The following is a 514,722-nucleotide window of genomic DNA, read 5'->3' on the forward strand; positions in this document are numbered from 1 at the left end:
ATTTGCAGATATAATATATACGGGGCAATATGGATTAAATTTGTGATGCGTCTAATGCACAAGAGCAATAGCCATAACAAAAACAACTCTGCCAGAGGTTTATGTTGCTAGAAAATCACAACACATTGACTTTCAAGAGATAGCGGTGACAAACATATACAAGTGACAGATATACCATTCTGCCAGTTCACCACTGCAGGGCGAAATCTGTGGGAATCAACGACTGGTATCATTTGGTTTTAAAACTGCTCGAAGTGATCATTTCGCGAGTCTTATGAGATTGAGAGAGAGAAAGCCCAAGCCCAGAATATCTAGTTTTACGCCCATTGAGAGACAGCCATTGTTTTACTTCGTTTTTTACTGAGTACTCCCTCACGGCTAACAGTTTATTCACTGACTTCCGCTCTTAGACTTCTTGTCAGAAAGTTCTAGAATTGATTTTCATTTCTGATCAAGGTTCAAGGTTGTTTCTCATACGAAACTGAATGGGACATTATCAACAACCATACCAAACCAGCCCAAGGAGCCTTGACTACCCCCCCCCCCCGTGCTGGCGAACCTGGCAGTACGGCAGTGTAGTTGCAAGTGCCCATATGAGTTTTCATATTTTTTTTCCACAAATAAAACTTTGACTTTTCATTAAGCAAGCTGATAAATCGATCATAAAATAGACTCAACTTTGCACACATGAACCATTAACAGGACTACATTGGGCCTAATTACTCATGATTTAGTTAGAGGGACAGTGTCCACTTCCTTTCAAACTGCGCCCTCCCATCACACAATTTGATGATACGTAGTAAAGCTACATTCCCTTAACTGTCCTCATAAACTTTGTTTTTTTCCACCATTCGTTCTTCTCGAATTCACTTCAGATGTAACTTATTTCTTGCAAATAAGTTACATCTGAAGTTTATCTACTGAGCCTGTTCAACTTCACTCAAGTATGAATCTCTCTTGATCAACAGATCGAGATTTTCCTCGCTGCGCTTGTTGGTTAATGAGTTTTGCCAACTATTAGTCCAATCAAGTGTCTATTTACAGAATTTACAAAGATTTTATTAACTCTTTAAATTATAATTTTTGCTGCAACCGGTACTAATGTGGCGCTCAGTTCGGATCTTCTAGATAGACGGAGCAACTTCCGTCAAACACGTGTATAGTGTGATTTTTTATCGAAAAGATAATACTGTATGCTGTTAATTACCAGATGAAGGATGATTACAAATATAAAAATATAATTTTACCCTGATACGCAGTTTAATCATTTTAAGAATCCTTCATAATTTCAAAATTTTAGTGATTTCCTTATTCTTTGCAATGTTCCAGAAATCTGTTGTTGCCGTCCGAAAAGTAAGCCATGAAACTTTAAAATTTTAACATGACCACAAATCCACTGATAACAATATGGCGCTCAGTTCTGACACGTGAATGTTGTGATTTTTGTTTAAAAGATAACAGCTTTTATCATCAGTTAAATGATGATTGCAGCATAAAAGTATAATTTTATCTTGGTAAGCAGTAGAACTATTTTAAGAACTTCGAAATTTGGTTAGTCTTTACAGTCTGGGGTTAGTCTTCATAACCTGGTACCCCTTTTGCGAGTAGCAGTTTTAATGATTTCTCTATTCTTTGCATTGTTCTAGAATTTTGCTGCTACCATCCAAAAAGTAATAAAACATGGGTAATTCTCCAGAACACGGTGCCCCCTTGAAAATCACGTTGAGAAGAAGAGGGGGAAAGAAGTGACGTACAGTTCGTAACGCCGCCCACTCACTGCGTTCCCCCTCTTCTTCTCGACGACTGCACATGGCAAATGTCACGCGACATAACAGTATGGCGAAGCTGAAAAACAACGAAATTAACAGCAATACGGCAATTTTTTTTTTTTGTCGGAGCAGCAACTAAAATAATTATACATAAAAATAATACTTAAAATAAAACTAAATAATAAAAAAAAATATATATTTTTTTTTTCAAAACGAAACAAACTAATGAGACGCAGTAAACGACCAATTTTCACTAAATAATTCCCGAGCGTAAAAAGGTAACCTAAAAACAACCATTTTTCGCTAAACACAAATATAAGTAGATGAAAAACATGACTCCCATTATAATTTTTTTTTTCGTCCAACGCTTGAATCCCCACCCGCTTAAAAACCTAACCATCTTTCTAAACACAAATTAAAGTCCATTAAAAACATGACGTCTGTTATAATTGTTTCTCGTCCAACGACCAATTTTAGCTTGAATCCCTGCCGAAGTCAAAAACATAACCTTTTTTCGCTAAACAGAAATGAAAGTCAATTAACACATGCAACGAATAATAAAATTGCTTTTTGCATAACCACAAAACAGCAACATAGAATTTTTTTTTTTGCACAATACTAGGTTAATATGCAACATTCTTGCTCCCTTGGGACTGAACATAGGCAAAAAAAAGACAAAAAAACAAAAAGAACCTAAGAAATAAAAAAAATAAGAAAATGTGAGGCAACACACAGCAGCAAAAAACAAAAGAAACAGTTTACCTGCAGGATGGAACAGGATAACGACACAGAAACTCAGGACCACGTGGCATGTAACATTAACTTCAGCAAACGAACAGCAAAGCACCGAACAGAACAGAAACCAGCATTCAAATGAAAGTACAGTATATGCAACGAATTTCGCATTCAGCACTCTAGTGACGTTATGTCACATGACGTCCACCTAAACGTAGAGGGGGATGCAGTCAGCGGGTGGAGGAGTCACAACCTGTCAATCACTTCTTTCCCCTGTTCTGACAGCCAATTACAAAGGTGCACTGTATATTGGAGTATAGCGAAAACATGTTATTATGTATAAGATATACCATCTATCGAAGTGTTTTAAATAATCTGTTTGCAGTCAGAGACAACCATATAGGATCATAGGAGTTTGATAAGTGCAATAGGAGTGCACGAACATTACCTTATTTTGTGGTAACACATGGACTCAACTGTGCGAGCACTCGGTTATGGCCGTACTGACTTTTGGAAGGGAAGAAAACCTAACAAGTCAGCAGCGAGAATGCTGCAACTATAACTGTAAAGGGGTTCTAACTATAAGTTTGGACCAACTAACTTAGTTACATTAGCACAAAGCATCCCCCACCCCACACAACCTTTGATGGTTTTCTCAGAATTCTCTGGTCAGTGCCATTAAGGCAGATTAGAAAAAAGGGTCGTCCCTTCAATGGTCTACTCTTATTTTATTATTATTATTATTATTAGCCATAAGGTGCAAGGAAGCCTGAGGCTTATGCTGCACCAGCTGAAAAAAAAAAAAAAATTCTGAATTACACTGAGAGAGAGAGAGAGAGAAAAAAAGAGTCAGAAGTAGAAGGGAATCACCAAGAAAGAGAAGAATGATGATATCCAGCTCAGGACCCTGGGTGTGCCAAGCCCATGCTCACCAGATGTGAGCCCTCTTACTGCGTGTTATCACTTTGCCCTTTACTTCTAATGTAATGGCCTCTCCACTACATTTATTTTCAATGCCCATCAGTGTATTAGAATAATATTATAAAGTAAACTTGTGATAGGGTAGCAGAGAGAATAAAAACTAAGAAGACAGAGGTCATGAGAATGGGAAGAGAAACGTATTAGTTAGATATTGTAACAGGAGAAAAAGAATACAGTAGATGAGCAACTGTAATTTGAGAAGCCTAATGGTGGAAGAAGCAGGGCAGAGAAATAAAATAGCATTGAGTAAGGTACTTTTTGAGAAGCAATGAAGAGTATTATTACTGTAGGAGATTTAGGAATTGGTTCATGGAAAAGATGGTACAATGTCTGGTCTTTTTTTTGATACTTTATGTAGTGGAGATATGGACATTTAGAATTGAAGACATATAATGAAGGATTGATGATGTGATGGAGGTGAAAAGTTCTGGGAAGATGCTCAGAGAGAAAGAGAGAGATTGAGGAAAACTAGGATAAGTGAATTGAGATGAAGAGACGTGCTGAGGATAGGAAGAAGATATGGAGAAGGTTGATGAATGGTTTCTTGGAACTGCCCTTGGCAGAACACTGATGATGACTCATATCTTGAGCACTGATTATTTTTTTCATCATTCTTGAATTATTCACCCATAAAAATGGCTGATAAAGCCATTTCTAAGGATACTAAGGTGTGCAATCAAGAGCTAACACTCTACTAATAAGTGTCTTAACACCAACAGGGATAATTCAGTAATCACTGAGTGTATATTTCTCTACCTAATATACAAATTAGAGTTTGCATAATTATGTATATTGTATCATCTAATAACATTAAATATACACCTAACACAACCTTTACATGAATTATCCCTGTTGGTGTTAAGACACATTTTTTTTTTTTTTTTTTATTTCTAAAATTTTGATAATTTTCACTAAAGTGAATCAGTTCATTCTACAGTTCTACATAGCCAATGTTAATATTTTGCAATACAGAAATTAATGCCTCATTATTATCACTGTTTATTAATTCATTTATTCTATGTAGTTTTAAGTACTTACATTGTAAGTACTTATAACTCCACTTGCCCATAAAAAAGTAATACAAATACAACACAATAATATTGGCTACAGAACTGCGAGCAACACGTCTGAGCAGATACCCATTAAAACGATGTCGAAAGTAGTGCTATTTCCATTGTCACACAAAACTTTCTGGCAGAGCATGAAAATTTGAAGTCATAAACAACAACAAAATAATAAATATGCAATTTATGTGTATGAATGAAATATTCAGAATAATGTTTAATTAATGTATATTTATATTTATTTGATTCAAAATAGCTCTAAGTTAGGTGAGATAGTCAACACCTTCGCTGAACACCTGGCAAAAGTTTTCCAACCATATCCCTCCGAATCTACAGCAGAAAAGGAAGAAGAAATCCATTGTTACCTTGAAGCTTCTTATTAACTGTCTCCACCTGTAAAAGCCTTCTCGCGAGCTGAAGTAAGGAGTATCATACAAAGAGAACTGCATTCTAAAAAAGCTCCCGGGGTACGATTTAATTACTGGTAAAATACTCAGAGCTACCTCCAAAAGGACTAATATTTCTAATGCACATATACAATGCTATAATACGTGAGGGTTACTTCCCAGCAGCTTGGAAAGTTGCCCAAATAATAATGATCCTAAAGCCTGGGAAACCCTCCAATGAAGTAATATCATATCGGCCCATCAGTCCACTACCAATATTATCAAAAATATTAGAAAAACTAATATTAAAATGGCTGAAACCGATCCTAGAAGAAGAAAACTTAATTCCACCACATCAATTCGGATTCAGACAGCAACATGGCACTATTGAACAAGTGCATAGAGTTGTCAATTTTATCGACAATTGTCTGAAAAAAAAAAATATTGCTCGGCTGTGGTCTTAGACATCAGTAGTGCATTTGACAAGTTTTGGCATGCAGGATTACTATACAAACTGAAGCAGGTACTACCTCACCAATTATATATAATTATAAAATCATACCTCATGGAAAGATATTATCAAGTGAAACTGAAAGAACAAACCAAGTTATACCCAATATTCTCTGGAGTGCCACAGGGGAGTGTCTTGGGACCAGTATTGTATACCCTGTACACCGCTGACCTCCCAGTTAGCGATAACACCCTAGTAGCAACATTTGCTGATGACACAGCAGAACCTGTAACTGATGAAAACCTAATAATTTCAACACAAAGGTTGCAAGAACAGCTTAACCAGACACAAGCTTGGCAAAAAAAATGGCAGATGAAAACCAACGAGACAAAATCTACTAGTGTTACATTCACAATGAGACAGGAAACATGTCCATCAGTGAAATTAAATGGCCATGCCATACCACAAGCAGAAGATGCTAAGTACCTTGGCATCCATCTAGACAGAAGCTTAAATTGGAGAAAGCACATTTGGACAAAGAGGAAACAGCTTGAGCTAAAGGCTAGCAAGCTGTATTGGCTAATTGGAAGAGATTCCAAGTTATCATTGGCAAACAAGCTACTTATATACAAAGTCATACTGAAACCCGTGTGGACCTATGGCATCCAGCTTTGGGGCACTGCCAGCACCTCAAACATAGAAATACTACAAACGCTTCCAATCAAAGATGCTGAGAATTATTACCAACTTGCCCTGGTATGTCACCAATAAAATGATACATAGAGACCTGAACGTGCCAATGATAAAAGAAGAAATACCAACAACGACTAGAAGTGCATCCAAATTACCTGGCAATGAACCTGTTGGATAACAGTGAAGTTCCCAGAAGATTAAAATGCCAACATCCTGGACATAGTGTAGTGCAGTGCTCAATGTTTGTTTTAATTAAACCAATCTGTTCTGTGTGAATGCAGTCGCCAGTGATTAAGTAAACTCAATAGAATTGTCGTTACTGGATGTCTCCTTCATTCAAGACATCCTACTGACATTTGCCATACATTAAATTTACTTAATGTTCGTTTTCTTGAACAGATTATAAATGAGCATTATAGTAAAAAAAAAAAAAAAGTGAGGTGAGATATTTCTTGGTATTGGCTGCATGATGTTGACTTAGTTCCATTTCCAGTTCTGCATACAATAAACTCTACAACATCCAGTCCATTGACTTCCCAAAGTACCACTTTTTTTTTTTTGTTGTTGTTTAATCCAGTGATGGATTTAGAACTTCCTGAGACCTGTGCAGGAATACTTTCTCATATGATATAAAATATCCAATTATACATACCTACTTGTACAAAACATAGAAGTTTTTTATCCCACCTTCTAAGGAATTAATTAGCGGTGAAATAAACTACAAACATTTAGTTTGTAGTTTATTAGCTTTCAGTAGAGTGTCAATTCAGTAATAATTTCATCATAATTCAGTAATCACTGAGTGTTGGGCCACCATTCACACAGAAAAGAGCTGCTATTTACCTATGCATCGAATCCACTAGATGTCTGAAGATGTCAATAGGGATATGTAGCCATGGTGCCTGAAAGGCTTTCCACTGTCAGAATAGATGGTGGTTGCATGTCCATGCACCTCAGTTCCTGTTCCAAAACATCCTGCAGGTGTTCAGTTGGATTTAGGTCAGGCAAATTTGGAGGCCAATCAAGATGGATGATATCTCCACTGTGTTCCTCAAACCACTCATGCACAATGTGGGTCTGATAACAAGGCATTATCATCTTGGACAATCCCGTTTCTGTCTGGCAGAAATGGCAGGGTTCCCATGATCTCCTAAGAGTTGCCGGTAGACCTCACCAGTGAAACGTTGGTTCATATGCACCAGGGATCCCAGTTCTTCCCCACGTGCCCCACATTAAGCAACCACTGCCACCTGCCTAGCTAGTGGCAACCTTGTATGATGGGTTCATGGGCTCGTGTTGCTTGTGCCACACACAAAGGCATCCATTGACGTGTTGCATCAGGTATTTGGACTCATTCGGCTAGCACGCTCATTTCTCGTCCATCCAGCATGTTGTTGACACCACAGCATTCACCATTGACGATGATCAGTGGTGAGGAGAGGGTGTCTCTTGGGTTGTCTGCTGTAGAATCCCATACATCTGACTGTGCAGTGCATCATCCTTTGTGATATTGTTCTTACATTTCCTATATTGTATTGCAATGTTAGCTGTCGCACAGTGACCTGCCATTGAGCCCACAATGCACTTCACACTTTGTTCACTGCAAATGTCCACCTTGCATAATCCTTTACAGTTCTGTCAGTGGGAAGTGTTTTGAACAATTTGACACCATTCTTTGTACACCTTAACAATAATGGGCTGTGAGCAATCAATAAGATGTGCCATTTCTGATATGGAAGCACCCGACGCACAAGCTCCCATAATCATGCCCTTTCGAAACTCTGTGATATCTTTACTACATCCCATAACTGTTATTTTATCAGTTTGACATGCATGACCAAATGCAAATTACTGCTGATGTAGCTTACGAATCTGTTTTTTTTTATACTGCGAACAGTGTGGCATAGTCCGTTATGGTTGGGGTGGTCATAATTCAGTGAACACCGAGTGCATATTGACACTTTCATCCACACAAGTAGCATGTAAACATCTATTTTCAATATTAAAAGTAATAAAATGGAATTTACAGGCTCTAATAATAATGAATATTAGCATTAGCATTAGTAGAGGCATATGATGCAAGAAAGCAAGCTTATTCAGCATCAGCCAAAAAAAAAAACACCACTCCCATTTCACCCCTCCGTTCGCTCGAAATACCTGTCCAGTTGAGCCTTAAATTTGTTTAGGCTATCAACCTCAACAACAAGTGATGGAAGTCGGTTCCACCAACCAACCACCCTCTGGCCAAAGGCAAATTTCCGCACATCTATCCGACATCCGTCCTTCCTCAATTTGAATTTATGCCCTCTGAGCTGATTATTCTGAGCAAGATGAAGAATCCCATTGGCATTGAGCATGCTCAAACCATTCAAAGCCTTATACACCTCTATCAGATTACCTCGCCGGTGCCTAGTCTCCAGACTCTGTAATTTGCAAAACTTAAACCTTTCTTCGTAAGAGCAACCCTTTGTTCCATTCACTAATCTTGTTGCCCTTCTCTGTACCCGTTCCAGCAGCTCTACATCCTTCTTGAAATGAGGCCTCCAGACCTGTATACAGTACTGGAAGATGTGGCCTAACCATTGCCTTATACAAGGGAATAATCACCTCTTTATCCCTGCTAGAAAAATTCCTGTATATCATTGACAAGACACCATGAGCTACTCTTGCAGCTCGTCTGCACTGCTCAGAGAACTTCATATCTGCCTGCACAATTACCCCCAGGTCCTTTTCATTCTCCACCACTGTCAGTGTAGTACCGCAGAGTTGATACGTTGCTCTGGGGTTACTGTTTCCCATATGTAGTACTTTACATTTGTCAATGTTAAACTTCATTTGCCACCTCTCAGCCCATCTGTTCAACCTTTCCAGATCCTGTTGCAGCAGCATAGCGTCAGTGGTGTCCTTAACAACCCTGCCAACCTTTGTATCATCTGCAAACTTGGACATTAAACTTGATATCCCATCATCAATATCATTCATAAACACCGAAAACAACAACGGACCCAACACTGAACCCTGAGGAACTCCACTAATAACATTAGTCCACGTTGAGCAGTGTCCATTGATTACCACTCTCTGTCTTCTGCCACTCAACCATCCCCTTATCCATAGCAGCAATTTGCCTCCAATGCCACACTGCTCCAATTTGTGCAGCAGTCTTCCATGTGCAACAGTATCAAAAGCCTTTCTAAGATCCAAATATATAATATCAAAGTTATTCCCTGCATCTAGTTCTTTTGTGACTACATCATAGTATCCAATCAAATTGGTCAGGCAAGACCTGCCCTTAACAAAACCATGCTGCGTCTGAGCTATAACTGAATTCTTGTCTAGATGATCCTGCAGTGCTTCTTTAACCAGTGCCTCCATTAATTTACCTGGAATAGAAGTTAAACTAACAGGTCTATAATTACTTGTGTCAGCCTTTGATCCTCCTTTGTGAATTGGGGTTACATTTGCACATCTCCAGTCTATGGGTACCTCCCCTGAGTCCAAAGAAGCTCTCATAATTATGGCTAGGGGTTTGCTTACTTCCTTTGCTGCCTCCTTTAATATAACTGGATAGATCCCATCCACCCCAGGTGCCTTTTTTATGTTTATCCTCAACAATCTCTCCTCCACTTTCCTCTCAGTTATTATAAAATCATCCAGCTCACTGCCAATGTTTACTTTACCTACATCATTCTCCTTCCTGAATAACTCCTCATGCGTGAATGTAGATGCAAAATACTCGTTTAGATTGTTAGCCACCTGAGCAGGATCCTCAACTGTTGAACCATCAATATCCAGTGGACCAATCTGATTCATCCCTTTCCTTCTTGAGTTTAAATAGGTAAAGAACTCTTTTCTGTTTTTCTTTGCATCCTTTGCCAAGGATTTTTCGTAGTCTGCCTTTGCCTGCCTAATCTCCTTTGTGACTTGGTTACAGACCAACTTCTATCTATCATAGGCTTCCATGTCACCCATTAATTTGTATGTATCCCATGCATTTTTCTTCTCTGCCACATGTCTCATTAGTTCATCTGACAACCATTTAGGCCTAAACCTTGAACAATATTTCTTAGTTGGTATGTAAAGCCTGGTAGCCTCCAAGATTAGTTCCTTGAATGCTTCCCATTTTGAGTTTGCTGTTGGTAACATCATCAGTTGGTCCCACTGTATAGAATTTAAATACTGTCTCAGACCATCATAGTCGCCTTTACGAAAACAAAAACCCTTCCCTTTACCTCTGATGGTAGTTACCTCCTTGAGTAAATCCCACTTCAACACACTGTGATCACTGCCACCTAGTGGTTCATTTATCTGCAGATTCTTAATGCATGAAGAATCACTACTGATAATCACATCAAGAGTATTGCTCCCTCTTGTTGCCTCACGAACATGCTGATGTAGAAAACAATCATCCAATAAATCCACAAAAGCCTTGCTAGTGTGCGAGTGACCAACCCACAAAATCCAGTCAATATCTGGGAAATTAAAATCCACCATTATAAGACTCTCTGATTTACTGGCCCACTCTATTTCCCTGTACAATATCTTATTATACTCATCAGAGTCATTAGGCCTATAGCACACTCCTACTCTCAATTTTGATTTCCCTGTGCTTAGGTCACACCAAACTGACTCGACACTGCCCTGTCCATCGATGTCGACTGGCTTCACTTCCTTAGACTTTGTGTTTCTTAACTAATAGCATAACCCCTCCTCCCCTGTCTATCCTTTCTATACACATTGTATTCCCCAAATTCCAGTTCCGCATTCCTTATATCTGTGTGACACCACGTCTCTGATATCCCAACAATATCTGCCTTTGATGTTTTGAGCAATACCTCAAATTCATCAAATTTATTTACCAAACTCCTAGCATTGGTGTACACGCAGGTATACATTCACCTGTTTCTATTCTTGGCTACCCTAACACAACCCATGTGTTTACTTGTACCGCAATGACTCCCAGCAGTCTCTGAAATATCCTGCATCTTGTTTTTCAGGCTTCTGCTCATTTCAATAGAAGCAGTGCAAGAATCACTTCCACCTCTGCCAGTGGCTACTGTTAATCTATTAGTCCTTGTATCCCCCCAACTAGCAGTTTTCCGACCCACCTAACTCTGCCTCGACAGCATCAGCAAAAATTCTTGCACCCTTTCTATTTAAGTGTATCCCATCCCTGTAGAAGCAATCTCTCCTGTTTAACAAGTACAGTCCAGGCTGAAAAAAATTCTACCCCTTGAGCCTTGCACAATCCCTCCAGGGCCGAATTGATCGACAAGGCTCTCATCACATACTCCCTCCTATCGTGTCTGGGCAGAATTGCAGACACTTTCAAATTCAACCCTAATTCACGGCTTTTTTTATATAAGAGCATGATGTACTACAAGCAATAGAAATTAATAAAATTATTGACATTCTTGGTTCTCAAAGCACATAATGATACGATAATTCTTTTTAATCAGAAAAATACCTATTTTGTTTTTGTACCTGGTTTATTTAATAAAAAAAAATTTTTTTTCTGCTTTTATATCAGTTCTATTTGTTGATTTGACTTATAATAAAGGATATAAATAATTGTTTTATTTAATATTTTAACCATATGAACCTACTTTATATTGTGTGTTTTAAGTATTTATGGGGCCCTAAAGTTCTAATCTCTCAGTGGGCCTTTTAATTTCAGTCTGATCCTGGTTTTTCATCCCACAAAACAATAAGGCTAACTATAGAGTACATGCAGTTTGCAGATAGTATTGATGCCTCATGGCCTTAGTGACCATAATGAAAAAAAGCAACTAACAGCAAACAACACTTTCTTTTGTTAGTTGGATTTTCTTTTTAAGTCTGGTTTGGTATATTCCAAAATACATCTCCAAAACAAATTTTTTTATATTTATGGAAAATATGATTCTAAGTAAAGCCTATATAGAATGCATAATAGTTATCTAATTTCTTATTCTTCATTTTTGTTTAATGAATTCATTTATTTAGAATATTTGGACTATGAAAATCCTCTTTTATATTGTACAGGGTGTCTCAAAAATATTGGTAAAAAAGTTTAGGGGAGGTAGGTAATATCTAAAGGAATGTGAATCGCATAGGAACCCATAACCGGAAACGTCAAGGGAAAGTAGTAGCAGAGGCACAAGAAGCAGAAACAACACAAGACAGTAATTAGTGGCAAACATTTATTTGACATAATATTAACAATGGAGTACAAGATCAATGCATTTCATGATGTTACAACAGATGCTCGAAGGTTCCACCATGAGACGCGATATATGTGTGACACCGAAGCATCATGGATTGCCAGACACGGTCGAACACACCTGGAGTTTCTTTGACAGTAGCAGCAGCAGCAGCAGCGCAGATGAGTCTCGTCACGAGATCCATTTCCGTCTCCACAGGCGATTCATACACGATAGATTTGAGGCCCCCCCCACAGAAAGAAATCAAAGCTCGATAAATCAGGTGAGTGTGGGGGCCAGGCAAACGGGTCCACAACGACCAGTCCATCGACGCCCAAAACGCCTGTTCAAATAGTCACACACCTTCCATAATGGGCAGGCGCCCCGTCATGTTGAAACAAAATGTTGTATCTCACATTTGCTGGAACATCGTCAAGTAACCTTGGTAGAACTTGTTCAAGAAAGATCCGATATTTATCGGAGTTCATGCGGGATGGTAACAGCTATGGGCCAACTAAGCAGTCACCGACCATACCTGCCCACACATATATTGCGAAGCGATGTTGTGCCGCATGGGGGCGCACACCGTGTGGGTTGTCGTGAGCCCACACGTGAGCATTTTGCTGATTGAATAAGCCTTCCCGAGTGAAATTACCTGGTCTTGGCGCATTATAGCCTTAGTTGCTAATGTGTCAATAAAATCCAAACCAAATCAAAACCGAGTGAAATAAGTCTCAACTGTGAACAAAACAGGCTGGAAAATTCAAGTCTTGAACACTTTCTTGAAGAAACCACTGTGCAAAAGCCACACATGCAGGATGATCTTGGGGGAGCAGTAACCGAACCCTTTGGAGATGAAAGGGGTGTAAGGAATCATCGTGCCAGACACGCTGTACACTGCAACGAGACACTCCTAAGGCAGAGGCAACGGCATGTGTACTGTTAGTAGGATTATTCTGGACGGCATTCAACACACTTTCTTCCAGCGGGAGTTCGTGTCGAACGTGGTCAGCCCGCACTACTCCTGTTACCTCTAAATGACCCATAATCGCACAAATTTTGATGCACACGCACAAACAAACAGTGGTCTGGTACATGTCTGTCTGGGAAGCATTCTCCATAAATTCATTGAGCAGCTCGTCTATTGCCCTCTGCTAATCCATACACTAGGTGCATGTCTGCCAGCTCACAGTTCGTATATCGATGCATGCTCTTCATGCAGCGACTACTGCTTGAATGAGTAAACCAGAAATTTTCCCTCTCGCGAACTGATGAACAGCGCCGTGTACCGACTTACGGTGACGTTTCCAGTTATGGGTTCTTATGCAATTCACATTCTTTTAGATGTTACCTACCTCCTCTAAACGTTAGTATCAATATTTTTGAGACACCTTGTATATTTGAAGGACAGATGAGTAGTCTGACAACTTAATCATGTGCTGAAAAATGTGGAATTAATACAATAATTTTATTCCAAAATTTGTAAATATTACCATAACAGACAGTGCAAACTATTATAAATATGAAATTTGTATTTTAAGAAAAATGTTTGCATTTCTAATTAAATGGGCACACATACATGGCTATATACTTTATTATTATTATTTTTTTTTATAGTTGAGGCTTGCTCAAAATCATGTACATCCCAGGTTTACTCTTATAACTAAGAACTTCTCAGTTGCTCCACTTCAAGAAGCTACTAATCCTAGAATCCAGGTTGGGCCCTCACTTTCCCATAAAAAGATATATGAATTTCGAACTTACAGTGTAAAACCAGACTGTTTTAAGGCATTTATAAAGATAGTTGAAGAAAAATTGCACCTGCGAACTGAATTTTCCAAACTGTTTGGATTTTGGTCAACAGAATATGGAAGCATGAATGAGGTAATTCACGTGTGGGAATATGGTAAGTTCTTAAATTTTATGCACATAATAATATTTGAGTATGCTCTTGGTTATTCTTAGGATATATAAATGTGTGATGCAGATAGCCAAGGAGATTTTGTGTTGTAAACAGCTGATATATCTAAGATTTGATTATATGAAAGAGATTTAACCATAATTTGAGTTGATGAGCAATCATACCAGTAGCATAACATAGATGAGAAAGAATATGACTCTACATGAATTAATGCAAAATATAAAATTTCGCATTAATTCATATAGAACATATAAAAGACTAATTATTCTCTACATTTTTAGAAACAGCTGTAAAATCAGACAGGAACTACACTTTGAAAAAAGGAAGAGTCCTAGCATTAAGTCTTTCAAGTATTTCAGGAAGAGCTTAACCCTAGAATACTAACCATTCATCCAGCAGACAGACTGAGCTAAGATTCCAAATATTCTCTAATCAGTTCTTGCACAAACATTGTGGAAAGTTGCACAAAGCATTGATTCTTGTTCAATGTTACCATTTTCAGGATTAAAAGCCACAAAAAAAGATTTGTGCTAGTAAGAAATACTGAATGATTATGATTTTATTGCCATCATTTAAAGCAGGGCTGTCCAACCTTAGGTAATCCGAGGGCCACATTAAAAAAAAAAAGATCAATCCGAGGCCCACATCCAGATTAATAAATACAGTAGAGAAATTAAAATATTTGGACAGTCCTACTATTAGATTTATCAAGCACTTCTAAAATTTCGTAATAAAGGAAATTCATGTTGCTTATAAAGTTTTTATTGAAACAGTAGACAAGATACAATTGTTTATAATTATTATATCATTTTAATGAGAGCTCTGCGGTTGTTTGTTTTCATTTACTAACGTAGCTATATCAGTATCGATTCTTGTAGTTGCCAATCACAGTAAATGTGAAAGTGATTTATCATCAATGAACATCTGTATTTGGATTTTATGAATTTCATCGTTGAAAAAGTGCTTTTGCAAAGATATATGCTCCCAAGCATCGAGCACATCTTGAGTCCAAAGTCCCTCAATTTCATATAGTGCTCTCGTGGTAATAATTTTAAAAAATCTTCTCCTTTTCGATTCTGCCAGTATAAAAAGGGTTGGATTGCAAATCACACAATTCCAGTTGTAGGTCAGATCTTATGTTTTCAATGCTGACAGTTAAATGGTTGAATAAAAAATGAAATATCTTCTTCACTTTCTTTAATATCGCCAAATCGATTCTCAAAATCCTCTGATTGTTTAAATGCACTTTATATGAGTTGAAAATGTTCTCTCAAAATTCTTCATTTCTTCAAATTGTTTTTTGCAATTAGGAAAAAAAGTAAAAATATTATTGGCCAATGTTGATTTCAAAAGCTTCAATTTACTTTTAAAACCATTCAAATGATCATATAAGTTGCAATATTCTGTTGTTTGCCCTGCAGCTTTAAGTTCATCTCACTCAAATGGTTGGTCATATCTGTTAAAAATGCAAGATCAGATGAAAAGGTGGGATCATGCATTTGATTTTCAAGTTCTGTTGTGTCAGACTTCACTTCGTTTTTAAGAAATATGGGTATTTCTTTCCAAACATCAAAAAAGCGCTCCAGACATTTTCCGGCACTTAACCAGCGAATATCAGAATGGAGGAGCAAATCGCATATGCAGCATCCATTTCACTCAAGAAATCAAGAAAGTTACAATGGGTCAAAGAGCTATAACCTCCTCATATAATATTGGTTACTTTTACAGCTACTTTCATGGCATTGACTTGACGTAGAAATTTTCCAGAGTGCTTCTTGATGAATGATAGGGCAGTTAATATTATTTTGTTTCAATAGTCCACAAAACCTGATTCCAGTTCCCATCATAGCTTTGGCCCCATCAGTGACAATGAGGAAACATTTATCGAATCCTCCATAGTTTATAACAGAGTTTTGAACTGCTTCGAAAATATCAGTACCTTTAGGTCCCATGCAAAGATATAAGACTGAGCAGTTCTTCATTAATAGTAAAGTCCTCCTGAATAGTCCAAACAAAAATTAAAAGTTGACTTATGTCTGCTTGATCAGTGCTTTCATCTAGACACAATGAAAAGGACCCACAATTTGCCATTGAATCATACAGCTTTTTTGAAACATATTGATCCATGTGTTCTACACATCTTGCGACGGTCTGATGAGGTAATGCCACTGTTTCGAACTTCTCAGCCAATTTCAACTCATTAAATTATTTTGCCATTTCAATTGCATATTTCTTCACAATCACGTTGTCACTAAAAGTCTTTTTTGCTTTTGCTAACTGTAATGCTACTTTGTACGAAGCGGCAAGGCTAGAACTTTGTGCAGTGCTAAGTTTAGCAAAAAATCTCGCTTGATGCATCAATTTCTTTTATATTCTGCAATAATGGTGCTTCTTGATTTCTCAATATACATCTCAAATCTTTTATTGTGTAATGTAGTGTCATTTCACATTATACTCTTTAGGCACTGACAAAACTTGCATACAAACAAGACATTGAATTTTATTCTTGTTGTTTGTAATCAAATAGTCTGATTCCCATCGGCTTTGATACACTCGCGTTTCTTCTTCAATTTTTCTTTTCTTGTGAGACATCGTTGTTCGAAGGTAAGTAGTAAATTATTAAGTAGAAATGAAGTATATTGAACATAACATGGAAATCAATCACAATGCGTATCTAGTAATTTGGTGACACAACCTTGGTAAACGGACGAACGACACTAACGACGGGTGACCCACCCCAGAGCATGTGCGTTGACACAAGACATCTAGCATGGACGCAATGAAATATACTTGAAGTCGTGCGTAGAAGGTTTGCACTCACAAGTAGTATTTTGCAACAAAAGTTTTTTTTTTTTGCGCGTGAAAATCAAAAGGCCTAACCCACAGGAGGGCCACACAAAATCATTCCGTGGGCTTTAGGGTTAATGGGCACTGAATATGGAACACGGGGGGGACCCTGAAATCACCATAAATTCTTATACAGCCCTGATATAGAGTATACTGTATGCAGCGAGTATTACACATTTACAGGTTAGGAATGTGATATCGCATTACTAAATTTTTTGTAATTCATATTTTGTTTTCCAATCTTCACTGATTTTTCTAATTTTGATATTTCATAAAAATTTTTATTTAATTTCAGATTTTTAAATTTATTTTTATGATTTTAATGACTGTAATTAGCCAAGCTAAAGATAAGAATTAATGTACTATTGAATATGGTTAATATTTTAGGATTAATGGGCACTGAATATAGAACACTGGGTGGGGGGGAAGAAACCCTGAAATCACAGTTCGTAAAAGCAACATGTTTTATAAACTTCATGATTGAAAATGCTTCTAGAAAATAGATTACATTATGGTAATTAATTTTTTCAGTCATCTTACAAACAGAACAACCAGTGTTATAAAGCTTTATAACATTATTCTTGCTGAGGAATACTTTGAAGCAATACATTGAAAATCAGTAAATTTCAATAGCATTAGCATTAGTAGAGGCATTTGATGCAAGAAGGCAAGCTTATGCAGCATCAGCCAAAAAAAAAAAAAATAAATAAATAAAGTAAAATAAATAAATAACAAATAACCACTTCCACTTCACCCCTCTGTTCGTTCGAAATACCTGTCCAGCTGAGCCTTAAACTTATTTAGGCTATCAACTTCCACGACAAGGGATGGAAGTCTGTTCCACCTACCAACCACCCGCTGGCTAAAGGCAAATTTCCGCACATCTATCCTACATCTATCTTTCCTCAATTTGAATTTATGCCCTCTCGGGTGATTATTCTGAGCAAGAGGAAGAATCCCATCAGCATTGAGCATGCTCAAACCATTCAAGGCTTTGTACACCTCTATCAGATCACCTCGCTGGTGCCTAGTCTCCAGACACTGTAATTTGCAAAACTTAAGCCTTTCTTCGTAAGCGCACCCCTTTGTTCCATTCACTAATCTTGTTGCCCTTCTCTGTACTCGTTCCAGCAGCTCTACATCCTTCTTGAAATGAGACCTCCATGCCTGTATACAGTACTCTAGGTGTGGCCTGACCATTGCCTTATACAAGGGAATAATCACCTCCTTATCCCTGCTAGAAAAATTCCTATATATCATTGACAATACACCATGAGCTACTCTTGCAGCCCATCTGCACTGCTCAGAGAACTTCATATCTGCCTACACAAACACCCCAGGTCCCTTTCATTCTCTACCACTGTCATTGTACCACAGAGCCACAGAGTTGATACATTGCTCTGGGGTTCCTGTTTCCCATATGTAGTACTCTACATTTGTCAATGTTAAACTTCATTTGCCACCTCTCAGCCCATCTGCTCAACCTTTCCAGATCCTGTTGCAGCAGCATAGTGTCACTAGTGTCCTTGACAACTCTGCCAACCTTTGTATCGTCTGCAAACTTGGACATTAAGCTTGATATACCATCATCAATATCATTTATAAATACAGAAAACAATAAAGGACCCAATACTGAACCCTGAGGGACTCCACTAATAACATTAGTCCACGATGAGCAGTGTCCATTGATTACCACTCTCTGTCTTCTCCCCCTCAACTACCCCTTTATCCATAGCAGCAATTTGCCTCCAATGCCACACTGCTCCAATTTGTGCAGCAGTCTTCCATGTGCAACAGTATCAAAAGCCTTTCTAAGATCCAAGTATATAATATCAAAGTTATTCCCTGCATCCAGTTCTTTTGTGACTGCATCATAGTATCCAATCAAGTTGGTCAGGCAAGACTTCCCCTTAACAAAACCATGCTGTGTCTGAGCTATAACTGAAGTCTTGTCTAGATGATCCTGCAGTGCTTCTTTAACCAGTGCCTCCATTAATTTTCCGGGAACAGAAGTTAAACTCACAGGTCTATAATTACTTGTGTTAGCCTTTGATCCTCCCTTGCGAATTGGGGTCACATTTGCACATCTCCAGTCCATGGGTACCTCCCCTGAGTCCAAGGAAGCTCTCATAATTATGGCTAAGGGTTTGCTTACTTCCTTTGCTGCCTCCTTTAATATAACTGGGTAGATCCCATCCACCCCAGGTGCCTTTCTTGTATTTATCTTCAACAATTTCTCCTCCACTTTACTCTCAGTTATTACAAGATTCTCTAGCTTACTGCTAGAGTTGAATACACCTCTGGCATTCCCCTCGCTGAATAACTCCTCATGTGTGAATGTCGATGCAAAATATTCATTTAGTTTGTTAGCTACCTGAGCAGGGTCATCAAGAGTTGACCCATCGATATCATTGGACCAATCTGATTCATCCCCTTCCTTCTAGAGTTTACATAAGTAAAGAACTCTTTGCTGTTTTTCTTCGCATCCCTTGCCAAGGATCTCTCGTAATCTGCCTTCGCCTGCCTAACCTCCTTTGTAACTTGGTTACAGATCAACTTGTATCTATCATAGGCTTCTGTGTCACGTGTTAATTTGTATGTATCCCATGCATTTTTCTTCTCTGCCATATGCCTCATTAGTTCATCTGACATCCATTTAGGCCTGAACCTTGAACAATATTTCTTAGTTGGTATGTAAAGCCTAGTAGCTTCCAAGATACGTTCTTTGAATGCTTCCCATTTTGAATTTGCTGTTGGTAACATCATCAGTTGATCCCACTGTATAGAATTTAAATACTGTCTACTATGCTGCTGCAACAGGATCTGGTAAGGTTGAGCAGATGGGCTGAGAGGTGGCAAATGAAGTTTAACGTTGACAAATGTAAAGTACTACACATGGGAAACAGCAACCCCAGAGCAACGTATCAACTCTGTGGTACTACACTGACAGTGGTAGAGAATGAAAGGGACTTGGAGGTGGTTGTGCAGGCAGATATGAAGTTCTCTGAGCAGTGCAGACGGGCTGCAAGAGTAGATCATGGAGTATTGTCAATGATTTACAGGAATTTTTCCAGCAGGGATAAGGAGGTGATTATTCCATTGTATAAGGCAATGGTCAGGCCACACCTAGAGTACTGTATACAGGTCTGGAGGCCTCATTTCAGGAGGGATGTGGAGCTGCTGGAGTGAGTACAGAGAAGGGCAACAAGATTAGTGAATGGAACAAAGGGGTGCTCTTACGAAGAAAGGCTTAAGTTTTGCAAATTGCAGTGTCTGGAGACTAGGCACCAGCGAGGTGATCTGATAGAAGTGTACAAAGCCTTGAATGGTTTAAGCATGCTCAATGCTGATGGGATTCTTCCTCTAGCTCAGAAAAATCACCTGAGAGGGCATAAATATAAATTGAGGAAAGACAGATGTAGGATAGACGTGCGGAAATTTGCCTTTAGCCAGCGTGTGGTTGGTTGGTGGAACAGACTTCCATCCCTTGTGGTGGAGGTTGATAGCCTAAATAAGTTTAAGGCTCAGCTGGACAGGTATTTTGAACGAACAGAGGGGTGAAGTGGAAGTGGGTTTTTTTTTTTTTTTTTTGGCTGATGCTGCATAAGCTTGCTTTCTTGCATCAAATACCTCTACTAATGCTAATGCTAATACTGGCCCACTCTATTTCTCTGTACAGTTTCTTATTATACTCCTCAGAGTCATTAGGCCTATAGAACACTCCTACTCTCAATTTTGATCTCCCAATGCTTATGTCACACCAAACTGACTCGACACTGCACTGTCCAGCGATGTCGACTGGCTTCACTTCATGTTTGTGAATTATATCTTTATGTTTGTGAACTATTTCAGTTCATTACATTAGCATTAGTAGAGGCATATGCAAGAAAGCATAGGCAGCACAGCCAACCCCCTCTTCCCATTTCACCCCTCCATTCGTTCCAAATGCTTGTCAAGCTCAGCCTTAAATTTATTTAGCCTATCAACTTCCGCAACAAAAGGTGGAAGTCTGTTCCACCAATCAACTACCTGCTGGCTAAAGGCAAACTTCTGCACATCTATTCTACAACTGTCTTTCCTCAATTTGAAACTGTGCCCCCTCAGGTTCTTAATCTGAGCAAGAGGAAGAATCCCATCAGCATTCAGCTTGCTCAAGCCATTCAGGGTCTTGTACACCTCCTATAAACCTATTTTGATATTTCAGTAAAAATTTTTATTTAATTTCAATTTTTTAAATTTATTTTTATGATTTTAATGATTGTAATTAGCCAGGCTAAATGTAAGAATTAATGTACTACTGAATATGGTTAGTATTTTAGGGTTAATGGGTACTGAATATGGAACACTGGGGGGGGGGAACCTGAAATCACCATAAATTCTTATACAAAGCAACTTCTGTTAAAAATAACATTTGATATAGAGGTTTGAAGATTGTTATTGACAATGTTCAAAGTATTTTCACATAAAAGTATTTAATCTAAAGAATTATATATGTAAAAGAAACTTTAAATTATTATTTCTTATACAGAATTATTCAAAAATAATTTCACAACTTTGTAAACATATAACTTTTTTTTTTCGAACTTAATAAAACATACTAAGCACCAAATGAAAGCAATAACTTTCAAGTTTATATTGATAACTAATAGTTATGAGTTCCTGATAACTGGAACACATGTAATATAAAAACATAATGGCAACTTTTTAGTGAGGCAAAACATGCATAGCAGCACTTTTTCTCTTTGAACAGTTAAAGTTTACAATGTAATTTCAACAAAGTTTTCACACACAATTTGAATTTTTAAAATCTAGTATTCCACTTATAACTGATTCAGGAATGTTTTTTTATACAGTTTGTTCTTTGCTGCATTCCAAAAAAAAAAAAAAAATTGCAAGATAATTTGCAAGTGAAACTGTAGAAAACATGAAGACAGCTACTTGTAAACGTTCGCTACTGCAGTCTACTCCGAAGAAAACTTTGAGAAAATAGTTGATTTGAAAACTAAAAATGATACAAGTATGAAAATGCAACCATTTTCACTTATGACGGGACGTTCATGAGGAGAACAAGCGCCCCATGCTTTTGTGACTATGCTGTATATTTGGAGCAACACCTGCTCGCGGGGAGAAGGCGGAAATATTTCTGGTCCCCACACGTGCAGTGAAAGTCACCCCGTGGAGCGTCAGCCCTCCGCCGGTCGCCTGTTATCTAACAGCCGGAGGTCATTTGTCCGAGCGGAGTGGACAGACGTCCGGGCGCATTTGTTGACAAAACAGCAAAGGAACGTGATTCTCGTGTGGAGATGCGAGGCTACATCTTCCAAATGACACTTTTGGGATAAACAGAATAAGACGTCCACTGGAGGTTTGTGTTTTTTGAAAGTCTGGTGTGAGGAAGTGAACGAACTTGTGGCCATCAGGTCTTTGTCCAGTCTGAAGGCACAAACCCTACCAAAATAAAGTCTCCTCCGCACCACCTCCATAAATCCAATATTTTATGTGAGCAGAGCTCCAAAATCGACAGTCCTAAAATTGTTGTTGAACTGTTGAAATTAACCAGAACAAATACGCAGGGGAAAGCAAAAGGTGAGGGGGAGATATATATACGAACCTAGGGAAAAGCACGGGGAGTTCAGGTCGTGACAAGTTCGGAGTTAACAGTTTGGAGTTCTGAGTTTTGGTTTTGTTGAAGCGAAGTCTGAAAGTAGGAGAGAAAGTGTGAACGAGAGAAAAAGAGAGAAGGTGTCTGAGCTCCTGAGAAAATACAGAATCCTGTTCGAGAGAAAGCAGATCCTACCACGGAAATAGGAGTAGCAGAAATGACCGGAATTGACGATCTTCCCAGAGTATCAACTCCTGAAGATATGCAGATTGAGTCTGGTAAGTCAACTTTCCATGTCCCATTAAACAACTGAACTAGATAGTGTAAAAGGCGATCCTATTTACCCTTACATAGACTTCTCTCCTCATAATAACTTATCTTGTTAAGTATAGAGAATAAGCGACATTTTGAACTTAAGGAACACACATCACATTATAAGTTTAACATTATGATCTCTTTATAATTGTTATGCTACAAACGTCATTAGTGTCTTACATGAACCACTGAGATGTTTTTGCCTCGACGGGATGTACTTGGAGTTTCCTACAACAGACAGCAAGCACGAAACTACACGAAGAACAACACTACCACTACCATTCAGCTAGTAAATTTACATTAAGAAGCTAACTATATATTAACCGTAACGAGGAGTAAGCCAAATGTTACATGCCCTATTCTAAAAACTATACTTGTTTACTGAGTGTACATCTTATTTGTCTTGTGTAATAAACCATGTTTTGTTTAACAACCTTTGCCTCATGATTACTCTCTGATGACACATGATTCCTTGAATGGATTACTGATAAAGAACTTTGTTAAGGCGGCGCTTTTGATTCTAGTCAAATAGAAAGGAATCAAAGGTGAAAATCACAACGCAATCTTGATGTTGCAGATTTGCTCAACGTCCATCTGAGTAAGTTTTTAGAACACGGGAATTGTCCTAACTAACTGCTAGACGATTACATGAAAGCCAGGTTTCTCCGGATGTAAATATTAGTGTAACTCTTGCAAAGAACATTTATTCCTAACTGACACATCACGCCATAACTGAGAATTGTTGGAACCCTAGCAAGTTTATACTATAACGGAGTAAAAGACCTGCGCAACACTGTTGCCAATTGTGACCAGGATTGAAGTGTGTCCTTGCGGGATGAAAAACCAGTTTTGTACGAATGCCCGTAAATGATTCTGATGGTTGTAGACTGAGGAAAGTACTTCTAATAGAAAGGATTGGGACAGCACTGATTGTTGTGTGTACAGAGATTAGTCATAGGCATTTTTGTTTACAGCAGTACAAATAACACAGACGTCTCCAGGAACACTCATATTGAACAACAGTCAGCAACTTGTAATGTTTAAACTAGAAAATTTATCAAAAATTAAGAATAAGACGAGTTGCTACATGTTGTAACACCTTTTGCTTTAGAATTGCTGATTATTAACGATATATTTCTGTTTCAGCTCAACGGAAAGGTAGATTTTACACCATTTTGGGGGACATTAATTTTACACAGACACTAATAAAGCCAAAATGGAGGGACAAAGCCCCCAAACCTCGGGTATAGAAAATTCTGTTCCACTTTTTGGAACCCAGGAGACACAACCCTCTCCCGAAATGGGCAGACCTTATTTGGCAAATATTGCTGGTTATTTGGGTTTAGTGCCAGTTTTCTCTGGCAAAGTAGACGAAGGTCCGTCTGTTCAATATTTTTTTGAAATGCTAGAAAGTGTGGGACAGTTAGCACTTTGGGGAAATTCTGAGTTAATAGCTGTCTGGAAATCCAAGGTTCGCTCTTTTGCTGCGGAATTCCTCGCAAATTCTGTAGAATTACGTAAGGAAAAAGATTATAGTGTGTTTAAAAATGCATTTTTGGCTCAGTTCAAAAAAACAGAACCTAGTGTGACATGTCTACATAACTTCTCGCATGCTGTACAATTGCCTAATGAGACCTTATCAAAGTTTGCTACGAGGGTTAAAAATTTGGCCCGTTTGGCGTTTAAAACGCAAAATGAGTCGCCAGAGGCATTATCAATATTAGATCAGGCAATGCTGGCTCAATTTCTCAGGGGCGTTTCAAATAAGATCAGGAGGCTGGTTCTTTCACAAAATCCTCTCACCTACACGCAGGCAATTACAGTGGCGAAACGAGAGGAAACCAACGAACTTATTACAGAAACAAAACACAGGCCAATTAATGCCATGTATAGTCAGAATAACAATGATGGAGAAATATGGGACCAACAAGAAAACTATCTTAAAGAAATCATTAAGCCATTGCAGGACCAGATAAAAGACCTACAGCAATCGCTACATACACTAGCTGTAAATAATATTACACATAATAATTTAAAAACACAAGGCGCAGATAATAACAGGTGTCATCCAAGCCAAAATTTTAATACTGAAACTTATGCATCCCCCCTTTCTGCGATCGCGTAGCGTTCCCCATAAGGCACTCTCAGTCGGGAAGGGCATTGCTAGGAGATGCCACGAATGAGGTCAACGACCGTGAGTACCGACGCTATGGAGAAACGAGTTTTGACCGGAAGCGTGGGTTGCCGAATCGCATAGACGTTAGGGAGCAGGGACAGAATCGTTTTGCTGGCTGCGGCCGTTCAAGCAATCGCCGGCCGGCACCGAATTTTTCTCCTTCTCGGCATTATGGGCGCACGGTGCGCGAATACACTGCAGTACCAAAAAATGGGGCAGCCTATGTTAATGGAAAGGACAGTAATTTTAATGGAAATAGAGATACATTAACAGGTAGAACTCATTATAACAATCGAAATAGGGATAATATGTGAACTCCTTTACAAGGGAAAGAAAGGGAACACCTAGTAATAAATGTACCTTCGATCAAGGTCAGCACAGATCTATTTTGGGAAGATCAGCAAATCATGTAGACCATAGGCAAAATGGGGAGAGGTATTTATGACAAAAAGGGAATACTGTACGAAATGGAAGGAAGTTCCAACGCAATAAAACCGCTTCCCCTCACCAGAATTTCCATAGGGTCGATAAATCTTATGCCTGTCAGAGAAATGTGCAACATGGGGTTTATATATTAAATAATGATGCCAAACTGCCGCTAATTATGGGTATGTTCAAGGCATCCCAGCCAAGTTTTTGGTGGACACAGGAGCCAGTGTATCACTTTTAAGCACAGATTTATTTAATAAAATTAAGCATGATAGATCATTGAATCCCAGATGCCCAGATTTGACGGTAACTGGTGTCTCAGGTTCTGTAGTCCCAATACATACAGAAATTGCAGTAAATTTTAAGTTAGATCAGGCGACTTTTCGGGAAAAGATTTTGGTGGCTTCAGGAAATTTTAGAGGGCAATACAATGTGATTTTAGGATTAAATATTTTAAGGCGATTTTCGTTTACATTAGACTTGGGTAAGGGAATTATACACTCTGCCCCATTGAACATTTGCTTAAGGGAAGAGGGTAGCGAGGAGAAAGGCGTAAGAGACCAGTATTTGAATTTAAAACCGTCGGTGGCTAAATTAACTTCCAAACATTTGATCCCCGCCTCATCAGGAAAAGTAGTAACGGCTGTTTGTAACCATCTTGCTGCTTTTGCCGAACAGTTAGTTTTGACAGAACCTAACTCTAACTTAAGTCGTGATGACCTGGCAGTCAAATGCTCAATAGACAGATTAGGTCCAGATGGCAGAGTGTCTGTTCTTGTTGCCAATCTGACAAACGAAACCCTCCACCTTCCCAAAGGGATGAATATCGCTAGTCTTGAGGGTGTTAGGGATAATACAGTTGTTTTTACAGGTGAGGAAGCTAATGAGAAAACTACAGCGCCTGTAACTTTGCAAGATTTTGAGTTAGATCATCTAACAGGCTGTCAAAAACAAAAGCTCTCGGACCTGTTGTATGAGTATAGAGATATCTTCGCTAAGTCTCCAGCTCAGCTAGGAAATTCGAAGGTGCTAAAGCATAGGATTAGATTGACTGATAATATACCGGTGAAGCAGACAGCCTATAGAATTCCATATTTGTTAAAAGATGAAGTTCGAAGGCAGGTAAATGAACTATTGGAATCCAACGTCATACAACCAAGCCATTCCCCATATGCAGCGCCAATAGTTCTAGTCAAAAAGCCTGATTCGAGTTATAAGATGTGTGTGGACTTTCGAAAATTAAATGCTAAAATTCTTTCTGATAATTATTCTCTCCCTAACGTCAGTGAAGTACTTCAACATCTCGCACAAGCGCGTTATTTTACTTCACTTGATTTGCGAAGTGGATTCCACCAAATTGAGGTGCACCCAGCTGATCGTCACAAAACTGCCTTCACTACTGGAGAATCCTTATGAGTTCTCTCGATTGCCGCATGGATTAAAGAATGGATTTTCGTCGCTCTTGAAAGCCTTATCATTAGTGCTTCATGGACTCGGGGAGGAATCGATTTTCGCTTACCTTGAACATATAATTATTGCATCGCCCAACCTTGATTTACATCTCTTGAGGTTGCGAAAGGTTTTCCAGCGTTTGAGAGAATACGATCTTAAGCTAAAACCTAAGAAATGTGAGTTCCTAAAAGAACAATTAAAATACCTTGGGCATTTAATCAATTCTGAAGGTATTCGCCCTGATCCAGACCACGTGATTGCCGTTCAAGAGACCCGTCTCCCAGTGAACAAAAAACAAGTACGATCTTTCCTAGGAATGGCAGGATTCTATAGAAAATTTATTCCCAATTATTCGGAGATTGCGAGACCTCTAACAGACTTAACAAAGAAAGAAACACCATTCGTCTGGAACAGCTCAACACAGCAGGCTTTTGACCAGTTGAAAACTGTTCTGACTACGCCACCTTTACTGATTTATCCTGACTTTTCTAAACCATTTTTTGTATCTTCTGACGCATCTAATTATGCAATCTCGGCCGTGCTAGAGCAACAGGTGGATGAGAATACCAGACAGCCAGTTGCCTATGCTTCTAGACTGTTAAAAAAGTCAGAGTTGAACTATAGTACTACAGAGAAGGAAGCCTTGGCCATAATCTTTGGGGTCACGCAATTTAAACCGTTTCTAGTGTCAAATCATTTTAAATTAATAACTGATCACCAACCATTGAGCTTTTTGCTTAATCTAAGGAATCCATCGGCCCGGTTAGCCCGCTGGAGTATGTTGTTGCAATGATACGACTACAAAATAATCTACCGGCCTGGTCGAGTTCATTCAAATGCAGATTTCCTTTCTAGACCTGTGTTAGAGGAAGATGAGTCACAGAAAAAATATAGGAAACCGAGAAATACGAAGATAGTTGCTCCAATATCAACGGAGGCAAGTCAGGAATCAATGTTTTTGTCTCAAAATCAAACCAGAGCTTTGATCAAAACTCTACAGAGGGAAGATCCGAACTTGCAGAAATTAATTGAAGCGCTAGAGGGAACACCCCAGGCATCAATAAGGGTGCCAGATTCCTTCTATATGAGTGAAGATGGATTATTATATCACTATACTCTGTTTGGCTCTGGAAACACCCGGGAAGACCCAAATGAACAGTTGGTCATTCCAGATAGTCTAAAGGGGGAAATCTTAAAATCATGCCATGACGATTTACTTTCTGGAGGGCATTTAGGGTTACAGAAAACACTCGAAAAGGTCAAACGGGACTTTTTCTGGTCGGGCATGTTTAGCGAAATTAAGAATTATGTGGAATCATGTCAGTCTTGTATGGAACGTAGGGGTTATAATCCTAAAGCTAAAGCGGCTCTGATGAGAGTCCCAGTCGAAAATGCCCCTTGGGTGAGGGTGTCGTTAGACATTTTGGGACCTCTCCCGATGTCATTGAAGGGAAATAAGTATTTATTGTTAGCAGTGGATAATTTCACGCGCTATGCTGAAGTGGTTCCGCTCCAGACCCAAAAGGCAGATGAAGTTGCTACTGCTTTTATAAATAATGTAATTACTAGGCATGGAATTCCTAAGTATATTCTTACAGATCAAGGTACTAATTTCATGTCTTCATTGTTACGACAAGTGTGTGAGAAGTTGAACATTCATCAAATTCATACCTCTCGATATCATGCACAGTGCAACGCAAAAGTCGAACGTCTAAATCGCACCTTAGCAAATATTTTGTCACATATCATAAATGAGGCTCAATCGGACTGGGACGAAGTGACACCACTGGCGATAGCTGTGTACCATGCAGCAACCCATAGTGCTACTCAGGAATTGCCCAACTTCTTAATCTATGGTAGAGACTTGGTGCTACCATCTGACCTATGGCATGGAAAAACCAGACAGAGCTATGCCTCGTTAGAAAACTACTCAGAACAAATGTGTGCACGTCTCCAAAGGACTTATGAGATTGTGTCTCAACATTTGGAGGAGGCTGTACAGAAACAAGAAGAACGCAGAGCTGCTGTGGCAGTAGATAAAAATATCCGTGTTGGAAGTTTAGTTTACCTGTTCACACCTAAGATAAAGGCAGGCGCTACGAAGAAACTGGCTCGTTTAAGCTCAGGTCCATACCGGGTAATTAATCAAACTTCTTTGGTTAACTATGAGATACAAAATCTGTATAACCCAAGGGACAGGCAGATAGTACATGTGGATAGGTTGACAAAGTTAGTCGATCAAAAAGTTTTTCCCGAACTTAAAATAGAAGAGGCTGAAGAAAATGAACATAGTGAATCACTAGATCAGACATGTACAGAGACGGCACCTAAGGAAACATGGATCTTCGATGATCCGGAGGTGGAATTGTGTGGTTGGACTCCCCCTGCCGATACCAGACCAATAATTTCACAACCGAATAAGACAGTAAGATTACCGGTGTCAATCCCGTTGTCTTCTCTCCCATCAAGGAATCAGAAGAACCAAACGAGAACAGAGCCATCCATGAATCCAGAGGGAACTGCCCAGGCACCTACTCAGCCTCACACTTACAACTTGCGTAGCCGGGACCGAGCTACTCACATTCCACGAGAATTAAGTGCACCACCCCAAACGCCAACGGAGGAACAGGTACCAGAGACTGCTTCTGCAGTAAGATCAGAGATAGTGAGTGATGTACAATATAAGGAAAATAAAACGGAAGAGCCCATGACCACAGATCATAGTGACCAGTTGCAAGAAGATGCACATAGGGTTTGAACCCTTGGATAGACTTGAAAGAGCGAAAATATGGTTCCTAGGAGCTCCGGCTTGCAGCAAGGTTGAATCGAAGGGTTGAAGGCGAAAGTTTTGACTGGGCAGGCATGATAAGGGATGCGTGGAAAGACTGAAAAAAAAAAAAAAAAAAATCACAAGTGGGAGGAGTTACTTTTGTTTTGTTATTGTACCTTAAGAGCAAGGTGGGTTGTACAAATAAAGGACTTGTTTTCGAGTTTCCCCTGTTCTAAGGTAGAGACAGTTTTCTTTTATTAATAAAGAAAAAAAAAGAGGTACACAGGTGTGACCGCTCTTCTTTTATCTTTATAGATCGACGTTGGTATACAAAAGTGAATAAAATGTCCAGACTGAGATGTTGGATGAGATTCTTGATCCTTGCGATGCTGATGTTGATTGTTGAAGCTGATGTCGAACTATGTCGAGTCAAATACGGAAGGGTATGCATGTGAATTGGTCAAGCCCACATCATCGCTACGTAGACTAATTCCTCGGAGTAGCTGCTCTATTACGAAATGTAGGGATAAGTGTATAGAGCAGTGGGTTTCCCGAATTCTTCTTAGGAACAGTACTTTTGTCCCACCAACTCATTTTTTCCTGAAACAGTCATTAAAGGAAAATGGTACTTCAGCAATTTATCAGTGCAGAAGGGATGGAGAAGAGTGTGAGTGCCATAAGGAACATTGCAAAGGGAGCCTCGAATACTGTTACGAAACTGAATGTGATCAGGAAGCTTCATGTGCATGTCAGAGACATGCGGCCGAAACGTATTGGTTAGCAGAATACGGAACGCAGACAGTAAGAAACCCGCCAATTGTTTCATACAAGGTATGTCTGACCCCTCCTATGGAAGGCTTAAATCAAGTCAGACACTTGAAACACGTGTTGTCGGATGAACAAGCCCAATTTCAAGAGCAGGGACTACAGGTCATGTTCACGGATCCAGTTTTCACTACATTAGAAAAGGGTACCTTAATAATAAGAAAGTATGGAATCGAAAGAGCCTATGTGATAGATAGTAAACCGTTACAAGTCGAAGTACCACAGGAACTCTTACTAAACCCCGGACCATTAAAGTTTCTTTTCGTATCTCAACAAGGAAAAGTGGTACAAGGCACAATACACCTGGCAGGTAGAGATTGAATGTAAGAGGTTGATTTGTGTTTTCTGTTGGGAATTGATAAACAATCGGCATTGTTTTCCACCCTATGTGTCCTATGTAATATACCTAGTCTTGGGTACCCTGGCAGTAATCATTGTGTGGTACTCAAAGTTTATTGTCATATCGGTGGTACAGTCAATCAAGAGTTTTTACATGATCGCTAGTGTCATATGGAAGCTATTTCGTATCGCTTGGCGCTTCACTAGCGTGGCAGGAGTTTCGGCTGGAGAAGCGGTGAGAACAACCACAGGTAGAGTACAGGAGTATTTGGAGGAACACATTCCTATGGAGCTGAGACCGCTTTTATGTGTCACGCCCATTCAGATCATTTTATACCTCTGCGCACTCACCCTCACAGTGGACACAGCTTGTGATACCCCTGGCTACCATTTTCAGGCGCTAACAAAAGAATCTCTGAGCTGGCCAGGAATTACAAATTGTATCGCAGGTGATAGTGGCTCAAGTTGCCATATTATCGACAGTCAGCCCTGTTTACATTATCGAGTTTGGTTGGTCCCAGACTTCACACGCGTGTACGAGGTTCGAAAAATTGAAGGAGTTTCATGCAAATATATAGTTGAAGTGCAAACCCGTGCCAATGAAACTGTTGAATCGTTATCCCTAAAAAATTTTGCCGTCACGAAATGGGATTGAACTGCAGGTTCTGGGAACTTGCGACCAGCCTACTGATATTCTCGAACATCATCTGATTTTGAGAGTAGGGGATAACAGCGAAGCCTACCTGCACCAGGCAGCTTTGATCTCTCGACCAAAATACGGCGAAATCGGAGATACTCAGGCAAATTATAGTGTCTCGAAACAGTTTATTTTCGATGACCGGATGATCCAATGTCAATCCTATGAAGAGAAGGTTCGATGCCAGAAAAGTGGATCGTATTTGGAACAAATGGTGGCTAATAAGATTAATAAACTCCCAAAGACTCAAATGTTACACCAGTTAGAAATAGAGCTGTCTGGTAGGCTTATTTCAAGAATGTTACAGTCAGCACCTCTGACATTAGATCTATCATTTCGTGAGTTTGATTTCTATCTAGAAACCCATACAGTTTGTCCGAAATTTGTCGACGACATTACTAAGCCTATTGGATGCTTTGCTTGTGATACCCTGGCTACTCTCACCTTTCGTGCATTCTCAACATGCCTTTCTGGAACAGTCTCAGTGAACTTCCAAGGTATATTAATCGCTACAAGGTCAGTTGAACTGACCCAAGAAGCATCTACTTACACTATCCAATTTAAAACCGATGTCAAATGTCATAGTGAGAACTTATGCCTAGTTGCTCGAACTATCACCGCATGTAAAGATATAGAATTTTGTTTGGAAGACCCGACATTACAGGTTAACCATCCAAATTTTTCTCAAGTCGCTCACATATCCAGCTATGCATCAGGACTGTCATCGTGGACAGTATGGTTCCACCAAATGATAGATGGAGGATTGATCTCTTGGATCAAAATACCTATTGTTCTTATCATAGCGGCTTTGTTAGGAACATTTATAATTTCTTCATGCATGGCATGTTTTCGTAAATAAATCAGGTGTTGCGTGTATGAAAAGGAATGTGTGGGTTCCAAAGGTATCACTTATTTGACTGAGAATGTAAAATGTGCTGTGTGAAAGTATAATGTGTATGATACTAAAGGTTACACCCTCTCTGGGTAGAAATTGGTGAAAAGAAGAAGTGTGAAAGGATTAATGTACTGTTTGAAAGAGCAAAATGAAAGGTGAACGTGTGTACAAACGATAGTATCTTCCTTGTGTACATTCTATATTCTTTTTCCTCTCCTTGGATAGTTACATCGGAGTTGCCCGACAATACCCCCCTGAAATTCGTCAAGGAATGGGTAACCATCCTTTGGGCGGCAACATTTTGGTTTTGGAAAGCCATTGGTAACTTCTGTTCAATAATTCAGAGAGCCCCGATTATGTGCCAACCCGCCAACCCCCATCCAGAACAACCCAGGATGCAGCTGACTTCCCCGCCTTTAATGATGTCTGTTCCCGAGGAAATGCAGGAAGAAGAGGAGGAGCAGAGGGTATTCATGAATGGGAAACACGAACCGGAAGCCACTCAAGATATCTACATAGGAGACTTTCGTGTAAATGGGGAAATGGAACAAGCTTCTCAGTGTCATGTAGAGTCGGAGGAGTGCTCCTTCTCCCCCACAATAATAAAGTTTTCCCCCACCATGGTCTATTCTACCAGACGCCCCTTCAACACCTTCTGTATCCCATTCGATTCCTGGGTCTTCTTTGACATCCGTTTTGTGAGGAACCAGAGAGGATTGCTCGTACCGGAAGAGGTGGCGTTGGTAACCTGCGACAACCAAAATGTGGCCTGTATATATAATCCAGGGTCATTCACCTCGTCTCGTTTTAGTGCGTGGATAAATCCAATCATCGGCCCCTACCGGGTCATCTTTACAGATGGAAAGGTAAAGGCGGAAAGATTGCAGGATGTGCTGCCATTCAATATGGTGATTAATGTACAGGACTTCTCCTGTCCCGACCCAAGTATGCTCCCCCTATCAGTTGACCACAGCTTCAAATGCCCCTGGGGCCATCCTCAAGAGACGTGTGCAGTCCACGCGGCCAACATACGCGCCTTTTGGCTGGAATGTGAAGGTCTTGTAAAGCTGTGACACGCCACCAATCTGGATGAATGGTGGGAGTGATCTTGTCATCAAAATGTGTCAAAGCACAGCCATCCATTAATTCTTATTTTATAATGTAACCTTAAGTATTCGTATTAGCATAGAATGTTCGCCTTATATAATAAGAACTTACTCTCTAACTAATGTAAAAAAAAAGAAAAAGAGAGAGAGATCCTCTTTGTGTATTAAATATATATATATATATATATATATATAACCCAAAATTAACCAGCACCACTGCATACTATAACGTGGTGACTGTCAGCTTTCCAACAGTATTATAACATCTGTCGTAAGTGATTTTATATGTATTAAGATTGTTGTGTACTAAATGTAAGCAGTAGCTTACTACCTGTCGGTACTAAGTACACTGTTCGTAACAGTTTTTACCCATTTATTATGTAGGTACAATTGTGTAACCTGTTGCTAATGTATACTAGTCAGTGTTTAAAAATTATTGTTTTCTTTTGGTTTTCTCCTCATACCATAGTTGCCCACCGGGATTGTCTTTTGACTTATGGGTTTTCTTGATAAAACCCTGGGCATTTATTTTTGGAATAGGGCTAACCGATATTGGGGTACCAAAATATACTGTTATGCAATTAATGGAGAGATATATGTTTATGACTTCATATTTACAATATGTTAATCCTGACTAAAAGCGTTGTGGATGTGATTTGGAATATGCAATATGTTTGTCATTCATATAATTAATGATATGATCAAGAACAGATACTAATTCTTGTTTTTTTTGTTGTTTGTTCCATATGTATTACGACATCGATTGGCTATGTGAAATGACATCCCGGAACCATCATACTCAATACGTCCCAGAAGATAGGAACCCATGGCGAACTCATGGACCAGTGATAAACAGTTTTCCTCACACTCCAGAACACAAATTCCCAGAGGAACTTTGCAGAAGAAAAGGAAATAACAGTCTTTGTTCCCAGTATACTCTATAATGGACTTGTGTGAACTTGAAAAAAAAAAGAGACAATGACATTATGACTTACTGTGTTTAAAAGGAAAATTACTTTTTTTTAAATTTATACCAAACGCGCTGTTTTTGTTTTTCTCTCCAAAGCTTTGTTTCTGGAGGCCAAATGTCTTAAACAAAGGTAAGGTTATTACTTGGGAGATCATACCCAGCAAATGGTTTAGTGTCTTTATACAAATCCTATCAATGTTCATTATATCATAAGTTAATCAAGCTGTTTTACCCCACATTGGGTCTAATTTAGGTTAAGGTATTGTTTTGTAAGAGGAGAGAGGTGTATAAATTTTTTTTTTTCTCTTCCTTCACTGGATTTTTCGCACGTGAAATTTTCTTCACTAGCGAAAAATCTCGTGGTGGCGGTAAGGTGTATGAAAATGCAACCATTTTCACTTATGACGGGACGTTCATGAGGAGAACAAGCGCCCCATACTTTTGTGACTATGCTGTATATTTGGAGCAACACCTGCTCGCGGGGAGAAGGCGGAAATATTTCTGGTCCCCGCACATGCAGTGAAAGTCACCCCGTGGAGCGTCAGCCCTCTGCCGGTCGCCTGTTATCTAACAGCCGGAGGTCATTTGTCCGAGCGGAGTGGACAGACGTCCGGGCGCATTTGTTGACAAAACAGCAAAGGAACGTGATTCTCGTGTGGAGATGCGAGGCTACATCTTCCAAATGACACTTTTGGGATAAACAGAATAAGACGTCCACTGGAGGTTTGTGTTTTTTGAAAGTCTGGTGTGAGGAAGTGAACGAATTTGTGGCCATCAGGTCTTTGTCCAGTCTGAAGGCACAAACCCTACCAAAATAAAGTCTCCTCCGCACCACCTCCATAAATCCAATATTTTATGTGAGCAGAGCTCCAAATTCGACAGTCCTAAAATTGTTGTTGAACTGTTGAAATTAACCAGAACAAATACGCAGGGGAAAGCAAAAGGTGAGGGGGAGATATATATACGAACCTAGGGAAAAGCACAGGGAGTTCAGGTCGTGACGAGTTCGGAGTTAACAGTTTGGAGTTCTGAGTTTTGGTTTTGTTGAAGCGAAGTCTGAAAGTAGGAGAGAAAGTGTGAACGAGAGAAAAAGAGAGAAGGTGTCTGAGCTCCTGAGAAAATACAGAATCCTGTTCGAGAGAAAGCAGATCCAACCACGGAAATAGGAGTAGCAGAAATGACCGGAATTGACGATCTTCCCAGAGTATCAACTCCTGAAGATATGCAGATTGAGTCTGGTAAGTCAACTTTCCATGTCCCATTAAACAACTGAACTAGATAGTGTAAAAGGCGATCCTATTTACCCTTACATAGACTTCTCTCCTCATAATAACTTATCTTGTTAAGTATAGAGAATAAGCGACATTTTGAACTTAAGGAACACACATCACATTATAAGTTTAACATTATGATCTCTTTATAATTGTTATGCTACAAACGTCATTAGTGTCTTACATGAACCACTGAGATGTTTTTGCCTCGACGGGATGTACTTGGAGTTTCCTACAACAGACAGCAAGCACGAAACTACACGAAGAACAACACTACCACTACCATTCAGCTAGTAAATTTACATTAAGAAGCTAACTATATATTAACGTAACGAGGAGTAAGCCAAATGTTACATGCCCTATTCTAAAAACTATACTTGTTTACTGAGTGTACATCTTATTTGTCTTGTGTAATAAACCATGTTTTGTTTAACAACCTTTGCCTCATGATTACTCTCTGATGACACATGATTCCTTGAATGGATTACTGATAAAGAACTTTGTTAAGGCGGCGCTTTTGATTCTAGTCAAATAGAAAGGAATCAAAGGTGAAAATCACAACGCAATCTTGATGTTGCAGATTTGCTCAACGTCCATCTGAGTAAGTTTTTAGAACACGGGAATTGTCCTAACTAACTGCTAGACGATTACATGAAAGCCAGGTTTCTCCGGATGTAAATATTAGTGTAACTCTTGCAAAGAACATTTATTCCTAACTGACACATCACGCCATAACTGAGAATTGTTGGAACCCTAGCAAGTTTATACTATAACGGAGTAAAAGACCTGCGCAACACAAGTCATCATGGATGATGAAAGAAGTAATGCAAAATTCCTGCATTGACATTTTTGTATAGATGGATGTTTCTTCTACCATAGATCATTAAAGATAATTTAGCTCATCAGTCCATATACCAATAAAATCTTGTGCCACTCATTTCTTTTTTAACACCCATTAACTTTTGGATACAAACTTCCCAGATCAGTGGCTAGGACAAAGTGGTTAATTTCTATGGTCAGGGTGATCAGTTGCAGTACATTTGAATTTTTTCCCCTCTGAGACTTCAATAATAAATCTTTTTAAGGATCAGCTTTATTACTAGCAAATTAATGCAGATTGAAGAACAGATTCAGAGTTGCTGCTGATCTGATGTAAGAGTGAGCATGAAAAGCCATTGACTTTCATTGGTATATATGCCAATATTATAACTACCACTTAACTTATCCCCAATTCACAAAGGGGGATCGAAGGGTGACATGAGTAATTACAGACCAGTTAGTTTAACTTCTGTTCTGGGTAAAATAATGGAGTCACTGGTTAAAGATGCATTGCAGGATCATCTAGACAAGACTGCAGCAATAATTCAGACACAGCATGGGTTTGTTAAGGGAAAGTCTTGTCTGACAAATTTGATAGGATATTATGATGTGGTTACAAAGGAACTGGATGCAAAAAATAATTTTGATATCATATATTTGGATTTCAGGAAAGCTTTTGACACTGTTGCGCATGGAAGACTATTGTACAAATTGGAGCAGAATGGTATTAAGGGTAAGTTGCTACAATGGATAAAAGGATGGTTAAGTGGGAGAAGACAGAGGGTGGTAATCAATGGGTGCTGCTCTTCTTGGACTAATGTTATTAGTGGAGTCCCACAGGGTTCGGTGTTAGGTCCACTGTTGTTTTGTATATTTATCAATGATATTGATGAAGGTATATCAGGCTTAATGTCAAAATTTGCAGATGATACAAAGGTTGACAGAGTTGTTAATGACAGTAATGGCAGTGTGCTACTGCAACAGGATCTAGATAATTTGGGCAGATGGGCTAAGAAGTGGCAACTGAAGTTTATCCTTGACAAATGCAAAGTACTGCATATGGGTAGAAGTAACCCCAGAGAAACGTACCAACTGTGTGGTACTACACTTAAGGTGGTAGAAAATGAAAAAGACTTGGGAGTAATTGTGCAGTCAGATATGAAGTTTTCTGAGCAATGCATACAGGCTGCCAGGGCAGGTCATGGGGTTTTGTCAATGATATATAGGAATTTTGCTAGCAGGGAAAAGGAGATGATTATCCCTCTGTATAAGGCAATGGTTAGGCCACACCTTGAGTACTGCGTACAGGTCTGGTCTGGAGGCCTAATTTTAGGAAGGATGTAGATTTATTTGAGTGTGTACAGAGAAGGGCAACAAGATTGGTGAGGGGAATGAAGGGATCCTCATACCGAGAGAGGCTTAAGTTCTGCAAATTGCAGTGGCTGGAGACTAGGCACCTGCGCGGTGATCTGATTGAGGTGTATAAGGCCTTGAATGGGTTGAGCACGCTGAATTCTGATGGGATCCTTCCACTTGTTCAGATTACGAACCTAGGGGGTATAAATTCAAATTAAGAACAGACAGATGCAGAAATTTGCCTTTAGCCAGCAGGTGGTTAATTGCTGGAACAAACTTCCATCTGTCGTTGTGGAAGTGATAGGTTGAATAAATTTAAGGAGGAACTGGATAGGCATTTGGAGGGAATGGTGTGTTTTTTTTTTTTTTTTTTTTTGGCTGATGCTGCATAAGCTCATACACTTGCTTCCTTGCATCACATGCCACTACTACTACTACTTCAAAGCCATGTGTTTCATTGAGGGCTTGGTATTTTGTATTAAGTTCAAACTGCATGAAACTATAGGCTCATGAAGTTGCAAAGATACTTTCAGATTGCCTTGTATCAAGTATTAACTCTTGGCCAGTAAAATTGAAAGCTATCAGTTATATAATTTTTTTTTTTTTAATGAAAACCTCAAACACAAGAGCTATTAGAATCTGTAGTACTTAGTACCGTGCATGAGCTGAAGGTTGAGAAGATGAAAGAAGATACTTGTTGACATTAGACTTGAACTTCTGTAGATTGTAATGATTAGCAAATACGTATGAAGGAAGGTTGTTCCAGAAAACCAAAGTTGAATGAATAAATGAGGACGAAGAAAAGTTGGTTCTATGAGTTTGAAGTTGGACAGTAAAAGGATGTTGATAGGTTACGGCACATGTTCAGACTGCTTTGGGAATTATAGAAGCCAATTCAGAAGAACAGTGCCCATGAAAGTATCTATAGAAAAGGCATGCAGCAGAAACAACATATATGAGACAGAGATTGGAGAGACTCTGTTGGAGATGAGTCATTAATTAACCTAACTGCCCTGTTTTGAACAGAATCTAGAAGCCTGAGAGAAGGAGGGAGATACCACCCGAGATGTGGGAACAGCACTCCATGGTAGGGCAGATTTGTGATTTGTACAGAGTGAACAGCTGTTTGGAAGAAAAGTAATGCTGAGAGCCAAGAGAAACCCAGTTTTTTTTAGATGCAGAGGAAGCAATATTTTATATAATAAGTAATGTGCTTATGCCAAAAGAGATTGAGTCAGGGTAATCCTCAATAGGGATTATTGATCTTGCCAAGAAATCAGTGTCACTGAGGATAAGCATAGGAGCAGAAGAATCCTTTTTGTGAATATAAGATAGGATTGAATTTTAGATGATGGAAATCAACTAAGTTAACTTTGCTGCACTGGGGAATTACCTGGAAATCAGCAGATTTAAGGAATTAGTAGTAGATATTCAAGAAGTTGAAGCTGTTTGTGCAGGGTAAGGTTTCTCAAACTGGAAGGTGGAATGCAATATACTATAATTAGCAAAATTATGGGTAGAATTTCTGGTCAATGAAAGAAGGTCATTTAATATACAAGAGGAAAAGAGTGGGAGAAAGAACTGAACCTTGGGGCACACCATCAATAGTGGAGAAGTAGAAGACAAAGCCATCTACCATCACCCGCAGTGAATGGCCAGAGAGAAAACTGGATACTCAGTTACAAAAACAGTTGGCAAACCACAAGATATAAGCTTATTTAGAAGACCTTTATGCCAAACACAATGAGAAGCTTTTGAAATGTCAAGAGCAACTGCTTGAGTTTCACCAAACTTTTCCATTGAATTTTTACACAGATGGGTAACATAAGTCAGTATATCTCCAATGGATCAACACAGATGGAATTCATACTGGCAACTGTTGATCAGATGGAAGGTTTCTAGATATTTTAAGGGTTGGTGGTTAATTGATTTCTCTATTTCTTTAGAAAGAGTAGAATTAAGTGCAATGGAACGATAATTCACTGGAGATTAGTGCAGGTGGGAGAATTATAGATGTAACAGATGAATTTGACAGAATGTGGTAAAGAGATTTTAAGCTAGAGATGATCAAAGACAGAAGATTCCAAATTACTAAGTCTCTGACAAGGAATATCAGAATGGAAATATGCACAAGTACCAGCTTTAAAGCAAAAGGAATCATGCAGTGAATAATTCAGACAGCTGATATGACCAGTGGTTGAATCAACCGATAACTGAGATTCTGTCAGAAAAAGTACATGGGGTTTGGCAGACTAAATGGAAATGTACATCATTGAGATTGGAACTGAGACTGCATATATTTGTGAAATTAATGAGGAAGTGTTTGGGAGGTTTAAATCTTTTTGCAGATAAGTTGCTATTATTTTGACAATTCATGGCATATTCAGAAGTAAGAAAAGGTGGCAAGGACATGTATGAAGTAATGAAATTTTCGGATATGATGTATACGTGTACATGGTAAGAATGTACTTAATTCCTTGTATTGACAATGCCTCCAGCATTGTCAAAGCTGAGGTTATGGCCATCATAACCTCAAAATACAACAATCACACTGCATGATGGAAGGTTTGGGGGAGGGGCTTACCGGAGCTTTTGCTCTGGAGACTAAACACAGGCTCCACTTCAAGCCTCCAGTAAGCAGAGTGATGGTATTGCACTGGTTGATGAGTCATCTACCATCTAGTATTGTCTGGTAACACAGAGGGACAGCATTCCTCCGTGTGGTTTAGGTGTCACACCTTGATCCCGGCTTGCCTTGGTTTGTACTTGGGTGTTTGCCTCTAATATGCTAGGTGGGGTATTTTAGGACTTGCGCATGGGGGGTTATACTGAAGGTTACTGACAGTACCATCACCATGAAGGCGCAAGGACAGAATTTTGCTGTCACAGACCGACTGGACTTTGCCGAAATTAGGTCCACCTGAATTGAGTGTCACCCATATATCAGTTCCATCAGCATTTTAAATTCACAGATAGCAAACCCACTTAGCATACTTAAGAGAATATCTGTGACAGCTTCAATGACCAAATGCAAGGTTATTTGTATAAAGCAGGAGGGAAGGTATATAGAGATGTGGTATTGTACAGTTCACTGTGGGAAAAGATTTGACTTTGAACATGGCATTGTAGTGATAGCCATAGTCATCAGTAGGACTATGACTTTGAAACAGTAATCTGATCAAGTCAGATTACTGTTTCAAACTCAGAAACTGCTATTGTGCTGGGGTTTTGACTACTACTATTTCTCAGGTGCATCAAGATTGGCCCAGTAATCAGTTAACATCATGTTAACTGATTACTAAACAGCTCATTGAAGCAGGAGGCCAACAGACTGAAATGACGCGCAGGGTAACTGAAAGGTCACGGTCAGTTGAATAACAACCCAGTACAGTGTTGATAGTCAAAGATGCATTTCAGTAAATGCCCAATCATCATATATTGTCACAAATGGGGTATTCCAGCCAGCAATCAAACTGGGCTCCACTCCTCTCAGCTGGTGGGAGACCAGAATATGGTGAAAACAGCATGAATCTATTGGCCCATCCTGCCAGGGGTCAACAATTCCTGCTGGTGGTGAAGGTGTAATGGTGTATGCAGTATTTTTGTGGTGCATGTTGTGCCCCTTGACACCAGTATAGCAACATTTGGATGCCACAGGTTATCTCAAAATTGTTTCTGACCAGGCACATCCCTTCATGGCTGCAGTGGTATTCATCTTCAAATGTGTTCTTCCAAGAAGGTAATGCACCATGCCATGTCACAGAGCTAGGATTGTATAGCACTGGTTCCAGGAACATGAGTGAATTTGTCCTATTGCTGTGGCCTTCGCACTAACTAGATCTCATTTCAGTTGAGCACTGTTTGAGTTGGAATGAACTCTTTGGGGTAGAGATCCACAACTATAAAATTTCAACAACTGTGGGAAGCAGTTAGTAGTGGTACTATTAGTAATGTCAAATGATGCAAGTTGAGTTAGCATGGACCAACATTCCTGTAGTACACTTTCAACACCTCATTGGGCCCACACCATGATAAATCCAGGCTGTTCTGGGGGCTAAAGATCTTTATTAAGTATGCCTACATGCTTGCTATTAGGTAGATTACCTAATAAAGTGCCACTTTCCAGTGAATACAGATGAGAAACCTATTCAGTCAGACAACTGAATTCATCAAGTAATTTAATTGTGTGCTAATAATGTCCATGGAAACTGGGAAAAAAAAAGTGGTGCATATGCTGAGCATGCACAGTAGATGGTTTTATGTGAAACATCCTTCTCATTTCTATGAGGTATTTTGATTTAATATTGATTATAAAATAAAAGAGCTTTTGTATTGTAAATATTTTATTGATGATTCACAAATTTCCATAATTTCAGCTGGAAGACAAGGTACAATGGATTTATGATAACTAAAGTAAGAGATGTATACTTGTGATTGTAATTTATCTAAATTTCTCTGGAAAACAATGTCAGTTGAGGTATTTAATCTCGTAGTTAAAATTGAGGGATTAGTGTTTAGAGTTAGATTGAATGTTTCTTGCAGGAAAGTAATTAACAGTGTTCAGTTTCTTTGAATCTGAAATTAATGAAATTGGTGCTCATGAACATGGCTATTTTATATAAATCTTTCTTTAACCATGCTACACCTTGAATTGAGTACGGCAGCAAAATGAAATGACTGAAATTAATTATATCCTGTATGCCACTGTTAGAAGAAATATAGACAACTGTTGTAAGTATGACATGGCTGTTGGGTAGCAAGCACTCCACTATACATATATCGCCAATGGGCCAAACACGGACTGTTAAATCAGTCGTTTGTCGATAGATGACATCTAAGTTATGGCTTAACAATGTGTACCTCATTCATCTTGTTGTGATATATAGCGATTACAGCTGTCAGTTTGGTTTCACGTTTGAATTGAACCACACAGTCAAAGTTCAGGATGCTGACACTCTCATTATTGTCTAAATCACAGATAGCAGCAAGCCTTGGCCTTACTGTGTAGGTGAGGTGTGGTGTGGTGCACCAGTAGGCTTTGCCAGTTGAATGAGAGAACTAGGAGTTCCTATCATGGATGAATTCGAGCAAACTGTCCTGTCTTGTTTTTAGTTGATTATATGCGAGCCTGGCAAACCCATTTTGTAGATCGATGGTGGATTTAGCATTTCTCAGGCCGTGGTAGAATCTCTTGTCAACTGTCGATGAGACTCTCCTCGATCGGAACTGCTTTGCTTATATCTTCTTCAGCCAAATTAATTTCCATCATCAAAGAATGACTGATCTATCATGATTTCATACAATTGATAGACAGGCATGTCGATAAATACTGAAGCCACATTTTAACCACTCACTTTCTTACTAACCCAATGAAATAGCTGTATTTCCTACATTTTATATGCACATTTATACAATGATTGGCATCAATATCCCTTGGCAAGCGATATACCATCATGTTGACTGAAACAGGCACATTATCACTTGGCCCAGAATGCCGTATTGTCTGTATGCTTGTCTTGGGCACCTTATCTGCATGAATGGTAAGCAGTGAGAAATGAGCCTCTCTGTCACTAAATCCAACTTCAGCAAATGTGATGGAATTTCAGGGTAGACAAAGCCATTTGACTTAGATAGCACTGGAATGGTGTTGTTTAAGTGATCCTCTACAGCTGTTGCACACAAGGATCCCGTCAATGTCAACATCGTGAAATGCAGTGTGTATTGGTGGTGTATCTTTAGCATCTAGCTTCTTTGTGTCTTTTTCGAATCATAGATGATCGCAAATGTAGCATACAGAACAGAAATCATTTTTCACAAATCTCCTTTCAATCTCTTGATGCATGTTCTTATGTAAATAGCAGTTGGCATAAGGAAAAGGAGTTTGATCATTTAAACTCATCTTTTCTGCAGTTGGAGAAATGTTCCATTGTGCATAATTAATACCCACTTCGGATACATCATTGTTAGATAGAGCAGTTGCATTGCTGGTTGAAAGTACTGCTAAATCCAATGCTTGATTTTCTGTTTGTCTTTTAAGCAATCTTGATAGTTCTTTTTGTTCTCACGCATTCATTTATACTTTTGCCTTTATTTTTTTAGGTGTTGTTGCTTTCATTCTTGCTTGATACTCTTGAAAATGCTCTGCACTTGACTTCGGCATCGTTGAACACCTTTCCAAAATTATTGATGTGAAAACATTTATATCGGCGCCTAACAATGGAATGTAATGAAAATGCCAGACGAAAAAAGAAATTGTTGACAAATATTGGCATTGTTGCAGGCATATGACAAATGCTTATATTGTTGTAATCATACTGTTCAACAAATGGCTACAATCAAATGGGTAATTAGGCTGTTGGCTTGGATTTCGCTAATCTCTTCCAAGCCAGGGTTGTTTTCACATAAATAAAATATTCTTCATGCATACAAGGGTACACACACAGTTTTTTTTTTTTTTTTTTTGTTTTATTGTGTTTTTCTAATGCAGCTCTACGAAATTCAGACGAATGGCATTTGAATTTTGTAAATAGGTTCACTAGAACTCAAGATATTGTAGTGGTCATGAAAAATGCATTATGTGCTCGGCACAGACTAGTGGTGGGAGCATGGGGAAGTGCCTCTGGTAGAAGCTGTGGATGATGTCATTTCTGCGACACATTTTTTGTGACCAATAAGATTTACTCAGTTGTAGGTGCCCCCCCCCCCCAAAGCTTTTAAAATACCTTGTTAATAAAAAGATGGAGAAACCCTTTATTTTTCTTGTCTTTCAGATAATTATAATCACCGAAGAGAAGTAAGAAGGGCTTTGGCAGAAGACCCTAGCTGGCAAGGTGATTTCTATTCTATAGCTTCTCAAATGTGGAATAAACAGCACAATGAGATGACTGTATTATTACCTTGGAGTCAATTGACAATTCCACTAAAAACAGGTTTTTTATTTTATTTTATTTTATTTATAATAATATATGCACTATATATTATAAATATATATATGTATGTGAGCGAAAGAAAGGATATCATATAATATGATTGAGATGACTCCTATAAAATTTGGTTAATGGCAATCTAATCAAAATATATTTATGTTTAAATCCACTTTTTTATATTATTTCTCTTCATAAATATTTATAGTTGTAACAGTGCTGTATGTAATGAGCTAGTAAGAAAAATCTTTATTGCCCTTCCATCCATTTAACAATCTGATGGCACCAATTGTAAATTTCAGTATGACACTTCTTTTTTGGCTTTTCCAGCTTTTCCAGCCTATATTGCCAAAAAATAAGTTGAAACAAAAATATAACAACAGCATGCTATATCCAACTGACTAAATTGATAAATAGTCTTTATTGATTTTATAAAAAGATAATGTATAATACTTAATTTCTGCAGAGATCTTCGTGTCTGCATAATTATGTGCCCAATTATACTTACGGTTTTCACCACTAGAATGTGGATAATAGATCATAAAATAAATAGTGCCTTCAAATAATGTTGCATTCATTTATATTTTCTTCTGTGTGCATGCCACGAGTAGCATCCATGTGATCAGTTTACCCTCACTGCTCTAGCTTACATTGGCAAGTATATGAGTTTATAATATGAATTGGTATGTGTGATATTTTTTTAAATTCATAACCTGGACTTTAATGCATATTTCTTATTTATTTACTTTTTATATATTTTTATTTCTGTTTTTTTTTTTTTTTGGTCAGTAATACTCATAGTATTGCTTTGCTGCTTATGCATTTATGATAGTATTATTTAAAAAAAAAAAATTGTAACTAAGTGTTTGTGCATGCTCACAAATTACTGCCACTACAGTGAATATTTTCCCTCTTTCTTCCCCCTCCTCTTGAGGTACTCATTGAAAACAAGCCCTGTCCCTCATAAGACATGTTGGCATGTGATCAGCAAAGCATCTATACAATAATCAACATATGCCCATTTTCGGGTATCAACTGAGTTTTGTGATCACAGCACTAATCGCCCACACTGCAATTGTATAATTTTTCTATTAATTAATTTGCATTGCATCCTTTATATTAATCACAAATTTTAAGACATTATAACTGTTCTTGTTGAAAGTTAAAACTGCTATCTTCACACAGCCAATTATTATTGTATATTATAATTTATACAATAAAGTATAAGTATCATTCATTCACATGCTCATGACACCAATGATTTTGTATGCTAGTATTAGCATTAATATCAGCCATATAGTGAAAGGCAATCTACAAGCTTTTGCTGCACTAGCCAAAAAAACTAATAAATAAAATGAATAGATTAAAATATCTATTTATTTATTTATGGTTCATATATATATATATATATATACACACACACACACACATACATATTATATAGAAAATATGAACTATAAAAAATAAAATATATAAAATTAAAAAAAAAAAGAAGAAAATAAAGTACCTTCTCACGTAGTCCAGTCTTATTATGTTGTTTTTCCATGGAGTAAGTAATTTCTGATATATGCATTTCTATTGTGCACCTGGCACAATTTCCAGGTAATATTAATTACATAACTCAAGGGAACTTATATATCAAAAGGAGACAATCCTGAATAGTAAAGAAAGAACTATGCATTGGAGGTAGAATAAAATATTCAAAAAGGAAGGATATACAGTAAATCCCCGCTATTCACGGGGGGTTACGTTCCCGAGAAATGCCGCGAATACCGAAAACGCAAATACTGAGTTATGGCTCCCATGGTAATAAAGGTGTTCCATTCCAAAGTATGAAATATATAAGAAAAACTAGTCTAAAATTTTGTCTATGTATGTATTATATGTACCTTCATAATATGACTATGTACATAGACAGTACATAGTGAAATGCAAGCATATAGCATCGAAATGAAAATAAGAAACAATTTAATATTAAATGTAATATTTATTAGAAATTTCAAACAAATCTTTCAAACCAGTGCCTTTGCTAGCTAAAAAACTTATCCCGCCAGTGCTATCACCAATTTCGCTATAAAGGAGTTTTGCCTTTTCACGAATGATGAGTGAACTTAACGGAATTTTATCTTGAGTTCGGTCTTCTATCCACAGATTTAAAGCTTTTTCCATTTTTCTAATTTAACATCACGAGTTACAGAGCAAATTTTTTGAAGCAATTAGCACATTTTCACGGACACTACGGCAGATTTTTTCTTCCGATTTTTTGATTGATCGTACCATTGACTCATTGATTTTATAATGCTTTGCCACTGAGGAGACACTTTCACCATTAGAAATTTTGTCTAATAACTCAATTTTATTCGCTAATGTCATCACCTTCTTTGATCTTTTCACATTTCCGTTGTTATTCTTAGCCATATTTTTGTACGGGTTAGAAAGAACTTGTCCACAATAAAGTCTGTTTTACACTGTGAAACGGTAGATTTATCACTTTTGTAAAATATTTTTTTATAAAATATCAATTTGATTAGATAGTATGAATCAGAGCTGTAATACTCAATATGTTCTACGTTGATAATAATATTAGTAAATTAATAAGAGGAGTTTACCTCAATATAGTACGTGGAACACTTCCGTATGATACCCTCCAGAAATTAAAACGGAAAAAACGAAAAAATCGACAACTTACCGGTACATTAAAGTAAAATATAAATAATTAAAGTAAAATATAAATAATTAAATAATCAATTTAACACAATTCAAAATCAATTCAAAACAATTAAAATTCAAATTAACGCAATTAAAAGAATCTAACGAAAATATTCAAAACGATTTTCCTTCCTGAAGCTGACAATGCTTTTCGACCGACTGTCGTGATCACAGGAATGAAAATTACCGAATCAGGCTAAACCTGCAACTTAAATAGTGATTATGTGTCTTCGCGCATGCGCGTAAAGGTCCACGCATCGGAGATCAAATATGGCCGTCGAACATTAACAGAATTCTCGTGTAATTTAATTTCAACGGTTTCTGCAATTAATAGTCGCGTATAATTACGTTGAACGTTAAGTATTTTGGCCTCGTTAAATAAAAAAGTATGTTTTTCGTTAATGGCATGAAAGGCTAATTCTGACGCTGCTGAACGAGAAGCACGAACTGAGGCTTCTTGTTGATTTACACGGATATTAAGAGAAAACCGCGTCGAACCCTGATAAGACGAGTCGCAATCACCGCAAGAAATGTTGTATACTAGATCATTAATTTGTGTTGCGAACGCCGAAAGAACCGAGCGATTGTTCAGCGAATTTTCGTTAGATTCTTTTAATTGCGTTAATTTGAATTTTAATTGTTTTGAATTGATTTTGAATTGTGTTAAATTGATTATTTAATTATTTATATTTTACTTTAATTATTTATATTTTACTTTAATGTACCGGTAAGTTGTCAATTTTTTCGTTTTTTCCGTTTTAATTTCTGGAGGGTCTCATACGGAAGTGTTCCACGTACTATATTGAGGTAAACTCCTCTTATTAATTTACTAATAAAAATATCAATTTATAAATTGATAAATTTATTCAATTTATAAGCATATAAATTAAAAGCAAACGACGAAACCTTCCATGACAAGCGCATAACACATACTGAACAAGGATTAGCGAGAAACATCCATCCACACTCGCGATTTTGTCACCCCTCTCCCCCACCCACTGAGCACTGTTTTGACTGGGAAAGATAATTTTAGCCACACCCATGTTTTTTTATGGCGGAAAATGTTCACGGCACTTTAAAATTCACATTTCTTTAAGGTTTCATTTTATATTAATCAGCAACCGCGAATAGCGGGGGTTTACTGTATTTTAATTTTTACTTTTTTTTTTAATATGGTGATATGCTGACCGAAACTAGGCTAAAATTTCCAAAAATTATATAGGCAATCCTTGTACAACATGGTACTTCTACAACATGGTTTTGCTCTAACACGATTGATAAATTACGGCAATCCTCGCACAAAATATTCAAAAAGGTGCTTATATACAGTACTTATATAACGCAGTTTCACTCTAACATGGTTAGAGAATTGTGACAAACCTTGTATAACAAGGTATTTTTGAGTTTTTGTTCAGGGAAAACCCTGCTATTATGTTGGATAAAATTTTTCAATATTTCCATTCTCTTTTGTGTATCCCTGCTTTTGACTTGCTAGTCGTTATGAAAAAAAAAAAAAGAAAAATTTGGGAAATCCCCATATTTTATTTTGTTGGGAAATCCCGTGTTAGGTTCTGTGCTATTTAACTTGTGGAAAAAATCTAAGTTGAAAATTTTATTACTATTGGACAACACACCAAGCCATGTAAACATTGAAGTAATATTCCAACCACCTAATACAACTTCTTTAATATAATTTACCTTTAAAACTCATTACATCAGAAAATCGTTACGATGGACTTTGGAAAAAAATTGATACCGAATCTATTGAAGTGATGGAGGCATGGAAACATTTTTGAATTGTGGACTGTATCAGAATCATAGCTTTATTGCTCAAAATAAAACCAACTGTCAACATTAACTGAGTGTTGGAAAAATGTATGGCTGGAGTCAGTTCATTCAGGAAATAAGGTCGAACCTGCAGAAAATAGAATCGGTGCTATAGTAGAACTTGCTAAGTCGGTAGGAGGGGAAAGTTTTGATGATATAACTACTAAAGACGTTCAAGAATTACTGGTAGAAAAAGAGGCTGGCAAAGCGGATTTGGTGGAAATGGCATTGGAGGCAAACCCAATCTATTCAGAAGATAGTAGCACAGATGAAAATTCTGAAGTTAAAAATTTTACACTAAAAAGTATACGACAAGCCATAAACTTAGCCAATCAATTAGAATCTTATTTTTTTTTTTAATGCAGATCTTTTGACTGGAAGGAACACAAAGTTCAAAAGGGAGTTTCAAAAATGCTTAGCTCCATACCATGCAATTTACAAAGATCTATCAAGCAAACAATCCCAGAATACTGAAATTTTAAAGAGAGCAGAAGATCCACAAAATCTAGATACTGCAGAAAAAGTTCAGAAGGTGAAGATATTCTGCAACAGAGAAAACGTTCTTGTTTGGTTCTGCTTAGCAGCGATAAAGAAGAAGAAAATTAAATGAACGTACATTATTTGACATATATGTATCACAGTTTGTAAGGTGTTTGTTCAGTTATTACTATTTTTAATAAAAATTAAGCTCTGATAGTTGTAAAAAAATTGTATTTTTTGTTAGCTTTTGGAATGTAACCCCCTCTTTTGTACTTGTTTTTAGTCTCTTATAACATGGTTTCGCACTACACAAGATTTTATAGGAACCTAACTACTGTGTTATATGAGGGTTACCTCTACTTCATTGCCAATTTAGAGGTGTAGATAGGGTGACCAGATATCCCTATTATTGAGATTGTCCCAATTTTGAGCATAGTGTTCCACTGTCACCAAAAGAGTTTTGAGGACATTGTTTTGTCCTGATTTTCATGTAAGGCTATCTCTCTCTGAGCAAAAAATATACTGTTAAAATGAATAATATAATTTTGTTAATTATATTTGGCAGACTAAGATGCATTTAGGGCTAAAGCCTCAAGCTGGGAGCAAATTTAGACTATGTATATATTAAGTGCAATAGCATCATTAATACACAGCCATTTCTGAATAGGCGCCTCAGTAGCCAGGTGGGAAGGAGCAGCAGTGCGTAGCACACGCTTCTTGATTAGACCGGGGTTCGAGCCCGTCACCACCAAATACGGAGGATGTGGAAAGGTCAGGGAATGACCACCGCATATTCCAGGAGCAATATGGCCTTAGTTGCTAATGCTCCTAAAAACCAAATAACAAACAAACAAACCATTTCTGAATAAACAGAATATTTATAAGGCGGCATCGTTTTAAGTTGTATCTCATATTGTGAATACCTTCACAACAAGTTGCCATGATATTGCACTACTTCGAATAAGTAACGCTTCACCTAAGGAGAAGACTAATGTTACTTATTTTCAGTTAGGTACCACCACCCAGACGGCACCGTTTTAGGGCTATTTGGCCCTTCTTCAGTGGGTGGGTAGGTACCCAAGTGATGCAATGATGGCAAAACAGTTATGAAGTATAACTCCACAATATGAGAGATGCCTGATGGTGTATGATGTTACACCTCAGATAAGTACCACCACCCAGATGGTGTCGTCTGGGTGGTGGTACCTATCTGAGAATAAGTAACATTAGTCTTCTCCTTAGATGAAGCATTACTTATTCGAAGTAGTGTAATATCGTGGCAACTCGTTGTGAAGGTATTCACAATATGAGATATAACTTAAAACGGTGCCGCCTTATGAATATTCTGTTTATTCAGAAATGGCTGTGTATTAATGATGCTATTGCACTTAATATATACATAGTTTACATTTGGCAGTTAACATTATCGTAATATATAGCAACATTCAAACATTTTATGTCTAACATTGTCAAAGTTTGAGAACATAATAAAGCATCAATATGAACTGAAGAGATTACTGGGTTTTCCTCTTTCTGTTGTGTTATTTTTCTTTTCTCTACTTGAAGTGAAGGTCAATGTTTTGCCTTTAGGTTTGTATGTGTTGGGAGTTTTTTCCTTTTTCCAGCTGCAGTTGCACTACCTTGTGTGAGATTTCAGTTATGCTTTCTATTGTGAAAATCAGTTCTCAATTTCATTCTCTTTTATTCTGTTTTTCAATTTTAAATCTTTTAATTCTCTCTCTTTAGTCTTTTGTTTGTTCAGACTTCAATTTACAGCATGCCATACTAGTAGGTAGCTGCACATCGCTGGCATTATCCTGTTGCAGTTTTCACCAAATTTTCCATGTGGTATAAAAATGTTAGATTGAATTGCTAATACTTATTTCTTCAGGGCAGTGCATAATGAAAAGGACCTGGGGATAATTGTGCAGTCAAATATGAAATTTTCTGAGCAGTGCAGAGAGGCTGCAAGAGTAGTACATGGTGTCTTGTCAATGATATACAGGAATTTTGCCAACCAGGATAAGTAGATGATTGTCCCCTTGTATAAGGTAATGGTCAGGCCACGCCTTGAGTAGTGTATATAGGTCTGGAGGTCTCATTTTAGGAAAGATGTAGAACTGCTGGAACGAGTACAGAGAAGGGCAATGAGATTGGTAAGTGGAACAAACGGTTGCTGTTACCAAGAAAGGCTTAGGTTCTGCAAATTGCAGCTTCTGTAGGCTAGGCACCTGTGAGGTGATCTAATTGAGGTGTATAAAGCCTTGAATGGTTTGAGCAAGCTCAGTGCTGATGGGATTCTTCCTCTCATTCAGATTACTCATCTCAGGGGACATAAATTCAAATTGAGGAAAGACAATTGTAGAATAGAGATGTGGAAATTTGCCTTTAGCCCACGAGTGGCTGATAGTTGGAACAAACTTCCATCTGTTGTAGTGAAGGTCAACAACTGAAATAAGTTCAAGGCAGAACTGGACAAACATTTGGAGTGATCTAGATTGGGATTTTTATGTTCCTATGGTTTACTAATTGATAATTTTTTTTTTTTTTTTTTGACTGATGCTATATAAGCTTGCTTTCTTGCATCATATGCCTCTACTAATGCTAATTTCATCTTCTAAAGAATCTGTTCCATGCTGTGATAGTACTGGAATTGGCACAGTTGTAGTGAGGTATTGGTTTCATTGCTGAGTACAGGTTCATATAAATAATCTTGCACATATTTTTCACTGAAAATCCAGTTGCATACTCATCACAAAACTAATAGTCACCATCCTGGTCTTTTGCCTCTTTCCATATTGGTATATGGAAATATAAGGGTATGATGCACATATTCCATAAGGGTATGGTGCACAGCATAGACTTCACTTTTGCCCAAACAGTCATGTAATCCATTAGAACAAGCAGTACAGAAAAAGTGGTGTCTGTGCCTTATTTTGGTCACCTAGAGGACAGCCAAAGTATAACTGGTAAATTTTCCAAATATCCATCATGATTGTGTATCATTGTGATTTAGGTTGGAAAGAGCCATACACATAACAGAATTTATTGGAATGATTTTTAAACTTTGAAGGCATGATGATAAATGCGTTTCAGTAATTCACCAGAACTTAACTTACCTGAAACAATTTATAATGAAATAACAAGGATATAAATATATTCAAACAATTACATAAATATGAATGTATAAACAATAATAAATAAATAATTATATTCGTGTGGATTGGTTGAATAAGTATATGTTTGGTATAATTAGTCTCATGTTCATGTAATTGGTCTCATCGTAAAAATTGTGCCAGAGGATAACCAAAAACAGATTGGAATCAGCAATCAAAGCTCTATTTGATCCACATAAATTTTTTTTATTTCTAATAAAAAAAACACTTGCTGCCTAAGCAAGCAGAAGAAGCCTTTTACAATTTTTGTTAAAATAGACATCATATATTTTTTTTCTCCTAGTTCATTAAAATGCCGTTGCATAAATTCTTTTATGCATTGGCATATTAAGGAACAGTATTCAAAGGAATGGAAATTTAACAAAAAAGATTGCCATGATGATGATGTTGAATGCATAACATTTATGACATTTAAGTAGTGAACAGAGCTGTCATGCTGATATAAGAGCTTATCTAAAATAAAGAAAACAAATAAAATTGCAGAGGTGAAACTACATATTCTTTCTGTCTCCCACAGCAAGATCCTCAAATGGGTCCACCCTATGCTTTTTAATAGCTATACTAAGCCATCTGTCACATTTTTGGATACTGCCTTGGTGGTAAAGGTTCATATAAATAAACTGGTGATATTGTAGTTTCACCACTGCAGTATTTTCACTGCAGGCAGGACTGTACAAGCATTTTCAATGACTCACTGCAAACATAAAATGCCATTACATGAAAGGACACAGTAAAACTAATTTTCATCTGCTTACAGCTGGTGTCTATATGTTCTGTCTTCCATGTTAACATTGGCTGTGGTTACAAGATATTGACTTCAAAACCAATCCAAACAGGATTTCAATGAAGTTAAAATAAAGTGCTGCTGAATAATGAAGTTAAAATAAAGTGCTGCTGAGCAATGAAGTTAAAATAGTGCTGCTGAACTCAACCCATTTTCTTAGAATTTCCAAAAAGAAGAATGGGCGCAATTCTTTAAAAAAAATAGGATCACATAATGCAGTGCTCTAAAGGTGGTTAGTTTGTAGTTAACAAAGCATAATTGCTTTGTTAACTACAAAGCAATTATGGTTATGAAGCATCAGTGTTTGTAATTGCATGTTTTTGTTGGTCAGTTTGCTGGAAAAACAACCCAAGTTTGTGGGAGAAAAAAAAAAAAAGCCATGCAACTCACACTCAGCTAACCCTATCACATTACGAAAAAAAATTGATAAAAATTCCTCCTTTACTTAAAAGACTTGAAGCTATGCCAATATCTATTCTATTTATTTATTATTATTATTTTTTTTCAATTTCTTAACATCACGCCAAATAATATTTTCTTTTAACATACTGTGGACAGAACAGCAAAATTTCTTCTGAGCATAAATCAACTTGTTTGGAATTTTTAACTTCATTATAAAACAAACTCTTCTCAACAAAATAGATCTAATGAAGAATATAACTAATACTCAATAATACTATTAATAATTATTAATAGGATTATAGTATTTTGCCTTTTGGATTCCTGTAGTTAATGTCTTATATGAAACATGAAAACATGATCTAGATTGGGATTTTTATGTTCCTATGGTTTACTAATTGATAATTTTACTTGAACCAAAAATAAAATACAGATATTTTTGTGTACTGTTTTATGAAATAATAATATTAGGGTATCCTAGGGAAGCCCAGGGCAGTAAGAATTTCATCACCATGGCTTTTATAGATGGGTCTTGTAATTGTCCAGATTTTTCTTCTTCAGCAGTATGTTTTCTAATTTTTTTATCATCTTTAGAATTCATTTTCTCATTTTTTTTTTGTCCCTGAAAAATCTGGGCACACAAGGTATAGATGATATCTCATTATAATTTAAACTGTAACATCAAAATGTCTTGCACTTTATATCCTTTTCTCTGCACTGTTTCTGAATTAACGTTTAATTGCTGATAATGTTAATCTTATTAAATTCATTCTGGTTTAGGAGTTTATGAACTGCAGAAGTTTCATATGACTAGTGAGACACATATTTGGAATGGCCGCTTGAAAGCTGCTATGGAAATGACGTCAACAAAATTGAAGGAATTTAATTCTGTCCTTATTGGCGTGTTTTCTATGGTATTTGGTGCTCAAAACACAGGTAAGTTTTGTTATGCATTGCAGCTTATTTAACAGAATTTGTTTTTTCAAATTGTTTATGATACAGTTGGTGTGCTTTGGAAATGTTTTTAAATGAATCTCCATTTTTTTTTTTTTTTTTTAAATTCCCACAAGAATTACTGTTGATTTTTAGTGTTATTGTCATTATTATATTTTATAATACCTTATAAAAATTAAGTCTGTTTTTATTGTTAACTTTATTCAAGCCAAATTAGTCCAATAAATATGATAATACAAATGCATTGCTGCTATTACCCATTTGGAAGTCTTGGTTCACTTTTCATCATTGATTTTAGGAATTTTGAATGGCCTTTTTTCTTGAGCTGAGTTAACTTGTCTCAGTCAAAGGTGTATAGTTTTTATCTGACAAGCCAGTCTGTAAATGTACATGTTACAGGAATATAATTTTTAAAATTGTAGTGGCTTTGAGAGCCTTCTACAATTAACCAATGTTCAATTCTCCACAAGGTGTGTTGAGTCATACACAAGTTTTAAAAGCTCTGTATTGCTGGCATTTATGAAAATTTTTTATCAATTTTTTTTACAAATAAACATGGTATAATAGCATTGCTGTCTGTCATGTGCAGTCATTTAGTACTTGTGTAGTGGAAAGCTAATTACAATGTCTTTCGGTAAGATGCTAAAGAAACTATTTAAAATTTCAGAAGACAAATTGCACAAGATTTTCCATGCACTGAAAAAGGTAACGCTTTTGCCATGTATACTGTACATAGATGTGATTTTTCAATTTTAAACAGTGGGAAATTTAGTGTAATCAGACATTTGCAAACAAACAATCATAAAGACAATGAATCAATCAATCAGATAATCATAAGTGTACAGTGTATAGAAAGAAATGTAAAATTATAAATAGCATTTCATAGTGATGATACAAATGTTTATTTGCATCTTTTGTTCATAGAACTTAATATTTCTCTGAGTTGTGCTGATCATGCATGTATTTTGTTCAGAAATATGTTTCCTAGTAGCAAAATAACAAAAAAATACAGTTGGGGGAGAAAAAACAGAACAGGCATAGTGAAATTGCACCAACGGGAAACAAAGTGGTAGTGATGGCTCTGAAAAATGGGCCAGTTTGATCTACAGATGGCAGTAGCCAAAGTGATTTCAAGCTATATTGCATTATGATCTTTTGTAATAAATAACTAAATGGGAAAAAAAAAAAAAAAAAAAATTGTCAAATCGAAAGCAGTTTGCTCTCAGTACCAGCATTGGAAGGTGACTTGATGGGGTCAAAAACAGTCTGGCATTTAAGAATTGATCATGTCCCTGTTACAGTAGACCTAAAAACTGGAGTATCAAAGTTATTAAAAGAGGCGATTGAGTACCTGGTGGTAATAGGCTATCTTTGTCATCCTTTTAATTTGTTTGCTGAAAAAGGAGTTGCATGCTGTCCTGTGAAAGTGGATGAATACTTAGTAATCATTTGCTACAATTTAGGAAGAAATGGTAAAAAAAAAGAAAGATAGATATAAACAATTTCAACTGGTACTGTTGAAATGCCACCCAAGTAAAAATATTTTGAAATATGTGTGTGTTTGTTCATGTTGGTTGTCTTTGGTTAGTGTAATTAGATTGATAGAACAGTTGCAACTTTTGACAAGTTTGTTTAACAAAGAGATTAGAAGTGGTCAGAAAAGCCATATGAGAACTTTTCAGAGTTATCAAATTGAAAAGTACAAGTGATTACTAATGAATGCCACTGACATATTCAGTACATGATCCAAAAGAAGCTTTGAAAGAAAAATTAATGAACTCCCCCAAGAAAAAGAATTTCTGAGTTAGACTTCCATTTAAAAAAAAGAAATCCTAAAAAGGCTGAGAAAACTGATAACTAAGCCTGTTATACACACTCATGCAATCTTCAATCCTGTATGCCTAGCATCCATGTACTGAGGTCATTATGCCTAGATATGTTGAAGAGTGTTATATGCAAATTTAGTTAGCAGTGGCAAATGATGCAAGAAAGCCAGCTTATACTGCATCAGCCAAAAATGATTGAGATTGGAACTGAGACCACATATATTTGTGAAATGAATGTGGAAATGTTTGGGAGGTTTAGATTTTTCCAGTTTAGTCAGATAAGTTTGACCACTGTTTGATAGGCATACATACAGCAAAAATATAACCAGCTCTTTGACATAACATGATCTTGACAGTACCCCCATACATACATACTATTCAGACTCTCTCCAGTCACTATCTGGCAGCAAGATTATACACTAACTAATCCAGATGCCTCCTAGAAAGTTACCAATCAGTTTGGTCTAGTGGACTCTAGCAACCTCAAAAGACATCAATTGTACTGCATGATGGAAGAGATGGGGGGGGGGAGGTTGCAGGAATGCTCTGGAGACTAAACATGGATTCCACCACTTCAAGCCTACAATAAGCAAAGTGGTGCTATTGCACTGTTGTTATCTACCACCCAGTATTGCCTGGTATTACAGAGGAGTGGCATTCTTCTGTGTAGTGTGAACATTAAACTTGACTCTTGCTTACATTGGTTTACACCTGGGCAGACATATTCAGTATACTAGTGCCATATTTTTGATTTGCACTAGGAATTATACCCATGGTCACTAACAGTCCCACCATTGTGAAGGTTCAAGCAGAGGATTTGGTTGTCACAGAATGACTGGACTTTGCTGGAATTCAGTTTGCCTGAATATCGGTTCCATTAGTGTTTTATACTCTCAGGTAGCAAGCCCAAGTTCTCTCATACATGAGAGAATGTCTGTGACAGCATCAAGGACCAAAGTTTGCACATTATGCCAAAAAAGTTTCAACATTTTTAGTCAAAACTGTATACATGTCAAAATTAAAAAAAAAAAAAAAGAATTACATGAAACTGTTTTACAATAGATTATATCTTTCCTGCCACTTTTTAGCCAGAATATAAAATTATTCCTTACTAAGAGCTATACTGATTGTAATTTCATACTTGATCCTTCATTTTCCATATCATCAAAATAGTTGATAAATAATTTACTATTTTGATGATAGGAAAATCATCAAATTATTTTAATTTTTCTTCCTTTTTGAAAATTCAAGATAAATAGATAACTTGGATTTTCAATCGAGAAATTAAGGAAAATACTTTTCTTTGAAGGTCGGTTGAGTCTCAGCTGTGTGGGTATAAGTTGGCTAAAAATTGCCAGTGTTTGTGCACTAGCACATTAATAACTCATTTGGTAAGATGACAAACATGGACCAGATCTCCATGGTAGTCACACTTCATAATTGGGGATGAACCTTTAGATAAGAATGGAATTATGACAGCTGTTTTTGAAATTTAATTAGCTGGGCACAAAAAAAAATTATTATTTATATGAGTTAAAAATGAAAACTTTAGGATTAGCAAACCGTATGTCTATGGGTGCCATGGTGCTCACCTAAGATGAGTTATGATATAATAAAAATCAAAAATCATAGTTTACCAAAAGAAAACACATACTACAGTATTGGGTTTAGGTATAAGGCAAATAATTCTTGATAGGTGGCTTTGCTCTCTGGGGTGGGAGGCTCATCACCTCTAGAACCAACTGTGCTGTAACTCTCCATCATTACACAAACATAAAAAAAAGTTATTTTCTAGTGTAATTACTGTAAATTTTTCCCAAGTAAATGATAAAATTATTTCATTTGCTAACTGTTTAAATTGAAAATAATAAACAAATATATAATTGTTTAGTATTATGTTATGTCTATCATTATAATTTTAAATTAATGTGAGTGAACTTGTTAAAACACAAAAAAAAACCTTTCAACTGTAAAATGATCATGGTGGCAAAAAAATAATGTTCATTTTTCTATTATGAATTAAAATAGCTAGACTTGGCATTTAAAGTTTCTGGGACTCAAGGCAGTTCATTGAAAGCAGAGTACCCAACCCAAGGGGTACTCTGCTTTCAATGGGCTGCAGTTTATGTCAACCCTACTTTAGTATTAGTGTGGCAAACACTACAAAAAGAAACCACGCTTACACAGCATCTGCAAAGATAAAAAAAAAATACCCCTTCCCACATCACTTGTCTAACCTCTAAGAATTTGTCTGTCTAGTTCTTTCTTAAATTTATTTACACTTCCCACTTTTACAGCATCAGATTAAAGTTTGTTTCAACAGTCAACCATCCTCTGCCTGAAAGCAAATTTCTTCACATCTGTCTTGCAACCATCCTTCCTCAATTTAAATTTGTGTTCTGTCATGTGTGTTGTCTGAGCAAGAGTAGGGACACTATCAGCATTTCACTTCCTCAAACCATTCCTTTCAAAGCCTTAAATTCCTCATTCACATCTCCTTGCAATTGCATGGTTTTCAGATACCTACAGTTTGCAGAACTGAGGGGTACTCTTGGTAAGAGTACCCTCCCTTTTTTTTCTTCTCACTAATCTCATTTCTTTATTAAAATGAGGCTTCTAGATCTATATGCAGTACTCAAGATGTGGCCTAACCATTGTCTTTATATAATGGTATAATCTCCTCCTTATCCCTGCTGGAAAACCCCCTGTATATCATTGGCAAAACCCATGAGCTGCTCTGTTAGCTTGTCTGCACTGTTCAGAGAACTTCATTTCTGACTACACAGTTATCCCTAGGTCTCTTTCATTCTCTGTTATCCTCAGTTTGTGCTATGCAATTGATATGTTATTCTGGGATTACTGCTAACCATATGCAGTACCTTGCATTTGTCAATTTTTAACTTTATTTGCCATTTCTCAGCCCATCTGCCTAATTTTTCTAGATCTTGTTGCAGTAGCATACTCTGATTACTATCATTAACCACCCTGCCAACTTTATATCATCTGATGAAGGAATATCAGGCTTAGACTTTAAGCCTGACATGGGCTCAGCACTGAAACCTGGGGGGACTCTACTAATAACATTACTCCAAGAAGAGCAGTGGACATTGATAACTACCCTCTACTTTCTCCTGTGCAACCATCCATTTATCCATAGCGTAACTTACTTCTAGTGTCTGTAAGTTTATGTGGAACAATACAAAAGCTTTTATGAAATCTAAGTATATGATGTAAGAATTATTTTTTGCATCCAGTTTACCACCACTATCCCTCACACCAACTATCATTTGCATTGTGTATTATGTATTTGCCTGGGCAGTTCCAGAGGTCACCCTCAACTCCATGTGTGGGTTGTGTGACTGACCTCTTAGTTATTGAGAGGCAGCAATCACCCTGAAAGCACCTCCCATCATTTGACTGTTCAGCTGGGCCTCTGCTGTTAGTAAACTCTGTCAGAGCACTCCCCCCTACAGCTTGCCTGAGTGAGACTGGGGTTTGCCCAGTGTGTATGTGGGGAGGGAACTATAGGGTAACAGGTAAGATTAAGTTGAGGCTAAAAAAATTTTTTTTTTTGAAGAGAACAGGGGGATAGTGTACACAGTGATGGAGGAAATAGTGGAAGAGTAACAGAGGAGATGAATAAGAAGGCATCTCCAGGGTGGAAGTTTGGGTTAGGGTAGGAGGAACTCACTGGGAGCACTAATTTAAGGGGAAGAGAAGTTCAAAAGATGGAGTGGATGGAGAGAGAGGCAGAAAAGAAGCATGTGCCAGTTCACATATAATCTGTTTATGGTGAGAATAATTATTTTCTTTAAAAAATTGCAGTGTGGGGAGGGAGAGGTAGTATGAATATGAGGGCACAGGTAAGATTACTGTGGTATAAGGAAGTTGCTTCTCTAGGCAAAAGATATAATGGGTGGTAATTGGGAGCCCAAGATATGTATGGACTATGTGTGGAGGGGTGGGGGTGTGAATAGATATGTGGACTATGGTTTAAAAAATATTGTTTTAAATGTACCTTTGGGGATATGAGTACAAGGACACTGCTTCCAATAGTTGAAGGAAAAAAAATTCATTGGAAATGTGCAAGGAAGAGAGGATAATGGTAAAGAGGGTGCAGTTAACGGTATGGCTTGCAGGAAAGAATCTTCTTGGACATAAGGTAGATGGGTAATAGTAGGGGGACCTGGGACTGGTTGGGCTATTGGGGGAAGGGGCACACTTGAGAGCACCTGTTTGGTAAGCCTAGATGGAAAGAAGGAGACTTATACTTTAATCATATGGGGAGGGAAAAATTATTTAATTGGGATTATGCAAGGTAGGGGAGGACAATAAGAGTAAAGAAGGTGTGGATGGTTGCAGTGGTGTAGGGAGGCAACTCTTTGAATGAAAAATATAGTTGGCTTAAGGGGGGAACCTGGGACATCAGTAGGCTATTGGGGGAGCATTTGAGAACCTCTATGGTAAGTCTAGTGAGAAGAAGAAAAGTTACAATCTATTTGGTTTATGATGCAAACTAGTCTTGCATCATAAAACTAGGAGAGGGGGAAATAAGAGTAAGGAAGGTACAGAGATAAGAGTATGGGACATGGTTGGGCAAATGTGGGAGGGTGAGTACTTGAGAGTACTTGTATGGTAAGCCTAGATGGTAGGAGGCAAAATGTGTGTGTATGTGGTTGATATTGTTCTGTTCATTTAATTTCAATGTTTATGGGGATAGTGCTTTGTGGGACGGAATAGCTTGAGTACAAGAGCACAGATAGGGTTGAAAACCAAAGTGGGAAGGAAACTTGTTAGCTTACTTGTGGAAGCCTTATACCACCTACAAAAAAAAAAAAAAAAAAAATGTAAGTGTGCAAGGATGGGGGGATCATAAGAACAAAGAAGCTGCAGATAAGAGTATGGTGGGGGTGATGTGGGGAGGCAACTTTTTGGACAAAGTATAGTGGGATTACGAAGAGGGACAAGTACACGAGTGGGCTATTTGTTGGGGGGGGGGAAATACTTGAGGACACCCTTGTTATAAGCATAAATGGGAAGAAGGAAATGTAGTCTATTTAATATATGGTGGGTATTAATCTTCTATTTTAATTAATTTTATGGAAAAAAATTTTTTAGTTGGATTTCGCAAGGTAGGTGGGGACAGCAGTAAGAGTAAAGAAAGTGCAGATAAGAGTATGGTGGGTTGGTTTAGGTCGGCAACTTCCTGAATGAAGGATAATTTAAGAGAAGAGGGGCCTAGGATAAGTAGGTTATTTGTGGGGCACTTGAGAGCACTTATATGATGTCTAGACGGGGAGAAGGAAACTTAGAATCGGTTTAATGTATGCTTAGTGCCAATCTCTATTTTAATTAATCATGTGGGGAAGACTATTTTGTTTACATTTTTTTTTTTTTTTTTGCCAAAATTTCATTTTAAAATAAATGAAAACGCTGCATTTGCAGGAATAGCCAAGAGCCACAGAAGAATAATGAAGTACTAATCCCAAAAATTATTTACAGAAGTTGTAAATAATAACTTTTTAAAACCGGTAAATATAAAAATCTAACATGGTTGATATAATAACCTATAAACAATCTTGCAAGCTTTAAAAAACCTGCTATAATTTCACTATAGTTCAGTTTGTTAGGAATGTCATTTTCAGTAAACAAATTCACCAAACTGTTTACTTGTTCTAGAAGCACCATGTGTTTATAAGTTTTGTTTTGAACTTTCTTTCCCAGCTGCTACAGTGAGAGGAAAAGTCAAAAGAACTGTAAAAGTGATGTAAATATTAGTAAACAGTTTATTGACCATGCATGGTAACAGTTCCTTTTCTTTACAAAACATATTAAAACTCTTAAGTGTGGAGTAACCTACACCGATGAGCCAAAACATTGACTACCTACCTAATATGATGTTGGTCCTCCATGTGCAGCCAAAAGAGCTTGTACCTGGTGAGACATGGATGCTACAAGATTGCTAAATGTGTCTTGTGGTATCTGGTACCAGCAGATCCTTTACCTCCTATAAGATCCATGGTTGAGATGCCTCAGATCGGAGTTGCTGTTCCAACACAAACCACAGATGCTTGATGGGATTGATGTCTGGAGAATTTTGGAGGCCAGGGCATTACCTGGAAGTCTTTCTCATGTTCCGAAAATTATGTAATGATAGAATGCAGAAAAATTAGCAAAGGAACACTTCATACAGTGGTTTTTAGCTTAGATGTGTAATTAGACAGTTCCAAATAATACAATATACACTAATGTAAATATTGTAAGTATTACTGTTCATAAATTTTCCTATGACATCAAACTTTTGTAAGTGCAAAAAAAAAAAAAAAAACCAATTGATGTCATTTTTAAATTTTACCCATGGCAGTGAACTTTCATGTATAATAAATGTTTTTCCATTATTTTATAATTTATGATTGTTTTGTCATCTGAATGGATTTTGTTATATTAGAACTGTCTCACAGTTGTAAAGACCTAAATATTTTGAAAAATTTTGTCAGACTTCATTATTTTTTGTTCATGTTGTATTTAGAGTTGAATGAGAATTTTTTTTTTCCCCCTCATCATTTGTCTGTGTTAGATTTATTGTTTCTTTATTAATTTGTTTGTGTGTATGCATGCATGCGTGCGTCTTACCATTTAAATTTATTTTTTGTTAATAATAATAATAGTATGTTTATATTATTGTATGTATAATAATATGTATGTATATATTATGTGTGTGTATATACACACACACTAAACTTCTGTCTTTAGTATATGCGCTGTGGCAACATGAAGATTTCGATAAATGTGCTAGTGGCAAGTTAAGTTTGGCTAATGAAATAAATAAATCAGTATGTAAGTATTATTTTTTAATATACTATGAACTTAGCATTTAAATTGATTTTATTGTTAATTATGTTTGTCTTCTTATAGTTAAATAAATAAAAAGATTTACCGAGTTAAACAGTAAAGAAATTTCAGATTAAAAAAGAAAAAAAGCATAATTTGAAGATGCAAATTTTTTGATGATTTAAATATGTTAGGAAATTACCAGGTTTAGCATTTTGCTAATTCAACAAGTATTTTAGGGATGAAAACTAGTTGTGGTCTTTTCTAGATGGGATGGAAATAAACATCAGCAGTTATTAATCATTGGCAAATAACAAGTAAAGAAAAAGAGACTTATATTACAGAAATATGATAATATCATTCAAGTAACATACCTTGTTGTTGATTTAACAATGAATAGAGATGTGCTGCAAGTTGATCTATTACCAGCTGGATGTGATGAGTCTAATGACATTTTAAAAGGAATACAAGCAAAGCTAATTCTTTTACAAGCAATTGTTTATATTTTGGACATAAATTTTAACTAAAGTGAAGTACGATCATTTAAACTGACCACACTAAAATATGGTCAGTTTGCAGATACTGATAAAAAGATTGTGCCATATTTGTCATGGTATCGTATTGAAGAAGTTTCCTGTACAAGTTTTTGGGCAAATTAACTGCTTCATATATTAATCAAATATGTAGTAAATCTTAGAAAAAAGTCTAGTAAATAAATAACTGATTATATATGTATTTAAAGAAGTTTAAAGAATATATTAAACAACTCATAGCTAAAGCAATACAATAAATTGTATATTTTTTGCAGAGTATAAATGCTGGCTGACCAAGCAAACAAAAATTAAGAAGTTTTCAGTTTCTTTCGTTAAATTATTTAGCCCAAAAAATTTATTTCTTATTTTTACAACTGATCTTAACTCAAGAGGGTTTGTTTGTTTGTTATTTGGTTTTTGGGAGCATTAGCAACTAAGGCCATATTGCTCCGGGGATATGCGGTGGTCATTCCCTGACCTCTCCACATCCTCCGTATTTGGTGTTCCCCCGGCTCGAACCCTGGTCTAATCAAAAAGCATGTGCTACGCACTGCTGCTCCTGCCCATCTTGCTTACAGAGGCGCCACTCAAGAGGGTGTGTGTGTGAGAGAGACAGTAATTGGTTATGCAAATTTTTATTTGAAACAGAAGCAGTATGCTATCCACGATATTGGATTTTCTTTTGAGTTGCAAAAGTAGGGGTAGGGAAGTCATAATCCCACTCTGAGGTAATACAGTGGGATTATGACTAATTGCAGAACCATGTTTGAATACTGTTTTCAGGTATGGAGACCACACATAAAAAAAGACATCAAGCTTCTTGAAAGGGCCTAAAGACTGTCATTGTCCATGGTGAGAATGGCAAAGAGCATCCATATGAGTAAAGGCTTCAAATATGCAGGCTGCAGAGCTTGGTAAGAGGAGACCTGATTGATTGAGTTGTATAAGGCTCTGAGAGGAGAAGAGAAAGTAAAATGAATACAGATGAAATCAGGCTTAATGTCCAAGTTTGCAGCTTAATGTTGAAGTTTCCAAAAAACAGGCTTAATGTCTAAGTTTGCAGACAATACAAAGGTTTGCAGGGCTGTTAATGACACTAATGACAGTACAGTGCTGCAACATGATCTAGAAAAGTTGAGCAGATGGGCTGAGAGGTGGCAAATGGAGTTTAACATTGACAAATGTAAAGTACTACATATGGGAAGCAGTAATCCCAGTGTAAAGTATCAACCATGTGGTACCACACTGACAGTGGTAGAGAATGAAAAGGACCTGGGGGTAATTGTGCAGGCAGATATGAAGTCTTCTGAGCAGAGCAGACGGTCTGCAAGAGTAGCTCATGGTGTCTTGTTAATGATATACAGGAATTTTTCTAGCAGGGATAAGGAGGTGATTATCCCCTTGTATAAGGCAATGGCCAGGCCACACCTTGAGTACTGTATACAGGTCTGGAGATCTCATTTTAAGAAGGATGTAGATCTGTTGGAATAAGTACAGAGAAGGGCAACAAGATTAGTGAATGGAACAAAAGGTTGCTCTTACAAAGAAAGCTTAAGTTTTGCAAATTACAGTGTCTGGAGACTAGGCACCTGCGAGGTGATCTGATTGAGGTGTATAAAGTCTCTCAAAGTCTTGAATGGTTTGAGCATGTTCAATGCGGATGGGATTCTTCCTCTTGCTCAGAATAATCGCCTGAGAGGGCATAAATTCAAATTGAGGAAAGACGGTTGTAGGATTGATGTGTGGAAGTTTGCCTTTAGCCAGCAGGTGGTTGTTTGGTGGAACTAACTTCCATTTGTCATTGTAGAAGTTGATAGCTTAAATAGATTCAAGATAGAGCTTGACAAACATTTGGAGCGAGTGGATGGGTGAAATAAGGGGTTTTTTTTTGGCTGATGTTGATAACAGTGATAATAAGATCATCTACATAAGCCTGGGAGGTGACCTCTCCCAAGTCCATGCCAAGGAATTCATCCAAGATTCCACAAGAATGAGTCCAGAACCGAGCCCTGTGGACATCCTCTTTACACCTGTCTGGTGATTTTCATATATGGAGCATTGAGTGATTGACCTGTTGGAAAGGTAGCTTTTGATTGAGTTATATAGGTTTATTGGAAGCTTTGATTGACACAGTCTTCCCAGAACGCTTGGTCAAGTGAGTCGAACGCCTCAGCAAAGTCGACAGCGATAACCAGAAAGTATTTCTTTTGGGTAATTCCTACTGTTTCAAGAAGATTCTGGAGTGTGTCCACCATGGAGTGTCCCGTTTTGAATCCAAATTGTCTATGGGAAGCCATGTTTGCATTGTTGTAGCATTTGAGAAGTCTGTAGTAACCTTTAGAGTAACCTTTCTAGAGTTTACTAAGTACCAACAGGAGAGTGATGGGATGGTAGGAGTTCAGATGGTTTTGTTGTGTTCTTCAGGATTTTACGTTGGCCGACTTCCAATTTGTTGGGTAGTGACAATCATATAGGCAGGTATTGAATAGATGAATTGGGGGCACACTCCACTGTTTTCTTTATAATGTCAGGCTCCAGCAGGTCTGGTCCTGAGCATTTACTGTCTTTGATTAGGGCTGTGGCAATTTGTAGTTCTCCTAAGTCAAAGGTGAGGCCCTGCTCTTCAGTGTGGTAAGTCCCATTCTCTGCACAGAGGGATTTTTGTTCCTGAGTGATTGGGTTTGTTGTTGGTTGTACGATGGCATCCAAAATGTTTGTTATGGATTGCTGCTAGGTGGTTGCTTCTGTATCTTGTAATGACTCGGTTGCAGTGGTGACTCTCCCCTGGGTAGTTTATTTGTGGTGATCTCTTACACCACTCTCCAGGGTTGGTGTTACCAGTGGTGATGACCAGGTGTTGCCAGGATTCTTGTTTTTGTTTGTGGATCAGGGCTGTGTACTGATTTTGTACTTTCCTGTAGTTCTGTCTGAGCGCCTCCACCTCCCATGCCAGCCAGGTCCTCCAGGCACGCTGGAAAGTCTTTCTTCTTATAATGACTTCTCGGCGCAGCCTATGTATCAGCTCTGGGCTCCACCAGGGCACTGTGCCCAGGGCAGGGTTTCCCCCTTTGATTGCCAGGTTGCAGGCAATCAGATCAATGACTTTGGAGGGCATCTGCATTGTCAGAAAGTAGGTGTGGTTGAGTCTCATTGGTTAGGGTTGTCTTGAAGGCGTCCTAGTTCACCTTTTCAATTGCTTATCTATTTAATGACTTGTATGGCTGGGGATCTAGCTTTTGTTTAGCTGGAAGGAAATAACCCCGTAATCCAATGTAGTCCATGCCTCGTTGGCCTTCCAGTTGGAAATATTGCCAACAATGTTCCTCGAGGCCATAGTGATATCAATAGTGGCCTCCCATAGGGTGTTTGCGAAGGTGGTAGATTTGTTCGGTTGGTTGATGATCAGCTCTGATGATGAGCCGATGTCAATTGTCAATCACTGGTTTGGCACAGTTTGACACCTGATAGGCGGAGCACTGCAAATGGACAACACCTGCAAATGGACTTCCTGGCAAACTCGACTATGACAGTCATCACTGGCAATGGGGAATGGACAGAATCTCATAGGCTTCCAGAGAGAGAGAGATACAGTTGTCTGTGCACATTTAGCAGGTGCTACAGCAGCACTTGCTGAGTTCAAAGACTAATATCATTATTCTTTAACAAATGGAAAAATAATCAGAAAACATCTGTGGATAGACAACTGAAAATGTAAGGTAATAGAGCTAGGTATTCGTCCGGAGCATATTATCAAATGTAAATATTGCCCAAAATGGAACAATTAACTTCTGCATTTAATGCAGGAGCATCACAAGACACCAGTACCAGCCCATGCAAAGAATCCTAAAAACTGCACTGCAATAGTAGAAGTCCTTTACAGAGGCTACTGATTTCAGGCACTAACCAAAAAATGCAGCTGGTTGGTGCCAGGAACACAGGGATGGATGCAGAAAGACTGGAAGCAAATCATGAGATTTATGCTTTTCACCACCAGTGAAAGAAAACACGTATGGAGGAAACCACGAGGCAGTCTGTACAATTAATGGTGGATCATGTTTTCATGATATACCATTGGTCCTCTGATTCCATGGTGAATGCCAGATTATATGTGAACACTATTCAGAATCAGGTACATCCAGCAATGTTTCATGTTTACCCCTGTAGACAGAGGTACTTTCAAGTACCTCTGTGCAATGGAACATGCCCGCACTATAAAAGATGGCCTCGACACATATTCATCCTCCTTTGAAGATGGTATTAACGAAAAGCCCCCATCAGGCTTCGGGACATCATCTCCCTTTATGCCTACAATAACTCCTCATGCAAGAATTTAGGACATAAGCTGGCTTTTTCCTTTGTCCTCCTTCCATATAATTGCAATTTCAACACCTTCTGAATTACACCTCACCCAGATGCAGCTGTTCCTGAACAAACCCCAGGTAAGAGCATTCTTCTGCCTTAAAATAAAATATATAATACAGGCAGTTCTCGCTTTACGAGTTCCCAGGTTTACAAGTTTTTTTTCCCCCCCAAGTATCAAGTATCGACAAAATCAAAAATATGAACATTACAGTAAACCTCTGCGAATAGCGGGGGTTATGTCCCTGAGAAATGCCGTGAATACTGAATTATGGCTCCCATAGTAATAAAGGGGTTCCGTTCCAAAGTATGAAATATATAAGAAAAACTAGTCTAAAATTTTGTCTATGTATGTATTATATGTACCTTAATACTAAATGTAATATTTATTAGAAATTTCAAACCAGCGCCTTTGCTAGCTAAAAAACTTATCCCGCCAGTGCTGTCACCAGTTTCGCTAAAGTGTTGATAAGGAAGTTTTGCCTTTTCACGAATGATGAGTGAACTTAACGGAATTTTATTTGGAGTTCGGTCTTCTAGCCACAGATTTAAAGCTTTTTCCATTTTTTCTAATTTAACTTCACGAGTTACAGAGCAAATATTTGAAACAATTAGCACGTTTTCACGAACAATACAGCAGATTTTTTCTCTTCCGATTTCTTGATTGATCGTACCGTTGACTCATTGATTTTATGTTTTGCCACTGAGGAGACATTTTCACCATTAGAAATTTTATCTAATAACTCAATTTTATTCGCTAATGTCATCACTTAGATAACATTTCCCTTGTTATTTATAGGGCATTCGTTAGTTCTTTCTAACCTGTATTTTTGTACAGGTTAGAAAGAACTTGTCCACAATAAAGTCACTTTCTTCCATTAACACACTCGAAAAAGTCTGTTTTACACTGTAAAACGGTAGATTTATCACTTTTGTAAGCATATCAATTTATAAATTGATAAATTTATTCAATTTATAAGCATATAAATTAAAAGCAAACGACGAAACCTTCCATGACAAGTGCATAACGCAAACTGAACAAGGATTAGCGAGAAACATCCACGCTTGCGATTTTGTCACCCCTCTCCCCCACCCACTGAGCACTGTTTTCACCGGGAAAGATAATTTTAGCCACGCCTATTTTTTTTATGGCGGAAAATGTTCACGGCACTTTAAAATTCACATTTTTTTAGGTTTCATTTTATATTAAATCAGCGACTGCGAATACAAATACCGAGAATAGCGGGGGTTTACTGTAATTTCAAAAAATGAATGTTAAACATTCATAAATACTGTACCACATTCTAAACCACATGCATAGCTATACAATACAGTGCACCCCGCGTTACGATATTAATCAGTTCCAGAGACACCATCGTATCGTTAAAATAACGTAATGTGAACCCAATAACACATTGTTTTTTGGTAATTTGTTTCAAGATCTCGGAAGTTGAAATTTTCGCTGTATAACTAAGCTATTTATCTCTCTAAAATGTCAATTTTAAGGTCATGAGCATGACCTTAAGGCCATATAAAAGGTCGTGAGCATGGTTTGTAAATGGTATTAGTTACCAATTCAAAAAGAATCGATTTTGAGCTCCTTTGTGATATTTTTCTAAAGCACATTTCTGGAGGTCACTGCTATAAATCAATAAAAAAAATTTGCACTTTCTGGTTTATTGGGGTTTTCTGTTACTTACTGCAAGCAATTATAAATGGGTAGTAAACGCAATCTTGCATTTGCGAAAATACCAATACCTGGAATTGTGTGGGTTTTTACGTTATTATGGTGAAATGTGTTTCCCCTTTACTTCAGTCAATCTTCAATCGTATAAAAAACATAAATAAATTTTCAGAATCTTCTCTTCATTCCGTTTTTTTTTTTAAGTTTTGTAAACTTGTTACTCCATGCAAATCGTGTTAGTTGCAATTTGTGTGTGCCACAAAAAAATGTTTATGCATGCAATCATGAAATTTATAATTAAAAGAGAAGATTATCTTGGAAACAAATGCCTCTTGAAACATTTCTGAAGAAGACGACTCCTTTTGCAACAAACCAATGTGTGCCGAGCCAATAATGAGTGATCAATGAGTGTGCATTTAGTCGATGATGATGAGGAATAAACATTCTTTAACATTTGTAAGTCATAAATAATTTCTCTATTATTATAATTTGCTTGATTTTACAGGCTACATTTTCATTTCTTTCGAAAAATCAATCATTGTTTAAACATAAACTAATTAGCTAACTAATTTCATTGTTGAGAACGTAACCCCTGTTTTTAACCTTATGTCTATGGGAAATAAATTCCCACTTTACGAGTGCGCGCTAGGAACGAATTAACTCGTAAAGTTGAGAACTACCTGTATTCCTAAAATTTAATATTCTTTTAAATTTTCCAAAAAGTGCCTATACTACCCTTTTCAAAAAAATCCACAAAGTTTATTTTAAATCCATAATGAGATCGCAGATCCTCTACAAAGAAAAAAAATTACAATAAATTTTTGGCATTTGTCCAATTTTACAAAAATTAGTGGATCTCAACTATTCAAGTTGTCTGTCCAAAGGTACTTTCAGGATGACAGTGCAGTCATCCACTGTGCCAAATGTGCAAAAGAATGATTTGAGGAACACAAGGAAGACTTTAAGCATCTGCCGTATTCTCTGATTTCACTGAACATCTGTGTGATGAAATGAAGTGGCATGTTCATCAGCACAATCATCTGCCTTCCCATGACACTCCAGGAATTGAAGACAGTTTTATTATGTGAATGCTCACTTTTCAACACACTGACCCCATGCCATGTCATTTTGAGGCAGTGATTCGTGGCAGTCCAACATGCTACCTTAGCTTATGGTCCTAATAAAGTGGCCAGATAGTGTATATGCCTTGATTTTCTTGTTAACAGGAGAGATTATTTTTACAGGGATGGGATACACTTAAATAGAAAGGGTGCAAGAATATTTGCTGATGCTATCAAGGCAGTATTAGGAGGGTCAGAAAACTGCTAGCTTTGGGGGATTCATAGACTTATAGATACAGTAGCTGCAGGCAGAGGTGAAAGTGATTCTCGCACTGCTTTTATTGGAACAAGCAACAGCCTGGAAAGTGAGGTGCTGGATATTTCAAGGACTGCTGAGAGTCATCATGGAACAAGTAAATAAATGGGCTGTATTAGGATAACAAAGAGTAAGGATAGTTGCATGTATACTTGCACATACACCAACAATGCTAGGAGTATAGTAAACAAATTTGATGAATTTGAGGTGGTGGTGGTCAAGACATCAAAAGCAGATATTGGGATATCAGAGACGTGTCACACAGAGATAAGGAATGCAGAATTGGAATTTGGGGAGTACAGTGTGTACAGAAAGGATAGAAGGGAAGGAAGGGTGATGCTGTTAGTTAAGAAACACAAAATCTAAAGAAGTGCATCCAGTTGACATGGGTGGACAGGGCAATGATGACTCAGTCTGGTGTGACAGATGCACTGGGAAAGCAAAATTGAGAGTAAGAGTGTGTTATAGGCCTAATGACTCTGATGAGTACAACGAACAACTGTACAGAGAAATAGAGTGGACCAGTAAATCAGATTATTTTATAATGGGAGATTTCAATTTCCTAGATATTGACTGGAACTTATGGGTTGGTCATTCACACACTAACAAGGCTTTTGTGGATTTATTGGATGATTATTTTCTACAGCAGAATGTTCGAGAGGCAATCAGAGGGAGTAATAGTCTATAGGATTATCAATAGTGATTCTTCATGCATTAAGAATCTGCAGATAAAGGAACCACTAGGAAGCACTGATCACGGTGTGCTGATCTGCGATTTACTCAAAGATGTAACTACCATCAAGGGTAAAGGGAAAGGTTTTTGGTTTAGTAAAGGTGACTACTGTGGTCTGAGACTGTTTTTAAATTCTATACAGTGGGACCAACTTATGATATTACCAACAGCAAATTCTAAATGGGAAGCATTCAAAAAATTAATCTTGGAAGCTACTAGGCTTTTCATACCAACTAAGAAATATTGTTCAAGGTTTAGGCCTAAATGGGTGTTTGATGAACTAATGAGACTCATAGCAGAGAATAAAAATGCATGGGATGCATATAAATTATCAGGTAACACTTGCTGTTTAGCCTGTGGTAGATATAAGCTGGTCTGTAATCTAGTCACAAAGGAGGTTACAAGAAATCTTTGCCAAAACGTGCAAAGAAAAACAGCAAATTATATAAATTCTAGAAGGAAAGGGATGAATCGGATTGGTCCACTTGATATCGATGGTTTGAATGTTGATGATCCTGCTCTTGTAGCTGACAAATGGAGTGAGTATTTTGCCTCTACATTCACACATGGGGAGTTATTCGGGAAGGGGAATGCCAGAAGTTTATCAAACTCTGGCAGGGTGCTAAATGATTCCTTTGACTCAGGTGAGATCCCCATGACCTGGAGATGTGCAAATGTATCTCCAATTCGCAAAGGGGGATCAAAGGGTGACAAAAGTAATTACAGTCCTGTTAGTTTAACTTCTGTTCCAGGGAAAATGGAGTCTCTGGTTAAAGAAGCATTGCAGGAACATCTAGACAAGACTGCAGTTATGCTTCAGACACAGCATGGGTTTTTATTAAAGGGAAGTTTTGTCTGACCAATTTGATTGGATACTATGATGTGGTCATAAAGGAACTGGATGAAAAAAATAATTTTGATATCATATACTTGGATTTTAGGAAAGCTTTTGATACTGTTGTACATGGAAGACTACTGTACAAGTTGGAGTTGTATGGCATTAAGAACAAATTGCTGCTATGAATAAAGGGATGGTTGAATAGAAGAAGACAGAGAGTGGTAATCAGTGGGCACTGCTCTTCTTGGACTAATATTATTAGTGGAGTACCTAAGGGTTTGGCTCTGGGCCCATTGTTTTTTTTATATTTATCAGTGATATTGATGAAGGTATCATGTTTAATGTCCAATTTAGGAGATGATATGAAGGTTGGTAGGGTTATTAATGACAGTAAGGAAGGTACGCTACTGCAACAGCATATATTGAGCAAATGGGCTGAGAGTTCACAACGGAATATTGCAAATGCAAAGTAATGCATATGGGTAGCAGTAACCCCATAGTAATGTATCAACTGTGTGGTACTAAACTTACAGTAGTGGAGAATGAAAAAGACCTAGGGGTAATTGTGCAGTCAGATATGAAGTTTTCTGAGCAGTACAGACAGTCTGCAAGATTAGCTCATTTTGTGTTATCAGGATATAAGATAAGGAGGTGATTATCCCCTTGTATAAGTCAGTAGTCAGTCCACACCTTGAGTACTGTATACAGGTCTAGAGGCCTCATTTTAGGAAGGATGGGGTTGCTCTTACAAAGAAAGGCTTAAGTTCTGCAAATTGCAGGATCCGGATCCTAGAAACCTGCGTGGTGATCTGATTGAGGTGTGTAAGGCTTTGGATGGTTTGAGCAAGCTCGGTGCTGATGGGATTCTTTCTCTTACCCAGATTAATTACCCAAGGGGACATAAATTCAAACTGAGGAAAGACAGTTGTAGAATAGATGTGCAGAAATTTGCCTTTATCCAGCATGTGGTTGATTGCTGGAACAAACTTCCATCTCTAGTTGTACAAGTTGACAGCTGAAATAAATTCAAGGCAGAACTAGACAAACATTTGAAGTGAATGGATGGGTGAAATAGGAAGGGTTTTTTTTTTTTTTTTGTATTAATCCAATTTCTCAATAATAATAATTAACTAGAAGAGAGGGTAGCACACTCAATACTGGCAAAGATGAAATTCACCTTGGAATTGTAATGCATACAATTTTAATGGCTGTACTCCACTAATAATATTGATACTATGGCTGTAATGACAGTATATGAGTATATTTTGCAGATATATATGAGACAGTATATTTTGCCAATAGAGATAGAGGTAATTATCCTTCTGTATAAATCAATAGTCAAATCTTGAATACTGTTCATTTCAGGAAGGATATTGATTTGCTTGAAAGAGTAAAAAGGATGATAACGACTAGTTGTGGCTGCAAAAAAAAAACTCATAGGAAGAGACTCCAACTCTGTCAGCTGCAAAGTTTAGAAACTAAGCATCTGCGTGGGAGATATGATTGAAGTGTTCATAGTCTTAAAAGGCTTGAGCAAACTTTGGGGCAATTTCCTCATTCTGGGATAACACAAGCAAGGGACGTTGGTTCAAATTAACCCTCTGGTGGGCACATTAGTATATAGGTTTAACTAACCACTTTTTTTGGGATAAATGGCAAAAAATAGTTGAAACTGGGAAACTTTAAAAATTTATTCTTAATTTTGATACTGTACTGTTAATAAGATCAAAAAGTTTAAAAACAAGCCTTGTTATCCAGAACAAATTATTTACCTGACTACCTAAGGTTAACTTTTGGCCAAGAAGAAACAAAAACCAAACCAAAATGAAAGCTATGGGAAATTAACACAATGTAGATTTTTACTCCAGAATAGAGCCTTTAAGAATTTTGTACAGTTATACTTCTCCAAGGTAAAAAATAATTAATGATACAGATGGAGGAGGACTTTTATTATATTTGAGAAATACTGAAATTCTCAAATTTGAGATTTGTTATGAAAGAGATGAATGAATTATCATCTATTCTTGTAGAGGTAGAGTACTTTTATATATATTTAAAGAGGGATTAGATAAATATTTCGAAAAAAGTATATAAAATATAAAAATTTGGATACTTGTACATTTCATTTCATTTTCTTTAATTTTTATTTTATTATTATTTTTGTTTTTTAATTATTGTTTTTTTTTATCGCACATGCTACACAAGCTTTGCTTCCTTGCATTATTTTGTTATTTCAGTATTAATACTGATATGTACGGGAATAAAAGTTATATATAAAATACATATTGTGAGATGTACATTTTATTCCTAGAAAATGTTGCCTAAAATTTCCCTTCATCTTATGGTCAAGACATCCAGTTGGCTTTCTGAAAGAGCTAGCTCTTTTAGTGTGTGACCAATTTCAATTTTATATAATTTCTTTTCAAGTGCCTTTTCAGCAATCACAAATATAGTGGAGATAACAAAAGGAATGGTTCCTCTGTTAAACAGAGTTAGCTGTAATTCCAATTAACAAACCCTTTAAAGTCATTTAAATTTGCAGGTGTACAAATAGGTGAAAAATTTGAGGGTTAGTGAAATGCAAGAAAGTTGCCATCTTTCAAGAAATGTGGAGTCAGCAATGCCCGTGATTGGTACTAAAGATGATGCACTCTTTGAAGAAAGTTCAGACCATAACATTAAAAATGTGATAGTAGTGAAAATGAGATTTTAGTGTTCTGTGATGAGTAAAAGCTTTGTTATACATATTTAGTGAGTACTGTACTGTGTTTCAAATATATGCAATAAAGTAATTTTTCACAAAATTTACCTTCTAAAATCAACTTATGGGCCACTGCAACTTATCATCTGAAATGTGATATATAGGATATATTTAATATAGTTTATATTATATAATTTTATAGTTTATATTTTTATGTATTTCATATATTTAGTATATAATTAAATATAAAGCATAGTAAAAAAAAAAACAATATACTCTGTATTTATTGTTGCCATCTGTAGATTTTACATATTCTTCAACTGTCTGATTTTAATTTTAGGCAAAAAAAAAAAGAACTTTTATGGCAAATGTCATTTAGTTTATTTCAGTTTACACTAGAATGCTAGTGATGTTTATCACTAGTATTCCAATGTAAACTGGAATGGACCCCTTTCATGTCTGCAGCTTCAAATCTGACACCCATTGTAACAGCAAATAAGATTATGTATCAAAATGATTAATTGACAGTTGCTTTCAGTCCGAGAACCATAGCTATTCCAAAGTTTCTTTTGGGTGCATGTAACTGAAGTTGTCAGGCAAGGTTAGATTCAGTGAATAAACAAGAAGCTGGCCTGTGGCATTGGAAGTATCATCATTGAAGTATCTTGAAAATGTAATCATGAATTGTGCTATATCATCCTATAGTTCAGAGGATGAAGCTGCTCCATAGCCGCAAGCTTATGGGAACCCAAAAGGGAAAGAGATAAAACTTGATGGGTTAATAAAGAAACATCACACTAGAGCCCAAGCTCTTGATGATACACCACTGACCACAAATAAGCAAAAGAAAAGGCCACGAATTACAGGGTTCTCCTGTATTAATTTATAGAAAGTTTAATGTTTTGAAAATTGATAGTAAAACAAATTTTTAATAAATTCTTTGCCCATTTTTTTCATTTTTATGATTTTGGTATCCAGTACATGCATTTTATCATGAAGTGCTGGATGGAAGTAATAAAGGACTAATTCCAGTGAAAGTTTCGCCTCTTCAGTAATATGTAAGTATGCAGTTTTTTACTTACATATTTTACTGAATACTTAGTTTCAAAATATGCCCTTAAAAATGTTAAATTTGCCTTTTTTCCAAGAAAAGATTCAAAAGTACAATTTAGTGTATAACTTCTAAAAAATAAGGCATAATACACAATGCTGTTCCACAAATTGAGCGTTGATGACAGTTTCTTTTCTTTTTATTTGTTGAATGCACTATAAATATTAATTACTTTTATCTGGTTTTTATTATTATTATGGCTGGTATAAAGGATGGGAAATGACTTTCTTGAAATTGCAACAGGTTTTCTGACATTCAGCCCATTTTGAATATACTTTTGTAACATGATTCTTTTAACACAACAAATAATCATTGAATTCGAAAGTCAGAGAAGTGACAGAGGTCTTCCATTGTTTTAAAACATATATTTGAATTGAATATGACAGAATCTAATATGCAAAAAATATCTTCATGAATCATTTACACATGCATGAATAACAGTATCAGCTTTACTTAACTTTCCAAAATCACTGTTATGTATTATGCCTAGCTTTCCAGACCTAAACAGCTATGTTGTTTTTCTAACAAATTTTCATTTCACACCTTGAGTCTTTATATTCTTATATATTATACACATATTACAAGTTTAGATCAAAAAGTTTCAACACTTAATTTTTATTTAAACAAATATAATTTTTAAAAATAATGATCTTGGCTAATAATAATTTTTTCCCATCAGTTATAATTGCAGAAAAGTTCCTTCTAAGTTGGGTTATTTATTTATTAATTATTATTATTTATTTATTTTTTTTTGAAAACTCCTTGATTGAATTTGTCTTAGCTGTCATAACTTTTGCTTTTGTAGAAAATTGTAGTCGTTTAGTATATTTTTTAGTTTCAGGGGAGGGGAAATAAAAATCTCATGATAAAAATATGATAAAGTCAGGATAATAAGAAAGGTGTTGCAAGACAGCGTTGAAGAGGCATTTAGAAATTGGCACACAATATGTAGGAGCATTGTCATGGAATAAGTTCCAAGTCTTTCTTGCCCACAAATCAGTCTCTTTCTTCTGATTGCACCCTTAAGCACTTAATGATATCTAATTACATAGTCTTATTGATGATATGATTTCCTGATATAAATTTGTAATGAATTATGCTTTTATAGTAAAAAAATAGTTCTAACATAACTTTTGCTTTAGTCGTATTGAGCTGAATATTTTTTCTTCCTGGGAGATTTCCATTTAAAAGATTAACATTTTGTCTTCAGGTCATAAAGAAAATATACCACATCTCACCTTCTGTCATTGTTGGTTTTAGAAATCCTGGATCACAGTTGCATATTTCAACCAGTTCTTTTATAAAATTCGGCTGTTTTTTCCAATCTAATTTTCTCCAGACTTGGGCACAGAGAAGTTGCATAATCTTTTCATGTTTAAAATATCAGATAAGATGTCTTGGAATTATATGATATTCCACCTTTTGAGAGGCTTTCTTCAGTTCTTATTTGATGATCAGCCCAAATCATACTTTTAATGCCATTGACAAGTTTGTGATTTGTTGATGAGCAAGGTTCCCACACCTTACATCATATTCAATAACATTATTGAATGTTATGCCATTCACATATCTTGCCTACTGATAAAGCTTTATAACTGTATGTTCAGCAATCATTTCTACTGTCTCTGGGACTAATTTCTTAAACAAAAAGCAAAATTTTATAGACCTTTGTCCAGCAAGCGACATTCCAAAGAACAACATCCATTGTGTAACTAAATAGTGTCTTAGTCATTTGTTGAAGTTACTTGTTATGTTATGATTTGTTTTTATTTTAGAATGCATTTGAATTAGCATGGCTGGGCACACCAGGTTTTTTTGGTGTAACCATCCAAAAAAAGGTTATTTTGAGTTGACAGTATAAATACCATGGGTTTATGCCCCACCCAAATAAGAAGTATCGTTCAGTAGAGTTAAACTTGGGTAAGATTTGGTTTTGCTGAATTCCACATTTCTCATTTGCAGAAGAATAAGAGAAATTTACCTCACTATGATATGTAGAACACTTCCGTTATGATACTCTCCAGAATTAAAACAAATAAAAGATTAACACAAAATGATTACAGTAAAAAAAAATCAATTGAACACAATTCAAAAATTAACTAAAATTCAAAAAACAATTTTTAAAAAATTAATTAAAAATCAAGTTTTCCTACTCAAAGGTTTTTCAAAATTTACATTTAACTTTAATTGATTTTTTAATTAATTATTTTTGAATTATGTTCAACCGATTTTTTTACTGTAATCATTTTGCGTTAATCTTTTATTCATTTTAATTTCTGGAGAGTATCATACGGAAGTGATGTACATATCATGTTGAGGTAAATTTCTCTTATTCTTTTACAAATACTGATTTCAACATAGAACGTATTGAGCACTATAGCTCTGCTATATACTATCATTTCTCATTAGCAATATGCTAATGAGCGAATTCGAACTGCTGGTTAAAACAAGTAACGCGGACATAATAGGGCTTACAGAGACGTGGTGCCACCCGGAAATTGGGAATGATGAGTTTAAGTATGGCTTGTATAATGTATTTAGGAAGGATAGGGTGGATAGAAGGGGTGGTGGGGTAATGCTTCTTATCAGAAGCAGCCTGAGTACAACGATAGCTTTCCCGGATTCAGACATTTCACATGCTAGTATAGAGTCTGTATAGTATAGAGTCTGTATGGTGTGAGATAGTTGGAAACAAAGGTATAATGCGAGTAGGAGTAATCTACAGACCAGGTGATTGTGAAGATTATGACAAAAGCCTCTATATGCAAATGTAATGGGCAAGTAAGCGTCAATGCCTTATTATGGGTGATTTGAATTTGCCTCTAATTGATTGGAGTAAATGGGAAGGAAACTCGACATGGGGAACAAAATTTTTAAATCAACTAGATGACTGTTATTTGTATCAATATGTCAGGGAAAGTACTAGAGAAAAGAATATCCTAGACCTCATCATCATACATGAATCAGATGACATAACAGGGCTGACAGTAGAGGAACCAGTAGCAGGAAGTGATCACGGAGTTCTACGGTGGATGATGACGAGAGAGGTAGCAGAAGTAAAAGGCAAAGGAATGGGTTTTAATTTCAGAAAAGGAAATTAGGATGCATTAAGGTACTACATGGCCTCTATTAACTGGGTAGATATTGTGCAGAAAATGAATACATTTGAACTGTGGTATGTTTTTAAAACATTAATCACAGATGCCTTGAATGCGTATATACCATTAAAAAAAATACTGCACAAGGAGGGTTCCAAGTTGGATGAATAGTGAAGTTGCCACATTACTTGAGCAGAAAAAGGTGGCATGGAAAGGTTACAGAGCAATATAAAGTATTGAAGCCTATAAAAGCTAAAAGGTGATGTGTAATAAAGCCACAGAAAAGGTTCGACAGGCAAAGGCAGTTTATGAGAAATCACTAGCAAACAGAGCAAAGAGGGGGGATAAAGAATTCTTCACATATATAAATGCCAAGAAGAGCAGGACAAACCAGATCGGACCTTTACGTAAGGGAAAGGGGATAGTATTAAATACACCAGCTGCCGTTGCAGATGAACTCAACAGTTATTTTGCATCGATATTTACAAATGAAAAGCCTTTTGTGGCAATGGGAAATTGTGGGAGCGAAGTTAAAAAATATGTAATTAATGATATTGAAAATTCGCAAGATTATTTAATGAAAAAACTTTTGAGCCTACAGACCAGTAAGGCTCCTGGAGTTAATGGGATATACCCTATAATCTTAAGGGAGGCGGCAAGCGAGTGCATTGAACCATTGAGGCTAATTATGCGAGCATCACTAGATTCTGGGGAGATTCCCTTGGATTGGAAAAGTGCAAATGTATCTCCCATACATAAGGATGGCTCTGAAAGTGAAGCTGGAAATTATCAACTTGTCAGTCTGACTTCAGTAGTAAGGAAAATCATGGAGGCAATGATAAAGGGTGGAATTCAGGATCATTTGGATCGAATTGAAATTCTCAAGGATACTCAGCATGGTTTTGTAAAGGGAAAATCATGTTTAACAAATCTGGTTCGCTATTTCGAAAGGGTCACTCACAAGCTGGATTTAGGGAATAATTTTGACATTGTTTATTTAGATTTCAGCAAAGCTTTTGACTCAGTCCCACATGAGCGGTTGCTTTATAAGCTGGAACAGGTTGGAATCACTGGGAAAATCCTCAGGTGGATAGAAGGATGGCTTCAGGGCAGGAGGCAGAGGGTTGTGATAAATGGCTATTCCTCAGATTGGGTTGATGTAAGAAGTGGGGTTCCCCAAGGATCAGTATTAGGACCACTGTTGTTTTTGATTTTCATAAACGACATTGATGAAGGGATAGAGGGCGTGATGTCTAAATTTGCAGATGATGTTAAAATTGGAAGAGTAGTTAATGGTCATTGTCAAGCTGAGCTTCTTCAGAGAGACCTAGATAGACTTCAGGAATGGTCAGAAAAATGGCAGCTATGCTTTAATCCAACAAAGTGTAAGGTATTACATTTGGGAAACAGTAATCCCAAAATAACTTCTTCACTTGGTGGAGTTCAACTAAACCCAGTACTGGAGGAAAGGGACTTGGGTGTTACGATACGGTCAGACATGAAATTCTCTGAGCATCCTGGATAGGGATGAACGTTTTAAGGTCGTACAGCCCCCGTGCCACTTCCGGTGCTAACATATGGGAAATGGAGTATGTGCAGGTACCATAGTACATACTAGGTCTGCTGGGAAGGCTTAATGCTTTATAATGAATTGTTGATGCAGCACTACTTATGTTGAGGAAGGCAGCAGATGCTGCTGCTGACAGCTTCAGTTTTATAGTAGTATGGGTGTAACGATTTTAACCTATACTTTACAGTCGATTTTACTTATTTATATTATTTTATTTGTAATTTTATTTCATTTATTTTTATAAAGTTATAAAAATAAAGAGTTGGCAGCATCAATTATGGATAAGTCCAGTATAGTCAATTTCCAACTGAACAGTTCATATGTGCTAAGAGAGTGAAACTCGTCCAGTTGCTCCCCGGCTATTTTTCTAAATGATGAAAATGTCATTAACATAATGGGTCTACAGTTTAGGCTTATAGGGGAATTCTGTAAGGACCTTGAAAAAGACATCTGCTGGAAGCAGTCCCTAAGCAATAAGGAGTTATCCATGCTAAGATTCTTATTTTAGAAGTAGAACTGATTTGGAAACTGGAAATATATTTGCTCACATGAGAGGGCTATGTTGGGATGGCCAATGTAGGTAGGAATGAGTTGAGAAGTATTACCAGATTGCCAACTGGTTTTACTGTTTGTAAGAGAGATACAGGTGAAAATCTGTATGATTTCCTTTGATATATCCATTCAAAATATTTGTGAAAGTTGAAACTTTTTTGATGCCAAAATTACTGATCATATGTTTTATAGTGATATTAAACAGTTGATATTTGCCACCTTATTCAGTGTAAGTGTTCAAATGTCAGAAGAACTGGAGGAATTTCTAAAGGTCTCTTCAGCTGGGACTGTAGTTAGCTGATCTCAGATAGAGATATCTTGGATGCTAATGCACTATATAAATAATAGAACCACTTCTCCCCCCCCCTCCATCCATTCTTTTCTCAATGCACCATATAATATTATGAGGCACTTCAGCTTCTGGAATGGCATTTAGCTCTAGCAGTCATTATGTACTGCAGTGAATAGTTTAAATTACAGAGCTGAGTTTAAAATTTTGGGAATCACATTCCAAATATAGTAAACTATCATTCATATCATAATTTTATCAAAGGGAGGGGGATTTCTGTTTATATGTAGAGGCAAACATTACATAGCATACACTTGTTACTTGTGTGCAAAGGCCAAATATATATATTTTTTTCAGAGGCATTTAGTGTCTGTTTCTGTTCACGCACACAGAATGTACTACCAATTTTCAAGATCATTTAACGTACAGGTAATAGACGATATATAATAAAAAATAAAAAAAACACAGTACAAAGTTATTTCTTTTTATATCAATTTTTTTCTTGTTGAGAATTTTCAAATGACATAGTTATTAATACTTGTACTTTTATTAGTTATCCTAACACATTAAATAAATTTATGCCTTAACAACATTTCTAAATATTAAGACCACTTCCTCAAAACAGAATCAGGGCAAACTAAAAAAAAAGTATGAGATACTTTTACATATAAGATTTGTATATTACATTATTATTTATTTATCGTAGATTTATACAGAATGGATAAACAGTTTAGCTTCAGTAATTAAAAAGAGGTTTTATAAATATAAATGAAAATATACATTAAGTATAAGGGATGCTATCCAAAATTTTTCAGATTCTCTTTGCCATGGCAACACGAATGACTGTATGGAGTTCTGCCGCTAGATGATGATGATAGTTGATACTTTTGTGAGCAGTTTGGCACCCAAATATCCACTCATTTAGCTTGCTCCAGTATTATTTTATATGCAAAACTGAAAAACCAATTATTATGCTAAATCTTTTGCTGAATTTTATTAAATTATTTTATTTTATTTTCAAGTTGCCTCTGCACTAATATAAACAGCCCATCCCTTCCTGAATTTCCCCACCATTCTAACATGTTTTATCTCCCTTGTCAGAGCAATTCACTAAGCTTTCCTCTTCCGTTTCTAAAGATTTTCAGTATACGTGCAGTTAACCTCAGGAATGGGAAATATTGCTTAGTTTATAAAGTTGTTATTGAGGAGTATGATATTAGTAATGTTGCCCCCTTAAGTTTTTATTTGCATAACATCAAAAGGTAGAAGACTTTCTTCTCTTGGAAGTAGCAAATAGTCCTTGCTCATTTCTAAAATTTAAAGAATATATGCCATCAGCTAGATAGCTTTGTAAGTTGGGTTACTATTCTTCATACATCTTAATGTTACGCAAATTATTAAGTAAACACTTAATAATTCTGTGATCTTCCACATGAGCTATTATTTGGGTCAGTCCTCTAATAATTTTTATAAATAGTATTTTTGTCACATAAAATGAAATGCTATTCAACTTAAAAGTAAAACTGTAGATTTTTACTTTTTATGTAGAATTTAACATTTGTAAAATAATAAGAGGAGTTTACCTCAATATACATTACAGTTCTGATTCATACTATGTAGAATTTAACAGTATTTCTTATGTGTTTGTAAATGTTGTTTTTTTTTTTTTTTTTTATCTAGTATTCACATTCTGGTGCTATAGGTAATTAAGTTACATTACTCTCTAACATTAAAAAGCACTGTGTTACCATTTACAAAATAGTGTACAATACTATTAGATTATTCTTTTAAAATTTTACATTGACCTTGTTTGGTTTTTTCAAAATATTTTATAAATAAATGTTGAAATTCATATGTTTTAATATTAGCTGTTACTTTGTTTTGTAGAGAATTTTTAAGTTTTTGAAATATTTAAAAATGTTCCTTGCTAATGAAATAAATCATGGAAACTTTTTTTTTTGTAATTTTTTTTTTTTTTTTTTTTTTTTTTTTTGTTTAATAAAGTTGAGTAAAATAAACTTATACTTAAACTAAAGATGGACGTAGATCATGTTTTTAGCTTCATATTGTCATTGAACAGAAAAGAAGTCTTCCATAAGTGATACACTAATTATGCAAATTTATGGCACACAGCCTGATATCAGAATAGTTCAATTATTATATTGTACTGTTAGCAGTTATAATGCAGTAAGATATATATACATATATTTTTCTAAATCTGGATTCTTTTCCTCATCCAAAAATTTCTATTTACTGTTACTGATAAATGAACAAGACTGTTAAATATTTATATATGTATAATGTGTATATTTATAGTACAATGTCTTTATATATAAAAATTTGCTGTTAATAATCTATTGTAAATAAATGTTGAAATTCACATGTTATACTATCATTGTTAATGTTAGCTGTTACTTTGTTTTGTATATTGATCAATAAAAGTGTTTGCCAAGCAAAAGTTGTATTACCATTTTATTCAATTTTTTAAAGTAAAACAAGATTATTATATTTTTTAAATAAGTGATACATCCAAACTTTAAACTGTAATTTTTGAATAACTGAAAAACATATTTCCTTGGCACAATCTTAAGTTTCTTAAAATAGTACCCTCCATGTTTTTCGTTTCCAGATTCGTTTTTTTGCTTATAAATTTCCTACGTTGTAATATGACTCTTTTGGTAATTTTACACAACTTATGTTATGCTATGTCTGTGTATTACATAAGTTTTTAAGTAGGTGACATTAAAATGCATATAGTTACCACAACCTCAAAGCAAATAAATATAAAGATAAAAAAAGAAAAAATTCCTAAAAACCTGAGTGGAAATTAACTCTTAGTCATTTCCTTTGCTTCAGTGTTGTATATTTATTGAGCTAGTAGAGAAAGAGCCTAATATCTGCAGTGTTGCAGATGTTAAGCTCAATAAATAACTTCTGTAACAGTATCCTCTGAGAATTATTTTATTCTGTCCCTTTCTTCTAACAAAGTAGTGTAACCTGAATATATATATATATATATATATATTTTTTTTTTTTTTCCAGGCAATGATTTGGATCAAATAATCAGAACAGCATTTAATATGGATTCACCACCATAATATATCCTCTCTCTCTCTCTCTCTCTCTCTCTCTCTCTCTCTGTGCATGCACATCATGTTCACGAATATATAATGCATATATTAGTTGCAGGATAATGAAATATAAATTATAAAACTTATTTTCATCAGCATCTTGTAGTGCAGATCTTCACCTGACCTATTGTTCTATAAAGAATGGAACAAATCTCTTGCAATGCACATTCTTTTCTTTTTTTCTTAGCTGGTTGAGTATTAGGTAGTGGAAAATGCTTTAGTGGATAAGAAACTAATTTAGAATAGCAGCAAGAGTGATTAATATTTCTGCAACATGGTCGCCAAGAGACCATATCATCATTACCATTTTCTAGTTGAGAAAGGTTTCTAGAACAACAAGACCTTAAAATAATGCTTTTCTTCTTTGCTCTTCGCCCATTCTGTAACTTGAGGTTTTTATGTTGTATTAATTGGGAATGATGAATTTGCTGATTTCTTATTACTGGATGTTGGCTGAAATGTCTAGGATGAATCATCCTGCTAGAAAAATATAATGAACTCTGTGAATCATGAAATGGTTGCATGTTAAGAGAAAAAGGACTGTTTCTGTTATAATGAGAAATGGAAGCTGCAGTTGTATGTGGTCCAGGTTCTTGTTTATTATTTTCATAGTGCAGATAATGATGCTTAGGTAACTTTTTTTTATGATAGGATCTGTTCCCACCAAGAAGAGCAATTTCACCTCGTCTGATTGCGGAGTGAGAATAAGCAGCATTTGTTTGAAATCTTTGCAGTACTGGTTTAACTGTGTGATGCGTTATAGACGAGTGTTGAATTTTATCACCAAAGAAATGGTCACTTTGGTTTTGTTTCACTAATTCAGCAGCTGGTATTGGTTCAATGTAAAAATCAATAAATGATTCTTCTGGTAATAAATCTGAAGTAGTCTCTTTTGTTTTCTCTGAATAATTCTGAACTTTATGAATTTGAGTTGAAGGATGAACAGATGGTAATGGAGTTTCTGCTGACAATGCTTTTTTACTATGTGAAAGAATTCCTAAAATAGGTCTTGAATTTTGCTGTCCAAAAGGAAGAGAAAGTATTCCCATTATTGAACTCTGGTTTGGAATAGAAGCAGGTAAATCTGGTTGAACATAATTGACAGTAGATGCTACTTCTTTGGCTGAGAGTGGGGTTAAAAAAGGCAATGACAAAGGGGATGTTAAATTGATATCATCAAATTTACTTCCATGAAGTATTGGAAAATCAATAGTACTAGGAGCAGAATGCTGTATTTTCATATTTTTAAAATGGTCATTCTTTTTCCTCTGTTGCTGTGATGGCTGTATTGAAGGTGACATTATTAATGATTGTGGATTTCTTGGATTTTTATCTTGAAAGGTTTCCAGTGGAGTTTCTAATTTTATATGTGAAATTCTATCCAGAAGTGCTCTAGAGGATGGCTGGGTAGTGGTAACATCAATTAAAAACTCAATATGATGTGAGTTAATCAGAGAATTTGGTCTGCCTGCACCATGAATGGAATTAAGTTCAATATTATTGGTTCCATTTATAGAGGAATTTAGTTTACCATCTGCATAATTGGATCTTTTGTGTTTTAGTGAAGTATTTTCATAAGAATGATATATGTCATTATGTTTTGGTAATTTGGTTGATAATTTTTTGTGATTTGAAGTAGGTGAAATAGCAGAATTCTTCCTCTTCAGATGATCACTTATAAAACTTGATAGAGGTGAATGGTTGGAGTTTGTTTGATTCACAAGAAAGTGGCTCTGCCCATTTATCTTATCCGTTAGATTTTGGCTTTGCTTACTGCTGTTGGATGTGGTTTTTTCTGGATTAGCATCAACCTTAAATTTTAATAAATGTGGAGATGGATGGTAAGGAAGTGAAGAGGATATAATGCTTCCCTGAAAAATACAAAGTGTGATAACAATAACTTAATATGTTGTGTATCACTGCTATAAGTTTCAGAATTAAGGAAAAAGGTATTCTATATAAAACAGAAAATATATAATATTACAATAAATAGTCTGTTATAAAAATTTTGCTTTGCCCGCTGTTAGAAATATTCTTTAACTGATTCACTATCTTTAATGCAAAGTAGACAGAACAGCTGCAGCTCATCATTTTATCATAAGAGTTAATTACTTTGTAAAAAGCATTATGACAAAATATTTAGGAAATTAATCATAATATTAATTAATAGCCACTACTTAATTCCTTGATTATTATTGACAGAAATATCACCAGAAAAATGTTTAGTACCAGTATTAGCCATATAGTGTATGGAAGCCCAAGGCTTTTGATGCACCAGCCAAAAAAATAAAATAATAATACACAAACAAAAAATAAAATAATAATGATAATTTATAGAGAAACAAACTAGTTTTATAGAGACTAAAGCAAAAATCAACCAATGGTGCTAGGCAGTCTAAAGGAAGTTTAATTTACTGATAAAATAAGTTATTTTTATAATATATTAAAAAATTGTTTTTTATTTATTAATTTTACAAATATTAAAAAAGATGCATCTTTTCCCAGACACTGAGAAACACGGGATACCCAAAATGGTGGTTATCAGAATTATACTCTTTTTCTCTCTCTCTCGAACATACCACAACATATATGTGGAAATTTGATGATGCATAAAAGATGAGAACTGGGAAATCAGGTATCAGTAAGGTTTGCAATATAGTTGTTATGAATACAGAGCCATACCACTGGAAAAAATCTGGATGATCATAATATTATATAAATTGATAGGAAAGAATCCTCTAATAAGGAGAAAGTACGGAAACTGTGGAAATGACTTGAAAAGTGACAGATAGTGCTGGTGAATATTTATTCTGGAAGTTGCATACCACAGATTGTATTCTGTGGTAAACTGATGCTGCACAAGCCTGGTATCATCATCATCATTATGGGTATTAGATTTGTTGGTGGATTAACACCCCTGTTCGAGGGAGGATAGAATGGACCATTACATACAACATAGATTATATTGTATAAAAATCATATTAGACTGATTTTTATACAAGTTTTGAGAGGAATAGCATGGTCTCAGTAAATTTTGCTTTTGCTATATTGAATAGTTGGCAAGATATGATGTGGTGTCATCTTTCACTTGCATTCCTGTATGCTACCACAAGATCACAGCCAGTCCAGTAGATATATGATCTTAAACTTTGAAACACACCACACCACACCTGCATGTCTGTGAAACTACCTTTGGATTTTGACAGATAATGAATAGATAAATCACACATTTTAATGTTATATATTTTAAAGCACAAAGAAAAAACTATAACTCATACTAGCAATGGCATCACTTAGCCATTGTTAGTATGGTTCCTGACATATGTCACTTTTTTAAATTTGTAAATGAAATCAAATCCAGCGTACTTCTGCTTGCCAATATTCTCTAACTGGTTGTACAGAATTTTCTGTTTTCATTTTGATATACGAATTATAAGACATTAATTTTGTGTGGCATTTAACAGACACCAGGTGAGCAAAAGTGTCTTTCATCTAGGCAATTCCCATTCCCACATGTCTGTGAGATGCCAGCAAAAGGTATCCAATCTTGCTATAGAAGTTTGATTTCACCAGGTAAATGCAAATGGCTGACAAAAATACAGACATTCATGTTGCATCTTTCAGACACCACACAACCATCTGGGTTTCAATCTTTGGGGGGGGGGGGGGGTTCAATATTTTTATAACTAAGACAAAAAGAGGTATCACACAGATGTCACCTAAGTGCTGTTAAATTGAGGGGCATGAGTGATGGAAGTTAATAGTACTGGCTTTTTTATAAACCTAGGAAAGACCACTCAAATACTTGAAACTATAGACTAATCTCTTTACCTGTCTTGGTAAAGCCCTTCACAAAATGATTTAAAAATGCCTGACTTGGCCTGTCGAAACAGAAACTAGTGAACAATACCCATGCCCCTCAATTAACATACCAACTCTGGTACCACACTCAAAGTAGTGGAAAATAAAAAAGACCTGGAGTTAATTGTGCAGTCAGATATGACATTTTCTGAGCAGCATAGACCGCCTGCCAGAACAGCTCATAGGGTTTTGTCAATGATATATAGACATTTTGCTAGCAGGGATAAGGAGGGGGTGTTTATCCTGTTGTATAAGGCAATGGTCGTGCCAAATCTTGAATATTGCATACAGGTCTGTAGGCCTCATTTTAGGAAGGTCATTAATCTGTTGGAACAGGTGTAGAGTAGAGCAATGAGATTAGTGAGAGGAACAGAAGGTTACTCTCACCAGGAAAGGCTTCATTTCTGCAAATTGCAGTGTCTGGAGACTAGACACTTTTGAGGAGATCTGATTGAGGCATTTAAGGCTTTGAATGAATTGAGTAAGCTCAATGCTGATGGAATCCTTCCTCTTGCTCAGTAGTTCTATGGATTAGCATTACTGGGATCCAAAGTACATACCTTCCTTGAACACCTTCACTGATGGTACAGAACAAAGCCAAGAACATAAGGAGACAAAATTATTGACAGACAACATGAAACATTCCAATGAAATACCTAGTAGGGAAGCTGGACTGAATGCTTCTGCTGAGAGCTCTGCCTGTGTCTCCCTGTTCAGATTACAGGTTCTAGACTGCCATTGCTAGAATCCAGCAAGTCCACGAGTCACTGCACATGGGAAATGTGCTGGATTCTAGCAATGGCAATCTAGTGATTGAGGGACCCAGCCTTAACACACCACTTTGGTCAAGATGTGTTGCCTGTTCAGGATCAAGTGGTTGGCAAGTCCACTTGCTAGGGTCAACTCTACTCCGATAGGTCTCCTTCCCTTTAGTCCTGGGACAGGGTCAAGACCTGTTGGATGTATGGGTATAGTATCTAGGTAACTTTACTCCAATTAGTAATTTTAATCTTTCAACTCCCTCTGGACTCTACTAGGTCCTACATTAACAAAAATCCAAAAAAAATAAAACCAATAATAAGAAACATCAAACAGAAGCTGCACCACCTCCTGTGCCTTATTTTTTATTTATTTATTATTCAATTTATTACATATGCTTCACACCTGAACAGCCTTCAGCTAGGAGGGTGCCTATATACATTTGTACATTATAAGTTAGAGAGCAAACATAAAAATCGTACATAAATTACGCATATTATTATTTCTATTTTATAGAAACATTAGTTTCTATATTCCAACAAAATAACATCTAAAGTGAGCAGGCGCCTCCGTAGCCAGGTGGGAAGGAGCAGCAGTGCGTAGCACACACTTCTTGATTAGACCGGGGTTTGAGCCCGTCACCACCAAATACGGAGGTGCGGAAAGGTCAGGGAATGACCACCGCATATCCCGGAGCAACATGGCCTTAGTTGCTAATGCTCCTAAAAACCAAATAACAACAACAACTAAAGTGAGCAAATAATTTTTCATTATCCATTCAACAGAAGAAAAGGAAATTGGTAAAATGCCACCCTTCTTTATAAAGAAGGGGCTTAAAGGGTTGGCCAATTCTCCAAAATTGGTAAAATGGCTTAGATCAAGGGACATCTTAGTAAAAACTTTCTCAGTACAACATTCTGAACTGCTCCTCCAAGCAATGTACCTTGGGGGTATTCTCAGTTTCACTGCACAAAACACTTAACACATCGAATTACTGAGTGGGATCTTGAAACATCATGCACTGAATTAAGAGACTAAGAAGTTATGGCTAGTAAGAGAATAGTCATGTGTAAGAAGGGAAAACTGGTACCAACTAGACTTCATTCTTACATTTAACAAACTGCCTACTTCCATGGCGCCTCTGTAGCCAGGTGGGCAGGAGCAGCAGTGCGTAGTACACGCTTCTTGATTAGACCAGGGTTCGAGCCCATGACCACCAAATACGGAGGATGCGGAAAGGTCAGGGAATGGCCACCGCATATCCCCGGAACAATATGGTCTTAGTTGCTAATGCTCCTAAAAACCAAATAACAACAACAGCCTACTTCCATCAAGGCAGAATATCTTAACTGCCCTGTAAGGTTCTACATTCCAAACCCGTTGCAATGTTACAGGTGCCAAAAATATGGTCACTCTTGGATGGCACGGATCATCTGCTTGTATCCACTGCAGAACAAAAGAACATGACACCAAAGAATGTTCTGCCCCTAAACCAGCATGCTTGAATTGTGATGGTGAACATCCTGCATATTCAAGAGCATGCAAAGGGGGAAAGAGGAAAAACAAATCCAGAAAATCAAGACAGAGCAAAATATTCCATATGCAGAGGCATAAAAACAGGTAATATCAGTAAATGCAGTCTTACACTAAGTCATTCTGAAAAAGTGTTCTACATCAACACAAACTAATATTTCAGTCTCACCACATGCCCACTACTTACTCATGCAAGCATATCAAGAGAAAGCAGTCACTACTCCCATCTGAGAACCAACAAAGGAAGTAGAATCCAGAAAAAAAACCTCCTCCTACTAAGATTCAGCCTGTAATTTGTGAGATACAGGATGCAATGAAGGCGAATGAAGAGGAAAGTACGGTGTGATGATCCTATTTTGAATCTTTATCCTGAGGAAAAAATGGATACTGGATGCCCGCTATTTCCTAAAAGCAGAAACAAAACCAAAGAGTACAAATCAAAACCTGCAGTGCCTTAGAAGCCAGCCAACAGTTCTACTAATCCCAAGTAAAACTGCAGCCATTATCAATCCACTGCAGGATGGAAGCCTCCTCCTCAAAAAGCGATTAGAGGACAAATTCTCAATCTGACTCAAGCTTTAAAAGATGGAAAATCTCCAGTGCAGTTGGTACAGATGCCCACTCTCTTTTTTTTTTTTTTTTTTTTGTTAGTTGTTGGCGCATCAGCTTCTGTAGCCATAATGCACCTTCCAAGGTTTTTGCACTACTCTGATCCAAGCCCGAGGCGGGATTCGAACCCGCAGCCTTTGGGTTACCAGGCAGGCATTTTACCCACCTGGTTAGCCCAGATGGCTGCCTGCTGTCATCATGGAGCGAAGTAAAGGATGAGAAAAGGTTGGAGCATTCAGTGACAGTTTTATTCAAACATTCCGAAATAAAGCACCTTTCGTTTCATGGTGTTGCAAATGATTTTGATTTTAAGAAATAAGGTTGTTTTGATATATATTTGAATATTACGTACAGTCCTCGTATGGCACGATAGTTGTTTGTTTGTTATTTGGTTTTTAGGAGCATTAGCAACTAAGGCCATATTATTCCGGGATATGTGGTGGTCATTCCCTGACCTTTCCGCATCCTCTGTATTTGGTGGTGACGGGCTCGAACCCCGGTCTAATCAAGAAGCGTGTGCTACGCACTGCGACTCCTTCCCACCTGGCTACGGAGGTGCCTCACGATAGTTGTGTTCCTAGAAACCCTCGTGCAATATAAACAACAGGCCCTATGGGAAAAATAGGGTTAGGTGCCAACCACCCAAGATTGAACACCCATTTGTAACCAAAACATTACCAAACACAATAAATAATGGTAATAAAATACTTACGTATTTTATTACGACTATTACATAATAAAATATTGCTAATGCTTTTGCTTCTATCATAAGCAAACTTGTTTTTTGTTTGCGTTTTCTATCCAAACAGATGACAGCCGTTCCATCTCTTCCAATTCCTTGTGTCTTAATCTAATGGCTTTTAATTACACATCGAGTTGTTCCTGCTATGAAAGTTTTTTTTTTATTTTCTCTGCATTCTTTGTAATTCTCGGCGTTACCTCATTTAGGCCTGTAGCACATGCAATATCACATGGTCTTTCATTTCGCTCAAAGCATTTCACAATTTCATATTTTTTCTCTATCGACAGAGGTGGACTGGCCATAAGCCTTACCGGGGAAACCCCGGTGGGCAGAAAGCCAGTGTGATTTTGGCCATAAACCATAGTATGAGGCCACTATAAATTTTCCCGGGTAAGAAATTTTGACCCAGTCTGCCTCTGTTTATCGATATTACTTTTCTTTTTCTCTCTGAATCTGAGTGTCTTCACCAGGACGCTTCCTTTTCACACCTTTTAAGTATTTTACTCATTTTTAGGGAATAAATCACAATTACAAAACGGGGAGGCACGCTTGATACACATAGCAACCCCAGGGGCTCGCATCTGGTGAGTTTGGGCTTGGCAAACTCAGGGTCCTGAGCTAGATATCATCATCCTCCTTCTCTTTTTTGATGATTCCTCTCTCTCTCTCTCTCTCTCGGGGTAACTAGGGAAAATTTTTTGGCTGGTGCAGCATAAGCTTCAGGCTTCCTTGCATCATATAGCTAATAATAATAATAATAAAACAAAGCTGTGCGCGTGTAGCAACTGAATAAACAACACCGTAAAGGCAGAGATACACTATTAACACCTCACATTTTACTAAAGCACAGTTCTAGGGGTTACTACCATAAAACAATAAAAACAATTTCCAGTTGCGTTTCTGCTAGTGGAATCTGTTATAAACTGGTAGTAAACTCGATCTAATTGCATTTGCATTATACTGATAGCTGGAATTGTGTTGGTTTTTATGTTATTATGGTGAAATCTGTTTCCCTTTCACTGATATAAAAAACATAAATATAGTTTCAGAATCTTCTCTTCATTCCTATCGTGTTGCATTCGGTTGGGGTGATTCCGGTCTGACTGCCATTTCTTGTAAACACAATGGCGAATCGTGCATAAGCGAATTTGGTTCGTGTTATATAAGATATCATTCTCTTATTTATAAATCATGTATGATCGAATTCGTGTAGTGTAAACACGTGTTATACGAGGACTGACTGTAATATATTTCTCATGCTTACGCACACGCACAGTAAAAGTCAAGAAGCTATTATTTCATTAATATGCTTTCTTATAATTTAAAAACTTCATTCTTCTCTTAAAATGATTAGTTGAGCATTTAATCCTTATGTGCTTTGAAAATTATTGTTGATATATTCCTTTTAGTTACAAATTAAATTTATTTTGCATGAATTTGTTTACATTACCATGCTAACATGTTCGTATAGTATTGCATCTGGAAATGCAAAACACTATTTTGACTCCAGCTGAGAATTTGAAAAATAGAATTAAGTTTTGAAAACTTTTGTAGTCTGAACTAACCTGGATGCTGTGTATATATTACTTATTGCATTGGAATTTTTACCATTATACCGTTTGTATGCTTCTAAATAGACTGATGCTTAAGTATAGCTTCATTATTATCGAAATATCCTTTTTCTAATTCTCTAAAAAAAGGTTATTTTTCTAAACAAAAATTATTTTTTTTTGTAAATATATTTTATATGCCATAATTATTTATCCTAATATGAGTTTATCAATAATGTTTTTAGTATAGAATAATATGGTTATATGGTGAATGTTAAGCCTAATCATAAGTGTGCCAGTTTGATGTCAAATGCATATACAGTAAACCCGGGCTATTCGCAGTATCTGTATTCACGATCGCTGATTTAATATAAAATGAAACCAAAAAATGTGAAATTTAAAGCGCCGTGAATATTTTACCCCATAAAAAAACATGGGCGTGGCTAAAATTATCTTTCCCGGTCAAAACAGCGCTCAGTGGGTGGGGGAAGAGGGGTGACAAAATCGCGAGCGTGGATGTTTCTCGCTAATCCTTGTTCACTATGTGTTATGCGCTTGTCATGGAAGGTTTCGTCATTTGTTTTTAATTTATATGCTTATAAATTAAATAAATTTATCAATTTATAAATTGATATGCTTAAAAAATGATAAATCTACCGTTTTGCAGTGTAAAAAAGACTTTTTCGAGTGTGTTAACGGAAGAAAGTGACTTTATTGTGGACAAGTTCTTTCTAACCCCTACAAAAATATGGCTACGAATAACAAGAGAAATGTGAAAATATCAAAGAAGGGGATGACATTAGCGAATAAAATTGAGTTATTAGATAAAATTTCTAATGGTGAAAGTGTCTCCTCGCTCATTATTCGTGAAAAGGCAAAACTCCTTTATCAACACTTTAGCGAAACTGGTGATAGCACTGGCGGGATAAGTTTTTTTTGCTAGCAAAGGCACTGGTTTGAAAGATTTGTTTGAAATTTCTAATAACTATTACATTTAATATTAAATTGTTTCTTATTTTCATTTCGATGTCATATGCTTGCATTTCACTATGTACTGTCTATGTACATAGTCATATTATGAAGGTACATATAATACATACATAGACAAAATTTTAGACTAGTTTTTCTTATATATTTCATACTTTGGAACGGAACCCCTTTATTACTATGGGAGCCATAACTCAGTATTCGCGTTTTCGGTATTCGCGGCATTTCTCAGAAACGTAACCCCCGCGAATAGCGGGGGTGTACTGTATTCATTAGTCATCAAAGTATTTTTGTTTGTTTATTTTTTGTTATATATATGGATTTAAAAATTTAATATTCTTTTCAGAGGTTGCACCTGTTAATATTTTGATGATATTTTGATTTGTTTGTCTTCTCCCACTCAACCACCCTTTTATCAACAAATTGGGAGAAATTAAGAGGAGAAATTGTTGAAGTTAAATATAAGAAAGCACCTGGGGTGGATGGGATCTATCCAGTTATATTAAAGAAGGTGGCAAAGGAAGTAAGCTAACCCTTATGAGGATGTCTTTGGACTCAGGGAAGGCCCACATGTACTGGAGATATGCAAATGTGTCCCCAATTCACAAAGGAGGATCAAAGGATGAGACAAGTAATTACAGACTGTTAGTTTAACATCTGTTCCAGGGAAAACAGTAGAGTCACTGGTTGAAGTATTTCAGAATCATCTAGACAAGACTGCAATAATAATCCAGATACAGCATGGATTTGTTAAGGGGAAGTCTTGTCTGACCAATTTGATTGGATACTATAATGTGGTTACAAGGGAACTGGATGCAAAAAATAATTTTGATATCATATACTTGGGTTCCAGGAAATCTTTTGATACTGTTGCACATGGAAGACTACTGTACAAATTGGAGCAGTATGGCATTAAGGGCAAGTTGCTACAATGGATAAAAGGGTGATTGAGTGGGAGAAGACAGAGAGTGGAAATTAATGGATATTTGTGGACTAATGTTATTAGTGGAGTTCTTCTGAGTTTGGTGTTGGGCTCATTGATGTAACAACTGTGTGGTACTACACTCAGGGTGGTAGAGAATGAAAAATACCTGGGGGTAATTGTGCAGTCAGATATGAAGTTTTTTGAGCAGTGCAGACAGGCTGCCAGAGCAAGTCATGGAGTCTTGTCAATGATGTACAGGAATTTTGCTAGTAGGGAGAAGGCAGTGATTATTCCTTTGTATAAGGTAATGGCAGGGCTGGATTTCCAATTAGGCACTGTGCCTAGGGCCTACAAAGGAAGGGGAAAAAAAGTAAAAAAAAGGGGGGGGGGAAGAAAAGGTTTTCAGACTTGTTGTTTGTTATTTTGGTTTTTAGGAGCATTAGCAACTAAGACTATATTGCTCCGGGATATGCGGTGGTCATTCCCGGACCTTTCCGCATCCTGCGTATTTGGTGGTGACGGGCTCGAACCCCGGTCTAATCAAGAAGCATGTGCTACACACTGCTGCTCCTTCCCACCTGGCTACGGAGGCGCCTTTTCAGACTTAAAAATAATGCAGCTATAAAACTTCAACATTATACTTTAAATTAAAAAGAAACAAAATCTACAATATCGTCAATATCTAGATTACTTGTAACATTTCTTAAGATTACAAATTTCTTGCTTTGGCTTCTCGTTGTAGCAAAATCTTTAATAACATCCTCGAAGTCCATATGACAAGTAATATCGTTCTCAATACGTAGAAGTGTCAACGATGATAAGCGATCTTGGTTCATACTTGAACATACACAGTTTTTGATCTGCTTAAGTTTTGAAAATAAGCACTCTCCTTCAGCATTCGATCCAATATAGGATAGATAAATTCTTAAAGCTATGTGTACATTTGGGAAACTAGTAATCAGTTTATCTTTTATTTGTGCCTTTATTAATTCTGCCACAGATGTTTTGTCTTTGTATATTTCCGAAAACAATAGGAATTCATTAACAAAGTCTACTTCTAAATTAGACGAGTAGGTGTTGATTAATGCTGTGGCTTTGAATTGAATATCTTCTTTTGACAGATTTATCTATAAGAAAAGTGAAGGTATCATGAAATGTACTGTATGCAGCATGTCATTTTGTCATTTCTGTGACTAGTATGTCTACAATATGATAAAATACTTGAATTCGAAATGTATCTTTTGCACTTAGTTCTGCTAGTACTAATTCCTCTGGTGTTTCATCAAATGGTTTCTTCCTTTTCTGCTTTTGGTCTTCATATTGTCTGCAATCAGAATTTGGAACAAATTCTTTTGCCATTTTTTCAAAATCATCAAATTTGTCTTCGTCTCGAACATCAATCAAATAATCTAGAAGAGCATCATAGAATTACGCATACTCAATTGCAGGTTCTTGAATTGCTTTATTCACCTTTGTTTTTTAGAAGATCTTCCCAAATGACAGTCATTAATGCTATTTCTAACTTGTTCAGTTTATTTATCAAAGCTTTTGCTTCATGAACCACTGTTGGTTTTTGTTCTTCGCATTCTGAGATATCAACAAGTACTGCACAAATTTCACTGTAATTTTTTTCAATGATCTCACAGCATCATAAAGAGATGACTATCTTGGTCTGATAGATTTTTGACCAAGACTGTACTCTCCATTGTACTCAATTTAGACCATCTTTGTGGTGAGGCTGCAAAGTATGTGTAGAGTAACTGAAAAAATTAATGGCAAAAAATTTAAAAAATGCTGAAAAAATTAACAGCAGTCAAACAGCTTTTTGCAGATGTGGATCTGTGTGACATATCAGGAGTTGAATCTATGCTAATTCCTTAATATTTGGCTTCTTTAATTTCAGATGTGATGTGTGCCAACACTTTTAACCCTGATAAATTCTTCATATGTGCTTGAAGTCAGGTACAAAACATTTCCACTTCATGGATTTCCATATTTTCTTATATGCTCGTTTAGAAAAGGATCAAACTCAGATAGAAGATCAATACACCGGAGAAAGTTGCCATTGTTAGGATTATTGTGTTGCTCATTATGAAAAGCTATACCTCTTTCTTCCAAAAATTTTACTACTGCAACTACTTTTCTTAAAACTTCAGTCCAGTATTTAGCTGCTTTTTCCTTCTCGATTTGCAGTTTTGTGCCAATCCGGGTAGACTTTTGGAACTGCGACATAGATATAGAAATGAAATGCTCTTTTGATTTTTCTTGCATGTGCATTTTTCCAGTTGTTGAATCCAGTTTGAAATTGATTACATATCTCATTAAGCCTGTCTTTAAATAACATACACACATAACAATACACTTTTCCATTAGATTCTGAGAATATTAGCCTCGCAATTTCCCATTTTCCTATAAAACAATTCTTTTCTTTTCTTGTATATCTTACTTTTTTGCCAAATTTTCTAGACAATTTCAAGGAGCAATATGGCCTTAGTTGCTAATACTCCTAAAAACCAAATAACAACAACAACAATTTCAAATTGCACTCTAAATTCTGAGACGGCACATTTTGGGCAACCTGATGAATGAGATCAACATTTATTTTCTGTTTAGCTGGATCAGTACCAAAATCTGATACTGAAACAGTAACAGATGTTTTTTGAGTAGTTATGCCATTATTATTATTATTGTTGCTCTTATAGATCGTATGTATAGCTTAGCTTAATTTTCAGCACTCACCTCATAGTAATCCGCTTAGCTGGTGGAGAGTTTTACCACATACATAGTGGTTATAGGATTCTAATAACTTACAGGGATTATGGGTTTAAAACTAAGTTATGGGCTATAAAAATTTTTTTTAAGAAAGGAAAGTGCACCTTCCATTCTCATCATCATCATCATCATCATCATCAGCCATTTTCAATCCACTGCAGGATGAAGGCCTCTCCAGCAACTTTCCAGTTCCTTCTGTTTTGAGCACTGGACATCCATTTACTACCCACAAACTCATGAATTTCATCTATCCATCTCCGCCTTTGTCTTCCAGGTTTTCTTCTAGCTCCTCTTGGATACCATTCTGTTATTTTCTTAGTCCATCTGTCATCATGTCTTCGAGCTATGTGTCCTGCCCAAGACCATTTTAGTTCTTTAGTTTTGATAAGAATGTCCTTTACTTGAGTTTGTTGCCTAATCCATGTGTTTCTCTTCTTATCTAACAGTCTTATTCCCAATATGATTCGTTCCATTCTTCGCTGTGTAGTTTTCAGCTTCTCTTCCATTCTTTTGGTGAGTGCCCAAGTTTCACTTCCATAAGTCATGATGGGGAGTATACATTGGTCCATTATTTTACGTTTCAGACAAACTGGGATATTGCTCTTCAGTATGTGATTATATTTCCTGAATGCTATCCATCCAAAATTTATTCTTCTCTTGACTTCCAGCCATTATCATTATTACAGCTAATAACTTGTCCCAGATAAGTATATGACTCCACCTTTTCAATTACTGCTCCTTCAATCATTATTTCCCTTTCTGTGGCATACCTGTTCATCATTACTTTTGTTTTAGCCATATTCATCTTTAGTCCAAAATCCTTACTAGCTGTGCATAACTGATTAAGATTTTCCTCTAATTCTTTGGGATCATGGCTTATGACCACAATGTCATCTGCAAATCGTAAATGGTTTAGGTACTCTCCATTCACATTGACTCCTTTCTGCGACCAGTCTAATCTTCTGAAAGCTTCCTCAAGGGCAGCAGTAAACAGCTTCGGAGATATTGTGTCTCCTTGTCGAACTCCTTTCTCAATTTTAAATTTCCTACTGTCTTTGTCTAGTCTAATAAAGGAGGTAGCACTCTCGTATATTTTCTTCAAAATCATAATATATGGGGTATCAATGCCTTGTCTTTCCAGTGCCCGAAACATTGCCTTATGCTGTATGGAGTCAAATGCCTTTTCATAATCCACAAATGCCAGGCATAATGGTATTTTATATTCATTTGCTTTCTCCATTAGCTGTGATATTACATGAAGGTGATCCATAGTTGAGAATCCTGTCCTAAAGCCAGCTTGCTCTTTCGGTTGATTCTCATCCAGTATTCTTTCTAATCTGTTAGTAATGACCCTTGTGAACAACTTGTAGATGTGGGATAGCAAGCTAATTGGTCTATAATTTCCAATTTCTGATTTATCTCCTTTCTTATGCAGCAAAACTATGATTGCATTATTCCACTGCTTAGGCGTCACACCTTTTCTAATGCACTTTGTGAAGAGCCTTGCCAGTTTTTGTGTTATGTCTCTTCCTCCCAATTTTAACAACTCTACAGTAACTTCATCTTCCCCCGGGGCTTTCTGATTCTTCATTTTCTTCAATGCATGCTCTACCTCATCAGGAAGAATATTGGGTATGTCGTATGTGTTGCTACTTTGCAATCCATCTTCCCCACTGCTGGCATCATTCCCCTGCTCCTTGTATAATTCTCTATAGTAGTCTTCTGCTATTTGAATTATGCCTTCTCTGCTGTTTATAAGTACACCATCGCTATTCTTCAGTTTCAGTATCATTTGTCTTTCTGTATTACTGCTCATGGCTGCTGATTTAAATCCTTTGTTTTCCCTTAATGCTTGTTCTACTTTTCTTGTGTTAAATCTTCTTATGTCCTCTCTGAGTCTCTTTCTAATGGCTTTGCATAACTCAGTATACTCGATTTTCTCCCTGTCAGTGTTTTTCTTGCTTTTCATTTGTCGTCTTCGGTTCATCATGACAAGTGTTTCTTGACTAATTTTTTCTTCTTTGGATTTCTTTTTCCCTATAGGTTTCTTGGGCTTTATCACTTTCAAAAAGTTGTAATATTCCTCGTCGATATCTTGGTCCTCAGCAGTCTGCAGAAGCTCAAACTTGTTCTTAAGTTCCAGTACATACTGCTTTTTCTCCTCCTCTGTTATTTCAAAGACCTTTGTATTATTTACTCGAGTCAGTTTTTTCCTTTCCTTTCCTACATCTATATCAAGTGTACATCTTACCATTCTGTGATCACTTCCAACATTTACCTTATTCAGGACGGTAACATCATTCACAATATATCTTCTGTTAGTGAGGATGAAGTCGATTTCATTAGTAGTTAATCCATTTGGACTCTTCCATGTCCACTTTCTGTTCACCCGTTTCTTGAAAAAAGTGTTCATTACTGACAGTCCTTGAGATTCTGCAAATTCCACAAGTCTTTCACCTCTTTCATTTCTTTCACCAATTCCAAAATTTCTTATAGTTCCCCTTTCTGTGCTGTTTTGTCTTTTTCCAACCTTAGCATTGAAGTCTCCCATAATAATAGTGTAGTGGGTTTTCTGCTCATCTAGAAGAGTCTCAATTTCAGTGTACATTTCTTCAACCTCTTCATCATCATGGCTCGATGTTGGTGCATAAATCATTATAATCTTTAGCTTGTATCTCTTAGAAATCTTGAGTATTAGTCTTGACACTCTTGGTGATGTACTTTTGAATTCCAAAATGTTGTTTTTAAAATCTTTATGGACCAGAAACCCAATTCCACCTTCACTCCTTTCACTGTTTCCATTGGTGTACAGCAGATTTCCACTTGATAAACTTATAAGTGATTCATTTCTTCTTCTTGTTTCAGCCAAACCGATGATATTCCAATTCACATTTTCTAATTCCTTTTCCAGCTCTAATATCCTGTCTTCACCGATGAGTGTTCTTACGTTATAACAGGCCAAGTTCAGTTTCCGTGCATGGCAGCCTGGTCGTACCCAGAGATTCTTAGCACCCTCTGCTTCCACCCTAATCCTCTCGCTGCCGTAAGAGGGAGAGTGAAAGCTGCTGGGGACTGAGGGCCATTTGTTTCGTCGTGCTTTCATATTGCTGGAGGGGTTGGTCTTTTCCTCTTCATGCTGACCAGGCATCTTGAAGAGAACCACTCTACACGTTCGTTGCCACCTAAGTGACGTAACAGGGCTTACCATCGAGAAGGTGTGCATGAGTGGATTTTAGGGAGGCAGGCCAACCGGACTTCTCCTAAATCTTCTGTAATAGAGAGATATTGGATCCATCAGTGTTTTAGGCTGAGTGTCTGATAACACACAGGATACCTGTTCCCCTCTAAGCCCCTTCCATTCTATGGTTGCCTAATTAAATTAAATTAAATGAAGAAAAACATTTTAGACGTTTTAGAACTCACATCACTGTTACTTGACGCCAAACAATTTAAATTCCAAAATAACATCTACGAACAAATTTTCGGCCTTCCCATGGGCCTCGGTATCTCTGCCCCTTTATCCGAGATCTACCTCGCATCTATCGAAGAAAAAATTCTCCAACCCTTTCCCCCAGGAATTAAACTATACATGAGGTATGCAGATGACGTCCTCTTAATAGGCAACAGAACCACCATCGATACTTTACTGAACACCTTTAACACAACACATGAAAGACTCAAATTTACCTTCAAAGTAGAAACCGATAATAAAATTAATTTTCTAAACCTCACTGTATACAAAATAAGCACATCTTTAGGCACCAAAATATACAGAAAAAAAAACACACCTACAGGTAAATTCTTACATTACCACTCACACCACCCTCTATACATCAAAAAAGCAGTTCTATACAACCAGATATACAACGCTGTAAAATATAGCCACACACAAACAGACCTATCTGTAGAATTGCAATACCTCACCAAAAAATTCATCGACAGAAAATACCCATCACAACTAATAAAAGAAACCATCACCAAAGTTCATAATAACACTAATAACCCAAACAAAATTATTAACCACGTAAACAAGAATAAGATACATAAACCCCTTATCACGCTCCCATATCATCAACAATACGCTAGAAGACTTCAACAGATTTTTAAAAATACAGATATCAAATTAATATTCACATCTTATAACAAATTAAGTTCCAAATTCAATTCATACAAGACAACACATGAGTACGAGACACAAGATTACAACATCATTATATATTTGATCAGATGCCAATCAGATTGCCAAGCATGTGACACAGGCAGTACAACAGCAAAATTCGGGACATCAAAAATTTCCAACACACGTGCATACTACGACTTTAATAGCTTCAAAATTAATTCAGCAAGTACAGAACTAACACAACACGTCCAATCTCAAAATCACAACCCACTCATCGATTCAGCCATCACAGTAGTTAAATTAAATTCTAGCTACAAAATCCTTGAAAACGAAGCCCTCGTCATCGAATGGTTTAAGCGCCATACATCACTCAACGTGTTAAACAAAAAGATTCCCGCCAATTTCTCCCCCATTTGGAATTTAGCACGTATTAAGTTTCCACATGCACTGAAATGCATTTCGGGAACCCAACCCGTATATAACACAAGCGCGCTCTCTTCCTCCCCACTATAGCTAACTGAAGACGAATTTCGAAAGTCGCTTGTGCGCGACTATTAGCTTCTATTTTTCTTCATTTAATTTAATTTAATTAGGCAACCATGGAATGGAAGGTGCACTTTCCTTTCTTAAAAAAAAAAAATTTTATAGCCCATAACTTAGTTTTAAACCCATAATCCCTGTAAGTTATTAGAATCCTATAACCACTATGTATGTGGTAAAACTCTCCACCAGCTAAGCGGATTACTATGAGTGCTGAAAATTAAGCTAAGCTATAGATACGATCTAGTTATTACATTACAGCACATAAGGACTCCTTAAAAAATCAAGTGTTGCTCTTATATTATTTCTTCCTGATTGGGGGATTCCACTCCGTGACGGGTATTGCTACCAAGTACACTGGGTGGTTGTATGTCTAGTGTTACTGTTGGTCGAGGAACTCTCTAACTATCCTACAGGTGTTCAGGATTGCGACTTTCTGGAGTTCCTTGTAGGTGTTCTCTGGGAGACCTATTGCTGCTAGGCTGCTATGTAGGGTCTTTGGCACCATACTGGTGGTTGACGCAATGATCGGGATAGTCGTTACTTCTTGTATATGCCACATCTCCTTGACCTTGTGTCTCAGGTTCGTGTACTTCCTAATTTTTTCCTTAGGCTTCCTGGACATTGCTAGTGTTGGGCACTGCTATGTCGATCAGGTAAGTAGCCTTTTCCATCTTGTCCACACGGGTTATGTCCTGTCTGTTGTGCAGGATGGTCTTATCTGTTATTATGGCGCAGTCCCACTACAGCTTGTGGGTTGGGGTCTCTTGTACCTGGGGTTTGTACTTGTGGTATGGTACACTTTCTTTAGTCAACTGGTATTTCCTCACTAGCTTCTGATGTATTATCCTGGCTGCATAGTCGTCTCTACGAGCGTACTCAGTCTGGGTGATCACCTTGCACCCTGCAGTGATGTGTTGGATCATTTCTGAGGCCAGGCAGTATCGTCGACATGTGTCATCTGACAATCCAGGCTCCTTTGCGATGTATTTTCTGTAGTTTCTTGTGTTGATTACCTGGTCTTGGATGGCCAGCATGAATCCTTAAGTTTCGGGGAAGAGCATCCCGCTTGTGAGCCATGCACTGGAAGCAGTGTTATCGATGTGATCTTGATGGAGGTCATTGTAGTGTCTGCCATGGAGTGTCTTCTTTGCCCATCTTTCTAGCTTAGTTTCTTGTGCCATTTGGGTGGGAGGGGGGCCCCCTTGCTTAGGTTGAGTGGGATATACCACTTATCTATCTTCCTTATGGCCTGGTGCTGTTTTGTTCTCGAAGTAATCCTTGAGGTTAACTATCGCTGTTTTCTGTTGCTCTATCATACCCCTTCCTCCCTCTTTCCGAGCTATTGTTAGTCTCTCCACTTATCATTATTATTATTATTATTAGCTATATAGTGCAAGGAAGCCTAAGGCTGCATCAGCCAAAAAAAAGTTCCTGAGTTACCCTTTGAGAGAGAGAGAGAGAGAGAGAGAGAGAGAGAGAGAGAGAGAGAGAGAGAGAGAGAGAGACAAAAGTAGAAGGGAATCACCAAGAAAGAAAAGAAGTGATATCCAGCTCAGGACCCTGGGTGTGCCAAGCCCATACTTACCAGATGTGAGCCCCTGGGGTTAATTCATAAGCTCTGATTCATCCTTATTTGCAACCACATCAGTTGTTGATGTTGACACTATGGAATCTACCTGGTCTGATTCTAATTCTGTATCAAATTGACCTTTATTTGTTCCTTTGTTGGTAGGTTTAGAGGTCAGCCTATGAATACCATCATGAAATCTTCAGATTGGGAAGAGTAGGCTTATTGCAGGAGTGGTTTGGAACGTTTATATATTTCAGCACTGAAATTTTCATTAGAGAGAACCACTTATTAGAGAGGTCAAAACATGACCTCTCTAACAAGTGTTTTTTTTTTTTATCCCCATCTAATTACAACTATTTTTCTCAGTTCACGTCCTTCACGCAACCTTCTGTTAATTATGTAGCATAACACAAGGGGTACTAATGCTAAATGCTAATTAATGTTGAGGGAAATGGACCATAATCCCAAGTAATAGTGGCCAAATCCTTGCAATGAAATTGTCACAGATTCCAACAAAATGTGGAAGATGTCAAAACTCTCCTGCGTAAATATAAACCTGTTTATACAGGAGATAAATAGGTCTTCTGTCTGCAGGAAACATACTTAAAGGAAGGATGACCCCATTTTGTGGAACTTTATTGCTATCCATAAGAACAAGATCAGGGATAGCCTGGCCTATGAAGAAGTCACAATCCTTGTGAGCAACCATACCCTTTTCACATGTGTTCAGTTGAACACCACCTTAGAAGCAATAGCAGTTCATTTAGCAATGGAGCCTTTTCTATTATATAGAACAATTTGTTCTATATATTTGCCTCCCGAGACAAACATCTTCCAGGCCAATCACGATGATCTTATTTTGCAATTACCCTCCCCACTCCTACTTTTAGGAGACTTTAATGGATATAACACTATGTAGTGTAGTGCAGAAATTAATGAACAAATGGGCTGTTTTAATGCATGGGTGCAGACATCAGGGGCCTTGGCCTACTGGAGGCCTCACTTGTTGATCTTAAATAATTTTTAAAAGACCCTCTGTCCCATATGTTATGTTGCGGTCAAAAGCACCACAAACATAGAACATAATGATATATGAATAATGTTTTTGTCCATGTGCCTACTTGTATGTTCTCTGCCATAGATCTCTCCATCTGATTCCTTTCCATGCTCCCTCTGTTGACATGGGATATGGAACATAATCCCTATGGAAGCAATCATTTCCCTGTGATATCCCCATATTGGGTGAACAACCCTGCCATCCATCTGCAATCCCACAGTAGAAGTTTGATCAGGCAGATTGGGACACATTCACAAAACTAACCTTTGATCCTATTAAAATTCCATGCTTTCCAAAGCCATGTGGAACCAAGAATGCAAAGCAGCAAGAAAGGCACAATTTTTTAAAGATTGGTGGTGGGGTAGTATTTTCAATGCTACCCCACCACTGAACATCTTATAGCCTCAAGCATGCCCATGCCAGAGTTCAACTAATATGTCATCAGAACCAAAATGCATGCTGAGTAAAGTTTACATCCTCCATTACCCAGATGATGAGTGCCAAAGTTGTGTGGGATAAAATTTGGAAACTGAAGGGTAAATATATGTCAATGCCCTCGTCAATATTAGAGATCACCGTTCTTCTCTTTCTTGGTGATTCCCTTTTATCTCTCTCTCTCTTTCTCTCTCTCTCTCTCTCTCTCTCTCTCTCTCTCTCTCTCTCTCTCTCTCTCTCTCTCTCTCAGGGTAACTGGGAAATTTATTTTAGCTGGCGCAGCATAAGCCTCAGGCTTCCTTGCACTATATGGCTAGTAATAATAAGAGCATAATGGGTGCACAACAGCAGACCAAACTGCTACTACCTTAGGAGGAAGTATTTGCCGTCATATCTGCTAAAACATAATAGTCTACAGATTTTCTTGTTTTAAAGAAGCAAGTTAAGAAACAGAAACTCAACTTTTCTTTAAGCAGTGTTGACTCATTACTTAACAGTCACTAAACAGGAACTGGAAAGCACGTTTGCTGCTGCTGCTGCATGCTCTGTGCTGCAGTACCAGATGACATACAATATCAGATAATAAAGTGACTTCCTTCCCGTTCTCTAGAGCTGTTACTTTTCTATAACTGAATCTATTTGGAAGATCATTTTCTGGATTCTTGGCACAGGGAAATTGTCCTTGTATTTCCAAAGCCAGGAAAGGACTCTAAAATTGCTACCGATTACCACTCTATTGCTCTGACTAGCTGCTTATGTAAGATCATTGAAAAATGTAGTCAGTGCTCACCTTGTACATTATCTTGAAGCAAATGACTACTTAACCAAATCCAGTGTGGCTTCAAAGTTTTGTTTTATGTAACATTTAAAAAAAATGAAATAAAAGAAAAAAATTAAGTAATGTTTTCTATAAAAGTTACTCAGTGTCATTTTTACATAGTTGAAAATATATTTCTATTGTACCAATTTTTTTTAAGAAAATCTACAACCATCAAAATTAAAAAATTGTATGGGTCTATGCAGCTGCACACAAAAAAAAAAAAAAAAAAAAATTTGTACTATAATGCAACAAAATCATACTACACTGGCAAAGGATTAAATAACAAGTGTCATACGAGGGCCATTCAATAAAGAATGATCATAATTTATTTTTTCACAACATACCTTTATCAATCATCCATATTTTGATGGTCCTTTTCAAAGTATTTCCTATTTGGTTAAATTCACTTACTCCAATGTTTCTGCAATTTTCAAAAACATGGTGGAACCCATTTTTTGACATGTGTTTAGAATCATCTCCAGTGTCTTTACAACTTCTGATGACTGGAAACATTTTCCTCACAGCTCTTCTTTAACTTTGGAAATAAAAAAAATCACAGGATGCAAAGTCATGACTGTAGGATGGATTAGGAACACATTTGGCATTAATACCACCCACCTGCATGCAGTTGTGGTCATTTCTGACAAACATGATCTGCAAAGTGTGCAGTGCAGTTCTGTAGTGAGGTCCCCTAACAGTCATATGACATGGCACAACATGCTGGTAAAACCATTCCTTGAATGTCAAAAAAAAGAGATGACCATAACTTTTCCTGCAGAAGTCACAAATTTTGCTTTTATTGGTGTTGGCAATGACATAGGCTTCCAAACTGAGATATGTTGCTTACTCTGAATCAAAATGATGAAGCCATGTCTCATCTGCTGTTATCATCTTATGCAGGACCTCACCATCTTCAGTAATCATCTATTACTCAAGTGTAAGTAGTCTTGGAACCTGTGCACAAACACATGTCATATGCAAATTGTCATGCAGAATACCATGCATGCTTCTACTGATACTCTTAACATTGTTATGTGATGATCTTCTCTCACAATTACAGAAGTGTATGATTTCAGCAGGTGACAGCAATGGTTGGAGTTCCAGGACCATCAATTTTGTAATTGAATCACATCCATCTTTAAACATTCTAAACCACCTACGAGCTGTGCTACATGGAAGCATAGATTCATAAACCTCTTTTAACATTTCATTATGCTTCAGGTGATGTTTTCTTGAGACAGAAAGAAAATTTGAGAATACTGTTCCTCACATGTCACATCCAATGTAACTGAATGGGCATAAACTTGATTGACTGCAGGTCAGTCAAGTTTATGTTTAGGTCACACAGTGCACAAAAGTCAACTGCACAGCTGCTATGTGATGCAGCTTGATTTGGTCTTATATTCTGTAGTTCAGCTAGAAATAGCAAGCAATACAGTTGTTCATGTATTGCTTGCTATTATATGAAAATTATGATCATTCTTTATTGAACAGTAAATTATAACGTTTATAAAATTTATAATAATTATTTAATAGATTCGAACAAAAATCTTACGCTTAATGTAGGTGGTTGTCCATTTTGTCCATAATTATCAATCCTGTATGTCTCATGACCAAAAATTTCATAATTAGTAGTTTGCCATCCATGATGTCTGTAGGTTCTATGGATGTATTGGCTTGTCTGGCGCTTTCTTCTCACTAAACAAGAATTAAGTTGTCAAGATAGGTGGCTTTAAAATTGACTGCATATAATTTGCCATCTTATACATTGCAATTTACATTGGACTTATACATTGGACAACAGTCAACAAAGTGCTTTTTATAACTTGCTTTGAAAACAAATTACATTATCAGAAATTAAAATTTTTTTGTGCTATGATTAATTAAATTCATCATTTATTGGCAGCAGGGAATATGGCCAAAAGCAACATTTTTATGGCAATTCCATCACCCTAACAGGTGTTTTAATGTGTACAGTTTGTCTTATTAAACGCATATTGAATATCCGTCACCAAGTGAATAAAGAGGGATTGGACACACACTGGTCTCTATTATTATTGCTGCTGCTGCTGCTGCTGCTACCACCTATATTGGGACATTGGTTTGTTTTAAATAAGTAGCAATACTTTCATTTTCTTGCAAACTTGCATTTTTTTAGCAAAACTTTTGACAGCATCCCAGTGTCTTACTTATAACCACATGAATCCTACTTAAGTGAAAATAATGAATTAACATTTGCAGTTGAAAATGAATAAATTCTTTAATTGCAAAATCCTGCATCTGGTATTGGCTGTTTAACAGTGAATTTGCTTTTAGTATAGTAGGTTAGCAGTTTTTATATTATTATGTATATATTTAATAAATAAATAAATTTTCTGTTTATACTCTGGGATGACCACACAGTTAGAGGAGTTCACAAGATAGAGAGAATAAAAGAAACAGCACTGTAGATTAGAACAAAATATATTATTATTAATTTTTTTCCAGTCTATCAGCATTATTCATAAAAACTGTTATATTCTTTGCAGACCCTTAATAATCTTGATCTCCTCCAACTTAAAATCTCTTTCTTAATTCTGGCAAATACAAATTTATTTGTTTCCTCTTCTCTAACAATTATTCGGGACTTTCATTTTCTTTGAAACTCAACTTTCACAAAACTGAAGTCATTTTCCTTGGTGATTTTAGTATACACAAACAGCTGACTTAAATTTTCTAGTTGTACAGACCCAGTTGGCAGAGTTGCAGAGACTTCTGCTATTACTAATGACATCAGCTTATCCATTTACTCACTAGAATATCCTACAGTCCTAAACACATTTGACATCTTGATTTTTTTTCCCACTCTTTAAAAGTACATGACTAATGTTAGATGTCTGTCCTTTAGGCACCTCAAACCACAAACTCTGTGAGGAATCTTTTCTAATGGAGCTCCTGTCTTGTGACCATTCTCAGCCTAATGCTGTATAACATTATAAGAGTGCAAAATAGGGTGATCTGCATAATTTTTATTCCTCTTTTCTTTGGTTTGACTGTTTTAAATCTTCTGATCCAAATATGTGCTTGAATCATGTCAGTGAAATTACTCTTGTTGGGATGAAATCCTTTATTCCTCATTCCACTCAATTCTTTTCCTTTAAACTGTGGTTTTTCAATATGTCTGTTCACAAGATAAGTATATATCTGGGAGAGTTGAGGTGAAGAGCAGGTTGGTCAGCTTCCACTGGCCTGGAATTGGAGTCTGTCCCTTCTCATGGGGAAAGGTAGATCAGCCCAGTGAGGCTGTTTGCCTGGGGCCCCTAGCTCTGAATGCCCCCAAATATAATATATTGTAACAGGCTCATATTCAAATCTCCATCTTCTTTTTCTGCCCACACTAACACTATTAGTAAATCTAAACTTGATCTTAAAAAAGCTCAGGATAAGAAACTTTCAGTGTCCAAAGGGCAGCCAGGCTTTCTGGTCTCTTGCCAAACTGTTGGCTGCAATTTGTGCCCATCTGTTCTTCACTGGTTTACATCCTCATGGTTCTGCATCCTCATCCTCATCTAAAGGTAAAGCTGACTTGGCATTCCTTTTCCTTCTTATACTTGCATCAATGATTGTGGTAAATCTCCTCCTACCATGCCAAACACATTTCATTCAATACCTCCCTTGGTCTTCTAGGAGAAAGACATTAGAAGAATCCTGACAAACCTTGAATAACAAGTTTCCAAGTTCTGATGGCATTTTTCCACATTCTTGAAACCTTGTACTCTAGAGTTAACTTCTGTTTTGTGTGGAATTTTTAAACTTTTTTAACTCCACTCGTATATTTCCTTTTGCATGAAACTTTGTTTCATATCCAGACAAATTCAAAAAAGGTGACAAATCCCTCCCTTTCAATTATTGTCCCATTATGCTTATCTCAACGGGCGCCTCCGTAGCCAGGTGGGAAGGAGCAGCAGTGCGTAGCACATGCTTCTTGATTAGACCGGGGTTCGAGCCCGTCACCACCAAATACGGAGTATGCGGAAAGGTCAAGGAATGACCACCGCATATCCCGGAGCAATATGGCCTTAGTTGCTAATGCTCCTAAAAACCAAATAACGAACGAACGAGCTTATCTCAACTCTTTCCATAGTAATGAAGAAATCCATCAACTGCCAACTCTTACACTATCTTGAAACCTTCCATCTGATTAATGATCAAATTGCTTTATCGGCATAAAAAAAAAAAAGATTTTCTGCTTCATTCTCGACATTATTTTCTTTCTAAATGCCTACTAAGTTTGTACAAATCACAAATCTGCCCTAGCATGGAGTACTGTTCTCATATCTGATGGTGTGTCTGCAAAGCAAAATCTGTCTCTTAAACTGTAGACACAAAGAGGGTAATTAGATTAATTTTTCTGATCCAACTCGATCGATTTCCTTTTCTTGATAGATTTACTAGTACCGCTGTCACTTATTCTTAGTTGGCACCATAATTACGTTCAAAATGAAATTTTCTGTAAAGAACTTCACAGGGTTAAGACGAAAACTCACTGTTATCACCCCATGCAAGCTCACATTTTACTAAAACACATTTCTGGAGGTCACTGCCATAAAACAATAAAAACAATTTGCACTTTCTGGGTTACTGGACTTTTCTGTTAGTGTATCTAAATATAAACGGGTAGTAAACTCGATCTTATTGCATTTGCGATAATACCAATAGCTGGAATTCTGTGGGATTTTACGTTATTATGGTGAAATGTTTGTCCCCTTCACTAAAATCTTCAGTCATATAAAAAAACCTTTAAGAATCTTCTCTTCATTCCTAATTTTAAGGTTGTTACTCCATATCCCGCTTGTGCTATTGGTGCGTGCCCTGATTGTCTTTATTGATTGCTTATTATTATTATTCTGTTTTAAATTTTACAATCCTGAAACAGAAAAAAATTGAGTGAACAAAATTAATGTAAGTTCAAAATTACGTAAGTTGGGGACTTACTACAGTACACCCAAAAATGTTCAGCAACCTAGGTAAAAAATATGGCGATACATAAAAAAACTATTTATCACGAGTAATTACAGACCAGTTAGTTTAACTTCTGTTCCGAGTAAAACAATGGAGTCACCGGTTAAAGATGCATTGCAGGATCATCTAGACAAGACTACAGCAATAATTCAGACAAAGCATGGTTTTGTTAAAGGAAAGTCTTGTTTGACAAATTTGATAGATTATTATGATGTGGTTACAAAGGAACTGGATGCAAAAAATAATTTTGATATCATATACTTGGATTTCAGGAAAGCTTTTGACACTGTTGCGCATAGAAGACGACTGTACAAATTGGAGCAGAATGGTATTAAGGGTAAATTGCTACAATGGATAAAAGGATGGTTGAGTGGGTGAAGACAGAGGGTAGTAATCAATGGGTGCTGCTCTTCGAGGAGTAATGTTATTAGTGGAGTCCCACAGGGTTTGGTATTGGGTCCATTGTTGTTTTGTATATTTATCAATGATATTGATGAAGGTATATCAGGCTTAGTGTCGAAGATTGCAGATGATACAACGGTTGCCAGGGTTGTTAATGACAGTAATGGCAGTGTGCTACTGCAACAGAATCTAGATAATTTGGGCAGATGGGCTGAGAAGTGGCAACTGAAGTTTAACCTTGACAAATGCAAAGTACTGCATATGGGTAGAAGTAACCCCAGAGAAACGTACCAACTGTGTGGTACTACACTTAAGGTGATAGAAAAGGAAAAAGACCTGGGAGTAATTGTGGAGTCAGATTTTAAGTTTTCTGAGCAATGCAGACAGGCTACCAGGGCAGGTCATGGGGTTTATCAATGATATGCTTTCATCAATATCATTGATAAATATACTAAACAACAGTGGACCCAACACCGAACCCTGGGGAACACCACTAATAACATTAGTCCATGTGCAGCAGTATCCATTGATTACCACCCTCTGTCTTCTCCCACTCAACCATATTTTTATCCATTATAGCAACTGGCCCTTAATGCCCTACAGTAGTCTTCCATGTGCAACAGTATCAAAAGCTTTTGTGAAACCCAAGTATATGATATTAAAATTATTTTTTGCATCCAGTTCCTTTGTGACCACGTCATAGTATCCAATCAAATTGGTCAGACAAGACTTCCCCTTGACAAAGCCATGCTGTGTCTGAATTATTACTGCTGTCTTGTCTAGATGATCCTGCAATGCATCTTTAACCAGTAACTCCATTATTTTCCCTGGAACAGAAGTCAAACTAACAGGTCTGTAATTACTTGTGTCATCCTTTGATCCCCCTTTGTGAATTGGAGATACATTTGCACATCTCCAGCCCATGAGGACTTACCCTGAGTCCAAGGATGCTCTCATAATTATGGCTAAGGGTTTGCTTACTTCCTTTGCCACCTTCTTTAATATAACTGGATACATCCCATCCACCCCAGGTGCCTTTCTTATGTTTAACTTCAACAATTTCTCTTCCACTTTGTTCTCAGTTATTACAAAATCATTTAACTGTCTGTTAGAGTTTAATAAAGCTCTAGCCCTCTCCTCCTTGAATAACTACTCATGTGTGAATATAGATGCAAAATACTCATTTAGTTTGGCAGCTATCTGAGAATAATCATCTACAGTGAAACCATTGATATCAAGTGGACCAATCTGATTCATTCCCTTCCTTTTAGAGTTTATATAAGTAAAGAAGTCTTTACTGTTTTTCTTTACATTCTTTGCCAAAGATTTTTCATAATCTGCCTTCGCTTGCCTAACCTCCTTTGTGACTTTATTACAGACTAGCTTGTATCTACCACAGGTTTCTGTGTCGCCTAACAATTTATGCATCCCATGCATCTTTCTTCTATGCTACGAGTCTCATTAGTTCATCTGACATTTATTTGGGACTAAACCTAGAGGCTAGTAGCTTTCAAAATTACTTCCTTGAATGCTTCTCATTTTGAATTTGCTGTTGATAATATCATCACTTGCTCCCACTGTATAGAACTTAAAAAATCTCTGAGGCCACTGCAGTAACCTTATGAAAACAAAAACACTTCCCTTTACTCCTGACAGTAGTTACATCTTTAACAACCCCAGGGGTTCACATCTGGTGAGCATGAGCTTGGCACACCCAGGGTTCTGAGCTGGATATCATCAGTCTTCTCTTTCTTGGTGATTCCTCTCTCTCTCTCTCTCTCTCTCTCTCTCTCTCAGGAATAACTTCAGTATTTTTTTTTAGGTGGTGCAGCATAAGCCTCAGGCTAATATGGCTAATAATAATAAGTAAATCCCACATCAGTACACTGTGATCACTGCCTCCTAGTGGTTCCTTTATCTGTAAATTCTTAATGCATGAATAATCACTGCTGATAATCAGATCAGGAGTGTTATTCCCTCTTGTTGCCTCTCTAACGTGCTGCTGTAGAAAACAATCATCCAATATATCCACAAAAGCCTTGCTAGTGTGCGAGTGACCAACCCACAAGTTCCAGTCTATATCTGGGAAGTTAAAATCCCCCATTATAAGACACTCTGATTTATTGGCCCACTTCATTTCTCTGTATAATTGTTCATTGTAATCATTAAGCCTATAACAAACTCCTACCCTCATTTTTGCTTTTCCAGTGCTTATGTCACACCAAACTGACTCAACATTGCACTGTCCATCTATGTCAACTGGATGCACTTCCTTAGATTTATGTATTTCTGAACTAACAGCATAACCCTTCCTCCCTTCCTATCCTGTCTCTCCTTTTTGTACACATTGTACTTCCCAAATTCCAATTCTGCATCCCTTATATCTAAGTGCCACCACGTCTCTGATATACCTACAATATCCGCCTTGAATGTCTTCTTAACCAGCATTCCAAATTCATCAAATTTATTAACTATACTCCTAATGCTGGTATACATGCAAGTATACATACACCTGTTCTTAGTCACTTTAACACAGCCCATGTATTTACTTGTTTTAAGACTCGCAGCAGTTCCTGAAACTCCCAGCAACTTTCTTTCCGGGTTGTGGCTCATTCCAATAGAAGCAGTGCAAGAATCATTTCCACCTCTGCCTGCAGCTACTATTAGTCTATTGATCCCACCCCAAGCTAGCAGTTTTCCAACCCCCACACCTAACATCGCCTTGATAGCATCAGCAAATATTCTTTCACCCTTTCTATTTAAGTGTATCCCATCCCGTTTGATGTGCTCTTTATCAGAAATCATCTTAACTGGCAAATTGCTGGCTGCTTAGCAAAGGAAGGCAGCACTTAACAATCAGATAGCAGATAATAATAGCAACTAAACCATGCCCACTCCTCCTTCAATGATTAAAAATTAAGCAATACAGAAATTACCATTCCTCCTTCTCTCTCTCTCTCTCTCTCTTGCTATCTTCTCCCAGCTAATGCCTCTCATCTACATATTTCTTTTCACCTCCTCTTGTCATTTTCTTCTGAGCCTTCCTCATTATCTTTTACCCTCTCTTTCAATTTAGCATCCTCCATTATATGCCCAAGCCATTATTAGTCATCTCAGTCTGTTCCCCTCAATCTTTTCTTGTAATTGTTCTTTTTCCACTTTCTCTCTAATATCTGCTTTTCTTATTCTATCCCTCTTTCCACAAACTCCCCTCAGAAATTTCATTTCTATTGCTTGCATTCTGCTGGTATCCTTCTTCCACATTACCCATGCCACTAATCGATAGATTTAAATAATATAATATTGATAATTCAATTTCTCACAATAATAAAAAAAAGATTGCTAAGTTTAACTATTCTTTTAAACATTATAACTTGTCATGCAGCTGATAAACAGTATGACTAGTTATAAGGATTACAAAAATCTTGGTGTATGGAATTAAATTTACTGTTTATGCTCATCAGTAAGTCGCTGCTTACTTATGGAAGAAATGAATCATAAATGTATTGAAGCATACATTTTTTTCAGCTATACCCACATTGGTGAGTTTTTATCTCTTTTTGCTTGTTGCCAGCTCACATAAGCACTGTGTGAACAGCCACACAGTTGTCAAGAGTAGTTCATTACAAGTTACAAAGTTCACTGAATAAGCAATATCACTAAAATGCAGGTCACCTTTTTTGCATGTATTCTTTAAGAGAAATTCAATCACTGAACTTGTTTCTTTGTAAAATGAAGGTTTATTATTATTATTTTATTTTATATAAAGTGGCAGATTTTACAGTTTCCAGTATATCAATTTCAATAAGATCGAGATCACAAAATTTTGTATATACAAATATATATAATAAATTATATTATGTACATTTAACATATATATTTGTTATATATATATATATATCTAAAGTGGAATAAAAAAAATGAGGGAGATAAAAAAAAAAGAGTGATCAATTTTTTCTGCCTTCTTGTTATTCTATTCAACATATATGTACACACACTAAAACGTCGGTGTACATAAATCATAGTATAAAATTATGTAAATAAACCATGTTAAAAGTTCCCAGTAGATTTTTATAAGAGAATATTTACAGTAAATAGTCTTGTGACTATTTCATTGTAACTATTTTTGTGACTATTCACTTAAATATAAACATAATATAAAGCATTTAATGTTGGAATTAGATGTGTATATTAAAAATAAATAAGAGAAGATAAAAGATGTTCATGTATAATTTTATTTATATTTAGTTTTAATTTTTTTTTACTCATATGCAAGTTTTTTAAATCATATATATATATATATATATAGTGGCCCAAAAGTATATGAAAAAAAGTCTGGGAAATATTCTGGGGATAAAAATAGTTGGAATGTGTCCAGTTCTAGCTAAATACAAAACTATGGCTGTTTGTATTTTAACAAAATACAAATTATTATTATTAAATTATTTTTATTGTTAATAAAAATAAATAGTGTAAATAAATATTTTTCTAGGTATATGTCAACTCACACATGTCAAAACAAAAAATTTTTTTGTTTTGAATGTGTATGAGGTGATGTTATTGTAGAGAAGGCAAACCAGTCACTAATGAAGTAGAAGTATCCCAAAACATCAAAGCAGTGTATATGATTATCCCTAGCAAGAAATAAAGACAAAATTTGACTCTACACAGGGGAAAGTGCTCCAATTTCTCAAATTCAATGCTACAAGCCTTTTAACCTGTTAGTGGTATCTCCATAAAGATGTATTTAATTGATAAGAGGGAAATATAAATAGTCGAACTTGGTTATAACAAGTAACAAGGGATGGACAAAATTTTCTCGTTATAACCGTTACTCGCTATATCAGTGATAGCGGAGATGGGGAAACCCCTGGAGCCCCTTAAACAATGAACACTTTATATCAGTGATGAGTTAAATCTACCTCCAATTTTTTAAAATTCTCAATAGCTTGATAAAAAGATAGATTCAAAAACAAAAGAAATATTAGAGATAAAAAAATAATATAAGTATATATGGTAATAATATACCTACATATTATTTGTATTAATATGCTTGTATAAACTACAATACAACTTAATATTAAACACAATTTATTTGTCTATAATTTTAAAAACCTTTGCTTAATACTAAACACAATTTATTTCTCTGTAATTAAAAACAATACTATTTAATAATAAACATGATTTCAATTAGTCTTTATTTATGAATCTTAAAATTGATATTTGTTTTAAGGATTTCACTTTGATATTTCTTAAGTTTCCCCTTAAAACACTCAATGTTTTAAAAATCTCATTACTTGCCTCAGTTCATTCAAAAAAATTGACTAATGTGTCTATTGCACCTTGAGCTTGTGAGATTGTCGGCACTGATTTTGATTCACTTTCAATTGTCATACCATCATCACAATCATCCTTTTTTATCCATTGTCGTTATCGTCTTTGTTGAGCACAGCATCTACAGTGTCACTCTCTGTAGGAAGACCACTAGTTAATAAGTTTTCATCAACTTATACAAATTCATCGATATTATCTGTATTAAAACCTACAGTGCTGTTTGTTTCCATCTTCATCTACAATTGAAATTTCATTTGAATTTAATTTCAATTTCCTGAAGTAATTCTATATGGTTGTCAAAGTAACATTGTTCCACGCATCATTCAATAAATTTATAGCATCCAATATCAATACGGACTCGGTAAGTTTCTGTTCTCTTTGACTGATCAGATGTAGAACTAGAAATGTTTTATAAAATCCTTTCAAACTCTTGATTACACCTATGTCCATTGGTTGTAAAATTGATGTTGCATTGGAAGGCAGAAACACTAGCTTAATGTTGAACAAATTTTAAATCTGGGGATGTGCAGGACAGTTATCAACTAACAATAAAATTGTTTTCTTCTTTTTGAATAGATTCTTATTCCAATCATTTACGCATTCCTGAAAAATATCCAAAGTCATCCAAGCTTTGTTAATAACAAACAGTTTTTTTTTATCAGTTCTTGTCATATTTGCGCATATGAGCACCATCAAGCGAGCCATTGTTTTTTCCACCAACACATTTTTGCCCTTTGAATTTAAATGTATTGTCAGGTGTCGAATTATAAAAAAGTCCTGTTTCGTCAGTGTTGTTGTAGTAGTAATAGAGGCAAGTGACGCAAGTGATCATATGAGCTTATGTAGCATCAAAAAAAAAAAAAAAAAACAATTTCACATAACCATTCCCTCTAAACGTTTGTCCAGTTCCTCCTTGAATTTATTTAAGCTATCAACTTTCACAACAGATGGAACTTTGTTCCAGCAATTAACCACCTGCTGGCTTAAAGGTAAATTTCCGCACATCTATTCTACAGCTGTCTTTCCTCAATTTGAATTTATGCCCCAGCAAGTTCATAATCTGAGCAAGCGGAAGAATCCCATCAGAATTCAGCATGCTCAACCCATTCAAAGCCTTATACATCTCAATCTGATCACCTTGCAGGTGCCTAGTCTCTAGCCACTGCAATTTGCAGGACTTAAGTCTTTCTTGAAAAGAGAACCATTTTGTTCCTCTCACCAATCTTGTTACCTTTCTCTGTACACACTCAAGCAACTCTACATCCTTCCTCAAATGAGGCATCCAGACCTGTACACAGTACTCAAGTCCTGACCATTGTCTTATACAAAGGGACAACTACCTCCTTTTCCCTGCTAGCAAAATTCCTGTATAGCATTGACAATATGGAACAGGACCAGGGTATGTCTGCCAGGGGCAAAGGTTGATGACGTTGTAGAGCAGATATCATCTTTTAAGGGCACAAAAGGTGATATAGTTGTACACGTTGGCACTAATGATATTAAGAGTAGGAGACCGGCGGAATTACTTAACAAGTACAGGTCACTGATGAAAAAAAGTCGTGAATCAGGGTTGAATTTGAAAGTGTCTGCAATTCTGCCCAGACACGATAGGAGGGAGTATATGATGAGAGCCCTGTCGATAAATTCGGCCCTGGAAAGATTGTGCAGGGCTCAAGGGGTAGAATTTTTTTCAGACTAGTCTGTACTTGTTAACAGGAGAGACTGCTTCTACAGGGATGGGATACACTTAAATAGAAATGGTGCAAGAATGTTTGCTGATGCTATCGAGGCAGTGTTAGGTGGGTCGGAAAACTGCTAGATTGGGGGGGATACAAGGACTAATAGATTAACAGTAGCCACTGGCAGAGGAGAAAGTGATTCTTGCACTGCTTCTATTGGAATGAGCAGCAGCCTGGAAAATAAGATGCAGGATATTTCAGAGACTGCTGGGAATCATGGGGGTACAAGTGAACACATGGGTTGTGTTAGGGTGGCTAAGAGGAAGAGCAGGTGCATGTATACTTGCGTGTACACTAATGCTAGGAGTTTAGTAAATGAATTTGATGAATTTGAGGTATTGCTCAAAACATCAAAGGCAGATATTGTTGGGATTTCAGAGACGTGGTGTCACACAGATATAAGGAATGCAGAACTGGAATTTGGGGAGTACAATGTCTACAGAAAGGATAGACAGGATAGGAAGGGAGGAGGGGTTATGCTATTAGTTAAGAAACACATAAAATCCAAGGAAGTGAAGCCAGTCGACATCGCTGGACAGTGCAGTGTCGAGTCAGTTTGGTGTGACATAAGCATTGGGAGATCAAAATTGAGAGTAGGAGTGTGCTATAGGCCTAATGACTCTGATGAGTATAATAAGAAAGGTACAGAGAAATAGAGTGGGCCAGTAAATCAGAGAGTCTTATAATGGGGGATTTTAATTTCCCAGATATTGACTGGAATTTGGGGGCTGGTCACTCACACACTAGCAAGGCGTTTGTGGATTTATTGTATGATTGTTTTCTACATCAGCATGTTCAGGAGGCAACTAGAGGGAGTAATACTCTTCATTTGATTATCAGTAGTGATTCTTCATGCATTAAGAATCTGCAGATAAATGAACGACTAGGTGGCAGTGATCACAGTGTTCTGAAGTGGGAGTTACTCAAAGAAGTAACTACCATTAGGGGTAAAAGAAAGGGGTATTGCTTTCGTAAAGGCGACTACGATGGACTGAGACAGTATTTAAATTCTATACAGTGGGATCAACTGATGATGTTACCAACAGCAAATTCAAAATGGGAAGCATTCAAAGAACTTATCTTGGAAGCTACCAGGCTTTACATACCAACTAAGAAATACTGTTCAAGGTTCAGGCCTAAATGGATGTCAGATGAACTAATGAGGCATATGGCAGAGAAGAAAAATGCATGGGATACATACAAATTAACGGGTGACACAGAAGCCTATGATAGATACAAGTTGATATGCAACCAAGTTACAAAGGAGGTTAGGCAGGTGAAGGCAGATTACGAGGAATCCTTGGCAAGGGATGCAAAGAAAAACAGCAAAGAGTTCTTTACTTATGTAAACTCTAGAAGGAAGGGGATGAATCAGATTGGTCCACTTGATATTGATGGGTCAACTGTTGATGATCCTGCTCAGGTAGCTAACAAACTAAATGAATATTTTGCATCGACATTCACACATGAGGAGTTATTCAGCAAGGGGAATGCCAGAGGTGTATTCAACTCTAGCAGTAATCTACAGAATCTTGAAATAACTGGGAGTAAAGTGGAGGAGAAATTGTTGAAGATAAACACAAGAAAGGCAACTGAGGGTGGATGGGATCTATCCAGTTATATTAAAGGAGGCAGCAAAGGAAGTAAGCACACCCTTAGCCATAATTATGAGAGTTTCCTTGGACTCAGGGGAGGTACCCATGGACTGGAGATGTGCAAATGTGACCCCAATTCACAAGGGAGGATCAAAGGCTAACACAAGTAATTATAGACCTGTGAGTTTAACTTCTGTTCCCGGAAAATTAATGGAGGCACTGGTTAAAGAAGCACTGCAGGATCATCTAGACAAGACTTCAGTTATAGCTCGGACACAGCATGGTTCTGTTAACGGGAAGTCTTGCCTGACCAATTTGATTGGATACTCTTTTGTGTCTGCATCATAGTATTTTGATATTATATACTTGGATCTTAGAAAGGCTTTTGATACTGTTGCACATGGAAGACTGCTGCACAAATTGGAGCAGTGTGGCATTGGAGGCAAATTGCTGCTATGGATAAAGGGGTGGTTGAGGGGGAGAAGACAGAGAGTGGTAATCAATGGACACTGCTCATCGTGGACTAATGTTATTAGTGGAGTCCCTCAGGGTTCAGTATTGTGTCCTTTATTGTTTTCTGTATTTATAAATGATACTGATGATGGTATATCAAGCTTAATGTCCAAGTTTGCAGACGATACAAAGGTAGGCAGGGTTGTCAAGGACACTACTGACACTATGCTGCTGCAACAGGATCTGGAAAGGTTCAGCAGATGGGCTGAGAGGTGGCAAATGAAGTTTAACATTGACAAATGTAAAGTACTACATATGGGAAACAGCAACCCCAGAGCAACGTATCAAGTCTGTGGTACTACACTGACAGTGGTAGAGAATGAAAGGGAACTGGGGTGGTTGTGCAGGCAGATATGAAGTTCTCTGAGCAGTGCAGACGGGCTGCAAGAGTAGCTCATGGTGTATTGTCAATGATATATAGGAATTTTTCTAGCAGGGATAAGGAGGTGATTATTCCCTTGTATAAGGCAATGGTCAGGCCACACCTAGAGTACTGTATACAGGTCTGGAGGCCTCATTTCAAGAAGGATGTAGAGATGCTGGAACGAGTACAGAGAAGGGCAACAAGATTGGTGAATGGAACAAAGGGGTGCTCTTACGAAGAAAGGCTTAAGTTTTGCAAATTACAGTGTCTGGAGACTAGGCACCAGCGAGGTGATCTGATAGATGTGTACAAAGCCTTGAATGGTTTGAGCATGCTCAGTGCTGATGGGATTCTTCCTCTTGCTCAGAATAATCACCTGAGAGGGCATAAATTCAAATTGAGGAACGATAGATGTAGGATAGATGTGCAGAAATTTGCCTTTAGCCAGTGGGTGGTTGGTAGGTGGAACACTTCCATCCCTTGTCGTGGAAGTTGATAGCCTAAATAAGTTTAAGGCTCAGCTGGACAGGTATTTCGAATGAACAGAGGGGTGAAGTGGAAGTGGTTATTTGTTATTTAGTTATGTTACTTTAATTTTTTTTTTTTTTTTTTTTTTGGCTGATGCTGCATAAGCTTGCTTTCTTGCATCAAATGCCTCTGCTAATGCTAATGCTAATATCCCAGGACTTGCTCTGGCAGCCTGTCTGCATTGCTGAGAAAAGTTCATATCTGACTGCACAATTACTCCCAGGTCTTTTTCATTTTCTACCACCCTAAGCATAGTACCACACGGTACATACCTCTGGGGTTACTTCTACCCATATGCAGTACTTTGCATTTGTCAATGTTAAACTTCAGTTGCCACTTCTCAGCCCATCTGCCCAAATTTTCTAAATCCCATTGCAGTAGTACAACTGTTGTAGATGTCTTCGTCATTGAAATCTTTCCTGATTTCTGCCCAAACATGGTCAATCCAATTCATTTGCCACTATTCATGCATTAAGAATCTGCAGATAAATGAACCACTAGGTGGCAGTGATCACAGTGTGCTGAAGTGGGATTTACTCAAAGAGGTAACTACCATTAGGGGTAAAGGGAAGGGTTATTGCTTCCGTAAAGGCGACTACGATGGACTGAGACAGTATTTAAATCTATACAGTGGGACCAACTGATGATGTTACCAACAGCAAATTCAAAATGGGAAGCATTCAAAGAACATATCTTGGAAGCTACTAGGCTTTACATACCAACTAAGAAATATTGTTCAAGGTTTAGGCCAAAATGGATGTCAGATGAACTAATGAGGCATATGGCAGAGAAGAAAAATGCATGGGATACTTACAAATTAACACATGACACAGAAGCCTATGATAGATACAAGTTGATATGCAACCAAGTTACAAAGGAGGTTAGGAAGGCGAAGGCAGATTACGAGAAATCCTTGGCAAGGGATGCAAAGAAAAACAGCAAAGAGTTCTTTACTTATGTAAACTCTAGAAGGAAGGGGATGAATCAGATTGGTCCACTTGATATTGATGGGTCAACTGTTGATGATCCTGCTCAGGTAGCTAACAAACTAAATGAATATTTTGCATCGACATTCACACGAGGAGTTATTCAGCAAGGGGAATGCCAGAGGTGTATTCAACTCTAGCAGTAAGCTACAGAATCTTGAAATAACTGGGAGTAAAGTGGAGGAGAAACTGTTGAAGATAAACACAAGAAAGGCACCCGGGGTGGATGGGATCTATCCAGTTATATTAAAGGAGGCAGCAAAGGAAGTAAGCAAACCCTTAGCCATAATTATGAGAGCTTCCTTGGACTCAGGGGAGGTACCCATAGACTGGAAATGTGCAAATGTGACCCCAATTCACAAAGGAGGATCAAAGGCTGACACAAGTAACTATAGACCTGTGAGCTTAACTTCTGTTCCAGGAAAATTAATGGAGGCACTGGTTAAAGAAGCACTGCAGGATCATTTAGACAAGACTTCAGTTATAGCTCAGACACAGCATGGTTTTGTTAAGGGGAAGTCTTGCCTGACCAACTTGATTGGATACTATGATGCAGTCACAAAAGAACTGGATGCAGGGAATAACTTTGATATTATATACTTGGATCTTAGAAAGGCTTTTGATACTGTTGCACATGGAAGACTGCTACACAAATTGGAGCAGTGTGACATTGGAGGCAAATTGCTGCTATGGATAAAGGGGTGGTTGAGTGGGAGAAGACAGAGAGTGGTAATCAATGGACACTGCTCATCGTGGACTAATGTTATTAGTGGAGTCCCTCAGGGCTCAGTGTTGGGTCCATTATTGTTTTCTGTATTTATAAATGATATTGATGATGGTATATCAAGCTTAATGTCCAAGTTTGCAGATGATACAAAGGTTGGCAGGGTTGTCAAGGACACTACTGACACTACACTGCTGCAACAGGATCTGGAAAGGTTGAGCAGATGGGCTGAGAGGTGGCAAATGAAGTTTAACATTGACAAATGTAAAGTACTACACATGGGAAACAGCAACCCCAGGGCAACGTATCAACTCTGTGGTACTACACTGACAGTGGTAGAGAATGAAAGGGACTTGGGGGTGATTGTGCAGGCAGATATGAAGTTCTCTGAGCAGTGCAGACGGGCTGCAAGAGTAGCTCATGGAGTATTGTCAATGATATACAGGAGTTTTTCCAGCAGGGATAAGGAGGTGATTATTCCATTGTATAAGGCAATGGTCAGGCCACACCTAGAGTACTGTATACAGGTCTGGAGGCCTCATTTCAAGAAGGATGTAGAGCTGCTGGAACGAGTACAGAGAAGGGCAACAAGATTAGTGAATGGAACAAAGGGGTGCTCTTACGAGGAAAGGCTTAAGTTTTGCAAATTACAGTGTCTGGAGACTAGGCACCAGCGAGGTGATCTGATAGAGGTGTATAAAGCCTTGAATGGTTTAAGCATGCTCAATGCTGATGGGATTCTTCCTCTAGCTCAGAAAAATCACTTGAGAGGGCATAAATTCAAATTGAGGAAAGACAGATGTAGGATAGACGTGCGGAAATTTGCCTTTAGCCAGCGGGTGGTTGGTTGGTGGAACAGACTGCCATCCCTTGTGGTGGAGGTTGATAGCCTAAATAAGTTTAAAGCTCAGCTGGACAGGTATTTTGAACGAACAGAGGGGTGAAGTGGAAGTGGGTTTTTTTTTTTTTTTTTTTTTTGGCTGATGCTGCATAAGCTTGCTTTCTTGCATCAAATGCCTCTACTAATGCTAATGCTATTGGATCTGCAGATCAAGATTCTACACTAATTTTTGCATAAATTTTATGTCGGTTTTTAAATCGATCCAGCCAACCGTTGTTGTTACACATAAAATCGTCGCGTCCAAATTGTTTAGCAAATTTTTCCACTTGACTCTTCAAGATCAGACCGTCTATTGAAAATCCAACACTTCTTTGTGTGGTGAACCATTGAAGCAGTGCGTCACCAACATCTGTAACCTCACACTTTCTAATTTTTAAAAATTTTTTTTTCAGTTGTTTTTTCCAATGCCAATATGTAAACATGTTTATTCTTCCACAATGTCAATACACTTGAAGAGGACAAAGAAAACTTTTTACACACTTCAACATTTTTTGCACCACGTTCTAACTCAAATAATTTCAGGGCACCTCTGTAGCCAGGTGGGAAGGAGCAGCAGTGCGTAGCACACGCTTCTTGATTAGACCGGGGTTCGAGCCTGTCACCACCAAATACAGAGGATGCGGAAAGGTCAGGGAATGACCACCGCATATCCCGGAGCAATATGACCTTAGTTGCTAATGCTCCTAAAAACCAAATAACAAACAAACAAACAAATAATTTCAACTTTTTTGCGAATCGACAGACACTTTCTTTTGTTAGTAGACATGTTTCCGAAGGAAGGGTTTGTTTCTAACTGATTTTACTTTAAAATGATAAAGTGATCTGCATACAAAGTTCTTAGAAGTCCCGAAATAAATTTATTGTTCAGTGAATACAAGACAATCTGTAAATAGGGTAATGCGACAAGCGGAATGCCAATGCACTATTGTATAGCCCCATCCCTGGAAATACACAAGGTCATAAACCGGCCACTAATACGGTGCAATTGGTAATAAAGCTAAGTCTCCCTTTTCATTATCATCAATTCCAAGAATTGGGTATTTTTGACTACCCCGAGCAATTAAGTATTTGCTCAGAATTTGCCTAAATTTGTTCAGTATATTCGTGTAATACACTCATTATAACAGTGAGCGCTTGTATGGGAATATGCATAAATTAAAATCATTATGGCTTTTTGCTCGTTGCACCCATGATCTCGATATTTCCATGCTCGTTATAACCAAGTTCGACTGTATTTACTTCCTTTTTTTAATATAAATTTGTTTGATATACAAATTTTATATCTGGAAAAGTGTGCTGACTTTGGATTTATTCAAAGTGTTCACATGCTCACAATGTGCTGACATGGGATGTACTCAAAGATGTAACAAACATCTGGGATAAAAGAAAGGGTTTTTGCTTTCGTAAAGGTAACTACAGAGGTCTCAGACAGTTTTTAAGTTCTGTACAGTGGGATCAACTGATGATGTTTCCAACAGCAAATTCTAAATGGAAAGCATTCAAGGAAATAATCTTGGAAGCTACTATGCTTTTTGTCCCAACTAAGAAATATTGTTCAAGGCCTAAATGGATGAACTAATGAGACTTGTTGCAGAGAAGAAAAATGCATGGGATGCATATAAATTATCAGGCGACACAGACGCCCATGGTAGATATAAGCTAGTCTGTAATCAAGTCACAAAAGATGTTAAGCAAGTGAAGGAATATTACCAGAAACCTTTGGCAAAAGAAGCAAAGAAAAACAGCAAAGACTTCTTTACTTATGTAAACTCTAGAAGGAAAGGGATGAATCACATTGGTCTGCTTGATATCAATGGTTCAATTTTTGATGATCCTGCTGAGGTAGTTGACAAATTGAATGAGTATTTTGCATCTACATTCCCACATGAGGAATATCTGTAGGAAAATGGAGGCCAGAAGCTTATCAACCTCTAGCAGGGAGCTAAATGATTTTGTAATAACTAAGAGCAAAGTGAAGAAGAAATTGTTGAGGGTGAACATAAGAAAGTCACCTGGGATGGATGGGATCTATCCAGTTATATTAAAGGAGGCAGCAAAGGAAGTAAGCAAACCCTTAGCCATAATTATGAAAGCTTCCTTTGATGCAGGGACACAATTACAAATCTCCAGTACAGGTGCCCATGTACTGGAGACGTGTAATTGTGTCCCCAATTCACAAAGGGAGATCAAAGGGTGACATGAGTAATTACAGACCTGTTAATTTAACTCCTGTTCCGGAAAAAATAATGGAGTCACCAGTTAAAGAAATGATGCAGTATCACCTAGACAATAAGAGTTCACACACAGCATGGGTTTGTTAAGGGGAAGTGTTTTCCATCATAGTGTCCAACCAATTTGATTTTTTTTTTTTTTTTATGAAAACCCCAAACATGAAAGGTATCAAAAACCTATAGTACTTAGTACCGTGCATGGGTTGAAGAAGAATTATGGGGGGGGGGATGCCGGAAACTTTGCTCTAGAGACTAAACATGGGTTTCACCACTTCAAGCCTCCAATAAGCAAAGTGGGTATTTCACCGATTGATGAAAGTCATCTACCACCTGATTGGACACTATGATGTGGTCACAAAAAAACAGGTTGCAAAAAATAATTTTCATATCATATACTTGAATTTTAGGAAAGATTTTGATACTGTTGAACATGGAAGACCACTATATAAATTAGAGGAGTATGGTATTAATGGCAAATTGCTGCTATTGATAAAGGGATGGGAGAAGACAGGGTTCAGTGGGAGAAGACAGAGAGTGGTAATCAATGGACACTGCTGTTTTAGGAGTTATTAGTTATTATTGCTGTTATTAGTGTAGTCCCTCAGGGACCAGTGTTGGGCCCATTATTGTTTTCTATATTTATCAATGATATTGATGAAAGCATATCAGGCATGTTCAAGTTTACAGATGATACAAAGTTTGGTAGGGTCGTTAATGACAGTAATGATGGTATGCTACCATAACAGGATATAGAAAAGTTAGGCAAATGGGCTGAGAAATGGCAATTGAAGTTTAACATTGACAAATGAAAATTACTTCATATGGGTAGCAGTAACCCAAGAGTAGCATAACAACTGTGTGGTAGTACACTCAGAATGGTAGAGAATGAAAAAACCTGGGGTGTGCAGTCAGATATGAAGTTTTCTGAGCCATGCAGACAGTCTGCCAGGATAGGTCATGAGGTTTTGTCAATGATATACAGGAATTTTTCTACCAGGGATAAGGAGGCGATTATTCCCTTGTACAAGGCAGTGGTCAGGCCACATCTTGAATACTGCATACAGGTCTTTAGGCCTCATTTTAGGAAACATGTAGAACTGCTAGATCGAGTACAGACAGTGCCGGACCAAGGTATTTTCGCACCCCGTGCAGAAAGATTTTTCGGCAGCCCCCTTTACTACGGATATATATATATTTTTTCATGATTTGTAAAATTTGGTGCCCCTTAAAGAATGGCACCCCAGGTAAGGGCCCTGCTAGCTCGTGTCTTAATCCGGCACTGAGTACAGAGAAGGGCAACGGGAACCAAGGGGTACTCCTACCAAGAAAGGCTTCAGTTCTGCAAATTGCAGCATCTGGAGACTAGGCACCTGCAAGGTAATCTGATTGAGGTGCTCAAAGCATTGAATGGATTGAGCAAGCTCAACCCTGATGAGATTCTTCCTCTTGCTCAGACTACACACAAGAGGGGGCATAAATAGGATGGATGCAGAATAGATGTGGGGAAGTTTGCCTTTTGCCAGTGGGTGGTTGATTGCTGGAACAAACTTCCATCTGTTGTTGTTGTTGGGGAAGTTGATAGCTTAAATAAATTCAAGGAAAAACTAGATAAACAGTTGGAGGGAATGGATGGATGAGATGAGATGGGAAATGATTTTTTTTTTTTTTTTCTGTTTTTGGCTGATATCATATAAGCTTGCTTTCTTGCATCATTTGCCACTACTAATGCTAACTGCAAGGTTGTTGGATGAAAAACCAAAAATCCAGATTTTTAATCTAGCAAGGAGGTGCTACATGCTATTATAGACACTATATATATGCCTCATAGCTTTGGTTGCTTTGGTGCTTAATATATACCAACCCAACCTTATCATCTCATGCAGAAGTGGACCTCCTACCCTGAGTTTTTTTACAAAGAAGCTTCGAATATATGCAGTTACAGACAAGGAAGTCAAGTGAAAACTACTGTATTAGGTTGTATATTGATCCTCTTTGCACTATGATCATATCCCATCATCAGAAAGAGCTCAATTAGGGATAAAAAAAATGGAACTTACCTGGAATCTTGACATAAGGTGTAATGAAAGATGTCTTCATTCCTCTACAGAATACTGCTGCTCGTTGACCTGCTGTGTCTTTAATAGAAGTAAGTGTAATTGTTGAATTGTATGCTACCAGTGATTCAATTACAGGATTGGTAATTATAGAGTCCTACAATGGAATAATTTAGTGAATTATAGACTTCTAACTTTGTTTTGTAACTTAATCAGTATTGTTATGAACAGTGGAGAAAACAGTCACTAAGATAATCAATTCAGTTTTTATGTAATTCAAATTAAGTAATTTTAAACTAAAAATTTGACTTAGGATTAATAATATTATCAGATTTTTAAAACATTTACTTCTTTGTTTGCTTAAATGGGAAATTTCTTTTATCTTTTAAAAATTTAAAACTAAAAATTATACTTTAGGATAACTTTCTATGCCAAAGCACAAAACCAATTACAGGATGGATGAGATACAGGGGATCCTCGTTATCCGAGGATAATCATCTTTTATGGGTACAAAAGGTGCTATTGTGGTACATGTCGGCACTAATGACCTTAAGAGTAAGAGATTTACAGATTTATTTAACGAATATAGGTTAATCCTGAAAAAGAGTCATCACGAGTTAGGGTTAAATTTGAAAGTGACTGCAATTTTGCCCAGACACAATAGGAGGGAGAATATGATGAGAGCCTTGTCAATCAATTTGGCCCTGGAGAGATTGTGCAAGGCTCATAGGGTAGAATTTTTTTCAGTGTGGTCTGTGCTTGCTAACAAGAGAGAGAGAGAGAGAGAGAGACTGCTTCTATGGGAATGAGATACACTTAAATAAAAAGGGTGCAAGAATATTTGCTGATGCTACTGAGGCAGTGTTAGGTGGGTCGGAAAACTGCTAGTTTGGGGAGATTCACAGACTAAAAGATTAACGTTAGCCACAGACAGAAGTGAAAGCGATTCTTGCACTGTTTCTATTGTCATGAGCAGCAGCTTAGACAGCAAGTTGCTGGGGGATTTCAAGAGCTGCTGGGAGATATCATCTAACAAGTAAATACATGGGCTGTGTTAGGATAACTAAGAGTAAGAACAAGTTCATGTATACTTGCATGTACACTAATGCTAGAAGTATAAATAAAATTGATGAATTTGAAGTGCTGATCAAGACATCAAAGTCAGATACTGTTCAGATATCAGAGACATGGTGTCACACAGATATAAGCAGTGCAGGACTGAAATTTGGGGAGTACAATGTGTACAGAAAGGACAGACAGGGTAGGAAGGGAGGAGGGGTTATGCTGTTAGTTAAGAAACACATAAAATCTAAGGAAGTGCATCCAGTTGACACGGGTGGACAATGCAATGTTGAGTCTGTTTGGTGCAACATAAACACTGGGAAAGGGAAAATGAGAGTAGGACTATGTTATAGGCTTAAATGCTGATGACTACAATGAACAGTTGTGCAGAGAAATAGAATGGGCCAGTAAATCAATGTCTTCGGGGATTTTAACTTTCTAGATATTGACTGGAACTTGTGGGTTGGTCACTCGCGCGCTAGCAAGACTTTTGTGGATTTATTGCAGGATTGTTTTCTACAACATGTTCAAGGGGAAACCAGAGGGAGTAATGCCCTTGATCTGATTATCAGCAGTGATGAGGCATGCATTAGGAATTTGCAGATAAAGGAACCACTAGGTGACAGTGATCAAGGTGTACTTATGTGGGACTTAATTAAAGATGTAACTATGATCAAGGGTAAAGGGAAGGGTTTTTATTTTTGTAAAGGTGACTACAGACAGTTTTTAAATTCTATAGAGTGGGATCAACTGATGATGTTACCAACGGTGAATTCTAAATGGGAAGCCTTCAGGGACTTATTCTTGCAGGCTACTAGACTTTTCATACAAACTAAAAAAATACTGTTCAAGGTTCGGGCCTAAATGGATATTGGATGAATTAACGAGGCTCGTGGCAGAGAAGAAAAATGCATGGAATGCATATAAATTATCAGGCTACACAGAAGCCTAAGGCGCCTCCGTAGCCAGGTGGGCAGGAGCAGCAGTGTGTAGCACATGCTTCTTGATTAGACTGAGGTTCGAGCCCATAACCACCAAATACAGAGGATGCGGAAAGGTCAGGGAATGACCACCGCATATCCCCAGAGCAACATGGCCTTAGTTGCTAATCTCCTAATCTCCTAAACAACAACAGAAGCCTACGACAGATATAAGCTAGTCTGTAATCAAGTCACAAAGGACGTTAGGCAGGCGAAGGCAGATTACAAGAAATCTTTGGCAAAAGACACAAAGAAAAACAGCAAAGAGTTCTTTACTTATGTAAACTCTAGAAGGAAGGGGATGAATCAGATTGGTCCACTTGACATAGATGGTTCGACAATTGATAATCCTGCTCAAGTAGCTGATAAACTGAATGAGTATTTTGCATCTATTTACGTTCACATGTGAGGAGTTATTCAAGGAGGGGAATGCTAGAAGTTTATCAAATTCTAACAGGGAACTAAGTGATTTTGTGATAACTGAGAGTAAAGGAGGAGAAATTGTTGAAGTTAAACATAAAAAAGACACCTGGGGCAGATGGAATCTATCCAGTTATAATGAAGGAGGCAGCAAGGAAAGTAAGCAAACCCTTAGCCATAATTATGAGAACAACCTTAGAGTCAGGGGAGGGCCCCATGGACTGGAGATGTGAAATGTATCCCCAATTCACAAAGGGAGTTCAAAGGGCGACACAAGTAATTATAGACCCGTTAGTTTAACTTCTGTTCCAGAAAAAATAATGGAGTCACTGGTTAAAGAGGTAAAACAGGATCACCTAGACAAGATAATGGCAATAGTTCAGACACAGCATGGGTTTGTTAAGGGGAAGTCTTGTCTAACCAATTTGATTGGATACTACACTGTGGTCACAAAGTAACTGGATGCTAAAAATAATTTTGATATCATATACTTGGATTTCAGTAAAGCTTTTGATACCGTTGCACATGGAAGACTGCTGTACAAATTGGAGCGGTATGGCATTAAGGGCAAGTTACTGCAGTGGATAAAAGGATAGTTGAGTGGGAGACGGCAGAGAGTGGTAATAAATTTACACTGCTCTACATGGCTTAATGTCCGAGTGTGCAGATGATACAAAGGTTGGCAGGGTTGTTAATGATACTAAAGACAGTATGCTACTGCAACAGTATCTAGAAAAGTTAGGCAGATGGGCTGAGAAGTGGCAACTGAAGTTTATGACAAATGCAAATTACTGCATATGGGTAGCAGTAACCCAAGAGAAATGTACCAACTCTGTAGTACTACACTCAGAGAGGTGGAGAATGAAAAAGACCTGGAGGTAATTGTGCAGCCAGATATGAAGTTCTCTGAACTCCATGACCTGCTTTGGCAGATGGGCTGCCAAAGCAGGTCATGGAATTTTGTCAATGATATATAGGAATTTTGCTAGCAGAGACAAGGAGGTGATTAACCCTTTTCTATAAGGCAATGGGCAAGCTACACCTCGAGTACTGTATACAGTCTGGAGGCCTCATTTTAGGAAGGATATAGAGTTGCTAGAACAAGTACAGAGAAGGGCAACAATACTGGTGAGAGGTACAAAGGGGGTGCATCTGGAGACTAGGCACCTGCGAGGTGATCTGATTGAGGTGTATAAGGCCTTGAATGGTTTGAGCTGGCTCAGTGCTGACGGGATACTTCCACTTGCTCAGACTAAGAACCTGAGGGGGGCATAGATTCAAATTGAGGAAAGGCAGTTGTAGAATAGATGTGCGGAAATTTGCCTTTAGCCATTGGGTAGTTATTTGCTGGAACAGACTTCCATCCATTGTGGAAGTTGATAGCTTAAATAAATTTAAGGCTGAACGAGACAAACATTTGGAGTGACTGCATGGGTGAAATGGGAAGGGTTTTTTTTTTATTTTTTTGGTAGATGCTGTATGAGCTTGCTTTCTTGCATCATATGCCTCAATTAATGCTAATGATAATAACTGGTTCCAGAAAATTCAACTTAAAATGAATCCACTTAAAACAGGGGACCAATTATTGTAACGTTTATTATTTAAATAAAAACTAAATGCAACTAGGCATAATATTTTAAGAGTTTAAGATGCTATATCTATGTAATATCGGATACACCACAGGCATCTAAAGAAAAATTATAATATTAGTGTCAAAAGCATCATTTCATCTGTATCTCATATTGTGCTCATCCTTCACAATGAGTTGCTCATGTATGGCATTACCTCAAATAAGTAACGCTTCACTAATAGAGGAGACTATTTTATGTATTCTTGGTGGGCGCCATCACCCAGACGACACCATTTCAAAGCTAGTTGACTTTTCATGGGTGGGTGGGTGGGCAAGTACCCTGGTATTGAAAGTGAAGCGTTACTTATTTGAGGTAGTGCAATACATACGCAACTCATGGATGAGTAGATATGGTGTATCTACACCAATATTATATAGTAATGTTTATTACATACTTGTACCTAGTGAAAAATGGATGAAGGAACTGAAAAATGAGAAAATTATTTTATTAGGCATTTTTTATTATAATATGTTACACAATGTAAGGTTAATAAAGTTTATTGAAGCTAACACTATTTTTCAGTTGTACGAATAAAGAATGAAGGTTAATAAAGTTTATTGAAGCTAACACTATTTTTCAGTTGTACGAATAAAGAATGAAGGTTAATAAAGTTTATTGAAGCTAACACTATTTTTCAGTTGCACGAATAAAGAATGAATTCACAGTTGTTCGTGGGGTTTTTTTTGTCGTATTTTTTCAGATAAAATTGTGTCATAGCATTTAGTTATGTTTGTTATTTTTGGTTTTTAGGAGCATAAGGCCATATTGCTCCGGGAAATGCGGCGGTCATTCTCTGACCTTTCCACATCCTCCGTATTTGGTGGGGACAGGCTCGAATCAAGACGCATGTGCTACGCACTGCTGCTCCTTCCCACATGGCTACGGAGGTGCCAGCATTTAGTTATGTCTTTAACTTCGCGCTTAACATTGGTTGCACGATCAAAAAGAAGATTTTTCTCACAAAAAATATTCAAATGCTTGGTCAATTATCTCAAGGGAAAGAAAGCTTCTTTAATTTTCAAATCCTCGTAACTGCAAGGACTCGGATACTGGGGACCCCCCCGTAGCTGTTTCTGTAGTGATTATTAAGATTACATCATAATGGATATTTGTGATGTAATTGTGATAAAAGTGTTGCATCCATCAAGATGAAATGTGCTGGAAAGCTGTAGTCTGTCAACCCATAAATGGTATAAAGTCCTCTGTGACAGCATAATAGTTTTGACACTTCTTGCTCATTTGGAGAGAAATCTGGGTTTGAATTCTCTCAGAAAGCTTGAAGCCGACCGGGCTAGCCGAGTGGGTAAAGTACCTGCCCGGCAACCCAAAGGTCGCGGGTTCGATTCCCGCCTCGGGCTTGGATCAAAGTACTGCAAAAACCTTGGGAGGTGCAATATGGCCACAGAAGCCGATGCGCCAACAACTACCAAATCAAAAAAAAAAAAAAAAAAAAAAAAAAAAAATCAGAAAGCTTGAGGAATTCTTAAAAGCATCTTCAGCTGGAGCTAATTTCTGATGGGAGGGGGACATCCGTGAGTTATTCCAGATTTTTCAGACAATACATATTGCAAATCTGATCATGAACACACACTTCTATAGGCATAAGAGACTGGTGCAATATGCCATAAGATGCTGCTACTCTATAAAACCAACAATAATAGGTGTAAACATGGCTGACTCAGAAGACAGGTAACAGAGGCTTAAAGTGTTTCTGTCATAGCCTGCTAAATTGGTAAAACAATCATGCATTTAGCAGGCTATGATAGAAATATGAGCATATGGGAATTTTCACAGTGGCTCATGCCTGACTGATGAAGTAGTAGTCACTATAGTTTCCCTGCACTGAACTTTCTCCTTCCTTCTCTCTCTTTTCTTTTTTTTTTTTTTGTTTTTTAGTGGATGCCTGTGTTAGCCCAATAGGTTCGTGTGGACAAGGAGGGCAGATTTCATTACATGATTTCAGTCAGCAGTAATGCCATACTCTCACAGGATTCTGTGCTTCCCTGGACGAATTCAGGTTCTTTCTTGTTAACTTTGTTTTTTTGTGGGGAGGAGTTATAATTTATTTACTTCTTTTAGCAATGTGGCTCTAGCCTGAAATAATATAATTATGCAGGCAGCAGTATTAACAGAGCCTAAACTAGAATAGGAAGCCCCTTTTTGTCCACAATATCTCTTCCAGAATTTGAGACCTTATATCTCTCATAATTGTTGGAGTATCAAATATCTCCAACATATGCTCAAATATTTGATGTTAGATTCACATAACTGCACAGTTTGAGTTTTAGCCACCCAGTGCAAAATGACTATTTATGATGGCAAATGAACTGACGCAATAAATGACAACAAAGTGACTGTAAGAAAACTTGATTTCCAGTATCTCACAAAATTCCTTTGATAGCCCCCATTAACGAAACAGCTGATGAAAGCATTTCTCATGGAATGTTTATTACCTCTTTGATTAAAGCTACTTTCAGTTCTGGTGGTGCTCTGGGAACCCCTGTATAGATTCTGGACTTAGGTGTTTCCATAACCAGAAATCTGCTGGTTATGTCTGGCAAATATAGAAACCACATCAGGAGCTTTAATTAATTTATTTATTGTTACTGTTTTAACTTTGAAATATCAAAAAATGGATGAGCACAATATGCATTGTTGCAATATTTTATTATTTATTTATTCATTGTTAATTTATAATGTTTATATGAGGGGAGGGGGTTAGGGAGCACAAAATGTTTATTTTGCCCTGTTCACAGAAACATCCAATTACCATGTAGGCCATGTCAATGGAAAATTACAGAAAAGTATCCTGCCGGAAAAATGTTCCTTAATGATCCATAACTTCTCAACCAATGTATGGTGGAGCACATTCTTATATATTTTAATAATGTGGCATTAGTTGGTTTAGTTTTAAAACCAACTAATGCCACATTCGGGCACATCGGGGGTTTTCATTCAGCAAACTGGCAAAATAATTGATACTTGCAATTTCATACACAATGTACAATATACTGATATCTCATGACCTTGGCTGCTTTATAACTTACACATTGTTACAGTTGTTAAACAGAATGCACTGTGTTCCTACAGAGTATACAGACAAGGACTCTAAACCTCTTAGGTTTTTGAGGATGTCACAGACATTCTCTCAGATATGCCAAACAAGCTGTCCTGGCTACCTGGGAGTCTAAAACGCTGATGGAACTGATATTCGGGTGACATTCATCTAATTATCGCAATTGAAAGTAAAAAAAAAAAAAAAAGGTTAGGTTGGTTTATAAGACTATTAAAAAAAAACTCTGATTAGTGTGGGTTTTTTTTTTTTTTTTGTTCACTTAACTCCCTCCTGAATAGTTCTATAACTAACCTAACCTTATTTTTTTTCTACACTTTCACTTGCAATAATCACTAGCCTAGCAAAATGGTTATATTAGTTTATGCGACATTGGGACAGATTCAAGCAAAAAAAAAACCACTACTCATGGGTTTGTTTTTTTTTTCTTTGGCTTGAATCCCTCCCGAATAGTCGTGTAACTAACCTAACATCTTTCTTTTTTTTTACTACACTTTTATTTGTGATAATTAGCAGCCTAACAAATGTATTCCAATTCAAATAAGTGATATCTTTATTATATGGTATATACTTCAAGGTAAATTACAGGCAGACTGAGCCGCAAGACAGGGCAAAATTCAGTTGGGACGGTGGCCTAGGGACTGGATTTTATATAAAATTCCATTCATATGTAAACTTAATGGGCTGCTTGTGGATATTTGATTGGCCAGTTTTATGCTCCCAATCCGTCTCTGAGGTTAACTGTAGTATACAGTATACAGTTCCATCGGTACAGGTGATACCTTACCAGCCACAGCTCAGCACGAATAATGTAACTATATATCATATATTAAAATTTAACCAAATTTTGTTTTTAATGATTTTATGTCATGAAGTGTCTGTTTTATAATATTCATATACTTAAAATAATAAGGAAGTTTTTAAGAACTGAACTAGCTATGTATTATTTAAGGAATATTTTGAACTGGACATTTTGTATATAACTGCATGTTAAAAATGTTACCAATTTGCTGGCATATCTGATTCTCTAATATTTTGGTACAGTAGAATCTAAAACAAGCATTATTAAATTGTTATTGAATTTGTTAAATTGAATTTGTTATTGAATTTGTTAATATTAAATTGTTAAATTGAATTGTTTACAAACTTGTTATATTATTACAAATAAATACATATACATACCTTAACATTTTCCAAGGATCTCTGTTCTGCTTCTAGTGACTCATTTTTCATGCGACTAATGAAACATAATTTTCTCTTCAAGTCTTTGTAAATGATAACTCGCTAAAAGACAAGGAAAAGAAAATTAAAAAAAAAAAAAGAGAAGATATTTCTTAATATTAAAACTTTTACTGCATATCTTTTCCCCTAGTGTGCTAAGTGAAGAATTTTACATCACGTTTTTATTTATTGACCAAACAGAAAACTCCACCACAGTAAATTATTATCGTATTTTTATTTTATTTTATTTTATTTATATACCTTGCATCATTAATGGTATTTATAAACAGGTAAAAATCTGTTTATTGAATTGCTATTACTAATTCACATTAAGATTTTTAATTGAGAAAGAAAGCAGGTACATAGCACAGAAAGACCCAATTGATAATTACCCATTAGCCGAAGTCTAAAATTCAATGGATTATGTTATTTTAAAAGCATATTTTGTAATCAGTTTTAAAAACAAATTTAAGACCCTGGGTATGATAATGGATATTCAGAGATCAAAGGTTATACACTGTATTGCCATAAATAACTTGTGATCTTAATATTTCAGAAAAGCTGTTATTTAAACTCTTATTTGTAACATATTGGCCCACCCGTAGCCTTGTTAACGCCCTGTTTCCTCATCAATAGATAACGAACAAATTTTTGATACCAGGAAGGCATTATTTTGGCCCACTGCTCCTGCAACACAGAAGTCATTTTATCTGCTGAGTGTGACATTCCAGTTAATCCCAAAAGCATTCAATGGGGTCGAGGAAATGGGGGGGGGTCAGTGAAGCGTTTTGAGTGCTTAGATCTTAAAACCAAGTCACTACAAGCTGTACAGTATTACACGGCACATTGTAATGCTAAAATAGAAAATGACGCTCCTCATATAACTTCCCTAGTGTAGAAAGAACCGAATTATCCTGAACTTCAACGTACTGCATGCACTGCCATCGGCTGGCTTCTTGCTCAGTCGCACGTGTTTCTTGCGCCTCCGTAGCCAGGTGGGAAGGAGCAGCAGTGCGTAGCACACGCTTCTTGATTAGACCGGGGTTCGAGCCCGTCACCACCCAATACGGAGGATGCGGAAAGGTCAGGGAATGACCACCGCATATCCCAGAGCAATATGGCCTTAGTTGCTAATGCTCCTAAAAACCAAATAACAACAACGTGTTTCTTGCTCTTGATTTTTTGCCTTAAAATATGGTTTTAAAGATGAGTTTTAGGACTCTCCACTGAGATATTTTTCATTACTTATCTGGTGCTATTGTTTATGGATCAGGTCAACATGCCACCAAAATTAAAAGCGTGGTCACTCAGTATTTGCTGACAATGTTAGGTCCTGTATAGTGAGTGACTTTTGCTTATCTGAACATTCTTGCAACTTTTTCTGACTTTATTCCAACATTTCTGAGGAATTTTTAACTGCTTTGTCCCTCTCTCCCCAACAGTAGCGGATTAAGATCAGTTGAGGCCCCGGGCACAGAAGAAAATATTGGGGCCCTTAAAAAAAAAGAGAGAGACAGAGAAAATAAAAATACGTGTTAACCATTTTTTTAAATAAATAAAAAATATTATGTACTATTAATGTTTTATTTCCAATAAAATTTAAATATAATATATGTATAATATAATTAATAATAGCATAATAATAATCACAGAGTTTTGAACTAATAGTTGGACATATTAGTTCAACTAATTTGTTGGGGTTTTGTGTGGGCCCTTCAGAAGTCGGGGCCCAGAGTGCACGCCCGGTGCGCCCACCGTTAAATCCGCCTCTGCTCCCCAAGGATTCCCCCTAAAAGAGAACTGGTGAGTATTAGAAGAATTTAACTAGATCATAACGGTTTCTGCTTACTTGTTGCATCCTGGCTCCACAGCAGCTGACTTTCCACTTGATTTCTGTTTGTTTCTCCACTGCCTTTTGGTAGATTGACACATATGATACACCAGTGGAATCGTCTTTGAGGCGGTCCTTCCTGGATCAGGAAGTTTAGCTTTTAGCTTTGGGGGAACCCCCCCCAGCGAGAACTTTTATTCCCCCACCCCGTTACTGGGCCATCGGGTCAGATACTAATAGCAAGCAAGGTTTTCTGATCATTGTCATCCTGAGAATATCAGATTCTGACAATATGTTTTTGATAGGGGTACCATAAATGGCACAGGTACCGAGAGCAGATCCTCGAACCCTACGTGCGACATTTTAGGGGTGTGGTTGGCCCTGATTTTCTTTTCATGCACGACACCACTGCACATAGAGATCAAGTGGTGAAGGAACATCTTGAAACTGAAGATATCCAATGACTACAATGGCTAGCACGATCAGCAGACTTAAATTTGATCGAACATGTGTGGTAAGCTCTTGGAATTGCATTGCACACCACTGACAGCCAGCTCCTCAGTCACTTGGTGACCTAGGGTCTGCACTGATGGAATAATGGGATTTGTTGACACAGAATCTTACGACATCTTTATATCAAGCATGGTTCACCGCTGTCTGGCATTTAGCCATTGGAGGGGATCATACTCTGTACTGATGTCGTGAACATATTTTTGCACATCTTGTATCGACTTCTGTAATGTGACGTTTTTGGTAATTCTTAAACAATCCCTATAAATGTCCCTTATACTGTCCGAGTTTTTCGCTGTCTTCTCATTTCATCATTATTCTATAGTATACCACCATACTACAGTGGCTGACAAAAAAACTGCATCACCTTAAAAAAGTAACATTTGTAGTGAAATGTACAAGATATTGTTTCGTTACAGTCATTTTGTTTCTTGAAAAGGAAGTGCTGCATCAGATAATGCTTCTATTGCATCAGACAGTAATGGCAAGGTATTTCATCAGCCATTTCTATAAATATGGCATTGGAAGGGTATACACGCTCATTAGTATCATATTTTGCCGAGGTGCATGCATGGCTCCATATATTCAGTTGACACCAAGAAAAAAAAGTGTAGCTGTTGCTCTGTCTCATTAAGGGCTTTCTATGTGGGCTATTGCTGATAAAATAGACTGCCACCAGTCAACAATATCCCGGATGCTGAAATTAAAATGTGAAACTGGTTATGTGAAGAGAAGACCTGGATCAGGCTGTAAAATGGTGGCTACACCTTCCCAAGATCCATATTTGAAATGGCTATACCCAGTGGTGAGCTATGTGGGCTCGCGAGAGCCCACTGTTATTTTTTTTTAAAATTGAGAGCCCATTGTTGAGACGATCTTTTTTCTTTTCTTTTTTTAATTTGCGAGCCCATTGTTGAGATTTTTACAAATGAAATCCTGAATGCAATTATTGAGTATCCAGAACCAAAACTACGGTGGGGCAAGCAGGACCCAATTCCCAGCATTTTAATGGCGCAGTCAATTGGTTATGTATTTTAAAATTGCTTCATTCTTGATTTAATTACAGTCGGACCTCTGTTTAACGAACTTCTTTATAGCGAATTTTTTTGATTCCCCTTGGTAATTACATAAAATAGTTTCCATTGAACAAAGAAAATTTCCATGTAACGAACAGATTAGGAGAGACAACTGTGTATGCATTGTTCTCATCTCTGTCCTTTAAGCAATTTAGGTAATTAGAAAGTGCGAATTAAGGATGAAAGGGATTACCGTTTCATAATGTTAGTGGTGTCCGTAAAACCTATGCAGTCACAAACTGAGAAGTCACGCTAGTCAATATACTTTCCATAGCCAGTCAGAGGATTAAGAAGATTCTCGACATGGATTATATCCACTGGTCATCCTGTGTTAATGGTTCCCCTTTACTCTGACAAACGGACATATGTTTTTCTGAGAAGTGAGTGATCCACGCCTTCCAGTAAATTTCTTTGTCTGTGTTTACACTGTTACAGTAGCTGAATATCCACGTGATTCCGACATTTTACACTCTATTCAAAGAACTAGTGACAGTAGCAACGTAGAGTGGGGGATTGAGGCAACTAAGATATATAAACTTTTTACGAAGATGAAATGTTGACAGATTTTGAAACTTTGTTGAGCCTTTCACTGTGTAGAAAATGTTCTAAAATATAATGGCATACAGGCAATAATTAAAAAAAAAATTGTATCACCAATCTCCAAAAAACTAGCGAGAATTAAGGATGATTGCTAAAGAACTTGATGTGAAAACTGTAAAGATCGGTCGTGTGTTCGGGCCACGATGGGCAGCTTTTAGCTTGTGGACAGCAATTGTGGGTTGGAGGAATTATCCCGCTTTGTGCAAACATTTTGAAACAGAAGTTAAATATTCCGGATTATTAAATCGACTTTTAAATTTGGAATTTCTTAACCATTTAGCACTAATGGTCAACATCTTCCAAGAGCTCTCTTACCTTTCAGAAGCTTTACAGAATCACTATGTTAAAAGCAGATAAATTAATTCTTCGAACTATCAATGCTATTGCTAATTTGAAAAATTCTGAAGGAAATTATGAAGCTACAATTGAGAGCATGTTGAAGTGGAAAGAATTTGAAGGAATCAAAATTGAAAGTAAAAAAATTACATCGTGACAAGTTATTAAATGCATTGTTTTATCCTTAAAGATAATTTATTAATGGAACAGGGTGATTTTAAATTAAATAAAGAAAATAACGATACCATTGAAAGAAATTTTAAATATATGCTACCCGAAATCGTGAATTTGAAAGAACTTTTGTCTCGGTGGCAAGACAGTGAAAACCGAATAAGAAATTTAAGTTTTCTGATAAAATATGAAATAAAAATGAATGATTTTAGAGATTTTGTCGAAGACTGTTTATCTTTAAAATCGAGTGAAATTACCTTTTCAATTAAGAAAGCCAGAATATCTTTGAAACCATTGCCATTAGCAGTACTGAATCTCAACGAGCTTTCAGCGTAATGAATACAGTTGAGTGAATGAATAAATAATGTTGACAATTAAACATGTTGAAATGGAAAACCATTGCTTCAATTTGATCTGGATCGTTATGTCAAATCATTCCTCTGTAATCATCACTCAGCTATTGAGCAAAGCAAAAGATCGACAACAAATATTAATAAAGAAGTAAATTGGCAATTTTTAGAATAAATTTTTCTTGAATATTTGTGAAATGGTTTTTTTTTCATATAATATGTGATTTTTTTTGTACTTTTTCCAGAAAGTTTGTTTTTTAAGTAATATTTGTTTTTATATTGGGGAAATGCTTTGTGACATAGTTTTTAACATAATAACATAGTTTTTATGTTATTTGTGATATGGGAAATATTTCATGTTATTTTTTATTCGCAATATTAAAATTTTATCATGAAAAAAATATATCCATTATATTTCCCTAGTTGTTAAAAAAAAGTTGTGCGTATGCCGAGCACATGCAGTAGATGGTTTATGCAAAACGACCTCCGCGTTTCTTTTAGGCATTTTGATTTGTATATATCGATTACGAAATAAAAGAGCTTTTTTATTGTAAATATTTTATTGATCATTCACAGATTTTCATAATTTCTGGAAGACAAGATACAATGGATTTATGATAACTAAAGTAAGAGATGTATACTTGCGAGTGCAACGTATCTAAATATCTCTGTAAAATAGCACCGATTGATGTACCGATCTTGTAGTTGAAGCGACATACGCAGCTGTTAGGGGCACCTAACAATGGAATGTAACGAAAATGCTAGACGAAAAAAAGAAATTGTTGACAAATAATTGTATTCTTGAAATCATACTTACTGCAGTAGTAACTTCTGGAAGCATGATTGTGACGTCACACTATTCAAAAATTCTAAAAAGTTAGAACCCCAGACGCCGTCGTATCCAGTTATCATCGTAAGGCGGGGCATGATGACCAGCTTTTTAAGTTTTTTTTTTAGATAGACCTAGGAACATTTTGCACATTCACTTATACGCATCTGTCCCCCCCCCATAAATTCGCCCGACTCGAGATATCATACAGGTCACGAAAAATGTATCACGCACTACAATCACAGTACTAGCAGTGCGAGCGTGGGAAGCGCCTCTAATGAAAGCCGCGGAAGACGTCAAATCCGTGACCGATCAAGTTAACTCGGTAGAAAGTCGGAAAAACTGCGAGCCCATTGTTAAAATATTCACAGCTCACCACTGGCTATACCTCTGTAATTGCCATGCTAGTGCTCCCGATCTAAAACTGGACTTTGAGATGGCCTCTGGTGTTGAAACAAGTGCACGAACTCTCCAAGGACGGCTTTCGAAATGTGGTCTACATGCCTATCGGTCCAAGAAGAAGAAGCCTTTGTTGACCCAACAAATGAGGAAGAAGCGACTTGCTTGGGCTTAAACGCATGTTTCGTGGACAAAAGAGCAATGGGACACTGTCATCTTTTCTGACGAATCGAAATTCAACCTGCATGGCTCGAATGGGAAGCGAAATGTCAGAAGACGAAAATCGGAGGCATACCATCCTGACTGCATAACACCGACTGTAAAGTTCCCCGCCAGTCAGATGGTCTGGGGATGCATAATAAGCAAAGGGGTGGGGTGAATTAAGTTTATTAAAGGAATGGTGAATGCAGAAACCTGCACTGCTATCTTGAAGGAGTGCCTGAAAAGCATTATTATGTATCACCACACAGACATCCAAAACTGCATTTTTCAACAGGACTCAGCACCTTCCACACAGCAAAATTGGTACGTTTTATGCTATTGAGATTTAATGATGAATTTGTCTTCTTGTCTCACAAGACTTAAAACACTTACACCAATGTTTCCCCTCGTTTTTCTCCCATAAGGTCATACCTCAAAAATGCTGGCATTACAGTATTGGACTGGCCTGGCAACAGTGCAGATTTGAACCCTATCGAAAATTGTTGGTACATAATGTCGTCTAAAATTGTTCAGAGGAAGCCACAAGTAAGATTCAGCTGCAGGAGAGCATTGTAAGGGTGTGGTACCACGAAATTGGCCAACCATACACCCAGAAGTTGATTAACTCTATGCCAGATTGTTACAAGGCTGTAATTGAAGTTGAGGAGGAATAACAAAATATTGAGGACTTATTTTGCTGATTTACAGTACATAATACTATTACGTTAACTTGTCATTTCAGTTTGCACGTGTAAATGCAATAAAATGTATGTTTGGTTATGATGATTGCCATTTGCATGATTTCTCATATTTCCATTAATTACGCATTTTACCCTTTGGGAAGATATTTATGGCAATTAGGTACATCAGGTGGAGTCTTTTTATTGGATTTCATTCACAGATATATATCCCATCTAACAAATGCATTTCGAACATTTCTGCAACCCAAAATACAGCGCAAAACATATTATTTGCAAAACTCACAAGTGATGCAGTTTTTTTGTCCGCCATTGTAAATTTTTACCCGCTTCATTGCAAGGTGCACGAGTTGCACCTCGTTTTCTGTATTCTGTTAATTTTGTCAATTGGGAAAGAAAGCAGTATAGGTTGGGAAAAGGGGTGCATTGGCTTCCACAAACCTTTCATTTATTGATCACAGATGTGTTGTTAAAGCACAAATCCGTTTTAAAATGTGTCTTTTTTGTTCAGCCATTTATTTCAAACAGTAATGTAGACATGTATAGTATCTTCTGTACAGCGGCTCCAGGAACATAAGTTCATCTCTGTCATATTACACTGTGATTATACAAAATTCTGTAGAACAGCCAGAAATATGTAATGTTATGTTTGCATATATTATGTGTTGTTTGGTTGTTTCTGGCCTGTTTTCCACCAGGCAGGCGATCTCCTGGAAAGCATGCCCAGTGCCCGCCTACACCAGGAGGAGGAGGGCCACAACTAGATATGTCCTTAGCCAAGTGGAGATAGACCATTACAATCAAATAGTAATAAAGAGCTTGGTTAACTTTTAGAATATGAACCGCAATCCCACGGATCTTTGCGACTAAAAATGATGGGCAGGTCTAGCTCTTCTCGCCAGTTCGCTGTAATTAGAAAATCTTGTCCTGTGAGAAATCTTCTGTTTTTTTTCTTGAATGGGTGAAAGACTATGTATTAAAGCTTACAGAAGTGTGGCTTTTTTAAATAGATTCCATTTTCGTTTGGTCAAAAAATTTAAGTTGAGGGTAAATGGGCCTGTTGTTCTGGAATCCATAGTGACATGAAATAATGATAAAGTATATATCCAGTAAAAATATCTTTAATTATACTTTGGAGCTTTCGAGGCCGAATGTGCCTCTTTAGAGGCACAAATAGAATGGAAACTTGAGAGATAAAATTATTTTAATGGACACAAAGTTGTGCATGCAGTGAGCTGTGCAAGGGCACGAGGTAAGCCATTCAACCAATAAACTGGTGTTCATTGTTGCTACAAGGACGTGCGTAGTTTTGCCTCCAGCGCTTATCTAGCCTTAAAACAATTACCTCTAAGATGGGGGTGTAGTCTCATGCCTTTTCAGCGGTTAATGGCTCTCGAATTACACAATATATTAAGTTTTTTTTTTTTTTTTTTTGATTTGGTAGTTGTTGGCGCATCGGCTTCTGTGGCCATATTGCACCTCCAAAGGTTTTTGCAGTACAGTGATCCAAGCCCGAAGCGGGAATCGAACCCGCGACCTTTGGGTTGCCGGGCAGGTACTTTACCCACTCGGCTAGCCCGGTCGGCCAATATATTAAGTGACTCTAAACAAAGGCTGTGGCGAAAGTGTCGGGACTGGTCAATTACTTCGTAGTTCCGCTTGGGATTGAGGTCGTGGTGGGTCGATCAGTTGTGTTCTGCGTTTGCGGATTGGTCGGTCTCACCACTCAGTCTCATAAAGTTAAAGTTACTACACCACCAATTCGGGACGGATTCAAGCAAAAAACTATGGCCGTAGACAATAATGCACCCTAAAGATTATGAACACCGTTCTTCGCATGAATCCGTCCTGAATTACTGGCTTTAACTAACTAACCGAACCTTTTGTGACTAATTGAATATGAAAGCCATAAGGGAGGGAAAAGTATTGAATTTGTTAGTCTACTAAAAACATGTCCGGTTTACCGGTTTGTACATGATATTTCTGCCGGCTGTCGTTTGAGAAACGGCATTCTCTGTAAGGCAAAATCGTCGTGATTAGTGTAAGCAACCGGTAGGCAGAAATAGACCTGCCTATCACTTGTAGTCAAAGATTCATGGGAGTGTTCCTCATATTCTAAAAATTAACCGAGACCTTAAAGTAAAAATACGAATTCCCACTTACCTCTCTAAAGTCGTATAAAGTAACAGATTTTCCGATTACCCGAGGAGCCATATTCACTACATACTCGGTCTGGAAAATGAAAAAGCATTTGTCATATTACACTAAAACTACAAAAATAACAGATCATCAGTTTGGCAGCGGTTATATTTTGTTTTAATAATATACAGTATTTTGTTTTAAAAAAAAAGTAACATTTGTAGTGAAACGTACAAGATACTGTTTCATTACAGTCATTTTGTTTGTCGCAAAGCAAAGGTATTGATTGCGTCAGATAATGCTTCTATTGCATCTCTTTCTGAAAAGGAAAAAAAACAGAAAAAAAAATTTTTTTTTTACTCATCGATTTTGCAATGGTGTGCGCGTACACCATCCCAGGACCACAGCCACCCAAACAACAACAATATACAATATTTATTTCCTAATAATAAAGTTCCACTTAACCAGCAAACTTAATAATAATTTTACAAAATGCACACTTCTTAAGAAATTTTATTCTTATCAGCAAGATGGGGCTAAGTAGAATGGTGGGGGAGCAAAGAGTATAACATAGAACAAATAAATTAATTAAAATTTCATGAATAATATTCATTGATTGAAGTGGTTAGTAATGCACTGCCTACGGAGGCGCCTATCCCCATTCAACAGTATCAAGAATATGTCATTTCCGGAATAATATCTCATCGTGGACAGCGCTGTGGGCGGAGAAAGGTGGTGAATGAACGTGGCCGTCGAGGTCTGTCTCGCATTGTTTCAGCCAACCAGAGAGCAATGGTGGCATAAATCACCGCCGACTTCAACGAGGGAGGTGCCAGAAACGTCTCCACCAAGACTATCAGACGACATTAGCCACAATAGGTTATGGGAGCCGCCGACCAGAGTCCCATTGCCAACACCATGACACAGGACTCTACACCTCAACTGGGCGAAAGAACATCGGCACTGGACCTTGGATGATTGGAAATGGGTCTCCTGGTCCGAGGAGTCCCGTTTCCAGTTATTTCGAGCGGACGGAAGGGTGCGTATCTGGCGGAAACCGCACAAAGCTATACCCCCATCATGTCAACAAGTAACTGTTCAGGAAGGTGGACGGTCGGTAATGGTCTCAGTCGTGTTAAACTGGTACACATGGAAACTCTGATATGTCTAGACGCATCTCTGAACGGTCCAGGTTACGTGTCAATCCTTGCAGACCATCTGCATCCCTTCATTTTCACCGTGCACCCACAGGGCAATGGACTCTTCCAGCAGGACAATGCATCTCCTCACAGAGCTGTGGTGACTAAAACATGGTTCGAAGAGCATTCCGCAAATTTTACCACCATGGAATAGCCTCTCCGTTCACATGAACTCTGTGGAGTATCTTTGGGATTCCCTGGAGAGGTCGGTTTCAGCTTTGGATCCTCCACCCAGGAATGCAACAGAATTATGGACAGCGGTGCAGCAAGCACGGATATAAATACCCGTGGAAAGCTTTCGTGAACTAGGCGATAGGCCACCTTTCGCCTGGATAAGGGCATTGGATACTACCTATTACTAGGTAGGTATCCCATGATTTCTGACCGCTCAGTGTATTATATTCATTCTTCTCCTTCTTCCACAACATACTGTGTTACAAAAATCACAATTTCCGAAATTAACCTGATTAACCGCTGATTAATTTGGACTACAATTTTTTTTTTAAAATGTGTAATAGGATTACGTCTATTAATTAAACAATATAAAAATACTTAAAAAATCATAATAAAAACTGATTACAGATGGCGCCAGCAAACTGATACTCAACGTTCATAGTACAGTAACTGGGAATGAGTCGAGAAAGTGCTCACGAACGTTAAATGTTTTAATTACGTTTTGAATAACGAAATTTGTTTTTGAACAACACAACCGGGTGGGGGAGGGGTGTGAAAGTGCATTTTTACTCTAAAAGAAATTCATATATTTACTATTATTAATTCAAATTATGACAAACGTCCTACTATTAGTTTTATTATGTCCACTTTTAAGGTTACTACCAAAAAGTTAAAAAAAAAGATTTCTTCTATATTTTATTTTTGAGTTTCTTAAAGTGGGTAATAATAAAACTAAGTAACATGTTTGTAATAATTTTATTTTTTGTATATTCTCGTGGAGTAATTCATTTTTTTTTTTTTTTTTTTTTTTTTTGGCCGGTGCAGCATAAACCTCAAGATTCCTTTCACAATATGACTAATAATAATAATAATAATAATAATAATAATAATAATAATAATAAGTGTAAATGAATGCAGCAAATATGCTGCATTCTTTCTTACTTACAGATAGGCTGGACCACGTCCAACCTTTGAGGTCCTATCGAGGGGTGTATTATCACGAGCTTGGGCTGTGATGTTTTTTTTTTTTTTTGTGACTCTCAATTTTCTTTTTTCCTTTTGACTACTCCTGAACCCAGGGCATATGCGCCACTGATTGATAAGCCACTGTCCAGAGCCGTAAAAAAAAAAAAAAAAAAAAAAAAAAAAGGCGCCGAAAATGATATTTAAGAAATGCTTTTCTTGAGACTTTTTTTTCTGTGCAAATGCACTTAAGTATTAAGGAAAAATCTACTTTGAGGCTCCTTATCAACGGAGCCACCGTGTGGTGGTGTGGAGGTTATACACCACGCAAAGGCGTCTAATCATGGGGTCGCCATTGGGAGTTTAATATTTCACAAATTTTAAAAATTAAAAATGAGAATGAGTATTCTCGTTTTTGTTGGTACTTACTATGCTGCGCGAGTAGCACAGTGGTACTACTCGCGCAGCATAGTACCACTGTGCTACTCGCGCAGCATAGTAAGTACCATGCTGCGCGAGTAGCACAGTGGTATCGTCACCGTCCTACCCACACCAGGTGGAAAAGGCCCGGGTTTGAATCCCATCGATGACGCAAGGAACTTTAATGGGCCTTTTTCATTCCGTGGCTTAGTTAGTCGGTCTCAGGTGTAGACAGCAAGGTTTTTTCCCCAGAAACTGGGGTTTTTTTCGTCCAGAAAAACAGGCAAATCGACCACAGAACATGCACAATTTACAGACAAAATACATATATGGGTATATTTTAGAAATAACGGGTGGCCTTAATATAATAGGTTAAGTTTTTTTTTTTTTTTATACTTTACTATAGTCTTATTCTTATAAAGGCTTAGTCAAGGGTCTTCCTATCCGATACAGAGTTGTCCAATCTGATCCGATTACTGTTGGCTCCGGTGGGAGTGCTCTATGCTAGAAAGAGAGCACTCCCGCCTCTCTTTCCAGCATAGCAAAAGCAGCTGTTTTCATATTGGATACAACCATAATTCTTGCCAGAATTCCTAGCCTGTGTTCCTCTCATGCTGTCTGCGTTTGTTTGGAGGAACAGTTTATGTTATATCATTATATTGTCAATGCTCCCAATATAGAGACTCTATTCAACCATTTGTGGATTATTTAGATGTCACTCTAAATTCCTTGTCAGGCAAGAATGTCATTGTTATGGACGCAAACGCGGAATCCACCCTCTGGTTTGACAACATTGAAGTATAGGTTATTAAACATGTCTGAAAGACGGTTCCTGGTATCTTCCTGACTTTGTTCAACTCATGTCTTGCAAAAAAGCATATTTCCTGCTGCCTGGAAAATTGCTAACTTAAAAATCCTGGCAAGCCTGCTTCTGGTCCTGCTTCTGCGTCATCTTATTGTCCCATTGCCTTCCTCGCTGTTCTGGGCAAGGGTTTGGAGAAGGTTATTGCTTCCAGGCTTCTAACTGCATATAATTCTAAGGGATTGTCATCACCTGCTCGGTTTAGTTTTGCCCGTGAAAGGGTACTGAAGATGCTATTGCCCCCTTATTGACCTTTCAATAAGAATCTACTAAGAAATACATGCTTGGCCACTTTGTGAACTTCAAAGGGGCCTTTGACACCTTATGGTGGCAAAGTGCCCTGGAAAGGTTCTAGGAGGCCGGAGTTTTCTCTTCCCTTATATAACCTGCTAGGAAGTTACTTCTCCTCTAGATCACTGATCGTCAAGAGCGACTCTGTTCAAGTTGTCAGGAGTGTGAACTCGAAGCTGTCCATTTTGGGATCATTGTGTTGGAACCTAGTTTTTGATACCTGGCTGTCTAAAAGGTTTTCGCATACATACATGATAGCGTACGCCGACGACCTCACAATCCTCATTAATGGCAACTCACACAAATCACTTGAAAAAACTGCTGATTACGTACTTAAGAAATTATCTGAATGGTCAGACTAGCATATGTTCCAAGTTTCAACTACTAAGACCTCACAGATGCTGCTAAAAGGCAGGCTGGATAAAGAGCATCCTCCTGTGATTAGATATTATTATTATTATTATTATTATAGGGCACTCATGCAGGGTCAATCATGTTCAACATCTATATAAATGACATATTCGAAGAAATAAAGAACTCCTTTTTAAAAATTTATGCAGCTGATATAATCTTATATACAACTGGAAAGAACCTGACAAAAATGGCAAACGATTTACGGCAGGATGTAATAAATTTACAAAATTGGTTGCATGACAATAAATTAGCACTCAGCTTTGAAAACACAAAATTTTTAGTAATTAGACCTCCTCATCAAACCATGGACATTCATCCCTCTATTAAATTTCATGAACATAAATGCCTACATGTTCAGAATTTCCATAATTGTGAATGTCTAACAGTGGAAGAAGTTTCAAATCACTGTTACCTTGGGTTATGGATTGACTGTAGTCTAAGTTCGGCAATGCATATAACAAACTTGTACAAAAAAATTAGATTTTACATTTACTTTTTTTATTACATTAAAAATAAGTTAAATCTAAGAACAAAAGTTACCTTATATTATGTATGTGGACTCCCAACTCAATTATTTAGTAAATGTATGGGCACGAGCAAATATAACTGAAATACGGGTAATAAACAACTTACTTAACAGGATTCTGAAACTTTTAATGGGGACAAACTCTTGGAATGATCTGAATAAGAGAAGGGAATTTTTGTTGAAATATAAAATATTTTATCCAATTCAAAAACTGAAATTAAATTTATTCCTGAAGAATCTTAACACTATTTATGAAGAGTCGAATCTTCAAAGGAATGCATCACATAACTTTAGGAATCCAGAAGCAATTGTTTTGCCTCACCCTAGGGTACTAAATAGATTTGGAGATAGGCACACAATGATCATAATAAATAACTTGTTGGCTAGTGTTGATTTCAGGCTCAGGAGAAGTTATTCTATCTCTATATTAAAATTCCTAATAATAAGATTTTTGATACTCAATGATACAGTAGATTAGACCTGATATGCAGATCAATTACTTTCTCTTTTTGCAGTGTGGATTTGTACTATGTGTAATGACTTCAATGTCTTTTCTGTTAGTTAAAAAATTTGTATGCAAAAACTGTTGTAAATGATGAATTAAAACTTGTTGTCAGGAAATTCACTTTTCTTAACGAGTTCTTTTATCGTAAACAAATTCTCTTGATAAAATTGTATTGTATTGTATTATTATTATTATTATTATTATTGCTGCTCTTATATTATTTCTCCCTGATTGGGGTTCCACCTCGTGACGGGTATTGCTATCAAGTACACAGGGTGGTTGTTGTTATGTCTGATGATAGTGTTGGTCGAGGAACTCTCTGACAATCTTACAGGTGTTCAGAATTGCGACTTTCTGGAGTTCCTTGTAGGTGTTCGCTGGGAGACCTATTGCTGCTAGGCTGTTATGTAGGGTTTTTGGCACTATACCTGTGGTTGTCACGATGATCGGGATGGTCGTTAATTGTTGCATATGCCACATCTCTTTGATCTCCTGTCTTAGGTTCGTGTACTTCCTGATTTTTTTCCCCATGGGTTTCCTGAGGTTGCCAATGTTGGGTACCGCTATGTCAATCAGATAGGTAGCCTTTTCCTTATTGTCCACAAGAGTTATGTCCGATTTGTTGTGCGGAATTATCCTATCCGTTATTATGGCACGGTCCCAGTAGAGCCCGTGGGTTGGGATCTCTAGTACTGCCTGGGGTTCGTACGTGTAGTACGGTACACTTTCTTTGATCAATTGGTATTTCCTCACTAGCTTCTGATGTATTATCCTGGCTACCTGGTCGTGTCTATGAGTGTACAGTGCTCAATCTGGGTGATCATCTTGCATCCCGCAGTGATGTGTGGGATCGTTTCTGAGGCCAGGTGGCATCGTCGACACGTGTCATCAGACACTCCGGATTCCTTGGCGATGTATTTTCTATAGTTCCTAGTGTTGATTACCTGGTCTTGGATGGCGATCATGAATACTTCAGTCTCGGGGAAGAGGGTCCTGCTCGTGAGCCATGCATTGGAAGAAATTTTATCTATGTGACCCTGATGGAGATCACTGTAATGTCTGCCATGGAGTGCCTTCTCTGCCCATCTTTCTAGCTTCGTTCGTACCTCCTGGTTGGGTGGGGGGAACTCCTCGCTTAGGTTGATTGGGGTATACCGCTTGTCTACCTTCCTTACGGCCTGGTGGAGTGCTGCTGTGTGTTTCTGGAAGTAATCCTTCAGGGTAACTATCGCTGTCTTCTGTTGCTTAATGAGGTCTATCAGGCCCCTTCCTCCTTCTTCCCGGACAATTGTCATTCTCTCCACAGCAACTCTCGGGTGGTGTTGACGGCTCCTGGTCATCATTGTCCCTATCTTTCTCATGATATCCTCCAGCTCGGTGTTAGTCCAATCTATGACCCCGAAGGAGTATGTTAGAACTGGGACTGCATAGGTGTTTATGGCTCTGAGTCTCTGATGGTACTTTTCGGTCAGGCAGGCCTTAATTTCCTTGTGCTGTAACTGCTGAGCCTACATCATCCCCAAGTATTTGTAGGCCCCCTCTCCCTCTGCCATGGCTTTTATCTCTTTACCACTCTGCAGCTGGTAGTTTCGGTTAACTAATTTTCCCTGACACAATCCGTGGGTCTTTCATTTGTCTGGACCATCCTAATATCCTTGCTGAATTCCTCGGTAATCTGGAGTAGTTGCTGAAGGTGCTTCTCGGTTCCCGCGTACAGCTTGATGTCATCCATATACATCAGGTGGGTGAGGGTGTACAGGTTCTTCCTTCCTTCTTTGAGGTTATATCCGTACTACTGTTACTGTTGACCGTGGTAGATAGCGGGTTAAGTACTAGACAGAACAACAATAGGCTCAGGGCATCTCCCTGAAAGATTCCTCTCCTGATGGAGATTGGCCTGGTTGTGATGTTTTCGACCTTAATGGTGGTACTCCATTTCGCCATCGTTTCTCCTAGAAAGTTTGTCACTATCGGATTGACTTTGTAGATTTTCAGCGCCTCTATTAGCCAGCTATGAGGCACGGAGTCGAAAGCCTTGCGGTAGTCGATGTACGCTGTGTACATGTTACGGCGCTTCTTGTATGCTTGCTCCATAACCGCAGCATCTATGATTAATTGCTCCTTGCATCATTTGCTTAGCCACTTGCATCCTTTCTGCTGTTCGGCCATTATGCTCTGGCTCTCCAAGTGGTCTGTTATCTTGCAGGTTATGCAGCTGGTCAGGATCTTGTACATTGTCGGGAGGCAGGTGATTGGCCTATATTTCTCCGGGTTTCTTGTATCTTCGTCGTTAGGCTTCAGATATGCGATTCCTTGAGTGAGAAACTTCAGGATTGTCTCTGGGTGCCTCATCATTTTGGTGAAATGCTCTGCCAGGTGCTTGTGTGTGTGTGTGTGTGTGTGTGTGTGTGTGTGTGTGTGTGTGTGTGTGTGTGTGTGTGTGTGTGTGTGTGTGTGTGTGTGTGTGTGTGTGTGTGTGTGTGTGTGTGTGTGTGTGTGTGTGTGTGTACAAGTGAGCTTCTTGTACCAGTAGTTGTGGACGTTATCTATTCCTGGATTTCGCGAGTTGTGATCGTCTGTTTTACTTCTTCACGAATCTCCCATCCTCTCATTTCTTGTACGTCCTTGGTTTTCTTGCGTTTTAGTTCAATCCAGGTGGCTCGGTGGTTATGTTTTACTTCCCTGCTCTAAATGTTTCCCCAGAAATCCTCAATCGTCTTCTTCTCTGGTAGTCCGTTCCATTGTTTCCCGTCTTCTCCGAGATTCCTGTAGAAACCTCTTTGATCCTCATCGAAGATTCGGTTGTTTGTTTTACTCTTGAAGCTCTCTTTGTATCGGCGTAGTCTCTTGCTGAGTGCAAGGAGATTCTGCTTCAATGTGTCCAAGTACTGTACTCTCCTATTCTCTGATTTTTTTTCTCATGTTTGCTGTGGACGCAGGTTCTCTTGAGGATGTTCTTCACTTTTCCAATTAATTTCTTACTCCTATAAAGGGAATTCAATATAAAGGGAATTCAATCAAATACTTCTCTACCACTAAGTACCTAGAAATCATGCTTGACGACTCCTTGAGCTTTATCCCACATTCAAAATATGCTAAAGAAAAATGGAAGTTTTTCTCTCTAAACTTAGACAAGTTACAAGAAATGAGTGGGGCCGTAAGGGCCATACATTGCGCCTATATTATAATTGCATTTTTCTTTCTATACTCACTTTGATGCTAGAGCTTGGGGTTTCAGAGACACAAAATTTGCTATCATTAAACAACTCCTCCAGGCTCAGCGAGCAGCTCTACTAATGATGACGTGGGCTTGCAGGACTACGTCCACTGTGGCACTTCAAGTTTTAACAGGTAAATTTCCCATACATTATGAGGTACAGTATAAATTATCATCTTAAAAATGTTCATACAATTTATCTACTGTTTATTCCTACTGTGTCGGAATTCAAGAAAAGGGATCTACTTTGGTTCTCTCCTGGACTATATAGATGCTTTTTGCTAACAGGACATGGAAGTTTTAACTCCAAAGTCTTCAAATTAGGTTTATCTCCGATCCCGTTTTGCATCTGCGGATTTTCAATTTTTTTTTTTTTTTTTCAAATTATTTTATTAGTCACCCAGAATTGCTTCCATATACCCATATATGTATTGTGTTTGTAAATTGCGTGTGTTGTCTGGTCGATTTGCCTTTTTTGCTAGACGAAAAAATTGCAGTTTTTGGGTAAAAACCTTGCTATCTACGTCTGAGACCGACTAACCCAGCCACGGAGTAAAAAAAGCCCATTAAAGTCCCTCGCGTCATCGACGGGATTCAAAACCGGGCCATTTCCGCCAGGTATGGGAAGGACGGTGACGATACCACTGTGCTACATGTGCAGAACGGCCACATGGTGCAACAGGAAACGTGATTCATCGGACCAGACGACCCTCTTCCAATCACTCAAGGTCCAGTTGCGATGCTCGTGGGCCCATTGTAGGCGCTGTCGCCGATGAACCGTGGTTAGCATGGGCACTCGGAGCGGCCTGCGGCTATGCAGCCCCATTTTCAGAAGGGTTTGATGTACTGTGTGTTGTGACACATTACTCCCATCACCAGCATTCAAATTACCAGTGAGTTACGCCACAGTCGCCCTTCTGTTGCCACGTACCATCCGGGCGAGCCTTCGCTCACCTCGAGCATCGATGAGCCGTGGTCGTCTAACACCTCATCGGCGGTTCGCGGGTTATTCCTGCTGGGGCCACTTTGTCGAATCGTATCATCAGACCAATATATGAGCTAAAATGTAACTAGAGTAAAAGGGGAAAATTAGCACGTGAACATAAGACAGCAGTGTTCAAGACTGAAAAATTATAAAAGCGTTTAACTAAATGTATATAAGTACTTTTCGTTTAACTTTATGTATGTGTATCTACTTTTTTAAAATTTACTTTTAATTCATCAGTCATGTGCTTTGTTTATTTTGATACAGGAAAAAGTAAATACATATAGTGTTTTCATTTAATTTAAAAAAAAAACACTATACACATTTACTCTTAAGTTTTAAATTTAAATGTACTGTATATACAGTACACATATATTTTTTAATTTTTTATATAAAAAAATTCAGATACAAAATATGTGAATATTTTTGAAAGCAAAGCAAGCTATGGCTTCTTTGAACCAAAAAGTATAAAATAAAATATCAGACTTCTTAAAAAAAAAAAAAAATATATATATATATATATATATATATATATATATATATATATATATATATTTATATATATAAAATTCAAATTAAATCCAAATGAATCAAATATTAGACGGCGAAAATAAATGCAAAATTAAACGAAAAAAAAATAAATAAAGATAGCAGAGCAGACATTAGTGGCAGCAATCATGCAAAAACCACATGCTCGCACAGTACGATATCGCGGATGATATTGTACTGTGCGAACCATCTCAAGGAAAGGTAGAGAAGAAACTGGAGGAATGGAGGAAAGCGTTGGAAGAGAGAGGAATGAGGATACGTAGAACAAAGACAGAATATATGGTATTAAATGGAGAAGATGAGAGCTCTATAAAACTGCAGGAGGAAAAGCTACCATCAGTTTCGAAATTTAAGTATCTAGGATCGAACGTTGAAAGGGAAGGAGGACTGAGTGCAGAAATACAGCATAGAGTGCAATGTGGATGGTTGAACTGGAGAAAGATGAGTGGGATGCTGTGTGATAAGAAAGTAAATTGTAAAATGAAGGGAAGAGTGTATAAAACTGTGGTTAGACCCGCATTGATGTACGGTGCTGAGACATGGGCGATTAAAAGGGTCCAGGAGAAAAAGATGGAAGTGGCGGAGATGAGGATGCCAAGATGGATATGCGGTGTGATGAGGAAGGACAGGATAAGAAACGACTACATCAGAGGTACGGTTAAGGTGGGGCCTCTGAGTAAAAAAATGCAGAAATCTAGGTTGAGGTGGCTTGGACATGTGGAACGAAGAAGTGAGGAGTATGTGGGGAAGAGGTGCGAAAAGTTGAAGGTGATAGGGAAGAGGAAGAGGGGGAGACCTAAGCTGAGATGGAAGGACAAGGTGACAGAGGATTTAAAAAAGAGAGGATAGAGGAGAGAGGAAGCCCAGGATAGGGAGGAATGGAGGAAAAGAATTAAGGACGGAAATGCTGACCCCATATAAACGTGGGAAGAAGGCGAAGATAAAGAAGAAGAAGAAGAAGGTGAATTTGATCACTTGGGAAGCGCTTGGTACAACCTCAAATTTTGACCATTTTTATTAGTATTACCATACAATAAAAATTGTAATTCATAATGATGTGAATCAAATAAAATTGGTGAAATCAGTATTTGCAAATAGCAGTAACTTTATTATTATAACTACTTATACATTAAACAAAGAGATGCCATATATAAACGAACAATTTTAATTTAGAGTTCGGGATCCCACTTAAATTGGGGGACCTGCCTTTCATCTTTTGCGTATAGTGATAAATCTGTTCTGTAAAGTGGGATCAACTGATGATGTTACCAACGTTGAATTCTAAATGGGAAGCCTTCAGGGACTTAATCTTGGAGGCTACTAGGCGTTTCATAGCAACTAAGAAATACTGTTCAAGGTTCAGGCCTAAATGAATGTCAGATGAATTAATGAGGCTCGTGACAGAGAAGAAAAATGTATGGGATGCATATAAATTATCAGGTGCCACAAAAGCCTATGGCAGATATAAGCTTGCCTGTAATCAAGTCACGAAGGAGGTTAGACAGGAAGGCAGATTACGAGAAATCTTTAGCAAATAATGCAAAGAAAAACAGCAAAGAGTTCTTTACTTATATAAACTCTTGAAGGGAAGGGATAAATCAGATTAGACAACTTAACATAGATGGGTTGACTATTGATGATAATGCTCAGGTAGTTGATAAACTGAACGAGTACTTTGCATCTACATTCACGCATGAGGAGTTATTCAATTAGGAGAATTCCAGACGTTTATCAAACTCTAACAGGGAGCTAAGTGATTTTGTAATAACTGAAAGCAAAGTGGGGGAGAAATTGTTGAAGTTAAACATAAGGAAGGCTCCTATGGTGGACAGGATCTATCAAGTTATATTAAAGGAGGCAGCAAATGAAATAAGCAAACCCTTAACCATAATTATGAGAGTTTCCTTAAACTCAGGGGAGATCCCCATGGACTAGAGGTGTGCAAATGTATCACCAATTCAAAAAGGGGGTTCAAAAGGTGACACAAGTAACTATAGACCTGTTAGTTTAACTTGTGTCAGGGGATAATAATGGAGTCATTGGTTAAAGAAGCATTGCAAGATCATCTAGACAAGGCTACAGTAATAGTTAAACACAGCATGGGTTTGTTAAAGGGAGGTCTTGTCTGATCAATTTGATTGGATAATATGATGTGGTCACAAAGGAACTGAATGTCAAAAATAATTTTGATATCATATACATACTTGGATTTCAGGAAAGCTTTTGATACTGTTGTACCTGGAAGACTGCTGTACAAATTGGAGAGGTATGGCATTAAGGGCAAGTTGCTACAATGCATAAAGGGATAGTTGAGTGCGAGACGACAGAGAGTGGTAATCAATGGGTGGACAACGCTCTTCATGGACAAATGTTATTAGTGGAGTTTTCCAGGGTTCGGTGCTGGGTCCATTGTTGTTTTGTGTATTCATCAATGATATCGATGACGGCATATCAGGATTAATGTCCAAGTTTGCCGTTGATACAAAGGTTGGCAGGATTGTTAACGACAGTAAAGACAGTATGCTACTCCAACTAGATCAAGTTAGCTATGCTACTTCAACTGGATCAACTGGAACAACTTAAGCTGAGAAGTGGCAATTGAAGTTTAACATTGTCAAATGCAAAGTACTGCACATGGGTAGCAATAACCGAAGAGAAACGTACCAACTGTGTGGTACTACACTCAGGGAAGTGGAAAGTGAAAAAGAACTGGGGGTAATTGTGCAGTCAAATACGAAGTTTGCTGAGCAGTGCAGAAGGGCTGCCAGAGCAGGTCATGGACTCTTGTCAATGATATATAGGAATTTTGCTAGCAGGGACAGGGAGGTCAATATCCCGTTATACAAGGCAATAGTCAACCCACACCTAGAGTACTGTGCACAGATCTGGAGGCCTCATTTTAGGAAGGATGTAGAGTTGCTAGAACGAGTACAAAGAAGGGCAACAAGATAGGTGAGGGGAACAAAGGGGTGCTTTTACCAAGAAAGGCTTATGTTCTGAAAATTGCAGCGCCTGGAGAGTAGGCACCTGCGAGGTGATCTGATTGATGTGTATAAGGCCTTGAATGGGTTGAACAAGCTGAATGCTGATGGGATCCTTCCTATTGCTCAGATTAAGAACCTGAGCGGGCATAGATTCAAATTGAGGAAAGGCAGTGGTAGAATAGATGTGCGGGAATTTGCCTTTAGCCACGGGTGGTTGATTGGCGGAACAGACTTCGATCTTTTGTTCCGGAAGTTGATAGCCTAAATAAATTTAAGGTTGAGCTGGACAGGCATTTGAAACGAATGGAGGGGTGAAATGGGAGTTTTTTTTTTTATTTTTTTTTCTTTTGGCTGATGCTGCACAAGCTTGCTTGCTTGCATCATATGCCTCTACTAATGCTAATCTGCCTGTAAATGGTGAGGTTATATATACAGGGTGTCTCAAAAATACACGGCATAACTTGAGGAATGAGTTCCTCATATGTAGATAATAAAAATATTTTACATCAACATAGTTCCGGATATGTCTGGTTTCTGAGTTTTGAAGTTCTGTCTATGACACTTAACTGTTCACATCACCTTATAGTAATTGTTCAAAATGTCTACCTTCTGCCTGAATACAGGCCTCACATCGACGTCTCATGGACTCGCGAAGACGATGCCAAATTCCTGGCATGTTTCGTATTGTCTCACAACCTGCCACAATTCGATTGCGTTGAGTTTCCACATCAGCTACCGGAGTCGAATACACCAATGACTTTAAATGGCCCCACAAGAAGAAATCTGGTGGGTTTAAATCAGTTGAGCGTGGAGGCCAGGCAATTGGTCCACTTCTACCTATCCACCGACCAGAAAACCTTCGATTCAGGTAATTGCGGGCTAGGTGGCTGAAATGTGCGGCAGCGCCATCGTGCATGAAGTGGGTTTGTTGACGAATGATCAGTGGCGTGTCGTCCAAGAAATCAGGCATGTTGTTTTCCAGAAAGTTTCTGCACGCCTGCCCTGTGAGTTTGTTTGGAAGTACATAGGGCCAAAATAACTTATCATCAAAAACACCCGCCCAGATGTTGGTGATGTGATGGAGGAATTGCATGTGGGTTTTCCTCAGCCCATACATGCTGATTGTGAAAGTTTTGGATTCTGTCTCGTGTGAACTGTGCTTCATCTGTGAATATCACTAAGGCAGGAAAGTGAGGAGTTGTACCACACTGCTGCAAGAACCACTGGCAGAACATTACTCGCGCAGGGTAATCTGCTGGTGACAAGGCCTGTACCCGTTGCAGATGGTAAGGATACAGTTAGTGTTCTCGCAACACTCTCCAAATAGTGGAACGTTGAACAGCCAGTTGCATTGCTATTTTGCGTGTGCTGATTCCAGGAGTGGCATGCACAACATCCAAAATCTCCTCCTCTACTTCAAGGGTCGTAGATCTTGGTCGCCCTCTGTCGGCAGCACAAGGTGTAAAGGTCCCATGTTCACAAAGGCGGCGGTGGATACCTTAAAACGTTTTCCTGTCTGGACATCTTCGTTCTGGGAACCTTTCGTGGTACAAACGACGAACCTCCAGAGCATTGCCGTCTGTCAAACCGTACATAAAGTGCATATTCGCTTGCTCTTGATCTGAGTACATGGTCGGAATGGAAAACCACCAGATTCTGTCAGTACCTTGTGATGAAGGAAATCACCTGCGGGAGATAAGACATTCCGGTTAATAACTCGGGAACCAAGCATTTCCAGAACTATGTTGATATAAAATACTTTTATTGCTACATATGAGGAACTCATTCCTAAAGATATGCCGTGTATTTTTGAGACACCCTGTATATGCAGTATAACAGTAATCAAAAGAGGATGGCAGTCGCTGGTCAACATCCATTAATATTCCATAAAAAATATATGGCAAATATAAAAAATGAAATAAAAAATAAAAATAAGATTATACATATATATATACTTACTCCACGAGCATAGTCTAGAGATACTGTTACTGGCACCACCCGATTCTCCATTTTGTAATTAACTACATATGACTGGAAAAAGAAAAAAAAAAGTAAATAAATAATGAATAATTACAGGACTAGTCATTTCAGATATAGCAATGCTAACACGTGTCAATTGTTGAAATGTTCAGGGCTCAGGTATCTGTGTGTTAGCTCCAACTAAAAAAGAATCTAGAGGTTGTAGAGAAACACCCCCTCCCCAAAATCGCTGTACACAATATATTTTTTATGACTGTCGTCAAACAAGGTTGTTTGCCATTGTTCACCAAAGCCCATAAACGCGAAAGCAATTTAAAAACAGATCTTGTTGTGACAATAACTGTTTAGGTAGATTTTTAGCCTCTAAAAGGTACCAGGGTGTTAGCAGGAAATAACCCTTTAATCGCTCTACATTAATGGAGAGTAGAAGTATGAAAGCGATGAGTTCAGTTATGCTTATGTCTGAATACAAGGTTCTCAATTTGTGGGGAATATAAACTGCTAGTCAGAAGTTGAACAAATCCCTCGTGGGTAGCCCAGTTGGTAAAATCGCCGTCCACCCCACTGGGTGGAAAACATCTGAGTTCGAGTCTCGTTAATGACATGAGGAATTTTTATGAGCCATTTTTCACAATATGGCCGAGTAGTTGGTCTCGGGCGAGGGTACAATGGTTTTTTTCTCCCGGAAACTCGGCTTTTTTTGTCCAGCAAAACAGAAAATCGACCACAGAACACATACAATTTATAGCCAGTATACACGGAGCAATATGGCCTTAGTCGCTGATGCTCCTAAAAACTACAACAATAATAATAAGTTGAGAAAAAGTGCAGATGTTACTTATTGTGATCGGCTGAATCCCAGGGGATAAGTTCAAGCTTGCATATAATCCAACTCTTAATATTGTAAATGGGTTCTCGGCCATACTGTTCATCCAGTATTCTATGACCTGAAACTTTCTTAAATAAGAATTTGGGACAGAGGACCAAATTGTCGAGGCATAGAAGTTATAGTTACTTGAGAAAGATATATTTTTAGATGTAATGGATTATTACCTATTGGTTACAAATTCCTGTTATCCCTCGTTTTGCAGCCCATGTGAGAGCTAGTTTTTATTACGGTGTTTTCAAAGTGCTTTTGAAAGGTAAGGCCCTCATCCTCACCCAGGTCAGTGTAAGAAAATACTTTCCTAATCTGTGATCCATTAATAAGTAAATCTATCTGATTCTTTCTCTTCTTATTAGTTATGTTATCTGTGATGATTGGCAGAGTTTAGTTACAAACCACAGATAAATACGATTGTAGATCTCAAAACTGGGCTCTCTAGAATATTAAGGTATAATTAAATACGCGTATTTAGTAAACACAAAATTGTTACAGACTTCTATAACAATTCAAGATCAGATGATTGCCGGATCAGATGAATGTGTAGTGGCATCAAGGAAGAGAGTACTTTGATTAGAAAGGACAAAACATTCTCATCATTTGCTATAACTGAAGAAAACTTACTTTTCAAAGGACACCGCTGCCGATTCGTCTTCAGAAAGTTTCTCGCATCGGGCCTTGAATATCCATTTCACGTATACCGTGTCTCAGTTTAAAGTTTTTCAGCCAACCTGTGCTTGCCTTAAAATCTTCATTACCTATTAATTTTAGATTAAAATCCAATGTTTTGTGTGAAAAAACACAACATTGGGCCAGACAGTGGTTCACCTAAACTTCGCTCAGAAGAAAACAAAAAAAAAAATCAAGTGAGTGCGTTCTCTCTAAAGCGGTATTTTCAGGTTTCGACATCGTCTTTTTTCCTGCTAGATCCTCTTACACAAATTCTGTTTTAGCACTGAAATTTTTCTTGATGTCGTAAATTGTTGAAGTCCCCACATTAAACTCTTTGGAGAGATTTCCTAAATTTTCACATTTTCTAATTCTATTAATAATTTTCGTTTTTCGTTGCAATGTTAAAACTATGCTTTTTCTTTTCGTTCACATTTTACCGTTAGAAATTGAGAAAAATAATAAATCACACAGTTTCGGGCGGATATTATTCTTACCGAATCTGGAGCTAAACTAATCTGAAATTCACTCATGGTTTCCGAGAAGTTAGAGACTCTATCCAGATGAAAATTACTGAAATCGTAGGTAAGGATGGAAAAATATGGCATTTTTGACATAAAAATGATGAAAAACAATCAGCTATTTGCTAATTATTGCAACCGGTTATAATTAAAATACCCTCTAAATTTAACCCTTAATATTGCTAAGGCTTTAATACTACTAGGCCATAATGTCCTTAATGGACATTCTGGGCTTAGATGACGGTGCGCCAATAAACTTCTAAACAACCAAACCATTAAAAGACGTTCCATTTCCTAGCAGATAAAACAAAAACATTCGTTTACGTTTATAGAAATGTATAAGATGAAATGACATAATATTATGACACGTTTGAAATAACTGTTTTTATATCTTTGTACTGCCAAAAGCTGCTGTTTTTTTATGAATATACGGATTCAAGAGTTGAGGAGTTCCTCTCTCCTCAACTCTTGAATAGACGTCCTCTCACTTAAAGTTGTAGGCGGTTCAAATATTTGCCTCCTTCTCCCCTTGCCTGTCATCGAGTAGCATGGGGCACCAAATGTTAACAGCCAGTGATGGACGTCTAGCAGAGAAGGTGACATTTCTTCCGTGTTATTGTAGCCACAGTTTTCCTCTAATAATGTAGAGATCATTCTTCATTTGTCGTTAATCAGTTTCGTGACAGCAAATTAGCCCACCCAGAACACTATTTTTTTTTTCATTCAAATTCATACAAGCTGAATATGTTCCAGCATTGTTTGGTCATTTTTTATAATTTCAAATACAGTATTTATTGCCTACTTTCCATAAAGCTTGTAATCTTCAATGTTTTTCTAAGTGAAGCTTTGTTTAAAATTATTCTAACTGCACTAACATTTATATTAAGCGTATCTTTTCATACATTGTTTTCAAAATGATTATTTTTCTTTCTTCAAATTCAGTGCTTTGTACTTTTAGCGTTTTCTAAAAATTAGTCGAGAAATCATTTACTAGAAATTAGTTTACAAATCATTTACGGGAAATTAGTATAGAATTTCTAGAAATTTAGAAATTAGAAATTATTATATTTCTTATTCCTTTTATAGTTTAAAATTTTGATACTACAAGACAAAATATTGTCAGCTATTGACACGTAAATGCACAAAAAATCTTTCCTAAGAACAAACAAAAAATACCCACATTCATAACAAACCACGACAATAAAAAATCGAAAGTAAATTATTATTTTGTAAAATTTTTAAAATTAGATAAATAATATATTGTATTAAGTAAATAAAGCGTCCTCCCCTTTCTGATAGGAAAAAGACTGGGTGTTGGAAGTGGAAATTTTCGGTTAGACAGATTTTACTCATTTAAATCACAAGATATTAATATTGCTAAAGAAGTGTATCTGTTTTGTCTGATGAATTTTCTAGCAACGGAAAATTTATTCAATAAAAATTATGATGAACTGTTAAAATTACTATACGAGGCGGTAATTTGCTCCTTTTATTATTTTATTATCTCCTATTTTTATTGCAATTTTAATAATAATTATCATAGAAAGACATCAGCAGTGATATTTCTTATTAAAAAGTAAAACAGACTGTAAAGTAATGCAATACTGTGTGTTGTAAGCTTTGGCTTACCAAAAAAAATAAAAAATAAAAAATAAAAAATAATAATAATAATTAATAAATAAATAAATAAAAATTAAGTAATAATAATAATATGTATATATGCATTTAACATCGGAATATTCTTACAAATTAGACTGATCCGGTGAGCAATTAATTATACACGCAACGTACAATTAAGATAGGATTAGGAATAAGTCGTTAGGAAAATGTTTAAGGGCAAGACAAAATTCCCAGGAGGATGAGCTTGGACCTACAAAAAGAAGGTCAGGTTAAATTTCCCCGAAATGATCCGAATCAGGAGAAATATACGGAGAAACGGAGGTCAAGGACGATAGAACTAATCAGGATTATACTAAGGTAAGGGATGGGGGGGGGAGAATTTAGGATGAAAGGATATATAAGGATTTGTTCGGCGGGAAAAAAGGTAGCTGTTGGTCGTTTTAGAGAGAGTTGGTCGGTTTAGAGTGAGTTGGTGGTTTGGAGGTAGTTGTTGGTTGTTTTAGGGAGAGTGGATAGTTTCAAGCGAGTAGGTAGTTTTAAAGTGAGTGGGCAGTTTTAGTATGAGTGGACCGTATTAGAGTGAGTTGGTCGGGGAGATTTTGGTACAGAACAAAGAAATCAGATGTGGAGACCATTAAGGAAAGTTGCCTGAAGATCAAGGAGCTGGCCCAACTTGGAGAATGAGAAAAGTTATTGTAAGTACTGTTTAGTATTATTATTCCTAGTCAAGAATATAGTCCTGGAAAAAGGAGAAAGGCATTCTGTAATCCTAACTGTGATTAATTTGATTAACCTGGGAAGTGGTAGGATAAACAAATTGGATGTTTTTAAAGGAACTGTATATAAATCAGCTTAGCAATGAGATATAGTAAGGACTTGTTGTAACTGTCCATCCCAGTGGAGGTCGCCTGTATTAAAAATTTAGTGAACAATTTGTATGTACATAAGTCAGTTTCCTAGAATTAAACGTGTTGCAGTTTACTTGTGTTTTGTCAGTTGTCTCATTCATTTCTAGCAAATCCGAAAATCCCTGGACTAGTATACGCAGTCAGAGGGCCAAGGGTTCTAGTTACCGAAATAATGAATTAGCCGTAGGTGAAAAAATATATATATATACTGTATATAAATTACATAAACAATTATATATATATAATTGTTTATGTAATTGTTTATGTTTATGTTTATGTAATTGTTTATGTTTATGTAATTGTTTATGTAATATATATATAGTACACTGGGTAGAAGAATGTACATCTACAGTGTAAAAGAAACCAATAGATATATAAGGAGTTTATAAATCAAAACATTTTAAAAACAAAAAATCAAAAACGTTTAAAGATATCGATATCTAAAGATTAATAAGGAGGTAATCGTTTATTGCCTTAATGATATAACTCCTATACGGTAACATTATTTTTCGACGTATCGAACAAAACTAGCCATTACGTACTCAAAGGGGAGGGGGGGCATACACTTAACGGACCGGAAACTCTACTAAAATATGTATGAGAGCAAAGTAACCTGTCGAAAATTTTGTGTTAATAGATATGTAGGTGCTTGTGCGGTTTTGTCAATGATATATAGGAATTTTGCAAGCAGGAATGATTATCCCTTTGTATAAGGGAATAGTTAGGCCAGTGATGGCGAACCTTTTAGGCTCGGCGTGTCAGAAATTCGGAAAATGCCCAACTTGACTCTGCTGGCGTGTCACCCCCCCCCCCCGGAACAGGTAATTTTTTTTTTTGTTCATTGCCTTAATGATATAACTCCTATACAGTAACATTATTGTTTCGACGTAGCGAGAAACAATTCTTTACATATTCATTTATTTAAAAAAAAATACAGTCCAATCATGTGTGGTGTTATATATTATAAACTGACACTTAAAATAATTACAAAAATGAAATACGAATAAAACAAACTGAGACATGTAAAATAATAATAATGAAATAACAGATTCAATATTAAAAACAGTTTCATACAGCACATTAATCAAACAGGAGAAAACCGCAATTATGCAGAAGTATAAAGTGAGAAAAAGTAAAAGAAAAATCAGTGATTTACAATAGAGAAAACGATATGCACACTAATAATTTGGCTGCACTAACTTCATCTGCCAAGCAAGCAGCACTAACTTCATCTGTCAATCGGTTTATTTTGTCTGTTTTAACGTTGTTTAACGCCGAGAATAAGGCCTCGCAAGAGTATGCATACAAAATAATTCAACGTACTTCTTGTTCACACGAATGCAAAAGCTGAACCGAACTCAAACAGGGAGAATAGTTGTTGTCGGGTGTTGGTGAACGCTGACGTGTCACCCAAAACGTCCTGGCGTGTCACAGGTTCGCCATCACTGGGTTAGGCTACACCTGGAATACTGTATACAGATCTGGAAGCCTTATGTTAAGAAAAATGTGGACCTGTTGGAATGGATGCAGAGAGGAGCAAAAGGATATTTTTTCCAGGAAAGGCTCAGGAAAAGTTTGTTCCCCCCACGCCCCTCAAATTAAACTAGATGCTTCACTGCTACAATGCAAATGATGAGATTAACCAACTAATCTAATACAGGCTACTCTTTTTAAACTGAATGGTCGGAATGTTAACCGGTGGCTTTTATGAAGGCTAGCCAAAGAAGCATAACAACAAATTCTGGGCCCTTCCTCCATGCTCTTTATCAACCATACAAGTGGTGCGCGACCCCCCCCCCCCAGAGGGTCGCGGAAATTTTAAATTAATTTATTTTTTGTGTACATAAAAGCTAAAAACTTGCTGTTGAAGTTACTTTTTCGATACTGTAGGTGTAGAGACCTTGCTATTCGAACCTACTACTGCCTACAGCGTCGGGAATACGTCTTAATTTGCTCACTGGCTATGGATACACAAAAAGCAGCTGACTAGTGCGACTTCTGTATTCAAATATTCTTCAGTATTCAAATAATCTCAGTACTCAAGTTCTGAGTAGTACTGAGAAGTACTACTCAATTAATCCCTTACGGTAATTCCTTTAACTCTTAATTTCCTACAGCACAAATTCTCAAAGTTCCTGTACTGTATTGCTTAAAGGCCAAAGTATTGCTGTACTGTATTGCCAAATGTGCAGTAGCAGTAAATATGCATAGCAAGTGTGTTGCACGCAAGCTTTATTCTGCTTCGTAATTCGATGTATTTTCTTTGCTGCAATAAAAATTATTTCAATTATTCATGAAGAAAAGTACAGCAATGATTTAAAAACCATCTTTAGACCGTCTGACGGCGTATTGCAGTTATCGGACAACATAAAATTCAGTTTATTAAATCGATTGAGAGAAATTCCAATTTCTGCATTACAGTTAGATGAATCCACAGATATTTCAAACCTTGCTCAACTTATTGTTGTCGGATACTGCTACGACATATACAATAAGAGGGTTATTTTGGAGGATTTTATATTTTGCAAAGAAGAACCAGAAGATTTTTGATGTTATAGGTTTTCTTTCAAACAAATAATATTCTCGTTTATACTCCGGCACGACCACCAGATCAGTGGAGTTAACAATAAATCAATCAATACAAATGTTAATCGTATTTAGCAGTCACAGGCTTGAACCCCGGTCCACTCAAAGAGCGAGTGCACTCGCGCTCCTGACCACTCGGCTACGTCAGACCATCTAACGTGGAACAACTGTGTTGTACTGATGGCTGCATTAAATAAAGGTTTAAAAGGCAAAGTAACGAAAATTGCTCCAAATACAGTTTTAATCATTGCATTATACATAGGGAAGATGGCCGCCGTTGTGTTCGGACGTACGATATATCGCTCCGTGATTTTTGTGTAAAAAATGTGTTTAAACTACAGTTTATGTTCTACAGTGTGTTCTCTCAAGAAGATATACAGTACAGGAGTCCCTTGGTGAGAAACGTTTTGCATTCTACCGGGTATTTAGTTAGATCCCAGCGTAATTTATCTGTTTCCTTTGTTGCCAGACCGCACTGGTCACCATGCGGCTGACGGCAGGGAAATAGAGAGCCGACCAATATAACGTGGCTGGCACGCTGGTATCTGGCGGTTGACTGGGGAGGTTGCCCTCATGGTGATTGCCTCCTGTGTTAATTTGTACAGAAACAACGTTCCAATATTTCTCGACTGTGTTTAAAGCAATATTATAGAGAAAATCATGACTTTTGTGCTTTCCTCCCCTCCCATAAACTTTCCATGGTGACGCGTGAACTTCTTACTCGTGCGACACATTGAAATCGTGATGTCACCATCGTCTTCGGCGTTCCCCGAAAACACCACAAGGAACTAATCCCATCGCTCTGGGTGCACTTTAGCACTTGGCCGTTCCCTCTCCCACCACGTGACCAAGGGGAGAACTTAAACTTGCGATTAACAGTTGCAAGACACGTAATAAACCTACGGACTTGTGGTTAGGGTACATCGACAGCTCTTGGAGCCCCACTTTCAACAAGCACGCCCAAAACCCGATAATCCGGAATACCAACAAAATGGAGAGAAAATCGGACAGAACTACCGTTGCCGCGGAACAAGACCAAATAATGACTCGATATTGATAGAAAACCTAAAAGAGACGGAGAAACCCCGCTCAGGAGCTCCCCCGACCAAAGGAAAAAATTGGAAAATGATTGCCCCGAAATCAGAAAGGAAAACACGCTTGCAATCCGAGCAAAAGGAGACAAATGAAGTAGCTGCCACACATGTCTGACAGTACAGAGGACAAACGGGATGCCAACGACGTACCAAAAAATGCGGAGTCTTCTCCCATGGACCCTACACCGCCCGAGGGTTCTGTTCTGGACCAGATGCTGGTCCTCCGGGTGCAGCTCGAAAACAAGTTGAAGGAAACCTCTAGCAGAATGACCACTGCTCCCAGAGGAGAAATTGTGACCATCTGGACCAAGATAGAAACAGTTCTACAGAAGGTCCACGTAGAAGCGGTAACAAATAAGGCAAAATTGGAGACCTACATGGAATGTGGGGCAAAACAAATGCCACAGCGGGCACCCACTTACGCAGAAACTCTGAGGAAACCTACAAATGTACAGACCAAAAGTCAACCGATCAAAAGAAAATCCTTCTGCCCACACTCAACATAGTGGCTGTACGACCAGTAGGGAATGAAAAATCCACCAGTGAGGAAATAAAGAAGAAAGTCACAGAGAACTTGAAAGAGGACTTCGGCGCTACTAGAATCAAAGCTATCCGAAAAACCAGGAACCCCGGAATAGTTATTGAAACGGCAACCAAAGAAGAAGCACAGCAGATAATAACAAACCCCTAGAAAATGGCCATCTGTAATCATTTTTGATATTGAAAGTGTAAGGGAAGAGATATACAGGAAAAACCTCCTAAACGAATTACCTGACAAGGATGAAAAACAGCTGATTATACCCAAGTACAGAACAAAATCTAGAAATAGTGGAAACTGCAACTGGGTGGTAGAGCTGACCCCTGAAGCATGGCATATCCTACGAATGCAAAACACCATATACATAAAGTGGAGCAGTCATAGATTTAGAGAACGTGTGGATGTACCAAGGTGCTTCCGATGCTACAACACACACCTGCGCCCAAAAAAGAAGCAACATGTGGCCACTGTTCTGAAATGGGCCACAATTACAGCAGCTGCCCAAAGAAAGAAAAAGATCCCATCTGCACCAACTGCAAATCCCTGAGGTTAGATCATGCCCATTCCACACGCGACACAAACTGCCCAACCTACCAGAAAGCTAAGAGTACCAGTCCCGAATCAATTATGGGGGTACACCATAATAAATTTAATAACGGAATCCTTGTGGTGCACCAAATAAACGCGCAGCGGGCCGGAGCAGTGGCCGACCAAGTACGGCAAAGCGCTGATGGGACTAACGCAGATGTTATCCTGATACAGGAGCCCTACATGTACAATGCAACGAAGACACTCCGAGGGCGGCGGCGATAACCACAACAAAAATACCACAACTCTGCACGCCATGGGCAGCATGTGCCCATATTATTACCTCTGTTGGCAGCCTGTATATGATCTCGGAATGGACAGGAATGGACAGAAGCTTGAGGAGTTCCTAGCAAATTCTATCTTGACTGTAAAGAATCAACCCTTCAATCTACCGACATACTGCAACACCCTATGGAAATCAACCATATACATCACGCTAACAACAAGAAACATAGAAGCTTATGTGACCGATTGGACTGTGCAAAACGCCTGGACCACATCGGATCACTGCACAATCAATCACCTTCAATATCAAGAGAACGATGCCAAGACCAACAAATGGCAAATACATGGCGAGCAGGTTCGCCATCAAAAAGGCAAACTGGGAGCTCTTTCGAGAACAATTGATCCGCAAAGCACAAGGACAGGAGGAAGTGGCAGAATAGAAAACGTAGACAGGATGCAGAAGAAAGTCACCCACATTATAACCACTGCAGCGGAAATTGCGATGAAAAGGAAGACACCCTCCGTAGGAGCCATGCCGTGGTGGACCCCGGAGTTACAAAGACTACGAAAGCAAGTTCAAATAAGGAGAAAAGAATACCAGAAGGCGCGGAGAGCCTGGACACCGGCAGAGGTAGCCTATCTAAGACATCAATACCAACAGTTACGCAATGCCTACACTGAAAAAAATAAAGAAAAATAAGAAAGCCTCCTGGGAGCGACTAGTCTCTGCGACCGGAAATGAATACCCCTGGGGGGGGTTGTATACAAAATAACCACAAATAAACTCCCCAGGGGGAAATAACGAAGGCAACAAAAATGCCTCAAGGATCCCTGACTAAAACATGGGATGATTCAATTAATAACATTCTAAATACAATCATTCTAGAACCCCCAGACAACCTTAGTGGCAAGCAGGAAGAAATCTCCCAAGCGAACGAGGCATACACATCGCAAAAAATGGAGCCACCCTTCACCATGGAGGAGCTACAAAATGCTGCGGCACAGATGTGAAATAGGAAATGCCCGCAGACCGGACCTCCTGGAGCCGAAGCTGATCAAAAAGGCTGTGGAACACATACCTGGCCTCCTGCTCAAACTTCTAAACTGCTGCCTGCAAGCGGGAAAATTTCCGACCTCCTGGAAAACCGCAAATCTGAAACTCATCCTGAAGAACCCTAACAAGTCTCCAGAACAACCGGATTCCTACCGACCGATAGCTTTACTGACTACCCTGAGTAAACTATACGAAACACTGTTGCATAAAAGAATTATGAGCCACTACAAAGCCGCAAACCTAGAATCACCAAAACAATATGGATTCAAACCTTCTATCAACCACAGAAGCAGTCCAAAACCTTATATTCAAAGCAATCCAATGCGACAGGAAGTACTTCCTAGTCATCGCAGTGGACTTCGCAGGGGCGTTCGACACCACAGGGTGTCGAACTGTGGCGTTCTGACCGAAGAATTGAGGTGGTAACACCTTTTCGAAAAGTGGCTCGATGGGTCCACAGGGGCTGTCCCCAGGGCTCGGTCCTGGGGCCGCTCATGTGGAACATTGTCTTTGACGACTTTCTGGCTCAGGACTTGGACGAAGTGAGCTACCAGGCCTTTGCTGACAATTTGGTCCTGATGGTGGAGGAGACTCCAGATCGGCCCTGGAGACTCGTGCAAACCAGGCAATACAGGTGTTACAGGATTGGGCAAAGCTACACATGTTGAAGATCTCACCCACGAAGACGAACTCTGTTCTACTGAAAGGAGTGCTCGACATCCACAGACCACCGCAAATGAAGATAGCAGGAGCAACCATCAAACTTGCAAAACAAATACGATGCTTAGGAATTACAATCGACAATAATTTATCTTTCACCCCTTACATCATCCACCTAAAAGAAAAACTAAGGAATTACGCAGCATTAATAGCAAGAGTCTCACGCAGGGACTGGGGATTAAACAGAAAAACCCTGTCCCTGTACTACAAAACAATTTTCATCCCAGCCATTACCTACGGATCCCCGATATGGTACAAAAAAAGCAGGAACAGTAGTAAATAAAAGACACCCTGACAGAATCCAGCGTAGCATTATGCTCTTCATCTCTCGTGCATGCAGAACAGTGAGCACGCACGCCCTCCACAACTTGACAGGAGTCCTCCCACTGGACCAGGAGGTGACTCGCTGTGGGCTGATGTATTACCTGTCTAAGGGAACACCCACTACAATCTATGGACTCACCCTAAAACCAAACAACAACCGCAAAGCAGAAAAGCATAGAATCGTGGCTCACCTGCTACAGTTGTGGCAGGACAGATGGACAGCATCAAACAAAGGCGAAGTGACGAACAGATTCATACCACTGGTTGCCAAGACATATCCAAAATCCCCCCCCCGTGGTTTATCCCGGGGTTAAATGAAACCTACTTACTAATGGGCCATGGTCCATTCAAGGCAAAATTGAACATGCTGGGTATAACGGAGGAGCTAACTTGCACCTGCGGTAAGCCTGAAACATAGCATCATATAATGCACGATGAGTGCTATGAGGAACACAGAAGCGTGCTAATAACTAAAATACAGTACATACCAAAAAACAAAGAACACCATCTCTTGGACACAGAAGACAACTACGCGGCTTTCAGCCAGTTTGCACGAGAAGTCTTCGGCCGAAGAAGAACGGAAATTGCCATCCACAATGAATGAAAGTAAATTACATATTCGAAGAAAATCGACCACCCCACAAGACCGCAAAGAGCAAGAGGAAATCAAAATGAGCATGGATGAAGACAACCCCGACCAAAGTGAGGCCACAAACGGATCAAAGGACCCAACAGGACCATACAAAGGTCAAGAAAATTGCAAAGTGACAAGGAACCTGGTCAGACACAGCCACAGGAACTAACCGACGAAGATGAGTACATGCAAACAAACCAAGTGACAAAAAACCCGGACTGGACATAAATGCAGGAACTACTTGCAGTACGCCACATAGCGGTTGAATAGGACTTCCCTAGTCCTATTCACCTTTAATTCCCAATCCCCAGGCAGGGGGAGACGGTTTCCTGTTCCCTCCTTCCCTTCCCTGCCACTCCCCACTTCTCTACTCCTGGTGGGGCATGGGCCTGCCCCACTGCTTTTAGGGACACTTACTCTATTGTCCCCATACTTCTGGCTTTCCCCCCCGTCTTTAGTCTCCCTCCCCTACTCTGTCTATACACCAGCGCATGTTCCACACAATGTCAAAAATTAAAATATGTCCAAATTCAACCCGCGCACGCAAAACTCTTTCGGCTTAAACCTTTTTCAGCGATTATTTTATTTTTTATTTTATTTATTTTTTTATTATTATTTTTTTTTTTTTTTAGGCCCTAGCCACTGAAATCTCAGGAAACTAGGTGGCAGGGCCTGCCAGAGTAAAATTTCAACTACTGGGTACCTGGTCTGCCTCCGGGAGGCTAAGTGTGGACAACGTTGGGCCCCAGCAGGGGTCTAGCGGCTAAATGGCCAGAAGAACACCGATACACAATACTACACTTACAAAATCCATACACTTTTAAATCTCTGGCCTTTACAGTGAACTGTTACACCTACAATGAAAGCAACGCGGAGTTGGGGAAAACCCCCGGTGCCGCTAGACACGAATACACTTTACACTTTTTTCTATACATAGGGAAGCATTAATAACGAAGGAAATGCAAACTGATTTGCACGAAGTTTTGAAAGATGCAGTAAGTGTGATCAACTTTATTGAAATTGGAAGCAGACTTTTCACTGTTAATGAAATGGGATCCACTTATGAAACGTTTCTTTTATATACGAAAGTGAGGTGGTTGTCCATTGGCAAAATTTTGCGACTTCTTTTTTGGACTCAAACATGAAGTTTTAGTGTTTTTATCACATACAGAACAGAACCTTGCTCAATTTTTTACAAATCAAAAATGACTTTGAAAACTTGGCTACCTTGTTGATATATATGAAAAACTTAATGATTTAAATTTAAATCTTCAAGTACAGAGAACAAATATATTAATACTGTACTCAGAAGCTTTCAAAAATAAACTTAACCTTTGGAAAACTGAATTGGAGCATAATAATAATGAAATGTTCCCATATTTTTCTGATTTTTGTTAACAGCAGTAATATTGGCATTTTACAATTCAGAGGTATCACTGCCTCCCACCTAACAATGCTAATTAAGAATTTTTCCAAACGATTTAATGTATCTCCAGAAAAAAAAGTTTTATTGCATTCGTGATCCCTTTGCTTTTGAAATTTCTTCATTTCCCGAAATTACCATTCAACAAAAGGAAGATCTTATCGACCTGTCGTCTGACGATGCAAGACTTGTGAAAAATGTTGGCTTTCTTTTTGAGACGAGTATCCACAATTATCGAAAACGGCGATACCAAGATAGCTGCCTTTCGGGTCTACATATTTATGTCATAAAATTAACAGCTATAAAAACAAAACAGCGTTCCAGACTTAATCCAGAAGATAACACGAGATTAGCTATTTCAAATATTGCGTCCAAATATGCACCAAATATTAACAGGCTCATCCTTCTCATTAATTGTTTTGTTTTGTAATTGTTAATTTTTTATTGTTTTGTAATTGTTAATTTTTTATTGTTTTGTAATTGTTAATTTTTTATTGTTTTGTAATTGTTAATTTTTTATTGTTTTGTAATCTTAATTGAACAATAAGAATTTGATTTGTTGTTTTTGCAATATTCAAATAAACAATCATTTTAATGTGTAAATTAAAAAGGAAACAATTTTTTTTATTCCTTTCTCAGTACTCAAATAAAATTTTCTACTACATAATTTATAAAATGTCATTTTACTTCTCTAAAAATCTTGTCATTCCTTCCTGGGGGGTCGCTTCAATTTTATATTTAATAAAGGGAGTGGCGAGCGGAATAAGTTTGCGTGCCACTGAACCATACCATATCAATCGAACCATTGGATCCCTGACTCCTCGGATTAGCACCCCCTCAGTCCCGCTCAGCTCGCAGACCTGATAGAAAAATTAGTTCCGCCGCAACCGGCTACGTAGTTAAGCCTGAAATCAGCGACTTAATGTTAATATTAGTAGAATAGAATATTAGTTATTCTATAAAATAAGCATCCAATGCTTCTTTGAAGTTAGCTAAACTCACTGCCTCTACTACGATGGAAGGCAATTTATTCCAGTATTCGAAAACCCGCTGCCCATAGGTGAACTTCATGAGAAGTTCACCTATGGGCAGCAGGCTTTCGAGGAAGAAAGACCTTCATCCACTTTACTCAACCCCTTAAGTGGACGACTTCCTTAGATGTCTAGTAGTCAAACTTTGCAGACCACATCTAAACCATTATTCATATGTGTTTCGATTTGCCTCATCTCTAATCTGGTCGCCCTTCCTTCAATCCTTTCCAGAAGTCCTACTCCTTTTTTTAAGGTGCGGTCGACACACCTGAATTCAATATTCCAAATGCAGTCTAACAATAGCCTTGCTAAACTATATTCTTGCGTATATCAAGGAATCTATAGAATTCACTTAAAATTTTCTTTTTCTGTCCAATTTCCTAAAAAGAGGCACTGCCTTCATTTGAGTTCTTTCTAAAATAAGGTTCCTACAATGGAGAATCGGAATTCTGTGCAGTTGAAAACTAACAGTCACTCTGTATTTCTGTGAAGAAGCCCAAATCCTTTTGCAATTAGGTTATTATGCAGTGTACTAAATGTAAATTTTAATCGAGGAAATCCTTAAAACTTGATTTAATATTTAAATCGGATTAGTAAATATGATAAATTATAAAGCACGCGACCAAAAGTAAACGCATCAGATGGAAATGGACTCCTGTTGTATTTTTGATTTTTTATATTAGACAGCAACTTTAAGTAACGAGAGAGAGAGAGAGAGAGAGAGAGAGAGAGAGAGAGAGAGAGGAGGGATCTAGCGCATTCTTTGAATAATGTCCAAGGATTTCCTCGAAATTAGAAATGCGATGTAAGAAGAGATGCTATTTTATGAGTGTATCATAATTACAGTTTTGAATTAGACACGCCATTTAGAAGTAAATAGATGAAGTAAATTACTAAATTACCAAGTTAAAAAAGTTATAAGAAAAACTACATTAGAAAACATATGGTCAAATCTCATGCAAAGTTTTAAACACTCTGCTACAACAGAAACAAGTAATTCTTTGGGACTAAGTAATGAAAGAGTGTAAGGACCTGTCCTTACAACTGTTATTTAATAATGAGAGTTATTGATATTGAAAAATTATTAACGAATATTAATACAGACAACCATTTAAAAATATATATGTTAAAAACTAATAACAGAATTTGTATACAATAGTTCAGATAAGTCCCAGGTTTAATTGTGCTTGTTTCGCCTATTACCTTTAAGCAAGAGGGAGATTAACATAGCAACGGGGGGGAAGCGTTTCGAACACGCGATTCAATAGGAAACACTGATGGAGCAGACCGTAGCTAATGAGCACAGATAAGAGTAAACATTTCGCCCCTAAAGAACAATGAGCCGAAACAAAAACAATTAAGATAGAGATGGAGCTCAGTAATGGAGATACTCAAGAAATTTAAGTACACACTTTAAAATTTCATGGGGGCAATTAACGACAGGTGTAGCCAGACAAATACAGGGCGTAGTTGGGTGTGGATGTGAGGTCACAAAGAAGATCTGGAAACTTCTTGGCTGACCGGAACTTCCGTTTACCTTTCTAGAAAGTTCCAGAAATTGCTGGAAAACCGGAAGTCCTCATATAAAGAATGGAAGACACGCCCACGGAAGAGTATAGGAGTTGAATGGGAATTACAGGGGAAGGGATGTACAGGTCAGCGATTGGCCAGAGTGAAAAGCGTAGGAAATTTTGAAATTCAGAGTGAGGAGAAAGAAAAGTTTTTTTGAGAGAGTCTTTGGAAGTGCGTGGAGGAAGACAGTCGTGTAGCAGAGTCGTTGCTGAGTTTTGGGGAGATGGTTTAGTAATGGGAAGGAAATTTTTCTTGTGAGAAATTTCGTAAGTCTAAAGTTGAGGAAAGAATGTGTCCATGTGGAAGAAAGATGATCCAGAGTAGCCAATGAATACAACATTGTGAGAAGCTGATGAAATTCATAGTGAAGGAAGGAGAGCGCCCAATGAGAATTCTAGAGAATGACCTAAGAAAAGGATCCTTATTCAACTCAACAGAGCGAACCTCAGGTAGATTGATGTATTCCAAGGATGAGCAACCGCCCGCCTTCTAGTCTACGCCGTTACGCTGATGGTTATGGCAGCCCTGAATAGAAAAATCACTTGGAAAACCAGTAAGTAATAGTTCAGTAAGGAAAAATCTAAGTTAGTGAAGGAAGGACTGTAGGGGAAATAGTTAACCTATGGGAGAAAGCTAAATGTAATTATACCCATGTACACAGAATTGTAGTGAAATTAAGAGTAGGACTTTATGGTAAAGGTTTATTAATGGGTAGAAAGGATACTTTGAGATAATAGTTAATTTTGGGGGAATGATTAATTAGGTAACAAAGGATTGTAGTTGAATATGATATTATAGTGAATTTGGATTTATAGAGAGTATAACTTAGAGTGATAGTAATTGTTTAAAAGGATAAAACACTGATTGAGTGCCCTGCTAATTAAAGAATTATAGGATTAGATACGGGAAGACGGTTAATTACCATTGTTGATTATGAATGATGAACAGTGTAGAGTGTAGAGATGACGAGTGTAGAGAGGGTGCACCGAGTACTAAATCTTAGCCAACAGGTCTGTAGTTGAGGAAAGGTTTTTCTAACTGAGATATATATGTATATATATATATATGTGTATGTGATAATTTTGGAAAGGGATATAAATATGTATATATGGCTACTTGAAATTGTTTATTACCACGCTGAAAGCCACTTGTAAACCTACTAGGACAGTTGATTGGTAGGAAAGCTGATGTAAGGATTATGAGATGTAATGAACTCCTAGATCTGTTACAACCCAAGGATGCGACACACGAAGAACATGATGTTATGTATATATGTATGAAAATTCTGTAGTTTGAATCACAAGGATAATTACACAGATAAGGCCTAGCAGTCTAACAAAGCCACACATAATAAAGTTCACAGTTAATCGTAGTTATAGATTGGAAATGTATATACATGTATATATAATGTCAATAAATATTATTATGTTTTGGTACTTAAGTGTCAGTCAGTCATTTTGAACTTCAGCCAATCCAGAGGAGGAATACCTAAAATATTGAGACCCCCTTCGAGTCTAGAATCTTCTAGGAGACAAACAAGTCAGGTGTAAAGTGGGAGGGGACTAAACGGGGGCACAGTAGAGTACAGGGAATAATTAAACAAGACACATGCATTAAATAAATGAGAAAATATTTATTTAATGCATTAAAAGAAATAAAAATAATAAACATTTAAATTCCAGCCCCAAAAGAGCATTTATCAGGACTACTTGTGGGGGGGGTCCCGAGGATGCAAGGGGTGCACTGCACGGCACCCGGGCGCCAACGTTTAAAGGGCGCCTGAAAACCTGAAACTTACATACACATATAAAGAAATTTTTAAAGGGGGGCGCCAAATTGCGATTGGCACCACCGTACGCTAGGAACACCCCTGGGACTACTTATTGGAGGTATGTGGGCAATCTTTTCATCAGCACTATTTAACAAATCAGACATGAACATTTTTTTTAACATCAATTAGTTTTAAAAAAGTTGTATATTTTTAATTGAAAAGCAAAGAATAATACTGTTTAATACAGTATTTACTAAAAATTTCAATAATATTTAAAACATTTTATTGAGAATGTTTTTATTTCTGATCTGATGTTCACTTTTACTTTGTTTGAGAATGTTTATAGTGTCTACTAGTTATTGAGAACGTTTGACTTTATCGTTATTATTATTTTTTTATACATAAAAATGATAATGCTGTCTGCCATGGATGCATTATTTGTATGAAAAATAAAATATTTAAAATGAAACAAGTTGATTGTAACCAAGTTACAAAGGAGGTTAGGCAGGCGAAGGCAGATTACGAGAAATCCTTGGCAAAAGATGCTAAGAAAAACAGCAAGGATTTCTTTACTTATATAAACTCTAAAAGGAAGGGGGTGAATCTGATTGGTCCACTTGACATCCATGGTTCGACTGTTGATGATCCTGCTCAGATAGCAAACAAACTGAATGAGTATTTTGCATCTACATTCACACGTGAGGATACTTAATGATTGTAGCAGGATACTTAATGATTTTGTAATAACTGAGAGCAAAGTGGAAGAGAAACTGTTGAAGTTAAACGTAAGAAAAGCACCTGAGGTGGATGGGATCTATCCAGTTATATTAAAAGAGGCGGCAAAGCGACTAAGCCAACCTTTAGCCATAATTATGAGAGCATCCTTGGACTCAGGGGAGGTTCCCACGGACTGGAGATGTGCAAATGTATCCCCAATTCACAAAGGGGGATTGAAGGGTGACACAAGTAATTACAGACCAGTTAGTTTAACTTCTGTTCCGGGTAAATAATGGAGTCACTGGTTAAAGATGCATTGCAGGATCATCTAGACAAGACTGCAGCAACAATTCAGTCACAGCATGGGTTTGTTAAGGGAAAGTCTTGTCTGACAAATTTGATAGGATATTATGATGTGGTTACAAAGGAACTGGATGCAAAAAATAATTTTGATATCATATATTTGGATTTCAGGAAAGCTTTTGACACTGTTGCGCATGGAAGACTATTGTACAAATTGGAACAGAATAGTATTAAGGGTAAGTTGCTACAATGGATAAAAGGATGGTTAAGTGCGAGAAGACAGAGGGTGGTAATCAATGGGTGCTGCTCTTCTTGGACTAATGTTATTAGTGGAGTCCCACAGGGTTCGGTGTTGGGTCCACTGTTTTTTTGTATATTTATCAATGATATTGATGAAGGTATATCAGGCTTAGTGTCGAAGTTTGCAGATGATACAAAGGTTGGCAGGGTTGTTAATGACAGTAATGGCAGTGTGCTACTGCAACAGGATCTAGATAATTTGGGCAGATGGGCTAAGAAGTGGCAACTGAAGTTTAACCTTGACAAATGCAAAGTACTGCATATGGGTAGAAGTAACCCCAGAAAAACGCACCAACTCTGTGGTACTACACTTAAGGTGGTAGAAAATGAAAAAGACCTGGGAGTAATTGTGTGCATGCAGATATGAAGTTTTCTGAGCAATGCAGACAGGCTGCCAGGGCAGGTCATGGGGTTTTGTCAATTATATATAGGAATTTTGCTAGCAGGGAAAAGGAGGTGATTATCCCTCTGTATAAGGCAATGGTCAGACCACGCCTTGAGTACTGCGTACAGGTCTGGAGGCCTCATTTTAGGAAGGATGTAGATTTACTTGAGCGTGTACAGAGAAGGGCAACAAGATTGGTGAGGGGAATGAAGGGATCCTCTTATCAAGAGAGGCTTAGGTTCTGCAAATTGCAGTAGCTGGAGACTAGGCACCTGCGCGGTGATCTGATTGAGGTGTATAAGGCCTTGAATGGGTTCTGAATTCTGAATTCACGCTGAATTCTGATGGGATCCTTCCACTTGTTCAGATTACGAACCTAAGGGGGCATAAATTCAAATTAAGAAAAGACAGATGTAGATTAGATATGCGGAAATTTGCCTTTAGCCAGCGGGTGGTTAATTGCTGGAACAAACTTCCATCTGTCGTTGTGGAAGTTGATAGGTTGAATAAATTTAAGGAGGAACTGGACAGGCATTTGGAGGGAATGGTGTGATTTTTTTTTTTTTTTTTTTGGCTGATGCTGCATAAGCTCATACATTTGCTTTCTTGCATCACATGCCACTACTACTACTACTACTACTAGATGATATTTAAGATAACTATTTAAAATATTTAAGATTGACTTTAACCAGTGGCGGCGCATACTTTGGGGACAGTAGAGTTCAGCCTAATTATTATTAAAGTTCAATTTGTAAATTTGACTGAAATTATTCTTTATAGATCGTCATAATAGTAACACTTACATGTAACAAGCTTCAGTACGTACTTGTTTATGTCCTCTCGCCAGGTAAGTTCCAAATAAGTGTCACCTAACCTGAATTAATCTAACCAGCGTATATTTATTAGCATTTGCATTAACAGTGGCATATGGTGCAAGGAAGCAAGCTTACACAGCATCAGCCAGAAAAAAAAAAAAAAAAAAAAACACTTCCCATTTTACCTATTCATTCCCTGCTATAGTTTGTCTAGTGCTTCCTTAAATTTATTTAAGCTATCAACTCCCACAATAACATGGAGGTTTGCTCCAACAATCAACCACTCGCTGGGTAAAGGCAAATTTTCGCATATCTGTTCTGCAACAGTCCATTCTCAACTTGAATGCCCCCTCATGTGCGTAAATTGAGCAAGAGGAAGAATCGCATCAGCATTGAGCTTGATCAAATCATTCAAAGCCTTAAAAAACCTCAATCGGATCACTTCGCAGGGGCCTAGTCTCCATACGCTGCAATTTACAGAAATTAACCCTTTCTTAGTAAGAGCACCCCTTTGTTCCCATCACCAATCTCGTTGCCATTCTCTGTACTCGTTCCAGCAGCTCTACATTCTTCCTAAAATGAGGACTCCAGACTTGTGTACATTACTCAAGATGTGGCCTGACCATTGCCTTACACAATGGGATAATCATTACTAATCCTTGCTAGCAAAGTTCCTGTACGTCACTGACAAAATCCCATGGGCTGTCTTGGCAGCCTGTCTGTACTGCTCATAGACCTTCCTATCTGACTGCACAATTACCTCCTAAGTCTTTTTCATTTTCCACAACCTTAAGTGTAGTACCACATAGTTGGTACGTAATTCTGGGGTTAATGCTACCCATGTGCACTACTATGCATTTGTCAATGTAAAACTTCAACTGCCATTTCTCAGCCCATCTGCCTAACTTTTCTAGATCTTGTTGCAGTACATACTGTCATTAATCACCCTGCCAACCTTTGTATCATTTGCAAACTTGGACATTAAGCCCGATATGCCTTCATTAATATCATTGATAAATACAGAAAACAACAATGGGCCCAACACCGAAACCTCGAGCACTCCACTAATAACATTGCTCCGCGAAGAGCAGTGTTCATTGATTACCACTATCTGTCTTTTCCCACTCAACCATCCCTTTATCCTTAGCAGCAACATGCCCTTAATGCCGCTGGTCCAGTTGTACAAAAAACATATTATGATATTAGGGTCACCGTAAATGATTACATCTAAGTCAACCACGGAGTGAAAAAAGCCCATTAAAGTTCCTGGCGTTGTCGACGGGATTCGAACTCGGGCCTTTTTTACCCAGTGTGCTACCCGCGCAGACGGTCGAATTGTACAATAGTCTTTTATGTGCAATAGTATCAAAAGCCTTCCTGAAATCCAAGTATATGATATTAGTCCCTTTGTGATCAGATGGTAGTGGCCAATCAAATTAGTCAGACAAGATTCCCCTTTAACAAACCCATGCTGTGTCTGAATTATTGCTGCAGTCTTGTCTAGATGATCTTGCATTACTTCTTTAACCAGTGATTTCGCGTTTTTCCTGGAACAGAAATTAAAATAACAGGTCTGTAATTATTCGTGTCATCCTTTTATCCGCTCTTTGTGAATTAAGGATACATTCGCACATCTCCAGTCCATGGCGCCCTCCACTAAATTCAAGGGTGCTCTCATAATTATGGGTAACTTCTTGCTTACTACCTTTGCTGCTTCCCTAAATATAATTGGATAGATCCCATCCACTCTTCCGCCTTCTTTTTATGTTAAGCATGAACAATTTCTCTTCCAATTTCCTCTCAGTTATCACAAAATCATTTAGCTCTCTGTTAGGGATTGATAAATTTCTGCATCCCCTACCCTAAACAATTCTTCATCTGTGAAGGTAGATGCAAAATACTTTGTTTGTCTTGCTCTGTTTACCTGAGCAAGATCATCAACAGTCGAACCATCGATATCAAGTGAATAAATTTGACTCATCCCCTTCCATCTAGAGTTTATATAAGTAAAGACTTCTTTGCTTTTTTTTGCATCCTTTGCCAAAGGTTTATCGTAATCTGTCTTCGCTTGTCTAACCTCTTTTGTGACTTGATTACAGACTAGCTTCTATCTACCACAGGCTTCTGTTTCGGAGAATAATTTACATGCATCCCATGCATTTTTCTTCTCTGCCAAGAGCCTGATTACTTTATTTGATATCCATTTAGGCCTAAACCTTGAACAGTGTTTTTTAGTTGATATGAAAAGCCTAGTAGCTCCCAAGATAAATTCCTTCAATGCTTCTTTTTAGGATTGGCTGAGGGTAACATCATTAGTTTATTCCACTATGTAAATTTAAAAACTGTCTGGGACCATTGTAGGCACCTTCAAGAAAGCAAAAACCCTTCCCTTTACCCATGATGGTAGTTACATCTTTATGTAAATCGAACATCAATACACTGTGATCACTGTCACCTTGTGGTTTCTTTAGTTGCGCATCAATCACTGTTGATAATCAGATCAAGTGTAATAGTAATAGAGGCATGGAATGCAAGAAAGCAAGCTAATGTAACATCAGCCAAAAAAAAAAACAAAAAAAAAAAAAAAAAAAAAACAATTTCACACAACCATTCCCCGTAAAACTTTGTCCGGTTCCTTCTTGAATTTATTTAAGCTAACTTCCACAACGACAAACGGAAGTTTATTCCACCCGCTGGTTAAAGGCAATTTTTGCACATCTATTCTACAACTGTCTTTCCTCAATTTGAATTTATTCCCCGCCCACGTTCGTAATCTGAGCAAGCGGAAGAATGCTATCGAATTCAGCGTGCTCAACCCATTCAAGGCCTTATACATCTCAATCAGATTACCTCGCAGGGACCTAGTCTCCATACGCTGCAATTTGAAAAACTTAAGCCTTTCTTTTCCCCCTCACCAATCTTGTTGCCCTTCTCTGTACACGCTCAAGCAAATCTACATCCTTCCTAAAATGAAGCCTCCAGACCTGTACGCAGTACTCAAAGCGTGGCCTCACCACTGCCTTATACCAGGGGTGGCCAGCAAGTCGATTGCGGATTTAATTTCGGTCGATCACGACGAAATTTTAAATATACAGTCATCCCTCGATTTGTGCACCTTGTGCAATGAAATTTTTGAGATGGTAGATCGCGGCACATTTTGAAGGAAAAAAGTAGATCGCATCACAAATTAAGTTGGCCACTCCTGCCTTATACAAAGGGAAATCGCCCCTTTTCCCTGATAGCAAAATTCCGGTATATCATTAACAATAACCCATGATCTGCTCTAGCAGCCTATCTGGATTGCTCAAAGAACTTCATATCTAACTGCATAATCACTCCCAGGGCTTTTTCATTTTCTACCACCCTAAGTATAGTACCACCCACAGTTGGTATTTTCCTCTGGGATTACTTCTACCCAAATGCAGTACTTTGCATTTGTTAATGTTAAACTTCAGTTGCCATTTCTCAGCCCATCTGCCCAAATTTTCTAGATCTTGTTGCAGTAGCACACTGCCATTACTGTCATTAAAAACCCTGCCAACCTTTGTATCATCTGCAAACTTCGAAACTAAGCCTGATATACCTTCATCAATATCATTGATAAATATACAAAACAACAGGGGGCCCAACACCGAACCCTGTGGGACTCCACGAATAACATTAGTCCACGAAGACCAGCGTCCACTGATTACCATTCTCTGTCTTCTCCCACTCAATTACCCTTTTATCCATTGTAGGAACTTACCCTTAATATCATACGGCTCCAATTTGTACAGTAGTCTTCCATGCACAACAAAGTCAAAAGCTCTCCTAAAATCCAAGTATATGATATCAAAATTATTTTTTGCATCTAGTTCGTTTGTATCCACATTCAATCAAATTTGTTAGACAAGACAATCCCTTAATCGGTATGAAAAGCCTAGTTCCTTGAGTGGACCGGGGTTCAACCCCGTGACTACTAAATACGATAAATATTTGTATTGCCGATTTATTGTAAACTCTACTGACTTGGTTGTCGTGCCGGAGTATAAACAGAAAATTAATTTTATTTTAGTAGCTTCCACGATTAATTCCTTGAATACTTCCCACTTAGAATTTGCTGTTCGTGACATCATCAGTTTGTCCCACTGTACAGAATTTAAAAACTGTCTGAGACCACCCTAGTCATCTTTATGAAAGCAAAAACCCTTCCCTTTACCCGTGATGGTAATTACATCGTTAAGTAAATCCCACATCAGTACACTATGATCACTGTCACCTAGTGGTTCCTTTATCTGCAAATTCTTAATACACGAATAATCACTGCTGATAATCAGATCAAGAGTATTACCCTCTCTGGTTGCCTTTCGAACATGCTGCTGCAGAAAACAATCATCCAATAAATCCACAAAATCTTGCTAGTGCGCGAGTGACCAATCCACAAGTTCCAATCAATATCTGGGAAGTTAAAATTCCCCATTATAAGAAATTCTGATTTACTGGCCCACTCTTTACTTCCTCTGATTGCCTGTCTATCATGCTGCTGTAGAAAACAGTCATCCAATAAATAAATCCACAAGAGTCTTGCTAGTGGGATAGTTAACCACATACAAGTTCCAGTCAAATCTGGAAAGTTAAAATCTCCTATTATAAGACATTCTGATTTACTGGCCCACTATTTCTCACACTATACTATGTTAATAAAAAAACGTAATACGAAAGTTACCCCGCTAGAGTGGTGACGTCTAACTAATGGCATGGCAGGAGGATATTAGAAGAGTACCAAGAGGGTGGGTGTGATAATATTTTAAAATTATAATTCCTTATTATGACATTTGCAAATATTAAAATAAAATACATATTTTGCGATCACTCAAAACAGCTAACCTTCGGATGATCGTCAGATTAGCTAGCCGCTTACTGTCAACTACAGTGTATTTGGAACCCTAAAAAATATATATTATGGCAATCAAAGATTTCAAGTTAGGATCGTGCTCGGAGCTAGCTGAAAACCCTCCCCTGAAACCTAATCCCCTAGCACAGTGGTCTTAAAACTTTTTTGGTCGCTCAAAGGAATACTTAAAAGGAATAGCGCGCACCCCAGAATAAAAAAATAAGTTTAATATATTTTTTATTTATAAATCATTTACATGGAAGGTATTATATCTAAAATCACATTTATAAAATCATTATATGATTTTAAAAGATCACAAATAAAAAAATACAAAACAAAATTTAATTGAAGTTCAAGTACAAAATACATATGCTTGAACGTGCATCTCGATGGCATGATCAAACAAAACCGCATATTGAAGTATTAAAAAAACATTTATTTATAATTTTTATTTTCAATTACGTTTCGAAAAACTAGTTTTCATAATACAGTATGTATGTATTGACTTATTGCGGATCATCTCGCGCACCCCACTTTGGAGACCACTGCCCTAGCACGGCCAAGTAGGACCATGTGAAAAAGCGGCTCGGGCTCTGTGTGTGTGTGTGTGTGTTTTAACCATGCCTAGAAAACAAATTTCTATACAGTATATATACACACACACACACACAGCTGCTGGCGTATTATACAGAAACACACACACACACACACACAAATGTGTGAAACACGTGCTGTTGCGCGTCGCAGCAGTCAAGCATGTAAGGCATGAAAGAATGACTGTGAACAGGTGTTTGTCTCCGGATTTATAACGGACTTGCTGGGCAACGCAACGCTTAACGATTTATGAACCACGTGACAAGTTGGCTACATTCTACAGCTTATGAGGCAAATGAAGAGACACGTGGGTTGTGAATAATTCTGTCAGGCGGAACATAGGATTACATTTGTTTCGTTCCGCCACGTTTTTTTTCTTAAATTTTACGAGCATAAATCTTACAAATGCCAAGTGACAGTTGAAGACCATACGAATTAAAAATATAAGTATAAAAGTATAAATATAAGTTTATCTATTTAACCGTTAATCTATTTATAAGAGCAATAGCTGGTTTTTTTTTTTTTTTTAATATTAATAACCGGTTCTATCAAACCAGCGCAAACCGGCTTGGTGACACCGCTGCGTCTAGCTGTGATAAACAGAAATGTCGACGACTCTAAAAATATACAAGTCATCATCCTATTGAGCAAATGTACATGTACTCCGGAAAGCAACAAATTAAATACTTCGGTTTGTAAGTTAACCAAAGTCGACGAAACATTTCCGGAATTTCATATTGGAAAACTGTGGATGCATTACCATGAAGTATTGAATTTGGAGGGAAGGGGTACCATAGGAGATCCAACTCCAGGGAGTAAAAAAATAAATTTTCTTTTAAATTTTTAATCGAGAGGACCACATAAAGGTAAGAAGAGTTTACAAGTTTACACATACAAAATAATATATATTAAAATAAACGCTGCTATCATTTAACAATTTATAAATCCCACTCCGCTGGAAGTGGATCCAACAGTGAATTTGAAATTCAGAACATCCTAAAGAAGGCAGCTATATATAAATAGATTATAAAATCTATTTGCGATAACCCACATTTCTTGAGGTAAACCACTATTCCCCGGCATGTATTTAGAAACTATAGCCCATGAGAATGCATGAGATTAATGGTTGGAAAGTTTCAAACATTCAAAATAAATTAGAATATACACTCAGTAATCACTGAATTATGACCACCTTTATGAAAAGTGAATGCCACCTGTTGACCACGAGAGTGCGCACTTAGTCGACCTACGTAGCATAGATAAGGTGCTCCCACAATCTGTGGGAGCCCGACGAGCTGGTGCCTCGATTTCCCAACCGGCTGAACTGGTGGGGTGTTCGAGAAACGCCATTGTTAAAGTGTACCAGGACTGGCGTAAAAATGGTCAAACAACGACCGACGGCAAAACTGCAAAGGTCAGCGAAAGGTTGAAGTTAGAGGTGAGCGCCGGGTTCGACGACTCGTACGGGCGAACAGGCGCAGCTGTTCAAGAGTTGACTACCCAATACCACACAGGCCAACCCGGAACAATATCTGGCATGACCATGCGTCGCACGCATGGGCTATACCAGCAGACGACCCATACAGCATATTCTCCTAACCAAGGTTCATCGGCGTAAAAGACTTGCCTGGTGTAAAGGGCATGCAAGTTGGATGTTAGAAGCCTGGAAGAAGGTGTGCTGGTCGAATGAGTCACGTTGTTTACTCCACACCGTGGATGGTCGTGGACGGATTTGGCGTCAACAACATGAGGCTCTTCATTCATCATGCATGATATCAAAAGTGCAGGCCTGTGGAGACGGTTGTATGGTGTGGGGCATGTTTCACTGGCAGTAACTTGAACCCCTGGTGCATGTGGAACAACGTATCACTGGTCTCCGCTATCGTCAACTGCCTGCTGACTGTGTACACCCCGCTATGTTACACTTTTTCCCGAATGGCGATGGTATCTTCCAAGATGACAATGCCCCGAGCCATCGGGCACTTGTTGTGCAGGAATAGTTTGAGGAACACAGTTCTGACTTCCAGCATATCGATTGGCCTCCGAACTTCCCCCGATATCAATCCCATAGAGCACTTGTGGGGCACTATGGAAAGGCAAATCAGTCGTCCGGATACACCAATCACCTCCATACCTGCATTGCTGGCCGCATTACACACAGCTTGGTTAGCCATACCTCCAGAACGCTTCCGACATCTTGTTGAATCAATGGCAAGTAAAACAGCTGCTGTACTAAGGGCAAAAGGAGGACCAACGAAGTATTAGGTAGGTGGTCATAATTCAGTGATCACTCAGTGTATATTGTATCGATCAGTCAATAAATCTTTATTGCGTTAAGATTCTCCAACTTCATGGAGACATTCCCAAACAGTGGAATAATAACCTAAAAATAGTTTGATAGAAAAGCTACTTACAGAGTGGCAGTTAACATTTTGAAGGAGAGATATAACAGAAAAAAGCGAGACATTTCAATGCAATTAGCCTTTATAATATTGCAGTAGAGCATGATGTCGCATTTGATATTATCTACTGTTGTTAGCTGATTGCTCAGTAGCTGATGTTAAAGTACGGCCGGGGACATATGTGATATTAAAATACACGTATTGCAACAAATAAAGCACGTGCATTTTATTTTTTTATTAATGAATTAACTGTGAAATACATTTTAAGCGAATACCTCAATGTCAAATATTAGCTTTTGACATTGTACTCAGGGGCTGTTCCAGATAGGTTCTCAATTGCAGTCTCCCCTTATGATCAAAATAATGTGTATTTATTTTTATTATTATTTTTTTTATATACTACTACATGGTGATTAAAACTTAATGATTATTCTCCGGAACATTGCCTAGTCCATTAGAAAATTCTGGATCTGTCCCTATTATACCTAAGATACCGTAATTTCGAGGACCACAAAATTCTGATGCCCTGGATGTCCGCTTATAACTAAATCCGTAATTGTAATTACTGTATATTATAATCAATATGGACAAATTCCTGATGATTTCATATCGAAACGCAGAGTTAAACTTAATAGGAGTAAACGTCTTCTCTCTCCCACACACAAAACCACACACACAGTGTCCAATCCTGATTAGTAATCCAAACAGGGTGCAACCAGGGCTCGAAATGGAAATTTTTACAAAACTGAACAGTCGTCAGATTTACATATGTATAATCATTTATTGCCATCCAGTAAAATAGGAGCAATACCCTGGTAGAGCCAAGCTAGAGGGATTTACATAAATAGAATGATAATAATAAAATATTAAATGGGTAAGTGTGGCTTTAGCAAAGGAATAAAATAAAATAAATATAAATGTATATTTATTAAATATATATTTTGTAAATGTAAATCGATGCATACGACGAACATATCGTCATACGCATTCATCCAAAAATATAAATGAATATCCATTTTTTTGTTGTGCCAATACATAATTGACTGGAGAGATTACATCACTGCGATTTCAAGTCAGATCGCAATGATACAAAAAACGACTTATTTTCATAAACACTCATATATAATAATAATAAAACACACCCGCACACAGAAATTTTCGCAGATTGATTGTAGAACAGTACTTCATTTCTGCATTCATCAATTCCGTTACTGTCATTAAGCAGTCATGGCTAGTATTAAAGTGGCAAACTCAAAATCTATGGCGTTTCCCCCACAGTTTACTCAGTTTTTACAAATGGGCAAACATAAAACCTACGGAATGCTTGTACAAATAGTGATGTTAACCAAATCCTGATTTTTACCACAAGTAGCAGAAATTCAAGGACCCCCCCCCCCCAAAAAAAAAATTAGCCAGAATTCCTCCTATTAAAAATGTATATTTTTACCATTAAGTAAAACTAACTATATTTTATATTTCAGTACAATAACAGGATATTTTTATAATATATTTTATATTTTGATTATATATGAAACTATTTTAATACTTCTTATAATATGGAGCCTGCGAAGCTTTACGTTAGACATAGGCTGGAGAATAGTACACTGTATATAAAATTATATACAGTGTACTATATACTGTAAATCCTCTAAAAAAATAAAAATAATAATAAAAATAAATAAATATACATATATATATTTTTTTATTATTATTATTTTTTTTTTTTTTTTTTCGAGAGAGTAAAATATTCTGTATATTTACTCAGAATCCGATATCGGAATTTTCCCTTATACATAAAATAGGCCTAATTAATACAATGCAGCCCAGCTACAAATGAATAAACGTAAAAAAAAACTGAAAGTTTAAAGCACATATGTATTATTTTATGCATATTTTAACACTATTTATAAATCAGACAGACTGCTTTTCATTCCTCTCATTTTCTGAAACAAATCCTTTTTTTTTTTATGAAAAGCAAATACGTTTCACTTCTTGGCAAAGCAAATAATTATTATAATGGTTTAAATACTGCCTTTTTATAGCAATCTTCAATACCCTGACTTACTTATTAAGCAGGTAATTAAAACATAAAATTTATCAGCAAGCATTTTCAAAGATCTGTTTATATATTAGTTATTTAAATCTAGTATCAACATTCATAATTCTAATTTTAAAGCCTATATATAATTCTTGGACATTACCTTTCGCTTCAGAGTTTGGCCAAGTGCAGTTGTATGTTCGTACCCACACAGGAGAAAAACTGAGCCAACAAAAACAACAGATTTTATTCTGATAAGAAACATTTTTGTTGTACTTGTTGCTAAAATATTCATAAAAAAAAGTGACTCAAGCGTAGAAAATGTCTAAAAATGCTAATTGCGCTTCTAGATGGTAGTAATTTTTGCTAAACACATATATCAAAACGAGATTGCTGTTTACCGAAATTAAATAAGTCCTTCCTTGTCGAAATAAAACTAAAGTTCGCCTTTAGAGAAACCCGGAGAAATAATGTCTGAGCACCGAAAGTTATAATGATGCTGCGCACCCTGTCGAGCAGCTATAGAACCAAAAGAGATGCGGCATAGCAGAACAGGACGGGATGGTGTCCACTGCCACCACCCACAGTCAAAGCGTCCGTAAGTGGCGGAGCTTATCACACTGAGTCTTGCCCGCAGCGCATTCTTATGAAAAACGAGGGGATGAAAAAAAAAGGGTAAAAAAAAAACTAAGTGATGCTTTTACTGACGAGACGACAACCCTAGCAGAGTGGTAAATGCAAATGCACAGGTCAGAGGTCAAGAAAAACTATCCAGCATTTCTAAAAAGTCCTTACCATTTAGGTTGCAAGCTAAAACCACTTAATTAATGGATACATAATAATTGGCAACTATCGGAGGTAAATCTTTTGCATGACTAGAATATATACAAACGATATTCCTCATACGTTCATCAAAGTTATTTAATGTCGTCATCGAAAGGTGCAGTTAAATAACTTATGCCCGTCCTAGTATTTTTCTTTTACTTCTTTTAATTTCAGGTTATTATTATAAATAAATAGACCAATGCAGATCACGCTTACCACTCTATAATTATTACTTGCGTTCACCCACATTATACAGCGCCCCCTTGTATTATATTATGAATAAAACTCCTTATTAATTTAGTGTCTTTTGCCACTCCTTGTCACGTTTTAGAAGAAAAAAATGTGATATTAAAAACTCGAAATACGTTCTGCAGGATCTTTCACTTACATATAGTTAATTGTAATCTATTGTAACCTACATGATTACGTGGTAAATTTTCAATGCTTGCACCCGCTGATAAATATTCTAGGCTGTACAAATATGAACCTAATTTTCTTCATTAAATCATAGAATAACTAGACTGCACGAATAGCAAATTGCAATGCTATAAACAGGATCTAAGAAGAAATTAAACATTGGCACCGTTAACTCTTTTGTAATTGCTATCATGTAAATATATGTAATTATGTAATTCAAATATATCTTTCGTCACATATAACACTATCGACACTCTCACTACAGAGAACCTTGTATCTTTAAATACATTCTCGAGGTATAAGTGCAGGTGCATAATGATACACTATTTCAGTCTCTTCATTATAAAAAAAACAATAGGGGAGTGTAGCCACTTGGCCCAAATATTGCAAAATAGAATATTCTTAAAAAAAAAACAAAAAAACCCAAGAAATTTAAATTATGCTAGCCAAAAAATGACAAGAGATAAGAAAGTCATACATTTCATGACAGAAAAAAAATAAATAAAAAAATTAAATAAATAAATAAATAATTTTGTGTTATTGGAATGTTATATTAGGATTTATTGCAAACTACACAGATTTATAGATTATTGGTATTCTGCTATTATACGAGAGCAACCTCTTTGAAAATATAATTTGGAAATTATATAAACTACTTGTAAAGATTTTATTGAAATGTCTCTGCAGGACCAAAAGGCAATCAAAGGGCCATTTGGCCTTGAGTTCAAACTCAAAAGAAGCATTAGTTATTCAAATAGAATTTTCCTCAATTATTAGTGTATTTACACAGAAAAAGGCTAGAACAGCATTTTTCATATAAAATATACATTTCAATTATGTCTCTCTTCTTTGTGCTCTATTTTTTTTATTTTTTTTATGTATTCTATTTTTTTAAATTAGAGTGGCCCGATATCTCTAGACCTCCGAAAGAGCCTGTCGGGACGTATTTTATAAAATAGCTATGCAACCAACAGCTCGCAGGTCCACATGTGGCCAACCACTTTGTTTTTACTTGAAAACTAAATACTGTATAAATATAAGTAACAATAATAATGTGCATAGGGCACTGTTGGAATTCTGTTCCCGAAACACACGCTGTAACAGACACGCGTGCAGTGATACAAAGGTTGGCAGGGTCGTTAAGGACAATACTGACGCTATGCTGCTGCAACAGGATCTGGAAAGGTTGAACAGATGGGCTGGGAGGTGGCAAATGAGGTTTAACATCGACAAATGTAAAGTGCTGCATATGGGAAACAGTAACCCCAGAGCAACGTATCAACTCTGCGGTACTACACTGACAGTGGTGGAGAATGAAAAGGACCTGGGGGTAATTGTGCAGGCAGATATGAAGTTCTCTGAGCAGTGCAGACGAGCTGCAAGAGTAGCGCATGGTGTCTTGTCAATGATATACAGGAATTTTTCTAGCAGGGATAAGGAGGTGATTATTCCCTTGTATAAGGCAATGGTAAGGCCACATCTTGAGTACTGTATACAGGTCTGGAGGCCTCATTTCAAGAAGGATGTAGAGCTGCTGGAACGGGTACAGAGAAGGGCAACAAGATTAGTAAATGGAACAAAGGGTTGCTCTTACGAAGAAAGGCTTAAGTTTTGCAAATTACAGAGTCTGGAGACTAGGCACCGGCGAGGTGATCTGATAGAGGTGTATAAGGCTTTGAATGGTTTGAGCATGCTCAATGCCAATGGGATTCTTCATCTTTCTCAGAATAATCACCTCAGAGGGCATAAATTCAAATTGAGGAAGGACGGATGTCGGATAGATGTGCGGAAATTTGCCTTTGGCCAGCGGGTGGTTGGTTGGTGGAACCGACTTCCATCACTTGTTGTTGAAGTTGATAGCCTAAACAAATTTAAAGCTCAACTGGACAGGTATTTCGAACGAACGGAGGGGTGAAATGGGAGTGGTGTTTTTTTTTTTTTTTTTTGGCTGATGCTGAATAAGCTTGCTTTCTTGCATCACATGCCTCTGCTAATGCTAATGCTAATGCTAATGCTAAACATTGGCCTGTGCGCTTTATGTGGTGGTTGGCTATAAAGTGCCATTGAGCTATGACACTGCCACAATAACAATAAAAAAAAATAAAAGTAAATACCTTTTTGTATTTTGGTAGTTAAATTAAATAATTAAACAGACCACTCGCTGATCTAAATATTTAATCATTGTAGAAAAAATGTTCTAAGGAAAAAAAAAATTGCATGTACGTGTAATAACTATACTCCTCGACAAAATTAACAAAACACATTAAAAACCTGATGTAATTCGGGCAACTTGCGATGAAGCTGGACAAAATTTGGTATGGTGATGTACCATAGAATAACGATGAAATGAGGATACAGAGAGAAACTTTGGACATTTATAGGGATTGTATAAAAATTACCAAAAAGGTCACATTAGAAAAAATCGATATAAGATTCTCTCAAACGACATCAGTACGGCATATGATCCGCTCCAACGGCAAAACAAACTTGACAACGGTGACCACTGCTCGATATAAAGGTGTCTATAAGATTCTGTGGCAACAAATCACATTTTTCCACCAGAGCACACCTTAGCTCACCAAGTGAGCGAGCAGTTGGCTGGCGGCGGCGTGCAATGCGACGCCCAAGGGCGTCCCACACATATTCTATCGGATTTAAGTCTAGTGATCGTGCTGACAACAGCAGTCGTTGGTTATCTTTTTACACTACTCACATGTTCATCTGGCCTTGGCAGACTTTGCTTCTTCACAGTGACACTTTTTCGCGGTTTTATGGCGGATCGACCACTAGCACCGCTGACAGATACACACTATGTCCACTATCTTCAGTTTCAAGATGTTCCTCCACACTTGAGCTCTATGTGCAGTGCGTTGTCGTGCATGAGAAGAAAATCTGGGCGAACCGCACCCCTAGAAAGTCACACATAGAGTTCGAGGATCGTTTCTCGGTACCTCTGCGCAGTTACGGTACCCCTATCAAAACATGAAGAGGTGCGCGGCTGTTGATCATTATTCTGTCCCACACGAGTTATTATTCTGTCCCACACCTTCACCGTAGTGTCCCTTTCTCTGATGTTCAAGGAATGGTACCGCATTCCTCGTTTTCTCCAGATGAAATAACATCCAGAAGCTGTTTGTACACTAAAATGGGACTCATTAGAGAACAGAACTGTGCTCCATTTTTCAGGGCTCCAAGTCACATGTTCATGAAACCAGTTTCGACGAGCTCTGCGGTGGTTTGGGGTTAATGGGATGCAAACCACTGGCTTCCTTGCGTAGAGTCCACTTGAATTGAGCCAACTTAACACAGTCCTGTTGGAAAGGTTTTAATTGTGGCCGCAGCAACCTCAAGAGACAGTTGATGACAGAACATCGTAGTGTTACGTCTTGCTGTTAGAGCTAGATAGCGGTCTGTTCTGGTTGACATAGCCCTCGGGCGACCTTGCCAAATTCAAATTATTGTATTAGGGCCACCCATAATTTCTTACATATACCAGTGTATGTATTATGTCTGTAAATTGCATGTGTTCTCTGGTCGATTTGCCTGTTCCCCCCCCCCCCAGTTTCTGGGGGAAAAAAACCTTGCAGTCTACGCCTGAGACCGACTAACTCAGTCAAGAAGTGAAAAAAGCCCATTAAAGTTCCTCACGTCATTGATGGGATTCGAAACCGGGCCTTTTCCACCCGGTGTGGGGAGGACAGTGACGATACCACTCTGCTACTCGCGCAGACAGGGCGATCTTGGCCAGTTCTTCTTGTAACGTTTCCTGTTTCCTGAAATTTCTTCCATAGTGCTGAGACTTGAGTGACATAGTGATGATGACTTGCGATCCTGAGTACTGGAGATGCGGCTATCACACTGAGCAAGTGTAAAAAAAAAAAAAAAAAAATGAAGTGATGTGGTTGCAACCCATATTTTTATAGGCATGAACAATTTGCATAATGTGCGGATCTGTAAGGTGGTAGATCGATTTCTATTGGACACTCGCAATTTGCACGCTAGGATGCTTACTATATCAAATATATGCCTTCGGTGACACTATTCACATTAAAATATTAATAAAAAACATTTTGTTCTATTGATTTTTGTCGAACTGTGCAATATTTAATATTGGGTGACTAGAAGGCAAAATAAGCTAAATAAGAAAAGGGCCCATAAAAATTCACCACGTCATCGACGGGATTCGAACTCAGGTCTTTTCCACGCGGTGTGGGGAGGACGGCGATCCTACCAAACTGTGCTTCCCTCAAGAGCGTGTCTGGTTGAAAACAATTTCTAAATATTTTTTGGCATATAAATATTGCTTCATTTATATCAAGGGGGGTCCAATGTGTATCACAAAAGCACTCGCGACATCAGTATATCGCCTCCACTATCCTGCATCGTTGACTACTGGCAAAAAGAGTTTAGAATAGGTCCCCCGAACAGAATGAAACAGCAGAAATTTGTCAAACTAAGATTAAAATCTTCCTGGATTTTAATCTTAGTTTGATGAAGCCGGTTGATGTTGGATTTTAACAACAACTGAAAGATAACACTTATTTCACGTTTCTTCTGTTATTGATATAATACGCAAATAGTAATAATTCATGATTTATATATTTAGTAGAACGATAACAAAAAACGACCTCCTCAGTTTTCATATGAGAACCGAGAACATTTCGTTTCTGCGCATTCGCCATATTTCCCAATCATTCCTCCAAAGAGCACACGACAATAAACATAATATCCAGTTCTTCAGCTATGTATGTTTATGGATAGCCAATGTATATGAAAAAAAGAAATAATAATTGTCAAATTTTTAATGAGTCCGATTTTAATGAAATTTGGAATGGCTCAATAAATCTTTCTAAAAAAGTCAAATATAAAATTTCATGACGATCCGGCCACTGGTAGTTCAGTTATTACATGCAGACAGATGATCAAGTTCCTTTACTCATAAAAATGCGAATGCACATTTGTTTTACAGGTCTGTTATGCATTCTTGATATCTCAGGTGTAACAGTGATTAAAAATAAAAAGTTACCATTTTCTTTAGGACTTGCATTATTTATTTATTTTACTCTCAGCAGTTTCACATTTTATGATAATTAGTTATAATTCCTTTTATAGATATCACATATTTTAATATGTCACAATTTAGTAATTGGAGTATTATCGGTACGTAATACTTTTAATCAAAATTTGTGAAAAAAATTCGGATTATATATGAAAAATACGTACAACTAGACAAGATCCAACAGGAAATTTATTTTTCCAAAGTGACTTACATCGAGAGGAAATACTACTTGTAGTATTTATACATATTGAAATAGGTATAAGCCAATAATATTCGAGGGCACATTTGTTGTAGAAGACATTGCGGTTTCCATTATATGAACAAGATAAAAGGATTCTATAAATTTCACCGAAACGGGCAATTTATTCTATTACTTCAATGCTGTTTAAAAGATTAATGACCCGTTGAATTAATTACAAGGATAGCCCTCCTGGAGTAATATAATCCTTCCCTCAGCGGGACTCAATATTTAAGAGAAAGACGATGATGCCATGAAGACATGGTGCTGTCTACAAGAAGAAAGATGCACGAAGAACGGCGATTAAAAAAAATATATTGCCGTGCTTCTGAGAGGGGTAATGTAGCTGGGGAAAGAAAAAGTTGTTGAGAGTAGTAGAAGTGACACTTTTTTATATACACGAGAATTTTTTTAAAGTGTAAGTGATTGGTAACTTACAAAGAAATGGCAAAGAATAATCTTTTCCGTGAGATATAAAAAAGGTCAGTGACGAGAGAAAGTTAACAGCGATCCCACGTATGGGAAAGACAGTTAAGTGTCTGGCATTCTACGACTATGTTATAAATCAAGGGACTTTTTTTCTTGACTTTTGCCGCAGATTACTATAAAGAAAGTTTTTGTACAGTACCTCACGACCGTACAAGTGTCCACTTCTGCTACTTCTTTCCCCAGATTCCACTTCAAGAATTCATTTCCCAAGTGACAGAAGCAAAACCAAATGCTTAGATAGCAGTTCTGGATGAAAAAAGAACCCTTTCAAAGACCTTTTTTTATGAATTTGTTTTGTTAAGTTAAATTGCAATTATTTTACAGGGTCCCTTTTTTGGCACAATGCATTCTATGGGACACTAAATAATATTAATAAAAAGGGTCACTCAATACCATAGATTCCAGAGGTAGTAAACTTTATTTCTTAAGCACCAGCCATTAAGATAAAATTCGGTGATAGCAGATTTACGTTAAATTCTTTATAGAGAAAAGAAAAATCATTAAAACGATGACAACTTTGTTAATTTTTAATAATAAAGAATTTATCAGTGGTTGAGGCCGACCGGGCTACCCGGCTACTCGGGTGGGTAAAGTGTCTGCCTGACAACCCAAAGATCACGGGTTCGAATCTCGCCTCGGGCTTGGATATCACGATGGTGCTGCACTATCCGGTTGGATTACACAAAGGAAGCAGGAAAAAACTGGTTCTTTCGGGTATTGATCACACAATACGATAAAAAGAAGGGGGAGAGAGAGATAAATAAATAAGAGACACACAAAAAGAATACATATATACTTTTTTTTTATCAGAATTTCGAATATGACGTAGAAGCATGGTTAATAGTGGGGAGGGGGATGGTACACGCGTTTCAATTTACCGTGACTGCTAATTATAGTAATGTTCTTGTATTTGCTATTTTTTAAAACTTCTCTTGAACTTAGGTAGCCATTCCGGAGTATAAACAGAAAATTTGTTATTTTTATTTATTTAAATTTTAAATAACCAGAAAGCAGCGTAGCCATACCATCTGTTGACGAAGAAGAGTTATATGTTTCTCAGGAAGAAAAATTTCTTCCTAATAGAAAATTTCACCTAATAAATTTCTGTAATTAAAGTTCACCTGCTCCAAACCATGTAAAAAATTGAAATTTAATTATATGAACTAAGTGGGGAAGCATGAAATATAAAATGATCATTTTGAGGTATCGACTCCAAAAAAGAAAAGAGAAAGTTACACAAAAATTAATCAATTACATTTTATCAGGGCTGAAGCACTTGATGAACGCTACTAGTTCTACCTGAAAGCATGGTGGTTTTGCTGCATGCCACTCGTTTGGGGAGATTTGGGTTCGAATTTTATAGGAAATTGGAAATTTTCTTAATGGTCTCTTCAATTGGAGCTGTAATTAGCTCATCTCACGCAAAGGGAGTAGAGTTCTTTCACCAGTTCTTCTGGGTTTTTTCAGGCCTAGTAGTACACTAGTGCACTTTTTGTCGTAGCTGAGAATATTCTGGAAAAACGTCCTCTTGGGTAGCATAGTGTTTTTTTTTTTTTTTTTTTTTTTTTTTTTTGCACCTCTCTCTCTCAGAAACTCGTGTTTTTCGTCCAGCAAAACAGGCGAATTGACCAGAGAACACACGCAATTTATGAATAAAATATACATTTGTGGAAGAAGTTGTTCGCGAATAACCCTAATATGAAAACAAATATTCTGGAAAAACGGCGGTTTTTCCATCTCATAAGATTTACATTGTTTGTAGACTTGATAAATATCGCCATGTCTCGAGGTCACTTCCAGATTGGAGTTAGGTGAAGGAAACCATGCAATAGCCTGGAGTTGCACTTCCTAAACAGAATAGATAGTCTTACAAAACCACGGGTTTTGTAAGACTATCTTGTGTATGACGTTTCGTTTGTAATTCTTTTCTATGGAAAACACATTTGAAGGATCTCTTGGATATAGGGCAGAAACCAAGCCGATCGCTTCAACCACTGGGATTTGACTTAGGTCTGGATGGATCTAAGCTGAGGAAGAGGAAGATTGAGGATCCTTCAGGAACAAAATGCTCAGAAGTCAAAGTCTCATCTTATTCTACACATCATCATTTTAATTGAAAAGACGTGTCTCTCTTTTCGTGTATAATAGCGAAAATAGGTTTAATTAAGAACTTTGGTAATGTGTGTGGGTCTCAACATAAGCATAATCATTCTAATATAGCTAATATAGTAATTAATCATCGTGTAATGATTCTGAATTTTCATGTGACAAATTTTAGGAGCAAGTATTCTCCTATATAAATCCGTTTCGTATTCGTATTATCTGTGGACATCCAGACCAGCATATAAAATTGTGGAAGTAAATAAAAGCTTCCCATAGAACAGACTTTCAACGCTAGTTCATATTGACTCAACTGCTTCCCACTGCAGTTGTTGCAAATTGTTGTTGAATGGATCTCCACTCCGAATAACTCATTCCACCTCATCCAAAAGGTGCTAAATTGGATTGAGATTTTGTGACTGGGGAGGCCATCACAGTATGCAATTTACTTTCATGCTTCTGGAATAATTCTGTAAAATTCTGGCTTTGCGACATGACGCATTGGAAGAATCCATTCGCAAATGGATACACTGCGGTCATGAAGGTATACGCCTGGGCAGAAACAACTTTCAGATAACCTGTGGAATTCATACGTTGCTCCATTACACCTCCAAGATCAGCCTACATTGTTGATACCTGATTAGATGGATGCATAAATTAATGCCGTTTTCTCCATATTCTCTTCCTTCAGCGTGAAACAGCAGGAACTGGTTCCGTAAAATTGGGCGATGTTTTTCTGATCCTACACTATATGGTGTTGGTATTGCTGAGCCCTTGGTAACTGTAGCTTCTTGTTTTCTATGACAGTGGTGGAACCCCGGTTTGGCCTTCAGCTACGATATCCCATCTGCGACAAGGTACAACGAAACGAGTAGTGCATTCTGAAAGCACTATGGTTACCACTGTTGTAGTGGGTTGTTATTGGCTCACCGTAGCGTTTCTGTTATTCTGGACAAGTCTTCGCTGCCTTCATTGGCCTCTAGCAGCAACGAGCTGTTTTTACTAATTACAGGATCGCTGTTAGCTAGATGTTATTTGGATAACCCTTCTAACCCTAATAGGGTTGAAGTTTCCGAGGTACTCATATCGGCGCATCTGAGCCAACTTTCATGACGTGTACAAAGTTACCTAAATTTTTCGTCTTGTCCATTCTAAATTATGCACATACAAAATCTCTATGTATCTGTTCTCACAGGTTGCACGGTGGTGCAAAGACAGGCATTCGAGTCCTGTCAATGAAATTTTAAGGAACCTTTATGCGCTTTTTAATTCCGTGGCTGAGTCAATCGGTCTCGGGACAGATATCAAGTTTTGTTGAATGAAAAACCTGGATATTCGGATTTTTCATTCAGCAATACAGGACTAGAAAACAACCAAAATAGACTTGAATCGATGAGGTTATTCTTGGGTAAGATTAAATGATAAAAAAATAAATAGATAAATAAACACTACATACCTGTCTATCTGGTTTTATGATGAATATTACAAACACATAATGTTGTTATGGCAGGGTCGCTCCTTTAATGACAATGAGTCGTATACTTAATAAAGTGACCACTTAGTATATCTGCATTAGTTGCCATTTCCCTCATAAGCCGACTGCAAATATTTGTGTGAGAGATGTTGTGTACAAGTCTCATTGTATTAGGTAGAGGAACACACAGATTATTAAATCTTGTTTCTAGTTTTGGAAAATAAGATAACTAAAATAAATATCAATTTATATACTGGACAGCAGAGGCCAGAACATTTTACAACTTCATCGTTGGTGTTATATTGCAGCCCAAATAACAGAGCAGCAACTAACGACAGCACTTTTTTTAGAGCACTGTACAGGTTCGATCTCATAATGTGTGAATTTGGGACCGCTCACGTTATCCTAGGACTACAGCCAGCCCAATAGAAACGATACCTATAAAATCATAAAAACAAGAGCATGATAACAAAGCTTAATCTCACTCGTATGATTTTCTCTGGATGCAAAATTTCGGGATTGTCATAAGATTTGGAATATGACGAGCGCTGTGGACGTTGAGGGTACGTTTCAAAAGACAGAAAAGGTCGAGAGACACAATATATTATTTTCAAAATCAAAAACCAAAGTGATTTTGATCACTTCCTTCAATAGAGAGAGAATAATTTTCATGGTGTTTGTATCACCATGTGTTGATTAAGGGACGCTATGTTGCACATAGCGTCCCTTAATCAATATAGTAGTTCAGCAGAGTATTTCAATATAATTTTCGAAAGAATTTAAGGAATACTTCGTTTTTAACCTTTGGTTCAAACAGAATTCAATTGAGAAAGCCTTCAGTTTCGAATGCAATACCTGCTGCACTACAAGAGACCGCATTCTGCACTTATTACCAAAGAGTTTTTGGAAAGCATGGAATCATAATGTTAAACCACCATTTATTTTTCTGAATAATCTCCTACAGATTATTTCATGTCCTCCAAAAGCTAATGCACGCTTAAAGGACGACGATTTGACTCTGTAGAGGAGGTTAGGTTTAGTTTGTGTTAAATGCCAAAGAAACTAAGGGTATGAGGTGTCAATATTTATAACCTGTAAGTTGTGTGATTTATTCTGTGGTTGATTTGTCTGTTTGCTGAAAAACCCTAGTTTAAGGGAGAAAAAAAGTTCCATGATTGATTCTGTGGTTGATCTGTTTGTTTGCTGAAAAACCCTAGTTTAAGGGAGGAAAAAGTTTCGTGATTGATTCTGAGGTTGATATGTCTGTTCGCTAAAAACCCCTAGTTTAAGGGAGGAAAAACCGCGAATCTGCTCCTGACCGCCATAAACTGACCACGATTATCCATATGTTGTGTGGAGAATGGTGATTATATCCACTTTCTACCCAATAGAGCAGGGAGAGAACATTAAAAGAATGGCCAGACTCATCTGTCCATGTGACTGATGCTTCTGGGCAGCCAAGAGGCCAGAACACACACAGAATACACACAAACATACACCAACATATTTCTGGCCCTTTTACAGTTGATTCTGTTCTTCACAGAGACACGAAGCGGAGTTGAACAGGCGTTCTAGGTGCCGCCCTATACATATACACAAGTCCATATGTCAGTTTATACACTCCGTGGCTGAGTTAATAGGTCTCAGGCGTAGATAGCAAGGTTCCCCCCCCCCCAGAAACTTGGGGTTTTCGCCCAGAAAAACAGGTAAATCGACCAGAGAACACACGCAATTTACAGACACATTACATTAATGGGTAATAAGGGACTTCGCCGCCTAGTACCATTAATGTAATGCTTGCTTCTTTTGATAAAATACACAGCTATGAATACATAAATATTATCCCCAAGGGCGCACATCTGGTGAGTATGGTCTTGGCACACCCAGGGTCCTAAGCTGGATATCATCACTCTTCTCTTTCTTGATGATTCCCTTCTCTCTCTCTCTCTCTCTCTCTCTCTCTCTCTCTCTCTCTCTCTCTCTCTCTCTCTTAGGGTAACTCGGAAATTTATTTTAGCTGGTGCAGCATAAGTCTCAGACTTCCTTGCACTATATGACTAGTAATAATAATAATAATAATACGTTACATATGGAAATCAAGAATGGTACCGTGTAGTCATGCTAGAGAGGCAAACCGCGTGCATGAGGGTTATCTAACATGGTCACCTAAAAGAGAAGCTTGTTTTACCACAGTAAAAGCTTCTATTACGTATTTTAGTATTTGTTACGTACACGTAATCCGGATCCCACTTCTCCCATTGGCTGAATAAATATCACTAGGAGGAAAATTATTTTAATGTATAGAAAGATATGATAATAGAGAGCTGTTAAGTGCTCGATAATTCCTATATTCAATTATATTATTAAAACAACAGGGATTATCTTTATTTTTTATATAGGATGCTTCTTTTCCAACCAACTCTCCTGGTCCAACGCGCTAACAATTCATTGTGAAGGCGATATAAATTTTTCAAAAAATGTGAGACAGCTTCCTCACTGTCAGAACAGTAGTGTTCAGACCCCCTCGTTCTCAATATTGAGCGCTCAACCCAACTTCTGTGTTCGAACACCATACCGCTGCCAGCAGGGAAACCATTACGTAGATTGACAGGCCCCGAGTGCCAAGCGATCTTTCTAGTGCGATTATCTAGCGTTTTTCCTAGGGCGAGTACTAGTGCTTTCTTAAACCCTCCACTACTCGCAACGTCACTGCTTTCCTCGGCGAGCAACGTCACGCTAGAACGTTACTGCTAACCCCGCTTGCAATGTTACTGCTATCTCTAGCAACGTACTGCTCTCCTGTTCTTCTGCTCGTTTGGTCACTGGTTGGCACCGCTCCTGCCTCCACGTGGCGGGTTCGGTAACCTGGGAGAAGAATCACCCTCTCCAGGGGCTAAAAGGAGCAAGCATGGATTTGAATAATTTTCCACCATTAGAGCCTTCAAGCTCAAGATCGGAAATGTCTGATGTCAATGACATTAATCAACCGAAAAGAAATGGCAGTGCAATTAGATGCCAAACTTTCTGGTGATACACATTCTCTCCAATCAGCCTGTAGGCAAGTTATCACCATTTTTTATCCAGAGATATTTGGAATCCATTGCCAGAACACCAAAAATGAAGACGATGCTGTTTCTATTAGGAGACCTCCTGATAGAAACAGCATCGTCCATTCTGAGTGGCTGCTGAAAACAACAACTTTTGGTGGGCTGCCAGTATCTGTCACCCCTCACAATACCTTAAATTCGTCCAAAGGTGTCATCATAGAATGGGATCTAATTACAGTGTCTGAAGAAGAATTAGTTAAAGAATTGAGCAATCAAAAGATAATCAGCGCCAAACATATAATGACTAAGAAAGATGCAAATCTTGTTCCAACTCGATCCATAATCTTAACTTTCAGCACCCCAGAATTGTCATCATCAGTAAAAGCTGGCTATTTAAATTGCAGAATTCGGCCTTATATCCCTAATGGCATTCGTTGCTTTAAATTCCAGAAATATGGACACTCCCAGCAGGCATGAAGAGGTGATGCCATATGTCCTATATGTAGTTCCAAGGAGCATACTCAAGCAGATTGTACAGCCTCTACTCCCGTTTGATCGAACTGTAAAGAAAGTCATCCAGCCTTTTCAAAATCATGTGAAATGTGGAAAACAGGAAAGAAAATACAAAAATATAAAACAGAACATAAAGTGACATACCATGAGGCATGCAGACAAGTTATGTTGACAATGCCCAGCCGTTCTTATGCATCTCACACTAGAAGCTCTCACTCAACAGCAGATCAAACTGACATATCGATACCACCCAGCACATCTATAGCTAACAGGGTTAAAACTGCATTAGCAAACTCTGGAAAAACACACCTCAAGCTAAAACCAGTGAAGCGACCAACACTCCAATTAGCATCCCGACCGATAATGCGAAGGTTTTGCTTGACAGTGAACAATTGAAAACCACTAAAGAAAGCAAAACAACTGAATCGCCCACCAACAGCATGGAAGTCGATGTTCATTCAGAAATTGAGGAACCCATACTTGAACTCCATGCGAATGACACAAAGGTTATTGGACGCCCCACCTTCTCAAAAGAGGACCCGAAAAAATGCTCCTCATTCAAAAAACAGTCAGATGAATCATCATCAACAAAACCCAAATGATGCACACCATTTTACAATGGAATTGCAGAGGCTTTTGTTGCAACACAGACGATATAAAAGATCTAATTAACCGGTTTTCTCCAGTTGCCCTATGTCTCCGGGAATTACATAACCTTACAAATTTCCCCTTCGATAAAGAACTACTGCATTCATCGAAGAGGTCGTAATACAGCTGCCCATGGCGGTGTGACAATCCTCCTAAATTCAAAGATCCCAACTAAACATATCCCTCTTCAGAGTGAATTAGAAGCTGTTGCTGTTCGTATAACTCTTCATATTGTCATAACGCTTGTCTCAATATACTAACCGCCAAACCATGCTTACTCTTTAAAAGACCTGGAAGATCTCATCATACAGATTTCTCCACCTTTCTGTATATTAAGAGATTTTAATGGACATCACCTCTTATGGGGCGCTCCTAAATTAGATAAACGGGGTAGACTCATTGAAAGACTTCTAGAGGCCCAAAACCTCACCATACTAAATAGTGGTGCATACACACTCACATACAACTCCCAAATGGACACACCTCAGCAATCGATCTCTCAGTTAGTTTTCCAGTACCGGTCCCGACTATAGAGTGGTACGTACTAAAAGATCTCATGGGTAGTGACCACTTCCCAATTGTTTGTAACCTGCTGACTACAATACCACCATTAGACCAATTCTGCGAGAACTGGAAATTCTCTAAAGCCAAATTTCAGTCAGAAATCAGTCTGGACAAATTACAACCCATAGATAAAGTTACTGATTATATCACATCCTGTCTTTTGGTTGCCGCTAAATACTCAATTCCATTATCAAATCCCCCGACCAGACGGCACTTCAACTACTGGTGGAATTAAGAATGCACAAAAGAGAAGAAGGAAAAGAAACAAAGCATTTAATTTATTCCATCTATCTCCAACTATACCCAATCTAATTAACTATAAGAAACTAAGGGCGAAAGCGCGTTTCATTCAAAGGAAAGCCAAGAAAGATTAATGAACTCAGTTCGCATCTACTATCAATAGAAACACCGACTCTCGATTAATATGGAAAACAATTAGGCAGCTTTCTGGGAAGTTTCCAACCATCCCTTCCCCAATTCTTACTTACAATGGGCAAGAATTCTCTTCTCCTCTAGATATTGCAAATTCCTTGGCCAAAACCTTTGCCCAAGTCTCAACTGCTTCAAACTACACTCCAGAATTCCAAAAGATTAAGACCACCACTGAACAGAGATCCATGAACTTTCGAACCTCACAATCACTTCCATACAATGAGCTTCAATATTGCGAACTTTTACAGGCCATTAAAACAACACGGACAGTCCCGCTGGGCCAGATGGCATATATTATGTCATGCTGCAGCATCTCGATGAAAAAAGCTTACAAATGCTGCTACTCTTTTTTAATCGGACCTTCCTGGAAAATATTTTTCCAACCTCCTGGCACCATGCTAGAGTTTTAGCCTTTTTGAAGCCCTGGAAAAGATCCCTCCAATCCTTATAGTTAGAGGCCAATCTCTTTGTCAAGTTGCCTTGGTTAAATTCTCGAAAAAATTATCTACAGTCGACTCATTTCGATCATTGAAACTCAACATCTACTGAGTAATTGTCAACATGGCTTTCGCCAAAACAGGTCATCCTTAGATCTGATGATCAAGGCTGAATCCGCAATGCCTTTGTAAGAAACGAACACCTTGTTATGGTCTCCATAGATATAGAAAAGGCATTTGATACCACCTGGCGGTATGGCATTCTCAGTGACCTTCATACTCTTGGTCTACGTGGCAACCTGCCCATGTTTATTAAGAACTTTCTCCAAAGTCGCACTTTCCAGGTTCGATATCAAAACTCCCTTTCTACTATCTTCTCGCAGGAAGGAGTTCCACAAGGGTCAGTACTGAATGCAACCCTATTTGCCCTTAGAATGGATTCCATTACAGAAGAACTCCCTAATACTGTGCAGGCATATCTTTACGCTGACGATCTCTCTATTTCTTGCCATTCTTCGAACATGAGATCTATCGAATGGCAACTACAGGTGACCCTCAATAAAGTGCAAAATGGGCTGAGCTAAATGGATATCGTCTTTCCGATCAGAAAACTGTTGCGATCCACTTCTGCAATCAGCGCAAATTGCATACAGACCTTGAACTTCGGATATCAAACTGCACCATTCCGATTACCGATAATATCAGATTCCTGGGATTGATACTTGAAAGCAAGTTAAACTTTTTTGAGCACATTAAATCAATACGCACTATCTGTTTGAAAAAGCTGAACATGCTAAGAGCTTTATCTGCCCTGTCTTGGGGAGCAGATCGTACAACTTTGCTGTTCTTATATAGAGCACTGATTAGATCCCGGTTGGATTATGGTGCTACAGTTTATGATTCTGCACGAAGGAGTGTATTGCGTTGGCTGGATCCTATACAACACAATGCACTGCGGATTTCTCTTGGCGCTTATAGAACATCTCCAACCTATAGTCTATACATGGAAGCTCATGAGTCCCTTCTGTACCTCCGCAGAAGAATGTTATTACTTAAATATGCAGCCAAAATACAAAGTTGCTCTCAGCATCATATTCAGCCATATCTTTTTAATCCACCATTTCACAATCCCTATAGAAATAAACCAAGTAAAATACGACCAGCAGGCCTACGGCTCCTTGAAATAACACAAAATTGGAATGTTCCTCTCTACAATAGGCAACAGGTAAAAAATTACTCTCCTCCACCATGGACCACCTGTCCTCTACTGAAATGTGACACATATTTTCTGCAATGGCGAAAGAACTGTCTGACTCTAAATTTGCAATAATTCCATACTAGCCATATTCAAAACTATGCTGACTTCCTACCGATATATATGGATGGTTCCAAATCTCACTCAACTGTTGAAGCAGCAGCAATGTTTCCCCTTTGCTATCATATCAGCTTCTCTTCCACCTGAGTACAGCAGCTTTTCAGCTCTAGAAAATTTGACTCTTCACCCATATGCAAAATATTTAGTTTACACAGACTCTCTCAGCTCAATTAGAGCAATGCAGAAACCCTTTCATAAGGATCACCCTGTTATAAATAAGATCAGGAGTTTGCTGTTGAAAATTGAAGACCACCAACAACTAGTGAAATTTTGTTCGATTCCAGCATTCAGGCATTAAAAGGAATGAACTGGCTATTTCTGCTAAAAACCCATCAACTTTAGACTTAACCTCTGTCTTCATTCCAGTTTCTGATTATAATATCATAATTCAAGCAGCATACCATGCACAGTGGACAGAGCTATGGCATAAACAAACAAATAATAGACTCTTCCAATTGAAACAAGATCCAAAATTTTGGCACTCGAGCATTCAGACAGTTCGACGAGAAGAAGTAGTACTCGCACGGATTAGAATAGGACATACTCATCTGACTCACCTCCATCTACTTACAGGCGATGATCCTCCTCAGTGTTCACACTGCACGGAACATCTAAAAGTCAAACCTATTTTGATTGACTGTGCACATTATCAACAACATCGAACTTCAGTATTTCTTTCTCTGGCTAACCTCCGAGAATCGATCACATTAAACCATATCATTGGAGAGAAGGCAAATATTAGTGAACTTTATCGTTTTTTGAAAGAAATTGGAATTTATGAACGAATATAAATAGTTTCTGAACTGAAAAGGAATTGAGCTGGCTTAATATTAATTATCATTTATAACATTCCTACGAATAGGCGTACTATAGCCACAGTGCACCATTAATAACACACACACACACACACACACACACACACACACACACACACACACACACACACACACACACACACACACACACACACACGTAGATTGACATTAAAATTAAATTTTGAAGGTCTAAAAAGCTTAATAAATATGAAGCGATTCTTCTCTTCGTTCCTGTAGATTGACATTAAACTTAAAATTTAAGGATCTAAAAAGCTTAATGAATAAGGGGCAATTATTCTCTTAATTCCTTAAGTCGGACCAGAACTTTTCGAAGTGTCTTCCAAAAGTTCTGGTCCGGAATGAAGTAATTTATAATATTCATAAAGATGATAAGATAGAAGATATCTTGGATGATTTGTTTCATTAAAATTTGAAAGATCACAAATACACTCCTGAAGAAGTTAAGGCACAGATTAAGCAAAGATTTTCAACTCAACCTAAGCCTAATAAACAAATATAAATTGAATGCCTAAGGTATCGAGCGCCATTCGCAAAATCCTTTTATCAATCGATAGAGTTTATTTGGGATTGGCGTCCTACACAGTTAAGGATTATATAATAGTCCCTACATATTTTTAATGTTTGGGCTATGACCATTCAGCTTATGTATGCAGGAATTACAAACATGTGGTCATGGTTCTGCTGGTTATGCATACACTGACTGCCAAAACAAAGACAAGCCATCAGAGTGCCAGAGCTGTAAAAGGAGGAAAAGAAATTGTTCACACTCTTTCAAGGATGCTAATTGTACTGAGTATTTGATTTGAAGGCCATGGAGTTGGTAAGATCCAAAACAGTTTAAGAATAACATGCCATCAACTAGCATAAATTCAAGAAGTACAAAACAACTGGAAATCAAATTTCTTCAATTAATTTGTCAGCGTGCTATAGCTGTCATGAATGACCTTACTACAATTGCGCTGGAACACTCCATTGAGAATTTTGCTTTGCAAGAGCCTTATTCATTTAAGGAGTTAAGGGCTTGCCAATGCTTTTTAGAGTTATACAATCTGACCCTGTGAACGTTCGTACAGGAGGAAATGCCAAAGGAACAATCTGAGCAGCGATTTCTATAGCAGATTCGTTGCTCACAGTCACCAGAATTCAAGTTTGTGTAGAAGGATGGTTTGGACAGATTTACCTAATATCGCTCTATTGCCAATGTTCACAATATCAGGAAAGGACCCAATACAACCTTACGTTGACTGTCTTGATACCATGTAGCCCAGTGGTCAGGAGCGAGAGTGCATAGCACGCGTTCCTTGAGTGAACCGGGGTTCAAGCCTGTGACTACTAAATACGATAAATATTTGCACTGTATTGACGATTTATTGTAAACTCTACTGACTTGGTTGTCGTGCTGGAGTATAAACAGAAATTTATCTTGCCAGTTGTCAAAGATAAAAATGTAATCCTCATGATGGATACTAACGCCGATTCCACTTTATGGAATCGGCGTTAGTAGCCCACAAATGGCGAATAGCCCACAAACCAATGATAAGTGGGAGCTGATGGAGGAATTAATCTTCTTTTTTTCGGGTTTTTTTTTTATTATAAATTCTATGGGACATCCTCCAATGTGTTACTCCTCGGACAGTCACATTTATCATGTTACTCGCTCTCTCGACTCCAAAATCAGAGATTGGCAGGTGCGGGTTAGTTGGGCAAATAGCGATCACAATGTTATTACTTTCTCCTTGGGTGATGATGTCACTCGCTCCAGATCGGAAGCCACTGACATATCTCGATTCCAAACTAAATCTGTTAAGTGGCAGATTTTTGATAACTTCCTGAAGGAATCCTTCACGTTAGAACAGTTGAATACCTTAACATCTCTTCCCCTGATTGAACAGGTGAATTTTGTACAGGATAGAATTCTTCAGGCGTGTGAAGAATCAATGAGTTTTCGTAAACGTAAACCATACCATGTTCTGTGGTGGTCGCCCATATTATCAAATTTAAAATGGCTTACCAGACGGACGAGGAGGGAGTATCAAAGGGAGAAAAGGAATCGCTCTCAATCCACTTTGGAAATACTAGTATTACAGAATCAGTACAAACAAGCTAGAAGAAAGAACCATTAAGAAATTTACAAGCATAAAAAGGCCTTGTCGGAGAGGATGGTTAGCTCTCAGGTAAATAATGATCCCTGGAGGCGGGTATATAAGCTTCTCAACGGTAAAATTCCACCTGGAGAATTTGCCTCGGTAAAAGCTGTTGATAACTAGGACAAATTATTCACTAAGATGATGAGTCAGGTATGACTTCAAGAACAAAAACTCTACTTATGCTGGTCATTTGGACGAGACTCCCTTTACCTATGAAGAAGTTGATTATGCCATATAATCAATGCATCCCAGTAAGTGCCCCGGTTTTGATTGTACAGAACTGGACGTTGTGAAAGGAGTGTGGATATTGTTTCTACCGCTATACTTACCTTGTTCAATTCGTGCCTTCATTATGGCGTGTTTCCAAAAGTGTGGAAAGCAGCTGTTCTTAAACTTCTCCTTAAGGACTCGAAGAAACCATCAGATGATCAATCTTCATATTGGCCCGTTGCCCTTTTCCTGGTAATGGGTAAGGCTCTTGAGAAAGTAATAGCCAGTCGTCTTATTACTGTTTACTCTGCTAAAGGAGTGTCTGCCTAGGATCAATATGGCTTTACCAGAGGACGAGGAACTGAGGATGCCATAGCCCGACTTCTTACTATACAGGCAAAGACCAACACCAAATATTTAATTGGCCTCTTTATGGACTTCAAAGGGGCCTGTGACACCCTACGGTGGCAGTGTCCTGTAGAGGTTCTGGGAGGCCCAAATATCTACACCGATCTATGATCGTTTCACTAGTTACTTTTCTGAGCGTTCCATAATTGTCAGGTCTGGCACACAGGAAGTTTCAAAACACGTAACCAGAGGGTGTCCACAAGGTCAATTCTTGGCCCCTTTTGTTGGAATTTGGTATTCGACTATTGGTTGGTTAAGATATTTCATACCACACAGAAATGATTGCATACCGGACGATCTGGCAATACTTGTCCGTGGAGATTCCGGGTAGAGCTTGGAGGAAACTGCCGATGTAGTGTTACAGGCCAACTGATCTCGGATCTACAAACTTCAAGTATTAACGTCTAAAATGTCGCAGATGCTATTAAAAAGCAAATTGGATTGAGATCTTCCTCCATTACAGAGACGGAGAGAACAATAAAATACAGAGAACAATCAATTAAATATACCTCTCCGACCAAATATTTGGATATTTATCTAGATGACTATTTTAGCTTCTTGCCACATGTTAGATACATCAAGGAAAAATGTAAGACATTTCTAAGCATGTTGAGACAGGTTACGAGGCAAGGAAAAATGTAAGACGTTTCTAAGCAGGTTGAGACAAGTTACGAGGCAAGAATGGAGACTGAAAGGATATACTTTAAGATTGTATTATAACTGCATCTTTTTGCCCATTGTAGTACAGTATATGGCGCAGGAGCTTGGGGCAATAGAGCCAATAAATCGGCAGTGATAAAGCAATTGTTACAAGCATGGAGGGTTGCCCTCATGATAACGTCCTGGGCTTGTAGGGCCACATCTACCTTGGCCCTACAGGTTCTGCTCAAGAAACTTCATATAGAATATGAGATTCAATATAGATTCTTCAAGTACCGTCTAAAGAAGAATATTCCAGTTGCATTGGATCAGCTTTATTTAGCCCTTCCTGTGGCATCTGTGAAAAGGAGACTTAGACTTAATTTTTTCCAGAAGTGGCAAAGAGACTAGTCGGTTTCAGACCTAGGAAGTGTTATAAAAGAATTCATGCAAAAAGTGGAGAAATAAAGAAAAAGGAACTGCTCTGGTTTTTTCCTGGTTTGTATGGAATTTTTCTTTTAACGGGTCATGGGAGAATTAATGATAAGCATTTCAAATTGGGCGTTTCTCCAACTACGCTATGCCTGTTAAGGTATTGAATTTGTGACGTGTGCATTCAAGAGAAGAGAATAACTTAGGTCTTTTATCCCTGGCTAAACCTTGATTTTTTTTTCGATTTTCTATTTTGAGATATTCGTACTTATATTGTGACAAGATACTTACATTTTTGGCATGTTTTGCTTTACTGGACTTTCACCCGAACTGGACTTGACTCCCTTCAGAACTTCTATTGTGATAACTTCTATTACGACAGAATGGTTAGAACGGCTTAGGTGACAGGATATATAAATTACTGGACATATTTTTCTGATGGGACTCTCGCTTGAATTGGACTTTGATGACTTTGGGTTATTACGTTGATATACTTAAATAGTGACTGGACTTATACATGTATAGTGACAGGACCTATATTGTAACAGCTATATGGTGACAAGACACAAACATTTTAGACGTCTTGCTTGACTGGACTTTGACTTGACTTGACTTAACTGACTTTAGAACTTCTATTGTGATAGAATGGACAGAACTAAAATGCGGACAGGATATACCAGGTGGTTATAAAATAAGCTTCCCTATTCAGGAAACCCTAGTGTCAAAAAGGTTAGAGTTAGCGCTGCGAAAATCGATGTGTATGTCATTTAGGGTATGGGAAAGCGATTTGTAGAAGAAAAAAAATTAGTTCCCCACCAGGGAAAACGGCGCTGCACATAAGTTGTAATTTTCTTCAAGACACGCTGCTTACGCAAATGACATCCTATTAGATAAAAGCAGAAAGGCCAACGCCACCTTCAATTACCATTATGGCTCTTACAAAAAAGGAACTTGCTCTTTTTTACTAAAAGAGCACGTAAAAGAGAACTTTCTACCAGAATATGTAGTAAAGCTAATGCAGCACTACGCGTATATTGGAAACTTAAAGGTTTGCGTAAAGGACCTTTGACGTCAGTAGGGCTTCGAAAACTAATAAAGAAATTTGAAGCGACCGGGGAGTTAGATGTAAATGTCATATCGATCTTCAGCTTCGTTGTTTCGTAGTATGCTTGCATGATGTACGTATTCATTTCGATGCACCACTTCACGCGTTCGCGTTTTCTCCCTTCCTGGGTGGTCACTAGCGCCGTTGCGCTGGAAGCACTTCCAGTTGGTGGGGCTGGATGGTTTTGCCCTTCTCTTGTGGTAGCCATATGGGGGACAGCGCCACTCGCTCCACTATTGTTAATTATTATTTATTAATTATTATTATTATTATATATTTTTTCTCCTAAAAAAACCCGGTTAATAAGTTAGCATTATATCACTGTCCACTTACAATTTATATATATCATTGTCTCATTATATTGTTATTTCTTACATTCAAAGCATAATTTACAATTTGAAAAGAAATTAAGGTACATCAGATATTTAAGAATGTTCACATAAAACATAAGCATAGCTGAAGTGCCCGTGCGGAAATACACTGATGAGCCAAAACATTATGACCAGTGAGTCGTTATGTAAATCTAAGCAACTGCAGGTGAATTACGGCGCGTGGGCGGGTCGGGACACGGTATAAAAAACACCTTATACTGAGCTCCGTTAATCAGTGTAACTCTTGTTCTTCAGATGGGAGAGTCAACGGACTTAAGGGAGTTTAACAAAGGCCAAATTTTAGTGGCCAGATGACTGGGTCAGAGCATATCCGAAACGGCATGGCTGGTGGGATGCTGATGATCACAACACCCAGTGCGCATGTCGAATAAACGTGTCGAATCCTGCTGGAAATGGGGCTATGTAGTCGCAGGCCTCTCCGAGTGCCCATGCTAACAACGGTTCATCGGCGACAGCGCCTACAATGGGCACGGGAGCATCGAAACTGGACCTTGAGTGATTGGAAGAGGGTAATCTGGTCTGATGAATCACGTTTCCTGTTGTACCATGTGGACGTTCTGCACAGTGGTATCGTCACCGTCCTTCCCACACTGGATGGAAATGGCCCAGGTTCGAATCTCGTCGATGACGCCAGGAACTTTAATGGGCTTTTTTTCACTCTGTGGCTGAGTTAGTCGGTCTCAGGTGTAGATAGCAAGGTTTTCCCCCAGAAACTGGGGTGTTTTCGTCCAACAAAACAGGCAAATCGACAAGAGAACACACGCAATTTACAGACAAAATAAATATGCCGGTAGATGTAATCATTTACGGGAGACCCTAATATCATAATTTTTTTGCACCATGTGGAGGGCCGGTACATGTGCGTCGTTTTCTTGGGTAAGTGATAGCGTATGGATGCACCGTTGGACGAAAACAAGCCGGTTGCGGTCGTGCTTTGGGTGATGTTCTGCTGGGATACCCTGGATCCAGGCATCCATATGCCGGGCACTCTGACATCTATCACCTTCCTAAGCATCATTGCTGACCGGGTACACCCTTTCATGGCAACGGTTTTCCCCTCTGGCAGTGTCGTCTTTCATCAAAATAATACGCCATGCCACACTGCCCGGATTGTTCGAGACTGGTTCGCGGAATATGAGGAAGACTTCCAGGTATTGCCCTGGTCTCCAAATTCCCCAGACATCAGTCCCATCGAGCATCTGTGATTTTTGTTGGAACAGCAACTCCGATCTGCGGCGTCTCGACCACGGACCTTACAGGATTTAAAGGATTTGCTGGTCACGTGTTGGTACCAGATACCACAAGACACATTTAGAAATCTTGTAGCGTCCATGCCTTACCGGGTACGAGCTGTTCTGGCTGCACGTCGAAGACCAACATCATATTAGGCATGTGGTCATAATGTTTTGGCTCATCGGTGTAATACAGTATGATGAGCATGACGCATTCAGTTTGTTTATCTTCCAGCCTACACATTCAGTTTGTCTTCCCGAATTCAGTTCACTCTTCATTTTCTGCGTTAATTTTCTTCTGTGGGTGACGCTAATTATAAAATGTTTTTAATTTTTTGGGAAGTGTGTACCGACAAACATAGCAAAATGAGTCTAGAGACATCTTTTTGTTTGTAATTAGCATTAAAATTCAAACCATGCATGTTAATCTTACTTGCTTTCAATTAATTTAAGTGCTAACTCTACTAAATTTTTGGCCAATCATGGAAAAGGTATTTTCCACATTTGACAATTTGTCTATGCAGAGCTGCGAATCAATGGAAACAGTGCTTTTCAAAATTCTAATTGTTCTAATTGAAATTCTGGTGGAACCTTTTGAAGATGCCTAATATCGAATCCGATAGCAATGCGCTTCTCCTTAAGAAGCAGCGCTGTTTGTCTAAGTGCACCACGTCACCACAGTCAACAACTGTGCTGACGCGGTACACTTAAATTTACTGAAAATTAATTTTCAGTAAATATAATTTGGTCTTGGCTAAAGGTAGAATATAGAATACTTAATTGGAGAACCATATACAGAAAAAAAAAAATTGTTTTCCAGCTGTTGCTCATTAATATTTTATAGCTTTCGTATGCTTGACGCTTGTCTGCTCGTGAAGCACAGCGGTTAAAATCACTATAGTCTCCACACCGGACGAAAAAGCCCGAGTTGAAACCCCGTCAATGACTTGAGGAACTGTTATGGGCTTTTTTCACACCATCGCTGAGTGAAACAGAAAAAAACTAACTCTCCATGTGAAGATCAAACCCCATCCCCCGGTAAACTTATTTTGTTTTTTCGTGCAGCAAAATAGGCAAATCAGCCAGAGAATATATGCAGTTTATAAACATAATATACATGGGCAGATATGATAGCTCTTGGGTGACCCTAATATGACAGTTTTTTAATACTTCTCCCTTTTGCTCATATTTGCTGGAATGTATATGAAAATTAATCATTACTAAAATTTTTCCTCTCTGTAACGTCAGATGGCAGCCAAGTATTTGTGGTGTTTGGGAAAAGTACCTTTTAATATTATTGCGCTGTTGAAAAGTTCTGTTAGTAAACAGTATAATTTACCTTTATACAGTTGATGCAAATATATGTTTTTTGTTAACTGTATTTTTATCAATAGAAGCAATTTAATTAAAAGCATTATGTGTAATCTTCACCTCAACTTTGGAACTATTTTTCGAGGCGCTTAATAACTTTCATTACATGCGGTTTTCAGCGCGCCTACAGCATCTGATGTGAAATATTTTGTGCCGTAAAGTGTTGTTCAATATGCAGCTGTTTTTTCGGAGAATGGTTGTTAAATACAAAGTACTTAGCATCCTTTTTTTAATTCATGAATATCTGCATACCTACCAAATGAAAAATTTCAACAGGATTTGATTAGTTTAATTATTTTCAAGGAAAGTAAAATCCTTGGTCGGAGGGCTGCTTCATTCATTATGTTTTTCGGGTTATATTTCAACTATTTGTTATCAAAATGAGAACTGATGCAAATCATCCTAAGAAAGATAAAAAGGCAAGGATCTCATTTATTTCGTTTGGTGATTTATTTTCGGAGTCCTTTGGATAATGTTTCCCTTAGATTTCTTTGAGCTCATTCTTAGGATGAATATTTTATAATTTTTGGGATTTCATTAACAGAATTTTATAATTGTGTGTTTGATAATAGCGATAGCAAATGATTATGCCATTAAGTTAAATTATCGATGTGAGCACCTCACTTTCATTAGATATTGTTGCCGCCCCATAACAAGTTATGGTGTTATTATTTTCACACGAATGCGTATAATTTATGAGAAGAAAACTGGGTTATTCTGCAGATTATGGGTACATCTTTGGAGGAGGTGGGATTCTTTTGTTTGAATCCGTCCCGAATTACTGGCGTAAACTAACATAACCTTTTTTCACTAGCCAGAAGTGAAAGTCTTTTAAAAAACCCACACTTTTTCTTGAATCTGTACAGAATTTAGCCAAGCTGACAATGCGGTGACAAGGTGTACCCATAATCTGGAAGTCAGCCAAAAACTGAAAACAAAGATTTGAGTCATCTGTAGCGAGATAGCCCAATTCAATGTTTTCCAAATGAGAAATAGTGTACTTGTAGATTTCTATCAGTGGACGAAACCTATCTGGCTTTCGTTGAATTTGGTTGATGTTTTGTACCCCACAAAATACGCAATAAATCATATCAATGGGAATACCAGTAGATCTTGTAGTGTGGCCTGAATAGTTGATTCACTAACAATTCCAAAGAAGAACAGTAATCAAATGTTTCTGATTAAGGCTGAAATAACTGCTTTTTCAGAAAGGGGTAGCCATGATGTGTTCTCCCTTTTTAATTTCAGATATAAAAAAAAATAAGCATTGCAATGTTTCTTGTATATATACAGGGTGATTCAGGAAGAATAGTAAATATTTTGGGAGGCTATAGTATTGATTATTCTGAGTAAAAAAAGTTAATATAAACGTGTCCAATTCTCAGTGGATACAGAGATACAGCTGTTTGAAACTGGCATGCACAGCTCCCTGAATCAGATGCGACCAAGAAGCAGTTATAACCTGATGCTATTTGGTGTTAGAAGTGTTGTTAAGAATGCTGCACATCTTCACACATGCTGAATATGCCTATATGGTGTTTGTCTACAGTTTTTGTGGTGGAAGTACTATTTGCTGCTTGTAGAGAATACCGTCGATGGTTTCCTGACCACAGAATACTGGATTCAAGAGCGTTTACTAGTGTTTATACCAAACTGCATGAGACTGGTACAGTTCCCAGCACTCATATTTCTTATGAACATGCAAATTAACAAAATGTGGATAAAATAGAATACATTCTTCAGTCGGTAGAATGTAGTCCTACTATTAGCACATTAATTTCTAAGCATATCGGTGTTCCACAGACAAGAGTATGGACCACATTACGTGAGCACGGCTTGTATCCATTTCACATACGGCGGGTGCAACACCTTCAACCAGGGGACACTGCCCAGCAATTGGAATTTTGTTGGTGGGTAAATACTAATTGCTGATTAATTCCGTTAACACTGTTCAGCAATGAAGCTACTTTCACCCATGACGGTATCAACAACATCCGTAACTGTCATAGGTGGTCAGACGAAAATCCACATGCCACTATAGAAACAAGTTAACAGGAGACACTGCTTCTACAGGGATGGGATACACTTAAATAGAAAGGGTGCAAGAATATTTGCTGATGCTATTGAGGCAGTGTTAGGTGGGTCAGAAAACTGTTAGCTTGGGGGGGGGATACAAGGACTAATAGATTAACAGTAGCCACTGGCAGAGGTGAAAGTGATTCTTGCACTGCTTCTATTGGAATGTGCAGCAGCCTGGAAAACAAGATGCAGGATATTTCAGAGACTGCTGGGAATCATTGCGTTACAAGTAAACACATGGGTTGTGATAGGGTAGCTAAGAATAGGAACAGGTGCATGTATACTTGTGTGTACACCAATGCTAGGAGTTTGGTAAATAAATTTGATGAATTTGAGGTATTGCTCAAAACATCAAAGGCAGATATTGTTGGGATGTCAGAGACGTGGTGTCACACAGATATAAGGAATGCAGAACTGGAATTTGGGGAGTACAATGTGTACAGAAAGGATAGACAGGATAGGAAGGGAGGAGGGGTTATGCTATTAGTTAAGAAACACATAAAATCCATGGAAGTGAAGCCAGTCGACATCGCTGGACAGTGCAGTGTCGAGTCAGTTTTGTGTGACATAAGCATTGGGAGATCAAAATTGAGAGTAGGAGTGTGCTATAGGCCTAATGACTCTGACTAGTATAATAAGAAACTGTACGGGGAAATAGAGTGGGCCAGTAAATCAGAGAGTCTTATAATGGGGGATTTTAATTTCCCAGATATTGACTGGAATTTGTGGGCTGGTCACTCACACACTAGCAAGGCTTTTGTGGATTTATTGGATGATTGTTTTCTATATCAGCATGTTCGGTAGGCAACCAGAGGAAGTAATACTCTTGATCTGATTACCAGTAGTGATTCTTCATGCATTAAGAATCTGCAGATAAAGGAACCACTAGGTGGCAGTGATCACAGTGTGCTGAAGTGGAATTTACTCAAAGAGGTAACTACCGTTAGGGGTAAAGGGAAGGATTTTTGCTTTCGTAAAGGAGACTACGATGGTCTGAGACAGTATTTAAATTCTATATAGTGGGACCAACTGATGATGTTACCAACAGAAAATTGAAAATGGGAAGCATTCAAAGAACTTATCTTGGAAGCTACTAGGCTTTACATACCAACTAAGAAATATTGTTCAAGGTTTAGCCCTAAATGGATGTCAGATGAACTAATGAGACATATGGCAGAGAAGAAAAATGCATGGGATACATATAAATTAATGGGCGACATGGAAGCCTATGATAAATATAAGCTGGTCTGTAACCAAGTCACAAAGGAAATTAGGCAGGCAAAGGCAGATTACAGAAATCCCTGGCAAAGGATGTAAAGAAAAAGAGAAAAGAGTTCTTTACCTATGTAAACTCTAGAAGGAAAGAGATGAATCAGATTGGTCCACTGGATATTGATGGTTCAACAGTTGAGGATCCTGCTCAGGTGGCTAACAAACTAAACGAGTATTTTGCATCTACATTCACACAGGAGTTATTCAGGAAGGGGAATGCCAGAGGTGAAGTGAACTCTGGCAGTGAGCTAGATGATTTTGTAATAACTGAGAGGAAAGTGAAGGAGAAATTGTTGAGGATAAACATAAAAAAGGCACTCGGGGTGGATGGGATCTATCCAGTTATATTAAAGGAGGCAGCAAAGGAAGTAAGCAAACCCTTAGCCATAATTATGAGAGCTTCTTTATGGTTGCAGGACAGATGTGTGTAAATTTGCCTTCAGCCAGCGGCGGGTGGTTGATTGTTGGAATAGGCCTCCATCTGTTATGGAAGTGGATGGGTTGAATAAATTCAAGCTAGAACTAGTTGGGTGAACTGTTTTTTTTTTTTTTTTTTTTTGGCTGATGCTTTATAAGCTTGCTTTGTTGCATCATTTGCCATTACTGCTACGCTATACAACATGCAGTTATACCTAGGCCAAGTTGTAATTTAGTAGCCGACCAATGAAACAGTTTATTTTTAGAGAACATTTTTGACATAAAGCAGCCAGCCATGTAATAGCACACAAAAATTGGTGATGGACTGTTTTGCAGACTGGGAAGAACTGACAAGATAGAATACAAAATCAGTGATGTATTTAGCAGTCACGAGCACCTGTGCCTTGGTCTTATTGTATCCATGTGCAAAATTTGCACTCAGTTTTGGCACCCCTTTCTTTTTCGTAAATTTTGAAATCTACCAATCCGACACATTCAGAATTCTTGTGAATTAGATATGAGGTATGACTATTAAATAATGAGACTGCACTCACAACCACTACACACCAAGCACCATCTGTGAAACAAGGGCACAGTAGTTGACCTTGAATTGAATAAAGAATAAACTCAGATTTTTAACAAAACTAAAGAAAACAGCAACTTCAAAAAAGTTGAGTTGTTAGATCAAGTTTATGGAAAGATACTATGTCAAGAGCCCCCGTGTTTGAATGGCATAAAAGATTTTTAGAAGGAAGAGAAAATGTGGAAAACGAACTACCAAACTGCGCAGTATCCATTAAAACTGATGAGAAGTGATAATCATTTAAGCATTAGAATGGTTGATCAGAGCTCACTATATACCAAGAAACAGTTCAACAAATTTTAAAAAATTTAAAAATTTAGGCATGAGAAAAGCATGCACCAAAAATTTTGAATGAAGATCAAAGAATGAGAAGACTCCAAGATTGTGGAGATGTTTTGAAAAAAAATTATTATTATTAGTATTGGCATACGATGCAAGAAAGCAAGCTATAAAGTATCAGCCAAAAAAAAAACATGCCACATCACTTATCCATCCATTCAATTAACTTGTTTAGTTCTTCCCCGAATTTATTCATACTGTCCACTTCCACAACAGCAGATGGAAGTTTATTCCGACAATCAACCACCAGCTGCCTAAAGGTTAACCTCTGCACATCTGTCTTGCAACCATCCTTCCTCATTTTGAATATATGCTCCCTCAACCTTCCTCTTGCTCAGTCTGAGCAAGAGGAAGGTTGCTATCAGCATTGAGCTTGTCCATCCATTCAAAGCCTTAAACACCCCAATCTGATCACCTTGCAGGTGCCTGTTCTACAGATACTGCAATTGACATGACTTAAGCCTGTCTGGGTAAGACCACACTTTTTTCCCCTTCAACAATTTCGTTGCCCTTGTCTGCATCGTTCTAGCATCCTGAAGTGAGGACTTCAGACCTTTATGCCATACCCAAGATGTGGCCTGGCCATTGTCTTATACAGTGGGATAATCACTTCCTTATCCTGCTACCAAAATTCTTGTATATCATAGACAAAACACAGTGAACTGCTCTAGCTGCCTATCTACATTGCTCACAGAACTTCATATCTGACTGCACAGTTTCATCTAGTTCTTTTATATTTTCTACTACCCAGATTAATGTACCAACCATGTGTAGTACCACATGGTTGGTACATTAATCTGGGATTACTGCCATTGACAATGTTAAACTTCAACTGCCTTTTCTCAGCCCATCTGCCTAATTTTTTTAGAACTTGTTGCAGCAGCTTACCCTGATTACTGTCATAAACCACATGCCAACCTTTGTATAATCTACAAACATTAAGCTTAATATACTTTCATCAATATCATTAATAAATATAGAAAACAACAATGGGCTCAGCAATGAACCCTGTAGGACTTTACTCATAACATTAGTCCACAAAGAACAGTGCCCATGAAAAACATTCTCTGTTTTCTCCTACTCAATTTCTTTATCCAGAGCAGTAACTTTCCCTTAATGCCACACTGACACAATTTGTACTGCAGGCTGTGTGCAATATTATCAATATGTTTATGTGCAATACTATCAAAAGCTTTCCTGAAATCGAAGTATATGATATCAAAATTATTATTTGCATCCAGTTCCTTTGTGACCACATCATAGTATCCAATCAAATTGGCCAGACAAGACCTCCCCTTAACAAACCCATGCTGTGTCTGAATTATTATGAATTATTACTGCAGTTTTGTCTGGGTGGATGCTTCTCATTTGGAATTTGCTGTTGGTAACATTATCAGACTGTTTCACTGTGTAGAATGTAAAAACTGTCTGAGACCACTGTAGTTCCCCTTATGAAATCAGAACTCTCAGCAGCATTAGTTTAAGGGAAATCTTGTCTGACCAATTTGAATGGATACTACAATGTAGTCACAAAGGAACTGGATGCAAAAAATAATTTTGATAATATATACTTCAATTTCAGGAAAGTTTTTGATACTGTTGCACATGGACAATTGCTGTACAAATTGGAACAGCATAGCATTAAGGGCAAGTTGCTACTATGGGTAAAGGGGAAAACACAGAGTGGTAATCAATGGACACTGCTCTTCCTGGAGTAATGCTGTTAGTGGAGTCCCCCAGGGTTCAGTGTTGGGCCCATTGTTGTTTTCTATACTGATCAGTGATTATTGATGAAGGTACACTGAGTAGACAGAAATCATGGGATACCTACCTAGAAATGGATAGGCCCACCTTTTACCCAGATAAGGGCAGTTACACAGCGAGGCATTGAGTCCACTAGTTCACAAAAGTGTTCCACAGGTATTTCCATCCATGCTTGCTACACCGCTGTCCATATTTTCGTTGCATTCCTGGGTGGAGGATCCAAAGCTTTAGTGGACCTTTCCACAGCATCCCAAAGATGCTCCACAGGGTTCATGTCTGGTGAACAGGGGATCTATTCCGTGGTAGTAAAATCTGCAGAATGCTCTTCAAACTATGTTCTAGTCACCATGGTTTTGTGGGAAGGTGCATTGTCTTGCTGTAAGAGTTCCTTGCCCTGTGGGTGCAAGATGACCATGAAGTGATGCAGATGGTCTGCAAGGATGGACATGTAATCTGGACTGTTCAGACATGCATCTAGATGTGCCAGAGATCCCAGCGTGTTCTAGTTGAACATGCCCCAGACCATTACGTGACTGGTGCATAGCTTCGTGCTGTTTCCTCCAGATATGTACCCTCCCATCCACTTGAAATAACTGGAAACAGGACTCATCGGACCAGGAGACCTTTCTTCAATCATCCAAAGTCCAGTGCCGATGTCCTTTTGCCCAGTTGAGCCATAGAGTCCTGTGTCATGGTGTTAGCAATGGGACTCTGGTGGGTCGGTGGCTCCCATGGCCTATTGCAGCTAATGATCGCCTGATGCACTTGGTGGAGATGTTTCTAGCACCTCCCTCATTGAGGTTTACAGTTATTTGTGCCACTGTCGCTCTCCTGTTGGCTGAAACAATGCGAGATAGATATTGACAGCCACATTCATCCACCACCTTACTCAGCCCAAAGCGCTGTAATGGCGTATTCCCGATACGCTCTTGATACTGTCGAATGGGAATATTGCAATTTCGGGCACTATCTATCATCCCTCTTTAAAAGTCGATTAACTCACGACGTTTATCCATACTGACATCCGATTACTGTCTACATGAATGCAGTGATGCAATGTACCTATGTACTTGCCAGCAGTGGGTTCATCCACTAGCGAGAGAGGTGACAGCTTCGCGTTGCCCTGGAACCAGGTATCCCGTGAATTCTGTTCTTTCAGTGTATATCAGGCTTAATGCCCACATTTACAGATGATATGTAGGTTGGCTGGGTTATTAATGAGAGTACGCTGTTGCAACATGATCTAGAAAAGTTAGGTAGATGGGCTGAGAGATGGTAACTGACAAAGGCAAAGTACTACATATGGGTAGCAGTAACCCCAGAGTAATGTACCAACTGTGCAGTGCTACACTCAGGTTGGTGGAAAGTTCAAATTCTCCATTATAAGTTATTCTGATTTACTGGCCCACTCTATTTCTCTGTATAGTTGTTTGTTACATGTTATGCTTATCATAGTTATTAGACCCATAACACATTTATACAGCAGGCCCCCGTTATAACACGGTTCGCTTTACGCTGATTCGCTATAACGCTGTACTTATATTATAACCTATATCTGACTATAACACTGTCACAGATCACTATAACGCTCTTTTACAGATTGCATTTTTGGCATATTCAACGAAATCGTTTCATTTGATGAAGTTGATAGTTGAAAATGAATAGCAAAACAGAATTAAAACGTTTCCCAGGCTGACTTGAGAAATTTTCTCGCATGCTAATTTAATTGCAGTACAGTGACTTGTTATGTAGTTCTGAGATCAACATTTTAAAAAATGATCAAGTATATTGCCTGTAATATTTGTGTTATATGCATTTATCCGAAGTCTAGTCATCACTCAGGACAGTGACATCGTGCGTAATGGACAGTTTACTTAAACATTGTATCATAATTAATGCAAACCAACACAGTTACATTTTTGAAGAGCTAATAATGACTGATAGAAATGAAAAAGCAACAATGTCTGAGCGCAGTACAAAGACTATAAATGTAAGAAAAAGACTGAATTTGAAAATTAAATTAGACGTTTTGATGTTGTTGTTATTTGGTTTTTAGGAGCATTAGCAACTAAGGCCATATTGCTCCGGGGATATGCAGTGGTCATTCCCTGACCTTTCCGCATCCTCCGTATTTGGTGGTGACAGGCTCGAACCCTGGTCTAATCAAGAAGCGTGTACTACACGCCCTGCTGCTCCTTCCCACCTGGCTACGGAGGCGCAGACGTTTTGAAGCGAATCGATTCCGGTCAAAGACAAGCGGATCTGTGCCATAATTTAGGACTTGCAAGTTTAACTGTAAGAATTATAAAAAAAAATAAAGAATTAATTTTAGCAGTGGGAAAGATAGCTGTTCCACTGCAAGCAACTAGGGCTAGGCCGGCTATTAGGATTGAAATGGAAAGACTTTAACTAATTTTATTGAAGATAATATCCAATGCAGAATTAAGTTAAGTTAAATATTATTAAAAAAAAAAAAAAAAAAAAGAGAGAGAGATTAGCTGATATGATGATCTTAAGAAAACTCACCTAAAAAAAAAAAAATGTTGAACCATTTAAAACTAGTAAGGGCTGGTTGAATAGATTTAAAATCCAGGGAGAATCCGCAAGTGCAGATTAAGGAGCCGAAACTTTCAAAAAAGAACTTGTTAAAATTATTGAAGAGGGATATTATGTATTATACTTTTCAACAAGTTTTTAACATAGATGAAGCAGGACTTTTGTGGAAACGAGTGCCTAAAAGAAGTTTCATATTGAAAGAAGAAAAAACATGCCAGGTTCCAAAGTGGCGAAGGATCAGTTGACTTTATTGTTGGGTGGTAACGCTGTTGGGGTTTTTAAAATTAATACCCCTTTTAGTTTATTTGGAAGAGGGCCAAAGTTCAACCCAAAATCAACACATTTTTCATGATTAAATTCATCAATTAAATTAAATCAATTAAATTCATGATTTTAATTGGAATTTTAAGTTTAATTTTGATACGTAAGTAGTTACCGCATAATTATATATGTATGTAATGCAGAATATTTTATATGTACAAATATTTGAATATTAATATTTTGACCAACATTTGTGCATCTTTTCACTACAGTTTATTATTGATTAGGAAATATCCTATGGCACCAACCGCAACTCACAAATACATATGTTACCTTATGGAAATGGGCGCTGGCTTAGCGCCCTGTTTTTTACGGAACGAATTATCAGCGTTAAGTGGGGGTCACCTGTACTCCCATTTTTGTCTTTGCAGTGCTTACGTTACACCAAACTGACTCAACATTGCACTGATCACCCATGTCAACTGGATGCACTGCCTTAGATTTAGTATGCCATTTAACTAAGAGTATACTCCCCCCTCCTGTCCTTTCTGTAGACATTGTACAAATTGAAGAACCATGAGTACTGTAATTACTTGTGATGAAAGTTGGCTGTTCCAGTACAACTCAGGAACTAAACGATAGTCACTGTAATAGTAGACAAAACGATCCATCAGACGAAAACTATGCTTCTTGTTTTCTTTGATATTAAGCGATTATTATTAAGACTAAGGCGCATTTAGGGCTAGAGCCTCAAGCTGCGAACAAATTAAGCTGCGATTATTATTATTAGCCATATGGTGCAAGGAAGCCTGTGGCTTATGCTGCACCAGCCAAAAAACATTTCTGAGTTACCCTGAGAGAGAGAGAGAGAGAGAGAGAGAGAGAGAGAGAGAGAGAGAGAGAGAGAGAGAGAGAGAGAGAGGAGAGAGAGAGAGTAGAAGGAAACCACCAAGAAAGAGAAGAATGATGATATCCAGCTCAAGATCCTGGGTGTGCCTAGCCCATACTCACCAGATGTGAGCCCTGTGGTATGGCTGAATATGTTCCACTAAATCAGACAGATCAATCAAACATACTATATTGAAGTTCTGACAAGGCCATATGAAAAAAATTGAAGGAAGAGACTTGATTTGTGGAAAGATGGTTGAATTCTCTGTTAGTACTATGCTGAGGCACAACACATTCTATAATTCCAAAAAACAAATTCTTGTGTGAGACCATGCACCTTACTTGCCAGATCTAGCCCCATGGTGACTTTTTTTCTCTTCCATAAACTCAGAGGTGTACTTATGGGAAACCCATTTTCAGTCCACTGAAGAAGTTCAGGAAAAAACAACTGACCTGTTAAAAGGATTTATAGAAGATGATTTCCAGAAATGTTTGTGCTTGGAAGAAATGTATGGAACAGTGGGTGCAACCCCAAGGCAATTATTGTGAAGGGGATAACTTGCCCATACTCACCAGATGTGAGCCCCCAGGGTTAAATTAAGAGCTTTATTATTAAGTCCAGGGCTCACATCTGGTGAGTATGGGCTTGGCACACACAGGGTCCTGAGCTGGATATCATCATTCTTCTCTTTCTTGGTGATTCCCTTCTACTTCTCTCTCTCTCTCTCTCTCTCTCTCTCTCTCTCTCTCTCTCAGGGTAACTAGGGAATTTTTTTTTTTTTTTTTTTTGGATGTTGCAGCATAAGCCTCAGGCTTCCTTGCACCATATAGTTAATAATAATAATAATTCATTATATTTATTTTATTGCAACAGTCTTGTCATTTAATAGCCACACCTTTTAATTACGTGTTATATTATAATTATCATTGAAAATAGTTATTACATAAAAATATGTTTCAACACACACACTAGAATTTTATAACATATGCACCTGCTCTATCTTTAGCAGTTTTTAGAAAATTTTGCAGACATTCCTAATGATAACAATTGATAGTAGTGCATCAGTAAGTCAACCCCTAATAAATTCACTTGCACTAAGGATCCACCACTGGGAAACATTAGCCATTTCCATGCATTAAAATATTACAGATATGTTAATTTTGTTTCTTAAGTTTTTTTTCTTTTCAGTTATATAAATACTGTGTAACAATATAGTGATTGTCAGCAGATCTTTGCAGCAAATTACGTTTCTGCAGTACATATAATCAATTGCTTAATATAAACATTTTCAAACCAAATAAAAAATTTATTTAAGTGAATTTACAATGAAAAATTAAAAGCAGCTCAGCTGCTCTAATTAAGAAATTATAAACTAATGACACTAATAGTCCTGTCCCATCTATAAAGCAGTTGGTTTTTCTTCATCATTTTGTTGATGTTGACCCCATCTCCAATAAAAAATTGACATCACCACCACCATTGTTAGTAAAAATGTCATTTTATGATTTTTTTTCATCTGTTATTGTCATATTACAATAAAATCTGTAAATTATGACACTTTACAATCCTGAGTTCTCTAAAATCCAGCAATATTTTGAAAGCAATCTGGCACTCATGTGTGTCTAAAAAACCATGCAAAAAAAGAGTGACACTGTCTTTATACGATGCTTGAGTGCTGTCTGCAAAAACAGTTTAAACTTCATAGACAGTGGAGTAGTTGTAATTCTCATGATAGAAGAAACTTGCCTTTACAATGAGTTGCTTTGGTATTGGACTACTTGGACTAAACAGAAGGTCTCACTAAAAGGCTAATTGCCCATTTGTTTAATGGTGCATTATGGCCTCAGTTGCTGATGTGCCATTAAACACCAAACCAACCAACCAACCAACCAACCAACCGACCAAGCCCATTTGTTTAAAAGATTAGATTGCTATACCAGCTTGCTCCAGAACCAGTTGGTCCCTCACCAGGTAGGTCATCTGTGGTATCAATAAGTAGACACCACAGATGACTTATCTGGTGTGACTTGCCATGCAGTAAATGAAATCGGAGTTTTCAAAGTTATTTGAAAATTCTGATTTTGAAAACACTCAAACAAAACAGATAGCTAAAGCTATCTGTTTTGTTGAGTGTTTGAGTGTTGTTACTAGGGGCCACCTGATATCTGGTGAAAAGCCAGTTAGTTCTGAAAAAGATTGTCATAGCAGCCTCATTTTTTTAAATAAATAATCAAAATTTTAGCAGAACCATCTGTTTGAAAGTAGTACAATATGAGGGTAATTCAATACAAAGGCCAGGATTCCCATGTGATAATTAAGACCATTTCATTATGAATGCAGCTGAAACCCTGCTGGCTAGAAAAACAGGTGAAAGGGCAAGATAGCCCTTCAAACGTCTTATACTTTTTCTAAGACCATATATAACTTTTAGTTGTATTATAACGTAGAATTTCTCTCAGTTCTCTCTCATTTGTCTGGTCATATGGGGTCTGTGTGGCCTGTGACTCTGTCACTTTAGGAAAGCAATGCAAAGGGAGAGAGGCGCCTCTGTAGCCAGGTGGGCAGGAGCAGCAGCAGTGCGTAGCACACGCTTCTTGATTAGACTGGGGTTCGAGCCCAATACCACCAATTACGGAGGATGTGGAAAGGTCAGGGAATGACCGCCGCATATCCCTGGAGCAATATGGCCTCAGTTGCTAATGCTCCTAAAAACCAAATAACAAACAAACAAAAACAAAGGGAGATTCAAGATGATGCACATAAAAAAATAGATTTAATTCCACACAGCCAAAGTTTTTTTCTGCTAATTTATAATCATGTTCACTCAAAATCAATTTATAATCAAAATCCCTGCTTTAGTTATGCAGATGACAAGCTGCATGACTAAAGTAGATAAAAAATAACAGGTGGCTTGAGGTCATTCACCTGTCTTTCTGTTTCATACTAAAATAATTATTTTAGTATGAAATAATTATTAAAATAATTATTCCTGAAGAAAAATAGTTATTTTTTTTTCTTGTTCTCCATTGCTGAAGTGTTTTTTCTCTGATGCACGTACATTGATATTTTGACAGCATTTGCTGTAACTTTACTGTCATTTGTTCATATTTAAGAAATGGAATTGCTGTTTACATTTTAACCACTAATACTATCTTTAGGTCAATATAAACATTACAGTTGTAAATAAATTGAATTGCTAGGCCTTAATATTCATTGAAATATGCTTCTCCAAAACTCTTTAACACTAGATACACATCTCCAAAATCCAGCATCTCTCAATCCCCGAGGTTGCCTGGATTTTAAAGTTAATGTATAATAATATGCTTTATTTTAGTAGGCCATCCTTTTCAGACAAATTAAGAGAACTTTCTAAAGCACATACACAGAAGCTTGCAAACAAAAATAAAAAAGTACATTCTTGTTAACATATACTAAGTGGCCAGTTTATTAGGCACACTGCATCCATGAAATCAACCATTCCGTCGAAGACAGTGTCAGTATCAAGCTTTATAAAGCAGGTAGTCAGATACTGATGGACTATGTGTTTGTGTGCATGAAATTTGGTAAGACTGGGTCGATATTGTGACCTAAGTGACCATCTGTTGGAACATGCAGCAGTCCGGAAAGCAAGGTACAGCCACTCCCCGACTTACGTAAGGGTTGCGTTCCGTGGGACTCTACGTAAGTCGGAATTTCCCTAAATGCTTATGCAGCACTCGCAACTATGTATGCTGAATTTGATTGAAGCAAAAAAGAAATGTTCGATGAACATGTAAATAGAATTATTTATTAAATTTTTTTATCTTATGCGAAGGAAAAATTACAAAAATTATAAAAAGAGAGGAGAATTTCAAAATTACAAAAAGAGAGAGGAGAGAGGCATAATTGTCAGCAAGTTTTACCTTTTGAGCATCGTTGCCAGAATTAACTCTCCAGCTGATAGGCATGCTGCTGCTGTGGAAGTGAGGGCTGTGGAGATTTAGAAGGAATTTTTTTCCAACACATCACAAAATTTCTCTACAGCTGCAGAATCGGCACTGGGGACTTCACTGCATACTTTAATGTTTTGGAAACCAGTGCGATGCTTGAACCTATTAAACCACCCATTGCTTGCCACGAACTTGGCTTGGGGTTTGTTATACTTATCTTTAATATCTTCATAAATACTTCTTGCTTTTGTTTGAATGGCCATTCGACTCATGGGCACTTGCTTCTGAATCTGATTTTCCATCCATATTATTAATAGCTTTTCCATCTTCGATATATATAGCACCTGAATGCTGTTTTGTGATCACTGTTGATCTTAAATGCATTGATTCTTTAACATGTTCTTTTATATTCACATGTTCTTTTTATGATTGAAGATTTCAGTGAAGGGGGAACACATTTCACCATAATAACGTAAAAGCCCACAGAAGTCCAGTTATCGGGATTATTGCAATTGCAATAAGATCGAGTTTATTACCAATTTATAATAGATTGCACTAACAGAAAAGCCCAATAAACCAGAAAGTGCAAATTGTTTTTATTGTTTTATGGTCGTGACCTCCAGACATATTCTTTAGAAAAATAATATCAACAAAGTTGTTCAAAATTGACTCTTATAATGGAGCATATGATAACAATGACAGGGTAGTGCTCCATTATAAAAATGACCTTTTAGAGAGATAAATAGCTTAGTTATATAGTGAAAATTTCAACTTCTGAGGTCTTGAAATGAATTAACAAAAAAACAATGTGTTATTGGGGTTCACATTGCGATATTTTCACGATACCTCCATTTATTCCTACAGGATGCAAAATACGTTTCCACAATTTTTTAAAGTTTGCACTGGCTGGCAAAAACTTACATAAAGTCGAATTTCTGTATGTCGAGTATTATGTAAGCCCTGGAATGCCTATACTGGAAATTTCAAGGCTTGTTATGGGTTATTATAGAACAAGTTAATATATGGGCTGCATTCAGGGAGGGTTATACTCTTATTTAGGAAGCACACAAAATCTAAGGCAGTGCATCTAGTTGCATGGGTGCTCAGTGCAGTGTTCAGTCAGTTTAGTGATATAAGCACTGGTAAAGCAAAAATGAGAGTTGGAGTGTGTTCTAGGCCTAATGACTCTGATGAGTACAGAGAAATAGAATGGGCCAGTAAATCATAATGTCTTATAATGGGGGATTTTAACTATCCAGATATTGACGGGAACTTGTGGGTTGGTCACTCACAGACTAGCAAGACTTTTGTGGATTTATTGGATGACTGTTGTCTACAGCAGCATGTTAGAGAGGCAACAAGAGGAGATAATGCTCTTGATCTGATTATTAGCAGTGATTCTTCATGCATTAGGAGTCTGCAGATAAAAGAACCACTAGGTGGCAGTGATCACAGTGTATTGATGTGGGATTAACTACCATCAAGCGTAAAGGCAAGGGTTTTTGCTTTCAAAAGGTGACTACAGTGGTCTCAGTTTTTAAATTCTATACAGTAGGACCAAGTATGTTCTTGACCATTTGTTATTAAAAACAAATTCTAAATGGGAAGCATTCAGAGAAATAATCATAGAAGTTACTAGGTTTTTCATACCAACAGAAATACAGTTCAAGGCTTAGACCTAAATGGATGTCAGATGAAATATTGAGACATGTGGTAGAGAAGAAAAATGCATGGATGCATGTAAATTATGAGGTGATGCAGAAGCCTGTGGTAGAGCTGCAATCAAGTCACAAGGAGGTTAGGCAAGCCAAGGCAGGTTGCGAGAAGTCTCTGTCAAAGAATGCCGAGAAAAGCAGCAAAGACTTCACTTATATTAACAGTAGAAGGAAGGAGTTAAATCACACTGGTCCACTTGATGTCAACAGTTTAACTGTTGATGATCTTACTCAGGTTGCTGACAAACTGAATAGGTATTTTACATCTACATTCACAAATTGTAAATTCTTTAGAGAAATGGATGCAGACATTTATCAAGCTCTAACAGATAGCTAAATGATTTTTACTTCAGTCTGAAATATTTCGTATGAACGATGTCACATCGTTCGTTCGTTCGTATGAACGATGTGACATTTTATGCTCATGCCCACTACTCACTCTACTGAATCAACGTTAGTGACTGAGTAGCGTCATTTAGGAAGCGATGTAATTTCTGTCTTGCATTTTCCTTTCCAATCAGTTTTACTTCAGTCTGAAATAACGATATAACATTTTATGCTCACACTACTACTTACTCTACTGAATCAGCATTAGTGACTGCATTAGCATCATTTAGCAAGTGACATAATTTGCGTCATTTCCATTTCACATTTTCATGAAATGTAAATGAGAAGCGGGTTCAGACTTTAATCCCAAATTTAGTAGGTGCTGCCAAAGATGTTTTCACATCAACAATCAACGTTCATGACTATTAGCATCATTTAGGAAGTGATGTAATTTGTATCATTTCTGTTTCACATTTTCCTGACAAATTAGTTTTACTTCAGTTTGAAATTTAGGATGTGCTGCCAAAGATGTTTTCACATCAATAATTTTAATATCATATACTTGGATTCTCCGTAGCCGAGTGGGCAGGTGCGGGAGTGCAGTAGCACACGCTCTTTGAGTAGACTGGGGTTCAAGCCCCTGACTGCTGAATACGGTCGATCTGCCAACCCGCACTGGACTAGCGTGGCAGATTATGGTCCATTTCTCTCAGCATGAACTGTTGAGGAGGCTTCCATCCTGCAGTGGGTTGATAATGGCTGCACTTTACTTTTTTTTTATACTTGGATTTAAGAAAACCTTTTGATACTATTGTACATAAAAGACTGTCGTACAAATTGGACCAATGTAGTATTAAGGGAAAATTAATGCTATGCTTAAAGGGATGGTTGAGTGGGAGAAGACAGTGTTTATCAATGGACACTGCCCTTCATGGACTAATATGTGCTGCAGGGTTCTGTGCTGGGCCCATTGTTTTATGTATTTATTAATGATATTGATAGGGTATATCAGGCTTAATGTAAGTTTGCAGATGATACAAAGGTTGGCAGGTGGTTAATGACACTAATTGAGGTATTGCAGCTGAAACAATATCTAGAAAAAATAGGCAAGTAGGCTGAGAAATGGTAATTGAAGTTTAACATTGACAAATGCAAGGTACTACAATTTGGGTAGCAGTAATCCCAGCATAACTTATCAACTGTGTGATATTAGATTAGGATAGTGGAAAATGAAAAAGATTTGGGGGTAATTGTGCACTCAGATATGAAGTTTTCTGAGCAGTGCAGACAGGCTACCAGGCAGGTCATGGGGTCATGTCAATGATATACAAGAATTTTACTAGTTAGGATAAGGAGGTGATTATCTCATTGTATAAGGCAATGATCAGACCACTTATTGAGTACTGCATACAGGTCTGGAGGTCTCATTTTAGGAAGGATGTAGAACTTCTGAAACAGGTACAGAAAAAGGGAATTAGATTGGTGAGGGGAACAAAGGGGTGCTCTTACTAAGAAATGCTTCAGTTCTGCAAATTACAATGTCTGGAGACTAGGCACCTGCAGTGTAATCTGATTGAGGTGTTTAAGGCTTTGTGCCTAAGAAAACTGAACTGATGGAATTCTTCCTTTTGCTCAGACTATGCACATGAGGGGGCATAAATGCTAATTGAAGAAGGACGGTTGCAGAATAGATGTGCGGAAGCTTGCCTTCAGCAAATGAGTTGTGGATTGCTGGAATGGGCTTCCATCCATTATTGTAGAAGTGGATAGTTTGAATAAATTCAAGGACGAATCAGAAAAATTATTGGAGAAGACAGGTAGGTGAAATGGTATATTTTTTTTTTTTTTTGGCTGATATTGTATAAGCTTACTTTCTTGCATCATTTGTCACTATTAATACTAATGTGTCTAGGGTGACCTGAGAATGGTCCATCAAACAGAAAATATCCAACTAATAGTAGTACTGTGGCTTGATAGCTTGTTGATGTGAAAGGCTGATGGTGGGTGAAAGAATCGTGCATTTTAACAAATGGCCCAAAATTGGTAAATTGAGGGCACATAACATTATATTGGATTCTGTCACAAATGGATTATAGCAGCTGACGATCTCACCAGTTTCCACTCTTGCCAGGTAAAATAAGTAGCAATAGGTGTATGGTTCACTGGAATACTGCTGCTGGAAATTTGAGAGTGGAAAAGGGTCCCCTGGTGTAATAAATCCCAGTTCCAGTTCAGTGTTGAGAGTGGCACTACCATATATATATATATATAGGTTAATGGCAGTACGATTCTGAGGGTCTGTCATCTGAGGGTCTGTCATGTGAGGTGTCAGTATTGTAGGCCGGTGCTGTTCACCGCATTGAGTTTGAGAGTATATTGGTGAAAAAAAACTGAATTCTGATCTTATTTTGGTGAAGCTTTGGAAATGCTCTTGACAATCAAGTCTAAACAGCAGAGCTATTGTTATGTACAAAACTTCAGATAATGTGTGAAAGTATACTGTACTGGTAAACAAACCTGTGACTGTATTTTAATATAAATGTGCATATTTTCGGTGAAATTTAATTTATAGTGCAGCATGGACTTTAAAAAAAATAAGCTTTTTAAAAGTCAAAAGTTGGGAGCTATGCAAGTGGTGTTTCACATTAAGTAAATGATTATACACTGAAAAGTGTAAGATCCAGAACAGCTATGTGTGTTTATATTAACTTGTATTTTGTGTTTGTTTCATCTGTCTGTTTATGATAAATTTATTGCCTCAGTAATGGTAAATAATAGTAGTAGTAGCAGTGACATGTGATGCAAGAAAGCAAGTGTATGAGCTTATGCAACATCAGCCAAAAAAAAAAAAAAAATCACACCATTCCCTCCAAATGCCTGTCCAGTTCTTCCTTTAATTTATTCAACCTATCAACTTCCACAACGACAGATGGAAGTTTGTTCCAGCAATTAACCACCCGCTGGCTAAAGGCAAATTTCCGCACATCTATTCTATATCTGTCTTTTCTTAATTTGAATTTATGCCCCCTGGGGTTCGTAATCTGAACAAGTGGAAGGATCCCATCAGAATTCAGCGTGCTGAACCCATTCAAGGCCTTATATACCTCAATCAGATTACCGCGCAGGTGCCTAGTCTCCAGCCATTGCAATTTGCAGAACTTAAGCCTCTCTTGGTAAGAGGATCCCTTCATTCCCCTGAGAGAGAGAGAGAGAGAGAGAGTGTGTGTGTGTGTGTGTGTGTGTGTGTGTGTGTGTGTGTGTGTGGTGTGTGTGTGTGTGTGTCAAAAGTAGAAGGGAATCACCAAGAAAGAGAAGAATGATGATATCCAGCTCAGGACCCTGGGTGTGCCAAGCCCATACTCACCAAATGTGAACCACTGGGATTAATTTTTCAGCCAGCTAACCATTGTTGAACTAGCTGACTATTTTTTTGTGACCAAAAGATTTTATTGTTGTATTATTTATTTTTAGTTACCTGGAAGATTTTTAAAACTCATGAGGAGCAGACTCTTACAACAGTCTGATAAAATGAAATTGCTCCTTTGAAAAAAAAAAAAAATAATAATAAAATAAGTAATTTGAAATGCTTTGATTTCACTGGTGAAATATTTATTTATACAAGAAATATTCATACTTGACCTACCTTGAAGCTTTTATAAGTAGGTGTTCAGAACACTCTGTAAGCATCTTTATACAAAACTGCTGGAAGTTAAACTTTTTGATTATTACTGAAACAGAATTGGGAAAGAGCATAATGTGCATTTTAAAAGGCAATTTATTTTTCTTTGTCAATATTGATCAGGAATTGTTGCATCTGAGTTTAATAAGGAAACTGCTTTGTTGTTGTTGAGCCATTTAACAGCAAAGATATTATAAAATCTTTTATAAATTATTTTTCATCGTCATCATCATTCTTTCAAGGATTTAGGCCAGATGGCCTGTTCTGGTCTCAGTACATCTTTTGTTCGGATGTCCTGAATCTCTTCTTCCAAATGGCCGATATTTCATAATCTTCTTTGGTAATCTTGCTGGATGTGCATCCTATCCAAACGATTAATCCATTTTCCTCTGTTTGTAGATTCTATCTATTATTGGATTAATAATAGATAGAATCTAATTATTCTAAATTATGAATCTCAGAACTTTTCTTTTTGTCCAATAATCTATAGCCACTGGTTTGGCAAATAAATTTCATTTCAGCGCTTTCAAGCCTTTTCTCATCTTTGATTTAATCATCCAAGTTTCACTTCCATAGAGTAAAGTGGGTTTGCTATCACCTTATAGGCTTTTATCCTTGTATGCTTTTGAACTTTATTCAGTTTTAGAATATTGTCAATTAAACCTGTAACTTTTAGAAAATCAGAAAGTTTTAAATCTATATCTTTTTCTTCAACATAACAAAGATAACATCCAAGATACTTGAATAAATTTACTTGTTCCAGGATGGTATTTTCTATAACTATTTTACTTCTGATTGGATAATTACCTTTAAATGCCATAACTTTAGTCTTTTCATTTGAAATTTCCGTTCCAAATGTTTTAGCAATATTGTTTAAGGTAAAATTGATTTTTGAAGTTCATCTTCATTCTAAGCTATTATTATTTGATTGTCCGCAAATAATAAAGTATTTAATTTAGTTACTCAATCAATTTTAAACCCACCATTGATAGTATTCTTCCATTGTTTGACTATTGCATTTATATAAATATTAAACAGAGATGGTGACATTGGGCATCCTTGACAAACTATTCGATTAACTGATTTCCATTCAGTTATACCAGAGTTGGACTTTATTGGAATTCTGTGATTATGGTAGACATCCATTCTAGCATTTAAACGGCGCCTCCATAGCCAGGTGGGCAGGAGCAGCAGTGCGTAGCACACGCTTCTTGATTAGACCGGGGTTCGAGCCCGTGATCACCAAATACGGAGGATGCGGAAAGGTCAGGGAATGACCACCGCATATCCCCGGAGCAATATGGCCTTAGTTGCTAATGCTCCTAAAAACCAAATAAACAAACATCTAGCATTTAATAATTGATTAGGGATATGTAATTGTTTTAAAATTTCCCATGATCTTCCTCTAGAAACCATATCAGAAGCTTACCTGAAATCAATAAATGCAAAATGTGTATAAATAGCTTTGCTGAAAAATTTTCCTAAATTCAATAAATGTGAAATGTGTATAATAAATTATTTTTGATAAAATAATTTATTAGCATTACTAGAGGCTTATGATTCAAGAAAGCAAGCTTATACAGAATTGGCCAAAAAAAAAAAAATCCCATTTCACACATCCATTTGCTCTAAAAGTTTGTCCATTTCTTAATTGAATTTATTTAAGCTATCAACTTCCACAACGACAGATGGAAGTTTGTTCCAGCAATCAACTACTAATTGACTAAAGGCAAATTTCTGCACATCTGTTTTACAACTGTCTTTCCTCAATTTTAATTTATGCCCCCTCAAGTTTGTAATCTGAGCGGGAGGAAGAATCCATCAGCATTGAGCCTGCTCAACCCATTCAGGCTTTATACACCTCAATTAGATCACCCTCACAGGTGCCTAGTCTCCAGACTCATGCAGTTTGCAGAACTTAAGCTTTTCTTGGTAAGAGGACCCCTTCGTTCCCCTCACCAATCTTATTGCCCTTCTCTGTACTCATTCTAGCAACTCTACATCCTTCCTAAAATGAGGCTTCTTGACCTGTACGTTATACTGAAGGCACACCCTGATAATTGCCTTATACAAAAGGGATAATCACCTCCTTTTCCCTAATAGCAAAATTCCTGTATGTCATTGATAAGACCCCCATGACCTGCTCTGGTTGGTCATCTGCACTTTTCAGAAAACATCATATCTTATTGCAATTACTCCCAGATTTTTTTTCATTTTCTACCACCCTAAGTGTAGTACCGCACAGTCGGTATGTTTCTCTGAGGTTACTTCTATCCATATGTAGTACTTTGCATTTGTCAATGTTGAACTTCAGTTACCACTTCTCAGCCCATCTGCCCAACTTTTCTAGATCCTGTTGAAAGTAGCACAGTGCCATTACTATCATTAACAACCCTGTCAACCTTTGTAGCATCTGCAAACTTGGACATTAAGTCTGATAACTTCATCAATATCATTGATAAACATACAAAACAACAGTGGGCCCAACACCACACCCTGGGGACTCCAGTAATAACATTAATCCACAAAGAGCAGAGTCCATTGATTACCACCTTCTGTCTTCTCCCAGTCAACCACCCTTTTATCCATTGTTGCAACTTGCCCTGATTGCCATACCTCACCAATTTGTATAGTAGTCTTCCATGTGCAACAGTATTAAAAGTTTTCCTGAAATCCAAGTATATGATATCAAACAAAATAATTTTTTTCATCCAGTTCCTCTGTGACCACATCATAGTATCCAATAAAATAGGTCAGACAAGACCTTCCCTTAACAAACCCATGTTGTGTCTGAATTATTACTGCAGTCTTTTCTAGATGATCCTGCAATGCTTCTTTAACCAGTGACTCCCTTATTTTCCACGTTACAGAAGTTAAAAGTTAAACTAAGAGGTCTGTAATGACTCATGTCCCCCTTTATGAATTGGGGATACATTTGCACATCTCCAGTCCCCTGGGGACATACCCTGAGTCAAGGATGCTCTCCTAATTATGTCTAAGGGTTTTCTTACTTCCTTTGCCACTTCCTTTAATATTATAATGCTAATATGATGCAGTTGCACTAACTTGTACACTTCCTTTAATATAACTGGATATATCGCATCCACTCCCAGGTGCCTTTCTCATGTTTAACTTCATCAGTTTCTCCCCCACTTTGCTTTCAGTTATTACAAAGTCATTGAGCTCTCTGTTAGAGTTTAATAAGCTTCTGTCCTCCACTTCCCTACAGAATTCCTCTTGTGCGTATGTAGATGCAAAATACTCATTAAATTATACTGAACTTTTGATTTTAAAAAATTCAATTTAAATTGTTTAAAAATAACTTTCATTAAAGATGGATACAAATATTTTAAATTTTTTAATGAATTTATTTTAGTGTTTTATTTCTTTTAGATGGCTCTCTGCTTTAAAGTTCCTGGAGATAGGAAGCAGTGGAGTCGAGAAAATGGATGGTCACCACCTTTACACCCATTGCAATTCTTAGCATGGTTTTTTTTAGCCATGTTTGGAATACTTTACTTTGGAGTAGTGATACCAAGCCTTCCTTCTGGATCTTGGCAACTAGTTGCATATATTGTATTCTTTGAAGGATAAATAAATAATGTAATTTAAAATTTTATTTTATAATCTGGGACTGGCCATCAAGCAAGTTAGTTTACAATTTCATTGTTATAGCAGATAAGACAGCAGTGTTCATTTAACAATGAGCTATGCAATTTTTATGGTGGTTATAAATTTTAATGTGCAGCATGTATATCAAAAGACTACCTCAGGCCCACAGCTAGCTCTTCGAACTTGGTTTTTCCTCATAAGTTAATTGATATTTATTATTTTATAAGATTCTCTTCCATTAGAAAACATTTCGATTTCAAAAAATAAGTATTTAGCACATCATAATAGTATTTTAATGTCATTGGCTTTACTATGAATTCAAAACTCATACTCTGTTTAGCATGCAAATGATATATGAATGTATAACATCATCTAGAAGAGACAACAATTTTGAATAGCTGTATTTTTTTATGTATTGCTCTGGCATCATTGGTGAATTTGATGTCATTAAACATGTAAGGTGTGGGAGGTTATTACTTAAGCAGAAACATATTCATTGTGTGAGCCCTGTGCATTCAAGATTATTTGTGGATTACTACAACCAGTCTCTCTTCACAGATGCCCTCCACAGTTTTGGTTTCACCTTTTAATTCTTTAGTGGTTTGTTGATTTTTTCTATAGTTATTTTCCTTCAGGAATCCCCATAGAAAATAATTACAGGGATTATGATCTGCTGAGAATGGAGGCCAAGACTATCCACTCCGTCATCTGGGATGAAGGAACAATCATTCACATTGTTCCTTCAGCAAATGAAGAACACATTTTCACCATATGTGGTCTTGCTCCATCTACCATGTTCCTACCACCACAGTTGTACTGGGTTAATACAACTTCTTTCATTCAGCCATTAGATCAAGGCATTATATCCACCTTTAAAACTCATTCCATCAGAAAATCATTATAATGGATTTTGGAAAAAAATTGATTCCGAATCTATTAAGATAGCATGGAAACATTTCTCAATTGTGGACTATATCAGAATCATAGCTTTATCGCTGAAAGAAGTAAAACCATCAACGTTAAATGTGTGTGATAAAATGTATGGCCAGAGTCAGTTCATTCAGGAAATATGGTCAAACCAGCTGAAAATGGAATCGGTGCGATAGTAGAACTTGCTACGTCAGTAGGAGGGGAAGGTTTTGATATGACTACTGAAGCCCTCGTGGATAGCACAGTTGATATAATCGTCTTCTTCCCACACCAGGTGGAAAAGACCTGAGTTTGAATCCAGTTGACGACGGGAGGAATTTTTATGGGTCTTTTTCACAATGTGGCTGAGTTAATTGGGCTCGAGCAAGGGTAGCATGGTTTTTTATCCTGAAAACTCAGGTTTTTTTGTCTAGCAAAATAGAAAATAGATTACAGAACACATACAATTTATAGACAGTATACACAGAGTAACATGGCCTTAGTCGCCGATGCTCCTAAAAAAAATAAAAAAAGATATGATTACTGAAGATTTTCAAGAATTACAGGAAACCCTTGATTAGTGCAGTTAATGAATCCTTGAAATATACCGCACATATTAAAACCGCACTAATCAAACTTAAGAAACAATGGGAATAATTATAATGAATCCTTGAAAATTATAAAAACATATTTTTTTACTCAATACGTACCTATAATGCACTGCATAGTTCTTAAATTATTAAGGAATAAATTTAAACAAAGATAGTATGATTTAAATTTTATTTTTTGCAAAAAAACGTATCTAACTTCGATTGAACAGTGGTAGCTTTCTTCCTTTCCTCCATGATTTTGCGATAACAATCAATTTGCTTATCTAATCCTCGACGAACGTTCATGCTTCTCTCTGCATCTGGATCAATCTCTAGTATGAGTTCTTTTGCTTTTTCAAGTGTATTAAATAGTTTTCAAGTTTTTTGAATGAAATTTCTTTGGGAGCAAATTGCTTTTCTTCTGCTTCATTTTCGTCTTCTTCCTCGTATGCACGTTGATGCTCAATTTCAAGAAGATCGTCGTTACTTAAATCTTTTGAATGCGATTCCAATAATTCTCTAACGTTTTCTGAATCTACTTCCTCAAAGCCGAGGTCTTTTCCAATTGTAGTAATTTCATCAATAACTTTGTTGACAGGATTAATGAAACCGCAAAGATCCCTTGCGCATTCAGGCAAAAGATTCTGCCAGACTGCTCTCATGCAGCTGTTCGTCATTTCTTCCCACGATTTGTGTATGTTCTCAACTGCTTCTTTAATATCGTATTTTTTCCAAAATTCATCGAGAGTGATTGCGTCATCTCCAGTTGTAGCTTGAATTGCCTGAGCAAAAGTTCGTCTCAAATAATATGCTTTGAATGTAGAAATAACTCCTTGGTCCATTGGCTGGAGTAAAGAAGTCGTATTTGGTGGTAGAAATATAACCTTCACATTGTTATTTAAATCAGTGAGTGAGGTAGGATGCCCAGGGGCATTATCTAAAATTAAAAGAACTTTGAAATCTAAATTATTTGCCTTGCAGTATTTTTCGACTGCAGGACAAAAATGCATAGTGAACCATTCTTCAAACAACTGCTTTGTCACCCAAGCCCTTTTATTTGATTTCCAAATTACTGGAAGGGATTGCTTGTTACAGCCTTTTAACGCTCTTGGGTTCATTGTACGATAAATTGGCATCGGTTTCAATTTGCAATCTCCTTCAGCATTACCTCCAAGTAGAAGCGTTAATCTATCTTTGGATGCTTTATGACCTGGTGCGGTTGCTTCTTTTCTTGCCAAAAATGTTCTTGTTGGCATTTTTTTCCATAAAAGGCCAGTTTCGTCGACATTGAAAATCTGACGATAATCATACCCATTTTCTTCAATTATTTTCTTCAGTTCAATGGGATATTTGGCTGCTGCATCTTTATCGGCACTGGCTGCTTCACCTGTTAATTTAATATTTTTTTATGCCAGATCGAGCTTTGAAATTTTCTAGCCAGCCTTTACTAGCCGAGAATGTTGAAGTATTCCCTTGATATTTGTTTTCTTTTAATGAAGAAAAAAGGCTCAAAGCTTTAATCTTGATGTTATTTCCATCAATAGGAATGCGTTTCTGATTACAATCTTCTAACCAAATAAAAAGCAAATCTTCCATTTCAATCATTAATGGACTTCTATTCCTAGTGCATTGCATATTTAAAGATGCAGATGCCATTTTGCCTTTTTCCCGATACTCATCTGCTTTGTTCAAAACGGCGCGTATGGTTGACTCACCAAAGCCTAGTGCCCTACCTATGTTTGCTTTGCTTTCGCCATTATCAAATCTCTTAATGATGTCAAGTTTAGTATCCAAAGTGATGAATTTTCGTTTATTACCCTTTTTCCTGTCCATAGCTATGAAAGGTAATTTAAAAAAAAAATTTGTTTTGGTAGGATGAGCGATAAGCCTACCGCACTTCTACACTCATCGAGGATTGCTGAGGAACTGCCCAGCGACTAGTGAGAACTTTACGGAGCACTTTCCCACAGCTTTCATACAAGATGAAATTAGCGCCAGATCCTCGCTAAACGCTACACAGGAATCACTAAAATTGAACAAATTGTGAAAAATCAGAGCGAAAATAATACAGAATCAAACATACATCATGTACCACTTAAACTACATTAATTGTACATTTAGCATGATGTAATATCTGTGTTAACGTTAAAATTATACAAGAATATGAGTTACCAGAGCAAATTTCAATTTCAGAGTGGTATGGGGTGCTGCTGTCGAGTGTTTCGGAGTCGATTCCCATGCATTTAAGTTGGAAGACCCTGGTGAGTGCGTGTCACGTATTTGCCGCTTCAGGCGCCGTTGTGAGTTGCCAAGCACCGCAAGAAAAAACAGCGCACTAATCAAATTTGATAACGCATATATTAAGGGGATAGTATCAAAAAAATTTTGCGCACTAATTAAAACCGCATTGTTCAAAACCGCATTAATCAAGGGTTTCCTGTAATGGTAAAGAATTAATTAATGGTAGAAAAAGAGACTGGTGAAGCAGATTTGGTGGAAATGGCATCGGAGGTAAAACCAAATCAATTCAGAGGATAATAGTGCAGATGAAAATTCTAAATTTCCAAATTTTACACTAAAAAGCATACAGGAAGGCATAAAGTTAGTCGAGCAATTAGAATCTTATTTTTTGAATGCAGATTCTTGAATGAAAGGAGCCCAAAGTTCAAAAATGCTTAGTTCCATATGATGAAATTTACAAAGATTTATGAAGCAAAAGCAAACAAGCCAAGCTCACTGATTTTTTAAAGAGGGCAGAAGATACATGAAATCTAGTATTTTTGTTAACAAAATAGTGTATTTTTGTTAGTTTTTCTAATGGAATCCTCCTTTTTGTACATTTTCTTAGTCCCATATAACACAGTTTCACACAACACGACATTTCATAGAAACCTAACTACCATGTTATATGAGGGTTATCTGTACTGTGGCCATACTCCAAAAAAGCATACTTCAGCATTTGTCACTAGTTTGGAGATGTCTGTGTTTAAAGATCATCTCCCATCCATTGCCAGCAAGTACAAAGAGATTATTATTTCATTGTATATAAAGCAGTGAATTAGGCCACACCTTGAATACTGCACACAGTTTGGAAACCTCATCTTAGGAAGGACATAGATCTGTTGGAAAGGATGCAGAGAAGAGCAAAGAACAAAAAGATTATCTGGAGCATGAAAGGGTATTCTTAGCAAGAAAGCTGGAGTTCTGTAAATTGTACCTTTGAGAAATGAAGCATCTTCATGGAGAACTAACTGAAGTGTTTAAAGCTCTAAAAGGGTTGAGTATACTAAATGCTGATAAAATCTTTATTCTTTCTCAGATTAAATGCACATAAAGGGGTGTGAATTTAAATTGGAAAGATTATCCACCAAGTAGGTGTGCCAGAGAGCAGTTGTTGTAATAAACTTTTAGTATTAGTATTAGCAATGGCCACCTGTTGCAAGGAAGCCTATGGCTATGCTGCACCAGCCAAAAAAAAATAAAGTAACAAAATAATAAATAAAATAAAAAGATAAGAAAAAAAAATAATAATATGAAAAAATTTTAAAAATTAATAAATAAGAAAAGGGAATGGACAACCTAAGTTTTTCCCTTCTCCTATAGGTAATTATTCAGCTGCTCTTTGAATTTCCCCAAACTGTCAGCCTCTACCACCCATGTAGGTATTCTAGTAATTTATTACTCTCTGGCTAAAATAAAACTTCCTGCAATCCAATCTAAACATCTCCCCCCCGTAACTTGAAATTATGGCCCCTAGTTCTAGAATCATTTATAACCGTGAAAATTCATTTATTTTGCTTATGCCTCTCAGAGCCTTAAACACCTCAATCAAGTCTCCTCTAAGGTTCCTAGTTTCCAAGCTCTGCAACCCAAATATTTGAAGTCTTTCCTCGTATGGACACCCTTTTGCCGATCTCACCAGGTGAGTTACCTGTCTCTGGACCCTTTCAAGAAGCAGTGTCTTTCTTTAGGTGCGGTCTCTATACCCGAACACACTTTACCTAGTGTGGAGGTAGAGGGTTTTGTGTGGGTACACAAAAAATAACAGTAGGCTCAGCATCCCCTGGAAAAATTTCTTTTAAAGAAATTTAATGATCAGAGAAACAGGCATTTGCAAGTGTTTTGAAATATTATTTGATATCATTGCATCTAATAATCTTAGTTCTGTAACGTATATACTTGTATATATGTGATGGCTGTGTTTTGTTTTGTTTTTTTGTTTAATAACTAAAATATTATTATTACATTGGCAGTAATTGTGATTTTATTTTTCTAATATTTTATTAAATAAATGTTTAAGAAAGAAAAAAAAAATTACTTTTAAAATGCCTCACCTAAACTTCTGGCAACTTCTGAAATTTTTATCTGGCAATGGCCCTGACTACATAAAATTCCTATGATTAATAACTCTTTTCACAACCAGTTCCATATTGAATGTTTGAAGGAAAAATAAATAAATAAATATATACAGTGAAACTTCCCTTTAACGGACAGCCATGGGGAACGAAAATGTGTCCGTTAGAGAGAAGTGTCCGCTAACAAGAAGTCTGAGGGAGAAAAAAAAAAAAAAGAAAGATAGAAAGAAAAATCGTTAAACGTTTAATGTAAAATTAAATTAAAATATATACAGATTTTGAACAATATTTTTGTGAATAATATACAATTACATACAAAAGAGATAAAGAAAAATCGTTAAACGTTTAATGTAAAATTAAATTAAATTATATACAGATTTTGCACAATATTTTTGTAAATAATATACATACAATTGTGCTATGCATATTATGACTATCTTAAGAAAAATACATACAGTAATCACTTATTTTCTTCTGCACCTTCTTCCGGCTGATAATTTTGTTTTCAACATTTGTTTGGAGTGAAGAAACCATCGAATTCAGTATCTTCTTCAGTGGCGAAAAACATTTTTAAACGATTGATTTGTATGAGCGCTTCTTCTATTTTCATCGGTGGTTCGTCGTTAATATGTTCTTCGACAGAATGACCTCCTTCCATTTCTTCATCCTCATGAGGAACTTCTTGAAAAATACCGATGATAATGTCGTTGATATCTGTAGCATCTTCTGTAGTGAGGTTCGAGTCTATATCTTTGTAGCCAGGGTCACTTGTAGCTGAAGTATCGTACATTATCAATAGATGTTGAAGTTCTTGTTCTTCTTGGTGCTCCACATTGCTGTTCACAACTTCAGTTTTTGCGTTTGAGAAGCCAGACTTTACAAAACAGTTCACGACAGTTTGTTTTCTAATTGCATTTACTGAAGAGGAAATCCATTGAATCGCATCTAGGATGCTGAGTTTATTTGCGAAGTCACTCGCACATGTTACATCGTTCATGTTTGCAACGAGATGTCTTAAAACACATTTTCTGTAGTGAAGTTTAAAATTTTTTATTATCCCTTGATCCCAGGGCTGACACTCTGGAGATGTGTTTGGTGGCAGAAAAACGATTTGAATGTTGGACAATTCAATGTGCGGGTGAGATGCAGCATTATCTATGAAAAGAATAAATTTTCTGTTTTGAGAATCATGTTTTGGTTAAAGTGACTTATCCATTCGCTCATGATATCTCGTGTCATCCACGCTTTTTTATTAGACTTCCAGTCAACATTCAAAAGATTCAACTTTATGCCCTTGAAACAACGAGGATTTTGTGGTTTTCCTATAACAAGAGGTTGTTCAAAGTCTCCCAGCATATTTGTACACAATAGTACAGTCAAGCGTTCCTTAGAAATTTTTCCGCCCTGACACTTTTCGTTTTTTAGACTCATTGTTTTTTCAGGAAGAGCTTTAAAAAACAACCGTTTCGTTTTTCACGACATAAATCTTCCAATTTGACGGTCCACTCTGTTACAACCCCAGTACCAACAGATCCGCCTTCACCACTTACAGTTTTCCAAGAAATTTTATGCCGAGTTTTGAACTTGTCTAGCCATCCCACAGAAGCTTTGAACTCATTTAGTCCCATAGATTTCGCAACCTCCAAAGCCTTTTCCCTAATAATAGGCCCATTAATGGGAATTTTTTAGCACGTGCGCGACAAAACCACTCGTATGTAGCACTGTCAATTTGAAGTCCAACAGTTTTCGGGAATGATTTTTGAACCCGATCATTTCCGTGTTGCCAAAATTGTTTGAGCAGTTCATTTTTTTCCTTTAGGATGTCGCTTACCTGCGTCTTCCCGATTTTGAATTTTGCAGCGAGATTGCGAACACTATTTTTTTGCCGATCATACGCATTAATGAGTTCGACTTTATCTTTTAAAGTTAAATGTTTACGAGAAGACATTGTGCACTTCACACGACACTGAACAAAATTGAAAACTGAAACTGAAAAGACGAAAGGCCGACCAAATCCCCCCCCCCTGCACACACCGAATTCATCAGAAGTTTTACACGTGCCTTAAAATTCTTGAAAAAGTGTTTAGAACCGCAACGTAAACCTTGATAAAATTCAGAGAATCGGAAATAGAAAATAAACACACGATTGAGGCAATACGTGGAAGAAACGTTCCTAGAAAAAGAGCCGTAAGCTCGCCCGCTGTCCGTTATGGGGAGATCAAATTAAGTGCTAATCTAAACGAAACAGTGCAGATTGCCTGTCCGCATCCGTTACAGAGAATGTCCGCTAGACAGAAGCTGCAAACACGTTAAAACCAATGGAGGTGAGTTGGGGAATTTGAAAATGTCCGTTAACGAGAGGTGTCCGTTAGGAGAAGTTTCACTGTATACAGGTAACCCTTGTATAACACTGTAGTTAGGTTCCAAACAAAATCTTGTGTAGTTCAAAACCATGTTATATATGGGACTAAGAACCAGTACAAAAAGAGGGGTTACGTTTTTAAAGAGAGTAGTAGTAGTAGTAGTGGCATGCGATGCAAGAAAGCAAATGAATGAGCTTATGCAGCATCAGCCAAAAAAAAAAATTTTAATTTAGATAAACAGTTTTTGTAGATATACGTAATACTTAATATACGTAAAGCCGTTATTTCGTTCGAATCTTGTAGCCATTGTTTTTGTATATAGTGGTAGGGAATTCAAATTTTTAATTGAGGTAGTTAGGTAGCTCTAATGTATAATTTATAGAGTAATATGCTTCACTGTTTCTATCAGATAGTGTAGTATTGACATTTAATTAAATTAATTTATTTATTTTATTAATTTAAAGTATCATGCCCCAAACTAGAGCAGCAAAGCAACGGGCACAAAGTGGCAGGAGTGCTGTGACTCGGGGGAGAACTGAGAGGGGCGATTCTCCAACGCATCAGAGCCTAAAAAAATGTGCGACTTGTGAAATGTTTGCCGAACTCTCTGGAACGGAACATGATATTGCCATGGGGGATGTCTTTGTGTGTGCGCGATGTAAGGAGTGTAAGGAAATCAGGCGACAACTCAGCGTTGTTATGGGCCTATATGAGACAGGGTGGATGCCCTCGAAAGATCTAAATTGAGGGGCTCATCAGGCTCTCAGCTGCCCACATCAACGCCAGAGCTTGCACTTGGTCATCACGCAACACATCAGAAACCCCCAAGGCAGAATGCGCTGGTCCGTCCCACAGGAACTAGTAGTTGTTGGTGACTCTATTGTCAGGGAAATGGGTGACATGCTTTGTAAAAAGGATAGGTGGAACAGGACCAGGGTATGTCTGCCAGGGGCAAAGGTTGATGACGTTGTAGAGTGGATATCATCTTTTAAAGGCACAAAAGGTGATATAGTTGTACACGTTGGCACTAATGATATTAGGAGTAGGAGACCGGCAGAATTACTTAACAAGTACAGGTCACTGTTGAACAGAAGCCGAGAATTAGGGTTGAGTCTGCATTTCTGCCCAGACACAATAGAAGGGAGTATATGATGAGAGGCTTGTCGATCAATTCGGCACTGGAAAGAATGTGCAAGGCTCAAGGGGTAGAATTTTTTCAGCCTGGACTGTACTTGTTAACAGCAGAGACTGCTTCTATAGGGATGGGATACACTTAAATAGAAAGGGTGCAAGAATATTTGCTGATGCTATCGAGGCAGTGTTAGGTGGGTCAGAAAACTGATAGCTTGGGGGGGGGGGATACAAGGACTAATAGTTTAACAGTAGCCGTAGGCAGAGGTGAAGGTGATTCTTGCACAACTTCTATTAGAATAAGTAGCGACCTGGAGTGCGGGGTGTTGGGGGTTTCAGGGACGGATGTCAGTCATCCTGAAATAGGTGGTTATATGGGTTGTGTTAGGGTAACTAGGAATAGGAGTAGGAGCATGTATGCTTGCATGTATACCAATGGTAGAAGTATAGTAAATAAATTTGATAAATTTGAAGTGTTGGTCGAGACATCAAAGGCGGATATTGTTGGGATAGCTGAGACGTGGTGTCACACAGATATAAAGAATGCTGAACTGGAATTTGGGGAGTACAATGTGTACAGAAAGGATAGAAAGGGAGGAGGTGTTATGCTGTTAATTAAGAAAAACATAAAATTAAAAGAAGTGCATCCAGTTGATATAGATGAACAGTGCACTGTTGAGTCAGTTTGGTGTGACATAAGCACTGGGAGATCAAAATTGAAAGTAGGAGTGTGTTATAGGCCTAATGACTCTGATGAGTACAGTGAATTGTACAGAGAAATAGAGTGGGCTAGTAAATCGGAATGTCTTATAATGGGTGATTTTAACTTCCCAGATATTGACTGGAACTTGTGGGTTGGTGACTCACACACTAGTCAGACTTTTGTGGATTTATTGGATGATTGTTTTCTGCAGCAGCATGTTCGAGAGGCAACCAGAGAAAGTAATACTCTTGATCTGGTTATCAGCAGTGATCATTCGTGTATTAAGAATTTGCAGATAAAGGAACCACTAGGTGGCAGTGATCACAGTGTACTGATGTGGGATTTACTTAAAGATATAATTACCATCAGGGGTAAAGGAAAGGGTTTTTGCTTTCATAAAGGTGAGCACAGTGGTCTCCGACAGTGTTTAAATTCTGTACAGTGGGATCAACTGACGATGTTACCAAGAGTAAATTCTAAGTGGGAAGCATTCAAGGAATTAATCGTGGATGCTACTAAAAGTTTCATACCCATTAAGAAATATTGTTCAAGGTTTAGGCCTAAATGGTTATCTAATGAACTAATGAGACTTGTAACAGAGAAGAAAAATGCATGGGATGCATATAAATTATCAAGCGACTCAGAAGCCTATGGCAGATATAAGCTAGTCTGTAATCAGGTCACAAAGCAGGTTAGGCAGGCGAAGGCAGATTACGAGAAATCCTTGGCAAAAGATGCTAAGAAAAACAGCAAGGATTTCTTTACTTATGTAAACTCTAAAAGGAAGGGGATGAATCTGATTGGTCCACTTGACTTCGATGGTTCGACTGTTGATGATCCTGCTCAGATAGCAAACAAACTGAATGAGTATTTTGCCTCTACATTCACACATGAGGAATTATTAAGGTTTGAAAATGGCAGAAGGTTATCAAATTGTAGCAGGATACTTAATGATTTTGTAATAACTGAAAGCAAAGTGGAGGTGAAATTGTTGAAGTTAAACATAAGAAAAGCACCTGGGGTGGATGAGATCTATCCAGTTATATTAAAGGAGGCGGCAAAGCAACTAAGCAAACCCTTAGCCATAATTATGAGAGCATCCTGGACTCGGGGGAGGTTCCCACGGACTGGAGATGTGCAAATTCACAAAGGGGGATCGAAGGGTAACACGAGTAATTAGAGACCAGTTAGTTTAACTTCTGTTCCGGGTAAAATAATGGAGTCACTGGTTAAAGATGCATTGCAGGATCATCTAGACAAGACTGCAGCAATAATTCAGACACAGCATGGGTTTGTTAAGGGAAAGTCTTGTCTGACAAATTTGATAGGATATTATGATGCGGTTACAAAGGAACTGGATGCAAAAAATAATTTTGATATCATATATTTGGATTTCAGGAAAGCTTTTGACACTGTTGCGCATGAAAGACTATTGTACAAATTGGAGCACTATGGTATTAAGGGTAAGTTGCTACAATGGATAAAAGGATGGTTAAGTGGGAGAAGACAGAGGGTGGTAATCAATGGCTGCTGCTCTTCGTGGACTAATGTTATTAGTGGAGTCCCGCAGGGTTCGGTGTTAGATCCACTGTTGTTTTGTATATTTATCAATGATATTGATGAAGGTATATCAGGCTTAATGTCGAAGTTTGCAGATGATACAAAGTTGGCAGGGTTGTTAATGACAGTAATGGCAGTGTGCTACTGCAACAGGATCTAGATAATTTGGGCAGATGGGCTAAGAAGTGGCAACTGAAGTTTAACCTTGACAAATGCAAAGTACTGCATATGGGTAGAAATAACCCCAGAGAAACGTACCAAGAAGTAAAACTGTCAACATGAAATGCGTGTTGGCAAAATTTATGGTCAGAGTCAGTTCATTCAGGAAATATGGTCGAACCAGCAGAAAATGGAATCGGTGCAATAGTAGAACTTGCTAAGTTCTATGTACCAATGTGTGGTACTACGCTTAAGGTGGTAGAATATGAAAAAGACCTGGGAGTAATTGTGCAGTCAGGTATGAAGTTTTCTGAGCAATTCAGACAGGGTGCCAGGGCAGTTCATGGGGTTTTGTCAATGATATATAGGAATTTTGCTAGCAGGGAGAAGGAGGTGATTGTCCCTCTGTATAAGGCAATAGTCAGGCCACGCCTTGAGTACTGCGTACAGGTCTGGAGGCCTTATTTTAGGAAGGATGTAGATTTCCTTGAGCGTGTACAGAGAAGGGCAACAAGATTGGTGAGGGGAATGAAGGGATCCTCTTACCAAGAGAGGCTTAAGTTCTGCAAATTGCAGTGACTGGAGACTAGGCACCTGCGTGGTGATCTGATTGAGGTGTATAAGGCCTTGAATGGGTTGAGCACGCTGAATTCTGATGGGATCCTTCCGCTTGTTCAGATTACGAACCTAAGGGTGCATAAATTCAAATTAAGAAAAGACAGATGTAGAATAGATGTGCGGAAATTTGCCTTTAGCCAGCGGGTGGTTAATTGCTGGAACAAACTTCCATCTATCGTTATGGAAGTTGATTGATAGGTTAAATAAATTTAAGGAGGAACTGGACAAACATTTAGAGGGAATTGTTTTGTAATTTTTTTTTTTTGGCTGATGCTGCATAAGCTCATACACTTGCTTTCTTGCATCACATGCTACTACTACTACTACTACTACTACGTTTCAAAAGCTAACAAAAATACACCATTTTTTAAACTATCAGAAACTTAATTTTTATTAAAAATAGTAATAACTGAACAAACATCTTAGAAAGTGTGATATGATACTTATATGTCAGATAATGTATGTTCATTTAATTTTCTTCCTCTTCATTGCTGCTAAGCACAATCAAATGAGAATGTTTTCTCTATTGCAGAATATCTTCACCTTCTGAACTTTCTTCTGCAGCATCTAGATTTCGTGTATCTTGTGCTCTCTATAAAAAATCATTTATCTTTGTGTGTTTGCTTTTGTTTGATAGATCTTTGTAAATTTCATGGTATGGAGCTATGCATTTTTGAAGCTCCCTCTTGAACTTTGTGCTCCTTTCAGTCGAAGGATCTGCATTCAAAAAATGAGATTCTAATTGGTCAGCTAAGTTTATGCCTTCCCATATACTTTTTAGTGTAAAATTTGGAACTTCAGAATTTTCGTCTGCTCTATCATCCTCTGAATTGATTTGGTTTACTTCTGATGCTATTTCCACCAAATCCGCTTCACTAGCCTCTTTTCGTACCAGTAGTTCTTGAACATCTTCAGTAGTCATATCATCAAAACCTTCTCCTACCGACTTAGCAAGTTCTACTATTGCACTGATTCCATTTTCTGCTGGTTCGACCATATTTCCTGAATGAACTGACTCTGACCATACATTTTGCCAATGCACATTTCATGTTGACAGTTTTACTTCTTGAGTGATAAAGCTATGATTTCAATACAGTCCACAATTGAAAAAATGTTTCTGTGCTTCCATCACTTCAATAGATTTGGAATCAATTTTTCTAAAATCCATTGATTTTTCTAATGTAATGACTTTTAAAGGTAGATATAATACCTTGATCTAATGGCTGAATTAAAGAAGTTGTGTTAGGCAGTAGGAACATTACACCAATGTTTGGATGACTGAAATCTTTTGGATATCTTGGCATATTATCCAACAAAACAATTTAGAAACCATTCTTTAAGTAAATCAGCAATTATCCAAGCTTTTTTATTTGCTTTCCAATATACCAGTAATGCATTTTTATTTACATCTTTCATTGCACGAGGATTAGAGGATCTATAACTAGCTCCTCTAGCATAGAGTTTATCACGTAATCTCCTGATGTGTTACTGTGCATAAGTAACGTTACATGATCTTTTGATGCCTTAAAACCTGGTACAGTTTTTTTTTTTTTTTTGAAGTAACCATTCTATTGGACATTTTTTTTCCACCAAAGACCTGCCTAATCGGCACTGAAAACTTGATGTGTAGTGTATCTGTGCTCTTCAATAATTTTTTGAAATTTCTCTGCATTATTCTTGCAGCTTCATTATCAGCCGATGCACCTTCCCCTTGAATTTTTATTTCATGTAATAAGAAGCGGTTTTTAAATTGCTGAAACCAACCTTTATTGGCAACAAACTCCAGGTTAACAGGAGATTCTCCATTTTCTTTTAAATGGTTATAAATTTTTAGTGCCTTTTGTTTAATTACATTGTCATCTAATGGAATCCATTTTTTACTACTATCGTCAATCAGTATTAGTATTAGTAACGGCCGCATGGTGCAAGAAAGCCTATGGCTTATGCTGCACCAGTAAAAAAAAAAAAAAAATCCAAACAAAACAATGATAAAAATAAATAAATAAATAAAATAAATAACTAAATAATAATAATTAATAAATAAAAAATAAATAAAATAAATAAATAAAAAGGAAATTAAACCTATCATCCTATGCGCTTCCCTTACCCGAAAGTACTATCCAGATGACCTTTGAATTTCCCCAAACTGTCGGCCTCTACCACCCATGAAGGCAACTTATTCTAGTAATTTATAACTCACTGACTAAAATAAAACTTCCTGCAGTCCAATCTAAACATTTCCCCCCCCCCGTAACTTGAATTTATGTCCCCTAGTTCTAGCATCATTTATAATCTTGAAAATTTTGTCCTCATTCATTTTACTGATGCTTCTCAGAGCCTTAAACACCTCAATCAAATCTCCTCTAAGGTTATCTAGTTTCTAAACTAGACACCTCTAAGGTGTCTAGTTTCCAAACTCTGCAACCCACATATTCGAAGTCTTTCTTCATAAGGATGCCCTTTTGCCGATCTCACCAGGCGAGTTACCCTTCTTTGCACCCTTTCAAGAAGCTCGATGTCTTTCTTTAGGTGCAGTCTCCATACTTGAACACAGTATTCCAAGTGTGGTCTAACATAAGCCTTATATAATGGGATTATCATGTCCCTGTCTCTACTTGCAAAAGTTCGATAGATCATCGATAGGACACCATGGGCCTTCCTTGCAACCTGTTTACAATGCTCAGAGAATTTCATGTCTGAGCGTATCGTAACACCCAAGTCCCTTTCCTCCAGTACTGGGTTTAGTTGAACTCCACCAAGTGAATAAGTTTTTTTGGGATTACTGTTTCCCAGGTTTAATACCTTACACTTTGTTGGATTAAAGCACAGCTGCCATTTTTCTGACCATTCCTGAAGTCTATCTAGGTCTCTCTGAAGAAGCTCAGCTTGACAGTGATCATTAACTACTCTACCAATTTTAACATCATCTGCAAATTTAGAATGAATTGGTCAATGAGTTCTTTGCGGCTCTTGGTTTGTCCTTCATGTCAAAATTACCTTACCAAAACCATTGCCGCCATCTATGGACATTACTTTGATCAACTATCTGGTCTCCCTATAGACTGCCAGTAGTTTTTGATGGACAGATGTGACTGACTGATCACTTGATCTGAATAGGAACCCCCATCACATACTGATGTGTATTACTTATTGACCTTCCCTTGTATATAAGTGAATTAATACTAATAGATATTTTGGTAGAAAAGGCTACCTTTGGTAGCCTTTTCTAACAAAATTGGGGAACCCCACTTTTTACATCAACCCAATCTGAGGAATAGCCATTTATCACAACCCTATGCCTCCTGCCCTGAAGCCATCCTTCTATCCATCTGAGGATTTTCCCAGTGATTCCAACCTGTTCCAGCTTATAAAGCAACCGCTCATGTGGGACTGAGTCAAAAGCTTTGCTGAAATCTAAATAAACAATGTCGAAATTATTCCCTAAATCCAGCTTGTGAGTGACCCTTTCTAAATAGCGAACCAGATTTGTTAAACATGATTTTCCCTTTACAAAACCATGCTGAGTATCCTTGAGAATTTCAATTCGATCCAAATGATCCTGAATTCCACCCTTGATCATTGCCTCCATGATTTTCCCTACTACTGAAGTCAGACTGACAGGTCAATAATTTCCAACTTCACTTTTAGAGCCACCCTTATGTATGGGAGATACATTTGCACTTTTCCAATCCAAGGGAATCTCCCCAGAGTCTAGTGATGCTCGCATAATTAGCCTCAATGGTTCAATGCACTCGCTTGCCGCCTCTCTTAAGATTATAGGGTATATTCCATCAACTCCAGGAGCCTTACTGTTCTGTAGGCTCGAAAGTTTTTTCATTAAATAATCTTGCAAAATTTCAATATCATTAATTACATATTTTTTAACTTCGCTCCCACAATTTCCCATTACCACAAATTCAGATACTAAGTGCTTTTTCCATTTTCTCAATTACTGGCGCTTGGGAATGAGCTGATGTATTTGCGGAAGATGAAAGATCCTGCAGCAACAGCAGTTCTGATTTTCTCTTCATTTTTCTTTATGGTCGGGATTGTTGTTTCATTTAAATTTAAACTTTTTGCAATGTACGATACCTTTCCCCTTTTTTAAGACCATCCAAAATATGTATCTTTTATTCTAGAGAAATAAAGTTTCTTTTGAGCGGTGCTTTTTTACTTTCCTTAGACATAATTTAGGGCTGGAATTTAATTTACAACAAAGAAATTATTCAAATGCGGTTTTTAAGAACAAAGTTTAGTAATACATACCCAAGAAAATTTATGAACGATTAAATAAAAACCAAAATAACCTTACAAAAACCTTTAAAATCACAAACTGCACTCTCCGAAGTCATAATTTTTTATGGTCTTAAACAAGCACGAATTCAATAGCACAGAACCTAACACGAGGATTTCTCAATAATGTTTATTTGCATAGTGACTAGTGAGTCAACAGTGGGGATTCACAAAAAAGAATGGAAATGTTGGAAAATTACATCCAACATAATAGCAAGGTTTTCCCCACACAAAAGCCCAAAAAATATAGTGCTGTGCGAGGTTTGCTGCAATTCTCTAACCGTGTTATATAAGTACTGTATTGTGCAAGGATTGCTGCAATTTATCAATTATGTTTGAGTGAAACTGTGTTATAGAAGTACCATGTTATATGGGGGTTGCCTGTATATATAAAATTGAAATAAGAGATCAGTTTTTTGTAATAGAGAAATATGATCTTCAGATGACTCAACTCCACAGAGATATTTTCTAAATCCCTCCAGATAAGGGTAGATGAGTTGAAAATATAAAATAAAGATTTGAAAAACTTAACTTTTAATTTTTTATTTAAATTTTAAATCATTCATTTTAAATACCTTTCCAGATGATGACCTTAGTAATATCATCATCAGTCAGACTTCTTATAATGTAAAAGGGTTTGAAGAGTGGTATGACACTACCTGCATTATACCAAATGTTAAAGCAAGTGCCATCTGCTCTCTTTTGATTCAGAAAGAGGGGAAAAAGATATCTGCAGATCTGAGTTATCCAAGGATTACAAATCTTCATAAAAGCATTAATGGATCATATTCATTTCAGTGATATTTTCCCCCTTAAGCTGAAGTTCTCCATGATAGTATAGTGGATTTTGTATTTGTTACTTATTTGGGGAAGTTTGAATTCAAATCCCATTGGAGAAAAAGGGGCAATTCTTAATGACTTCTTAAATCGTGTCTGTAATTAGCTAATTTCAAGCAGGAGTAGGGTTTTCTTCTGTAAGTTACACCAAGTTTTTCAGACCACACAATAAAATGCTCATAATACATAGTAAAACAATGAACTGATTTGCTGAATTACATCTGAAAAGTGTGGCCATAGTGTACCATGCGAATAGGTGCACAACAACCAAAGTAGTTAACGTGCTGAAAAATCAACAAACAACTTGAAATTCAATATGAGACTGGTAATGATGTGTAACAGGCTCTGAATTATTGTTGATTATTGCATCCAAATTCCTGAAAAGCATTTAATCTTGTTTTGTCATTTTTGTAGAATCATGCTTGTATAATATTAATCTGCTGTATTAATTCCTTATGATATAAGAGGAAGGGAGATATAAAAAAAATGCCAGTCCTTTATGAACCATTTGAAGTAACCTAAAAAAAATAATGAAAATAATCAATTCAGATAAAGTGAAATCCAATTGCCCATTTAAAATAAAATGTTGTTGTTTTTTGGTTTTTAGGAGCATTAGCAACTAAGGCCATATTGCTCCAGGGATATGCGGTGATCATTCCCTGACCTTTCTGCATCCTCTGTATTTGGTGGTCATGGGCTCGAACCCTGGTCTAATCAAGAAGCGTGTGCTACGCACTGCTGCTCCTGCCCACCTGGCTACGGAGGCTCTCCATTTAAAATAAAATAAACATACTCCTTAAAACTTTCAGAATAAATATTCAGTAATATTCAGCTTTTGAAATTGAAATGAAGAACAAGAAATGAAAATTTCAAAAGCAAGACCTCTAAATCAAAAGGCACTTAGAATGGCTGGGTCTGAAAAGCCCAACCATGACCCTGATGTTCAATATCAGGGTCAAGTTACATCATTCCAGTTTGGAATACGATGACCTGAAAGTTAGTTAGGCAGTTGTATTTAACTGCTAGCAGATGCATTCAGATCCAAGAAAGGTGTACTTTCTTCATCAGTCAGTTTTTTGCGAAGGAAGGCAGGAAATAGTTTAAAATGTTACATTTTAAAATTTTATCCTTAATCCTCACACTCTATTGGATAATATAAACAAATAATATCTTTAATAACATTATTCTTATTATTGGTCTTATTATCCAATAAAAAAAAAAGTTTTATGATTATCATACAGCTAAATTTCAACGAAGGAGCGGGTGAACTATTATATTTTATACAAACACTGACTTGTAAAGAATTCTTTTACTGTTATACTTTTCCAATTAGAAAATAATTAATAAATAATACAGATTAAATGCAAATACCATATGTTGGTATTTACATTGGCAGTGTGCTACTGCAATAGGATCTAGAAAATTTGGGCAGATGGGCTGAGAAGTGGCAACTGAAGTTTAACATTGACAAATGCAAAGTACTGCATATGGGTAGAAATGACCCCAGAGGAATGTACCAACTGTGTGGTACTACTCTTAAGGTGGTAGAAAATGAAAAAGACCTGGGAGTAATTGTGCAGTCAGATATGAAGTTTTCTGAGCAATGCAGACAGGCTGCCAGGGCAGGTCATGGAGTTTTATCAATGATATATACAGGAATTTTGCTAGCAGGGAAAAGGAAGTGATTGTCCCTCTGTATAAGGCAATGGTCAGGCCACGCCTTGAGTACTGCGTACAGGTCTGGAGGCCTTATTTTAGGAAGGATGTAGATTTTCTTGAGCGTGTACAGAGAAGGGCAACAAGATTGGTGAGAGGAATGAAGGGATTCTCTTACCAAGAGAGGCTTAAGTTCTGCAAATTGCAGTGGCTGGAGACTAAGCACCTGTGAGATGATCTGATTGAGGTGTATAAGGCCTTAAATGGGTTGAGCATGCTGAATTCTGATGGGATTCTTCCACTTGTTCAGATTACGAACCTAAGGGGACATAAATTCAAATAGAGAAAAGACAGATGTAGAATAGATGTGCGGAAATTTGCCTTTAGCCAGCGGGTGGTTAATTGCTGGAACAAACTTCCATTTATCGTTGTGGAAGTTGATTGATAGGTTAAATAAATTTAAGGAGGAACTGGACAAACATTTAGAGGGAATTGTTTTGTAATTTTTTTTTTTTTTTGGCTGATGCTGCATAAGCTCATACACTTGCTTTCTTGCATCACATGCCACCACCACCACTACTACTACATTCAAATACTCATGGGTGTTGAGAGCCAGCATGACACCTGGAACCAACAGCCTCATTAGTCCTGCCTTTACCCTTCAGTTACTCTTTTCTATAAGCAGTGAGCCCAGCTCCCTGTTTTATGTTCAGGCCCAGAGCCACTGACCCGCACGTAGTATATGCTATTGTGATTTCTAATTAATGTTTCTCCCACCCTCATTTACAGTGAATTCTGCATATAAGATTTGCTGATTAATTATATTAGCCATTTTATTGAATCACAAAATATGTTCAGACAGTTAATAGTTTGGAATTGTATGGCAAGATCTTTTCCTTTCTATTCTTATTGTACCAGGTGATCAGAATTCACGTATATAAGCAGATTGTGCTTGTATAATTGCAGTGTTTACTTTCATTGTCTCAACATTTTACTGTAGTATTTGTGAAAAATAATCATTTTGTAATCATCTTGTTTATCATCTACTGGGGCTCCTTTCTGTTAATGAATTGAACTGTGCAGTGCTATAATTTAGCTAATTCTAGATTGCCAATGATAGCATTATCTTTCAAAAAGATAATGCTATCAAACACATCAGCAAAAAAAAAAAAAAAAACCTCACATTACCTGTCAGGTCCCTCCAATGGTTTATCTAGTTCTCTCTTTAATTTATTCGAACTGCCTACTTTCACAACAACAGATGTGTTTATTCCAACAATTAACTGCCTGCTGGCCGAAGACAAACTTCTAAGTTTGTCTTCGGTCAGCAGGCAGTTAATTGTTGCATCATGCTGCCGTCCTTCCTCAGTGTGAATTGACATTTCCTCGTGTGTGTGTGTGTGTGGTCTGAGTAAGAGAAAGAATGTTATTTAGCATTGAACTTGCTCAATCCATTCAAAGCCTTAAACACCTCAGTTAGATTGCCTTGTATGTGCCTAATCTGTAGTCATTGCAATATGCAGAACTAAATAAATTGACTAAGTTTGACAAATCATTATTATTCAGTTGTGAAGTGTTTTACATGTTAATATAAAATTAAATAAAAAAAGCAGTCTCATCCATGTCCTCAGTGAGATGCTGTAAGCTATATAGAAAAAAAATAAACATGTATTTTTTACTTTATTTTTTCAAAACTTTTCCATTGTGATTTTAATAAGTAGACCCCACTGTAATTTGAAAATCAGCGATTTTTTTTATCTACTTTTAATTCACTTTTGATATAAGAATAAATAGTTAATTACTAGTTATTTATGCTAACCATTTAATAATTGGTATACCATTTTATTATACATATGCAGCGTATTTCACTATAATTTTTCATTTTAGTTTATTTTCCAAAAATACTTCAAATTAACTTAGTATACAAAAAAAAATTATTATACATTTGGCATAAATATAAGGATTCGGTATTAACTATTTTACTGCTTTATTATGAGTTTTCTTTAATAAGTAATGCAGATCAATGGTGTGATCGTTTTCATCCATGTCATTGTCCATATAATAAGCGTATCCTTGAATCCTGCTGATTACAGTGTCCGTGCCAAAAAGAACAAGGGTCCTTTGCCATATTTTGATCATAATAAACATGCTCATGTAATTGAAAATCAGTTTTGTTATATATGTGAAGTGAAAGTGTAAGTAAAAGACATTTATATTTCTAATAAAAATATCTGTTGTATATGAAAATTTAAATTTTATTACATATTGTGTTTTAATTAAGTATAATATGTGTTTAACTGAATAACCAAGATCAAGAAGTAAACAGTAGGGCCCCACTTGTACAGTGGGTTAGGTTCCAGACCCCCGCTGAAAAGCGAAACATAGCCTTTTTTTCACTTGCGAATGCATATAAAAACCTAATAACATGTTTACACTATCATATGCTGTAAACAGACTGAATAACAGACAATAAAATGGTGCCTGACACCCTTCTCGAACTTCATTGTTAAACATATCATGCCAAAAAGCACCAAACATAATGACCATGGATATAATTGAAAACTGCCGTATTAGTGCAACGCCGAAAAGCGAGGCCCAACTGTATATAGGTATTCTTCAGCTGTCACCAATTCAAATGATCGGTTCAAAGCACCGATAAAGGGAGTAACTATAGACATGTAAGTTTGGCTTTGTGCTATGAAATTTTTGAATCCATATATATATTATTCTTTTATTGTCCTCCTAGATGATATATATTTAATTTTTACAGCACAAATCTCTGGAACAATTACACATAATCAGGTACAGGATAAGTACAAGGTAATGCTGAGGAAAACATTGTGCATTAGGGTTAATTTCCAAAATATCTGAAATTCTACCCAAACACAATAGGAGGGAATATATTTTGAGATTCTTCTCAGAAAAGAGTTCTTCTCTGTGTGGTTGTTTTTCTTAACAGGAGAGACTGCTTTTACAGGAATAAGATATACTTAAGTGGGAAGGTACCAGAATATTTGCTGATTTGTTGAGGCAGTACTAGGTGCATTGGAAAACTGTTAGCTTGGGGAGATACACAGAATAATAGATTAACAATAGGCAGAGGTGAAAGTGATTCTTGCACTGCTGCTATTGGGACACACAATAGCTAGGAAAACAAGGTGTGGGGGATTACATGGCCTTCTGTTGGTCAGCATGGAACAGGGAAGTACATGGGCTGTGTTATGATAACTAAGAATAAGAACAGGTAAGAATAAGATAACTAAGAATAAGAGGTTAGGCAGGCGAAGGCAGATTACGAGAAATCTTTGGCAAGGGATGCGAAGGAAAACAGCAAAGAGTTCTTTACTTATGTAAACTCTAGAAGGAAGGGGATGAATCAGATTGGTCCACTTGATATCGATGGGTCAACTGTTGATGATCCTGCTCAGGTAGCTAACAAACTAAATGAATATTTTGCATCAACATTCACACATGAGGAGTTATTTAGCGAGGGGAAAGCCAGAGGTGTATTCAACTCTAGCAGTAAGCTAGAGAATCTTGTAATAACTGAGAGTAAAGTGGAGGAGAAATTGTTAAAGATAAACACAAGAAAGGCATCCGGGGTGGATGGGATCTATCCAGTTATATTAAAGGAGGCAGCAAAGGAAGTAAGCAAACCCTTAGCCATAATTATGAAAGCTTCCTTGGACTCAGGGGAGGTACCCACAAACTGGAGATGTGCAAATGTGACCCCAATTCACAAAGGAGTATCAAAGGCTGACAAGTAATTATAGACCTGTGAGTTTAACTTCTGTTCCAGGAAAATTAATGGAGGCACTAGTTAAAGAAGCACTGCAGGATCATTTAGACAAGACTTCTGCTATAGCTCGGACACAGCATGGTTTTGTTAAGGGGAAGTCATGCCTGACCAATTTGATTGGATACTATGATGCAGTCACAAATTAACTAGATGCAGGGAATAACTTTGATATTATATATTTGGATCTTAGAAAGGCTTTTGATACTGTTGCACATGGAAGACTGCTGCACAAATTGGAGCAGTGTGGCATTGGAGACAAATTGCTGCTGTGGATAAAGGGGTGGCTGAGGGGGAGAAGACAGAGAGTGGTAATCAATGGACACTGCTCGTCGTGGACTAATGTTATTAGTGGAGTCCCTCAGGGCTCAGTCCGTTATTGTTTTCTGTATTCATAAATGATATTGATGAGGGTATATCAAGCTTAATGTCGAAGTTTGCAGAAGATACAAAGGTAGGCAGGGTTGTCAAGGACACTACTGACACTATGCTGCTGCAACAGGATCTGGAAAGGTTGAGCAGATGGGCTGAGAGGTGGCAAATGAAGTTTAACATTGACAAATGTAAAGTACTACACATGGGAAACAGCAACCCCAGAGCAACGTATCAACTCTGTGGTACTACACTGACAGTGGTAGAGAATGAAAGGGACCTGGGGGTGGTTGTGCAGGCAGATATGAAGTTCTCTGAGCAGTGCAGACGGGCTGCAAGAGTAGCTCATGGTGTATTGTCAATGATATATAGGAATTTTTCTAGCAGGGATAAGGAGGTGATTATTCCCTTGTATAAGGCAATGGTCAGGCCACACCTAGAGTACTGTATACAGGTCTGGAGGCCTCATTTCAAGAAGGATGTAGAGCTGCTGAAACGAGTACAGAGAAGGGCAACAAGATTAGTGAATGGAACAAAGGGGTGCTCTTACGAAGAAAGGCTTAAGTTTTGCAAATTACAGTGTCTGGAGACTAGGCACCAGCGAGGTGATCTGATAGAGGTGTATAAGACCTTGAATAGTTTGAGCATGCTCAATGCTGATGGGATTCTTCCTCTCGCTCAGAATAATCACCTGAGAGGGCATAAATTCAAATTGAGGAAAGACAGATGTAGGATAGATGTGCGGAAATTTGCCTTTAGCCAGCGGGTGGTTGGTAGGTGGAACAGACTTCCATCCGTTGTCGTGGAAGTTGATAGCCTAAATAAGTTAAAGGCTCAGCTGGACAGGTATTTTGAATGAACAGAGGGGTGAAGTGGAAGTGGTTTTTTTTTTTTTTTTTTTTGGCTGATGCTGCATAAGCTTGCTTTCTTGCATCAAATGCCTCTACTAATGCTAAATGCTAATGCTAACAGGTGCATGTATACTAGCAAGTACACCAATACTAGGAGCATAGAAAATAAATCTGCTGAAGTTGAAGTGCTGGTCAAGTTATTAAATACAGACATTGTGGTGATATTAGAGACATGGTGTCACTCAGATATAGGGAATGCAGAATTTTAATATGGCGACTACAATGTTTACAGAAAGGCCTGGGGAGGGGTTATGCCCTTAGTTAAGAAGCACAAGATCTAAGGCAGTGCATCCAGTTGACATGGGTGGCCAGTTCAATGTTTAATCAGTTTGATGTGACATAAGCACTGGGAACACAATAATGAGAGTAGAAATGTGTTAGGCCTAATGACTGTAATGAGCATCATAACATATAAGAAACAACTATAAAGAGAAATAGAGTGGGCCCTTAAATCAGAATGTGTTATTATGGGGAATTTTAACTTTCCAGATATTGATTGGAACTTGTGGTTGGTCACTCACACACTAGCAAGCCTTTTTCGAACTTATTGGATGACTATTTTCTACAGCAGCATGTTTGAGAGGCAACCAGAGGGAGTAATATTCTTGATTTGATTATCAGCAGTGAGTATTCATGTGTTAAGAATATGCAGATAATGGAACCACTAAGTGGCAGTGATCACAGCTGATGTGGGATTTACTTAAAGATGTAACTACCATCAAGGGTAAAGGGAAGGGTTTTACTTTCGTCAAGGAGATTACAGTGATCTCCAACAGTTTTTAAATTCTGTACAGTGATCTCTAACAGTTTTTAAATTCTATACAGTGACCAACTAATGATGTTACCAACAATAACATTCTAAATGGTAAGCATTCGTAGAAATAATCATAATAGCTATTGAGCTTTTCATACCAATTAAGAAATACTGTTAAAGGCATAGACCTAAATGATGTCAGATGAACTAATGAGACCCGTGGAAGAGAAGAAAAATGCATGGGATGTATATAAATCTTTGGCAAAGGATGGCAAGGAAAAACAAAAGACTTCTTTATGTATGTAAACACTAGAAGGGGGAATGAATCACATTGGTCCACTTGATGTCAAAGGCTTAACTATTGATAATCCTGCCCAATTTGCTGAAAAATATGTATTTTACATCTACATTCATGCATTGGAGTTCTTTTGCAAGATGCATCCAGAACCAGAACTCAGGTTAGGAACCATCTGATCCTTCTCACCACTAATCTTTGTTTCCTTGGTTTAACATTGGACACCAAACTCAACTTTGTTTCACATATCACATACCTACAAACTGTCTGTTTGAAGAAACTTAACATACTTGGGTCAGTTTCTGGGACCTGAGTATGTTAAGAGCACATCTGTATTGTTCCCTTATCAGGTCTCTTCTAGATTATGCGCTGTTGTCTGTAACTTGGCTAGGAAAACGTACTGACCAGATTTAATACCATTCAACATAGTGCCATTTGGACTGCATTAATGAACATTCCCTGTACAGAGTCCCTTATGTGGAAGGCACATGAAACTTCACTTCACCTTAGAAGAGAAATGCTGAGTTATGCAGTCAAAACTCAAACTTTCCAGCCCATCCAATTCGACTGTTACTTTCAACTCTGAAAGGACAGTTTTCTATAACAGCAAACCGACTGAAAATAAATAGACCCACATATTAGAGTAAAAGATTTGATGCACACCTGGAACCTTCATTTTAACAATATACATCAAGAGACCAATGTATTTGACCCACCATGGTCTGTAAATCTTCCTCTCTGTGATATCTATTTTCCAACAGTGGGGAAAGAAATCCTTGGCAGATGAAAGTATTAAGCAACTGCATAAAGTCCATGTTCTTGACAGTGCTCAAAGCTGTCTAATATATATATACAGGTTTTTTGAAAAACAGACTCTGTTGTTGTTGTTGCAGCAGCTGTGTTTTTACAATCTCTATATTATTACTGGTTGAGTGTACCAGTTATACTGCAGAATTATACACAATTAAATTAGCCTTAGAGAATATTTACACTTTCCGCATCACTAGTAGTGTAATATACACAAATTCCAAGAGTGTGGTATCTGTGTTGGACAATAAATTTTAAACTTTGCATCCCATCATAAAACATCAGGCAGCCAAACAACCAAGCACCACAGCATCAGAAAATTACCGAGTACCATATATGGATTTTTTGAGTAATTTAAAATAGTCTATATATTTCAGCGGTCAGAAATATGGAACTCAAACAAACAAAAAAGAATAACAATTGTTATTATGTAATTATGATTTTTATATTTGAATTGGGAAGTAAACAACTGAATCACGGTTATAACTATTAGATTAAAAATTTTAAAACTACAGAGTGAATATTTGGACAATAATCCTTGAATATCGCATAATAAATAGCAGTTGTGTAAAAGCAGTCACAAGTCCAAACTATCTTTCTGAAACAGAAACACTAGCGCTCCTTTATTTCTGTAACATAAAAAATTTAATTAGGCTTCATGACAGGCAAGCTTATTAGGTTTCAAAATAAAATTATAACATTGTTGACATATTAAGCATAAAATTATTTAGTTTTTAATAAAACTAACGAATATACATCGGAAGTTTCCTTTTGTCTGTTTGGTAAATATTTTCATAGGTTTTATTTTACAAAAAAATTCAGTTTTATTGATGTATTTTAGATATTTTTATTTTCTAATGCTTATATGTGTACCCACACATATACATTAGGAAATAAAATTATACAGCAGGCCTTCGTTATAACATGGTTTGCTTTACGCTGATTCGCTATAATGCTGTTCTTATGTTATAACTCGTATCTGAATGTAATGCTGTCACAAATCACTATAACGCTCTTTTACAGATTGCATTTTTGGCATATTTAACAAAATCGTTTCATTTGATGGGGTCAGTAGCATGAAAATGAATAGCAAAACAGCATTAAAACATTTCCCACGCCGACTCAAGAAATTTTCCCACGGTCAGTGACATTTTCTCGCACACTAATTTAATTGCAGTACAGTGACTTGTTATGTAGTTCCCAGATCAACATTTTAAAAAATGATCAAATATATTGCTTGTAATATTTGTGTTATATGCATTTATCTGCAGTCTAGTCATCACTCAGTACAGTATTAGACGTCCTTCGTAATGGACAGTATACTCGAACATTGTATCATAATTAATGCAACCAATGTAGTTACATTTTTGAAGACTTAATAATGGCAGATAAGAATGAAAAAGCAACAATATTATGTAAGAAAAAGACTGAATTTAAAATTAAATTAGACGTTTTGAAGCAAATCGATTCCGGTCAACGACAAGCAGATGTGTGCCATAATTTAGGACTGGCAAGTTCAACTGTAAGAACAATTATAAAAAATAAAGAATTAATTTTAGCAGCTGAAAAGACAGCTGTTCCACTGCAAACAACTAGGGCTAGGCCATCTATTAGGATTGAAATGGAGAGACTTTAAATAATTTTATTGAAGATAATATCCAATGCAGAATTCAGTTAAGTTAAATATTATAAAAAAAAAAAAAAGAGAGACAGAGATTAGCCTATATGATGATCTGAAGAAAACTCACCTAAAAAAAAAAAAAAATGTAGAACCATTTAAAACTAGTAAGGGCTGGTTGAATAGATTTAAAATCCCGGTGGAAGCCCTAAATGCAGATGAAGGAGCCGAAACTTTCAAAAAAGAACTTGTTAAAATTATAGATAAAGCAAGACTTTTTTTGGAAACGAATGTCTAAAAGAAGTTTCATATTGAAAGAAGGAAAAAAAACATGCCAGGTTTCAAAGTGGCAAAGGATCGGTTGACTTTATTGTTGGGTGGTAATGTTGCGGGTGATTTAAAATTAAAACCCCTTTTAGTTTAATAAGAAGAGGGCCAAAGTACAACCCAAAATCAACACATTTTTCACAATTAAATTCATCAATTAAATGAAATCAATTTAGATCAATTAAATTCATGATTTTAATTGAAATTTTAAGTTTAATTTTGATACGTAAGTAGTTACCACATAATTATATACGTATGTAATGCAGAATATTTTATATGTTCAAATATTTGAATATTAAATATATTGACCGACATTTGTGCATCTTTTCTCTACTGTTTATTATTGATTAGGAAATATCCTATGGCACCGACCGCAACTCACAAATACATATGTTACCTTATGGGAATGTGCCGTTTGCTTAGCGTGGATTCACTTAGCGCTCTGTTTTTCCGAAACGAATTGTCAGCGTTAAGCGTTTCTGTATACAGGTGACCTGTATACTGACTTTTCTGTATACAGGTGACCTGTATATAGAAAAGTCAGTATATGTAAAAGAAAATTTTCACCTGTGATTTTTATATTCACAACATTTATAAAGAGAATTCATTTATATTATTTGAACATGAAAAATATGTAAATAAAAATTACTGTAATAATTAAAACCCATGTACAAAATTATATATATGAAAGAATCAATTATTTTTCGTTACAGTGCTGCTTGAGGTAGATGATTCTCTATTTAGATTCTTTTCAATAAAATAAGACAGTGATCTCGTATCAGTGAGGGTTAGGAGGAGGAGGTACATTTTCCCCAAAAAATAATTTCTTTGAATTGTTTGTGCTGTTGTTCTTCCAAGTTTTTCTGCACATATGGTTCCTTACAGATATAAATCATAATTTATATTTCAGTAATAGAGAAATACAAAACCTTCCAGGAGTCTCTAACAAGCCAGGACTTGGGTGTAGCATGTTCAGCTGTATTCCAGAAGGGTTACACTAAATTTTTGTATGCACAAAAATTTAGTGTAACCCTTCCAAAACTGCTTGTATGGCTGTGCAAGTTTGCAGCTTTAAGAGAACCTTTCTTGGAGGTGTTCTGTCATTGATATACTGGAAGTTAACCAGTACAGTTATTTGGTTCTATAAAGCAATGGTTAGACCACAGTCTGTGTACTATATATAGATTTGGAAATATCCCTTCAAAAAGGTGGGAAAAAGATGCCCATCTTTTTGAAGGAACATAGTGCATGCTGGAAAGGATGTTGAGAAGATAAACATGATTAGCAATGGGCACAAAGGTTCTCTCTCTCTCTCTCTCTCTCTCTCTCTCTCTCTCTCTCTCTCTCACACACACAGATTTGAAATCTGTAAGTTATGTTTGGAAACTAGAGCTAGGCACCTTTAATGGTGGCTTGACAGAGGTATTTAATGCAAGGTATTTATGTATTTAAAAAAAATATATAAGCAGACAGTTTGAATTGTTGAACGATTATTAGTACAGGGTGTTCATTTTAAAAGTAAACCAAAAAATGATAAAAGGAAAATAAAAAATTTTTTCAGAATATTTATAACAAATAATAGTTAATAAACATTGCTAGAAGTGTCCTCTATTGCTAGTAATGCATTAATTCACTCCTTTGATCGTGTTGCAGAGTTTGTGTCAGTACACTTAAAGCAGTATTTTCATTGCCTGCTTTGAGCTGCTGAATGCTTTGTGGATTGTTCTTTTAAGCTTTCTGTTCAATAACCCCAATAAAAAGAAGTTTTGGGATGTTAAATCAGGAGGTCTAAGTGGCAGAAGTCCTCATGGTATAATTTTATACCCAAAAAACTTGCAACATTTTGGTGGTTTCAGTGTTTTAGTGATATGGCAGATTGGCCCATCCTGTTCGATTGAGATATCTCTTTCATTTTCCTCTAGAAATTTAGGAAGCTGCATTATGATGCCTTGGTAAATATCAGAGGTGACAGTTTGATCAAAAAATATGAACGCAAGTATTCTTCTTTGAAATATGCCATTCCAAACACCAATTTTTTGGGAATGTAAGGGGATTTCTTAAAAAATATGCAGATTTTCAGTTCTCCATGTATTTTAACTTTGTCGATGTAGCCACTAAGGTGAAATCTTACTTTGTCAGTGAAATAAATTTTATCCAAAATATACCTTCATGGCAAAGTAAACTTTTACCAGCAACAGCACTTTAGTCTTTTAATGTTATCCTGAAATTGAAGTTCGTGCATACTGTAGGATGGAAAAAGTTTTAGGTGTTTGTTTTTTTTAACAGTGAAATGAGCTGAACCAAGTGATATCCTATTTTTCATAGAGATTGATTTGGAGCTTGCAAAATTGTTAGTTTAATGACATCTAAACATATATGTAGGACTACTTTCATTTTCCTTACTCCCACTGATCTACACTTACAAAGTTTCTTTATTCTCTTAAAAATTTCAGCTTTGCATGGATGGTTAGTGTTAGGGAATTTTTCAACAAATTTCTGTTGATATTCACTGTAAAACTTCATTTCCAAGTAAGATTCCACTAAAATAACGCATTGCTGAATGGTATACACCATTAGTTTTATTCACCAGTGATGATTTGTGACTTCAGACATGGATCGTCACAAACTGAACACTTGAAATGCAAAACTGTCACTTCCACTGGTGATGCAGCATCTTCCACTAGAGCCTTCATTTAATTACACAAATGATTCTAATAATCTAATTAGAATCATTGGTGTTTTTATTTAAATTGTCTAATTTTTTTTTTTCCCCTCTCCATTTCCATATATTGACTTTGGTAGCCTGTAGCCTAATAGTACAACATAATAGGGTTATTGTTCCACATTCGTGGAAGTCATGGATTGATAAATTCTCCAGTAAATGTAGGTACCTTGCTGTGCACGGACATGATCTTTAAATCTAATGAAGACAAGCCTAATTTCATAAGGTAGGAGGCAGAGGAAGAACTCCACATCCCTCTATGAGAAACTGTTATAGAGAATACAAAAGGTTTAGGGCCAGTTCGATTCTGTATCAGTTCCTTTAAACTGAGAATCGTAGTATTTATGATTCCAAGTATCTATGTCACATCTAGGTCATTACCATGGCCTACAACTTGAGCATCCCGAATATTCATACAATCACTCCTAATACACACCAAGTCCAGTTTCCTTAATCCATATGATGTTTGGTAGTGTGGCTCCTTTAAAACAGCCTAATTTCCGAGCTAACTGATTAGCCACAATATTAACTATGGGACCTATGATACCAAAGGGCCACATGAGCTAAAGATTCAGTTGCTTGACACTTGGCCTGACAAGCACTATTATCTGTCCAGCCATGAGAAGTACAAGCAAGTGTGGGCAGCACATTAATTCTGGTTTTAACTGGATCAGTAAACTGATTGCCTGAGAGAAGCCGGGTGCCAGCTCTGACACAACAAAATTGAGATTGAACCATGGTAAAAAGCTTGAAAGCATTCCTTCCCATCAAAAGACCCATGGAGCAGGTCTCTCCATCAGCTCTTAATCTTGTACTTGGAATCAACACATTGAGAACCATCCCTTAACAGCACTTTAACCTTTTTAATTAATGGCAGCTGCACAATTTTCCTTATAACAGGAGAAGAAAAATATTGTAGTTTCATCAAACGGGTCTTCTTATGAAGAGGAATCATCCACCTAAAAGGTGGAAGGTCTAAACCTCATCCTATCACTTCAGCATGAAAATAAGCATTAACCGCAACCTAAGCCAACCTAGGCAACCTGCTGAATCGCAGAACGAACCTGGAGGTCTGATTTATTTAAAAAAAGATGGAGTGGCCCTTCCTAAGATTAACTGATGATGCAAACGAGGTAATAAGAAAGTCCTCAGAATAAATAAATGCTGCTAGGGCTTCAGTGGTGCTCTTCAGAGTTTCTATAATTTATCTTGAACATCCGTAGAAACTTAAGTGTGACCAAGAGATGAAAATTCTACACCTAGATATTTCCATGCTGATTCCACAGAAATAGATGCTAATTCAGAAGACTCTATGAGGAACCTAGTGTCTCGAACTTTCATCTTCTTCTCCCTCCCTGATGGAACGAGGGAAAGTGACCAGGACTTATCCCTATTAATCGTTAAGCCTTTCTTGTGCAGGAAAATACTAGAACAATCCAGAAGGCACCGAAGACTGGTCTTGGTGGTTGCAATAAAACCAGATCATTGGTGGAAGTCATAGCATTGATATTCACTCCTCACAAATCAAAACTGATATAGACAGGCAACTGACAGGAAAGAAGGCCTATTGCCAGATTAAATAACAGAAGAGAAAGAGGATCTCCTTGTTGGGCACCTCTACTAGGGTGAGGCGAACATTCATTCCCTAGCACTTGAAGACTTGTAATGGAGTTGTCCTGAATTGATAAAACATATGTAACAAAGGAACGAGGGAAAGCTTTATGGACTAATGCCACAGCGACAGCCTACAAAGACACTTGATTGAAGGCTTCTGTAGATCAATTGAAGCTAGATGTAAGGGCTTCAGACCACTCCTAGATTCAGAAATCAGTGTAGAAAGCAAGAAGATATTTTGTGCACATCCTTCTGCAGAGATAAAGGCACACTGTCTATGATAAAACTTCAACCCACTCATAATCCTATGACTTAACATCTTATGATACGATCAGAGTAACACTGAAATGATGGTAATAGTGTGAAACTTCCATGGAGAAATAGGTTGATTTTTTGGAATGAAGATAGTAAATGATAAAAAAAAATAAAAAAATAAAAAAAAAATAGGTCAGGCAAATCTATCCATCCAGAGGAACACATGCATGAAGTCAATAACCCATGCATGAGGACTCAGGTAGGGATATTATGCAACTGTTGTGATGTTAACCCATCTGAACTGTGACTGTTAGACAAGGGAGGATAGGAAGTTTTAATTTCTGCAGTTAAAATAGGCTGATAAATTACCTGAAGTAGTCCTTCATCCTCAGTATAAGCATTTGGAGGGGAGTAAAGTTTTGAGCCCTCCTCGGGGGTACAAAAAATATTAAACCAGTACTCCTTAAATGCCACAAAGTTGATAGGGGATGGCAATTCCATCTCCATCCGCAATCAACTGGGCACATTGCATCCTATTGTTAGCATAAAGAGATTGGATCTTCGCATAATTATGCTTTTTCCTCCGACTTTGACCGCAGGACAGTTTCCATTTGGAAGAGAAACACATTTTATGGGGGCTACCTGACAGTAATATTAGACCCCATAATAACGGTTTGAACATAACAGTCCAATTCTTCATAATCAAGCCTATTATCAAGCGCTTCAGGTAGAAGGCTTTTAAGAACCCTATGGTGGTGGTGGTGGTAGTAGTAGTAGTAGTGGTGGCATGTGATGCAAGAAAGCAAGTGTATGAGCTTATGCAGTATCAGCCAAAAAAAAAAAAAAAAAAAATCACAGCATTCCCTCCAAATTCCTGTCCAGTTCCTCCTTAAATTTATTCAACCTATCAACTTCTACAACAACAGATGGAAGCTTGTTCCAGCAATTAACCACCCGCTGGCTAATGGCAAATTTCCGCACATCTATTCTACATCAGGCCTTTCTTAATTTGAATTTATGCCCCCTTAGGTTCGTAATCTGAACAAGTGGAAGGATCCCATCAGAATTCAGCGTGCTCAACCCATTCATCATCTGGAATCTTGGCTAAAGAGCTAATAATGCTACCCTACAAGGGTTTCTTAAAATAATCCATTCTGAGACTTTCCCACACTTCTTCAGTTAGTGTGCCAATGGTATCAATTGTATCAGCATCCTTCACAGATTGTGGAAGATTAAAAACTGCTAAAGCAACATAAAAATTTAGACCGAAATTTCATTTCTGTCTAAATGATCTTATTGCACTCTTGATCATTGCCTCAATTATTTTGCTTAAGCTAGGCTGACTGCTGCATAGTTGCCACTTCACTTTTAGAACTGCCTTTACATATTGGCAGCACTTTGATGCTTCTCCAGTCCAGGGGAATTTCTTCCAGTTCAGTGATACTCTCACAATCTACCTTAATGTTCTGCACACTCTCCTACCACTTTCCTCAAAATTACTGTATGCGGGCTACCAACTACTCGGAGCTTTACTTGCCTTTAAGCTCGAAAGATTTTCTGATAAATAATCTTTTATTTCATAATTTCATGCTTTCAGCTTCACTCGCAGTTTCTCCTCAGCACAGATGGTTTTTCTTCTGTAAATATCAATGCAGCTCATCCACAACATCAGATGAGTTATCCAAGACTTTCCACACCCATTATGCAAGCATTTGATCTATTTCATTCTTCTCTTTTTTTATATTTACATATATGAAAAACTCCTCCTTCCCACTTTGCCCTCTTAGCCAGTAATTTCTCATCTGCATTTGCCAGCCTTAACTTTTCTGTGGTACTATTACAGATCAGTTTGTAGCTGTTATAGGCTTAAGTACTTTTTGTCATAATGAAATAATATTGTATCAGCCAGAAATTTTGGGTTACTATTCCCCAATTGATTGCCAGTTGGTACAATATTATTTCATTATGAATATACCAAGTGCTCAGGGCCATTTTTTCTATTACTTTTTGTCACTCTAACTTTTCCCTGCAATCTTTTTCTGCTCTTCCTTTAAAGGGGTGGTTGAGGGGGAGAAGACAGAGAGTGGTAATCAATGGACACTGCTCATCGTGGACTAATGTTATTAGTGGAGTCCCTCAGGGTTCAGTATTGGGTCCATTATTGTTTTCTGTATTTATAAATGATATTGATGATGGTATATCAAGCTTAATGTCCAAGTTTGCAGACGATACGAAGGTTGGCAGGGTTGTCAAGGACACTACTGACACTATGCTACTGCAACAGGATTTGGAAAGGTTGAGCAGATGGCCTGAGAGGTGGCAAATGCAGTTTAACATTGACAAATGTAAAGTACTACATATGGGAAACAGCAACCCCAGAGCAACGTATCAACGTATCTTCCGAGAATGAAAGGGACCTGGGGGTGGTTGTGTAGGCAGATATGAAGTTTTCTGAGCAGTGCAGATGGGCTGCAAGAGTAGCTCATGGTGTATTGTCAATGATATATAGGAATTTTTCTAGCAGGGATAAGGAGGTGATTATTCCCTTGTATAAGGCAATGGTCAGACCGCACCTAGAGAGTACTCTGCTAAACTGCCTAACTCGTTAGTCATCCATAATCTAATCCCAGGGGCTCACATCTGGTGAGTATGGCTTGGCACACCCAGGGTCTTGAGCTGTATATTATCATTCTTCTCTTTCTTGGTGATTCCCTTCTATTCTAACTCTCTCTCACATGCACACACAGGGTAATTCAGAAATTTTTTTTTGCCTGGTGCAGCATAAACCTCAGGCTCCCTTGCACCACATAGCAAATAATAATAATCTCAGTATCCTTCTTGTGCTTTTTTTTTTTTTTTTTTTTTTTCTTTTCTTAATGGTGTATATGCATTCAAGGCTTCCGTGATAACTATAAAGATATATCATAATTGTAATCTATTCATGTTCTGTAAGCTATTTCCCAGTTGATAGAGGCTGTGTAACACTTTAATCTCCTGAAATCGCAACCTATTCCTTTTGTCTCTTAACACCTGCAGCCTCTTTATTTTCATCATCCAATTTAGAACTCTGTGATCATTCCCAACTGATGGTTCTTGTACTGTCAACCCTATGCTGTCATCTGATTCATGGGTGGTGATGATGATCCGGTCTAGAATATTCTTTGATAGTCAGTATGATAGTTAGTTAGCTGCACTTTTGATATTAAAGCTTGCTAAGCTTTAATATCAAAATGATGGCTGTATACAACAGACAGTAAACTAATTCCGTTTTAAAGCAGGTCTGCTAAGGGCTGCTCTTTCTCTTATTTTATGGATTGTGAAATGATTACTAAGTTTGTAGCAGTGGTTTCACTAAATTTTTGATTTTATTTTTGATTCTAGCTGGATGCAACAAAAATATTGGCTAAAGCCATTATTCAAGAAATTGTAGTGACAGGATGAAAACAAGTGGTAGGGCGCCTCCGTGGCCAGATGGGTAGGAGCAGCAGCGCGTAGCACACGCTTCTTGATTAGACCAGGGTTCAAGCCCGTGCCCACCAAATATGGAGGATGCGGAAAGGTCAGGAAATGACCACCGCATATCCCAGAACAATATGGCCTTAGTTGCTAATGCTCCTAAAAAAAAAAAAAAAAAAAAAATCTTTAGTTATATAAACTCTAGAAGGAAGGGTATGAATCAGGTTGGTCCACTTGATATCAATAGTTTGACCGTTGATGATCCTGCACAGATAGCTGACAAACTGTATGAATAATTTGCATCTACATTCACACATGAAGTTTTGTAGGGAAGTAGGGAAGCTTATTAAACTCTAGCAGGGAGCTTAATGATTTTGTAATAACTGAGAGCAAAGTGGAGGGGAAATTATTGAAGTTAAACATAAGAAAGGCTCATTAAAGCAGGTGGCAAAGGAAGTAAGCAAACCCTTAACCATACCACAGACTGGATGTACAAATTTTTTTTTATGAAAACTCCAAACATGAGAGGTATTAGAACCTATACTACTTAGTACCATGCTTGGGTTGGAGGTTGAGAAGACGAAAGAAGATATTTGTTGACATCAGACTTGAACTTCTGTAGGTTTTCAGGAAATACGTATGAAGGAAGGTTGTTCCAGAAAACAGCAGTTGAATGAATAAACAAGGAAGATGAAAAGTTGGTTCTGTGAGTTTGAAGTTGGACAGTAAATGGATGTTGACTGGTGGCGGCACATGTCCAGACTGTTTTGAAAGAGAGAGCAGGAATTATAGAAGCCAATTCAGAAGAACAGTGCCATGGAAGTATCTGTAGAAAAGGCATGCAGCAGAAACAGTATGTCTATGAGACAGAGAGTGGAGAGACTCTGTTAGAGAGGAGTCATTAATTAACCTAACTGCCCTCTTCTTCTGAATGGAATCTAGAAGCCTGAGAGAGGTTTTGGGGGCACCGCTCGAGATGTGGGAACAATATTCCATGGTAGGGTGGATTTCCAATTTGTACAGAGTGAACAGCTGTTTGGAAGAAAAGTAATGCCGAGAGCGAAAGAGAAAACCAAGTTTTTTAGATGCAGAGGAAGCAATATTTGTAATGCCAAGAGAGATTAGAAGTCAGGGTAATCCCAAAAGAGATATATCATTTTGCCTAGAAGTTGGAGTGTCATCAAAGATAAGCATAGGAGCAGAAGAATTCTTTTTGCAAGATTGAGTTTGCAAGACAAGACTGAGTTTTAGAAGGGTTGAAATCAACTAAGTTGTCTTTGCCCCACTGGAGAATTACCTGAAGATCGGTGTTTTAAGAAATTGGTAGCGGATATTCAAGAAGTTGAAGCTGATTTAGCAGGGCAAGGTTTTTCAAAATGGAAAGTGGAAAGCAATGTGCTTTCATCGGCAAAACTATGGATAGGATTTCCAGTCAAGGGAAGAAGGTCATTAATATACAAGAGAAAAAGAGTGAGGGAAAAAACTGAACCTTGGGGACACAAGCATTAGTGGAGAAATTAAATTTATTCTCAATTCACAAAGGGGGATCAAAGGGTGACATGAGTAATTACAGACCTGTTAGTTTGACTTCTGTTCCCGGAAAAATAATGGAGTCAGAAATAATTCAGACACAGCATGGGTTTGTTAAGGGGAAGTTTTGTCTGACCAATTTGATTGAATGCTATGATGTGGTCACACTACAGAGCTGGATGCAAAAAATAATTTTGATATCGTATACTTGGATTTCAGAAAAGCTTTTGATACTGTTGTACATGTAAGACTGCTGTACAAATTGAGCAGTATGGCATTAAGGGAAAGTTGCTACAATGGATAAAAGGATGGTTGAGTGGGAGAAGACAAAGAGTGGTAAACAATGGACACAGCTCTTCATGGACTAATGTTATTAGTGGTGTCCCCAAGGGTTCAGTGTTGGGCCCATAGTTGTTTTGTATATTTATTAATGATATTGATGAAGGTATATGAAACTTAATGTCAAAGTTTGCAGATGATACAAAGGTTGAGAGGGTTGTTAATAACAGTAATGGCACTGTGCTACTGCAACAGGGTCTGGAAAAGTTTGGCAGATGGGATGAGAAGTGCCAACTGATGTTTAATATTGACAAATGCAAAGTACTGCATACGGGTAGAAGAGAAATGTACCAACTGTTTGGTACTACACTTAGGGCAATAAATAATGAAAAAGACCTGGGAGTAATCGTGCAGTCAGATATGAAGTTTTCTGAACAGTGGAGACAGGCTGCCAGAGCAGGTCATGGGGTAATGTCAATGATATACAGGAATTATGCTAGTAGGGAAAAGGAGGTGATTATCCCTTTGTATAAGGCAATGGTCGGCCACACTTCGAGTGCTACATACATGTCTGCAGGCATGTCTGTAGAGCAGCTGGAATGAGTACAGAGAAGGGCAACAAGATTGATGAGGGGAACAAAGGGGTCCTCTTACCAAGAAAGGCTTAAGTTCTGCAAATTACAGCATCTGGAGACTAGGCATCAGCGAGCTGATCTGATTGAGGTGTATAAGGCCTTGAATGGGTTGAGTAGTCTCAATTCTAATAGGATTCTTCCATTTGCTCAGATTACGAACCCGAGGGTGCTTAAATTCAAATTGAGGAAAGACAGTTGTAGAATAGATATGTGGAAATTTGCTTTTAGTCAGCGGGTAGTTAAATGCTGGAAGAAACTTCCATCTGTCGTTGTGGAACTTGATAGCTTAAATAAATTCAAGAAGAACTGGACAAACTTTTACAAGAAATGGGCGTGTGAAATGGTTTCTTTTTTTTTTTGCCTGATGCTACATAGCTTGCTTTCTTGCATCATATGCCTCTACTACTATTTGATTGGTCAGTGGGTACTGGATTATATGAATTTTAGAATTTTTGGAAACCCAAATTTTGTTTATTGCCTAGAACACTTTGCAAAAATGAGAAGTGTAATTTAAGACCTAAGAAAAGTAGTTAGAATAGGCTTTAATTCACTCGGTGAAAATGGAACTTATTCTTGTTAGGATGCTTTCACAATAAGTTTGAAGTTCTCTTTATTTTCTTGAATGTAAATGTGAATTGTTCCAAAAACATATTTCTCTAGATAACCCCCATTGGAAAAAAATAATATGGTGTACTCAGATCAGGAGATAAGAGGACACAAATATTTTGAGATGGCACATTCTCCAATACTACAGCAGTCTCAGCCATTGCAATACTGTAGATATGGTATGTTGCACTGCCTTGTTTGATGTAGCCTTTCTGACACTGTCATTCACTTAATTGAAAAAAGCTTGAACAGTCATAGGTAACTTTAGAATTTGTTTTCAAATAAAATTGGTTTGAATATTTGTGACTGAGAGTTGCACACCATACACCAATTTTAAGAAAACATGGAGGCATCTTCTGTATGGGTGGGCCCCTTGCTGTTTCTGATCCTTGAGCTTTGGCTGTCAGTATAACCTTAGAGATATACTGAAATTTCAGTGGTGTAAAAACTTGCAGTCTAACATCCCCAAATCCCCCTGTGAAGTGACCATTGGCAGTAAGAGGCAGTGGTCACTACACAGAGGAGTGTCTGATTCTCTGATGAAGTTAATCTGATTAATTAATCTGATTAATTTTTGTCCTTCTGTTTGGCATACATACAACATTTAACTGCAGTAATTGCATGAATGTTGAAACAGCCAATTACTTCCAACTTGTATTTATGTTCTGAAGTCAAGGCATTCACTTTCCACTTTGAGGTTCAGTATGGAAAATTGCAGTTTCACAAAATTTATTCACAGCTTTTCAAATGAATTTCAGTTTCAGACTTCATGGACGCAACCTGTATTTTGAAATTTTGTCCATATACTGATATTGCATTTAGTATTAGTAATGACCACATGGCGCAAGGAAGCCTATGGCTTATGCTGCACCAGCCAAAAAAAATAAATAAAATAAAATAAATAAATAATAATAAAATAACAAAAAACACATAAAATAAAATAATAAGAATAAAAACAAATTAATAATAAGAATATTAAAAAATAAATAAATAATAAAAATTAATAAGAGATGAGGAAATGGACAACCTATGCATTTCCCTCCTCCCTTAGGTGACCAACTGGCCTTTGAATTTCCCCAGACTGTCAGCTTCTAGCACCCATGTAGGTAATTCATTCCAGAAATTTATAACTCGCTGGCTAAAATAAAACTTCCTGCAATCCAGTCTAGACATTTCTCCCCGTAACATGAAATTATGGCCCCTAGTTCTAGAATTATTTATAACCATGAAAATTTCATCCTTATTCCTTTTTCTTATGTCTCTCAGAGCCTTAAACACTTCAATCAAGTCCCCTCTAAGGTGCCTAGTTTCCAAGCTCTGCAACCCACATATTCGAAGTCTTTCCTCATATGGACGCCCTCTTGCTGATCTCACTAGGCGAGTTACCTGTCTTTGGACCCTTTCAAGAAGCACAATGTTTTTCTTTAGGTGCGGTCTCCATACTTGAACACAGTATTCCAAGTGTGGTCTAACAATAGCCTTATATAATGGGATTATGATGTCTTTATCTCTACTAGTGATTGTTTGATAAATCATCGATCGGACACAATGGGCCCTCCTTGCAACCAGTCTACAATGCTCAGAGAACTTCATATCTGACTGTATCATAATACCCAAGTCCCTTTCCTCCACTACCGGCTTTAGTTCAACTCCGCCAAGCGTATAAGTTATTTTGGGGTTACTGTTCCCCAGGTGCACTATCCTACACTTTGCTGGATTTTTCTGGCCATCTCTGAAGTCTATGTAGGTCATTCTGAAGAAGCTCTGCTTAGTGGCAATCATTAACTACTCTACCAATCTTTACATCATTTGCAAATTTAGACATCGTACCCTCTATCCCCTGTGCTTCCATAGCCAGGTGGGCAGGAGCAGCAGTGCGTAGCACATGCTTCTTGATTAGACCGGGCTTCGAGCCCATGACCATCAAATACGGAGGGTGTGGAAAGGTCAGGGAATGACCACCGCATATCCCTGGAATAATATGGCCTTAGTTGCTAATGCTCCTAAAAACCAAATAACCTCTATCCCTTCATCGATGTAATTTATGAAAATCAAAAACAACAATGGTCCTAATACTGATCCTTGGAGAACCCCACTTCTTACATCAACCCAATTTGAGGAATAACCATTTATTACAACCCTCTGCCTCCTGCCCTGAAGCCATGCTATCCATCTAAGGATTTTCCCTGTGATTCCAACCTGTTTCAGCTTATAAAGGAATCGCTCATGTGGGGGGAAAAAAATGCTTTGCTGAAATCCAAATAAATGTCGAAATTATTCCCTAAGTCCAGCTCTTGAGTGACCCTGTCAAAATAGCCAACCAGATTAGTTAAACATGATTTTCCCTTTACAAAACCATGCTGAGTGTCCTTCAGAATTCCATTTCTATCTAAGGGTCCTGAATTCCACCCTTGATCATAGTCTCCATTATTTTCCCTACTACTGAAGTTAGACTAACCGGCCGGTAATTTCCCACTTCACTCTTAAAACCGCCCTTATGTATTGGAGATACATTGACACTTTTCCAATCCAATGGAATCACTCCTGAGTCCAGCGATGCTCTCATAATTAGCCTCAGTACGCTCACTTGTCATCTCCCTTAAGATTATAGGGTAAATGCTATCAATCCCAGGAGCCTTACTGGCCTGTAGGCCCAAAAGTTTTTTCATTAGATAAACCTGTGAAATTTTAACATCATTAATTACATTTTTTTCAACTTCACTCCCAGAATTTCTCATTGATGTAAATGGTCTTTGAAGTTCAAGTGGATATTGGTCTTGCTATTCCTAAACTGTACTGGGTGGTTAACTAGGCCATGGTGCTGCATTGCTACTGTGTTACAAGACAAGATGCACAATGCTTATCAAGGGCATTGACCCCTCATGTGGCTGTCCCATGTGTGACTTTTGGCTGGTTGTTCAACTGCTGCTGAGCCAGTCAAAGTATGCATGTAACTCCACAAAACAGGAGCATTTACCATATTGACTGCTGTTGAGATACTGGCACCTGCATGTCTTACCCTTACAACCATTCCATGTTTAAAGTTAGAAAGATTGAGACACCAAACCATTCTTCCTCGTTGACACTCAAAAACTGATCACTGCAAACTACAATCCTATATTAGCCATTCCCAACTTTAAGCCTTCACCAGTATCACAAGACCAGTGTATTCCTACACCAGGGGGGGGGGGGTGTTGTTAATGCAAATTAGTGTATATATTCGTAATTAGTGTATATATTCGTAGTGTATTATTCGTATTTGTGTGTATTATAGTGTATTATTGTATATATACACCAACTTAGTGTATATATTCGTAATTAAGGAAATAGAAGAGGAAGAAAAGGTGTAAACTATTTCCTTATGTCTCACGGTTCTACAGAAGAATTGTTGAGGAGCAAGTTAAGCAAAGCAAGAGTACAAATTTGAAAGAAGTTATTCTCTTATTAACCTTTAATTACATTTATTGATTCCTTGAGATGTTTTGAAAGTTCTGATTTCAGCAAATTTCCTTGCTATAAAAACTGATGAGGGCTTGTATTATTTTGAAATTGAGATGCATGTTAATTGCAAACATTTTATATTAACTAGTTGTTTATATAAAATGTTTGTCAACTGTTTAAGGACTGCTGTAGTGAGGGTGTGGAGGGAATGGTTCGAAATGGTTCATCACATAGACTAGGATCTTTGGTAGTTGTGCAGGGAACCATGAACCGACACCTGTGTTTTAACATTTTGGAATAATTCTGCTTCCTATGATGTGGCAGTTTCTAATAGTATTAGTAGTGGCAAATGATGCCAGTATATACAGCATTTTGCATAATGCTGCTGAAAGGTCATTTGCATCTTTGATTACTCTTTGTTTTGATAGTTAGGCATGTTGTAGTATCTGCTATGCTCAAATTACAAATACATTTCTCATTTTCACAAAATGTTCTCTCTCGTGTCATATATGCAATTAATAAAATTGTCTTTCCTGACTCATTTGTCAGCGCATGGAGAATTCTTACAACCTCTGAAATCTCTCCTCTTACACTTTATCTTTCCAGAACTTGCTCACCTGAGATGATTATGATTGACTGTGTCATGAGTTGAACATTTTCTAACTCTTGTCCTTGTTCACCTGATCTGAACAATTGTAACTTTGGAAGAACATATTTTCTTTAGCATCATGCATCTGTTAGCCAATGTAAAGGTGACTCAACACAGTATGCCAGTAACATTACTTGATGTTTCATGGAAAATCACGTAATAATTTGGTTTTAGTTATCAGATTAGGAAGACCATATCTATCATAGTGAAATTAAATATAATATACATGGTGTCTCAAAACTACACGGCATAACTTCAGGAATGAGTTCCTCTTATGTAGACAATAAAAATATTTTATAACAACATAGTTCCGGAAATGCTTGGTTCCCGAGTTATTAACCCGGAATGTCTTATCTCCCGCAGGTGATTTCCTTCATCACAAGGTACTGACAGAATCTGGTGGTTTTCCCTTCTGAACATGTACTCAAATCAGGAGCAAGTGAATATGCACTTTATATATGGTTTGGCAGGCGGCAATGCTCTGGAGGCTCGTCGTTTGTACCACGAAAGGTTCCCAGAACGAAGATGTCTAGACAGGAAAACGTTTGAAGGTATCCATTGCCGCCTTTGTGAACATGGGACCTTTACACCTCGTGGTGCTGACAGAGGATGGCCAAGATCTGTGACTCCTGAAGTAGAGGAGGAGATTTTGGATGTTGTGCATGCCACTCCTGGAATCAGCACATGCAGAATAGCAATGCAACTGGCTGTTCAACCTTCGACTATTTGTAGAATGTTGCGAGAACACCAACTGTATCCTCACCATCTGCAATGGGTACAGGCCTTGGGACCAGCAGATTACCCTGCACGAGTAATGTTCTGCCAGTGGTATTCAGGCAGAAGGTGGATATTATGAACAATTACTATAAGATGATGTGAACAGTTAAGTGTCATAGACAGACTTTAAAACTCGGAAACCAAGCATTTTAGGAACTATGTTGATATAAAATATTTTTATTGTCTACATATGAGGAACTCATTCCTGAAGTTATGCCATGTATTTTTGAGACACCCTATATACCTGATCAGGTGGAGAGTTGAAGCACTTATTTTTTAAAATAATTCTCTTCAGAATAGTATGAATTATCTCTCTTTGAATATATTGTTTTTCTGATGAATGGGTTGTGAATATTGGTCACCCAATGTATTAATTATATGAGCTACTGTTTTTTTTTATATCTTAATGTATATGTGAATTTATTAATCTAAATATTGATGTTTCAGAGGACCCCGATCAAAACATTGTAGTGCATGTAACAAGTGTGTGTCTGAATTTGATCATCACTGTAAATGGCTAAATAACTGCGTTGGAGGAAGAAATTATGGGTAAGATGTTATTCCAAACTTTATTCTCAATAAAATCACTGAATAAATATTATCAAAGAAAAAGCTAGACAACATTACATTTATGTTTTTTATCAAGGAAAATAAATCCATTAATAAAAAACAAATGAAAAATTAATGTTAATTTTTATTATACTTAACTGAAAATATAACTTCTATGTAGCAACTTGAACATATCACCCTATTAAATTCTATGTAGCAATTTGAACATATTGGCATATTAACTTCTATTTAGGAACTTGAACAAAATATTAGAAAACTCGTAGGTCTGGACACTACACTATGGATACAGTAACACACACACACACACACACACACACACACACACACACACACACACACACACACACACACACACACACACACACACAAAGGCAGTTATTAGCATTAGTAGAGGCACACGAGGCAAGAAAGCAAGCTTATGCAGCATCAGCCAAAAAAAAAAGCTCAGATTTCACCCCTCCATTCGTTCCAAATAACCGTCCAGCTCACCCGTAAATTTATTTAGGCTATCAACTTCCACAACAAAAGATGGAAGTTTCTTCCACCAATCAACTACGTGCTGGCTAAAGGCAAACTTCCGCACATCTATCCTACACACTGTCTTTCCTCAATTTGAATTTATGCCCTTTCAGGTGATTACTCTGAGCAAGAGGAAGAATCCCATCAGCATTGAGCATGCCCAAATTATTCAAGGCTTTATACACCTCAATCAGATCACTTCACAGGTGCCTAGTCTCCAAACACTGTAATCTGCAAAACTTAAGCCTTTCTTCGTAACAGCAACCCTTTGTTCCATTCACTAATCTTGTTGCCCTTCTCTGTACTCGTTCCAACAGCTCCAAATCTTTCTTAAAATGAGGCCTCCAGACCTGTATACAGTACTCAAGATGTGGCCTGACCATTGCCTTATACAAGGGGATAATCACCTCCTTATCCCTGCTAGAAAAATTCCTGTATATATCATTGACAAGACACCATGAGCTACTCTTGCAGACCATCTGCACTGCTCAGAAACCTTCATACCTGCCTGCACAATTACCTCCAGGTCCTTTTCATTCTCTACCACTGTCAGTGTAGTACCACAGAGTTGATACGTTACTCTGAGGTTACTGCTTCCCATACGTAGTACTTTACATTTGTCAATGTTAAACTTCATTTGCCACCTCTCAGCCTATCTGCTCAACTTTTCTAGATCCTGTTGCAGCAGCATACTGTCATTAGTGCCATTAACAAGTCTGCCAACCTTCGTATCATCTGAAAACTTGGATATTAAGCCTGATATACCATCATCAGTATCATTTATAAATACAGAAAACAGTATGAGCAATGTCCATTGATTACCACTCTGTCTTCTCCCCCTCAACCATCCCTTTATCCATAGCAGCAATTTGCCTCCAATGCCTTGACTGCTCCAATTTGTGCAGCAGTCTTCCATGTGCAACAGTATCAAAAGCCTTTCTAAGATCCAAATATATGATATCAAAGTCCAGTTCTTTTGTGACTGCATCATAGTATCCAATCAAATTGGTCAGGCAAGACTTTCCCTTAACAAAACCATGCTGTGTCCGAGCTATAACTGAAGTCTTGTCTAGATGATCCTGCAGTGCTTCTTTAACCAGTGCCTCCATTAATTTTCCTGGAACAAAAGTTAAACTCACAGGTCTATAATTACTTGTGTCAGCCTTTGATCCTGCTTTGTGAATTCAGGTCACATTTGCACATCATCAGTCTATGGGTACCTCCCCTGAGTCCAAAGAAGCTCTCATAATTATGGCTAAGGGTTTCCTTACTTCCTTTGCTGCCTCCTTTAATATAACTGGATAGATCCCATCCACCCCGGGTGCCTTTTTTATGTTTATCCTCAACAATTTCTCCTCCACTTTCCTCTCAGTTATTACAAAATCATCTAGCCCACTGCCAGAGTTTACTTCACCTCTGGCATTCCCTTTCCTGAATAACTCCTCATGTGTGAATGTAGATGCAAAATATTTGTTTAGTTTGTTAGCCACCTGAGTAGGATCATCAACAGTTGAACCATGAATATCCAGTGGACCAATCTGATTCATCCCTTTCCTTCTAGAGTTTACGTAGGTAAAGAACTCTTTTCTGTTTTTCTTTGCCAAGGATTTCTCATAATCTGCCTTTGCCTGCCTAATCTCCTTTGTGACTTGGTTACAGACCAGCTTATATCTATCGTGGGCTTCCGTGTCACCCATTAATTTTTATGTATCCCATGCATTTTTCTTCTCTGCCAATGTCTCATTAGTTCATCTGACATCCATTTAGGCCTAAACCTTGAACAATATTTCTTAGTTATGTAAACCCTAGTAGCTTCCAAGATAAATTCTTTGAATGCTTCCCATTTTGAATTTGCTGTTGGTAACATCACCAGTAGGTCCCACTGTATAGAATTTAAATACTGTCTCCGACCATTGTAGTCGCCTTTATGAAAGCAAAAACTCTTCCCTTTACCCCTGATGGTTATTTGTTATTTTTGGTTTTTAGGAGCATTGGCAACTAAGGCCATATTGCTCCGGGGATATGCGGTGGTCAATCCCTGACCTTTCCGCATCCTCCGTATTTGGTGGGCACGGGCTCGAACCCCGGTCTAATCAAGAAGTGTGTGCTACACACTGCTGCTCCTGCCCATCTGGCTACGGAGGCGCCTACCCCTGATGGTAGTTTCCTCTTTTGAGTAAATCCCACTTCAGCATGCTGTGATCACTGCCACCTAGTGGTTCCTTTATCTGCAGATTCTTAATGCATGAAGAATTACTACTGATAATCAGATCAAAAGTGTTACTCTCCCTAGTTGCCTTCCGAACATGCTGATGTAGAAAACAATCATCCAATAAATCCACAAAAGCGTTGCTAGTGTGTGAGTGACCAACCCACACATTCCAGTCAATATCTGGGAAATTAAAATCCCCCATTATAAGACTCTCTGATTTACTGGCCCACTATTTCCCTGTACAGTTTCTTATTATACTCATCAGAGTCATTAGGCCTATAGCACACTCCTACTCTCAATTTTGATCTCCCACTGCTTAAGTCACACCAAACTGACTTGACACTACACAGTCCAGTGATGTTGACTGGCTTCACTTCCTTGGATTTTATGTGTTTCTTAACTAATAGCATAACACCCCCTTGCCTTCCTATCCTGTCTATCCTTTTGTACACATTGTACTCCCCAAATTCCAGTTCTGCATTCCTTATATCTGTGTGACACCACGTCTCTGATATCCCAACAATATCTGCCTTTGATATTTTGAGCATTGATGATTTTATCTTCAAAGCATTGATTTTGAGCTTTGATGTTTTTATCTTCAAAGCAGTTAAAGACTGTATGAAATAAACCCTGCATGGGAAATGATTTCTATTGAAATACACGAATAGCACCATAAACAATTCCTAGAATTTGGTCTCTATTATGTCTGTCTCAAAATCAAGATGAAGAAATTAACTCAGGTAAGTTATATTTACCTGAGTTAATTTCTTCTTGGGACCTTAAAAAAAAGTGATGTGGGGAAGTTTTTTAAAGGAGTGCTATAGATATTAAAAAACACATGGAATCCCATAGGACTGACCACGAAGTCAGAAGAAAAGAGCATTATAAGCAGTGTTATAAAGGAAGTTTATTTACTGTATTACACGTTTCTCTTACTGATTTCCATTCACTTATCACTTATTCACTTGTCAACCTCTAAGAATGTATCCATCACATGCAAATATCAAGATTTACTGTAATTAATGGTTACTCAGAGTGATTTATATGTATGTAATACATAGAAATCACTAAAGGATTGCTGTAAGTTTTGCAGAGCAATTGAATTCAGTAAAGATGAATTTAGCAATTGAATTCACAAAAAAGGGACTAGAAGAGATAAGAAGAATAAGTGGTACTTGTTGTGTAGTTAGTAAATAATGTTTTTTTGCTTGGAAGAATTTGTCCAGTTAAAATAATAAGTCCCAATCAACTAAATCATATTGTTTGAAAAAATTTATCTAGTTTTGTGATTGCTAATTGTGTTATAGACTGGAAGACAAAAAATATAACTAGTGAAGAAGCAAGAGCAGTTCTTCACACAGTATGTCATTTAAACTGTTTTCATCAATTGTTTTAGTGTCTTACTAAAACATATGATGCAATTCTAAAACAAAATATATATGTAAACTACTGGCTGATGAATGAAAATGGTATTAGTAAGAATAAACCTGGCTGGAAACATATTGCTAATCCATCAAAAATTAATTGCATGCAAATATTAGCAAAAAAGCCTTGAGCATTGGATATAAGCATATTAAAAATAATGTCACAACCAACAAAACAGAAATAATAAAACTTTATTTAAATATATAAAAATATAAAAGAAAATATATGGAAACCTAATAAAATTAAAACAATGTATAAATAAAATAATGAAAAATAAAAACTGATTAAAAAAAACAAATATAGACACTAAAGGCAATAAAAACAAATAAACATTCACAAAGTAGCTTTCAAGACGGTGTGCCTCTTTATCAACTGAAGATAAAAATAAAATAACAGATTTTTACAAAATGTAAAATTTTATGATTTACAAAATTAAACCACTATTTTATCATGTACAAGAACAACTGCAACAAGTAATGGTGAATAGCTGCCAAATTCTATCTGCATCCAAGCACAAAAAAACAATTTAAACTACCTAACAAAAAACTAAAAACAAACAAAAAAAAAAAAAAAAATCCAGATTAATAAGCATGAACCTCCACCAACCCAGGACAGAGCAGCAGAATATCCTGCAAATAGTACTGGTGCAAAATGAAAACTCCTGCCTAGAAACATACAAGGAAATCCATCCATGGCACTAACCTCAACAGAGATCAACTAAAAAATAAAAATAACACGAAAGAAAAATTTGGGGGAAATCACTGTGACCACTTTATGAAGGAAGCATTGGTCCTGTGGAAATTCCCAAGCATTTGCATTTTTGTCATGGTCTGCTGGATAGCAAAACAACCAAGGAAACTCCTAGGTGAGTGATACAGGCGTTCAACAGAAAACATGTCTAAACGTGGTTAACTCAAAAAAAGAAAAGGCAAACTGCTGCAAATTTTCACATTGACCAGAGGCAATCGACATTTAAGGAAGTGTTTTTTGTTGAATCTGTCTTCAACAAAAATGGGTGGGTCAATGCTCGAAAACTCTACGAAAAATATCTGGCAGCTGAAAGGTGGAAATTTGTAACAAAATTGAACGAAGCGTGGGTTTACCTCTCCTATTGCAACAAAATTCGAGCAATTTATTACCGTCCACAGAGTGACAAGGCCTTTCCAACATGGGCGCATCAGTGCAAGGAAAGTTTTGGCTGAGGTTTTATGGTTGTAGCCGGTTTTTGTTATAACGGCAAATTTGAGTTGCGTAGAGTTGCTAAAAACGTGAAAGTCAACTCACAGTGTATTATCAAACTGAAGTTCTATAGCCGTTGTTTGAACGCGAAATACCCACATTGACACTGAAAAGGTCAGGGTGCACCAGGATAAGGTGTCCAGCCACAGTCACGTTCCACCCGTGCTTTTTTTTGCAGAGAATGGAAACGGTGACAGGTATTCATTTGATCCCGTTTGAAGATATACCTGTTAAATCACTTGATGCCACACCCATGGATTTTTTGTGCATTCGAACTTTTGAAAATAGCTCTCGGAAACCACTGCCCCAGAACTGTTGAAGGTTTGTGGAAAGTGTGCCAGCAGGAATGGGACAAGATCGACTTGGTAGTTTTGCAGCTGGCTTTACTTCGATAGAAATTGCGATAGTCCATGAACAGGGAACACAACCGGTAGTGGCGGCATGGAATTTCGTAGTTTTAAAGGACTGTCAAAATCGTTGTCAAAAGAATTAACCCTCCGTATGTTTTATAGAATTTATAGAAGAATAAATGAAAAATAAAATGCAAAAAAAAAAAAAAAAAGTAAGTTGATAATGATATTGAAAAGATAATGGGTGCAGTAGTGATACAAGAGGGTAAATTAGAGTGGAATCCTCCTGAAGACTTTCTAGAAGGTGGCTTTCAAGGTCTGCAGAAGGGGGTACATTTGCAATATTCTTGAAACTTGTTTATGGACATTTGCTTCATCTTGCATTGCAAATCCTTTTAAAAATTTCATTGAAGGTTTCCTTACAAGGAAACCTTTAATGAAAATTTTCCATAAGGGGATTGGAAGTTCCATAAGAACTTCCAATTAAAATTTAATAACTAATTTTCAATTTAATTTTCCAATTGAAATTTTTAATAAGAACTTTAATTGAAATTTTTCCATAATGGGATTGGAAGTTAAGAACTTCCAATCTTCTTTTAAATTTTAGACTATATTCCATCAAAAGGACCATTTCAAACATGCTGTCAGCCAGTCTTCAGTGATAGTTGAGGCGTTTGAATCACACCACTCTCTTTGCCTTCTTTTTACCACATCGTTTGCTACCTCACAATCCTCTACAATTCTCATCTACTGATGAGATACCATTTTGGTCTTTCACTGCATCAAGCAACAACTTCTACCAGCACATGTTCCAAGTCAAGTGGTTTGATTTCATCTAGAGATTGCTTTATATTTGTTATACAGTCAGCACTGTTATACTTTCTCCAGCAGCCACTGACTGACATAGATGAATTGCTGTCCACATAGTTGAGAACCTTTAAAATGTATGGGTTTGCAGCCAGTCATAAGTAGTTCGTTATAAAGAAGTATTTTTTTATTTGGAGACATTTGTTTTAGTCTGTTAACCACATATGGTGGTGAAAACCATAATTGTAATTGTGTGCAAAATTATATAAAGCGACAGAGTTCTCATTAGAAACCTTTAAGTATTACTTTTTTTTATAATAACAATACAGACTGCTTACTAAGTTTTGCTAGTTTTTTTTTTATGACACACAAAATTATTTATTTTTTCTGTTGATGCAAAACTTGTTATTTTTTGTTTCAGTTCATTTTTGGCATATAGGGTGTAAAGATTTGCCATTGCTTGGTGCACAGTGTATTCACAATTTTCCAAATAAAGTTTTTCTTTTGTTGTAAACTAGTACATTTTAGGCATAGGTGAACTTTGAAAATAATTCATTGTATTGAATTTTTCACCAAAACTGTTTTTTTTTTTCAAATGATACTTTCAACTAATAATGAGGAGTCAACCAGGATGTAGAAATATTTTCATTATAGCAAATGAAAATTTCAGTTAAAATACTTATTGTCATGGGATTTTACTGTATTTGTTTATTTTGATATATGGCTGATGTGTTTATTAAATCTTTATAGTCTGTATTATACAAGGTTTGATCAAAACGTTTGCTGAATTATCTTCTTGAATGTATAGCAGTAGTTAAAAGATTGTGAAGGGGGCTACAGCACATTGTGATTTTGAAGGAGTTTACAGCACTTTGCTTACAGACTGAAAATAATTCATTGTACTGAATATTTCACCAAAACTATTCTGTTCAAATAAGACTTTATTAATAGGAGTCAACCAGCACTTAGAAATATTTTCATTCTAGTGAAAATTTCTTTAAAACAGTATTCCTTGTAACAGGAGTTACTGTATACATTTATTTTGATATATAACTGATGTGTTATTAAACTTTTATAGTCTCTATTGTACAAGGTTTGATCAAAACGTTTTGGTGAATGATCTTATTCTTGAATGTATAGCAGTAGCTAAAAGATAATGAGGGGTTTTAAGCAACATCTTTTGAGCATGGTTGCACATACTGAGTTTTAATTTACTGTTACATGTCAGTCTAGCAGAACGTTGCCTTAAGCGAACAATTGTTTTTCTCATTATTTATCACATGTGCTGAAAATGGCATAATTTGAACATTGTGACTAACAGAAACATTCCCATTGTGGCTCATCCATTTTGTTCATCTGATCTGGCACCATACGACTTTTTGCATTTCCCATAATTAAAACAGGACTTGAAAGGAAAATGATTAGTCTATTCAAGAAATCTAGTCAAACATGATAGGCAACCTAAAAGCATTCCCAATTAAGACTTCCAAAAATGTTATTTATCAGTGGCCCGTATGTTGGAACAAGAGTGTGGTTTAAAATGGAAATTATATTGAAGGATATTAATGTAAGCATTTATCATTGAATAAAATTAATTTTTTGCGACATTCAGAGAACTTCATGATCAAACCTTGTATATCCCATTTCATCTAAGATAAAAGTTTAAGCTAAATTTTAAATTTAGCTTCAATAAAAGATTAAATTACACTTTTAAAATTTTTTTTTTTCATAGGTTATTTATATTGTGCGTCACTTCTGCTCTTTTGGGTTGTTTAATGGTTTTTATATCCTCTCTGATACTCATTATTTCCTATTTCAATATAAACAGTTGGTTGTATTCATCCATGGAATGTAAGTTATATTTTGAAACTTTTATTAAAATTTAAATTTTTCTTTGTTTAGTTAATACTGACATGATGTTCTATATGCTGTTATATGCTTATGTCAAAGTTGCCTTGGAAATGTATAAGTGATAACGATAATTTTTCTATTTGTTCAAATATTTTTCAGTATGCAGACTGACATTTCTAGATTCGCCTCTCTACATATTTGTCTCCTGCCATTGTTTGGTGCATAATGGCCTTTAGCTATCTGCCGTTGCGCCATAAAACTTCCAATAACAACAACATCTACATATGTGAAGCGAATAATGATAAAAAAAATTATCTGTTCTGTAAAAAATTTGTAGGAACCTTCCCCAAATGAAAGCAGGTATAATCAGGATTGCCAGATACTTGCTATTAAAAAGGATGACATCAAATGTAAAAATGCCAGTGAAGTACTGAGAATCACATACATTGAAAAAAAATTCTTTATTTTCCCTTGTGTTTATTATAACATATCACAATTACTGTAAACAGGCTATTAATTCAGGAGTAGCACAGTAGCTAACTAAATTTTTTGTTACATTTATTTGGCTATCTCCTATTAATTACAAATTGGGGTGCTTGTGTGTGTGTGTGTGTGTGTGTGTAAAATATTAAGGATAATAGAAAATGATAGAAAAAGTAAATCAATCAAATAATAATACTTTCAGGGACTTAAGAAAAGGCAAAAAAAAAAAAAAAAAAAAAAAATATTATTTCTTTTTACCCACAATCTAGATGACTTCAACTGGGACCAACCACCCAGACTGAAGGCAAAAAGCGACAAGAGGTTCTCTGTTTCTGTAATGATCAATATATGCTAAGTAATTTAAATCTAAACCAAATATAAACCAGTGTAGGCCAGATATAAATCAAATGTAGTAAATAGAAAGTTAGGAAATTTTAGAAATATTAGGATCAAAAGTAAGAAAATATAAGTAAAATATAAATGTAAGCATATATTAATCATCGTTGACCCGACAGAGAACGTAATTTAATATTTAAAATAAGATTAAATATATAATACACACTACATATTTACCGTATCTAGGACATAATGTAATAGTCGTCAAAATAATATGTGGTGCCCCCTATGTGATGGATATGGTAAAAATAAATATAAATAAATAATTAATCAAATAGCCAATCAAATTTAAGTTAACGCAAAGAGAAACATGCAGATAGTAAGAAGAAAAACTAAAGGAGTAGGAATAATAGAACCTGAACTCCAACCTGAAACCTGAATTTCTTATCTATACCACTATTTTTTGCCTTTGTGGAGTTTCTGCTCTTTTTCAGAAATGCTTTAAGTGGCATTTGTTTCCAAGATAATCTTCTTTTTTCTTTATAAATTTCGATAGTATGCATAAGCATTTTTTGATGGAATGTACAAATTGCAACTAACACGATTTGCACAGAGTAATAAGTTTACAAAGCTTAAAAACAAAATGAAGAGAAGATTCTGAAAATTTGTTTTTTATATGATTGAAGATTTCATTAAAGGGGAAACACATTTCGCCATAATAAAGTATAAAATCACATAATTCCAGCTATCGGTATTTTTGCAAGTGCAATAACATGAAGTTTACTACCCGTTTATAATTTCATGCAGTAACAGAAAAGCCCAATAAACCAGAATGTGCAAATTGTTTTTATTGTTTTAAGGTCATGACCTCCAGAAATGTGCTTTAGAAAAATATCACAGGGCCGTTCAAAATTGGTTCTTATAACAGAACATATGATAACGATGAAAGTGTGGTGCATCTTAATGATTTGAATTGGTAACTAATAAATTTACACTATAAAAATTACCTTTTAGAGAGTTATATAGCAAAAATTTCAGTACTTCCCAGGTCGTGGAACGAATTACCAAAAAACACTGTGCTATTGGGTTTACATTACGAGATTTTCATGATACAACGGTGTCTCTGGAATGGATTAATATCGTAAAGCGGGGTACACTGTATTGTATAGCTACATGCATGGTTTGAAATGCGGTATTTATGAATGTTTAACATTCATTTTTTGCAATTAATGTTCATATTTTCGATTTTGTTGATATTTGAAAAAAAAAAAAAAAAAAACTCGTAGACCCAGGAACTCATGTAGCGTGAACTGCTTGTATGTACATAATGGAGTGAAATGTTTCATGGTATTTTCTTACCACTTCTTCAGTGACTGTAAAGACAGTAACTAAGGATTATTATGGAATTCTTAAAAAGTTTAATAGGATTAAAAAATTTTATTGTAGAATGAAAAGTTTTAGTAAATCCAACTCAGATCTAATTCAAAGAATTTTGTTTTAAGGTTAATTTTATTTAATAAATAACAATAATACATAAGCATTTCCAGCTGTCTTCGTAATATTGCTGTCACAAAAGGTCACTTCAGTCACAAGAACTTGTTGATTTGTTTTTGGGTGAAAACATATATATACTGTGGTTTACTTAATCTTGTTGCCAGGTGGTTTAGATGGACCAGAGCTTATGAGAGCATTATTGGATTCTGTTGAATTCAAGGATGCTCTCATAATTATGGCTATGGGTTTGCTTACTTCCTTTGCTGTCTCACTTAATATAACTGGAAAAATCCATCCACCCCAGGTGCCTTTCTTATGTTCAACTGAAACAATTTTTCTTCCAATTTCCTCTTAGTTATTACAAAATATATACACTGGTGTTCAAAGAAAGTGCATCACCCCTTAAAATTATAAGTTACGTGCAGTTGATGCCACGAAGAAAAAGTGCTATTGTTGCTTTACATGAGGAAGGATGTTCTTCCTATCTTATTGCTTAGAGATTGTCTTGTAATCGGTCGACAGTGAGTAGATTTCTTTCCAAACTCAAGAATACTGGTTCTGCTGATAGGAAAAAAGGAACCGGACACAAACGAGTCTATGCCAAAACAGGATTGCGTTTTGAAGCACTCGTGCCTTAAAAACCGTAAGGCTTCTTTGTCTGGGCTGAAAAGAGAATGGGAAGAACATACAGGAATGGTAGCAAGTGCAGTAACAGTCAGAAAATGCCTCTTCAAAAATGGACTTGTAGCCCGTCATCCTAAAAAGAACCCCTCCTCACACAAAAAATGAAAAAGGCCTGATTAATTTGGTGTAAGGAGCATGTCAAATGGATCCCCGAAGTCAGTTATTTTCTCGGATGAGAAGAAATTCAACCTGCATAGCTCTGATGGGAGACAAACAATTTGCCGTAGATGTGGTAAGAATACCATCCAGACCGTATGGTGTCTACAGTGAAATTCCCTACCAGCCAAATGATATGGGGGATACATTTTGTATCGTAGAGTAGGTCACCTGCAGTTTATAAATGGTCCATTACAGCTGTTAGCTGGCCAGGAAATAGCCCGGACCTGAATCCTATAGAGAACTGTTGGCACTGTGTGGAATCTGCAGTTGCCAGAAAGAAACCAAAGACCCTTCGTGAACTTCAGGAAGCCATAATTCGTGTTTGGAACCATGAACTATCAGTTGATTATCTTCAGAAATTGATCTTGTCAATGCCTCAACAGTGTGCTGCTGTCATCAGGGCCAGATACAGTTCAACTAAATATTAGTTTGCACCTGGTGAACTTTTCATTTTGTTTTCCATTTAAAATGATAAACTGAAGCAAATTGAGGGCTTCTGATAACATTTCAGCCCTAATTGTCGTGTTTACCAAAACTATTGTATAAGGTTGGAAATGCTCGTTTTGGAATATTTTGAGAGCACCTGTCAAATATTACTTAGCTTTGCATTAACTATTAATAAATATCTTTTGTTTATATTTCTATTTGCGATGCTAGTCATTAATGTAACGTACCATTGCGAAAAAGGGTTGGATGAAATTCCTAGGTGATGCACTTTCTTTGAACACCAGCATATATATATACAGTGGAACTTCTCTATTACAAACTTCTATAGGCGCCTCCGTAGCCAGGTGGGAAGGAGCAGCAGTGCATAGCACACGCTTCTTGATTAGACGAGGGTTCGAGCCCGTCACCACCAAATACGGAGGATGCGGAAAGGTCAGAGAATGACCACCGCATATCCTCGAGCAATATGGCCTTAGTTGCTAATGCTCCTAAAAAAAAAAAAAAAAAAAAACCAAATAATGGAAAACTAACTTCTATTTAACGAATTTCTCTGTATTACGAATTTTTTCGCGAATCATTGCACCTTGAAACGAAATTTATTTTTTATTATTTTTTTTTCTGAAAAGTAACGTACAGCATACGTTAATCATAAATTTTCTTTCGTGTAAATATGAATGGAAGCAGAATAAAAGAAATTCACAAAGTTGTATATTTCTTCAATGTGAGTGATACTGTTGAATTGGCAAGCGAACGTCATTGAGTAGGCGGTACCTGTTCACTATATGGTCAGCACAGCGAAGTTTGCGGTGTATGTATTGGCAAGAGCTGCAGTCCAGTAATTTTTACAATTGCGAAAACAATGTCGAAGAGAAAGTGTTTAAGTATTAATGATAAAGCAAAGATTGTTATGATATTGACCAGGGTTTTAAGAAAAAAGATGTTGCAGAGAAATATGGCAATCTGCAAGCAGTTTATCTACGATTTTAAAAAAATCGAGAATCAATTTTAAATGCAATTGAAAGAGGAGCAGACAAGAAGCGAATTAAGTTGTGTATGAAGATGATATACGAAGATGTTGATAAAGCTGTTCTAAAATGGGTGCAAATGATATGTGAAAAGAATATCCCAATATCAGGCCTAATAATTAAGCAACAAGCTCTGAAATTTGCACAGTCCCTTGGACATACAGAATTTAATGCGAGCACTAAATTTTAAATTTGTGGAGAAAGTGTTAACGTAAGCAAAGAAGATTGCAACGGTTGGAGGAATAATACCTTAAAGAAGATTTTGGAAGAATATGAGCGTAAGGATGTTTTTAATGCTGACAAAATGGGTTTATTCTTTAAATGTTTACCGAATAGAACACTTGCTTTTAAGGATGATAAACGTTTTGGCGGAAAACAAAGCAAAGAAAGAATCACTGTGCTAGTTGGAGCAAATATGACAGGAAGTGAAAAATTAAGACTTTTAGTCATCGGAATATCAAAAAACCCAAGATGTTTGAGAGGCACAAAGTCTTTGGAAGTTGATTACACCTTTTAATAAAAAAGCATGGATGACAAGTGATATTTTTGAAGAATGGACATTAAAACTAGACAAGCATATAACAAAAGAAAAAATGAAAATCGTGTTGGTAACTGACAACTGTCCGGCACATCCTGCCAATATTTCTATTTCTGCCAAACTTAAAAGTGCGAAGTTGTTTTTACCATGAAACGTAATGTCAAAACTCCAGCCAATGGACCAAGGCATTATTAACAATTTTAAATTTCATTATCGAAAGAGAATAATAATGAAGATTGTCAATGCGTTATCAGAAAATAGAAACTTGGAGGTTACAATTAACCTTAGAGATTGCATCTCTGAACTGGCAAAAGTTTGGACAAACGATGTCACTGAATATACTATTCAAAATTGTTTTTCGAAAGCGGGATTTGCATTGAATATAGAAGTTGAACAGCGACTGGACGAACTAGATGAACTGCCCCTTTCACAACTGAAAAACTTTTGGACATTATTAGAATCATCCGGAAACATCGAAAATGAAATAACACTGGATAGTTATGTTTATGTAGATCACAGCAGAACATCCAAATGATGATGAAATACTGCTGAATAGTGTTAAACGCTCGTCTTAGTGTTAAATGATCACAAAGAAATTAACGATGATGCATCAGAACAACCCGTAGAAAAGCCAACTCACGAAGAAATATTAACGCTTGATTAACGGTTTCATATGGGTGGGTTGGTTTTTTTTTTAGGAGCATTAGCAACTAAGGCCGTATTGCTCCGGGATATGCGGAGATCATTCCCTGACCTTTCCGCATCTTCCGTATTTGGTGGTGATGGTCTCAAACCCTGGTCTAATCAAGAAGCATGTGCTATGCACTGCTGCTCCTTCCCACCTGGCTACAGAATCGCTGGTTCGTATGGGTCTACAGTTATGTGAAAATGTTCCTGATAATGTTTTTAATGCTCTGAACAAATGTGAGGTTTTCTTTGAGAATCAGACAATTTTTTAATTGTACTGTGCAAACGAAAATTAGATTTTTTTAAATTTTTGATACTTACTAGCGAAAATTGTGTAAACGTAATTTAAATAAGTATGTTTTTGAAATAAAATACATTAAAAATAAATGTAGATTCGTTTTCATTTTTCTAATTAGATAATTTCTAATAAAAAAGCTATTCTCTGTATAACGAAATTTCCCTATAATGAATTTTTTCGCTGGATTTATCGAATTCGTTATAGGGAAGTTCGACTGTATATATATATATATATATATATATATATATATATATAAACCGATGAGCCAAAACATTATGACCACCTACCTAATATGATGTTGGTCCTCCACATGCAGCCAAAACAGCTTGTCCCGGCAAGGCATGGACGGTACAAGATTTCTAAACGCGTCTTGTGGTATCTGGTACCAACATGTAACAAGCAGATCATTTAACTCCTGTAAGATCCGTGGTTGAGATGCCACAGATCGGAGTTGCTGTTCCAACACAAACCATAGATGCTTAATGAGATTGATGTCTAGGGAATTTGGAGACCAGGGCAATACCTGGAAGTCTTCCTTGTGTTCCGCGAACCAGTCTCGAACATTCCGGGTGGTGTGGCATGACGCATTATCCTGCTGAAAGATAGCACGACCAGACGGAAAGGCTGTTGCCATCTAGGTGCCATCGCCAGTGAACTGTGGTTAGCATGGGCACTCGGAGTGGCCTGCGGCTATGCAGCCCCATTTTCAGCAGGGTTCGATGTACTGTGTTTTGTGACACATTACTCTCGTCACCAGCATTCCAATTACACGTACCATCTGGGAGAGCCTTCACTCACCTCAGAATTGATGAGCAGTTCGTGGAGTTTTCCCTCATCGGATCACTTTCAGTAGGTACTAACCACGGCTGACCGTGAGCACCCCACCAGCCGTGCCATTTCAGATATGGTCTGACTCAGTCTTCTGGCCATTAGAATTTGGCCTTTGTCAAACTCGCTTAAGTCTACTGCCTTTCCCATCTGAAGAATAAGAGTAACACTGATTAACGGAGCTCAGTATCAGGTGTTTTTTATACCATGTCCTGACCTGCGCACACGCGTAGTTCACCTGCGGTTGCTTCAATTTGCAACTCCAGGTGACGTTCTGGTCATAATGTTTTGGCTCATCAGTGTGTGTATATATATTAAATGTAATTTTAAAATAAAAGTTTCAGTGGATGAAAAAAGGTTTCAGTTGATGAAAAATTGATAAGTCAGGTATGACAGATGCATCTAAAAGTGCAAAGCAGCATTAAAGGATGCAGAAGTATATATATAAGTATGTATGAATAGATATATTAGATAAAGTATGCATAGATGGAGGTGAAAATTACACAAAGTGCCAGTGACTAGAATGGTAAGGTTAGTAGAAAAAAAGTACAGTAGATTTGTAAAAGGTGAAAGAATGTTAATATCCTAAAAGTTATGCGGAATTAAGAAAATTATGGGCTGAATTACAATGCCAATAGGAGGTGAGTGAACTGTAAAGTAAAATTATTAATAATAAGTAAAATACAATACAAATAAAAGAAAAATAAAATACGATAAAATAAAAAGGGTAAACCTGTCATCACATATGGGTGGGCATATTTAGATAAAGATCGAATACAGGTAAGGCAAATATGCAGAATCTGATGTCAGCTGAAGTAAATACTGATACATGGTCAGATATTTCATCAGGGAATTTTTATTTCAGCTGACATTAGATTCTGCATATTTGCTTTACCTACATTCCACCTTTATCTAAATATGCCCACCCATATCTGATGACAGCTTTACCACTTTTTATTTTATTTTATTTTATCTTATTTCTAAGTCCCTGACAGAGAATATCAGAGTGGACATATGCACATATAACTCCCTTGAGCAAAAAGAATTGTACAATGAATAATTAGGAAAAGTGAGATCAGCAGTAGTTGAATTGACTAATAATTGGGGATTCTGTTACTAGAAGTAAGTGGAGCTTGGCAGACTAAGTGGAAATGGACATCATTGAGGTTGGAACTGGCACCATGTATATTTTTGAAATGAAAAAGTGTTTAGGAGGTTTAGATCTTTTTTTCAGATACGTTTGTTCTATTAGTTTGAATATCCATGATGTATTCAGTATTAAGAAAAGGTGGTGAGGACATGATGTATGAAGTAATGAAATTTTTGGATATTAGCATTAGCATGGGCACATGATGCAAAAAAACAAGCTTATATAGCATCAGCCAAAAAACAAAAAAAACACTCCCCTTCTCATTTCACCCATTCACTCGCTCCAAATGTTTGTCCAGTTCTGCCTTGAATCTGTTTAAGCTATCAACTTCTACAACGACACATGGAAGTTTGTTCAAGCAATCAACCACCCGGAGGTTAAAGGCAAACTTCCGCACATCTATCTTACAACTGTCTTTCTTCAATTTGAATTTATGCCCTCTCAGGCGATTATTCTGAGCAAGAGAAACAATCCCATCAGCATTGAGCATGCTCAAACCAAATAAGACTTTATACACCTCAGTCAGATCACCCTGCTGGTGCCTGGTCTCCAGACACTGTAATTTGCAAAACTTAAGCCTTCCTTCATAAGAGCAAATCTTTGTTCCATTCACTAATCTTGTTGCTCTTCTCTGTACTCATTCCAACAGCTCTACACCTTAAAATGAGACCTCCAGACCTGTATACAGTACTCAAGGTGTGGCCTGACCATTGCCTTAAAGGGGATAATCACCTCCTTATCCCTGCTAGAAAAAATTCCTCTATATCATTGACCAGACACCATGAGCTACTCTTGCAGACTGTTTGCACTGCTCAGAAAACTTCATATCTGCCTGTACAATTACCTCCAGGTACTTTTCACTCTACTACTACTGCCAGTGTAGTACCACACAGTTGATACGTTACTCTGGGGTTACTGCTTCCCATATACAGTACTTTACATTTGTCAATGTTAAACTTCAGTTGCCACCTCTCGGCCCATCTGCTCAACTTTTCTACCTCTGCTCAACTTGAAAAGTTGAGCAGATGTAGATCCTGTTGCAGCAGCATACTGTCATTAGTGTCATTAAAACCCTGCCAACCTTCGTATCGTCTGCAAACTTGGACATTAAGCCTGATATACCATCATCAGTATCTTTAATGAATACAGAAAACAACAATGGACCCAATACTGAACACTGGGGGACTCCACTGATAACATTAGTCCACGAAGAGAGCAGTGTCCATTGATTACCACTCTGTCTTCTCCAACTCAACCATCCCTTTATCCATAGCAACAATTTGCCTCCAATGCCACACTGCTCCAATTTGTTCAGCAGTCTTCCATGTACAACAGTATCAAAATCCTTTCGAAGATCCAAATACACTAGACTTTTGATTTTCCGGAATAGATGGTAAAAAACAAATCCCGGATAATCGATTTTCCGGTTAATCCAAAAAAATAAGAAAGTCCCCGACATATGTAAGAAATATGTTCCAGGACTTCTGGAACATATCTCTTCATTGAGATATGTTCATTGAGTTCTACTTCATTGAGTTTTACGTAACTCGGGAATGACTAATAACATATTGCTGCTATATTATTATTGAGAAATCTGAATTCCGTTCAATAATACTTGTTAAAGATTTCTCTCTTTTTTTTTTTTTTTTTTTTTTTTACTTTTTTTTTTTACTTTTTTTTTTTTTTTGAGCAGCAGGTGTGAAGACAGCAGGGTTGCAAGATAATAGGTACACTAATCTCCCAATAATGACTTATAATGCCACTTGTCGCTTATTTACGACTTGCAAAATATCTGTTTATACCTATTCCAGTTATTACTTGAACTTTATGATTTCTGGCTGATTATTATATATTTTTTTTAATTTGGAGTCTTGAAGTGTCCCGAGTTAATCGAGAGTCTGCTGTATATGAGATATCAAAATTATTCTTTGCATCCAGTTCCTTTGTGACTACATCATAGTATCCAATCAAATTGGTCAGACAAGACTTCCCCTTAACAAACTCATGCTGTCTGAGCTATAACTGAAGTCTTGTCTAGATGATCCTGCAATGCTCCTTTAACCGTGCCCCCATTAATTTCCCTGGAACAGAAGTTAAACTAATAGGTCTGTAATTACCTGTGTCTCCTTTTGATCCTCTTTTGTGGATTGGGGTCACATTCGCACATCTCCAGTCAATGGGTACCTCCCCTGAATCCAAGGAAGCTCTCAAAATTATGGCTGAGGGTTTGCTTACTTCCTTTGCTGCCTCCTTTAATATAACTGGATAGATTCCATCCACTGCAGGTGCCTTTCTTTTGTTTATCTTCAACAATTTCTCCTCCACTTTACTCTCAGTTATTACAAGAATATCTAGCTTGCTATCAGAGTTTAATACACGTCTAGCATTCCTCTCCCTGAATAACTCCTCATGTGTGAATGTCGATGCAAAATATTCATTTAGTTTGTTAGCTACCTGAGCAGGATCGTCAACAGTTGAACCATCGATATCAAGTGGACCAATCTGATTCATCCCCTTCCTTCTAGAGTTTACATAAGTAAAGAACTCTTTGCTGTTTTTCTTTGCATCCTTTGCCAAAGATTTCTTGTAATCTGCCATTGCCTGCCTAAACTCCTTCATGACTTGGTTACAGACCAGCTTATATCTATCATAGGCTTCTGTGTCACCTGTTAATTTATATGTATCCTATGCATTTTTCTTCTCTGCCACATGTCTAATTAGTTCATCTGACATCCATTTAGGCCTATACCTTGAACAATATTTCTTAGTTGGTATGAAAAGCCTAGTAGCTTCCAGGATTAATTCTTTGAATGCTTCCCATTTTGGATTTGCTGTTGGTAACATCATCAGTTGGTCCCACGTTATAGAATTTAAATACTGTCTCAGTCCACCCTAGTCACTTTTACGAAAGCAAAAACCCTTGCCTTTACCCCTGATGGTAGTTACCTCTTTGAGTAAATCCCACTTCAGCACACTGTAATCACTGCCACCTAGTGGTTCCTTTATCTGCAGATTCTTAATGCATGAAGAATCACTACTGATAATCAGATCAAGATTATTACTCCCTCTAGTTGCAGCCGACCGGGCTAGCCGAGTGGGTAAAGTTCCTGCCCGGCAACCCAAAGGTCGCGGGTTCGATTCCTGCCTCGGGCTTGGATCAAAGTACTGCAAAAACCTTGGGAGGTGCAATATGGCCACAGAAGCCGATGCGCCAACAACTGCCAAATCAAAAAAAAAAAAAAAAAAACCCTCTAGTTGCCTCCCGAACATGCTGCTGTAGAAGACAATTATCGAATAAATCCACAAAAGCCTTGCTAGTGTGTGAGTGACCAACCCACAAATTCCAGTCAATCTCTGGGAAATTGAAATCCTCCATTATAAGACATTCTGATTTTCTGGCCCATGCAATTTCTCTACACAATTGCTCATTATACTCATCAGATTTATTAGGTCTATAACACACACCTACTCTCATTTTTCCTTTTCCAGTGCTTATGTCACACCAAACAGCCTCAACATTGCATTGTCCACCAACAGCAATTTGATGCACTTCCTTAGATTTTGTATTTCTTAGCTAACAGCATAACCCCTCCTCCTTTCCTGTCCTGGCTATCCTTTCTGTACACATTGTACTCCCCAAATTCCAATTCTCCACTGCTTATGTCTGTGTGACACCACGTCTCTTATATCCCAACAATATCTGCCTTTGATGTCTTGACTAGCACTTCAAGCTCATCAAATTTATTAACCATACTCCTAGCATTGATGTACATGCACTTGTTTCTACTCTTAGTTACCCTAACATAGCCCATGTATTTACTTGTTCTACTATGACTCCCAGCAGAAACTATGACTATTACTTGTTCTACTATGACTCCCTGGAAATCCCCATTACCTTGCTTTCTAGGCTGCTGCTCAACTGCATATCAGTAGAAGCAGTGCAAGTATCACTTTTACCTCTGCCATCCGCCGCTGTTAACCTTTTAGTCTGTGTATCCCCCCCAAGCTATCAGTCCAACCCACCTAACACTGCCTCGATAGCCTCAGCAAATATTCTTACACTCTTTCTATTTAAGTGTACCCTATCCCTGTAGAAGCAGTCTCTCCTGCGAACCATATAACAAGCACAGACCAGGCTGAGAAAAATTCTACCCCTCGAGCCTTGTACAATCTCTCCAGGGGCAAATTGATCTACAAGGCTCTCATCATATACTCCCTCCTATCGTGACTGGGCAGAATTGCAGACACTTTCAAATTCAATCCTAACTCAGCTTTTTTTCAACATTGGCCTGTACTTGTTAAGTAATTCTGCCAGTCTCCTACTCTTAATATCATTAGTGCCAACTAATATCATTAGGCACTAATGGTATTAGTGCCAACAATATCACCCTTTGTGCCCTTAAAAGAGGATATCTGCTCTACAGCGTCATCAACCTTTCCGCCTGGCAGACATACCCTGGTCCTGTTCCACCTATCTGTTTTGCACAACTGGTTCCTTTGGGACCAGTGCATTCTGCCTTGGGGGGTTGCCTCTGTTGCTCAAGTGCAAGCTCTGGCATTGATGTGGGCAGCTGAGAGCTTGATGGGCCCCTCAATTTAAATCCTTCAAGGGCATCCACCGTGTCCTTCAAGCTCTTGTGCAGGCCCATAACAACGCTGAGTTGGCACCTAATTTCCTCACACTCCTTACATCGCGCGCACACACAAAGTGATTACCCTTGCCAATATCATGTCCCGTTCCTGATTGCTCCACAAACATCAAACAAGCAGTGCATTTCAAAAGGCTGTGATTCAGAGTTCAACCGTCCCCATCAGTTCTCCCCTGAGCCACAGCACCCCCATTAGTTTGAGCCTTTTGCTTTGCTACTCTGTTCTGAGTCATGATTTCTATTCAGTTTCAAATAAAATTCCAATACAAACTATAACCCTAAACTTATATCCAAATGCAGTTATAACACTATATATATATATACTTATTAGCATATTAGTTATAACCTAATATGCTAATTAGCTCATTAAATGTCAGAATATTTCAAAAACCTATGCATTCTCAGAAGTTCAAAATTGTTCGACTAGTATGTGAATACTCTTAAAACACTCATTTTAGTAGTGTTTGTTTTTTGAGAGGTTATAGGCAGATCTCTCCCTCTCTCTGAAATTTAATTAAAAAACTGCTTTTTCTTGCCAGATCTCTAGTTTTTTGAGTCAGCTATGTGATTTATGATAAGAAGCAAGTTAGATAATGTGCACAGTGCATTACATTTTGGGGGCATTTCATTTTTTTTTTAATTAATTGAATTTTTATTTTCGTTTTCTGTGATTTTTTTTTATGTAAACCCCAAACACGAGAGGTATAGAACCTATAGTACTTAGTACCGTGCTTGGGTTGGAGGTTTGAAAGACGAAAGAAGGTATTTGTTGACATTGGACTTGAACTTCTGTAGACTGTAATTTTCAGGAAATACGTATGAAGGAAGGTTGTTCCAGAAAACTGCACTTGAATGAATAAACGAAGAAGATGAAAAGTTGGTTCTGTGAGTTGGAAGTTGGACAGTAAATGGATGTTGGCTGGTGGCAGCATGTGTTTGGACTGTTGTGAAAGAGAGAGAGCAGGAATTATAGAAGCTAATTCAGAAGAACAGTGCCCATGGAAGTATCTGTAGAAGAGGCATGCAGCAGAAACAGAACTTCTATGAGAAAGCGAGTGGAGGGACTCTGTTAGAGATGAATCATTAATTAACCAAACTGCCCTCTTCTGAATGGAATCAACAAGCCTGAGAGAGGTTTTCGGGGCACCACCCCAGTTGTGGGAACAATATTCCATGGCAAGGCGGATTTGTGATTTATACAGAGTGAGCAGCTGTTTGGAAGAAAAGTAACACCGAGAGTGAAAGAGAAAACCAAGTTTTTTAGATGCAGAGGAAGCAATATTTGTAATGTGCTTGTGCCAAGAGAGATTAGAAGTCAGAATAATCCCCAAAAGAGATATATCATTTTGTCTAGAAATCGGAGTGTCACTAAAGATAAGCATAGGAGCAGAAGAATCCTTTTTTGCGAGATATAAGACAAGACTGAGTTTTAGAAGGGTTGAAATCAACTAAGTTGTCTTTGCCCCACTGGAGAATTACCCGAAGATCGGCATTTAAGGAATTGGTAGCAGATTTTCGTGAAGTTGAAGCTGATTGAGCAGGACAAGGTTTCTCAAAATGGAAAGTAGAATGCAATGTGCTATCATTGGCAAAACTATGGATAGGATTTCCAATCAGTGGAAGAAGGTCATTAATATACAAGAATAAAAGAGTGGGGGAAAGGACTGAACCTTGGGGGACACCGGCATTAGTGGAGAAGTTAGAAGACAGAGAGCCATCTACCATCACCCTCAGTGAGCGATCAGAGAGAAAACTGGATAACCAATTACTAAAAACAGTTGGCAAACCATAAGATGGAAGCTTGTTTAGAAGACCTTTATGCCAAACACGATCGAAAGCCTTTGAGATGTCAAGAGCAACTACTTGTGTTTCACCGAACCTTTCCATTGAATTAGTCCATAAATGGGTAACATAAGCCAGAATATCACCAGTGGATCGACACTGACGGAATCCATACTGGTGATCATTGACCAGATGGAAGGTTTCTAGGTAGTTTAAGAGTTGGCGGTTAATTGATTTCTCCATTACTTTAGAAAGAGTAGAAGTAATTGCAATGGGATGATAATTGGATGAGAGGGATTTGTCACCCTTTTTAGGAACTGGCTGGATATGAGCAAATTTCCAAGCAGAAGGAAAAACACCTTTGGAATAAGAAAGTGAAAAAAGGCGGCAAAGAATAGGAGTAAGTTCAGGAGTACAGGTTTTGAGAACAAGTGGAGAAATACCATCAGGACCTGGAGCTTTCTTAGCATCAAGATGCATCAAAATCCTTCTGATATCCTTTTGACGGAAGACCACAGGAGGCATTGAATGGAGTGTGTTGGAAATGGTGGGAAGTGTTTTACCAAGATCATTAATACATGAGCTGGAAGAAAAATGGGATGCTAGCAGGTCAGCTTTATCCTTGGCTGAAGTGACAACAGAACTATCTGGTTTGGACAGAGGTGGGAGCAGAGATGGGCAAAAGTTGCGGCCAATAGCTTTGGCAAGAGACCAGAATGCTCGGCTACCATTAGGGCAAGAAGCAAGTTTTCTACTCTTAGCCTGTTCAAACTTTAGTTTGGACTGATTAATAACTGCTTTATAATTGTTGCGAGCTTTGGTGTAGGCAGAAAATGAAACTGAAGAATTAGAAACAAGCCAATTACGATATGCAACATTCTTCTCTTGAACAGCCTTAGCACATTTATTAGAAAACCAAGGTTTACATAAAGGACGAGATTTTAAAGTGGAGTGTGGGATAAAGGATTCCATTCCTGCAAGAATAATTTCACTGACATGATCTGAGGAAACGTTGACATCAGAAGTTTTGAAACAGTAATCCGACCAAGGAAAAGAAGAAAAGAAGTCTTGCAGGTCATCCCATTTTGCATTCTTGTAATGCCAAACAACACAAGGTTGGGAATAGCCATGAGATAAAGGTTCCATTGGAGAAGAGACAATCACCAAGTTGTGATCTGAAGTGCCTAAAGGACCTCTCACTTCGACCGTGTACTTAGAAGGGTTGTTTGTGAGAAAAAGATCAAGCGTATTGGTTGTATGATTAGGATTGTCCGGTATTCTTGTAGGTAAATGAACAATCTGTGCTAGGTCATTAGTAATTGCAAAAGCCTCAGCATCTCGACCTGCTGGGTCGGTATGATTAGAAAACGGAAGCCAGCTGGAGTGGTGAACATTAAAATCACCAAGGAAAATTACCTCACTGTTAGGAAAGTTAGACTGAAGTAAGTCAAGTTGCAAAGAGAGGAAGTCAAAGAGCTCCAAGTGATTAGTGGAGTTGGGAGAACGGTAGAGACAACAGATGAATTTGACACAATGAGGTAGAGAGATTTTGAGCCAGAGAAGATCAAAGAGAGGAGATTCCAAATTGCCAAGTATCTGACAGGGAATATCAGAACAGACATATGCACAGGTACCACCTTTGAGGCGAAAGGAATCATACAGCGAATAATTTGGGCATCTGAGATGAGCAGTAGTTGAATCAACCGATAACTGAGATTCTGTCAGAAAAAGTACATGGGGTTTGGCAGACTGCAAGTGGAAATGGACATCATTGAGATTAGAATTGAGACCACGTATATTTGTGCAATGAATTAGGAAGTGCTTGGGAGGTTTAGATCTTTTTGCAGAAAAGCTTGCTCTATTAGTTTGACAATTCATGGTGTATTCAATAGTAAGAAAGAGTGGGTGGGACATGCTGTATGAAGTAATGAAATTTTTGGATATGGCGTACACGTGGTAAGAATATACCCAGATCCTTGACATAACGTGGCCTCGACAATGCTCCCCGCATACACACTACTCGGATTCCCTCCAGTCACTATCTGGCAGAATAGAGGTAGCAAGATTATTTACACTAGCTGATCCGGAAGCCTCCTAGAGAGTTACCAATAGGTTCGGTCTGGTGTACTAACTAGCGGCCGGCCTGCGAACACCGTTTTAGAGCTGTACCCTCGAAATGTAAGGAATATTGGATCTCACTACGACGTTCATCATAACCTCAAAAGTCATCAATCATACTGCATGATGAAACAAATGGGGAAGGGTTGACCGGAACTTAGCTCTAGAGACTAAACATGGGTTCCACCACTTCAAGCCTCCAATAAGCAAAGTGGTGGTATTTCACTGGTTGATGAGAGTCATCTACCACCTAGTACTGCCTGGTAACATAGAGGGTGGTGTTCCTCCATGTGGTGTGGGCGCCACACCTCGACCCCTGCTTACGTTGGTTCACACCTGGGTGGTTATCCACCATGTACTTGTGCATGGAAGTTATACCCAGGATTACTAACAGTCCCACCATCGTGAAAGTGCAAAGCAGAGGATTTGGCTGTCACAGACCGTCCGGACTTCGCCGAAATTGGGTCTACTTGACTTGAGTGTCACCCGAATATCAGTTCCATCAGCGTTTTAGACCCCCAGGTAGCAAGTACAGCTTGTCTGGCATATCTGAGAGAATGTCTGGGAGAGGGCGCTGACTCTCTTTAGAAAATACAGCTGCGAGTTACAGGCTCCGAAAAAAACGATGTGTTTGCTTTTTATTTACATAATTGTTATTTTATATTGTACTTAATACGTAGTCTTATAGTTTTAATTACGCTGGTTATTTTTATTTTAATTTATATAAACAGTTTTTGTAGATATACGTAATACTTTATAAAACCGTTATTTCGTTCGAATATTGCAGGCATTGTTTTTGTATATAGTGATAGGGAATCTAAATTTTTAATTGAGGTAGCTAGGTAGCTCTAATGTATGATTATAGAAACAGTAATATGCTTCACTGTTTCTATTAGGTAGTGTAGTATTGACATTTAATTAATTTAATTTATTGATTTTATTAATTTAAAGTATCATTCCCCAAACTAGAGCAGCAAAGCAACGGGCACAAAGTGGCAGGAGTGCTGTGACTCGGGGGAGAACTGAGGGGGGGCGATTCTCCAACGCATCACAGCCTAAAAAAATGTGCAACTTGTGAAATGTTTGCCAAACTATCTGGAACGGAACATGATATTGCCATGGGGGATGTCTTTGTGTGTGTGCGATATAAGGAGTGTAAGGAAATCAGGCGACAACTCAGCATTGTTATGGGTCTATATGAGAGTTTGAAGGACAGGGTGGATGCCTTCGAAAGATCTAAATTGAGGGGCCCATCAGGCTCTCAGCTGCCCACATCAACGCCAGAGCTTGCACTTGGTCATCACGCAACACAGCGGCACCCCCAAGGCAGAATGCGCTGGTGCCTCAGGAACTAGTAGTTGTTGGTGACTCTATTGTCAGGGAAACGGGAAACATCCTCTGTAAAAAGGATAGGTGGAACAGGACCAGGGTATGTCTGCCAGGGGCAAAGGTTGATGACGTTGTAGAGCAGATATCATCTTTTAAGGGCACAAAAGGTGATATAGTTGTACACGTTGGCACTAATGATATTAAGAGTAGGAGACCGGCGGAAATACTTAACAAGTACAGGTCACTGTTGAAAAAAAGCCGTGAATTAGGGTTTAATTTGAAAGTGTCTGCAATTCTGCCCAGACACGATAGGAGGGAGTATATGATGAGAGCCTTGTCGATCAATTCGGCCCTGGAAAGATTGTGCAAGGCTCAAGGGATAGAATTTTTTTCAGCCTGGACTGTAGTTGTTAACAGCAGAGACTGCTTCTACAGGGATGGGATAAACTTAAATAGAAAGGGTGCAAGAATATTTGCTGATGCTATCGAGGCAGTGTTGGGTGGGTCGGAAAACTGATAGCTTGGGTGGATACAAGGACTAATAGTTTAACAGTAGCCGTAGGCAGAGGTGAAGGTGATTCTTGCACAACTTCTATTAGAATAAGTAGCAACCCGGAGCGAGGGGTGTTGGGGGTTTCAGGGACGGGTGGCAGTCATCGTGAAACAGGTGGGTATATGGGATGTGTTAGAGTAACTAAGAATAAGAATAGGTGCATGTATACTTGCATGTATACCAATGCTAGAAGTATAGTAAATAAATTTGATGAATTTGAAGTGTTGGTTAAGACATCAAAGGCAGATATTGTTGGGATATCAGAGACATGGTGTCACATTGATATAAGGAATGCCCAACTGGAATTTGGGGAGTACAATGTATACAGAAAGGATAGACAGGATAGGAAGGGAGGAGGTGTTATGCTGTTAATTAAGAAAAACATAAAATCAAAAGAAGTGCATCCAGTTAATATAGATGAACAGTGCACTGTTGAGTCAGTTTGGTGTGACATAAGCACTGCGAAAGCAAAAATAAGAGTAGGAGTGTGTTATAGGCCTAATGACTCGAATGAGTACAATGAACAATTGTAAGAGAAGTAGAGTGGGCTAGTAAATCGGAATGTCTTATAATGGGGGATTTTAACTTCCCAGATATTGACTTGACTTGAACTTGTGGGTTGGTGACTCACACACTAGTCAGACTTTTGTGGATTTATTGGATGATTGTTTTCTGTAGCAGCATGTTCGAGAGGCAACCAGAGAAAGTAATACTCTTGATCTGGTTATCAGCAGATAACCAGATCAAGAGTATTAGTTAATCTGTAATCTGTAATATTCCTAATTCATGTATTAGGAATTTGCAGATAAAAGAACCACTAGGTGGCAGTGATCACAGTGTACTGACATGGGATTTACTTAAAGATTTAATTACCATCAGGGGTAAAGGAAAGGGTTTTTGCTTCCGTAAAGGTGAGTATAGTGGGATCAACTGACTATGTTACGAAGAGTAAATTCTAAGTGGGAAGTATTCAAGGAATTAATCGTGGATGCTACTAAACGTTTCATACCTATTAAGAAATATTGTTCAAGGTTTAGGCCTAAATGGTTGTCAAATGAACTAATGAGACTCGTAACAGAGAAGAAAAATGCATGGGATGCATATAAATTATCAAGCGACTCAGAAGCCTTTGGCAGATATAAGTTAATCTGTAATCAGGTCGCAAAGGAGGTTCGGCAGGCGAAGGCAGATTACGAGAAATCCTTGGCAAAAGATGCTAAGAAAAACAGCAAGGATTTCTTTACTTACATAAACTCTAAAAGGAAGGGGATGAATCTGATTGGTCCACTTGACATCGATGGTTCGACTGTTGATGATCCTGCTCAGATAGCAAACAAACTGAATGAGTATTTTGCATCTACATTCACACGTGAGGAATTATTAAGGTTTGAAAATGGCAGAAGGTTATCAAATTGTAGCAGGATACTTAATGATTTTGTAATAACTGAGAGCAAAGTGGAAGAGAAACTGTTGAAGTTAAACGTAAGAAAAGCACCTTGGGTGGATGGGTTCTATCCAGTTATATTAAAGGAGGCGGCAAAGCAACTAAGCAAACCCTTAGCCATAATTATGAGAGCATCCTGGACTCAGGGGAGGTTCCCACGGACTGGAGATGTGCAAATGTATCCCCAATATACAATGTGGGATCGAAGAGTGACACGAGTAATTACAGTCCAGTTAGTTTAACTTCTGTTCTGGGTAAAATAATGGAGTCACTGGTTAAAGATGCATTGCAGGATCATCTAGACAAGACTGCAGCAATAATTCAGACACAGCATGGGTTTGTTAAGGGAAAGTCTTGTCTGACAAATTTGATATGATATTATGATGTGGTTACAAAGGAACTGGATAATTGCTGGAAGAAACTTCCATCTGTCGTTGTGGAAGTTGATAGGTTGAATAAATTTAAGGAGAAACTGGACAGGCATTTGAAGGAAATGGTGTGATTTTTTTTTTATTTTTTGGCTGATGCTGCATAAGCTCATACATTTGCTTTCTTGCATCACATGCCATTACTACTACTACTACTACTACAACCTCAAGGACCCTTGCAAAAGCCTCAGCATCTCAACCTGCTAGGTCGTTGTGACTAGAAAACAGAAGCCAGCTGGAGTTGTGAACATTAAAATCACCAAGGGAAATTACCTCACTGTTAGGAAAGTTGGACTGGAGAAAGTCAAGTTGCGAAGAGAGAAAGTCAAAGAGCTCTAAGTGATTAGTGGAGTTGGGAGAACGGTAGAGACAACAGATGAATTTGACACAATGAGGTTGAGAGATTTTAAGCCAGAGAAGATCAAAGAGAGGAGATTCCAAATTGCCAAGTCTCTGACAGGGAATATCAGAACGGACAAATGCACAAGTACCACCTTTGAGGCGAAAGGAATCATACAGCAAATAATTTGGGCATTTGAGATGAGCAGTAGTTGAATCAACCGATAGCTGAGATTCTGTCAGAAAAAGTACATGGGGTTTGGCAGACTGCAAGTGGAAATGGACATCATTGAGATTATAATTGAGACCACGTATATTTGTGAAATGAATTAGGAAGTGCTTGGGAAGTGCTTAGGAACTGATTAAATAGGAGTGAAAAGTAAACATAGTTATCTCCTTATCAATTAATTACTAAGGTTTTATCGAATAAAACTATAGTTTTACGTACTCTACTTAGCAGTTCAGTTTAATTACAACTGTATATTTATTACTCCTGTATTATTCTGTTTTTTTTCTGTATATTATCTCTTTACAAGTGATACCACATTCACAAATCTTATATAACAATACACACAAAGCCTGTATGGGCTGTCTAAAGCTGACAGTACTGCATTTAATCTGTGAATTTTTTTTTTTTTTTACATATAAATTGTATAGAAAAAAGAAATAAAAATTGCTGAATTTCTATTTGGCTGGTTTTAATGAAACTTGGAATGGCTTTGCAAATATAATATATCATGAAAATCCGTGTACTGGGAGTTGAGTTTGTTTTATGTGGATCGGCAGATGGCAGATATGGTGAAGACAGTAGATGCTTATGCGTATATCTCTGAATGTGCCTAAAAACAGTCTTTCAATGCAAAAATGTTGAGTAGTAACTAATGTATAAAATGAACAAAACGAAAAAATAAAATAAAGCACTTTTAAAACATAAAATTGATGCAAATTACTTTAAATAGGGTTTATTGCATTTCATAATGGCATGAGTATTAATTTGGTGCCATATTGTACAATACATATTAATTGCTTATTATAATTTCTAAGAAATATTTTCTGTACTTGTACTCTACTGAACGTAGTCCCTTTGGTTTAAGACTAGTAAGGAAATAGTCTTATGTTGTAATGTAGTTGGTGCCCCATACTAAAGTAATGATTTTTGATATTGTAGATTGATTTGCTTTTTCTTAGTGATTGACTGTAATTTATTGTAAATATGCTGCAATTCCTTAATAAGAACTTGATCATACATGGTGGATGTCCACTGACATTGAAATGCTTTATTTAAGAAATTATAAACAAACCAATTTAAAGTATATAAAAAAGGCATTTTATTTTTTTTAAGATTTCTTCAAAGTTGGCCTTCATCTTTCCACATAGCCACTCCTTCAACCTTAAGCATAGATTGACCATTACATGCACAGTATTTCTACTGTAATTCCAATTATTTCTTCTTGAATTTTGAGTTTAACCTTGGTAATCAGTGTAGACTCAGAATAGCTCCACAAAAAAAAAAAAAAAAAAAAAGCCATCAAATCATGTGATCTTGCTGGCCACGGAATGACATAATGGAGAAACAGCTGTTTTATAGCATTCATTTATGAGGCAACTTCTCATGATAGTATGGTAGCATGAGAAGTTGCCTCAGCTTTCTTAAACTGTGTGTTTTTATTAACTTGAGAAACTAGGTTAATTCAATCGTGGATATAATATGGGCAGATGTCACGATTATCTTATTTTCATTGTTGTCCTTGAAAACAAAGACTGATTCCAAAAGACAATATTTCATATCCACTGTAATCCTGTAAAGGTTTATTGTGAGTTGGATTGGGTTTTTTGTCTGACCAATACTGAAGATTTTGCTTATTAACAAATACAAAAGACGAAAATGTGCATCATCAGTCATTAACAGATTGTGAGTAGTATTTGTTGATGTCCAGGAGAACACAAACTTTTGAGTAATTAACATAATCACGATCTTTCACTGTGGGTACTGTCGGGATTTTAAGCATGGAGATTTAAGTCTTTATTCCAAATGCATTATAAAATGCTCAAACATCCATCATGATCATATGCTGTTGTGATTTAGTTAAAAAAAAAAAAAAAGAGCCACGCGCATAACAGAATTTGTTGGGGTGATTTTTACACTTTTAAGGCATGAAAGTGTACATCAGCCGATCCTCTTGAATACACACTCATGGAAGAGATCAAGATTGGGTGTTGTTTACCTAAAGTGAGTGGAACGACCTCACTAGAGATCTAGCCCACTACAAAGTGGGCTAGATCTCTAGTGATCGATGTGTTTCTGTAATTACCAGATATATTCAGACAGTTATATAAATAATGAAATGCATCATTTTTCACTTACTAATTATGAATGAAAGGGTTGAAGGAATAAAATGAATTTTTGAAAAAATTGATTAGTTGAGGTAAGCGTACTCATGTGAGTTAAGGCGAAAGGGAGGTGGAATGGCATGATTAAGAAATAAAAATGCAAAACATTGATAATGAAGATAAAGAAAAGTGTTATGATAAAGTGAAGAAATAAATTGAGTAATGGAGGTAGTAGTTTTGTGGGGATGGAGTTTTGATAAAAAATAAATAAATTGACTGGTATTTTGATTGTCTCACCATTTTGAGTCACTTGCAATTGGGGTGGATGTGTACAGAGTGCTCCTAAAATACACCATCAAAATTGTTGGGGTAGTTCTATATACCAAAACAAGTAAAAAATGTGTTTGTATTTTAGCATGATCAGAAGAGTTTACAATTGATCATTTTAGTATTAACCTAGTGGCAAATGATGCAAAAAAAGCAAGCTTATACACTTTATAAGCATAAAGTGTATAAGCATCAGCCAAAAAAAATAATAATAAATAATAAACCATATTATCTGGCCATCACTGTCTAGTCTAGTTCTTCCTTGAATTTAAATAAATAAAAATTAATTTTCTGTTTATGCTCCAGGATGATCACACTGTCAGAAGAGTTCACAAGGTAGAAAGAATGCATGAAACACCACCGTATTTAGTAATCACATGGGCTCAAACCATAGTCACTTGAGACACGTGTACTTATGTGCCCTTGCATTTGATCACTTGGCTATGGCTCCCTTATTTAAACTATGCACTTCTGCACATCTATCCTGCAACCATCCTTCCTCAGTTTTAATTTATGCCCACTCATGTGCATAGTCTGAGCAAGAGGAAGGATGCCATTAGCATTGAGCTTACTCAATCCATTCAAAGCCTTAAATGCCTCAATGAACACAGTCATTAACTATATTTAGAAGTTAAATGGGCTTGAATCGTGCTCTATTCAAATGAGAGAGTGCATTTTGAGTAGACTGCCACTGATTCTGAAACAGGTATGGAGCTGTGACTATTTGAATTTTTAAAAATGGCTAAGGAGTTTTGAATGGTAAAAAATAATGAAAAAATAAAAAATAAATAAAAATAAACATATATATTATAAATAATACCATGTCTTTTAGGTATGTCTATTTATTTTTGTTATTTTATTTTTTATTGAAAACTCCATATCCATTTTTTTATAATTGAAACTGTTATTTCTATAACCATTCAGAATTGGACACATGTTTGTATGAAATTTTTTACGTTTCAGTGCTTAGAACTATGGTGTAATAGTATTAAAACACCCTGTTTATATGTGTGCAGTGGAATGTTATTCTGGAATCAAAAATTACATGTTTCTGCAAGAGACTAATTTAACTTTACTTGAAAAGACAAAAATTATTATTCCTTCCATCAGTGATGAATTTGAATGTCTTTTGTGGCAAATCAGCTTACTGTGGAACTCTTAAAGTAGTAGCAGTTGTTAGTTGTAATTGTGCTATGGAAATTTCAGTTGTAGTTGGTAATATAGTCCATATACACAAATAAGAATATCCTCTTTTTTAATATTGATATTTACAGGCTGAAGGTAAAACTGGATGTTTTCAATTTTTGAATGAAGTGAAATTATGTGAAAAGCTTCAGATTTGGAGGTTTAAGGATTTTTTTTTTTTTTTACTTATATGAAATACTTAAACAACTTTTACCTGTTTCTGAAGTAATTAATATATTTTAAAATATTATGTGCTTTCAATATTTTTAACCTTTTTCTGCTAACACTACAGGGAATGTCTCAACTGCAGCAGAAGTGACTTCTACAGCTTCTACTTTATCCAATACTACTTTAGAGTCTTCTATCTCTCCTAGAATTCCTGTATTCCTACCAACAACATTTCCTTCTACTACTACTACTACTAACAGTACTAAATCAGGTAGTGTTTATTAACCTACAACAGCCTGTACACCCAGTTGTTTTTCAGTTCAGTGTTCACTTGTTTTTCATTTTTAAGTGAGTGAGTGAGGCTTATGCAGCATCTCTTTTCTTGCATGTTTCTTGTCTTTCTTTATAATTTTTTTGCATTTTTCCTGCTTTTATAGCTTCTTTCTATCACCATTTTTTGTAGAATATTGTAATTTCTCTGAATTCTAATCACAATAATACATGTTTTTTGTGCATTTTTGATATGATAAAAATAGCCTCATTTAGTTTTGAATTCTGAAAATTAAATTATACCAAAATAGATCATTTCCAAACTTATTCCACTTGAATTAAAAATTGTTACAAGCAGTGTTAGTTTTTTTTTTTTTTTTTGTTACAACTCATTTTAATTATTATTTAATAATTAAAATGCTTAATGTAGCAATTAACACTTTACTACATTAAATTATTTATTATAAATATATAAACAGTTATGTCCAATTGAAAAATAGAGCTCTCTCATGCAGATGTCTCTGATGAAGTATTTTACATATTTATAATAAATAATTCTAATATAGTGATTTATTGATTGTTATCTTAAGAATCATCCAATTAATTTATTGCATAATGTTCAGTCATAGAGACTGAAAAAACTTTATAAGCTTTTGAAGCATCTTATTTTAAAAGTACAGATTACTTGTAGAATTTATATAAAGTTCTATATGGAGTATCTAGATCAGAGATGGCCAACCTTTTGTATATGCCAAAATTTCCAACGTACCACGGTTTGAAAAACCAGGTAAGTAATGAAGTGGTGCATATTAATATATCAGTATAAGTTAGCCTAACCTGGCATACTACTGGATAAGATTTAAAAGTACTGCATTGCATATGGATTTTTTAAAAAGAATATCAAACTTATAACTATACTACTAACTCCTAACATTTACCAACACACAATCTCAAATATCTTTCAATAAAATCAAATTTTCCAAAATCTTTTATTGCTAAATTTAAAGAGATATTAGTAATATAAAGGATCAAAAATAAGGTTCCAGTTTGATGTTCTGTGGTTAGTTTATTTAATTGGTAAATTTCCTTCCTTTCTTCCTTCCTGGTGATATACTGTTTTATTTATATTGCATTGTTGACTTTTTCTCTCAAAAGAATTAAGTAATGGGGGGATGCATATGTTTTGACTTTATCCTTTATAACCAAAATAATAAAAGCATACATGAAACTATTTTATTCGTTACACTATGAGGGTTCAGCAGTTATCATTACACTTATAATATCCTGATTTTTTTTCATTCACAACATCAGTTTGTCATTTTGCACAAAACAGTAATCATCTAATCTAATTTTGTATTTAAAGATTAATTTGTTAAATTTTGGTTAATATCATAAACTCAATTCTTTTGATACATTTTCAAATGATGTATGATTTATATAGATACTAGAGGGCAATTATTTTGAATAAACATGTATTCAAGAACAGTTTTGATGATGTATACTAGATTAATTATTATTAAAATGAATTACTCTAGTTACAGAAGTTACCATTTAGTAAAGTTTTATGATAATAGCAGAAATAAAATTAATTTATGCTAGTGTCCAATTTAAAGAACAGTTTTTAATGAAATTTCATTTATTCTTTAACTGGTGATTTTCAGTCTAAAATCAGTCTTTTAATGAGACTGATTTTTTTTTATTATTTTTTTTATTTTGTTTTGCTTTTCACCATGGTTATACTCAGTGGGTGTACAGATCACATGATACAAATTAATACAAATCAGATGCTTTGCTTTTAATGACATAAATTTATGCCATAGCAACATAAATCATTTTCATTCTGATTTTGGCATTTTTAACCGATGCATACCACTTGTTTTTGTATTCCCTCCCTTTCTCTCCCCTACCCCCTCAAGTAAAAGATGAGCTCTCAAAAAGTGGTCAGAATTTGAGAACAGGTGGTTATAATTTCATCTGTGGGTGAATAACCAGTATGATTGATCTGTTCATTTATATATCAATTCAAGCAGTCTTTTTGCCATCTTATTGTTCAGTGTTTAATAAATGTTTCTTGTTATCAGTTAATTTTTTTTATAGTATTTAAGTGTTACCTTTGTTGTTTCTAGAGTTTGAAGAATCAAGGAAATGATCATGAATTCCTTTTTAAAATAAAAGCCAATACCTTGGCTCATCACTTCAATATTTAGTTTCTATTCCTTTTAATGGGTGATTACAACTATTCAGGTGCCTCTGTAGCCAAGTGGGCAGGAGCAGCAGTCTGTAGCACACACTTCTTGATTAGACTGGGGTTTGAGCCCATGACCACCAAATACGGAGGATGCGGAAAGGTCAGGGAATGACCACTGCATATCCCCGGAGCAGTATGGCCTTAGTTGCTAATGCTCCTAAAAACCAAATAACAAACAACAACAAACTATTCAAGAAAAGAGAAAGTATTAATGGAGAAAGTCAGTCAATCAGTGATATTGTTATTAATAACTAGCATAAAGGCTGCAGAGAAATCCAGTAAAGTGCAATGAATTTGACATCTACAATGTCAATAAAACAGGTTTATGTTACAAATTGATTCTAAATACAGATACAGCTTCATAAAAAGGGAAGCTTCATTATATAAAAAGGGACTCCAAATAAGAAATGTCATGGGGACAAGCTTACCAAGGAATGAATTGCTATTGCATTTGTACAAATGCAATAGCAATTTGTACAAAGATGAATTGTGCCAATAAAAAATGACATGATTGACAGTTCTGCAAAACCTCTATGAAATAAGGATGTAGTTTTTAGTCTAGTAAAGTATAAATCTAATAAAAAGAATTAAGTGACTTGGGAATCATTTGGCATGGTCAGGGAAGTGATGGGACAGGAATGAGGCCATTGTCCCTGGCCTCATTCCTGTGTTACAATTATGATTTTGTTTCTCAGGTTTTATCATTATAGAATATATTTTGTCCCTTTCTTCAGAAATTCATGTGTCCTGAAAAGTTGTCTTGACAGTGGATAACTATTTATTCACATCATGCAGTTTAACTTGCATGCTATGAGTCTAGCTTAAAAGGGATAAGGGATAAATTTTTCACTTAACCCAGCAGCATTTGTACCTTAAGTTGGAAAAAAAAAAAAAAAAAGAGTTGCATAGCACCTGACAAGTGCTCAAATTTCTGTTTTATTTCTGAAAAAAAGTTTTTGATTTGTTTGTATATTGCTTGACCTTTTATTAATGGATTGCATTAACAAAATCAAATTTTTTAGTGAAAAAACTTTCTGCAGTAACTCTGAATTAGCATGTATGAATAGGTTTATGTATTTCATTACATTTTAAAATGTGTGATTTTACTGGGCAGCAAATTTCTATTAAATTTTTTTTAAACTTAGGGAAAAGTGCAGTAGAAACCCATAATGTTAAAAATGGTTTTTGGAGAAGATACTTTTATGTCATTCAAAGATTTTTCAGTGGTTTGCGAAGTTTAAAGAGGGTTGCTTGTCAATTGAAGATGATTTTCTCTTTGGCTGCCCTTCAATTTCAAAAATGAATGAGTCAATCATTTGCAATGATGAGTGATCAATTTAAGTATATGTGAAGTTGCTAGTGAAACTGGTATTTTTTTGGGTCATTTCAATCAGTTTTTAATAGATTTGAGAATGTGACACATTTTAACAAAGTTTGTGCCTTACATCCCCACTGATGACTATGGAGAGTGGCGAGTTCTCACATCAGAATTTTCTCCAGTGTCCTGCTGCTGACTGACACTTTGTTTTTTTTTTTTTTTTTTTTCAATCATTACTGGTGATGGATTGAGAGAGATGTGTGTGGGGCTATGACCCTGAAACAAAAGCCCAGTCCTCTCATTGGAAGGCTCTGTCCTCTTCTGTGCCCAGAAAAGCAAGACAATCTCAGTCAAATACGAAGGTAATGTTTATCATATTTTTTTGATTCACAGAGAATTTCACACAGAGAGAGAGAGAGAGAGAGAGAAATTTGGCCAGCATGGTGAACCATAACAACTACAAAACAGAAAATTGTCAGAAAAGCGGGCTTCGGGAAATTGGTGCTTGCATCATGACAGCAACCCTGCCTGCTCATTGCTTTACATTCAGGCATTTCTTGTGAAGTACTGCATCACTGCAGGCCTCCATCCTCCATACTCATTTCAGTGCAGTGTTTACAGATGTCATGACTCAGTCTATAGTTTTATACTTGACGTTTCCTCATTAGGAAAGAGAAAGGTACTTGAAACTAACCTTAACAACAAGGAAAAGGACCACTGTGCAGGAGTTGATTTGTTGGTCTTGGCTGGGCAGGCATAATTTTCAATGTACATCCTCAGATGGAGTGTAAAATTTGGGATAGAAATAGACTGTTGTGAGCTGTGGGAGCAAAATTCTTGGATCCTGTGTCATAATTGTAAGGGGCATAGTATGTTCTCTAGTTCCTTCTAATGGATGATAAGGCTTTGCTCTGTAGAGCACAACTGATAGAGGACTATTTTTATAGGCCATCACAGAACTTAGTTCTCCCCCTACTTTGACTCTAGTGAATTTTATATCAAACTTATTAGGAAAAGCAGTTGTTAGTGCAGATTAAGCAGGATAGATATATATATTTTGCTTTTTGTACCCAAATTCTTTAATCTATTCACACTTGGAATGCAATAGGGGCCATATGTACTTTTATTTAAGGCCTAGAGTACCTAGTTTGAAAAAGATAATGTGTAAGAAGTGGCAAATGTACAGAAAAAATGACAAATTTAACAACTCTTAAGTAAAATTGTCTGATGAACAACTAAAGTGTATTTTTAAGTGTATTTTACATTTCCAAAACTTATTTTATTGTTATAAATAAAGATCATTTATTTTTTCAGAATCTATATTTTTTGTGTTTGTTCAAGTAAATGGAGTAATTTGGCTAACCGTAAACATAGTGACAGCTTCTTTAGCATTGTTAGCAATTGGACTTCTCGGACACTTACTAGGATTTCACATTTTTCTTAGTAAGTATTTCATTAAACTAATGGAAAATATTTTAAAGAGGAAGAAGAGAAAAAGAATGAAAGGAAAAATTAGTCTCTAGTCATTTTCCTAGAGTCAACATTACAATCTATGGGAGGCGTGATGATATATAGTTGTGTCACTTTGAAGAATAATACAGAACTAATTAACTTCAGCATCTGCTGAGGATAATTTTAAAAAATCATTAGCACAGACAGGATTTGGAATAGAGTTCAAAATACATGTGATAGTTTTCACTAACCTTTACAAGTATCCAAACAATCAATTACAAACCAATTAAAATAACAAGAAACATTTTATTAATGATTTAATTTTTTTCAGTATCCTGCCACTATATTTAAAATGTTGCACATTTGGGATGTGGGCAATGTGAACCTCCCACTTCTAGCTTTGACACTGGAAAAGCAGTAGTTATTGATAGGATTGGAATTTCAGAATTTTGTATACACTTATATTATATTTTTACTATTTTGCTCTATTACTATATTATATTTTTACACCTATATTATATACACAAATAAATAAGATATTGTTGGATGTATAATAAGCCTTTAAATAAACAGTTGATGCATCAAGGAAATCTTACAAAACAAAAAAATATTATTCATCTTAAAGCAGCTAGAACAGGCGGCCACTGCGTTCGCCTCGCTCAAATGGTGTCTGTGGAAGAGGACCAACATTTCCACAAAGACTAAAATCCGACTCTTCCAGACTTTGATCCTGCCCATTCTTCTTTACGGATCGGAAACATGGATTTGTCTCAAGTTAGATTTGAACAAACTTGAGGTATTCCAAATGCGATGCCTGCGGCAGATCTTGGGCATCTCTCTTCGCGACCGCATCACTAATGATACCATCCACGCCAGATGCCAACAGCAACCAACCATTGCCGACCAAATCCAGAAGCGAAGGCTTAGATGGTTTGGCCACGTATGTAGAATGGGCACGAACAGAATACCATCCAGACTCCTTTGGAGACAACGACACACCCAATGGAGCATCCAACGGACCGCGCCTAGGAAAACGTGGGCCAAGCAAGTGGAAAATGACTTGAAGAGCCGACGTCTCGACCTTAACCAGGCCAGGACTGACGCCATTGATCGTAAGGTATGGAAGAACATCACAGAGCAAGTCCGAAACCCTGCGGCACCTACAGCAGCATACTGGTTGCGTGGCCAACCGCCTCCCCCAGCTGCCAGCTAAGGACCAAAGAAGAAGAAGAAGAAAGCAGCTAGAAATTCTGAAAAGCCAACAGTAAAATTGCAGTTGATGTGTTAACAATCAGATATTCACTCAATATCTGTGATTGTTAACAGGAAAGGCTGTTTTTACAGGGATGGGATACACTTAAATAGAAGAGGTACAAGGTTTTTGTTGATACTATCATTAGCATTAGTACAGGCATATGATGCAAGAAAGCAAGCTTATGCAGCATCAGCCAAAAAAAAAAACAAAAAAAAAAAACAAAAAAACTTCCACTTCACCCCTCCGTTCATTCGATATACCTGTCCAGCTGAGCCTTAAATTTATTTAGTCTATCAACCTCCACAACAAGGGATGGAAATCTGTTCCACCAACCAACTACCCGCTGGCTAAAGGCAAATTTCCACACATCTATCCTACATCTGTCTTTTCTCAATTTGAATTTATACCATCTCAGGTGATTATTCTGAGCAAGAGGAAGAATCCCATCAGCATTGAGCACGCTCGAACCATTCAAGGCTTTATACACCTCTATCAGATCACCTCGCCGGTGCCTAGTCTCCAGACACTGTAATTTGAAAACTTAAGCCTTTCTTCGTAAGCGCAACCCTTTGTTCTATTCACTAATCTTGTTGCCCTTCTCTGTACTTGTTTCAGCAGCTCTACATCCTTCTTGAAATGAGGCCTCCAGACCTGTATACAGTACTCAAGGTGTGGCCTGACCATTGCCTTATACAAGGGAATAATCACCTCCTTATCCCTGGTAGAAAAATTCCTGTATATCATTGACAAGACACCACGAGCTACTCTTGCAGCCCATCTGCACTGCTCAGAGAACTTCATATCTGCCTGCACAATTACCCCCAGGTCCTTTTCATTCTCTACCACTGTCAGTGTAGTACCACAGAGTTGATACGTTGCTGTGGGGTTGCTGTTTCCCATATGTAGTACTTTACATTTGTCAATGTTAAACTTCATTTGCCACCTCTCAGCCCATCTGTTCAACCTTTCCAGATCCTGTTGCAGGTATAGTGTCAGTAGTGTCCTTAACAACCCTGCCAACCTTTGTATCGTCTGCAAACTTGGACATTAAGCTTGATATACCATTATCAATATTATTTATAAATACAGAAAACAATAATGGACCCAACACTGAACCCTGAGGGACTCCACTAATAACATTAGTCCTCAATGAACAGTGTCCATTGATTACCACTCTCTGTCTTCTCCCCCTCAACCACCCCTTTATCCATAGCAGCAGTTTGCCTCCAATGCCTTTCAAAAGCCTTTCTAAGATCCAAGTATATAATATCAAAGCTATTCCCTGCATCCAGTTCTTTTGTGACTGCATCATAGTATCCAATCAAATTGGTCAGGCAAGACTTCCCCTTAACAAAACCATGCTGTGTCTGAGCTATAACTGAAGTCTTGTTTAGATGATCCTGCAATGCTTCTTTAACCAGTGCCTCCATTAATTTTCCTGGAACAGAAGTTAAACTCACAGGTCTATAATTACTTGTGTCAGCCTTTGATACTCCTTTGTGAATTGGGGTCACATTTGCACATCTCCAGTCTGTGGGTACCTCCCCTGAGTCCAAGGAAGCTTTCATAATTATGGCTAAGGGTTTGCTTACTTCCTTTGCTGCCTCCTTTAATATAACTGGATAAATCCCATCCACCCCAGTTGCCTTTCTTGTGTTTATCTTCAACAATTTCTCCTCCACTTTACTCTCAGTTATTACAAGATTATCTAGCTTACTGCCAGAGTTGAATACACCTCTGGCATTCCCCTCGCTGAATAACTCCTCGTGTGTGAATGTCGATGGAAAATATTCATTTAGTTTGTTAGCTACCTGAGCAGGATCATCAACAGTTGAACTATCGATATCAAGTGGACCAATCTGATTCATTCCCTTCCTTCTAGAGTTTACATAAGTAAAGAACTCTTTGCTGTTTTTCTTTGCATCCTTTGCCAAAGATTTCTCATAATCTGCCTTTGCCTGCATAACCTCCTTTGTGACTTGGTTACAGACCAGCTTATATCTCTCATAGACTTCCATGTCACCCATTAATTTATATGTATCCCATGCATTTTTTTTTCTCTGCCATGTGTCTCATTACTTCATCTGACATCCATTTAGGCCTAAACCTTGAACAATATTTCTTAATTGGTATGTAAAGCCTAGTAGCTTCCAAGATAAGTTCTTTGAATGCTTCCCATTTTGAATTTGCTGTTGGTAACATCATCAGTTGGTCCCACTGTATAGAATTTAAATACTGTCTCAGACCATCGTAGTCGTCTTTACTAAAGCAATAACCCTTCTCTTTACCCCTGATGGTAGTTATCTCTTTGAGTAAATCCCACTTCAGCACACTGTGATCACTGCCACCTAGTGGTTCCTTTATATGCAGATTCTTAATGCAAAGAATCACTACTGATAATCAAATCAAGTATATTACTCCTTCTGGTTGCCTCCCGAACATGCTGATGGAGAAAATAATCATCCAATAAATCCACAAAAGCCTTGCTAGTGTGTGAGTGACCAACCCACAAATTCCAGTCAATATCTGGGAAATTAAAATCACCCATTATAAGACTCTCTGATTTACTGGCCCACTCTGTTTCCCTGTACATTTTCTTATTATACTCATCAGAGTCATTAGGCCTATAGCACACTCCTACTCTCAATTTTGATCTCCCAATGCTTATGTCACACCAAACTGACTCGACACTGCACTGTCCAGCGATGTCGACTGGCTTCACTTCCTTGGATTTTATGTGTTTCTTCACTAATAGCATAACCCCTCCTCCCTTCTTATCCTGTCTATCCTTTCTGTAGATGTTTCTGCATTCTGTATATGTGTGTGACACCATGTCTCTGATATCCCAACAATATCCATCTTTGATACTTTGCGCAATACCTCAAATTCATCAAATTTATTTACCAAACTCCTAGCATTGGTATACACGCAAGTATACATGCACCTGTTCCTGTTCTTAGCTACCCTAACACAACCCATGTGTTTACTTGTACTGCAATGACTACCAGCAGTCTCTGAAACAACCTGCATCTTGTTTTCCAGGCTTCTGCTCATTCCAATAGAAGCAGTGCAAGAATCACTTTCACTTCTTCCAGTGGCTACTGTTAATCTATTAGTCCTTGTATCCCCCCAAGCTAGCAGTTTTCCGACCCACTTAACATTGCCTCGATAGCATCAGCAAATATTCTTGCACCCTTTCTATATAAGTGTATCCCATCCCTGTAGAAGCAGTCTCTCCTGTTAACAAGTACAGACCAGACAGAAAAAATTCTACCCCTTGAGTCTTGCACAATCTTTCCAGGGCCGAATTGATCGACAAGGCTCTCATCATATACTCCCTCCTATCGTGTCTGGGCAGAATTGCAGACACTTTCAAATTCAACCCTAATTTATGGCTTTTTTTCAACAGTGACCTGTACTTGTTAAGTAATTCTGCCGGTCTCCCTCTTAATATCATTAGTGCCAACATGTACAACAATATTACCTTTTGTGCCCTTAAAAGATGATATCCGCTCTACAGTGTCATGAACCTTTGTCCCTGGCAGACATACTCTGGTCCTGTTCCATCTATCAATCAAAGTGATTGATTGATCCACCTATCTATCAAGGTGATATTTGGTGGGTTGAAAAACTGCTAGCTCTCGGGAGATACACAGACATAAATTAACAGGAGCTGCAAGGTGTTATTAATCTGTCTGAGGTGAAAGTGATCCTTACACTGCTTCTATTGGGACATACAGTGGGTTGGAAAATGATGTGCAGGAGATTGCAAGGCCTGCTGAATGTCCGTATGAGACAAGCAAAATGCATGAGCTGTGTTTAGGTTATTAAGAGTAAAAACATGTGCACATATACTTGCATTGTACATCAATGCTAAGGATATGGTATACAAATTATAATTTAATTATAATACATATATGGTAATATTAAATTATAATACAGTGGTACCTTGGTTTGCGAGCATAATTCGTTCCAGAAACGTGCTCGTAATCCAAAGCACTCGTATATCAAAGCGAATTTCCCCATAAGAAATAATGGAAACCCAGATGATTTGTTCCAAAACTCAAAAATATTCATATACTGTAAAAATGATTAATACAAAATACATACCTTTTTATATTTATTATTTAAATTTAATATACATAAAGCAATCGAATTTATTAATTATTGGGTAGGACGACTTTCACTGTCTCTAACGGAATCACTGCTATCTGTTGATTTTTTCTTTTTGTGCGACTTTAACAAGGAATCTTTCCAATGACACTTGCTTTTGCCTCCTTTTGAGTTCACGGAAATCAGATTCATCGCTCGCACTATTACAAAACGAGGAGGCACGCTTGATACACATAAACAAAGCTGGGCGCGTGTAGCAACTGAATAAACAACACCATAAAGGCAGAGATACACTATTAACACCTCACATTTTACTAAAGCACATTTCTAGGGGTTACTACCATAAAACAATAAAAACAATTTCCAGTTGCGTTCCTGCTAGTGGAATCTGTTATAAACTGGTAGTAAACTCGATCTAATTGCATTTGCGGTTATACCGATAGCTGGAATTGTTGGTTTTTACGTTATTATGGTGAAATGTGTTTCCCCTTCACTGATATAAAAAACCATAAATACATTTTCAAAATCTTCTCTTCATTCCTATCGGGTTGCGTTCGGTTGGGGTGATTCTGCGTTCGACTGCCATTTCTTGTAAACACAAAGGCTAATTGTGCATAAGCGAATTCGGTTCGTGTTATATAAGATATCGTTCCCCTATTTATAAATCGTGTATGATCGAATTCGTGTAGTGTAAACACGTGTTATACGAGGACTGACTGTACTCGTATTGCAAGACCTCGCTCGTTTATCAAGTTAAAATTTATTAAAAATTTTTGCTCGTCTTGCAAAACACTCGCATACCAAGTTACTCGTAATCCAAGGTACCACTGTACATGTATGGTAATATTAAATTATAATACATATATGGTAAACAAATTAGATAAATTTGAAGTACTGGTTAAGTTATGAAATGCAAACATTTGAAGGGTATTGTAAACATGGTGCCACTTAGACATGAGATGCAGAATTTGAATATGGTCAGTATGATATGTACAGGAGAGACAGACAGGAGAGGAGTGAAAAGGCAGAAAGGAGTTATGCTTCTTAGTTAAGAAGCACATAGAATCTAAGGCCAGTGCAGTGTTGAGTCAACTTGATGTCACATAAGCACTGGGAAAAACAAAAATGATAACAGGAGTCTGCTATAGGCCAAATGACTGGATCAGTGTAATGAACATGTACAAAGACAAATAGAATGCGCCAGTAAATCAGAATGTCTTATAATGAAGGACATTAACTTTCTAGATATTGACTGGATTTTGAGGGTTGGTCACTTGCATGGTAGAAGAAATTTTCTGGATTTATTGGATGACTGCTTTCTATAGTAGCGTGTTAAAGAAGCAATATTCTTGATCTGATTATCAGCAGCAATTCTTCATGCATTAAGCAGCTACAGGTAAAAGACTCACTGGGCAGCAGTGAACACAGTACTGATGCAGAATTTACTTAAAGACATAACTAATGGGAAGAATAAAGGGAAGGAATTTTGCTTTCTTGAAGGTGAGTAGATTGGTTTTATACAATTTTTAAATTCGTTTCAGTGGAAAACTGGGGGCCAGCTGATGTTACTAACTGCTAATTCTCAATGGGAAGCATTCAAAGAAGTAATCATAGAAGCTACTAAACTTTTTATACCAACAAAGAGAGATGTTGTTCAAGGTTTAGATTTAACTGGATGTAACTAATGGTAGATTGTTAGAAGTCTTTGGCTAAGAATGCAAAGAAAACTAGCAAAAAATCCTTTTCCTATGCTAACACTAGAAGGAATGGAATGAACCACATTCGCCCACTAGATATAAATGACATAACTATTGATTATTCTGTTCAGGTTGCTGACAAACTAAATAAATATTTTGTATCCTCATTCACCTGGAAGAAGTTTTTAGTGATGACAATGCCAGAAATACACCAGGTTATAACTTGGGAGATAAATGAATTTGTAATAACTTATCTATTAAATTATATTAAATTTAATAAAATTAAATTATACATAAAAGAAACAGCAAAAGAGATAATTAAACCTTTGGCCATATTATGAATACATCTTTGGGTTCAGGGGAGGTCCCTGTAGATTGAAAATGTGCAGCTCTCTCTCTCTCTCTCTCTCTCTCTCTCTCCTGTTTACAAAGGAGGGGGGGATCAAAGGGAGTAATTATAGACCTGGTAACCTTGATCTGTTCCAGGAGAAATAATGGAATCAGTGGTTAAAGAATTATTGCAGGATTATCTTGACAGGAATGGAGTTATATGTAAATTACAGCATGGATTTGTTAAGGGTAAATCTTTGTCTGACCAATCTGATTAGCTACTATGATGCAAAAAATATAATTTTGACAACATATATTTAGATTTCAGTAAAGCTTTTGTTCCATACAAGAGACAGCTGTACAAATTGGAGCAGTGTGGCATTAGGGGCAAGTTATTGCTGTGCTTAAAGGGATCTTTGAGCAGTAGAAGACAGAGGGCAGTTATAACTAGGCACTGTTCTTCTTGGACTAAGGTTATTGGTGCCACTTCTCAGAATTCAGCACTGCCCCTTTACTGTTTTCATTATTTATTAATGATATTGATGAAAGCATATTAAACTTATTGTCTAAGTTTACAGAGAATACAAAGGTTGGTAGGGTGGTTAATGACAAGAATGAAGTGCAACAAGACCTAGAAAAATTAGGCAAATTTGCTGAGAAGTGGGAATTTAGGTTTAGTATTGGTAAATGCAAGGAACTGCATATGGGCAGCAGTTATCCCAGAATAACATGCCAATTAGGTGGTACCACACTCATGGTAGTGGAGAACAAAAGAGACTTAGGGGTAATTGTAAAGTCAAACATGAAGCTTTCTTAACAATATAAACACTGCTAGGGCAGCCCATGGAGTTTGTCAATGGTATTGAAGGAATTTTGCCAACAAGGAGGTGATTATCCAATTGTATATAAGGCATGGTTGACAGAATCTTGAGTACTGCATGCAGGTCTGGAAGCCTCATTTTAAGGATGTGAATCTCTTGAAATGAGTGTAAAGAAGGGCAACCAGGTTAGTCAATTAACTAGGCATCTATGAGGAGACCTGATATTGAAGTGTTTAAGGCTTGAAATCAATTGAGTCAACTAAATGTTGATGGCATCCTTGTCCTTTCTCAGACAACACACGTAAGGCAACATTAGACTTAAATTTAAAAAATTTGCTTTCAATCAGAGAAATAAACTATCGTCTGATGGGGGAGAAGTTGGGTGGTTGAATTAATTCTTTCTTAAATTTATTTAAGGAAGAATTAATGAACTATCCAATTCATCTGCCCTCTAGAAAGAGGAGGATGGGTCGATGAGTTAAGTACTTTTTTTTTCTTACTGATGATACATAAGCTTTCTTCCTTGCATAATTTGTTACTATTAATACTAAAACTAATATATGATTTTAAGGGATATAATAACTATGTTTCAGCTATTCATTTCATAGTACATAAGCCTTATAGGAGAATGAAATTTTCAGTGTATCAAAAGTATTGGGATACAGCAGTAATAAAACTTACAGATTTTGGCCTAAAAATATTTCCAAGAAATTTGAATAACATTAGATTTTTTTTTTATTTTTATTTTTTTTTTTTATTAAATTTACTTTTGCTATGATAGGAAGATACGATAGTCTCTACAAATTTGGCAGTTAATTACATGCAACAAATAACTCTGTAAAATTATATTAACACCCTTGTTTTTTTATGGGAATAGACTTATCTCTGCACATTGATACACTTACAAGCTGTGGTAAACAGATTACTCCATAGACTGCAATGTTGACTCAAGAATCTGTTATAGCATGTGAAAATTTGTTGTGTTAATTATGCTTGAGAAAGCTATGATTTGTTTTAATGATAAAATTTTAATTAATTTATTGATTTAATTTAATAAAGTAATTTTGAAAATTGTTGCAATTATTTTACAATTAGTTGACTTGTAAAGTTTAATAAACTCATGTGATCCTAGTGCCTAGAACACATCAGCTGAGTCTTGTTTTTATATTAAGCATGTTAATTAAAACCTATTTTCCTTTTTGCACAAGGTACCCACAGCACAGTGAAATGAACAAAATATGCCATTTGCTGACTTTAACATGTATAATCTAATCTATTTGCCTAATCATCAGAGAACAGATTAGAAACCAATAAGATTTTATTATTGATAATGAAGTGGCGTGGTTTCAATATTACTCGCATGAAGCCATATGAGAACATTAAATAAGAATTTTATAATTTTGTGATATCCACATTTCTTCAAATCTATAGTTACCTAATAAAATCAGAGTTTGATTAAATAATCCTGTCCATTTAAAGATTTTGTGTTTTGTTGTATGCCAATTTATAGTTTAGGTACTGTCACAAGTTTTGTAAACACTTGCACCTTAGCTCAAGTAAAATGAAAGCCAGAAGAATTGACTTGAATGAGTACAATGAACAATTGTACAGAGAAATAGAGTGGGCCAGTAAATCAGAATGTCTTATAATGGGGGATTTTAACTTCCCAGATATTGACTGGAACTTGTGGGTTGGTCACTCACACACTAGTCAGACTTTTGTGGATTTATTGGATGATTGTTTTCTGCAGCAGCATGTTCGAGAGGCAACCAGAGAAAGTAACACTCTTGATCTGGTTATCAGCAGTGATCATTCATGTATTAAGAATTTGCAGATAAAGGAACCACTAGGTGGCAGTGATCACAGTGTGCTGAAGTGGGATTTACTCAAAGAGGTAACTACCGTCAGGGGTAAAGGAAAGGGTTTTTGCTTCCGTAAAGGGGAGTACAGTGGTCTCAGACAGTTTTTAAATTCTGTACAGTGGGATCAACTGACGATGTTACAAACAGTAAATTCTAAGTGGGAAGCATTCAAAGAATTAATCGTGGAAGCTACTAGACTTTATATACCGATTAAGAAATATCGTTCAAGGTTTAGGCCTAAATGGTTATCAAATGAACTAATGAGACTCGTGACAGAGAAGAAAAATGCAGTATGCATATAAATTATCAGGTGACACAGAAGCCTGTGGCAGATATAAGCTAGTCTGTAATCAGGTCACAAAGGAGGTTCGGCAGGCGAAGGCGGATTACGAGAAATCTTTGGAAAAAAAAGGTGCTAAGAAAAACAGCAAGGATTTCTTTACTTATATAAACTCTAAAAGGAAGGGGATGAATATGATTGGTCTACTTGACATCGATGGTTCGACTGTTGATGATCCTGCTCAGATAGCAAACAAACTGAATGAGTATTTTGCATCTACATTCACACGTGAGGAATTATTACAATTTGAAAATGGAAGAAGGTTATCAAATTGTAGCAGTGTGCTTAATGATTTTGTAATAACTGAGAGCAAAGTGGAGGAGAAATTGTTGAAGTTAAACATAAGAAAGGCACCTGGGGTGGATGGGATCTATCCAGTTATTTTAAAGGAGGCGGCAAAGCAACTAAGCAAACCCTTAGCCATAATTATGAGAGCATCCTTGGACTCAGGGGAGGTTCCCACGGACTGGAGATGTGCAAATGTGTCCCCAATTCACAAAGGTGGATCGAAGGGTGACACGAGTAATTACAGACCAGTTAGTTTAACTTCTGTTCCGGGTAAAATAATGGAGTCGCTGGTTAAAGATGCATTGCAGGATCATCTAGACAAGACTGCAGCAATAATTCAAACACAGCATGGGTTTGTTAAGGGAAAGTCTTGTCTGACAAATTTGATTGGTTATTATGATGTGGTCACAAAGGAACTGGATGCAAAAAATAATTTTGATATCATATACTTGGATTTCAGGAAAGCTTTTGACACTGTTGCGCATGGAATACTACTGTACAAATTGGAGCAGAATGGTATTAAGGGTAAGTTGCTACAATGGATAAAAGGATGGTTAAGTGGGAGAAGACAGAGGGTGGTAATCAATGGGTGCTGCTCTTTGTGGACTAATGTTATTAGTGGAGTCCCACAGGGTTCGGTGTTGGGTCCACTGTTGTTTTGTGTATTTATCAATGATATTGATGAAGGTATATCAGGCTTAATGTCGAAGTTTGCAGATGACACAAAGGTTGGCAGGGTTGTTAATGACAGTAATGGCAGTGTGCTACTGCAACAGGATCTAGATAATTTGGGCAGATGGGCTAAGAAGTGGCAACTGAAGTTCAACCTTGACAAATGCAAAGTACTGCATATGGGTAGAAGTAACCCCAGAGAAACGTACCAACTGTGTGGTACTGCACTTAAGGTGGTAGAAAATGAAAAAGACCTGGGAGTAATTGTGCAGTCAGATATGAATTTTTCTGAGCAGTGCAGACAGGCTGCTAGGGCAGGTCATGGGGTTTTGTCAATGATATATAGGAATTTTGCTAGCAGGGAAAAGGAGGTGATTGTCCCTCTGTATAAGGCAATGGTCAGGCCACGCCTTGAGTACTGCGTACAGGTCTGGAGGCCTCATTTTAGGAAGGATGTAGATTTGCTTTAGCGTGTACAGAGAAGAGCAACACGATTGGTGAGGGGAATGAAGGGATTCTCTTACCAAGAGAGGCTTAAGTTCTGCAAATTGCAGTGGCTGGAGACTAGGCACCTGCGCGGTGATCTGATTGAGGTCTATAAGGCCTTGAATGGGTTGAGCACGCTGAATTCTGATGGGATCCTTCCACTTGTTCAGATTACCAACCTACGGGGACAATAAGTTCAAATTAAGAAAGGACAGATGTAGAATAGATGTGCGGAAATTTGCCTTTAGCCAGCGGGTGGTTAATTGCTGGAACAAACTTCCATCTGTCGTTGTGGAAGTTGATAGGTTAAATAAATTTAAGGAGGAACTGGACAGGCATTTGGAGGGAATGGTGTGATTTTTTTTTTTTTTTTTTTTGGCTGATGCTGCATAAGCTCCTACACTTGCTTTCTTGCATCATGTGCCACTACTACTACTACTAATTCATTCTTTTGGCAAGAACATTCAAGAAAGATAAGATATTATTAGATTCCAAATCCAAGTTAAACTGAATATTTGGAAAAAAAAAAAAAAATCTAGTAACACTGCAATAGTTAATCTATTGTAGAAATTTATCCACCACAAATGCATCATGCACCTCTATATTCTAGTAGTAAATAGGGTTCATTAAAATGACGTTTTACTTGAACACTGCAGCACAGCACTCAGATCAGACACCCATATCAGAAGTAAAGTTATATATCCAATTTTCATACATTATAGTTGTATTATTTAAGTAGAGGGAAAAAAGCAGAAATGTCATTGGTGCTAAGGCTTATTTTGTCAGTGAGTTTAATGTCTGTTTTTAGTAGTACTCTATAACATTACATGTTCTGATGTTTAAAATGAAATAAATTAAAATAGAAAATAAAATGTTTTGGAAATATTGTGGTAATTGCACTCCTATGATCAACTTCATAACAGATAAACAACTGTATATAAATTTGTAAAATGAAGGCCAAGTAAAAAAGTAATGGCAGAATGGTGCGACCAGTTCTTGAACATTCTTTGAACATATTTCCATGCTTGTGGAATGCAGTGACATCCCAGACGGCTGCTACTTGTGAAACCACTTGCCTTGGAGGGGGTGTTCCAAGAGGAGATCGAAACTGCAAGTAGTCACGTTTGGGAGAGTACATTTGATATATTCTTTGAGTACATTATTTTCCCATTGCTACTGTGCCAAGAGGTTCTTAATATTTTTTGTTGTGTGGCAGTTTGCACCGTCATGTAAGACAGTTGATCTGTCACAGAAATGAGTCCCCTTCCTTGGGGCCCCCCTTGACATGGGCACTGTACATGGTGACCTCCTATTGATGCTGCTGGGCTTCCAGATTAGCATTGCTGAGATCCAATGCCCACAGCCTAAGTTCATAGGAATGTGGCATGTTTGCCATGTGCTGCAACCCGTGGAAACCACTCTAATTAGTGGAAAATTGATCAGGCTGACTGGAATGCCTTTCAAGATAGGCAAATTTTGACATCACTACAGTCAGTCAGGAGACTATCAATGATGCAGGCCATACACAAACATTTTCAAGCCAAAAAACATCCACCTGGTTTCCACAATTTCCCAAACCATGTCAGAATTCAGAATGTATAGCAGCAAAAAAAGTGCAAAACAAAGCCTAGGGGATATTCCGATATCCCACCACAAATTATTGTGTTGGGATATTGTCATGCAAATATATGCTTGTGCAAATTATTGGAGAGAATGGTCAATACAACACTCATCTTTTATGGTACTTAGAATCAAATGACCTCTCCTGCATTCAGTGGCTTCCAAAGGAACAGGTCCACTTTGAACCACTTAATTAGAATGGAAGCATCTATTTAAGGCACTTTCCTAAAAGAACATCTGGTGTCAGATGTCCATCTTCTTTGACATGGAAAAGTGTACAACACAACTTCGAGATTTGGGATTTTAAAAGATCTTTATAGCCCCTGTATAATGGTCACCTTCCTGTTTTTATAAAAAATGTTTTATTCTGTCATTTTCTCTAAGTTCAAGTAGGGTCTACCTTCAAGTTCTCAAGTACAATGGTTTCAAGTTCTCACCGGAGAAGGCAGTTTTCGTTGATTTTTGTTACTAGCATAGGCTTCACCCCAAACCTGAATTAAACTTGGACAAAACACGATCCCAGTAGTAATAGCAGAGACAAAATTCTTGAGACTCATATTTGACAAAAAGTTGATCTTTTTCTAACGCACATTTTTCAGCTACGCACAAAATTCGTGAGAAGGCTGTACATTCTCTGTACTCTCTTCTATTTCTTGGAGTTCAGACTGGTGCACTTTACTTCTTCTGTATCGTGCACTTGTGCAATAAAAATTAGATTTTGAGTCACTGGTATATGCATCCACCAGAAACAGCATCCTTCAGTGGCTTGACCCCATTCACCATCACCCTATTTGTATTACTGCTGGTGCAATCAGAACATCATCAATCCAAAGTCTATATGTGAAAGCAAATGAACTATCCCTGTTGCTTCAATGAAAACTGTTTTCTCTACAGTATGCTTTCAAACTGAATTCCCTGCTAGACCACCCCATGATTTCATCCATTTTGAGCCATAATGGGAAAATCTATTTAACACTCATCAGACTGCCAGTCATCCATTTGGTATTCATGTCCAAGAGCTACTCAAAGCTTAACATCATGGTTGACAGTATTGACCGATCTCCAAAGCAGCTCCTTCCACCCTGGCATGCTTAAATTCCAGCATGTGACCTCCCTTAAGAACTGGATGAAGTCTGATACCCCGTGGAAAGCCTGGCCTTTGCAGATGACATGGTTTTCCTTGTAAAAGGTAACACATGAGTGGCTGTAGAGCAAAGGTCAAATGTTGCCCTCTTGCAGCTGCAGGAGTGGGCACAAATGCACATGCTCAAAATATTGCCCGAAGACGTCCAAAAATCAAAAGTAACACAACTACTATAAAAATGGTAACAGAACTAAAATATCTTGGAGTGGTTTTGATTTGAAATTAACTTTTTATCCCTACTTGGTGTAGAAAGTGAGAAATAATGCAGGTATGATTGCCAAGATCAGTCGAGCAGACTGGGGGCTCAAAAGAAAGACCCTGGCAGTCATATACCGTGCAATGTTCCTACCTGTTATCACCTATGGAGCCGGTGCATGGTTCACCCATTTGGCCATAGTAAGAAACAGGAATAAATTAGAATCAATACAAAGGACAGTACTACTCACTATTACCAGAGCATGTTGCACAGTAAGCACACCTGCACTACAGTTGCTGGTTGGAGCTCTCCCACTTTACCTGGAAATAGCCAAAAGAGGCTTATATTATAGATTTTTAAGAATTTCTGGGGATAGCCCTTGATACAAACAACACCTTCAATGCTGAAAGACAAAGCTCCATGAGCTATGGCAAACAAAGTGGGATTAGGAAACCAGAGGTCTGGTTACCAAAAGGTTTCTGCCATGGGTGGCAGTGGTTAGCCGAAAGTCAACTAAATTCCTGGACTTTTTATATCATTTATATTGACAAGTTATGGCTCCCTAAAGGCAAAACTAACCTCCTTAGGGCTGACTGATGACCCCAACTGACCTGTGACGAGAGTGAAGACTGTGGCACGGATTCTATATGAATGTATAATTTATGACATCCCCAGAACATAGCTAATAGCACAGGTTGGCCCCCCTTCCCAGGGGAGAACATCTGTTCATCATAAAAGAGGAAAATTATAAAGCCTTTACAACCTTCACACAGCAAGTATTTTAAATGCACAGAACTATCCAAATAATAGCAATTCAGCCCCCTCACCAATTAAACAATAATCAATAGTTAAAATTGCTCACATTTCCCACCATGCCCAGACGACTTAAAAACTGTCAGGATAGCAGTGTTCTGCACCCTGACAGAAACCTGACGACAAACCCGGATTGACCTGGGTAACCCCTCCCCCCCAGGACTACCCTGCTGTGTGTGTGGGAACCTGGGAACCACACCAAATAAGTAACTATGTAGGGGAAAGAGATGTACAGGCAGCCAGGGAAGCAGATTAACTGAAAACTATCAGTAAGCTAGTAGCAAAGGGATGCAATATATGAATGAATGAGAATGAATAGGCTGGGCACTGAGTGAAATAGAAAGTATGGTAAAAGGGAATAAATGTCAGTTTTGGTGAAAGAAAGAGTGACTCAGCATGAAGGAAAGAGAGAGTGAATGAGTGTTATGGTGAATGGGAATGAGTGGAAGAGCAAGTGTAATTGGCCAAAAGAATACAAGGTTAATAATAACTTACATTACTTTATATATACTAACAAACATTTACTAACAACACAAACACTATCACTGCATCCTCCCCTGACCTGCAAAAAACTTGTGGCTAGACCTGCACCACAACTGAAGAATAACAGTAAGTTGAGGTGCCCAGAGAGTGCAATGCACAAAGAAAGAGTTGAATAAATGAAATGAAAGCCAGAAGAATGAATGAGAGTGTAAGAGTATGAGAAAAAGAACACAAACCATAAATATTACAGTTAAGTACACACTAACCCTAGGCTTAATCTTTTATATTCTTGCTTATTTAGCTTAACTGTTGTGCATTAGTATTTAAATTTACTTTACACACCATTGCATCCCCTACCCCAGTGTGTGGGAAAAAGATGAATGAGTGAGAAAAAAAATATATACATATATATGTAACCTATAAAAATATATATATATATTATAAAATATAAGAAAAAAGTATAAAAATAGAATGCATTTAGAGTGAGAATGTAGATTACGAATGAAGTAAATGTATGTCTTTCCTACCTCACTGGCAGTGGGGGAGATTACTTCCCCACTGCCAGCTAACGTATCCTACCCCCAGGGCAGGATGGGCAATTTGACCATCCTACCGGATTCAACATATGAACCTGGCAGTGATCACCAACGGAAACATTGCAGCTCCACTGCCAACAAGCCATTTGGCAATCTGAACTGGGTACTCAAACCCGGTTCCCTTTAAAACCCCAGGCAGGGCAGGGGAGACAGGTCTCTGTCTCCCCATCCCTGCCCTCCCCCATACTTTGCCTGGTGGGGCTCGTCCCCACTAACCTTTTTGGGGATGCTTACTCTATCGTCCCTATCTTTCTACCTGTTTGACCCCAGTCTTCGGTCCCCCCCACCCTGACTAAACTGACCGAATATGCCCCTGACAATGCCGCCAAATTCTGATCAACATCTAAATCCAACCGCTTACTCGTAAACCTCTTTCAGCCTTTTCAAATTCTAGTGTTCACCCCCTTTTTTATATATATATATAAAAATATTCTATGCAGGGATCATAAAGAAGAAGTTTTCTTGCCACTGAAATCCTCATAAATTAGGTGGCTGGGCCTGCCAGAGTACCTAAATAATCTACTGGGTGCTTGACCTGCCTCCTCATGGCAAAGTATGGACAACGGTGGGTCCCAATAGTGGCCCAATGGCCAGAGAAACAACAGAACTTAACACTACACAACAAACCACTCCCCACACACACTTTTTAAATCTCTGCTCTCCACAGAGTTCTGTGTCACACATACAAAGAATACAGTGCAGAGATGGGGGAAACCCTTGGTGCCTCAAACAACTAACACACTTTACTTTACCCCATCTACCTTCAGCTGTGTTCTGCTCAATTTTATTCCCATCTACATTCAGCTCTATCCATGCTGAACATTCTGACTTTATGCCAGTTTGCACAGATGGCTCAAAGTCAGAATTCCATGTGGGAGCTGCTGCTGTTTTTTTTTTTTTTTTTGATCTTACTATATCTGAAATAGTTTGTATTGGCATGCCTACTCTATCTCAAGTTCTTATCCAATAAACTGTTGGTACCAACAGATTATTATATTACCGATTCTTTGAGTGCACTACAGGCTTTATCAGCAGTGAGATACGCCAGTCGTCCAACCCTATCCTGGATACAGCAGATGATATGCAATCTCTATGAAAGTGGATTCAATATCCACTTCTTCTGGATTCCCAGCCACATTGGGATTGGAAGAAATGATCTGGTTGATACTGCAGCCTGACAAGTAATCTTGACCTGTTAGTCCCTTGTATAGACTATAGGCAGGTAATCCATAATAAGTTGTATTTGCAGTGGCAAAATTTGTGGCATTGGCAAGTAACAAACAAACCATATCAGATTAAGGCTGTGATCAAACTATGGCAGTCTAGTCTGTGCAGGGATCATAAAGAAGAAATTGTTCTTGCTCGGCTCTGCATAGGACATAGTCATCTGGCACATTCCTTTCAGCTGAGGGCCAGTGAACCTTCTATGTGTGAGCAATGCAGCACTGTTTTATCTATTAAGCATGTTTTAACAGTATGTTAAAATTTTAGACGTTCACATTTTATCACTTTTAACCGTTTGACTGAACCCTATACATTCAGTCAGATTTTATCTGACAATGACTGTGTCAGCAGTTTTTAATTTTTTAAAAGCTATTAATATGTAGAGATGTGTATAAAGTAGGCAATTTTACTCTTATACTGCATTTTATTTATTGATGCGCGCGCGCGCACACACACACACACATATAAATATAGAATGATAATTAAATAAAAATAATGCCAGCAGCATGGCAAGACAGCAAAAACAGTCAAAATTAAACATAACAATCAAACCAACAGGGAGGGAAGAGAAGGGTAAAAATATTGTAGCAGAAACTCACCAAGATAATTTAGAAAATCTAAATGCAAAAATAAAATAATAATCAATTAAATTTTGAATGCCAATTAAATAGAAATTTAATGGCACCTCCTCTGACGGGCACCAAGTCCAAATTTATGTGAAATATCACCAACAGAGATGTAGAACAACTACAATAAAATACAGAAACTACAAAAAAGAGAGATTATTTTATCGTAGTTGGTTTATATGTCTGTTGGTGATAATTCACATAAATTTGGACTTGGTGCCCGTCAGAGGAGGTGCCATTAAATTTCTATTTAATTGGCATTCAAAATTTAATTGATTATTATTTTATTTTTGCATTTAGATTTTCTAAATTATCTTGGAGAGTTTCTGCTACAATATTTTTACCCTTCTCTTCCCTCCCTGTTGGTTTGATTGTTATGTTTAATCTTGACTATTTTTGCTGTCTTGCCATGCTGCTGGCGTTATTTTTATTTAATTATCATTCTAATATTTTTTATATTTCAAGCATCATGTAAAGGAATGTGCTTTTTGCTTCCTCTGCTGTTTGCTTTAGCTTTTTATTATAAAAGATTCAGTTTTCACCTATTTCAAACATTATTCAAATATATATATATACACACACACAGTGATCCCCCTTACTTTCCGGTCTCTCACTTTGCGGTTTGAATTAATCACGGAAGCCCCACCACCCACATGGGGTCTGCTCGGGATCTGGCTTGCATGAGTCATGCATCTAGTCTGTTTCCTACGTACACACTGCTAGCTGTGTGCACACACACGCAGCTGTATATGTGTTCATGTCATTGCCATTAAGGCACCCACACACAACAGTCTAGTCGAATTTTTTTCGTCACTTGCAAGATTGTTACTGTGACGTTCGCATTCACGTGTTGTCTTCTACAAGCACTTCTTTTTTTACCCTTATCTACTAAAAATGGGACCTAAACATGACAATTTTTGTGAAACCAAGAGAAGAAAAAAGTTCTCACACTGGCAGAGAAAGTGGAACTTTAGGATAAGATTGAAGATCTGGAATCTTTTGCGGCTGTAGGGAAGATATATGGCATCAATGAGTCTACAGTGTGGTACATTTATAAAAAGAAGGAAATCCACAGTTGTTTTGCGGCTAGTGCGCCAAAGAGTGTGAAGATTGTTTCTCGTGTACGCAGAAAAGCATTAAGTAAAATGGAAAGAGTGCTTAGTATGTGGATGGAAAACAATATAAAAAAGGGATTGCCAATCGATTCGACAGTTTTAAGAGAAAAAGCGAAATCTCTTTATAACCATTATCACGAGAAACAAGGTAGAGAAGGATCATCTTCTGAAAGTTCTACAAAAACCTTCACTGCCAGTAAAGGTTGGTTTGTAGGATTTAAAAGATTTTCTTTAAGAAATTTAAAGATGATTGGTGATGCAGCTTCTGCTGACCAAGAAGCAGCAGCAGTTTTCTCTGAAGAATTTTGCAAAATAATTGAGAAGGGGTACGTGCGAGAAGAAGTCTTTAATGCAAATGTGTCTGGGCTTTACTGGAAGAGTGCCTAACAGGTCGTACGTTACCCAAGAGGAAAAACGGATGCCAGGATTTAAAGCAAGTAAAGATAGGGTTGCACTTTTATTTTGTGCAAATGCAGTGGGCGATATGATCAAACCTGCTATGCTCTACCATTCCCAAAACCCAAGAGCTCTATAGGGAAAAAACAAAAATGAACTACTGGCAAAGTAACAAAAAAGCGTGGGTAACACAAGAATTGTGCCTGGATTGGTTTAAGCATTGCTTTGTACCTGAAGTAAAGAAGTATCTGCAGCTGAAAAATTTTTTGTTCAGAGTTATGCTTAGCCCAGACAATGCACCAGGACATACAGAGGAATTGAAACATCTAAATAAAAATATAGAAGTCATCTTCCTGCCACCTAACACGACTTCTCTCATTCAACCGTTAGGTCAAGGTATAATTCGGATGTTCAAAGCTCATTACACAAAATTGTCTTTTCGTCAAATTTTCAATGTAGTGGAAGAAAATTCAAATGTTGGAAAAAATTCATTATTGCAAATTGCATTGTCACAGTTGAAGAAGCACTGAAGGAACTAAAACAGGACTCAGTCACTGCATGATAGAAAAAGTTATGGCTGGAAGCTGTGAAAAATTCCACGAAAATCCCTTCTGCTGACCAAGAAATACAAGAAATTGTTAGCACATTGTATTGAAGGGGAGGGATTGTCTGACATGGTACCTGTGGAGGTAGAATTACAAGAGCCTAATTATGAGTTAACACAAGAGGATCTTGATGGGCTTATACAAAGTTCAACTGATGTAGAAGAGAAAAAGAGGAAGAGGAAACGAATGTGAACCATTTGGTGCTAGTCTTTTGCAGATCTATTTAAAGACTTTAGAAATTTAAAGCACAAAATCAATCAGTGAATTAGATCCTTCAATGGAAAGGAGTACGAAAATTATCCTAGAATTCGAACAGGCATTTGTACTGTACACCATGCTGTACAATGAAATGAAGCAAAAAAAAAAAAGCAGCTTCCTATAATACTGTTTTTTCGTAAAAAAGATTAATATTTTTCCTTTATGCTAACTAATAAGATATGCGTGTTTATTATTATTAGCCATATGGTGCAAGGATGCCTGAGGCTTATGCTGCACCAGCCAAAAAAAAATTCCCTTAGAGAGAGAGAGAAGCAGCAGCAGCAGCAAGGAATCGCCAAGAAAGAGAAGAATGATGATATCCAGCTCAGGACTCTAGGTTTGCCAAGCCCATACTCACCAGATGTGAGCCCCTGGGGTTCATATACACAGAATAATTAAAAATTATTTTTCTTTAGTTTTGATTTAAATGGACCAACATTTAATAATAAATCATTTTATCAGTTTCTCTTATTTTTATTTTATTAGCATTTACAAGAAGGAAAATATCCCTTAAGGTGTGGAAGAAATGAACCACTGAACTTCTATTAAACACTGACAGTTGGGTGTAAAAAAAGTAAAAAAGTAAAGTGCAGCCATTATCAACCCACTGCAGGATGGAAGCCTCCTCAACAATTCATGCTGAGGGAAATGGACCATAATCTGCCACGCTGGTCCAGTGCGGGTTGGCAGATCGACCGTATTCAGCAGTCAGGGGCTTGAACCCCGGTCTACTCAAAGAGCGTGTGCTACTGCACTCCCGCTCCTGCCCACTCGGCTACGGAGGCCGTTAAGTTGGGTGCACATTTACTTTAAAAAAAAAAAAAAAAATGTTTTTCTGAGGGGGCATCAATTATTTGCAGATTTTTGCTACGGTTCATGGTAAGCCTTGGAATGCATCCTCCACGAATAGGAGGGGAACAGTGTGTGTGCGTGTGTACACACGTGCATGTGTTATCAGACACTCAGTGTAAAACACCGATGGATCCAATATCTCTCTATTTTAGAAGATTTAGGAGAAATCTGGTTGGCCTCCCTCCCTAAAATTCACTCATGCATACCTTCTCATTGGTAAGCCCTGTTACATCACTTAGGTGGCAATGAACATGTAGAATGGTTCTCTTTAAGATGCCTCGTCAGCATGAAAAGGAAAAGCCAAACCCTTCAGCAGTTTATTAAATATCACAACACAACAAAACAAATGGCCCTCAGTCCACAGCGGCTTTCACTCTCCCTCTTACGGCAGTGAGAGGATCAGAGTGGAAGCAGAGGGTGCAAAGAATCTCTGGGTACAACCAGGTTGCCATGCACAGAAACTGACTTGGCCTGTTACAACGTAAGCTCACTCATTGGTGACATTAGGATATTAGAGCTGGAAAAGGAATTAGAAAATGTGAATCGAAATATCATCGACTTGGGTGAAACAAGAAGAAATTAATCATTGAAAAGTTTATCAAGTGGAAATCTTGATTTCTCACTGCCTGTATAGTTAGATGGTATCTTGCACATTCTGTAAAATTTGTGAAGAGAATTTTTTCCCCTGCTCCAAAAGATTTCCTGGAATAGGTGTTTCTTTGAATTTTTTATTCGTGAGGTTGCTTCCACATCACAAATGCTTGCTTTGATTCAGGAGGAAAGTTTGTTCAGGTCTAATCTCTTGAAGCAATTCATAAAAAATGGATGGCTTCAAAAAATTCTTCTTTTGTTTACCTGCCTGTGATTGGCCATTTCTGGTATATCACTACATGAGCACATCTGTGAGGAAGTTAGTGAGTTTTATCTCATTTGTCTCATAGAATTCCATAAATGCTCCAAATTACATTTACATAACACATCTACTTGTTACATTGCAGTATTTCGAGATCTTCCCTTCTGATTTGCACTCATATACTTATATATGCTTTACCTTATAATTATGTTGAGACTGTAGCACATTATCTCTTGAGGCAAAAATAATTTGAATAATAAGAATTTTATTATGTCTATATATTGCCATTCCCAGTGTAATGAGTTAAAAAAAAAAAATGAAAATCATTTTAAAGTCAAGTATATATGCAATTTTTACTAACTTGTTAAAATCATTAAAATCCTCTTAAAAAAAAATAATAAATAAAGCATTCCTTAATAAAGCTGTTAAATATTTTAAGATTATTCAGGTTGTAGATGAGTCTTATCTACCACCAGTTATGTAAAGTTTAAGTGAATGCTAGCACTTTACATATTTGGGTTTTAAGTGGCTGAAACCATGTTGGCCCTCCAGGGAAAAGCTTTAGCTTATCTGCATGTCTTTTATCATTTAGTAATAATTATCTTTTGAGGTTATGACTAACACCATGGTGCATCCAATGTTTCTTAAATTTTGAGGATACAGCTTTAAAATGATTTTCACAGTTTAGCTGCAAGATAGTCCACTAGACTAGTGTTTCCCAACCCATGGTCTGTAGTCCAGTCCGCTTAATTTATGAAAGTTCTGCACGGGACTTGACAGTTAAAACATAGCTTTAACATAGCTTAAAACATAGCTTTCTTTGCTTTAGGCAACAATCGCTTTAAAAGTGATGGGTGACAAAAGTACACCTATAACAACTTAACGTATACCACATATGTTAAAGGTGAGTATGTATTACTGTATTTAAAAAAATAGTTATTAATATAATAACTATATTCACATTTATAGTTTAATATTTTGTGTTGTTCATGGTCTCTACCACAAATATAAAAGTTGTCTGTGGTATCTGCAAAAAGATTGGGAAACACTGCACTAGACTTCATTGATTGGTAAAGCCCTAGGAGTTAAATAGATCAGCTAGTGTATAATCTTGATGCCTCTCCTCTGCTAGTTATGAAAGATGAATAATGATTATACAGGGGACACTGCCAAATCTATGCTATATTAAGCAGTTGGGTATGTTTTGATGAGTGCACAAAATATCTAAAAATTTTTAGCACTTTATACAGCTTATTCCTCCCCTTTCAGCTTTTATCTTATCAATATCATTACATCATGAATTGTCAAATTAATGGAGCTAACTTATCTGCAAAGAGAACTAAACTTACCAGAAACTTACTAATTCATTTCAGAGATATACTTTTCTCTTCATTTCAGTTCTCACTTCTAATCTCAATGATATCCATTTCCATCTAAAATCTGCTAATTCCCACTAACTTTTTATGAAACATTCTCAACTGTTTATTTCATTGACCAGCAGTCATATCATCTGTCCTGATTATTTGCACTATGGTTCTTCCCACTTCCAAGGTGTTATTGTGCATTTGCAGGCTTGATATTTCTTGTCATAGACTTCCTAATCTGGAATCTCCTCTTTTTAATTTTCTTTGACTCAAAATCTCTTTAGCTTATTCCAAAAAAAATTAACTTGATGATTCTGTCATTTTCCCAACTTTGAATGAACTTAACTTTTTAAATTTCACTTGTTGAACCTAACCTTGCTTACTCCAGTCTGACTTTCCCAACAGGGGAGTAATTTTCCTTGGTGATTATAACATTCATTACTCCAGTTAGCATAAATTTTTAGTTGCATGTCTCAGTTGGTAGAGTTTATAAAGTTTGATTGTATACAACTTGATGTTGGTCTCCTCTCTGGTGAAGCTTCTGTTGCATGGCCATTCAGCTTCATGTGTTTGGCATTATTATGCAGTACCAGTAAAAATTTAGCATCCTGTACCCCTGGATGCTAAATTTTGGTATTGTGGCCAATGAACAGTCAAAATGAATGATGTGCTGCTTCTTTGCTTGAATCCGTCCCAAAGTTGTGTAAAAACCTAACTTTTTTCACTAAACAAAAATGAAAATCGATTAAAAACATGACCCTTCTTATAAATGTTTTTTCCTTCTAATTGCAACTATTATTCTCAGTTGATGCCCTTCACATAGCCCTTCTCTGTAACTCGTCACATATCATGTAAGGGAGGAGCAATCGCGTTCTTCAGTTCTTAGGCCATGCACAATGGTTGGCAATCACATCCTTCACTTCAACAGAACCAATCATATCCTCCACTTTGACTGTTCATCTGCTACGCCCGGGGTATTGGATACTAAATTTCAGCCACAGTGTGATCTGCACAATTTCTTTACCTTGTTTGAACTGTTTTAAATATACTGATCCTAAAGCTTGCTCAGATAAAGTCACTAAAATTATTCATGTAAGGATGAAATCCATTATTTTTCATACCACCTTAAACTTTCTTCCTTTATTTAAACTTTAATTTTCCAAAAAATATGACTAGGCTGTGGCTGTTCAGGATAAGTTAAAATGAAGCATATTAAATGGGATTGCATCCAAATTTCTAGATTCATCAATTTCTATTTTCTGCCTACACTGTAGTTTGCAGTGAACAGAAAATTATATACTAATAAAAGGAAAAAAACTTTATTAATAAAAAGTTTATTAGTAAATCCAAACTCAATTTTGAAAAGTGCAAGAATAGAAAATTTGCCTCTTGTCCCAATAATAATTCAAAGCCTTCTTAACAAAAAGACATTCGCTGAAACTTATGGACATCCATGCATAAGTTTGAATTTGTGCCTAAACTTACTTTTCCTCTAATTCTTACATTGATGATCATGGTAAATCTTTTCTTGCCATACCAAAACGCATTAGTAGAGGCATACGATGCAAGAAAGCAAGCTTATGCATCATCAGCCATAAAAAAAAAAAAAAACCCTCCCATTTCACCTCTCCATTCGTTCAAAATGCTTGTCCAGCCTTTAAATTTATTTAGCTATCAACTTCAACAACAAAAGATGGAAGCCTGTTCCGCCAATCAGCTACCCACTGGCTAAAGGCAAATTTCCACACATCTATTCTACAACTGTCTTTCCTCAATTTGAATCTGTGCCCCCTCAGGTTCTTAATCTGAGCAAGAGGAAGAATCCCATTAGCATTCAGTTTGCTCAACCCATTCAAGGCTTTATACACCTCAATCAGATCACCTCACGGGTGCCTACTCTCCAGGCACTGCAATTTGCAGAACTTAAGCCTTTCTTGGTAAGGGCACCCCTTTGTTCCCCCTCACCAATCTTGTTTCCCTTCTTTGTACTCGTTCTAGCAACTCTACATCCTTCCTAAAATGAGGCCTCCAGACCTGTACACAGTACTCTAGGTGTGGCCTGACCATTGCCTTCTATAACGGAATAATCACCTCCCTGTCCCTGCTAGCAAAATTCCTATGTATCATTGACAAGTGTCCATGACCTGCCCTGGCAGCCTGTCTGCACGGCTCAGTGAACTTTATATTTCACTGCACAATTACCTCCAGGTCTTTTCCACTTCCCTGAGTGTAGTACCACCCAGTCAGTACGTTTCTCTTCGGTTATTGCTACCCATATGCAGTACTTTGCATTTGTCAATGTTAAACTTCAATTGCCACTTCTCAGCCCATTTGACCAACTTATCTAGATCCAGTTGGAGTAGCATACTATCGTTAACAACCCTGCCAACCTTTGTATCATCTGCAAACTTAGACATTAAACCTGATATACCTTCATCAATATCATTGATAAATATACAAAACAACAATGGGCCCAACACCAAACCCTGGGGAATTCCACTAATAACATTCATCCACGAAGAGCAGTGTCCATTGATTACCACTCTCTGTCATCTCCCACACAACCATCCTTTTATTCACTGTAGCAACTAAGCAAGAGGAAGAATCCCATCAGCTCTCCAATTTGTACAGAAGTCTTCCATGTGCAACAGTATCAAAAGCTTTCCTGAAATCCAAGTATATCAGAATTATTTTTGGCATTCAGTTCCTTTGTGACCACATCATAGTATCCAATCAAATTGGTCAGACAAGACCTCCCTTTAACAAACCCATGCTGTATCTTAACTATTACGGCAGTCTTGTCTAGATGATCACTGCAATGCTTCTTTAACTAGTGATTCCATTATTTTCCCCAGAACACAAGTTAAACTAACAGGTCTATAGTTACTTGTGTCACCTTTTGAGAACCCCCCCTTTGTAAATTGGTGATACATTTGCACACCTCCAGTCCATGGGGACCACCCCTGAGTCCAGTGAAACTCTCATAATTATGGCTAAGGGTTTGCTTACTTCCTTTGCTGCCCTTTTAATATAACTGAATAGATCTCATCTGCCCCAGGTGCCTTTTTTATGTTTAACTTCAACAATTTATCCTCCACTTTGCTCTGAGTTATTACAAAATCACTTAGCTCTCTGTTAGAATTTGATAAACATCTGCCACTCCCCTCATTGAATAAAATCTCATGTGTGAATATAGATGCAAAATACTCATTCAGTTTATAAGCTACCTGAACATGATCATCAGTAGTCAACCCATCTATGTTAAGTGGTCCTATCTGATTCATCCCTTTCCTTCTAGAGATTACATAAGTAAAGAACTCTTTGCTGTTTTTCTTTGCATCCTTTGCCAAGGATTTCTCGTAATCTGCCTTCATCTGCGTAACCTCCTTTGTGACTTGATTACAGACTAGCTTATATCTGCCATAAGCTTCTGTGTCACCTGCTACTTTATATACCTCCCATACATTTTTCTTCTCTGCCACAAGCCTCATTAGTTCATCTGACATCCATTTAAGCCTAAACCTTGAACAGTATTTCTTAGTTGGAATGAAAAGCCTAGTAGCCTCCAAAATTAAGTCCCTGAAGGCTTCCCATTTAGAATTCACCGTTGATAACATCATCAGTTGATCCCACTGTACAGAATTTAAAAACTGTCTGAGACCCCTGTAGTCACCTTTACAAAAGCAAAAGCCTTCCCTTTAGACTTGATGGTAGTTACATCTTTAAGTAATTCCCACATCAATACATTGTGATCACTGTCACCCAGTGGTTCCTTTATCTGCAAATTCTTAATGCATGAATAATCACTGCTGATAATCAGATCAAGAGTATTACTCCCTCTGGTTGCCTCTCGAACATTTTGCTGTAGAAAACAGTCATCCATTAAACCCACAAAGGTCTTGCTAGGGTGTGAGTGACCAACCCACAAGTTCCAGTCAATATCTGGAAAGTTAAAATCCCCCATTATAAGACATTCTGATTTACTGGCCCACTCTATTTCTCTGCACAATTGCTCATTATACTCATCAGATTCATTAGGCCTAAAACACACACCTACTCTCACTTTTCCTTTTCCAGTGCTTATGTCACACCAAACAGACTCAACATTGCATTGCCCACCAGCATCAGTTGGATGCACTTCTTTAGATTTTGTTTCTTAACTAACAGCATAACCCATCCTCCCTTCCCGTCCTGTTTATTCTTTCTGTACACATTGTACTCCCCAAATTCCAATTCTGCACTGCTTATGTCTGTGTGACACCACGTCTCTGATATCCCAACAATATCTGCCTTTGATGTCTTGACTAGCACTTCAAGCTCATCAAATTTATTAACTATACTCCTAGCATTGGTGTACATGTAAGTATGCATGCACCTGTTTCTTCTCTTGGTTATCCTAACAAGGCCCATGTATTTATTTTTTCCACTATGACTTCCAGCAGTCATGGAAATCTCCATTGCCATGCTTTCCAGACTGCTGCTCATTCTAATAGAAGCAGTGCAAGAATCATTTTCACCTCTGCCAGTGGGTACTGTTAATCTATTAGTCCTTGTATCCCCCCAATCTGGCAGTTTTCTGACCCACCTAACACTGCCTCGATAGCATCAGCAAACATTCTTGCACCCTTTCTATTTAAGTGTATCCCATCCCTGTAGAAGCAGTCTCTCCTGTTAACAAGTACAGACCAGGCAGAAAAAAATTCTACCCCTTGAGCCTTGCACAATCTTTCCAGGGCCGAATTGATCGACAAGGTTCTCATCATATACTCCCTCCTATCGTGTCTGGGCAGAATTGCAGACACTTTCAAATTCAACCTTAATTCACGGCTTTTTTCCAACAGTGACCTGTACTTGTTAAGTAATTCTGCTGGTCTCCTACTCTTGATATCATTAGTGCCAACGTGTACAACTATATCACCTTTTGTGCCCTTAAAAGATGATATCCGCTCTACAACGTGATCAACCTTTGCCCCTGGCAAACATACCCTGGCCTGTTCCACCTATCCTTTTTACAAAGCATGTTCCCCGTTTCCCTGACAATAGAGTCACCAACAACTAAGTTCCTGTGGGACCAGTACATTCTGCCTTGGGGGTTGCTGCTGTGTTGCGTGATGACCAAGTGCAAGCTCTGGCGTTGATGTGGGCAGCTGAGAGCTTGATGGGCCCCTCGATTTAGATCCTTCGATGGCATCCACCCTGTCCTTCAAGCTCTCATATAGGCCCATAACAATGCTGAATTGTCGCTTGATTTCCTTACATTGCGCGCACACACAGACATACCCCATGGCAATGTCATGTCCCGTACCCGATTGCTCCACAAACATCAAGCAAGCAGTGCATTTTAAAAGGCTGTGATTCAGAGGGAAACTGCCCCCCCTCAGTTCTCCCCTAAGCCACAGCACTCCCATTAGCTTGAGCCTTTTGCTCTGCTGCTCTGGTCTGAGTCATGATTTCGATTTAATTTCAATAAAATTTCAATTTCAGTACAAAATTATAACCAGAAACTTGTATCCCAACACAGTTATAACGGTATATATATTTTTCAGTATCGAGTATTATCTACGAGTTCCATTTATATAACTTCCGTATCAAATTATGTATTAATTAATTATGTTACGTTTGTAATCTAAGTCGTTATATGGATTTAGTTAAAAAGTACAATTTAATTGACAATGAAGTTTAACAAGATTAATAGTTTTTACCGATTAATTGACAATATTATATTATATACTATACTATACTAAGATTACGCTATCTAGTTCGGGATATTATTCACTCTTATTATCCAATATACATGCCTTTTTATCTAAAAAAAATTATTTCCAGTATCTTGCTTCCAACACACTGCAGAAGAAAATTAACCTAAATCAAAGTTCTAAGTGCACACTAGAGGTTGCTGCTCCACAAATCAGTTAAATGAGCAACATACATTGTCTCATTTTTTATGGCTGTGCTTCTCTAATTAAAAAAATGATCAATGCTGCAGATCATAACCAAAGACCATTCTGAAAGACCACTGAAATTCATGCTGACCTAAATGCTAATAAAAAAGTTCAAGTTTTAAGCTTTTTTTTTTTTGTTGTTGCTTAGAGCCAATCAGTGTATTCACTACAGGATTAAACATAAACTTCTGTAATTTATTTGCTAGTAACAAGAAAATTTTTGTCACGTATCGTGTAAATAGCATATTTATTTAGTTACATACATATTGATTTGTTTTTCAGTGTGTCAGGGACTGTCTACATATGATTATATAGTGCAGAAAAGAGAAGCTGCCATTCATACTGTAAATAGCACTGAGAAATCCTCTTCTTTACTTCCTAATTCAAAGGAATGTCATCCTCAATGCTTTCGACAGTGTTGGTCCAAAAAGGTTTGTTTTTCTTGTTAAAGAAGAAACATATCCTGTAGCAAATTAACAGTTTTATTTTATAAGGTTATGTAAAGTTGTAATACAGTAGGACCTCACTAATTGGTTACCTTCGGAACCAGAGGGGTGACCAATTAGTGAAATAGACCATTTAGTGAGGGAGTAAGTATAAAGTCAATTTGTAACTGTAAAAAACTAGGAATTATTTATTTAGATTAAATTTTAATACATATACAGTAATTTAAAAAAATTACATACATGTATATTTAAGAACACTTAACTTAATAAAAAAAAAAAAAAGAAAACTTATATACATTACAGTAATTTGAAGTTGTACATACATAATTTATTTGTTTTAAAAAAAATCTGTTATTTTTTTTTTTTTTTTTTTTTGTTTGGTATTGTCGGTGTTTTTCAGTAGCCAAATTATAAATTTGTCATAGTAAAATTATTTTTGGCATTTCTGCTTCTTGGCATTCATACCAATTGATTATATCTGTCAGGGATTGGTTGGCTGCCTTATGGGGAATGGTAGATTTTATGGGCTTTTCGTCTTCTTCATCTACTACTTCAGTAGGTCCCACAGAAACATAGGAGACAATTTCATCATCTGTAAAAATTTCGTAACCTACATCCATTGCATCTATATCGCACCAATTTTTGACATCATCTTCATTTAAGTTTTTGAATGTTGGCAAGGATCTGCAAATTTCTATTAAAACTGGTGATGTGAGACCCAGAATCTTCTTATTCTGCAGAGTCAGGCTGTACTGTTTGAGATGGCCAGAGCTAATTCCAGGTAGATTGTAGCATCCTTTATAGTATATTCCTTCCAGAACCATTCTACCTCTAAATTGTTTTAACATAGTGCCAAGTTCTATAAAAATAATTTTCTATACCGCCTCTTTAAACTCTATAATGCCGTGGTCCATTGGCTGTAATAGGCTAGTTGTATTAGCTGGAAGAAATATGCAATGAAGGTTGTTATGGGATGAAAATTCTTCTAAATTGTCAAGGGGTGGGCAAGAGCATTGTCCATTATCAAAAGGGCTTTTTCTGGGAGGTTTTTTGTTTTAAGGTAAGAAAGAACTTTGGGAGAAAATTCTTCTGTAAATCGTTACTTAAAAATTTCTTTGTTCATCCAAGCATTATTTTGGGCATAATATTTTACAGGCAGTAAATTATAATTCATGTTCTTTAAAAGCGCATGGTTTTTTTGCCTTGCCGATTACTGCTAATGCCATTTTGTGGCCCCCACTAGCATTGGAACAAACAAGAATTGTTAAAAGCGCTTTCCTTACCTTCAATCCTGGGGTTGAAGATTCTGACCCAGATGCTGGTGTTTTTTGAGGAAGTGCTTTCCAGTATACTCCTGACTCGTCACAATTTATACACCTGTTCCGCATACAATCCAAGATCACTAATACGGGCACTTTGTTTTTCGCGATAACGCACTAGGATTTCACTGTTAGCACTCATCTTCTCCCCTTTAATCCGTAGTTATCGAATATGATGCCACTCCTTAAACCTATGGAGTCAACATTGATTTGCTTTAAAATTTGGGTTGCCGTTCAATTTTTGATTCATTTGAAGCACCTTTTCGACGATAATTGGTCCGCTTAATGGAATCCCTTGGAAGCGCTACTGTGCGAACTATATAAACATGGCTTCGTCCAATTTGTCGAGTGTTGCTATAGTCAGCCTTTTTCTTTTCAAAACGTTTCCATCAGCAGCCTTTGTTTTGCACATAAATTCTTCAATTTCGCCCCCATTCTTTTTTATATTATTAATCGTAGTACGTGGAACACCATACATTTCTGAGAGTTTTGATGCACTTTCACCTTTACAAGACGTAAAATTTCATATTTTTTCGGCAACTCCAGACTTTTACGAGTACGTTTAGCAAACATGACAAGTCACTCGAACACACTTAGAAACTTGAAATTAAGGATTTTTGTGACCGCGAACAGCTCTAATGGAATACATACTGACTGAAAACTAAGTCACAGTGGAAGGGGAGGAAGAACTTCTACAAATTAGCTCTAAACAGCCAGCTAGGAAGCGATCACCCTTGTTTTCTGCTTTTAGTTGCTGGTGTTCTTACTATTCGGGGAAGGATGGTTTTACTGAGATATGTGTTTGAATCAGTATCTTTCAATTGAGTTCTGAGGAGCACGTTATAATGACTTTTTTCCCTGTTATTTTCTTTCCTGCCCGCTTCCTACTCTATCACAAATATGCATTAGATTTGGGAATCAAAAAGATATCAAGACAATTCCGGAAAAAAAAAAAAAAAACTGGTCCTCCAAAGGTGACCAATTACAGAGGGAGACCATTTAGCGGGTGACCATTTAGTGAGGTTCTACTGTATGTAAATTTCAAATATCAAATTGCTTTAGGTCTAAAAATTCATCTAAAATTCACAATTTGAGGTGTCATCAAAAAATTCAGGGACCAAATTTGTATCTTGAAATTGCAGCAAATAGTTACTTTGCAACTTGTTTGGTGACTCATTTAGACATAGTTAACACAAGAATCATCCATTTTCATGTATTCAGCCTGAATTAGCACATATTGAATAGAAGATGTTTTATGTACTTCTTTGCATTTCAAAATTAGTGCTCTTACTGAGCAGCAAATTTTCATCAAATTTTGGTTAAAATTAGGGAAAAAAGCAACTGAAACCAGTGGAACAAAAAAGCATTTGGAGATGATGTCACATATCATTTGAAGGTATTTCAGTGGTTCCCAAAAATTTTAATGAGGGCTGCTTTTCTATTGAAGATGATTCTCTCTGATTCAATTTTAAAAAAGCAGTGATTTAGTTGCTGGTGTTCTTAATCTGTTGAGGAGTGTTAAATGTTTAACTATCCATAAAGTTGTTAGTGAAATTGGTATTTCTTATGGGATGTTTCAATCAATTTTAACACAAGATTTGGGAATGTGACATGTTTCAGCCAAGTTTGTACCTTGTATTATCACTGATGATTGCAGAGAGTGGTGAGTTCTAGTATGACAGGATCATTGCTAACGCTGCTGCTTCATACTTTGTCTCTTTCATCTATACTATTGTTGATTTGTGGGTAGAAAAAGCGAGACAATCTCAATCAAATGTGAAGATCATGCTTATTATATTTTTTACTCATGGCATTCTTTATGAATTTGTCCCACGTGGTTGAACAGTGAATATTACAAACAGTTCTACAGCAATTGTGCAATGCTATTTGGAGAAAACAGCTGGAAAAGTAAGCTTCGGTGAATTGGCATTTGCATTATCATCATTCATGATGCAGATGACAATAGGAAGATTATAAAAAAAATCATCCTCACTTTCCTCTTCCAGTAAACTATAATTTTGTCAGTATAAAGTATAATATTTAATTATATTATATTTCTAATTAATATGCCATATAAATCTAATCAGATCAGTAATTAGTTTTTTTCTTGCTATCTGGCTCTCTGCTAAAAGCACTTGACATTAATCTCATTCTTTTCATTCACGTATCAAATACAGAGATGATGTTTCTTAAACTAATTTATTTAATGATATTTTTTATACTGCTACTAGTATTGTGTGTCTTATTAATATGATTAATGAGTTAATGCAGTGGTTTTCAACTGGGGTGCTGTGGGGTGCCGTGTAATTTGGGTTTAAGTTACTTAAAGTTATTATTATTTTTTTTTTAAAAATTTGTATATTTATTTCATTATAAAAAGGTGTACGGTATCCATTGTACCATATCTTTTTAATTTTGTGGTGATCTATAATTGATCTTTATTTAGTACCTCTATATAAAGAATAAAATTATTATATAGGTATATATTAAAAGGTCGAAAACCACTGTGTTAGATATTTCTTTTGGCCTAGGGGTGCCGTGAAAAAATTACTGGGACACTGAGGTTGCCATGAACTAAGAAAGTTTATCATCGTAAATGAATATGCTGATCTTTTAATGAAGCACTAAACAGCCTATGTTTCATGATTGTTTTTTTTTTTTTTTTTTTTTTACCCTTTCTGGACTGTACAGGATTTCTAAGTGCTAAGTACTGAGTTTTTTAGTATTAAGTACTAATGATTTCTAAGTACAGTACTAAGCTTTTTAGTATTAGTATTTTAATGGCTAAATGATGCGAGGTAGCGGGCTTTTTCTGCATCTGCCAAAAAAAATATATATATATATATATCATTCATATCTTCCCCTTCACCAAAAAGGTGCTTGTCCAATTCTGCTTTTAACTTTGACAAACCATCCACCTCAACCACTGTTTCCAAGCAGTTCATTCAAGTGATCTATAGCATGCTGCCTGAAAGTAAACTTCGTGAGATCTGGCTTTCTGTTACCCCCCCAAATTTTGTATTTCTGCTCTCTGGTTGTCCCTTGAATCCTTTCTAGAAGTTCTCTGTCTTTCTTCAAGTTTGGCCTACAGATCTGACCACAATATTCTAAATGCATCCACCATCATCTTATACAAAGAGCTAATGACACCCTTTTATCTGCTTTTGAAGGTCCTGTATATTATAGACAAGCCATTGTGTGCTCTCCTAGTCATATGGTATCTTGTTTACATTTATTTACTTATATTATTAATAATGACATTTATTTAATTAAATCAAATACAGAGAAGATGTTCTTAAAGTAACTTATTTAAGATGGTATTTTTTGTATTGCTACTAGTGTGGCGCCCCCGTAGCCAGGTGGGAAGGAGCAGCAGTGCGTAGCACACGCTTCTTGATTAGACCGGGGTTCGAGCCCGTCACCACCAAATACGGCGGATGCGGAAAGGTCAGGGAATGACCACCGCATATCCTGGAGCAATATGGCCTTAGATGCTAATGCTCCTAAAAAACCCAAACCCAGCTACTAGTGTTGTGCATCTTATTAATTGTTCAATTTTTTTTTTTTATGTGAACCCCAAACACGAGAGGTATTAGAACCTATAGTACTTAGTACCATGCTTGGGTTGGAGGTTGAGAAGACGAAAGATGTTTGTTGACATTGGACTTGAACTTCTGTAGATTGTAATTTTCAGGAAATACGTATGAAGGAAGGTTGTTCCAGAAAACGGCAGTTGAATGAATAAATGAGGAAGATGAAAAGTTGGTTCTGTGGGTTTTGAAGTTGGACAGTAAATGGATGTTGGCTGGTGGCGGCACGTGTTCGGACTGTTTTGAAAGAGAGAGCGGGAATTATAGAAGCCAATTCAGAAGAACAGTGCCCATGGAAGTATCTGTAGAAGAGGCATGCAGCAGAAACAGTACTTCTATGAGAAAGCGAGTGGAGAGACTGTTAGAGATGAATCATTAATTAACCTAACTGCCCTCTTCTGAATGGAATCAAGAAGCCTGAGAGAGGTTTTTTGGGGGCACTATCCCAGATGTGGGAACAATATTCCATGGCAGGGCGGATTTGCGATTTATACAGAGTGAGCAGCTGTTTGGAAGAAAAGTAACGCCGAGAGCAAAAGAGAAAACCAAGTTTTTTAGATGCAGAGGAAGCAATATTTGTAATGTGCTTGTGCCAAGAGAGATTAGAAGTCAGGGTGATCCCCAAAAGAGATATATCATTTTGCCTAGAGATCAGTGTGTCACTAAAGATAAGCATAGGAGCAGAAGAATCCTTTTTTTCCGAGATATAAGACAAGACTGAGTTTTAGAAGGGTTGAAATCAACTAAGTTGTCTTTGCCCCACTGGAGAATTACCTGAAGATCATCATTTAAGGAATTGGTAGCAGATTTTCGAGAAGTTGAAGCTGATTGAGCAGGACAAGGTTTCTCAAAATGGAAAGTGGAATGCAGTGTGCTATCATCGGCAAAACTATGGATAGGATTTCCAGTCAGTGGAAGAAGGTCATTAATATACAAGAGGAAAAGAGTGGGGGAAAGAACTGAACCTTGGAGGACACCGGCATTAGTGGAGAAGTTAGAAGACAGAGAGCCATCTACCATCACCCTCAGTGAGCGATCAGAGAGAAAACTGGATAACCAATTACTAAAAACTGTTGGCAAACCATAAGATGGAAGCTTGTTTAGAAGACCTTTATGCAAAACACGATCGAAAGCCTTTGAGATGTCAAGAGCAACTACTTGTGTTTTGCCGAACCTTTCCATTGGATTAGTCCATAAATGGATAACATAAGCCAGAATATCACCAGTGGATCGACACTGACGGAATCCATACAGGTGATCATTGATCAGATGGAAAGTTTCTAGGTAGTTTAAGAGTTGGCAGTTAATTGATTTCTCCATTACTTTAGAAATAGTAGAAGTAATTGCAATGGGACGATAATTGGATGGGAGGGATTTGTCACCCTTTTTAGCAACTGGCTGGATATGAGCAAATTTCCAAGCAGAAGGAAAAACACTTTTGGAATAAGAAAGTGAAAAAAGGCGGCAAAGAATAGTAAGTTCAGGAGCACATGTTTTGAGAACAAGTGGAGAAATACCATCAGGACCTGGAGCTTTCTTAGCATCAAGATTCATCAAAATCCTTCTGATATCCTTTTGACGGAAGACCACAGGAGGCATTGAATGGAGCGTGTTGGGAATGGTGGGAGGTGTTTTACCAAGATCATTAATACATGAGCTGGAAGAAAAATGGGATGCTAGCAGGTCAGCTTTATCCTTGGCTGAAGTGACAACAGAACCATCTGGTTTGGACAGAGGTGGGAGCAGAGATGGGCAAAAGTTGCGGCCAATAGCTTTGGCAAGAGACCAGAATGCTCGGCTACCATTAGGGCAAGAAGCAAGTTTTCTACTCTTAGCCTGTTCAAACTTTAGTTTGGACTGATTAATAACTGCTTTACAATTGTTGCGAGCTTTGGTGTAGGCAGAAAATGAAACTGAAGAATTGGAAACAAGCCAATTACGATATGCAACATTCTTCTCTTGAACAGCCTTAGCACATTTATTGGAAAACCAAGGTTTACATAAAGGACGAGATTTTAAAGTGGAGTGTGGGATAAAGGATTCCATTCCTGCAAGAATAATTTCACTGACATGATCTGAGGAAACGTTGACATCAGAAGTTTTGAAACAGTAATCCGACCAAGGAAAAGAAGAAAAGAAGTCTTGCAGGTCATCCCATTTTGCATTCTTGTAATGCCAAACAACACAAGGTTGGGAATAGCCATGAGATAAAGGTTCCATTGGAGAAGAGACAATCACCAAGTTGTGATCTGAAGTGCCTAAAGGACCTCTCACTTTGACCATGTACTTAGAAGGGTTGTTTGTGAGAAAAAGATCAAGTGTATTGGCTGTATGATTAGGATTGTCTGGTATTCTTGTAGGTAAATGAACAATCTGTGCTAGGTCATTAGTAATTGCAAAAGCCTCAGCATCTCGACCTGCTGGGTCGGTATGACTAGAAAACGGAAGCCAGCTGGAGTTGTGAACATTAAAATCACCAAGGAAAATTACTTCACTGTTAGGAAAGTTGGACTGGAGAAAGTCAAGTTGCAGAGAGAGGAAGTCAAAGAGCTCCAAGTGATTAGTGGAGTTGGGAGAACGGTAGAGACAACAGATGAATTTGACACAATGAGGTAGAGAGATTTTGAGCCAGAGAAGATCAAAGAGAGGAGATTCCAAATTGCCAAGTCTCTGACAGGGAATATCAGAACGGACATATGCACAGGTACCACCTTTGAGGCGAAAGGAATCATACAGCGAATAATTTGGGCATCTGAGATGAGCAGTAGTTGAATCAACCGATAACTGAGATTCTGTCAGAAAAAGTACATGGGGTTTGGCAGACTGCATGTGGAAATGGACATCGTTGAGATTAGAATTGAGACCGTGTATATTTGTGAAATGAATTAGGAAGTGCTTGGGAGGTTTAGATCTTTTTGCAGATAAGCTTGCTCTATTAGTTTGACAATTCATGGTGTATTCAATAGTAAGAAAGAGTGGGTGGGACATGCTGTATGAAGTAATGAAATTTTTGGATATGGCATACACGTGGTAAGAATATACCCAGATCCTTGACATAACGTGGCCTCGACAATGCTCCCCGCATACACACTACTCGGACTCCCTCCAGTCACTATCTGGCAGAGTAGAGGTAGCAAGATTATTTACACTAGCTGATCCAGAAGCCTCCTAGAGAGTTACCAACAGGTTCGGTCTAGTGTACTAACTGGCGGCCGGCCTGCGAACACCGTTTTAGAGCTGTACCCTCGAATATTGGATATTGGATAAGGAATATTGGATCTCACCACGACATTCATCATAACCTCAAAAGTCATCAGTCATACTGCATGATGAAAGAGATGGGGAAGGGTTGACCGGATCTTAGCTCTAGAGACTAAACATGGGTTCCACCACTTCAAGCCTCCAATAAGCAAAGTGGTGGTATTTCACCGGTTGATGAGAGTCATCTAGCACCTAGTAATGCCTGGTAACATAGAGGGGCGGCGTTCCTCCATGTGGTGTGGTGTGGGCGCCACACCTCGACCCCTGCTTACGTTGGTTCACACCTGGGTGGTCACCCACCATGTACTTGTGCATGGAGGTTATACCCAGGATTATTAACAGTCCCACCATCGTGAAGGTGCAGGCAGAGGATTTGGCTGTCACAGACCGTCCGGACTTCGCCGAAATTGGGTCCACTTGACTTGAGTGTCACCCAAATATCAGTTCCATCAGCGTTTTAGACCCCCTGGTAGCAAGTACAGCTTGTTTGGCATATCTGAGAGAATGTCTGTGACAACCTCAAGGACCAAGGAATTGATTTTCTTATTAATTTGATTAATGAATTAATGGAAAGAAGTGTAAGTTTATCCTTGTAAATGTATGTTGTTGCAAACAACCACCCGTTGATTGAATTTGATAAATTTGAAATACTGTTGAATTAACAAAGGCCATCATATTAGGAACATCAGAATCAGAATGCAGCATTTGAACATAGAAAATACCACATTTACAGGAAAGAAGTCATGAGAGAATAGCAGAGGAGTTAGTTTCTAAGCATGAAGTGCATATATTCGAGAAGGGTATATCTCACATTCTCACACTGGATAAGGAATGTGAGATATACCCTTCTCGAATATATGTACTTCATGCTTAGAAACTAACTCCTCTGCTATTCTCTCATGACTTCTTTCCTGTAAATGTGGTATTTTCCATGTTCTGATGTTCCTAATACGATGGCCTTTGCTACTAATTCTGACGTTCCTTATCCAATGGATAAGGAACGTCATCCAATCACGTTCCTTATCCAATGGATAAGGAACGTGAGAATAAAATCAAGTCAATCTAGTGTGATATAAAAAACAGAATGGGGGATATGGTTCTTTAGGCTTAATGAATAATTTTAGTATGATGATCAGCTATATGTGTACTGAAGTAGGCATACATCCCCAAGTGGCATCCTTTGGGTGTGAATCAGAATTTTTGAATTGGCCATTACTAAAAGAAAAAAATAATAATTTATTTTTATTGCGCTTATATTATTTCTCCCTGATTGGAGTTCCACCTCGTGATGGGTATTGCTACCAAATACACAGGATAGTTGTTGTTGTTATGTCTGGTGTTACTGTTGGTCAAGGAACTCTCTGACTATCCCAGAGGTGTTCAGGATTGCGATTTTCTGGAGTTCCTTCTAAGTGTTCTCTGGGAGACCTGTTGCGGCTAGGCTGTTATGTAGAGTCTTTGGCACCATACCTGAGGTTGACACGATGATCAGGATGGTCGTTACTTGTTGCATATGCCACATCTCTTTGATTTCCTGTCTTACGTTTGTATACTTCCTGATTTTTTCCCCATGGGTTTTCTGCAGATTGCCAGTGTTAATTACCGCTATGTCAATCAGATAGGTAGCATTGGAGGCAAGTTGCTGCTATGGATAAAGGGGTGGTTGAGGGGGAGAAGACAGAGAGTGGTAATCAATGGACACTGCTCATCGTGGACTAATGTTATTAGTGGAGTCCCTCAGGGTTCAGTATTGGGGCCTTTATTGTTTTCTGTATTTATAAATGATATTGATGATGGTATATCAGGCTTAATGTCCAAGTTTGCAGACGATACGAAGGTTGGCAGGGTTGTCAAGGACACTACTGACACTATGCTGCTGCAACAGGATTTGGAAAGGTTGAGCAGATGGGCTTCGAGGTGGCAAATGAAGTTTAACATTGACAAATGTAAAGTACTACATATGGGAAACAGCAACCCCAGAGCAGCGTATCAACTCTGTGGTACTACACTGACAGTGGTAGAGAATGAAAGGGACCTGGGGGTGGTGGTGCAGGCAGATATGAAGTTCTCTGAGCAGTGCAGACGAGCTGCAAGAGTAGCTCATGGTGTATTGTCAATGATATATAGGAATTTTTCTAGCAGGGATAAGGAGGTGATTATTCCCTTGTATAAGGCAATGGTCAGGCCACACCTAGAGTACTGTATACAGGCCTGGAGGCCTCATTTCAGGAAGGATGTAGAGCTGCTGGAAAGAGTACAGAGAAGGGCAACTAGATTGGTGAATGGGACAAAGGGGTTCTCTTACGAAGAAAGGCTTAAGTTTTGCAAATTACAGTGTCTGGAAACTAGGCACCAGCGGGGTGATCTGATAGAGGTGTACAAAGCCTTGAATGGTTTGAGCATGCTCAATGCTGATGGGATTCTTCCTCTAGCTCAGAAAAATCACCTGAGAGGGCATAAATTCAAATTGAGGAAGGACAGATGTAGGATAGATGTGCGGAAGTTTGCCTTTAGCCAGCGGGTGGTTGGTGGGTGGAACAGACTTCCATCCCTTGTCGTGGAAGTTGATAGCCTAAATAAGTTTAAGGCTCAGCTGGACAGGTATTTCGAACGAACAGAGGGGTGAAGTGGAAGTGGTTATTTTTATTTATTTATGTTACTTTTTTTTTTTTTTTTTTTTGGCTGATGCTGCATAAGCTTGCTTTCTTGCATCAAATGCCTCTACTAATGCTAATGCTAAATGCTAATTTTTCCTTCTTGTCCACAAGGGTTAAGTCCGGTCTGTTGTGTGGGATTGTCTTATCCGTTATTATGGCGCGGTTCCAGTACAGCTTGTGGGTTGGGGTCTCTAGTACTTCCTGGAGTTCATACTTGTAGTATGGTACACTTTCTTCGATCAACTAGTATTTCCTTGCTAGCTTTTGATCTATTATCCTGGCTACCTGGTCGTGTCTATGAGTGTACTCAGTCTGGGTGATCACCTTGCATTCCATGGTGATGTGTTGGATCGTTTCTGAGGCCAGATGGCATTATTGGCATGTGTCATCGGACACTTCGGGCTCCTTGGCAGTGTATTTTCTATAGTTCCTGGTGTTGATTACCTGGTCTTGGATGGCGAGCATGAGTCCTTCAGTTTCGTGGAAGAGCGTCCCACTCATAAGCCATTCATTGGAAGCAATTCTATCTATGTGATCGTGATGGAGATCATTGTAGTGTCTGCCATGGAGTATCTTCTCTGTAGGCCGTTTATGCCTCCTGGTTGGGAGGGGACTCCTCGCTTAGGTTAAGTGGGGTATATCACTTGTCTATCTTCCTTATGGCCTGGTGGAGTGCTGCTATGTGTTTCTGGAAGTAACCCTTCAGGTTAGCAATCGCTGTTTTCTGTTGCTCAATAAGGTCTATCAGGCCCCTTCCTTCCTCCTTTCCGAGCAATTGCCAGTCTCTCCACAGCTGACTTTGGGTGGTGTTGGTGGCTCTTGGTCATCATTGTCCTTGTCTTTCTCATGATATCCTCCAGTTCGGTGTTAGTCCAATCTATGATCCCGAAGGAGTATGTTAGCACTGGGACTGCATAGGTGTTTATGGCTTTAACTGTGTTCCCTCTGTTCAGCTTTGCTTTCAGCAGGCTTCTGAATCTCTGATGGTATTTTTTTGTCAGGCAAGCCTTAGTTTCCTTGTGATGTAACTGCCGAGCCTGCATCATCCCCAAGTATTTGTAGACCTCTCCCTCTGCCATGGCTTTGATCTCTTTACCAGTCTGCAGCTGGTAGTTGTATTTCTTGCATTTGTCTAGACCAAATTGCATCCGAATATCATTGCTGAATTCTTCAGTGATCCGGAGTAGTTGCTGGAGTTGCTTCTCAGTTCCCGCATAGAGCTCGATATCATTCATGTACATCAGGTGGCTAAGGGTGTACAAGTTCTTCCTTCCTTCTTTGAGGTTATATCCATACTTGCTGTTGTAGAGCATGGTGGATAGCGAGTTAAGTGCTAGACAGAACTACAGTGGGCTCAAGGCATCTCCCTGAAAGATTCCTCTCCTGATGGGGATTGGCCTCTTTGTTATGTTGTCGACCTTAATTGGGGTACTCCATTTCACCATCGTTTCTCCTAAGACGTTTGTCACTATCGGATTGACTTTGTATATGTTCAGTGCCTCTCTTAGCCAGCTATGAGGCACGGAGTTGAAGGTAATCGATGTAGACTGTGTACATGTTGCGGTGCTTCTTGTAGGCTTGCTCTATAACTGTGGCATCTATGGGTAATTGCTCCTTGCATAATTTATTATTATTATTAATTTATAATAGTATTAATAGCAGCAAATGATACAAGAAATCAAGCTTATACAGTGTCAGCCAAAAAAAAAAAAAAAAAAAAAAAAAAAAGAAAGAAAGAAAGAAAGAAAGAAAGAAAATCCCATTTCACCTATCCATCCCCTCCAATGATTTGTCTACATTCCTTCCTTGAATTTATTCAAATTACCCATCTATTCTACAACCATACTTCTTTAAATTGAATTTATACCCCTCATGTGTATAAGAGGAAGAATCCCATAAGCATTGAGTTTGCTCAAGCCATTCAAAGCCTTAAACACCTCAGTCAGATCACCTTACAGGTGCCTAGTCTCCAAACGCTGCAATTTGCAGAATTGAAGCCTTTCTTGGTAAGAGTAGTACCCCTTTGTTCCCCTCACCAATTTCATTACCGTTCTCTGCATCAGTTCCAGCAGATTTACATTCTTCCTCAGACCTGTATGCACTGTTCAAAATGTGGCTTAACCATTACCTTGTACAATGGGATAATCACCTTTTCTCCACTAGCAAAATTCCTGTATATCATTAACAAAATCCCATGAGCTGTCCTAGCAACCTGTTTGCACTGCTCAAATAACTTCCATTATGACTGCACAATTACCCTCACTTCTTTTTTCATTTTCCACTACCCTGAGTGTATTACTACACAGTTGGTATGTTAATCTGGGATTGCTGCTGTCCATAAGTAGTACTTTGCATTTGTCAATGTTAAACTTCAATTGCCATTTCTCAGCCTACTGCCTAATTTTTCTAGATCTTGTTGCCTTTGTTACTGTCATCAACTACCCTGCTAACCATTGTACCATGTGCAAATTTAGACATTAAGCCTAATATTCCATCATCAATATCATTACTAAATACAGAAGACAACAGTGGGCCCATTGCCAAACCCTGTGAGGCTCCACTAACAACAGTAATCCACAAAGAGCAGTGTCTGTAACCACTCTGTCTTCTTCCACTCAAACATCCCTTTATCCACAGAGAAGCAACTTTTCAGAATGCCCCAATTTGTACAACTGTTATGTTCAACGGTATCAAAAGCTCTCTTGAAATCTAAGTATATAATATCAAAATATTTTTTTGCATCCAGTTCCTTTGTCACTGCATCATAGTATCTGATTAAATTGGTCAGATGAGATTTCCACTTAACAAACCCATGCTATGTCTGAACTATAACTGCACTTCTGTCTAGATGGTTCTGCATTACTTCTTTAACCAGTGACTCCATTATTTTCCTTAGAACAGAAGTTAGGCTAACAGGACTCTGATTACTCGTGTCACCCTTTGTGAATTGGGGATACATTCACACATCTCCAGTTTACAGAGACCTCCATTGAATCCAAAGATCAACTCATAATTATGGCTAATGGTCTGCTGCCTCCCTTAATATGATTGGATAGATTGTATCCACACAAGGTGCCCTTGTTTATGTTTAACTTCTACAGTTTCTCTTTTATGAGAAAATCATTCAGCTCCCTGTTAGAGATTGATGAACTTCTGACATCTGCCTCCCTAAAGAATTCCTCATGTTTGAATGTAGATGCAAAATACTTATTCAGCCTGTCAGCAATCTGAATAGGTTCATCAACAGTTAAACCATCAACGTCTAGTGGACCAAAGTGATTCAACCCCTTCCTTCTACTGTTAATATAAGTAAAGAAGTCTTTGCTGCTTTTCTTGACTTTCTTTGCTAAAGTGCAGAGTCACCTCAATAGTAATGCCATTGTAAGGAAGTCATGTACAATCCTGTCTGAGTAATCTGCCAAGGTATTATGAGGAAATCACAATAGAAGGAATAAAGGAATAAAATTAATTTTTATGTCATAAAATTTTGGACACATTAATATTATTTAACATTATCAGTGGATCTTCTGAAAGAACTAAAATCTTATCTTGTGGTAAAGTCCTTGAAATATATCAGGAGGTTATCCTGAAAACAGATGACTCCCTCCCCCACTCCTTCCTCAAACAGCTTACCCATTACACTGTTCCTAAGACTTTGGAAGTCCTCTGTGACATATTAGTATTGGCCATGTGGTGCAAGGAATTATTTTGCTATAAATATAAGCCAAGATATCTGTGTGTTCCTCTCCCCAAGTGACATCTTTTGAGATGCCACTTTATGTGGAAAGCAAGCATCTAAATAGCTTAAGGACCAACTGCAACTTCCCAGTCTATGTCTGGGATAGTTAAAGTACCCCATATTAAGACATTCTGATTGATTTGCCGGCTTCAGTTACTCATACAGCTGATCATCAAAGTATTCATTAAGTCTAAAGAAATGCATCCCTTGCTCTTTTTGTTGTTTTGCTATTTATATCACATCAAATTGATTCATTAGTCTTATGTTCCTTATCTGTTGGATACACCCTTCTCAAATCTATGCACTTTTATGTTCAGAAGCACCAACTCCTCCTCTGCTGCTTTTCTCTCATGATTTCTGTTCTGTACATGTGGTGCTTAGCATTTTGTTTCTGGTATCCCTATTATATTGGCATTTGTTGATTCAACTGTACTCCAAATTTATCAAATTCATTAATTAATTAAATATCTTGTTATTATTAATAATATAAGCCCATAAACATACAAAGGCACATGATGTCTTCCTTCCATGTATGATGCTAACAGGTCAGCTTTATCTTAGCTGAGGTGGCAATAAAACCAAATAGTCTTGACAGAGATGGGAAAAAGTTGCAGCAAATATCTTTGGCAAGAGACCAGAATGCTTGACTACAATTTGGAGAAGAAGCAAGTTTTCTACTCTTAGCCTTGTTTCTACCATTGTTTGGCGCATAATGGCCTTTAGCTGCCATTGTGCTGTAAAACCTCCGACAACAACAACTTAGCCTTGTTGAAATATAGTTTGGACTGATTAATAACTGCTTTACAATTGTTGGAATGTTTAGTGTAGGCAAAAAATGGACCTGGAGATTTTTATGCAAGGCAATTGTGATATGAAACATTCTTATCTTGAACAGCCATATCACATTTATTGAAAAACCAAGGTTTAATAAAGGACAAGATTTTAAGGTGGAGTGTGGAATAAAGGATTTCATCCCTACAAGTGTAATTTCACTGACATGATCTGAGCAAACGTTGATGTCAGAAGACTTTAAAACAGTAGTCCAACCAAGGAAAATAAAAAATAGAAATCATGCAGATCATCCTGTTTTGCATTCTTGTAATGCCAAACAACATGAGGTTGAGAATGGTCACAAGAGAAAGGGTCCATTGGAGAAGAAACCATCACCAATTTGATCAGATGTGCCTAGAAAACTGCTCACCTCGACCTTGTCGGCACCTCTGTAGCCAGGTAGGTAGGAGCAGCAGCAGTGCGTAGCACATGCTTCTTGATCAGACCAGGGTTCGAGCCCGTCACCACCAAATACGGAGGATGCGGAAAGTTCAGGAAATGACCACCGCATATCCCCCAGAGCAATTTGGCCTTAGTTGCTAATGCTCCTAAAAACCAAACAACAACCTCGACCTTGTGCTTGGAATGGTTGTTTGTGAGGAAAAGTTCAAGGGTGTTGGCTCTGTGGTTAGGATTATCTAGTATTCTGATAGGTAAATGAATCGTCTATGTGAGGTCATTACTAATTGCAAAAGCCTCAGCATCTTGACCAGCTGGTCTGTGAGACTAGAAAATAGAAGCCAGCTGGAATTGTGAACATTAAAATCACCAAGGAAAATTACCTCACTGTTAAGAAAGTTGGACTGGAGAAAGTCAAGTTTCAAAAAGGGAAATCAAAGGGTTCCAGTGATTAGTGCAGTTCGGAGAACAATAGAGGCAACAGATTAATTTTTCAGTATATGGTAGAGAGATTTTAAGCCGGAGGATATTGAAAAGAGGAGATTCCAAAGTACTAATTCTCTGACGGGGAATATCAGAGTAGACATGTATGCAAAAGTACCATCTTTGAAGCAGAAGAAATCATACTGTGAATAATTAGGACAACTGAGATGAGCAGTGGTTGAATCAACCAAATAATTAGTATTGCGTTAGAAAAGGTATGTGGGGCTTGGCAGACTGTAAGTAGAAATGGACATCATTGAGATTGGAACTTAAAACAAGTATATATATGAAATTAACAAAGACGTGTTAGGGAGATTTAGATCTTTTTGTTCTATTAGTTTGATTATTCATGTCTTCAGTAGTAAGAAAAGGTGGGCAGGACATGTCGTATGAAGTAATGTAATTTTCAGATGTGGCGTACACACAGCAAGAATATACCCATCTCTTTGACATAAAATGGTCTCAACAGTGCCACCAGCATGCACGCTAGTCACACTCCCTCCAATCACTATTTGATCTGGAAGCCTTCTAGAGAGTTACCATGGGTTTTTGGTTCAGTAGACTCTGTAGCAGCTGGCTGTGAACACCATTTTAGAGCAAAAATACAATATTCACTCAAGTTGTCTTTATTCTGCAGGTAACAACATGTTCAATTTTAAAATTTCACATGCTCTAAATGTACCAAATTTTAAATAAATCTGAAAATAGAAGTAGCAAATAGTAAAAAACACGCACATATTTTAATTTTTTAAAAAATTATAAACAAAATAAGAAGAAATATATGCATGAGCGCATGTTTGAAATTTTGCCCATGTAAAAATCTTTTAAACTGGAAAATAAATGAGTATCTTGTGTGATTAATGTTTATATTTTATTTATTTATTTGAAAATAAAAAGGTGCAAAAAAATGCACCATTTTTTAAAATATTTAATGTTTTATTAAAAAATAAAAAGTTACATAGAATAAGTATTATTATAAGTATTGCAATTGATTAAGAAAAGATGAAATAGTGACATTCTCCAAGCAGAATTAAAAAAAAACCCAAAACCTTTTCAGAAATTAAAAGGAAAGTTGGTTACTTGTCAGTCGAAATATATGCACGTCGGCATATTTAAATTTCACATGCTTAAAAGTCTTTTAAACTATAAAGTGAATGAGACTGATATATTCATACATTACATTTTATGTATAATTTTTTTTTTCCCCAGCAGAATTAATCTTTCATCTTTGTTTTTAAGATGTTAAAAACAGCATATTTTAAATATTTAATTTTTTATTCAAAAATAGAAAGTTACAATATGTATTGTAATTCATTAAGAAAAGATGAAATATTGGTATTGTCCAAGCAGAATTCAAAAAATAATTAAAACCTTGTCCAGAAATTAAAAAGAAAATTGGCACCTGTCAGTTGCTGTATAATTGCCTTTGCTTAACTTGGGTCACCACCACTGTCAGGTTAACATTTGAAAATCCTTTCTGAAGTTGAAAGGAATACAGCATTGTAATCAATAGACTGGGGCATGCAGCACCCCCAAATTGCCTGATGAATAAACCAATTTGAATTATTACTAAAATTATTCAAATTTAGGAAATTATGTATAAACATATAATCAACATATAAAGTTTTGGGTTGTGACAGCCATCCAGCACCTTAGTATTGGTAGAATCAGAACTATCTTGCTAAACTACAAAAGCGAGTTTAAGAATCAATAATAAAGAAAAATGTCTGAAATTGCCTTCTTGTTGCTGAGTTAGAAGTTTTTTGAAATTTTGCTTAGCGGATCAGTACTATTTGATCAGAACCTTGTTATTATTACTTATTCACTTAATGCAGATGAAGATTGTAATATCCATGTTACAAAACCAGTTTCCCAACTACCCCATTGAGTCCACCCATTCACATAGCAGTTCACCATTATCAGTGGAACTAGTAGCATGTTATTACAGTCCATTCCAGTTATTTGGGACACATCAGGACTAGTGCATTTTGGCCCGATTACGCGGCTGCCCCAATTATCCGAAGTTTCACTTAAATAGTTAAAAATACAATGTACCCACCTTACATTTGGTTCACGGTACAATCAAATCACGTTACGATGGAGTCACCATAGTAAAGTACCGTTCACTATACGATGTGCAGTAAGCGCCGGTCATTGTGATCACGTTTGTGAATTGAATTTTAATTCTGTTAAACAGCGATTCTAATTAGAAAATAGGAGGAATATTATCCACAGTCTATAAAAGCAAAGATATATTAAGCACAAATTTACCCTTTATTACCTTACCAATTAAAAAATTAAATGATATGTGAAAATCGGAAGAATATACGTTATAATTGGAATAATTAATACGTACTGTAATATGTATATCGAACTAGTTGACATTTCTGTTCACTGATATTTGTGGGTGGGGGTTAAAATTTAAAACAGTAAAAAGATAAGCAATCAATAACAAAGAACACAGCACACACAAATTGCAAGTAACACAATATGCGCAAGTGAGAACGGAGTAACGAGTTACAAAGCTTTAAAAATAGGAATGAAGGGAAGATCTGAAAATTAATTTTTTTATATGATTGAAGATTTCATGGAAGTGTAAACACATTTCACCATAATAACCGACAGAATGCCAGCTGTCGGTATTATCGCAAATTCAGTAAGATCGAGTTTACTATCCGTTTATGATGGATTTCACTAACAGAAAAGCCTAATAAACAGGTGACTGCTAATTGTTTTTATTGTTTTATGGTTGTGACCTCCAGAATTTCGACCAAACCACGTGGTACCGTTGGATACAATCGTAGGGTAATCTCCAGTGCTGCGGTCTCCTGCCCCAGTTAAACGGCATGCTGTCCCAATTAAGCGAGGTAAACCCTGGCTATTTTCTCGATTGGTTTCTGTTTTTTAAGATTTGCCCCAAATAAACGGCTGCCCCGATTAACCGGTGGCCCAAATAACTGGAATCCACTGTATATCATTTAGAAAAGGAACTAAATCAGCATTTCCCAAACTATGTTCCCCGGAACACTAGTGTTCTGTGAAATATCGTCGTTAATAATTAAAAAAATAAAATAAATAAATTTTGCCTATTTGTAGTGTACACAACTTTTGTAACATAATTTTTAACATTATTATTATTTTTTTTGGTTATTAATATACTGGCATAGACTAATAATCAAATAGACCACAGAACGCTTTATTTTGGCGGGCCTTTGCATAGAGAAGTATGTGTAGAAGTAATGACATCTACAAAAAAAGTATCAATGTAGTGATCTAATATGCCATTCGTATGCGATTTAGCCTGGAGTACACGGGTTGAAGGAGAGGGAAAGCGAACCGATATCATAACTAAATTCACTTCCTTTTATAAATTTTTTTGATAATTATCAGTATTTTAAAATATCTTTATACATTAAAATGATTTTCCTCCTAGTGATATTTATTCAGCTAATGGGAGAAGAGGGATGCAGATTACGTGGTAATAAGTAACAAATACTAAAATACGTAACAGAAGCTTGTTTTACTGTGGTAAAACAAGCTTCTGTTTTAAGCGTAGTCATACTAGATAAACCTCGTGCACACACTTTGTTTAACTAATGTGACCACGTGGTAACATTCTTGATTTCAATATGTAACATATTTATGTATTCATAGCTGAGAAAGAGACACAGTGTCGAAAGCTTCTGTAAGTATTTTATTTTATTTTATCAAAAGAAGCAAGTGCAGCGAGCAGGGGGGCAAAGCCCCCTAGTTATTATTAAAATAAATGACCATGGATTTGTGGTTTGAAAAGGAATTTTAAAGCGAGAAGCAAGTACTTCTAGTATTGCAACTGTGGTCAATGAAAACTAACACAATGTTGTCACACTTCAAAGTGCGGATGAACAATCGCAGACTTTTGTTCCCCAAAAATCCAAAGTGGAAAAACAAGAACCAACTAATAAAAGACCAAAACGAAAGTATGATGACAGTTATTTGAATTTCAGCTTTAAATATGTTGGAAATAAAGATGTTCCTGATGCACAGTGTGTCGTATGTAATAAAATATTAGCAAACAGTTCTTTGGCTCCTGCTAAACTTGTGTTCCATAAATATATTGTGAGATGAAAAGTGTTCTGTGACTAAAAAAGTTTGGGAAATGCTGCACTAAATAATCAAAACACATTTTATCATGGGTTTTGATTATTTAGTGTTGCCTTATTTTTCTATTTATTTTCTATTTAAAAAGTTTCTTTTTCAGATAGTGACATCTATTGCAGCAGAATAAGGGGGATATACATTTTGTGAATTGTTTCTGCAGTGGAAACAATACACAAAAGTGAAGTTGCAGTTTGCCATTAATTTTATAACCAGAGATATCTTGAATTCTCTGCTTTTGATAATATCCTTTGATGACTGCAAGAAATTGGCTCTGTGATTTTTAAATAGCACAGTAGTAGCCCCCCCCCCCCTCTCTCTCTCCAAGAAAGTCTTCTGGTTGATGAGTCATAGCATGTGGATACTAATGACCCATCAATAAACACTCAGAGAATTCAGATATATTTCTTGGTGTTTCGGTTTCATGTAATGTATATATTCAGGCTCATGAATCTGGTGATTTGAGCTTCATGTACATTTTTGTTGCTAGCTTCTTCACACTGTTGTTGATGAACAGTTTCACAAGTCATGTTTGATGGATGGATGAATGAATGATGTGCAGTTCACAAGGATATAAAGTTGTATTTAAGTTCATAAATAACTTAAACACAACTAGTATACATGGGCTCAACAAAGTCTTTATTCCATTCATTAAATCATATTCCAGCATCTTGTTTGGCATGGTATTCCTCCATCTTTTGCCCTTATATGTGACGCAGGGTCAACTAATTACTGAATTTCTTGACAGCACACCACCCTTAGTTGGAAGACCTTCACTTATTGTTCAATTAGAAATGTGACATCATCACAGTAGAGCATCTCTGCATTATGGAAGGCAGCCAAGGAAAAATTTCCTTCATCGATGAATTATTTGTTGATACAGTGTAACCAGTTGCGTGAACCCCTTGCTCTCTCTCTCTCTCTCTCTCTCTCTCTCTCTCTCTCTCTCTCTCTCTCTCTCTCTCTCTCCCAACCTAAATCTCACAAGTAAAAATGCCCTGATATGGCTGTTTCTAACCATACTTTCACACCTTTTTACATTTCTTTAGTGCTCTAATGTATTTGATTTTTATTTGTGGGAAACCTAAAACAGTTGGTATGCAAGATCAAGGTGTCGATTCAAGATGAGTTATCAAACATACTTGCTCTGCCTCTTTAACATACTTGTGAAGAGGTGTAGTATGTCCCATAGTAGTTGCACCATTTTGAGGAATCAGTTGTTCATCAGTGTTAAGGCATGTGGGCTGAAGGTGGACATTTTGAGAGCATTTTTAGTCTTTTTGTGTATATATAAAAAAAAAGAAGAAATTAATAAAGAAATGTAATAAATAAATAAATGAAAGGTTGATTGCTTTTTATCTGACAGAAAAATTTCACAATGCAGCTTTACCTGTTCATATCCTCTAATAATTTTGTTTAGTTCTTCCTTAATTTTTTTCAGATTATCCATATCATCATATGGAAGGTAGTTGGTATGATCATCTACCTGCTGGATAGATGATCATACCAATTACCTTCCATCAGATGTTGAAAGCAAATTTCTGCACATCTATCCTGTAACCATCCTTCTTCAGGTTAAATTTGTCTCCTTATGTGTGTTGTCTGAGCAAGATAAAATATATAACATGTGATGTGTGTGTGTGTGTGTGTGTGGCATACCATAGGCTATACTAAATTTTTGAGAAGTGAAAGATGCTTTACACCATATTTTGGATAAAAATTAATTAGCTTAGTGGATACTTATGCTGGAGAATTTAAAATTGAAAATCCCGCGTCCATAAAGTCAAATGCTTAAACTAATTAAGTTTTAGGCAACATTTCCACTTCCACTTTGGGAAACTATTATAGACTTTTACCACTAACTAATTTTCCTTTATCATTTGTCCTCTCCTGGTTCTTAATCAACCCCAGAAACCCAAAGTCGATAGTTTCCAAAAATTAGTTTAAGCATGACTGTACTGAGTTTGCCTTTTAAATTTAAATTCTGTAGAATTTAGCTTAGTGTTCAATAAACTGTTTAATTTTTTTTAATTGCAAACATGGTATAAAGTATCTATAATTTCATAATTTGATAGTATGAATCAGAGCTGTAATACTCAATATGTTCTACGTTGATAATGATATTAGTAAATAAATACGGAATAATTATTAATTAGTAAATATTTATTAATTAGTAAATAAATAAATAGCTGCCTATAAAGGAGATTTTTCACTTAATTAAACTATTAGTTGAGGCTAACTACATCACCTTTCGAGACAAGGTGTACAAACAAATTTTTGGATTAATAAGAGGAGTTTACCTCAATACGGAAGTGTTCCACGTACTATATTGAGGTAAACTCCTCTTATTTATTTACTAATAATTTCATAAATAATATATAATATATAAAAGTTAAGTTTTTGGTAATTTATTTCTTGATATAACCCCCTTCCCTTCTTACAGGCTAATCAGATTTCCCCTGTAGAGCAAGAAAACACAATAAAAGCTGAAGAAGAGGAATGGGAACTACAAAATACTCATATAAGGTAAGTTTGTTAATCGTGTTTCCATTTCTGTATTTCTTGCTACCAGCAAATTGGCTTATGGTGAATATTTATAAATCATGGGGGCATTCCTTCCCAGTTTTCTACAGGATTCAACGTTATGTTTTTCATTTATTTGTTAATTGTCTTCTTTTTCTGGTCTTCTGGGTAGCATAATGGATTTGTCACTTGTTACCCATTTGAAGAGGTTTTTCAAATTACACCAGATACCAAGGAATTCATAAAGCCTTCTTCATTCGAAGCTGTAGTTAGCCAATCACAGGCAGGGAAGGGGTAAAATCCTCCCCCTGAGCTATTCCAGATTTTACAACCTTCACAGCATGCAAATTAGCTTGTGGAGACACATTTGTTTGTGGCCTTATGATTATGCGAGGTGTTTTTTTTTATAACTGAAACTTAAATATAAAATCCAGATATGGCCTCCACTCTTAGCAATTTTTCATTTTTTGTTTAATTAAGAGTAAGTAATAATGATCATAAAATAACACATACAGGGAACTGGTGATATTTGTTCAGTGCATACATCATATGCACACGTTTCAATTATATAAGTGATGTTTGCAATAAAAAAAAGCTTCTTCCAAAAATGGAATTTATGCTTATATATAAGCTTTCCATAAAAGAATGCTAGTATTTCAAATTGAAATATTTATTTGAATGCTATAAGGATAGAACAAAAAAACAAATTGTGACATTGACGACTTTTTTTTTTTTTTTTTTGGCATTCCTTGCCTGAAAACTCTTGCCTCTAAGCATGAGAGTTCTACTCCTGGAAGAAAGCTCAGCAAGGAGAAAATTTCAGCCATGCTTTGCACCAATGTTTAAATTTTTTTATTATTATTATTATTATTGGGTGTTTTTATTTAATATAAGCTCCATGTGTATACTACACTACTGCAATTCGAGTAATTTTAGCAGTATCTTTTGATATTTTTCTTTTTTTATTCTTTGAGCAGTGTCACATTTGTGAAGTACACTTATTCTTTACAAAACCTCAGGAAAAAAAGTGTCTCTGATCAACTGTATGACTAAACGAAGAAATCGATCCTATACCCATCCTATTATTCAGAAACTTGAGTGCTGTGATATGGGGTGGGGAGTGTTCGTTGTCTTGCTGTAAGCTGGCACTAGCACATCCCTCAAGCTATGGAAAACCATAATTTTAGCATATCCAAATACACATTACTGTTTATTTATTTATTTATATGTTTTTTTCTGAGAAACAAAATGGAAAATTTCTCAGAAAATTTTTTTTCTGAGAAACATTTCCTATGATTACAAGGGCACTCCACACATTCACCTTAGGCGGAGAACTACAAATTCAACAATCATGCCTGTTCATAGGGTTGCCAAAATGCAGAATGTTGTTTTGTTAGAAAATACAACGTTGCTTAGATAATCATCTTTTCTACCTTCATATGCAAAATTTAATGTGAATAATAGAAAATTAAAACTGAGTTGTCTGTCAGCTTTATTTGCATCTTTGTAGGGCTTGTATTGCACTTTTTTTTTTTTCAGAATAGTCAAACTAAGGACTACACAATTCCAAACTTGCCATGGTAGTTGGCTTTTAGGGCTGTTAAGAATTAGAACATATCATGAATATGGTCAATGGTTTCTTCAGAAGTTTTTGGCCATCCTAAATTTATGATACATTTGGATCACATTTTTGCTTTTTTGTTGCTACCAAAGGATTGCAGGTGTATATTTTATATGCTTTCTTTTGTATTATCACAACCTTAAACTGGCACTCACAGTACCTGATAGCACAGACATTGTGAGGTATGTGCATGAGAATGAATGGAAGAGCAACATTTCCAATACCCCCACTGGAGGTTTAATGACATCCTACTGATATTTGACATACTAGGCAGGCTAAGAAAGGGTGATGGTGAAGAAAATTCCTCATACCTAGCACTCTCTACAGCGTGAAACTTGTGAAGGATACTTACTGGCTTGAAGAAACTGTCATAACTTTGTAACTGTGTTTTTCTGATGCTTCATCCACAAAATTATCTCCCAGCGATTCCTTAGTTAGGTTGTGGTAATACTTCTGCATCTCAGAGTTGAAAGACAATCCAGTGAAGTTTATGACCATATCCAATGACTGTTTTTTTATATATTAACTGCCAAGTGTTTTTCACTGATCAGCAATCTTAACATCCTGAAGAAGTTAATTAAATTGTATTTAAACGGAAATCATGATCCAGACTAGAGCTGTGAAGCAAAGATCACAGACTAGCGAGAGTGCTGTGACTGGGAAGAAACGAAGGAGGCGATTCTCCAACGCACCACAGTCTCAAAAAATGTGCGAAATGTGAAATATTTGCCGACCTCTCTAAAACAGGACATGATCTAGCCAAGGAGGATGCTTTTGTATGCTAGGTGTCTAGAATGTCAAGAAATTAGGTGCCAACTCAGCTTTCTGATAGGCGTTTATGAGAGCTTGAGCTGTAGGGTAAATGCCCTCGAAGAAATTAATATGAGGGACCATCAAGCTCTCAGTTGCCCAGCTCAACAGTAGAGCTCACTCCTGTGCATCAGGGAACACAGAAGCAATCTCCAAGACAGAATGCGCTGGTACCAAAGGAACTGGTTATTGTTGGTAACTATTGTCAGGGAGACGGGAATAGACTATGCAAGAAGGATAGGTGGAACAGGACCAGGGTATGTCTGCCAAGGGCAAAAGTTGATGATGTTGTAGAGCAGATATCATTTAAAAAGGTGATATTGTTGTGCAAGTTGGAACTAATGACATTAAGAGTAGTAAATTTTCAGATTTACTCAACAAGTACAGGTCAATGTTGATAGCAGGGATGTGATAGCAGGGAGTATATAAAATGAGAGCCTTGTCGACCAATTCAGCACTGGAGAGACTGTGCAAGGCTTAAGGGGTAGAATTTTTTTCAGCCTGATCTGTGCTTGTTGACAGGAGAGACTGCTTCTACAGGGATGAGGTACATTTGAATAGAAAGGGTGCAAGAATATTTGCTGATGCTTGTTGTTATTTGGTTTTTAGGAGCATTAGTAACTAAGGCCATATTGCTCCGGGGATATGCGGTGGTCATTCCCTGACCTTTCGGCATCCTCTGTATTTGGATATTTGCTGATGCTATCGAGGCAGAGTTAGGTGGGTCGGAAAACTGCTAGCTTGTAGGGAGGATACACAGACTAAAAGATTAACAGTGGCCGCAGACAGAAGCAAAAGTGATTCTTGCACTGCTTCTATTAGAATGAGCAGCAGCCTGGAAAGCAAGGCAATGGAGATTTCCAGGATTGCTGGGAGTCATAGTAGAACAAATAAATATATGGACTGTGTTAGGATAACTAAGAGAAGGAACAGGTGCATGTATACTTTTATGTAAACCAATGCTAGGAATATAGTTAAAAAATTTGATGAGCCTGAAGTGCTTGTCAACGCATCAAAGGCAGTATTGTTGGGATATCAGAGACATGGAGTCACACAGACATAAGCAGTACAGAATTGGAATTTGGGGAGTACAATGTGTACAGAAAGAATGGACAAGACAGGAAGGGAGGAGGGGTTATGCTGTTAGTTAAGAAAAACATAAAATATAAGAAAGTGCATCCAGTTGATGTTGGGGGACAATGTAATATTGAGTCTGTTTGGTGTGACATAAGCACTGGGAAAGGAAAAATGAAAGTAGGTGTGTGTTATAGGCCTATTGAATCTGATGAGCAATTGTGCAGAGAAATAGTGGGCCAGTAAAACAGAATGTCTTATAATGGGAGATTTTAACTTCCCAGATATTGACTGGAACTTTTGGTTTGGTAACTCGCACACAAGCAAGACTTTTGTGGATTAATTGGATGGCTGTTTTAGCATTAGCATTAGTAGAGGCATTTGATGCAAGAAAGCAAGCTTATGCAGCATCAGCCAAAAAAAAAAAAAAAAAAAAAAAACAAATAAATAAATAGATAAAACATAACCACTTCCACTTCACCCCTCTGTTCGTTCGAAATACCTGTCCAGCTGAGCCTTAAACTTATTTAGGCTATCAACTTCCACGACAAGGGATGGAAGTCTATTCCAGCAACCAACCACCCGCTGGCTAAAGGCAAATTTCCTCACGTCTATCCTACATCTGCCTTTCCTCAATTTGAATTTATGCCCTCTCAGGTGATTATTCTGAGCAAGAGGAAGAATCCCATCAGCATTGAGCATGCTCAAACCATTCAAGGCTTTATACACCTCTATCAGATCACCTCGCTGGTGCCTAGTCTCCAGACACTGTAATTTGCAAAACGTAAGCCTTTCTTCGTAAGAGCACCCCTTTGTTCCATTCACTAATCTTGTTGCCCTTCTCTGTACTCGTTCCAGCATCTCTACATATTTCGTGAAATGAGGCCTCCAGGCCTGTATACAGTACTCTAGGTGTGGTCTGACCATTGCCTTATACAAGGGAATAATCACCTCCTTATCCCTGCTAGAAAAATTCCTATATATCATCGACAATACACCATTAGCTACTCTTGCAGCCCGTCTGCACTGCCCAGAAAACTTCATATCTGCCTCCACAACCAACCCTAGGTCCCTTTCATTCTCTACCACTGTCAGTGTAGTACCACAGAGTTGATACGTTGCTCTGGTTTTGCCGTTTCCCATATGTAGTACTTTACATTTGTCAATGTTAAACTTCATTTGCCACCTCTCAGCCCATCTGCTCAACCTTTCCAGATCCTGTTGCAGTAGCATAGTGTCAGTAGGGTCCTTGACAACCCTGCCAACCTTTGTATCGTCTGCAAACTTGGACATTAAGCTTGATATACCATCATCAATATCATTTATAAATACAGAAAACAATAATGGACCCAATACTGAACCCTGAGGGGACTCCACTAATAACATTAGTCCACGATGAGCAGTGTCCATTGATTACCACTATCTATCTTCTCCCCCTCAACCACCCCTTTATCCATAGCAGCAATTTGCCTCCGATGCCACACTGCTCCAAATTGTGCAGCAGTCTTCCATGTGCAACAGTACCAAAAGCCTTTCTAAGATCCAAGTATATAATATCAAAGTTATTCCCTGCATCCAGTTCTTTTGTGACTGCATCATAGTATACAATCAAATTGGTCAGGCAGACTTTCTTAACAAAACCATGCTGTGTCTGAGCTATAACTGAAGTCTTGTCTAGATGATCCTGCAGTGCTTCTTTAACCAGTGCCTCCATTAATTTTCCAGGAACAGAAGTTAAACTAACAGGTCTATAATTACTTGTGTCACCCTTTGATCCTCCTTTGTGAATTGGGGTCACATTTGCACAACTCCAGTCCATGGGTACTTCCCCTGAGTCCAAGGAAGCTCTCATAATTTTGGCTAAGGGTTTGCTTACTTCCTTTGCTGCTTCCTTTAATATAACTGGATAGATCCCATCCACCCCAGGTGCCTTTCTTGTATTTATCTTCAACAATTTCTCCTCCACTTTACTCTCAGTTATTACAAGATTCTCTAGCTTACTGCCAGAGTTGAATACACCTCTGGCATTCCCCTCGCTGAATAACTCCTCATGTGTGAATGTCGATACAAAATATTCATTCAGTTTATCTACCTGAGCAGGATCATCAACAGTTGACCCATCAATATCAAGTGGACCAATCTGATTCATCCCTTTCCTTCTAGAGTTTACATAAGTAAAGAACAACTCTGCTGTTTTTCTTTGCATCCCTTGCCAAAGATGTCTCGTAATCTGCCTTCGCCTGCCTAACCTCCTTTGTAACTTGGTTACAGATCAACTTGTATCTATCATAGGCTTCTGTGTCACGTGTTAATTTGTATGTATCCCATGCATTTTTCTTCTCTGCCACATGTCTCATTAGTTCATCTGACATCCACTTAGGCCTAAACCTTGAACAATATTTCTTAGTTGGTATGTAAAGCCTAGTAGTTTCCAAGATAAGTTCTTTGAATGCTTCCCATTTTGAATTTGCTGTTGGTAACATCATCAGTTGGTCCCACTGTATAGAATTTAAATACTGTCTCAGTCCATCGTAGTCACCATTACAAAAGCAATAACCCTTCCCTTTACCCCTAATGGTAGTTACCTCTTTGAGTAAATCCTACTTCAGCACACTGTGATCACTGCCACCTAGAGGTTCATTTACCTGCAGATTCTTAATGCATGGAGAATCACTACTGATAATCAAATCAAGAGTATTACTCCCTCTAGTTGCCTCCTGAACATGCTGATGTAGAAAACAATCATCCAATAAATCCACAAAAGCCTTGCTAGTGTGTGAGTGACCAGCCCCCAAATTCCAGTCAATATCTGGGAAATTAAAATCCCCCATTATAAGACTCTCTGATTTACTGGCCCACTCTATTTCCCCGTACAGTTTCTTATTATACTCATCAGAGTCATTAGGCCTATAGCACACTCCTACTCTCAATTTTGATCTCCCAATGCTTATGTCACACCAAACTGACTCGACACTGCACTGTCCAGCAATGTCGACTGGCTTCACTTCCTTGGATTTTATGTATTTCTTAACTAATAGCATAACCCCTCCTCCCTTCCTATCCTGTCTATCCTTTCTGTAGACATTCCCCAAATTCCAGTTCTGCATTCCTTATATCTGTGTGACACGACGTCTCTGAAATCCCCACAATATCTGCCTTTGATGTTTTGAGCAATACCTCAAATTCATCAAATTTATTTACTAAACTCCTAACATTGGTGTAGACGCAAGTATACATGCACCTGTTCTTTTTCTTAGCTATCCTAACACAACCCATGTGTTTACTTGTACCCCAATGATTCCCAGCAGTCTCTGAAATATCCTGCATCTTAATTTCCAGGCTGCAGCTCATTCCAATAGAAGCAGTGCAAGAATCATTTTCACCTCTGCCAGTGGGTACTGTTAATCTATTAGTCCTTGTATCCCCCCAATCTGGCAGTTTTCTGACCCACCTAACACTGCCTCGATAGCATCAGCAAACATTCTTGCACCCTTTCTATTTAAGTGTATCCCATCCCTGTAGAAGCAGTCTCTCCTGTTAACAAGTACAGACCAGGCTGAAAAAAATTCTACCCCTTGAGCCCTGCACAATCTTTCCAGGGCCGAATTGATCGACAGGGCTCTCATCATATACTCCCTCGTATCGTGTCTGGGCAGAATTGCAGACACTTTAAAATTCAACCCTAATTCACGGCTTTTTTTCAACAGTGACCTGTACTCGTTAAGTAATTCCGCCGGTCTCCTACTCTTAATATTATTAGTGCCAACGTGTACAACTATATCACCTTTTGTGCACTTAAAAGATGATATCCGCTCTACAACCTGATCAACCTTTGCCCCTGGCAGACATACCCTGGTCCTGTTCCACTTATCCTTTTTACAAAGCATGTTTCCCGTTTCCCTGACAATAGAGTCACCAACAACTACTAGTTCCTTTGGGACCAGCGCATTCTGCCTTGGGGGCTGCCGCTGTGTTGCTTGATGACCAAGTGCAAGCTCTGGCATTGGTGTGGGCAGCTGAGAGCTTGATTGGTCCCTCACTTTTAATCCTTTGAGGGCATCCACCCTGTCCTTCAAGCTCTCATATAGGCCCATAACAACGCTGAGTTGTTGCCTGATTTCCTTACATTCCTTGCATTGTGCACACACAAAGACATCCCCCATGGCAGTATCATGTCCCGTACCCGACTGCTCCACAAACATCAAGCAAGCAGTGCATTTTAATAGGCTGTGATTCAGAGGGCAACTGCCCCCCCCCCCCCCCTTCTCCCCTGATCCACAGCACTCCCATTAGCTTGAGCCTTTTGCTTTGCTGCTCTGGTCTGAGTTATGATTTCGATTTAATTTCAATAAAATTTTAATTTCAGTACAAAATTAAAACCCTAAACTTATATCCCAACACAGTTATAACTCTATATTTATGTTTCAGTATCGAGTGTTATCTACAAAATCCCTTTATATAACTTCCGTATCAAGTAAGTTTTTTACTAATTATTTATGTTACATAACCCAAGTCGTTATATGTATAGTTAAAAGTACAATTTAATTGACAATGAAGTTCAACAAGATTTATTATCTGATTAATTGACAATATTATGTACTATACTATACTATATTAAGCTTATGCTATCTATTTCGAGATATTTTGTATCGCGTAACAATGGCGGCAATTTACGAACGGTAAACACGTGGATTTGATACCCTTTCTGATACTAAGTAATACCTACAAAATCTCTATCTAAGTTACTTTAAACTAAGTATCGTAAATATGAATATAAAGCTACTCTAGAAAATAAGTTAATATGCCAATTTAAGCTAATAAAACAGAAAATAAATCAGAAAAAACTTCTCTGTTCCAGGAGCAGCAAAAATCTACGTCCACACAGGCTACTCTCAAATGTATGCATTTATTCTCAAATGTATGCATTTATTTGCTAGGAGGATAAACATAACAATAACAGATTAACAATATATATACATTAATATAAAGGATACAGCTCAATTTTATTACAGCAGGCTAAGACAATATTCAGGATAAATTTTCTAAATAAATTCAGCATCCCTCGAAGCACAGTGCGGAAGATCAGGCAAGTTGTAGAAGGCTGTCCGGAACAGGAGAGGAGTGCAGTTTGTTCACAGACACAGAAGCCTATGGAGAGCAGAGGAAACTTGAAACAACTAAAATTGCAGTATTGCGTAGGTATCAGCAAAAACCTTTTTGTTCTGTATGTCTTGTCAATGCAAATCACCTTAGGGTTAATATTTAGGTCGTTCGGGAGACCAATCATGTTTGCTGGAAACATATGACTGAGCAAACTGATTTAGTTGAGAGCAGGTCAGATCCTAGATGTTTGATGATTAGTTGCTCTTCTGTTATCTTTGGGTAGAATGATGAGCCTATTTATGATGGAAGCATCGTCTACCCAAAATAAGCTTGGAGAGGGTCATTATATTGCGAGTAGCGATTATTTGTTTCTAAGGGGTCATTCCATGCAGTGAGTTTAGAATAGCCCTAGAGATAGTAAAGGGATGATGTCCTGAAGACCTGTTGAGGGATCGCAGCAGCCAACACTCAAACCCCAAGAACTGCTGCAGGTAGGTTGGAGGAGCGGAGGACCAGATTTGCGACGCGTAGAGAGCCATGGAAACAACACGTTTGGACAAATTTAGATATTAGCTTCTTATTGCCGTAACCAACCAGTTCCTGACGAGCAGACCAGAGGACTGTGTAGCATTTGTTTCTTGCTTCCCTGAAGTGCCCCAGAAAAGACAGATTCGAATCCAAAACCAAACCAAGGTCTTTGTAAGAGTTGACTAACTTGATTTGATGTCTGTTTATAGAGACATGCATTGGGATTATTCTTTTCTTCTTTGTGAACATCATCCAGGCAGATTTTTCAGCATTTAGCTCAAGACCAATGTAGTGCAAAAAGTTGTTTACATCATTTATTTGGTTTATTGCAGCACTTTGGACTGAGAACACTTGTTCTGGCTGATCAGAATGAATGGAGCTTCAAATCATCGGCATATGAGATCATATTTTGGAAATTCGCCAGCAGAGGTTCTAAAGCAACTGCAAACAGTGCTGCTGACAAAACACCGCCCTGCAGTACCCCTCTGCAGACAGTAAAGGAACGAGAAAAACCATTGTATTCTACAAGGAGCCGTCTTTCGTGAAAAATTTTATTGAGTACAATGAGGAGGTTATCAGGGATCCTGAAGTAGTTCTTCAGAATGTTAAGTAATGGAAATCCTTCAGGATGTTAAGTAATGGAAATCCTTCATATGCAGCTTTGACATCAAGAAAAATTGTCAAGCTGAGCTGAGCTCGAGAATTCAAGGCTTCTTGTGTGTGAAAGAGAGTTTGAAGGAGATTGGTGGTAGTAGATCTTCCAGGAACCACGGTGCAAAGGTGGTGAGGTCTGTGGTGGAAACAGTGCTCTATAAGTTGAGTTAGGATTGCCTTTTCAAAAACTTTAAGGAGTCCAGAGCCCACTGAGATTGGGTAAAAATCCTTCACAGCTTTTGGCCTTGAATTCTTTGGAATGGGTTTGACACAGTAGTGTGCCCAAATCTGGGGCACTGTCGAGGAGCACAAAATTTCTTAAAGATGTGCAGAAGAGCATCCACAATGAAGACACAAGATATTTTAACGATAAACAAGGGAAATCCGTCAGGCCCGACAGTAGCTTTATTCGTAACCCGTTTATTACACTCATCAGATTCTCCTTTGTGATATTAAGTGTTGACAGTGGAGTCAAATCACGTAATGGGATGTAGAAGGGGGGATTCGATTCTTTCTTTCTTTATGTACTCTCACCAAAAGTATTATAGGCCCACTCAACGAAAAGGCTTTCATCCATCTTAATATCTTTGAAATGCTTTGCAAACGGCTGCTTAGAGCACACTAACCTATTAGCTATGTATCTTTCGTTGGCAAGTCGTATTTGCGTCAGGAAAAGTGCACATTTCTTTTTAAAGCTAATAAAATCACTTTTGGATCCAGTACTCTTCTGTTTCCTGTAGGCACGCTGCTTGTCCAGAAAAGCGGGCTTCGGGTCTCTAGAGAACCATGGTTTAGTCCATTTAGAGATTCTGATGGTTTTTGAAGCTCCTTGAATTGCCATTTCCTTTAGGAGGGAAGCCAGACCATTAGTGGCTTCTTCCATTGGCAGGGTAGAATGTGCTGCCCAGTTGGTTGAGGTGAGAAAACTCATTATGATATATTGCCTGATGAAATTAACTGAGAAAATGGTTTTGGTTAAGACTTCATCATCCCTAGGCTGCATTGATGGGAATCTAAAACAAACATTAGTGGTTTGTGGTCCGAATTAAAAGTGAAGGTTGGTGTTGTGGGCATCAAATCCAGCATGATGAAATACTAGGTCTAACGCTTGATCACCCCTTGTAGGCTGTGACTCAAGGAAATCCAACCCTAAATTTTCAATGAAGGTGATGAAGTCTTGTCTAGTTTCAGAGTGCCTAGGGGTTGGCATATTGAAGTCCCCTGTAGGAAAGGTTGGTTTATCAGAGGTGAGATGGGTCACGAGCCATGACTACAATTCATCCCTGGAGTCTTGTGTATGATCAGGTGGAAGATAAATTAACATATTTGGATCTGGTGATTCTTAGATGTAACATTGGCATACAAAGCCTCAAAGTGTTCTGTACTGCTGGTCCTCAGGCAAGAGAGTGAAAAATTACAATGGTAAATAATCATAACACCCCTCTCCCTCTTCTTCCCATACAATCATTAGTAGCTGCGTGGTAAGATGAGTTTCTGAACAACGTATCGAGCTGTTTATTGGATGATATCCAGGTCTCCGTAAGGCATATAATCCCAAATTCCCCAAGGAACAAGAGGGATTGTAGAGAGTGGAGCCTATTGCAGATGCTCCTGATGTTTTGAGTTAAAATTGAACAGTCTGTCAGTTCCAATATCCTCTGATCCCTTTAGTTGCTAGCGATGATTTCTGGGCACAGAGATTTGAGAATTTTCCAGAAATTCCCTGACCATAGAGCCAAGCAGCCACAAGTGAGGGTTAAGAATACCATCTAAATCATAGGGTGAACAAGCTACATCAAAAGATGAATAAGAAGGGTGCTTTGTATGCATTTTACGGACGCTGGTGCGCACTAATCAATTCTGTTGTCAGTGCTGGAAGTGGACCTAATTCTGACATCGGGCATCAAAGAGTGGGTGGCAACGGCAGGAGCCACTTCATGAAGTGGTGATGCATGAGACCAGACACCCCCACTCATTGGAGGGAGATTCACCTCAACACAATTTGGGGCTGCTTGAAGTAGATCCCCCAGATTGGCGAGCAAAGGTAGTTAATTTGCTGGAGATTGAAGAGCAGCTGGCCGAGAGGAATTAGTGCTGAAATTTGCACCCAGGTGCCAGTGAGGGGGTCCAGAGGCATATGGCTAGGTGGCGTTTCAGTAGGATGAAACTGGTCGGAGGGAGCAACACTCCCATCAATCCTTTTGGTCTGAGAAGAATCAATAGCAGCAGGTTGTCGTATTGGAAGAACATCTGGAGGGTTTGGCTGTAGCAGAAGGCTGCTGGGTACGAATAACAGGAGAAGCCCTGATAGGGATGGCCATTGTTGATTGTATGTGGGGGTACACTGACTCGATGGGGTTTCCTATTATGTGGGGGCCGATAACAGATTCCCTTTGAACAGGAGTTTTTATTAGCTCGCTGTAGTTGCAAAGAATTATGATTTTTATCCACAGGAATTATATAATCCAAAGCTTCATGCAGCTGCATGTCAGTCAGGTCCATCACCACTTTATCAATCAGGCATCTTTTCTCTGAAGACTTTAAGAATTTACAGTGTTCTGTTTCATTAAGGTGTGATTAAAGGGCGCTTTCATTTACACAGGAAACCCTGTTGCAATTAACGGAAATCCTCTTGATAGAAGTGCTAGGTCAGAGGTTCCCAAACTTTCTCGGCGTCCTTAGTGTCCCAGTAATTTTTTCATGGCACCCCTAAGCCAAAAAATACCTAACACAGTGGTTTTCAACCTTTTAATATATAATAATTTTATTCTCTATATAGAGGTACTAAATAAAGATTAATTATAGATCACCACAAAATTAAAAGGATAGGTACAATGGATACCGTACACCTTTTTATAATTAAATAAATATATAATTTTCAAAAAAAAAAAAATAATAACAACTTTAAGTAATTTAAACCGAAATTACATGGCACCCTAGTGTGCCGCAGCACCCTGGTTGAAAACCACTGTGCTAGATACTTGTCCCTACTGGGTGGATTCTGTCTGCATGGCTATATTTACTTTCTTGGTTGTACTTAGGTTATGACAGGTGGAAGGTAGCCTACTAAGAGTTTCCTGTAGAGTGCTTGCAATTCTGCCAGGGTCTCCATAGAGTTTGCCTGTAGCTTGCTCAGGGGATGTGGTGTGTTTTCTCCTAACATCCTCCTGAACTGTCTGCATCAGATGCAAAAATTCCTTTTCCTTCTCTTGCTCAGGGTGTGTATGTGCAGCAGGCGAAATCCAGGTTTGGAGCATTAAATTTGGGGTAGTGGTCCTTGCACAAGCTTCAGCAACCAAGTTAAAACTCCCTGTATTGAATGTTGTTTCATGTATGTTATGGCGGCTGTGATTCCAGCGTATGATGTCATCATTCAGGGGGTAGCCAGTATTTGACTGTGCAGGGCAAAGTACAGAGCACTGGTGCCACGAACTGGGGGTAGGGGGACCATTATTAGATCGACAGCCTGGCTGTTCGAGGGGGCACATGTTAGTACCATCTCCAATAAGTGAATGTGAGGCCTTTTTCTCGTCTGTTGTTTTGTTCCTCCTCTTTTCACCTGGGCAGTCCTTTCCTTCATGGCCTGATGTGTTGGAGGTAGTTGGTTTTCCGTTTGTTGTGTACTTTGGCCGCTGGTAGCCGAGTAGGCGGGTGGGCAGGAGCGGGAGTGCAGTAGCACACGCTCTTTGAGTAGACCGGGGTTCAAGCCCCTGACTGCTGAATACGGTCAATCTGCCAACCCGCACTGGACCAGCTTGGCAGATTATGGTCCATTTCCCTCAGCATGAATTGTTGAGGAGGCTTCCATCCTGCAGTGGGTTGATAATGGCTGCACTTTACTTTTTTTTTACTTTTTGGCCGCTGGATCTGTCCTCCTGACTTATAATCTTCATTGGTTCACATTGATGGTGATATGCCCTATCATGCCTGCCTTATCATGGCTGGTGTCACCGTCTATCTTTGGGCTGTGAACTGTTTCTGAAGCGTTCATTCTGTCTGTGCATTTTTCCTGCTATCATCTGGATTATCTCATCCTTTAGCATTTCTTGATTGGTGAGAGCTATGTCAATGATATCCAATATGTGGTTTTGCGTGTCAGCATTATTTTGTTGGAATATATTACTGAGAATTTTGTGATCTTCATGGATAGCGTAGAGCATCGATAAGATCTTGTTGTGATTATCACTTGCAGGTAGGCCGTGTGCAGTTTCAGCATGTGATGATACGCTATTAACATCATTATCAAGCAGTACTGCAGTTGTGTTTGTTTGTAGGATTGCACAGGCTTGGCAGTGATGTTGGGATGTTGCCATCAGTTGTTGAACAGTCAGTGTATTCCCATTTTTCTTTATTTTGCAGATTCTCTTAAATTGCTTGTATGGGAATGTGGTGCATTTTAGGCAGAAGTCAGCACGGCACCGTATGCATTGCAGCTTGTTTTTTACCTTTTTGTGACATGCTTGACATGGTGTCATTTTATAATATAGTGTTTACTTTAAGGTAAGGAGGATTTTAGCTCTTTCAAAATTTTATATATTCACTTTTGGTTTCAGCGATCACCAACTGCTTAATTCCGATTTTAAATGTGACTGACAAAGCTGTTTTCATTTAAAGTGAACAATCCAGCAGTTTAATAAAGCTGGACAACAAGCTTAATCAAAGTGATTGTTAATGGCGTACAGAATATGTTATAACGATGCGATCTCTTAGTCACTAAGCCTAATGAAATTAATCCATCTAAATCTAGGAAAATACCTGATGATAATGTCCAAATTCTTATTGGATGGAGGTCAAACTTATTATCAACTATTCTATTACGATTAATTCCATTTTTAAGTGTGATTTTCAGTTTAGAACAATTAATAGCAGCACAAGCATTAAAATACACAACTACTCCTTCATAACAATTATTAAGTATGTTAAATTTATATATTCAAATTGCTTTTTTAAATACATATTTAGCTCCATCTATCATTATAGATAGATCTTCTTTAAAAATACTTTGGCAATCTTCAGTTAGATGTCATTTATGTAGATTTCCAAGGCTTTTGACTCGTTTTCTCATAATCTACTGCTGTACAAATTGAAACTGTTGGAAGTAATTGACTGGCTCTTAATTTGGTTAAAAGATTTCTTTACCAAAAGGTATTGCACAATGAAATTGGGACATGGCTGTTCAATTAAATTTACTATAACAAGGTGCGATTCTCTTGGGCATATTTATCAATGATACAAATACTTGCTCTCTCTTAAGTAGAATAAAAATTCTCATCTATCTGATCATATGAAAATGTATGTCAATTTCTCAGGCTTTGTAATGAGCTAGAAATCGCCATTAGTAATATTTTGATTTGAATAAATATACATGGGTAAGTCTCTGTATATATAAATGTTATTTGATGTCAGTTGTTGATGTTGTCACTTTAAGATACATTATCAGTATAAATCGAATGCTCCACCATCCTTTTTAGTGTTCATATTATCTCTGATCCTGGAGTTAGGCTAGAACTTATAAATCTCATATACTATAATGTAACTAAAGCTTCAAAAGTTAATAGACCTTATTAAAAAGTCCTGCAGATTTTTCTTAAAGAAAGTAGTAGAGGTGAGAATATTCTTGACCTCATCATTACTGACAAATCAGATGACATCACAGGGCTTAAAGTCATTGTCAGGAAGTGATCATGCAATCATCATTTGGAAGATGAAGAAAGATGTTACAGTAGTTAAAGGTAAAGGTATGGGTTTTAACTTCAGAAGAGAGAACTTTGACAGTTTAAAATGCTATATGGCATCTGTGAATTGGGCTGATTGCCGAGGGATAACAAATACATTTGAATTATGAAATACTTTTAAAGCAAAAATCACAGAAACCACGAACGCATACATACCTTTATGAAAATATTGCAGAAGGAGGATGCTGAAATGGATGACTGCTGAGCTGGCTGGTCAGATTGAGCAGAAAAAGAGCGTGGGACAGTTACAGAGCAATAAAAAGTACTGAAGCCTACAAGTTGATCTGTAATAGTACCACAAATAAGATTGGGGGGGTCAAGGCTGTGTATGAGAAAGCATTGGCTAAGAGAGCAATGAATTGGGACAAGGAATTTTTCATGTATGCGAATGCAACAAAGAAGAAAGCAGATCGGATCCTTGTGCAGTGGGTGTGGGAAAGTTGTAGATAAACCAGCTGATGTGGATGAATTCAATAGGTACTTTGCATTAGTCTTTACTGATGAAAGACCCTTCATGCTGAAAAGAGGCTGTGCAAGTGAGTCTGACCCATGCGAAATTTGTGATGTCATAATTACAGACGATTGTTTATTAAAAAAAAAAAAAAAAATTTGAGCATAAAGGCGAGTAAGGCTTCCGGAGTTGATGGCAGATACCCTGTAGTTTTGAAGGAGAGTGCAAGAGTGTGTATTGAACCATTGAGGTTAATTATGAGGGCAAGTGCCGAGGTATTGCCAGTATGTAAAAGCAGTTCTAAGAGTTAAGTTGGTAACTACAAACTGGTTAGTCTGACTTCAATGATAAGAAAAATCTTAGAGGCAATGATTAAGAGTGCAATTCAGGGACATTTAGATAGATATGGAATTTTGAAGGACACACAGCATGGTTTTTTTTTAAGGGAAAATCATGCTTAACTAACTTAGTAGGCTATTTTGGTACAGATACTCATAAGCTAGATTTAGGGAACAATTTCGACATAGTTTATTTGGATTTTAGCAAAGCATTGGCTCAGTCCCTCATGACAGGTTACTGTATAAGCTTGAACAGTTTGGGATTACTAGTAAGATTCTGAAAGGGATTGCTGGGTGGCTGCAAGGCAGATGGTTGTGATTAATGGATATTCTTCAAATTGGTGTGATGTCAGCTGGGAATTGGTTCTTGGACCATTGTTTCTCATTTTCATAAATGACATTGACGAAGGGATAGAAGGTGTGATATCAAAATTTTCAGATGGTTGCAAAGATTGGCAGAGTCGTTAATGATCAATGCCAAGCAGTGTTCCTTCAGGATGACTTGAACAGACTTCAGAGATGGTCGGAGAAGTGGCAACTATGTTTTAATGCTGCTAAATGCATGGTCTTACACTTGTGGGAATAACAACCCACATATAAATTATACACTTGGTAGAGTTGAATTAAAAACAGTGGAGGAGGAAAGGGGGTATGGGAGTTACAATATGGGCAGATATGAAGTTTTCTGAACAGGAAAGCTATGGTGTTCTGTTGATGATTTATCAAATGTTATCATATAGAGATAGAGAGGTCATAATCCCACTGTGTAAGGCAATTTTGAGACCAGATTTGGAATACTGTGTTCAAATATGGAGACCATATCTGAAAAAAGACATTGAACTTTTTTAAAGGGTCCAAAGATGGGTAACTCAAATGGTGAGATCGACAGAAGGACAACTCTGTGAGGAAAGACTGATTATGTAAGCTGCAGAGCATGGCAACCAGGCACCTCAGATGTGACCTGATTGAGGTTTATAAGGCTCTGAGAAGGGTTAGTAAAATGAACAAAGATGGAATTTTCACTGTTATAGAGAATTCCAGGTCGTAATTTCAAATTATGGGGAAGAGGTTTAGACTAGATTGCAGGAAGTTTTCTTTCAGCCAGCGAGTTGTTGATCACTGGAATAGGCTGCCTTCATGGGTAGTTGAGGGTTGTTGTATCAATAGGAATGCTCAAATTTTGTTGCCATTGTTCTAGTATTGAGATTTTGATATAACAGATACTGGAGGTTTCTATGTAGCTTGTAGCAGTGTAATCAATATCAGAAGAGGCTTATAAACTATAATTTATAGCACTACATACATGTTTTAATAACTTAATTTTATCACGTAATCCGTAATGTATGACATTAATATTCGTAGGGCTTTTAGTATCGGTGATTTGGCATAGATATAGTATTGCAAATAGGTTGCTTGAGGGTACGAATCACATATGCTAGCAATAGATAGTTAAATTTAATATCTATTATAACTACTTAGAATTTGCAAACATTGCATTATAGCATAATACATATAACTTAAACTTTGTAAGATACAAAATACATATAACATAAGCTCGATATTGAAATATCGAGATATATATATTGAAATATACACAGTGTGCCAATTAAATAGCGAGACTGATGCCACTACAAAAAAAAAAAGAATAACACTAACAGCAAAGTAAGGTTATATATTTTCAAAGTAATCACCTCCGATGTGTACACACTGTTTACATCTTTTATACAAGTTTTGAAAACACTTCTGGAACTCTTCTTCTGGTACCGCTTTCATCTGGTCACTGCAGCCTGGATGTCCTCTCTCGTCCCATATTGAGTTCTTTTCATGGCTGTCTTCATTTTGGGGAACAAAAAGTAATCTTCAGGAGCCAAATCCCGATAATTGGATGTGTTCGATGACTGGAATCAGTTTTTTGCCAAAAATTGCTTGATGTTGACTGCAGAATGTGTGGGCGCATTGTCATGCAACAACAACCAATTTTTGGAGTTGAACATTTCGTGTCTCACCCGACGAATTTGATCCCACAGCCTCTTCAACACCTCCTCATAGAACTTTTTTGTGACTGTTGTTCCTTGGGGCACAAATTCTCGACGGATAATGCTTTTGATATCGAAGAAGACGATCAACATGGTTTTCATTCACAATTTTTCTATCTGCACCTTTTTCTGACAGGGAGAGGGTGGCGAACGTCATTCTGAACTCTGACATTTTGTCTTGGGATCATATCAAAATACCCAACTCTCATCACCGGTAACGATTCTACTCAGAAATATTGGGTCATTGTCAACACACGCCATCAAATCGATTCAACACTCGACTCTCTTTTCTCATTGCTTGAAACTCATCGAATGCAGTACAAAACAGGAAAAAATTTTTCTCTTACCCAGATCTTTTAGAATTTCTCGTACAGATTCCTTATTGCTACTGATCATCTCAGCAAGAAACCTTGTTGAAATTGACCTGTCTTCAGTCACAGTTTTTCTAACCTTTGTGACAATCTCTGGTATTCGAACAGAGATTGGTCAGCCAGATCGGGGATCATCCTCTAACGACTCATGTCCTTTACGAAAACGAGAAACCATTCAAACACTCTTGGTCAAGACAGTCATCAGCATAAACTTTTTTTAAATCATCAAAAGTTTCTGTAGCACTTTTTTCCCAATTTGCAATAAAATTTGATAACTGCTCTTTGCTCCATTTTCAATTTTCTGGTGACATGCACAAAACTACTATTAATCTTTTCATCATAAATCACAAACTACTGACTGGACAAGTTTCAACTTGCACTCGTTGCAAAGAGCACACTAGCAGATCTAATCATGTACTGTTTTGGCCTCTTACATTAATACTAAACACAGAGTGCACACAGTCTCGTTATTTAATTTGCGCACTGTGTATATTCAATACCCACACTTCGTAGCATAACCGGTGCATAGTGCTATTACTGCATTAGGATATAAGTTTAGTGTAGTATTTTTAATTATATTGACTTTGAACCGAAACATGCCTCAGACTAGAGAAGCAAGGCAAAAGTAATGGGAGCGATGTAGCTTGGGGAGACCTGAGGGGAGGGGGTAGTTGTCCTCTGAATCACAGCCTTAAAAAATGTTCTGCTTGTTCGATGTTTGCAGAGCTATCAGGAACGAGACATGATGTTACTAAGGTGGATGTCTTTGTGCGTGTTCACTGTAAAGAGTATGAGGATATTAGGTGCCAACTCAACATTGTTATGGCCCTTTATAAGATCTTGAAGAACAGTGTGGATGCCAGAGCTTGCACTTGATCATCAGGCAACAAAGCAGCAACCAACAAGGCAGAATGCGCTGGTCCCACAGGAGCTAGTTGTTGGTGAATCAATTGTCAGAAAAATGGGAAATATATTGTGAAAATAGAATAGGTGGAATAGGACAACGATAAATCTGCCATTATAAGACATTCTAATTTACCGGCCCACTCTGTTACTCTGTACAGTTGTTCGCCATACTCATCAGAGTCATTAGGCCTATAATACACGCCTACACTCACTTTTGCTTTCCCAGTGCTTATGTCACACCAAACTGACTGAACATTGCACTGGCCCCCCTTGTCACTGGATGCACTGCCTTAGATTTTGTGTTTCTTAACTAACAGTATAACTCCTCCTTGATGACGTAGAGCAGATATCTTATTTTAAGGGCACAAAAGGTGATATTGTTATACACTTTGGCACAAATGACATTACGAGTAGGAATCTGCAGACTTACTGCCCAGACAGGTCATGAAAAAAAGTTGCGAGTTAGAATTAAATTTGAAATTTTCTGCACTTCTGCCCAGACGTGATAGGAGCGAGTTTATGATGAGAGCTTTGTCAGTCACTTCAGCCCTAGAGAGATTGTGCAAGGCTCATGAGGTAGAATTTTTCTCAGCTTGGTCTGTGCTTGTTAACAAGAGAGACTACTTCTACAGGAATGGGATAAACTTAAATAGAAAGGGTGCAAGAATATTTGCTGATGCTATCGAGGCAGTGTTAGGTGGGTTGTAAAACTGCTAGCTTGGGGGATACACAGACTAATAGATTAATAATAGTCACAGACAAAGGTGAAAGTGATTCTTGCACTGCATCTACTGGAACAAGCAGCACCTGAAAAGCAAGGTGCTGTGGATTTCGTGGACTGTGGGAGTCATCATGGAACAAGTAAATACATGGGCTTTGTTAGGGTAATTAAGAGTAAGAACAGGTGCATGTATACTTGCATGTACACCAATGCTATGAGTATAGCAAGTGACTTTGATGAATTTGAAGTGCCGGTCAAGACATCAAATGCAAATATTGTTGAGATATCAGAGACATGGTGTCTGATATCCCAACAAATATAAGGAATGCAGAATTTGGATTTGGGGAGTACAATGTGTGTTCAGAAAGAACAGACAGGATATGAGGGGTTATGCTGTTAGTTAAGAAACACATACCAAAGAAAATAAGTGCATGCTATGATTTAAGATTTGGAAGAGCAGGAAAATTAATAAAATGGTGGACTAAATTATAAATAAAACATGAAGACAGAAGAGAATCACATCATAAATTATGAGGAATTAAATAAAACCTGTTGCATAGAGTATTGTAATCTCTCTGATGGAACTCTGTTTCTTGAAACAAAGGAAATAAACTTGATTTGAAAGCATTTGCCTATACTATACATCTCGCATAAGTATGAGTTAAGTCACAATTGGATTCTGCTCATGAATCAACAAGCAGTGAAACAGCTGTCTGGAAGGCACTGCTGAATTACTGATAAGCATGATGTATGTCTTTTAGAAGTGTTATTTATTGGTAGTACTGAGGCAGCTAATTGTAATAGCATACATTATGAAGGATCATTGGATCTTTTAGGAGAATTGTTACTTATTGTTGGTACTAATTGTTAATAGCTTTACATTATGAGAGATCATTGCCAAGATTTAAATTTTTTTCTTAATTGAACTGGCTGTCCAACTTTCATCATTTGGTTGTTATTTAGATTGAGGCAAGACTGCTTAGGTAGCATTTGATGAAACCACTAATACTGCTTCAAAGAGATTCTGAGATTAATAGTTAGAATTACAGTAATATGAAATCCTCCTTGAATATTAAAGAAGCCGATAATCCTTTTTTTTTTATTAATGTAAAATTTTAGCATGCAATTTTTATATGCATTCCCATATGCATAAAGCAGCTGTTATCTTTACCATATCTCTAAGTTCACGTACATGTGTTTAATAACTTGACTCCCAGTGGACAGCCGACCGGGCTAGCCGAGTGGGTAAAGTACCTGCCTGGCAACCCAAAGGTCGCGGGTTCGATTCCCGCCTAGGGCTTGGATCAAAGTACTGCAAAAACCTTGGGAGGTGCAATATGGCCACAGAAGCCGATGCGCCAACAACTACCAAATCAAAAAAAAAAAAAAAAAAAAATCCCAGTGGACAGATTTTCAGTAAATTTTATATGTGGGTATTTCAGAAAGATTTGCCAAGCCATTTTATTAACCTGACCAACAGAAATTCAACTTTTATTTATTATTATTTTTTATTTATTTATTTTTTTCCTGTAAAATTTTGAGCTCTCTTTGTACAAATGGAAGTATGTTTCAGATGTTTGGATATTACTCTAATTTTCAACATATATTCTTTTATTCCCTTGGAAGGTTTCAGAGTTAATTACAATTTGATATTCCCTATACGAATCTGTATTAGCTGTTGGATGTTGAGCATTACCTGAAGGAAAATTCAGATAGTCTCCACAACAGTGATAAATTAGGAATAGCAGCTTTGATCTTTTTTTTTTTTTTTTTTTTTCAGGACTTATTTAAATATCTTTTGTATTCTTTAACCAATTTTTTTTTTTTTTATAGATTAATCTATATCTCCTGTGAAACTGTTCCCCACATTATATATATATATAAAAAAAAAAAAAACTTATGTAAATCCCACTTCACAGTTCCTCATTGCACAGACATCACATGGTGAGGTTTTGGTAAACACTTTTTGAGTATAAATATAGAGGGTTCCCATGAGGTACAATATTTGATAATCAGACACACTTTAAATATAATAATGCAATGTATACATTACCTAACTTGTTTTATTTGTTGTTTTCTTATAAAATGATGTCTTAGATACATAGTCTTTATATTGACAAAAGGAATTTTTTAATGTGGTTTTCGGTTTTCATTTGTATTTTCATATTTTATTTTTTTCCGTGATAGGCCGTCAGAAACATCTAAATCTGCAATGCCAGTAGCATCAGAAAATGGTCACATAATGAATACAAATGATGAATGTTCATTAGAACATTATGTTGGAGATGTATATATTGGTAGTCCTCAAAGGAGACGCCACTACCTTGAACCTCTGTATATACATACAAGGCAGAAACCAGAAGAGGTAGCATCTGATGATGAAACTGTAAGTACATATGGTAATTCTGTCATTTTGTAACATGATCAATTTTTAAATTTCAAACAAATATTGAAATTTACATATAGTGGCATGTTCTAGGTTGACGAATTTTTTAAAATAATTTTACATTTTTGCAACTGCTAATAATTAAGAAATTTATTTTTAATTGTGCTTTGTTTTTAGATTTTTCATTAAAGCATGAGGTATTAGTATATTGTGTCTGTAAACTACATTCATTCTGTGGTCAATTTATTGGTAAGTGGAAACATTCACAAGGCAACATACCCCTAATGTACTTGCCCTGTGTAAGCTAGAGAGATTTACATCATCTAGAGGAACAAACATTACAAAAGAAAAGCATACATCTAGTTACCTACAGCCAACAAAGCAAAGTTAATCTGTTTGTCTGCATTATTACATGTGAATGGACAGACAAAAATATAAAAATTGGCAGATTTCAATTGGTCTCATTTTAATTAAATTTGGGATGGTGTGACAAATCATTTTACAAGAGCCAAATATAAAATTTCATGAAATTCCATCAAGTAGGAATAAAGTTGTGTGGACAGGATGGATGTGACGAAGACAATAAGCGCTTTTTGCATATGTACTAATCACCTAAAAATAATTAAAGTTAATGGTGTTGTGATGGCTTAAGGATAAGAATGTGATTGATCACTTCTTTCATATATTTTTTTTTTGTCCAAAATAATTCAAGATCCACATTAAGCTGATTAACAACTCTGATTTGAGGGATAAGGAAATTATCTAGTGATGAAATTTTGTTAATATGTTAATACACTGCTGTAACGCAGTACATGTGTTCCTAAAAATCTCCGCATTATGGTATTTTGTGCATTAAAAACAACGGCTTATGGGAAAAATAGGGGCAGGGGCAGAGCACTCAAAAAAATGTTTCAGTCTGGTAAGTAAAATACTAAAAAAAGTTATAAACCCAATAAAATTGCTAACACAGGTTTAAACATCTTAAATTTATAATAAATAAATTAATGTAACACTTTATCTTGACAAGGTACCTTGTATTGGTCGGAGACTATGTAAGCTTACATACATAGCTTAATTAATACTGTAATATATACATACTAATTGATATTTCTGTTCACTGACTTTTTTTTTTATTGTAAAATTTAAAACAGTAAAAAAGATAAGAGCAATCAATAACAACAAACATGGGATGCACAAATTGCACAAGTGAGATATGGAGTAACAATTAAGGAAGCTTAAAAAATAGGAATGAAGAGAAGATTCTGAAAATTTATGTTATTTATATGATTGAAGATTTCGTGGAAGGGGAAAAAACATCCATCCACCTGTCCACAACTTTATTCCTACTTGATGAAATTTTATATTTGGCATTTGTAAAATTTTTTGCCAAACCATCCCAAAACAAATTGCGCAAGTGAGATAGGGAGTAACAATTAATGAAGCTCAAAAAATAGGAATGAAGAGAAGATTCTGAAAATTTATTTATGTTTTTTATAGTATGAACCAGAGCTATAATACTTATACTATCAAATTCATTTTTAATCTCTTATTGACTATTTCATTCACTCGGTCACGGGCTCGAACCCCGGTCTAATCAAGAAGCGTGTGCTACGCACTGCTGCTCCTGCCCACCTGGCTACGGAGATGCCTTCTCTCCGGGTATAACCTATCGACACACACAATTATGGGAGATTTTTTGAATACCTTGGTGCAAACTTACATTAGATTAACATTAAGATACTCGACCTAAAGTTACCATATTTCTTTTCTAAAATATTGCCTTCAAAACAACATCGTTCCAAAGTTTGCCAGGGTCAATTTAAATCATAAAATTTCGGGCATAAAGCAACTAGCACTTGCCACATTACATAATATAGTTAAGCTTGCCTTAAGTTCTCAGTATTCTAATAAACAAAAATACCTTTCCCAAGTTAGGAACTTCACAACAAATTAAGAAATTATCTGCATCCTAATGATTGGTCTCTATTGAAGACCTCCATAGATTTGTGATGTGAAGAAATAAAAAACAGACACATTAACAAATTGAATACGTTATCAGGAGGGTCAAGACACATTCATACAAGTTCTAACACATTGTCACAAGCTTGCGACCAAATGCATACGAGTTGTGTGACGACCCCTCACACATACACACAACGGTCTACTGCAGAATACTTCAGCTAGTTCTCGAACACCCCCTCGCCTAACATTCAACGAACCAACATATCAACAGGTTTCAAATCTTTCCTCATATACTCTATAGAAAGACCATATTTCACTTTTATCCAAAGGATTAAATTTCAATTTACTACCTAAAAAACAGTGCATAATTGATATTGAATTTGGACTTCGTAATATTCCACAAAAAAATTTATTTATTCAACAAGTTAACCAGGCGATGAATAACATAAAAGGAACACGACTTCCTAAATTGAATACACATGACAGTTCAGCTTTAATTGAACTTCAGGAAAATAAAGACATTATTATTCAGAGAGCTGATAAAGGAGATACAGTGGTAATACTCAATAAACTTGATTATATTAATAAGTTAGTCAGTTGCATCAGATACCTCCACTTATTTTGAAGTAGACCCGGCATTATTTACCAATTTGGTCAATCAATACAATAAAACGTTAACCACGTATCGAAAAAAGACTACATTACTATGGCTCAGTTAACGGAATTGAAGGCCAGAACATACAATATTCCTGCACTTTTCGGTCAGATAAAATTACATAAGACTGGATTGCCCATTCGGCTTATTGTTTCCTACAGAAACTCGGCATTTTCATCCTTGGCCACACATGTGTATAGCATTATAAAACCCTTTAGACAGGCAATACAATTTGGGATTAAGAACTACGATGCACTGTTTAATAACCTTAAGGACAGTAGACTTGGCGGTAATGATAATTTATTCTCACTAGATGTTACCTCGTTATATATACGAATGTAAACGTTGAATACACATTTGATATTCTTTGGGATATGTTAAATAATAACTCGATACCGATTAATTCTACGAAGCTTCCTATTCAGGAAATTTTTCAATTAATTAAACTCTTAGTTGAAGCCAACTATATTACCTTTTGAGACAAAGTATACAAAGAAATTTTTGGTTTGCCAATGGGATTAAGCCTGAGCAGCCTAATATCGGAGTTCTATCTCTCAATGATTGAACGTATGCATTTGACGCCTTTTCTGCCCTGTATCACATACTATGGAAGATATTTAGACTCTGTTCTAGTCATTACCGATAGTAGCACTATCCAAGACATTTTACATTTGTTTAGTAATATTCATTCTAGACTCAGATTTACATTGGAGAAAGAGAATACGGATACTAAGTCATTATATTTTCTAAATTTCACACTTACTCGGGACGCGAATAAAATCCAGTTTAACCTCTATCGAAAACCTACCAACACCAGTATGCTGCTTCATTATAACAGCTATCACCCATTCACCTACAAAAGATTGATTATCTTTAATCAATTTCTCAATGCTTATAAATATTCAATGACAGAATCTGCTTTAGGCTCAGAAATACAAATATTAACCAGCAGATTCTTAAATAGAGATTACCCACATGCTACAATGGACAGAATTAGGGTACAAGCTAAGGGTAGAATACAAAAAAATACACCAACCAACAATAGTAATATAAAAAAATACTTTATTTTTGAACAGTGGCACAAACAGCTTAACAGATTCTTTAAAGATACCGAGTTTAAAATTGTAGCCAGGTTAATACGGAAATTACACACTATACTGAATAATTGCTCAGTCCTTTCCTTGTTTGCAACACAAACAAATGACCTAATATACAACATTTCTTGTGGTGATTGCAACTCATCTTATCAGGGTTCTACGCTGTTTCGTCTGAATTTTTGTGTTAATCAACACACAGCCTCAGTTTGTGCTTCTGGTTCAGCAGTGTCAGAATTAGCCTTTCATGCCGTTAATGAAAAACATACTTTTTTATTTAACGAGGCCAAAATACTTAGTGTCCAACGTAATTATACAAAACTATTAATTGCAGAAACTGTCAAAATTAAATTACACGAGAATTCTGTCAATGATCTCTGACTCGTGGTCCCTTTACGCACATGCCCGAAGACAAATAATCCCTATTTAAGTTCCATGCCCACCCCTATTCGGTAATTTTCATTCCTGTGATCACAACATATGGTCGAAAAGCATTGTCAGCTTGGAAGGAAAATAGTTTTGCTTTTTTTTTTCGTTAAATTAATTTTTTACTTGCGTTAAATTGATTTTTAATTGTGTTCATTTGATTTTTAATTATTGCTAATTATTCGTTACTGTAATGTAAGATTTTCAATTTTTTAATTTGTTTTCATTTTAATTTCTGGAGAGTATCATGCGATAGTGTTCTACGTATCATATCGAGGTAAACTTCTCTTATTCTTTTACAAATTATGTTTTTTATATGATTGACGATTTCGTGGAAGGGGAAAAAATACATTTTGCCATAATAATGTAAAAACCCACACAATTCCAGTTATCGGTATTATCACAAATGCGATAAGATCGAGTTTACTACCCATTTATAATTAGATTGCAGTAACAGAAAAGCCCAATAAACAGAGGACTGCAAATTGTCAGCCTATAATATCGCCTGTTATCTTGTGAATACAACAAATGACAACAGTGTATCTTCAACCAATACAACTACAGTAAGTGGGAAATATAGCTCTCACACATTTGATGTTTGACATTTTTTAAGCTTCATAAACTTGTATGTATTGCTGCGCAGGTTTGTTACATTCAGTTTCTTGGTGCCAGGTTTTGCTTTCATCTGGTGTTTCTCGCAGAAGAAATTGTGCACGAGCCTACGTGAAAATCGCGTTATACTTGCATTGTTCACTAATATATCGGTCGCTTTGGAGCAAATTCGCATTGCAAAAATACACATTATAGCTGAACTTACTGTAGTTGGTATAAAGGTAGGTTTCTGTTGTGTTTATGTAGGGCAGATGCCATCCCTTCTTATCCCAAATCGAAAATATCAGGTTGCAGCTAACAAACAATGTGGTAAAATTTGCACAGTGATTTTATCTGTATAAGTGTAGACATCGGGGTCAAATAAGATTGCATTACATAGTTATCCATGAGATGGTGTAGTGAAAGTCACATGTTAAATTGACTCACCTCAGTGTCTGATAGTCAACATCGTGAAATCATTTGACATGCAGCTGAAGTTCTGACTTCAGCACAATACAACAGTGACATAAACAAACAGGGGTTATGTATGGTTCTCCATGGCAGTATATAATAAAATCTTATTAATTCAAAGTGCAGGGATCCAAGATACATCCATTCTGATTAAAACAGGTTTGAAGTATTTATACAGTAGGAATGTCAGTATTTAAAGAGAAATTTTTATACTCATATTAACACTGTACCAAATTTTCATAATTCTCATTTAAAATGTTAAGAATCATTTAAATGTTTATGAATAGACTAATTCAGTTAAAATAAGAAAGATAACAATTGTACCATGGAGAAAGTTAATCAATTTCTCGGATATACAAAGGGTACTAGGAAAGTTTTGCAATATGACGCAACAATGAATCACAGGAAGCTGCTTGTTGCTGCATGTTGAGACATGTTCATATGTGCATAGTAGCCGCCGCGCCAAGTCGATGGGCTCAGTTATTCATTAGTAGTGAGAATGTAAAGTGCTTGCGATGGCATCGTGGTCACAAAATGAGATAAGGACAGTTTTGCGGTATAATTTCGTGCGTGGTTTAACCATAGACCAGTGCTTAGAAGAAATGACTCTTGCACTAGATGATGATTGTCCACATCGTACAATGATATTCAGGTGGTATAGAGAATTCCAAAGGGGAAATTTCACTCTGAAGGATTTTGAGAGGCCGGGAAGGCCACGAACGTCAGTTACGGAGGAAAACATTACTGCTGTGAGGAAAATGCTTGACGAAAACAGGCGAGTGACCTACCAACAGATAGAGGATACTTTGGGCCTAAATGCACCAGCAATTCGTTCGATTCTGCAAGATCATTTGCACGTGAAGAAACTTTGTTCTCTCTGGGTGCCGCATCAACTGACTGAAGAGCAGATGACACGACGTGTGACTTGGTGCCGGGAGATGTTAAAAAAGTTTGATAAGGGACAATCTCGGTATGTGAACAACATCGTGACAGGTGACGAGACTTGGCTGTACTATTACGATCTGCCGACCAAGGCTCAAAACAAAGTTTGGGTCTTTGATGATGACGACACACCCGTAATTGTCAGAAAATCCCGATCTGTAAAGAAGAAAATGATAGCTGTATTTTTCAAATGGAGTGGAATTGTGGAACGTGTCGTTTTGGACACGCAGAAGACAGTCACAGCTAAGTGGTATACTGAACAATGCCTGGCCAAAGTCAAGAATGGACACCTGGTACCTCCATCACGAAAATGCTCCAGCTCACTGCACCAAAGCCTGCACCGAATATTTGACCACGACAGGACTGGAACTTGTCGAGCACCCTCCCTACAGTCCAGACCTTGCTCCCTGCGACTTTGCACTGTTCCCGCATGTGAAAATGAAGCTAAAAGGGAGGCTGTTTTCCAGTGATGAGGACCTTCTACGGGCTTTGGACAACGAGTGTGCTTTACTCCCTAGTGAAACTTGGCAGAACTGGTTTAAAGATTGGTTTCGGAGGATGGAGAGGTGTATTGAAGGTAGAGGAAATTACTTTGAAAAAATTAAATAAACAAAGCTGTATTGCAAAACTTTCCTAGTACCCTTTGTAATAACTTGCTAATTTTTATTTTTGCCACTATTACTAATCATACAGCTCAACGTATACAAGTTTAAAAGTTGAAAAGATATTATAAAATAAGCACTATGTTGTTTATTTTGTATAATTGTATGTACCACTAAAGTGAAGGTTATCCATATTTTGGTGTATTATTTGCTGTGTAATTTGCTTGTAACCTATGCAAAAAGGTGACATGCTTTTTTGGTGCCATCGCTTAATCAGTGAACTTCATAACTTAGTGCAGATGATTGCTATTGCAAATTACAGCTATGTAAGCTTGTAATACAGCATATTATTATTATTTTTATTATTATTATATTTAGCCGTATGGTACAAAGGAAGCCTGAGGCTATTGCTGCACCAGTCAAAAAAAAAAAAAAAAAAATTCTGGGTTACCCTGAGAGAGAGAGAGAGAGAAAGAAAATCACCAAGAATGAGAAAAATTATGATATCCAGCTCAGGACCCTGGATGTGCCAAGCTCATACTCACCAGATGTGAGCCTTGGGGCAAGTATGTGTGAGTCTGTGATCAGTGTTTTATCATTTTATAACAACTGGGAAAATGTATGTTTTATTGCAGTTGTGAAATGTTATATTTTTTTGTGTGCATAAATAAGTCACTATTTACAGATGAGATTAACCACAGAAACTGCTTGAAAGGAAAAGATTACAAAGAGTGACACACTAAATTGCAGGTTATAATTTTTCAATTCAAACATGGAATTATGTGGCAAAATTTTTATATATTCTGTCTTTCAACTTGACTTAGCAAAGCAGTATTGAAAACAAGAGGAAGAATGCTCCCAAAGAGAGCTCTCCCATGGGAAGTTGCTTTTAACTCCCAGGGTTAACCTTTTCCTTAAATAGCAGATCAATTTAAATATACAAAAAATAATTTAATTTTACAAATGTAAGGTAAAATTTCACAATTGCAATGAAACATATTTTTCTATCTACATTTCTATCTACAGCCATTTATATAAGTCAAACTGATCATCAGTTTATGTAGCCGTAATTTGCAAGAGCAGTTCACACTTATGAAGTTCACCCTGAATTACAAGTATTAAAGAGCAAACAATATCCCAAAATATGAGTACTTTGTCTTCAGCAGGTAAGTCTGGTTATAAATATTGCTCATGTTTTTATGTACACCCATGACTGTATATGCCAGCAAAAAAAAAAAAAAAAAAATCAGCAATCTTTGTTATCATATGCAAGAAATTTAGAAATATTTCACATCCTTTTGACGTGAATACTTCTTTAAATTCAGCCCGGTATAGGGTGGTCTCTACAAAAACTCTAGCGACCAAAAAAATGGCAAGATTTGTCGCACTTATATCTCATAAACTATAAATGATAATTTAATGATTTAAATTTTGTTGGATAGAGGGTTTGTGTCCGTATCTAAAATGGTGGGTAGTGGGGAGTGCAGCAGTGAGGGGGGAGGGGTAGCGCTTGCGTGTGAACACTAAAAATGGCGATGCCACGTGGCGTTTGGACAGTGTAACTTTGGATTGCGAAGAGATAGGACGTTGAAATTGGTGTCGATTTGTAGAGAATAACATGATCTACAATATTATTTAGCAATAATAACCGATAAAATAAAATTTGTAAAGTTATAAGCCAATAAGTGTGTTGAGTTGAAAAAAATTTTCATAATGTTGAAAAAATTGCAAAGGAAATATGAACAGAAATGTAAGAAATGTATATCGTTGGAAAGAAAAATTCAAAAGTTCAACTTGAAGTACATTTCTACATTGCCCACTACTCTGGGTAACAATTGTATAGCTTTAACCGTTGTAAGAAACATTGATGTAAATACTATGCCATATGTATCTTACTTCTCCTATCATCGCCCTTTGATAAATAAAATTATACTTCACTTATAACCACCAAGACTTTATTCATTTACATCTTACCCTTCCTCTAATAACACAAAGATGGATTCACGCCTTAAATGACTGTGGTTGTGTCCCCGTACACAACCCACCCCAATTTTTTTTTTTTTTTTTTTTTTTCAGTGATGTGACCACAATGGATTATATATACACTCATAGCACAAGTTAGAATTATGTGAATTCCTGTAATTACACATGCAATTTTTGGAGAAGTGGATAGAAATGTAAAACTTTATTTTGATTTATATATTTTATATAGTGTACTGTAGTGAATTTTTATTATAGCTGCATTCAGTTTAATTATACTGATGTCTGACTATAGTTTGTTTCATCAATCTTTTAAAATCAAACAGCTTATTCACAAGTTGCAAATTCAGATGAAATTCTGACTTGAATTTCATTGTAGATGTATTTTGAATTATCTGTGCTAAAATGCCTATAAAACTCTTTCGTCAGTTGGGAAACAGTAGATATTTTGAAAGACGTCACATTTCAAATAATCTTATTTTGAATTAATGAGGATATACAATAGTGGTTTTGCCATGTCACTTGTTTGGAGAGATCTGGATTTGAGTCTCATCACAGACTTGAGAAATTTCTAAATATTTCTTCATTTGAAGTTTGACAGTCTGTAGTCATTGTGGTATTCACCTGTGAATTATCCAGACTTTTCAGCCTTTGCAGCATTCATAATTGACTTGTCAAAACATGTTGTACAGGTACAAATTACACTCGCCTCTCTGCCACTACCATGAGAAGTGGTTTTGTAGCAGTAGTGGCAAATGATGCAAGAAAGCAACTTATATAGTTATCAGCCAAATAAAAATAAAAAACACTACACACTTCTACCATCCATACTCTCCAAGAATTTGTCTAGTTCTTCCTTGAATTTATTCAAACCATCCACTTCCATAACAACAGATGGAAGCTTGTTCCAACAAACATCTGCTGGCTAAAGGCAAATTTATGCACATCTATCTGGCAACCATCCTTCCTCAACTTAAATTTATGCCCCTTTGTGTGTAGTCTCAGCAACAGGAAGAATGCTATTCACATTCAGCTTATTCAATCCATTCAAAGCCTTAAACACCTCAATCAGATCGCCCCGCAGCTGCCTAGTCTTCAGAAGCTGCAATTTGCAGAACTGAAGCCTTTTTAGGTAAGAGCACCCTTTTGTTCCCTTCACCAATCTGGTTGCCCTTCTCTGCACCTATTCGAGCAGATCTATATCCTTCTTAGTGAGGCCTCCAGACCTGTATACAGTACTCAAGATGCATCCTAGCCCTGGCCTTCTACAAAGGGATAATCACCTTGTCCCTGCTAGCAAAGTTTCTGTATATCATCGACAAAACCCCATGAGCTGTTCTAGTAGACATGCTGTCAGAACAGCTCATGGGGTTCTTTCAATGATATACAGAAACTTCGCTAGCAGGGATCAGGAGGTGATTATCCCTTTGTACAAGGCCATGGTTAGGCCACATGACCATTGCAGTGGATGTCTCAAGAAGCCTCTGAGCAACACCTAGTCTTTATAGAACTGTGGTTAGTATGTCGAGTGGGATTTTGTAACTGCGTTACTTATCTAATATAATTGAGATTAAGATCAGTCAACCTTTTTGTTTTATAGTAAAAGCTTTGTTGTAATGTGGATTTCATGCAGGAATTAATATTTGCATTTTGCTAATTTATTTTGCTAGACTTTTAAACCCATCCACAATGAGGATAAGGTTCCTCTTGATAGTGATGAAGAGGGAGAGCGACCAAATAGGATTCATAGGGCTGATTCAAATGAGCGCATCAGTCCATCTGTTGCTCACAGTGAGTTGATTTTGTGTTTTAAATAAATACTTATATATTTGATTTGTATTTGTGTGGTAATGTTTTTTGTATATACAACAATACCTCACTTAGCACGGCTACAAACAGTATGGGTTTCACTATAACACAGTTTTCAGTTAAGTTTAAATTGAAAATTTACTGTACATATTAAAACTCATTCAATAGCCTAGACACGTACTCTACATATATGCTGCAGTGCAAACAGTATTGTCTCACGTGCATGTGCCAATAGTTCCCCTCAGGCAGTCAGCGGCAACTTGCAACAGTGTTCAGTATTCTCAATTTTATCCTGACAAGATGACGTGATAGCTTTTCATTTTACAATTTATTTTGTACCCCTTTAAATACGAAACAATGAGTGAAAAAAAGGAAAAGTAATTAAAGCAGAGGAGCTACTAAATGGCTTACATTAGAAAAAAAACTTGATATTATCAAGTGCAATGAAGATGGTGCATCATATGCTAAAATTGCACAGGAAAATGGAATGAATGAAGCATCAGTGCAAATGATTGAAAGAAGGATCAGTATAAAGAGCAAGGAATTTCTACAGCATCTTACATGGTGAAAGTGATAACTAAGCAATGAAGTTCACTACTGATTAATATGGAACATCTTTTATTAATATGGATAGAAGATTGTAGTCAAAAAATCATTCAAGCGAAAGCCATGCACTTTTATAACACGATGAAGGAAAAAGAAGAAAATGAAGAAGAGGAGACTAAAGAAATATTTACAGGCAGTCGTGGTTGGTTTTTATGCTTTAAAAATTGTGTTGGGCTTTGCAATGTTCATATCTCAGGTAAAATTGCAAGCGAAAGTTGCAAATCTCGCAACTTTCGCAAATCTGGGAAATCTTGCTGCTGCAAGATTTCCCAGTGAATTGAAAGACATCTTTGAAGGTGACTGACTACAAGGACAAACAAATTTTTAATGTCAATGAAACTGGGCTGTTCAGAAAACAAGGCCCAATCTAGATATAAAACATCAAAAGATCATTTAACACTTTTGTTGAGTGGAAACTCATCTGGGGATTTTAAATTGATGCATCTACTCGTGTTCAGAGCAAAAAACCCAAGAGCTCTAAAGGGTTGCATAAAAAGCACATTGCCTGTAATTTGGCGATCCAATAAGATAGCATGGATTACAAGAGAATTTTTTATAGAATCATTCACAAATTATTTTTGTCCAATGGTTGATCATTACTGCAAAGATGAAGGGATGGAGTTCAAAATTTTGTTGCTTTTAGAAAATGCTCCAGGCCATTCAACTGAAATTTCTAATCGCAATGAAAATAAAAATATGCTTTCTTCCACTTAACACAATGTCTCTCTTACAACCCATGGATCAAGGTGTAATTGCCTTGATCCATGGGTTTAAAAGGTATATTATCTGCAGCAAACTTTTTCTCAAGCGACTAAAGCCTCAACAGGAGTGGGATCATCATCTTTACGAACATTTTGTAAAAATTATAACATCAGGAATGTGATCGAAAGTATATCTGCATCTTGGCTAGAAATCACTGCCAACTGCATGCATTCTGTTTGGCAGCATGTTTTGCCCCATTTGGCAAATAGGCGCCTCCGTAGCCAGGTGGGAAGGAGCAGCGGTGCGTAGCACACGCTTCTTGATTAGACCAGGGTTTGAGCCCGAGACCACCAAATACAGAAGATGCGGAAAGGTCAGGCAATGACCACCGCATATCCCTGGAGCAATATGGCTTTAGTTGCTAATGCTCCTAAAAAAAAAAGCAAACAACAAAATTATACCTCAATCAGCATGGTTTCACATAACACGGTACAGTTTTGGTGCCAATTATCAGTGCTATGTGGGGTATTGCTGTATTTGAATGCTATTTTTCTTTATTTTGTTGATTCTATCCATTATTATTTTAAAACTTTTAAATTTCATTTAAATTCAGCATTTTCAAATTGTAAAATTACACTCAAATTTATCATTTGAACAGATTGACTACACCATTTCATGTTAAGTAAGATTGAGCCATTAGTAAAATCCACAAATCAATAATTGTATCGTGCCGGCTAATGTTTTGTCATTTAATTCAGTTTTAATACATTTTTTTTTCTTAATCTCTACAAATGGAACCAAATAGAATGAAAGTTTATTACAGTTAACTTTTATAAGTGTGACTTTTTTTTTTTTTTTACTTTTAAATTGAATTATACAATTATTTTTGCCTTTTAGGAATTATTGTTTTGATGCCATTTGCATGCTCTAAGGTTTGTGATACTTTCTGCAACTTCCATCGTCTGTAAATTTTCCTGTGAATTTGTACATTGTGACTAAGATATCACTTTGTGCAAATTATAGTTTTTCTCTCTTATTATTAACTAATCTCCAAATTTATAAGTTTAGAAATTATATAAGTGATTAAATATTATATTAATTGTATTAAATAGCAAGGTGAAAAAAAAAAGAAAAAAAATTTTGTTTAAATAGTAAAGATTGCAAGGTTATATATTTCAACAAAGGCATTGAAATAATTTGAAAATTGTATGCATCATTGCCTCTAAGTGCCTTGATAATACTTTTTCTACAGTGCATTGAAACATTATTCCCCTTCAATTTTTACATACTGTTTTGTCTTCTTTTTTTATATTTACTATTAGTGGAAAACGATGCAAGCAGACTTATACAACACACACACACACACACACACTTCTAGAAATTTGTCTAGTTGTTCCTTGAATTTATTCAAATTACCCACTTCAAAAATACCAAATGAAAGTTTATTCCAACAATCAATTACCCACTTCCTGAAAGAAAATTTCAACACATCTATCTTGCAACCATCCTTTCTCAATTTGAAGTTATGATCCCCATGTGTATAGTCTGAGCAGTAGGTAGTATGCCATTGGCATTTAGCTTGTTCAATCCATTCAAAGCCTTTAACATCTCAGTCAGATATCACTGGTGCCTCGCCTCCAGATGCTGTAGTTCACAGCATCTGGAGGCTAGTAAGAGCACACCTTTGTTTCCCTCCAATCTTATGGTTCTTCTCTGCACCTGTTTCAACAGATCAATATCCTTCCTAAAATGTGTGCCTTATACAATGAGATAATTACCCTCTTAACCTTGTTAGCAAAATTCCTGTTTATCATTGACAAAAACCCCCATGAGCTGTCCTAGCAGTCCATCTGCACTGCTCAGAGAACTTCATGCCTGACTGCCTGCTTACCCCCCCCAGGTCTTTTTCATTCTCCACCAGCCTGAGTGTTAGTACCATACAGTTGGTATGTTATTTTTGGATTACTGCTACCCATGTGCAGTACCTTGCATTTGTCAATGTTAAATTTCAACTGCCACTTCTCAGCTAATCTTTCTAGATGTTGTTGCAGTAGCATACCCTGATTACTGTCATTAACCACTCTCCAACTTTTGTATCAGCTTATATGATGAAGGATATATATATATATGCTGATATGCCTTCTTCAATATCATTAATAAATATAGAAAACAACAATGTGCTTACAACTATGGGGAACTCCACTAATAACAGTAGTTCAAGAAGAGCAGTGCGCATTGATAACCACTATTTGTCCTATTCCACTGAACATCTCTTCATCCATAGTCTTGTCAATAGTGGTATGGCAATAGGGACAAGTGATGTCCCTATTGCCATACCACTTCAAATTGTACAGCAGTCTTTAATGCGAAACAATGTCAAAAGCTTTTCTGAAATATAAGTATATGATGTCAAAATTATTTTTTGCATCCAGTTATTTTGTTTACTGCTTCTTAGTATCCAGACACATTGGTAAGAGGAGATCCCCTCAACAAATCAGTGCTGTGACTGTAGTATAACTGCATTTCTGTCTGAATAGCCCTGCATTACTTCTTTAACCAGTGACTCCATAATCTTCCCTAGAAAAGAAGTCAAGCTAATAGGCCTGTAATTAGATATGCATCGGGTCCTAAAAAACTTCTGGGTATAGGGTACTGGATGTTGCCGAATAATTTCCTGGTACTCAGTAAATAACTATTTGTGCTTATATGAGTTTTATGTGAAAACAATAATATGTTTAATTGTACATAGTGAATACTTTCCATGTAACAGTTCTCTCTCTGGGTTCGAATCCCGCCTAGGGCTTGGATCAGAGTACTGCAAAAACCTTTGGAGGTGCATTATGGCCGCAGAAGCCAATGCGCCAACAACTAACAAAGGGAAAAAAAAAAAAAAGAAAGAAAAAAGTTCTCTCTCTCTCTCTCTCTGGTATCTTTATTTCTTCTTGCAATACTTGAATGGTAAGGATGTACATGGCTTGTTGGAGAGAAACAGAGGTGGAAAGAGAATGTTACAGTTTGTTACAGAGAGCAAAAGATGCAAATCAGAGAAAATGGAGGGAAAGAGAAGAAAGCGACATAGCAAAAGATGGGAATGCTTTTTTTTTTTCTCTTGAAGGACAATAGATCAGTGAGAGTGTATTGAATACATCCCCAGTTATGTGTATAAAGGCATTTATGTTACTGACAATGTGCAAGTCTCTGCACAGCATAGCTGGGTTTTTTTTTTTATTTTTTTATTTATGCATAGCCAGAGAACTCCCTGGCTACAATACCAAAGTGCCTGCTGTTTCATAAGGTCAGTTTGCATCTCATCTAAGTCAGCTAAAGTCTATTATTGTTTATTTATATTCATTTTTTTACCCTTACAATAATGAGTTCTGTTTGGAGATTTTTTGAAATACCAACTGACGAAAAAACAAAAGGAGTATGCACATTGTGTGGTTCAGTCTTATCATGAAGCAGAAAATATGCAAAATTCTACGAAACATTAACATTAACGAAACATTTACGCTTCAAGCATCTGGATGCGTGGAATCAAATCAATATTGACAATATGAAGGCTAAGATTAAGAGACAATTAAATTACCTGAGTGCAGGATCATCACATTCACTTAAACAGCAGACATTGGTGCAGTGTGTAGATAAAGTTCAGTTATGGAACATTAATATTCCTAAGGCAAGTGATATTCATACAAAATTGGTGAAATTATGGCTCAGGACAACCATCCTTTTAGTATAGTTGAGAATGATGGTTTTATTAATTATTGGAACCTCAGTACCAAATACTGTCGAGAAAATGTTTTCAGATAATATTATTCCAAGTATTTACGATAAATGTTCAGAATTTAACTGGCTTTGAAGAATTGCAAATGAACCTTATCTCTTTGACATCCAATGTATGGACCTGTACAGAAAATAAAAGTTATTATAAGCCTTAGTGGAAATTGGATTACTGAAAATTTTAAGAATATGTGTGCTGTTTTGAATGCTCACCATTTTCCTGGAAGCCACACATTTATTGCCATTGGTAATGTATTAAAAGAAATGTTACAACTCTGGAACCGAGATGTTCAAACCATATACACATACTGTTTCAGGACAATGCACGTAACATGATAGGTAGAGCCATTGTTGCTGTACCTATCATGTAAGAGCGAATCTTGCTTCATGAAGTACCAACTCTACAGTTGGTACTTCATGATTGTATATTTTCCCAAAAATCAATTTCGGATCTAATATCTAAATGCTGCAATATTCTCACTCATTTTAATCACTCACAAGTAGCTTGTATGAAGCTGAAACAGATTCAAATCAACCTTTCACTTCTGTGACACAAATTAATATAGACATGGTTATGAGATGGAATTCGACATATCATGTGTTGAAGAGAATTTTTGATCAAAAATTTCTTTGATATATTTTTCTTCTAGTTTTGCTAATTGGAACTTCATTCTTGGTTTTTTATTTTTAAAATTTTACCAGCTTTATTTTTATTGTTCCTGTCAAGAGTATATACGCCTGCTACTCTATAGCTGGAAGCTATAGAGTAGCAGGCGTATATTTTTTGTCTTGATATAGAAGCATGAAAATTAAATATAGTAGAGTCCCGATTTTTCCAAGGTTCTGTGTTATCCGAGCTACCTCTTGGATCGATTTTTACATAAAGACTAAATTATGCCTTTAAGTGTTGTTGGTGTTCATATGTATGATGAGTAAGACTGTGCTGTGCTGTGCTGATTCACGGAATTTCGATGACTCATCTCCTTCCGCACTCGCCATGAAACTTAAACAGTTTTATCTGTCGGATTCAGTTTGACATCTCGTTCGGGTGATTTCTCTTTTGAAATCTGCTTAAATAAGTAAGCTGCTTAAATAAACATTATTGAAAAGTCTGCTGACGAGGCTACTAGTGACGGTCGTGTTCAAAGCCGCTAAGTGGATTTTTCTTATTTATTGATTTGAAATTATTGTTTTTCTAAAACTTTTGATTTAAATTTAGTAGTATAACATTATTTTGTGTTTTTTTGATTAATTTGGTGTATTTATTCTTTACTCGGCCTTGTAAAAGTATCGGTAAGGGTTTCCACGTGTTCGTAACTACCGTTACCGTTAGTAACTTTCCCGCCATTGTGATACCGTACTAGATAGCGTTAGTTGAACTTCGTTAGCAGTTAAATTGTACGTTTAAATAAATACATATAACGACTTAGATTACAAACGTAATATAATTAATAACATAACATAATAAATTAATAGAATCATGACTCAGACCAGAGCAGCAAAGCAAAAGGCTCAAGCTAATGGAAGTGCTGTGGCTCAGAGCAGAACTGAGGGGGGCAGTTGTCCTCTGACTCACAGTCTTATAAAATGCACTGTTTGCTTGATGTTTGCAGAGCAATCGGGTACGGGACATGATACTGCCAAGGGGGATGTCTTTGTGTGTGCGCGATGCAAGGAGTGTATCGATATCAGGCAACAACTCGGCGTTCTTGTGGGCCTATATGAGAGCTTGAAGGACAGGGTGGATGCCCTCGAAGAAACTAAATTGAGGGGCCCATCAAGCTCTCAGCTGCCCACATCAACGCCAGAGCTTGCACTTGGGCATCGCGTGACACAGAGACAACCCCTAAGGCAGAATGCGCTGGTCCCGAAGGAACTAGTAGTTGTTGGTGACTCTATTGTCAGGGAAACGGGGAACATGCTTTGTAAAAAAGATAGGTGGAACAGGACCAGGGTATGTCTGCCAGGGGCAAAGGTTGATGACGTTGTAGAGCGAATATCATCTTTTAAGGGCACAAAAGGTGATATAGTTGTACACGTTGGCACTAATAATATTAAGAGTAGGAGACCAGCAGAATTACTTAACAAGTACAGGTCACTGTTGAAAAAAAGCCATAAATTAGGGTTGAATTTGAAAGTGTCTGCAATTCTGCCCAGACACGATAGGAGGGAGTATATGATGAGAGCCTTGTCGATCAATTCGGCCCTGGAAAGATTGTGCAAGGCTCAAGGGGTAGAATTTTTTTCAGCCTGGACTGTACTTGTTAACAGGAGAGATTGCTTCTACAGGGATGGGATACACTTAAATAGAAAGGGTGCAAGAATATTTGCTGATGCTATCGAGGCAGTGTTAGGTGGGTCGGAAAACTGCTAGCTTGGGGGGATACAAGGACTAATAGATTAACAGTAGCCACTGGAAGAAGTGAAAGTGATTCTTGCACTGCTTCTATTGGAATGAGCAGAAGCCTGGAAAACAAGATGCAGGTTGTTTCAGAGACTGCTGGTAGTCATTGCAGTACAAGTAAACACATGGGTTGTGTTAGGGTAGCTAAGAATAGAAACAGGTGCAGGTATACTTGCGTGTACACCAATGCTAGGAGTTTAGTAAATAAATTTGATGAATTTGAGGTATTGCTCAAAACATCGAAGGCAGATATTGTTGGGATATCAGAGACGTGGTGTCACACAGATATAAGGGAAGCAGAACTGCAATTTGGGGAGTACAACGTCTACAGAAAGGATAGACAGGATAGGAAGGGAGGAGGGGTTATGCTATTAGTTAAGAAACACATAAAAACCAAGGAAGTGAAGCCAGTCGACATCGCTGGACAGTGCAGTGTGGAGTCAGTTTGGTGTGACATAAACATTGGGAGATCAAAATTGAGAGTAGGAGTGTGCTATAGGCCTAATGACTCTGGTGAGTATAATAAGGAACTGTACAGGGAAATAGAGTGGGCCAGTAAATCAGAGTGTCTTATAATGGGAGATTTTAATTTCCCAGATATTGACTGGAATTTGGGGGCTGGTTACTCACACACTAGCAGGACTTTTGTGGATTTATTGGATGATTGTTTTCTACATCAGCATGTTCGGGAGGCAACTAGAGGGAGTAATACTCTTGATTTGATTATCAGCAGTGATTCTTCATGCATTAAGAATCTGCAGATAAATGAACCACTAGGTGGCAGTGATCACAGTGTGCTGAAGTGGGATTTACTCAAAGAGGTAACTACCATTAGGGGTAAAGGGAAGGGTTATTGCTTCCGTAAAGGCGACTACGATGGACTGAGACAGTATTTAAATTCTATACAGTGGGACCAACTGATGATGTTACCAACAGCAAATTCAAAATGGGAAGCATTCAAAGAACTTATCTTGGAAGCAACTAGGCTTTACATACCAACTAAGAAATATTGTTCAAGGTTTAGGCCAAAATGGATGTCAGATGAACTAATGAGGCATATGGCAGAGAAGAAAAATGCATGGGATACATACAAATTAACACATGACACAGAAGCCTATGATAGATACAAGTTGATATGCAACCAAGTTACAAAGGAGGTTAGGCAGGCGAAGGCAGATTACGAGAAATCCTTGGCAAGGGATGCAAAGAAAAACAGCAAAGAGTTCTTTACTTATGTAAACTCTAGAAGGAAGGGGGTGAATCAGATTGGTCCACTTGATATTGATGGGTCAAGTGTTGATGATCCTGCTCAGGTAGCTAACAAACTAAATGAATATTATGCATCGACATTCACACACGAGGAGTTATTCAGCGAGGGGAATGCCAGAGGTGTATTCAACTCTAGCAGTAAGCTACAGAATCTTGAAATAACTGGGAGTAAAGTGGAGGAGAAACTGTTGAAGATAAACACAAGAAAGGCACCCGGGGTGGATGGGATCTATCCAGTTATATTAAAGGAGGCAGCAAAGGTAGTAAGCAAACCCTTAGCCATAATTATGAGAGCTTCCTTGGACTCAGGGGAGGTACCTATAGACTGGAAATGTGCAAATGTGACCCCAATTCACAAAGGAGGATCAAAGGCTGACACAAGTAATTATAGACCTGTGAGCTTAACTTCTGTTCCAGGAAAATTAATGGAGGCACTGGTTAAAGAAGCACTGCAGGATCATTTAGACAAGACTTCAGTTATAGCTCAGACACAGCATGGTTTTGTTAAGGGGAAGTCTTGCCTGACCAACTTGATTGGATACTATGATGCAGTCACAAAAGAACTGGATGCAGGGAATAACTTTGATATTATATACTTGGATCTTAGAAAGGCTTTTGATACTGTTGCACATGGAAGACTGCTACACAAATTGGAGCAGTGTGACATTGGAGGCAAATTGCTGCTATGGATAAAGGGGTGGTTGAGGGGGAGAAGACAGAGAGTGGTAATCAATGGACACTGCTCATCGTGGACTGATGTTATTAGTGGAGTCCCTCAGGGCTCAGTGTTGGGTCCATTATTGTTTTCTGTATTTATAAATGATATTGATGATGGTATATCGGGCTTAATGTCCAAGTTTGCAGACGATACAAAGGTTGGCAGGGTTGTCAAGGACACTACTGACACTATGCTGCTGCAACAGGATCTGGAAAGGTTGAGCAGATGGACTGAGAGGTGGCAAATGAAGTTTAACATTGATAAATGTAAAGTACTACACATGGGAAACAGCAACCCCAGAGCAACGTATCAACTCTGTGGTACTACACTGACAGTGGTAGAGAATGAAAGAGACTTGGGGGTGGTTGTGCAGGCAGATATGAAGTTCTCTGAGCAGTGCAGAAGGGCTGCAAGAGTAGCTCATGGAGTATTGTCAATGATATACAGGAATTTTTCCAGCAGGGATAAGGAGGTGATTATTCCATTGTATAAGGCGATGGTCAGGCCACACCTAGAGTACTGTATACAGCTCTGGAGGCCTCATTTCAAGAAGGATGTAGAGCTGCTGGAACGAGTACAGAGAAGGGCAACAAGATTAGTGAATGGAACAAAGGGGTGCTCTTACGAAGAAAGGCTTAAGTTTTGCAAATTACAGTGTCTGGAGACTAGGCACCAGCAAGGTGATCTGATAGAGGTGTATAAAGCCTTGAATGGTTTAAGCATGCTCAATGCTGATGGGATTCTTCCTCTAGCTCAGAAAAATCACCTGAGAGGGCATAAATTCAAATTGAGGAAAGACAGATGTAGGATCGACGTGCGGAAATTTGCCTTTAGCCAGCGGGTGGTTGGTTGGTGGAACAGACTTCCATCCCTTGTGGTGGAGGTTGATAGCCTAAATAAGTTTAAGGCTCAGCTGGACAGGTATTTTGAACGAACAGAGGGGTGAAGTGGAAGTGGGTTTTTTTTTTTTTTTTTTTGGCTGATGCTGCATAAGCTTGCTTTCTTGCATCAAATGCCTGTACTAATGCTAATGCTAAATCACCCGAACTCCGGCACGACAACCAGGTCAGTAGAGTTTACAATAAATCATCAGTACAAATATTTATCATATTTAGTAGTCACGGGCTTGAACCCCTGTTCACTCAAGGAACGCTTGCTATGCACTCTTACTCCTGACTACTCGACTACGTCAGACTTACCACTAGTTTATCGGTTTCACATAGCTTATTTATTTTTATTTTATGTACGATGAGTGTAAAACAGAAATGTGTCATGGTTTCATTAGAGACTAAGTTTGATGCCATCAAACGAGTAGACAAGGGTGAAACAATTAAAAAGCTGGCTAGAGAGCTAGGTGTAGGTGAAGTGACTGTAGGAGATTGGGTGAGAAATTGACAGAACATTGAAAAATGGTGTTCACAAAGATTGTCTGAGCTAGCGTGGGATGGTTAGATAGATGAAAAAAGATATGGAGTAAGACAGCTGAACATTGCTGGGGAAAAACTATCAGCTTGTCAGGAAGAAGTGCAGTCTTTTACCAAAAAGTTAGCAGAAGTCATTGAAGAGGAAGGTTTAAGTTTTTAATCAAGTTTACAACTGTGACGAAACAGGTTTAAATTATTGAATGCTTCCAACCAAAATGCTCACATCACAAGAATAAAAAGCAGTGCCCGGGTATAAACATAGTAAGGAGAGACTGGCAGTGTTGCATGTTCAAATGCTTCAAGAAGTCACAGGCATAAGTTGCTACTTATTGGAAAGGCTAAGAAACCAAGAGCCTTCAAACACACACTTGGAAAGTCTTCCTTGTAAGTATACTAACCAATCAAATGCATGGATGGATTTGTGTTTGTTGAAAAAATGGTTCCATGAAGTCTTCGTTCCTGCAACAAAGAAATTTATGGCAAAAAATAAACGCCCAGAAAAAGCATTGCTGCTTCTGGACAATGCACCATCTCATCCAGATGAAACTGAACTAGTCGCTGGTGACATTAAAACTCTTTTTTTTTTGCCTCCTAATGTAATGTCTGTAATCCAGCAACTAGATCAAAGTGTCCTGAAGACTTTGAAATGGAACTACAGGCGACGACTTTTAAAAAAACTCCTGGAAGATCTCGAAAATGGTGGAACTGTTGCTGAAAGCCTTAAAAATATAAACGTGAAAGATGTCATTTACTGGCTGGCAGAATCGTGGGAAGAAGTAAAAACATCAAGAAGTAAAAAACATCAAGCAGAATCATGGAGAGAAGTAAAAACATTTAGTACTCCTGAAGTCTTGGAAAAAAATTCTCAGTGAAACCCAGGAAAAAGACGAAGATAATCTTCCACTTATAGAGCTAATAAAAAATCTTCCAAATTCAGAACGTATTACGGCAGAAGCCATTCACGATTGGATGAATGAGGATGAGCAACAGGAGATGGCCGATGACATGATTATAAATTTAGTGAGTGGGGGAAAACAAGAGAGGGAAGACGAAGATGATGTGTGTCCAGGAGAAGGCTCGAAAATTTGCATACGAGGCCTAAATGTGATTGAGACTGCACTGCAATACATCGAACAGCAGAATGACAGTACGCCCACCGATCTACTGTTGTTGAGATGCCTGAGAAACATTGCAGCAAACAAGCAAGGAACTTTGAAAGACTTTTTTTCTAAGGCCAGATGCTGTAATCATGATGATGCACGTACAGTACATGTATTGTATATTACAATACTATGTAAGTAAATAAACACAGGCTAAGATAAAGAAAGCCCAAATGAGAAGCATGGAAAATTTAGGCAAAGTTTAGCCATGAAATTACAGTATACAGTAAACCCCCGCTATTTGTGGTACCTGTATTCACAGTTTCACGTATTCGTGGTCGCTGATTGAATATAAAATGAAACCTAACAAAATGTGAATTTTAAAGTAGCGTGAACATTTTCTGCCATAAAAAAACATGGGCGTGGCTAAAACTATCTTTCCCGGTCAAAACAGCGCTCAGTGGGTGGGGGTGACAAATTCATGAGCATGGATGTTTCTTGCTAATTCTTGTTCAGTATGTGTTATGGAAAGGTTCGTCGTTTGCTTTTAATTTATATGCTTATAAATTGAATAAATTTATCAATTTATAAATTGATATGCTTACAAAAGTGATAAATCTACCGTTTTGCAGTGTAAAACACTTTTTCGAGCATGTTAACGGAAGAAAGTGACTTTATTGTGGACAAGTTCTTTCTAACCCGTACAAAAATATGGCTACGAATAACAAGGGAAATGTGAAAAGATCAAAGAAGGTGATGACATTAGCGAATAAAATTGAGTTATTAGACAGAATTTCTAATGGTGAAAGTATCTCCTCGGTGGCAAAACATTATAAAATCAATGAGTCAACGGTACGATCAATCAAAAAATCGGAAGAAAAAATCCACCGTAGTGTCCGTGAAAACGCGTTAATTGCTTCAAAAATTTGCTCTGTAACTCGTGATGTCAAATTAGAAAAAAATGGAAAAGGCTTCTATCCACAGAAAAATCTGTGGATAGAAGACCGAACTCAAAATAAAATTCCATTAAGTTCACTCATCATTCATGAAAAGGCAAAACACCTTTATCAACATTTTAGCGAAACTGATGATAGCACTGGTGGGATAAGTTTTTTAGCTAGCAAAGATGAAAGATTTGTTTGAAAATTCTAATAAATATTACATTTAATATTAAATTGTTTCTTATTTTCATTTCAATGCCATATGCTTGCATTTCATTATGTACTGTCTATGTACATAGTCATATTATGAAGGTACATATAATACATACATAGACAAAATTTTAGACTAGTTTTTCTTATATATTTTATACTTTGGAACGGAACCCCTTTATTACTATGGGAGCCTTTACCCAGTATTCGCGTTTTCAGTATTCGTGGCATTTCTCAGGAACGTAACTCCCGTGAATAGCGGGGGTTTACTGTACTGTACTTTGCCGTACCGCACTTGTAGTGTTGCTTGCTCGGTAAACAGATGGTGAATATTATCAGTCTGTAGTAGAAGTTGAGAACAATATATTGATTGATGTACTGATTGGTGCATGAACAGAACAAATTATTACATCAGTTTAGTCATTGGTTGGCATTATGACGTGTATTAATGAATAAAGAATGGTGCATAATTAGTTTCAGAATGAAAGGCATATAGATAATATTAGCGATGAATCTTTTGAAGTTGGAAGAAATTTGTGCGGAAAAATGAAACGTTGCTTCAACTTCCTCGATGTTTTGATGAAATCTAAATTAATAAGCCTGAAACTGTACTGTTTTAAGGCAATAATTATTTTAAACTAATTGAATCACGAACGGAGTCAAGTGGAAAGTTCTGGCATTGTAAAATATGTTCTGCCCATGCGTGTCTTAAAAAAAAAAAAAAAAAAAAAAAAAAAAAATTACAAAATAAAAATGCGTTAATAATAAACAAATTATCCTCTAGTCCACCCATGATTCTATAGGAAAAAGGTCAGGTTACTCCTCCAATTTGGAAGAGGTTCAAGCTCCCATGGGATTCAATATCTACTCCTGACTGATAACAGCCACAGTCTGTTTACCGAGGGAGCAACAATACAATGCCATCATGGCAAACTAGTTCCACTGGTAAACCACTCCAAAATTTGCCATACTTGTCGTGTGGGCTTTCTTTACCTTCGCCATAAACACAATTACAGTATGTAATTACATACATACATGTATTCTTTTTCTTACAGTACATATTCTTCCTTAATGGCAGGTATGAGGGAGATCCTAGAGGGGAGGGGAACATTGTTGCAAGGTCAGTATACGAAAATTTTCCATGTTAACCGAGTTTGACAGTATCTGAACTGTTTTTGGCCACATTAGCTCGGATAATCGGGACTCTACCGTATATATAATTGTCTCGCTTCTATATCTAGTTATGAATCTGGCTTAGCAAAATTTAAAAGAAAGTCCTTAAAGATTTCTATTCTTTCAGGGCTTTCTTTGTATCAATATTTAGCATTTATGCTAAATATTGATACAACGAAAGTATCCCCTTACTTTGTTCATCGCTCTCATTTATGTTTCCAGCATGAATTATATTGGTTGGTTGGTTGTGTTAGGGTTTAATGATGCGTGGACTACGTTGGTCATAATGTTACAATGAATTATGTATTTGCCAGATGTCAGTCTGATTTTGGCATTTATATTCCATCTTGGTTCACTAATTTCCAGGGTATGTATTTTATATTTCCTCATTTCTTGACTCCCCAAATGCCAAGCGAGTGATCACAGTGATTTCCAAAGCAATTTGAAAGCATCTTCTCTCCATTTGACTGATAAAAGAGATTATTAAGTATTTTCATTTACAAAGTTATTTTATTTTTGTCTCCTTCCAAATAAAGAATTAAGCTTCTTATTAGAAACGATAGAAACCTTCCCCTTGTATATATAACTAACTTCACTAACCACTAATCTCTTATCACTTTGTCACTGGTAGCATCACTCCTGCCTGCAGGTGGTGGGGGCTGGTAACCTGAGTATAAAGCCAATACTCAGGGTAAAAAGGAGCAAACATGGATCCCTTAATCTCATTGACTGTGCAGCCTGTAAGTTCACACCTTGACCATCAATCATTGCAACCAAAAAAAAATCAAAAAAGATTATTCTTCACCAGACCTACCTGCTTTCCTAATCATACATTCATTGTCAACGAAACCTCTTAATATCGTATCTTTTTTTCTTGTGCAGAAGAGCTTAGAGGCTGTAGCAGGTACTCCTAAAATAGTTAAACTACTCTGCTCAGGAGATCTCCTTGCGGAAACATCCCATTCCAACCATTCAAGACAGCTCCTGAAGCAAACGACTTTTGGAGGCCTTTCCATTTCTTTAACTCCACACAGAACTTTAATCACCTCTAAAGGAATTATTTCGGAATGGGACCTTAATGTTCCTGAGGCAGAAATTGCTTATTATTCAATGCCAAAAGAATAATGACCAAACAGGATGGTGTTTTTGCCTCCACAAGGAATATTATTCTTATCTTCAGCACCCCAAATCTCCTTGCATTGGTGAAAGTTGCCTACCTTTCTTGCAAGATCTGCCTATATATTCCAAATCCATTTTGAGGTCTTCAAATATCAGAAATATGGGCATTCTCAAATGGCATGTCAAGGTATGCAGTTATTTGCCTTTTGTATTGCTCAAAAGACCACTCCCACTCTGAATGGACAGCTGTAACACCACAAAGTCTGAACTGTCAGGGTGCTCACCCTGCATATTCCAAAGCTTGTGAATACCGGTAAGAAAATTCTAAAGTACAAGATAGAGAGAAAAATGCCTTGTACCAAGAAGCATGCAAACAGAAATTAAACCTGATGCCTTCCAAATCATATACCATATACTCAAAAACACTAGTTTTCAGCACAGACTGATATTACAATTCCTCCTAAAATATTTCTTTCTTAGTGGGCCAGATCTTTCCTCATGGATGGCAAGACACTAACAGTAACAAAAACAAGAGTACATTAAATTTTACCAATGCCAACCCACCTGACTGATGCTGCCATTTCAGAATCTTTGACAAAGAAGAAAGATCCAAATCATAAATATGGCATAAAAAATTAAACCAAAAAATGTAAATAGATACAGTTCACCTACTACATGCTGATGACAAGATGGATGTTGGTAATCCAGTATTTCTGATTTCTTAAGCCTCTATAATTCCACTGAATGATTTTCTGCTTTATGCAGAAAATCATTCAGCGGAATTATAGAGGCTTAAGAAGCAACTTAAATAAACTAATATATTTAGTACACCGGCATGATTCTGCCAGTCTCCATCTTGTCTACATTTATGTCCCACCAAACATATCATGCTGCACCGCAGAACTTGACAATTTACTAAATCAACTGCCCCACCCCGTACGGCTTTTAGGTGATCTAAATGCACATCACCCTTTGTGGTGTTTTTTTGAACATGGATCATAGAGGACAGATGATTGAAACTGTACAGGACAATCATCAGCTAAAATAACTGAACACAGGAATACACACACATTCACCTCCCCACAGGATCTAGCTCTGCTGTGGACCTGTCCATTCTAATCCATTAATCCTATCATTGAGTGGACCGTATTAAACGACCTTGATATCAGTAATCACTTTCCTATAATTTGCAAAATACTGATGGATACAGACTATGCCTGCAACCAACAAATTACCTGGAATTTTCACCAAAGTAGCTGGGAACAATTTCCCAATATAATCCAATTTGATATCACTTGATCCTTACTAGTTCTATTAATAATGGCACTATGCATATAGTAGAACTGCTGCTTGGGTCTGCTTACAGTACAATACCAAAATCAAATGCTACCAAACAACAATATAATGGTTGGTTGACAAGGGTTTGCTTTCTTGCCAACAGGAAGCAAAAAAGCATGGAACATTTTTCACCAAAATTCTTAAGACGGGTTCTATCCAAAGGTATAGAAATACCCATGACAATATCCATAAGACTATTAGATTTAGTTTTAGACACCAAACTAAATTTTCATAAACAATTCCTACCTGTGAACTGTGTGCCTTCAGAAATTAAATATCTTTCATGCACTATCTTCAACATCTTGCGGAGTATCATATGATAACACCATCCAATACAGTACCCTTTAATCTGCACTAGGTGCCTACTGAACCTCACCCGTTCACAGCTTATATGTAGAAGCATGTGACACCCTGCTTTACTTTAGAAAACAAAGCATACTTTGCCATTACACTGAAAAAATAAGAAGTCTTCTACCAACCTCTTTGGCCAAATACTTTCATAAAATACTTTGAATCTAAGCCTAATGAACCTAGACTTGCTGGGATATTCCTTCGAGAATTAACATAATTGGAAAATTGATCTTAACAACGTTGAGGAAAACACAAAATATGCCTTTATCCCTGTGGGATAGACATGAGTTAGACGTTGCTCTAACTCATTTTTTGTTCGGTGGACAAAAAATACCATTCCATCACATAACATCCAGCAACTACATGCTAATCATGCCTCAGAACACACTGGGAAACTTGTAATCTATACAGATGGTGCTAAGTCCCAGTCACATGTAGGTGCAGCAACTGTATTCCCATCACATGTCTCAAAATCCGTCCCAGTTGAGTGTAGCATATTCTGCATTAATGTATTCTGATTCACTCAGTGCCATATCAGCCATACAGGGTAAACGTCCTGCTTACCATCCCCTCTTTCAAGAAATTGGCATCCTAATCAATATAATCTCTGTCAAAAAATCATTCTGAATTTGCGCAATCCCAGGACACTCTGGAATAGCAGGCAATGACAAAAACAGATAATGCATCACAGCCACCAAACAAAACGACATAACCCCTGGCTTGTAGCCGTGAAGGGTATTGTGTACAGCATGTGCCCTTTGTATGCAGTAAAGAATTCTTCTTCTCTTATGATAGTTCTTTCCACTGATGTTTGACCAATTAGAAGAGCAGCTAAAAACAGATGGGCCCAGGCATGGAGAAACTAAACCAACAATAAATTAAAAGGAATAAAACCTAATCCACAAATATGAAATCCACCATCAGGAAAAACTGCAGAGAAGTCTGCTTGCTAGACTAAATTGACCACACACACACACACACACACACACACACACACACACACACACATCTTACACATTATTATCTCTCAGTTAATGAAAATCCCCCAGTCTGTTCCCAGTGCCAATTTAAAATTTTAGTAAAACACATTCTTTTGGTATGCCCTCGGTTCAGAAATTTCAGATCACCATGCTTCTAGAGTCCATGTAATAATCAGAATGCATCCTATGCTTCAATAGATATTAGGTAACTCTGCAAATCTGGAAGAGCTGTTTAATTTCATTCAGGAACTCGGATTTGATAAACAGATCTAAATATTGCTATTCTAAATATGATTTTTTTAGTCTAGGAAAAGGGATGTCACATGTTATCTACAAAAACTGGGTCTTTAATTAATATACTGCAATTGACAGAAATGGTATGGTTTCCCTTTCAGAGGTAAGAATTTACTTTTGAAAGTTTCCCATATGTGAAGGTTAAATGGGGAGAAATTATGACCCGACAGCAGTTAATTTCAGATAATTCCTGTTTATAAAAAAATACTTTAATTGAATATACCTCAGAAGAGAATACAAAGCCCAATGGTTTTCAAACATTTTGTAATGGTGTCTCCCTTCACTTTTGAATAATTAAATTTAACACGAACGTTTTTTTGTGCTCTCCAACTAGAGGTTCCTCTGTGAGAAGTATTATGTAAATGTTGACTTTTGCTGATTTCAGTTTTGAAATTAGTGTTTTGCCATAAAATTTTTTGTTTGATGCCATGGATTATCTGAAACTACAGTGTCAGATAACCCATGATATGTTGAGGTTGTATTTTTTTTTTTTTTCCTCCCCAAGTCGCTTATAGAAATGAAAAGAAATTGTTAATAAAATCACTTCTTGCTACTGATTTAATTTAAAATTCTTTTTGTATTATAGATACTTCATTAATCTTTCTTGTGTTTTTAGCACAAAGAAGACACATGAGAACTCCGTCTCCTGCTCCCCCTCTCTTGTCACCCATTTTAGAAGCAGAAGTTATAACTGGTACTGATATCATTACATGGAAACATCGATCAGTTTCCCAACAATCCTTACGTACTCTAGAAGAATGCGAAGAAGATGAAATCACTTCTGATTTAGTATTAAATACTAACATTAATCAAAATAATTGTGAAGGAAGAGGAATCAATAGGGACTTCAGTGGTAGCCTGAGTAATCTCTTTTTGCCTTCAAGACAAGATGAAGTGGAAGAAGTGCAGATTGAAAATAATAATTCCTGTGAAAATATACAAGACAACTGTGTTCATGAAGTCCACATTATTCCATCACATTCTTCTCAGATATATAAAGAAAATAGTATTCTTCCAAAGACTTCTGAAGTAAATGATAACCAAAGTGCTACAACGGATGAGGAGCAGTGGGCCTTTTCAGCAAACAATGAAACTATTAATTTAAAGGATGACACATTTTATAGAAAATTAAGTATGCAAGATAACTGTAAAACAACACACAATAAGCTCACAAGATGTCAATCAGAAAATGAATTGAAGTCATTTCACCGAGTTGCCACACTCCAACGAAGGCTGTCAGAGGATTATGATGTATGGATGTTAAGTGAAGATGATATTGCATCTTCTTTAAATTCCCAGATATATTCTGATTCTTCAAGAGGTTTATCTGCTGCAACCTTATTTTGTGCAGAAGATGCCAATGAACAGACAGAATTTCCTGAAGTTTCATTTATAGACACAAAAGGCTTTGGCCATCATGTTCCAAATCATACATTTGTACACCATCCCAATTCACTGATCACAGATAAAAGGACATCTAAGGTGCTTAGTCATAGGGCTGTAAAATTTCCAAATGCTTTTCATGCATAATGCAATAATGTGCTGTGCAGCAAATACCCAAAGTAGTTCAATTTATTGTTGAATGGTTTTTATACAAAATATATCTGATCTCGAAAATAGTGAATTAGGTATTTAAAGTGTACTGCCAATTCAAGCATCAACTAAATTTTTGTTTGCCTGTTCAGTGTTCAAAGTCCTTTTGATTGTAAATCTTTTTTAAAATATTGTATATTTACATGACATAAATGAACAGCAAATAAATTTGCATTCTTCTATTATATCTTTCGAACAGATAGCTTTGTTTGTATAATACAGCACTGTGAGAGAACAACAGTTGCAGTAAATTTTATATGTTATGTACAGTATTGTGATGGTTAAAATTCTTACTTTTAATATGAAAAAATCCATAGTTCATTTTTTCATACCTACCCAAATAAAAACATGAGATGTTCCTAAAAAATATTGGTTTGATAGGATTTTTTTTCCCTCAAACTACTGTGTTCTTTAAGAATCATTGTGATTTGATTAAAAATATTTATCAGTACATTGAGTTTGTATTCTAGTTTTATGGTCATCTTTACAAATAATATACAATCATAAAAATCACTGTTTTCTCCGTTAATTTCATTAAAAGCAGCCACATAAATTACTGAATCTTGGAATTCAACAAAAAAATGGCAGTGAGCAAACAAATTATATAAGGACAGCGCACGACAACAAAAGAATTTACTATTCCAAACTGTCCAAAAGGAGCATAAATAAAATGATTTATGCCCTTTTCACCAGTACACCAGTGATGCTTTTAAACTAAACTGAGCACAGGGAGCAACTTTCCCATTGAGTAAAATCAATTGATTCATTTGGAAATCATAAATCCAAATGGTAATATGTAGTCCAATTTTAACATAAAATTCAAAAATTTCAACCCAAAAAAAATTTTTTGTCTGGACAAAAAAAATGTCCAGACAAAAAAACAGCCTAAACCTAAAAAGTGAGATACCTGGTACCTTTTAATTGAAACATCCTATATAGCAGTAAGTACTAGTTTCTTTTGTGACACAGAATCACAAAGTAGTGACTGTATTTTGTGTGTTCTTTTCATTGTTTCAGTCAATGGCCAGTGGAGGGCTGCAGCACGAGTAAGCAGAGTCCATATCCATAATCAGTTCTGATGAAGTAAGAGCTATTGCCATATTCCAAGTTACCTCATTCGATTTAGTTGTTCTCAAAAATGAAAGTGGCCATTTTAGAAAGGTTTGAGAATTTTTCATCCATGCCCAGAACAGAGAAGAACAATTTTTGCCAACAAAAATTGTTCTCAGAAAATGACACAATTCTAAAAAACTTGGAACTAAAATGTATTACGGAAAAGGCCTTGTTTAGGTTAGGTTAAAATTTCAACGCTTATCTCTTGTTTTCTAATGAACTTGTCCTTTTCTTTTCTCAAGACAAAACGTGACATATATAGTTTAGTGCTATGCTATGGTCACTGACCAATGCATACCACTGAATTATTTATGTGGAATCTTTTTCCCTAAGCCACGCCATCGTGAACACATAGTATTATAACTTGCCCTACACATAAAAATTATGTTGTTTGTTTGGTGTTTAGGAGCATTAGCAACTAAGGCCATATTGCTCCAGGAATATGCGGTGGTCATTCCCTTGACCTTTCCGCATCCTCCGTATTTGGTGGTCTAATCAAGAAGTGTGTGTGCTACGCACTGCTACTCCTTCCCACCTGGCTACGGAGGTGCATAAAAATTAATGAAAAATTCCATAGTAAAGAGGTTTAATCATGAAAAGAAACTTGATTACTGGAAACTTTTCAGAAGTAGTGATGATTTTAGACTAAATCAAGCATGGAGAAAACTTTCCCATTGAGAAAAATATGGATAATACTAACATGTCATGTAATATGAGCATTAGCATTAATAGAGGCATATGATGCAAGAAAGCAAGCTTATACAGCATCAACCAAAAAAAAACCCCATTTCACCCATCCATTCACTCCAAACATTTGCCTACTTTTGCTTTGAATTCATTGAAGCTGTCAACTTCTACAATGACAGATGGAAGTTTGTTCCAGCAATCAACCAGCTGGCTAAAGGCAAATTTCCACACATCTATTCTACAACTGTCTTTCCTCAGTTTGAATTTATGTCCCCTTAGGTGCCTGATCTGAGCAAGAGAATCCCATCATCCATTATTTCCAACAACCAAATCTTTATTGATTCAACCCTAAATAAGAGTGAAGTGATGTTAACAATGTGGAAGGGTACTGACTGTCAATAAGTATAAAATGAAAAATAATTTATTTTACATGATTCAATAATTTTAAAATTAAGTATTTTTTATTTACTAATACTGTGAACAGCATTAATTGATTATCCTGTGTACTACCAGTGGTATGTACAATGTGAAAGTGGGCCTAAAGTGTTCAAATCAGTTGTACAAAAAATTTCTTTCTTAAAATTGATGCCAATGGAAAAGTGGGAGATGGAAAGTGATGATTCTTCCTTGTTTTCAATTTAACTTTTTTTTTTTTTTTTGTTACACCATTTCTCTTTCTCTGATCATCCATCCAGATAACAATATTGGCCATTTTCTGTAGAAAATTTAACAGTCAGATTTATTTAAAGAACAGACCTTTAAATCCAGTTTTCTGTTAAACTCAAAATGCATACAGGCGTTGAAGTTTAGTATTTTATGGAAAAGTGCCATACAATGAAATTTAAAAAACATTAAGTAATATAATACTATATTTCACTGCACTTACCAGTTATGTGGAGCAGAAGTATTGAAAATTTGCCATGGCAAAGCAAATTTATTCTGATGTCCTGCTGATTTGCCATGTTTCACAGTGCCAGTGGTCCTTGCAACTATGTAAAACAACAATTCAGCAGAATGAAATGATGGATGCCCAACTTGTTGATCAGAAGTGGTGACTGAAAAAATCCTAGTACCCCTGCACTCTGTGATGTGAATCTTGCCAAAATAGTAAGAGTAACAGTCCAAGGAAGCCGGAGGCCTCTGCTGCACTGGCCAAAATAAACAAAAGGAGTAGATAAAATACAAATCCAGTTGACCTTTAAATTTATTCAAATTGTCAGCTTCAAACTACCTGTGAAGGCAACCCATTCCAGTGATCAACAACTCACTGGCTATAAGAAAACTTTCTGCAATCTAGCCTGAACGTCTTCCCCTGTAATTTGGAATTATGACCCCTAGTTCTAGAATTCTCTATAACTGAAAATTCTGTCTTCATTCATCTTACTAACCATCGTCGTTTGTCAATGAGGGCTCGGAAATGAGTAACACCAATACAAGGTGAGAAGTGATACTAGCTATTTTTCACATGAAAGATCAACATACCTATCATCAATATCTAGGACAGTTATAGACTGATTCGCTGAAATAGTTTCCTGGATCTGTGATACTTTTGAGATGCATATTTTCGACTAAGATTTAAGATGTTTACATGTTAAGATGTTTTAGATGGTCTTTGTCAAAAGTGGCAAACCATTCAATCTTTTAGAGTTCTCTGACACGCTGTCCTCTAGCCTGTATTTTGACACCTAAACCATTGGAAGTAATGATTATTCCAGATATCACAAGACATAGATGTAGTTCCAGCTAAAAGTCGGATATAAGAGGCATCTGTATTCAATGACAGATAGAATGGGAAAAGAATAAAGATATCTAAAATCAACTGTTGGAAACATTGTACACGTATGTAGACAATATAATGCAACTATTTATCCCAATCAAGTAGGTCCTACATTAGCATCCATCATGAAGTGGTTCGTGAGAGTTAACAGAAAGGAATAAGTGTAAGACCAGTAACTATCAAAAAAAGCTTCATAGAATAGGTTATGATTATCACATTGTGCAACTGCTTGCTGTTGCACAACTGTGCTTCAACTTAGCTGTTCAGAAAACAAACAGTGCACATTAAAGTAGTGGCAAAACGTGATGTGGACTGCTGAACCACACTGCAGTCTAAGCATCAGAAGGAATGCACCTGAAAATGTGTGGACAGTTTCACCCAGGTAACATTGCATCAACAGTATTAAACATATAGCCTGTTTGGTGTGGATTTGGATTTAATCTGATTATCGATGAAACTAGGAATGGAACTGTCTATTTTGACATTTGAAACAATTTAACCTTATTTTTAAGGTAGCTGGAGAGGCACATTTGTATCATGATGACAACACTTTATATTCTAAAAAACACGGTCAGTAAAACCTTTTGTTGGAGGTTAATAACGTGATATGATTGCCATTTTCAGGTTGGAGTCAGGTCTGAATGCAGTGAAACACCTTCGCACATTTTGGAACAACAAATGAAAGCCGGACATCCTAGTTCAACGTCATACACACCTATAATAGCCTAATGGGAGGAATAGAGCAAAATTCCAATCTTCACATACATACCAAAACCTTGTAGAAAATGTTCCTCCGGCAGGTTATTATTGGTGTTAAAACCTATGGAAAACCAAATTGATGAACTTTTTTCCTAACCAAATGCTATTTCATTATATACAAATTCATCGTGTAAGGTAGTGTGTGCGGTATAATGGAAATAGCTAATTTTGTAAAATGTGAATGCTAAAGGCAATGACAGTATCGTTATTGGTACAGAATAGATAGTGTAAGTCAAAACACTAAGAAATGCTTATAAATAAGAAATGACTTATGCAATTATTTGTTTATACAAGATTTGACAAATAAGTTCCAGGACAGAGTCTGTTGTTCACATGTCAAAGAACATAGGACCATGGTGCAACATTCCTGTTAGCTTACCTAATTGACTGCTTCCCTCTATATTGCGATACAAACTGTATCGCAGACAGTTGTGTTAGAGATGTTCTGTTGTTTAATGCGTCCCTTGTTAAGTGATGGAAAATAAGAGTAGTGAATTTTGTTTCTTGGAGAAAAGTGAAATCTACGAAATCAAAAACAAGTCTATGGTAACGATGCTCTACCTCATCTCATATCTTTCACCAGATTAGAATTTAGTTGTGAGAGTAAGGATTCTGGAAGATAAAGAGCGCTCTTGATATCCAACAGCGCTTCGGACGTTATAAATTATGGTAGAACTTCATACGAGGTGTGGCGAAGAGGTTCCGTACTGGTGCAATCAAAAGAACAATATGAAAGAACTCAAAAATGGTTTTTATTTTTATTCAAAGTAATCACCACATGAACTTCAATGCACTTATTACATCGTTCTAACACTTTCTGAAAAGAGTCAGTAAAGGCGTCCAAATAGATGATGTTCAGATTTCATTCCTGAAATCTCTTTTTGCTGAGGCAGTTTTCACCTTTGAAAAGAGGAAGAAGTCCGCTGGTACTAGATCTGAAGAGTACCATAATTTATAACGTCCGAAGCGTCTCTTGTCTCTTCCGCACTTGTAGAGACAAGTGCGGAATGTGTGGGGCATTGTCATGCAGCAAGAACCAGCTGCCTTTCCCTCGCAATTCGGCATCACCCGGAAAATGCACTTCAATAGTCTTTGAAGCACCTGTACGTAGAACACAGCATTGATTCTCTGTTTTTCTACAAAGAAGGAATTTTTACCTGACGGTAAAAATTCCTTCTTTGTAGAAAAACATGACAGCATCGTCTTGATCCTGGACTTCTGTAAGTGAAACGTTTTGGGTCTTGGTGATGATTTTGAAGTCCACGCTCTGCATTTCTTCTCTAGGTGGTACCGAAACACCCAACACTCATCTCGACTGCATTGTCATCTCCAGTGACAATGCTGTCGAGAAAATTAGGATTGCCTTGACATGTCTGGATGAAGTATTTGCATGACGAGACTCTTCATTGCTTCTGCTCATTCGCCGACCGGGCTAGCCGAGTGGGTAAAGTACCTGGCCGGCAACCCAAAGGTCGCGGGTTCGATTCCCGCCTCGGGCTTGGATCAAAGTACTGCAAAAACCTTGGGAGGTGCACTATGGCCACAGAAGCCGATGCGCCAACAACTACCAAATCAAAAAAAAAAAAAAAAAAAAATCTGCTCATTCGTGAGGCAGAGATACATAAATTTTGCACGGACCTTCTTTTTCCTTAAAGTTTCACGTAGAATTTGAGGATCATTTTCTTATTCATATCCAGCTCATCAGCGATCATTCTAAGGGTCAAACGACGTTCTCTTTGTTACATTTTCTGAACTTTAACAGCTCTGTCCTGATTTTGAGAAGTTGAGGGATTCGCACTTCTTGGATCATCACGAACATCTTCACGTCTGTCTTTGAATTGCTTATACCTTTCAGACACACTGGTACGACTTAATGTTGCATCATCATAAAAAGTTTTTAACATTTAATCCATTTTCCGTTGAAGATTTTCCCAGTTTAAAGCAAAATTTGATATTCGTTCGTTGTTCCATTGCAAAATCGCGACACGGAGCGTTTATGCTACTAACGAAACTGGTTGATACTGGCTACCTGTCAGCCTACTGGACAATTTGTACCAAGACTGAACTTCAACATATCACTTTCGTTCATTTTCAAACTCATCGAACATGACCGCAACAGCACTGATCTATGAACTTTATTGCCACACCTTGTACATTGCTTCTGGTCGTCGAATTCATTCGAATGATAGAAGAACAGCGTCAAGAGTAACAGAGAAACAATCCTTGCAGTTTTGGCAGAACGTTTGGGCAAACGAAATACACTGCCCTAGCATTAATATCCGGACACCCCTCCTTGGATGGAAAACAGGTCCTATGCATGCAACACGTCACAGAACTTGCTATAACTATGCACACTGGGCTTCGAACAGAGACAATGCAAAAGTGGGCATACAAGATTGCACGTTAAGCAGAATTAACAGAGTTCTAATGTGGAATGATGGTAGGATGCCACATAAGCAAGCATTCTGTACGAGACATCGCAGTCATTCTGGGGATCCCTGGGTAAACGGTTAGTGATGTCATATGCAAATGGCACAGGGTTTGGGACTGAATCTGCCAAAAAACGGCTTGGTAAACGCTGAAGACTAACCGAATGGGACAAGAAAATTCTGAGAAGAACTTTGCGTCAAATCGTAATTTGACATTGTGTCAATCACACAAACTACCTGTGAGAGTATTGAGACTAATGTCAGCACTAGTACAATACGAAGGACACTCCATGATATGGGTTACAATGGTCGTAAAACTGTTCACAAGCCATTAATCATCTCAACAAATGTTAGACGCCGAGTAACATGGTGTAAAGAGCGCAAATCCTGGACTGTATAGCAGTGGAAAACAGTCTTATGGACAGACGAGTCGAGGTTCGCACTCTAGCAGTCTGATGGCCGTTCCTGTGTATGAGGAATGCCAAGGGAACAGTTCTTTCCTGCTTGTATCCTCCCAACAATGAAATTTGGTGGAGACAGTGTCATGGTATGGAGCTGCTTTTCATGGTTTGACTTGGGCCCGTTAGTCGTTATCGACAAAACCATAAATGCTGTATAATACCAGGACATCTTGCACAATTATGCACTTCCAACATTATGGCAATACTTCGGGGAAGGCCCATAGCATCAGTAATACAACGCGCCATGCCATACTGCACGGGTCGTAACAGGGTGGTTTGAGGACATGGGTATGGAAAAGTTGAATTGGCTAGTCCAGAGTCCTGATCTGAACCATATTGAGCGTCTTTGGGATATATTGGATCGTCGGGTTCGTGCACGTTAAGATCGCCGAAAGAACAAGGCCGAACTGGCGGCTGCGTTAAAGGCCGAGTGGAAGAACATATCACCTGACACTTATAAAAAGCTGATTGAGAGTATGCTGCGAAGATTGAAGGACGTCATAAAAGCAAAAGGTTTCAGCAAAAGGAGAGAGAGAGAGGGAGAGAGAGAGAGAGAGAGAGAGGGGCGATCAGCATGCTCTCTGACACAAAAAAAATTCCGTTTTCAAAAATAACAAGCTAAATAGCGGAATGTGGATCACTTTCTTCCAGAGCAAGGTATTCAGTTGCAAAGTTTTTAATTTACCATAGAAGACAAACAAACATTTTTAAACTACTAGTGTCCAAGTGGTTTTTCATATATTCACTTGCATTTGATTGAAAATTACATGTTTTCTAGTCAGTTTGCCCGCTTTGGTGGACGTAAAAGAAAGTTTCATGGAAAAACTTTATCATATGCTACTCGTGTCGTTAATGCTGTTCGAACCAACGCTTTTTTTCCACACGGTAAGAGACCGGTGATTATAATCGTCATATTAGCTGCAATGTCCACGTATATGGGCACCTAGTGGGTTAGTTTGGAATTGACAGTGGTAGAGAATGAAAGGGACTTGGGGGTGGTTGTGCAGGCAGATATGAAGTTCTCTGAGCAGTGCAGACGGGCTGCAAGAGTAGCTCATGGAGTATTGTCAATGATATACAGGAATTTTTCCAGCAGGGATAAGGAGGTGATTATTCCATTGTATAAGGCAATGGTCAGGCCACACCTAGAGTACTGTATACAGGTCTGGAGGCCTCATTTCAAGAAGGATGTAGAGCTGCTGGAACGAGTACAGAGAAGGGCAACAAGATTAGTGAATGGAACAAAGGGGTGCTCTTACGAAGAAAGGCTTAAGTTTTGCAAATTACAGTGTCTGGAGACTAGACACCAGTGAGGTGATCTGATAGAGGTGTATAAAGCCTTGAATGGTTTAAGCATGCTCAATGCTGATGGGATTCTTCCTCTTGCTCAGAAAAATCACCTGAGAGGGCATAAATTCAAATTGAGGAAAGACAGATGTAGGATAGACGTGCGGAAATTTGCCTTTAGCCAGCGGGTGGTTGGTTGGTGGAACAGACTTCCATCCCTTGTGGTGGAGGTTGATAGCCTAAATAAGTTTAAGGCTCAGCTGGACAGGTATTTTGAACGAACAGAGGGGTGAAGTGGAAGTGGGTTTTTTTTTTTTTTTTTGGCTGATGCTGCATAAGCTTGCTTTCTTGCATCAAATGCCTCTACTAATGCTAATGCTAAATTCATTTTTGACACAATTTTTGCCTTTCTTGAATGGTGAAGTACAAGATGATTGCAACCGAGAACACTGGATGATTACTGTATGACAAGAGGTGTCTGCGTGGGTTGCACAGTGATATCGTCACCGTCCTCCCCACACCGGGTGGAAAAGGACCAGGTTCGAATCCCGTCGATGACGCGAGGAACTTATATTTTTTAGTGGGCTTTTATCACTCAGTGGCTGAGTTAGTCAGTCTCAGGCATAGATAGCAAGGTTTTCTTCCCAGAAACTAGGGTTTTTTCGTCCAGCAAACAAACAAATCGACCAGAGGACACACGCAATTTACAGACAAAATAAATGTGGGTAGATGTAATCATCTACAGGGAACCCTAATATCATAATTTGTATGACAAGAGCTAAACTAATTAACTCCATGGGGTTGCATCTGGCGAGTATGGGCTTGGCACATCCAGGGTCCTGAGCTGGATATCATCATTCTTCTGTTCCTTGGTGATTCCCTTCAATTCTCTCTCTCTCTCTCTCTCTCTCTCTCTCTCTCTCTCTCTCTCTCTCTCTCTCTCTCTCTCTCTCTCTCTCTCTCTTTAGGGTAACAGAATTTTTTTTTTTTTTTTTGGCTGGTGCAGCAAAACCCTCAGGCTTCTTTGCACCATATGGCTAATAATAATAATAATAATTTCAAAGAGAAAATGATAATTGGATGTCGCGGTGGCGAGAATATCCATGCATCTATTTGAAATACTCCTACAGTCCTATAGTATTGAAGTCACTGTTCAGGTATTAAATATTTCCCACCAGAAATATGTATTTGGTCAAAGCTTAATAAAGAGACGGCACTCACCTCAATAATCCGTTGTGGTTATATGAATCATAAAACATATTTCCTACTTAACAATTCAAAATATACTGAAAGGGTTTTTTTTTTTTTTGTTACAATAGGGTTCCTGAGAACAACCTGATCCACCCATGTGTATCATGTCCATAAATTGGGTGAGGGCTCTGGTCGGGTTGCATGTTTTGTTGGACGAAAAACCAGAGTTTTCGGGGATAGGATGAAGCTTGCTGTCCACGGCTGAGATCGATGAACTCAGCCAGTCATTGACGGGATTCGAACGCTAGCCTTTTCTACGCCATGTGCGAGGATGGTGATCATAACCACAGTGCCATCCCCGAGGACTAAGTGAATATTGGCAATATGGTAATAAATACCTAGGCTCAATAATTTCTATCAATCAATAAGAATCCTTCATCCCAATATCTAGACCACACTAATTGCGCTTTTTTTTAATGCTTTCTAAAAATAAAAAAGAAAAGAAAAAAAGGTAAAATCAAGTAATGAAATTAACAAAAACTGAAATTCGATGTCCTAAGAATAAAGTTAATAATCGTTTTGAAGGAGTTACTGGTCGTTTTGAGTTTTTATTTCTGCAGTTGGGAAAAATCGATCGAAACGCTAGGCTCGAATGAATAACCGACTAAATTCAGTCGACTTGTTTATAAATGAACAATCGGTTAGTTGATTCCTTCCGCCATTATTCCTAGGTATTGTATTTTTTGCTTAAGTGGAGAATATTAAGAGTTGAAAATGTTTTCCATGCTGCGCCTGGTTTCTCGGCAGAATAGTTCTGTTTTAAAAAATGTTTACGTACAAAACAGGGAAATAATTTCTGGCCCTCCACTTGTTAGGGTAAACATTTATGAGAAATTTGCCCATGGTGCGGTAATTATTCTGTCCATCTTAGCTGTTCCTGCATATATTATGACTCACCTGGAGGATTACAAAGGCCACCGAAAATAAGACGTTTACAGTAGAAACCAGGTACATTTTTATTTCTTAACATTCTTTTCAGTGCTAAATAGAATATCTAAATATTGTGGAGTGTATAAAAGAATGCAGATAATATGGGATAATTTTGCATATTTTTCATTGAAAGGCACTACTTTGATTAAAACACGTTCCTAACCTGCTATGGTTAGCGTTAGTTAGGGTGTTTATCCCACCCTTGCCGCTGTTTTAAAATCGGGAACTCGTTTTCCTATTTTAAAACAGCGGTAATGGGGGGAAATAAACACCCCAAGACCATGGTAGCAATAGCATTAGTAGAGGCATTTGATGCAAGAAAGCAAGCTTATGCAGCATCAGCCAAAAAAAAAAAAAAAAAAAAAAAACCACTTCCACTTCACCCCTCTGTTCGTTCAAAATACCTGTCCAGCTGAGCCTTAAACTTATTTAGGCTATCAACTTCCACGACAAGGGATGGAAGTCTGTTCCACCAACCAACCACCCGCTGGCTAAAGGCAAATTTCCGCACGTCTATCCTACATCTGTCTTTCCCCAATTTGAATTTATGCCCTCTCAGGTGATTATTCTGAGCGAGAGGAAGAATCCCATAGGCTGAAGGTGCACCATGTTCTGGAGTATAGCGAAGAGCTGAACCGTGACCACTGCAAGTTTTGTTTAGATAAACACATTTTACTTCTGGTCGGTATTTCACCCACACTTTTGGTATTATAGTAATTGTTGGAAGAATTTTAACTTATCGAGATTGTCAGTACTTAAATTCTTTTCATAGTATGTGAATTTCAGCTTTCTCTGTAACAATCTGTGATAGGGGCCCCACCTGAAGATGGGCAGACATCACTTTGGGAGGGGCTGAAGCCTCGCTGCCTTTAGCTCCCAACTAAGGAAGCACAATTAAAACGAAAAATAAATAAATAATTTTTCTTAGGTCAAAGCAGCAGCAGCTCCGATCATCAGCCTCCAGAGATCTTGCATATACCACTGCTTGAGTCTGAGAAACCAAACTTTGCTAGAGAAAGTGCAGGGACTTATTATTTTTATTATTATTAGCCATATGGTGCAAGGAAGCATGAGGCTTATGCTGCACCAGCCAAAAAAAATTCCTGAGTTACCCTGAGAGAGAGAGAGAGAGAGAGAGAGAGAGAGAGAAAGAAAGAAAGAAAGAAATAGAAGGGAATCATCAAGAAAGAGAAGAATGATGATATCCAGCTCAGGACCCTGGCTTTGCCAAGCCCATACTCACCAAATGTGAGCCCTGGACTTAATAATAAAGCTCTTAATTTAACCCCTGGGGACTCGCATCTGGTGAGTATGGGCTTGGCACACCCAGGGTCCTGAGCTGGATATCATCATTCTTCTCTTTCTTGATGATTCCTTTCTACTTTTGACTCTCAGGGTAACTGAGAAACTTTTTTTGCTGGTGCAGCATAAGCTTCAGGCTTCCTTGCACCATATGGCTAATAATAATAAAAATAATAATAATAATTTGTAATGAAATATAGTAATTACTTTTCCCCTTTCATAAACGTTTAGGGCTAAAAGCCACTAAAGTAAACATACAAGTTAGTGCATTGCATAAAATCTTGTAAGTCAACCAAAGTTAATTATATGACATTTTATTTACATCTCATTGTGAATGCCTTCGCAAGTTGCTATTTGTTATACTTTTGAAAACGTCTCCAGTAGAGAAGACAATTGTTACTTATTTTCGGTGGATACCACCACCCAGATGGCCGTTTCAGGGCTATTTAATTATTGTTATTATTAGCCATATGGTGCAAGGAAGCCTGAGGCTTATGCTGCACCAGCCAAAAAAAAAAAAAAAAAAAATTTGAGTACCTGAGAGAGAGATCAAAAAAGAGAAGAATGATAATATCCAGCTCAAGACCCTGGGTGTGCCTAGTCCATACTCACCAGATGTGAGCCCCTGGTGTTATTTGGCCATTCATCGGTGGGTGCCTGGTGCTATAACTGACAATCCAGTTATGGAATTTACTCCATAATATGAGAGATGCCAAATGGTGTACAGTAGTTAATGAACAGGCAATGAAGGCATTCACAATATGAAATGTAAATAAAATGATGGCATGTAATTAACTTTGGTTGACTTACTATGTATAGAGTTGATGCAGTGTGCTAACTTTTGCCTAGTAAGTTTTCTGTAGTCGTCTGAAGCTTTGTAGTCCTAAATTTTTATGGTCTTAAAACTACTTCAGTTGACTGACTACATATAAACTTGATGCAGTGCACTAACTTGTGTGCCCTCCCCCTTCATTAATGCAATAAGATTTTCAAATGAAGCAAGATACTGTATACATCAGAATTTAGATTTAATTGTCTAAATTAAATGCTCAGTTTAAAATCCTTGACTGTAATTCAAGGAATATGCTTAGATTAGAAAGATAATACTAATAAGGTTAGAGAGTTAATACTAATATACTTAAAATTCATTACATGTATATTTTCACAAGTATACATTGCTGCCCACCTTTTAAAACCAAAGAACTTGCTCATCTTTATCAGATGAAAACTGTTCATAAAATTTGATGGGAGTTATGTTTTCAGGTTTACTTTTTTGTTCTTGAAAAGTAAACTTTTGAGATTGTAAAATTCTTATGGCAAACTTGTTTCCATATTGAAGCATCATTTACAGAGAAACCAGTTTGCAGAACAGTACTAAAGACGCAACGAGGAATGGCTTGGTTCATAATCAAAGCCTTCCATTTGCGCATAACATCAATAAAAGCAGTCATCTATGCCTGTAGGTTTTGTGACTGTTTACAGAAGGAAGTACTGTTTTCTTAACAGTTTACTGTGCAATGTAATAAAATGTCAATATAAACTTGAAAGAACAGAAAAATTGAATTAAAAAGTAGGCAATGGTTCCTAATGCAGACTTTGATGCAATACGTCTTTAGCATTTCACTATGTGAAATGCCAAATATGACTGTAACAAAAGGGGATCAACATATGTGATGAATTTATAATTAAGTATGAATTTTCAAGGCATTGAAGTCATTGCTCAGGTATCAACTTATAATGCCAGAATATATGGCAAGTTTTAAAATAGAGCATGTGCTTTGCATTGTGAGAAAGGATGAATTTGCCAGTTGAGTGATTGTCAATAGGGCCAGTGCTCTGAATATTTTCTGGAATGGCAGATGTACATCTCATCCTCAGAGATAGATTTAGGTTGTCAGGAGCCCAAGGTGCAAAGTCAGTAGGTGGGCCTTCCCCACTGGAATCTTTTAAAGATAGATCCCTCAGAACCACTTCATGTGCCTGTGGATAATCTGCCCTTGTTCATTCCAGTGTTTTCAAAGGCTACGACCAAACAACATATACAAAATAATATGGTGCATTGCTTGCATATTTCAAGCTCTGTCTCTGTGAGTATCATAATATGATATTCACTGCATTATGATATTTATAATACTTCACTATAGTGAAGTATTATGAATATCATAATAAGGTTACCCACTGTGGTGAGGCTAGGCATGTGCAAGAGGTGCATCGCATTTATAATAAAGATATGTAAATAACATTTATTTATTTTATTATTTTTTCCACTTCACTGGCTGCCTCTGCTCATGCTTGGAAGTATTAGTGTTGGCAATTTGATGTAAGCTTATACAGCACTAGCCAAAAAAATAAAAATTACCCACTTCATTTTTTTCAATAATTTGCCTAAAGTTATTGGATAAATTATTGGAAAAAAAAAGTTATTCAAACTACCTACTTTCACAAATTACATGGAAGTTTTCCCCAGCAGTCAGTTACTCATCGACAGAATGCAAATTTGTGTACATCCATTTTTACATTTTTTTTTTTTTTTTTTTTTTTTTTTTTTTTTAAGTCCATTGTGCATGTAATCTGAGAAAGAATAGAGATATCAGTATTTATTTTACTTGACTTTTATAAAGCTTTATGCACTTAGGTCAACATGCAGATGCTTAGTTTCTAGAAACTAATTTATTGAACTTCAGTTTTTCTTGGTAAGCATATCTATCTGTGCTTCCTCCCCAAGCTAATTTTGTACAGGATAATTGGCTCTTTGGCCCTTATGATGGATTTCCCGTATATCCAGGCAGATATTCTGGATACTAGGTAGGTGGTCATAATAATGTGACTGGACCCTGTACAAATCGATGATAATACAGTCAATGAAAATACAGACATTAATTGACTCTGTTAATGTCTGTATTTTCATTGACTGTATTATCATCGATTTGTACAGGGTCCAGTCACATTATTATGACCACCTACCTAGTATCCAGAATATGTGCCTTTTGCAGCATGCCGCTGTGGGAGGGATTCAATAAGTTCGCAGAAGGTAGCTATGGGTATCTGTGGCCATGCAGACTGCAGTACACCCTGGAATTCCTGTAGGTTCCTTGGTGGAGGATCCATCTGTCTGATGTGTCGATCAAGGTGGTCCCGTAGATTGGGTTAAGATCCGTGGAATTCGGTGGCAAAGGGAGTGGCTTGAAGTCTTTGTTGTGTTCCTCAAACCACTGACTGACAATTCTGGCGACATGACATGGCACATTGTCTTGCTGATAGATTCCATCATCCCCAGGGAACACAGGCAACATGTACGGGTGTACCTGATCGATAGGTAACCATTTGCATTTAGGGTGCCCTCCAGAGGTATCAGCAGACCCAAGCCATGTCGTGAAAACATTCCCCAGACCATAACACCGCCCAACCAGCCTGCCTTCTGCCAACAATCATGTTCGGGGTGTCTTTTCTCGGAGTTTCACACCTGATACGTCACCATCCATCCAATCGATGGAGCAGAAAATGACTCATCAAAGAAGGCCACCCATTGCCACTCGGCATGGATGGCGACAGGTGGCCATCAGCATGGGTGCTATCACCAAGCATCTGCTCCGAAGCCCAATGTGCAACAGGGTTCGCTGCACTATACATGTTGAAGACTGTTCTGGTGGCCCCACGGTTCATTTGGATGGCCAGTTAGCATTAGTAGAGGCATATGATGCAAGAAAGCAAGCTTATGCAGCATCAGCCAAAAAAAAAAAAACCCTCCCATTTCACCCCTCTGTTCATTCCAAATACCTGTCCAGCTCAGCCTTAAATTTATTTAGGCTATCAACCTCCACAACAAAGGATGGAGGTCTGTTCCACCAACCAACTACCCGCTGGCTAAAGGCAAACATCCGCACATCTATTCTACATCTTTCTTTCCTCAGTTTGAATTTATGCCCTCTCAGGTGATTATTCTGAGCAAGAGGAAGAATCCCATCAGCATTGAGCATGCTCAAACCATTCAAGGCTTTATACACCTCAATCAGATCACCTCGCAGGTGCCTAGTTTCCAGACACTGTAATTTGCAAAATTTAAGCCTTTCTACGTAAGAACAACCTTTTGTTACATTCACTAATCTTGTTGCCCTTCTCTGTACTCGTTCCAGCAGCTCTACATCCTTCTTAAAGTGAGACCTACAGACCTGTATACAGTACTCAAGGTGTGGCCTGCCCATTGCCTTATACAAGGGGATAATCACCTCCTTATCCCTGCTAGAAAAATTCCTGTATATCATTGACAAGACACTATGAGCTACTCTTGCAGACCATCTGCACTGCTCAGAAAACTTCATATCTGCCTGCACAATTACCCCCAGGTCCTTTTCGTTCTCTACCACTGTCAGTGTAGTACCACAGAGTTGATACGTCACTCTGGGGTTTCTTCTTCCCATACGTAGTACTTTACATTTGTCAATGTTAAACGTCATTTGCCATCTCTCAGCCCATCTGCTCAACTTTTCTAGATCCTGTTGCAGCAGCGTACTGTTATTAGTGTCCTTAATGATAGTACTGCCAACCTTGTATCATCTGCAAACTCGGACATTAAGCCTGATATACCATCATAAATATCATTTATAAATACAGAAAACAACAATGAACCTAACACTGAACCCTGAGGGACTCCTCTAATAACATTAGTCCACGATGAGCAGTGTCCATTGATTACCACTCTCTGTCTTCTCCCCCTCAACCACCCCTTTATCCATAGCAGCAATTTGCCTCCAATGCCACACTGCTCCAATTTGTGCAGCAGTCTTCCATGTGCAACAGTATCAAAAGCCTTTCTGAGATCCAAATATATGATATCAAATTTATTCCCTGCATCCAGTTCCTTTGTGACCACATCATAGTATCCAATCAAATTGGTCAGGCAAGACTTTCCCTCAACAAAACCATGCTGTGTCCGAGCTACAACTGAAGTCTTGTCTAGATGATCCTGCAATGCTTCTTTAACCAGTGCCTCCATTAATTTTTATGGAACAGAAGTTAAACTAACAGGTCTATAATTACTTGTCACCTTTTGAGAATCCCCTTTGTGAATTGGGGTCACATTTGCACATTTCCAGTCCATGGGTACCTCCTCTAAGTCCAAAGAAGCTCTCATAATTATGACTAAGGATTTGCTTACTTCCTTTGCTGCCTCCTTGAATATAACTGGATAGATCCCGTCCACCCCAGGTGCCTTTTTTTTATGTTTATCATCAACAATTTCTCCTCCAATTTCCTCTCTGTTATTACAAAATAATCTAGCTCACTGCCCGAGTTTAACTCATCTTTGGCATTCCCCTCCCTGAATAGCTCCTCATGGGTGAATGTAGATGAAAAATATTCATTTAGTTTGTTACCCACCTGAGCAGGATCATCAACAGTTGAACCATCAATATCCAGTGGACCAATCTGATTCATCCCTTTCCTTCTAGAGTTTACATAAGTAAAGAACTCTTTTCTGTTTTTCTTTGCCAAGGATTTCTCATAATCTGCCTTTGCCTACCTAATCTTCTTTGTGACTTGGTTACAGACCAGCTTATATCTATCATAGGCTTCCATGTCACCCATTAATTTGTATGTATCCCATGCATTTTTCTTCTCTGCCACATGTCTCATTAGTTCATCTGACATCCATTTAGGCCTAAACCTTGAACAATATTTCTTAGTTGGTATGTAAAGCCTAGTAGCTTCCAAGATAAATTCTTTGAATGCTTCCCATTTTGAATTTGCTGTTGGTAACATCACAGTTGGTCCCACCGTATAGAATTTAAATACTGTCTCAGACCACCGTAGTCGCCTTTATGAAAGCAAAAACCCTTCCCTTTACCCCTTATGATAGTTACCTCTTTGAGTAAATCCCACTTCAGCACACTGTGATCACTACCACCTAGTGGTTCCTTTATCTGCAGATTCTTAATGCATGAAGAATCACTACTGATAATCAGATCAAGAGTATTACTCCCTCCAGTTGTCTCCCGAACATGCTGATGTAGAAAACAATCATCCAATAAATCCACAAAAGCCTTGCTAGTGTGTGAGTAACCAACCCACAAATTCCAGTCAATATCTGGGAAATTAAAATCCCCCATTATAAGGCTCTCTGATTTACTGGCCCACTGTTTCCCTGTACAGTTTCTTATTATACTCATCAGAGTCATTAGGCCTATAACACACTCTACTCTCAATTTTGATCTCCCAATGCTTATGTCACACCAAACTGACCCACACCAAACTGACTCAACACTGCACTGTCCAGCGATGTTGACTGGCTTCACTTCCTTGGATTTTATGTGTTTCTTAACTAATAGCATAACCCCTCCTACCTTCCTATCCTGTCTATCCTTTCTGTAGATGTTGTACTCACCAAATTCCAGTTCTGCATTCCTTATATCTGTGTGACAACCATGTCTCTGATATCCCAACAGATAACTGCCTTTGATGTTTTGAGCAATACCTCAAATTCCTCAAATTTATTTACCAAACTCCTAGCTTTGGTGTACATGCAAGTATACATACACCTGTTCCTATTCTTAGCTACCCTAACACAACCCATGTGTTTACTTGTACCGCAATGACTCCCAGCCGTCTGTGAAAAACCCTGCATCTTGTTTTCCAGGCTGCTGCTCATTCCAATAGAAGCAGTGCAAGAATCACTTTCACCTCTGCCATTGGCTACTGTTAATCGATTAGTCCTTGTATCCCCCCCCCAAGCTAACAGTTTTCTGACCCACCTAACACTGCCTCGATAGCATCAGCAAATATTCTTGCACCCTTTCTATTTAAGTGTATCCCATCCCTGTAGAAGCAGTCTCTCCTGTTAACTCTGCAGTTGAGCAACAGTAGTACACCAATCTGTCCTGACCAATCGTTTCAGCCGATGTTTAACTCTGGGATCAATTGCTTTTTGGGGCTTCACAATTGGCACGTCAGGTCATCAAAACTGTCCAATTCGTCCAGTATTGATACACTTTTACCACTGCAGCACATGAGCATTTCGCAAAGTCCGCTGTTTTGGAAATTCTGGCACCCATGGCCTGATAGCCGATGATCATTCTTTTTTTTTTTCTAGGTCTGATAGGTCCTGTGCTTTGGCCATTGCAGAGGCTGTTACTGTGTTCACGGATGCCGAACATCAAGCCTTATATGCTTGCGGTGTGTGAACTTGACACATGTGCTGTATAATTCGCGGGTGGTCATAATATTGTGACTGGACTCTGTATATCATGAAATGACCTCACAAACTGTTTTTGGAGCTTATTTGTGCTGCTCGGATTTCATGTTGGATTGTACAATTACCCCTAGATTTTTTTGTATACTTGCACCCTTTCATTGGTATTGCTCAAAATGGTATGTTACTTTGGGATTACTGCTACTCAATCTAGTACTTTGCACTTATCAGTTGGCATTTTTCAGCCCATCTGTTTGGTTAATCTTGATCTTCTCAAAGCAACAACTCTGATTACTGTGCCTCTGTGTCCACCTTTTTATCATCGGCAAAGTTAGACACAAAACTTGAAATACCTACAATTATATCATTTATAAATATTAAAAACAGGAGGCCAACGTCAACTCCTTCATTACATTATACCGTGAAGAGCAGTAGCCATTTATAACCCCTGTGTCTTATGTTGGGTAATTAACCATCCCTTTATCCATAGTAACGTGCTCCTAATGCTATATTTCTTCAGTTTATAACAATTCTACATGTTAGTGTGTATAAACTGCTTAGGCAAAATTGTATTGCCAGTCTGCATTTGTGGAAGAATGAATTAAATGATGTGATCTATTATTATTATTATTATTATTATTATTAATGGCCATATGGTACAAGGAAGCCTAAGGCTTATGCTGCACCAGCCAAAAAAAAAAAAAAAAAAATTCCCAAGTTACCACCTGAGAGAGAGAGAGAGAGAGAGAAGTAGAAAGGAATCGCCAAGAAAGAGAAGAATGATGATATCCAGCTCAGGACCCTGGGTTTGCCAAGCCCATACTCACCAGATGTGAGCCCCCGGGGGTTAAGCACTGATAGAGAATTTTTTTTTCTCTTTCCATTATTGTTTACTTATCTGACCACCAATTTCTTTATATTGCAGTTGTAAATATCTTGTTATGGTTACTTAGTTGACATCTTTGTAGAACAGTTCTGCTTCATCTTTGAGGAATCAACTTTCTGCTAAATTAAGTTTCTTATTGAATATAATTATATTTATTTTTTAATAAAAATTTTAAATTTAGAAGTATGTTTTTTATACTCGCTATTTTCAAAAAACTGATAATTTTTATTTTGTTGAAAGAGAAAAAATACCATGAATAAAATATAAACATTCTTTTATTAACCATTTCCATTTTAAAGTTCATAAAACTATTAAAAGAGTAAAAACTTAAAGTAATGAATGTGCATGGTAGCATTAGCTTAAAAAAAAAACATTTCCCATTTCACCTATATTCATTTCGTCCAATGCTTTGTCTAGTTCTGCCTTGAATTTATTTAAACTATCAACTTTCACAACAACAGATAGAAGTTTATTACAGCAATCAAGCACCCACTGGCCAAAGGCAAACTTCCGTACATCTATTCTTCAACCTTCCATCCTCAATTTGAATTTATGCCCACTCGTGTATGGTCTGAGCAAGAGGAAGAATCCCATTAGCATTGAGCTTGCTCAGTCCGTTCAAAGGTTTAAACACTTGAATCAGATCACTTCACATATGCCTAGTCTCCAGACACTGCAGTTTGCAGAACTGAAGCCGTTCTTTGTAAGAGTAATCCTTTGTAAGAGAAAGACAGTTGTAAGATAGCTGTTCAGAAGTTTGCCTTTAGCTAGCAGGTGGTTGATTGCTGGAACAAACTTCCATCTGTAGTTGTAGAAGTTGATAGCTTAAATTGATTCAAGGCAGAACTAGACACATTTGGAGCAAGGGGATGGGTGAAATGAGAAGGTTTTTTTTGACTGATGTATAAGCTTGCTTTCTTGTATCACGTGTCTTTACTAATGCTAATGCTATTTAGTAGCCAAACTCGTGGCAAAAAAGAGGAAAAAAAAAAGAAATCTCACCTGATTGCAGAAAGTCTGATTTTACCAGCATGTCTGGTAATCATGAAAAGTATTTTGGGAGAGGAAGCTGGGAACAAAACATAATGACCGTACAACTTTCGAACAGCACAATTAGCAGGCATATAAAAGAAATGTCCGATGATATTGAAGGAGAATTTGTTTGAAATATTAATAATTTTGGGCAACTGTTTGTATTGCAAGTGGATAATTCTACAGATCTCACCTCTTCCATCATGTAGTGTGACTGATGACTTTTGAGGTTATGATGAACATCATGGCGAGATCCAATCTTCCTTACATTTCAAGATTACAGCTCTAAAATGGTGTTATCAGGCCAGCCACTAGTTAGTACACCGGACCGAACCTATTGGTAACTCTTTAGGAGGCTTCCAGATCAGCTACTGTACAATCTTGCTACCTCTACTCTGCCAGATAGTGATTGAAGGGAGTCCAAGTAGTGTGTGTGTGTTTCCGGGGGGGGGGGGCATTGTCGAGGCCACGTTATGTCAAGGATCTGGATATATTCTTACCATGTGTAGGCCATATCCAAAAATTTCATTAATTCATATAGCATGCCCCCCCCCCCACTTTTGCTTACTACTGAATACACTATGAATTGTCAAACTAATAGAGTAAGCTTATCTGTGAAAAGATCTAAACCTCCCAAACACTTCCTAATTCATTTCACAAATATAAGCAGTCTCAATTCTAATCTCAACGACGTCCATTTCCACTTGCAGTCTACCAAACCCCATGTACTTTTTCTGACAGAATCTTAGTTACTGGCTGATTCAACTGCTCATCTCAGTTGTCCAAATTATTCACTGTATCAATCCTTTTGCCTCAAAGATGGTACTTGTGCATATGACCGTTTCGATATTCCCTGTCAGAGACTTGGTAATTTGGAATCTCCTCTTTTCCATCTTCTATGGCTTAAAATCTCTACCTCATTGTGTCAAATTCATCTGTTGTCTCTGCTGTTCTCCCAACTCCACTAATCACATGGAGCTCTTTGACTTTCTCTCTTTGCAACTTGACTTTCTTCAGTCCAACTTTCCTAACAGTGAATTTTCCTTGGTGATTTTAATGTTCACAACTGCAGCTGACTTCCGTTTCTAGTCACACAGACCCAACTGGTTGAGATGCTGAGGCTTTTGCAATTACTAATGACCTTGCACAGATTGTTCATTTACCTACAAGGATATCGGACAATCCTAACCATACATTCAACACACTTGTTCTTTTTCTCACAAACAACCCTTCTAAGAACGTGGTCGAAGTGAGTGGTCCATTAGGCACCTCAAGTCACAACTTGGTGATTGTTTCTTCTCCAATGGAGCCTTTATCTCATGGCTATTCCCAACCTCGTATTGTTTGGCATTACAAGAATGCAAAATGGGATGACCTGCGAGATTTCTTTTCTTCTTTTCCTTGGTCGGATTACTGTTTCAAAAATTTTGATGTCAATGTTTGCTCAGATAGTGTCAGTGAAATTATTCTTGTAGGAGTGTAATCTTTTGTTCCACACTCGACTTTAAAATCTCGTCCTTATTTTAAATCTTGGTTCTCCAATAAATGTGCTAAGGCTGTTCAAGAGAAGAATGTTGCATATCGTAATTGGCTTGTTTTCAATTATTCAGTTTCATATTCTGCCTACACCAAAGTTCGCAACAATTGTAAAGCAATTATTAATCTGTCCAAAATACATTTTGAAAAGGCTAAGAGTAGAAAAATTGCTTCTTGCCGTAATGGTAGCCGAGCATTCTGGTCTCTTGCCACAGTTATTGGCCGCAACTTTTGCCCATCTCTGCTCCCACCCGTCAAAACCAGATGGTTCTGTTTTCACTTCAGCCAAGAATAAAGCTGACCTGCTAGCATCCCATTTTTCTTCCAACTCGTGTATTAACGATCTTTTTAAAACACCTCCCACCAGGTAAAAAAACCGGTGAAATACCACCACTTTGCTTATTGGAGGCTTGAAGTGGTGAAACCCATGTTTAGTCTCTAGAGCAAAGTTTCCGGCACCCCCCCCCTCCTCCCCCCATACTTCTTCAACCCATGGACAGTACTAAGTACTATAGGTTTTGATACCTTTTGTGTTTGGGGGTTTCATAAAAAAAAAAAAAAAAAAACCTCCCACCATTCCCAACTCCATTCAATGCCTCTTGTGGTCTTCTGTCAAAAGGATGTCAGAAGTATTTTGATGAATCTTGATGCTAAGAAAGCTCCAGGTCCTGATGGTATTTCTCCACTTGTTCTCAAAACCTGTGCTCCTGAACTTACTCCTGTTGCTTTTTTTCACTTATTCCAAAGGTGTTTTTCTTTCTTCTTGGAAATTTGCTTATATCCAGCCAGTTCCTAAAAAGGGTGACAAATCCCTCCCATCCAATTATTGTCCTATTGCAATTACTTCTACTCTTTCTAAAGTAATGGAGAAAGCAATTAACTGCCAACTCTTAAACTACCTAGAAACCTTCTGTCTGATCAACGATCACCAGTATGGATTCCATGTGTCGATCCACTGGTGATATTCTGGCTTATGTTACCCATTTATGGACTAATTCAATGGAAAAGTTCAGTGAAACACAAGCAGTTGCTCTTGACATCTCAAAGGCTTTCGATTGTGTTTGGCATAAAAGTTTTCTAAACAAGCTTCCATCTTATGGTTTATCAACTGTTTTTTGTAATTGGTTATTCAGTTTTCTCTCTGATTGCTTACTGAGGGTGATGGTAGATGGCTCTCTGTCTTCTAACTTCTCCACTAAAGCTGGTGTCCCACAAGGTTCAGTTCTTTCCCTCTTGTATATTAATGACCTTCTTCCATTGACTGGAAATCCTGTCCATAGTTTTGTTGATGATAGCACATTGCATTCCACTTTCCATTTTGAGAAATCTTGCCCTGCTCAATCAGCTTCAACTTCTTGAATATCTGCTACCAATTCCTTAAATGCTGATCTCCAGGTAATTCTCCTGTGGGGCATAAATAACTTAGTTGATTTCAATCCTTCTAAAACTCAGTCTTGTCTTATATCTTGCAAAAAGGATTCTTCTGCTCCTATGCTTATCTTTGGTGACACTCAGATTTCTAGGCAAAATGATGTATCTCTTTTGGGGATTACCCTGACTTCTAATGACCACTAATGCTTGTGTCCACCAAGGTTCAGTTCTTTCCCCCACTCTTTTCTCTTGTATATTAATGACCTTCTTCCAGACTGGAAATCTAATGGGAGCTAAGTGGAAGCAAATAGCCTAAATAAATTTAAGGCTGAGCTGGACAGGCATTTGGAACAAATGGAGGGATGAAATGGGAGGGTTTTTTCTTTGTTTTTTTTTTTTGGCTGATGCTGCATAAGCTTGCTTTTTTGCATCGTATGCCTCTACTAATGTGCTTGTGCCAAAAGAGATTACTAATATTGCTTCCTCTGCATCTAAAAAACTTGGTTTTCTCTTTTGTTCTCGGCGTTACTTTTCTTCCAAACAGCTGTTCACTTTGTACAAATCGCAAATCCGCTCTACCACGGAATATTGTTCCCACATCTGGGGCGGTGACCCCAAAACCTCTCTCAGGCTTCTAGATTCCATTCAGAAGAGGCAGTTAGGTTAATTAATGACTCCTCTCTAACAGTGTGTCCACTTGCTGTCTCATAGACATACTGTTTCTGCTGCATGCCTTTTCTACAGATACTTCCATGGGCACTGTTCTTCTGAATTGGCTTCTATAATTCCTGATCTCTCTCTTTCAAAACAGTCCGAACACGTGCTGCCACCAGCCAACATCCATTTACTGTCCAATTTCAAACTCACATAACCAACTTTTCATCTTCCTCGTTTCTTCATTCAACTGCCGTTTTCTGGAACAGCCTTCCTTCATACGTATTTCCTGAAAATTACAGTCTACAGAAGTTCAAGTCTAATGTCAACAAATATCTTCTTTCATTTTCTCAACCTCCAACCCAAGCACGGTACTAAGTACTATAGGTTCTATACCTCTCGTATTTGGGGTTTTCATAAAAAAAAAAAAGATATTAGTGGGAAAGCCCAAGTAATAGCATTTGTTAGGTTTATCAAAAATAACACAATTATTAATTTTTTTTTTTTTTTTGAAAGAACCGAAAGAACAACCGGGCAAGATATTTACGAAGTAATGAATAATGATTTGCAAAAGTGTGATATATTATGGAAGTTGTGTGTCGGCATTTGCACTGACGGTGCTCCCTCGATGATAGGAGCACTAAAAGGATTTGTAAACTTAATAAAATGACACAATTCAAACATTATTACAACATACTGTTTTATACACAGAGAAGTTCTAGTAGCGAAGACAGTCGTGCCCAATTTAAAACTTGTACTTGATCAAGCGGTTAAAACGGTCAATTATATCAAAACTAGACCACAAAAAATACAAAAATTATGCGAGGAACTGGAGTCTGATCGTTTTTCTTTAATAATGCATACTGAGGTTCAGTGGCTATCAAAAGGGAATAATGTAGTTATGTGTATGTACGAGTTGTTTGAGGAAATGCTGATGAAATTTGGTGCTGTAAATTAGCTTTTCTAGCAGATTTATTCGTGCAGCTTAATAAATTAAATATCAGTATGCAAGGCCCAATAGGAAAATTTACTCACTACTACTGACAAGTTGTTCTCCTTTAATGAAAAGTTGAGTATATGGAAAAAATTTAGAAATGTTTCCCTTACCAACCAAAACGAATTATACTAAAATAATTAATGCAATAAGCAAAAAATTAGAGCTGTTAAAGACAAATGAGCAGTACTTCCCATCCCTTGATATCAAAAAATATTTGTGGGCGAGAGACCCATTTGCAACAAGAAACCTTCCAATGTTAGAACTTAATCTGCAAGAGGAAGAAGAATTGGCTGAGGTCCGTAATGACCAGTTGCTGGAAATTCACTTTAATAACACTAATATTAGCAAACTTTGAATCAAAATTCAAAACGAATATCCACGAATTTCCAAAAAGGCAATTAGAATTTTATTGCTGTTTTCCAATTCCTACTTGTGCAAAACAGGGTTTTCTGCTTTAAATGAGATTTAAAAAAAAAAAAAAAAACAGAGAGAGAGAGAGAGAGAGTCTAAATTTGGTAGAAGGGGAGCTGCAAGTAAGCCTATTCACAATAAATCCTCATATTAAAAAACTGTGCTTCCATCAAACCCAACCGTCTCACTGATTAAAATGTTATAATTGTATATTTGTTTGTTTTTATGTAATTATGTTAATTTTTTTTACACATTTTCTTTTAAATTTCATGCAATTCATGTATGTTCCCCTTGTATAAGGCAATGGTCAGGCCACACCTTGAGTACTACGTACAAGTCTGGAAGCCTCATTTTAGGAAAGATGTAGAGTTGCTGGAACGAGTACAGAGAAGGGCAACAAGACTGGTGAAGGGAACAAAGGGGGTTCCCTTCTTAAGAAGAAAGGCTTAAGTTCTGCATGGTTTCTGGAAATAGAGAACAACCACCCCTGGTGGTAGGATTGAAAGATCATAGCGAAAGGGATCCCTATGTTGGAGCATCTGTAAGAGCTGTGTCCCATACTAGCCAGGGGTCAAGTCGTAATAACCTGTGTCAGCATCCCACACCACGGGATGCTGACTGATGCATATGCCCATCAGTTTGTTCAGTGAGTGGTAGGAGAGGCACAATTTATTACACTGTGTCATTCAACTTTTTTAATTTTTTCATACATTTTCTATTTAAATTTATTTATTTATTTATTTTCCCCCTCATGCATCCATCTTCTTTCACACACCTGGCGGCGCCTCCGTAGCCAGGTGGGAAGGAGCAGCAGTGCATAGCACGCTTCTTGATTAGACCGGGGTTCGAGCCCGTCACCACCAAATACGGAGCATGCGGAAAGGTCAGGGAATGACCACCGCATATCCTGGAGCAATATGGTCTTAGTTGCTAATGCTCCTAAAAACCAAATAACAACAACAACAACAATCACACACCTGGGGGATATGCAATGGGTGTGTAGTGTGATATTAAGTTTAAAGACAAATTGAGGGTTAGGAGGGAGCATATGATGAGAGCCTTCTCAAGCAATTTGGCCCTGGAGAGATTGTGCAGGACTCGTGGGGTAGAATTTTTCTCAGCGTGGTCTGTACTTGTTAACAGAAGAAACTGCTTCTACAGGTATGGGATACATTTAAATAGAAAGGTGCAAGAATATTTGCTGATGCTATCGAGGCCAGTTAGGTGAGTTGGTAATACACAGACTAATAGATTAACAATAGCTGAAAGCAGAGGTGAAAGAGATTCTTGCACTTCTATTGGAATGGGCTGCAGCCTGGAAAGAAATGCTGGGGATCATTATAGAACAAGTAAATACATGGGCTGTGTTTGGATAACAAAGGGTAAGAACAAGCACACATATACTTGCATGTACACCAATGCTAAAAGTATTCTAAATAAATTTGATGAATTTAAAGTGGTGGGATCAAGGCATGAAAGGCGGATATTGTTGGGATATCAGAGACATGGTGTCACACGGGTATTGAATTTGAATTTGGGGACTACAATGTGTTGAGAAAGGACTAGAAAAATAAATGCACAAGGTGTCATAAACTACGAATTTGAAATTCACTACAGCAGTATAAAAGGCATCGATTTAATTGCATCTCATACTGTGATTACCTTCACAACGAGTTACTACGATATTGCACTACCTCAAATAAGTAACGCTTCACCGATGGAGAAGACTATTGTCACTTATTCTCGAAGAATACCGCCACCCAGACGGCACCATTTCAAGGCTTATTGGCCTGTCCTTGGTGGGTGGGTAGCTACTCTGGTGGTGCAGTCATGTCAACCCAGTTGTGAAGTATAATTCCACACTGAGAGATGCCAAATGGTGTGCACAGTAATAGTACTAGAAAAAAAAAAGTGTACAAGGCGTAATAAACTATTTGTACACCAATTGGCATCTCTTGTATTGTGAAATCATACTTCCTAAGTGGGTTGGCATGATTGCACCACCACGGTACCCACCCACCCACTGAGGATAAGCCAATAAGCCTTGAAAGTGCCATCTGGATGGTAGTATCCTCTGAGAATAAGAAACAATAGTCTTCTCCATTGGTGAAGTGTTACTTATTCAAAGTAGTGCAATATCGTGGAAAGTCATTGTGAAGGTAGTCACAATATGAGATACAATTAAATTGATGCCTTTTACACTGGCAGTTTTGTAGTACAGAAAGACAGACAGGAAGGGAAGGGAGGATGGGGTACGCTGTTAGTTAGGAAACAAAATCTAAGGCAGCGCACATGTAAAATCTAAGTCAGTTTGGTGTGACCTAAGCACTGGGAAAGCAAAAACGAGAGTAGGAGTGTGTTATAGGCCTAATGACTCTGTTGAGTACAATGAACAGCTGTGCAGAGAAATAGTGGGCTAGTAAATCAGAATGTCTTATAATGGGGGTTTTAATATCCCAGATATTGACTGAAACTTGTGGGGCGGTCACTCGCACAGTAGCAAGATGTTTGTGAACTTATTGGATGACTATTTTCTACAGAAAATATATTTTGATTATCAGCAGTGAGTATTCGTGTGTTAAGAATATGCAGATAAAGGAACCACTAGGTGGCAGTGATCACAGTATACTGATATGGAATTTACTTAAAAATGTAACTACCATCAGGATTAAAGGGAAGGGTTTTTGCTTTCATAAAGTTGAGTACAGCGGTCTCAGACAGTTTTTAAATTCTATACAGTGGGACCAACTGATGGTGTTACCAACAACAAATTCGAAATGGGAAGCATTCAAGGAATTAACCTTGGAAGCTGCGAGGCTTCATACCAACTAAGAAATACTGTTCAGGGTTTAGGCATATATCGATGTAAGATGAACTGTAAGACTCCTGGCAGAGAAGAAAAATGTATGGGATGCATATGAATTATCAGGTGACACAAGCCTATGGTAGGTATAAGCTGGTCTGTTTTGCAATCAAGTCTCAAAGGAAGTTAGGCAGGTGAAGGCAGAGTATGAGAAATCTTTGGCAATGGATGCAAAGAAAAAAGCATGTGTGTACACTGTATGCATGAAAGAAGTTTTATATGATAACATCTTTGACAAAAATCAGAACCATTTTAAAATCAGACTGAAGTTATGAAAGATGTAACGTTGTGTGCTCATGCCTGCTATTTACTCTACTGGATCAATGCTAGTGACCTAGAGTGACTGACCTAAATGGTGCTAATGATGTAAATGTTCATTTAACTTGCATCATTCATCGGTTTTACTTCAGTCCTAAATAATAATGTAACGTTTCATGCTCGTGCCTGCTGTTATTCTACCGAATAAATGTTAAATACTGCATTTCACATTTTTACCAGCGGCTCTAACTGACTGTAGCACTAAATGTTTCCACATTAAGAATCAAAGTTAGTGACCAGTTTTACTTCAGTCCAAAAAATTAGTACATGCCGCCAAAGATGTTTTCACGTCAAAAAAGCAAAGACTTCTTTATCTATGTAAATTCTAGAAGGAAGAGTGTGAATCATATTGGTCAACTTCATATCGATGGTTTGACTGTTGATCCTGCTCAGGTAGCTTGACAAGCTGAACGAGTGTTTTTCATCTACATTCACACATGAGGAATTCTGTGGGGAAGTGGAAGCCAAGAGTGTTTATCAAACTGTAACAGGGAGCAAAATGATTTTGTAATAACTGAGAGGAAAGTGGAAGAGAAATTGTTGAAGTTAAACATAAGAAAGGCACTTGGAGTGGATGGGATATATCCAGTTATATTAAGGGAGGCAGCGAAGGGAGTAAGTGGTGGGGGGTGTCCCCTGCCTGTTAGTTTAACTTCTGCTCTGGGGAAAGTAGTGGAGTTGCTTATCTAGACAAGACTGCAGTTATAGTTCAGACAACATGGGTTTATTAAGGGGAAGACTTGTCTGACCAATTTGATTGGATACTACGATGTGGTCACAATGGAACTGCATGCAAAAAATAATTTTGATATCACATACTTAAATTTCAGGAAAGGCTTTGATACTTTTGCACATAAAAGGCTGTTGTGCAAATTTCAGCAGTATGGCATTAAGGGAACGTGGCTTCTCTGGATAAAAAGGATGGTTGAGTAGGAGAAAACAGATTGGTAATCAATGGACACTGCTCGTCGTGGACTAATGTTATTAATGGAGTCCCCCAGGGTTTGATGTTGTGACCATTGTTGTTTTCTTTATTTATCAATGATAGTGATGAAGATAAAACAGGCTTAATGTCCAAGTTTGCTGAGGATACAAAGGTTGACAGGGTTGTTGATGACAATAACGATGGTATACTGCTGCAACAGATCTGGAAAAGCTGGTCAGATGGGCTGAGAGGTGGCAACTAAAGTTTAACATTGACAAATGCAAAGAACGGCATATAGGTAGCAGTGTAATGTACGAACTGTGCAGTACTACACTCAGGATAGTGGAGAATGAGAAAGACCTGGGGATAATTGTGCAGTCAGATATGAAGTTTTCAGAGCAGTGTACACAGGCTGTCAGAGTAGCTCATTGGGTCTTGTCGGTGATATACAGGAACTTTGCTAGCAGGGATAAGGAGGTGATTATCCATTTGTATAAGGCAATGGTCAGGGCGATGAGGATGGGTTTTTTTTTTTTTTTTTTATGTAAACCCCAAACACGACAGGTATTAGAACCTATAGTACTTAGTACTGTGCTTGGGTTGGAGGTTGAGAAGACGAAAGAAGATATTTGTTGACATTGGACTTGAACTTCTGTAGACTGTATTTCCTGAAATACATATGGAGGAAGTTTGTTCCAAAAAATGGCAGTTGAATGAATAAATGAGGAAGATGAAAAGTTGGTTCCGTGAGTTTGAAGTTGGACAGTAAATGGATGTTGGCTGGTGGCGGAACGTGTTCGGACTGTTTTGAAAGAGAAAGAGAGAGCGGGAATTATAGAAGCCAATTCAGAAGACTTGGCTTCTATAATGTGCCCATTTCCATGGGCACATTATAGAAGAGGCATGCAGCAGAAACAGTACGTCTATGAGACAGCGAGTGGAGAGACTCTGTTAGAGATGAATCATTAATTAACCTAACTGCCCTCTTTTGAATGGAATCAAGAAGCCTGAGAGAGGTTTTTGGTGCACCACCCCAGATGTGGGAACAATATTCCATGGTTGGGCAAATTAAAGGGTGAACAGCTGTTTGGAAGAAAAGTAACGCCAAGAGCGAAAGAGAAAACCAAGTTTTTTAGATGCAGAGAAAGCGATATTTGCAATGTGCTTGTGCCAAGAGAGATTAGAAGTCAGGGTAATCCTCAAAAGAGATATATCATTTTTCCTAGAAATCGGAGTGTCACCAAAGATAAGCATAGGAGCAGAAGAATCCTTTTCCATTGAATTAGTCCATAAATGGATAACATAAGCCAGAATATCACCAGTGGATCGACACTGACTGAATCCATACTGGTGATCGTTAATCAGACAGAAGGTTTCTTGGTAGTTTAAGAGTTGGCGGATAATTGATTTCTCCATTACTTTGGAAAAAGAAGTAATCGCAGTGGGACGATAATTGGATGGGGGAGAGACTTGTCACCCTTTTTAGGAACTGGCTGGATATGAGCAAATTTCCAAGCAGAAGGAAAAACACCTTTGGAATAAGAAAGCGAAAAAAAGGTGGCAAAGAACAGGAGTAAGTTCAGTAGCACAGGTTTTGGAAACAAGTGGAGAAATACCATCAGGACCTGGAGCTTTCTTAGCATCGAGATTCGCCAAAATCCTTTTGACTCAAGACCACAGGAGGCATTGAATGGAGCATGTTGGGAGGTATTTTACCAAGATCATTAATACATGAGTTTGAAGAAAAATGGGATGCTAGCAGGTCAGCTTTATCCTTGGCTGAAGTGACAACAGAACCTGGTTTGGACAGAGGTGGGCAAAATTTGCAGCCAATAGCTTCGGCAAGAGACCAGAATGCTCGGCTACCATTAGGGTAAGAAGCAAGTTTTCTATTCTTAGCTGTTGAAACTAACTCTAGTTTGGACTGATTAATAACTGCTTTACAATTGTTGCGAGCTTTGGTGTAGGCAGAAAATGAAACTGAAGAATTGGAAACAAGCCAATTACGATATGCAATGTTCTTCTCTTGAACAGCCTTAGCACATTTATTGGAAAACCAAGGTTTAGATAAAGGACGAGATTTTAAAGTGGAATGTGGGATAAAGGATTCCATTCCCGCAAGAATAATTTCACTGACACGATTTGTGCAAACAGTGACATCAGAAGTTTTGAAACAGTAATCCGACCAAGGAAAAGAAGAAAAGAAATCTCGCAGGTCATCCCATTTTGCATTCTTGTAATGCCAAACAATACGAGGTTGGGAATAGCCATGAGACAAAAGCTCCATTATTGGAGAAGAGACAATCACCAAGTTGTGATCTGAGGTGTATAAAGGACCTCTCATTTCAACTGTGTACTTAGAAGGGTTGTTTGTGAGAAAAAGATCAAGCATGTTGGCTGTATGGTTGGGATTGTCCAGTATTCTGGTGGGTAAATGAACAATCTGTGCGAGGTCATTAGTAATTGCAAAAGTCTCAGCATCTCGACCTGCTGGGTCGGTGTGACTAGAAAACGGAAGCCAGCTGGAGTTGTGAACATTAAAATCACCAAGGAAAATTACCTCACTGTTAGGAAAGTTGGACTGGAGAAAGTCAAGTTGCAAAGAGAGGAAGTCAAAGAGCTCCAAGTGATTAGTGGAGTTGGGAGAACGGTAGAGGTAGAGACAACAGATGAATTTTACACAATGAGGTAGAGAGATTTTAAGCCAGAGAAGATCGAAAAAAGGAGATTCCAAATTACCAAGTCTCTGACAGGGAATATTGGAACGGACATATGCACAAGTACCACCTTTGAGGCGAAAGGATCATACAGCAAATAATTTGGGCAACTGAGATAAGCAGTAGTCAAATCAACTGAGTTGAACAAAGGGGTGCTCTTATGCATCATCTGGAGACTAGTCACATGCAAAGTGATCTGATTATGGTGTATAAGGCTATGAATGGTTTCAGAAAGCTCAATGCTAATGGGATTCTTTCTCTTGCTCAGATTACCTACTTCAGCAGACATAAATTCAAATTGAGGAAAGACAGTTGCAGAATAGATATTGTGTAGAAATTTGGCTTTAGCAAGGGGGTGGTTGATTGCTGGAACAAACTTTGAAGCGAATGGATAGGTGAATGGCAAGGTTTTTTTTTTTTTTTTTTTTTTTTATATTGGTGATGCTGTATAAGCTTGCTTTTCTGCATCACACGTCACTGTCAATGCTAGATTTTAATGATTATGACTGCTATACCAGTCTAGTTACACATTCGACCAAACAAAGCCATGTACGCACTTGGATTGTTTACTTCATTGGCATGCAACAGGAATTGTTACATCTCTCTTTTCTTTTAACACCTCTCCTTTGGCAGTAGTAAATGTCTATCAAGTCCTTCACACTGTCACAGGAAGGCATGCAGCTCTTAAGAACAAAAACTAATCTGACAAGGACATCCTATTACCTCCAAGTGTTCAATTTTCTCTTTTAATACCCTTGCTACTCCAGTTTTCAGGCCTACTACAGCTGATATATTATGAACACTGCCAGACAGTTTTTTTGAAATGAAACACTACATCTTCTTTATTATGCACTATAAACATAATCACACATGTGCAAGCAAAGTTTTGCTTGCACATGTGTGATTATGTTGCATTTTTCATTGCTTGTAATTGAACAATTATATCTACATACAGTATACAAGGCAAATTCAAATTTTATAATACGTGGAATGTTTTGCATGTCTTCTGAAATTTTACGTCATATTTATCTTACTGAAATTAATTAGCTTTGCACTACACAAGAAGGGGGGTCCTCGTTATCTGAGGATAATTGGTTCCAGAAAATTCCACTTTAATGAATCCACTTAAAATGGGGACCAAATTTTCCTAATATGTATCATGCACTTGTACATATTAAAAAATGGATTGAAGGAACTGAAAAATTAGACAATTTTATTAGACATTTTTGATTGTGTTGAACAATGTAAGTTAAAGTAAAGTTTATTGAAGTTACACTATTTTTCAGTTTTACGAATAAAGAATGAATCCAGAGTGTTTTTTTTTTTTTTGCCTTATTTTTTTCAGATAAAATCATGTCTCAGCATTTAATTATGTCTTTAGTACGATCATGAAGAGGGTCGTTCTAACAATAACATTCAAGTGCTTGAACAATTTTCTGAAACGCATCCTTTAATTTTCAATTCCTTGTAATTGTGAGGACTCTGATAATGAATACTCAGATACCAGTGATCCCTGTACTGTAAAATGATTGCACATTACAGAGAATAATGCATAATGTCATTAACCTACATTTCTACTTTGCAAGTAGACTACCTCAGCACACTGACAGCCAGTTTGTGAGTGAAAATAAGCAGATATACAAAAATAAAAGTTTTTAAGTTTCCAACACTTTTTGTGAAAAAGATAAGACATTGCAAAATAACAAAAAAACTGTCACTAATATTATGAGGCAGAAGAGGGTCGAATGAGGTAAAAAAAAATTCTCTGTCCAAAATCTGGTTGGCAGCTATGAAAATATAATTTAGAGAGCATTGACACATTGTTCTTATGATGAACAGATCATCCTCTAATTTTCAGCACTCACTATCAGGCTTTGTTAGACATCTTTCACTTGTCTGTCTAACACAGTGGCTTTCAACCGGAGTGCTGCAACAACATTCCAGAGGTGCCACGTAATTTTGGGTCTAAGTTACTTAAACTTATTTTTTTTTAAATGTATATGTTTATTTCATTATAAAACGGTATAGAGTATCTTTTTCATTTTGTGGTGATCTATAATTGATGTTTACTTAGTACCTCTATATAAAGAATAAAATTATTATATACTGTATATATATAATTTATATTATGCAATGTAATTTTTATAATTATATTATTGTAATAACTATCACATAACATATTTTTAATATTTTATATATATATACAGTGAAACTTCTCCTAACGGACACCTCTCGTTAATGGACATCTCTCTACAACGGACATTTTCAAATTCCCCAACTCACCTCCATTGGTTTTAACGTGTTTGCAGCTTCTGTCTAGCGGACATTCTCTGTAACGGACGCAGACAGGCAATCTGCACTGTTTCGTTTAGATTAGCACTTAATTTTATTTCCCCATAACGGACAGCGGGCGAGCTTACGGCCCTTTTTCTAGGAACTTTTCTTCCACGTATTGCCTCAATCGTATGTTTATTTTCTATTTCCGATTCTCTGAATTTTATCAAGGTTTACGTCGCGGTTCTAAACCCTTTTTCAAGAATTTTTAAGGCACGTGTAAAACTTCTGATGAATTCGGTGTGTGCAGGGAGGGGGGGAATATGGTCGGCCTTTCGTCTTTTGAGTTTCAGTTTTCAGTTTTGTTCAGTGTCGTGTGAAGTGCACAGTGTGTTCTCGTAAACATTTAACTTTAAAAGATAAAGTCGAACTCATTAATGCGTATGATCGGTAAAAAAATAGTGTTCGCAATCTCGCTGCAAAATTCAAAATCGGGAAGACGCAGTAAGCGACATCCTAAAGAAAAAAATGAACTGTTCAAACAATTTTGGCAACACGGAAATGATCACGTTCAAAAATCATTCCCGAAAACTGTTGGGCTTCGAATTGACAATGTTACGTATGAGTGGTTTTGTCGCGCACGTGCTAAAAAAATTCCCATTAATGGGCCTATTATTAGGGAAAAAGCTTTGGAGGTTGCGAAATCTATGGGAGTAAATGAGTTCAAAGCTTCTGTGGGATGGCTAGACAAGTTCAAAACTCGGCATAAAATTTCTTGGAAAACCGTAAGTGGTGAAGGTGGATCTGTTGATACTGGGGTTGTAACAGAGTGGACCGTCAAATTGGAAGATTTATGTCGTGATTTTGAAGCTAAGGATATTTACAACTGTGACAAAACAGGGTTTTTTTTTTTAAAGCTCTTCCTGAAAAAACAATGAGTTTAAAAAAGAAAGTGCCAGGGCGGAAAAATTTCTAAGGAACGCTTGACTGTACTATTGTGTACAAATATGCTGGGAGACTTTGAACAACCTCTTGTTATAGGAAAACCACAAAATCCTCGTTGTTTCAAGGGCATAAAGTTGAATCTTTTGAATGTTGACTGGAAGTCTAATAAAAAAGCGTGGATGACTCAAGATATCATGAGCGAATGGATAAGTCACTTTAACCAAAACATGATTCGTCAAAACAGAAAAATTATTCTTTTCATGGATAATGCTGCATCTCACCCGCACATTGAATTGTCCAACATTCAAATCGTTTTTCTGCCACCAAACACATCTGCAGAGCGTCGGCCCTTTGATCAAGGGATAATAAAAAATTTTAAAGTTCACTACGGAAAACATGTTTTAAGACATCTCATTGCAAACATGAACGATGTAACGTGCGAGTGACCTTGCAAAGAAAAATCAGCATCCTAGATGCAATTCAATGGATTTCCTCTTCAGTAAACGCAATTAGAAAACAAACTGTCGTGAACTGTTTTGTAAAGTCTGGCTTCTCAAACGCAAAAATTGAAGTTGTGAACAGCAATGTGGAGCACCAAGAAGAACAAGAACTTCAACATCCATTGATAATGTACGATACTTCAGCTACAAGTGACCCTGGCTACAAAGATATAGACTCGAACCTCACTACAGAAGATGGTGCTCTAGATATCAACGACATTATCATCGATATTTTTCAAGAAGTTCCTCATGAGGATGAAGAAATGGAAGGAGGTCATTCTGTCGAAGAACGTATTAACGACGAACCACCAATGAAAATAGAAGCGCTCATACAAATCAATCGTTTAAAAATGTTTTTTGCCGCTGAAGAAGATACTGAAGGACTTTCGATGGTTTCTTCACTCCAAACAAATGTTGAAAACAAAATTATCAACTGGAAGAAGGTGCAGAAGAAAATAAGTGATTACTGTATGTATTTTTCTTAAGATAAAGTCATAATATGCATATTATTTACAAAAATATTGTTCAAAATCTGTATATATTTTAATTTAATTTTACATTAAACGTTTAACGATTTTTCTTTTTTTTTTCTCCCTGAGACTTCTTGTTAGCGGACACTTCTCTCTAACGGACACATTTTCGTTCCCCATGGCTGTCCGTTAAAGGGAAGTTTCACTGTATATATATATATATATATATAATCGGATCTAACAGGCAGAAAATTAGCAGGAGTGCTGCAAAATTATTATTATTAAATAATAATAATAATAAAAAAATAAAATAAATTACTTAGGGGTGCCGTTATTAAAGAAAGGTTGAAAGCCACTGGTCTTAACAGATGCACCAAAAAACCATAATAAGTAGGTGCATTAAACTCATTTTACTTCACCAGTCAGAGATTTGGGAATAAAGGCAAGAAATAGTTAAGTGAAAAACTTTTATTCCTAATTCTGGCATCATATTATACATGTATATTGAGTGGCCATTTACACTTGCCTAATAATAAATAGGTTGCCTTTGGCCCTCAGAACAGCTTTGACTTATTTTTAAAAATATGGCACCCTAAAGTATACACAACTGCTGAACATAGTGCAGCCTTAGTATGTTTATTCGCTGAAGTTTTATTTTTTTTATATCTAAAATTATATTGAATTTTTTATGTTTAATATGTTTCAAATATTTAAAAAATTGGTGTGTTAAATAATAAAATAAAATTTATTTTATTTTTGTTTCCTTTCCCCCCCACCATAGGATACATTTCATGGATGGAATGTTTGCTGATCTAAAAGAAGTTATATAACCAAACAGTGTAAAAATAAATGAATAGCTTTTAAGTTGTAGATACTGATATGTATTTAGATACAATTAAACTGTGCTGCTGAGTATATTCGTTTTTGTCAAATTATTTGAACTCGCTAAACTCACTTTTAAAATATTATTTTGCAGTGTGATTTCTAACTTTTCAACTTGAATAACGTAATCAAAAATATAGTTTTGTTGTACCATCAAAACAAATAAATGCTATTCTCCTTCTCGTAGTGCATATCACCTGTAATATATATAATACAGTTTAGGAACCTTTGGTATAAAAATATTCATGCAGTATCTCTTAAAGCAGGGGTGGGTAACTTTTTTCGTCAGCGGGCCGAATGAAATTTTCGCATCATGATGCGGGCCGGAATAGATTGAACGATTTAATAAAAAAAATCAGAACCTAAAAAATGTTATATTACTTGAATTACCAAATTATTAATGTATTTTTAAAAAAATATCTGAATGTCCAATTACCATTGAAAATGCGGCATTCGGCATCAATTTTTCTTTTTTTTTAATTGGCTCATTTTATGGGCTATAAATTATATTAAATTAAAAATTGTAATAATTAGAAAAGGCATAAAACATAAAATATCTCGCACCAATACTATTTTTTTCAATAAGAAGTCAAACCCAAAGTAACTTCGTTCGATCGATGCTACAATAATAATTGGGAAATAACTCTTTGACGCTGCGTAGAATCACTTGGTTACTGTTGTACTGGCCGCGATTCCCGATTGAGCCGAATTAAGCTGAACGTTTACGGCGAGTGTAGTCAGGTATGGATTTTCTATATTTATGCATTTACCGAGGGGCCGGATTCAACATCGTCGCTGGCCGGATGTGGCCCGCGGGCCGGCTGTTGCTCACCCCTGTCTTAAAGCATTAGGAGTAAATAGACTTAAGTGGGGAAAGTTTTGATCAATGGATAAAAAAAATTCATGCTAAAATAAGGTATATATTAATTCTAAATATCATATATCTCTGTATACATTAAAAAAGTTTTCCTCCTGGTGATATTTATTCGACCTTGAGAATGCCACATAGTGGGATATGGGAGAAGAGGGATGCAGGTCACACGGTGCAAGTGGGTGGGGCAATTACGTTGCTACAAATGCACAAATAATTACATAGGTTTTTTTGGTCCTTGAGGTTGTCACAGACATTCTCTCAGATATGCCAGACAAGCTGTTCTTGCTACCTGGGAGTCTAAAACGCTGATATTCGGGTGACACTCAAGTCAAAGTGGACCCAATTTCGGCGAAGTCCGGACGGTCTATGACAGCCAAATCCTCTGCTTGCACCTTCACGATGGTGGGACTGTTAGTAATCCTGGGTATAACCTTCATGCACAAGTACATGGTGGGTGACCACCCAGGTGTGAACCAACGTAAGCAGGGGTCGAGGTGTGGTTCCCACACCACATGGAGGAACGCCGCCCCTCTATGTTACCAGGCAGTACTAGGTGGTAGATGACTCTCATCAACCGGCGAAATACCACCACTTTGCTTATTGGAGGCTTGAAGTGGTGGAACCCATGTTTAGTCTCTAGAGCTAAGTTCCGGCCAACCCTTCCCTATCTCTTCCATCATGCAGTATGATTGATGATTTTTGAGGTTATGATGAATGTCGTGGCGAGATCCAATATTCCTTACATTTCGAGGGTACAGCTCTAAAACGGTGTTCGCAGGCCGGCCGCTAGTTAGTACACCAGACTGAACCTATTGGTAACTCTCTAGGAAGCTTCCGGATCAGCTAGTGTATAATCTTGCTACCTCTACTCTGCCAGATAGTGACTGGAGGGAGTCCGAGTAGTGTGTATGCGGGGAGCATTGTCGAGGCCACGTTATGTCAAGGATCTGGGTATATTCTTACCACATGTACGCCATATCCAAAAATTTCATTACTTCATACAGCATGTCCCACCCACTTTTTCTTACTATTGAATACACCATGAATTGTCAAAATAATAGAGCAAGCTTATCTGCGAAAAGATCTAAACCTCCCAAGGACTTCCTAATTCATTTCACAGATATACGTGGTCTCAATTCTAATCTCAACGATGTCCATTTCCACTTGCAGTCTTCCAAACCCCATGTACTTTTTCTGACTGAATCTCAGTTATCAGTTGATTCACCTACTGCTCATCTCAGATGTCAAAATTATTTGCTGTATGATTCCTTTCACCTCAAAGGTGGTACTTGTGCATATGTCCATTCTGATATTCCCTGTCAGAGACTTGGCAATTTGGAATCTCCTCTCTTTGATCTTCTCTGGCTTAAAATCTCTCTACGTCATTGTGTAAAATTCATCTGTTGTCTCTACCGTTCTCCCAACTCCACTAATCACTTGGAGCTCTTTGACTTCCTCTCTTTGCAACTTGACTTTCTCCAGTCCAACTTTCCTAACAGTGAGGTAATTTTCCTTGGTGATTTTAATGTTCACAACTCCAGCTGGCTTCCGTTTTCTAGTCACACCGACCCAGCAGGTCGAGATGCTGAGGCTTTTGCAATTATTAATGACCTAGCACAGATTGTTCATTTACCTACAAGAATACCGGACAATCCTAATCATACAGCCAATACGCTTGATCTTTTTCTCACAAACAACCCTTCTAAGTAAAAGGTTGAAGTGAGAGGTCCTTTAGGCACTTCAGATCACAACTTGGTGATTGTCTCTTCTCCAATGGAACCTTTATCTCATGGCTATTCCCAACCTCGTATTGTTTGGCATTACAAGAATGCAAAATGGAATGACCTGCGAGACTTCTTTTCTTCTTTTCTTGGTCTGATTACTGTTTCAAAACTTCTAATGTCAACGTTTGCTCAGATCGTGTCAGTGAAATTATTCTTGCAGGAATGGAATCCTTTATCCCACACTCCACTTTAAAATCTCGTCCTTTATCTAAACCTTGGTTTTCCAATAAATGTGCTAAGGCTGTCCAAGAGAAGAACGTTGCATATCGTAATTGGCTTGTTTCTAATTCTTCAGTTTCATTTTCTGCCTACACCAAAGCTCGCAACAATTGTAAAGCAGTTATTAATCATTCCAAACTAGAGTTTGAACAGGCTAAGAGTAGAAAACTTGCTTCTTGCCCTAATGGTAGCCGAGCATTCTGGTCTCTTGCCAAAGCTATTGGCCGCAACTTTTGCCCATCTCTGCTCCCACCTCTGGCCAAACCAGATGGTTCTGTTGTCACTTCAGCCAAGGATAAAGCTGACCTGCTAGCATCCCATTTTTCTTTGAGCTCATGTATTAATGATCTTGGTAAAACACCTCCCACCATTCCTAACACGCTCCATTCAATGCCTTCTGTGGTCTTCCGTCAAAAGGATATCAGAAGGATTTTGATGAATCTTGATGCTAAGAAAGCTCCAGGTCCTGATGGTATTTCTCCACTTGTTCTCAAAACCTGTGCTCCTGAACTTACTCCTATTCTTTGCCGCCTTTTTTCACTTTCTTATTCCAAAGGTGTTTTTCCTTCTGCTTGGAAATTTGCTCATATCCAGCCAGTTCCTAAAAAGTGTGACAAATCCCTCCCATCCAATTATCGTCCCATTGCAATTACTTCTACTCTTTCTAAAGTAATGGAGAAATCAATTAACCGCCAACTCTTAAACTACCTAGAAACCCGTCTGATCAACGATCGCCAGTATGGATTCCGTCAGTGTCGATCCACTGGTGATATTCTGACTTATGTTACCCATTTATGGACTAATTCAATGGAAAGGTTCGGTGAAACACAAGTAGTTGCTCTTGACATCTCAAAGGCTTTTGATCGTGTTTGGCATAAAGGTCTTCTAAATAAGCTTCCATCTTATGGTTTGCCAACTGTTTTTAGTAATTGGTTATCCAGTTTTCTCTCTGATCGCTCACTGAGGGTGATAGTAGATGGCTCTCTGTCTTCTAACTTCTCCACTAATGCCGGTGTCCCCCAAGGTTCAGTTCTTTCCCCCACTCTTTTCCTCTTGTATATCAATGACCTTCTTCCATTGACTGGAAATCCTATCCATAGTTTTGCCGATGATAGCACATTGCATTCAACTTTCCATTTTGAGAAACCTTGTCCAGCTCAATCAGCTTCAAGTTCTCGAAAATCTGCTGCAAATTCCTTAAATGCCGATCTTCAGGTAATTCTCCAGTGGGGCAAAGACAACTTAGTTGATTTCAACCCTTCTAAAACTCAATCTTGTTTTATATCTCGCAAAAAGGATTCTTCTGCTCCTATGCTTATCTTTAGTGACACTCCGATTTCTAGGCAAAATGATATATCTCTTTTGGGGATTACCCTGACTTCTAATCTCTCTTGGTACAAGCACATTACAAATATTGCTTCCTCTGTCCTCTGCATCTAAAAAACTTGGTTTTTTCTTTCACTCTCGGCGTTACTTTTCTCCCAAACAGCTGCTCACTCTGTATAAATCGCAAATCCGCCCTGCCATGGAATATTGTTCCCACATCTGGGGTGGTGCCCCCAAAACCTCTCTCAGGCTTCTTGATTCCATTCAGAAGAGGGCAGTTAGGTTAATTAATGATTCATCTCTAACAGTCTCTCCACTCGCTTTCTCATAGACGCACTGTTTCTGCTGCATGCCTCTTCTACAGATACTTCCATGGGCACTGTTCTTCTGAATTGGCTTCTATAATTCCCGCTCTCTCTTTCAAAACAGTCCGAACACGTGCCGCCACCAGCCAACATCCATTTACTGTCCAACTTCAAACCCACAGAACCAACTTTTCATCTTCCTCATTTATTCATTCAACTGCCGTTTTCTGGAACAACCTTCCTTCATACGTATTTCCTGAAAATTACAATCTACAGAAGTTCAAGTCCAATATCAACAAATATCTTCTTGCGTCTTCTCAACCTCCAACCCAAGCACGGTACTAAGTACTATAGGTTATAATACCTCTCGTGTTTGGGGTTCTCATAAAAAAAAAAAAAAGGTAATTTTCTGATTAAATCAGTGAGTTTCGTTGTCAGGAATCCGTGACTTTTGAATTGCTAACGTAGTAATTAACACAATGCCACGACCTAGTTTGGAAATCACCGAATCCGAGAGAAAACGACGCTGTCAGGAGTCTGCACAGAAATATAGAGAGAAACATGCCGAAAGGTTGAGAACTAATCAGAGAATAAGTTCGATGATGGTGGAGCAAGTGGAAAATCAACGTAACAGGAAGCTGGCCGCGAATATGGACGAAAAACAGGCTGAAACTCAGCAAACCATTAAACAGCTAAAATGTAACGTATGATCTTCACAAGATCTTGATAACGAAGTAACCGCTGATGCTGAAGTACCATATTGCGATTTAGGTAATGTGGTAAATGAATGTCAACATTGCAGCAGATTATCTTTTCACGGTGAATTCGGAAGAGCCACACATTCGTGTTGTCACAGAAGGAAGGTATGTTTGCCGACAGCAGATACCTATCCAGATGCTTTAAAGACTGTTGTTTAACAACACGGAAAAAGGGAGACACTTCTGAGAAAACATTTGAGGCTACAGCAAACTTTACGCCTTCACATCTTAATGCCGAAAACACGGCCCTTTTACAATGCAAATATGAGGAGGTGCCATGGTGGAAGGAACAAGTTTCATGTCTGTTAGAAACGTTCCACAATTCGGCCAAATCTACATTTATGATGGAGAAGTGTTGACAGAATGAAGTGAGTGCAGCGAGGGTGGGGGTTGGCAAGCGAAGCCCCTGCTCTAGGTGATATTTGTTCGACCTTGAGAGTGCCACATGGTGGGGTAGCCAATTGGAGAAGAGGAAGCGGGTCACGTGGTACAAGTGGGCAGGGCAATTACATCACTACAAATGCACAGGTAAATAATTACATAGGTCAATTTCCTGATTAGATATTGATCAGTGCATTTCAACAGGTGTCTGGAATCTGCGACATTTGATTTGCTAATATGGTAATTAACACAAGGAAAGAGGAAGACACATCCGAGAAAATGCTTGAACCTACAGCAATCTTTACATTTTAGTGGCGACTGCCCTTATACAATGCAAATCCGAGGTGCAATGGTGAAAGGAACAATGAGTTTAATGTCTGTTAGAGACGTTCCATAATTCGCCAAATATACATTTATGATGATGAAGCATTGATGAAACAAAGCGAGCGCAGGGATCGGAGTCCCCTAGTTTTTTATAAAAAATTTTTTTTACTGTATACTTTGTAACAAACTATTCCAAATGAAATAAACTATCTTTTCCTTATACAGGGTGTTTCAGTTAAACGTTTCAGAACTTCTAAGAGGGGTAGGGTACATCCTGACAACTCGAAATCATATAGCAATGTGGGGTCGGAAATGCTTTCCTGAAGCGGTGTTGTACACAGAAGCACCATAAAGAAAAGAGACCGTAAGTGAGAAATCGTTTTAATAATACATGAAAAGAAGCAAAAGGTACATGGATTAAAGTAAGTGTTTGAAGTTTCTTCCACGGGCTACAATGCACGCCTCACATCTCCGACGCATCCGAACATTCTGGAATACTCCAGGCGAATTTCGAATTTCTTCGGCAGCTACTGCGATTCTTGCAACCAGCTCCTCAGCATTGTCAACAGGGGTGTCATAAACTAGCGATTTCATATGACCCCAGAAATAAAAATCAAGACATGATAGGTCGGGTGACCGAGCAGGCCAACGCACGGGACCACCACGTCCCGTGCGTTGGCCTGCGAGATCACCTCATCGGACCTTACCTGTTACCGTGTCATCTAACCGGACCTATCTACTTGATCTTTCTGCAGCAAGTATTGCCACAACTTTTGAGAGATGATCAGATTTCTGCATCGACGCAACAGACAATGTGGTTCCAACACGATGGAGCCCCTGCCCATTATAGCGGAGATGTTCGTAACTACCTGGATGTCACATTTGGTCAACAGTGGATCGGACGTGGTGGTCCCGTGCGTTGGCCTGCTCGGTCACCTGACCTATCATGTCTTGATTTTTATTTCTGGGGTCATATGAAATCACTAGTTTATGACACCCCTGTTGACAGTGCTGAGGAGCTGGTTGCAAGAATCGCAGTAGCTGCCGAAGAAATTCGAAATTCGCCTGGAGTATTCCAGAATGTTCGGATGTCCATGCGTCGGAGATGTGAGGCGTGCATTGTAGCCCGTGGAAGAAACTTCGAACACTTACTTTAATCCATGTACCTTTTGCTTCTTTTCATGTACAGGCATACCTCGGTTAACGTTACCTCTGATAACGAAGTCGGCAATTTCAAGCCCCATTTAACATAAAAAAATATTCCAATTTAAGACCAACGCCCGACAATCATTCGATTGGTGACTGACGGCGACTCGTTACGTATTCCCGAGCTGCGGGCGTGTCTGTTATAACAGTTTTGCGCGTCAATCGCATAATTTAGTTGTTGTTTACATGATTTGACGTTTCAGTGTGGCGCATTGCAATAATCGACGTAGGTTCTTTGTAGCATTACATAACGTAGATTTTGTAAATTTTAATAGAAATATTTTTGTTTTAGTTAATTAAAATGTCAGAATCAAAGAAAAGAAAAGCAATTTCTTTGGAAACTAAACTAAATATCGTACGACGTGTTGAAAGCAGCGAAAGAAAATCCGATGTGGCACATTCTTTAGGATTAGCGCAATCAACTTTAACAACCATACTAAGTCAATCAGAAAAAATAAAACAGTCTGCTCAGAATTGTACAGATGTTACAGCGGCAAAATTAACTCGCTTAAGGAATCCAATTTTAGAAAAAATGGAGAAAATGTTAACTTTGTGGATAGATGATATGTCACAACGTCATATGCCTTTAAGTCAAATGGTGATTCAAGAAAAAGCATTATTTTTGTTTAATCACCTGAAATCTAAACAAACTGAAGAAATTACGGAAACCTTTAGGGCTTCTCGTGGTTGGTTCGAGAAATTTAAAAAAACGGGCCAGGATTCATAGTGTAAAATTAACAGGAGAAGCTGCAAATAAGTTTCCAGAAAAACTAAAGGAAATAATTGAACGTGAAAATTTTCCACCAAATTTGGTGTTCAATGTTGACGAAAGCGGTTTGTTCTGGAAACGGCTACCAACAAAAAGCTTTATTTCTATTGAAGAAAAATCAGCTGCTGGGTTCAAAGCAGCCAAAGACCGTTTAACGTTACTCTTTGGATCAAATGCCTCTGGCGATTATAAATTAAAATTGTTATTAGTTTACCATTCAGAAAATCCGAGGGCGTTAAAAGGTAACATAAAAATGAATTTACCTGTAATATGGAAAGCAAATAGAAAAGCGTGGGTTACCAAGGAGTTATTTACTGATTGGTTTGTTAACCACTTTTGTCCTGGAGTAAAACGGTATTGTCAAAAAAAAAAAACAACTTTGAAGAAAAAGCTCTTTTGTTGTTAGACAATGCTCCGGGACATCCTACTGATCTTAACACGTTGGACACATGCATTCCTGTCAAAGTTGTGTTTCTTCCAGCAAACAACTTTCCTGATTCAACCATTGGATCAGGGAGTAATAGCATCATTTAAAGCTTATTATCTGCGTCGAATTTTAAGCAATTTACCTGAACTAGAGGATAAAGAGGAAATGACAGTTAAAACTTTTTGGAAAAACTACACCATTAAAAACGCAATTGAAAACATTGATAGTTCTTGGAAAGAAGTCACTAAGAAATGTTTAAATGGAGTTTGGCGCAAAATATGGCCAGAAGTTGTACTAGAAGAAGAAAATAACATCCAAGAAATTAGAAATGAAGTTATCCAGATGGCTCAATCAATAGGTTTCGAAAATGTCGATGAAGAGGATGTTAGAAATTTATTGAATGCAGAAGATGATGGTTTTTCAGTGGAAGATTTAGAAAACCTTGTTAGCAACGAAGACAAAGATAATGAAGGCAAAGTTAAAGAAGTTCCTGCCGAAAAAGTGTTAACAACCAAAGATTTAAAAAGGTGCTTAAATGACATTGAAAACGTTTTAAATTTTTTTAGTGAAAATGATCCTGATTTAGGAAGAAGTGTTATAGTTAAGCGATCAGTGTTAAATGCAATAACTCCGTATAGGCAATTGTTAAATGAAAGAGAAAAAAAAGCATAAACAATCAACTTTAACCTCATATTTTAAAATGTGATTTCACTTTGTATGTAAGTTGACTGTTTATTTAATAAAACTTTTCTTTGTTCGAAAAAAAGCTTTTCATTTTCTTTAAGTAGGAACGTATCCCTATTCTGGCCATAGTATTTTTACCTCTGAAAACGAAGTTTCGCTTAACGAAGTAATTTCGTGGAACGCATCCTATTCGTTAATCGAGGTATGCCTGTATTATTAAAACGATTTCTCACTTACGGTCTCTTTTCTTTATGGTGCTTCTGTGTACAACACCGCTTCAGGAAAGCATTTCCGACCCCACATTGCTATATGATTTCGAGTTGTCAGGATGTACCCTACCCCTCTTAGAAGTTCTGAAACGTTTAACTGAAACACCCTGTATAGGTATCAAAAAGATGTTTAATCCCAAATTAGCAGCCAACATTGGGGATAATTAAAATACAGTAAACCCCCGCTATTCGCGGGGGTTATGTTCCTGAGAAATGTCGCGAATACCGAAAATGCGAATACTGAGTTATGGCTCCCATAGTAATAAAGGAGTTACGTTCCAAAGTATGAAATATATATAAGAAAAACTAGTCTAAAATTTTGTCTATGTATGTATTATATGTACCTTCATAATATGACTATGTACATAGACAGTACATAACGAAATGCAAGCATATGGCATCGAAATGAAAATAAGAATCAATTTAATATTAAATGTAATATTTATTAGAAATTTCAAACCAGCGCCTTTGCTAGCAAAAAAACTTATCCTGCCAGTGCTATCACCAGTTTCGCTAAAGTGTTGATAAAGGAGTTTTGCCTTTGCACGAATGATGAGTGAACTTAACGGAATTTTATTTTGAGTTCGGTCTTCTATCCACAGATTTAAAGCTTTTTTCCATTTTTTCTAATTTAACATCACGAGTTACAGAGCAAATTTTTGAAGCAATTAGCACGTTTTCACGGACACTACAGTGGATTTTTTCTTCCGATTTTTTGATTGATCGTACTGTTGACTCATTGATTTTATAATGTTTTGCCACTGAAGAGACACTGTCACCATTAGAAATTTTGTCTAATAACTCAATTTTATTCGCTAATGTCATCACCTTCTTTGACATTTTCACATTTCCCTCGTTATTCGTAGCCATATTTTTGTACGGGTTAGAAAGAACTTGTCCACAATAAAGTCACTTTCTTCCGTTAACACACTCGAGAAAGTCTGTTTTACACTGCAAAACGGTAGATTTATCACTTTTGTAAGCATATCAATTTATAAATTTATTCAATTTATAAGCATATAAATTAAAAGCAAACGACGAAACCTTCCATGGCAAGCGCATAACACATACTGAACAAGGATTAGTGAGAAATATCCACGCTTGCGATTTTGTCACCCCTCTCCCCCCACCCACTGAGCACTGTTTTGACCGGGAATGATAATTTTAGCCACGTCCATGTTTTTTATGGCGGAAAATGTTCACTGCGCTTTAAAATTCACACTTTTTTAGGTTTCATTTTATATTAAATCAGCAATTGCGAATACAGATACCGCGAATAGCGGGGGTTTACTGTATAGAAAGAGCCATAGAAATGTAGACATTAGACAAAAATAGTCATTTGTTTTCTCCATTTAAAGGTATACTAGCTGTGTCACTAGGAGTAAGGGGTTTCACCACAAAGAATGCTGTACAGAAAAGATGTTAATGAGAGACAAAAAGGAGCAATAACACTTGACATGTCTAAAAGACATCTGTTAAAGGAGTAGTAGCTGAATTTACTGTTGTTTCAACAAGAACAATAAATGTTTTTAAACAATGATTCACACTGAAATCAGTGTCAGAATTGTGATCAAAAGTCTTCGCCAAGTGATTGCAATCAGCATCAAATACGACTTCCTGTATGAAAAACAATTTCAAACAAGACAAGAACTAGTTAACCAAGGACCTCACCAGCTAGACAATGGACATAAAAACTGGACTTTTGGTGATTGAAAAGCTGTGATGTCATCTGACAAATCCAAAGTTTGCCTATACACTCTAATGCTGCCAGGCACAAAGTTCACAGGAGAAGCAACAAGGCATTTGATCCAGAATATGTACAAGCTGGATAGGTCAGTGATGCTTTGGGGATGTTTTAACTATTATGAAGTGGGTCCCACTACTTGAAATACCAACCATATGAATCAGGCTGGCTATACAATGATCAGGTTGTACCTTCAGCTAAACATTTGAGGGACACATGATTTTGATACTCCTGATGACAACTGTCCAGTTCACATTGCCTATGTTTTAAACTGGCATGAGGGAATGGTAGGGCATTTAAATTGCTCATCGAAATTAGTCCTGCATGGGCCCATTGTATTAGACCCACACCTGAATTGACCTGCATTGTTTGTACTCAAAAAAATAAGAAAATTTGTGTTAAATTTTTACCCATCAATAATAATACAATAATTAGCTTTAAATTATTATTAGTATTATACATAAAGTGACCAGATATCCTGGATTATACAGGACAGTCCCAGATTTCTGTCGTTTGCCTCACATTGCAAACTGTCCTGGAAAATGTCCCAGATTGGACACATAGCCTGCGTACTTAATGGAAACAATGCAAATGATTTGCATTGTGCTCTCATAAAGCTCTGAATGTCAACAAAAACATAGCTGACTGTAGAAATGCTGAAAGAAATACTACAAGTTAAGTGCAATTCTGCTAATTCTTGTGAAGAATTTTACAAAGAAATAGCAAATAAGTATATTTAATTTCTCTTGTTTTTTATTGTTAAAAGAAGCATGTATTATTATTTTATTATTTCTCAGGAAAAAAAAAAGTAAACTTTTTCACTAAACAAAAATGAAAATTGTTTAAAAACATGACCCCTCTAATAAGTGGTTTTTCCCCCTTCTAATTACAATTATTTTTCTCAGTTCGCAACCGTCTGTTATGTAGCGTAACAGGAGAGATGCCTCGTACTGAATTTCAACCTTTCTGTGAAAAATAAATAAATAAATATATACAGTATATATATATATATATATACATTTTTTTTAAATGTTATAATGTATTAAAACAGGATGTTTTAATACATTATAACTTATACATTATTAATATAGGATGTATTAAAATGTTATTATAATGTATAAGTATGGTTAAAGTATAATGTACATTGAGTAAATTATACATGCCACAAAAACATCTGTTAAAAATATAAAAATAAATTTACAACAGGAACCAAACTTTATTTTAATTAAACACATCAAAAACTATACTATGTAACTAATGGAGTGTTTCTGCCACTTTTTTTTATATATTTTTTCTTAAAGCTCTCACAAAGTTGTTTTCAGTGTGAACATTAGTTTTTTTCATTTAAATACATTTTAGAGGGGCGAAAATACTTAAATTCTTTAACTCTATTGAATAAAAAACATGAAAAAAATATTTAAAAAAAGATAGATAATATTCATTATTAAAATTAACTTAATTGAAAGAATCAGAATTTTCAGAGTCAAACAACTGTCATATGGAGGGAGAGGTGTTAATTCCTTGATGGTAAAGGGTTCCGGTGAAACAGGTTCAGTTGATGAAGTGGTCTTGAAGAAATCTTCAAGCTTCGGTTGTCGTACTCCTTGGTGCTGCTTCCTTATTACTGTAGATAGAAATTCTCTAAAATGTTCAATAAGGGAGCACATCAGAGTCTGATGATGATTCAATATAATGTATGATGGCACCCATATGTTGTCTTATAACAGACAATTTAGGATGAGGTGCAACTGGTTCTTTGTCATCATCATCGTCCTCTTGTTCTCCCTGAAGAATATTTTCCACAATCTCTACCTCAGAAAAAATTTGACAGCCCAGATAATCATTTTCAAGCCACTGTTCCACATCATTCTCAGTTGCATTTTTGTTGCCGGCCCTCAGAAGAGTGTCCCGAAAATTAGATGCCTCAACTCCCTCAAAGTCCATTTCAGGTTCTATGTTGTACAACTTCTTCCAAGCATTGGCCAAGGTAGTAATCTTCATATCTTTCCAGGCAGCTGCTAAGTTGAAGATAGCAGATCTGATGTTGTATTCATGTAAATTTTGCAGTGTCCTGGTGCCTCTTGTATCTTCTTCTGTGTCTTCCAAGACAACCATCACCTCTTACATGCAACAATTATACCCTGATCCATCAGCTGTATCAGTGAAGTGGAAAAACACATTAATTCTCCTATCCCTGCTAACCTATCAGCTTTATGGTGAGTAGGTGCATTAGCTAGCAGTAAAACAGCCTGCCTTTATTTCATGTGAAGGAATTTTCAGCACATCTGTCTGATAGCATCACACATCAGAAATAAAATGGTTAAAGAACCAGTCACAGAAAATATCCATTGTAAACCGAGCATTTTTTGAGTGGGAATATATCAGCGGCAACTGGTTCATTAAATCCTTTAAAGCACGAGGTTTTTTTGTTTTACCAACTACCATAGGCTAAAGCCGATGCAAGCCATCAGCATTGTACAAAATGAAACTGAAATTTGCTCCTTATTTAGCTTACAACCAGGGGTGCTTGTAAGCCTGGGTATTTTCAGGAACAGCACGATAAAAAAGGCGTCTCGTCAGCATTATAAAGCTGTGATAAAATGAGGCCCTCCTTTTTAATGAGGCCATTTAGATATTTTCTGAAAGCCTCAACTTGTTCATCTGCACCTAAAGATTCACCACAGGTTCTTTTATTAGTAATGCCACGGCACTTTCGAAAACGCCACAGCCATCCATCACTACCCTGAAATTTTAGGCCCATATACTTAGCAAGCCTTCCAGCAGCTGACTTTAACTCAACACCACTTGAGCGCTGGTGAACAACCCACTTGTACACTTCCTTAAGGTACAAAACCTTCCTTAAGGTTTTATCTTCGGTCACTTTCATATGTTTTCTACTACCAACTGTAGAATTAGTCTTGGAACAACCATCTATACTGTATTTTAATGCAAGCTCATTAAGTTTTTTATTTTTGCGAATGTCTGAAGCTGTGTTTTTTGGCTCTATAAATCTCGCACACGTGCAGTGGTTACACCACCTTCAAGCTTCTCAATCAGTTCCAATTTTTGTGCAACACCTAGGTTAACAAGTTTACGCTTTACTTCTTTATCCCACAAGGCCATAATGATACACAAATATTATGTATTTATTATAAAATATGTAAAAATCACTATTACGTAAAACCAAAATGTAAACAACAGAACAGGACGAACTGTACTAGAAGACTGAGTGTTGCTGACCGGGCTAGCTGGGTGGGTAAAGTGCCGGCCTGGCAACCCAATGGTCGTGGGTTCAAATCCCGCCTCGGGCTTGGATCAAAGTAGAAAATGCAAAAACTTTGGGAGGTGCAATATGGCCACAGAAGCCAATGTGCCAACAACTGAAAAAAAAAAAAAAAAAACAGTGTTGATGCACCTGCTAATCACTCCCCCTTTATTAACCCCTCCCTCACATAGATAACGTAATACCAAGCCCGACACCGGATGCATGATAAGATAATGCTGACTCATTGACCCAACCTTTTAGTGTACTCTATTTGCGAATAATAAAAAAAAAAAGGTTCTAAATTTTTCCTTTAGGACAGAAATTTTTTCTTTTTGAAAGAGAAGTAGTGGGGGGGCTTCCCCCCACTACTTCTCTTTCAACCCACGCACGGTACTAAGTACTATAGGTTTTGATACCTTTTGTGTTTGGGGTTTTCATAAAAAAAAAAAAAAAAAAAAAAGCCACTCCCCAACTTACCTAAGGATTGAGTTCTGCGGAATTCTGAGCAAGTCAGAATTTCCCTAAATGCTTATGCAGCACTCGCAAATTTGATTGAAGCAATAAATTCGATGAACATGTAAATGAATTATTTATTCAATTTTTTTTATCTCATACGCAGGAAAAATTACAAAAATGTATAAAATTACAAAAAGAGAGGAGACAGCAAGTTTTACCTTTCGAGCATTGTTGCCAGAATTAACTCTCCAGCTGATAAGCACACCGCTGTGGAGATTTAGAAGGGGTTTTTTCCAACACATCACAAAATTTCTCTACAGCTGCAGAATCAGCACCGCATACTTTGTTTTGGAAACCAGCATGCTGCTTGAACCTATTAAACCACCCGTTGCTTGCCACGAACTTGTCTTGATGTTCACCATATTTATCCTTAATATCTTCATAAATACTTCTTGCTTTTGCTTGAATGGCCAGTCGACTCAGGTGCACTTGCTTCCGAATCTGATTTTCCATCCATATTATTAATAGCTTTATCTTCAATATAGCACCTGAATGCTGTTTTGTGATCACTGGTGATCTTAAATGTGTTGATCCTTTAACATGTTCTTTTATACGTGTACTGTCCCTTAAACATAAAAGTTGTCTTGTGTCATATTCTTCCTGTTTCTCAGACCACTTCATAGCAACATTAAAAAACTTCAGAATATGGACCAATATTTTCCTCCTGATCTTGGTCCTGTTCCTCTACTTTGTTCAACAAGAGCTGAATTATTTCATTGTTCAAAATTTGGAATCTGCTATCGTAAAACTCGCAATTTAACCACACTGACATCTTCATTTCATTCTCTGCATATTGAAATTTGTTTTAATGTTTCTGTGACTTTTGTTTTCATTGTGCTGTTATTATCACAACCTCCCAACAGCCCTACTGAAGATTTTGTTCCATGATTTTTTTCAATGTTGACACATCTATAGAACTCCGACCTTATTAGCATTAGTAGAGGCATTTGATGCAAGAAAGCAAGCTTATGCAGCATCAGCCAAAAAAAAAAAAAAAAAAAAATTATTTAATAATAAATAAATAAATAAAAAATAACCACTCCACTTCACCCGTGTTCGTTCGAAATACCTGTCCAGCTGAGTCTTAAACTTATTTAGGCTATCAACTTCCACGACAAGGGATGGAAGTCTGTTCCACCAACCAACTACCTGCTGGCTAAAGGCAAATTTCCCCACGTCTATCCTACATCCTTCTTTCCTCAATTTGAATTTATGCCCTCTCAGGTGATTATTCTGAGCAAGAGGAAGAATCCCATCAGCATTGAGCATGCTCAAACCATTCAAGGCTTTGTACACCTCTATCAGATCACCTCGCTGTTGCCTAGTCTCCAGCCACTGTTATGCTAACATGTAGCAACAGTCTGTTGATTTTTTTAAAAATTTATAGCAGATTCCTCATCATTAACATCAGCTAATAAGAGCCATTGAAGGAGTCGTTTTTGATACAGGCATTTCAGTGTTTCCGTTACACATTGATCCATCAGTTGTATGTATGGAAGAAATTTAACCCGAACCATTTTGTTAACAGGTTTAAGCATTCTATCAACAGATGTGAAGGTGCATTATCATGTAACAATATTTTTCCTTTATCAATTGATTTTTGATATTCTTTCACTTCCAGAATAAACAATTTTTATACCATTCTTTGAAAATTTTGCCATTCATCCATCCTTTTTCCTGATGATCATATTTAACTGAAAGACTACCTTTTTGAAGCAACTAGAATTTTTCTACTTGCCAATAAGAAACAATGACAATTGGTGTCTGCCTGTTGAATTGGCCCAAACTATTATGGTTACTAGTTCTTTGCTTGTTTTGTACCCTGGTGTGGTATTCTCACAGCATTATAAATGAACTCTTTGTCATATCCTTCTTCCTGTATAAACAACTTAAATTTCTATTTAAGTGTTTGCCGAAGATGTCAGCAGAAAGCTTTTTTCTTAGAATTTCAAGTTCTCTGATACCATATTGCGCTGTAAACTTTCTGAGCCAAAAGGAGCTTTCTTTGAAGTTCGAGTCACCCATTTAATTTTGTAGTAAAAAATATTGCTTCTTTATATAATAAAGAACCAGGTATTGGCTGTACAGAAAATTGCTTTTGAATAAACCTCACATAGACAGCCTCTTCATTTCAATCATTCTCAAAACTAAGTGCTAAATTGCCATCCTCGTTCATCAGATGATTAGAGAATTTTATAATGCTTTCACTGTTTTTATGTAAGATGGTTGACATGCCAACTCCATATTTCTCAGCTAAAAAGTCTTCCGATTCTTCTCCTTTTTTTTTTTTTTTTATTAGCCATATGGTGCAAGGAAGCCTGAGGCTTATGCTGCACTAAACAAAAAAAAAACCAGGGGCTCACATCTGGTGAGTATGGGCTTGGCACACCCATGATTCTGAGCTGGACATCATCATTCTTCTCTTTCTTGGTGATTCCCTTCTACTTCTCTTTTCAAGGCATCAATTATTGCCATTTTGTCTTTAAACGATACCACAACCGATTTTTCTTTTTGGTGACATCGTTATTAAACAATTTTTTTTTTTTTTTGTTAATTATGATCGAAAAAAAACTTTCATTTTATGAAAGAAGTTTCCAAAAGCTGAATTGCTACATGCCATACTTGCACATGTATTACCCATTCATTATGTATTATGTAACATTGTGCAACACAATACCCGCTAAATTATTTTCTCAACTGCTCAAGTTGTCTGTCCAACTGTTTAATAGTTTCGAGACTTTAGGGCCTCCATATTTTTTTTACACTGTCATCCTCTTTGTATCCTTGAACTTGGCACATCCTGGCATAAGTTGCCTGTGTGCCATAAAAATTCAAATCAAATATGCATTTTGTAAAATAAACTTTAATAAACAAAAAAATGAAATGCAAATTATTTTGTATGCATGACAATAAGCCACTACTTAAATTATACAGAAATTTTGGATTTACTCTGAATCCAAACCTAAGTTAGTGGTCTTTTAATTTGAAATTTTTGGGAAACATTTCCCAAAAAATTGCAGATAAAGTTTTGTGCTGGAAGGTTTAATTTTTAGTATTGATTCAATTTCTAAGTCTGAAGCACTGAGTGTAAATTTCATAACCAGGAGCAATAACATCATTCATAAATCGAAAAGTCCAAGTTTCACATTTTTGTCTACTTTTCACATCTGGCAGTATAATATTGACAGGGGGAAAAGAGTTAAAAATAATTTTAAATCTAGAAAATCTTACCTTTTAGGTGAAGCTATTAGTAGTGGAGTAGTATTGTAATTCAAACCACACACACAAAAAAAAAAACAGGCATAGCTCATAATTTAGTAAATAATGTTATTTAGGAAAAAATTAATAAAAACTATTTATGAGTTTATATATTAATTTTTGGTATTGTATTAAGTTATTTACATTCAAAAACTGGAACCACACCCAATGCACGAATTGCAAGATTCCCAAAGGCTTGGCTTGCACTGCAGATTGCCTGGCTGATGTATGACTAATCCAAGTAAATTAGAGTATGTATGGAACTGTCTTGAATAGAAAGTGAAAACACATTGAAAGCTAAATGAATTATGGGTTCAAGTGTTTGCAGATTGACCTAATATTGATATAAACTATTAATTGGTTTGGTTGACTTCCTACCAATTAAAATTTATTATGATTCATGCCAAAGGAGGGATTACACATTAATTGAAAATTTACACTTCGAATTATTTTTCTGGTGTCTTTATCTCATTGACTCTTTTTTTTTTTTTTTTTTGTCACAATGAGATAAAGTTAGCCTTATCTAATGTAAATAAATAAAGTATATTGACAATCATTAGCTGAGTTATAACTAGTTTTAATCTTATTTTATTTAATCGCAGAGCATTCACCAATCTACATGATAGTAATATTTTGTTATATGCTGTGACCCTGTACAGCCACAAACAGAGATAAAAGGTTTTTGTGGTTTCTAATATCATGCATAATTTAATTTCAACAGAGAATCAATTGTGCATAAACCTTTCAGAGATGGTCTACACTTGCTCATTCATAAAAAGAGTTGCAGCAAAATCCATGCTTGTTTAATAATTTAAAGTTTGTACACATTTCTGTGTTCATCTGTCATGAGAATGCTTTGGCTTCTCCAGTGACAGTTAACTTTTGGCTGTGAAGACCTGGGCTTATGCCCTTAAAATAATTCAGTTGTATTCATTTCATGTACATAGTGCCGCTACGTGCATAGTGGTTTCCCACATCTGCATCTTTTTTTCTCTGTGCAATAAAACAGAACTCTGTGAAAGCCAGAAGTGCGAGTTGTGTGTTATTTTGTAAAAGTGTAGCGTTGTGTTAGGTTGTTCATCTGGCTTTCAACCATGGAGCCCCTAGTGTACAAGCGTTAGTTGTTAAGGGACTCCACATTTTTAGGCACCTCCGTGGGCAGGAGCAGCAGTGTGTAGCACACACTTCTTGATTAGACTGGGGTTAAAGCCGTGACCACCAAATACGGAGGATGTGGAAAGGTCAGGGAATGACCACCGCATATCCCCCAAGCAATATGGCCTTAGTTGCTAATGCTCCTAAAAACCAAATAATAAACATTTTTTACATGCTTTTTTTCACTTTAGCCCAGTGTTTAGACAAAACGGAGTGCTCACAGTGGAGTAATTTTTTTTTTTGGAAAATCAAGTACTATTTTCTTTGGATTTTTAACCCTGATTGGGTGTGTTTTTTGCAGTTGTATAACTAAAAGAGAAATTTAAGGATCTGTTAGCATTACGCAGTGAATTTTAGTATTCCTAAAGTATATTTTCTTTCTATCTACGTCATTAATTTTTAACTGGAATAAGCTGTAAGAAATTCATTAATGGTTCCACGCATCTGCTCCCATATATTGGTTTCCTTTAAAGTAGCAGCATTTACCAAAATGTGGTCAGCAGCTAGTGATAGATTGATTATGAAATAAAAAAAAACTAGCAAAAGTTCAAAAAAAAAAATAGTGGAAGGATTTGAATTGACATCAAAACAATCCTGCAATTTCTCTCCCATCAAAATTCAATAATAAATTGATTTATTGTTATAAGATTAAATGAAAAGATTGAAAATTTATCTTATTTTTTGTATGCATTTATATTCTTGGGCTGCAAAAAAAGGTACTGAAAAAAAAAAAAAAAAAACTCCTGTCTGGCAAGCCTGTTGCTGAGCTTTAGTTTTGACTCTGCTTCTCATCACTGAAGAGTTTAAGTGAAGTAGTCACTTTTTTTTTTAAATAATAAGATTGCTATTATTGGTTGTATTTGTTTTCTTATTATCTAATTTAATTTATAAACTTATTTTATTATTTTTGCCTTCTAGCCCAAAACAAAAGCTAAATGGTATATAAAGATATGGGACTACTGAATTTTTTTTTCTGCATCTGTTAAAGACCGTAGACATAATACGAAAGAGCTTCAGATCCACAAGTTGCTTCAAACTACACTACTTTTTAAACAAATAGTGTTACTGAAAGGCTATTCAGTTATTCAAGATGTGAACTGTTAAAAGAATAAAAAATCAATTTAAAAGTAATGAACTTCATGGAGACTTGTGAATATTAGCAGCTGAATAAATCAGCCATAGTGAGAAGTTGAAAAATGTTTCTGCACTCCCCTAATCCAATTGAATTGGGGGAGTCTGAATTAAGTGTCTGCTAGTAACACTTCAAATAATGGCATAAGAAATGTGAAACCTGTTCACTGCAGGAACATTCCAGATATGTTATATGGCCAAACGTATTTGCATGCAGACAGGTATTTGCAAAAGGAACTTAGTTCAGAAAAATTAAATTATATAACAACATATTATAGTCACTGTTCATACAGTTCCTGCATGACATGATGTGTCGTCACACTGATAATGAAATGGCTAGTGTAGGCAGGTTATGCATAGTTGTCCGAGTAGATGATGGTTTATGAACTACTACCAGTGGATCAAGTCCAAAACATCCCCATATCATACAACTACCACCATCAAATTTCATGGTAGAAGTGTTCACTCTGGCAAAAGTTCTACCATTGTTAACTGCATCTAAGAGTTGATTATAACAAAATTTTCATTGAGAGGATGCAACACATAGTATATTTCCTATATTAAAGTATTTTTGCAAGCAGCCCAGTACATTTTCTCCTCTACTTTTTACATACATGCCAACACTTTAATAATATATAGACATTAGGAAAGTGAAATTAGTTTAAAAATTAAATTGTTACTATGTATACAGTTCATTCAAATGAAACATGGGATTAACATAGAATGACTACACTTGCACACAGGTCATGTCCTCTAGTAGTAAAACCAGGGTGCAATTATGGCAGGCCATAAAGTTAAACAGTGAGGCAAGTTGCTGTTTCATGTGGTCACTGTGCTGCTCTTCTATAGTGGGAAGTGCCTGCAGAATTAAGCCTACAGCCCTGCTCCGTCCCACAACAATCACCGGATTCTTAAGAAAGGAACCCATAAGGTTACTTCAAGGGTATTCAAGTCTAAGGTCAACAACTGTCTTCTCACCCTTCCACAGCACTACTGGTTCTAATACCCTTTATATGTTTGGGGTTTTCATAAAAACACACATACACCAGTTTCACTAGTGGCCAGCAAAGTTCTACTTCATTCAGTGGGATGATGTCTCTGTGCTGCAGGTGCATCTTTAAATTATTTCAAAACTTAATAATGCTGCACAACCTTCTTTTATAATTGCTACAATGCTTGCTGGCTCCATTTCAAAATTTCTCATTCACTGAAAATTTCTTAAGTGTTTATAAGTTTTCTATTATTTTGTAATACCTTTTTTACTTTTAGAAGAAACACAGAAAGATGTCTTTGAGACAACTGAAAGTTGGCAACCCAGTTTGTTTAAAAAAAAAATTGTATATTAATTGCAAAAGGAGCAGTGAACTTTGTTTCTTGTTAGCAGCTGCTTGATGTTAAAAAGTTGTAATATATATTGGGGGTAAAAATCAAGGTTTTTTTTTTTTTTTTTTTTTTTTTTTAAGAAAAACATAGTAATAGTCAAACTCAAACAGGTGAAAATATCTGTACACTTATTTTCTCAGAGACTCCATTAGATTCTACTGATATTTTGTTGTTAAGAAGAAAAAAGTATCTTGTTAGTGCAGATAGTTATAAACCAGTTAGTATAAAGCAGATTGTTATCTTTGTATCAAAGCATTAAAAATTCCCCTGTATTCTCAAGAGGTGTGAATGTATAAAATACACAGGAGAATAACTCATCCTATCTTTGTAAAATGTGTGATGGTGCTTGTGGCTGCATACAAATATCTCCATGGTGATAAATGGGAGAAAAAATTATGCCATCAAAGATAGCCATGTTTCCTTTCCTAAAGATAATATAATAGGAGATATATTACCGAAGATGTTACTGAAAGTTGGAGGGCCTCTAACTGAGAGGAAATCTACAAATCCTCTAAGCTAGGTTTGTGGGAAACCAAATGAGGTCCTAACTCCTCACCTTCTGGTAAATCCTGTCAGTAGGGAACCAGCTATATTACTACTAAATTGATAAAACAGAAGAGGATATACTTTGACAAACTTCTAAATGAAGAAGCTGAACAAGAGGAAAAGGGGGAGAGGGAAATACTATTTTGAATATTATCTTTACCTCTGTTGTAGAAAAGATGGAAATGCAGCAGGCTCAGACAAATTCAGAGTTGAAATGATGAAAGCCGATAGGAAACCAGCAAATATAACAAAACCAGATGGAAATGCAGCAGGCACAGACAAATTCAGAGTTAAAATGATGAAAGCTGATAGGAAAACAGTGAATATATCGCAATACACTGCTCCAAAGGTTGGAGCAGGGCACTGACATATTTGCTGCCTTTATGCATATAAGCATCAAATGGCACTGGAAGCAATGTACTGTCATTAGTATTAGCACAGGCATATTATGCAAGCTTATAAAATAACTTCCCATTTCACCTATGGGAAATTCACTCCAAGTTTTTTCACATCTTCCTTGAGTTTATTTAAGCTATTACCTTCCACAATGGCAAATGGAAGTTTGTTGTAGCAATATACTACCTGCTGACTAAAGGCAAATTTCTGCACATCTGTAACTGTCTTTACTCAATTTGAGTTTATGCCCACCTCAGGTTCATAATCTGAGCAAGTGGAAGAATCCCATCAGAATTCAGCGAGCTCAACCTATTCAAGACTATACATCTCAATTCGATCACCTCGCAGTTGCCTAGTCTACAGATGCTGCAATTTGCAGAACTTAAGCCTTTCTTCGTAAGAGTACCCTTTGTTCCCCTTCTCTGTACTCGTTCTAGCAACTCTACCAAAAATGAGGCCTTTAGACCTGCACGCAGTACTCAAGGTGTGGCCTGACCATTGCCGTATACAAGTGGATAATTGCCTCCTTATCCCTGCTAGCAAAATTCCTGTATATCATTCACAAGACCTCTGCTCTGGCAGCCTGTCTGCACTGCTCAGAAAATTGAATATCTGACTGCACAATTATCCCAAGTCTTTTTCATTCCAAGGTGCTGTCATTAATGTCTTTAGCAACCCTGCCAACCTTTATATAGTCTGCAAATTTGACATTAACCCTGATGTAACTTCATCAATATCATTGATAAATATACAAAACAACAATAATCAAACACTGAACTCTGGCTCGGTGACTCCACTAATAACATTAGTCCATGAAGAACAGTGACCACTCTGTCTTCTCCCACCAACCATCCTTTTATCTATTGTAGCAACTTGCCTTTAATACCATACTAGTCCAATTTGTACAGTAGTCTTCCATTCTTATATTGAAATGAGCAGCAGCCTGGAAAACAAGCTGCTGGTGATATCCAGGAGTTATCATGGAACAAGTAAATACATGGGCTGTGTTAGGATAACTAAGAGTAAAAACAAGTGCATGCATACTTGCATGTACACCAATGCTAGGAGTTTAGTAAATAAATATGAATTTGAGGTGCTGATTAAGATATCAAAGGCAAATACTGTTGGGATATTAGAGATGTGGTGTCACACAGATATAAATGCAGAATTGGAATTTAGGGAGTGTAATATGTAAAGGAAGGGAGAAGGGGTTATGCAGTTAGTTAAGAAACACAAAATCTAAAGAAGTGCATCCAGGTGACATGGGTGGACAGTTCAATGTTGATTCAGTTTGTTGTGACCTAAGCACTGTGAAAGCAAAATTGAGAGTAGGAGTGAGTTATAGGCCTAATGACTCAGAGGAGCACAATGAACAAATGTACAGAGAAATAGAGTGGACCAGTAAATCAGATTGTCTTATGGGGAATTTTAACTTCCCAGATCTGGAAGTGGTCAGTTTATCACTTTCACAGTAGCAAGGCTTTTGTGGATTTCTTGGCTGACTGTTTTCTACAGCAGCATGTTCAAGAGGCAACTAGGGGGAGTAATACTTTTGATCTGATTATCAGCAGTGATTATTCATACATTAAGAAACTGCAGATAAAGGAACCACTAGTTGACACTGATCACAGTGTGCTGATATGGAATTTACTTAGATGTAACTACCATCAGGATTAAAGGTAACTATGGTGGTCTCAGACAGTTTTTAAATTCTATACTATGGGACCAACTGATGATGTTACCACCAGCAAATTCTAGAATGGAAGCATTCAAAGGAAGTAATCTTGGAAGCTACTGGGCTTTTCGTGCCAACTAAGAAATACTGCTCTAGGTTTAGGCCTAAATGGATGTCACATGAACTAATGACTCGTGGCAGAGAAGAAAAATGCAGGGGATGCATATTATCAGGTGACACAGGTAGATATAAGCTACTCTGTAATCAAGTCACATAATCTGCCTTCAATTAGGCAAGTGAAGGCAGATTATAAGAAATCTTTGGCAAAGGATGTAAGGAAAAACAGCAAAGACTTCTTTACTTATGCGAACTCTAGAACAAAGGGGATGAATCAGATTTGTCCACTTGACATCAACGGTTTGATTGTTGATGAACCTACTGAAGTAGCAGACAAACTGAATGAGTATTTTGCATCTACATTCACATATGAGGAAGTCTGTAGGGAAGTGGAATCCAAAGCTTATCAAACTCTGGCAGGGGACTAAATGATTCTGAAATAACTGGAGCAAAGTGGAGGAGAAATTGAACATAAGGCCCCTGGGGTGGATGAGATCTATCCATTTATATTAAAGGAGGCAGCAAAGGAAGTAAGCAAACCCTTAGCCATAGTTATGAAACCTTCCTTAGACTCAGGGGAGGTCCCCATGGACTGAAAATGTGCAAATGTGTCCTCAGTTCACAAAGGGTGATACGAGTAATTACAGACATGTTAGTTTAACTTCTGTTCCAGGGAAAATAATGGAGTCACTGGTTAAAGAAGCAATGCAGGATCATCTAGACAAGACTACAGTTATATTTCAGAAACAGCATGGGTTTGTTAAGGGGAAGTCTTGTCTGACAAATTTGATTGGATAGTATGATGTGGTCACAAAGGAACTAGATGCAAAAAATAATTTTGATATATACTTGGATTTTAGGGAAGTTTTTGATACTGTTGCACACAGAAGACTACTGTACAAATTGGGCAGCATGGCATTAAGGGAAAGTTGCTTCTATAGATAAAAAGGATGGTTGAGTGGGAGAAGACAAGTGGTAATCAATGGACTCTGCTCTTCATAGACTAGTCTTATTAGTGGAGTCCTCCAGTGTATCGGTGTTGTTTTCTGTATTTATCAAGCTTGCAGATGATTCAAAGTTTGGTAGGATTGTTAATGAAAGTACACTACTGTAACAGGATCTAGAAAAAGTTGAGGAGATGACAACTGAAGTTTAACATTGAAAAATGTAAAATACTGCATATGGTAAGCAACCCCAGAGTAATGTACCAACTTGGTAGTACTACACTCAGGGTAGTGGAGAATGAAAAGGACCTGTGGGTAATTGTGCAGTCAGATATGAAGTTTTCTGAGCAGTGCAGACAGGCTGCAAGAGTAGCTCATTGGTGTCTTGTCAATGATATACTGAAATTTTGCTAGCAGAGATAAGTGATTGTCCCCTTGTATAAGGCAATTGTTAGGCCACACCTTGAGTACTGCATACAGGTGTGGAGGCCTCATTTTAGAAAGAATGTACAGCTGAATTGAGATATATAAGACCTTGAATGGGTTGAGCAAGCTCAGTGCTGATGGGATTCTTCCTCATGCTCAGATTACTCATCTGAGGAGGATGTAAATTCAAATTGTGGAAAGACAATTGATCATCAAAATTTGCCTTTAGCCACACGTTGATAGCTGGAACGAACTTCATCTGTTCTAGTGGAGGTCAACAACTTATTTAAGTTCAAGGCAGAACTAGACCAACATTTGGAGTGAATGGATAGTTGAAATGGGTTTTTTTCAACTGTTTTTTTTTGGCTGAGGTATATAAGCTTACTTTCTTGCAACATATGCCTCTACTAATGTGCAACAGTATCAAAAGCTTTCCTGAAATCCAAATATATATCAAAATTATTTTTTGCATCCAGTTCCTTCATGACCATATCAGAGTATCCAATCAAAGTGATCAGACAAGATTCACTGGAAAAAACCCATGCTATGCCTGAATTATTATTGTCAAGCATATGAGTTCAAAAGTGCTGTGAAGCATGAGCAGTCATTTTAAGCAGTTAATAAATAAGTGCTTTAAATTAAAGGCATATGAAATTTAACTACTTAATATTGGCATACTGATTGAACTCTGCAGCAATGCTCGATTTTTGTTTATAGACTTGGCACACAGTTTAATTTGTTCCTTGCTTATTCTGATGTCAGTTTATGTATATGAATAAACTTTTTCTAAAATTTTAAGATTTATTCTGATTTACAGCTCAGCACAAAAGTAAATGTTTGCTTTTAGCTATAAATTCCAAATTTTTATTTTTCAACTGTTATTTATGAATTTTCAAAATGTTGGTTTTGAATATTCTGAAAATTACAGCACATTGAATGCACTCTCTCAAATATAGATGGTGGAAGCACACATGTTAATCACACTGATATAAAAAATGGAAATAAAGCAATGTGGCAAACACTGATATAAAAAATGGAAATAAAGCAATGTGGCAAACACTGATATAAAAAATGGAAATAAAACTGAATGTGGCAATTACAAAGGAATTTTACTCTTGTTAACACCAGTGAACATATTTCAATACTTTTAACTCTTAAATTTTAGAAAGATCAAGGTTAATTCTTTTCAGAGGAATAAAAAGTTTATACAAAAAAAAAAAAAATGGCAATCAGCATTGTAAACCTTTTTATAATTTTTGTGAACACTATTTAATAAAAGAAAGTTACTGACCAAGTTTAGTGTTGGAAAAGGAAAACTTACAGTGTAGACTAAATAACCAAAAATTAGATGCATACCAACAGTCTTTAATCACGATGGAAGATTAGACAGAAATAAACAAAGCAAGAAATAGATTAAACATATTAATATGGAAATAGAGAAATTACATGAAATAAAAGAAATCATCAAAAACTATGAATTGCTAAAAACAAGAGGATTTAAGAAAAATAAATGGAATTGACAGATGGAAGCAATAGCAAGACCATACGTGAGAAAATCTGAATAAAAAATCCTGGGGTAAAAAATATCTTATCAGAGGTAAGTGAAGCAAATTTGAGATGGCATTAATATGTAGAAAGCAGGATGGGAGAAGGAAGATCAATGGAAGAGGTAGTTGTTGTTGTTATTTGGTTTTTAGGAGCTTTGGCAACTAAGGCCATATTGCTCCGGAAATATGCAGTGGTCATTCCCTGACCTTTCCGCATCCTCTGTATTTGGTGGTGACAGGCTCGAACCCCGGTCTAATCAAGAAGCGTGTGGTAAGCACTGCTGCTCCTTCCCTCCTGGCTACGGAGGTAGGTGAAACAAATATGAATGGTAATAAATCCATAAGCAGACCAAGATGGAAGTGGATCAAATGTATCAAGCAAACATTATAGACTTGCTGTGGCTAAAGGTCTAACAGGGCATGAAAGAAAATAGTGAATGCAAGTCTGATAGTTGAGGACTGATTTGTACTACCACAATAACTTGCATACCAATTACATAAGCTTAATCTTCAAAAAAAATTTTGTAATTATCACTTTTGGGGTGCACATTTTAGTAAAACCTTTAGACTAAAGACCTTAATATTGCTATCTAGATTATTTTTGTGAGTTATAATTGGTAAATAGCCTGATTTTGTTTTATTTAAATGTTATTAAAATAAAGAGGTTCTTTAAAATTCCACACCATCATAACATATTACAAGACTTGAACACATTAATATAACATATTAATGTTCAAGTCTTGTAATATGTTATAATAGAATTAATTATTTTATGAACATGTACCTGAAACATAACTATCATAATGGGAACCTTACATTCACAGAACTTGTACATTCCATTTAAGATATGTTCAACCATTCCTAAGGCCAAAGCCTATATGAACAATACGAAGTCCGTGCTGATGTTTTTTTTTTAAATTGAAGGGATTATCCATAAGGAATTAATCCCTCCTGGCCAGACTGTCAACGCAAAGTTCTAATGTGACATCCTGAGGCAGTTAAGGGAAGCCAGTCAGGAGGAAACGTCCAGAGAAGTGGTGCATAAAAAAAACTGGGTCCTTCATCAAAGTGTGGACCCACACATCTCACTGTGGTGCAGTTTTTGACATTCAACAACACGACAATCAATCCCCATATTTAGCCCAGAGACTTCTTCCGCTTCCCAAGAATGAAAATCAAGCTGAAGGGTTGAAGATTGGACAGCATAGCAGATATCCAAACCGAATTGCAGGTGGTGCTGAACACTATGACAAAGGACTTTCATTAGGATGCATTCAAATCACGGGAGAAGCACTGGGATCAGTGTTTACGCTTGCAAGGGGACTACTTTGAAGATGACAGTGGCAAAAAGACCCTGGGCGAGTAATTTATTTTATAAATATATTTTGGAAACTTTTGGGTAGCACTTTACAATTCTTCAATCAACAAAATAGTCTCTAAACACTGAATATAAGGTACCAAACATTCAGTTATTCTTGCTATAATACCAACCAGAGCCAGTCGAAGGCACCCTTGAAATTAACAGACTGCTAGTACATATTTCAAATTGCTCTCCTTTACAGTCTGGACTAATCTGTGTACTGCATCCTCAGCACTTAATCCTTTTTTAAAACCATATTGACTTTTTGAGAACATAGATTTTTCATTATATTTAATCATCAATCAGCCCACACCGAACCATTCATAAATTTTTCCCAGAACCGAAAGGAGAGCATGCATCAATCTATGTTCCTTTTAGTATAAGTTTCAATCATGCTGCTTCTTTCCAACTCTGTAGGAAAATATTATCTTTTAAGCACTCCTTATAAATACAGCTCTGGAGTTAGTGAATATGCCCTTTTCATAACAACCACTTCTATTTCATCCAGGTCTGGTCCATTGCCAAAGTTAACCCATCAGGAGTAAATATCTCCAGCCAGAAAAGGACTAAAAGAACACTTGCTGTTCATTTTCTTATTTATTTTTTGGTTGGTGCAGCATAAAGCATAGGCTTTCTTGTGCCATATGGCCATTTTGTAGGTAGAAGGAATCTATTTCATATGCTATAATGTATTTGTGGGGAGTAATACGTATATGCTTTTATCTAATGATATTGGACAAAAGTAACACTTGCACACATCTCAGGAGTTCTTGTATGAGGTGGTGAAAGCTGAAGAGCCTACTGATACTGGAAAGATATGCCAAGGACAGTGATCTTTAAATGAGTGGAAAAGTATTACTCAAGCAACAAGCTTACATAACTTCAAAGAATGTGTTAGGGTAACAAAACAAAGAGCACTTATGATATTGCTTGAGTGGTGGTAATGTAAACTTATCAAAAGAGGAATAATGTACTTCAACCTATGCTAGAATATCTGTTTATTTCCAATGTCACTGATGAAGTGGTAAGAATGTACCACAAAACATCTAATTCCATTCTGTATTTAATTTCTAACTTGAAATAAAGATATATTCTAAAATAGGTCAAACTGCATTATTCTTTTGACAAGAGCACTTGATCTAAACTGTATATGCAGTAATTTCATGGATTTAGCCCTATTAGGGATAAGAGATTAGGGACATAATAGGGCTAAGAATTCTTGTGTGAGGCCTTACAAATCACAGAGCTTACTGATAGTGGAAAGGTGTGCTGAGAGAAGTGATGTTTTAAATTAATGGAACAGTATTGCTAAAGCATCAAACTTATATAACTACAAAGAAATTGTCAGGTAGCAAACAACACAAGAATACAAATAACAATTCTTATCCATCTACAGTTGAAGCTCTATGTAATGACCCCCCAGGGAAATGAGAAAAACGGTCATTATATCAGAAGGGTATTATATGGATTATTCATAAAATAGCATTAAGTTAATGAGAAATTGGCTAGGACCAACCACATAGGACATTATAACGTGTGGGTCGTTATAAAGAGCTTCAACTGTATAAGAACTGTTATTTAAAATAACAGTTGGTCCTGGCCAATTTGGTCAATTCCAGTGTTGGCATTCGAGGTGAGCTGACGCACTTCGTCAGGGCTCCTCAGTTAAGTGGATTGTTGATTAGTGCTTTTAAATATTTGATTTATTTAGATATTGTTGGATTATTTTGTTATAGGTTTTCCTTTAACAGTTTGATTTTAATAATATTATAGATATAATTTTTTAAAGCTAATTTTATAATGGTAGTTACAAGATCTGCCTTAAACACGTCACAGGTATCGTGACTCACATGGATATAGCCGATGGCGATTTACGGGTGAGTCATGATTTAATCCGTTGCAGAACCTATGGAATGTTTTCCAAGGTCGACCTGGTGACTAATCATAGCTCACCTGGGGATTCTTTTCTTTGTGATCGATGTAAGGAGTGCACCAATCTTAAATTACAATTTAGTGCACTGATGGAACAATTTGAGTCCCTGAAAAAACGGGTGCTTGCCCTCGAGAATAATGCATCTGGGAGCTCATCAGGGACTCCAGCAATCTACCAAGTGATGCACACCTGATTTCGGGCCTCAAAACAGAAAAACTAAGTGCAAACTACTCTGGTTAAAAAAGACATTGTTTTATTAGGAGACTCCATTGTCAGGGAAATGGGGAATATTTTTTGTAATAAGGATAGGTGGAATAGAACCAGGGTATGTCTGCCGGGAGCAACTATTAATGATGTCACCAACAGATTGTCAGATTTTAAGGGAGGGGGGGGTAAAGAGAATATTATTATTCATGTGGGGACTAATGATATTAAACATACACGATCTGACAATTTGTTGGAAAAATACAGGACCATGCCGAGGAAATGCCGCGAGCTAGGCCACAATGTCTATGTGTCTCCAATTCTGCCCAGACACGATAGGAGGGATTATAAGTTAAAAGCCTTGTGGATTAACTCAAGATTTGAAGGACTCTGCAAGGCTTTAGGGGGGAAATTTCTATCGGCTTGGCCCACACTTGTAGGTAGAAGGAATATGTTTTGTAGAGACGGGATACACCTAAACAAAGGTGGTGCAAACGTTTTTGCCAGTATTATTGAGGATACATTAAAGGTTCAGGGAAACTGCTAGTTAGGGGGGATGTGGATAATACTGACACGTGTTTATCTGATAATATTGGTCAACACAGAGGCAGCCCCCTAGGCAGAATGCACTGGTCCCACAGGAACTAGTAGTTGTTGGTGACTCTATTGTCAGGGAAACAGGGAACATGCTTTGTAAAAAGGATAGGTGGAATAGGACCAGGGTATGTCTGCCGGGGGCAAAGGTTGACGTAGAGCAAATATCATCTTTTAAGGGCACAAAAGGTGATATAGTTGTACACCTTGGCACTAATGATATTAAGAGTAGGAGACCAGCGGAATTACTTAGCAAGTACAGGTCACTGTTGAAAAAAAGCCGTGAATTAGGGTTGAATTTGAAAGTGTCTGCAATTCTGCCCAGACACGATAGGAGGGAGTATATGATGAGAGCCTTGTCGATCAATTCGGCCCTGGAGGGATTGTGCAAGGCTCAAGGGGTAGGATTTTTTTCAGCCTGGACTGTACTTGTTAACAGGAGAGATTGCTTCTACAGGGATGGGATACACTTAAATAGAAAGGGTGCAAGAATTTTTGCTGATGCTGTCGAGGCAGTGTTAGGTGGGTCGGAAAACTGCTAGTTGGGGGGGGATACAAGGACTAATAGATTAACAGTAGCCACTGGCAGAGGTGAAAGAGATTCTTGCACTGCTTCTATTGAAATGAGCAGAAGCCTGAAAAACAAGATGCAGGATATTTCAGAGACTGCTGGGAGTCATTGCGGTACAAGTAAACACATGGGTTGTTTTAGGGTAGCTAAGAATAGAAACAGGTGCATGTATACCTGCGTGTACACCAATGCTAGGAGTTTGGTAAATAAATTTGATGAATTTGAGGTATTGCTCAAAACATCAAAGACGGATATTGTTGGGATATCAGAGACGTGGTGTCACACAGATATAAGGAATGCGGAACTGGAATTTGGGGAATACAATGTGTATAGAAAGGATAGACAGGACAGGAGGGGTTATGCTATTAGTTAAGAAACACAAAAAGTCCAAGGAAGTGAAGAGAGTCGAAGATGGACAGGGCAGTGTCGAGTCAGTTTGGTGTGACATAAGCATAGGGAAATCAAAATTGAGAGTAGGAGTGTGCTATAGGCCTAATGACTCTGATGAGTATAATAAGAAACTGTACAGGGAAATAGAGTGGGCCAGTAAATCAGAGTCTTATAATGGGGGATTTTAATTTCCCAGATATTGACTGGAATTTGTGGATTTGTCACTCGCACACTAGCAAGGCTTTTGTGGATTTATTGGATGATTGCTTTCTACATCAGCATGTTCATGAGGCAACAAGAGGGAGCAATACTCTTGATCTGATTATCAGTAGTGATTCTTCATGCATTAAGAATCTGCAGATAAATGAACCACTAGGTGGCAGTGATCACAGTGTGTTGAAGTGGGATTTACTCAAGGAGGTAACTACCATCAGAGGTAAAGGGAAGGGTTTTTGTTTTCGTAAAGGTGACTGTGATGGCCTGAGACAGTATTTAAATTCTGTACAGTGGGACCAACTGATGATGTTACCAACAGCAAACTCAAAATGGGAAGCATTCAAGGAACTAATCTTGGAGGCTACCAGGTTTTACATACCAACTAAGAAATATTGTTCAAGGTTTAGGCCTAAATGGTTGTCAGATGAACTAATGAGACATGTGGCAGAGAAGAAAAATGCATGGGATACATACAAATTAATGGGTGACATGGAAGCCTATGATAGATATAAGTTGGTCTGTAACCAAGTCACAAAGGAGATTAGGCAGGCAAAGGCAGACTACGAAATATCCTTGGCAAAGGATGCAAAGAAAAACAGAAAAGAGTTCTTTACCTATTTAAACTCAAGAAGGAAAGGGATGAATCAGATTGGTCCACTGGATATTGATGGTTCAACAGTTGAGGATCCTGCTCAGGTGGCTAACAATCTAAACGAGTATTTTGCATCTACATTCACGCACGAGGAGTTATTCAGGAAGGAGAATGATGTAGGTAAAGTAAACATTGGCAGTGAGCTGGATGATTTTGTAATAACTGAGAGGAAAGTGGAGGAGAGATTGTTGAGGATAAACATAAAAAAGCCACCTGGGATCTATCCAGTTATATTAAAGGAGGCAGCAAAGGAAGTAAGCAAACCCCTAGCCATAATTATGAGAGCTTCTTTGGACTCAGGGGAGGTACCCATAGACTGGAGATGTGCAAATGTAACCCCAATTCACAAAGGAGGATCAAAGGCTGACACAAGTAATTATAGACCTGTTAGTTTAACTTCTGTTCCAGGTAAATTAATGGAGGCACTGGTTAAAGAAGCACTGCAGGATCATCTAGACAAGAATTCAGTTATAGCTCAGACGCAGCATGGTTTTGTTAAGGGCAGGTCTTGCCTGACCAATTTGATTGGATACTATGATGTAGTCACAAAAGAACTGGATGCAGGGAATAACTTTGATATTATATATTTGGATCTTAGAAAGGCTTTTGATACTGTTGCACATGGAAGACTTCTGCACAAATTGGAGCAGTGTGGCATTGGAGGCAAATTGCTGCTATGGATAAGGGGATGGTTGAGTGGCAGAAGACAGAGAGTGGTAATCAATGGACACTGCTCAATGTGGACTAATGTTATTAGTGGAGTTCCTCAGGGTTCAGTGTTGGGTCGTTGTTGTTTTCGGTGTTTATGAATGATATTGATGATAGGATATCAAGTTTAATGTCCAAGTTTGCAGATGATACAAAGGTTGGCAGGGTTGTTAAGGACACTACTGACGCTATGCTGCTGCAACAGGATCTGGAAAGGTTGAATAGATGGGCTGAGAGGTGGCAAATGAAGTTTAACATTGATAAATGTAAAGTACTACATATGGGAAACAGTAACCCCAGAGCAACATATCAACTCTGCGGTACTACACTGACAGTGGTGGAGAATGAAAAGGACCTGGGGGTAATTGTGCAGGCAGATATGAAGTTCTCTGAGCAGTGCAGACGAGCTGCAACAGTAGCTCATGGTGTCTTGTCAATGATATACAGGAATTTTTCTAGCAGGGATAAGGAGGTGATTATTCCCTTGTATAAGGCAATGGTTAGGCCACATCTTGAGTACTGTATACAGGTCTGGAGGCCTCATTTCAAGAAGGATGTAGAGCTGCTGGAACGGGTACAGAGAAGGGCAACAAGATTAGTGAATGGAACAAAGGGTTGCTCTTACGAAGAAAGGCTTAAGTTTTGCAAATTACAGAGTCTGGAGACTAGGCACTGGCGAGGTGATCTGATAGAGGTTTATAAGGCTTTGAATGGTTTGAGCATGCTCAATGCCAATGGGATTCTTCATCTTGCTCAAAATAATCACCTCAGAGGGCATAAATTCAAATTGAGGAAGGACGGATGTCAGATAGATGTGCGGAAATTTGCCTTTGGCCAGCGGGTGGTTGGTTGGTGGAACCGACTTCCGTCACTTGTTGTTGAAGTTGATAGCCTAAACAAATTTAAGGCTCAACTGGACAGGTATTTCGAATGAACGGAGGGGTGACATGGGAGTGGTGTGTGTGTTTGTTTTTTTTTTTTTTGGCTGATGCTGAATAAGCTTGCTTTCTTGCATCATATGCCTCTACTAATGCTAATGCTAATTATTTCGCAACAGTTGCATTATTGTCTGACAAAAGCATCACTTTAGTCACACCACATCTTTTGCTCTTACTATAATAGCGGTCTTAGCAGCATTACCTTAATTTTGTGGATAGCCTGGGCAATGTATGGTTCCTGCAAAAGGACCACAGCAATATCCTCTTTCTCCATGAGGTAGTTAACTTCAGAGGCAACAATTTAGCTGTAGAACCTTAAGTCCTTTAGCCACAATTTTCTTTTTATAAAGCTCTAAAGCCTTTTTATACTCAGGACATCCTCCATCCACTGCCACATGAGTTGCCTCTATATTTTTTACAATTTCCACATACATCTGGTTATTTCTTCCTGTACAATCCTTAACTGCTTCATGGATTATCCCGAGATATCTCACTTTCAGTTTTAAAAGTTATTCCCGAAATATCCCAAATAATACCTCCAAATTTAGGACTGAAACGTATTTTCTCTGGCTAATTTTGCATTAGGCAGGTAAATCAATTTTTCTCAGGATTTTCTTATGCCTGGCTTTTGTTTTAATTATATTGTACAGCAATGTCAGAACAGTAGCGCACGTTCCTGTGCTGCCAATAAGCAAAATATAATTTGCCGTCCTAAATGCAGAATACTGAACCCACGAAAATAATTCACAAAAACAATATCGAAAAATATTTTGGCGCCCTCTTGAACTGCTGCCCATAAGCGACACTTACCTCAATTCTTGATTTGTGATTATTGCTTGTGCATTCCACTTTATTTTTTAAATTTATTTATATAATGAGTAATGAAGACTTTGTGTCTTTCTTTTAGCTCAAGCGCTAATTTATTAAAAAAACTGTGTAGTTTGCACACTTTTTGGCATACACGAGATAACTCGGGATAGCCCAAATGGGTTAATTACTCCCATGTATTTTCTATGAAAAAATTAATAAAAAACACAAAAAACTATACAGTGAGTATTTGCACGATGCATACTTTTAATCTGTAAAATAAAAAAAGTCGATCCATTATGGCACATTTTTCGAAAAAAAAATGTTCTGGAAGGGGTTAAAAACATGCCCATTTTTTTCGGAAGGACAACCAAACTATCAGCAAATGCTTCTTATTCATTATAATTTGCCACGAATTTGGAGCCATCTGAATGACCCAATTTTCCATTTGCGTACTCTTAGATTTATTTAAAATTAGAAATTCTAGGCCATTATTACAATCCTTCTCACTAATATTAAAGTTCTTTATCCAAATTTCCTTTTCCGCCTCTTATTTGGACATCCCTTTTTCTATGTCGAAGAGCACAATTCTTGGTACTGTATTATCAGTTTTGGAACAGAATACATAAGTCCTATTTCCTGTAGTTTCAAATACCATTTTATTTTGCAAATATCCTTGTCTGTCGCTGTCTCGACAATGACTCCTCGGTCCCTTACTGGCTTTATATTCTTGACTTTTACTCCCAATGTCGGTCTTATCTCTGAGAATTTCAGTCTTGACTTCTTCACTTAACTTATATTTATTATTAGCTGCTTTAATGATCACTTTTGAAGGTTTATTGTTCTGCACTACTTTTCTTTACTGCAGATGAAAAAGTCTCTGGAACTGCCGTTTGTTCCTTCTTTTTGAGTCTATCTTTTAATAATATATTTTCTATAAAAACATCATGGGCCTTAGTCTCTAACTTATCTCACATGTCACGTATTATTCGTATAGATGCAGTTGGTATTTTGCTGTGGGCATCCCAAATATAAGCTTTTAGCCTGCTCAGATTTACCATAAGGCTGGTGTATTTTCTTCTCCTTTTCCTATTTCTTTCTTTCCACACACTTGTATTGGAATTTCTGTCTTTTGCTCCTTCTTTCACTCCCTCTTTTTTCCTTTTTGGAACCTTTTTCTTTAGTCCCTTACTGAGACCGGGGGAGCAACGACCACCTCACTTTCACAAGTGTTTTTGGTATAGTTCAACTCAAGAATACCTCTGTTTCTGTCACGTCTAAGGTAGCCTAAAGAATAAGTTCCTCTGCTAGAGGACCCATTTCACTTGAGGACACTATTAGTCAAAGTATAAATAAAACAGAAACTGTATACAATTTAAAAACCAAATATCAACAATGATAACTGGTAAATTATGTACAAACAAACAACTCTGTTGGTACGGAAGAGCAAGGAGCCTTCAATCCCAAACTCACACAGATTTTAAAGGTTAACCAAAGATCTCTCTCTTTTGGTAATTAAAATATTCCCCATCCCACATTAACAGGATGCAGTCCCAGGGGTATTCAACCTCAAGGGCACAGAAATACTCTGATCAAGATTTCTCTCTGCCACATCTCCGTCAATTACCAGTTTAGCCGAGCAAGGATTCACCCTTTTACCACCCCAGACGAGGAAGTAGGGTAGCTTCTCAATAAAGTAATATCAAAAAATACATAACTAGAACAAATTATGAAAGTCAAGTAACAATAACCACTGAAAACTTTTGCACTGTGTTACACTATACGCACTACCCAGAGATCAGCCTGGGGCACAGAGTAAATAATATATATAAACAGCAATTTATCATTTTGGAAAGAAGAAAGCAACATAATATTACAACTTTTTGGGCTAGAGCCTCAAACTACAAGATTTGAGCTGACGGACAAATTAGTGCAATTGCATCATATTAGTATGTAGTGAACCCTGAAATAGGTAAATAGGCATTGTTTTTGTTATATCTCATATTGTGAATACCTTCACAAGTTGCCCCGATATTGAACTACCTCAAATAAGCAATATTTTACCAATGGAGAAGACTAACATTACTTATTCTCGGCAATAAGCTTCTAAACAGTGTCCTCAGCACTGTTTAGAAGCTTATTGGCCTCTCTTCAGTGAGCAGGTATGTACCCTTATGTTGCAATAAGTGATAACTCAGTTATGAAGTACAGCCCCACAATATGAGAGATGCCAAGTGGCAATAGTATAGACTAATGCAATTTTTGGGCCATAGCCTTAAACCAAGATATAACTAAAACAATGCCTATTTACCTACTTCAGGGTTCACTATGTATCAATATGATGCAACTGCACTAACTTGTCTGCCAGTGAATCTTCTTGCAGTTTAAGACTCTAGACAAAAAACTGCCATAGTCTAAACTATTGAAACCCACTTGGCATCTCTCATATTGTGGAGTTATAGTTCATAACTGGGTTGTCACTTATTGCTACACCAGGATACCTACTCACCCACCATGGGAGGTGGTATCTGCCAAGAATAAGTAACGTTAGTCTTTTCCACTGGTGAAGCATTGTTTAATCAAGGTAGTTCAATATTGGGGCAACTCGTGAAAGTATTCACAATATGAGATATAACGAAAACGATGCATATTTACCTACTTCGGGGTTCACTATGTATTAATATGATGCGATTGCACTAACTTGCCCATCAGAATAATCTTGGTTTTATAATGATTTTTATTATTATTTTATTAATTAATTCAAAACATCCTAACAAGGTAATAAACTGCTGCTTGTGGGACTGTAGGTCCACAGAATAAAAGTAGTAAATGTAAAAATACTGAAAATTCACAGTAGCTGATGTATATTTCTGCCCCCTAATTCTATCATTCTTCTGAAAATATGGCAGAAAAATATATAAATTCTATTAAACATAAGCACACAGAATCATGCTTGAATGGTTCCTTTAGGGAAAAAAATGTTAACTGAACTGGATATGTTCAAATAATTGTGATCAAGCTATTTTACAATTCTCTAACAAAAGCACAGTCCCAACACATATAGAAAACTGGCCTATAAAATAAGGTAAGAAGCCTTATGAACTTGGAGCATTATGGCCTTAGTCACCCATGTGCCATAAAAAACCAAACCAAAGCCTCATGAACTGGAAGACTGCCTTCCAAGCCAATACAACATAAGTCTGAATTCAGGGTTTTAAGCTAATACCACAGATGTAATTTAGGTAAAAGGAGAAGCCATTTGCAGGGCTTAACTTGAGGATATGTGGGCCCTGGGAAAAAGTTTTTTTAGGGCCCCTGTAAAAATGTTTATTATGAAATGACATTTAATTCTGGATTAATAATATTATTAATTCTATCTTTGGAGTGTTTGGTCCCTAGGCAAAATATTTTCTGAGGGACTCTACGCCCTACTTCAATAATAAGAAAATTAGGGCATAGGGGCCCTTTGAAAATTAGGATTACACAATCAAATGCAAAACAAATAAATCTGCCTGTATTTCTAAGGAAATATATACAAATCTGAACATATCACAGCATGTGCATTTTGACTGGAAGCTACAAACTAAATTTTATTTGCAAATTTTATAAGGAACACAAACACCCACACTCGTTATTACATTACTGAGTATCATCAATTTTGGCTGTGCCCATTACAGGCCCTAGGCACATGCCTAAGATAGGCCCTGGACATTTGCCAAAAAAGCATTTCTTTTAACTTTTGATTTTATTTCATTCTTTCTGTATATGGGTGGGGGAAGGGACTTGTAAGCAAGAACATATTTAAGAACAAGCTCTATGAAACTAGGTATGGTATACCATATCTGAACCAATGCAAAACACACACACACACACACACACACACACACACACACACACACACACACACACACACACACACACACACACCCACCTTTATCCAATCAATTATTCAACAAACAAATCCATAATTCAGGTAACCAGTAGCTTTAATGGTAACTATTGGAGTTTCACTTGGCAACCTATTAACAAATATAAACCACGTAGAGCGAGAGGTAAAACTTTGTTTCCCCCCCACCCCAACCTTGTGGAATAGCCAACTGTTTGAATGGTCACCACTGGTTCCACAATCTAACAAAAGAGGTTCTGGAAGATACAGCACTGGTAACTTATAACTATAATATCAAAAACATGGGAGTGTCAGTGAGTTTCAAATGCTATGAGCAAAATATTGTTTTTTTTTCACAGAATTTTTATACAGATTCAGTAGAAAACTGAATCTGTCATAATTGTGACACAAGTCTCATTTTGGGGGGCATTTGTGTTATAGCACAAAATCAAATCCAGAGTAATTATAATATAAATAACTAATTTCTTTAAACTTGTTTCCTCCATCAAAACTTCACTTAAATGTTAAAATAGAGTAAGTTGTGGCTATTATAGAGGGTTTCTGAATTACACAGATAAATTTAGATGGGTAGTTATATGTACCAAAATGAGTAAAATATTCATATAAACTTGTCTGATTCTGAACAGTTATGGAGTTATGACTTTGAATGGACATTTTACTATGTATGTGTGTTTATTTCTATATGTTTTATCTTTATTTTTATTACTTTTTTTGTCAACCAAATCTTCATAGCAATTTTTAAAAATTCAAATAGCTATAGTTCTCTAGTGGAGGTATGGCTATTGACGCTTCAGAACTGGATACATTTATATGAACTTTTTTTTCACTTGATTTGGTATGTGGAACTACCCCTATAATTTTAGCAGTAAAATTTAGAAACATCAAGAACAATCACTGCAAAGATAAAATTATTGAATATCTCAAGCAAGGGCTGAGACAATTCGAAGACATAATATGTACACAGTAAATGAAGACCACAGTCATTTATATACTTTGCAAAAAGCTGAGCATATTATAAATGGCTAGTATTCTGCATTATGCAGTAAAACCCCAGTAATTTGAACTAATAGAAGGGAAGGATAGTAGTCTGAATGAAAACTACAAATTATAAAACACAATTACATGTAAATATTTTCAAGTCACAGTCCATAAACACAAGCATATTTATTCACAATCCATCAATGTATGTTAATTTAGATAGTACTGGACACAAATATGATGAAAAGAAAGTTTTGCAGTATATCCAAAATGAAATTATACAGTTCAAACCAAACAGAACACGAATAATACGATTTTTTACACAATACACTTTAATGTGTTAAATGTTAATAACTATCTAAATTGGTCCCATCTATTGTATTGTTTTTTGAAGAAACTAAATTTCTGGTGAATAAGGTCTGTATTATTATTTCATACTGATGTTTTTCATTTCTTTTAGAGCTTAAAAATATTTTTTGAATTTAGAGTATCAAGACAACTTTATGCCTTTGTATAATTTAACCCTTTTTTCTTTATTCTTTTTATTCACTTTCCTGTTTCATTTTTGTACTCCCCCCTGAAATGTTATAGTTATTTCTTGTCACCATATGCAGCATCATCATCTTTTAATCATGTTTTTATATTCACAAAATTAATATCCTTTTCACTATTGTGCAACAGATTTTGGAACCCACCTTTTATTCCATTTAAATTAATACATCTTCATCACTTAACAGCTGTTTGCATTCCCTTACTATTGCACTCCTTTTCTTAATTTCAGTCTGCTTGAAAATAGCACTTTTAAAGTTGTAATAATTACCATTGGCCAACGTATTTTCTCCTTGTGTCCAAGCTCAGTTAGAATTGTCAGAAAAAACATACACACGCCTTTTAATTGTTTCTTTCATTACAAATATTTACAGCTGAGTATGACTTCCTGATCCAGAGGATGTAATGAAGGCTGTGGTACAGAGAGATAAGAAAAGGCACTTGATTGCAGTTGCTGTTTAATAAAACTTCAGTGGAAAGATGTGCAAGTTAATTAACAGTAGCAATGTTTTAATTTGCATTTAATTTTTCCTTATGAATTATTTTTATTTCTTTTAAGATTCAAACCAAGGTAGGATTAACTGTATAAGTTATCGAACTATAAGAAAAATTAATGTTGACGAAGTCAAAATATGTAAGCCAAACTACAAAGATACAACAATCAGGTTTATAATAAGAGGGTGTGATATAAACAGGTATGAAATATGAAGGTGTGATAAAATCCATTCTAACCTAGAAAACAAATTATAACCAACATATCTAAATGAGAAACATAATATTGTTTAAGCAAAATTATCTGTAGAGAAATTTTTTACAACCAAAGAAATGCAAAAACAAAGCAAATTGTAAAGCTATGAGAATGTTAATACAGTGGATTCCGATTATTTGGGCCACCGGTTAATCAGGGCAGCTGTTTATTTGGGGCAAATCTTAAAAAATAGAAACCAATCGAGAAAATAGCCAGGGTTTACTTCGCCTAATTGGGACAGCATACCGTTTAATCGGGGCAGGAGACCGTAGCACTGGAGATTACCTTACGATTATCTCCGACGGTACCACGTGGTTCGGTCGAAATTCTGGAGGCCACAACCATAAAACAATTAGCAGTCACCTGTTTATTGGGCTTTTCTGTTAGTGAAATCTATCAGAAACAGACAGTAAACTCGATCTTACTGAATTTGCGATAATACCAACAGCTGGAATTCTGTGGGTTATTACGGTGAAATGTGTTTACACTTCCATGAAATCTTCAATCATATAAAAAAATTCATTTTCAGATCTTCTCTTCATTCCTATTTTTAAAGCTGTGTAACTCGGTTCTCACTTGCGCGTATTGTGTTACTTGCAATTTGTGTGTACCATGTTCTTTGTTATTGATTGCTTATCTTTTTACTGTTTTAAATTTTAACCCCCAACCCACAAATGTCAGTAAACAGAAATGTCAACTAGTTTAGTTAGCATGTACATATTACAGTACGTATTAATTCTTACGATTATCATGTATATTCTTCCAAAATTCACGTATTTTTTAATTGGTAAGGTAATAAAGGGTAAATTTCTGCTTAACATATCTTTGCTTTTATAGCCTGTGGATAATATTCCTCCTATTTTCGCTAATTAGAATCGCTGTGTAATAGAATTAAAATTCAATTCACAAACGTGATCACGACTGGCGCTTACTGCACATCATATAGTGAACGGTACTTTACTATGTTGAGTTTGTCGTAACGTGATTTGATTGTACAGTGAACCAATTGTAAAAAAAAAAAAGGGGGGGGGAGGTACATTGTATTTTTAACCATTTACGTGAAACTTCGGATAATTGGGGCAGCCGCTTAATCGGTCCAAAATGTACTAGTCCCGATGTGTCCCAAATAACCGGAATGGACTGTATTAACATAGTAAAAAATGTGAGGGATTCAATTTTTCTTTTTTTTTCAGAAAAGTTTGAAGAAATTTAATATGAAAGGGCCAATTTGCTTGTTAACTATAAAACATCAAGATGTGGTAAAAGCACTATCTCACACATTTATATTTGTTATATTCCACTTTCTTGTGTTTACATAGTTTTTACACACACGCATACACTGAATGATCCATCAAAACCAAAATGCAAACCCAGGCCCTTATCTGTTGTGAAAAAGGTTCATATTTGGATTGCAGTCAAGTGATTGTGAAACTTTTTGCTTCTTGCCATCTAAAATATGCTGTACACAGTGTATACTTGAAAGGGAACATCATTAATTTTATCTTTATTGCACTGGACATTTACCATAT

General features: G+C 37.3%; 2 protein-coding genes across 2 annotated transcripts; both read left to right on the top strand.

The window, feature by feature from the left end:
* The first annotated feature begins 1,208 nt into the window (after positions 1-1,208).
* On the top strand, positions 1,209-84,116 carry LOC150082828 (protein NipSnap homolog 3A-like). The gene is made up of 7 exons (XM_090376840.1): positions 1,209-1,353; positions 13,876-14,164; positions 44,819-44,977; positions 55,127-55,282; positions 63,880-63,963; positions 77,161-77,240; positions 83,618-84,116. Exons 1-6 carry the CDS (start codon positions 1,321-1,323, stop codon positions 77,235-77,237), a joined length of 798 nt encoding a protein of 265 aa, XP_090232966.1. The 5' UTR covers positions 1,209-1,320; the 3' UTR covers positions 77,238-77,240; positions 83,618-84,116.
* A 136,291-nt stretch (positions 84,117-220,407) lies between these two features.
* On the top strand, positions 220,408-433,306 carry LOC150082829 (uncharacterized). The gene is made up of 12 exons (XM_090376841.1): positions 220,408-220,581; positions 243,366-243,548; positions 264,778-264,953; positions 288,050-288,151; positions 296,457-296,575; positions 321,482-321,628; positions 326,508-326,636; positions 356,879-357,027; positions 379,902-379,984; positions 402,517-402,715; positions 413,109-413,229; positions 432,273-433,306. The coding sequence occupies exons 1-12, from the start codon at positions 220,543-220,545 to the stop codon at positions 433,184-433,186; spliced, it is 2,361 nt and encodes a 786-aa protein (XP_090232967.1). The 5' UTR covers positions 220,408-220,542; the 3' UTR covers positions 433,187-433,306.
* The last annotated feature ends 81,416 nt before the right edge of the window (positions 433,307-514,722 follow it).

This window comes from Mastigoproctus giganteus, chromosome 7, assembly GCF_048544385.1.
Source record: "Mastigoproctus giganteus isolate SK-2022 chromosome 7, ASM4854438v1, whole genome shotgun sequence".
Lineage (NCBI taxonomy): Eukaryota > Metazoa > Arthropoda > Arachnida > Uropygi > Thelyphonidae > Mastigoproctus > Mastigoproctus giganteus.

Coding starts and splice junctions, on each gene's coding strand:
- LOC150082829 (XM_090376841.1), top strand. CDS start 220,543: ATGAGAACTGATGCAAATCATCCTAAGAAAGATAAAAAG. Junction 220,582..243,365: donor ATCCTAAGAAAGATAAAAAG/GCAAGGATCTCA, acceptor TATTTCTTTTAG/ATGGCTCTCTGCTTTAAAGT. Junction 243,549..264,777: donor GGCAACTAGTTGCATATATT/GTATTCTTTGAA, acceptor TAAGTAATGCAG/ATCAATGGTGTGATCGTTTT.
- LOC150082828 (XM_090376840.1), top strand. CDS start 1,321: ATGTTCCAGAAATCTGTTGTTGCCGTCCGAAAA. Junction 14,165..44,818: donor AATTCACGTGTGGGAATATG/GTAAGTTCTTAA, acceptor CTTGTCTTTCAG/ATAATTATAATCACCGAAGA. Junction 44,978..55,126: donor GACAATTCCACTAAAAACAG/GTTTTTTATTTT, acceptor ATTCTGGTTTAG/GAGTTTATGAACTGCAGAAG.